The sequence below is a fragment of the Penicillium cosmopolitanum genome (genome assembly GCF_028827165.1).
Source record: "Penicillium cosmopolitanum strain IBT 29677 chromosome Unknown utg000004l:1.0-4361866.0:1.0-4365735.0, whole genome shotgun sequence".
In the NCBI taxonomy this organism is placed as follows: Eukaryota; Fungi; Ascomycota; class Eurotiomycetes; order Eurotiales; family Aspergillaceae; genus Penicillium; species Penicillium cosmopolitanum.
The window spans coordinates 1,513,047-2,010,680 of record NW_026622674.1 but is presented as its reverse complement, the minus strand read 5'-3'; the positions used below and the strand labels follow the sequence as shown (position 1 = coordinate 2,010,680).

At 45.7% G+C, this 497,634-nt stretch overlaps 153 protein-coding genes across 153 annotated transcripts; 81 read left to right on the top strand and 72 right to left on the bottom strand.

Moving 5' to 3' along the window:
• Positions 1–77,159: 77,159 nt before the first annotated feature.
• On the top strand, positions 77,160–78,924 carry N7509_002142 (putative MFS maltose transporter; the record flags this gene model as incomplete). Its single annotated transcript, XM_056626779.1, has 4 exons — positions 77,160–77,372; positions 77,422–77,900; positions 77,956–78,293; positions 78,344–78,924. The coding sequence occupies 4 exons, from the start codon at positions 77,160–77,162 to the stop codon at positions 78,922–78,924; spliced, it is 1,611 nt and encodes a 536-aa protein (XP_056492574.1).
• A 2,107-nt stretch (positions 78,925–81,031) lies between these two features.
• Positions 81,032–82,809, top strand: N7509_002141 (sugar porter family MFS transporter; the record flags this gene model as incomplete). The annotated part of the gene is made up of 4 exons (XM_056626778.1): positions 81,032–81,088; positions 81,143–81,248; positions 81,308–81,669; positions 81,733–82,809. The coding sequence occupies 4 exons, from the start codon at positions 81,032–81,034 to the stop codon at positions 82,807–82,809; spliced, it is 1,602 nt and encodes a 533-aa protein (XP_056492573.1).
• A 603-nt stretch (positions 82,810–83,412) lies between these two features.
• N7509_002140 (beta-glucosidase H) lies at positions 83,413–86,011 on the top strand (the record flags this gene model as incomplete). Its single annotated transcript, XM_056626777.1, has 4 exons — positions 83,413–83,463; positions 83,516–83,587; positions 83,637–85,212; positions 85,278–86,011. 4 exons carry the CDS (start codon positions 83,413–83,415, stop codon positions 86,009–86,011), a joined length of 2,433 nt encoding a protein of 810 aa, XP_056492572.1.
• A 172-nt stretch (positions 86,012–86,183) lies between these two features.
• N7509_002139 (Gfo/Idh/MocA family protein) lies at positions 86,184–87,343 on the bottom strand (the record flags this gene model as incomplete). Its single annotated transcript, XM_056626776.1, has 3 exons — positions 86,184–86,619; positions 86,673–87,205; positions 87,311–87,343. 3 exons carry the CDS (start codon positions 87,341–87,343, stop codon positions 86,184–86,186), a joined length of 1,002 nt encoding a protein of 333 aa, XP_056492571.1.
• Positions 87,344–87,829: 486 nt separating this feature from the next.
• N7509_002138 (Gfo/Idh/MocA family protein) lies at positions 87,830–88,885 on the top strand (the record flags this gene model as incomplete). The annotated part of the gene is made up of 1 exon (XM_056626775.1): positions 87,830–88,885. One exon carries the CDS (start codon positions 87,830–87,832, stop codon positions 88,883–88,885), a length of 1,056 nt encoding a protein of 351 aa, XP_056492570.1.
• Positions 88,886–90,814: 1,929 nt separating this feature from the next.
• On the top strand, positions 90,815–91,463 carry N7509_002137 (fungal specific transcription factor domain-containing protein; the record flags this gene model as incomplete). Its single annotated transcript, XM_056626774.1, has 2 exons — positions 90,815–90,924; positions 91,019–91,463. 2 exons carry the CDS (start codon positions 90,815–90,817, stop codon positions 91,461–91,463), a joined length of 555 nt encoding a protein of 184 aa, XP_056492569.1.
• A 371-nt stretch (positions 91,464–91,834) lies between these two features.
• Positions 91,835–92,223, top strand: N7509_002136 (RAMP4 family protein; the record flags this gene model as incomplete). Its single annotated transcript, XM_056626773.1, has 3 exons — positions 91,835–91,837; positions 91,897–92,026; positions 92,117–92,223. 3 exons carry the CDS (start codon positions 91,835–91,837, stop codon positions 92,221–92,223), a joined length of 240 nt encoding a protein of 79 aa, XP_056492568.1.
• Positions 92,224–92,564: 341 nt separating this feature from the next.
• N7509_002135 (putative AP-3 complex subunit delta) lies at positions 92,565–95,738 on the bottom strand (the record flags this gene model as incomplete). Its single annotated transcript, XM_056626772.1, has 5 exons — positions 92,565–94,489; positions 94,554–95,220; positions 95,283–95,471; positions 95,508–95,667; positions 95,698–95,738. The coding sequence occupies 5 exons, from the start codon at positions 95,736–95,738 to the stop codon at positions 92,565–92,567; spliced, it is 2,982 nt and encodes a 993-aa protein (XP_056492567.1).
• A 338-nt stretch (positions 95,739–96,076) lies between these two features.
• On the top strand, positions 96,077–97,239 carry N7509_002134 (uncharacterized protein; the record flags this gene model as incomplete). The annotated part of the gene is made up of 4 exons (XM_056626771.1): positions 96,077–96,436; positions 96,526–96,732; positions 96,803–96,952; positions 97,024–97,239. 4 exons carry the CDS (start codon positions 96,077–96,079, stop codon positions 97,237–97,239), a joined length of 933 nt encoding a protein of 310 aa, XP_056492566.1.
• Positions 97,240–98,770: 1,531 nt separating this feature from the next.
• Positions 98,771–99,118, top strand: N7509_002133 (uncharacterized protein; the record flags this gene model as incomplete). The annotated part of the gene is made up of 1 exon (XM_056626770.1): positions 98,771–99,118. One exon carries the CDS (start codon positions 98,771–98,773, stop codon positions 99,116–99,118), a length of 348 nt encoding a protein of 115 aa, XP_056492565.1.
• Positions 99,119–99,146: 28 nt separating this feature from the next.
• N7509_002132 (uncharacterized protein) lies at positions 99,147–100,429 on the top strand (the record flags this gene model as incomplete). The annotated part of the gene is made up of 3 exons (XM_056626769.1): positions 99,147–99,851; positions 99,920–100,193; positions 100,275–100,429. The coding sequence occupies 3 exons, from the start codon at positions 99,147–99,149 to the stop codon at positions 100,427–100,429; spliced, it is 1,134 nt and encodes a 377-aa protein (XP_056492564.1).
• A 950-nt stretch (positions 100,430–101,379) lies between these two features.
• Positions 101,380–105,245, bottom strand: N7509_002131 (SacI domain and endonuclease/exonuclease/phosphatase family protein; the record flags this gene model as incomplete). The annotated part of the gene is made up of 7 exons (XM_056626768.1): positions 101,380–101,933; positions 102,031–102,353; positions 102,409–102,518; positions 102,585–102,884; positions 102,951–104,613; positions 104,674–104,860; positions 104,933–105,245. 7 exons carry the CDS (start codon positions 105,243–105,245, stop codon positions 101,380–101,382), a joined length of 3,450 nt encoding a protein of 1,149 aa, XP_056492563.1.
• Positions 105,246–105,696: 451 nt separating this feature from the next.
• pxr1 (telomerase inhibitor/ribosome biogenesis protein PXR1) lies at positions 105,697–106,714 on the top strand (the record flags this gene model as incomplete). The annotated part of the gene is made up of 2 exons (XM_056626767.1): positions 105,697–105,719; positions 105,787–106,714. The coding sequence occupies 2 exons, from the start codon at positions 105,697–105,699 to the stop codon at positions 106,712–106,714; spliced, it is 951 nt and encodes a 316-aa protein (XP_056492562.1).
• Positions 106,715–107,042: 328 nt separating this feature from the next.
• On the top strand, positions 107,043–108,213 carry N7509_002129 (uncharacterized protein; the record flags this gene model as incomplete). The annotated part of the gene is made up of 2 exons (XM_056626766.1): positions 107,043–107,128; positions 107,187–108,213. The coding sequence occupies 2 exons, from the start codon at positions 107,043–107,045 to the stop codon at positions 108,211–108,213; spliced, it is 1,113 nt and encodes a 370-aa protein (XP_056492561.1).
• Positions 108,214–108,657: 444 nt separating this feature from the next.
• N7509_002128 (putative kinesin family protein (KipA)) lies at positions 108,658–111,724 on the bottom strand (the record flags this gene model as incomplete). The annotated part of the gene is made up of 3 exons (XM_056626765.1): positions 108,658–110,810; positions 110,898–111,544; positions 111,600–111,724. 3 exons carry the CDS (start codon positions 111,722–111,724, stop codon positions 108,658–108,660), a joined length of 2,925 nt encoding a protein of 974 aa, XP_056492560.1.
• Positions 111,725–114,832: 3,108 nt separating this feature from the next.
• On the bottom strand, positions 114,833–116,322 carry N7509_002127 (uncharacterized protein; the record flags this gene model as incomplete). The annotated part of the gene is made up of 3 exons (XM_056626764.1): positions 114,833–115,607; positions 115,670–116,179; positions 116,261–116,322. 3 exons carry the CDS (start codon positions 116,320–116,322, stop codon positions 114,833–114,835), a joined length of 1,347 nt encoding a protein of 448 aa, XP_056492559.1.
• Positions 116,323–124,960: 8,638 nt separating this feature from the next.
• Positions 124,961–126,226, bottom strand: kin28 (TFIIH complex serine/threonine-protein kinase subunit KIN28; the record flags this gene model as incomplete). Its single annotated transcript, XM_056626763.1, has 2 exons — positions 124,961–125,970; positions 126,037–126,226. 2 exons carry the CDS (start codon positions 126,224–126,226, stop codon positions 124,961–124,963), a joined length of 1,200 nt encoding a protein of 399 aa, XP_056492558.1.
• Positions 126,227–126,854: 628 nt separating this feature from the next.
• Positions 126,855–127,427, top strand: N7509_002125 (mitochondrial 37S ribosomal protein mS41; the record flags this gene model as incomplete). The annotated part of the gene is made up of 1 exon (XM_056626762.1): positions 126,855–127,427. The coding sequence occupies one exon, from the start codon at positions 126,855–126,857 to the stop codon at positions 127,425–127,427; it is 573 nt and encodes a 190-aa protein (XP_056492557.1).
• Positions 127,428–127,704: 277 nt separating this feature from the next.
• Positions 127,705–129,645, bottom strand: N7509_002124 (ankyrin repeat domain-containing protein; the record flags this gene model as incomplete). Its single annotated transcript, XM_056626761.1, has 1 exon — positions 127,705–129,645. The coding sequence occupies one exon, from the start codon at positions 129,643–129,645 to the stop codon at positions 127,705–127,707; it is 1,941 nt and encodes a 646-aa protein (XP_056492556.1).
• Positions 129,646–129,777: 132 nt separating this feature from the next.
• On the bottom strand, positions 129,778–130,968 carry N7509_002123 (uncharacterized protein; the record flags this gene model as incomplete). The annotated part of the gene is made up of 1 exon (XM_056626760.1): positions 129,778–130,968. The coding sequence occupies one exon, from the start codon at positions 130,966–130,968 to the stop codon at positions 129,778–129,780; it is 1,191 nt and encodes a 396-aa protein (XP_056492555.1).
• Positions 130,969–131,737: 769 nt separating this feature from the next.
• N7509_002122 (cytochrome P450) lies at positions 131,738–133,506 on the bottom strand (the record flags this gene model as incomplete). The annotated part of the gene is made up of 4 exons (XM_056626759.1): positions 131,738–131,803; positions 131,874–132,929; positions 132,994–133,191; positions 133,261–133,506. The coding sequence occupies 4 exons, from the start codon at positions 133,504–133,506 to the stop codon at positions 131,738–131,740; spliced, it is 1,566 nt and encodes a 521-aa protein (XP_056492554.1).
• Positions 133,507–134,196: 690 nt separating this feature from the next.
• N7509_002121 (uncharacterized protein) lies at positions 134,197–136,383 on the bottom strand (the record flags this gene model as incomplete). Its single annotated transcript, XM_056626758.1, has 6 exons — positions 134,197–134,810; positions 134,871–134,887; positions 134,962–135,092; positions 135,151–135,743; positions 135,806–136,250; positions 136,345–136,383. The coding sequence occupies 6 exons, from the start codon at positions 136,381–136,383 to the stop codon at positions 134,197–134,199; spliced, it is 1,839 nt and encodes a 612-aa protein (XP_056492553.1).
• A 654-nt stretch (positions 136,384–137,037) lies between these two features.
• On the top strand, positions 137,038–143,349 carry stt4 (1-phosphatidylinositol 4-kinase STT4; the record flags this gene model as incomplete). The annotated part of the gene is made up of 8 exons (XM_056626757.1): positions 137,038–137,045; positions 137,103–137,286; positions 137,350–140,654; positions 140,708–141,079; positions 141,141–141,393; positions 141,448–141,651; positions 141,712–141,999; positions 142,066–143,349. 8 exons carry the CDS (start codon positions 137,038–137,040, stop codon positions 143,347–143,349), a joined length of 5,898 nt encoding a protein of 1,965 aa, XP_056492552.1.
• Positions 143,350–144,401: 1,052 nt separating this feature from the next.
• N7509_002119 (sugar porter family MFS transporter) lies at positions 144,402–146,470 on the top strand (the record flags this gene model as incomplete). The annotated part of the gene is made up of 4 exons (XM_056626756.1): positions 144,402–144,746; positions 144,848–145,104; positions 145,215–145,638; positions 145,721–146,470. Coding segments are annotated over 4 exons (1,776 nt in total), but the record flags the coding sequence as incomplete, so codon positions are not given.
• Positions 146,471–147,254: 784 nt separating this feature from the next.
• Positions 147,255–148,064, bottom strand: N7509_002118 (uncharacterized protein; the record flags this gene model as incomplete). The annotated part of the gene is made up of 1 exon (XM_056626755.1): positions 147,255–148,064. One exon carries the CDS (start codon positions 148,062–148,064, stop codon positions 147,255–147,257), a length of 810 nt encoding a protein of 269 aa, XP_056492550.1.
• Positions 148,065–154,803: 6,739 nt separating this feature from the next.
• N7509_002117 (uncharacterized protein) lies at positions 154,804–155,186 on the bottom strand (the record flags this gene model as incomplete). Its single annotated transcript, XM_056626754.1, has 2 exons — positions 154,804–154,960; positions 155,029–155,186. The coding sequence occupies 2 exons, from the start codon at positions 155,184–155,186 to the stop codon at positions 154,804–154,806; spliced, it is 315 nt and encodes a 104-aa protein (XP_056492549.1).
• A 1,362-nt stretch (positions 155,187–156,548) lies between these two features.
• On the bottom strand, positions 156,549–158,671 carry N7509_002116 (putative YT521-B-like splicing factor; the record flags this gene model as incomplete). Its single annotated transcript, XM_056626753.1, has 5 exons — positions 156,549–157,076; positions 157,169–157,752; positions 157,826–158,034; positions 158,057–158,483; positions 158,572–158,671. 5 exons carry the CDS (start codon positions 158,669–158,671, stop codon positions 156,549–156,551), a joined length of 1,848 nt encoding a protein of 615 aa, XP_056492548.1.
• A 2,516-nt stretch (positions 158,672–161,187) lies between these two features.
• On the top strand, positions 161,188–161,885 carry N7509_002115 (uncharacterized protein; the record flags this gene model as incomplete). Its single annotated transcript, XM_056626752.1, has 2 exons — positions 161,188–161,210; positions 161,240–161,885. 2 exons carry the CDS (start codon positions 161,188–161,190, stop codon positions 161,883–161,885), a joined length of 669 nt encoding a protein of 222 aa, XP_056492547.1.
• Positions 161,886–165,707: 3,822 nt separating this feature from the next.
• Positions 165,708–169,455, bottom strand: N7509_002114 (putative ARF GTPase activator (Csx2); the record flags this gene model as incomplete). The annotated part of the gene is made up of 5 exons (XM_056626751.1): positions 165,708–167,184; positions 167,254–167,901; positions 167,997–169,105; positions 169,177–169,307; positions 169,392–169,455. 5 exons carry the CDS (start codon positions 169,453–169,455, stop codon positions 165,708–165,710), a joined length of 3,429 nt encoding a protein of 1,142 aa, XP_056492546.1.
• An 837-nt stretch (positions 169,456–170,292) lies between these two features.
• Positions 170,293–172,292, bottom strand: N7509_002113 (C2 domain protein; the record flags this gene model as incomplete). The annotated part of the gene is made up of 3 exons (XM_056626750.1): positions 170,293–171,455; positions 171,549–172,028; positions 172,079–172,292. The coding sequence occupies 3 exons, from the start codon at positions 172,290–172,292 to the stop codon at positions 170,293–170,295; spliced, it is 1,857 nt and encodes a 618-aa protein (XP_056492545.1).
• Positions 172,293–173,461: 1,169 nt separating this feature from the next.
• Positions 173,462–176,216, bottom strand: N7509_002112 (DNA repair protein RAD16; the record flags this gene model as incomplete). The annotated part of the gene is made up of 2 exons (XM_056626749.1): positions 173,462–175,084; positions 175,140–176,216. The coding sequence occupies 2 exons, from the start codon at positions 176,214–176,216 to the stop codon at positions 173,462–173,464; spliced, it is 2,700 nt and encodes an 899-aa protein (XP_056492544.1).
• Positions 176,217–176,835: 619 nt separating this feature from the next.
• On the top strand, positions 176,836–179,215 carry rad7 (uncharacterized protein; the record flags this gene model as incomplete). Its single annotated transcript, XM_056626748.1, has 2 exons — positions 176,836–176,865; positions 177,479–179,215. 2 exons carry the CDS (start codon positions 176,836–176,838, stop codon positions 179,213–179,215), a joined length of 1,767 nt encoding a protein of 588 aa, XP_056492543.1.
• Positions 179,216–179,622: 407 nt separating this feature from the next.
• N7509_002110 (pirin family protein) lies at positions 179,623–180,531 on the bottom strand (the record flags this gene model as incomplete). The annotated part of the gene is made up of 1 exon (XM_056626747.1): positions 179,623–180,531. One exon carries the CDS (start codon positions 180,529–180,531, stop codon positions 179,623–179,625), a length of 909 nt encoding a protein of 302 aa, XP_056492542.1.
• A 2,127-nt stretch (positions 180,532–182,658) lies between these two features.
• On the top strand, positions 182,659–184,063 carry N7509_002109 (uncharacterized protein; the record flags this gene model as incomplete). The annotated part of the gene is made up of 6 exons (XM_056626746.1): positions 182,659–182,729; positions 182,834–182,960; positions 183,115–183,325; positions 183,392–183,554; positions 183,760–183,793; positions 183,833–184,063. 6 exons carry the CDS (start codon positions 182,659–182,661, stop codon positions 184,061–184,063), a joined length of 837 nt encoding a protein of 278 aa, XP_056492541.1.
• A 2,092-nt stretch (positions 184,064–186,155) lies between these two features.
• Positions 186,156–187,806, top strand: N7509_002108 (PRKCSH domain-containing protein; the record flags this gene model as incomplete). Its single annotated transcript, XM_056626745.1, has 2 exons — positions 186,156–186,272; positions 186,352–187,806. 2 exons carry the CDS (start codon positions 186,156–186,158, stop codon positions 187,804–187,806), a joined length of 1,572 nt encoding a protein of 523 aa, XP_056492540.1.
• An 847-nt stretch (positions 187,807–188,653) lies between these two features.
• Positions 188,654–189,669, top strand: N7509_002107 (uncharacterized protein; the record flags this gene model as incomplete). The annotated part of the gene is made up of 2 exons (XM_056626744.1): positions 188,654–188,932; positions 189,022–189,669. 2 exons carry the CDS (start codon positions 188,654–188,656, stop codon positions 189,667–189,669), a joined length of 927 nt encoding a protein of 308 aa, XP_056492539.1.
• A 26-nt stretch (positions 189,670–189,695) lies between these two features.
• N7509_002106 (uncharacterized protein) lies at positions 189,696–192,281 on the top strand (the record flags this gene model as incomplete). Its single annotated transcript, XM_056626743.1, has 3 exons — positions 189,696–190,340; positions 190,415–190,457; positions 190,519–192,281. The coding sequence occupies 3 exons, from the start codon at positions 189,696–189,698 to the stop codon at positions 192,279–192,281; spliced, it is 2,451 nt and encodes an 816-aa protein (XP_056492538.1).
• A 971-nt stretch (positions 192,282–193,252) lies between these two features.
• Positions 193,253–194,253, bottom strand: N7509_002105 (EGFR-like transmembrane domain-containing protein; the record flags this gene model as incomplete). Its single annotated transcript, XM_056626742.1, has 3 exons — positions 193,253–193,512; positions 193,542–193,772; positions 193,989–194,253. The coding sequence occupies 3 exons, from the start codon at positions 194,251–194,253 to the stop codon at positions 193,253–193,255; spliced, it is 756 nt and encodes a 251-aa protein (XP_056492537.1).
• A 4,453-nt stretch (positions 194,254–198,706) lies between these two features.
• Positions 198,707–199,425, top strand: N7509_002104 (class I SAM-dependent methyltransferase; the record flags this gene model as incomplete). The annotated part of the gene is given in 2 exon segments (XM_056626741.1): positions 198,707–199,247; positions 199,259–199,425. 2 exon segments carry the CDS (start codon positions 198,707–198,709, stop codon positions 199,423–199,425), a joined length of 708 nt encoding a protein of 235 aa, XP_056492536.1.
• Positions 199,426–199,908: 483 nt separating this feature from the next.
• N7509_002103 (putative C6 transcription factor) lies at positions 199,909–202,134 on the bottom strand (the record flags this gene model as incomplete). The annotated part of the gene is made up of 1 exon (XM_056626740.1): positions 199,909–202,134. One exon carries the CDS (start codon positions 202,132–202,134, stop codon positions 199,909–199,911), a length of 2,226 nt encoding a protein of 741 aa, XP_056492535.1.
• A 326-nt stretch (positions 202,135–202,460) lies between these two features.
• Positions 202,461–203,772, bottom strand: N7509_002102 (phosphosulfolactate synthase; the record flags this gene model as incomplete). Its single annotated transcript, XM_056626739.1, has 6 exons — positions 202,461–202,956; positions 203,033–203,115; positions 203,197–203,276; positions 203,335–203,372; positions 203,443–203,480; positions 203,533–203,772. 6 exons carry the CDS (start codon positions 203,770–203,772, stop codon positions 202,461–202,463), a joined length of 975 nt encoding a protein of 324 aa, XP_056492534.1.
• Positions 203,773–205,409: 1,637 nt separating this feature from the next.
• On the top strand, positions 205,410–206,781 carry N7509_002101 (CVNH domain-containing protein; the record flags this gene model as incomplete). The annotated part of the gene is made up of 3 exons (XM_056626738.1): positions 205,410–205,656; positions 205,718–206,539; positions 206,591–206,781. The coding sequence occupies 3 exons, from the start codon at positions 205,410–205,412 to the stop codon at positions 206,779–206,781; spliced, it is 1,260 nt and encodes a 419-aa protein (XP_056492533.1).
• A 1,777-nt stretch (positions 206,782–208,558) lies between these two features.
• N7509_002100 (phosphatase PAP2 family protein) lies at positions 208,559–210,080 on the top strand (the record flags this gene model as incomplete). Its single annotated transcript, XM_056626737.1, has 3 exons — positions 208,559–208,942; positions 209,073–209,607; positions 209,671–210,080. The coding sequence occupies 3 exons, from the start codon at positions 208,559–208,561 to the stop codon at positions 210,078–210,080; spliced, it is 1,329 nt and encodes a 442-aa protein (XP_056492532.1).
• A 2,057-nt stretch (positions 210,081–212,137) lies between these two features.
• Positions 212,138–214,165, top strand: N7509_002099 (uncharacterized protein; the record flags this gene model as incomplete). The annotated part of the gene is made up of 6 exons (XM_056626736.1): positions 212,138–212,228; positions 212,337–212,835; positions 212,900–212,906; positions 212,953–213,303; positions 213,366–213,579; positions 213,642–214,165. The coding sequence occupies 6 exons, from the start codon at positions 212,138–212,140 to the stop codon at positions 214,163–214,165; spliced, it is 1,686 nt and encodes a 561-aa protein (XP_056492531.1).
• Positions 214,166–215,204: 1,039 nt separating this feature from the next.
• On the bottom strand, positions 215,205–216,599 carry ppmA (type 2C protein phosphatase PTC7; the record flags this gene model as incomplete). The annotated part of the gene is made up of 1 exon (XM_056626735.1): positions 215,205–216,599. One exon carries the CDS (start codon positions 216,597–216,599, stop codon positions 215,205–215,207), a length of 1,395 nt encoding a protein of 464 aa, XP_056492530.1.
• Positions 216,600–217,131: 532 nt separating this feature from the next.
• On the top strand, positions 217,132–218,903 carry N7509_002097 (putative pre-mRNA splicing factor; the record flags this gene model as incomplete). The annotated part of the gene is made up of 3 exons (XM_056626734.1): positions 217,132–217,173; positions 217,320–217,353; positions 217,414–218,903. 3 exons carry the CDS (start codon positions 217,132–217,134, stop codon positions 218,901–218,903), a joined length of 1,566 nt encoding a protein of 521 aa, XP_056492529.1.
• A 388-nt stretch (positions 218,904–219,291) lies between these two features.
• Positions 219,292–220,145, top strand: N7509_002096 (J-type chaperone JAC1; the record flags this gene model as incomplete). The annotated part of the gene is made up of 2 exons (XM_056626733.1): positions 219,292–219,987; positions 220,023–220,145. The coding sequence occupies 2 exons, from the start codon at positions 219,292–219,294 to the stop codon at positions 220,143–220,145; spliced, it is 819 nt and encodes a 272-aa protein (XP_056492528.1).
• Positions 220,146–221,298: 1,153 nt separating this feature from the next.
• Positions 221,299–223,297, top strand: N7509_002095 (uncharacterized protein; the record flags this gene model as incomplete). The annotated part of the gene is made up of 2 exons (XM_056626732.1): positions 221,299–222,901; positions 222,963–223,297. The coding sequence occupies 2 exons, from the start codon at positions 221,299–221,301 to the stop codon at positions 223,295–223,297; spliced, it is 1,938 nt and encodes a 645-aa protein (XP_056492527.1).
• Positions 223,298–225,392: 2,095 nt separating this feature from the next.
• Positions 225,393–226,622, top strand: N7509_002094 (tellurite-resistance/dicarboxylate transporter family protein; the record flags this gene model as incomplete). Its single annotated transcript, XM_056626731.1, has 1 exon — positions 225,393–226,622. One exon carries the CDS (start codon positions 225,393–225,395, stop codon positions 226,620–226,622), a length of 1,230 nt encoding a protein of 409 aa, XP_056492526.1.
• A 2,199-nt stretch (positions 226,623–228,821) lies between these two features.
• N7509_002093 (RNA 3'-terminal phosphate cyclase-like protein) lies at positions 228,822–230,055 on the bottom strand (the record flags this gene model as incomplete). The annotated part of the gene is given in 2 exon segments (XM_056626730.1): positions 228,822–229,097; positions 229,111–230,055. 2 exon segments carry the CDS (start codon positions 230,053–230,055, stop codon positions 228,822–228,824), a joined length of 1,221 nt encoding a protein of 406 aa, XP_056492525.1.
• A 607-nt stretch (positions 230,056–230,662) lies between these two features.
• On the bottom strand, positions 230,663–233,805 carry N7509_002092 (serine/threonine-protein kinase; the record flags this gene model as incomplete). The annotated part of the gene is made up of 5 exons (XM_056626729.1): positions 230,663–231,890; positions 231,960–232,430; positions 232,538–233,172; positions 233,223–233,438; positions 233,488–233,805. The coding sequence occupies 5 exons, from the start codon at positions 233,803–233,805 to the stop codon at positions 230,663–230,665; spliced, it is 2,868 nt and encodes a 955-aa protein (XP_056492524.1).
• An 855-nt stretch (positions 233,806–234,660) lies between these two features.
• Positions 234,661–235,370, top strand: N7509_002091 (3-hydroxyanthranilate 3,4-dioxygenase; the record flags this gene model as incomplete). Its single annotated transcript, XM_056626728.1, has 2 exons — positions 234,661–234,692; positions 234,839–235,370. The coding sequence occupies 2 exons, from the start codon at positions 234,661–234,663 to the stop codon at positions 235,368–235,370; spliced, it is 564 nt and encodes a 187-aa protein (XP_056492523.1).
• Positions 235,371–236,253: 883 nt separating this feature from the next.
• N7509_002090 (CAP-Gly domain containing linker protein BIK1) lies at positions 236,254–238,274 on the bottom strand (the record flags this gene model as incomplete). Its single annotated transcript, XM_056626727.1, is given in 2 exon segments — positions 236,254–236,421; positions 236,433–238,274. 2 exon segments carry the CDS (start codon positions 238,272–238,274, stop codon positions 236,254–236,256), a joined length of 2,010 nt encoding a protein of 669 aa, XP_056492522.1.
• Positions 238,275–238,818: 544 nt separating this feature from the next.
• On the top strand, positions 238,819–240,213 carry N7509_002089 (putative serine/threonine protein kinase ENV7; the record flags this gene model as incomplete). Its single annotated transcript, XM_056626726.1, has 3 exons — positions 238,819–238,938; positions 239,037–239,655; positions 239,729–240,213. The coding sequence occupies 3 exons, from the start codon at positions 238,819–238,821 to the stop codon at positions 240,211–240,213; spliced, it is 1,224 nt and encodes a 407-aa protein (XP_056492521.1).
• A 1,446-nt stretch (positions 240,214–241,659) lies between these two features.
• N7509_002088 (uncharacterized protein) lies at positions 241,660–242,251 on the bottom strand (the record flags this gene model as incomplete). The annotated part of the gene is made up of 2 exons (XM_056626725.1): positions 241,660–241,946; positions 241,996–242,251. The coding sequence occupies 2 exons, from the start codon at positions 242,249–242,251 to the stop codon at positions 241,660–241,662; spliced, it is 543 nt and encodes a 180-aa protein (XP_056492520.1).
• A 2,298-nt stretch (positions 242,252–244,549) lies between these two features.
• Positions 244,550–246,630, top strand: N7509_002087 (putative MFS transporter; the record flags this gene model as incomplete). Its single annotated transcript, XM_056626724.1, has 9 exons — positions 244,550–244,740; positions 244,817–245,024; positions 245,054–245,106; positions 245,162–245,264; positions 245,318–245,772; positions 245,828–245,914; positions 245,968–246,021; positions 246,069–246,402; positions 246,448–246,630. The coding sequence occupies 9 exons, from the start codon at positions 244,550–244,552 to the stop codon at positions 246,628–246,630; spliced, it is 1,668 nt and encodes a 555-aa protein (XP_056492519.1).
• A 146-nt stretch (positions 246,631–246,776) lies between these two features.
• Positions 246,777–247,757, bottom strand: N7509_002086 (glycoside hydrolase family 43 protein; the record flags this gene model as incomplete). Its single annotated transcript, XM_056626723.1, has 1 exon — positions 246,777–247,757. The coding sequence occupies one exon, from the start codon at positions 247,755–247,757 to the stop codon at positions 246,777–246,779; it is 981 nt and encodes a 326-aa protein (XP_056492518.1).
• A 516-nt stretch (positions 247,758–248,273) lies between these two features.
• On the bottom strand, positions 248,274–249,644 carry N7509_002085 (glycoside hydrolase family 43 protein; the record flags this gene model as incomplete). Its single annotated transcript, XM_056626722.1, has 4 exons — positions 248,274–248,386; positions 248,462–249,176; positions 249,249–249,408; positions 249,469–249,644. The coding sequence occupies 4 exons, from the start codon at positions 249,642–249,644 to the stop codon at positions 248,274–248,276; spliced, it is 1,164 nt and encodes a 387-aa protein (XP_056492517.1).
• A 1,058-nt stretch (positions 249,645–250,702) lies between these two features.
• Positions 250,703–250,942, bottom strand: N7509_002084 (FAD-binding domain containing protein; the record flags this gene model as incomplete). The annotated part of the gene is made up of 1 exon (XM_056626721.1): positions 250,703–250,942. The coding sequence occupies one exon, from the start codon at positions 250,940–250,942 to the stop codon at positions 250,703–250,705; it is 240 nt and encodes a 79-aa protein (XP_056492516.1).
• Positions 250,943–251,846: 904 nt separating this feature from the next.
• Positions 251,847–252,170, top strand: N7509_002083 (uncharacterized protein; the record flags this gene model as incomplete). The annotated part of the gene is made up of 1 exon (XM_056626720.1): positions 251,847–252,170. The coding sequence occupies one exon, from the start codon at positions 251,847–251,849 to the stop codon at positions 252,168–252,170; it is 324 nt and encodes a 107-aa protein (XP_056492515.1).
• Positions 252,171–261,400: 9,230 nt separating this feature from the next.
• Positions 261,401–262,009, top strand: N7509_002082 (uncharacterized protein; the record flags this gene model as incomplete). The annotated part of the gene is made up of 1 exon (XM_056626719.1): positions 261,401–262,009. The coding sequence occupies one exon, from the start codon at positions 261,401–261,403 to the stop codon at positions 262,007–262,009; it is 609 nt and encodes a 202-aa protein (XP_056492514.1).
• Positions 262,010–262,316: 307 nt separating this feature from the next.
• On the top strand, positions 262,317–262,706 carry N7509_002081 (uncharacterized protein; the record flags this gene model as incomplete). Its single annotated transcript, XM_056626718.1, has 1 exon — positions 262,317–262,706. The coding sequence occupies one exon, from the start codon at positions 262,317–262,319 to the stop codon at positions 262,704–262,706; it is 390 nt and encodes a 129-aa protein (XP_056492513.1).
• A 707-nt stretch (positions 262,707–263,413) lies between these two features.
• On the top strand, positions 263,414–266,008 carry N7509_002080 (ankyrin repeat domain-containing protein; the record flags this gene model as incomplete). Its single annotated transcript, XM_056626717.1, has 1 exon — positions 263,414–266,008. One exon carries the CDS (start codon positions 263,414–263,416, stop codon positions 266,006–266,008), a length of 2,595 nt encoding a protein of 864 aa, XP_056492512.1.
• A 504-nt stretch (positions 266,009–266,512) lies between these two features.
• Positions 266,513–266,743, bottom strand: N7509_002079 (uncharacterized protein; the record flags this gene model as incomplete). The annotated part of the gene is made up of 1 exon (XM_056626716.1): positions 266,513–266,743. One exon carries the CDS (start codon positions 266,741–266,743, stop codon positions 266,513–266,515), a length of 231 nt encoding a protein of 76 aa, XP_056492511.1.
• Positions 266,744–269,359: 2,616 nt separating this feature from the next.
• N7509_002078 (uncharacterized protein) lies at positions 269,360–269,767 on the bottom strand (the record flags this gene model as incomplete). Its single annotated transcript, XM_056626715.1, has 1 exon — positions 269,360–269,767. One exon carries the CDS (start codon positions 269,765–269,767, stop codon positions 269,360–269,362), a length of 408 nt encoding a protein of 135 aa, XP_056492510.1.
• A 3,971-nt stretch (positions 269,768–273,738) lies between these two features.
• Positions 273,739–275,426, top strand: gprM (the record flags this gene model as incomplete). The annotated part of the gene is made up of 4 exons (XM_056626714.1): positions 273,739–273,889; positions 273,994–274,130; positions 274,187–274,315; positions 274,359–275,426. The coding sequence occupies 4 exons, from the start codon at positions 273,739–273,741 to the stop codon at positions 275,424–275,426; spliced, it is 1,485 nt and encodes a 494-aa protein (XP_056492509.1).
• Positions 275,427–279,626: 4,200 nt separating this feature from the next.
• Positions 279,627–280,040, top strand: N7509_002076 (uncharacterized protein; the record flags this gene model as incomplete). Its single annotated transcript, XM_056626713.1, has 1 exon — positions 279,627–280,040. One exon carries the CDS (start codon positions 279,627–279,629, stop codon positions 280,038–280,040), a length of 414 nt encoding a protein of 137 aa, XP_056492508.1.
• Positions 280,041–281,460: 1,420 nt separating this feature from the next.
• N7509_002075 (uncharacterized protein) lies at positions 281,461–282,567 on the top strand (the record flags this gene model as incomplete). Its single annotated transcript, XM_056626712.1, has 4 exons — positions 281,461–281,528; positions 281,621–281,638; positions 281,704–281,924; positions 282,005–282,567. 4 exons carry the CDS (start codon positions 281,461–281,463, stop codon positions 282,565–282,567), a joined length of 870 nt encoding a protein of 289 aa, XP_056492507.1.
• An 834-nt stretch (positions 282,568–283,401) lies between these two features.
• N7509_002074 (uncharacterized protein) lies at positions 283,402–284,316 on the bottom strand (the record flags this gene model as incomplete). Its single annotated transcript, XM_056626711.1, has 1 exon — positions 283,402–284,316. One exon carries the CDS (start codon positions 284,314–284,316, stop codon positions 283,402–283,404), a length of 915 nt encoding a protein of 304 aa, XP_056492506.1.
• A 1,552-nt stretch (positions 284,317–285,868) lies between these two features.
• On the top strand, positions 285,869–287,221 carry N7509_002073 (putative mitochondrial carrier protein; the record flags this gene model as incomplete). The annotated part of the gene is made up of 2 exons (XM_056626710.1): positions 285,869–286,081; positions 286,163–287,221. The coding sequence occupies 2 exons, from the start codon at positions 285,869–285,871 to the stop codon at positions 287,219–287,221; spliced, it is 1,272 nt and encodes a 423-aa protein (XP_056492505.1).
• A 1,858-nt stretch (positions 287,222–289,079) lies between these two features.
• Positions 289,080–290,355, top strand: N7509_002072 (uncharacterized protein; the record flags this gene model as incomplete). Its single annotated transcript, XM_056626709.1, has 3 exons — positions 289,080–289,159; positions 289,293–289,523; positions 289,578–290,355. 3 exons carry the CDS (start codon positions 289,080–289,082, stop codon positions 290,353–290,355), a joined length of 1,089 nt encoding a protein of 362 aa, XP_056492504.1.
• An 814-nt stretch (positions 290,356–291,169) lies between these two features.
• Positions 291,170–292,449, bottom strand: N7509_002071 (thiamine diphosphokinase; the record flags this gene model as incomplete). Its single annotated transcript, XM_056626708.1, has 3 exons — positions 291,170–291,988; positions 292,147–292,226; positions 292,335–292,449. The coding sequence occupies 3 exons, from the start codon at positions 292,447–292,449 to the stop codon at positions 291,170–291,172; spliced, it is 1,014 nt and encodes a 337-aa protein (XP_056492503.1).
• An 84-nt stretch (positions 292,450–292,533) lies between these two features.
• Positions 292,534–293,763, top strand: N7509_002070 (coiled-coil-helix-coiled-coil-helix domain-containing protein; the record flags this gene model as incomplete). Its single annotated transcript, XM_056626707.1, has 3 exons — positions 292,534–292,930; positions 293,079–293,385; positions 293,454–293,763. 3 exons carry the CDS (start codon positions 292,534–292,536, stop codon positions 293,761–293,763), a joined length of 1,014 nt encoding a protein of 337 aa, XP_056492502.1.
• Positions 293,764–294,603: 840 nt separating this feature from the next.
• On the top strand, positions 294,604–296,673 carry N7509_002069 (Zn(II)2Cys6 transcription factor; the record flags this gene model as incomplete). The annotated part of the gene is made up of 1 exon (XM_056626706.1): positions 294,604–296,673. The coding sequence occupies one exon, from the start codon at positions 294,604–294,606 to the stop codon at positions 296,671–296,673; it is 2,070 nt and encodes a 689-aa protein (XP_056492501.1).
• A 477-nt stretch (positions 296,674–297,150) lies between these two features.
• On the bottom strand, positions 297,151–298,073 carry N7509_002068 (acetate uptake transporter family protein; the record flags this gene model as incomplete). The annotated part of the gene is made up of 4 exons (XM_056626705.1): positions 297,151–297,233; positions 297,297–297,630; positions 297,696–297,832; positions 297,884–298,073. The coding sequence occupies 4 exons, from the start codon at positions 298,071–298,073 to the stop codon at positions 297,151–297,153; spliced, it is 744 nt and encodes a 247-aa protein (XP_056492500.1).
• A 937-nt stretch (positions 298,074–299,010) lies between these two features.
• Positions 299,011–300,769, bottom strand: N7509_002067 (bifunctional fumarylacetoacetate hydrolase/alpha/beta hydrolase family protein; the record flags this gene model as incomplete). The annotated part of the gene is made up of 2 exons (XM_056626704.1): positions 299,011–300,096; positions 300,158–300,769. The coding sequence occupies 2 exons, from the start codon at positions 300,767–300,769 to the stop codon at positions 299,011–299,013; spliced, it is 1,698 nt and encodes a 565-aa protein (XP_056492499.1).
• Positions 300,770–301,254: 485 nt separating this feature from the next.
• On the bottom strand, positions 301,255–301,752 carry N7509_002066 (cytochrome b5-like heme/steroid binding domain-containing protein; the record flags this gene model as incomplete). The annotated part of the gene is made up of 1 exon (XM_056626703.1): positions 301,255–301,752. One exon carries the CDS (start codon positions 301,750–301,752, stop codon positions 301,255–301,257), a length of 498 nt encoding a protein of 165 aa, XP_056492498.1.
• A 280-nt stretch (positions 301,753–302,032) lies between these two features.
• On the top strand, positions 302,033–303,796 carry N7509_002065 (metal-dependent hydrolase family protein; the record flags this gene model as incomplete). Its single annotated transcript, XM_056626702.1, has 6 exons — positions 302,033–302,255; positions 302,332–302,746; positions 302,807–302,867; positions 302,921–303,104; positions 303,156–303,357; positions 303,421–303,796. The coding sequence occupies 6 exons, from the start codon at positions 302,033–302,035 to the stop codon at positions 303,794–303,796; spliced, it is 1,461 nt and encodes a 486-aa protein (XP_056492497.1).
• A 746-nt stretch (positions 303,797–304,542) lies between these two features.
• N7509_002064 (amp dependent CoA ligase) lies at positions 304,543–305,780 on the top strand (the record flags this gene model as incomplete). Its single annotated transcript, XM_056626701.1, has 3 exons — positions 304,543–304,957; positions 305,103–305,310; positions 305,378–305,780. 3 exons carry the CDS (start codon positions 304,543–304,545, stop codon positions 305,778–305,780), a joined length of 1,026 nt encoding a protein of 341 aa, XP_056492496.1.
• Positions 305,781–306,129: 349 nt separating this feature from the next.
• On the top strand, positions 306,130–306,550 carry N7509_002063 (uncharacterized protein; the record flags this gene model as incomplete). The annotated part of the gene is made up of 3 exons (XM_056626700.1): positions 306,130–306,160; positions 306,219–306,307; positions 306,362–306,550. 3 exons carry the CDS (start codon positions 306,130–306,132, stop codon positions 306,548–306,550), a joined length of 309 nt encoding a protein of 102 aa, XP_056492495.1.
• Positions 306,551–306,700: 150 nt separating this feature from the next.
• N7509_002062 (MFS transporter) lies at positions 306,701–308,575 on the top strand (the record flags this gene model as incomplete). Its single annotated transcript, XM_056626699.1, has 7 exons — positions 306,701–306,745; positions 306,801–307,024; positions 307,076–307,175; positions 307,229–307,591; positions 307,646–308,034; positions 308,123–308,267; positions 308,324–308,575. 7 exons carry the CDS (start codon positions 306,701–306,703, stop codon positions 308,573–308,575), a joined length of 1,518 nt encoding a protein of 505 aa, XP_056492494.1.
• Positions 308,576–308,872: 297 nt separating this feature from the next.
• Positions 308,873–309,392, bottom strand: N7509_002061 (uncharacterized protein; the record flags this gene model as incomplete). Its single annotated transcript, XM_056626698.1, has 2 exons — positions 308,873–309,207; positions 309,281–309,392. The coding sequence occupies 2 exons, from the start codon at positions 309,390–309,392 to the stop codon at positions 308,873–308,875; spliced, it is 447 nt and encodes a 148-aa protein (XP_056492493.1).
• A 238-nt stretch (positions 309,393–309,630) lies between these two features.
• Positions 309,631–310,001, bottom strand: N7509_002060 (uncharacterized protein; the record flags this gene model as incomplete). The annotated part of the gene is given in 2 exon segments (XM_056626697.1): positions 309,631–309,885; positions 309,903–310,001. 2 exon segments carry the CDS (start codon positions 309,999–310,001, stop codon positions 309,631–309,633), a joined length of 354 nt encoding a protein of 117 aa, XP_056492492.1.
• Positions 309,968–311,047, top strand: N7509_002059 (uncharacterized protein; the record flags this gene model as incomplete). Its single annotated transcript, XM_056626696.1, has 2 exons — positions 309,968–310,313; positions 310,347–311,047. 2 exons carry the CDS (start codon positions 309,968–309,970, stop codon positions 311,045–311,047), a joined length of 1,047 nt encoding a protein of 348 aa, XP_056492491.1.
• A 112-nt stretch (positions 311,048–311,159) lies between these two features.
• On the bottom strand, positions 311,160–312,318 carry N7509_002058 (Zn(II)2Cys6 transcription factor domain-containing protein; the record flags this gene model as incomplete). The annotated part of the gene is made up of 2 exons (XM_056626695.1): positions 311,160–311,816; positions 311,884–312,318. 2 exons carry the CDS (start codon positions 312,316–312,318, stop codon positions 311,160–311,162), a joined length of 1,092 nt encoding a protein of 363 aa, XP_056492490.1.
• An 845-nt stretch (positions 312,319–313,163) lies between these two features.
• On the bottom strand, positions 313,164–314,950 carry N7509_002057 (DUF3176 domain-containing protein; the record flags this gene model as incomplete). Its single annotated transcript, XM_056626694.1, has 2 exons — positions 313,164–314,448; positions 314,499–314,950. 2 exons carry the CDS (start codon positions 314,948–314,950, stop codon positions 313,164–313,166), a joined length of 1,737 nt encoding a protein of 578 aa, XP_056492489.1.
• A 2,685-nt stretch (positions 314,951–317,635) lies between these two features.
• Positions 317,636–318,287, top strand: N7509_002056 (ML domain-containing protein; the record flags this gene model as incomplete). Its single annotated transcript, XM_056626693.1, has 4 exons — positions 317,636–317,701; positions 317,792–317,853; positions 317,923–318,139; positions 318,198–318,287. The coding sequence occupies 4 exons, from the start codon at positions 317,636–317,638 to the stop codon at positions 318,285–318,287; spliced, it is 435 nt and encodes a 144-aa protein (XP_056492488.1).
• Positions 318,288–318,960: 673 nt separating this feature from the next.
• On the bottom strand, positions 318,961–319,580 carry N7509_002055 (H(+)-transporting V1 sector ATPase subunit F; the record flags this gene model as incomplete). The annotated part of the gene is made up of 4 exons (XM_056626692.1): positions 318,961–319,245; positions 319,351–319,384; positions 319,455–319,489; positions 319,551–319,580. 4 exons carry the CDS (start codon positions 319,578–319,580, stop codon positions 318,961–318,963), a joined length of 384 nt encoding a protein of 127 aa, XP_056492487.1.
• Positions 319,581–319,902: 322 nt separating this feature from the next.
• N7509_002054 (Nur1/Mug154 family protein) lies at positions 319,903–321,352 on the top strand (the record flags this gene model as incomplete). The annotated part of the gene is made up of 2 exons (XM_056626691.1): positions 319,903–320,160; positions 320,243–321,352. 2 exons carry the CDS (start codon positions 319,903–319,905, stop codon positions 321,350–321,352), a joined length of 1,368 nt encoding a protein of 455 aa, XP_056492486.1.
• Positions 321,353–322,190: 838 nt separating this feature from the next.
• On the top strand, positions 322,191–325,421 carry N7509_002053 (putative NTP binding protein; the record flags this gene model as incomplete). Its single annotated transcript, XM_056626690.1, is given in 3 exon segments — positions 322,191–323,367; positions 323,381–324,034; positions 324,262–325,421. The coding sequence occupies 3 exon segments, from the start codon at positions 322,191–322,193 to the stop codon at positions 325,419–325,421; spliced, it is 2,991 nt and encodes a 996-aa protein (XP_056492485.1).
• Positions 325,422–326,986: 1,565 nt separating this feature from the next.
• N7509_002052 (methylenetetrahydrofolate reductase (NAD(P)H) MET13) lies at positions 326,987–328,822 on the bottom strand (the record flags this gene model as incomplete). Its single annotated transcript, XM_056626689.1, has 1 exon — positions 326,987–328,822. The coding sequence occupies one exon, from the start codon at positions 328,820–328,822 to the stop codon at positions 326,987–326,989; it is 1,836 nt and encodes a 611-aa protein (XP_056492484.1).
• An 820-nt stretch (positions 328,823–329,642) lies between these two features.
• N7509_002051 (orotate phosphoribosyltransferase) lies at positions 329,643–330,392 on the top strand (the record flags this gene model as incomplete). The annotated part of the gene is made up of 1 exon (XM_056626688.1): positions 329,643–330,392. One exon carries the CDS (start codon positions 329,643–329,645, stop codon positions 330,390–330,392), a length of 750 nt encoding a protein of 249 aa, XP_056492483.1.
• Positions 330,393–334,053: 3,661 nt separating this feature from the next.
• On the top strand, positions 334,054–341,592 carry ags2 (alpha-1,3-glucan synthase Ags2; the record flags this gene model as incomplete). The annotated part of the gene is made up of 7 exons (XM_056626687.1): positions 334,054–334,365; positions 334,473–334,648; positions 334,703–335,171; positions 335,204–340,647; positions 340,707–340,912; positions 340,977–341,487; positions 341,544–341,592. The coding sequence occupies 7 exons, from the start codon at positions 334,054–334,056 to the stop codon at positions 341,590–341,592; spliced, it is 7,167 nt and encodes a 2,388-aa protein (XP_056492482.1).
• Positions 341,593–342,016: 424 nt separating this feature from the next.
• On the bottom strand, positions 342,017–344,485 carry luA (3-isopropylmalate dehydratase LEU1; the record flags this gene model as incomplete). Its single annotated transcript, XM_056626686.1, has 4 exons — positions 342,017–342,826; positions 342,873–344,132; positions 344,213–344,319; positions 344,386–344,485. 4 exons carry the CDS (start codon positions 344,483–344,485, stop codon positions 342,017–342,019), a joined length of 2,277 nt encoding a protein of 758 aa, XP_056492481.1.
• Positions 344,486–345,665: 1,180 nt separating this feature from the next.
• On the bottom strand, positions 345,666–347,124 carry N7509_002048 (zinc-binding alcohol dehydrogenase family protein; the record flags this gene model as incomplete). Its single annotated transcript, XM_056626685.1, has 4 exons — positions 345,666–346,195; positions 346,249–346,682; positions 346,738–346,778; positions 346,852–347,124. 4 exons carry the CDS (start codon positions 347,122–347,124, stop codon positions 345,666–345,668), a joined length of 1,278 nt encoding a protein of 425 aa, XP_056492480.1.
• A 1,490-nt stretch (positions 347,125–348,614) lies between these two features.
• On the top strand, positions 348,615–350,199 carry N7509_002047 (DUF895 domain membrane protein; the record flags this gene model as incomplete). Its single annotated transcript, XM_056626684.1, has 4 exons — positions 348,615–348,702; positions 348,755–349,796; positions 349,858–349,954; positions 350,020–350,199. The coding sequence occupies 4 exons, from the start codon at positions 348,615–348,617 to the stop codon at positions 350,197–350,199; spliced, it is 1,407 nt and encodes a 468-aa protein (XP_056492479.1).
• Positions 350,200–350,367: 168 nt separating this feature from the next.
• N7509_002046 (UDP-N-acetylglucosamine--dolichyl-phosphate N-acetylglucosaminephosphotransferase) lies at positions 350,368–351,917 on the bottom strand (the record flags this gene model as incomplete). The annotated part of the gene is made up of 3 exons (XM_056626683.1): positions 350,368–351,348; positions 351,416–351,596; positions 351,679–351,917. 3 exons carry the CDS (start codon positions 351,915–351,917, stop codon positions 350,368–350,370), a joined length of 1,401 nt encoding a protein of 466 aa, XP_056492478.1.
• Positions 351,918–352,271: 354 nt separating this feature from the next.
• Positions 352,272–353,555, top strand: N7509_002045 (putative nuclear pore protein (SEH1); the record flags this gene model as incomplete). Its single annotated transcript, XM_056626682.1, has 3 exons — positions 352,272–352,481; positions 352,548–353,391; positions 353,449–353,555. 3 exons carry the CDS (start codon positions 352,272–352,274, stop codon positions 353,553–353,555), a joined length of 1,161 nt encoding a protein of 386 aa, XP_056492477.1.
• Positions 353,556–353,969: 414 nt separating this feature from the next.
• N7509_002044 (putative proline permease) lies at positions 353,970–355,532 on the top strand (the record flags this gene model as incomplete). The annotated part of the gene is made up of 1 exon (XM_056626681.1): positions 353,970–355,532. One exon carries the CDS (start codon positions 353,970–353,972, stop codon positions 355,530–355,532), a length of 1,563 nt encoding a protein of 520 aa, XP_056492476.1.
• Positions 355,533–358,384: 2,852 nt separating this feature from the next.
• N7509_002043 (putative PHD finger and SET domain protein) lies at positions 358,385–361,237 on the top strand (the record flags this gene model as incomplete). Its single annotated transcript, XM_056626680.1, has 1 exon — positions 358,385–361,237. The coding sequence occupies one exon, from the start codon at positions 358,385–358,387 to the stop codon at positions 361,235–361,237; it is 2,853 nt and encodes a 950-aa protein (XP_056492475.1).
• A 768-nt stretch (positions 361,238–362,005) lies between these two features.
• On the top strand, positions 362,006–363,103 carry N7509_002042 (uncharacterized protein; the record flags this gene model as incomplete). The annotated part of the gene is made up of 1 exon (XM_056626679.1): positions 362,006–363,103. One exon carries the CDS (start codon positions 362,006–362,008, stop codon positions 363,101–363,103), a length of 1,098 nt encoding a protein of 365 aa, XP_056492474.1.
• Positions 363,104–363,457: 354 nt separating this feature from the next.
• On the bottom strand, positions 363,458–364,779 carry N7509_002041 (fungal specific transcription factor domain-containing protein; the record flags this gene model as incomplete). Its single annotated transcript, XM_056626678.1, has 2 exons — positions 363,458–364,443; positions 364,518–364,779. 2 exons carry the CDS (start codon positions 364,777–364,779, stop codon positions 363,458–363,460), a joined length of 1,248 nt encoding a protein of 415 aa, XP_056492473.1.
• Positions 364,780–365,806: 1,027 nt separating this feature from the next.
• Positions 365,807–369,364, bottom strand: N7509_002040 (uncharacterized protein; the record flags this gene model as incomplete). The annotated part of the gene is made up of 2 exons (XM_056626677.1): positions 365,807–367,897; positions 367,958–369,364. 2 exons carry the CDS (start codon positions 369,362–369,364, stop codon positions 365,807–365,809), a joined length of 3,498 nt encoding a protein of 1,165 aa, XP_056492472.1.
• A 2,705-nt stretch (positions 369,365–372,069) lies between these two features.
• On the top strand, positions 372,070–372,747 carry N7509_002039 (uncharacterized protein; the record flags this gene model as incomplete). Its single annotated transcript, XM_056626676.1, has 1 exon — positions 372,070–372,747. One exon carries the CDS (start codon positions 372,070–372,072, stop codon positions 372,745–372,747), a length of 678 nt encoding a protein of 225 aa, XP_056492471.1.
• A 1,247-nt stretch (positions 372,748–373,994) lies between these two features.
• On the top strand, positions 373,995–374,768 carry N7509_002038 (putative MFS monocarboxylate transporter; the record flags this gene model as incomplete). The annotated part of the gene is made up of 1 exon (XM_056626675.1): positions 373,995–374,768. One exon carries the CDS (start codon positions 373,995–373,997, stop codon positions 374,766–374,768), a length of 774 nt encoding a protein of 257 aa, XP_056492470.1.
• A 301-nt stretch (positions 374,769–375,069) lies between these two features.
• N7509_002037 (RNA polymerase II accessory factor CDC73 family protein) lies at positions 375,070–376,574 on the top strand (the record flags this gene model as incomplete). The annotated part of the gene is made up of 2 exons (XM_056626674.1): positions 375,070–375,747; positions 375,840–376,574. 2 exons carry the CDS (start codon positions 375,070–375,072, stop codon positions 376,572–376,574), a joined length of 1,413 nt encoding a protein of 470 aa, XP_056492469.1.
• Positions 376,575–378,462: 1,888 nt separating this feature from the next.
• flbA (developmental regulator FlbA) lies at positions 378,463–380,706 on the bottom strand (the record flags this gene model as incomplete). The annotated part of the gene is given in 6 exon segments (XM_056626673.1): positions 378,463–378,606; positions 378,679–378,796; positions 378,831–378,867; positions 378,925–380,050; positions 380,135–380,394; positions 380,409–380,706. 6 exon segments carry the CDS (start codon positions 380,704–380,706, stop codon positions 378,463–378,465), a joined length of 1,983 nt encoding a protein of 660 aa, XP_056492468.1.
• Positions 380,707–386,619: 5,913 nt separating this feature from the next.
• Positions 386,620–386,859, top strand: N7509_002035 (uncharacterized protein; the record flags this gene model as incomplete). Its single annotated transcript, XM_056626672.1, has 1 exon — positions 386,620–386,859. The coding sequence occupies one exon, from the start codon at positions 386,620–386,622 to the stop codon at positions 386,857–386,859; it is 240 nt and encodes a 79-aa protein (XP_056492467.1).
• A 6,168-nt stretch (positions 386,860–393,027) lies between these two features.
• On the bottom strand, positions 393,028–395,220 carry N7509_002034 (origin recognition complex subunit 4; the record flags this gene model as incomplete). Its single annotated transcript, XM_056626671.1, is given in 4 exon segments — positions 393,028–393,654; positions 393,718–394,105; positions 394,120–394,497; positions 394,565–395,220. The coding sequence occupies 4 exon segments, from the start codon at positions 395,218–395,220 to the stop codon at positions 393,028–393,030; spliced, it is 2,049 nt and encodes a 682-aa protein (XP_056492466.1).
• A 941-nt stretch (positions 395,221–396,161) lies between these two features.
• On the top strand, positions 396,162–396,799 carry N7509_002033 (PaaI family thioesterase; the record flags this gene model as incomplete). Its single annotated transcript, XM_056626670.1, has 2 exons — positions 396,162–396,260; positions 396,386–396,799. 2 exons carry the CDS (start codon positions 396,162–396,164, stop codon positions 396,797–396,799), a joined length of 513 nt encoding a protein of 170 aa, XP_056492465.1.
• Positions 396,800–397,150: 351 nt separating this feature from the next.
• On the bottom strand, positions 397,151–398,984 carry N7509_002032 (secretory pathway gdp dissociation inhibitor; the record flags this gene model as incomplete). The annotated part of the gene is made up of 8 exons (XM_056626669.1): positions 397,151–397,239; positions 397,325–397,582; positions 397,633–398,184; positions 398,246–398,591; positions 398,641–398,668; positions 398,733–398,792; positions 398,855–398,879; positions 398,939–398,984. 8 exons carry the CDS (start codon positions 398,982–398,984, stop codon positions 397,151–397,153), a joined length of 1,404 nt encoding a protein of 467 aa, XP_056492464.1.
• A 541-nt stretch (positions 398,985–399,525) lies between these two features.
• mrpl4 (mitochondrial 54S ribosomal protein uL29m) lies at positions 399,526–400,478 on the bottom strand (the record flags this gene model as incomplete). The annotated part of the gene is made up of 3 exons (XM_056626668.1): positions 399,526–399,714; positions 399,870–400,036; positions 400,112–400,478. The coding sequence occupies 3 exons, from the start codon at positions 400,476–400,478 to the stop codon at positions 399,526–399,528; spliced, it is 723 nt and encodes a 240-aa protein (XP_056492463.1).
• Positions 400,479–400,974: 496 nt separating this feature from the next.
• On the top strand, positions 400,975–401,252 carry N7509_002030 (uncharacterized protein; the record flags this gene model as incomplete). Its single annotated transcript, XM_056626667.1, has 2 exons — positions 400,975–400,987; positions 401,017–401,252. The coding sequence occupies 2 exons, from the start codon at positions 400,975–400,977 to the stop codon at positions 401,250–401,252; spliced, it is 249 nt and encodes an 82-aa protein (XP_056492462.1).
• An 18-nt stretch (positions 401,253–401,270) lies between these two features.
• Positions 401,271–403,209, top strand: N7509_002029 (uncharacterized protein; the record flags this gene model as incomplete). The annotated part of the gene is made up of 8 exons (XM_056626666.1): positions 401,271–401,403; positions 401,524–401,629; positions 401,739–402,154; positions 402,234–402,298; positions 402,352–402,620; positions 402,686–402,776; positions 402,851–403,039; positions 403,111–403,209. 8 exons carry the CDS (start codon positions 401,271–401,273, stop codon positions 403,207–403,209), a joined length of 1,368 nt encoding a protein of 455 aa, XP_056492461.1.
• Positions 403,210–403,706: 497 nt separating this feature from the next.
• On the bottom strand, positions 403,707–404,808 carry gtmA (gliotoxin thiomethyltransferase; the record flags this gene model as incomplete). The annotated part of the gene is made up of 4 exons (XM_056626665.1): positions 403,707–404,104; positions 404,172–404,228; positions 404,300–404,338; positions 404,415–404,808. The coding sequence occupies 4 exons, from the start codon at positions 404,806–404,808 to the stop codon at positions 403,707–403,709; spliced, it is 888 nt and encodes a 295-aa protein (XP_056492460.1).
• A 721-nt stretch (positions 404,809–405,529) lies between these two features.
• On the top strand, positions 405,530–409,387 carry N7509_002027 (condensin subunit SMC2; the record flags this gene model as incomplete). The annotated part of the gene is made up of 7 exons (XM_056626664.1): positions 405,530–405,556; positions 405,616–405,656; positions 405,737–407,362; positions 407,433–407,895; positions 407,947–408,321; positions 408,390–409,063; positions 409,123–409,387. The coding sequence occupies 7 exons, from the start codon at positions 405,530–405,532 to the stop codon at positions 409,385–409,387; spliced, it is 3,471 nt and encodes a 1,156-aa protein (XP_056492459.1).
• An 805-nt stretch (positions 409,388–410,192) lies between these two features.
• On the top strand, positions 410,193–410,902 carry N7509_002026 (CUE domain-containing protein; the record flags this gene model as incomplete). The annotated part of the gene is made up of 2 exons (XM_056626663.1): positions 410,193–410,471; positions 410,612–410,902. The coding sequence occupies 2 exons, from the start codon at positions 410,193–410,195 to the stop codon at positions 410,900–410,902; spliced, it is 570 nt and encodes a 189-aa protein (XP_056492458.1).
• Positions 410,903–411,290: 388 nt separating this feature from the next.
• Positions 411,291–412,280, bottom strand: psf2 (DNA replication protein PSF2; the record flags this gene model as incomplete). The annotated part of the gene is made up of 4 exons (XM_056626662.1): positions 411,291–411,405; positions 411,505–411,601; positions 411,654–412,095; positions 412,167–412,280. 4 exons carry the CDS (start codon positions 412,278–412,280, stop codon positions 411,291–411,293), a joined length of 768 nt encoding a protein of 255 aa, XP_056492457.1.
• A 271-nt stretch (positions 412,281–412,551) lies between these two features.
• alg10 (dolichyl-P-Glc:Glc(2)Man(9)GlcNAc(2)-PP-dolichol alpha-1,2- glucosyltransferase) lies at positions 412,552–414,270 on the top strand (the record flags this gene model as incomplete). Its single annotated transcript, XM_056626661.1, has 2 exons — positions 412,552–413,305; positions 413,360–414,270. 2 exons carry the CDS (start codon positions 412,552–412,554, stop codon positions 414,268–414,270), a joined length of 1,665 nt encoding a protein of 554 aa, XP_056492456.1.
• Positions 414,271–414,993: 723 nt separating this feature from the next.
• Positions 414,994–416,917, top strand: N7509_002023 (tyrosyl-DNA phosphodiesterase 1; the record flags this gene model as incomplete). The annotated part of the gene is made up of 4 exons (XM_056626660.1): positions 414,994–415,479; positions 415,534–415,646; positions 415,702–416,113; positions 416,171–416,917. The coding sequence occupies 4 exons, from the start codon at positions 414,994–414,996 to the stop codon at positions 416,915–416,917; spliced, it is 1,758 nt and encodes a 585-aa protein (XP_056492455.1).
• Positions 416,918–417,207: 290 nt separating this feature from the next.
• Positions 417,208–417,755, bottom strand: N7509_002022 (uncharacterized protein; the record flags this gene model as incomplete). Its single annotated transcript, XM_056626659.1, has 2 exons — positions 417,208–417,327; positions 417,432–417,755. 2 exons carry the CDS (start codon positions 417,753–417,755, stop codon positions 417,208–417,210), a joined length of 444 nt encoding a protein of 147 aa, XP_056492454.1.
• Positions 417,756–418,176: 421 nt separating this feature from the next.
• Positions 418,177–419,263, bottom strand: N7509_002021 (putative U-box domain protein; the record flags this gene model as incomplete). Its single annotated transcript, XM_056626658.1, has 3 exons — positions 418,177–418,410; positions 418,500–419,037; positions 419,181–419,263. 3 exons carry the CDS (start codon positions 419,261–419,263, stop codon positions 418,177–418,179), a joined length of 855 nt encoding a protein of 284 aa, XP_056492453.1.
• A 1,401-nt stretch (positions 419,264–420,664) lies between these two features.
• Positions 420,665–421,417, top strand: N7509_002020 (uncharacterized protein; the record flags this gene model as incomplete). The annotated part of the gene is made up of 2 exons (XM_056626657.1): positions 420,665–420,919; positions 421,010–421,417. The coding sequence occupies 2 exons, from the start codon at positions 420,665–420,667 to the stop codon at positions 421,415–421,417; spliced, it is 663 nt and encodes a 220-aa protein (XP_056492452.1).
• Positions 421,418–422,550: 1,133 nt separating this feature from the next.
• N7509_002019 (RpiB/LacA/LacB family sugar-phosphate isomerase) lies at positions 422,551–423,033 on the bottom strand (the record flags this gene model as incomplete). Its single annotated transcript, XM_056626656.1, has 1 exon — positions 422,551–423,033. One exon carries the CDS (start codon positions 423,031–423,033, stop codon positions 422,551–422,553), a length of 483 nt encoding a protein of 160 aa, XP_056492451.1.
• Positions 423,034–424,925: 1,892 nt separating this feature from the next.
• Positions 424,926–425,780, top strand: N7509_002018 (triose-phosphate isomerase; the record flags this gene model as incomplete). The annotated part of the gene is made up of 1 exon (XM_056626655.1): positions 424,926–425,780. The coding sequence occupies one exon, from the start codon at positions 424,926–424,928 to the stop codon at positions 425,778–425,780; it is 855 nt and encodes a 284-aa protein (XP_056492450.1).
• Positions 425,781–427,109: 1,329 nt separating this feature from the next.
• On the bottom strand, positions 427,110–428,728 carry N7509_002017 (dihydroorotate dehydrogenase 2; the record flags this gene model as incomplete). The annotated part of the gene is made up of 2 exons (XM_056626654.1): positions 427,110–428,192; positions 428,258–428,728. The coding sequence occupies 2 exons, from the start codon at positions 428,726–428,728 to the stop codon at positions 427,110–427,112; spliced, it is 1,554 nt and encodes a 517-aa protein (XP_056492449.1).
• Positions 428,729–429,397: 669 nt separating this feature from the next.
• echA (enoyl-CoA hydratase echA) lies at positions 429,398–430,459 on the bottom strand (the record flags this gene model as incomplete). The annotated part of the gene is made up of 4 exons (XM_056626653.1): positions 429,398–429,447; positions 429,523–430,068; positions 430,125–430,262; positions 430,315–430,459. The coding sequence occupies 4 exons, from the start codon at positions 430,457–430,459 to the stop codon at positions 429,398–429,400; spliced, it is 879 nt and encodes a 292-aa protein (XP_056492448.1).
• Positions 430,460–430,745: 286 nt separating this feature from the next.
• N7509_002015 (uncharacterized protein) lies at positions 430,746–431,341 on the top strand (the record flags this gene model as incomplete). Its single annotated transcript, XM_056626652.1, has 2 exons — positions 430,746–430,803; positions 430,830–431,341. The coding sequence occupies 2 exons, from the start codon at positions 430,746–430,748 to the stop codon at positions 431,339–431,341; spliced, it is 570 nt and encodes a 189-aa protein (XP_056492447.1).
• Positions 431,342–432,787: 1,446 nt separating this feature from the next.
• Positions 432,788–433,351, bottom strand: N7509_002014 (uncharacterized protein; the record flags this gene model as incomplete). The annotated part of the gene is made up of 2 exons (XM_056626651.1): positions 432,788–432,847; positions 433,142–433,351. 2 exons carry the CDS (start codon positions 433,349–433,351, stop codon positions 432,788–432,790), a joined length of 270 nt encoding a protein of 89 aa, XP_056492446.1.
• A 1,157-nt stretch (positions 433,352–434,508) lies between these two features.
• N7509_002013 (Rer1 family protein) lies at positions 434,509–435,347 on the top strand (the record flags this gene model as incomplete). Its single annotated transcript, XM_056626650.1, has 3 exons — positions 434,509–434,577; positions 434,688–434,805; positions 434,965–435,347. The coding sequence occupies 3 exons, from the start codon at positions 434,509–434,511 to the stop codon at positions 435,345–435,347; spliced, it is 570 nt and encodes a 189-aa protein (XP_056492445.1).
• A 1,117-nt stretch (positions 435,348–436,464) lies between these two features.
• Positions 436,465–439,420, bottom strand: N7509_002012 (class I SAM-dependent methyltransferase; the record flags this gene model as incomplete). The annotated part of the gene is made up of 9 exons (XM_056626649.1): positions 436,465–436,618; positions 436,677–436,879; positions 436,937–437,075; positions 437,140–438,421; positions 438,471–438,545; positions 438,605–438,864; positions 438,938–438,954; positions 439,009–439,140; positions 439,208–439,420. 9 exons carry the CDS (start codon positions 439,418–439,420, stop codon positions 436,465–436,467), a joined length of 2,475 nt encoding a protein of 824 aa, XP_056492444.1.
• Positions 439,421–440,254: 834 nt separating this feature from the next.
• On the bottom strand, positions 440,255–441,916 carry N7509_002011 (sialidase family protein; the record flags this gene model as incomplete). Its single annotated transcript, XM_056626648.1, has 2 exons — positions 440,255–441,125; positions 441,234–441,916. The coding sequence occupies 2 exons, from the start codon at positions 441,914–441,916 to the stop codon at positions 440,255–440,257; spliced, it is 1,554 nt and encodes a 517-aa protein (XP_056492443.1).
• A 3,161-nt stretch (positions 441,917–445,077) lies between these two features.
• Positions 445,078–446,034, bottom strand: N7509_002010 (uncharacterized protein; the record flags this gene model as incomplete). Its single annotated transcript, XM_056626647.1, has 5 exons — positions 445,078–445,209; positions 445,287–445,537; positions 445,600–445,753; positions 445,829–445,921; positions 445,975–446,034. 5 exons carry the CDS (start codon positions 446,032–446,034, stop codon positions 445,078–445,080), a joined length of 690 nt encoding a protein of 229 aa, XP_056492442.1.
• An 856-nt stretch (positions 446,035–446,890) lies between these two features.
• Positions 446,891–447,764, bottom strand: N7509_002009 (uncharacterized protein; the record flags this gene model as incomplete). The annotated part of the gene is made up of 2 exons (XM_056626646.1): positions 446,891–447,372; positions 447,431–447,764. The coding sequence occupies 2 exons, from the start codon at positions 447,762–447,764 to the stop codon at positions 446,891–446,893; spliced, it is 816 nt and encodes a 271-aa protein (XP_056492441.1).
• A 3,485-nt stretch (positions 447,765–451,249) lies between these two features.
• On the bottom strand, positions 451,250–451,772 carry N7509_002008 (uncharacterized protein; the record flags this gene model as incomplete). The annotated part of the gene is made up of 2 exons (XM_056626645.1): positions 451,250–451,443; positions 451,502–451,772. 2 exons carry the CDS (start codon positions 451,770–451,772, stop codon positions 451,250–451,252), a joined length of 465 nt encoding a protein of 154 aa, XP_056492440.1.
• Positions 451,773–452,192: 420 nt separating this feature from the next.
• N7509_002007 (uncharacterized protein) lies at positions 452,193–452,942 on the bottom strand (the record flags this gene model as incomplete). The annotated part of the gene is made up of 3 exons (XM_056626644.1): positions 452,193–452,397; positions 452,477–452,494; positions 452,923–452,942. The coding sequence occupies 3 exons, from the start codon at positions 452,940–452,942 to the stop codon at positions 452,193–452,195; spliced, it is 243 nt and encodes an 80-aa protein (XP_056492439.1).
• A 1,490-nt stretch (positions 452,943–454,432) lies between these two features.
• Positions 454,433–455,188, top strand: N7509_002006 (nucleotidyltransferase family protein; the record flags this gene model as incomplete). The annotated part of the gene is made up of 1 exon (XM_056626643.1): positions 454,433–455,188. The coding sequence occupies one exon, from the start codon at positions 454,433–454,435 to the stop codon at positions 455,186–455,188; it is 756 nt and encodes a 251-aa protein (XP_056492438.1).
• Positions 455,189–455,852: 664 nt separating this feature from the next.
• Positions 455,853–456,919, bottom strand: N7509_002005 (S1/P1 nuclease; the record flags this gene model as incomplete). The annotated part of the gene is made up of 3 exons (XM_056626642.1): positions 455,853–456,482; positions 456,545–456,633; positions 456,682–456,919. 3 exons carry the CDS (start codon positions 456,917–456,919, stop codon positions 455,853–455,855), a joined length of 957 nt encoding a protein of 318 aa, XP_056492437.1.
• A 2,566-nt stretch (positions 456,920–459,485) lies between these two features.
• On the bottom strand, positions 459,486–461,143 carry N7509_002004 (T6SS phospholipase effector Tle1-like catalytic domain-containing protein; the record flags this gene model as incomplete). Its single annotated transcript, XM_056626641.1, has 5 exons — positions 459,486–460,013; positions 460,086–460,294; positions 460,352–460,445; positions 460,501–460,829; positions 460,912–461,143. 5 exons carry the CDS (start codon positions 461,141–461,143, stop codon positions 459,486–459,488), a joined length of 1,392 nt encoding a protein of 463 aa, XP_056492436.1.
• Positions 461,144–463,516: 2,373 nt separating this feature from the next.
• Positions 463,517–464,383, bottom strand: N7509_002003 (ADP-ribosylation factor-like protein 1; the record flags this gene model as incomplete). Its single annotated transcript, XM_056626640.1, has 4 exons — positions 463,517–463,543; positions 463,618–463,941; positions 464,013–464,180; positions 464,309–464,383. 4 exons carry the CDS (start codon positions 464,381–464,383, stop codon positions 463,517–463,519), a joined length of 594 nt encoding a protein of 197 aa, XP_056492435.1.
• Positions 464,384–464,980: 597 nt separating this feature from the next.
• On the top strand, positions 464,981–467,343 carry N7509_002002 (putative chromatin remodeling complex subunit (Arp8); the record flags this gene model as incomplete). Its single annotated transcript, XM_056626639.1, has 5 exons — positions 464,981–465,020; positions 465,086–465,164; positions 465,251–465,650; positions 465,713–467,214; positions 467,271–467,343. 5 exons carry the CDS (start codon positions 464,981–464,983, stop codon positions 467,341–467,343), a joined length of 2,094 nt encoding a protein of 697 aa, XP_056492434.1.
• A 492-nt stretch (positions 467,344–467,835) lies between these two features.
• On the top strand, positions 467,836–469,353 carry N7509_002001 (uncharacterized protein; the record flags this gene model as incomplete). The annotated part of the gene is made up of 2 exons (XM_056626638.1): positions 467,836–468,100; positions 468,170–469,353. 2 exons carry the CDS (start codon positions 467,836–467,838, stop codon positions 469,351–469,353), a joined length of 1,449 nt encoding a protein of 482 aa, XP_056492433.1.
• A 310-nt stretch (positions 469,354–469,663) lies between these two features.
• Positions 469,664–471,267, bottom strand: N7509_002000 (PAS domain-containing protein; the record flags this gene model as incomplete). Its single annotated transcript, XM_056626637.1, has 4 exons — positions 469,664–469,842; positions 469,875–470,690; positions 470,811–471,107; positions 471,240–471,267. The coding sequence occupies 4 exons, from the start codon at positions 471,265–471,267 to the stop codon at positions 469,664–469,666; spliced, it is 1,320 nt and encodes a 439-aa protein (XP_056492432.1).
• A 431-nt stretch (positions 471,268–471,698) lies between these two features.
• On the bottom strand, positions 471,699–473,561 carry N7509_001999 (putative MFS alpha-glucoside transporter; the record flags this gene model as incomplete). Its single annotated transcript, XM_056626636.1, has 2 exons — positions 471,699–473,087; positions 473,235–473,561. 2 exons carry the CDS (start codon positions 473,559–473,561, stop codon positions 471,699–471,701), a joined length of 1,716 nt encoding a protein of 571 aa, XP_056492431.1.
• A 742-nt stretch (positions 473,562–474,303) lies between these two features.
• On the bottom strand, positions 474,304–475,944 carry N7509_001998 (transferase family protein; the record flags this gene model as incomplete). Its single annotated transcript, XM_056626635.1, has 1 exon — positions 474,304–475,944. The coding sequence occupies one exon, from the start codon at positions 475,942–475,944 to the stop codon at positions 474,304–474,306; it is 1,641 nt and encodes a 546-aa protein (XP_056492430.1).
• A 532-nt stretch (positions 475,945–476,476) lies between these two features.
• N7509_001997 (uncharacterized protein) lies at positions 476,477–476,883 on the top strand (the record flags this gene model as incomplete). The annotated part of the gene is made up of 2 exons (XM_056626634.1): positions 476,477–476,501; positions 476,624–476,883. 2 exons carry the CDS (start codon positions 476,477–476,479, stop codon positions 476,881–476,883), a joined length of 285 nt encoding a protein of 94 aa, XP_056492429.1.
• Positions 476,884–478,140: 1,257 nt separating this feature from the next.
• On the top strand, positions 478,141–479,828 carry fgaCat (catalase easC; the record flags this gene model as incomplete). Its single annotated transcript, XM_056626633.1, has 4 exons — positions 478,141–478,162; positions 478,226–478,278; positions 478,341–478,520; positions 478,584–479,828. The coding sequence occupies 4 exons, from the start codon at positions 478,141–478,143 to the stop codon at positions 479,826–479,828; spliced, it is 1,500 nt and encodes a 499-aa protein (XP_056492428.1).
• An 800-nt stretch (positions 479,829–480,628) lies between these two features.
• On the top strand, positions 480,629–482,056 carry N7509_001995 (Phosphoesterase; the record flags this gene model as incomplete). Its single annotated transcript, XM_056626632.1, has 2 exons — positions 480,629–481,189; positions 481,262–482,056. 2 exons carry the CDS (start codon positions 480,629–480,631, stop codon positions 482,054–482,056), a joined length of 1,356 nt encoding a protein of 451 aa, XP_056492427.1.
• A 1,109-nt stretch (positions 482,057–483,165) lies between these two features.
• On the top strand, positions 483,166–485,397 carry N7509_001994 (uncharacterized protein; the record flags this gene model as incomplete). Its single annotated transcript, XM_056626631.1, is given in 3 exon segments — positions 483,166–483,479; positions 483,545–485,115; positions 485,126–485,397. 3 exon segments carry the CDS (start codon positions 483,166–483,168, stop codon positions 485,395–485,397), a joined length of 2,157 nt encoding a protein of 718 aa, XP_056492426.1.
• Positions 485,398–485,877: 480 nt separating this feature from the next.
• On the bottom strand, positions 485,878–487,518 carry N7509_001993 (uncharacterized protein; the record flags this gene model as incomplete). Its single annotated transcript, XM_056626630.1, has 1 exon — positions 485,878–487,518. One exon carries the CDS (start codon positions 487,516–487,518, stop codon positions 485,878–485,880), a length of 1,641 nt encoding a protein of 546 aa, XP_056492425.1.
• A 402-nt stretch (positions 487,519–487,920) lies between these two features.
• On the bottom strand, positions 487,921–488,889 carry N7509_001992 (uncharacterized protein; the record flags this gene model as incomplete). The annotated part of the gene is made up of 1 exon (XM_056626629.1): positions 487,921–488,889. One exon carries the CDS (start codon positions 488,887–488,889, stop codon positions 487,921–487,923), a length of 969 nt encoding a protein of 322 aa, XP_056492424.1.
• Positions 488,890–490,068: 1,179 nt separating this feature from the next.
• N7509_001991 (RING-H2 finger protein) lies at positions 490,069–492,718 on the top strand (the record flags this gene model as incomplete). The annotated part of the gene is made up of 4 exons (XM_056626628.1): positions 490,069–492,056; positions 492,106–492,193; positions 492,251–492,526; positions 492,596–492,718. 4 exons carry the CDS (start codon positions 490,069–490,071, stop codon positions 492,716–492,718), a joined length of 2,475 nt encoding a protein of 824 aa, XP_056492423.1.
• An 856-nt stretch (positions 492,719–493,574) lies between these two features.
• Positions 493,575–494,335, top strand: N7509_001990 (phosphoribosylglycinamide formyltransferase; the record flags this gene model as incomplete). The annotated part of the gene is made up of 2 exons (XM_056626627.1): positions 493,575–493,985; positions 494,090–494,335. 2 exons carry the CDS (start codon positions 493,575–493,577, stop codon positions 494,333–494,335), a joined length of 657 nt encoding a protein of 218 aa, XP_056492422.1.
• Positions 494,336–497,634: the final 3,299 nt, after the last annotated feature.

Genomic DNA, 497,634 nt, shown 5'->3' with positions numbered 1-497,634 from the left:
AGTATAGATAATAATAATATAATATAAATAGATAGGATAACTCTATCTACTACTATAGATAAATTATTTATAAAATAACTATAAGAAGCTACTAATTAGGTATAATCTATAATTATAGTTATCTAAGAGATATAATAGAAGTAAGTAAACTAATCTTAATATACTGCTCTAACTTACTATATTAGTAATCAGGGTTGGCTAATTCTATATAATATTTAATCCTAGTAACTATCTAAGAAGTTTAATTAGGTATATATAGTATAAAGTAGTTAAGGTACTAGTACTATATATAGTATAGTTAGATATACTAATAGATATATATCTAGTATTTAGTATTAAATTAGTACAGCTAGTAGCTATAGACCTATTTCCTTCTTAACTTATTAATAATATATAGCTATCTCCTATAGAAATTAATAATAAGGTAGAATATAAAGTTAAAGAAATACTTAACAATAGAGAAAGGTATCTTAGTAGAGAAAATAAACTAAAGTTTTAGTAAAATAGACTAGGTATACAGAGACTATATAAAAGCTAGTAGATAAGATAAGGGATTATATAGTAATAGATATATATAAGAGGTAATTTAGCTATATTATAAGGGTATTCTAACTATAAGCTGCTGCTAAAAAGAAAATAATAATACTAGTACTATAGCTTTTAGCTATATAATAAAGAACTATAACTTTCTGCTAAAAGATAAGGTAAGAAGAAAGGTTCTATAATAAGTCTAGGCCTATAGAGATATTATATAGTATTATATAACCCTTTTCTGTAGGAAAACTAGGTAGAAGCTTATATAGGTAACCCTTCTTTAAGATTATTGTAAATAGTATATAGGCCTAGCCCTAATTAAACAGTTATTACTACAGCCCTTTATATTACTAGAGTCTCTATTATACAATAAGTATACTTAGTTTTACTAGAAGGAAATGATTAATAATATTATAAATAATCTTCTAGGACTGATATATAGTAATAAGATATTTATTTAGTTTATATAGGCAGAGAACTATTAGTCTATAAAATAGTTGTCACAGGATCTATTGAATTAGTAGCAAGCCCTAGCCCTATCAGGATTAAGAGAGATCTAGCCTATCCTATTAAGATATCTAATAAGATTATAATATAGATCTGACAGAGGTTAGTCCTATCAGTATTATTAGATAATATAGGGTTATAACAGTATTAATACTACCCTAATCTATATTTAATTTAGAATATATCTCTAGACTCTTAATTATATCAAACAGATAATTACTACTTTATTCTTTAAAGACTCTTTAAGAATTAGTTTTATTATCTACTATATATTATAGCTTTTAATCTTTATTAATTATCTAGTTAATCAGTTACTAGCTAGCTTCTTAGTACTCTTATAAAATAACTTAAGAAGAAGAAATACGTAGTCTATTAGAAATAAATCCTACCTAAAGTAAGTCTGAATTACTCTATTAGAAATAAAATCTATAAGAAGATATATATACTAGTCTACTAGGATAAGTATCTCTTTTAGAAATCTATCCTAATAATAAAGTATCTCCTACTCTAGAAAAATAATAAGTTATACTTAAAGAACAGTAGGAAAAGGAATATCTTATAAAAAGAATAATTAAAAGTTAATAATAAGTATAGAAATTTCTTAGATAATAAAAAGAGAAGAAAGTACTTTAATAAATTAGGAATATAACTAAGAGTAATAGTATAGAGCTTTATCTAGAATTTAGAAATAAATTATTCTTAAAACCCTAGAAAATAAAGGAGATAATAATCCTGTCTTTTATAACTAAGTTTGAATATTATAAATAAAATATATATATTAATAATCTTAAAATTACTTTTAAAGATAATCTACTAATATATTAAAATAATAATTAAGCTAAAATTAATAAGGTAGTATAATATCTTAATTAATACTACTAAAATAAATAAATATATTATTATAAATAAAAATAATATAAATCTAGAAGTATATTAATATAATAGATTTCTTAAATAAATAATTACTTTAATATTTAATAAAGAGAACTATATAAAAAAAATCTAAAAGAAATCTAAAGAGTGTTTAAATAACTTTAGTACTATATAAAAGAAAATCCTTAAGACTTTTATAATAAAATGAAATAGTTTAAAATTTATTTCAAGAAAGTCTCTAAAATAGAATAAACAGTCTGATTTTAGGTTAAACTATCTATAATACTAACTAAAAAATAATTATAATTTTTAATCTAAAACCTAAGAAGAATAGATTAATACTATAGAATAGGAATAGTAGTATATAAATAAAATAGATAGAGAACTAATTAAAATTAAAGTAATAAAGAAATATATAAGGATTAATTTAGCTACAGAAACCTATAGAATAAGGATAAGACTAATTAAAATAAAATTTCTAAGATAGATTAAGATAAAAAGAATAGAAAAGACTTAACTAAACTAAATATAATAAATCTAAATAAGTCTAAGTTACTATTAAAACCCTAATTATCTAAGTCTCTAGTAGAAGATAATTTAAAATCTTATAAATCTCTATATAGATAATATAATATCTATAGCTCCAAGGCTTATTAAAAATCTAATTATCTAAAAGTAAAAAAAAAATAGATAAGACAAGTATAAGAAACTAAAGCTAATTTATCTATAAATAATATAAGAAAAGATAATAAGTTAGAGTAAATTCTATAAACTCTAACTTATAGCTAATAGTAAAAATAACTATTTACCTTTATATTCTAATATCTATTAAATTAGTTAATACTTATACTAATTTTAATTTAGAATTTAAGAAGAACTAAAAAGTATATAATTTAACCTTATATTATAGTAGATTATAATCTCTAACTTAAAGGATTATTAGTATTATTATCTAATATAATAATAATTAACTATTAAACTATACTTACCCTATAGAAGAAATAATAATAGTTTAATATTTTAGTATCTTATTTAGAAATTATAATACTATACTAATTTAAGAAAGTCTAATAAAGAAAAGCTATAGTATTTATAATTATTAAAATACTAGAAGAGAATATCTAGCTTCTAGAAGAAGAGAATAAAAAAACTTATAATACTAAGATATAAAAGAGTTAAATACTACTAGAACTATAAACTTTTACTAATATATTTTAAGCTTAGAAATTTAAAATTATATTTCTATAGAAGAAAACTAATAATAATATTAAGATTAAGAAAGAGAAAGTATCTCTGTATAGACTAGTTTATTTTCTCTCTTAATTAGAATTAAAAGTACTCTATAAATATCTAGATAAGAATCTAAAGAATAGTTAAATTAGATCTTTAAAGAGCCCTACAGAAGCTCTAATTCTCTTTATTTCCAAGAAAGATAGTAGTTTAAGATTATATATTAATTTACAGATTTAAATTATATTTTAGTAAAGAATTAATATCTCTTACTACTTATATTAGAGATACTTTAATTTAGATTCTATAGTAGATATTTTATATATTAATTTTACTAATAGAAAACTATATTCTAAACCTATTATAGTTACTTTAAATATATAGTTCTGTCTTTTAGTCTTATAAATAAAGTAACTATATTCTAGAGCTATATATACTTAGCCTTATATAGGTTATTAGATATTATATATATTATATACCTAGATAATATCTTAATCTTTTTAAAAAATATAATAAATATATAGGTTATATTAGAACTATTCTTAAGTACCTAAGAAAAGCTTAATTATTTACTAAAATATTAAAATATATATTCTACTAATTAAAAGTTAAATTCTTAGGCTTTATTGTTAGTAACTAAAATATCTCTATAGATAAAAATAGAGTTATAGTAATTAAAGATTAGAAATAATCTAAGAACTACTAAAAGATATATCTTTCTTAGGTTCTATAATTTCTATTATTAATTTATCTATAGTTATTCTCTAATAGTCTTATATCTAATAGAAATACTAAAAGAGAGTAAAAATAGAAAAAAACCTAGAGAATTTAAACTAAACAAAAAGTAAACTAATACTTTTTAGAGTTTTATTAGATCTTTTAAAAAGATATCCCTATATAACTTTTTAATTCTAAATAATATATCTAAATTAAGCTAATATATAAAACTAGAGAATTCTAGACTAAAAAAATTCTTTATAATTAATTATATAGTTATTTAAATAGTAATAGTAATATCTTAAAGATTCTTAGTTCTAAGTTAAGATTTTTTTTAGATTATAATAACCTATAAATTTCTATAGAATAGAAAAAATTAATAGATAAGCTTAATAATATATTTATCTTATACTATTTATCTTTATTATCTATTATTAATCTAGTAAGATAAACCCTACTAATAGCTTATCTAGAACTCTTGATATTAAAAAGACTCTTAGCTAAAAAAAAGTCTTATATTTAGTCTAGAGTTAAATTAAAACTAAAAAGGTTATTACTATTTTATAGTGAACTACAGTTAAAAAGCTATCTAAAGAAAATAATAATATAGGATTAACTACTAATTTTTTCACTAAAGACTAAGTATTAAAGTAAGACTATCCTTATATTAGTATTATTATATATTTAAATCTAAATAGATATATAAGTAATATAAATAAATTTGGTATAGATTTAGATATCTAAAATAATTTAACTTAATTAGAGAATAAAATAGAATTAGATAATAGAAGATATCTAGCTAATTATTAAAAGTTAAATTACTCTTAGTATATTCTATCTTAAGTAGTTTTTATAACTACTATAAGAGAAAATATCTTTTAAGAAGACTTATTAGAAAAGCTATAGAATCTTATCCTTAAATTATAACTTAAAGATAATATAATTTATAAGTAAAAAAAATCTTTTAAAGTAGAAAAAAGACTAAATACTAGTTAATTAATTTCTTAGAACTTCTCTACTATAAAGAATATATTTATATTCCTATAGTAGAAAAGCTTTAGATAAAACTTATTAAGTTATACTATAATAATCTACTTATAAATTATTTTAGTTAAAATAGGACTAAAAAGCTTCTAAAAAGAAAAGATTATTAAGAAAAACTACTAAAATATATTAGTTAATATATTAAAGAGTACTAAATCTATTAAGAAATAAAACCCTCTAGATATTAGCTATATAGTATACTCTAATTACTTCTAGTTCTAAAAAGACTCTTTACTAAATTAACTATAGACTTTATTATAGATTTACTAAGAGTTTACTATAAAGAATACTTTATTAATATAATACTTATTATTATATATTAATTATCTAAATACTCCTAATTTCTTTCTATATTAACTAAGACTACTATAGATAATCTAGTAGAACTCTTCTTTAATAAAATTAAACTTAAATATAGAAACCCTAAAGAGATTTTATCTAATCAAGAACTAATCTTTATATCTAAGTTTTAGTTTTAACTTATACTATTATTTTTATATAAACCTCTGTTTCTTAACTATATTCTATCTATAAACTAATAGTTAAATAGAATAAATAAATTAAGTTTTTAAAGATTATCTTAGATACTTTATAGATATAGAATAGATAAATTAGCTATAACTTTTAAAAACTATCTAATTTATATATAATAATACTTAGAATAACTCTATTAAAGAAGCTCTCTTCTAAATTATCTTTAGTTACCTTTTAAACTTTTAAATCTAAAGTATTAGTAAAGAGATCTATAAAGATATATCTAGAGCTATAGCTAAAATAATATAACTCTAAACTATATATAAAAGATCTAAAAAATAATTAAATATAGTTAAGAAATATAAAAGAAATATTATAATAAAAAAGATATATATAAAGAATTTAAAATAAATAAGCTAGTAGAGTTATTAATAAGAAATCTCTAACTTAAAAATATAATAAAAAAGCTTTCTCTAAAATAGATTAGACTCTTTTAAATAACTATATAAGTAGATCTATAAGTATATTAACTAATTCTACTAGAGAAATATAAAAGACTTTATAATATATTTCTAGTATTATTACTCTAAGAATAGAATATATTAGACTTAGAGTACTTTCTATCTATATCTAATTTCTAAGAAGAATAAAAATAAGAAGTTAAAGAAATTAAGAATAAAAACTATTTTAATAGAGAATACTTTTATAAGATTAAATTAACTAATTAGCCCTTAGAATATAATATATAGAAATTTGTTAATTTATTATATAATACTAAAGAAGCTATTATATTCTTTTAGTATAGAAAAAAAATATAAAATAAAGAAATAATAATAAGAATATATCTTTAAAAGAAGAGAATTCTCTTTAATTATTATAAAACTCTTAATTTAAATATATTATAAGTCTATTTATTATTTAGAATCTCTAAAAAGATCTACTAGCTCTGTAATATAAGTTTTAATTATAGATCCTAATATAGTATCTATAGGAGTAGAATTATCTGTAGTATAGATAATAGTAGTAAAAAAGCTATAAATTATAGACTAGAAAAAGAGTATAATTATTATCCTTAATTTATTACTAATAAAGATAATTAGTTATAGTATATTCTATAATAATAAGAATAGTAAGTATATCTATACTAAAGATAATAAAGATAGTAGAAATTACTAAAGATATCTTCTTATAATATCTAATTTCTACTAGATATACCTTCTAATTATTCTTATTATCTACTATATTAGCCTATAAATTCTACTCTAATATATATCTAGTAATAGTATAATAGAATAAAATAGTAAGGTTTACTAATTTAGACTCTACTATAGCTTAATATTTAGACTCTAATTAATAGTAATTCTCTCTATAGCTATAGTTAGACTATTTATTATATTAGCTATAATATCTTAGGCCTATATAGGAATATATAAGAAGTCTCTTATTTCCATTATACTAGTAAAAATCCAAATAACTAAATAAATAATAAATAAAGTATAAAAAGACTCTAAAACTTATAGTTTTATATATTCTCTTTATACTAGATAAATTATAATAAGTATATTCTATTAATTTAATTTAATTCAATATATACTAAAAGTAAATACCCTATCTAGAGTAGCTAGTCTAGTATAAATTATAATAGTATAGCCTAAGTAATAGATATAGATATTATTAAAGCTACTTAGAGATATATATAAATAACCCCTTATATATTTAAAGGTATAAGAGTAGCAGTAGTTATAGTAGTACTAGCAGTAGTAGCTATTTTAAAAAGGATTTAATAGAAAATCTAAAATTAGAAGATATAGAAAGATAATAGGGATAGACTTTTTTTAGATTCTTTTTCTTAATATATAAGTTTTTTTTGTTTTTTTATATCTATACTTCTTTATTTATATTTACAGAAGTTTACTATATAATTCTATCTTATTAAAAGAGATAGTTACTTTATTTATATATAAAAATAGCTCTTTATTAATCTTTTTTATAATACTAAGAATAGACTTCTTTAAAAGGAGAGGATAAGTTATTATAGGATCTATTAAATTAGTAGTAAGCTCTAGCCCTATTAGAATTAAGAGAGATCTAGTCTATACTATTAAGATATCTAATAAGATTATAATATAGACCTAATAGAGGTAAATCCTATTAGTATTACCGGATAATATAGGGTTATAATAGTATTAATACTACCCTAATCTATATTTAATTCAGAATAGATCTCTAGACTCTTTGTTACATTAAACAGATAATTATTACTTAATTCTTTAAAAGTTCTTCAAGAATTAGTTTTATTATCTACTATATATTATAGCTTTTAATTTTTATTAATCATCTGGTCCACTGGTTACTAGCCAGCTCCTTAGTACTATTACAATAGTCTTTACTATTATCTCTAGCTTTATCTTCTCTCCAGATAGAATAATCTTAGTCTCAACCAGAGTAGCCCTAGCCTCTATTATAACCCTAGCCTACCTCTGAGCAGCCTTAATAATCTTAATATAAATAGCTATAGCTTTAGCTACTACTACTATATAGTCTGATAGTTAAATTTCCCTACCCTATAATTAATATAATATCTGTATCTGATCCTTTTCTTAATATATTCTCTGCTCTACTAGAGAATAATAGAGATAAGAAATACCCTAATACTAAGTATATTATAGTTAGTAATTTCAACCTCTATTACTAATCCTAGGAAGGTATATAAGCTAATAATAACTTCTAAACAGAGTAGCTTCTTATAATCCTTAGGGAGCATATAATAGATATCCTTAATAAACCTAGTATGATGATCTAAGACTACTTTAAAAGAAGTAATATCTTAGAGGATTTAGAGTAATCAGAATCAGAATCTTTATTATAGTATACTATACAGTAATTAGCTATTTATTTAACTATTATAAATATCTCCCTAATTAACTATCTGGTTAAATAGGAGTATACTGATAATATAGAATACTAGTTAGACTATTATCCTCTTTAAATATTAGTTAATATTAATATACCAGTATATTATCTATTGTAATACTATAATTAGAGTATTACTAATAATAAAATCTTAACTAAATATATTATAGGATACGTATCTTTAAATACTTAGGATTTTAGCTAGACTAGCCTACTATATATTAACATTAAATTTATAGTATTTATATAGATAATTAAATCTACTATTAATAAATTAATACTCTAGATATAACTCTCTAATTAGATAAACTTATTATTTACTAAGAAATATTAAGATACTATTAAAAAGTATTTCTAGCTATATAAAAGATAGTAATACTTAATATAATGCTATTAATTAGATACTCTATAAAACCACTTATAATTTAAAAATCTAGTTAGTTAAGTATTAACTTACTAAAGATTACTAGAAATAGGTCTAGAAGATAATTAAAGCTAGTCCCTAGGGTCTATAAAGATTATCTAAATAGGCCTGTAGCTAGATAGCTAGTAGTATATATAAAGCTTATATTATACTATCTATTAAGTAATCCAATAGCTAGATAGCTAAATCTATTAAAGCAAAGATCTCTGTCTTAGTTAGTACCTTCTTTCCTAATCCCCTACCTATAGATCTATATAATATTAAAGATTATAACTATCCTAAGTAATTAGGCTTCTCTCTGCTTATATAGGCTAAGATTATCTCTACTATTAAGATAGTACTAGCTTATAAAGCTCTTAGAGATAATAGGATTCTAAACCTTCTATAGTACTAGTTAATTAAAATCTCTATTATTATTAATACTATCTATTAACTATTTAATATATATCTCTATACTAGTTATAAGCTCTATTATTTCTAATACTCTATTACTATGTCTGATTCCTAGTAACTAAAGGTCTACTGTTTAATAGTACTGCTTAATATACTTAGTAAAGCTCTTAAAGCTGTAGTAGTATCGTATATTGGCTATATAGTAGACTACTATAATCTCTTGCTAAGTATATATCTATCTAGATAGCTATAAAAGTATTTTTACTAATTATACAATATACCTCTTAATTAATTATAGCTAAGATAAAGTTTCCTTACTACTACTAAATATCTCTAGCACCTATAATAATATATCATATATATAATTACTTAATAATCTTTATAAGCAATAGTTAGAAGCTCTTATACTATAGGTATAGGCCTTTCTAGCTAATTAAACCACTAAGATCTATATACTAGAGCGTATCTCTACCACTATTTCTATACCTATAGAGATCCTATAGAGATATCTAATCTTACTAATCCTATATCTTATTTATAATACTAATTTAATAAAGGAGAGTACTATAATCGAAGATATTAAAAGAAATAAACTAATATTATAATTAATAGATAGGATAATAATACTAGTTTCGAGCTATAGAAGGATTAGAGAAGAATAATATTATAATACTTCGCTATAAAAGTAATTAAGTAAACCTATAGGCAAAATAATATATATTAGTATTTAATATCAAAAAGTTTTTATTTATTTTATAAATCCTAACTCAAATACTGTATACCTATAATTTATACCTCTCTATGTTCTAGGGGCTATGATTAAAGTAACTAAGGATTATAAATAGAGTACTACCTTAATCTAGAGTTATTTTTTTACTAGTATTATAAGAAGATAGTAGCTAAGGATAGTACTAGTATTTATATACTGTATTCTCTTTTGGGTTTAATCTAGAGAATATTCTCTATATTTATATATGATTGTATTAAGTGATCATTATTCTCCAGATACTACATAGTATTTTAATATTATTTTCTACTACCAAGAAAGATTAATCAGTAATTATATATCTATTTAACTGTGTATAAATGACTATAGCTATACTAATAAGTAGTATATTTAAAATAATAGTATAATCAGGCCTAGAAGTAGAGTATTATCTATAACTAATATTAATTATAATAAAAAGAGTTATATAAGAGACTGCTATTTACCTTTAAATATACCCTTAGGCTATAATTCCTATTAATATAATTAATCAGTATCTAAAAAGAGAGAAAAAGCTATCAAGATAGTCCCTAATAGAATCTGTTATATAGTAGAAGAATAGAAGTTTTATAGCTCTTCCTTCTTTATTACTTAGTGGCTATTAATAGAAGAGTCAGAAGACCTTTATCTACTTTCTATAGGAGAAACCTCTAACAGTAATTATCAAAGACAGAGAGACTACTAAAAGAATATATAATATAATTATTAGACAATAGGATATTAGGAATAAATATTTAAGTAGTAGTTAGTTTGGTATACTAACAGTAGTAGAGTAGAAGGTTATATTAGTACTATAGCCTATATAGCTATTATTCCTAGTTAGAGCTTTCCTTTACAGGTTTAATTATACTAAATAGGTATAGAAAAAATATCTACTATTTATTTAGTTGAATTATAAAGAATTACTATAGTACTAGAGATAGCTAAAGTATCTAATAGGCCTTTCTATCTACTATAGTAGTATTTAGTAATAGCTAGGCTTTACGTTAGGCTCTCTAGAATCTCTGTATATTCTCTAGGTAGGTATATCTTTAGGAGTATATTAAATAAGTATATAAACTTAGTAATATGGTTAAGCTCTACTACATCCTGGCTTACTAAGGAACTTATAGTAATAAAATAGCTAATCGAGTAGCTAAGCATACTGCTAAAGCTCCTATACTATACTATAGCTAAGACTGCCTATATTATTTATTATAATCAGCTATAAAATATTAGATTTATATACTTATAAAGGAGGAAGAGGAAAAGGACTAGGGGTAACTAGTAAGGACAAAGATAGTAAAGTATACTAAGTAATTAGTAAAATAGTTATTAAAGAAAAACCGAGAGTACTAACAGGTCCTAAGAAAAGAATTATTATCAGTATTAATTTAAGTCTACTCAGAGATTATCAGCCTTACTATATACCTCTATTATTTAGTATACCTTATTACCCTACTATAGCTATAGTAGCAGTAGCAATAATATATATAATCACCAAACTATTATATATATTCACCTTAAGTATTCTTACTTTACTATACTATATACTAAATTATACTTTGAACTTAATTAAATCAGTATTCTAATAGTTACTACTGTTAATATACTGTGTATATTACTAATTAGTATTATAGTAGCTAAGTTCTTTCTCTAAATAGGTCTCCTAGCTTAGTTCACTAATATAAAAGCTAATATAATATGCTAGAAATAGCATATAGATACTAGATATACTGTAGTATTATCTTAAGACTATATTTATATAAAGAATAATTATCGTAATCTATTAAAGAAAGAAGATATAGAACAAAGATAAAGTTTAGAGAGAAAAGAAAAAGACTATTAAAGAATCTAAAAACAATAGAATTAGTTAGCTAGTATAACTAGAGGTATATTATAGTATAACTATAATGATACAAAGATATAGTAAGCTAGTAATATAGGCCTTAGTAATTCAAGAGAGCTATAAAGCAAAGTATAGATTAGAGAATAAATAAGCTAGAAGTATACTTAGAGTAAGCTAAGAAAAAGATAAAAGTAAGATTTTATAATTCTAGAGTAGCTAGATAAGTAATAAGATATATAGTAGGCTAGTAAGGACTTATTATAGTATATGTTAGTAATACAGAGATAGTATAGCTATAGAGATATTGTAGTTTTTCTTTTATTTATACTATTTATTTTATCTGATATCAGTAATTAGATAATACAGAATATTACCTAATAGTATCATATACAGTCCTTACTTCTTTCCTTACATTATATAATTTTAATATAGTTCTACTATATAAGTACTTCTCTTCTATAAGCAGCATAGGCTCCCTCTAGCTAACCCCTTTATCCAGAACTACCCTTTTATCAACTAGCAGGCTAGTTAGTACCCTAGTATAGCAGCTTTAAATTTAGCAAGCTTAGGTAGTTGATAATTGAAAAATTAATTGATTGATTAAAAATAATCTTAGTTTTATTATTTTAAGTGTTAATACTATATATATTTAGTCTTTAATTTTCTTAATACTATAGGATAATTATTGGTTAATATCTTAATTAATTATATCTATACTAAAAGACTAATTATTTATTTAGATAAGAATATATATAATAATAATAATACTATATTATCAAATCTCTTTATATAGTTTAGAGAAAATCTAGATAGCAAGTATTCTAAAAAACTATAGTTATTAATCTATTAAGAGTTTTAGATATATTATTATTATCTAAGTAAGTTAATAATAAAGATTAGATAGCTTTGTAGAATATAGTATTTAAATATCTAATAACTAATTTAATAAGATCTTTTCTACTATATAGTATAATATTCCTAATTATTTAGTAGAAAGATAATACTAAAATAGGTTTTTAGTATATCTAAAACATAGTAATCTTCTAGTTACATAGATAGAAGGAACTTAAGAGTACAGTTTTATCTAGATAGAGAAAGATTAAATCTAAAACTATCTTTTAGATACTTTTTAGCTACTATACCATTAGCTAAGATATATTATATAGCTATATATACCTATGTTAGTTGATATAATAACCTTATACTTCTTGAATCTTAATTAGAAATATATTAGTATCTTATTTAGTTACTTTATTAATTATTATAGCCATATTAACTATTTAATATTTATAAATTTATTTTTAAATAATAAAAAACTATAGATTTTAATATAGATTATTTTTCAGACTTGAATTTATTCTTCTATAGTTAGTTATTAAAAGATAGGAATGCTCAATGGCAGTCTACACACTGCAGACAAAGAGAGAGAAATAAGAGAAACAACACTATACCCGCAGGGTACATATATCATAAAGAGTAGACAGAACTCTAGAGATAGAATATTTAGAGTATCTAAGCTCTATTATAACCAGTATATATAATCTACAATAAAAAATAATATTATTAACCTAAATAGTAGATAGTAGTAAGATAACTATTACTAAGACCTTATATATAAAATAAAAGTAAGGCCGAAGGTCTATAATATTATCTAATATTACCAGAGTAAGTCCCCTACTATATATTACCCTCTCTAGAAGATTAGCTGTTTCTTAGCCAGAATAAAGAAATAAGACTATAAGGTATTGATTTTCTACTAGAAACTAATCTTTTTAATAATAGGAAAAAAGACTATAAAAGTAATGAAGATAAGTATATAAAAAATCTAAAATAAACTCTTATAATCATTATCTATATCTTAGGGTAGCTAGTATACCTTACTTATAAAGTATAATATACTATATTTATATAGAGCTATTTCTTTTCTTTCTATCTAATATAGATTAGTATTAATATATAGGTTTATTTGAATCTATCTATATACCTTAGTATAGGAGATTTTATTATAACAGAAATATATCTTAACAGTATAATACTTTAATATTTTTACTTACTATTTCTCTAGAAGACCTTTAATTAATATATTACTTACTTACTATTCCTTATTTAACTAAGCAGAGATACCTCTATAGAGATCTTATAAAATTTACTAAGATAGCACTAGATTTTATTATTTAATAATTAATTTCTTTCTATAAGCTTATTAAGATACTATATATTATACCTTAGTTATTTATCATCCTAGTTATAATAACTAGAAAGTCCTTATAGAATATTTCCTAATCTCTTATCTTCTATAAAACCTAGCCTTTAACCTAGATATAAGACAGTCTTTTACAGTATTAAGGAAGTAGATCTATCATTACCTTATAATTACATAATACTACTATAATGATAGATATTCTCTAGCTTTCTTAGGAAATCAGGTAATATTAGTTTATTAAAAGTAGAGGCTCTCTAAGATTCTAGGACTATATAATAATAAGTTAGTAATACAGAGTCTTATAATAGTATTGTATAGAGGAGAAGACAGAGAAGGTAGTCTTATAGTAGTTTCAGAACTTATAGGACAAGAGAGTTCCCTAAGTAAATTATTCTATAGTAGGAATAAGTACTACTATATCACTAGAAAGCTTACTATTATTTCTACTATTATTTCTACTATTATTTCTACTATTATTTCTACTATTATTTCTACTATTATTGATAGCTATAGTTTTATAAGATTGTTTTCTTATAGGAAAACTAAGTACTAAGAAATAAGAAGTATAAACAGATATAGTATTAGAGAATAAATTAGCCTAATAAGATAATACTAAAGTAGAAATAGAAATAGAAGAAGATATAGATAAAGAGTATATACAATAGAGAATAGAAGACTTAGCCCTCAGTAGTAATAATAATAATAATATAGTCGTTAATAATTAATATTGTCCTAACGGTAATCCTTTTTCTAATAAATAATATAATTTAAATAGTAATAGAATATTATATAGTGCTGAATACCAGATATAGCCAATACTAGGATATCTCTAAACCGCTATCTTATATAATTAACTCAGTGTTATAAAGACCCTTTTAGTACTACAGTATCTCCTGTATACTAATTACTAAGTATAAATTATAAAAACTAACGTAGTTCCCGGCCGATCTGGACACCCGGCCGTCCTGGACACCCACCCCCATGATAAAATGTTAAAATAGGATATCAGAACCAAAACGTATTAATTAATCCTAAACTAGCGATTTTTTATATTAATTAATCTTATGCCTAATCTTCCCGCATCTACTATATATAGGTAGGGCCCTCTTGTGTAGCTAATCCTGCTGAGTAGGTAAATTATCCTATATATACGATACTACCTTATCAGCTTCTATGGGCTTAATTAGCTACTGAGCTAGATGTAGGCCCTCTTTAACTGATAGACCCCCTTCGTAAGTAATCTGCCTAGTCGATTAAGTATACTTTTAACGTTTCTTTTTATTTACTATATATAGATTAGAGTTCTCCTTTACTAGTAGCGTAGTGTTGTATAGCGCTATACAGTGGCCCTTAATAATCTGATTAAGTATGATTTTTAATAGTATAGGCGGGCTGTATGATTACTGCTTTAATAGCTCTTTAAGTATAGAAGCTTACTTTTCTAGCTAAATTACTGTTCTAGGTGTTTTTAGTATAAATTAGCTAGATCTGCTGTTTAGTCTGCTGCTTAGTAGTATAGGTGTTCGGATAGAGATATTAAGTATAGAAAGTACTCTTTCTGTATTAACTAGTACTATACTAGAAGCTGTAAAGCTACTTTATACGATATTTAGCTAGAAAGCTTCTAATTATATATAAGGATAATCTGCTAGAAAATCAAGCTTATTAATATAATTATAGCTAGTTTAGGCTAAATCGCTTATAAATTAACCGTATATATACTTTAAAATAGCAAAATACCTAATATTAAGCGGTTATAGTAGATATAATAAATATAAAAGTATATAGAGTAGTATAATATCGTTTTTAGTATATATTTAATCAAACTAAGGTATTAGATAGCTACTATATCTGTTAAGGATTAATAGCTAAAATTATCCTTATATACGTAAATTTATATATAGAATAAATAGCTTTTATAGCCAGTATAAACTGATTTTATTAGTAGTCTAACTATTATTTAATACCTTAATATACTAATCCTTAGGTAGATTTATTTTAAACTAACTAGTAATATAAACCTAGTCCTTAAATATAATATACAGTAGAAGTAAATACCTATTAGTATATATTATCTTAATTATAGTAATCTATTTAGAATTTTCTAGTTATAATAATAATACCTAACTATAGTAATTAGCTTATATAATAACCTTCTGTACTAATATAAGGTCTATTATAAATCTGATCTTATTAAAGTTTTAGATATTCTCTGGTTAGATACTGTTCTCCTTAATTATATATTATACTATTAAAAACTACTCTAGTATTACTTTAGAATCCTTATTAAGTACGTACTAATAATTATATTATCTAGAAAAATATAACCGAAGCTCCTTATATCTTTAAATAAACAAAGATAGCTAGTTTTTACTAATAGTAGATAGAAGAGTATTACTATATATAGCTAGTAGAATATTAGCTATATTATATACAGTAGAGGGCCTAGGAGCTACTCTATATATATCTATAGAGATAATCTATTTAGTAAGTAAATTCTCTTTATTTTAGGTTAATTTATAGTCTGATAGACGTTTATTAATATATAGGAGTTAACCGTAGGTATATATATATAGTATAGAGAGAGAAACCTAGTAGAGCTTTATAGCTATATAAAGGGATTTAATATAGCTATCTTAAATATTAGAAAGGGCTAATAAGATCTTTCTCTTCTAATTCGCTAATTTCTATAAGGATTCAGTATAAATTAGTAGTATAGTAGATAGTTAAATTAGGTAGGGTAGTAAGAAGTAGCAGTTTTAGATCAGATGTCCAGGTTAGCCTTATGTCCAGATCGGCCAGGAACTACGTTATATATATTCTGTAGAAATAAATACTCTAATATCCTTTTTTACTAATATATTAAATATATAATACGCTAACCCTACCTAGGATTAGCTACTTTTTTCTTTTTGTAATATATTTAATTACTATTATATTCTCTTAGGGTCAAACAAAGTATCTATTTTCTATAATAATTATCTAATTCTTATTAGTCTTAAACTTAGTATTACTTTTTAGTATACTATGCTAAATATTCTATAGTAATCTGGAAAAATAAAACTATTGTCTATATTTACTAAATATATAGTATATTAACTCTCTATATTATACTAATAATTAAATAAAGTATAGCTATTGCTATACACTTATAGTAGTAGATAATCTAGATTCTATTTAATAGATAATTATCAAGATAGATATACTTATCTACTTTAGTTAATATAGAGTATAGCTATATATAGAGAAGACTATATTTATTTACTAGAAACTAGATAGATAGCTTAGTAGTTATAGACCTTTTTATATAGTAGCTTATAATACTAATAACTATTAGAGCTTTATCTATTAGATTTTTCTATAGACTAATTAGTTAGAAACTTATAATATAATATAGTTCCTAGCCAATCTAGACACCCGGCTGTCCTAGATACCCTATCTAAAACTGCTACTTCTTACTACCCTACCTAATTTAACTATCTACTATACTACTAATTTATACTAAATTCTTATAGAAATTAGTAAATCAGAAGGAAAAGATCTTATTAGTCCTTTCTGATATTAAAGATAGTTATATTAAATCTCTTTATATAGCTATAAAGCTCTACTAAGTTCTACTCTCTATACTATATATATATACCTATAGTTAACTTCTATATATTAATAAATATCTATTAGGCTATAAATTAACCTAAAATAAAGAGGATTTACTTACTAAATAGACTATCTCTATAGATATATATAGAGTAGCTTATAGGCCCTCTACTGTATATAATATAGCTAATATTCTACTAGCTAAATACTCTTCTATCTACTGTATATAAAAACTAGCTATCTTTATTTATTTAAAGATATAAGGAGCTTTAGTTATATTTTTCTAGATAATATAATTACTAGTATACTCTTAATAAAGATCCTAAAGTAATACTAGAGTAGTTTTTAATAGTATAATATATAATTAAAGAGAATAGTATCTAGCCAGAGAATATCTATAACTTTAATAAGACTAGATTTATAATAGATCTTATATTAGTACAGAAGGTTATTATATAAGCTAATTACTATAGTTAGATATTATTATTCTAACCGGGAAATTATAAATAGGTTACTATAATTAAGACAATATATACTGATAGGTATTTACTCCTACTATATATTATATTTAAGGGCTAGGTTTATATTACTAGTTAGTTTAAAAGAAATCTACCTAAAAATTAGCAGATTAAGATATTAAATAACAGTTAGACTACTAATAAAATTAGTTTATACTAGCTATAAAAGCTATTTATTCTATATATAAATTTATATATATAAGGATGATTTTGGTTATTAATCCTTAAAGGATATAGTAGCTATCTAATATCTTAGTTTAATTAAATATACGCTAAAAACGATATTATACTACTCTGTATACCTTTATATTTATTATATCTACTATAACTCCTTAATATTAGGTATTTTTCTGTTTTAAAGTATATATATAGTTGATTTATAAGTGATTTAGCCTAAACTAGCTTTAATTATATTAATAAGCTTGATTTTCTAGCAGATTATCCTTACGCACGATTAGAAGCTTTCTAGCTAAATATTGTACAAAGTAAGCTTCTATACTTAAAGAGCCATTAAAGCAGCGATCACACAGCCTGCCTATACTATCAAAAATTATGCTTGATCAGATAATTAAGGGCCACTGTCTAATGTAATCTACGGCCGGTCGGGACACCCACCCTAAAATTGCGTATTCCTACTACCCTACCTAATTCAACTGTCTACTATGCTACTAATTTGTACTGAATCTTTGCAGAATTTAGCTAATCAGAAGGGCAAGGTCCTATTAGCCCTTGACGATATTAAAAATAGCTGTATTAAATCTATTTGTATAGCAGTAAAGCTATGCAATCTACCTCGTTCTATACTATACGTATATATATATAGAAGATCCTTATTCGTCGATAAACGCCTATTAGGTTATAAACTAATATAATATAAAGAGGATTTACTTACTAAATAAATCCTCTCTATAGATTTATGTAGAGCAGCGCCTAGGCCCTCTACTGTTTGAGAGATAGCTAATATCCTTCTTACAGTACGTAGAACTATACTCTTATTAACTGTTAGTATTAATTAGATATTAATATTCGTTAAACAGTATAATAAGCTTTGATTACGCTTCTTTAGGTAATATAATTATTAGCGTACTCTTAGGATCTAAAGACTATAAAAGAGTGATTTTTAATAGTATAATACGTAATTAAGGAGAATAGTATCTAACCAGAGGATATCTATAACTTTAATAAGACTAGGTTTATAATAGACCTTATATTATTATAAAAGATAGTTATATAAGCAGAATACTATAGTTAGTAAATAATTCTCTAGCTAGATAATTATAAATAGGTTACTATTATTAAAATAATATATACTAATAGCTATTTACTACTGCCCTGTATTATATTTAAAGGCTAGGTTTATATTACTAGTTAGTTTAAATTAAATCTTCCTAGGGATTAGTAAATTAAAGTATTAAATAATAGCTAGATTATTAATAAAATTAGCCTTTACTAACTCTAAAAGATCTTTATTCTATATACTAATTTATATATATAAGGGTAATTTTAGATATTAATTCTTAATAGGTATAGTAGCTATCTTATACCTTAATTTAATTAAATCTGTACTAAAAATAATATTATACTACTCTGTATACCTTTATATTTATCTTACTTTAACTACTTAATATTAGATACTTTATAGTACTAAAGTATACCTATAGTTACTTTATAAGTAATTTAGCCTATACTAACTATAATTATATTAATAAGCTTAATTTTCTTACAGACTATCTACGTATAAGGATAGAAGCTTTTTAGCCGAATATTATTTAAAATAGCTTTATAGCTACTGATATTATACTAGTTAATACTAATAAAGTACTTTCTAAGCTTAATATCTCTCTTTAAATACCTTTACTACTATTAAGCTGACTAAGCAGCAGATTAAGCTAATTTACACTAAAAATACCTAGAACTATTGTTCAGCTATAAAAGTAAGCTTCCTTACTAAAGAATCTACTATACTGACGGTTAAATACTCCTCTAAGCCTAATTAACAGTATAGTAAATCAGATTATTAAGGGCGCCTATCTATTGTTATATAGTACTGTATTACTAGTATAGGATAATATAAACCTTTATATAGTAAATAAAAAGAAACGCTAAAAGTGTACTTATTTGACTATATAGATTACTTATAAAGAGAGCCTATTAATCAAAGAGGGCCTATAGCTAGTTTAACAGCTAAAAAGGCCTATAGAAGCTAATAGAATAGTATCGCAAGAATAGGTTGATCTGCCTAGTCAGCTAATTTAACCGGCCAGAAGGGCTCTACCTACCTATAGCAGATGTAGCAAAAGTAGCCATAGGAGTACTTTATATAAAAATCGTATTATCTAGTTGAATTAATATGTTTTGGTTGATTTATTATATTTTAAATTTCTATCATAGGGGTGGGTGTCCCGACCGGCCGTGGATTACGTTAGCGCTATATAATACTGTGCTACTAGTAAAGGAGAACTCTAATCTACACGCAGCGAATAAAAAGAAACGTTAAAAGTACACTCGATCGACTAGGCAGATTACTTACAAGGGGGGGTCTATCGGTTAAAGAGTGCCTATATCTAGCTCAGCAGCTAATTAAGTCTGTAGAAGCTGATAAGGTAGTATTATATATATAGGATGATTTACCTACTCAGCAGGATCAGCTACGTAAGAGGGCCCTGCCTATATATAGTAGATACAGGAAGATAAGGCATAAGATTAATCAATGTAAAAAATCACTAGTTTAGGATTAATTAATGTGTTTTGGTTGCGATATCCTATTTTATCATTTTATTATGGGGGGGGTGTCCAGGATGGCCGGGTGTCCAGATCGGCCGGGAACTACATTAGCTAATAATTAGCTTAGAAATATAGTACTTATAGAGATAGTAGAGAAACTATTAGTATATAATATTATTAGAGAGCTACACACTCTCTAGACTCCTAGTATTTCTATATATACCTAGTAGAGATGCTTAAAGATATAATAGTTAGTAGCTATAGTAGCTTTTTAAGAATACTACTAATAATAATAATAATAATGGTAATAGTAATAATAGTATTAGGAGTAGTAGCCATGATATAGATATAGATAGAAAAGTACTATATTTTAATTAGTATATATACAAAGTAGATACTTACTATCTGCCAGACAATAATTATAGGGTCTAGTTATATAATCTATAAATATATTCTAGAGAGAGAAAGAGAAGAAAATTATTACTAGGCTTATATCTAATTTAGAGTAACTCTATCTTCTATAATTATTAGACTATCTGCTATAGTTTCTAGTTTATACTAAATAAATATAGTCTTCTCTATATATAGTAGCTAGACTTTACTTAATTATTATATTTTATCTTTAGTATTAATAAACTATAGTCCTACTACTCTAGATCTAGAGATTAGTATAGTATACTAAGAATACTACTAAGTATAGGATTAATAAGGATCAGATAATTACTATTTTATAGCCTATCTACTCCGTAATACTAGACTCTATATTAAACTCTTATTTATTATTATAATCTTATTTTTAAGCTCTAATATTCATTTCTTTTTCTTTTTCTTTTTTCTTTTATTAGAAGTATTTTAATCAGCTAAAGCTATAATAGCTATTCTATATATATAATTATAAAGAAAAGTATACTATACTATTAACTATCTAATATACTATATAATAAAATAAACTCTATAATATAACTATAAACCTATATTACTCTAGCTAGCCTAGAAATAATCTCTAATTAGAAAAAATACTCTATTCTTACCTATATTTATAATAATCTATTTACTATATATTACTAGGTATATAAAAAATATTCTATAATATTACTAATAGTACTATTCTTAAAATACTTAAAAGATCAGACTATATTTATAAAAAAGCTAAAAAAAGACCTAACTTTATAAAATAAATAACTAAGAAATATCTTAAATAGGCTTTAAAGTACTATAACTAGATAATAGAGTAGTAGAATATAATAATTTACAGTAATAATTACTTAATTAAACTTAGTAAGAAATAGTATAATTTATAAATTTATTTTTAATAATAATACTAACTATTAATTCAAACCTATAGAAATATTTTTTATATTCTTATATCTTTTATAATTTTAAATTATATATCTAGTAAGTATAATAACTATAGTTTCTTAATAGAACAAATTAATAATTATCTACTTTTTTAATATCTATATTAGAAATATATTATTATTATCAGTGTTAAGTATCTAAAATAAATTATATAAATTATAAAAAAACTTTATTTTTAGAAAAAAATAAAATAGTAAAAAATTATTTTTCTCTTTCTTAAAAAATTATTTTTATAGTCTTAATAATTTTTATAGTATAATTATAGAGTAAAATAAATCTTAAAATAACTTATATAATAATTAAAAAATATTTTCTAAACCCTTTTAAAAAAAATCAAAATCAAAATATAATATAATTTTTATAATACTAGTATATAGAAATATAATCTTTAAAGTAGATTATATAGTATTCAAAAATTATTTTTTTAAAAAAAGGTAAAAGTATACTATATAGTTTTACTTATATCTTTATACTATAATATTTAGTTTTTTAATATACATACCTAATTAATTTATATATTATATGTTGCTAACTGGTCACGGTTAGTGGTTAAACAGTTATTAAATGTACCTTATTCTTATTAAGTAGATTTACATATTGCTAAAAGACAGCTAGAATCAGCGTTATTTAGGTACCACTAGTAATCCTTAAGTATTAACTTATAATTATACTGTTGCTGTACATATTTATACAGACTCGGATCCTATTAAGTAACTTTAAAGGATATACTAGGTAGAGCGCTAAGTAGGTTAGTCTGAAGAGCTTCCCTACTTATAGTATATTTATCATAAGAGATAAAACTAAATAAAGAATAATCTGAAGATTATACTGTAGTAACTTAGATTGATTAATTATAAAGAACTAAATATATATACGTGGTAAAGCATCCTTATCTATCTAATCCTTCGTAGTATAGTATACTAGAGGGTATATCTGGTGGTATACTAGATTGTGCCTTTCTACCTACCCGTTGGTATACCCTATAGTATACCCTGTGGTTATATAGTGTTACTAGGTACTTGTACTCTTAGCGTAGTGTAGGTAATAGTAGAAAGAACGCTTGTTCTTGTGTTGCGCTAACCGTTACATTACCTAATGTGGTATAGTTTGTAACAGTAAGTAGGAGGCTGTTTTCTACTTCCTTTGTCTGCCTGACCGCGCACGTGACCCGGGGTTGTGTCTGCCCCTGCAGGTTGGTTGGCTCTCGGTGGCCCATCAGTAAGTTGCGGCCCCTTATGTCGCAAGGTCTGTAACAATATGTTTATATATAATTTTAATATGATTTAGTTTCATAATATTTAAAAAAGTATTTATCTAAAATTCTATAGATATTTAATATATTAATTATTAATCTATCTATATAATAGTATTAGTAAGATAAAATAGTTAATTCTTTTAGTACATTAATAATTACTTATTATATAAAGTCTAGATAATCTACTAATAGAGGTATAGTATAAACTTAAGAGTATAATATAGTATATCTCTTGTTAAGAATAGTTATTATTATTATAAAGTACCTACTGTAAAACCTGTTTAGTACAATACCCTGTACACAGCTAATTTGTATTATACTAAGGAGGTATCACATTATAGTATTTTAAATATATATTTTTAGTTTGTATACTAAATTTTATTTAAAAAAGGATCTAATATTGCTCTGCTTTTATATATTTAACTTTCTAGTCTGTATTACTCTTTTATACCTATATAGATTAGATATTATCTACACTAAGCCTTCTTCCTACTGCTCTTTATATAGATATAGTATCTCTAATACCTTAATAGTATTATTTATTAATACTAATAGTATATTAGATAATAAAGCTATATCGTTATTATCTATCTTTTCCTTAAATTAACTAAGTACTATATTATCTAAGGTCTTAATTTTATCTTAGACTATATAAATAGATTAACTATTTAGGATCTTAATATTAAGAGATTAGATAAGATTTTATTAATAATTAGCTGATTATTTAAATTTTAATTAGAACTATTATTATATAATACTTTTTTAAAGTAATTACTAATAGATTAAGCTAAAATATTAAGTTTCTAAGTTTATATTATCTATTATAATACTTTAAGAATATTTATTAATTTAATAGGATCTTAACCTTAATTAAATTTAGATACTATAAATTAAACCTATTTTTATTTCTAATAGACTTTCTAAGTCTAAATAATTCCTTAATCTAATAGTTAATATTAACTTATTAAATTAAGAGAAAGCTAAATAATTAAAGTATTTTATAATAGCTAAGAACTTTTATTAATAAAATATACTATAGCTTTATAAGCTAAGAAATTATCTATTAATAGAATAACTTTTTAATTAACTATTTATTAATTAAACTATTAAAGTTATTCTTTAAAAAACTTACTATCTAAGCTTTTAAATTCTATCTCTATTAAAGATTTAAGTTTTTAATATTAATCTTTATATAGATAAAAGTATAAGGTTTTTTAGCTATTCTAATAAACTAAGGATAGAGTTTTTTAGAGCTATCTGTATTATAATAAAATAGAGCTAAAATTCTTATTTTTTATTATCTTTATCTAGATAAAGATTTTATAGTAAGACTTTAATTACAAATTTATTTCTAATAAAGTATAGTTTTATTATAGTTAAAGATATCTTTTATATTATAAGTCTTTAAAAGATATTAAATTAGAATTATAGCTTCTACTATAGTTTCTAAAGTACTTCTAAGTTTACTAAATAGTTAGTAATTCTAAATATTTTCTTAGTTTTAAAAGGTAGATAACTATCTATTACTAAAGATTACAATTAGTTAATTAGTATATATTAGAAGCTTAGTTTAGTAATTCTAAGCTTTTTCTTAGATAACTTTTTAAGATATTAGAATATTACCTTTAGTAAGAGTAATCTAATAAATTAATACTACTTTAAGATTAGACTATCTTACAGTACGTTACTACTTTATATTAATAATATAGTTAGAAGAATTAGTATCTAAATATTTGTATTTTAATAATAGAATAGTAGATAAAGTAGATTATATAGGATAATAGTTATATTTCTTATTAAACTAATAAGTTAGTTATTATTATATAGTAAAGAGAAATTATTATTACTCTCTAAGAATAGCCTTTTAGTAGTTTAAAATTACTTAACAGAGTATTCTGATTAAGTATATTAATTTATTATAGGCTTAGTAATATATTTAATAGTATAATATAGATAGAAGAGAAAAAAGGAGGCTATAATATACTGTTTTATTAAGGTTTGGTAATATTTGTATAGTAGATCTAATATTTAGCCGAAAATTTATCGTACTAAGGGGGATATTGCACTAAGCCTATATCGTACTAAACAGGTTTTACAGTATTAGATATAAGCATAATAACTTACTCTTTCTTCTCTTTTATAGAGCAAGCCCCTACAGATATAGTAGAAGGCAGATTATATAGTAGATATAGAAGTTTTAATTAGTTGTAATATATAGATACTAATTTAGAGCCTCTAACTAGTTAGTATCTACTGGACTTAGTATAACTATAGAGTTCTATAATATTCTATATAGTACCTAAATCTATACTACTAATACTTCTAAAAAGGTACTATAGTTACTATTAGATATACTTAATCCTAATTATTATGTTTTTAAATATAAGACTATAGGGGTCTTAATAGGCTTAGGGGAATTAGTTAAAGAATAATAAGGATATAGTAGTATTAAAAAGAGTTGTTTGTAGTGTTTGCTTGCTTAATACAATAGAAGGCTGTATATATCCTTATTTTGAATAGGGGGAGGAGACCCTATATATATTAGATATCTCAATATTCTAGCTTTTATTATTATTATCCTTCCTATTCTATTATAGTTAAGCCTAGGCGATATCCGGGAGCTATAGGCTTGATTTACTACCGCTATATAGGTAAAGGTTTAGGCTGATTTTATTATAGGTAGGCCTAGGTAATGCCTAGGGGTTATATGCCTAATTTGCCACTGCTATATAGGTAAGCTTATACATTAATATAGGTACAGTAAGCTAAAGATACCGCCACCTTATAGGTAACCTTACACACCGATATAGATCTAATAAGCTAATATAGGCACTACTATATCATAGGGTAATATTCATATCCCCCCTTATAGATTAGCCTTAAATGTTAGTTATTATATTTAGTATATAGCTCTTAAATATATTTTTTATTATATTTTTAGTAAGTATATCAGCAATACTTTCTTTTGATAGTATTAGCACTAGTTTTATTTGGTTATTTTTTATAGCATCTCTAGTAAAATAATATATTATATTAATATACTTTGATCTTTTATAGAATTCAGGGTTCTTAGTTATTTTTTAGCTCCTTTATTATCTATTAATATTATTAGTATAGTATCAGTATAACCTAGTTTCAGATAATTATTTATATATTTAAGTATATTATTTAAATATATAGCCTCTTTTGTAGCCCCTTTAAGTACTATATATTTAGCTTTATAGCTAGATAAAGCTACTGTCTTTTAAAACTAACTATTCTAGGATATAGGATTAGTTAGGCCTAGATTACTATCTAGGCTAAATATATAGCTAGTAGTAAATCTTCTATTATTAATATTATTTACCTAGTTACTGTTATAATAATCTTTTATATATAGATTATTACCAGAGTAATTATATATTAGGCCTTTATATTTTAATATATACTATATATTATATATAGCCTTAAAATATTCTTTACTAGGATTTGATATAAATCTAGTATAATAGGATACAGAAAAGGCTAGATTAAACCTTGTTTTTAAGGCTAAATATAATAGAGAGCTTATTTCTTTCTATTATTGTTTAATATTAGATTTACTAGCAGTTGTAGAATTTTTTATTAATTTTATTCCTAGTTCTCTAGATATATCCTTTGGTTTATAGGTATTATTATTATATATATTAAATTTTATTAATACTTTATTAACATATTTTATTTGATAGATATATAGCTTTTTTGCTTTATAGTTAATAGATATATTATTACCTAAAAAGGTAGTAATTTAACCTATTATATCTAATTCAATTAATTTATTTATTTTATTTTTAAAGCTTTTATATAGGATAGATCCTTATATAATACTAATATATTATCTATATAATACTATCTTAGGCTATAAGTTTGAAGACACTGCCTAATCGGGTAATTTTGCTATTTTACTAACCCTATATTTAAATTTATATATTGCATATAATATGCAATATTATTATACTAAATTTTGCTATAATATACAATAATCAATTACAAATTATATAACAAAAGTTTGATTACTAAAGCCGAGTATAGTAGCTACGTGCCTTATAAGTCTTACTTATATACTAAGGCATTAATCTAATTATACTATTAATTTTATTTTGATCTAGCATATCCTAGGCCTCTGATATATACTCTCTAAATAGCTTCTAATCTGCCTTAGATATACTATAATATAGTAGATCAGGATAGAGCTTATATAATTTACGTTTGAGTATACACTATACAGGTTTAATAGGGTTAAGATCTGGTAAGTATAGTAGCCATTCTATAACGTATATACTATAACGTTCAAACTATCGCTGAGTAACGTAGGAGCGGTAGATTTTAGCGTTATCTTGCTGAAATATAGTTCTAGGTTTATAGTATTTAATAAAAAATTTTTTAAGTACCTTTAGGTAGGATTTTGTTGTATAACCACCTCTATAACCTTACTGTCCTTCTGAAAAGTCACGCTCTATAATCATAAGTTTTGTACGCCCTCCGAGCTATATTCCAGCCTAAACTATTTAACAAATATCTTTTATATAAACTTTAACTTACACTATTCCCTACCGGTAAGCTTCTTCTCTAAGCCGGGTAACATTAAACGCTGCATTTGTCAGAAAAGATAAAGTTTTGTAGTTAGGGATTGTAGCGTTCAGCTCTCTAATTTCGGCAAAATCAGACTCTTTTACAGGTGTTCTCCCTTAAAGTTAGGATATAATGTCTTAATAGCGCTAAAGGAATTTTGAATATAGTAATCACCTAATTATTAATTAAGATAGATAACTAGGTATACAGGTACTCAAGGCTTAGCTAAGGCTTACAGTGTATAAGTAAACAGATATATTTGATAGTAGAGTACCTATAGATTTTAGGGGCACCTAAATAAGGCAGTAATTCAAGCGTTTAGTGTTCTCAGAATTATTTAATTATAGAGTATATTATTAAGCGTGCGATATTGAACTCAGCAGCTATTTTAGCAGGCGATACACCATATTCATAAGCATATATAATAGCTGCGCAGGCCTCAGATAAAAGCTTACCCCCTGGCCTTTAATTACTACTTATTTCAGTGATAAACTGACGTATATTAGTGGTATAGGGGGTAGTTGAAGAAGATAGGTGGGGGGTAGCGCGAAAATTGCGCTAAAAAAATAGTGCGATGTCTTCAAACTTTTGGTCCGCCTTTGTATATTAGTATACAACTATCCTTTTTATTTATATATATCCCTTTGTTATATGGAAATACCTTAAAATCTAGTGTTTCTAGTATTGATTTTAGATATTGATACTATAATCTAGGGGATTATTTTAACTTATATAGTGCTTTATTTAGCTTTACACACTTATTTTTATATATATCTTTGTTATATAGACCTGTCGGTAATATAGTATATATTTCAGCGTCTATATTAGCATAATAGAAGGCATTTTTAACGTTATATTGCCATATATATAGGCCTTTATTAATAGCTATTAATAATAGTATATACTATAACTCTGTTCAGTATATTTTTGAAAAGGTTTCTAGGAAGTCTATTCCTAATCTTTGATTAAAACCTTGTATAACCTATCTAGCCTTATATCTAATAGTATTATCACTATTAGTAATATAACTAGTATTATTAGCTGTTCTGCTTATAGTAGGTTTCATCTTAAAAACCTAGCGGCTATTTATAGGGGTTATATTAGTATATCAACAATATCCTAGGTTCTTTAGCTGACTAAGGTATTATTTTCGGCTATACAGGCTTTTTGCCAGTATAGGCTATCAGGGCCTTCTAGGGTCTGTTTTAGTGTATTAGGCTTCTTTATAGTAGTTATAGTTAAAACAAAGTTTAATACACTACTATAAATAGGTTGATATATAGCTTCTACTACTGTATCAGATAAAGTATAGAGTATAGTTAAGGATAACCTACTTAATTTCTACTAATATATCTTTAAAATATTGTTATTAATTACTGTAATACTTATTTCTAAATAATAAGTACTCTGACAAAAGATCTTTATCCTATAGGCTACTTAGTATTACAGAATTTAGAGTATATAATACCTTAGATACTTAATATTAACCTAAGGCTAAATCTTCTTTAAGATATCCGTATATTAAGGTCTATCTAAACCCTAATATATTTAAGAACCTATAAGTATTTAGGATTCTTAATATCTTTAAGAATTAGTCTGTATATTAACAGTCTAATCTGAGCTCTACTATCTAATATTCTTATCTAGTTATAGGTCTCTAGCCTGATAACTTAGTAACTATTATACTTAGCTTACTACTACACTACTTTGATTACTTCTTAAGCCCTAACACTAGGATTTATTTATCTCCAGAAGAGCAATATTTCTATCTTATAATAATAACTAGATATATATAGCTTTCGAATTATCCTATCTATCTTACTGAATAATTACTATTAGATTATATACTAGGACAGATATACTATAAATATTTAGTTTAAGAATCCTAAATATCTCTTAGATATAGTCTCTATCCTAGGCTTAGAAAATTATCTGAAAATATAAGACTAGTCTTACAGAATATAGTCAGAAGGACTAGATTCTAAAGTAGGTCCTACTCTTCCTATAACTAATAACGCTAATATTCCTCTTAGTTATTATCTAAATCTGAGAGCTATTTTCTTAAAGAGTACAGAAAGCTACTATATAGAGGCCTACTAGCTTAAAAGTCTAAAGTACTTATAATACAGTTTCTTATAGTATATTATAAGACTAATAAGGTCTTACTAGGCTTAGGGGAATATAGATAGAGAAGGAATTATTATATATAGTTGATTACTAAGTAATCAATAAGATTAAGGACTTAGTTACTTGATTATCGAGGATTCTGATTGTTCTGTTATTCCTCCTTTAAGGAAAAGAAGGCCATATTTAACCTTAGAATAGTTATACCAGATAGCTAGTATTCTGGCTATCCGGCTGGTTATCTAGTATACCAAATATCTGGTTAGATACCTAGTATACTAATAATCTAGTATTATTGCTAGGCTTTTACCTAGACTTTGGTTATATCTAGATATAGGTATAACTAGATATTTAACTAGATATTTAACTAGATTTTAGTTATACTTTAGTATATATATTCAGAATCCCTAACTAGATCTTAACTAGATCTCTAGATTAGGATAATATTTATAAGAAGAATAAAGATTAATAAGTATAACTATATTAGTCTATAGAAGTCTATTATTATTCTTCTCTCTAACTATAAGTAGCTTATCTAATAATCTAGAGTTAGAACTAAACTAAATTTAAAATAACACTACTATCTCTATAGATTAGAAAAATCTAGAGAAAACTATAGATAAGTTTATTAAAGCTAATTATTTAGATCTAGAGAATGATAAAGAGGTTTTTCTAAATATATATATATAAGAAGAAGATAAAAAGCTCCTAATATAAGAAGATTTAATAAAAATTAGTTAAGCTTAATAAAGCTAGTTAAGAATTCTTTTAATAAAAATAGTTAAGCTTAATAAACTTAGTTAAGAAGTAATTTAATAAAGTTTATTAAATCTCTTAACTATTATTAAATAAGGCCTATATTCTAAGATTCTAGAGTTCTGCTACAGGCCTATTTTAGCCTAGTCTATTTAGCTATACTGCTTATTAATAATATTCTGCCAGAAGCTTAATTAGGCCTAGTCTGGCCTAGCTTACTGCTTAGCCAGAATAATATAAAAAGGGCCTATACCCCCTAGTAAACCTAAGAAGATTTATAAATATTATATAGATATAACTAAGATCTAGTTAAAGATATAACTAAGATTTAGTTAAAGGCTTAGTAACCCTAAAAAAACACTGGATCTTCGGTATACTAGGTAGCCGGCCAGATCTTCGGTATACTAGGTAGCCGGCCAGATCTTCGGTATACTTAGTATCCGACCGGATATTCGGTATACTAGATAACCGGCTGGATAGCTAGATAACCGGCTGGATAGCCAGAATACTAGCTATCCGGTATAACTATTCTAAGGTTAAATAGGGCCTTCTTTCCCTTAGAAATAGAGAGAATAGAACAATAAGAATCCTCAATAATCAAGCAACTAAGCCCTTAATCTTATTAATTACTCAGTAATCAACTATCTATAATAATTCCTTCTCTATCTATATTCCCCTAAGCCTAGTAAGACCTTGTCAGTCTTTTAAGATTACTATCTTCTTTTAATCTCTTTGATCTGACCTTTTGATTACTAAGCCTAAGGGTAATCCTTTGATACTACTTCCTCTTTTGGTAATCACTGAAGCTATTCAAACATCCCCTAATACTTATAGGACTTCCTGTCTTATAGTTTTTCTAAGTTAAGGCTATAATATAATATATTATAAAGTTTTGAGTTACTCTTAATTTATACTTTCTTAAATAGTATTTACTATAGCTATAAATAAAGATCTACTTATAGATAAATCTCTAAGAAAACTAAAAAGATTAATTAAAGAGCTCTAAGAAAAATAATAAGATAGTTTAAAAAAGAACTAATATAATTATTATAGATAATTTAAAAGAAAAATACTAGAGTATTAACTCTAAAAAATTATTATATTATAAGAATTATCTTTATATCTCTATTAAAAAAATTAAAAAGAAAACTAATTAAACTTTACTATAATAGATAACTTATAGAATATTTTAGAAAAATCTATATAGAAGAGCTTTTAAAAAGAAAATTTTATTAGAAAAACTACTAAAGAATATTTAAGAATATTTAAGAATATATTAAAATATATCTAATATACTAAAGAGTTAAAGTTTTAAGATATTAACCTTATAGTAAACTCTCATCTTTTCTTGTTTCTTATTAGCTATTTATAGAGCTAAATATAGACTTTATAATAGAGCTTCTAATTATAGTCTTTAAAAAAAGAGAATATAATATAATTCTAGTAATTATCTATTAACTTATAAAGTTCTTTTAATTTCTTTCTATATTAATAATATATTCTGTGTTAAAGGAGTTTACCTACCCTACCTGCAGAACCCCCCTCCCTACCAAAATATATCTTAGGTTTGTAAATTAATTAGCAACACCACGTATCAATAATATTATTTTATATTAAGAATATAGATAAATAATATATAAAATAACAAATTAGCTATTAATATTTAGTGTAATAACCCTGTACAGCCCTGATAGCAGCAAATTAATACAGGAATAAGCAAATTAGACTATCTATAATATCTTAATTAATAGCCTACTAAGCTTTTTTTAGTAAATTATAAAATTTAGTCTATATAAGCTTCGATTAATTATATAGACGTAAATTAGGTTATATCTTAAAAGCCTAGCGTTTTAGAAGTAACTATATAGGCTTAATTAGGCTTATATCCGGGGAATACAGAGGCTATTCAAGAATATAAACTCTGTAAGTTTTAAACCAGATTTAAGATCTCTCAGCAGTATAGATCTTTATATTATCTTGCTAGAAGATTATATCTAGATAATAATAATAATATATAAACCTCCCTTTAAGTATATTAATATAAGATAAAGCTATATATCTGTATTTTCTAGGAGATATTTTACGCTCTATGATAATTAAGTCGGATCAACCTCTAATCTATAAAGTACCCTATACTATTTAGGAGATATTCTTACTATAACTTCTAATATTTAATATTTAAGGTTTATAAGCCTTAGAACAGAGTCAAAATACCTATTTAAGTTGAGAATTTAAGCAGTGTTGTATAGAACATTTATCGGAAAAGCTTAATCGCTCTAACTCTAAAAAATCTTTCTATTTTAAGTAAATTAACGTCGGAGTAGAGTATTATATTTCTTTAATAGGATTCGCTTCTGAGATTTCTACTGCTTGATCTTATATTTACAAAGAATTTAGCAAATAGTTAACTTAGAGAGTCTACCCGGTATAAGATCTTTAAGAGATGCCTAACTTAAACAAAGATTTCAGCAGACTAATAAATAGATATATTGTCTTATATAATTATTATATTTTCTTAGCTGACTACTTTTAAAGTATAATTTAAAGTTATTTTACTAGTAAAAGTATTAAATTATATTAAAGATAGTCTTACAGGATACTTAAAAACAGCGGGCAACTTTAGATTATAATTCTCTATACTTAACAGCAGAAATAATAGCTAATTATATAGATTCTGGTATTTTAGCTTTTACTCTTTGATTTCTACTAATAATTTTACTAAATTTGTATAAATTAGAATTAATTAGTACTATTAAGAAATTATTATAGTAGGGAAGTATAGTATAGTGCAGGAAGTAGGTAAACTCTTTTAACACAGAATATAATATCTATAGAAAACCTTACTAAACTTTTCTTTAATTAAAGTAAACTTAAATATAGAAATCTAGAAAAGATTATCTCTAATTAAAATCCTATTTTTATAAGTAGATTCTAGTTATAACTTTACTATTATTTAAAGATTAAATTATAATTCTCTATAGTCTTCTATCTCTAAACTAATAGTTAAATAGAAAGATTTAACTAAATTCTAGAAAATTATCTTAGATATTTTATTAATAGAGAGTAATTAAATTAGACTTAACTTCTTAAGATAGCTTAATTTATATATAATAATACTATTAATATATTAACTAATAAAATCTCCTTCTATATACTATTTAACTATAATCCTAACTTCTAAGTCTAAGCCCTAAAGAAAAGTCTTAAGAAGAAAGCCCTAAGTACTAAAAAATAATTAATTTATCTATAAAATATCTATGAAAAGACTATAGAAAATTATAATAGTTACTAAGTTGTCAGGCTAGAGACCTGTAACTAGGTAATAATATTATATAATAGAGATTAGATTAGATAGTTAATATACAGACTAATTATTAAAGAGATTAAGAATTCTGAATACTTATAGGATCTTAAATATATTAGGGTTTAGATAGGTCTTAATATATAGGTAACTTAAAGAGGATTTAGCTTTAGATTAATATTGAGTACCTAAGGTATTATATACTTAGGTAAGTAATAGCCGGCCTAGGTATTAGTATAATATTAGCAGGAATAGATAGCTTACTTAAAGATACTCCTTCTAAATAAAGGCTTCTAATATAATACTATTTTAGATCTATTTATATAGTACGTAAATAAAGCAGTATAACTTCTTTATTATTATTATAATAAAAGCTTCTCTCTTTCCTACTCTTATTCTTTATCTGTTTATCCTTTTTTTAACTCTCTAACTCTCTCTTTTTATTCTATCTGTTTTATTCTTTAATATTAAGGCTCTTAATATTTTCTCTATAGCTAATAATAATAATAGTAGTATATTAAGGTTAGGTATAAGTAGTATTAGTAATAGACTAATTCTATAACCCTTAGATAGTAAGGAAGAAGAAGATAAGAAAAAGAAGGAAGAAGGTCCTTCTTATAAGAAGAGACATTCTCTTTAGAATATTACTCTAGAGCTGTTCTTTATCTTCTATATTAGATATATAGCTTATGCTGTATTATATATACCTCTATATAGATATAGTTACTATAGTATATTACTAGTAGGATATAGTTACTTTAATTAAGTATTATTATTATAATACTAAAAGTAAGACTTACTTTTAGGTATAAAATCTCTTTAGATTAGGTTTAATTTACTGCTAACTTATAGTAGCTTTACTTAATACTAGATTAGACAGAGGATATTTAGGTTAGAGGTTCTACTAACCTTAGTATTAGAATACTAGTATATACTTAGGGTATAGAGAATAAAGCTATAGTAATTATCTTCTTTTTTTATCTCTTAAAGAGTTTCTATTAGACTATTAGTTTCTATTTATTCTTCTATAACCTAAAGTTTAATAGCCAGAACTACTCTAACTTATTTAAGGATTATAATACTTTTATAGTTACTTATTAGAAGAAGTATTTTACTAATACTAACAGACCTTTAGTATACCCTTAATATTTTCTTTATCTTAATATTAGTAATATAGATTATAGTCCTTAGTAAAGTATAATTTAATTCTTTTCCTAGAAGATTATAATTTAATTTAAGGCTAATTTATCTATAGAAGTTATTACTACTATAATATTAGTAGATATTTATAGTTTACTATAGTAAGCTTTTAGATTTATCTTCTCTCTTTCTAAGATTTAAATAACCTTATTTAGTATTAATCTTAGACTTATAGGCTTTTTCTTTATTATCTTTCTTTTTATAACTAATATAGTATATAAGATAATTTATTATTAAATTAATAGTATTTTCTAGTATTATCTTAGGCTTTTTATTATTCTTATAATATAGTTTTCTTTATTTTCTTTTATTAGAATAGATTTATTATATCTTATATATACTTTAAATACTCTATAGATTTTTCTTAGTTATATTCTAATAACTAGCTAGTCTATTTAATATAATAGTATAAAATTCTATTAAAGATTCTTTTATCTTAAATTTTTTTAATCTTTTATTTTTCTTTATCTTTAAGTTTAGATATTAGTATTAGTAAATTATCTTTATTTTAGTTATTCTATAGCTTAAGAAGAAAAATAAAGAAAATATTATATAATTTTAAGTATTTCTTTAGTAGTATAATATAATATATCTATATACTAATCTTTATAAGAATATAGAAAAATCTAATTTATTAAGAAGATAATTTCTTTTCTTTAGCTTTAAAGTAGATATTCTTTATTAAAAAAATATAAGAGTTTTAATCTTAAAGTTTTTTAGTTTATAATTTTTATTATATAATTTTTATTATATAATTTTTATTATATTTTTTATATTATTTAAAGTATTCTTAAAGTTTTTTTATAAATATTTTAAAGATAAATTATCTATTCTTTAGTACTTAGGGCTTCTTTTTTAAAAACTTTCTTTAAAGCTTAGACTTAGAAGTTAGAATTATATTTTAGTAGTATATAAAAGAAGATTTTATTAGTAGATATATTAATAGTATTATTATATATAAATTAAGCTATCTTAAGAAATTAAGCCTAATTTAATTATTTTTTATTAATAAAATATCTAGAATAATTTTCTAAAACTTAGTTAAGTCTTTCTATCTAACTATTAATTTAAGGATAGAATATTATAGAGAATTATAATTTAATCTTTAAATAATAATAGAGTTATAATTAGAATTTACTTATAAAGATAAAACTTTAATCTAAGATAATCTCTTTTATATTTCTATATTTAAGTTTAATTTAATTAAAGAAGAGTTTAGTAATATTTTCTAAAGATATTATTATTAATATAAAGAAAAATTAAAAGAATTTTATAAGTTAATAAATAATTATTAAAATTATATTATATTCTTTTTCTTTAAAAATAATAATTAGAAGTTTTATTATAAAGTTTATACTTAGCTCTATAAATAGCTAATAGAGAATTAGAAAAAATTAGAGTTTACTATAAAATTAATACCTTAGTACTTTAACTCTTTAGTATATTAGATATATTTTAATATATTCTTAAATATCTTTTAGTAGCTTTTTCTAATAGAATTTTTTTTTTTAATAATTCTTCTATATAAATTCTTCTAAAATATTTTATAGGTTATTTATTATAGTAAAGTTTAATTAGTTTTCTTTTTAATTTTTCTTTAATAAAAATATAGAGATAGTTCTTATAGTATAATAGCTTCTTAGAGTTAATACTTTAGTATTTTTCTTTTAAGTTATCTATAATAATTATATTAGTTTCTTTAAACTATCTTAATTTTTTAGAGTTTCTTAATTAATCTTTTTAGTTTTCTTAGAGATTTATCTATAAAGAGATCTTTATATATAGCTATAGTAAATACTATTTAAAGAGTATAAATTAAGAGTAACTTAAAATTTTATAATATATTATATTATAGCTCTAACTTAGGAAAACTTCTGTATTATTCTTTAGATCTAAATAATTAGTTTTATAAAACTTATCTATAGAGATAATAATATTATTTTAAATCTAGTTTAGCTCTAACTCTAGATTACTAAATAAGTCATTTATAGTTAGAGAGAAAGATAGTAATAGACTTCTATAGACTAATATAGTTATTTTTATTAATCTTTACTTTTTTTCTACTTTTCTTTCTAGATAGTCTTATACTAATAGTAACCTACTATACTTTTATAAATAATTTAGCTATAATTCTTTTATAAATTAGCTCTAATATCTCTTCTATAGATAGAGCTTTCTTTTCTTTTAGAGTATAAGATAATCTATCTATAGAATTTATCTTATTAAAGATTATAAAATTAAAAGAGATAAGGAAGAGATACTAATATATCTATCTCTTATTAATCTTTAGTTAGTTTATAAAGAGCTTTAAATTATAATAATTAGTTAGAACTTTAACTTAGTACTAGCTTTCTTTAAGATATTAATATTAGTATTTAAAGAAGTAAATAATTATAAATAGTTCTTAGTCTAGTATTATATAGTTCTACTCTATAGATAAAAACTTCTTAGACTAGAATATAATAGAATACTATATTCTCTAATTATCTAATTATAAGAGAATTCTAGCTATTCTAAAATCTAATATATTAGTTTTATATTAAATAGGTCTTTTTAGATTAAAGTAATAAAGAAGAAATATTATTAAGAAGATATAGAGAAGATCTTAAAAAGCTTTTAATTTTCTATTATTTAGTTTAATATTCTCTAGCTTTTTTCTATCTTTACTTTCTTTAAGAAGCTCTATAAGAAATAATATAATTAAAGAGTATTTCTTAATAAATCTTTAATAGAAGTTATAGAATCTAAGAAAAACCCAGATATCTCTATAGAATATTAACTATTCCTATTCTTAAATAGCTTAAACTTATTCTAGGCCTATTAAAATACTATTTTAACTAATAATAAAGCTAAAGAATTTAACTTATAACTTATAGAAGCTATATTTTAATACTTTAATAAATAGTTATACTTTCTATAGTCTTTTAAGTATAAGACTTAGATATTTTATATACTCTTTATATATCTTTAAGAAGATAAGAATATTATTAAGATATATAATATAGATAATATTAAGAGGCTATAGAGTATAGTATAGATAGGATAAGGATAGTAGATAGGAAGTTAGGGGCCTTAGAGGGCCTAGCTATAGCTTTATTAGTTAAGGAATTATATTTAAAGTAGGTATACTTATTAGTGTTACAGAAGGGCCCTCTTTAGATAGAGATAGTATAAGAGCTATAGTTAGCACTTAGGATAAGCTATATATTAGTAGTAGAGAACTAGGAGTTATTTATAGAGAAAATAGTACTCTTATTTTTAGACCCTTTTAGACATCTAGAGTACTTTTTATAGATAATAGTAGTAAAACTAATTCTATATTAATAGTATCTTCTAATATATATACTAGAAAGATTTAAGACCCAGGGCCTTCTTTAGTAAGTCTATAATATAGACTAGTACTACTTATAATATTATAATTTAAGCTTAGGCTTATTACTCTGCTTTACTCTAGAAGTTATAATCTCTAATAATAATTTAGATCTTATTAACCTAGATATAATACTTACTGTCCTTATTCTATTATCAGAAGTACTTTAGTACTTAATAAGAGAATAGACAGCCAGCTAGAATCTTTTTAGACTACTGTATAACTTACCTATATATCTTATAGACTTTATTAGTAGATCTATAGCCCTAGAGACTATAGTTTTTGTATATAGTTAGTACTAAAGGATTAGAGCTTAAAGGGTACTCTCTAGTTAAGTAGTTCTTAATATAGTAGCTATATCTTTAGGAGAAGAGATAATAAGACTAGATATACCTAAACTACTAGTACTTAGTATATTATCTAATTCTCTTCTTCTAATAAAACTATACTATAGGATAGGTAACTATATTCTAGTTAACTCTTTAGGTTAAGATCTTATTAGCTATAATAGGGGAATTAAGCTTAATAGCTATTGCTACCCTCTTCTGATAATTATTACTATCTGCTTCTGGTTAAATTAACTATCTAATATACTTAATCTTAGTATCTTTTCCCTAAGTATAGTTATTCTGAGCCTTTAGTAGCCTTACTATATTATCTAGTATCTCTAGTTTTAATAAAAGATTAGCTATAGGTACTCTGTATACTATAATACCCTACGTCAGTATCTGTACTGTAGTACCTCTACTAAATACTGCTAGCTATCCAGTACGTCTGTTATATTGTTAAAGAATATCTACTATAGCTATAGTATTAATCTCTATAACAATATTATCTAAGAGTAGTCTCTATATAAGACAGTGAAGTCCTACAAGCATCAGAGGATATTTGAATAGCTTTATTAATTACTAAAAGAGGAAATAGTATTAAAGGATTATCCTTAGGCTTAGTAATCAAAAGGTTAGATTAAAGAGATCAAAAGAAGATGTTTTTTAAGATAGGTTTGCTGGGGGGTAGAGGCCCTTTTTATATTACTCTGGCTAAGCAGTAAGCTAGGCCAGACTAGGCCTAATTAAGCCTCTGGCAGAATATTATTAATAGGTAGTATAGCTAAATAGACTAGGCCTAAATAGGCCTATAGCAGAACTACAGAAGCTTAGAATATAGGCCTGGCTTGGCAATAGTTAAGGACTTTTAACAAACCTTACTAAGTTTATTATTAAGCTTAACTAATTTTGTTAAGTCTTCCTTATTAAGCTTAACTAATTTTGTTAGACTGTCTTATATTAGAAGCCTTTTATCTTCTTCTTATATATATATATTTAGATACCCCTATAATCTTTATACTGTAAAACCTGCTTAGTACAATATAGGTTTAGTATAATATCCCTCTTAGTACAATAAATTTTCGGCTAAAAATTAGATCTACTATATAAATATTGCTAAAACCTTAATAAAGCAGTATATTATAGTCTTCTTTTTTCTCTTTCTACCTATATTATACTATTAAATTTATTACTAAGCCTTATTATAAATTAATATAACTAATTAGAATACTTTATTAAGTAATTTTAAACTACTAAAAGGCTATTCTTAGAGAGTAATATTAATAATTTCTCTTTACTATATAATAATAACTAACTTATTAGTTTAATAAGAAATATAACTATTATCCTATATAATCTACTTTATCTATTATTCTATTATTAAAATATAAATATCTAGATACTAATCCTTCTAACTATATTATTAATATAAAGTAATAATATACTATAAAGTAGCCAGATCTTAAAGTAGTATTAATCTATTAGATTACTCTTACTAAAGATAATATTCTAATATCTTAAGAAGTTATTTAAGAAAAAGCTTAGGATTACTAGACTAAGCTTCTAATATATACTAATTAACTAATTCTAACTTTTAGTAATAGATAGTTATCTACCTTTTAAAACTAAGAAAATATTTAGAATTATTAACTATTTAGTAAACTTAGAAGTACTTTAGAAACTATAGCTAAAGCTATAATTCTAATTTAATATCTTTTAAAGATATATAATCTAATAAATATTTTTAACTATAATTAAACTACTCTTTATTAGAAATAAGTTTCTAATTAAAGTCTTACTATAAAGTCTTTATCTAGATAAAAATAATAAAAAGTAAGAATTTTAGCTCTTTTTTATTATAATACTAATAACTCTAAAAAACTCTATTCTTAGTTTATTAGAATAGCTAAAAAGTTTTATACTTTTATCTATATAAAGATTAATATTAAAAATTTAAATCTTTAATAAAAGTAGAATTTAAAAGCTTAGATAATTAGTAAGTTTTTTAAAGAATAACTTTAATAGTTTAATTAATAAATAGTTAATTAAAAAGTTATTCTATTAATAGATAATTTCTTAGCTTATAAAGCTATAATATATTCTATTAATAAAAGTTCTTAGTTATTATAAAATACTTTAATTATTTAGCTTTCTCTAAATTTAATAAGCTAATATTAGCTATTAAATTAAGAAATTATTTTAACTTAGAAAGTCTATTAGAAATAAAAATAGATTTAATTTATAGTATCTAAATTTAATTAAGGTTAAGATTCTATTAAATTAATAAATATTCTTAAAGTATTTTAATAGATAATATAAACTTAGAAACTTAATATATTAGCTTAATCTATTAGTAATTATTTTAAAAAAGTATTATTTAATAAGAGCTCTAATTAAGATTTAAATACCTAGCTAATAATTAATAAAATCTTATCTAATCTTTTAATATTAAGATTCTAAATAGTTAATCTTATAAATACTAAGTACTTTCTTAATCCTAAGGATAAAATAGTCTAAGATAGAATTAAGATCTTAGATAATATAGTACTTAGTTAATTTAAGGAAGAATTAGATAATAATAATATATCTATATTACCTAATATACTATTAGTATTAATAACTTATACTATAAGAATATTAGAGATACTATACCTATATAAAGAGCAGTAAGAAGAAGGCTTAGTATAGATAATATCTAATCTTTATAGGTATAAAAGAGTAATATAGACTAGAAAGTTAAATATATAAAAGTAGAGTAATATTAGATTCTTTTTTAAATAAAAATTTATATATAAACCAAAAATATATATTTAGAATACTATAATATAATATCTCCTTAGTATAATACAAACTAGCTATATACAGGGTATTATACTAAGCAGGTTTTACAGTATTATATATTAATATAGAGATTACTATAATAAATATATATATATATATTTATTATATATTAATATCTGATATAACCTTATTTTTTAGGTTATTAAACATTTCTTTAGTAGTATTTTTTGTTAATATATCAGCAATATTTTCTTTTAAGGGTATAGGTACTATCTTTATTATATTATTTTATATAGTATCTCTTATATAATAGTATATTATATTAATATATTTTAATCTCTTATAAAATTCAGGGTTTTCTGCTAATTTTTTAGTACTCTTATTGTCTAATAGAATAGTAGGTATATTATTATTATAGCCTAATTATAATATATTATTTATATATAATAATATATTATTTAGATATATTACTTCCTTAGTAGCCTCCTTTAGGGCTATATATTCAGCCTTATAGCTTAATAAGGCTACTGTTTTTTAAAGCTAACTATTTTAGAAGATAGGATTAGTTACTTCTAGATTATTTAATAGGCTAAAGAGATAACTAGTAGTAGATCTTTAATTATTAATATTATTTACCTAGTTTGAGTTATAATAATCTTTAATATATAGATTATTACCTAAGCAGTTATATATTAATCCTATATTATTATATACTAGTAAATAGCACTATATATAAGTAATTACTCTAAAATAGTCCTTACTAGGATTTACTATATATTAAGAATAATTAGATATAGCAAAAGCTATATCAGACCTTGTTTTTAAAGCTAAATATAGTATAGACCCTGTTTCTTATTAATATTGTTTAATATCAGTATTACTAGCAGTAGTAGTATTTTTATATAGTTTTATACCGGGTTTCCCTAGTAGCTGCTTAGGTTTATAGTTATTATTATTATATATATTGAATTTTGATAGTAATTTAGCAGTATATTTTACCTAAGATATATATATCTTTTTTAAGTTATAGTTAATATATATATTGTTACCTAGGAAGGTAGCTACTTAGCCTATTTTATCTAATTTAATATATTTAGATATAGTATTTTTTAGGCTTTTTATATAACCTAGGTCATAGTATAGTACTAATATATTATTAATATAACAGATTAGTATATATTTCATTATTTAAATTATAAAGATTCCTTTATTAAGGATAAATACTTTAAAACCTAAGTCTTTTAGTACTGTTTTTAGGTACTGGTTCTAAAGCCTTAGGGCTTATTTTAAACTATAGAGTATCTTATTTAATTTTACATACTTATTTTAATACTTTTTATCAGTATAGAGGCCTTTTAGTAATATAGTATAAGTATTAGTATTAATATTAGTATAATAAAAGATATTTTTAATTAGACATCGCCAGAACCTATGTCAACCATGACCTAACCCAACCTAACCTAGCCTAAAATAGGTTTTAGGTTGAGGCCCTTAACCTAAAACCTATATAGGGACCCAGTAGGTCCCTATTTTAGTATAAACAGGATAAATATACTAAGCCTCTAAATACTATATATATCAGAGCTATTTTAGGGCCTTATATATAGGTATTTTTAAGTTTTTTATTTAATAATATTATTATTCTATATTAAAAGTATATATATTATAGGTTAAAAAGGTTAAAAATAGTATATTAAAAAATAAAATAAATTATAGAGTTCTATAGTAAAGATAGTAGTATACCCTGCTAGATTATATATATATCTTTATACAAAGTCTTACTTTTTTAATAACTTTTTTAATACTTAATATTTAGATCCTAAATTTTAAATATAGATTAATTAATATTAGATAAAGCTATATATAAAATATTAAGTTCTAAATCCTTCTAGAAAAAAAGATATAGAACTGGTATTCAAATACAGTATATAAAAATTATAAAAAATTATAAAAAATTATACTAAAATAGGTCTAAATAGGTCAAAATAGGTTACCTATTTATAACCTACTGGGTTTTGGGTTAGGTTAGGTTCTAGCTACTATAACCCAAAACCTAGTAGGTTAGGTTTTGGGTCGGTATATTCAACCTAAAATAGGTTATGGCAATGTCTATTTTTAATATTATATTGCTATATATATAGGCCTTTATTAACTGCTATAACTAATAGCATATACTAGGTTTCGGTATAGTATATAGTAGAGAATATTTCTAAGAAATCTAAACCTAATTTCTGATTAAAACCTTATATTACCTATCTAGCCTTATAGCGAATAGTATTATCGCTATTAGTAATATAACTAGTATTACTGGCTATTCTGTTAATAGTAGGTTTTATCTTAAGAACCTACTAGCTAGATATAGGGGTTATATTAGATAGAATATCCACTATATCCTAGATATTTTAGCTTATTAGTACCTTATTTTCTTCTATACAGGCTTTTTTCTAGTATAGATAATCAGGGCTTTCTAGGGCCTGTTTTAAGGTATTAGGTTCCTTAGCAGTAGTAATAGTTAGGATAAATAGTAATATACTATTGCTTATTAGCCTATAAAGGCTCTCTATAGCTGTATTAGCTATAGTATATAATATATTATTAATATTATTAATATTACTAGTGATCTTAGGTATTTAGACCTTAATTTTATACTTAGGGTTTTGTGCTATATCAGAGGTAGACATCGCCATAACCCATTTTGGGTTAAACATGCTGACCCAAAACCTAGTAGGTTATAAATAGGTAACCCATTTTGACCCATTTGGACCTATTTTAGCATAATTCTTTCATAATTTTTTATAATTTTTATATACTGTATTTGAATACTAGTTCTATATCTTTTTTTTTTAGGATTTAGAACTTAATATTTTATATATAGCTTTATCTAATATTAATTATTCTAAATTTAAAATTTAGGATCTAAATATTAAGTATTAAAAAAGTTATTAAGAAAGTAAGACTTTATATAAAGATATATATATAATCTTGTAGGGTATACTACTATCTTTACTATAGAACTCTATAATTTATTTTGTTTTTTAATATACTATTTTTAACCTTTTTAACCTATAATATATATATTTTTAATATAGAATAATAATATTATTAAATAAAAAACTAAAAATACCTATATATAAGGCCCTAAAACAGCTCTAATATATACAGTATTTAAAGGCTTAGTGTATTTATCCTATTTATACTAAAATAGGGACCTACTGGGTCCCTCTTATAGATTTTAGGATAAGGGCCTTAACCCAAAATCTATTAATAGGTTATAGAATTAGACCTAAAACCTATTTTGGGCTAGGTTGGGTTAGGTTAGGTTATAGTTGACATAGGTTCTGGCGATATCTAATCAGAGGTAACCGCTGCCCTAGTTTTAATATAGGGTTTTAGGGTTTTAGGGGTTGTTTTATCTGATATAGTGATACTAGGGTTAATTCCTATATAAGTATTGTCCCTAAGACTATTTCTGATATTAAAGAATTAATTATTAATAATAGTAATATCTTGGCTTATAGTAGTAGTCCTTTTATTAGGTAAATATAGCTTATAAAGCTATAATCTGTATAGCCTACTAATATAGCCTTTTCTTATCTAGGTTCTAGCTTAGTAATCTGCTTATTAACAGTATAATAAGTAGTAGAACCCTAGATATATAGATTATTATATATACTTATATTAGGCCTTATATTATAGTATAATTTATATAGTATTCTAAACCCTAGAGTACTATAGGGTGTTCTATTATATAGATAGATAATTACTAATAGGGCTTCTCCCTATAGATAATTAGAAGCTTTACTATTAGCTAAGATAGCCCTTACCTTATTTATTAAGATAAGATTTATTTACTTTATTAAGCTATTTAGCTCTTTAGTATATATAGGACTTTTTAAATAAATAATACTATACTTATTAGTAATAGTATTAAATTACTTATTAATATATTCTTTACTATTACTAGTAAAGATCTCTTTTATATCTATATTAATCTGGTTTTTAATCAGATTCTTTATCTTTTAAAAAGTTAGAATAGCCTAATTTTTATTCTTTAATAATATAATAAATAGATAGTATATATACCTATCTAAGAATATCATATAATATAAATAATTATTATATATTTTTAGTAATATTAGTCTACCTATATTACTATATATTCTTTTACCCTTTTTATATAAAATAGGTGATTTAGATACTTTATTTATCTATTTTTTTTGCCTTAGTTCTTAAGCAGATATTATACTTATTTAATATTGTTACGGACCATGCGACATAAGGGGCCGCAGGGGCCGCAACCTACAGATAGGCCACCAAGAGCCAACCGTTCCTAGGAGAGGAACGCAGAACCAGATTATATAAATAACGGCCAGAATCAGCCTCTGATTTGCTGTATTAAACAATACTATACTAAACCACAAGACGGCTAGTACAACGTAAGAACAGGTATTCTTTCTACCGTTACTAATACTACGCTATAAGTATAAGTATCTGATAAGGACCTATATAACCAACCTAGTGCAGGAAATAGCTATACTTTTATACATTCCGGAATTATACCTAGAATATAGGAACCTGTAGATCTGTATATAACTATAGGGTATACTAGAGGGTATACTAATAGGTAGATAGAAGGATATAATCTAGTATACTACCAGATATACCTTTTAGTATACTATACTACAGAGGATTAGATATATAAGGATACTCCTTTATATATATATATTTAGTTCTTTACGATTAATTAATCTAAGTTACTATAGTATACCTTTAGATTATTCTTTATTTAGTTTTAACTCTTATAACAAATATACTACGAGTAGAGGAGCTCTTTAGACTAATCTATTTAGCGTACTACCTAGCGTATCCTTTAAAGTTACTTAATAAGATCTAAGCCTGTATAAGGCTTAGTACAGCAACAGTATAATTATAAGTTGATACTTAAGGATTATAAGTAATAGACATTACGTATAACTAACGATACAGAGAATAACTAGTAAGTTGTTTACTAATAATCTAACTACTCACTATAACTAGTTAGCAATATATAATATATTGATTACCCTGTTAATACAAAAACTATAAAGTTTAATTATTATATTATTAACTAGCAGTAATAGAGGTAAGATACTAGCGCCTGTACCTCTACAGACTTAATCTTATTAGGAAGAACCCGACTCTGACAAAGAATAAGAGAATATACAAAAAGAAGAAATTAAACAGCTTAAGTAGGTTATTAAGAACCTCTAAGAGTAATTTAAGAAAATAGGGGGAAGTTTTACCGAATATACTAAAGGAACTAATAATTATATTAAACAGATTATAGTATAGATTAGCGCTATCCTACCTAATAATACTATTACCAGTATACCTAAGCTACCTAAGGTAGAAAACTTTAATAGAACTTACTCTAAGTTGTAAGGATTCCTAATACAGATAAATATATATCTTGACGTAAATAAGTTTAAGTTAACTAACAATACTAATAAAGTTATCTTTATATTAACCTACTTATAAGGATAAGTATAAGACTAGCTTAAACTATATATCCGAGAATATTATAAAAAGGACAGCTCAGAATAGTTAAATACTATAGTTAATATCTTTTCTAGTTATAATAAATTTAAGGAATATCTAGAAAAAAATATTCGGTGATATTAACGCTAAGAAAACAGCTAAATAAAGGCTTAAATAACTTTAATAGACAGCCTTAGTATTAGTATATACGGCTAAATTTATATAATAAGCAGCTATCCTTAGATAGGATAACTATACATTAATTCCTTACTATAATAAAGGACTTAAGTTATATATTAAGAATAAAATCACTAGGGTTAGTAATTTCGACATAATAGACAAGCTTATTGACTTTATAGTTCGAATTAATAACTGTTTCTTTGATAGATAAATATAGAAGAAGGAAGTAGAGAGATAGAGAAAAGGCAACAGATACCTAATCTATCACTAATTCTAGCCTTAACAGCAATAATAACAGTAACCTAACCGGAACAGTAATCTGTATAGTCTATAACTAATAGAGCTTAATATAGTAAGACTTCTAGATAAAGAACAGAAACGTTAGAAGGATAACAGACTTTGTTTTAACTATAGTAAGCCAGGCTATATATTAAGAGATTATTACAGTAAGAAAGATAATAAAAGACTACAATAGCTATATACAACTTAAGAAAGAGAAGTATACAATACTACTAGGATAGAAAAAGTACAGCGACTCTATACTATCTAGAAAGATAGGAATTATAAGATAACCCTTTTAGAAGAAACTACTTAAGAAAGGGTACCTAAGAACAATATAATAGGAAGTATACCGACCCAGGAAAAGCAGGTTAGGAAGAGTATAATTCTACAGGAACAGTAGGCAGTAGGATAGCTACTTCTATATACTAACAAACAAAAGACAGAGCTAGAACCTAAAATACAGAGGCTTATAATCTTAGTTAACTCTAAGCTTAAAGAGTATAATAGACAGGAACAGTATCTGTAGATTAACCTAGATACAGTAGAAAGTTAAGGATAGACCCGGTATACCTAGAAACCTATTAACTCCTAGGAACTAACAGACCGACCCTAGGAGCAGAGTACATAGGTCCTAGGAGCTATAAATAGACTCCTAGAAACGCTAGAGATCCTAGAAACTCTACCTTAGCTCTTAGAAATACCTTATAAGTTTCTAGGAATACCCTAAGAGTCCCTAAGATACAATAAACTTCCTTAGATAGTTTAAGAGTTTCTCTAAAGATAGATAACTCTTACTAAGCAGAAAATATAAGAAATCCTAGAAACCCTACCGGAGGGCTACTGGATAAGTTACTAAGAGGAACAGAAACTATAATAGGTCTATAAGATAGGTAGTATAGCCCCTAGAGACCCTCAGAGAATCCTCTTTAACGAATTAGATAACAATAAACTAGTACTGTATATTATCAGTACAGAAAGAATATACCTGTACTATAGGGAAGATTATACCTGTATCAGATACGTATAATATCCTGATTACAACCTTAGAGCAATAATTAGATACTATAATTACGTATATACGATATATATATAAGGTAAGCTAGATACTAGAGGAATTAAACCTAAGCTATTACTATAACTATATTGCCTAGAGTAGAGATAAACCCTTACAGCAACGGTATAGGGAAAATATATAAAGGCAGAAGCACTGATAACTTTCTATAAGGAAAACAAGATTAGCGCATAAGTTATAATTAATTCAGAAGCTATAGGAAACTTTATAGACTTAAACTATACCTTAAGCAGAAGAATACTAACTATTAAGAAGAGACTTACTACTCTTCTTATTAGACTTAACAGAGAAAAGCTAAATAAAGGAATTATAAACTATACCGAAATAATTAATATAATTATCGGTAACTACCTAGAGCCTATATACTTTAATATTATAGGGTTAGAAGGATATAATGTAGTACTTAGTATTCCTTAGCTATACTAGTATAGCCTAAGAATTAACTAGTAAAGGGATAAAATCTACTTTAACTACTATAATTATATATAAACAGAAACTAGATAGACTAGAGAAGAACTATAGAGTATTAAAGGGCCTAGCCCTAAGACAGCAGGTACCTATTACAGCCTGTATAAGGTTAACCCTAAACAGAGTAAGTAGCCTAGAGGTAGGGTATTAGGAAGAATTATAGATATTAGCGTCCTTACAATAATAGAACAGAGTCTGGATATATCAGACAACGAACTATAAGAATATATTATAATATACTACAAATTACGATAAGCCCTCTGTACAATAGGAGAAGAAATACAGATACCTATAGAGTACTAAGAGTACTAGGATATATTTAAGATACTAGCAGATAGTATACTCCTAGAGTATAGTCTGTTTAACTATAAAATTAGGATTAAGGAAGGTAAGGAGCTAACCTTCAGACTAATCTACTAGCTATTACTGCTAGAATCAGAAACCCTAAAGGAATATGTTAAAGAAAACCTCAGAAAGGGATATATCTAGAAATTATTATTATTAGCCAGATATCTAATTATCTTTATAGACAAAAAGAACAGAAGCCTTTGACTTTATGTAGATTACTGATATTTAAATAAGATTACTATTAAAGATTAATATCTGTTATCTCTTATCTAGGAGATATAGGATTATATTTAGGAAAACGTTTACTTTACTAAATATAATATTACTAATGTATATAATTACCTTAGAATTAAGAAAGATAATAAGTAGAAAACAGCGTTTAGAACAAAATATAGGTATTATAAGTATATAGTTATACCGTTCAGACTTACGAATATACCTGCAGTATTTTAATATTTTATCTTTAGTATATTAGAAGAATACCTTAATATCTTTATAATAGTATACCTCAACGATATCTTAGTATTTTCTAAGACTATAGAAGACTATATTTAATATAATAAGAAAGTACTATAGAAGCTTAGAGAAGCTAAGGTTATACTTAAACTTAAGAAGTATAAATTTTACGTTAAGAAAACAGATTTTCTAGGATATATAATCAGCAATAAAGGATTTAGTATATAAGAAGATAAAATTAGAAGTATTCTAGATTAGCTAATACCTAAAAATATAAAAGAAGTTTAACAGTTTCTAGGGTTATATAACTACTACTAACGTTTAATTAATAGGTTTAGGAAAGTTGTAGTCAACCTTAATAAATTAATAAAGAAAGACTAAAAGTAGGTCTAGGACAACTAATCAGAAAATTTGTTTAATATCCTTAAGAAGTTATTTATCGAACAAACAATACTTATACTAGTAGATCCGATAAAACTATATACAGTAGAAACCAATATATTAGACTATATACTTAGAGTATAACTTATCTAACCAGAGAATAACAGGAAACCCTGACTAGTTATATTCTGGTTAAGGAAAATAATTCCTATAGAAATCAACTATAATATCTATAATAAGGAATTACTAGCTATAGTATTAGTACTTAAAATCTAGAGAGTATACCTAGAAGGAGCAAGCCACTAAGTTCTTATAAAATTAGATTATAAGAACCTTATATTCTTTATTAGTACAAAAGAATTAATAAGACGTTAGGTAAGATAGGCAGAAACCCTAGCAAGATATAATTATAGAATTAAACATTGCCTAGGTACAGCTAACAGCCAGACGGATATACTTAGCAGAAGACCTAACTATACGATAGGGATTAAGGAAGCTATTCCGGCTATACTTAAGATAAATAAAAACAGCTATCTAGTATATAATTACTAGATTCTAACTGCTACTAGTAAAATTAAGGATAATAAATAGATTAACTAAATTAAAGAAAGAATAATAAAGAATATTATCGTTTAGAATATTATAATAAAGAATTATATAATATTAAAAGATAAATTAATCTATATCTACAGACTAGTATACGTACTACAACGACTTTAGAACAAAGTAATACAGCAATACTATAACGATCTAGCATACGGATATATAGGAGTAGAAAAAATAGTAGAATACCTCTTAAGAAACTACTATATCCCTAATATATATAAAAAGGTTCGAAGGTATATTAAGTAATATAATATCTACTAACAAAATAAACTATTGTAATATACCCTATATAGCGAATTACAGAATTCAGAAACACTAATGTAACTATAGAAGTAGATTACGATTAACTTTATTACTAAACTATCTAAGTTAGACAAATATAATATAATTATAGTAGTTATAGATTGATTAACGAAGTACTTATATATAATACTAATAACAGAAACGATCAATGCTAATATAATAGTATTTCTGTTATTTAGATATATATTCGCTAATTACAGAATACCTTAGAAAATAACATTAGATAGAGATAAGCTCTTTATAAGCAAGATATAGTAGTTATTTACAGATTTAGTAGGTATTAAGTATAGACTCTCTACTGCCTATTACCTATAAATAAACAGCTAAACAGAATAAATAAACTAAACCTTAGAGTAATATCTAAGGTACTACGTAAATTACCAGCAGGATAACTAGGTAAAACTACTACTAATAGCATAATTTATATATAATAACACTATATATGTAATAATAAAAGAGACTCTATTCTTTACAAACTATAGATATAACCCCTTAATTATCAGAGAAACTATCAGAAAATAAACAGAGATAGAAGTATTATAACTTCTGGCCTTAGAACTTAAGTAACTATATCTCTAATTAGCTAGAGATATTGAGTTTTTTAACCTATAGATAAAATACTACTATAACCAGAGTTACTAGAAGGGACTAGACTTTAAAAAGAGAGACAAGGTATACCTTCTACGTTAGAATATTAAAACTAAGTAACTAAGCTTAAAGCTTAACTACTTAAAATTAGAACTGTTCGAAATTAAAGAAAAAATAGGACTAGTTAATTATTACTTAAAGCTACTAGATAGTATACAACGTATATATACAACCTTTTATATCTTATTACTCAAAACTGTACTAAAAAACACTAAACTTACTATAAATATAGAAATAGAGAGAGAAACTAAAAATAAATATAAGGTTAAAAAATTCTAGATATAAAATATATCAGTAGAAAACCCTACTATTTAGTAAAATAAAAGGGGTATAATATCTTAGAAAATATATAGGAACCTACTAAGAACCTAATAGACTGCTGTTAGCTAGTTTAACGGTTCTACTAGAAGACTAGCCTAGGATACTATCCAGAGAAGAAACGTCTGGGACGGCCTAGAAAATATCCGGTATCTAGTCTATTAATACTACTATCCTTGTTAGACTTAAGATCTAACGTAGTAGCTAGTTAACGAATCTCTTGCTGCTTAGCTAAATAGTCAAACTTAGAAAGTTTAGTAAGAGATAGAGAATTATCCTTATTAAGATAATCTGATACTAAAGAGTTATAATCTAATATCTGACCGCTATAATCTTTAAGAAATTATTAATGTTTTTACAAACAAAGAATCTTCGCTATTACTTTATTTATTTTTTAGGAATACTAAAGAAATTATTTTTAGGCCTCTATAAGGTCTGCTAAGACCTTCTGCTCCTTCTGTTGTAAGTTATTCTACTCCTTATCAGTATAGAAGCTCTGTTTATATACCTAGCCCCAACAGACGTAGGTAGAATACTTCTTACTATTTACGTAAGGATTTATAATATAGTACTTACTACAGACAAGGTAATAATTATAAGGAAAAGATATAGGATAACCAGACTATTTAATTCTAAGAGTAAGATAATTATTGTTAGCATACTTATTACATTTCGGCTTTTAAATAGTAGGTTTAGGTATATTAAACTATAACAGAGAAAATTAAAAATTAAGGAGACCAATACCTACCAGAGGAAGGTAAGTAGTTATAAGGAATTCTTAAGGATAAGAACTAAAGAGAGGAGAAGGTAATATTACAGACTATATAATATAAGGGGCCGCAGGGACTGTAACCTACAGATAGGCTACTAAGAGCTAACCGTTCCTAGAAGAGGAACGTAGAACTAGATTACGTAAATAACGGCTAGAATTAGCCTCTGATTTGCTGTGTTAAATAATACTGTACTAAACTATAAGACGGCTAGCGTAATGTAAGAACGGGCGTTCTTTCTACTGTTACTAATACTATACTATAAGTATAAGTACCTAGTAAGGACCTATATAACTAACCTAGTATAGAAAACGGCTATACTTTTATATATTCTAGAATTACGTCTAGAATATAGGAACCTATAGACCTATACATAACTATAGGGTATACTAGAGGGTATACTAACGGGTAGATAGAAGGATATAATCTAGTATACTACCAGATGTACCTTCTAGTATACTATACTACAGAGGATTAGATATATAAGGATACTCCTTTATATATATATATTTAGTTCTTCGTAATTAATTAATCTAAGTTACTACAGTATACCTTTAGATTATTCTTTATTTAGTTTTAACTTTTATAATAAATATACTATAAGTAGAGAAGCTCTTCAGACTAACCTATTCGGTATACTACCTAGCGTATCCTTTAAAATTACTCAATAAGATCTGAGCCTGTATAAGGCTTAGCATAGCAACAGTATGATTATAAGTCAATACTTAAGGATTATAAGTGATAGACATTATGTACAACTAACAACACAGAGAATAACTAGTAAGTTATTTACTAACGATCTAACCACTCACCGTGACCAGTTAGCAACGCATAACAAATATCTTATATATATTATTAATATATATATTATTATTAATATTTTTTAGTATATAATATAGGGCCTTAGGACCTATATGGCCAAGCTTTTTATACTAGTTAATTATATCTTAATTAGATAGCTGATTAGTATATAGGACTTAATTATTAGTGCCCTGTTTATATAGGCTACTCCCTAAATTATAGGGATTACTCCCTAAGTTATAGGGGTTATTCCCCAAGATATAGGGGCTACTCTCTAAATTATAGGGGCTACTCTTCTTTTTAGGGTATAACTTATTTATATAATATATAGTATTAGTATATATATTATTATTAATATTTTTTATATATAATATATTAGTGTTTATCCTATATAGGTTATCTTTATAATCTTTAATTATTAATATATTATCTCTATATATAGAAACAGAGTTTTCTTTAAATATTAATATACCTTTAAGCTTATTAGTGCTTAAGATATTAATACCTAATTTAGGTATATATAGTATATTATATATTATATATATAAAATTCTGATTTATTCTAAGAGCAATAGAACCCTTATATTTAATAAGAATCTTAAGTACTTTACCCTAGTAGCAGTAGTATTAATAATGAAATTATAAATAGGTCTAATTTGATAGGCTAACTTATTGTTACTAATATTTAAATAATATTTATTTATAAGCTTTGTTTGTAACGGGCCCAGGCCCGTGGAGATATCACGTTGTGTCACGTGACCTTTTCCTGCAGGAAAACCAGGTAGAGGCTCACATAGATACTCTTCTTCAAGATTATTGTAAACAGCATGCAGGCCTAGCCCCAATTGAACAGTTGTCGCTACAGCCCTTCACATACAATAATCTTCCGATTCGATCGGTAATCGTAAAATCACCCGCGAAGTCCTAGAGGTCCTAGGCACACGAAGCACACGAAGAACGTACCCCTGAATCACCATCTATTTGATACCGATTCAACCACGAAAGCGAAAGCCCTAAAAGTCTTAGGCACACGAAGAACGTACCCCTGAATCACTCTCTATTCGATACCGATTCAACCACGAAAGCGAAAGTCCTAAAAAGTCTTAGGCATACGAAGAACGTACCCCTGAATCACCATCTATTCGATACCGATTCAAACACGAAGCGAAAGTCCTAGAAGAGAACATTCCTAGGCACAATAAGCGAAAGAATTATCCGTACAGACTATATTATCAATTCAATGATGAATACCAGGATAGACATGGATCCCCCTCGGGAGGAACCGCAACAACAAAACCCACTGGATGCGATCATGCAGCAACTAATACACATGCAAACGTCACATCACCAAGCCATTACACAGCAGGAAGAGCGTATGGAACGACTTGAGGCAGCCTTGGCAAAAGCTACTAAGGGGAATATACGAAAAGAGCCTGAAGATCTGGAGAAAGGACCCGATCTTTCAGCCGAGAGATCATCCCCGCCAGCACTACCGATCCAGGCTGAGCCCCCTCGCCGACCACGTACGCGATTTCCTGACCCCCCAATGTACGCTGGAGGTACATCAGAATGGCCAACCTGGAAGGCAGCAATGGTAAATAAGTTGACAGTTGATGGCGAAGCTATCGGATCAAGGAAAGAACAGTTTCTATATGTATTTTCCCGGCTGGAAAAGATGGCTTCAAAGAACACTGTTACCTATATGGAACACCGACGAGAGACAGCAGGTCCAGAGGACCTTTTGAATCACCTAGCGACACTGTATGGTGACCCAAACGCTCAGGCTAGAGCAGGAAGACGATTACAACAGTTGAAACAAGGGGAAGGAACATCATTCGCCAAGTTTCTACCACGACTAGAAAAGGAATTCGCAGACGCTGGTGCTATAGAATGGCCAGATCAGGTGAAGCAACAGATATTGCTAAGCTCGCTAAATACGACTATGAAGACGGCATTGTTCAGTCGTGGCATCCCAAATGACTTCCTAGGCCTGATCAATCGCCTACACGAGATCAGCACCGATAAGGATACCTTAGGGCTCCATGAAACAAAACCCTACCGAACTGCCAGAGCAAGTAATACGGATGAAATGGATTGGACCCCAACTGTCTCTGTCAACCGAACTGAGACACGTACGACGCGCCGACGAAACAGTGCCGAAAAGCAGCCAAAAAGGGCCCGATGGGTCAATGAGGAAGAAATACAAGACCGACGACAGAGTGGAAGATGCTTCCGATGCGGAAGACACGGTTGCCGTGTCGCCGAATGTCCCTATCTCCCAGCTTTCCGGCCGGAAAACCATCGTATCGCAGCAGGATCGACTAAGAAAGAAGGTCGAAGCACCATCGAATCTGAAAAGAAGACAGAACGAAATACCCGCGTTAAGAAAGCAAAGCCGGTCATCGAAAGCGATACTAGCAACGACGAATTCATATCTGCTAGTGATAGTGAGTCGGGAAAAGAATAGCTCCTACTCTCAGCCGCGAGCAGGAGCGAAAGGGAATCGAGAAACTGGATAAGAGCGAAGAACCACCGTTTGTAGTTGATGTTATAGTCAATGGAACTCAGTTTGCAGAGGCACTAGTCGATCATGGCTGTCTCAGCTACGCAACAATAAACGGTACGCTTGTCAAATCTCTCGATCTCCCGCGCATCAAGATACACACACGACAACTGGATGGTGTGGTAGCAAATCAAGGACGGATCACCCACGTTACCTACTTTGACGCAGATATCCATGGACACCAACAAGGTACTACCTTCGCGTATATTATCGAGGATCAGATAGACGATATAATCCTCGGCCTACCATGGGTCAAGGACGTGGACGGAACATATTCTCCTAGGAAAGGGTACATGGACATCTATACGAAGTCTCGCAGGAGGACACGATGCTGGAATCGAAAGGATCGCTCTATCGGACCTATAGGGAAGAAGACGCTAGAAGTAAAACGACTGTCAGCAAAGGGTATTCAACGCCTGTTCAACAGAGCAACGACACCGGTTAGGCTGCGAATCGGGAAGGTTACGCTGGACGATATCAACAAGGCTATATTTCAGCCGAAAGATAAGGTCCCTATCAAAAAGAGACTCCCCCGCCAGTATTGGAAGTGGCTTGACGTTTTCAGCAAGCAACTAGCGAATGTACTGCCACCGCATCGACCAGGAATCGACCACAAGATACCGTTAAAACGAGACCAAAACGGCGTCGAAGAACCACCCCCCTATGGTCCTCTCTATGGCATGAACAAAGAAGAACTTTTGTACCTCAGGAAGACGTTGACCGAACTGTTGGACAAGAACTTTATTCGAGTGAGCAAATCACCCGCCGCCGCGCCAGTATTACTAGTACGGAAACCAGGCGGAGGTGTCCGGTTTTGTGTTGACTACCGCGGATTGAACGAATTAAGCATTAAGGACCGGTACCCGTTGCCGTTGATTCGAGAGACGCTACGGAATATATCAAAGGCGAGATGGTTCACGAAGCTTGACATTATATCGGCATTTCATAAGGTGCGAGTAGCACCAGGCGAAGAATGGAAAACGGCCTTTCGTACGAGATATGGCCTTTTCGAATGGAATGTGACACCCTTTGGCCTCACGGGCGCACCAGCTACGTTTCAAAGGTTTATTAATCAGACTCTGCAGGAGTATCTAGACGACTTTGTGTCTGCCTACGTCGATGATATTATTATCTACTCAGATGGTTCTATCGAAGATCACCGACAAAAGGTCTACAAAGTACTTCAGAAACTTAAGGACGCAGAGTTACAATGCGATATCAGCAAGTCGGAATTCGAGCAAGATTCGGTTAAATATCTTGGCTTTATTGTACATGCCGGCAGAGGGGTACACGTTGACCCTAAGAAGGTAGAAGCAATACGTGCATGGGAAGCACCAAGGACAGTTCGTGACGTTCGGGGCTTCTTAGGATTTGCCAACTTCTATCGCTCGTTTATACCCCGATTCGCTGCTCTGTCGTCACCGTTGACAAGATTGACGAAGAAGGATACACCATTCCAATGGGATCAAGACTGCCAAGAAGCATTTAATGAACTAAAGGACCTGTTCATCAATGCCCCAATACTGGCACATTTCGAAGAGGAAAGAGAAACTGTTATCGAGACTGATGCATCTGGATGGGCTACAGGTGCAGTACTCTCGCAACGACAAAAAGACGGAAGATTAGCCCCCCTGTGCCTATATATCGCAAAAGTTATCACCAGCTGAAGCAAATTATGAGATACACGATAAGGAGTTACTCGCTATTATTCGGGCACTGCGCGAATGGCGTCCAGAACTGAAGATGGTCCCTCGATTCACCATCGTAACGGACCATAAGAACCTACGATACTTCAACAAAGCGCAGCATCTTAGCGAACGGCAGATGCGATGGGCAGGACTGATGGCAGAATTCGATTTTACTCTCCACTACCGACCAGGCAAGCTTGCAGTATTGCCGGACGCATTATCCAGAAGAGGACAGGACTTACCTCAGGATATCACAGACGAAAGACTATCGAATCGATTTCGTACCTTATTCGAAAAGGTATCGATTCGATATAATCGTACCCACAAGGTTGATGAGACAGATCTCGAATTTGCTACCCCAGTACTACTTTTTGACGATCAAGAACTACAAGACGAATGGGAAAAAGCAAGGCTAGCTGATAGTGTCTACCAAGCCTATTCAATAGCAGTGAAGAACGGTGAACGCAGTATCAGGATCAAAACAAGCGTGAAAACCAGCCTCTCTGAGTGTCATCTGGACGAACGAGGGTTATTATGTTTCAGACAACGATTATGGATTCCTGAGAGCGAACAGTTACGAACCAGTATTATCCAGAAAGTACACGACTCCTATATCACTGGACACCCAGGACGAGATGCTACATATGCGATACTATCTCGGAGATTCTTCTGGCCTGGAGCGGCAAAGGACGTACGACGATTCCTACGGAACTGTACCATTTGCGGGAGGACTACAGTCTGGCGAGACACGAAGCACGGACTACTAAAACCACTCCCGATCCCACAACGAATTTGGGCCGAATTATCTATGGATTTCATCACAGAGCTACCCCCAGCGAAGGAAGACAGTTCTACAAACCTACTGGTTATTACCGATCGACTCACTAAGGGTGTGATATTGATCGGCATGAAAGGAATTACGTCACAAGAGGTAGCAGAAGCATTTCTGACACACTTCTATATGCATCATGGTTTGCCAAAGGCAATTACTAGCGATCGAGGGCCACAGTTTGTGAGCGGATTCTGGCGAATAGTGTGTGAAAAACTAGCGATTCGACGCCGATTATCGACCGCCTTCCACCCGCAATCGGACGGGGCAACAGAACGAGCAAACCAGGAAGTAGAAAGGATTATGAGAATCTTCATCACCTACGCACAGGATGACTGGAAGGGACTATTGCCAATAGTCGCAGTGGCGATCAATAACCGGAATGCCTCGTCGACAGGACTATCCCCCTTCTTCTTCACCCATGGATATCACGTCGATCCCCTTAGTATAAACGACAATAATACAACACGAACGGACAAAACAACCCCGCCTACTGCCGCAGGCGAATCATTCGTGAAACGACTACGAGAAGCTACTGATTGGGCACAGTCAGCAATTGCAGTCGCCCAAGAAACACAACAGGAACAGGCGAACCGTTCTCGGCGCGCTGCCCCTACATACCATGTTGGCGATAAGGTTTGGCTGAATCTGCGCAATATTCGCTCGCAACGGCCTTCTAAAAAGTTTGATTGGATACATGCACAGTATGAGGTAGTGAGGGTGCCTACACCACACACGGTGCAACTGAATATACCAACTGGCATACACCCAGTATTCAACGTCGAGTTAGTACGGCCAGCAGCCACAGATCCGTTTCCCTCTCAATTCGTCGACGATACACAGCCGCCTCCCATAGAAATCGACAATGAGGTAGAATACGAAGTTGAAGAAATACTCGACCACAAGGAAAGGCGCATTGGCAGAGGCAAACGAACCGAGGTTTTGGTAAAATGGACGGGGTACGCAGAGACTACATGGGAACCAGCGGACGAGATGAAGGATTGTATGGCGATGGATACGTACGAGAGGCAGTTCGGCCGCATCACGAGAGCGTCCCGACCACGAGTTGCTGCCAAAAAATAACATAGCAATACCGATGCTACGGCTTTCAGCCGAAAGATGAGGTGAGGAGGGGGGGTACTGTAACGGGCCCAGGCCCGTGGAGATATCACGTTGTGTCACGTGACCTTTTCCTGCAGGAAAACCAGGTAGAGGCTCACATAGATACTCTTCTTCAAGATTATTGTAAACAGCATGCAGGCCTAGCCCCAATTGAACAGTTGTCGCTACAGCCCTTCACATTGTTCTGCTATTAGGGCAGTTTTTAGTACTTACTTCTTTAGTATTATTAATATCTATATTAAGATCTTGATTAGTTAGGAATTTATCCGAAAATAGCCTAGTTTAGCTAGTTATTTTATCTGATATTTTGTTTTTATCTAATCTTTTTAGTATATCTTCCTCTAATAATATAGCGTTAATTATTGCTATATTCTTATCTTTTTACTACCTAACTAGATTAGGCTTATTTAGTTTGTTTGTATTATTATACTACTAATTAGGATACTTATTAGGATATAGATAGAAGTAATTATCTGTATAATAATTAGTTATTTTATAATTTTAGCAAAATTTACCTTAATAAAGCAGTTTTTTCTAAGGTTTTTTAATATTTTAGTTTCTACCTTATTTATTAGATATTAATTTGCCTTAGTAAGTATATAGATAATAGAATAGAGTATAACAAAATAGCTTTTTATTTAATTTATCTTATTTAATTTGTTTTATACTATATATAGTATTTTTATCTTTACTATAAAATTTATTAATTAGATATTTAACTAAGGTTTTAAAGATATAGGCCTTAGGGTTATTATATAAGGATTATATAATATTTTAAGTAAATATTAAATATTCCTTATTTAGGCTATTTAAAACCTAGGTAATTACTACCTAATTAGGTAGTATAATATCCTTTAATTTAAGATTATTAATAAGAAATTGTATTTTACTTAAGTCCCTATTGTATTAAATTTGTCTAATAAAGTATTAAAGAAGTTCTTTAATATAAGGAATTTAGTAGTAAAACCCTTAGGGTTATATGTATTATATAGGGTTTACTATACTGCTATTATATTAGTTTTATCCCTTATATAGAGTAAGGGATTATTATTATATAGTAGCTTAATAATAGCTAGTACTTTTCTATTTTTAGCAGGTATAATAGACCTATTAATCAGCAATATATTGCTATCTTAGGTTATTATATTAAACCCTAGATCTTCCTTTGTTAGAAGAGTATAAGCTCTAATAGCCTATATAGTATAGTTATTAATACCTTAAAGTTTAGGTACCTCTATATATAGTAGGGAAGATATAGCAATATATATATATATGGTTATATAAAGTTTTAGATAACTAGGAACTAGGGGTAGATTAGATTAGATAAGGTTAGTAGATCAGGCACCAGATCTAGATACTAGGAACTAGGGGTAGATAAGATCTTAGATATAGATCAGATATAGGATTAGATAAAACAGATATATATCGGATATACAGATATATAAAAGATTTCCTTTTTAGGAAACTATTAAAGATATTTAAAGCTTTAAGCTAGCCAGGCTTATAACCTATAAGACAGTAAAGTCCTATAAGTATCAGAGGATGTTTGAATAGCTTTAGTAATTACTAAAAGAGGAAATAGTATTAAAGGATTACCCTTAGGCTTAGTAATCAAAAGGTTAGATTAAAGAGATCTGTAATAATTACTAAGTTGTCAGGCTAGAGACCTATAACTAGGTAAGGATATTAGATAGTAGAGATTAGATTAGATAGTTAATATACAGACTAATTCTTAATTTCTTTAAGAATCCTAAATACTTATAGAATCTTAAATATATTAGGGTTTAGATAGGCCCTAATATATAGATAACTTAAAGAGAATTTAGCTTTAGATTAGTATTAGGTATCTAAGTTATTATATACTTAGAATCCTATAATAATTTATTCTTCTCTCTAAGTAATAGCCAGCCTAGCTATTAATAAAGATAAAAATTATATTAGATAATCTAAACTTAGTAGTATTACCTTAGTTAAAGGCTTCTAAGCTTATCCTAATTTAGGTATATTTATATATAGATATAAATAAAGTAATATACTCTCTTTATTATCTCTATAATAAAAGCTTTCTTCTATAGCTCTCTTAATCCTTATTTTTCTCTTATCTTTTATTTTCTATAATCTATTTCTTCTTATCTTTAATTTATTATCTTTTTACTATATTAGCTACTGCTACTACTACTACTACTACTGTAGATACTCTAATTACAGTTATAGATTCTTCTAGAGATACTAGGGATACTGCTTATTAAGATAGAGATTATATAAAAGGTAAGGATTATACTACTTCTGCTTCTGCTTCTACTAGAGATAATAGAGATAATAGGCCTGGTAATAACTCTTATTCTCTTTATACTCTTTTTATATATTCTTTCTTTTACTACTTATATAAAGTATATAGTAAAGATAGTTCTTTATCCTCCTAAGGATAAGGTTTCTAAAATTTAGTATAACTAGAATTATACTAATTCTGTTTCCTATACTCTGTATAAGGATAATAGTAAGTCTTACTTTTAGATATAGTATCTTTTCTAATTTAATTTAAATCTAACTTAATACTAACTCTATTTAGATATTCTATAGAATTTATAGTAATTTATACTAGCTCTAACTTATCTTTAACTAGATATATAAGGTTAAAGCTAGTAGTACTGCTACTTCTGTTTCTAAAGCTACTATTTCTACCTAGGATATTATAAGTATAGCTATAGCTATATTAGGGTTATATTACCTTCTAGTCTCCTACTATAAGATAATCTCTGTTTATCTCTATAAGTATAAGCTCTATTTTAATACTAAAAATATAGATTAGATCTTATTAAGTTATATTAAGTTTATTAATAGATAATAGAAGAAGTTAAATACTAAAGCTAGTTTATCTTCTACTCTACCCTCTTATTATCCTAATAATCTTCTATACTTATAGATTAGTAATATAGATTTTAGTCTCTAGTAGAGTAGTATTTAATCTTTCTTCTAGAAGGTTATAGCTAGTTATCTATAAGATATTACTTTAGATAGAGAAACTACTTTAACTTTAGCTATAGTCTAAGCTACTACTAATTTATAAGCTTTAGTAGATATATATAGTTTACCTTAGTAAGCTTTTAGGTTTATCTTCTCTCTTTCTAAGGTCTAAATAGCTTTATTTAGTATTAATCTTAGGCTTATAGATTTTTTCTTTATTATCTTTCTTTTATAACTAATATAGTATATTAGATAATTTATTATTAAATTAATAATATTTCTTAGTAGTATTCTAAGGATTTTATTATCTTATAATATAGTTTTCTTTATTTTCTTTCTTCTAAATAAATTTATTATATTTTATATATTCTTTAAGTAATCTATAGATTTTTATTAGTTATATTCTAATAGCTAGCTAGTCTATTTAATATAATAGTATAAGGTTCTATTAAAGATTCTTTTATCTTAGATTTCTTTAATCTTTTATTTCTCTTTATTTTTAAGTTTAGATATTAGTATCTATAAGTTATCTTTATTTTAGCTATTTTATAGCTTAAAAAGAAAAATAGAGAAAATATTATATAATTTTAAGTACTTCTTAGATAATATAATATAATATATCTATATATTAATCTTTATAAAAATATAGAAGAGTCTAATTTATTAGAGAAATAATTTTTTCTCTTTAGCTTTAAAGTAGATATTCTTTATTAAAAAAATATAAAAGTTCTAATCTTAAAGTCTTTTAGTTTATAATTTTTATTATATAACTTCTATTATATTTTCTATATAATTTAGAGCTTTCTTAAAGTCTCTTTATAAATATTTTAAAGATAAATTATCTATTCTTTAGTACTTAGGGTTTCTTTTTTAAGTACTTCTTCTAAAGCTTAGACTTAGATATTAGGATTATATTCTAGTAGTATATAGAAAAAAAAATCTTATTAGTTAATATATTTATAATATTATTATATATAAACTATACTATCTTAAGAAGTTAAGCCTAATTTAATTATTCTTTATTAATAAAATATCTAAGATAATTCTTTAGAACTTAGTTAAGTCTTTCTGTCTAACTATTAGTTTAAAGATAGAATACTATAGAGAATTATAGTTTAATCTTTAAATAATAGTAGAGTTATAACTAAAATCTACTTATAAAGATAGAGCTTTAATTAGAGATAATTCTTTCTAGATTTCTATATTCTAGTTTAATTTAATTAAAGAAAAGTTTAGTAAGATTTTCTATAGATATTATTATTAATATAGAGAGAAATTAAAAGAATTTTATAAGTTAATAAATAATTACTAAAATTATATTATATTTTCTTTCTTTAAAGATTATAATTAGAAGTTCTATTATAAAGTCTATACTTAGTTCTATAAATAACTAATAAGAAATTAGAAGAGATTAGAGTTTACTATAAGATTAATACCTTAGTACTTTAACTTCTTAGTATATTAGATATATTTTAATATATTCTTAATATAAGACTAATAAGGTCTTACTAGGCTTAGGGGAATATAGATAGAGAAGGAATTATTATAGATAGTTGATTACTGAGTAATCAATAAGATTAAGGGCTTGGTTGCTTAATTATAGAGGATTCTGATTGTTATATTCATTTTTTTATTTTATCTAGGGGGGGAGAAGGTCCTATATATAATCCTTAGCGGTATAATTAAGCCCCAACGGTATAATTAGGCCCCGGTAGTATAATTAAGCTCTGTCTCTAGTATACTAAAGATCCGGTGGTTTTTTAGGGTTATTAGCTTTTAACTAGATCTTAGTTGATCTTTAACTAGATCTTAGTTAATCTTTAACTAGATCTGAGATATTATAGGATAATATTCATACTTAAATATCTTTTAGTAGCTTTTTCTAATAAAATTTCTTTTTTAGAAGCTTCTCTATATAGGTTTTTCTAAAATATTCTATAAGTTATTTATTATAATTATAAGACAGTGAAGTCCTACAAGTATTAGGGGATGTTTAAATAGCTTCAGTAATTGCTAAAAGAGGAAATAGTATTAGAGGGATGCCCTTAGGCTTAGTAATCAAAAGGTTAGATTAAAGAGATCAAAAGAAGATGTTAAAGAAGATAGGTTTGTTAGGGGTTATAGGCCCTTTTTATATTACTCTGGCTGAGCAGTGAGCTAGGCCAGACTAGGCCTAATTAAGCCTCTGGCAGAATATTATTAATAGGCGGTATAGCCAAATAGACTAGGCCTTTATAGGCCTGTAGCAGAACTCTAGAAGCTTAGAATATAAGCCTTGCTTAATAATAGTTAAGGACTTTAACAAGCCTTACTAAGTTTATTAAGCTAATCCTTAACTAGCTTTGTTAAGCTTTAACTAGTTTTGTTAAGTCTTCTTTATTAAGCTTAACTAATTTTTATTAAGCTGTCTTATATTAAGAGCTTTTTATCTTCTTCTTGTATATATATATTCAGAATAATAAAGTTTAATTAGTTTTCTTTTTAATTTTTCTTTAATAGAAATATAGAGATAATTCTTATAATATAATAGTTTCTTAGAGTTAATACTTTAGTATTTTTCTTTTAAATTACCTATAATAATTATATTAATTCTTTCTTAAATTATTTTATTATTTTTTTAGAGTTTCTTAATTAATCTTTTTAATTCTCTTAGAGATTTATCTATAAGTAGATCTTTATTTATAGCTATAGTAAATACTATTTAAGGGAGTATAAATTAAGAGTAATTTAAAACCTTATAATATATTATATTATAGCCCTAACTTAGGAAAACTTCTTAATTATTCTTTAGATCTAAATAATTAGCTTTGCTAGACTTATCTATAGTCTTCTTTAGATTCTTCTAATCTATAGGGGTAGTAGTATTATTTTAAACCTAGTTTAGTTCTAACTCTAGGTTACTAGATAAGCTACTTATAGTTAGAGAGAGAAATAGTAATAGACTTCTATAGGCTAATATAGTTATACTTATTAATCTCTACTCTTCTCTGCTTTTCTCTCTAGATAGTCTTAGACTAATAGTAAACTACTATATTTTTATATATAATTTAGCTATAATTCTCTTATAAATTAGCCCTAATATTTCTTCTGTAGGTAGAGCTTTCTTTTCTCCTAGAGTATAAGATAATCTATCTATAAGATTTATCTTATCTAAGTAGTAATATATTATAAAATTAAAAGAAATAAGAAAGAGATACTAATATATCTATCTTCTATTAATCTTTAGTTAGTTTATAAAGAGCCTTAGATTTAGACATCGCCAGAACCCATGTCAACCATAACCTAACCCAACCCAACCTAGCCTAAAATGGGTTTTAGGTCTAATTCTATAACCTATTGATAGGTTTTGGGTTAAGGCCCTTAACCTAAAACCTACATAGGGACCCAGTGGGTCCCTATTTTGGTATAAACAGGATAAATATACTAAGCCTCTAAATACTGTATATATCAGAGCTGTTTTAGGGCCTTATATATAGGTATTTTTAGTTTTTTATTTAATAATAATATTATTCTATATTAAAAATATATATATTACAGGTTAAAAAGGTTAAAAATAGTATATTAAAAAATAAAATAAATTACAGAGTTCTATAGTAAAGATAGTAGTATACCCTACTAGATTATATATATATCTTTATACAAAGTCTTACTTTCTTAATAACCTTTTTAATACTTAATATTTAGATCCTAAATTTTAAATATAGAATAATTAATATTAGATAAAGCTATATATAAAATATTAAGTTCTAAATCCTTCTAGAAAAAAAGATATAGAACTAGTATTCGAATACAGTATATAAAAATTATGAAAAATTATGAAAAATTATAAAAAATTATACTAAAATAGGTCTAAATGGGTCGAAATAGGTTACCTATTTATAACCTACTAGGTTTTAGGTTAGGTTAGGTTCTAGCTACTATAACCTAAAACCTAGTGGGTTAGGTTTTGGGTCAGCATGTTCAACCTAAAATGGGTTATGGCGATGTCTACCTTAGATTATAATAATTAGTTAGAACTTTAACTTAGTACTGGCTCTCTTTAAGATATTAATATTAGTATTTAAATAAATAAATAATTATCATAAGACTAATAAGGTCTTACTAGGCTTAGGGGAATATAGATAGAGAAGGAATTATTATAGATAGTTGATTACTAAGTAATCAATAAGATTAAGGGCTTAGTTGCTTGATTATAGAGGATTCTGATTATTATATTATATCTATTTCTAAGGAAAAGAAGGCCCTATTTAACCTTAGAATAGTTATACTAGATAGCTAGTATTCCGGCTATCCGGCTGGTTATCTAGCTATCTGGCCGGTTATCTAGTATACTGAATATCTAGTTAGATACTAAGTATACTAAAGATCTGGCTGGCTACCTAGTATACCGAAGATCCGGTATTTTTTAGGGTTACTAAGCCTTTAACTAAATCTTAGTTATATCTTTAACTAGATCTTAGTTATATCTGTATAATATTTATAATTATAAATAGCTCTTAATCTGGTATTATATAATTTTATTCTGTAGATAAGAACTTCTTAGACTAGAATATAATAAGGTACTATATTCTCTGATTATCTAGTTATAAGAGAATTCTAGCTATTATAAAACCTAATATATTAGTTCTAAGTTAAATAGGCCTTTCTAGATTAAAGTAATAAAGAAAAAATATAGTTAAGAAAGTATAGAGAAGATCTTAAAATATCTTTAATTCTCTATTATTTAGTTTAATACTATAAATATTATCCTATAATATCTAAGATCTAGTTAAGAATATAACTAAGATCTAATTAAAGGCCTAATAACCCCAAAAAATACCAGATCTTCGGTATACTAGATAACCAGCCAGATCTTCGGTATACTAGATAACTAACCGGATCCTTAGTATACTAGATAACCAACCGGATCTTTAGAATACTAGGTAGCCAGCCAGATAGCTAGATATCCGGTATAATAATTAATATCTTATTCTAAGGTTAAATAGGGCCTTCTCTCCCTAATAATAATTATAATATAATAATCAGAATCCTCTATAATTAAGCAACTAAGTCCTTAATATTATTGATTACTTAGTAATTAACTATCTATAATACTTTCTTCTATATCTATATTCCCCTAAGCCTAGTAAGTGTAACAGGATTCCTGTATACTGGCGCGCTACCTATAATCCTTTATATATGTAGTCTGGAAATATCAAAGCAAGAGCTTTGATATTGTGGTCTCTTTTGGCCAAGTGGTATAGAAATCTAGATACTAGAACACGTTACAATTATATCAAAGCTCTTTGTGTGGCCCAGGTCCGAATTAGGTGACGCTGATGAGCTTCTAGGTCAACAGTTTGAACCCGGCTGCTAGCAAAATCCTCTTTTATATATATATAATAAAAAGATATAACTAAATTAGAAAGGCTAATTTCCTTACTTCTAAATACTAAATAATCTTTTAAACTTATTAACCTTAAAACTTTTTACTTTCTTATATTTTTTAGCTTTAATTTATCTATAATTTATAGATAGATTATTTAAGAAGTTTTCTATATAAATTTTAGAGATTTAAGTAGTAAATTTCTTAAAATATATATAAACTATTAGAAACTTCTTAAGATACTTAATTTTATACTTCTTTTTCTTAAGACTTTCTTAATTAAGTTTTATAATACTTTTAGTTATAGATTTATTTATAATTTCTTAGATCTATATTCTATATAGAGAAGAAAATAATAATATATTAATAATATATTTAGTAGTTCTATAGATAGATATCTAATTTAGTTTAGATTTATGAATATTATACAGATATAACTAAGATCCAGTTAAAGATATAACTAGGATCTAGTTGAAGATATAACTAAGATCTAGTTAAAGATATAACTAAGATTTAGTTAAAAGGCTTAGTAACCCTAAAAAACACCGGATCTTCGGTATACTAGGTAGCCGGCCAGATCTTCGGTATACTTAGTATCCGACCGGATATTCGGTATACTAGATAACCGGCCGGATAGCTAGATAACCGGCCGGATAGCTGGAATACTAGCTATCCGGTATAACTATTCTAAGGTTAAATAGGGCCTTCTTTCCTTTAGAAATAATAATATACAACAATCAGAATCCTCTATAATCAAGCAACTAAGTCCTTAATCTTATTGATTACTCAGTAATCAACTATCTATAATAATTCCTCCTTTATCTATATTCCCCTAAGCCTAGTAAGACCTTTGCAGTCTTATAGGTTATGAGCCCGGGTTGTCTATATCTGGCTATACCACCTTTTTATATATACTTTTTGCCCTCTTTTTTATTTATCTCCTATTTGGGAACTTTTGAAGTCTAAAAATATTAAATCCGAGATACCCCCGTATTTTGGCCGAAATCTCAACAAACCTCAAAAAAAAAAAAAAATTATACAAAACCTATTGATATATATATATATCTATATATATATATATATATTATATACTATGGCAAATCTTCAAAAAATTGAGGTGCCTAAGCTCTCAGGCATCGAAAATTATACTACATGGTCAATTAGGGCCTACGCTCTATTGGTCAAAGAGGATTTAGGGTTCGATACCCTAGACCCAGATGGAACAATATCCGATGAAACCACTATAACTCCTGCAAAAAACAGGAAGGCACTAGCTATTATTAAGCTATTGTGTGACGATAATCCTTTATTATATATAAAGGATGAAACTAGTGCTATTCAGGCCTGGAATACCCTAAAGGAATTATTTAATCCTAAGGGTTTTACTACTGAATTCCTAGTATTAAAAGAATTTTTTAATACTACTCTGGGAGATTTTGACACTATGGAGCAATACCTTAATAAGGTAAAACTGCTTATTAGTGACCTAAAATCTAAAGAGATTATACTGCCTAATCAGGTAGTTATTGCCTGGATTTTGAATAGTCTAGACGAAGATTATTCAGGATTTATACAAAATATTACACAATCTCTGCGTAATGATCCTAAGGCATATACTATTGATTCACTAATAAAATCACTTATTGATGAATCACGTGGAAAAGAAGATAATACTATTTATAGTATTAATAATTCCTTCTTTAACAAAAACAATACAAACAAAATCACCAAAAAACCATGGAAAAAACAGCCTTATAAAGGCAAATTCTGCAAAAATTGTCACAAAACCAATCATAATGTTAATGATTGTTATTTCCTATACCCTAATAAGCGTCCAGATTGGTGGAAATCAATTGATACAAACGATACAAACACTACAAACAATATAAACAACAAAAACAACAAAAACAACAAAAATAACAAAAACAAAAACCTACAAAATAACGATCAAGTTGCTGTTGTTAATACTATTCTGTCTGATTCAGATAATTTTGACACTATACCTATTCAGGATATCGATATGGAGATTGATAATCTTCTATTAGATCTTGATAATGATGTAAGTGTTAATAATACCCCTAATACTAAAAATAACAAAAATATACTTACAAATAATAAAGGTTATCTAGGCAAACTGCCCTATCAGATTGGACCTATTTGTAATTTTGTTATTGATACTGCTGCTACTGTCTCTGTTATTACAAATTTAAATTATTTTTGTTATAAACAAGCAGTAAATGAATCAGTGAACTGGGGAAAAGCACTAAAAATACCAATAAAATATAAAGGAACTGTTATTATACAGACTAATCTAAACTATATATATATAATGCATAATGTGCTATATACGCCTGAATTAGGTATTAATATACTAAGTACCAATAGACTAAAAGGTATATCTATTTTCAAAGAAAATAGTGTATATATATATAATAATAAAAAACCAACAATAAAAGGATATAAAGATACCCTATATAAAACCAATACTAATATACTATATCCTAATAAGATACATAATATAAAATATCAAAATAAGCTACTATATCTAGAAGATAAAGATATAGAGATAAATAACTGGCATAGAAGATTAGGCCATATTGGCCCTAAAGCTCTTAAATATATACTAAGTAATATTATAAATATAAAAATATCAGACAAATACTTATATAAAATAGTTAAAAACTGTGATATATGCCTAAGATCTAAGGCAAAAAGATATATAAATAAAAGGTCTAATAATACTACACTCTATAGAAGAGGAGAAAGACTACATAGTGATATAGGTGGTCCTATAACACCAAAAACATATAATAACTATATATATTATATAACGTTTCTAGATAAGCAAACCCGCTATCTATTTACTATATTATTAAAAAATAAAAACCAAGCAATAACAGCTTTAAAAAGGATAAAAGCCTTAATAAAAAATCAAATTGGTATAAATATAAAACAACTATTTACTGATAATGGTAAAGAATATATTAATAAACCAATTAAAAATATAACAAATAAATATGGTATTATACATAATACTAGTCCTGCTTATACAAAGGAGCCTAATGGCCTAATAGAGCGTATAAATCTTACCTTATTAAATAAGGTAAGGGCAATGCTGGCCAATAGTAATTGTCCTAAATACCTATGGGGTGAAGCCTTATTGGCAGCTACCTATTTATATAATAGAACACCACATAGTGCTCTAGGGTTTAAAACACCCTATGAGTTATATAATAAAACAAAACCCTCTATCGATATATATAATCAATTAAAAATATGGGGTTCTACTGCTTATTATACTATTAATAAGCAAATAACTAAGCTAGAACCTAGGCAGGAAAAGGCTATATTAGTAGGCTATACTGATTATGGCCACTATAAGCTTTATATACCTAATAAAAGGACTACAATAATATCAAGAGATATTACAATCCTAGAAAATAAATACTATAATTTTGATAGTATTAAGGATAATATAACTAATATATCTCTAAACAATAATAAAAGGGTTACCCTGAAAACCCTAAACCCCAAACCTTTAATACATAAGATGAATACAAGAGCAACAGAATATATAAAAATAGCAGAGGATCCCTCTCATAAAATTGAGGTTCAAATACCAATAAAAAATAATATATACTATAATAATAACAATAATAATATACTCTATACTCTGTCTGATACAGCAGTAGAAGCTATATATAGGCCTATATATAGTAGTGTATTAAACTTTGTTTTAACTATAACTACTATAAAGGAGCCTAATACACTAAAACAGGCCCTAGAAGGCCCTGATAGCCTATATTGGCAAAAGGCCTGTATAGCTGAAAATAATGCCCTAGTTAGCCAAAAGACCTGGGATATTGTTGATATACCTAATAATATAACCCCTATAAATGGCCGATGGGTTTTTAAGATGAAACCTACTATAAACAGAACAGCCAATAATACTAGTCATATTACTAATAGTGATAATACTATTAGATATAAAGCTAGATGGGTTATACAAGGTTTTAATCAAAGATTAGGAATAGATTTCCTAGAAACCTTTTCAACAACATGCCGAACAGAATCATGGCATATGCTATTACTAATAGCTGTTAATAAAGGCCTATATATATGGCAATATGACGTTAAAAACGCTTTCTGCCATGCTAATATAGATGCTGATATATATACTATATTACCAATAGGATTATATAATAATCCTAAATATAATAATAAATGTGCAAAACTTAATAAAGCATTATACGGGTTAAAACAATCCCCTAGACTATGGTATCAATACCTAAAATCAGTACTGGAATTACTAGATTTTGAGGTATTTCCATATGATGAAGGAATATATATAAATAAAAAGGATAATTGTATACTAATATGTCACGTTGATGATATACTAGTATTGCATAAAGATCTATCCTATATAAAAGCCTTAAAAAACAATATAAATAAATCTATTGAATTAGATGAAATAGGTCAAATTACTACATTTTTAGGTAATGATATATATATTGATTATAAGGCTAAAAAGCTATATATATATCAAACAAAATATATTGATAAATTATTATCTAAATTTAACATATATAACAATAATACATACAAACCAAAAGATATACCTGGAGAACCAGGAATAAAATTAATAAAAAATACTACTACTGCTAGTAATACTGATATAAAAGAATATCAAAAAGAAATAGGCTCTCTGCTATATTTAGCCCTAAAAACAAGACCTGATATAGCCTTTCCTGTATCATATTGTGCTAGGTTTATGTCAAATCCTAGTAAAGAACATTTTAAGGCTATACACTATATATGGTGTTATATACTAAAATATAATAATAAAGGTCTAATATATAACTGCTCAGGTAATAACCTATATATTAAAGGTTATTGTGACAGTGACTGGGCAAATGATATTAATAATAGAAGATCTACTACTGGCTATATATTTAGCCTAGGTAGTGATCTAGGCCTAACTAATCCTATATCCTGGAATAGTCAGCTTCAAAAAACAGTAGCTTTATCAAGCTGCGAAGCTGAATATATGGCATTAAAAGAAGCTACAAAAGAAGCAATATATCTGAATAATATGCTTATATATATAAATGATTATCTAAATTTAGGTTATACTAATACTATACCAATAATATTAATAGACAACGAAGGAGCTAAAAAATTAGCTGAAAATCCTGAATTCCATAAGAGATCAAAGCATATTGATATAATATATCATTTTACTAGGAACGCTATACAAAATAGCCAAATAAAGCTAGTACCGATACCCTCAAAAGATAATATTGCTGATATACTTACTAAAAATATAATTAAAAATATATTTGAAAGCCATATACCAAAAATAATAACTAATATTCAAAGCTAATCCTTATATATATATATATATATAAAGATTAAGGGGGGATATGAATATTATACAGATATAACTAAGATCCAGTTAAAGATATAACTAGGATCTAGTTGAAGATATAACTAAGATCTAGTTAAAGATATAACTAAGATTTAGTTAAAAGGCTTAGTAACCCTAAAAAACACCGGATCTTCGGTATACTAGGTAGCCGGCCAGATCTTCGGTATACTTAGTATCCGACCGGATATTCGGTATACTAGATAACCGGCCGGATAGCTAGATAACCAGCCGGATAGCTGGAATACTAGCTATCCGGTATAACTATTCTAAGGTTAAATAGGGCCTTCTTTCCTTTAGAAATAATAATATACAACAATCAGAATCCTCTATAATCAAGCAACTAAGTCCTTAATCTTATTGATTACTCAGTAATCAACTATCTATAATAATTCCTCCTTTATCTATATTCCCCTAAGCCTAGTAAGACCTTTGCAGTCTTATAAGATTTAATAGAGATTCTAGATTAATTTAGATTTAATTTAATTTTAGACTATTAAATAGCTAAAGAAGATATAGTAGATTTAGAATAAGTACTATTATAAGAGGATATAGAGTTTTAATATATAGAGAGTACTATCTTTAATCCTTAGATAGTTAATAAAGAAGAATTAGAATTATAATAGTTACTAAGTTATTAGGCTAGCAACCTATAACTAGATAAGGATATTAGATAGTAGAGATTAGATTAGACAGTTAATATACAGACTAATTCTTAAAGAGATTAAGAATTCTAAATACTTATAGGATCTTAAATATATTAGGGTTTGGGTAGGCCCTAATATACAGATAACTTAAAGAAGATTTAGCTTCAGATTAGCATCGGGTGTCTGAGTTGTTGTATACTTAGAATCCTGTGACAAGATTAAAAGAAGATATTTTTTAAGATAGGTTTGCTGGGGGGTAGAGGCCCTTTTTATATTGCTCTGGCTAAGCGGTAAGCTAGGCCAGACTAGGCCTAATTAAGCCTCTGGCAGAATATTATTAATAGGCAGTATAGCTAAATAGACTAGGCCTAAATAGGCCTAAGGCAGAACTCTAGAAGCTTAGAATATAGGCCTGGCTCAGCAATAGTTAAGAACTTTTAACAAACCTTACTAAGTTTATTATTAAGCTTAACTAATTTTGTTAGGCTGTCTTATATTAGGAGCCTTTTATCTTCTTCTTATATATATATATTCAGACTCTAGGCTATAGTAAAGCATACTAAGCCCCCCTAGGGATATAATATTATCCTTCTTAGCTACCTTCTTATACTCTAGATTTACTAGCTTAATAATCTTAGGTAGAGAATATTTCTTTACCTTCTAGGCTTTGTTACAGACCTTGATAGTAAGCTTCTGGTACTTACAGAGCTTAATCTTATTAATACTAGGGGAGGACAATACAGCAGTATATATTCGATAGAAGGGAGGGAAGGCCTTAGATACGTTCTAGTTACAGATACCCTAGAACCCGGCCGCCTATACGGGGGTAATAAAGAAGGAGGAGGATATAGTAGATTTAATTTTAGTAATCTTAGAGCTTATTCTCTTAGTAGCAGCTATAATCTTCTCGATAGCTTGTTATATCTTTAGGATAGCGGGATTGTTACCTTAGGCACTGGTAGTAAATTCCTTGATAGAGGTAATAAAACTGATAATAAACTAATCTGAAAGTTAGTTTAGCTCGTTATCCCGGATATAATTAAGAGCCTTACGGGCCCCCTTAGCGATCTCCTTTATTGAGAGAGGTTTAGAGGTAGTAGTAGTAGTAGGGTTAGCGTATTTGTCTGATTCTGCTGCTATTACAGGCGTATGAAAATTTTTCTGTTTTCGCCGGTCGGGATACATAGAATCATCGTCCGGCCGCGGTATACCAACAGCTGCTATCTTAACTAGGAAAACCCTATATTAAAATACAGCTGCCGATGCAACGGATCAATTGAACGTATTAAGAAGCCCGTTGGACCTCTGGTTGTCGAGATAGAGCAGTAAGTCGATTTCGCCAAGAGATAGTTGCTTTTCCTGGTAATCAATACACATTGGATATGGTGCTTGTTAACAATCTGCTCTTCTGTCCCTGGGAACTGTAATTACAAGCACTGGGAGCGGTAGATCAGGGAACTGTAGATAAGCAGGAGGCGGTGCGCCATAGTTTTCTTTCTTACTTTTGTCTTTGGCTCGTTAATCCTGCCAGCAAGGATGTGTCTTGGCCACCACTCAAGGCCAGAGATGAAGAGATCTATTGAGGCCACAAGTCTCTGACGTAGACAACATGTATTAGCGAGAAGACATTAGAGCTCGAGTAGAAATGAGTTGAATTTTGAACCTCACAAATCATGTGCTGGAATCTACCTCCGTCGCCAAACGCCATCTCCTTTTCTCCTTTTCTCCTATTCTCCATTGGAGGAGATTCAGGATCCGTCCGGGGTCATGGCGCGGGGTAGTGGCCGTCCGGGGTAAAACTGGCCGAGCCCATAGCCCGCGGATGAATTGACACCGAGCCGTGTCTGACTCTGGGATTCGTTAGGCTCTTTAAAGATCGATGGTATTTATCTTGGATCCTGCACGTCCTATGCCCCCCCCTCCCCCCACACTGAGCATAGTATTCCACAGAGATAAAGCATCATGAGTATCCGATTTCATGCTAGGAGGCAAGCGTTCGAAGACATTCTAAACGGGTCACGTTTGTTGAACATTTGCCTGCGCTACAGCGCTAACCTAATAATTTAATAATTAGCGCTTATCCTCTTCCAGCTCCTCGGTTAAATCTACTCGCTCATTATGATAGGCTTGACAGAATTGAACCACCCTCACAGGGAATCAAAGGGGGCGGAATTCAGAATGCGCAGAAAGAAAAAAAGCTTGGGACGGGGCTCAGGCATGACTCGCTAACTGAAGGAGGGAGAATCCTGGACTCCTACAACCCTAAGCAGGCAATTCTCCGGCGGATGGAACGCCACCGTACCACCAAATTGCCACTTTAGTAGACCCCGCAAATGAACCAGTACATTTCCTCCCGGCTAGTACCTATCAGATTACTTTGTTCGACAAATAATCAAGTGACACTGCTACCGTAGTGCCCGGGGGGATGACCGCCATGTACGGAGATGTTGGGCTGAGGAGGTCAAGGCCCGGAGTAAGCTTCACTCAATTAAGCTAAGATCGGGATCACCATCACGAGCGTGTTGTCGCAGGTATAAAGATCTGAAGCCCCCAGTCGTGCCTCTCTCTCTTTTGTTCACCCATTTCGCTCAGAAATCGTCAACATGAACGACACCACAGAGAAACCCTCAGCGTCAGAGGTCGAGGCGCAGCCCAGCTCCCTGGGCGGACCTGTTTACGATGTCGGCGAGAAGGTCGACTACGACAGGGCGGGTGCCATCAATGCCGAGGAGGTCGAACATAATATGACTGTGCTCGAGGCTGTCAAGGCCTATCCCGCTGCCAGCTGGTGGGCATTCGTAATGTCGTGCACCATTGTAAGTTCTTGCCCATGATGGGCAGATCATTTCTCTAACGTTGCGATAGATCATGGAGTCATACTGTGTTTTCTTAATGGGACAGTTCATAGCCACAAAGCGATTCGCCGAGGACTTTGGTGTATGGAGCGAAGTAGCAAACGGGTATATTATCGAAGCTTCATGGCAGTCAGCATTCCAGTGCAGCGGGCCAATTGGTGCCCTCATTGGTGTATTCGTCGCGGGCCCCATCACCAGTTGGATTGGATATCGATGGGCAACCATTGGCGGTCTCATGTTTTTGAACGCCTTCATCTTCATCTTCTACTTCGGCAACAGCCAGGGGATGTTTTTCGCATCCCAGATCCTGGAAGGCATCCCGTGGGGTATTTTTATCGCCAATGCACCCGCCTACTGTGCCGAAATTGTTCCAATGAGATTGAGAGCTCCAGCGACACAGATGTTGCAGATGTTCTGGGCTATTGGGGCGATCATCGTCGGTGGTATCACTTTCCACTACCAATCCAAGGATGACCCGTCATCGTACAGGTTCGTTCGCTCCCACAGTTGCTATCGAGGAGCACTGTACTAACAGTTATCCCAGAGTTCCCATTGCACTCCAGTGGATGTTTCCTACTCCCCTCGCTATCCTACTCTTCCTTGCGCCTGAATCGCCCTGGTGGCTTGTGCGAAAGGGGCGTCTGGCCGACGCAGAGAAGGCTGTCAGACGCCTTGGACGCGCGAGTGCAAATGATAATCCCGCTGACGCAGTCGCAATGATGCGTCGCACGATCGAGCTCGAGGCTACTGAGAAGAAGCCCAGTCTCATTGAACTGTGGAAAGGTACCGATCGATACCGCACATTGATTGTGTGCGGTGTGTACGCATCTCAGAACCTGACGGGCAATCTGATTGCTAACCAAGCGGTTTACTTTTTCAAACGTGAGTCCAGCCATTTCCTGCAACCTTACAGCAGACTAACACCAGCTCAGAGGCCGGCATGGCAGACAACACCGCATTTGCACTCGGTCTCATCACGTCTGCCCTCCAGTGGGTCATGGTCATGCTCTCTTGGGTCCTCACCACATACCTCGGCCGACGCACCATCTATGTCTATGGTCAATTCATCAACTGTGCATTCTTGGTCGCGCTCGGTATTGCGGCTTCGGTTGGCATGAGTAATGCGTCTAGCAATGCGCAAGCCTCACTCGGCTTGATCGTCTCCGTCCTGTTCTGCTTGGGACCTGCCCCTGCCTCATGGGTCATCATCGGCGAGACATCTTCCGTTCGTCTCAGGCCACTGACAACCGGTGTTGGACGAGGTGCCTACTACTTGGTCAATATTCCTTGCATCTTCCTTTCCAGCTACATGCTCAACAACGACAAGTGGAACCTGGGCGGCAAGAGCGGCTACATCTGGGCTGGCACCGCCTTTATCTGCACCGCCATGGCTTGGCTCTGGGTTCCAGAGATGAAGCACAGGTCCTTCCGTGAGATTGACATTCTCTTCAAGCGTCATGTCCCGGCTCGCAAATGGAAGCAGACGGTCGTCGATATCCACGATGATGAGTAGATGGAAATTGCTGTTCAGAGAGGCCCGAGTGGTACTGCTTGTGCAGGAATGGGCGGTAGAGATGAGTTCCTTACTAGATACTTACAGGTAATTATTTTCAAGTTGAATTGAAGGCTGAGAATCAAGGCTGAATGTACTGTATCTTCTACTATCGTCGGTAATGGCCACTGCAGTACCAGGCTTGCTTCCGGTGTGTCCGATTTAAGAGGTGATCCTGACAGAGGAGGATAGGGGAGTCTGTTTTATGTACACAAGCTTTCTGCCCTCGCTTTGCCTAGGCTGTAAGTGCAATCTAATTATGTAATCTAAGTTAAGTATTGGACTACTTGTCTGCACTAGGTTATATGCTATAGGTCCACTGTGCTTAGCTAGGGTAGTAGTAGATTAGTTGTAGATGCACCCGCACCTACGCAGTAGACAGACTTATGCCTGCTGACATTATATTGCACCGGCCCATATTAGGAATAACACGAATGGATCAACTCCCTCCTCCAAACACTCATTGAACGCAAATTATCACTGCGCAGAGTGCCTTGCTTATTTGATTCAATCATAATAATCGTAGAGATTTCATCGACGATGTGTGCATATTCGCACTGAGTGGGCCGTGAGAAATAGGTATTGTCCGACCTAGATGAATTTATATTTTGAAGATCCCCAATGGGCCACATATCATTGGTAAGGCGTGGCAGCAAATAATGGCTGGGGAGAAAGTTCCACAATGCTAAAAGGCTTCATGTGGCCGTAAAGGTCGGTGATCCTGGGGATGTAAGTATCATGGACAGAGGCTCCCCGAATATCCTCGGGCCTTGAAATTCAAGTCTCTATCTTGATCATCTTCATCTCTGCTTATGAATCAAATGTGTTAGCCAATGTCTCGTACCAGTAGTCTCAGTCCTCGCCATCATCTTGGATAAATGTTGGCGACTAGGGAATTTGGCTTCAGCACTTGGGTTTTCGTTTGTTTTTCGACCGCAAATAGACGATCATACTAAGTATAACCGCACATGTTGAAATATAAACTCTTTGATTTGCGGCGTGGTTCGCTCAAGCTCTTCATAAATGATTTAATTTTCAAAGTCAATACTCATGGATATGTCTCTGAATGACAAGCATTGCAAATTTATCTCGGGGAGAAAATCGATTTTTGCTATAACAGAAAAGTCGTCTTACATCCTAGCTTCCTTCGCATTCTTGGCGTCGGAACTCGTGGAGTTGTCGTTGACACAGGTGATTGGGTCCAAGTTTGAGATTTAAGAAAGAGAGATCATCTCAATAGTGTGGCTGGTCAGTCTTGAGGAAAATTGCTTCTTGTCATTGAAAGATGAGTGCCGCGGCTCTCACACTCCAGATCATCCAGGGCATTCGACACCCCTGGACTCAAAGCGAGGCCCTGCCTCTATCACATACGATTTTTTCTGAGGGGTTCAGGATGTGCGAGGATTGGTATGTGCTGCTCCAGTCACTAATGCTCGGATTAAGATCTAGCCTGGAGATGTGCTCACGTTGTTTGGGTGCTGTCTCTCAGCGGACGTAGACCGCAATTGCGAAATCGATGCAGCGGGCATGAATGTTGCTATGCTGAAGGGGCTTGCACTACCAGATATCATTGCCCAACTTTGTAAGAAAATGAGTCCGCCCGACCCTTGGAATGCCCAGGCCGAGGATCTGCCGGCACCATTGATAACGACGGCGCCTTTGGATTATTTGTGGCGGCTAAGTCCCTGCTCCGGGGTGGGCCCACCTGACTAGTTATGGCCCCAGCGAATCAAGATAGAATCTTAGAAGAGAGTTTCTCGGGGAGTCGCGGAAGAAATAAATTGATCAAATCTCCACTTGCCGCAACTCCCCAGCGGCAAAAAGATTATACATGCATAATGGCTCGTGTATGTACCCCAGATGTGTGACCCTAGGTTACCCATGCACATAACACGTCAAGTTATCCACTTCCCGTGTTCCCGCAATGAGCATCTGGGGTAAGTCATAAACTCTTTATCACTAGTATGCAAAATACATATAAGCTCTATCACTAGCCCCATAACAGCCCAAGACTTAACTCGGAGTTTCAATCGTACTGCCAGAGACGTGTCACCAAGCTTCCCACGATATGGACTCATCGAGGACAAAAGAATCAGAACTGGCTGTTGGCTCCAGGCTCCAGGCAGTGAGTAGGACTACAGACTTCCTATTTGAAGGATGAACGGCCTAACTTATATAGATACTCCCCTCACAATCCAAACCATGGTATTTGACCGGGCATCTCCTGCGATTGAACTTTCTCCTCATTTCACCGCTGCTTTCATCAGCATCTGTTGGTTATGATGGTACCATCCACACAGTCTAAGTAAATTCTGAACTTTTCTTCTGACCAGAGTTGCTCCAGGCTCGATGATGAATGGCCTGCAGACTCTAGTTCAGTGGCGTGAATTCTTCGGACACCCTCAAGGCTCAGTTCTCGGGCTCATGAACGTTGTCTATCCGCTCGGGAAGGTTGTGTCGCTGCCCCTGATCACCTTCGTGTCTGATCGATACGGGCGGAAGATCCCCCTGGCGGTCGGACTCGTAGCATGCATTGCATTCGCTATCATGCAGGGTCTCGCACAAAATTTCGCCACGTTCGTGACAGCTCGTGCTCTTCTTGGCTTTAGCACAAGTTTTGTGACCCAGCCGAGCCCCATGCTTATTACCGAGCTCGCATACCCAACCCACCGCGGAAAGATAACAGCATTGTACAACACATTTTTTGTATGACTTTCAATATCCATTTCATTGCTAAGTCAGCTTTACTAATCTGGTTATGAATATTAGTACGTGGGTTCTATCATTGCAGCGTGGTGTACTTACGGAACTTTCAAAATCAACAATAACTGGAGCTGGAGAATTCCATCGATTGTTCAAGGGGCTCTACCGATATTGCAAGTCTCTATGATCTTTTTCGTTCCCGAGTCTCCAAGATATTTGATATCTAAAGGCAAAGTGGAACAAGCTCGCAAGATTCTTGTAGACTGTCATGCGGGAGGTGATGTAGACTCACCTCTCGTCGAATTTGAAATGAACGAGATCGAAGAGACCCTGAGAGCCGAATCCAGCGAATTATCTTCGACCTCATGGCTTGATTTAATTCGAACACCTGCAAATCGCCGTCGAACTTTGATTGCCGTTATTGTTGGCTGGTTCAGTCAGTGGTGTGGTGTGGGTGTTGTCAGTTACTACATCACGCTCGTACTAGACACGATAGGTATTACAGAAGTCAAGGATCAAACCCTTATTAATGGACTCCTGCAGATATTCAACTTTCTAGTCGCCTCTTTGATTGGTGCGATGCTAGTCGATCGTGCTGGAAGACGGAAATTGTTTCTCATCTCCACGGCAGGGATGCTTGTCAGCTATGTGATCTGGACTGCACTGTCGGCGCAATTCAACCAGACAAAATCGCAGCCGACCGGTCGGGCTGTTGTGGCCTTTATCTTTGTATACTACTTCTTCTACGACATTGCTTGGAGTCCCCTCCTGCAGGCCTACTCGGTGGAAATTTTCCCTTATACCCTACGTGGTCGTGGGTTAACCGTCACTTATCTTTCTGCTTTCGTGGGTCTCATCATCGGAAACCAGGTCAATTCCATCGCCTTGAGCAACATTGGTTGGAGATACTACATTGTCTTTTGCTGCCTTCTTGGGCTGACTCTCGTCTTGATTTGGTTCCTGTTCCCGGAGACCAAGGGACGCACCTTGGAAGAGATTGCCGAGGTATTTGAGGACAGAAACCAGAACCACCCTAATAATGATTTCCACAAGGGTGGAGCTGCAGTGGATGACCGGGCAGAAAAGAACGAGTGTTGGTCTCAACACCGGGAAACCGAGGAAATTTCAAGTGGAAGCAGATAGTTCATACCTGTTTCAAGTCTCTGTTATCTTGAACCTATCATGAGGAAGATATCGACTCATTAATCCATTGTCAAACCCATTTCTGAGCTTCTTTAGATTTCATATTAGATGCAGATTGCTGTATTTAGCAGTCTGTGGTTCTGAGATATTACTTAAGTTTGCGAGTATTTCGTAGGAGGTATATGGCCTCTTTCTAATGTTCATGGAGCGCCTACTCGGACACTTGTTTTTTCTAAAACTCTACTTTAGGTTAGATGAAATGCCGATGGTATTGCTGCATGGGAGCTGTCAAGCGGGGTTTGTTTTCTTCTCTCCCCATTCTTTCCCCTCTAGGGCATGCTGTATTCAGTTTCCGAAGGCAAGCGTGCCATATATGAAATTTATGGAAGAACTAGTCCCAGGCATCGAATCAAAAGGACCGACGGTCTAGATCTCATGGTCAAAGCGGGTTTCTCCCCGGTCTCGACAGGAGGATTTGACGTCGGAACGCGTTCTGATTAGTCGATATGCCATTGCCCTCAAACCACCGAGATTTCTACCGATATTTAAGCGGCCACCCCCACCGAAAAGGGCGGGGTCCAAGGCAGTTCAGACCCATTGATAATGTCCGCCACAATTGATTCAATACTCAGCTCTTTAAGTTTGAAGGAGAAGGTAGAATTCACTCGTATCTTGAAACTTGAAGGACCGAATCTCACTCGTTTAGATCTCTCTTCTTGCTGGACACACATTCTCCGAGACCGCTATCATACCAGAAAAGGGGGTTCCATCAATAAGGGTAAGAAAAAAACTCCCCATTTTATGTCCATCCACTTATGGCTTGATAGACGGCGGATGGTCCCAATGGAATTCGCGCTCCAGCCACGAGTCCGGATGTGCGCTCAGCGTGTTTCCCAGCTGCCAGTAGCTTGGCAGCCAGTTTTGATCTCGACCTAGCGAGGCGCTTTGGAGAGGCCCTGGGAGAAGAAGCCAGAGCAAAAAATGTAAATTGTGTCCTAGGTCCAACTGTTTGCATTCACCGTCACCCATTGGGAGGCCGGAACTTCGAGAGTTTCAGTGAAGACCCTTTGCTAGCAGGTCGACTAGCTTCCCAAGTGATACAAGGATTACAGCAGAAGAAGGTTGCAGCAACTATAAAGCATTTTTTTGCTAATGAACAAGAGACCCAAAGAACCTCTGTCAATGAGACGATTAGTGAACGCGCGTTGAGGGAGATCTATCTCCGTCCGTTCGAGATCGCCATCAAGGAGGCCAACCCTTGGGCTGTCATGACGGCCTATAACTCGGTCAATGGGACTCATTGTGACTCCCATGAATTATTGGAGAAGACTTTACGTGGAATTTGGAGATGGGAGGGCCTTGTTATGAGTGACTGGGGTGGGACAAATTCGGTAGCTGACGCTCTCAAGGCCGGCTTGGATCTGGATATGCCAGGGCCACCTAGGGTACGCGAGTTGCACCGTGTTATCGAGTCAATCGAAAAAGGGGGAATTTCGAAGAATACGATCGATGACCGAGTACGTGAAGTTCTACGTCTAGGTTTGAAGCTTGAAGACCTGTGGAAAGATGCCAATCCAATTGAAGACAAAGTCCACCAAAGTTGTCAAAACTTGATACGCGAAGCTGGTGCCCGAAGTATTGTGCTTTTAAAGAATGATCAAGGGATCCTACCGTTATCCGTGGATAAAACGAAAGGGAAGAAAATTGCTCTGATTGGATACGCGAAAAATGCCCTTGCTCATGGAGGTGGAAGTGCCAGTGTCAATGCGCACTACAAGGTTACCCCTGAGAGTGGCCTGAAAGCTGCTTTTGGGGATGATGTTGAGTTCTCCTACGCAAAGGGTGCCCATTTTGAACGTTTATTACCACCACTTTCTTTAGAAGGCACATTTGGCACTGTGGTCGGCCTGGATGGTGCTCCTGGCTTCACACACCAGCTTTTCGATGCAGCTACAGAAGAGCTAGTTATAAAAAAAGACGGATGTCCATTGTCTGTTTATTCGCCCCTTGGCTCTAATGAGTCTCGTGATAAGGTTGTCGAGATCATTGGCGACTTCACACCACTTGAGACAGGGTCGCACTACATCGCCAGCTCTGGATTTGGACCCACTCGGGTATTTATCAATGATGAAAAGATTTTCGAGCAGAAGAATAATACTGCAGACCCTATGGGATCTCTATTTAACGCTGCTCCAGAGCCCGAATCGCGGTATTCTTTCATGGCAGGCCGGACGTACCGTATCTGCCTGCGCACAGAGCCACCAAGAAACATTGGGTTACAAATATTAGAAGGACGCAGTGGGGGCCGACTTGGATTCTCACCTGAATCTATCCATGATGCAGATCTGAAAATGGAGGCTGCACAGGTGGCAGCGAACGCGGACTTCGCAATCGTGTTCACTGGTCACCACCCCATTGGGAGACTGAGGGACAGGACCAAGCTTCTTTCCATCTACCTCATGATCAAGATGGACTCATCTCTGCTGTTGCTGATGTGAATAAGAATGTTATTGTCGTCAATTCAACAGGTGTCGCGGTAGCTATGCCATGGCTCAATAAGGTGAAAGGCATAATGCAATCATGGTTCCTTGGTCAGGAATGCGGAAACGCGATTGCCGATGTTATCACTGGTGCCGTGAACCCCGAAGGCCATCTTCCTGTTAGCTTCCCTCGCTCTATTGAAGATGCTCCTGCCCACGGAAATTTCCCAGGAACCCATGTTGATGGCCAGCTTCAGGTTAACTATGCGGAGGGGGTTTTCGTTGGCTACCGTCATTATGATAGAGGATCCCCAGACGCTCTGAATTTTTCATTTGGCCATGGACTTTCCTATACAAAATTCAGTTCCCGGGATTTGAAGATCCTAGAAATCAACAAGGAAAGGCTGAATGTATCGGTCGAGGTAATCAACCTGGGACCAGTCCCTGGACGAAGTCTAATCCAGCTTTATTTGGGCCGGAAAGAACATACGAATGAGCATCCTATTCGAACCTTGGCTGGATTCAAACAGGTTTGGGTCGAATTGGGGGGACAAGAGACTGCAGAACTCTGTATCAATCTAAGAGATATCTCGTTTTACGATGAGAAGCGGGACGGCTGGAAGATTGACGCAGGAGAATATCATTTGCAACTGGGATCGTCCTCGGCGGATATTTTGGAAACAACGGATATCTTATTATTGGAGAGCTTTTGGAAATTGTGAAATGATCCCGCGCTCCAAGGTTACCATTATACGTATAGTGGTTGAACATAGCAAAAATATGCTCCGTGCGTTGGATTTTTGACGTTTTTAGCATGCGCAGTTTTGACTTTCCGAAACGAGTAGATTGAAGCTAATGACCTATTTCTATTCAGGCCTGAGCTAGCCCCTTAAGCTAAAATCCTGCCTGAAGAATCATCCTAAAAAGTTCAATATCTTTTTTCGCATCCTCGGCACTGCTTTTAGGCGTCTTCCCGTTTACAACACAATCATAGAGGTCCAAAAGCTCCAGAGTATATGGATCCTCGTAGGTTTTGCGAATTTTCCTCTCCTGGAAACCGTCTCCAACCTTTTCACGAATTAGGAGAGTAACTGGAAGCCCTTTAATGTAAGGATTGTCGAATATAACGCGTACAGTCTTCTGTGGAGACGCCACTTCAATGTGCGCATCGAAGAAGGGAATATCAGAGAGACCCGATTCATACACAACCGGAAAGTTATCGTAGCGGAATAAGACGCTAAAAATTCCGGGTAGTGTGAGAACTGCACCGGCAACGCTCTGAGGCATTCCAATTATCTCTCTCATGGCCGATAAACTATGAGTCCCAAGACTGCGAACGTCAGCTTCAGTTTGAGGTGATTTGGTGACAGCAAAAGGACTTACCCCCCCAAAACTCTTAGCATCCTCAACGATTGTGGAGTAGCCTCTAACCCAAACTCCTTACTTATGGCCTGCTCGTATATGTCGGCCTCTTTGTTGGCTCGACCACACGAATCTTCCTTGGAGAAATCATCGAAACGCTGGGGAAATGTGCCTGACTGCGATACTGCAGTCGCATTTGGTCCAATCACATCCCTGACACGAGCATAAGTAATTTTTTCCATTTTTCCAACCTCCTCGACTGCATCGACAAAAGCAGCCGCATAACGACGCATGGTTCCCACGAAAACCTTTCTCTTGGAAGTCTTTTCAGCCTCGATAAGTCGGTCAATATCGCGCAGACAGATCGAGGCAGGCTTCTCAATCAAACAGTACTTCTCATTTTGAAGCGCAAGAATTCCATGCTCGACATGGTATGCATCTGCATTTGCGATCAAAACGACATCCACGTCAGGGGAAGCACAAAGTTCTTCGGCATTGGTGGTGAATTTGGGCGTTCCGCCAAGGACGCGTTGTGCACAATGGCGGAGAGATTGCTGAGAAATATCGCAGAGGTATGTTGTCCGGAATCAATGAGCGAGAAAATTGATGTTGGGAATATGTGCAACTTGAGAAATTTCGCCGCAGCCAATGATTCCCACACGGAGTATAGGATCCTGATGAATCGAGCCCATTTTTCTCTTGCAGATTTAGGTGAGATAGTAAATATGTATCCCAAAAATCTCCCTAGAAGCTCTGAAGGGAAATCGATCTCGGCTTACCGATATTTATCTTTATTTTGACCTTTGCCATAAGATAAATCTCAACGTCGAGTAGATATGAAGCTTCCTAGTCGAAGACCCACTCGATAGCGATCTCGCGGAGTTGCGGAGTTGCGGGGTGCTCAGTCCTCTCCGGGGAGTCTCGGCAACAAACAGACATCTACTTCTACGGGTAAACTTCGGGATACTTGATTACTCCACTAGAATAACCCGGCCTTGGAAAGTTTAAATTACAGATGAAATATTAATCCGTCGCATTCAAAGGAGCTCCGAAACCCTGCCAGGAGGCTGCTTGAAGGCATCACGAGTCGTGAAGCGATTATCCAGCCTCAAGTTACATTATTCTCTCCCAATATCTACCGCCCGCCTGAAGTCACTAAATAGTCTCACTCATTCCCCATGACGAATAACGAACTTCCCGCTCTTCGATGGGGTATTGTTGGCACTGGCCTTATCTCGTCATGGTTTGTAGCCGATTTGACAATTGACCGAGCGAACAGAGGGGCAAACCACACCATCCAAGCCATTGGCTCCTCGTCGGTACAGAAGGGCCAAGAATTCGCAAGTCAACATCTATCAGGCCATACCCCGACCATCTACGGAAGTTATGCAGAGCTATACAATGATCCCAACGTTGAGATAGTCTATATCGGAACGCCTCACGCCTTCCACAAGCAGAATGCTCTTGATGCCATCCGGGCGGGGAAACACGTGTTGTGCGAAAAGTCATTCACTTTGAATGAGCGTGAAGCAAAAGAAGTCTTTGCCGAAGCAAGGGGGTACAATGTATTTATCATGGAGGCAATGTGGACTCGCTTCTTCCCTTTGGTGCAGAAGTTGCGTCAACTGATCCATGTGGATAAAACAATTGGCGACGTTCATCGGGTTTGGTGTGATTTTGGCTTGCCTAAAGATATTGCCTCCTTGCCGATTACTTCACGCTACAAGGACCCAGCGCTCGGGGCTGGCAGTTTGCTCGATATTGGGATCTACAGTTTGACTTGGGTGATATTGGCTCTAGAATCCAATCTACGGACGGAGACACCTCAGGTCCTTGCGACGCAGAAAATTGTGCATCATGTGGATGTTGCAACCTCTGTTTTGCTAAATTATCCCGATGGGAGACAAGGAGTCGCTACCAGCACTTTCGCAAGTAAGACTCCTGCCAACTTTTGTCGTATTGAAGGAACCATCGGCTCGATTGTGGTCGAGGGATTGGCTGCGTCGGTCCCTACATCATTTACAATTCAACTGCGAAACGAGGAACCCCAAAAATACGAATTTGAACGGCCAGGTCGGGGCTTCTACTGGGAAGCTGATGCAGTTGCCATTGACATTGCAGCTGGAAAGACGGAGAATGACATTATGCCATGCGATGAGACAATCCGCATCATGCATCTCCTAGATGAGATCCGGCGGCAGGGAGGCGCTCAATTCCCGCAAGATTTAGAATAGCTTGTTGAAAATACGATCCGGACATATACTTTTGCAACATAAAATGTAAATTGCAATGAGAGTGCATAGACCTGGCCTCATCTTCCGTTGTCAAAATATTTGGGATATTGGTTTGTTCTCTTTCATACTCAATAACCTGATTTTAACATTCATTAAGATAGGCTGTCCGAGCTATCGTACAAAAAGCCATGAGGGGTAGGGACTTTTCCAATTTGAGCCTTCTTTCTATCTCATTCGTGCAATGAAAATTAGGCCCACAACAATTTCTGACATCCGGTCGGATCGGATCAGGTAATGGTTGGTTGGATCGTTTGTGTCCTAGTATGGGTCGCATCTAATACCCCGCAAAATCTAGATCCGCAACTCCCCGACCCCAAGCCATCCTCCCCACACATGAAAGTCGTGGGACAGCTAAAATTGAAGAATGAACAGTCCGATAATCCCAGACGCCGAGAAAAAGGGGAGGAAACGAGCGCGTGTTTCTGGAATGTATCAGCGCAAGAGAGCAGTGACCGCGTGTCTGCCGTGTCGAAACCGAAAAACCAAGTGCGACAATATTCGACCAGTTTGCGGTTTTTGCGTCACGCACGATGCCCAATGTACCTATCCTGATGTGGCAAATGATCACTCGTCGTAATATCCACACCTCATCTTAAGCGTGGTCCATTGTTTATTCACTGATGTTTGTTTCTGCTGCAGCTTTGATCCTGCAAGTCTTGCTATCTTGGAACGAATCAACCACGTGGCTTCACTGATTGAAAGTAAATCATCAAAATCATTACAGAGTCCTCAATTATCGGGGAAATCATTTTTACACCCTGCTTCGGCCACTGAAAATCCCCCTGGAGATACCCGGGATGCATTTCATCACTTCCAGATAAACGACGAATCCTATGTTGAAACGCCGGGTTTTCCTGCAAACAGAAGCAATTGCGAGTCAGTTCTACAATGGCCCATCTTTTATAACCTTGTGCCCGATACGAAGTCATTTGTTCTTGGTCCTAACAACGGCCCCAATTCCCCACCGTCAACTCGTGTTCATCCTACCAGTCTGGGGCGAGGAATTCGCGAAGAGGATTTTATCCTCCTTTCCCAGCGGTTTTTGCTTTATGTGCATGTTAAAAATCCCATCTTAGAAGTTTCTGATTTCACCCATCTAGTTAGAGAAGTTGCTGAGACCGGGCTTCGATGGGATGGTTCGACATGCTTAATGGTAAGGCTTCTCCTTCAAATACAACCCCCCCTGCCACCTCGCCAATACTTATTCTTCTCCCGGATCTCAACAGCTTCTCGCATGTGCATTGGGCTGTATTTCAGAGCCCTTTGAAATGCATGAAAGTAGACTTCAGCAGTCGTCAAGCACGGCCAATACTCCTTTCACCGAGGAAATGGCCACTGCCTATTACTTCGCAGCGAAGAAGCGCCTAGGCCTCATTCCGCCGTCCTTACTCGAAATTCAGTGTTTGTTTCTATGTGGAATATTGGAGATGTATCTCTTGAATGCTCTCGGTGCGTGGCATTACTTCAATCAAGCTTGTGTGCAGCTTCGAAATCTATTCTGGAGGCAGGGATATACCGGTCTCAGTTTTGAGCAGTACATCTCCCGTGAACCAGGGCGTCTAGAGCAGCGGCTTTATTGGTCTTGCATGAAATCAGAATGGTAGGGTTCCTTATGTTTTTTGAAGACTAGGCTCTGCAAATCATCATTCCCCGCATTTCTAATACCGGCAACATAGTGAGCTTCGTTGCGAGATATCACTCCCATCAAGTGGAATCACTCGATCTGGGTTTCCGGATATCCTTCCTTCTCCGCCGCATCAAATACTTTCATCAACGATCGATACCCCAGAGGACCCATCGACGGTGCTGGAAGACGAGGAAGAGAGAAGTTGGTTCTATTATCTTGCAGAAATATCATTTCGCAGAATCATGAATCGCGCATACGTGGTTATGGGCGAGAAGCAAGATGCCGATTGGATTAAAAATATTCAGCAGCTCATCTATCATCAAAAGACATTAGAGGAGGAAATCAAACTCTGGTATGTCTGAGACGTGCCGGCGAATGGAATGGAAACTGCCCCTTTGATGATACAAGTATATAATATGGATTTGACTAATTGCAACTTCATGAAGGTGCTCGCATATCCCGCCGAGGATCAATTTAAACCAAAGCGAGGGCTTCAATAGTGAACTAGCCTACTTTGTTCAAGGACGTGGGATATCTTGCCGTGAATGGATTCACCGACCATTCCTCTACTATGCAATACACCAGCCTGCCGAAGACCCCATCATGCCACAGATAATGCCACTTGCTCAAGAATGCCTCCGCTTGTGTGTCGAGTGGCAATCCAATGTTCTACCATACCATCTGCATCATGGCACCTGGTATCAGGCTCGCTCGTCAGCGACTCGAGCCCTACTGCTCATTGCTGCTTTTAGGAGTGGGACAATCGAGATGCCATTGAACTGGAAACATACAGTTCAGCTTGCATTGAACTGCTTACAACACTGGGCTAGAGATGGCTCAGATATTGCCCAGGCAGCTGACTCTGTGCAGAGCTTATTCAATATGACCTAGAGACTTGAATCTAAGATGGTGGTTACACTGATGAATCATACTATACTTGAAATGGCGCGGCCGACATAGACGTTACTACCTCGGCCCCTATATTCATACTTCTTTGAACCGTGACTTAAAATGGAATTACCTACTAGTAATAAACCAGAAACAATAATTTGCAATTATAGATATTGTGATTCATTCCAAGGGGCTACCAATGACTCAAAAAGGAGAAGCCAGATTGTCAAACAGGAGTTAGTCCAAGCACTGCATGGTTACAACGTGGCCTCTCCGCCCGCTGTTAAGTCCGATCCGCGATAACCTCACCTCTCCACCTCACTCTTGCACCACCCATCTCCCTACAATTCATACCACACTCGCCCTTCACAATGGTAAGTCAAACCATAGCTGTGTCTCCGTCATTTCATCCATTTGCTAACTTTACTTCTAGGCCCAAACACCCCAACAACGACGCGCAAACGACCGCTTCGCGAAGAGCGAGGCAGCCAAGCGCGGTCGAGGACCGACCACAAAGGCCCCCAAGCAGTCATCTAAATCACCCCTCTCTGCGGGTTGGGTTGGTATGTTTACACAAGATTGCAGATCAAAATCCGAACCCAAAGCTATATGCAACTTCCCAGCAACTCTCAAACTAACCTATCTGTTCATAGTTGTTCTTGCCTTCGTCGTCTGCGGTGGTCTCCTTCTGGAGCTTCTCCGAGTTGTCCCAGAGCTGTGGTCAACCATCGCCGCCATGTTCTCTCGCATCACTGGATAAATGCCCCAGAAATGGTGGTCGCCTCGATTTAAAAGATACCCCCAATCCCAACCCCAACCTCCCTTCCCCGAAGCCGAATCGGACTCAAACAACCCTTTGTGCTGTACCTCTACCTCTCAACCCCCCCTGTCGCGACCGCGTTCGCGCAATTGTTCCGCTCTCCGCCCCATACCACGTCACTTGACAATCCAATTCAATCCTGCCAACCACGAATTGCCAGAATAATATGATAACCTATGCGACTGGGTAGACAGACGGACAAGATGTGTGAAGTGTGAAGTTGCCCCGTGGGAATCTCGAAATTTGTATTATATGTTCAAGTTCTAAACCATCCTATCCTATCATTGAGGTTCATGTTCAGACGTCCTCTTTTTCCTCCGTTTCTTCTTATCCTTATCCTTGTTCTCGGATTCACCCCCCTCAAGCGTCGTAGCCTTCTTCTTGCTCTTCTTCTTCTTTTTCACAAGCTCTCCCTCAGCCGGTGTCCCTTCTAATCCAATCCGCTCCGACGCCCGCTGCATGCGCAAACGCACCTGTTCTACGTTCTGCATCGCTTCCCTCATCTCCCTATCCCCTTCATCACCCGCAGAGACAAGACCAGGCTGTTGATATTCACTTCTCTCCAGAGTGCTGGAATCAACTTGAAGTAAACCACGTCTGTTGCTGCCAGCGCCACTATTGCCCCTCGGGGAAGAGGAAAGGTCTTCAACGCCTAACGTTTCGTCGGCCGCAACCTCCATCCGTCTGGGCTGGTGTCTCCGGACCTCGGGAATATCACGACTCGTAAGGCTCTTCCCCGCGTCGTCAAGTTTCAGGTCGATGATGGGAATATTGTCGATATCTAGACCGCCTTCATAAGGGGCTCCTGGCGTGGATGTGCCAGAAGAGTTATTCCCCCCGACAGGCGCAATATAGAATGGATCATTTTGATAGCGTTCCCGGCGTTCGGCCTTATGCCCTGTACCGGCACTTCCCAAAACATTCTGATATGAGGTGTCGAGGTAGCTTGCCGCGGTGGTTAAGTCATGAATTGGCTTATTGGCGGGCGGAGAAGCATCGGTAACGTAATAAAAGTCCTGCAGTCCGCTGTGTGAATTGATATCCGATAGCGAGCCATTCTTTAGACGATCGAATAAATCCGGTAAATCATCGTTGAAAGGCTCATCCAATCGTAGACTGGCAGAGAGCACGACCTTTTTCTGAGCATTGAGAGCAACAGGCTTTAACTCCAGCCCCATAAACAAGCTTGGAATAACCGAGGTGAGAAGGAAGGGCACATCTTGTCCCTCGGAGCGCAATGCATCAGCACCCAGACGAAGGACTTCTAGAAATTCAATGGCTCGTTCTTGAACATCCAGGTCCGGGTGTGCTGCCAGTGACTCAAGAAATTCGACAACGCGAGCGAGAAGAAGAGACATTTCACTCCTCCAGCTGTCTCGGCCCTCACAGTCTCTATTAGCCTGGATAAAGACCTTGGGTATAGCCTGCAGAAATAATTGAAGAGTCTTGGCAGGCAAAGATACATTGCCACCATCGATCAAGGATTGCAAAGTCCGACTAGCGCTTCGAAGATATTCCGCATATTCACCAACGACCCAGGAAACAGGGCCAAGAACATCGTCTCCCACACTCGAACCGACAGGGAAGAGGAGTGGGCGGTTATCAATTAGCAACAGGGATTCAGCAGCCCTGCACGCTTCCATGCGTACTCCCTTGACTCGGACCGCGATGTTACGAATCTCCGAGCCGATGCGGAATGCCACGGTCGTCTTGATGGGCGAAGACTCTTGAGCTTGGCCCAGTTGGGGTGCGTTCCAGTAATCATCCGTTTCTGCCAATGGAAGAAGGCCAACGAGCTGGACTAGAATATTGACATACCACTCAAAGTCCTCGATTTCTGAGTAATTGCTCTGTGAGCAGATGTCAAGAATGCGATGTACAACCTCGGTCCGATAGTCGTTCGGTAGGACCTTGACGGTCTCTGTGCTGGTCGTGGGCGCGTTGTTTTCTTCAAAATCTTCATCTGCCACACCCGGCGCGTCTGCCGAAGCTGAGAGCGGGGCAAATCGAAGTTGCTCGACGAGACGATTGACCACTTCCTGAAGGGTGTCGCTGGTGACCATTCCCGCAGCAAGCTCTAGGGCCTGTAGTCGGATTGATATATCCGCATCATCCAGGCACTCCATGATAACATCCTGTTGCACCGATACTAACAAGGGGTGCGTTGTGACGATCCGATTTAATGCGAGGAGAGCAACATATTTAACTGTATCATGAAAATGGTGAGAAATCGAAGCAGATGGTTAAATCATAAGGATGGGAGCACTCACGGTTGGGATCCGAGTCTATAACGATCATGCCGCGAAGTTTGCCGACGCAAAGACCGGCAACCTCGTCTCGTTCTTGCAGATTATCCTCTCCATCGAGAATGCCACCTTGGATAATGCCATTGATACATTCGTATAGCAATGACATGGCCGTTGTAGTTTGAATAATATTGGTCAGCGGTCGTAGAAGCTTTCGTGTTAGTCGCGGCTCTAACGGCGTTAAAGTTGCAAACTGTTTGAAAGGGGTCAGACAGAGCCAGGGAGAATGGTATGGATTGTAACTTACGAGTTTGATGATCTTGATAGCCATCCAATTATTGCCGCTATCCACAAGAAGTTCGAAAAGCCGCGGGGCCAAAGGAAGAAAATCATGCGGACGTCGCCATCCAAGCTCGCATACAACGTTGATCGCAGCTGTGGTCACACTGGCATCTTCTTGATCGTCCATAAGATGGTCCTTTATTCTAGGCCATGCAAGCTTCAACGCCTCGGGGTAAACCAACGAGATTCTGTAGAGGGTAACGATCGTTTTCTTGCGGACCACGGGACTGGAGTGTGAAAGGCGAGATAAAATGTCGGGAAGTAGAGACATGGAAAGTGATGGGGTGATGATATGTGGCAGCGTCGCCAGTGGTAATGATAGTCCGGGAATATTGGGTGACACAATGTCCTGCAATATGTAAGCCAAGATGACACTTTGAAAAGAGATCCGGATGAATATCAGAGGCATACCTTCTTGAGCATGTTCGTTGCCAGCATTAGGACCTCCGTATCCGGCCTAAAGCTCTGGACAGCTCCAAGGTAGCCGACTCGTTTCTGAAGATATTTTGCCGAAGACATGACCTCCAAGACATTGAAAGCCGCCCATGACATATCGTAACCGAACATCTCGAGATATATGAGCTTCAGTAGAGCTGTGGCCTTTTTATCTGCACGTAGAATGTATATTCAGTATACTTGGTCGTGGCGGTCGCGGGGCGGGACACAGTGGCGCCTACCCATATCCTGTGATTTGATCTCAGCCTTGCATTCGCGCAAGGCATTCTGAATGTATTCATCTTCCGCGCCTTTATGGTTCCGAAGACCCTTGATCAGGTCATAGAGGGATTTCTCGAACCTAGAGATTGCGTGGAGTCATGTTAGAAACCATCGAACTGAACAAGAACCGGCCGATGTCGATCCAGTCATACTCACATCGTGTATTTTATCACCCGCGTGGGGGGGGCGCGAGTCTCAAATGTGCAATCCTCAAAATATTTGCAACAGTTTCTCCCCAGAGCACAACAGTATGGACTGCACGAGAGCTCCCAAGGAAAGACCACGCACAGTATGGGAATGGGAAGCTCCGCTGGGTTGACGTGGGGAGCGATAAGGATCACGGGACCGTGTATCGGGATTCCCCACCGGCACTCGGGGACATTACCTTAGCATTGGCATTGACATTAACATTGACACGGACAGCTACACCTTCGTCCTATTCCTCCTCAGCATTCCCAACTCAATTGCAGCTTCTCCCTAAGATCAATATGGGTGCCCCTGTCGATGTTCGCGAGATCAATGGATCCGACCTGATCTCTGCCCTCCACCTGGCCCAACAAGCCCCGGCCATCCTCGGCCCCAATCCTACGAAAGCGACGACATCAACTACAGGTACGGCGGAGGAATACAGTCAACTTGAACAGCTTTTCCTTGCCTGTCTACGAACAGGTGATGATCAGTCCGCGCAAGCATGCCTTGATCGACTCACCCACCGCTTCGGCCCTGCCAACGAGAGAGTAATGGGGCTCTGCGGGTTGTACCAGGAGGCAACCGCCAAGGATCGTGCAGCTCTAGAAAAGTGTCTTGAGGAATACGAGAAGATTTTGTCCGAAAGTCCAGTCAATGCGGTTCGTTCTGATCCTTGTCAACCTCTCCAACCGGGGTCTTCCTCGCCTACCTCAGGGTCACCTTTTGCTAATCTGTCACCACTGGCTAGCCCATCATGAAGCGGCGAGTAGCCCTGCTACGCTCCCTCGACCGTCCCACCGATGCGATCGCCGCCCTGATCCAACTACTAGATGCCCTGCCCACCGATGCGGAAGCCTGGTGTGAACTGGCCGATCTATACCAATCCCAAGGACTGGGTTCTCAAGCAATCTTCAGCTTGGAGGAAGCGTTGCTGATTGCTCCCAACGCCTGGAACGTATGATGACGACCTGACCTAAGCTATCTTGCTTGCTGCCTGTCAGATTTTGATACTGACGAATATGCAGATTCACGCCCGGCTCGGTGAGCTCTTGTACGTCAGCTCTTCGGCTCCCGATAGCGACGCATCGCGACTTGGAAGTAAATCGGTGCAGCATTTCTGCCGTAGTATCGAACTTTGTGACGACTACTTACGAGGATTTTATGGGTTGATCCTGGTACACAGTCCCACCTGACCTGGTTTCTCGCAGCCTGCTGACTTTGACCTCTTTTTCTTCTTCTTTTCCAGGCAACCTCCCGAATGCTCGAGAACGGGCACGCAGACGAACGCCCATCGGACCCAACCGTCGCCCCCAAGAAAACGCTAGACCAGTTGAAAGGCTTTGGTCTCCAGCGGCTTAGAGAGATCGTCGAGTCTCGATCGGTCGATGATCAGCATTGGGCATCGAGTCGCAGTGAGCTGATTGCGGCCAAAGAATTGCTGAATCGGTTTGCGTCTTCATAGTTGGGGCAGGGTTTTTTTTGGGATTATCATTTTTGTTTTCCTTTTCCTTTTTCTGTTTATCATCTTCTTCTACCATTCCCACTGTTGTTGCGCTCCTGTACCAAATACTCTCGTGGATACCCTCACCTAATTATGCCAGTTGTCAAATGCAAAAAGATGGCCTAGACCAAGTGGCAGCCTCCAGTCTAATTGCACTAAATCCCCACCCTGCATCTCGCATGGCAAGTACATACAGCTGACTCGTCTGATCCCAATTCCAGATCGTTCTACAAGTCTCCGGTTGAGTATGATTGGGCACATTTGGGCAGCCGATCCATCTGTTAGACATCGGAGTTTACATTAGATATGCAAAGAAAAGGGAAGAGAAAAAAAAGGAAAATTAGGAAAAAATTAGAAAAATAGTAACAAGGAAGAAAAAAGAGAAAAACCAAATGAATCATACATGAGTACTGCCCTACGACTAACTAAATTGACTGTTGGTTACACATCATGCCCAACTCAGCCCAATAAAAACGGCAGTCGGGCCAAAACACCCACACGTCAAAATCTGCTTCTTTTCCCTTTTCCTTTCCACCTTTTGCCCCCTTGACTTTTGGTCTTTTTTTAATTTTTAATATTTTATACTTTTTGTTCTAGTAGTTGTAGTCAACACTACTGCTTGACTACTTGACTATTTTGGTACTAAGAATCCTTTACGCAAGGGGATCTCTTTTAGTCTAAGACAACTCACAATCTAGCGGGGCTCTTTGTCAAAGAGTCTTTTCTTTTCTTTCCCCCCCCCGCGTCTGCCATTCTTCAACCAAAAAAAAGAGAAACCATCACAACAACAACACTCCACACTCTACCGCTACCACCACCCACCACCCACTTACCCTCCTCGCTTTGTCTAGGCGAAAGAGCGAGGGTATCCTTCTGATCGATCTCTATATTACTTACTATTATAGAGTAGAGGCTCTACCTTTATGACGTATGTTTTGGCCGACTTCCCCCCCCCCCTCTTCCCTTCCCTTCCCTTCCCTCCCCTCTCTTCTTCTTCCCTCCTAAACTTTCCCTCCTTCTTACCCGCATATACCACACTCCCCCTTCTCCCGCACACCCCCTTTCTTCCTTTCTTCCTCTTCTCCTCTCCTCCTCTTCTCCTCTCCTTCCTGGCTGACTCCGCCCCTCCCCTTCAGGTACAATATCTCGATTGGGCGCCTAGATCCGGACGAGGACGATCAGTTCCTGACGGACGAGGAGGACTCCTCGGGTGTGCATGTTGTTGCGCCTTCAATCCCAGGAAGCCATGATCCGGAATATGACGATTGGGCAGACGTGCCATACCCGGAGGATATAGTAAAACCTTCCGATTCAGCATCTCGACCACGAACCTCCCAACGCAACCGTTCGATCCACGGTTCGCGCTCGGCTTCGGGCCGTCGACCACAATCGCGTCGACACATGGACCAGTATCCCTCTTCTCGAGCCCGCCAGCGGCAGGCTTCTCCAGAGTCTGCCGGCAGTGGTGATTCAGAAGACTACGCCGCCCACTATGAGCAACGACCTCCTCGCGGAAGCCGCTGGCCACAAGCTCCCCAGGTCCCCCCTCCACCACCAAACAACTATGCGCCAAGTGCCGCCTCTGGCCAATCCTTCAATGGATATCCCCCCCGGTGCCCATCCTGGCGCTGGCTACCCTCATCCCAATGGCGCTATGCAGTCAGATTCGCTCATCCGACACGCCAATCCCGGGGCTCAGCCATATGGCTACCCTTACGGTCACCAATACCCCCCAGGCCGGCCCCCATGGGGCCCCTCCCGGGATGCATCCATTCTACGCGCAAGACCCAGCGCATCGACAACACCCCTCCCGCCCGCCTCCCCAGGTGCACAACCCTAACCAACAACCATTAGTACACCCAATGGCCATGCACGGCACGCCGTCGCCATACGGTGGCTCGCCTTTCCAGCACGAAATGGTTCCCTATGGCGCCAATGGGTACTACAACTACCCCCGCGACCCGCGCGACCCATACGCAATGATGGCCGCCATGCAACATCCGTCTTATTTCCCACACTTCCCACAACATTCTCCGGTTCCACCACCCGAGCCCGTCCCGACTCCTGCACCTGCAGCGGCTACTCCCGCCCCAGCTCCAGCTCCAGAACCCGCTCCACCCCCGCCACCAGTCGATACATCAAAGGACGAGGCAATCGCACGACTCGAGAAACTCATTCTGGACCGCGAAACCAAGGAGGCCGCAAAGGCAGCCGAAATTGAACGACAGGAACGAGAAGCTGCCGCCGCCGCAGCGCAACTTGCCCACGATAGGAAAATCGCCGGAGAGGCCGCCGCTCTTGCCCGAGCGGATGCCGAGAAAAGGGCAGCTGATGATGCCGCGAAAGCTAAAGAGGAGGCTGAAAAAGCTGCGGCTGTGGCTGCCGCGGATGCCGCCACTGCTGCTACCGCTGCCGCAGCTGCCGCAGCAGCAGAAGCGGCGGCGGCAAAGGCAGCAGAGGCTGAAAAGGCCGCCGCACCAAAGCCACCCGCTGAGAAGAAGAAACCTATCAAGTTCAAAGATGCTGTGGGAAGGAAATTCAGTTTTCCTTTTGAGCTTTGCGCGACATGGCAGGTAAGAATGTCCTCCGCCAAACAACCCTTTTCAGGGAAGAATATAAGCTAACACACTTGAATAATCAGGGAATGGAAGATCTAATCAAACAAGCCTTCCTTCACATCGAAGTGATCGGACCACACGTTGCAGAGGGCCATTACGACCTGGTGGGCCCTAACGGCGATATTATTCTCCCTCAAGTGTGGGAGACGGTAATCGAGCCCGACTGGAGCATCACCATGCACATGTGGCCTATACCCGAGAAGCCCAAGGATCCTGATCCACCTCCTGCTGGAGAAGCCCCCGCTGAACCTCCAAAGGATGCTGCGCCGGCTGGTGCGGAGGCGCCGAAGAAAGCTCGTAAGTTTTCCCTATGATCTATGCCTTGGGGTATATACCCATTCTTCAAACCATTTCAGACACTGACAAGATAAACTACAGCTCCCAAGAAACCTCGTCCCCCTCCCGGCCAGCCTGGTGGCTTTGCGAGCTGGATGATGGGAGGTCGGAAACCTCCTAGGGGAAAAGCAGCTCCCAAGAAGCCTGATGCGGCTGCGGCTCCAGCTGCTGCCCCGGCCCCGGCTCCAGCACCATAGTCTGGTCTACGATACACAGAATATGGCTCAGCACACGCACATGAGAAACCTTCCTTCCTTGGTCACTGTTCGGCAGAGAACTTTCGTCTTTGTCGAGGAATTTTCTCCCCTTTCTTCAGGGCAGTCAGTCAACTCTAGGATCAGGGAACCAGTTACTCCTCTTACAATTGGCCGTGGCCGAGCAATCCCATGTTGCGAGCCATATTTTATCTTCCTTCTATAGCCACGAGCCTAGGCTGCGATTGGATATTCGTTTGTCGGCCTCGGCCTCGGTTCCTCGGGCCTAAGCGGGCCGGAGCGCCATCAGCTTCCCAAGGGAAAGCAAAGCAGAAATATGGGATCAATGGATGGAAATGCTGGATACCGGACCGGACTGGACCGGATTGGACCAATGGGAACCGATGTCCTGGCTTGTGATTGCAATCTCACTTTGGCAAACCAACCCTCATCTAATCCCCGAGGCGCAGATACATATACATGATTGGATTGCTCTGCATGCCTTGGGGTGGGGAGGGGAATTGGTCAAGCCTTGAGAATGTTGGGTCTGGGCCTGGGTCTTGCTGGGCCAAGCCAAGCTCTGCGCCTGTCCGTGTTGTCTGGTCTGGTCTCTACCGTCTACCTTCGATCTGATCTGAAGATGCGATGCGATGCGACGAATCGATGAATTGCAGAAATACATTACATTACACTACACTACTATGACGAAATGAAAATGAAGTACCGATTGAATATATCCCTTTGAAAGTTCTATACTAGTACTAGTATGTAGTAAAGTATCGTATATTGTAGAGCCGGGCTACTGGAAGCTAAACTAAGCCAGGAGAGTCTGACTCGGGATCGAGATATTCCAAGATGTAGACAGCTCTTAGAGAATCCATCCACCACATGATGTTGATGTTGATACTGATGTTATGTGAATCCAACAGTATTGAAATTGTAAAATCGAATCCCTACTGAGGAAGAAGTGGCTTCCACTCAATAGATTCATTCGTGCTATCACCAAGGAGATCCATCATGCTCGCCCGACTCATAGTTGCGCCGTTCGTAGGTGCTGGAGTCGACGTTGATGGTGACGGTGACGGACTCGACCTCGACCCCCCTGCTTGCGGCACCTTATTCTGAGAACTCAGTTTGATCGGTTTACGCGGAATAGCAGGTGGTGATTTCGGAGCTGGAGCTGGAGCTGTTGAGTTTCTCTCTCCTCTCTCAGTGATAATGGGGGATTGTGATGATGATGATGCTTCACTGCCGAACGTTCCGGTTCGTGGGGGGGAGACTTGGCGGGTTTCGGCCAAGAGGGGATTGTGACGATGATGCTTCACTGCCAAAGGTTCCCTGTCGTGGGGAGGAGCTGGGGGTTTTCGATCAAGTTGGCTGGACCGACGAATATCCGGCTGTTGTATCCAATCGGGTTCGGCATCTGTTGTGAATGGATTTGAGGAGCGCTGGCCATTTGGCACGAGGCCTTCTCCTGGGGGTTTGATGGTTGCTTTTACGGGGACGCCTAATGGTGATGTTAGCCAATGTTTGAGAACCCTAACTGCGTCTCCCGAATCCCCAAGGAAGAAGAAGCAATAAATATTCTCTGAGGGGCGACTTACCATTATCTAGCCACCACTTACTCCGATCAGAACTAGCTGGCGGTAGACCTGGGGCAATAGGGTCCTGGGACATATTCTCCTCATCATCCAGGTCCAAGAGATTGATTGAGTCGGAGAGTGCATCGCGCTGCTTTTGCCCGTAGAGTTCACGGCGTAGGGAATCCTTGAGTCCGTGATCGACAACATCAACCAAGCAATCGAAACCTGCGAAGACGGGTCTGTGATCTGATATCCTCAAGTCTGCGACGTCGTATTGTGTTTGGCGCATGTTGGAGCCGCGCCAGAGGACGCGGTCACACCATGCTGGGATGCGGGATTTCTCGCTAAAAAGGGTGAGCTAACGTTTACCAAGGGGACAGGAAGGGGAGGGGGTCTTACGAAGTGTCGTAGATATCAGTTCCAATGTCATACTTGTATGTTGGTGCGAATCCAATAGGTCCTTCTGAGTAGAACTGGAAGGCTCTGCCAGCGATCATTTGTAGGTTCAACTATTTCGTTCAGTCGTTAGTCAATTAATAGCCAAGAAAAAGATTGAAGATTCCATGATAACATACCTGATCGTTGTCATAGAGCTTCTGGTAGTCGCGCTGCGATATCAAATCTCTCACGATCTGATTACCCAAACCAATGCGGTAATTGAAATCTCCAAGCCAGACAACCGTGTCGTGATCGGCAATGGCCCGATTTTTCTGGAACCGGAGTCCTCGATCAATGGTCTCGTAGTCTCTATTTCTTTCGTCGTAATTTGCAAACCCAGCTGCAAGATGAGCTGTCACGAAGCAGATGCTCGTGTTGGAGAATTCAAAGCGAATGGCACAGCCTCCTTTATTTCCAGCAATTCCAGACATGCCGGTCTGCAAAGCTGTTAGCTATACATTGCCAGGAATTGAGTAGAAAAGGGAAAGGGACCAGCTACTTACCTTTTTGACAGTGCCTTCAACATTCTTGATATCCTTCAAAGCATCTGCTTTCACATAGATCATCAAAGCGGCGCCCACAAGCTGCCCACTCCTTAATAACACATACTTGCTAGTCCCATTCATTTTAGAGCGTTGATTCAGGCAGTCTTGAACAGCCCTCTCCCAAACCTTTCGCGTACCTGGGTCCGTAGACATGATCTGCTGCGGACTTAAATCCACAATTTCCTGAAAGCCCACAGCAAATATCGTAGGCTCTTCCTGGGATTCCATTGTATCAGGGAACAACCATGGCGAAAGATCAGCACCCGGACCCGCATCTCGACCATTAACATTGAACGTGCCAATCCACATCCGAGTATATCTGGTTGAGGAATATTCCGAAGCTCGTCGATTCAGTTCTTCAGTGACAAGGTCGTTCATCGGGTCATATAGGTGAACCGCGATCTGATTTGCCAGGCGGCCTAGAAGAATATCGATAGTCCTTTGCCTGGATTTATCAGTGAAGTTGTTGACATACAACCGCGTTGCACTTTTTCGCGCATCCGCCAGAGCTCCGGCCAGAGACATCTTCCCATGGCGGGTAAAGGATGACTTGAGAGCTCCAGTGCCAGCATAAATCTTCGAAAGTGCGTCGCCATTGTCGGCCCACAGGGTCGAATGTCGCATTGATAGTTCTGAGCTAAGCCTGCACCCCTGATGAGACAAGAAGGATTCCAGTGCCATTGCGCTGATTATGGTTTGGACGAGATTTGTTCGGTCCAGACAATCAAGGCAATTCGTTCGAAAGACGCCATCTTGCTGCAAGATTACAGAGGAAGCAGGCGCGCCACCTTCTCCGTTATAAACAGAAGCAGCAGGACGGGTGGTATCCTCAGATAGGAAATAAGCAAATCCATCTAGGGAGTCTGCAAGCTCATATTTAATCGCGCTACTGGCTTCATAACCAGCAGGACCACGCGTCTCTGCGAGAAAATCATATTCCGTCATTCGGAGAAGGCTAAGATGCTCGGATTTGAGCGAGCCCTCCTGCGAGTCCTCCTCCTTTTGGCGAACCGAGCTGCGGGCAATATGCTTTCGAAATTTAGCCGATAACTCCGCTTCTCCTGATCGGGTTTCGCTGAGTAGATTGACCACGTGAACTGCTCCATAAGCCAGTTCGAGAGTTTCAAAGTGTTGGTTGAAAGCGTGTTGTGTCGCCTCGCTTGATCGTGTGATTTCAATCTTTTGTTGGCCCGGAATGAGGCCTGGAGTTTGTTCCCAGAAAATAGGAATTGAGCCTCGAATTTGTGCGTAGGAGAATGCGATTCCTGGAGGGACCCAAAGAGTCACCTCGGTCTCGACAAAATTGGCCACATTGCCATCATCATCAATTCCACGGGAGTTGAATCTCGTTCCAGCTCGTCGTGACGATTGTCGCGAAATGATGGTTAGGAAGGAGGGGAATTTGCTTCGTATTTGTGGAAGAATCGGGACTGTTGCAGGGATCTTCAAGGTACTGGCATATCCTCGAATGACACAAGTCAAGAGCTGCGACGCATCGAGTTGGGCTTTCTCCGAAGGCGGCAAATGGCTGCGAAACAGAAGAAGGGGGTTTATCATGTATGAGTTCCACAGCATATCCTCATCGAGGGAGTCGATATCAAACGCGGCTGATTTGTCCGAGCTAAGACCTGGTTAGTATCTCTTGCAGATCTCTTGAAGTAAAGGATTGCTATGACAATACCGGTCTTGCAGACGATCAGTTAGATTGAAGTCTAAGCTGTAGTAAAAGCTGCCGTCGCCAAGAAGCTTCTTTAAAGCCAGAAATGGATGTTCTGTGACCATGTCTTTTCCTTCACGGTCTTCGGCCGCGAATTGAGCGCTGGTTTCGTAGTCCAGACCATACTCGTATTCCGAGCGATTCAGGCAATCTGCAGTTGTGAGTCAGTAAGAAGAGTGAAAAAAATAACAGATTTTTTTGGGTTTGTTGATTCGGCACGCACAGAAGTCTACATTATCGATCCTCGAAACAGATTCTCCTGGTCTCACAGTAGCCGCTTGAGAAGAACCGGTGACCACGCAGACGAAGACATCATCACCAAGCGTGATCATACCAAGAGTTCCATGTCCGGCTCCCAAAGAGCGATACCCATCGAGATCCACAGACGAGACATTTGCGAATTCAACCTGACACCGTGGAGGGGTCTTCGCCCCGGACCCGGCGGCGCTATAGTGGAAGATCAAGGCATGATCGGTAGTTACCAGCGCAATTGTTCGTTGAGGCTGATCTCGACAGAGAACCCGAAGATTGAACATGGCGTGGAATATGAGATCGGAAGTCTGCCCCGCGCACCCTCAATCTACCACACGCGATGCCAGAGGCTAAGCCCCAGTTGCCCAACAATGTAGCCCAATGGTTCGTAATTCCATGCGTAGCACCGAAGCTACCACAGCACACCCAAATCCCGAGAATAATTGTAAAGGGAACTAAAGGCCCAACGAGTCAGGATGCGAATGAACTGTGAGTTGTGGCAACGGAGTATTGACTGGGAGATACTCGCAGTCCGATGCCGATACCTCTAAGTGGCCCAGCTGCGGCTGAGGCCCGCGCCATGGGATTACCTAATCCTCCCATGTGTGGAACCCCTTGTTATCTTATCGGTGGATGACTCAGCTATCTCCCGCATCGCCGAAAAAATGTTAGACTTTGGCGGGTGAAAAGTTCCCCTTCAGAACGCCTCTCAGTCTCTATACCTGCACACCAATCATGGGATTAGCCGCCGCAAAGAGGTACACGAACTTCTTTCTCAACCTGAAACTCTTCTGAGATAAGCTGACTTATTTGATCCCCTTCCAGGAGAACCAAGATCTCCAATGATCCCAATAATACACAATGGGCGCGGTCCACCTCAGGCTTCGGCCACAAAATTATGAGTTCTCAGGGCTGGGCCCCCGGTGGTCGCCTAGGTGCTAAGGACGCTGCGCATGCCGATCTTTTGACCCCTGCCAGTAGCTCTCACATTAAAGTGACCATCAAGGACGACACATTAGGCCTGGGCGCTCGATTGGGTCGGGAGGGCGAACCGACTGGCCTTGATGCCTTCAAGGGACTCCTCGGTCGACTTAACGGCAAATCAGAGGAGGAACAACAAACGGATCAACGCAAGCGAGACGATGTCAAACTGGCCCGATATGTCGCTCTGAAATTCCCGGAAGTTCGATTCGTTCGCGGTGGTTTGTTGGCGCAGGAGAAAGAGGCCGTTTTACCGGATTCCGAGAGGGCGGAGTTGAGGGAGGAGAAGTCGAAGAAGGAGAAATTGAAGGAGAGCGATAAGGATTCCAGCGACGACAATGAATCTTCCACCGAATCCAAGTCCAAATCCAAATCAAAGTCCAAGTCGAAGAAGGATAAATCGAAATCCAAGAAAGACAAGTCCTCCAAGAAGGACCGATCCCGATCAACCGACGTCGACAGCTCTACCTCTGTCTCCGATGAATCCAAGAAGAAGGAGAAGAAGAAGTCAAAGAAGCGAAAGGCTGATTCTGACGAGAGCGAGGGCGAAGCTACCAAAGCGTCCAAGAAAGAGCCCGAGGCTAGCGACAAACCCGCCCCCGCCCCGACCGCTTCGCGAGAGCGACTCCCTATGGCGAGACAAATCTTCCGGGGCCGACATATTGCACAGAAGAAGAGGGCGCTTATGGATGATAAGTCGTTGAACGAAGTGAGTTTACACTACACCTCCCCAGAGGTTATGGTTATCAACATTATGGGCGAACGAAACTAATGGTGAATACTAGATTTTCATGGTGAAAGCGTAGAGCCAGATTTGCATTTTATAGAAACAACCCACTAGCGGGATGGCGTTTGGGGCATTTTCGACCAGTACATAGGTCAATTGAATCATTTATCTCTTTCAACTCTTCTATACATCAACCAAACTCATGCCGTAGTAACTAGTTCTGGAGTATGTCTGTACTCCATACAAAAAATGGAGACCTCAAATCTCAGGCCGCCGCCCCGGCCTTACCTAATTCGCTCTACCGCACCGACGTCATCTTAGTTCCGGCGAACGCGGGACCTGAACCTCCCTTCATCAAGCTCACTTCTAGAAGATGAACGGGGACGCACCTTCAGGTCGGGGACCAGTCTCATCGACTCGGCCCCCGTCCACCCGCACCACAAAACGGGACAAGAAACGGTATGCTTCAAGTCCCATCACATTGTCCCAACCTTCTCCAGCTAACTAACATCTACAGCATCCACTGGGCACCACTAAACATCGGCCTAGAACGACGTCTCCAAACACTTATCGTCCTCTGCCACACCCTAACAATCGTCCTCTTCCTCTGCAGCTTCTTCTTCACCTGCGCCATCCCCCTATTCTGGCCCCTCCTCCTCCCCTACCTAGTCTACATCTCCCTATTCTCAACAGCACCAACATCCGGCGACCTAAAGGGCCGAAGTAACTTCCTCCGCTCACTACCAATATGGTCCGTCTACGCCTCATACTTCCCCGCAACACTCCACAGAGAAGAAGAACTTCCCCCAACAAAGAAATACATCTTCGGCTACCATCCACACGGGATAATATCTCACGGCGCATTCGCAGCCTTCGGCACCGAAGCCCTCGGCTTCAAAAAACTATTTCCCGGGATAACAAATACCCTCCTCACCCTCGATTCCAACTTTCGCATCCCCTTTTATAGAGACTACGCCCTGGCCATGGGCTTGGCCAGCGTCTCACGAGAATCATGCGAAAACCTACTCTCAAAGGGTGGAGCCAATAGCAAAGGAATGGGTCGCGCCATAACAATCGTTATCGGCGGTGCGCGGGAGTCCCTGAACGCCCAACCACATTCACTCAAACTCGTCTTGAAACGACGCAAAGGATTCGTCAAATTGGCGATTCGCACAGGCGCGGATCTTGTTCCTGTTCTCGCCTTTGGCGAAAATGATCTCTATCAGCAGGTTGATTCGGATGAACATCCTATCATTCATAAAGTGCAGATGCTGGTTAAGTCTACGATGGGATTTACTATTCCGCTGTTTCATGCGAGGGGGGTGTTTAATTATGATGTCGGGTTGATGCCTTATCGTCGGCCTTTGAATATTGTTGTTGGAAGGCCGATTCCTGTTATGCAGCAGTCTAATCGGGATATGATTGATGACTCTTATATTGATGAGTTGCATGGGAGGTATGTGGAGGAGTTGAAGAGGTTGTGGGATACGTGGAAGGATGTTTATGCTAAGGATCGGAATGGGGAGCTGGAGATTATTTCGTGATGGCATGGCATTGTGGTGTCGATCGAGTACATGAGCAAAGCGAATCTCCAAGGCTTCGCTCCTGCTGGTTGATTTTTTTTGCAAGATGCATCAAGCATACTGGATGATTGTGATCATTTTTATATTTTACTTCTACTTCTACTTCATACATTACATAGGTTTTCTCCCAGAGACCTCGAGAATCAATAAATATTCTAGCATATTTGCCACTGAAAGTACCAGTAGAATAAAAATAACACAAAAAATATCAATAGTACATTGCCACGCTGGGCTGAAAATTACAGATTCCAAAATATGTAACAGAACTCACAAATAAATAAAACAATACATGAGAGGCAAATATCAAAAATAAAAAAGGGGTATCAGATCAACACACTAAACTTAACAAAAAAAAGAGGTCTACCTCCAGGGCTTCCTATCCTGTCCTGTCATAGCATAGCCTCATCATTTTGGCGGACTTGCCGGGAGCGGTGCTGTAGGAACGGGCGTGGGTGGACTTGGCTTTAATCCTCGCACCTCAGCAGACGTCGATACACGACGATTGAAATCACCAGAGACATTCTTCACCGCGCCCAGAGAGTCCCGCTCTAGATGGCCGCTTTCCACGCGGCCTTGTATCATTTCATCAAGCATTTTGGATACCTCGTCCATATTCTTCTTACGGTCTCGCTCGCCTTCCCCATCGCCGTTCTTCAGGTGTGCGGGTAGTGGCGGCGGTGGCATCGGAGTCGCACCCTTATCGATCGGGGTCGCCGGGGTCGCGCCATTGCCATGACTCGTCGTTGGAGGACTATTTGGCGCAGTTGGAATTTCCCCTTTAGCTGCGAGTGCGAGGTCTGGAGACTGTACATCACTGGTAATAGCAGCTAGATCACGATGTCTAGTCGCAGACCTCAACGCAGCGAGCATTCGATCCTTATCATCGAGTTGGATGCGAAGCTCGTTGATTTCCATATCCTTCTCGCGTAGCAAAGCGCTCGAGTCTGGATGTTCGGCAATCGTGGAAGTAGTTGACTTAACACCCACCGACATGCGGGAGTGACTGGAGCGTCGAGCTTGAAGGAGTCGTCTCTCCAGGGTAGAAATGTACCGATTCTTATCACCGAGGTCTGCCTGTAAGGCCGTGACTTGTCTTTGTAAACTTGCCTTGCCATCGCCGAATTCACCCATGTCATCGTCTTCTTCTTGGCCAAATGATCCGCCTGGGAATCCAGGCATTGGGTCATTGCTAGTGACCGACATGAAGGAATTGGGCCGCATGGAGGAGTGGCCATAGCCTGCGCCTAATGTAGATTGACTGGCTGACGACCTCAACGAGCGGGTTCCATTATCGATACTGGACATTCTTGACAATCGTCCGAGTGCCGACATGCTGCCGTGACTATTCACTCCTGTCGACTTGGAGCTCAGAATGAGACGGTTGAGATGCTCGATTCGTTCCTTGAGCGCCGTTCGAGCGAGTTGCATTTCCAAAACCTGCTCTTCGTGTCGGGCATGTGCCTCTTTCTCAAATTGCTGCTCATCCCATTTGAGTTCCTTCTCCGCCTGGGCCTTGGCCTGTGTATCAAGTTGACCACGAAGAGTTGAGATCTCCATCCGATAGCGTTCAAGCAATACTCGACTCCCTGAGTCTCCGCCACCAGCACCGTATGCCTCCTCGGCCTTTTTGGCATGACTGACAATGTTGTTCTTTGCTCGCGCGGCAAATTTGAGCGTATTCAGTGTTTCGCCGGTGTTTGCGTTGACTCCAGACACTAACTGGACAGTACAGAGAATACTGACCAGCGAGTTTCCTGACAGTGCCGGTTGAAGTAGACGCGTGAGTTTACTGTCTCGATAGGGCAAATGCCTGCCGTCCCCTGAGTTCGCCTGCTTCTCTTTGCTATCCGATAAACCGGAGATAATGTTACCCAGAGTAAGCAGAGACTTGTTGATATGAGCACCCTCCGTCCGGCGCTCCTTATCATCAGCCGCTCTCTCCGAACCCGCAAGATCGATCAAACTCAGCGTCGAAACCCGTACACCACCAGGAGCGATTCCAGCCCGCTTGTCCTGCGCATTATTGGATGGCACACGCTCCCGACTCTCAACCACAATCTGCACCACCGCATGACTTCGCGAACTGCGCGAATTGAACTGCGTACTGCTCGTCCGGCGGGAATGGTCTCCCCTCGCAATCACGCGGAGAAGTTGGGTGGGACTTTGCACAATTTCTTCCTTCAAGGGCGTGGCGTAAACACCGCGCTTGCTGTCTTCGCGTAGTTTGATCTCTTCTTGCTGTGGTGTTCCGGGCCCGTTGCCGCCAGCAGGGGCGGATAGTAGATCATGGATCTTCTCATTGTAAATTTCCAGATAACTGACCCGAAGCAGGAACTCTCGGTGCGGCGTTTCTCGGATGAAGGAAAATATATCCGTGATAGCCAAGGGAATCACACCGGGCGAGGTAGCGGTTCCTTGCATGGAAAAGGTTTTACCTGTTCCTGTCATACCATAAGCGAAGACTGTACCATGATACCCTTCCATTACCCGTCGCACGAGGCGTTTGGCAGCGGAATCATAGACCTTGGCGTTGTTTTCGTATGTGGTGAATACATTATCTAGCACATGATGTTAGTTGCGGTGGCCCATATCATTGAAATCATTTGCATGAGCGGGAGCAGAGCACCGGCCGGGACTCAACTCACCATAATAATAATCTCCTCCCTCTTTACCCCGGTACGAGACGAGACTTTGACGCCCCTCAACCGACCACTCGCCATGGGTCCTCGCAGTTTCACCGTTCGGAGCATCAGGCCGAACACGCACACTGACAATGACATTGCCTTTCGCTTCCTTGGGCTTCGAGCCACCCTCTCCTCCCTTCGCGGTACTCGCATCATCCACGTCCTCAAACGTAGTAGCACTCGTCGAACAGGATCCCTGAGCCGAGGAACTTCGGCTATGACCCGGCGAAGCCTCTGGATCACGCGCATCAGCGAGAATGGACTTTCCATCCGCGCTTCCATTCAATAACGAGGGTGTTTTCGAGCTGCGATAACTGCTGGTTGTGCCAGTGCTGAGGCGCGAACCTCGTTTAGGTTTCGTAGAACCCGTACCCGAACCCGTACCCGTGGAACCGGAGGCGGGAACCCCAGTCACACTCGACGCGGTTGAGGGTCGACTAGTATTACCTCCTGCCTTTGGCGGTTGGGGAAACGAGGCAATGCTGATGGTTCGGCGGAGAGACTTGTCGGGAGAGCTTGGTGTACGGCCGCTGGATGCTGAGCGGACTGTGGTCAGATTTGATGTGGAGTTTGAACTGGAGAGCGGCGATCGGAGAGATGGTCTGGGGCTGGATGGAGTTCGCAAGCCGGATGCTCGATAGGGAGACGCGGACCTCGGGGTACTCGTATCGGTGGCAGCGGCGGGGGAGACTCCTCCTGGGTTTGGGGGTTGGGAGTGGTGGCAATGAGCCGGCTGGAGGGTTGGTGACTGGCCGTGATGGCGTGGGAAGTGTTGATGTGGAGGCCATGGTTGAAGCGATGAACTGGGAGGCGCAATGATTCTCAGAACCTCGCCAGATATCAATTTAGGTTGTGGATGGTTGGTGAAGGCGTAACGGCCATGCGGGCAAGAATTCAACGGCGAAGTTGGCGGGTGGTTTGGAGATCGCGAAATCGGCGGGGGAAATTGGTTGGCTCTGTTGACGTTGAATCGGGTCAGTTAAAGTGAATAAGGTGGCGATAGCGGGTCGTAAAAAGCGCCCTAGTAGTGTCGGAGGGCAATTCTTCTTCCTGGAGAGCATAGGATAGAGAATAGAGAATAGTTTACACAGTCTCGGATACATACCGCTTCACAGACCATGCGTTGCGATCGCGACGGGTGCGCAAGACTTTGAATGGACAATGAAACGCCACTGCCGCAGTGTGGCCGTTGGGGGAATTCGAGTAGAGTAGAGTAGATGAAGAGAAAAGAAGATAAAGGATCAATTCGGAGAAGAACTGAGCTTGAAGGACGTGAAGTCTTGGAGGAAGAAGAGAGAGGAAGAGAAAGGCGGAAGTGAGAACTTTCCCCCGCAACCGGGAAACAGCAACGCATTGTTTTTATCTTTACTACACAGCAGTGACTACCGCAGTACCCGAAGGTACTACTTGTTCAATTATCTCCTGTATTGGCTAGTACTTGCGTTACACCTTTATCCCATCTTATCCCATCGCATCCCATCGCATCCCATGCAGGTCTGGTCTAGGTCCCTTCTCCCCCATGCCCAAGTCCCCCCCAAGTCCCCCCCAAGACCGTGCTTGCACGTACCGAAGAAAAGGGGCTGTTTTAGGAGGGCATGGCGTGGTGCTAAAATGGCAATCACAGTCTAAGTCTCGAAGGAGTCAAGGCCCGTCATCCTGTTGGTCTCGAGTCCCCGAAGCTGGAGCTGTCTGTACCCAATGATAAATTAGCAAGATGGGGAGGATCCAAGGGCCGCTGAAAAAGGGGGCGAATGACCATCGCTCACTCGTCAGGTACACACTCTGGGTACTCCATCCATCCCCCCCTGTGGAACCCTTTGTCGATTATTTGGATCTTTACTTTACTCTCTACGGAGTACAGAGGACGGGCCCAGGAACCGGTCGGGTCCCATGTGCGAACCTTGAACCTTGAACCCGTTGATCCTCCTTCAAAGTGGCCCCCCCACTGTGATTAAGGCAGTGCTAGGTCATCCCTATTTCTCCGTCTCTGTCTCCTCCTGTTTCATACTACGAGCACAGTAGTAGAGATGGGAGACATTCCATTGAGCCCTGGAGGGAGACATGACACACCCCGGTCGCGAAGGAGTGGACAATAGATGCCATCAAATGCAAGGGGATATACGGGACTACCCAGCATACGAGTAGACCCCCATCCTTCCCCCCACCACAGGGACGCGACGCGGACACTGTCGTGATAGCTTGCAGTGGACTGGGCCTCTAGTGAACAGTGCTACATGACAGATAGCGGTGCGTGCGGGTGACAGGTTGACTTGACACTTAAGTTGACTTGACTTGACATCTCTCTACGGAGTAGTTCCCACTGTATCCCGTTTGATTTCCTGAGCTGTCATTCGAGACAAGGTTGGGCAGCGAATAGTCGCTGCATCTATGCATGCGTCTTGCAGCAATTGTCACGGCATGCAAATGGAAATGATATGATCAACATGCAAGAACACGACTAAATGGGAAATTGAGGGGCCCCGAAAAAGCAAATCGGGGAGGCAGCAAAGAGATAAAAGACAGATTACGGAGATTTCCCGGCAGATATTTGGTACAGTGGCGTTCCAAAAGTTTGAAACACCCGGCAGAAAAAAGGGAGGTCTGCTCCACTAAACCCTCTGTCCTAGCGAATAGCATGTAGTGGAATAAAGACTCTATACCTAGTCTGGTAGATATTAGACTTGATTTAGCAGGCGGTAAAAAGGGCGGTCAAGGGAGTGTTTCAAACTTTTGGAACGGGACTGTACGAAGTACGAGGGTACAGTATTTCCGAAAATCGGTGTCACCCCCTACTATGCGTGATGGCAGCCTCTTTGTTTCCAGCTGATGTACGATGGCACCGTAAATAGGCTCCTCAGTAGTTACTGCTTGGAGGGGATGGCTTACGCTGCTTTCGATAATGATGACATCTACCGACCTCGCCTGCCTGATCTACGGGACCCGACTCCCTCGTATGCCCCTACACCTGACCTTGAATGGACGCCATCTGTAATCTGCTCTCCCCCGACCTCGAACTATTAATATTCAGTGAACTTTCATTACCGTCGAACAACCCGCAATCCGATCAACTGGGTTTTATGCAAGAAGGTAAGGTGGATGACGGAACATTAGATTATGTCCATTACCAGATCGAGTGGAGGGTAAAACTGATTGCGATATGGCCTTTGAAAATTGTCTGGATCTCAAACAGACCCACGATAATCAAGCTTCAGATTTCTTTGTCAAAAACGTCGTGAAAGCAGAAGCCGCCCAGCGATTTGTTAGCGATATTCCCCGCTGGGTGACGCGAAACAGAGATACGAATGAAAATGGGCTGTACTCGTAACCTCTTCAGGCGTTATGTACAATAGATAGTCATTAGAGAGCAGCTCTCACCTGCATGACTTTTTTTTTATTTTTTTTACAGGAGGGATCAAAATCAGTTTCACCACTTTGCTCTTATAGAAGCTATCTCGAACCCTAGTCCGAAACAAACCCATCCGATTCCGACTTGGCCTCATGTATTGAATGGTATTGGAAGGCATTATCACGTGCTTAGTGTTGACCAAATTACTTGTTATAATCATGCCAAAAAAAGAAAGAAAAAAGCTTTCTTCGAGCCTTTTGGGATTTTTGACGATATCTCCATCTAGTTATCACATTATTTATCACAGTTGCGAAGCTTAACGAAGCTATGAGGCTAATTCCCTTCAAATAGTGCGCACTAAGTCGATTTGTGACGTGAGATTGTTTGGGAAGTACAGTAGATACAATAAAGAATTGGAACTAAACCTCAGCCGGTACCGCAAAAAAAAAATTAAGTAAAAGAGAACGAAGAATGAGCTAACAGGGAAAAGTATCCCGCAAGAGATTGATCCAGTAGACTGTGGTTATGGACTTTCATGTACAAAAGTCCATTACCACATGCTGTCGTAAGGCCATCCATGGAGAGTGTTCACATAATGCGCGAGAATATTGAGGAAATAGCCCTCTGGAGTCCAGAGAGCGTATTGGAACTTGCCTGTTCCAATACCAGGAGCTTCATCCCAGCTGACCACGGGCATATTGACGAAATAAGTTGAGCCAATGTTGTCGCTCTTAAGGGCATCGAAAATTTCGGTAGCCGTGGCATTCTGGAGATAAGCACCATAAGTGTTTTGGAACCACTCGGCCGATTGAGCAAACTTGAGCAGATCAAGATCATAGTCGCCGAGCTTGTCAAGACCGATAGGGTTAAGCCAGTGATGTCCGATATTGTGGATTGACTGTGCGATCATGAAAATGTAGCAAGTGGGATCATCACCTTCCTCACAAACTCGAGCATCATCGACAAGGAGTTCACCCTCGAACGGGAAAGATTTGAAAGGTTTCCCATCTACCTTCCCACTTTTACCCTTGACGATAAAGACCTGTTCAGTTCCCCAAACCGAGTTGATGGCGGAGGCAGCGAAATATTTCTTGACATTCTCCTTCGCATTGTCCCAATCATCAGAAGACCACGGCTCCGCAAAAGCTCCTTTTTGAAGCACGCTAGGAGCACTATTAGGGTAATTTTGGAAGTCTTTACCCATTGAGGTGACTTTAGTTTCAAGAACACTCTTGCCAAGAGATCGAAATGTGTCTGATATAGCAGTCACGGCACTTGAAAGGGATTTTTCGAGAGAACCCATGTTGGTAAATTCTGTCTGAAGACTAATCGAAGGTCCAGATTAATTTTGAGCCGCCCAGTTAGAATGATTATAAAGAGAACTCACATATCAGTGGCCGCCTCTTCAGCCGCAGTCGCGAGGCCAGCACCCATTGAGATGGCAGAAGATCCAGCACCAACAGCTGCCGAGCATGGGCCACAGGCAGAAAGAATGGCACCCAACATTCCCATAGCAGCGCCCATCTGGGCAGAATCGTCACTCAGACCATCATTACTGACATCATGGTGTGTGAAATCAGTCACAATCTCTGCAGAGCGCGATGTCATCAGGGTTCCTAGCTCCATGACATTCTGATACATAGAGGATTGCCAGCTGTGAAAGTTCTGCAGTGCTTCGAGAATGAAATAGACAGCTGGGGTCCAATCATCGAACGCGAGACCTGAGCCTTCGCCCTTGCACTTGTCGACACTATCGGAATCAATAAGATCGCAATCATCCGTATCGGCGGTACAAGTAGTGCTCAGTCCAACAATGTGAGTTAAATACTCAACATAATTCGAGTTATCGGAGACATCATCATGATTGAACCAGATATCTTCGGGAAATTGGTCCCAGCTAAATAGCACCAGGATTTAGTCATGCCATATCCACACAGCTTTTCTGTTCTTTCCCACCTCGAGGCTGATTATAACTTACAATTGTCCAGTATACTGATTCACGTCGAACTTTTTTCCAATTCTCTGCAGTTCTTCCACCATTTTCGCAGGTCTCTTTAATTTAGTATCTTAGGTCCGTGGGACTGACAACTGCATTGGCCTCGGTTGTACTAGTTGCCTCAGAGGTCGTAGTAGTTCCAGCTTCAGACCGGGGTAAATTCCCCCGAGGAATGGCCACCGCACCCGTGGCTATTTGAGAAATCAATAAAATAAAGCCAAAAATTCTAGAATAGGAGTTGAGACTGACCAAGGACAGCAGCAAGAAATACTTTCTGCATTTTGATTAGATTATTGAACGTATCGAAGTTCAATGTTCAAATCTTTAAGGAATGGATAAAATCAAAAAGTTTCAAGACCGGAGAAGAAGGACTACTTCTTTGGTAGCTGAATGAAGAGAATAGAACTGTTCGATGGACTTCTTAGACAGAGAAACGAGCAGCTTTTATAAATTTCGGGAAATTAACCTCGCCGACATCAAGCACATTTTCATTGAATTCTTTGCGATATAGATGTGCCCGTGTGGTAGTAATAGTCTGGGGGCCAAGTGTTTTTAGGTCTGTGATTGATCAGAGTCCACTTGCCCTGTCTATCTTCTACTACATTCGGTAATTTGGATGTTGGGGGATATATACATTAGGCGGACTACAATAATGCCAAGCCAACTAGAAGTGGACTCAAACCACATATCGGCAGACCTAACGCACCAAGCCAAGCTTTGTGGCTGTATTTTTAGAAGATTTGCGGCTCTTGGCGTCCGATGGACATTCATTTTGAGTCATCGTCTATTAATCCAGGGGGGCCAGAAGACTCGGGGCCAGTACATATTTAGTTAGCTTTTCTCTTAGTCTTTCGCAGTTTTTTCCATTTTCATAATTCCCTTCACTACTTTAATGCAATAGTGGTCTATCTCTACTACAACATGGTTGCATTGGTGGTTGTGGAGAGTGAATAATCTCTTTTTCAATGACCAGATACATAATTTGGCCCCAAATCAACAAATGCGTTTCCTCATACGACTTAGCATAGCCTTCCCAGAAGTTTGTTTACAGTGAAGAGAAAATCGATTACCCAACTAAATTGCGGGAGCTGCAGGAGCTGCGGAAATCGGGAGAGGAGTTACAGTCACGATCATGGTTAGGACCGCGATGAAGGATTTGACAACGTCCCAGACAAGCGGTTTAGTTCTCAAGAGGGGAAAATGGAATAACTTGAAGTTATTACAGATTATCCTGATTGGTTTATATACAAGACCTACAATCTCACATATACGATTCTTTTGCCATGGTCCTATACTTCGAGGGGTTTGAATGGACCATGAGCAGTGAGTTTTAGTAAGTGTCTACGCAGAAGTCACCATGGCTGCTGTATATATAGTTGGTGGCTTGGATTCCTCAAAGATTGACCAGATTAATTGTAACGTGAGCCCGGTGAATATATCAGCGCTTCAAACCAGGATCTCGCTCAGCATCTTCAGGATTCGTGACGACCAATAAAGGGGCAGCGAGGTGTCTCAGCCACCATGTAATTCCATCTTTCAATTAATACAGTAAATTTTACCAGATGGAAAGAGACCTTGGTGCTGACGACCACCTTTGAAGTACAATATTCTATACCATATATATTGAAAATTCCATGCCGCCTACTGGCAGGTCCGAAATGCCGTCCCCATAACCGTAGTTAGAAAAATACTATTGTAGTAATCAGTCTCCTAAAGTCAGTATTTTTTGCTGTATACCAAAAAGACTGTAACTAGTTAAACTACGGTATCCGAGTACATTAAGTATATTACCCGCTCTTTACAGCGCGTTAAACACGCCACGCACTACGACGCGCTATAAAACAACATACCATAAAATAATGCCACCCACGTTGTACATACAAAACTTAGCCCCTGAGGCCAGGAGACACTTCAGTAGCAGTCTGGCACCCCAATATATGCCTCCAATTATTCATGTCTATTCTCATTCAGTACTAGCACAGACGAATGTACTCTGAGCCGACACATATTTCCTCAATAGGTCAAGCTGTTTACAGCGTAAGCACAGCGTTCTGAATTAGGACCTGGGTTAACGAAAGTGGTGCTGCACCTAGGAGGAATGAAAAGCAAAGCCAAACCAAGCTGGCGGCAAAGAGGTACATAAGCCAGCGGGCGATCTTGCCAAATTATCCAAATCTACCAAGAAATCCTAGACAGTTCCATGTACTATTATAACAGTGACTCAATATTGGTGACAAAATCAATACAAGACGGTTCTGCCGAAACAAAAGGGCATAATAAGCGTCTTGCGGACTTTTTTCCAGGAAATCAAGTCGTAAGAGAGCAGAAGTATAATTGACATCTAATACTACTGTGAACAGAACCCAAATGACACTTCTTCAGCTAAAACTTTCTCTGCAAATCTTCAATATCAATACCTGCGTTCTGAAAATGACCTATTGCGCTCTACTTCTTTTCCCTAACCTTGTCAACACACCAGTCGAGGGAGTAATCGAATCCTTAATCTAGATTTTCGGCGTAAGACTAATAACGCCGAATGAGGCTTTTAGCTCCGCAAAGAACTCTTCAATTGGGTTCAAGCCGGGGGAGTATGGGGGTAAATAGACTAGTTTGACTCCTTTATCAAAGCACAGTTGCTCGATTCTCTCGGAACGATGGAAGGATGCATTGTCTATGACGAGAACTGACTTAGGCGCAGGGTACTTTCCCCAGTGATGGAGGAGCTCTTCGAAAAAAATTTCAAAAAAAGAAAGCATCTGTCTCTCTTTTAAGGCACGAGAGAGTAAAACCCCGTCTTGTGTATAGGCAGGGAGAATCTGATACCGTTGATCGCGATGGAATTTTGACACCTCTACGGGGGTTGTACTGAGGGGAGACCAGCTATTTCTTCTGATTCCTGTCCGCTTATCACACCCAGATTCATCTACGTAGAGGTAGTATGAGCTAAATTCTGAGATTAGATAATAGTAGTCATCGCGTAAATCTGGGTTGCGCTCTTTTCCTTTCTGTCGAACTGTATTTTTGGACTACCCTATGCGATGCAGGGCATCGCTGATCGTGGAATTTGGTACGGATACATCAAATTCATTAAGAAGGAAGAGCTCCATCTCATCAAGGTATGAATCAGGGGTTTGGAGTAAATGATCACACAGAGTTTCCAGCATGAACGGAGTGATGCTCCGTGGCCGTCCAGCTTTGATAGTAGGAGCTTCGACCCTACCGAATAGTCACAGGTTAGACCGAATCCTGGCAATAGCGCGCTCACTGCAGCCTGCAGCTGCCGCCATCTCCGAGCTACTTAGTTCATCACTGATAATCATATCACGGATTAACACGAGCGTGGACTTTGCTAGGTTGGGAGCCATGGTTTTTTGCACCGCCGGTGGAAGTGCTAACCAGGAAACCGAGGTGAGAAATGGGAAAGTTGACGTGGGGCACTTAGGTCTGCAGCTTCTTGTCTTGCAGGCATTAAACAATATTTCCCGCTAATATAATAATCCGGTAAGTTACGATACATTCTTAAAGCGAATTAGGCTGACATAGCTTCTTCAAAAATAGTTGTGTCTTGGCGTTTAGGGTTCGGGGAACAATGAAAGAGTGTGGGGGTGACATTGATTTCCGGAAATACTGTACTCCTGGGCCCCCAGTGAGCTCGCACTGGGCGACAGTCCTCGCCAGGCTGTTGGGACAATGGATTCATACCTTCTCGTGGTGTCCGGTGTTAATCCCCGTTGGGGAGACCAAAGTGAATCCGACGTGGTTGTGCGGTCCGGCCCGGCGCGGTGGGCGCGGGCACGACCGCACAACCACACCAAAAATCAGGGGAAAACGGCATATGAAAACCATCCGACTTCTTCTTACCCGACTCGCACTCGGGCCCAGACGCTGGTCTTGCATTACCAGTTGAAGTGGTGTCGCCCTAGGAAGAAGACAGGACACCCCTGAGCTTGCATACGGTCTGGGATCGCATCGTGCGAGATGCGGCGAGGCGGTAGTGAACCAGCGACGCAGGCAGTCAAGCTAACATCGGACAGACCTCGTTCAAGGCCCAGAGGCCTCGTTAAGACTCGAACTCGTTAAGGCTCGGAGACGTCGATTACTGGAGACCTCGTTAAGGCGAAGCCACGGGCAAGCTCTGGTGCGGCTGTCCTTCAAGACACGGGCACCGCCGAGACACGGGCAACCCTCTTGGGAGACACACGGGCAATCTGGAAGATATTGGTGGTTGACTGATGGCAACTGATGAAGCTCGTTAAGGCTGTGCCACGGGTAAATCATCGGCCCTGTCCAGTCACTGGGGACCAAGCTTGGTTAGTAGAGAGCAACCGACATACACTGCCGGCTGGAGCGTATACGAGGGCTCTCTGCAAGACACGGTCGGCCTAGTGGAGGGAGACCTCCCTAGGTAACGCGAAACGAGAGCAACAGCTCTCGCGGGCGTGGTGTACAATGGCAGCCACTGTGGCAGGGCTGGGTCCTGCCAAGAGACTGTTTGTATAGCCCGAGAGGACGGATGCGCGTGTCGGTGTACAAAGAGACGGGAGTCAACTACCTCACTCGCACTGGGGGCCTGAGACTGACCTAGGTCGGTTGAAGCGGTGTCGTCCTAGTTGGCCTGCCCATGATGTATGCTTAAGGAGCAAACTAAGAGACACCCAGGGTGAGGGGCCTGGTGAACCTCAAGAGTCCAGAAACCTCAATTATCGGGTGAAAAACTGGGGTAGTGGTCTATGCAAGTAGGCCTGTCAAAGCTACTTAATGTCTTTTGGACCGACCCACCGTGCAAACAGACGCGGCCCGGTTCCGCAGCCTAATCTATGTAAACCGGAACCTATCGACCTCTTCACACCGACAGGTCCCATGCGACCACCCCGACATCACTGCCGTCAAGATCCGGACAGCTGAATCCGAGACCCTTGTCTTCTCGGTTTACATCCCGCCCGTCCCGCTGTACGCCCCAGAGAACGCTTCAGCAGAGCCAGCACTCACCGCAATTCAAAACACAATCTCAAACACGACTCAGGATAATCAGAGATCCACAAACATCATCCTCGCTGGAGACCTCAACCGCCATCACCCTACCTGGGGAGGCAACCATATCCCACCGCGATTTATTGAAGACGCAGCCGACCTAGTCAACTTTTTCCAAACTAACAGCCTGCAAGGCTGCCTTCCTAGAGGCACAGTGACCTACTGGTCCTTGAACCAACCAGGGAGGAGCTCCTCAATTGACCAAACAGTGACAGATCAACCAGATCGACTCATCAAGTGCTACCTCTATCACGAGAATTATGGGTCCGACCATCGAGCCACGTATTCAGAGTGGAACCTCAGAACCGGACGTACCTCCACCACTCAGAAAAGAAAAGCCTACGCCCACGCAGACTGGGCAAAGATTGGCGACAAGATAGTTAGGCAGATCGACCCACGGAAAGATATCAAAACTCGACCAACCCTCGACAACAAGGTCCAGGAACTCATAGATGTGACCACGGAGGCCGTGGACCGATATACACCAGATACACACCCAACTCCCTACTCTAAACGCTGGTTCACGCCAGACCTCAAAATACAACAAACCAATGTCAACAAGATACGTCGAAGATGGCAACAACACTGCGCAATGCTCGGGTGTGGCCATCCTCATACTGAAGCCGCCTTTCAAGAGATGCAGCAAAGTCGACGGACATGGACTCGGACTATTGAGAAAGCCAAAGCATCCCACTGGAAGCAATTCCTGGACAAGGCAGGGAAGGAAAACTCTGGAAAGCGGCTACCTACATGAAACCGCGAGACAGCTGGGGTTGTGTCCCAGCCTTGAAGGTGGGAACCCGCGAAGTGACTGAGAACGAGGACAAAGCGAAAGCCTTTCTTGACTCCTTCTTCCCCGAAATGAACACGCCTGCCGCCTATGGGTCAACTGCAGCACCGTTGGAACTGCCCTGGCAACCTATCACTGAGCTAGAGGTCCAAAGATCTCTTCAAAATGCCAAAGGAACCACCGCGCCAGGAGAAGACAACCTACCAATGATGGTATGGAAACAGCTGTGGATACACCTCGGAAGTGTCATCACCAGAATTTTCAACGCTTCAATAGATCTAGGGTACCACCCGAAACAGTGGCGTAGCGCGAAGATTGTGGTGCTGAGGAAACCCGGGAAACCAGACTACTCGATTCCTGGCGCCTACCGTCCAATCTCACTCCTCAACACGCTAGGCAAGCTCCTAGAAGCAGTAATCGCCAAACGACTTTCATATCTTGCAGAAAAGCACGGGTTGCTACCGGACACTCAATTTGGTGGCCGCCCGGGAAGAACCACAGAACAAGCGCTGCTCGTGCTCTCGAACGCGATCGACCAGGCCTGGTACAAGCACAAAGTAGTCACCCTCGTCTCATTCGACCTGAGAGGAGCCTTCAACGGAGTCAACAAGACGAGCCTAGACTCCGCCCTACGGGCCAGAAGGATTCCTGCCGTAGCCCGTAAATGGATTGCAAGCTTTATGAAAGACCGCCACGCCAGCATAGGATTCGACGACTTTCGTACCGTGACTGCACCGCTAGCGAATGCTGGACTCGCGCAGGGCTCACCGCTATCACCCATCCTATTCGCATTCTTCAACGCTGATCTAGTTGATCAACCCGTCACCATCCACGGAGGTGCTTCGGCGTTCATCGATGACTACTTCCGCTGGCGAGTGGGCCGGTCGGCCGAAGAGAACTTAGCCAAAATACAGTCCGAAGATATCCCCCGCATTGAGGCCTGGGCGCGCCGGACCGGGTCCTGTTTCGCCGCGGATAAAACCGAGCTCATCCACCTCACCCGGAAGAAAAGGGACCACCTGCAAGGCCAGATCGTCGTAAACGGAACAGTTGTGTCGCCCTCGCCTACAGCGAAGCTGCTGGGTGTGATTTTTGACCAGGAGCTACGGTGGAAGGAGCACGTACAACAGGCCATCAAACGCGCAACCAAAACCACTATTGCTTTATGTGGATTGCGGCACCTGCGGCCTGAACAGATGCGACAGCTTTACCAGGCATGCGTCACGCCGGTCGTCGACTACGCGTCAACCGTATGGTACGACCCGCTAAGAGATAAGACCCATCTGCGACACCTGAACACAGTGCAGAGAAGCTCGCTGATCCGCATCTTATCGGCGTTCCGAACAGTGGCCACAACAACCCTGGAAGTAGAAGCACACATTCTTCCCACCCATCTTCGCCTTCGACACCGAGCCCAGCGCACCATCGCCAGTCTTCACACACTACCTCGGGACCACCCGATCTGGCACACACTCACACGAGCCCAACGCCGTAGAAACAATACCGGATCGTATGCACGCTTCCCCTTGGCGGAAGCATTGAAAACCATGAGCGTCGAGAGATTGAACGAAGTGGAAACAATTGACCCACGACCACTACCACCATGGCGCCTCGACCCTTTCACAGACGTCGAGGTTGGCTTAGACCGAGAGGCAGCGAGACAACGCGCCGACGCCATCCGATCAGAATCAGATATAATCGTCTACTCGGATGCGTCCGGTCGCGATGGCCAGCTGGGAGCAGCCGTCGTAACAATAGACAACAACATGGAGGTAGTAGAATCACAGCAAGTCCAGGTGGGACCGATGGACCGTTGGTCAGTTCACGTGGCGGAGCTGATTGGCGTCTTTTATGCGATCAACATGATCTTCAAAATAGCACACCAGCAACCGGGGGCGGAAGACCGAGAGACAGCCGCGACAATCCTCTGCGACAGCAGGTCAGCCTTACAAGCAATTCAGAACACGAAAAAGAAGTCAGGACAACGGATTGTTCATGCAATTCACCACGCTGCCACTGAGGTCCAAGCCGCAGGCGTTACACTCCGCCTACAGTGGGTGCCAGGGCATTGTGATAACCCAGGCAATGAAGCCGCAGATCGAATGGCGAAGGAGGCTGCCAGCCCAGGCAAATCACACTCCTTCCGGCCGCTGCTCACAAGAGAGAAGGCGTTCATTCGTAGTAGTATCATCGCCCAGTGGGAACAAGAGTGGAGATCAGCCAGTAAAGGCGGCCATTTAAAGAAGATCGACAACACTCTGCCGTCGGTATATACCAGGAAGTTGTACGGAAACCTGACCAGGGGCCAGGCATATTTGTTGACTCAGCTACGCACGGGCCATAATTGGTTATCCACCTACGCCAAGCTCTTTCGTTTCCGCGAGGACGATCAGTGCGTGTGCGGCGCACAAGAGACAGTGACCCACGTTCTGGTGGATTGCCCAATCTTAAAGGATCTACGAAGGGAATTGAGGCAGAAAGTGGGGGATGCGTTCAACAGCGTGTCGAGTCTGCTGGGAGGCTCAAAACAAGGTGGGAAAGGTAAACCAGACACCGTCTCGAGGGCGAAGACGGTCCAGGCCGTATTGGACTTCGCCGAGGCGTCACAACGGTTTCGTAGTCGCGCGCCATCAGGGCAGCCTAACAGTGGAAGCGGCAATTAGGCCACGGCAGGCCGTGACGAGGCTCTAAGTTCGTTGACAGGAAGTGGGACAAACTACATGTACGTTCAGAGATATATATAGTTGAGGTAGCCTGCATATCACCGTCGAGGTGAGGGGTCAGGGTAAATGAAATCATCATCATCATCTACTGTACTCCTGGTCATGGTCATGGTCATGGTCATGGTCATTTCATTATTTTTATCGCCCGCCGAAATCCAACTGTCGGGCCGCATTCTTAAATGGGCTATCATTAACCTCGCCACCGCGTCGACTCATATCCTCCGCCATCTTCTTCTCCGCGTGGCGTTTTTGCGGAAGGTCTTCATTCTTAGTTGGTTGAGGATCAATGGTCCACCATTTATGTCGCAAAGCCTGGACCGCCGTAATCCGCTTCCTCGGATCCAACGTACACATCGACATCAATAGATCAGCACCCACCGGACCAGCGGTAGGGAACTGCCGTGAGAAAAAGTCCCGTCCAGAAGTAGGAATAATCTGACTACTATCCGTCTCAATATAGTACGGCAACTTGGTAACGCCCGGCCAATTCTCTTCAGTGGGTGTACCAAAGGCCTCACAGATCTTGGAAATTTGATCCAAATCCGTATTCCCCGCGACAAAGGGAACTCGCAGTAGCAATTCCGCAAATACCATCCCCATCGACCACACATCGACTGCGCCGGAGTATTGCCTCGCCCCATAGAGTAACTCGGGGGGTCTATACCAGCGAGTAATCACCTGGTGGGTCATGTTTAGATAAGGATCAGCAAATGACCGGGCCAGACCAAAATCGGCCAATTTGACCTCGCCATCCGCTGCAATTAACAAATTGTTCGGCTTGATATCTCGATGCAGCACGTAATTCTCGTGGCAAAACCATACCCCGCGCGCGAGCATGCCCATCCAAGCTTTGATATCCGCCGCGCCATATTGGACATTTTGATCGCGAATGAGCATTTCCAGATCGCCGCCGGGTAGGAATTCTAGTACCAAGTGCAGGTTTTCATGCTTGGAAAACACGTCGTGGAGGGCGATGACGTTTGGGTGGGATAGTTCTTGGAGGTATTTCACTTCGCGAATTGCGTCCATGGCGAGTCCATCTTTGTAGTCGGCATTGACTTTGATCTTTTTGATTGCGACGGTTGTTGCGGTGTCTCGGCGAAATCCCTGGTAGACCACGGCGTATGTACCTTCACCTAGCTTCTTGCCTATGAGGGAGGGAGGAAGGTGTTAGTTTAGTCCTCTCGATGTTTGGCGGGGGTGGGGGGTCGAACCTCTTTCATAATTCTGCGCGACAGAGTTATTCAACTGCTCTGTGAGTTCACCATTGGGCTGGGACGAAGTCTTCACATCTGCTGCAGATCCAGATCCAGATTGAGCGGCAGATGCTTTCAACCTAATAGCTGTATTGGGGGAAGCCACCGTCATTGACGGTGAGCGGGAGGCGAAAGGTGAAGCTGCCATGACTGCTGCAGATTGGAAATGGGCAGCTTCGGGGGCAGAGGGCCCTTGGCGATGAAGCACTGCTGATCACAGAAGTGAAATAACCACCAAGTGACACTGTTGATCAGAAACGAGAATCAGAATCCATCTCAAAGGAAATCTGTAGTCCTCAAGGGCGGTCCGCCTTGTGTAATGCTTGAGCTCGGAGTAGAAATGTCCACCGCCTTTCACCGCAGTGCAGGGCGAAGGCGGTGGGCAAATACAGGTACTGCCCAAAGTTGTCCGTCTCCCCCGAAATTTCGGACCGCGACTGCGATTCAACAGAAACCCCCGGATTCTCACCTTCTGTCCCCTCAATACCTCTCCGCACCACCACTCTCGGTGCTATTGGTGATTTGGGCCTCTTCCAGACACAAAAAAACACAACTCCGAACCTAATTGTGGGAGAGCACGAGCTTCCACAACACAACCGCCATGGCAATGCGCAACCCCATCCTCCGAGGCCTATCCTCCTCTCGAATTCTTCAAACAGCCAGCATCTCCCGACAAACCATTCGCCCCCTCTCCCAAAAGGTGGTTCCATCCGTGCCATCACCAACCCCCTTCGTCCCCGAATGTCCCGACATTCCTCACTCTAATCGGCCGCGAAATGTCCAAACACTCAAGCAAGATCACTTCATGGGAACAACTCTTCGCCTCAACCTCCGACCAACTCCGCAGCCTTGGAATTGAAAATTCCCGACAGCGCAGATATCTCATTCGCAAGCGCGAGAAGTTCCGCAACGGTCTACACGGTCCTGGTGGAGATCTGGAACACGTCGTGGACGGCGTTGCTCAATTGCGTGTTGTTGAAATTCCCGCTTCAGCACCGGCAGCAAACGCAAATGCCACCAAGGACGGCAAGGACGGCAAGAGCGAGACTTCCGCACCAATCGTCCCCAAGACAAAGAAAGTCGTCGTAAACCTCACCCCCGACGCAACCGAATACACGCACCAAGTCTCCAAAGTCCTGAAGAAATACGCACACATGAAGGTCCAGCGCGGCAATAAGATCATGGGACCATTCCTGCAGCCGATGAAGGGCACGCACGGTACTGCTGCCACTATCACTGTTCAGGAGGGTATGTGGGAGGATAAGCGTGGACATAAGGTTGATGGTGGTGAGCGACGACAGAAGGAGGTTCGGGCGAAGCTTAGACTTGAGGAGCGGAGAAAGGCATAAAGCGGCAGCGTGAAGGGCACTCCTGATGAGTTGGCGTTTGCGCTTCGTTTCGCTTCGTTTCTTGCATATCTGTTAAGCTTAAGCACCTGCGATGGAACTTGTTTCTTCTACAATGTACTATACTACTATATCACCATCCATCATCATCCAATTTCTGATCATATTGAATCGTATTAAATTTATTCAAGGCCAAGGGTGACTGTATCGACATAACCTGACTATAGCACTGTCGATGGCAAAAAGAAGAAGAAGAAGGGCAACACTACCTAACGCATCATCAACCTTCCCCCACACCTCTCACCAAACACGTACTAAAAACCTCGATCGAGGCCTCACTCACAAAGTTCCTCCAGCCAGGATATTGAGCCCTAGGAATAATTGAAATCCTATCACCCACCTGCAACTTTCCCAACCAGCCCCTCTGCTTAAATGCCAACTCACCGTATATTATCTGATGACGCCTCAACTTCCTGCTCGCGTGTATATTATTCACCAAACCGCGCTCTTCATCTTTAATCTCAATAGGCAGCCGATGAAGTAACTGTTCAATGCCGACATCGAACCAGGTGAAGGAGAACTCGTAAGTACCATGGAACTCAGGATAGGAGCTGAATCCTTGATCATGACTCCAGATTATAAATTGGACCTCCTTCACGGGACTGTCTTTCCCGCCTCGGATGGGCTCTGAGATCAAATATGACCGACGATCTTGACATTCTTTCTCATCGCAGCTTATGAGCTCCTTTCGGAAACTTTGAGACCGCAGCCAATACCTTGCCAAGTCTAGAATTCGAAGTAATATCGGTCGTGGGGGCTTGTTGGGAGCCCACGCTAGCTGTAGGATCCAATAAACTTCAAAAATATCACGGGGATATCTAGGCCAGTAAATGGATGGCTGTGTTGGCACCCCTGCGTCACTTCTTTTCATAATCTGGCTCGCAGCTTGAAATCTCTGAATGGCACCGGAAAAGCGGTTCTCAACTGCAAGCGCAAGTGGCGTTAACGACGCTTCATTTTCAATATCTAGATCAGCGTGATTTACGAGTAACAAGTCGATCAGTTCCATGTTGTTATCCATAATTGCATCATGTAAGGGAGTATTGCCATCCACAGATCTCGCATTGATATCTGCACCGGCCTGGAGCAGCATCATTCCATTTTGCCGTGGATGTTTGGATGCTAGATGCAAAGCTGAACGACCATCGTCCCGTCGAGCTGACGCCGAAGCACCGACACTAAGAAGTAGCTCCACAACGCTCAACTTATCCCCTATTGTGGCACATGCATGCAAAAGTGGCGTCTCCCTACCAGGGACGCCCTGAGGACTAGAGTCGTGCTTAGCTCCATGCTCAAGAAGAAGCTTGACTAGGGCTGCATTGCCACAAACTGCAGCCCAGTGAATAGCAGGGCGAATATGCCCCTGATCTATCACGGTTTCTGCACCGTTCTTTAACAGTGATGAGACAAAAGGAAGACAGAATGGATCTTCGGGGAATGAGCTTTGGCAAACCGATGCTAAGAAGTTGTTGTTACAATCCCGAGAAATTCGCGCGCCTGCATCGAGCAAGATCTTTCCAGCAATGTATGGAACCGGATCTATTGCAGCCCAGGACGCAGGCCGAGCTGTCCACTGTAGGGGAGTCATGTCGCCCCAGCCTATTGCATTTACATCTGCACCGTGACGTAGCAAAACCTCCATACTCTTGAATGAGTCACTGATAGCGGCAAGAGTGTGAGGTGTCTGCCCAGTGAAAGATTTCAGATTCACATCCACCCCTTCAAGAAGGAAATCTTCGACCAGGTGAGCAAAGTCAAAGAATGCGGCAACGTGGACTTCGGGCAAGAAATCACTTGCTGCCCCGCAGAAGAGAAAATGTTGCCATTTTGTGAGATGAACTCGGCTGTGATTATCACGAACGAATGATTTCAGCCAAGTTGTGAAAATTTCATGTTCCATAGCAGGAAGCACTTTTCGCACTGCGGCTATTTCTTCAAGATCTCCTTGGCCCTTGCTCGAACCCCAGAGACCATTGTCTCCACGGAAGTATTGAACTATCTGGAGCCATCTAACAGTCTTTCTACTAGAGCGGCACAAACGTAGAAGAAGACTGTTAGTCTCTGTCGAGGACGACGAACGGGTGAGATGCCACCACCAATGGAGAGACGAGTATTCCAACAGTGGGTATTTCTCAAGGAAAGCAATTAACTGACTTTCCATGTTGGCCCTTATTGTACTGTGGTCCCGCAAAATTGTATTAGTAGTACCTTCTGGCATTCCCACTCCATCGAATGCATTGTATGGTGGAGCTTCGATGTTATCGTAGCAGAGATAAGTTAAACATATTTGCGTTTAAGCCAAGTGGGCATGGCCCTCATTGATTTTGAACGGTGTCTGAGCATCAGCGTCTTGGGGCTCAAGTAAGAACTCTTTCAAGGTGGAATGAACAAGGGTTACCGTAGAGTAATTGCCGGGCCGTTTATGAATTGTGACCAAAGGTCCACAGTAATGAAGAACAGTCTGTCGAAGTCGTTCCTCAGACAGGGCAGATGCGTTGAGTTCAGTTCCACCAACAGTAGCCTTCATAGAAGCACCAACCTCATACAGAGTCAGTGGTCTGCGCGCACATGTTATAAGCTGCATAAGACTACTCGAGGTTGAAATATCGCGAGGATGAGAAGAGAGTCCCCGCAGGATTCGAGTATACAGCATATTGAGATCTTCTGGTAGATATTTCAGTGTCTCGAGGTAATCATCGTCGCTGAAAAGTGGCTTCCGTAACTCTTCAATCATCAATGCCACCCATAAAAACATCCCATTAGCACCTGATCGCAATGCCGCATCAATCGTCTTTCTGATATTATCGTCGTCGATTACCAGGTCAGTCACAGCTTCATCAATGTATCGGTGGATATCAGCCGAGTTATCATCCTCAGTGATATGATAGAGAATAAAACATTCCTCCGGAAACAAAACCTTGCTCAAAAAATTCACGCTCCTTCGAAAAACCAAAACCCGCGCATCCTGAGAAAAGCGAGCTAGAACTCGATAAAGTTTCACTTGCTCTTGAGTATCGCATTCGTCAAACCCATCAACAACGAGGATTACATCCCGTAATCTTTGAAGCGTAGTAGATAGGACATCCTCAAGAGCAGTTTGACTCGGTAACTGCTTCTTCTCTATTATCGGGATCACATCATCCAGCAAAACCGGGTCTTGTTGAAGTAATTGCCAGGTCCAGTTGCGCAATATAGCGATAACAGACCCACGCCTGTCATCTTTGGCATCGCAGTAGAAGTACGCGAGCTTGTTAGCTGATTGCTCCTTCAACACTTCAATAACTCGAGCTGCTAGATGAGTTTTACCAACTCCCGCCTTGCCAATGATCCAGAGCATCCGATATCTATCGTGGATTTTATCGGCTGATTTCCAGAAAGTAAACCTGTCCCGGTCAAAGAGCCATTTGCAGGAGCCATGAACTAGGCTGTCGAGTAATTGTTGATGTATATCCTCAAGTGGCAGTGGATTGAACCAATGGGTCATCTTTGAGATCTTCTGCTCGTGCTGCGCCCATTTTTGCTTGTTCTTCACTCGCTGAAGTAGATATTAGTGAATTCCATCTGGATAAGCTATGTCTTACTAAGTCCTGCGTACCTGAGTGTAGATGAAGTGATCCGAAGTTGACTCCCACCTGATTACCTGAGTTTCCATCGCCAAATGATAAAGAAGTCATCATCAAAATGGCCTGCAACAAAGGGTTTGAGACTCGAGATAGAGTCAGACTCACAGACACCTACCCCGCGGGTCGATTCCCAGCCTCCAACCACTATCAGGTGATGGCGCTAACCCATGCGTTGCCTAAGTAGGACAAGGAAAGGGGCTATAGCTTCATTCATTTAATGCGAGGCAAGACCAATATACCAGGACCACTTATGTATTATGAAGGAGACAAGAAAGAGACCATGTGTTCCACAGACAATAGTAAGAAAGCCAGACGGCAAAAGAAGAGAAGAAAGCTACAGCTATAATGGCTACAATATAGGTATAGTGTTTAAAGTTGAAATAAGTAAAAATAATAAATAGAAATGGGTAGTATGATACAACGGGTACAATCCAATCATTCAAGACATCGACACGACAAAGGCAAAGGCTGCAAAGAGAATTAATTGCAAAGTCAAGGTCCAGGTCCTGGTGACATCTATGAAGGTGAAAGTCAAGGTCATTAAAATAGAGTTATAGGCAATGCCGAGTGTCTTTATCCTGTATGTTTTGTTTTTCTTTCTGTGCAACCATAATTCCAGTCCAGCTTTGTTTATGCCTTTGTTCCGCGCTTCTCATATTGCACGTAGGACTTGCCAAGAGGCTTGGAGAACAGGGACTATTAATTGCATTAGTATGGATATTGAAGAGATACCGCGTTGATACAGTATGATGATGTGATAACTTACCGAATAATCAGTCTCCGGAATACCGTTGTTGCCAGGAGTACTGGTGAACTTGAACTGTTTCACCAAGGCGACGAGAATCGTGCCCAGCTGCACATAGGCGAACTGCTCACCAATGCAGCGATGGCGTCCAGCACCAAAAGGAAGGTAAGGGCTGTTAGTACCCTTAGTGACAAGACCGTAACCATAATCAATCTTCTCCTCGTCCTCGTCGTCCTTTTCAGCAGGAGCCTCGTCCCAACGGTGAGGCTTCCAGTTCAGAGGATCGGGGAAGAACTCCTCTGATCGTGCAGAGACACCAGGAGAAGAGAGGACATTGTGAGTGGTCGGGATCACGTAGGGAGTTCCCTCAATAGGCATGGGGTTCTTGACGGCGCGCATGATAGAGTGAATCGGGGCGTGGATGCGGAGAGTCTCCTTGATGACCTTGGAGTGGAGATCCAGCTTCTGCAAGTTCTCCCAGGTCAAAGGCTCATCGCCAAGGACACGGAGTTGCTCCTGGTACAATTCCTCGGTGATCTCGGGGCAGGTCGCAAGTCGAAGGACGATCCAGGCGGCAGTCGAAGAAGAAGAGTGCTGTCCAGCCATCAGGAGGGCAATCATCATGTGAGCAATCTCCTTGTCGGGAATCGGGGTGCCGTTCTTGTAGGTGCAGGACATCAGGTTCCAAACCATATCCTCAGAGTCCTTCTTGCCACCCTCTTCGCGACGCTTGCGGATAATGTCAATGTAAGTCTCGGTGAGCTTGCGCTGCGCAGCGTCACGGCGGCGGTTGTGAGGAAGCGGGGCCCAGGGAAGCATGAAGTTAATGGGGGCGAATCCCATATCCAGGTCGTGGTACATTTCGGCGAAAGTGGAGTTGAAGCGGTCGCGAACCTCCTTTCCTTGGAGCGAGCGAGACGCAGTGTAGATGGTGATTTCCGAGATAATCTTCGAGACATCGAATGTGCCCTTGTCGGCCTGGAATGCGGGAGAGCTCTCGACGAAGTCGTTGACCTCGTTGGTGATCAGGGTAACATAGGAGCGGAGCGCCTCGGAGGTGAGACCGAATTTCACGAACTATTCGAAACGAAACTGATCAACCAAGAGGTTCGCATACTGTTACAGATCTCCAGTATCTCACCTTCTTCTGTTCCATCAACTTCGCGTTGGGACAATCGTAGACAACATCGTGGCCAAAAACGGGGGTGGTGAGTGGCGAGTAGACCTCCTCGGCGCAAACATCGCGCAGTTTTCCGTTCAGAATGAAGTCGTTGCCCTTGGTACCCAAGTAGACAGTGGTTTTCTTGCCAAGGAGGACAAAGGTAAAGATATCGCCATACTGTGGGGTGGAACGAGCCGGGGGTTAGAAACAAATTCTTGGTAGGGGAGAGGATCGCGGAGGACACACTTTTGCGCGACATGACTGGAAGAAACTGTATGGTTCCATGCCATAGCTGATGGTGCTTCCGACGAGGGGGAACCAATGGAACACAACAGGTGGCTCATGAGGGTTCTTGAACAGCAATTGACGCAGGACATTAACCACGACGGAGAGGGCAATGAAAGACAATGCGCCAACCGCCACGAGGGTGTAGATGGACTGGTCGGAGCAATGCTCGCAGAACGAGTCGAGAATAGTTGCGAAGAGACCCATGGCGACGAGTAGGATGCTCAATGGGGTAGGAGGGATGGGGAGACTCTTCAAAGGAGGAAGAAGTGGAAGGGGGGGGGGAGATCGCAAGAATAATAATCTTCACTGTCATTCGGTGAAAGGGGGCAGCGGGTCCAGCCTGGTTCCTCCGCCTATTTCAAGTTTTTATTTTATTTTATTTTATTTTCGACTCCTATTTTTTTGGGCTTGGCCTGGGTCAATTTATTCTCTTTTAGAATGCACTTGGCTTTTATTGGCCTTGAAAATTTATCTATGATTTTTACTGGTTCTTCATCCAGATTAAAGCCCGTAGTCGTAATTCCGGAGGTGCTTTCAAGGATATACGAGAGCGATGGTGCCTCACGCCACTTCGGCCACTTCGGGGGAGTGGCCCGCCGGTACCTGGCGATCGCACGATACCCTCTAAAGAATGAAAAAAAAAAAACAACGTATGATTCCGACGCCATCTAACTATACATTAAGTCCTTTTTCTCACACAGCCCTGTGTAAGCCCAACGTATGATACCCCCCCCCCCCCCTGAAGAATAAAATGAAACAATAAAGTACTAGAAAAACAGAATTGGAACACAGCGTGCTCCAGACCCAGATCGCGATCTACCGAAGCAATCTTCGATCCCAGATCTACTCAGTACATATCGTACTGACACTGGCACTGACTGGCGAGGACCCGATTTACTCTTCGTACAATGCAGGATCTCCTCGAGCGCCGAGGTTAGCGAAGTCTCGAGGGCCACTATTGTCACCCGGAGAAGGTTCACGACGAGAAACCTTGGCTGGGCGGTTGTGAACACGCTTTCCAGCCTCATTCTTGCGGAATACCTTGATCGGGGTAGCGCCGTTCTCGACATGCTCACTGAAATCAGCCGCATTGACACTACTTAACAAAGTGCGTTCGCGCTCAACCTTGCGCTTGGAGAAATCAAGCTTGCCGAGTGCGCCCGTCAGCCCATCGGTACTATCGTTGACGCTGGGGTACTTCTCGGTGAGCCATGGGTGTTCGAGACACTCGTCCACGCTGATGCGTTTCTCGACATCGACGGTAAGCATTCGGTCGATTAGTTCCAGTGCAGGGTCTCCCACGGAGTCCCAGTATGGAGATGGGTAGTCGAATCGTCCCATCTTGATCTGTTGGGCAAGTGTCCACGGATTCTGTGGGGTATACAGTTCATCCGAGAAGGGTGGGAATCCGCAAAGACAGATATAAAGAACAACCCCCAATGACCAGACGTCCACGGCTTTGGTGTAGCGTCGCTGTTTTGTCTCTTGCAGGATTTCGGGTGCCACATCTATACAATTAGTTACTGATCAAAAGGCTCACACTTGAGGGACCGTAGTTAATAACTTACAACTTGGTGTGCCACACCTGCGTATTCTGTGTTAGCATATCCGTAAAGTAGAATATGATGGAAAAGGGACGAAGAGAAATTTCGCACTTACAAAGTGGTTGTGAATGAATCCTCGCCGATGATCTTCGCAAGCCCAAAATCACCCAACTTGACAGTCATTTTCTTGTCTGCAAGAAGGATGTTCTCCGGCTTGATATCGCGATGAACGATTCCTCGGTCATGCTGAAGGAATATGTTAGCATCAATATCGTCGGTTCCAATCGATACAACATATAGATACCAAGTATTTCAAGCCCTCGAGGAGTTGGCGGAGGAGATGACGGCTCTCAGCCTCGCTCAGTTTTTGTTTGTTCACAATCAGGTTGAACAGTTCGCCTTCGGGAGCAAGTTCCAAAACGAGATGAGCTGCATCAGCTTCGTCAAAGGTATCCTTTAGACAGAGCAGATTCGGGTGATTGACACCCATCAGGAGAGCAATTTCTTGCTGCAATGCCTCGCCTTGATTCTTTTGGGAGTCTCCAGGACGTTTCTCAAACTTTTTGACGGCAAACTGCTTTCCAGTCGCCCGTTCAACACAGAGGTAAACAGTCGCAAAATGGCCTTTTCCGAGTTGTTGCAGGATCCGGTACTGCTGGCGGAAACCATGCGTGTCTCGTGTGCGAGGATAGCGGAAGACAAAGCGGGCTTCATTCAAAATGGACACTTCGTCACCATCTTCAAGCTCGCGATGCTTGTTTCGTCCCACTATAGCGTCGTTGACAAAGGTACCATTGCTCGAAAGATCTTCTAGCATAGCAACAACATCTCCCTTACGTTTCTCCGAAAAGAGGAGGAAGTGTCGGTTTGAAATGGTTGGGATATTGATCACCAGATCTGTTGACTCATTAGCATTCACATCCAGGTCGTAAAACAGGTTGCTCGGGATATTTGCATACCACACTCGGGGTGACGGCCGACCAGGTAACCACCAGGAGCCTGACCCTTCTTAGGAGCCCGTTCCCGCCCATTGCAGCTATCACGCTTCTTCAGAACGAACGGATCGCTCACGTTGTCATCCAGCGGGAGGAGGTATCCCCACACTCCCTCGGCACTCTCATCGTCGACCTCGTCCGCAAAAGCCCTTGGGGGGTACACAAATTGCGAGAGAGCCTGGGTATCACCAGGTGGGGATGACACCGCCTGCGATTCGAGGTTTTGACTCGGGCTGTCCGGCGGAGTGGCAGTGAGTTCTTTGCGGATGTCTGTAGCGGTCGAGTTGGCATGGGTCAGCGGGGTGGGGAGATAGTCATGGTCCACCGGCGTCTCCAGTTGTTGCTGGCTCGATATTCTTTGAGAGCGCCTGGGTTTCTTCTGGTCTTGCGAGTCCGTTTCGGGGTTGACCTAGAATTGATCGAGCGCACGGTAAGCAAGGCAAGCCACTCCAGGCAGGCATGTTGCGTCAACGGTCAACGTCAACGTGGATAGAAGTACTCACTCTTCCCCGTTTGAGCGAGCTTTTTTCACGAGGCGGCATGGCTCTTACTTATAACACACAGACCCCTGGTCTCAGGAACTTATCCACAGGCCAATTAGCGGGTGATGACCAGATGAATCACTGCGGCATTGACGTTCCAGACACTGGTATTACAGCGGCAGGACGGACAGGGAAATCTCGACGAGATTAGATTGAAGTGGACGGGCTGATCCCAGACCCCGCGAAAAGGTGTGAAATTCGGTGGGAGCGAGAGCTGTCGAGGAAGTCTGGAGGTGGTGGGAAGAGGAGCTTGGAAGTCGCAGCTCGAGGGAGAAGCGCGGCCGCCACCCGCCCCAGCAAAATGAGCCTCGCCGTAAGTACGAGTACTGGTCCCGTAGTAGTTAGGTAAGTGTTACTACTAGTATACTAGTCTATGTCTATGCTCTTGTATGTACATATAAATAAATGTATACGCATAGATTTATCCAAAGTAAAATAATTTAAATATCTAAGGAATTTAAATCAAGAATTTACCATCATTCATAGCGAGAAAGAATAAACAAACAAGGCTCATTCCACGGGGAGGACAATCTTGGCTCCGCAAATCGCGTTGACACGTGCCCCCCGAGCTTCCGAACCCCCTTCCCCGGAATTATTGGATCTCCTGGCACGATCTTGAACTTCCCTAGTTCACAGCTCTGCACTTTCGCCGAGATGGATGGGTACGTCGCTTCTTTGACTTCAGATTAACTTCCCCGTTTACCACTGACCCCTTCCAGTCTCTCCGTCGGAATCAGGCGCTCCGCCTTTGAGAAACTGGCCGCTCTGGCCGTCAACCAACCCGCCCGAGGCAATGAATCGGACCTCATTCGTCTGAACCAGCAAACCCGGCCTGCCCGTCAGGCCGATGGTATACTGAATGGAGTCTTGAAAGACAAATCCCCCACTTCGCGGGTCCCAATGGTGCGCAAAGCTCGACCTCTTGGTCCCCGCTTCCTGGGTATGTAAGTTGACATATATCGATAGGGAATTCGCGAACTCGACGTCCTTTTGGCTCTTTGCAAAGCTGCCAATTCCGTGAAAGACCAAGAGAATGCAACCAAGTTGGTCACTCAGCTGGCTCGCTACCTGCCCGAAGCTCCCAGCCAACTGTTTCGGTCGTCGCCATTCCTACAATTTGTCAAGCCATCGCCATGGGAAACACTCACCACCAACCTGACCTCAGCACTCCTGTCTCTTGGAACAAGGTTCCCATCCTTGCGCCAAGCTGTTGTCACTTCAGCGACAGAGTTTCTGAACAATTGCAGCGAGGCTATCAACGCGGTGACTCCTTTCCAATACTCGTCAAGCGAGGCAGGTGGTCGCGGAGTCGTTCATGAGTCTATTGCCATTCTGTCAATCGCAGTCTCCCTGGTTGGATTCATGGAGTCGTCAGTCAAGTATACCTCTATTTGGTCCTCTGGGGAAAAGATTCGAATCATCGACCATCTACGAGTCATGCTCTCCGAACCATTTATGATTGCGGTCGAGACAGCTTCATCCACCATTCGCAATGCCGGTATGGCCGAGAATACGTTCAAGGACTGGAGAAAGTACACGCGTCGCTACGCAGTCCAAGGTCGGCCCCTAGGTGCCATGCTCGTACAGCAGGGCTTTATGCGCTTTGTGAAGTCATCCGCTGCATCCTTGATCGAGTCCCAAAACTTGTCCGATGACCAACTTCTGAACGAGTATATGGCAGGAATGAGTATCGCAAAGGGCTATGACGAGGCTGACACTGCTCTGGTCGAGCGTATCACCGATATCATCAGCGAGGAGATTAATCTGCTTGCGGATGGCTCTGACTATTTACAAGTCGGTTCTCCCTCTCAGCAGCGGTTGGCCTTTTCCGTGAAGGGAGATGCGCTAGTCGGATTCCTGAATTGCGTCGTTCTGGGAGAGGATGCTACAAACAACGATGTTCTTCTCTCATGGCTTGAGGACACTCTGGCTGATGCTCAGCAAATGGCATCTGACAGTCTGGCAATCATTTCTTTGAAATGCACGGCTATCCTCGCTAGAATGTCCTCGAGTGGCGCCACGATCGGGAGACGTTGCTTGTTGAAGTTTTTGACTCAAGGAGGAACTCCTACCGGCCCAATTGTTGCCGTTGCTGCTAAATGCCTTGCTCAAGTCCTCAGCATTCTGTCTGAAGATGCCGTGATCACTACCCTGTACTCTCTGGGGAATGCACTGAGCCCCAGTGCAAATGGTGATTTTTCTGCCCAGGATCAGTTCCTCGGAGACCCCGTTGGCAATACAAACAACCTTGGCGCATACAGAAACGGCAGCCAAATATCTTTCTCTGCCTCTGGAGAGGAGGATCTCCTCATTTTCAGGAATGTTATTCACGCGATTGTGGCCATTGCTACTAGCTGCAATGATGACAAAATCACTGCTCTGGCACAGTCCATGTTGCTTCAGAAGGTCGGCAAACTCGGCGTCTCAGTAGATGCGTACATCATTCAAGAAACTGCCGTCCTCGCTTTGAGCAGCGGGTCGGCCGAGTTCCAGCTGTTGCTGAAGTTCTATAATCGCATTTATCTTGATGGGGTCCACAAGAGTTTGACTGTGATTTCCGAAGCAGTCAAATCTGCAATGTCACACTTGGCGGTGATCTTGGACCGACAGTCCCCTCTCCATCGAATGTATCTGATTCATCTATTGGAGAGCATTGTCAACAAGGGTGATGTGCCGGATCTCGAGACAGAGCGCCATAGGGAAGTCGTCTTTGCCGCTAGCGATATCACCCCTCTCTTGAAACCACTGGCACTTTTGATCTCTGCTTCAAAGACACCAGAAATGTCTCAGTCTCTGCTTGAATATGATGATATTATCATGTCCTTGTTCCGGGATGCCTGGTTTAATATTGCCGTCCACGGAATATCCCTCAACTCAGCTGTTGCGCAGCAGCATATGAAGGAGCTTCGTTTGCTTGCGAGTCACTCGCCGCCACTCATTGCCGAAGAACGCATGGAGTCTCTCGAGAGCGATGTAGAACTTAATACTGTTCTCAGACGAGGCTCCGGGCCGCAGCGAGTTTTGGACCAGAAGAGAACTCTAATTGCAGAGCTTGCAGGTCGCGAATCTGATATCAAACGGCTGGATTACCCAAGATCAGTGTTCCTTAATGCTGTTCTTCTGATTGAAAGTCTCCGCGCATCGGCGGGTGACTGTACCAAGATTCTCAATTACTTCCGCGACCCATCCCTTGCAACCCCAGAAATGGTTGTCTGCATGAGCGCTGTCGCCGACAAAACTGTCTCCTGCTATCTATCGCGAACTATTTCTGGAGAATACGATGAATTCTCGGCACCTTTCTTGTCTAAACAGCTGGCAGATTTTCTGGTAGCTTGCTGCCACCGCATTGAAAGAGTTCAAAGTATCGCCACGCAATGTGTTGAAAAGATCATCCGCGAATGTCCTTCGGCTCTGTGCGAAAAGCATTCTCTTTTTGCTCTCCTGGAGATTCTGACTGTTATGTGGTTATCCTGTCTCCAGGGAGAGCTGGATGAATTTGAGTGGAAACCATCTCTGGTTTCCCCGATGGGTATTGTCCGGGTTGACCTGCCCGATAACTATGCCTTTAGGAAGGTTACCCTGGATCGATTCCTCGGACATGCTAAGGCATGGGTCACGGCGGTGTTGAACATTGCTCCTCTCGACATCAAGGGGCTCCTTCAGACCTATCTCTCTGAATACGATGATGATGGGGGCTATGGTCACATCTCTATGGGCCGGTCTTTCGCATTGGAAATGGGCTCACTGATTCCACAGAGCGACCCCCGACTAGGCTCCCTGGATAGTCACGACAGCAGTGATGTCAACCTGGCTTCCGATTTCATGGCACTTTACACCACTCGTCAAAAGTATCGCCGCCCTGACATGCGTTTGCTCCATGGACCCAACAACGACATATTCGGAACTAGTGGCCATCCACCTGAAGCTGAAATGTCTCCCGAGGCCGCTGATCGCTTGGAGGCTACTCTTTCCCATATCTATGGACGCAGTGTTAATGGCGAAGATATACCGCTTGTTGAGGTCCGGGACTTGCTTAGACAAGCCGCCGGCCTCATTTGTAGCAGCAGCAAGCCTCGGCTGTCGGTTGTTCACTACCTTGTTGCTCTGCCCTTCCGAATCTTCACCAAGGAGACGATCAAGCTGGGAGTGTCTCTCTGGCTGGGAGTGATTCATGAAAATCCTAGCATTGAACCCCGAATTCTCTCAGAGGTTGTTGAGGCCTGGGAAAGAAGCGTTCAGTGCCGACAGGGGCTGTTTGACCCGTCCTTTGAGTATGTTATTTCTTCACATGGAAACGTTTCAATCAAGATACTAACAGCTTTAGATGCATTGATCCAATGCATGCGCAGATCGAGCTTCTTCCAACTGACAAGGCCCTGATGCTTAAACAGCAGCAGGACGCGCAGAATGCTTTATCACCCCACATGCGTGTTCTCCAGTTCTTCGAGAGCCATTTCAATGCTGTGCGTCTCGGAAGCTTGCAGGATCAACAACTGTTCTGTCGACTGGTTAGCAGCACGGTCGTGGCTCTCGCGAATACCCAAAGCCATCCCCTGGCAAGAGAAATTCATTTCCGTATAATCGTGTTCGGATTGAAGGTCTTGCAGAACCTAAGCCCACGAAATGGCCCAGCGACTTGGAAGCTTAAGGATCAAATCCTTTCAGCCGCCCTCAGTTGGTTCAAACATACGCCGAGGTATGTCATGACTTTTTATACTCGTGAAATGAGGCTTATTCCTAACTTCGGAATCTTCTAGATGGTCTTTTGGCGGCAACCGTCTGCAAATTAAGGCGGAGGATAAGGTTTTCGCTGATACCTTGTCCATGCTTCGAAGCGTTTCGGATATTGCCTCTCAGTCCCAAAGATCCTACAAGTCCTTGCAAGCCAAGCAGGATCTGTTGCAAATTCTTATTGAACACGAGAGATCCCGCCTCCGAGTTTGGCTCTTCCCTCTGGAGCCAGAGCGCAAGCACCATATGCCCTCGATCGGAGGGAAGAATGCTGCAGAGGTATTTTTTACACCGATACTTTTACTTGACACAGCCTCTAACACGTTCTACCAGGGTGCCGCATCTTTCCTACGACTTGCGTGGGCTGAGAGTCCCGGCCTGGCTATTCAACTTGCTGCCCGGTTCCCGTCGCCGAAGATGCAGCAAGATGTTCGATGGCTTATCATGAACTTCCCCGAAAAGGCCATCACTGAAGCCAGTGCCCTCGAAATCATGTTCGACTCCTCTTTGCCATCTGATGTCAATTTCCAACTCAAGGTAAGTCCGGTGTGAGGTTTGAGATCCGAGGTCCCTTCGGTGAACTAATATTTCATCTAGTATTTGCTGTATTGGGCGCCTGTCAATCCCACCGAAGCCTTGACATACTTCTTGCCTGCTTATGGGAACCATCCATTCATTCTGCAATACGCGATGCGCGCCCTAGAAAGCCACTCCATGGATGTTCGGTTCTATTTCGTCCCTCAATTAGTCCAGGCCCTGCGATACGATGCTCTGGGATACGTTGAGCGTTATATCCTCGAAACTGCGAAGCTATCACAGCTGTTCGCGCATCAGGTGATTTGGAACATGAAGGCAAACTCCTACAAGGACGAGGATTCCCAAATTGTAAGCTTACTCCCCGCTGTTTCCTGCCTTTTCTTCCGACGATGATCTAATCATAACACGCATTAGCCGGATCCTCTCAAGCCGACACTCGACCGCTTCCTGGATAACTTGATCGCGAGCTTCTCTGTCGAGGAGCGCATTTTCTACGAACGAGAATTCTCCTTCTTCAGTGAGGTTACCGGCGTCTCTGGCAAGCTTCGTCCTTACATCAAGAGAAGCAAGCCCGAGAAAAAGGAGAAGATTGAGGAAGAGCTGCGCAAGATCAAGGTCGAAGTCGGAGTCTATCTCCCCAGTAACCCCGACGGCGTGGTTGTTGGAATCGATCGGAAATCCGGCAAGCCGCTTCAAAGTCACGCAAAGGCGCCTTACATGGCTACTTTCCGTATCCAAAAGACTCGACCCCGTCTAGAGGCCAAGGCCGCTGCCCTGGTCCACGAGGCCAACCACCAGCGCCAGGTATCGGTGCGCGCGAAGGAAGCTGAGCAAGAGACATATGAAATCTGGCAGTCGGCCATCTTCAAGGTCGGCGATGACTGCCGCCAAGATATGCTTGCCTTGCAGATGATCGCAGCTTTCCGCAGCATCTTCTCCAGCGTTGGTCTCGACGTCTGGGTCTTCCCGTACCGAGTCACATCCACCGCGCCTGGATGTGGTGTGATTGACGTGCTACCCAATTCAATTTCCCGCGACATGTTGGGCCGCGAGGCAGTCAATGGTCTTTACGATTACTTCGTGTCCAAATACGGCGGCGAAGACTCAATTCGTTTCCAAGAAGCACGCACCAACTTCGTCAAGAGTATGGCCGCATACTCTGTAATCTCATACCTGCTCCAATTCAAAGATCGACACAACGGCAACATCATGGTCGACGACGCAGGACACATCATCCACATCGATTTCGGCTTCTGTTTCGACATCGCACCCGGTGGCGTCCGATTCGAGCGCGCTCCTTTCAAATTGACCTCCGAGATGGTGGCCGTCATGAGCGGCACCCACAATCCCGCGCATCATCCTAGCGGAACTTCGGGTATCAGCTTGCCGGGACATAACTCGCACAACCCGACCAATACACAGCCCTACCGCTGGTTCGAGTCTCTGGTCGTCAAGGCATTCCTGGCCTCGCGTCCCTACTGTACTAAACTGGCCCATATCGTGTCTTTGATGCTTGATAGTGGTCTGCCTTGCTTCAAGCCTGAGACACTGAGTAATTTCCGTGCTCGATTTGTTCTTGAGAAGAATGAGCGCGATGCTGCGGAGTACATGCGGGATCTTGTTCGCAAGTCTTACATGAGCGTTTCTACTAAGGGATACGATCAGTTCCAGCTCATGACTAACGGTATTCCCTACTAAGTGAAGTAGATGGTGCCTACATGGTTGTGTGGTGTAGCCACTAGTTATACCTTTTTTTTCACTTCGTCGGGCCTTGTCATTCAAGACCTTAGACCTTTTTTCTTCTTTGGACCGATTGATTAATATATTTTGGACTTTGCCTTCAGTTCTTTCTTATTATGGCTTTCCCTTCTGCCATTTATGTCGTTGTGTAGTTCTAGAAACAGCCTTCCGCCAGCCTCCCGCTTAAGTTCCAAGGTGCACCGGACCATACTAGTAGCAGTCATTTCGCCCCAACCAAAACCAACCTAGCGCCTCTCTTTTACTCATCTATTCATCTTGCCAGATCCAAGAAACAAATAAAGTTCGCCACAAAGTTTCCCCGGTCGATCATTGTTGACAATGGGCGGGTGGTTGACGTCACGACTTTGTAGCCACCACAGCACACGCTGGGCCCAGCAATCTGGAATGACGGAATCAGCGTCGATTCTTAAAATTTTTGGAAATAAGTCACAGGCCCTCTTCAACAATGGTTCATGTCCGGGGAGGCTGGATAATCCTTGTAGTGTAATAGGTTGGGTCGGAGTATAGAAGATGGTGCGTGGCTTGCATCTCAGGCAACCTGATGTATACAGTTAACTATAAGCAGATAATGGTTAGTTGGTGCTCACAGTAACTAACGACGAACCTAGTCTTAGTATTCATCCACTAAATACCAGTACCCTGCGAGTAGTAGAGTAGCCACTGCCACCCCGATCAATGACGAATAGAATACGCCGGACGTGGCAAGCCTATGATTCAGAGCCAACTGCGATTGACAGCAACTCCCTTAAAAGAGGCAAACGCCTTGCCATGCAATCACTGAGACTCCGCATACCTGGCCACTTTCTAGAAACTTTCATCGCCATCTTTTTTCTTCATTTTCATTTCCATTTCCATTGTCACTCCACGAGGACATGATAACCAATTCATCGACAAATCTACACAATTGAAACCGTGATATCCCACGCACACTACCTACTCATACACCCAACCAACACCAACATCCACATTTCATTCCACTCTCACCAGCCAGAGCCAGCTCGAGGCCCTCCAAAATGAAAAACCCATTCACAAACAAAGAAATAGGCGCCAGCACAGGCGGTAAATCACCACCTCTAACCGACCTCTCAACGGGCAGCGACGACCAGGAAAAGCGACGGAGCAGTTCATTCGACGAATCCAAGATACCCTGGGTGACATGGCGATCACTGACACTGGGTGCATTCGTCTCGATTGGCGGTATTATCTTCGGATATGACACGGGTCAGATCTCGGGGTTTTTGGAGATGAAGAATTACAAGGAACGATATGCTCAGCTTAAGTCTGATGGGTCTTATGAGTTTAGTAATGTTCGGTCTGGGTTGATTGTTTCTATGGTGAGTTCATAGTTTATAACTGGGATGAAGTCGGGGCGAAGCGTGGTTATGTCCTGTCCTTTCCTAGCAATGATACAATAGCTAACCATATTCACATCTAGCTCTCCATCGGCACATTGATCGGAGCCCTCATTGCCGGACCCCTAGCCGACCGAATTGGTCGCAAATGGTCAATTTTCTCCTGGTGCATCATCCTACACGTTGGATTGATTATTCAAATTACCTCCCCAGCTGGAAAATGGTATCAAATGATGATGGGCCGGTTCGTGACTGGTTTCGGCGTCGGTGCGTGCTCGTTGTTAGTACCTATGTATCAAGGTGAAATTTCACCTAGACATATTCGAGGTGCTATGGTTTGGTAAGTGAAGTGAAGTGAAGTGAAGCTCCAATTCAAGTTGAAAATCAACTATTCCCCAAAACAAAATTACTAGTAATCCCCCAGCTAACCTGCTTTGGATTCGCTCACAGCTCCTACCAACTCTTCGTAACCCTCGGCATCTTCGTCGCATACTGCATAAATTTCGGCACCGAAAAACTCGACAACACCGCAAGCTGGCGAATCCCCCTTGGAATAACATTTCTCTGGGGTCTGTTGCTGGGATTTGGAATTCTATTATTCCCTGAAAGTCCACGCCATGATTATCGGAACGGGCGTGCTGAGACCGCTAGAAAGACTATGTCGAAACTCTACGGCGTGCCGCAAAATCATCGCGTTATTGTGCACGAGTTGCTCGAGATTCAGGAACAGCAGGAAGCTGAGAAAGGGTCTAAGGGTGGTTGGCATGGGTGGATTGAGATGTTTCAGGCTCCACGCATGCCGTATCGGATTGCTTTGGGTGTTGTGCTTCAGATGTTTCAGCAGTTGACTGGTGCTAATTATTTCTTCTACTATGTGAGTACACACAACAGCCCGCAATTTCCAACCCCAAGGTGTTGTCGTATCCATACTAATAATTCCTCTTCTTTTCCAACAGGGCACCGTAATCTTCAACGGCGCCGGAATAAGCAACACATACGTAACCCAAATGATCCTGGGCGGCGTGAACTTCGGCACAACCTTCGGCGGCCTATACGTAATCGAGCACTTCGGCCGACGCAAATCCCTCATAACAGGCGGAATCTGGATGTTCATCTGTTTCCTAATCTTCGCCTCAGTAGGCCACTACAGTCTCGACATCGAAACACCCGCCAACACGCCCGGCGCCGGAAAAGCAATGGTCGTCTTCGCCTGCCTCTTCATCACCGGATTCGCCATGACCTGGGGACCGATGGTCTGGGCAATCGTCGCAGAGCTATATCCAAGTCGATACCGTGCTCGCGCCATGGCCATGGCGACAGCATCGAATTGGCTATGGAATTTCTTGATTGGGTTCTTTACGCCGTTTATTACGCACGATATTGATTTTGCGTATGGGTATGTTTTTGCGGGATGTTTGTTTTTCGCAGTCCTTACGGTTTTCTTCTTTGTTATTGAGGGTAAGGATAAGACTCTTGAAGAGATGGATATGATGTATGTTATGCGGGTTAAGCCTTGGGAGAGTAGTAAGTGGGAGCCGCCGGTGCCGGAGCACCAACTTACTACGGCTCAGCTTATGGATCGGGGTGTGGCGGAGGGATTTGATCGGGATGAAGGGGTGGCTGCAAATAATAAGCAAGCGGAGGAGCCGGTTCATATGCATGAGGAGGATGCTGCTGTTGGTGTTGCTGGGCCTTCGAGTGGTTAGATAGATTAGAAGGGTTGAGTTGAGTGGCGGGAAGGCGAGAGGCGAAATGGAAATGGATGAGGCGATAGGATAGGATAGGATAGGACTGGAGATGACCTTAAGATGAGAGTTGATGACGATATGATTGATGGTGGGGGGAGAGGATGATTCTGATTCATGAATTACGTAGCTGTTACTTTACTTGTACATACACAGCCCAAAAATGATGGGGGATGGGGTTACGATGAAATTATGTTTAGGTTTTGTTCAATAAAGAAACTAGTATCATGTAAGAAACTATCATGTCAATTTGGTGTTCGGTTACCATATCATCAAATCAAATCAAACCCTCAACGCCAGGATGAGGTTGCAATAGTAAAAACAAGTCCTTGAAGAGCATAAACAAAGAGAACAAACACGGATCAATGCGGAATAAATGAGCATGAGCTTGAGTATCAGAGGCCAACCAACCTAACCCAACCCAGCCCAAATCAAATCAATCTTTCCCCTCGCTTACCAACCAGGTGCATGGACAGGACATAAGAGAAAAATAGAAGAAAAAAGAGACACAAGAAAAAAGAAGGGATGGATAGATAATTGAACCCATTTTCAAGTCAAGACCCCACTGGGTAATGTAGTAGAAACACATAGAGAAAGGCACGCTGACAACAAAAGGTACCCAGCCCTCCGGAGTCGAAGACCACAGGCCGTTTCAAATCACTCGGAGGCGTGGGAGATATGTATGCAAAGAGAAAAATACCCAGACAGCATTTGTTTAACCATCTAGAGGGGTAAACCATCCGATCTAATCCATAAAGTCACCACGAAGAATCTTCTCCTGGAAGAAATCGGGCTTGTTCTGCTTAGGTTGCTTGGGTATTTCCCGAATAGGTTGCTCCATGGAGGCAATGGAGGCAGCACGTTGGTGATTGTGGGAACGATTCGCCGAGGGATTCTGCGGCGAGATGGGACCGCCGATGGACGGGGCACGCTCGGCCCGTGACCGGAGGGCTTCCGACCAGTTGAAACCTTCGCCTACTCGGCGCGACGGGTTAGATTTCTCTTCCAGTGGAGACGAAGTACTTGCGGAAGATCGGGGTTGGGCTTGGGCTTGGGCAGGGGTGGTGGTGGTGCTGGCACTTCCCAAAGGAGGCGAGCGACGTACCCCTGCCAGTGATGAAGGGACACCGGCAGAAGGGCCTGAACCAGAACGGGGAGGGTATCTACCGTTGCTTATGCTTCCGGCACGAGCTTCACGGAGTGCTTGTGCGCCAAAGGATACTCTTCGAGCCCAGGGTGAGCTGGGAGTGGCACCGGGTGAGGAGCTCTCGGGGTCATCAGCGACGGCGTCTTCGGTTGGAGCGGATCCCAGGGAGCTGGACATGCTGCCTCGACGGAAGGACTGGTTCCCAAAGGCTGAGGTTTGAGTGGGGGAACCGGATAGGCCGAGGGTGGTGATGGATAGGCGGCGTTGATTTGCCTGCTGCTGGCTGGGTTGTCTCCCCGAGGAGTTACTCGCACTGGGCTGCTTGGAAAAGAGGTCGGCGATGGATGCTCGACGAGGGCGAGACTCGGGCTCGGGGACGTTGATAGGAGCGGAGCGATCGTTGGACATGATTCACGATGAGATGTGGTAAGGTGGCGGGGGAGGAGGTAGGTAGTAGGTAGTAGGTAGTACAGGTGAAGATGTGAATAGAATGGGAATGAGGATAAGAGAGGAACTCGGACGGACTCGCCGCCCTTCACATGCAAGAGAGATCGAATGGAGGAGAGAGAGAATAAGCAGCGTCGATGGTTGAAAGACCGGAAGCTGCGGTAGTGTGGTAGTGTGGAAGGGAGTGAGAGAGTGGGAGGGGGAAAACAGAGATGAAGTCAGGAGATAAAGCGGGGGGGCAATAAAGAGAGAAATGAGTTTGTGTGGGAGAATGAAGTAGGGTTACAAATTGCAGGGGGATGTCAAGGGTAGGGGGGGATGGGATAATCAGAGAGGATGCAGACAAAAGGAGGGGCCAGCTTCATCCAAAGCTAAGCTTAGCCCAAATTCCGGGGAAGTGGCGCTATTGTCGTATCCGGCGGTGGAGATACAAAGTGGATATAAACCTGGGATAATGGTGATGCCATAGCCTCCTCTCCAGCAGATCCACAGCCACTCATCTCTCTTTGACCGACGCACCGCTTTGGGAAGACGGAAAGTGGGGGCTACTCGCGATGATTATTGGCTTACGGAGTACTTACCCTTGCAATTGCATTATGCTAACTTTATTACTAACTCTGCTGGTGATAAGCCTATTTGCCAGTCCTGCCGATACACCCTGTGGGACATCCTAGGATCGTATGTTTGCATCTGCATCGTACCATCATTGCCATTGCCCCATTGTGGTATGCTTGTCACAGGCTTATTTTACAAACATGCCACCACGATATGCTGCTAATTATAAAATGTGCATGTCTTCCTAGAATGGGAAAGCTTATTTTTTACTCTTTTTATTCATACACTATCGTAACTAAAATGACTTCTCGTATGCACTGCTCAGGTGTCGTTGGAAATCACATGTTTGATGCCTGGGCGCCAAGGCATGAACATTTAACGTGGTCGGTAAGCGAGCTGCGCATGTAAGCAAGCTGCGCAGTCCAAAACACATAGTAAATCTACATTTAGATTTCAACAACAACCTATTATGTTATTTATTGTTAGTCGATAGCGATTGATAAGGTTTGTGAATACTATATATCAATCTTAAGTAAATTAAAAATCTGCATTGTTGTGGTATCGAAAATTACAGTGCTCCAAGGTAAAAATATATTTCTACTCACTCCCTAGTCTATGAAAATTCTCGAAAGTTCCTAAAGACGCTAGATATCACGTAAAAGATAGTATGCGTTAAGGAAAAGTCCCTACAGACCACTATTGTTGAGATATCAAATTGTAATATGTCACTTTTACTATGTGTTTTGGACTGCGCAGCTCGCTTACATGCGCAGCTCGCTTACCGACCACGTTAACTATAGAACTGCGTCCTCCGCTCCCACCTCCTCCTTTTCCTCTTCCTCTTCGTTTCAATTATAACTATATATAACCATTCCTTCCTTGACATTTATAAGCAACTGCGTCGAGATCGCTTCCCTCTGTTCGACCCGGAGGGAACGGCTCACTTGCTACCGGCCAAGGGCAGTACAACATGAATGAGAGGCAATAGTTCTTGATTCGACTGCCTGAAGGTAGCGGAAACGAGGCCAGAAGTTTTGTGAGTTTCCACCAGCCTGATCTCCTTAACGACCTTTTTTACAACTCGTTCAAACATTCAATCATGACCGCTGACGAGATCTTCAGCATCCAGTCATCTGTGAGCCTCATGGGATGGCGGCTTCACCGTTGTATTTGGAGCTGGAATCACGCCACGGACATCTGGAAAAAGCGAGGCTTGAATGGTATCCGCAGCACTATTCTTCAATTCTCCACTTCGTTTGCTGCAATGGATTGCTCGATGATGAAAACTTTCAGAAGTCGATACGTCTCCAGAAAGCCAGTCCCCGATGAACAATTTCCTCTGTGCGTTGGGTTATATTCACATCGACGAATCTTGCACTACCCACTCGGTCAGAACTGGGCTGGTAAATACTAAAGATTATTAGTTATTCCTGATAATTACTAACATCTCCTGCCGGGCAGGTGCAATACTCGAATTCTAAAAGCACCAAGAGATGTATAACGATGGGGTTAGCCTACTCCTCTGAAGCCATCATCCAAGCGGTCCCGTACCGTACTGATTCCCGGCTTATCCATCCCGAAAGCAGCCAAGGCGAACGATCCTGTGTTCGGCCAGGCGCACGAGTTCCTTTGTTGAACCCGACTTTCAGCATACCGACACGAAACTGGCCGCGATACAACGAGACCTATCGCAGTGTCAACGAACTGGTCTAGTTCCTGGTCGAGGAGCGTCAGAGGCTACGTGCGTTCTTGGTCGGAAATGGTCGATTGGAGGGTGATGATGAGCCTCGGAATCTTCTGGATCCCTTTTTCTCATCGTGTGTGTGTGTGTGTGTGTGTGTGTGTGTGTGTGTGTGTGTGTGTGTGCGTGTGCGCATTACACTTAGATTCGAAATTGGCTTCCATGTTTTACACAGAGAAATTGTTTCTGGAGCCCTAAATTGAATCACAAAAATCCGTACGCTGGATACGATTAGCATAGACGCAGGGGCTCGTTCGCTAAGCTTACAGAGTAATGGTTCTTTCAAGCGTTATTATACGAGTTGTAAGTTACTAAGTTACCCATACGAAAAAAATACAAAGTCGCGAAGTATGATGGCTCATTCAATTAAATAACAGGTGAGCCGCAAGTTATACTGCTACATTGCCGGCACCTACATTACGCGACGCAAGATGAAACGAAGGGTGGATTATTCATGTATCGACGGTCAAATACCCAGTTTCCCATTTCAGTAGGGTTATGAAGTTGGAATCGGCTCCATGTGAAAAATGGGAGGCGGTTTCGAAAATCGCTGTAAGATCCAGGAGCCACATTGGTAGTAATAAGCACGTGGACAACCAGGAAGAAGCCATATCCAACCCGCCACAAAATGGTCACAAAACCCCATGTATAAGAAGTCGACAACGCAATTGCTAAGTAGAATAATGCGAAATGCCACAACATGAACTAGGGAAAGTTTGAATATTGTATGAAACCATGCTCGTCTCTGCCAAACCCTTGTCGAAAGAAGAAAAAATGTTATCACGGGGAAAACAACAGCGGTCGACCAAGCAACAGAACACGTGAAGTCAATGACGCTTATAATAGATGGCGAGATTGATTTTGTCATGGGAGGCATGTAGACACTAAACACCGAAATAAAAGATAATGCCCAGGACTTTGGATAATTCGGAAGTAAAAAACGCCAAATTCTGTAAATACTGTTAAACCAGATTTTTAACGTTAGGAGAGATGTCAATGTGCTTGCAATCGGGATCTCTCTCTTTATTCTTTGATGGATAACCCCCTGAAATTTGAAAACTTGTCGAAGAGCAAAAATACCTTGGAATGCGAACACGTTTACGAGAGAGCACAGGTTTTGAGGAGAGAGATGCCGAAAAAGCGAGATGATTCTCTCGTAAACGCTAGGAGCCAGCCTGCGTCTCAACTGGTTCCTCTGGCCCCGAAACCTCCATTCCCAGTTGAAAATCTGGATAATAATTGAGATTAGTATCGCGAAACCGCCTCCAATGGCAATCATGGCATTTTCATAGTCGAATGAAGCATCAACGAAGTAGGTTAAACCGTCCATATAGCTCCATATACTGGAGAAACATCGCGAAGCCAAATCAGTCACCGTCATTATGGCTTGTGCTAACCCATAGAGTAACACACAGACTCGGGCCCATCTCAGTAAATTATTGTCCGCACCTGACAGGCGAACTTGCCCAGGTTCACACTCAGTAAGTGGCATAGAACCATTCCCATCTGGCGTTGTAGCATGTAACCCAAGCGCAGCGGAAGTATAGAATTTCCAGTCTCTCCAGCCATGGTGTGCAGGCCAATGTCGAGGTATTCTGTACGCGTTCCATGTCGACATGATCAAGCTAGCCACTGGTAATAGTGGCACAACAAAAAACAATGCACTCCGATAGGTTTGTGACCCAGCGTCAAGCCTTTGAAGAGAACTCAAATGTCCAACTGCAAAGGCTCCGCCGATATGTATGAATATTGTTGTCTTCAAACAGTCAGACAGCCTCCGGCCAGCATCAAGTATGTCAAATAAGACCTCGCCGTCTGTGTAAATTAGGTGCATATCTGGTCTCTCCTAGTTTGGATATCAGTATACTTTCATATAAAAAAGTTGGCCATTCCCTTCACTACCTTGTAAATTGCTTCCCAAATATGTGCGTGGTTGGCAAACCGTCTGATCATGGAGCCCGCGTTCATCTTAATAAATGGGGACCCCATAATTTCGTAAATGATATTCTGCAGAGGTAGTGTGAGCAGGTATTTCGTGCCCCCCAAAAAGTTGATCGTCGTAGTATAGTGCTCGCTTCAGAACTCAGCTCGGCCTTTGGATGAACACTTACATTGCTGCACCGAGTGACATGGCAGGGTTAAAATCATTGAAATATACTTGCCACATCCTAGGTAGATACCAGATCCCGTTCCACCACTTGTCATCGTGATGTAATCCCGGAGGTAACTCAACACATACATAGACTTATACAACGATTCTAGACCGCTCGATGGCAGCGGTATAGGTCTACAACACACAATATACGGTAGATCCTGATTTGGCTCCCTCGCCCTCTGATGTGCCGCCTTCTTTGATCAATTGCTAGCGATCAGCACTCGCCTTATGCTAGCAGTCGTTGCCGCGTCACAAACTCGTCCCAGAGGAAAACCACCATCTCATCGAGGTACTGTAAAGATTAGGCTTCTCCTGTAAGTAGTCGTAGAGAGCCTCCAATGTCGGAGTAAAGATACTTCGTGGTCTGCCTGCTCGAATGGGAGGCGCTCGAGTGTCACCCAACTGCCGCATATTACTGCGAACCGTGGTGACAGAACGCAGGCTACACCCAGTAGCATCAGCAATCTGGGCTACGGTTAGCGTTCTGCTCAGTATCATATCCCGAATAATTTCGCGCGTGGAAGAGGGCAGATTCGGTGCCATCGTGCCTTGGTATCTTAGCGGGTGCTCGGAGATGCAGCCGCCGGGAGGGACAATTTTGGGAGAAACCGTATGAATGAAAAACATGCGAAACATAAGTACAGGGACCGTAGCTTATTAACCTTGTCAGATTTTCTGTGTGTAAAATTTGGAAGCCAATTTTGAATCTGAGTTTACTATTTTCAAAGAAACGCCGAAAGTCACAAAGGAACTTCTGTGCAGCATCGTACTGGACGAAGCCTGAGTATTCACAGATCGGCTAGATCTTCCTACCTGGAACCTACCTGATTACGCTTACCGGTAGCTACTAAGGTTCCTACTGTCTGTAGTATCCTCTCCCAGGAAATGAATCAATAATCAATCCTCATCACCCTCCAGATATAGGTCGCCAGAACAACAAAGTCATGCGCAGTGATGACTATATCTCTCTCCCTCGGTCCTCGAGCCTCCCTCCGCCAAATACGTAGAAACGGAATCACTAAAGGCTCCCCTAAAACCGAAACTGTCCCACCACCGCCCCCTGCAATTTCGATGTGGCAGGTAAGCTGCGGTCTGCATGTCACCGCATCCCATTCCCACTTCTCAATTGTAATAAGTGGTCGATTCCGATCTCGCTGGATCATTATCGTAATAGCAATATTTGCTTGTCCTTTTTCCGGATGCACCCATGTCCTCGCATCGTCACGAAGTTTAGCCTCCTCGATTTGAGACACACCCAGATCTTAACAATTGAATAAATCGCTGAGAAGGGAGATGTTCCAAAGGTTTTGTAAGTCCATCAGCAGCGTTAAGCTTTTGTGGGAATTATAGCAGTAATGTATTCGGATTCATCGCTCAAATGAACAACACATGCCACGTATCAACCCCTTTGATAAAATGAAGACAAATTCGCTGGTCGACATGATGGATTCACCTTCTTTTCTGTCCCACTGGTCAGTCAGAGACATAATAGCCATAAATAGGGTCCACCGTCCGGCAGTGAGTGGTATAGGTAACTATGGATTGCGCCCACCAGGTAGCGGTATATGCGAGACACCGTGACCGCCACAAAATGATGATGGCTTGGTTTTGTTCACAGCAAAGGCAATTTCGACGCGAGTGTTGTACTTTGCCTGAGTGAGAGACAACCTTGGAAGAAAGAAAACATCAAGACACCATTAACGCTACTCCAAGACACCTCTCCACCTCACACCTTCCGAGCACGGAGGAGTTAGAACTCTTCAAGTTCTGTCGTCAGGTCCTGCAGGTATATATAACAGTACTGGCACGCCTTGGCGAGACGCTGAAGCCATATTATGCTTGTCAGCGAGAGCAATAACGGGTGCAACTGGCGAATGAAGATTCAAACGAGCAAAGGACTCATAACCTGTGCGTAGGGTGCTACGCACTGAATGGAATAGCACAGAGAGAGCCATGAAGGTGAGAAAGTAGTGGAGAGAATGTCCCATCCACGTACAGTAATCAATCCACAATCCCCAGTCTCCATCGGGCCAGCTTATCGAGAGGTAGGAAGCCTTGACGACGAGGCTAGTGGAGGCATGTGATTGTAGTCTGTCGACATTGTTAGTCGTGGGTGTGTGAAGTTCAACTCAGGGGAACTTACAAGACTACAAGCAAGTCGATCCACAACGTCTGGGACTTAGCAGTCCAGACATGAGGCACCAGAAAAAGAAATCCGTAACGAGAATTATATATATATATCTCGATTCTTAAACATGCCATGTGCAATATGCGACATTTCGTTGGTAGCGATATGCTTGGATGAAGGAGAAAATGAGCAGGTCGCTAGACGCCCGGTATCTCCCAATGGACTGCTTTTGTTGGAAGCTCTCGAATGCCTCGGCGATATTCCAAACCGGCTGGTATCTAATGATTCTGTGGTAAGCGATGATTCTTCCGGAGGAGTTTCCAAGTTAGGATCTGGGTGAACTTACTTTTGGTACCGCCATGCGGTGTCTGGCCCTGTGTCGGGGGCGTAAGCTGCGACGGTTAAATGCCATGCGGCACGTTCAACGTGGTCATTGACTTGATCAACAAGGGGCCGGAGAGGCAGCCAAATTGCCTCGTGGTTTTGAATCGGAGGGCATGACATGTACGCTTTGAAGTCTGTATCTTCCTTTTGGGAGAGGAGTCCTCAACTCATAGGAGTACGAACGCACCCAGGGTCTTGGAGATCAAGACCAACGGTGCCGTTACGAGAAGGTACAACTCTACCTAGAGATCCATGGTGAGAAGGCGACTTGTAATCAAGGTATGACTAGTTGAGTACCACATAGAAGGGAGATCGACTTTTCTTTTTCTTGATCTCCCGTGTGGTACTCTAATAGCCATACCTTGATCACAAGTCGCCTTCTCACCATGCATCTCCAGGCAGAGTTGTACTCTCTCGCACCGTTGGTGAAGATCGCGTCGCTTTATTGCATGCACTTTCAACTGTGTCGGATGCGGACAAATGTTTTGGTAGGCAGGCATCTTGATTGAGAGAAACTGCTCATGGTGCTCAAAGGGGGAGCAGTGGCTTCTGAAATTATTCCATTTTTCTAGGAAGTGATGGGAGTATGAAGAGGATAAGTTACGGTGTCAACAAACAAAGAGAAGAGAGCGAAGTTGTCTAGACATGGAGGGTGCGATGGCCTGGATGCCTGAGAAATTCATGCCTCAGGCCATTGTTTGTCCAGTAAAGTAGGGACACAGCTCGTCGCAGAGTTTTATATATACGTTTTCTTAAAATATGCGAGGTTTCTGTTTGTAAGGAATGTCATTTTTAACTGAATTTGCCATGGTACTAGTAATAACTTCAATGGATAGCGGCAACATGACAAATTATGTATAAACAACACTATTTGTTTACTACACAATTGATCTTACTAACATTTAATTTGAAAAAGATACTCAGTATCCCTATTAATAAGTGACAATCAACCAAGTAGGAAATCAGTGGGTCACCTATCAAAAAATTTCCAGTATGTACTAATGCACCCTAGCTTAGAATAGGTATAACTACATCTTATAACGAGGGACTGCAGCGTGACCCCTGCTAAAATATGTATATCTGAAAAGAAAAACGAAAAAAAAACCATCAAGATTGGCATGAACGTACATCGTGTATTACTCGTTTCCCATATTTTATCCTCCTCGCCTATCGTCATCGTCGACACACTGCAGACTGAAAAAGACAATAGACAGCACAGCACAGTCCAACACCAATCCGGTCCCCCAATTCATACGAGATTTCCCTGCATATCGGCTTCGCATCCGAGTCGGCCGAATATACCTGGATAAGAAGGAGACTCGGCAGCAGATCAGATCAGATCAGGCCATGCATGCATGCATGCTGACGAACCCACGAACCCTCGATTGGATCCATCACATTGCCACTCCCCTCCAATCCCCGTGCGCTTTCGAAAGGGAAAAAAGACCCGAGTCCTCCTTGGGTGTGCTCCGGGTCTTTACTTCAAGAATGTGAGCCGGAGGGCAAGTGGAACAACTGAATGAGTTTTCGGCCGACAGTCGGCTCGATCTCGGTCCCATCCCGCGCAATCTTAACCTCTCGATTCGCATTCCACGGATTCCGCAAACCCCGCGTCCGATGGAATGGCACCCGTTCAGTAGATAACCACTGAATACGAAAGGGTTTGCCAAAAGATTGTCCCTCCGCTTCGCCGTCCTCGAGAGAGAGTCCTTCAACGCTGCGCTCGCTGCGTGCGTCATCCGTCTCGTCTTCGAGGGACTCGACTTCCCAAAAGATCGTGCCGCGGGCTGAATCGTCGATGATACGGCCCTTGGGCGCGTTGGATGTCGCGGGTGTGAGGGTCATTTCTAGTTCTTCCGGAGCTGGGGTAGTGCCTGGGGTGGGTTCTGGTCGGATGGGAATTTGTAGGGCTAGGTCTTCGTCGTCGCTGATTGGTGATAGCATTCGGGCGTAGCCGAAGTATTCGCCTGATTTGTTTGCGGAGAAGATTAGGTAGACATGTTCGGTGGTCTAGAGAAAAGAAAGAAGGGTTAGAATCAACATGAAAATACGAGGCGGGGGCCAGACATAATTGCAAATAAAATACAATCAAAATGACTTACTTCAAAGGCTTGGTTCAGACTGATCTCATTATGAGTCTGAGTCGCCCAGATACCACTCTGCTTGCTGAGTTCAAGATCGTCCACCGTCAAACTCTTCACAATGAAATATCGGTCGATAGATCGAGCATTATCATCCTGGGTTGAAGGGAGGGGACCTGGACCTGTCTCTGGTTCTGTAGCTATACCCTCACCGCCGCTTGGAGGGTCGGGAGTCTCCTCATTTTGTAAACGTGACCCCGGACCACCAACGCCAATAGAGCCAGATCCGGGAGCTGTAAATCCTTTGCGTAGCCGACAAACAAGACGTACGCCATGGAAGCGCGAATCATGGAATCTCGCTAATGCATCGAGACAAGCGGGAGCAGATTTGTAGTTGACGAACGCGCAGTTGCTCTTCGAGATCAAAAACACACTCTCAATATCGTCCGTGGCGTCTTGCGAGAAATGGTCCTTGAGATCTATAACACTAGCGCCTGGCGGTAGGTTTCCAACCCAGAGTGCGTGGCCGGACTGCTTGGGCTTTCGCGGGGGCCCTCGGGGCGGATTTGTCGACGAAGGTGCTGTGTATGCTAAGGGAGTCGCGTCTGTTGGTTATGAAGTATTAGCAACAAATCCTGTGAATCGAATCACGGTGATCGAATTATGGGAGCCACTTACCAGAAGCGTTCGAACCCGCTGCCAACTTCATTGGGTTAGAGCCATCCACGATAGTCTTCGAAACATCATATTCCTCGGCTGTCTGCTTATCCACATCCCGCTTCGAAGGACTTGTGGAAGAAGATCCCCGAGATCCTGAGGCCGAGCCCTGACGAGGCGGTTGTCGCATTGGAGTAGGCACAGGAAGCGCCCCGGGCCCATATGGTACGCTGTAGCCCGGGTGGTAGTAACCCGGCCCATAGGAAGGGGAATGCCCAGCCATATTCTGCATCGATGGGTTGGAGACGAACGGAGGGTAATGGCCTCCGTGTTGAGTGGTACCCGGGAGTTGAGGCATGGCGTATGGAGGAAAGTTTGGAGTGTAGGGAACACCATAAGGGACAGCACCACCGGGGGGGTTGACCAGGAAAATGTCCCATTGATTGCATGGGATACATCATCCCCTGGGCGTGGGTGGCGGGGTAGTGATGCATATGGTGCTGTTGTTCGAACGGCGAACCAGTCGATTGATGACCAGGCAGAGCATAAGCCATGTTGGCCATGTTCATAGAAGACTGGGGCGACGCATATCGACCATGGGGCGGAAATCCTGAGGGGCTTGACGGGTAGCTGATGGGTGTTGGTGCTGGTTGAGCGAGCTGGCTAGCCTTTGTGTTTCCTATCGCAAATGGAAGAATCCGGGTTAGTATGTGTTTCTCTTCTGCGTCGGAATGATGGTATTGTTTGGACAAAGCATCGAGACATACCTGGTGTTGAAGTTCGCCTCGAAACATCGGGCTCTGATGCCGGGGGTACCCCATCAGCCCCTCGGATTGGGTTGATCGTTCCGGAAGAAACATCACCCATGGAGCCCGGTTCGTAAGACGAGTGACAACAAGGAGACCGAATGTAAAATATTGCCACTACAATCGCAAAGGAGGGAAAAGGTCAGTGGCCCGCTCAAAATCAAAAGATCTCAATGACCACCGACATACCTCACAATGGCCTCGATCTCAAAGAGCGTGGGCCAGGAATAGTTATGAATTTCCACAAAAGATCAATATATTTGCATATACTATCAAATTCCACAGGCTGACGGAAGGTAATTTGAGCCCAGCAAAGGCTTGAAGTCGAATGTGCTGTCCAAAAAGATGAAAATCGTCAATGGAGGACTCATGAGGGAGGCGAAGAAACAAAAGCCACAGTGTGAGAAGTGGGACGAGCTAACAACAGAACAACACCACTCCTAGCCATGTGATTGAAAAAAATGGGGACTGCCAGATGAGCGAAAGGGCTCGAGAACAATAAATCAATTTCAGTGCGTTAGGGTTCACTTCGCAGGGCAGGGAGAAGGGGAGAGGAGAGGGGGTAACAGTTAGAATGCAGCAGTATTGGGATTACATGCATCATGACTGACAGCGAAGATGGACCGGTGTGCTCTTCCCAAGGAAACGCCACTATGTGGCACATATTGGAAGGGGCAGTGAGAGAAATGCCAAAAAAAATCCATCAGGTGGGACGAGGTAAACAGGGAAATATAGATGCCCGCAGATAGTCACGTTAGTGGAGACCCAGGTGTCAATCCCTCGGCGGCCGCAAAGGGGGGGGGGCGCTGGTTTATCTTCCGGGGGCTTCAGCACGAAATGGCCCATTAGCCTGGCCTTTGCTGAACTTTGGCCTTTGGGGAAATCATGCACCGCCGGGGCCAGATAGGGCTTAGCCAGTCAGCCCCGGGAGGAATTAACTCCACAAAATGAAACAATTCGTCCTCGCCTTCCATTCGGCTCGGCGGAAATCCCTCCATACGGCAATGGAAATAGTTTTGAGGGTAGTGTGGGCAGGAAACTTCATCCAAGGGGGAATTGAGGGGCATGTACCAAAGAAAAAGACGTAGGAAAATAAGAAAACATACCGAGATCTTGGCTTAAGACGGGAACGGGACAGGAATAGGAGAACAAGGTCAAAGTGTAAGTGCCTGTGTGACCAGTTAGAGTGAATTGGAGGGGGGAGGGCAGAGGCAATTGGGCATGACAAGCTGACCCGGGGGACACTCACGATAGAGATGCAACAAAGGAAGCCGAGGGGTGACCTGCGACAATGCGCACACACCTTAAGCTAAAATAGAACTTGAGGGCAGTCGAGAATCGACCCCGGGGCTGAGACCTCGGGTTGACGAAGATATAGCTCGCCGCGGAGAGCCGAGTGGAGGTAGCAGTGGTGCTCACGAGCGAAAAAAAAAAGAGAGGCAAACTTGAAATGGAGAAAGAGCCCCAATTCCGCATAAACACGCAACACGCACGCACAACACACACCGATGCCTTGCTGACATCCCTTGTACTTATCTTTGACCCAGTGGCGGATTCGATGGACTTCGGGCACCGGATGTCTCCTTGGCAGATGTGGCTGAAGAGTGACAGAAGGCTGGGATCAAGTACCTACAAGGCACGGTCTCCAGTGCGGATGGGACCGAAGAGGATCGGAGATAGCCCTTTGGCACAGTTCGGATGAGTACACCCTCAGTGGGTCAAGGATGTGTTGTGGGCGAGCCAGCGAGCATATCAATTGGATTGAATGGATTTCCAGGGCGAGAGACTGCCTCCGCTGATCCACGTCTCGGGATCTCTTGCAGTGACAAATGCTTGTCATTCAACGGTGGAGGTGCTTTATTATTTTTATTTTGGAACCGTTGACGACTTTTTTTTTGGAAAAGGAAATCTTGCGGAAAAGTGGAAGTGGCTCGATGAGGGCCGTGGGGAATTGAGGCTTGAGCGATCCGCGGATACGCATTGCATATTATTTCAAAATAGAAAAAGATAAAATAAAATAAAAGTCTTGGCTACCACAGGCCAATGACACGGACATCTCACTGGAATTTGTCAAAGCCATGAGGTTACTCCATAGAGGCAAAAAGGCATTTGCCGATCATGAATGGAGATTCATGTAGACCTTTTTTTGGGGAGTCCCCACGAAGGCTGAGGAAGAGAAGTGCGATTGGCGCTTGAGGTACCTCGACTAATCGGGGTCTAAAGGCACGAATTGAGAAATTCGAGCACCCAATGATGGCTGCACAATCTGTGGCGGTGGTGTTCCAGTTCGCCACTGTCAGGGGTGGGTTAGGATGGGTTCGAAGGGGGGAGGTGGAGAGGGTACAAAGTGTACGCATACAAAACGGGAAAAATAAAATTATGGGAAAAAATACAGAATAGTTACCGTTGAAGTGCTATCCAGCTGCCCTTTCTGCGACATTGATAGGGGCATTCCGGAAGAAATCTACTTCTGGAACGCTAACGCTCAGAATAGCGGGATTTGACATAACGGAAAGGGATGCCGGTGGCTTTGTTGGCGCAAGGGGAGTCGAACATCGACATACGAGTACAGAAATAATGCTGGGCCGCGCATACTTTGGGTATGTCCTGGCCGGTACGCTCCCACTAGACTCGATCATGATCCCACCCTGAATGGGGTGAAACCCAATTCGCTCAAATCCCGCGGTGGCGCGGCCCAAGCGACTAGTACCACGTTAGGGTTAGGAATTCAATCATTCCTTCTAGGTCCATCATGGGCAAGCCAGGAAGAACCACGTACGGCCCTGCCGGAAATCCTGAGATGCGTCTGCAATGTTGTCGCACAGGGTACCGAGTCTGATTTAGAGTCTGGGAGGCGACCCAAGGGACCAGGTCGATCAGACCACTCTGTCGGGTGCGGCGGGAACCCGCCGCAGAAGGTGCACTGTATTTCGACCTCATGGATGTGGGAAGGTGGGAACTGGATACAGCACCTCTTGAACGGTCCCACGCTGATTGGGGCTGGAAGAAACAAGAGAGTGCGCGCGCGAGTGGACAGTAAGGGCGAGGAGAATTGTCCAATTGGGGGCTCTGAAATTGCGAAAAATGGGCCGATGTGGAAGCTTGAGGCGCGAGAGACGAAGCAGGCGAGGTCGGAGGGAGCTAAGGATCCACTGCCGGCGGTCACCGGGATAAAATGCCGTCCAATCAAAATCTCCACTATGACGATCTTCTGTGATTTATTGTATGCCATTTGGCCAGAGGCAACTGCTGTCCCCATAGATCTCCATAGGTAGCAGTAGGTTGGTGCGATGGCAAAGCTAATTGGCGTGGGAGAAGGTGAACCGAGGCGAGCAAAGTATTCGTACGAAGCCAAAGCGACAGCAGAAGCCTGGAGGCAGAAGTATAGAATCCCTCGGGGTGCCCGCGTGGGGAAGAAACCTTGGAAGGGATGTCCAAGTCCGCTCTCACCACCTTCTTCGAGTCCCTGTCGATGAGCTCTGTGGTTCTGGTGAACTGCACCCACAGCGCACTACATTACACAATTACCCACCTGCCCAGAACTGCTAAGGTAAACGAGACCCTTGTTTGCCAATAATCGATGGTGTCTATTCCCCGGATTCTTTCTCCAGATCATGTGACACGAGTCACCTACTGTATGCGAGTACTCGTACTCATCGACCCATTGGAAACACTTCTGTGTATCAAATTTATAACGATAGCCACGAGCCAGAGAAAGTCATTGTCCTATTGCCACTCGAGCTCCAAAGCTCCAATTATTCGCACTTCACCGAGTCAACCTCCGAGTCGCTTACGATTTTGGAGGACTACCGTGACATATCCGTGGTACAGACTCGGAGTATGTACCATTAGCAGAACAAAGACAATATTATTCAGACCGATCGAACTTGGAAGGTACCTCGATTGCCCAACCACATGACTCGAAATTGTGTCCCTCGATCGCCAATGTCAGTGCCAACGCCAACCCTAATACCAATTCTGCGCGCCCCATGCAGTGGAAAGCCACCCACTCCATACTCGATCCAGACTCCATACTGTCCAACAAATCCCACCATTGACACCTCAACCATGGCGTGATCAATTCTACACATCGGAGTTGGCCCGCTGGTCCTTTTGCTCTGCTCTGCTCAAAACGATCAGCACTTTCCCTCTCTCGTATATCCGTACCTTGACCCTTGAACCGATCGCCGCAAGCCGCAAGCCGCAAGCCCCAACGCCTCAGGCACTCCACTCTCGGGCGGTGGGCAGAAAATATGACATCACATCCACCGCCAACACTCCACGTTCCTGGCACTTTTGACCAACCATAACCAATCATTCCCACCACCGACGTTAACCACTTGCGTTCCCGCAGAATATGAGCTCCAACTGAGACACCACTCTCGTCGCACCGTTAGATATTCCTCCTCCATTACACGCCACTGATGTGTATCAACATCACAAACCCACATCGATCGCCAATGCATCGTGTGAAGTCACCATGATGCCCTCGGACCTGAGGCCTCCGCTTTGTTCATCTGGATCTGACCGGACTAGTCTTGCGAACAGTCGAACAACATCATAACGAACGCGCCACCATCGAAGAAAACAGGATGGTACTGTACATACTGTACGTATGTACAGTACTGTTGTACCTTCTCTGCTTGGACACCGGACTATTCCCCAATCACGAAAGACTGATCTTCTATGATCGGCCTTAGGGGTTGCGCACCTCGAGCTGTACAGTACATAGGATGGACCTAACCTACTGTACTAACCTAATCCATCTACGGATGTACATACATGCACCTGCAGCACCTGCCGCCATGGCGGGGGCAGTCAGCCGAGCAGTCAGCCGAGCAGAGGTCTAAGAGCGAAAGCGAAAGCGGGCAAAAGTACTCCGCACCACACCCAGTCGAAATGGTCAATGGACAGTAAATCTGCACAGCCCCGTCCCTAGTCAAGGTAGGCCTTGCTGGAACTGGACAAAATCTGCCAGATCGCAGGGTGATCAATGGGTCCCAGTTTGAGTCATTGGTTAATCGTTCGTCGTGGCAGTGAGGCCAAGACCGAGGCAGGCCAAGCCATGTCAAGCCCTTTATTCCCTGTCGGGAATAAGCATATGCAGGGATCACCAAGAACGAGACAAGGTCCCAGCCGAGGAGGAGCAGGAGCAGGAGCAGGAGCAGGAGCCCGCTTCGCTTCGGTTCCCCCTCCCCCTCGCGGGTATGTACAATGCGTCTACCTCGTTTTCGTTACGAGAGCTTGACATGCATTCCATGTCTCACAGGATCGGGATCAAGATCAGGATCGCTGTAGGGCTGGGGCTAGGCGCGGTGGATCATTGATTTGGAATTGAAACTGGACCTGATAATACTCCGTACAGAGCTGCTCTGAGCCAAACTACAGTGGATAACCCTTCCACTTCCATAAGTGATTTTACAGGCCTACAGTATGTTGGTGCCAGACGCCAGACGCCACCGCCCTGCCCATCACACTGTCAAGTCCAAGGTCAAGGTCATGGTCAAGTGCAACTGCAGATGTGGATCTCAATTCAGATCCAGCCAAGAAACTACTTACTATAGGCTACGCCTTAAAGAGGAGAGGGTCGATGAATATCGCCACTTTCAGGCAGCGACATACCATACCTGCTTGAAGAATCTGCAATCTTGTAAGCGGGTCTGTTGAATTCCGCGCGATCTGTGATCCTAATCGAGTGTTGGGGTGATCTTGCCTGAGGGTCGACTCCCTGCACCTAAGACGCATGTGGTTGATTCCGATTCACAGTGCAGTCTGGTGTTACGCAGAGTCTAGACCAGTCTAGCCCAGCCCATTGCATTGACAAGTCATGTGGAACTTGAATGTGATGCTTTCTGGAAAACTACTGAGTCAGTGTGGGAGTAGAACATTTATTTGAACCATGCATCACTTGGTGTCATGTATGTTGGCCCCAGGCCAGTCGTCCGAGTCATGTCACGCTCTAAACCACCTGGGCGGATACTCATCCTCTCCAGCTTTCGACCGGCCGCTACATACATGACTCGGACATATAGTACACACCTACAAGAGTCTGAGCTGCCAGTGAATATACTAACGAGTAACCAGGTCAGTACTTCAAGTTCTTTCACAGTATACTTGAAATTTATAGCAGTATTCCGAGTCCATTTCGTAAATCATATATACTCCCTACTACCAAGCACTTGGATATTCCAGAGAGAAGATACTCTGGTATCATTGCCGATTCCCAATACAGAGCAAAAAAAGAGTAATAGCTAGTACCATTAGAACAGCTAATACAGCCATGTGAATAATACCATACATAAATACTAGGTAAAAAAGAGGTTCTCCTACTAACTATCCAGTCTATCAACCCATACATACAAACATGACCAGAATCCGTCAGTACACGAAGTGCCGTCCCATACCAAAGGCTGTCAGAGCAGAGCAGAGCAGAGCAGAGCAGAGCAGAGCAGAGCAGAGTAGAAGAGAGGTAGGAGACCATGCAGCCATAGAATAGGATAGAAGAAAAGAAAAGAATACGAAAAAAAAGACCTAAGAAACACTTTATTCCTAGCGGTAGCGTGTGAATATCCCTAAGGGTGAAAAGAAAAAGAAGCAAGCCAATCCAATCCAAGCCAACGTTACGTTAGTTTGGCAGATGATGAAATGAACATGAAAAGAAGAGAAGAAGAAAGGGGTTGTTATCGTCATCACCATCGTCATCCTGCCAGGACTCTGACGAAAAAAGTCTGAATATGAATGAGGTGGGAGTGGGGGGAAGTAGCATCAGAAAATCAACATCACGGACATCACAGTGATTCCCAAAAGGGCGAAGACAAAAAGCCAAGCTAAGCCAAGCCATACGGACAGAAAGAAAATAGTCATCATCGACAGAAAAAAAAGAAGAAGAAGTAGAGAAAAGAAAAATGTGTTCATGCGAATCTCATTAGAGCAGGATGGATGATGGAGGAGGAGGAGGAGGAGGAGGAGGAGGAGGAAGGATATAATTAGAATTAAGCAAAGCACCAAGTCATCAAGAGCCAAGAACAAAACAAAATCATTTGCTTTGCTTTACTTTGCACCCCACAATGCAAGCCAAGGTAAGACAAGCAATCGATCTATCGATCAATCCCAAGAGAAGCAACCTTCCCCGCAAATCTAGCACCCGCACTTCCACGCTTAGACAACTTCTCCTTCTCCTTCTCCGCAAAGGCCGATCCCGATCCCGAGCCCGGCCCAGACCCAGAACCAGGAGCCTGCGAAGCAACAGAAGAAGAAGAACTATCCTTACTAGCGGAGCGAATAGTAGGCAGCGAGCCGAGGGTATCGTTAGGGTTATTCGTAGTAGACAAAGACTTTCCCGGAACAGAGGGAGGAGCGGCAGCATTGACGGCGCTGAATCCCGGATTTCGCGCAACGCGTTGACTGAGATACAACTGTGCGGCCGGGGAGAGCGGGATTGATGGTGGTTGGGGAGGAATCTCCGCGCCGTTCTGAACCAGCAGTTCGGCCATGGGGAAGGGGATTGCCTTTGCGCTGGGACGGGCGGAGAGGGATGTAGGGGTAGGTGTTGGTGTTGAACCCGGTGTGGCAGGGTCTGTAGCAGCCAGAGCGAGGAATATAGCCGGCGTACTGCGTGAACGATCGGGTACGTTTACATTACCGCGTAAGGCAATTCCGTAAAGGACGCCCTGGATGTCGTTTTTCTTGACGGAGGCGAGGAGGGTCTCGTCTGGTGTTGAGAAACGGGAACGTGGGGATGGGACGCCCTCGACGTATGCTCTGTCGACATATTTGGCCGTGATGAATTTTAGGCGTTGTTCGCGGGTGGAACTTGCGATTGGTTTGAGTGATTGGTCGAGGGTTGCTTCCCAGATCATGTTGCTGACGCGATTGCCGATTTGGAGGAGGATTTCGACGATGTCGTTCGAGAAGGAGTGGACGTCTAGTGTTAGGGATCGGATCTTGGAGATATGTGTGCCGAGGGATCGGTGAATACCACTGCATTCAATGCATAGTACAATTCCCAAATTGATCGACACCCATTCGACCTTGGAGGAGGATCCACAGTCTGCACACCAGTTATTCCCCTCGTCAGCATCACGGACCGTTTGGAGCAGTCGTGCCGGGTTCTCTTCGTAGCTGTTACTGTCATGGCGAACGTAGCTCGGCCTTGCCCCGACCGTTGTACGGCGGTTGACACCACCGGCGCTGGCACTGCTGGAGCTATTTGAGTAGGAGTGATGACCAGAAACCGACGAGCTTTTCCCGGTAAGGACCGAACCGATATCACGGCCGGTAGTAGACTTCTCTGACAAAGACAGGGGAGGCGCTTGCGGCATTCCTCGTCCCTCAACGGCGCTTTGGAGCGCGTTATTGATGGATCGAATCCAAGTCGCCATATCTTCTTCCGATGTGGCCTGATAGATGCGCTTAAATTGGGGAGTGATCACTTCAAAACAGAAACGGCGCTCGGCATTACGAGCTTCCCGGACCGATGCCATTCGAAGGTCGATGGGCTCCATGTGCAGATCCAATTTCTGCTTCCAGTTACTGTATTCCGAGAGTTTGCCTTGGTCCAAGACAATCCAAAACCTGTGGGGAGAGTGTTTGTTAGTTTATGAAACAAGCTAAGCAATGCCAAGAGACTAGACTAGTACTTACTTGTGCCAGGCCTGTTTGTTGATACCCTTCGGATCCATGTGTGATCCAGGACGGGAAAGCGCCCACAACAACCCTTCTTTTCTCTGCTGACCGACACTACGATCAATCCCAGTAGCAGCAGGTTCCTCCAGATCGCGAATGCCCTTGAACCGATTTTGACCAGATCCACTCGCAGATCCAGCGCTACCAGTAGGAGCAGATATGCCAGCAGCCGAGCTAACCGATCCGGCATTAGCCTGGGACGAAACGGAGGAACTATTGCTAATAACCCCCCGGAGTTGAGAGCCGGTGCTATCAGCTCGGCCAAGCTCAGATTCATTCGAAGCAGCCCCGTTGGCGGCCGTGGTGGATGTAGCAGCCACATTTGAAGGACCGGCGATGGCATCGGGCTCAAGGTAAGGGTTACTGTTCTTTTCGAGAGCTCTGCGAAACTCCTCGCGCTCAGTCCGCTTGAACTGGAACTCCTTGTCCGCCCTATTAACCTCGTGAACTAAAGAGTCCAGTTGAGGAACCATTTCTTCAATCTTCTTGGCAGCCGCCAAGAAATTCGTAGCTTGAAAGTCTGCATATTTAGTCAGATGCGACAAGACTTCTTGTTCCTTGCGACCTCCGTGAAGATCTTGCATGAAGGAAGAGTAGTCGAAGCGCCTTAATTCGTAGTTTCGACGTTTAGCTTGATATTTCGAGTCACTCTCTGCGCGCTTTTTCTCTCCTTGAGCGAATCCTGTCGCTGGCCGAGGTACCGACTGACGTAGGCATAATAATCACGACTCTCTTCGTCAAAATCTTTCTTCTTCGCTTCCGCTTGTTTGATATCGTTAGTGTATAGCTTGACAAGAGGTTCGATGACGAGCTTTTGCAGTTGAAGAGCGTTCAACTGTTCATAATTTTGAATCTGACGCGCGATCTTTTCAAAGTAGTGGTCTAGAGCAGGTTGAATGGCGTTGGCATTAGATGTCGATGCCTCGTTCAAGGAACCCAGGAAACCCTCCATGGCCTCGTTGCAAGTCGTTTGTGCGGACTGCGCAGCCTCTGCCTTTTTCAAGACCTTCTTTATTTTTGTACGCATATTTCCTGTCTTCTGTTCCAACGCCTTCATCGTAGCTCGGAACAGGGGCCCATCTTCCACGTTCATATCTTCTCCGGCGCGAGAAGCAAGGTCGACTTTAACGGGAGGTGGGGGCGGGGGCGCAGTCGGAGGCGGCGGCATGCCTTCTGACGATTCAGGCGGGGTGATGGAAGGGAGGTTGGGGTTCGAGAAATTTTCGCTATCACTGGCCTGTGATATGACCGACTGGGTGGAAGGAATGCGCCTGCGGGGAGGAGGAACGGGCAACTCGAGGTTCGGCGACATTACGAGCGGACTAGGCAAGGGCCGAATGGAGTTATGTACCCAGAAGGAGAAATGTGCGAGAGTATTGAGGCGATTTGTCCTTGAATCGTAGTCCAAAAAGCTGCAGCTGTTCCGCCAGCCGCCACCTTTATCCTCCGTCGTCTTGGGAGGCTTCCATCTCCAGGACCAGTCGAACGAGACGGAGGGGGTACCATCGGTCGAGAAATCACCAATCAGTTGGACGTTGGAGTTATTTTGAAGGTTCGGGTTTGCGTGGAATTCCCGCGTGATTAGGTTGTCTAGTTCCTTGGAGTTTGACGCGTGGGCGAAGGTGAGCCCAGTGAGGTTGGTGTTGGCTACCTCAGGGAGCGAGGTCGCAACACCATTGACGGTGGATCCCGCGATATTACCGGTCGCTGTTTGTCGGAGGATGAAGGTGAAATTAAAGATGAGTTCCTCATCGTTTGAAAGGCGGAGCAAGAAGGTCGGGATCGCAGCAGACGGAGGGACATCGGGGTCCTGTGTTGTTGATCAGTTAGTCCACAGTCCACGGATGCCGGTATAATCGGCGGTCGCACGGTGATACCTACCTGAATATATTCAATAGGAGTGTCGTCGCTTGGGTCTCGCTTCGCTATATATCTGACCGCAGGGAACGCGTTTGGGGAGAGGGTTAACAGAGGGCGTCGGGAGTTGCTGATGGTGACCGATGCGATCGAGACTATGGCCGATTTTGTTAGTATGGGGGGAGGAGCCGAGTGTAAAACGAGCGCGGGGTCTGCATGTCTGCAAGTACTAGACATACATCGATTCTGGTCCTTGAAGAACAAGTTTCCGGCATCGTCGAGGCGACTGGCGACATTGCCCATGATGGCGCAGACGAGGAATCAAGTCACGGCGCGAGGAGGAGATGGGGTCAACGCCAAGTCAATCGGCCATCGATAGAAGGGTACGGAGTCAGATGGCCCTAGGGAATGAGGAAGCGAACAAGGAGAGAAATCCGTCATTCAGTCGTGGAAGGGTGAATGTTGAATGTGTTTTGAGCGTGGGAGGAGGAGGAGGAGGAGGGGGCGGAGGGCGGAAGGTGGAAAAGGTGGAGGGAGAAGGTGGAGTCGAAGGGAACTTGAGAAGCTTGGGATGAACAGTGGAGTAGGTGTATATTGGTTTGGTTTCACTTTATTGTTTGAGAGTACGAGTACTGTGTAAATATTGATAATTTATGTTATTATGGAAAGTCCTCTCCTTTTATTTCCTACCCTGCCCCGTGCTATTACTACGAGTACCTCTCTGCTATTCACTCGAGGGGCGGAGCAACGTCTTTGTTTCAGCCTCCATGCGCCTCTCCTAAAGGCGCCAACATTCCATTCTCATACTTATGAGTCAAGTGTCAAATGCCCTAGACTGGAATGGTCAGGTCAGAGGACACTGAGACACTATCACACTAGCATACTGTGGCTGTGGCAATACTATGCCGTATAGTCTTATGCTCATGGTTTGATCTCTATACCATTAAACTAACTAAGAATAACGATTATGCTGCATATTGCTATGATACACCAAGACCCGCGTGAACGTGAATCATGAACGTGAACGTCGTGACATTCCCCTCAGTTCCGGACCGAGGGAAAGAGAGAAAAAGAGAGAAATATCAAGAATGCGAATGCAAAAAGCATAAAATCCATAGCTTTTGCTAGCCATGAACTAGACTAGACAGCCTGTCCAGTCCCAACTCCAGCTCCAACTCCAGCTCCAACTCCAGCTCCAACTCCAGCTCCAACTCCAGCTCCAACTCCAGCTCCAACTCCAGCTCCAACTCCAGCTCCAGCAATAGCCGGACTCGGAGTCGAAGATCCATTAATCTGACCAGTCGAAAACGCCCGTTCACGACCGTCCACATGCTGACCCTTCCCACGCGCCTTCGCCTTCGACTTATCCGCATGACCATCCGCCTCAACCCACCGCATCATCTGCCCCTTAACATCACGCATCTCATGAACTTTGCGCGAAAGATCCTTCTTCTTCTTAGCACTCGAAGGCTCAGCAGTGCGTTCATTAAGCTCATCTTCATCCGAGCTCGAAATCGACAACGAAGAAGCAGAGCTCTGCTGGAGATACGTAATAAGATGACCATGCTCTTTTTTGAAATTCCTCTGTTCATCCTTCATCTCGCCCATCAACTCAGCATCCTCCTGACAATCCAACGTCGTAATATGAAGACCCGGGAAATTACCCGCTAGCCATTTCTTCAGATCTGGCAACATTGCCGAGTTCGGTCTGTATGTTCCACTATCGTTATCGATGAATAACTCATAGTCGTCCGGATCGGTCGAAATATCTTGCGACATCGAGACATTCTCGTGGTCGTGGTCGGCATGGTCATCATTTTCCTCGTCAACGGCAATACCACCCTCAACACGGGGTGACTGTGAACGAGACTGCGATCGAGATCGGTGTCGATTGCGACGAACGCGTCGCCGAATGAAAAATTCACCCGAGTACGCGATGTAAATCGATACATCACTATGCATCGTGTGTTTGCTCAACATATCGACGCCAAACTCCTTGCCCGTCTCAGTGAAGCGTAGTTGTCCGTCCAGCGTGATCACGTAGGTAAAGATTCGTCCGCCCTGGCCGTAGCTCACGAATTCCAGGAACTTTTGCGTGAATTCAAGGCAGGGTTCTGGGAATACGCCGTGGAGGGTTGATCGGTCGAAATTGTAGATTCGTTGGTGTTGGTGGTGGAGGGCTTTGTGGAGGATTCTTCCTCGGAGACTTTGCGCTTGAAACATGCCTGCTATGAAGGGTCTGAATTCGACGTAGCGGTGGTAGAGTCCTGAAGGGACGGGGCCGGAAAGTTGCATTTGAATGGCTTGGAAGCTAGATTGTCGAAATGTTAGCAAAAGGTAGAAGGAATATCAGCGATGCAGTGCAGCGCAGTGCAATGCGACGCGATGCGACATACTTGTATCGGCTAATAGCCTTCCCACTCCCATCCGTCGTCTCAACCCGATCCTTCGTCCCAGCCAACCGCCCATAAGAGGAGAAAAGTGCTTAAACCAATGATTAGGACCAGCAGTATACATCTGACCCCCCTCCGTACCAGGCGTCCGTCCAAGACACTCAACACTCGCAATCAAGAACGATTCCTTATGATGACCCGTCGCAAAGGCCGAAACATTGGTAAACACATAAACGCGCTTACTACCAAACCTCTTCTTAATCTTAAACGGCTGCTCCTTAAACCCCTTCCAATCCTCCGACAATCGTCCAACATCAATAAAAGCGATTCCTAGTTTATCGTCGTGATCCGCGGGATCCTCGTCCATGACATAGGCTTTCAGTTGGAAACCTGACGCGGGCACGTTCGCGACAATCCATTCGCATTCCCATACTGGATTCATGTCCTTGCGTATTGTCGGCGTGCGAAATCGAATCGGCGTATCTTGCTTATGGCGTCGGGGTAGGTCGACGGAGAGTTGCGCAAAGACATACGGGTCGGAGGAGAAACTGCCAAAGTCGGCAACCGGAAGGTCAATACCGCGGTGGAAGGTGAATTTGAGCGTATACCCCGCGGGGCGGAGGGGATAGGAGTCGCATCGAAGCCTCCGGCAGGTTGGTGGGGATCTTCCTTCATGCTGAGGCGATTTTGGAGCTTGTCGGCTTTTTCGACCAGTTTGGGCGCATAGTGGTCGACCTTTTGCGCCATGGTGAAGGTGAGGGGGAGGAGGGGGGAGGAGGGGGAGTAGTTAAGTTAAGTTAGGTCAGGTCAGGTCAGGTCAAGGATAAACGTGGGTCGGGACAGTCTCATGGTCTGATAATAATAGGAACGATATAAGCGGGTCGAGGGAGAAGAGAAGGAAAGGAAATAGCATCGCAGATGCGCATTGGGGGTGATGGACAATCAGGGGACCTAAAGGTGGGGCAATTTGTAGCGACGAACCAAGCTTCAGCCTTACCCACGGGTATTACAGTACCAAAGGTAGGCAACAGCATAAACCGCGGCTGCCAAGGCATGAGATCATCCTTGGAGTTTGATTATGGGCCGATCTATGTAGTAGTACGTACATGTAGACCAGCGTGCCACTGGTTGGCTTGTCGATCAATATCTTGCTAAAGATGGTGAAACAGAGAATCAATGGTCCGTCTTCGTAGAATGGTAACTACCGTGCGAAATGTGCGTAATTGAATATCCGCAAGGTTAGTGGATACGAGTATCCGAGGCTCAGGGTAACCACGGAAAGGATATGACAATATCAAAGATGCATACTATACGACAACTCAAGAACTTGTGAAGAGAAATACAATACTATCCATTAAAGAAAGGCACATCAAGGGGCTTGAATGTAAAATTAAAACATACAGTCTTTTCGTGAGGTCATCTCGCGCTAAAAGAGACACAGGGACGCGTTTCCCGTTTCGGCAAAAGATGTTTGGTGACGTCGGGCTAACCACGAGGCGGTGGAAGTGGAGAACGAGAGATTGACGACGGTGGCGTACCTGGGAAATTGACATCCCGGAATTTATTATTTTTATCATTCAAACCGGTAGTGAAATTGGTATGAACCATAGGGCTGAACATAAGGCTGAACATAGGGCTGAAGAAGTAATAGTAAATTGGTAAGAATTGCTGGTAGGTATGGTAGGTAAATTGGCTATCTAACTTCTTTGACACTTGGGAAGAAACATCATGGAAAAGCAATAATAGAGCGAGAAATAATACAGGGTCATTTTCGTGAGGTCATATCGAGCTGCCAACATAGCAAAACTTCGGGTGTCAAAACCCGTGTGCGCAGTGCACAGCCAAGGCGAACGGAGGTGGATACTTTTTGGGCGTAGTAACATCGTCCGATCCCGATCTCTTCGTAGTTGAAAGGTCTAAGAGCCACGGAACAGGAACTGCATATCCTCCGGGGTCAGTTTCTCCAAAGCAGCAGCCTGGTCCTTGTTAATGGTTCCTCGGATCAGGTTCGCTTTCTTTTCCTGCAGCTGCACAATTCGAGATTCGACTGAATCTTCGATTGTCAATCTGGTGATCACGCACGGTCTCTGCTGGCCGATGCGATGACTCCGATCGGCACTCTGCCACTCTGCCGCTGGATTCCACCAGGGGTCCACAATGAAGACACGAGACGCCTCAGTCAAGTTCAGGGCGACACCGCCAGCCTTTAGCGAGACTAAGAACACTTCCACGTCGGCATTGGTCATGAAATGGTTGATCGAATTTTGTCGCTGCGCGGGAGTCATCGTACCGTCCAGCATGACCGTGTTGAATCCTGCATGACGCAGACGCCACTCCACAAGCTGAAGCATTGACGTGAACTGAGAGAAGATGATCGACTTTGGGGTATGGCTCTTGCTTCTCTGTTTGTACAGTTCGTAGAGGAGGGTTTCGATTTTTGTTGACGATGTCCAATTTTCCATGGAGATTCGGTTGATAATAGACGTCTTCTTGATACTCTCTGCCTCCTGTTCCTTTGTTGGCTGTTCCAAATCAATTGACAGAGCGATGTGGCATCGAGGACATTCTGCAGTATCTTTCGAGTCAAAGGACTCGATGTAGTCCGTAACACATCGCCGGCAGAAATCATGGCGGCAGCGAGATTGAATTGCATCCTCTGCCGGTTCATCACAGATGGTACACACGAGCACATTGTGGCCAGGTTGGGTCTGTTTCTTTAAGATGAGATCAGGGTGATTAGCCACTTGACGCATCTGCATAATCAGACCAAAAATGTTGGCATAGTTGTTCAGCATAACACCTCGGCTCACGTAAGTATCAAATTGACGACCTGTGTTCGTCATGATACTACGAGAAAAGTCATGCTCGATCTCCCCGAAGAATTCGTTGTGGATGGTAATTCGTTTCGGTGGGAGTTCCATTGAGGAGGTATGTTCCTCCTTCAGTCGTCGAAGCATGATATGGTCTGTGATAAGGCGGAGTTTCGCCAAACCTTCCTTGCGCTCGTTCTGAGTTCGGCCTTCCGTGATTGGATTTAAGATCTCCTTGTTGAAGACGGAAATGTGGTTGAAACCTGTGTGACGGCATTGTGTACAACGCCCCTGCTTGTCCGCCATCCACTGGAGTTCCTCACAGGGACATTGTTTGCAGAAGTAGCTAGCAAACGGTCGAACTTGCAAGAACCGGAGCAGAGAGAAGAACTCGCCAATTCGATTCTGCACTGGGGTACCCGAAAGACACCATTTAAAGTTGGCCTTCAAGGCAAAGCAAGCCTTAGCGACACCCGTGGTACGTTGCTTGATGCTATGAGCTTCATCGAGGATGAGTCGGTGGTAGTGGATGCAGTGTATGACGCTGTCTGCTTTGACCGTATTCCCTCCACGAGACCAGCCTTTCTCTTGCTTGCGATGCATAGACTCCAAGCTCGAATAGGAAATCATAATCACATCGTATTTTCGAAGATCCGCCTCGGTGAGCTTCTTCACCTTCGAGTCTGAGCCATGATAAACGAGAACTTTCAGTTTTCCATCAGTGTATTCCTAGGTAAAGGGTCAGTCACCAATCGTACGTATTTCCAGGGAGGGGAGTACAAACCTGAATTTCCTTCTGCCATTGCATCAAAGCAACGGGTGGAACAATAACAAGTGTCGGGTCGGGCTGTGGGAAATCGGACATGATAAGAGACACGGCTTGGATGGTCTTTCCCATGCCCATCTCGTCACCTAGCAAGCCACCTCGGTATGACGATTTTTCTTGCTCAATCATCCAGCTTAGGCCCTCCAGCTGGAAGGGCTTTAACTTTCGAGTAATGGATGCCGGCTGCTGAGCGGGTGCTGGGGTGAGAATGGGTTGGGCTTTGAGCTCATCCCACATGGTGTCTACGACAGGGTGCTTTGAGACCAACTTTTTCCGCTCTTTTGCCGCGCGCCCGGCTTTGCGCATCTCGTCCCAACTCATTGGAATCTCATCGGGATCAATCTCGGCATCTTCCGATTCGTAATGACTCCCGCTGAAGTCAAGTTCCTCTGCATTGGGATGAGACGAATGTTGATGAGGCGCAGAGGGACCGGACGAAACCCGATTTAAGGCCCCGCTGACCTCCGCAGCAGCTTCGGCCCTAACACTTTCCAAATACTCATCTCCCTCTTCTGAATCCCAATAATCCCCATCATCAGATATTAATGACGGCGGGTGCGATCCCTCGTCGGAGGTCAAAAGCCCATCCGAAAAATCCTCTGCTGAGTCCGAAACCTCATGCTCTTCTTGAAAACGTTGTAGCTTCGAATTCCAGGCGTGTTGGTTTGATACCTTTTGCTTTTTTCGAGCCGCTGCCATGTACGCGTATTCTTCCTGCTGGAGTGCCTCGGCCAAAGCCGCATCGTCCCGAGTGTAGGCGGCTGACATGGCAGATGCTGATCTTTTGGTACCACGTTTCGGGGCCTGCTGAACTCTACCTCTGGCATTGCCAGCGATTCGTTGGATCTCCTTTCGGGCCTTGGGTGCCGTTCTCGACCTTTTCGCATCTGACTCTACGCCAGTGCTAACACTGGTTGCCGGTGTGTTTGTACCGGGAGTGCCGCTGAGCGAACTCTGCGCGGTGTCACTAGGCGAGTTGCTCTTTTTTCCGGGGACGACGACTTCGATCTTGGCTGCTGCCCGTCGTCTTGTCATTCTCGGAGTAATCGACTTGATCGGGTCTTCTCCTTCAGATTCCTTAGTATTGCGGTGGGTCCGGGATCGGTACGCAGTGACCCGCCCTTTTGTCGAGACCCCGATCGACCGAGGGGTGAAGAACCCCTTGGTGACGTCTCGCTGAACGGCGCGTCATCCTCCGAATCAGGGATAATCTTCGCCTGAGATCGTCTTCTCATTTTGTAAAGCGGATGCGGCCGAGTGAGAGGGAGTGGACTCGAACGAGGAGAGAATTGAGGGAGCGATCGGAGGGGGACAAAGAGCGTAGAGTCGATTGAAACTAATTCTGGAGAGAAATCAGCTTAGATCTCTCGACTGGAGAAGAAAGCGGGCCTTTGATCGAAGGGTAAAAGAGGAGGGGGAGGGGAGGATTCGTACTCAAGTCCAATCGGGGAGGATGAGGCTCTGTCCCAAACACGCGGGATTTCACGCGACAATTTGGTGATGAATCAAAGGTAACTCGAAACCGCCGAATCAAATGATGAATTGAAAAGGAAACAAAGGGGCTAAGAACAAGCGAGTGTAGGTTGAGGGAGCGTGAAAGAAAAGGGGGGGAGAGAAGGAAGGTGGTTTGGATGAGAAGAAAGAGTTGAGAGAGATGACTGGCAGGCAGATGGGAGTGAGAGTGGTGAGTGCCTGGACCAGAACCAAGAAACTCAGGAAAACTCTTCACTCTTCCTTCACTCGGGCGAATATCCGATTTTGCGAAGGTGGTCACCATTGGACTCTTTCTAATCCAATACTTTCCCTTCCATTCCATTCGACTCCTTGAAATGAGATGATCGATCGGTGATCGGTGATCATAGGAATTCCCACTGTCGTCACTTATCGCATTGCATCGTCGATAAGGCAAGAGCGCGTTAAGTGCAACGCGAAACTGCCGCGAAATCCCCGACATTCGCCACTTCCACCCTTCCTCCCCTTTAATACTCCTTCAACACACCTTGAGGCACCTCTTGTCTTCGGTAACCATGTGAGTACTCGGTTCGTACTTTGCTCTACACAATCTGGCTAATTTTCCTGTCTTCTTCGCAGGGCCGATCGACGCGCAAACAGAAACAGAAACATCCGGGGCCCGTATGCTTACTCCTTCTTTGATAACATCGGGGCAAACTCACTAACATAATATCGATAGACAGTCCGCCCTCACTGACTTTCTTGCTGTATGTCTAACACCTGAACCTCTATCCTTTTACCGATTCATTGACAACCATGAGAACTGACAAACTGTGACCTTCTAGTCTAACAACATCTCCGCGGCCCAAATCCGCGATGACTACGACCGCCGAGTAACCGAAGCAGCGCGTCAGGCCAATGAAGAAACGACTACAGCGACTGCAGAGAATCAAGATCCTGAATTTGAACCCGAGCCAGAGCCGGAATCTCCAGAGGATAAAGCAAAGAAACGCAAACGTCAACAAGCAATCGAGAGGATCAAGAAAACCAAGGAATTTTCTCGTCGCAAGGCTCGAAGAACCGGAGAGCCTGATGATGATGATGACGATTGGCTAGCTAACCAGATTGCCGATGAGAAGGCGCGTCCAGCCCCTGGCCAGTTGGAGAATTGCGAGATATGCGGCAAACGCTTCACGGTTACGCCATATAGCAAGGCGGGTCCCGAAGGGGGTCTTCTCTGTGCAGATTGCTCGAAGAATCAGGCCAAAGGCGATGGCAAGAAGGCACCTCCGAAGAAACGAGCTGCTGGGCCCGGCCGGCGCCAAAACCAGAGCAAACTTCTTGATGGATTGACTGCCCATGGCGCCCAAAGTCTCCTCGAGATGTGTATCAAGAAAGTTGCCGAGAACATCGAGGACGTGGAAGAGTTTGGTGACTTGCCTCCTCCTGTGATGCACCGTCTAAGCCAAATCTTATCTCGGAGGCGAGCGGTCACTTCGAGGATTTTGAATCTGTTTCTTCGTCGAAATCACAGGGAACTCAACATCTATGACTGTGCCCATCTTCACACGGACGATTATCATAGGATCCTTGCACTGATGCCTGACTTGACCAAACTCAATCTCCGATTCGTCACACCAATGAAGGATCACATATTCGAATACATGATAGAGAACAACAAGAGCATTCGAGATCTACACCTCGATTCTCCGAATCTAGTGACCGATGATTGTTGGCGCGAGGTGTTTGTCAAAATGGGACCACGCCTCCAGAGCCTAAAGCTCTGGAATCTCGATGCAGCCTTTGATGACAAAACTGCCGAGGTCATGTGTGAGAATTGTACTGGACTCGAGCGTTTAAAACTGAAATACATTGCGAAAATCGGTGATGGGGCTTTGAAGGGAATCGCATCTCTCAAAACACTGAAGCACCTCTCGCTATGTTTCATGCAAGAAACTGAGCCTGAACCCCTTCTTCACGTCATTTCCTCGATCGGCCCCAATCTTCGCTCTCTGTCACTGGAAGATTTCAAGAATGCCGACGATCCTCTGATCCAGTCCATTCATGATAACTGTCACAGTCTAACAAAATTACGATTCGCTAAGAATGACCTCTGCACCGATAAGGCTTTGGCCTCCCTTTTCCAGAACTGGTCCAACCCACCCTTAACATATGTGGATCTCCACAGAGTCCGAGACGTTGACATGTCAAATCCCGCTGGCCCTCCCGAGCCAGTCGGGCTGGCGTCAGATGGATTCATCGCCCTGATGGAGCACTCTGGATCCAGAATCCAGTCATTAAATGTCTCGTCATGTCGCCACATATCGCGTGAAGCCTACGAGACAGTCTTCGCCGAGAACAAGCAATACCCACATCTTAGACATCTTGACATTTCCTTCAATGGCCCGGTGGATGACTATATTGCCCAGTGCATTCTACGCTGCTGTCCGGCTCTTACGAAATTCGTTGTCTTCGCCTGCTTCAAGATTCGAGAGTTGAAGGTGAATAAGGGTGTTGCTGTGATCGGAACTATCGGCGCGAAGCTCACTGTCGAGGGCATCGTACAAGCGGAGACTATGTGATCGGGGGTTCTGGGTCTCTTACTGTTGTCTTGATGGTTATCGTCATATAACAAGGATAAGCCTTTTTGAGGCATTTCATTATGTCAGATACGCCACCGTTGTCCATTTCTTAATCCGTCACTCTCGTGGTCGGCCCGATATCACTGAATCTCTTTAACTTAAGCGGAAAATACGTACTTGGCATGGTACGACCTTACGAAAATGAGCCATTATCTTACATGTATTATCATCTTGAATCGATTGCTTTTTCCACAGTTGTTTTTCCAATTACCTGAGCCCGCAAAGTCATTTTGCAGATCATCATTCATTTGGTCTTAACTAAAAATACAATAAATCACAATCAAACTCCAAAACCGCATGCTTTATACGCATATAATCAATTATAAAAAAACAACTCATAAACCCCCCTAATGAGCCATCCGCTTCCCAATCTCACTCTGCCAATTCCGCGACTTCTCAAATCCATTCGCCGCACTCTGAAAATCAACCATAGCCTGATAAACCTCTTCCTGACTATTCAGCACAAAAGGACCATACTGAACAACCTTCTGATCAAGCGGCTGACCAGAAACAATAATAAACCTCGCCCCAGCCTCCGCATTATCAGGAACAGAAGCCTCCACAAAATCCCCTTCCTGCTCAAAAACAACATTATGAAACTGCTTCACATGCTGCGTAGAATCACTCGATCCGAAAACCGCATCCCCCTCCAAAGTATAAGCAAACGTATTCCACCCCTTCGGCAAAGGCTGCGAAATCCGTCCACCTGGCCGAATAGTCACATCAAGTAACCAAACAGGCGTGTATGCCAAATCCCGAACTGAATCAATACCATGCGATTGGCCCGAAATAACCTTAACAGTAACACGACCCTCGTCAAGCTGCGCAACGGGAATTTCAGAACTGCGCAGATCCCGATACCGAGGCTCGCACATCTTAAGTTCCTTGGGTAAATCGACCCAAAGCTGCATGCCGACATTCGGACTACCGTCTTCGTTCTCGTGTGGCATTTCCGCGTGCATGATTCCTCGACCTGCTGTCATGAATTGTAGATCGCCCGGTCCGATGGTGCCTTTGTTACCGGCGAAATCTTCATGATCGACGCCGCCGGATAGGAGGTAAGTGATTGTTTCCTGGCCGCGGTGCGGGTGGTCGGGAAAACCGGCGCCCTTTCCGATGGTGAAGTGGTCCAGCATTAGGAAGGGGCTGAAGTTGCGCAACTTCGGGGTTCCGATTGAGCGGCGGACTCGGGCGCCTGCTCCTTCGGCTTGCTCGATGGCAAGGAAGACTTGGCGGATGGCGCGGGCTGTGGACATATTTGTGATTGGGGGGGATGATTGGGGATGGGTAATTTAATTCCACTGGTAAGTTTGTTTTAGAGGTTTGTGAAGAATTGGTGGTAAAAAGCTGCGACAGGCTTGTTGGTGCGCGCTGTTGTAGAAAGCTTATCAAGGAGTCCTGGATTGAACTTGAAGGACGATATGTAAAGAGGATTGCGGTGATGCAAATTAGAAAAGGCAGAAGTAGCTTCATGAATGAGATGGCGGCCTTTTATAGATTTTTGGGAGCTGGGCTCTCGAAGTTTCGAATGTAACTGTTAAGAATCAAAAGATTGAACTAGAATTGTTAAAGTCAGCGGTTAGTCAAGCTTCATAAATACTGATCCATCTCCGCAAACGACAAAGCACTTGTCAGGAATCAGTCAGCGGTGGCATTGGCGAATCATCCTGCGCCATGGCAGCCATTACGAAGCTGACCAAAATCAGTGTCATCATTGCGCTAAACTGGATCAGGTTAGTGTTTGTGCTATATATCCGAGGTGCGGATATAAAGCTATGTCATCTAATCACGTGCTGTAGTGATCACGTGTATAGCTATTGGCGAGTATGAAATGTAACCTCTGAGCAGCAAGTAAATACTAATATTATTGAAATTGTAGTTACGTCAAGGGTCACGGATATGGGCATATTCGGGTTATTCTAGTATTTTGAAGTTTGGTTAGGGTCCATACAGTACTAGTAGACACTCTAAGTCCATATTTTTCAAAGGACCCCCTGATGCTCTGGCTAACCTATAATATGTCTTTTTCCTTACTATATTTAGTATGTATTCTCTAGTATGTATTTACTTAATTCAAGTTACTTAATCCATAGACTTTATCTTGCTAGTGGTTTGTCATAACCTTGCACTTGGGCACTCTCATCCCTCAATTCATAGATGGCCTCATCGCGAAGCTGGATATCTTCTTTCTACCGTAAACCTTCGTCCTGGCAACGTTGGAAAAATTCGAAAGTGAGGTGCTCGTGGCCGTGTTCAGAGGTATGACTGGTTCCGATGTTGGAACTAACACTCTCAAGGTATCTGTTTTGGACATGGTTGATGGCACAATTTTTTTGATCTCTTATAAAATCAACACAGTAGTTTTCGAAAATAGTTGTGAATTCACATTTGTCCGACTTTCCCGGAAAATTGACCCATGGTGTACTATAATCTACATCAGGACACAGCCTTTTCAACTTTGGCAGACTTATGATAAAAAGCATGCGTTGTACGGATTAAAAAGTATGCTAAGTAACTAACCAGGTAACTAACCAAAACAGAACATGCTGATCTATTGCGGTGAGCAACACAGACAAGTAGCTGTAAAAGATTTGGTTAGCGTTATATGTAGTGTTACTTGATGCTGGCCGTGCAAACTTTGTTTTACATCGAAGTGGGCGGAGCGCCTGCAGATGTGACCTGCAAAAAAGGGAAACACTGCATATCAATTCGACAGTCTAAGCATAAGCCGTCAAATAAGAGCATACAATTGTGACGCATGAAGTTTTCTTGAGCTTAGGAGGTGGAACAAAGTCGGTGTTTGGCTCTTTTGCTTTATTGGTGATGCAAAATGACAAATTCAAAAGGGCTCTTGTCTTTCGTGAGTATTCTTAATTGGCCTTTGATACAAGTACATGCATACAAAGAGTCGGTGTAGCACCTGATACTTTAAGATAACTTATAGCGACTCAATATTGATCTTATGGTTCTGCAGCGCCACATCACGCAATGAATGCTAAATTTTTGGTGCGTTACATTCATGTCCTACTTTGTTTATTGCTTTTGCCACACGATTTAATTGATTTGATTTAACAATTAACCCTGTGAACTGCTTTCTGTAGGAGTGGCGGATATCTATAGACATGAAGGGGCTTTCCTTAATTTCTTTGGTCCCAGAAAAACTGTTTTGAACCCTGCTTTCTCTGAACTGAGTTAAAATGAACTCAACTGGAATAGAAATGGCCTCTCAGGAGGAGAAACTAAATTATCCTTCTAATGATGACTCCGGATCGTCAATTCTACCTCTCACAGGTCATATATCCAATATATCACAGAACAAAAATCCGTCGCTGGGCAAAGCTGATGATAAGGTTGTCTACATACCTGATTTGTTTTCCTCTATCATGGCCGTTCAGCCCGATGTGAACATTAACTACGAAAAGGCTAGATTCAAGGGGGATGAATGGATCAAACAGTCTGCTAGCTCCCTCTCCTTTCTTTTCCATGCCAAATCCGCTGGACAAAACTCACACATCGATGATTTGCATTTACAGAAATGTTATCTAATTTGGAAGCTAGGCTCCTTCAACCGGATAATAGATGGTTCGAGAAATGGAAGAGCACCGATTTCCCGTGGATGTGCGCGATATGGACGCCTTACTGTGACGAGGACAGTCTTCAGATGATAGTAGACTGGAATAGCTGGGTCAGTCTCCTATCCTCTTTTTATTTATTCAACTCGGGCTTGTTAACATTATATATTAGGTCTTTATATTTGATGACCGTGGGTAGATCAGTAGCGCCGATAGCTCTCATTGGCTAATATTCGATGAACATATCAAGAATTTGATGAAGGAGAGATAGGCAAAAGCCTGAGTGCAGCACAGGAAGAAATAAACAGAACTCTTGCTATCCTTGATGGCACACGGCCACCATTCTCCGCCAAAGAAGACCCGTGTGGGTTCATACTTCGAGATGTATGGGATCGGGTCAAGAAGGTATATGCTTTCTTGAGCCCGGAAAGTTTCAAAATGTATCGGCTAACTTTTTCTTATCAGCGCTCGTCTTACGGTAAGCTCACAATGAAGCGTTAGAATTTCTAAACTGTGATTAAATGTAGCTTCCAATTCCCATTAGGCACGCAGAAGCGGCTGAGGGATGCACACTATAGCTACTTCCAGGGAGTTCTTAAACAGACCCAGGACGCATTCTATCAGCGTGAATTCATGCGAGATACTCTAGAGTATATCGAAATGCGGAGAGATACGATTGGTGTTTACCCAGCTCTTGTTATTTGTGAGTAAGTATTTTGAGAATATCTTGATTATGAATTGGCAGTAGATGTTGATTTCCACCTAGGGTTGCGGAAAACGTCAATGTTCCTCTCCATATAGTGAACCATCCGCTGTTGGTGGAGCTAAGTTCCATCTGCGCAGATATATTGGGGCTGTAAGTATTTTTATATAGCACTGATAGCAGAACTATAATTTCTGATACCTGTTTAGTGTGAACGACGTGATGTCATATAAAAAGGAGCTAGTGAGTGGAAATTTAGCCACCATCTATTCACACTAATAGTTTGACCAGGCACGAGATGAGAAAAACGGCTTGATACCACTTCTAAAAGACCAGGGGCTTTCTACGCAACAAGCTATGGATAAAATCGGGGAGATTCTGATTGGTCGTTACAAACGATGGTATAATGTTCTGGCTGATTTGCCAGTCTGGGGAGAAGATGTTGATCGAGAGGTACTGAAATATATCGATATGCGCCTCTATATGGCTCTTGGGAACCTTCATTGGAAGTAAGCATGCTGGACTGAATATATTGATAATGATCGCACTGCTTAAATTATTTCAATAGTTTTAGAACAAGCCGCTACCTGGGAGAGTGCGGGATGGAAGTTCGGCGAAGTCGGGTGTTGGACCTAAGTTTGGGTTGATTCCTGTTTTCTCTTTTAGCACTAGTCAGGACCGTCTTTTGACCTAAGAGCGCCCGAAAATTCAATAGACATTTCCGGCATACAGCATGGATAGAAATTAGTTTCACTACATTTATTGTCTCTGATTCTTTAAAAGTCTAAGCTAGACCCATTTGCATATTTATTTGGACTAGCCCGTCTTAAAAAAAAAAGAAAAACCAGGTTGTTACGTTGGGTCTTTTGGAATCTATCTAACCGTGCCCTAAATAGGAATGGTTCTGGTTTTTTGGGCGACCCAAGAGAAGCAGGTTCGTTTTAGGACGCGGAGGCTAGCCACTGGGCTACCTATTCGAGATTTCCAGAAATGACTTCTAGTTCATCATCTTTACAATCCTCACCTATACGAAATTTGCAGACAATACCCATTCGATCTTTATTGGTATAATATCTACTACTATCCTCTTAAGCAATCAAAAAGCCAGATTATGGGCGACAAAATTAAGGATTTGCAAGAGGTCCCTCTCGCAAAGGCCGGAAAAATCAATACCCTTCAATGGAAGCGTTGGTTTTACTGGCAAGACCAGTCATGGGAACTACGAAAGCATGTTGATATTGAGGGCTTACTTAAGATGGAAGTCATACTCCGGGAGCTTGCTCAGCGTGAAATTGTTTTGAGGGCGAATTCCATGGCCTTGCAAAACAACCCTGGGAAAGATACAAAAAATTGCGCGGCTGAAATCAAGAATATTGAAGAGGAAATGGTGTTGCTTGACCAAGAATCCTGGTTTGCGGAACGTTCATGGTGGTCCAAAAGAGCCAGTTTCTATGAAGCGCCCTTCTCTCGCGGGATAGATTTATGGCGCTCACACCCTTCCTGGTATATGCATCCTATACTTCGTCAAGACTGTGCCGAGAGAGGAGGATGCTGTGGAAGAGCTTGTAATTGTTGTTTCCGTCGTCAGGGTTTGCTACCACATCGAAAGTTTGAGGGAGGGGGGCATTGCACAGTGTACTGCGACTGCTGTGAGAAGGCTCGTGGATTTAAATTCACCTCCGATGACATAGCGGATATTGAAAACTTATTCGACCTTTCCCGCTCTGGATATTTTACACGAATTTGCCTTGCTTCTTTACTTGGGTTTATTCAAGACAATTTGGACGACAATCCGTTTGATCTTATTGAGAATCTGCCACCGCAGTATACGCCTGCTACGAAATCACCTAATGTATCAAAAACGGATTCACAGGGGCTAAACTCACCCGAAATTGATTTGCTGAATTAGGGATAATAGGGAGCAATGGAAGTTTTGCAATTTAGCAAGCAATTGTTAGCTTAGCCGGATTTGATATGAACTTGCTGTTCCAATGTCCCAAGGTTTCAATGGTAAAAAAAAGAACCTTGGAAGAAAGGAGACCGGTAGCTAGTTATCGATACTATTGAACCAAAAATACATATATTTGGTATTATTAATATAGACTTCAGTGATAGAATCGTACTGGCACCTTTAAGTTGCCCAGAATGAAGCTACTAGTAGCTACTAGTAGTTCCGAGTAGGCAAAAATTTTCAATAGAGATAGAATTATCTATTCAGCTCTCCGTGATTCTGTAAACTACCCAAGACCATGGGATGGTCGTTGTTATTAAATGGGGAGCAGCTGTCGGAGTATATACGGTTCCCATCCCATAGCGGGGATCGGCGGACTATCAGATAAGGCCACGGAGCAGCTCCCCGTCCCCGTTTGCCCGCTCCGCCTAATTACACCAACGCGCTGGAACGCTACCTACTGCGTAGATCTCAACCACTGTGGCTCCGTTCTGCTACCTGAGATACAAATCTACTCCATATGAATCACTGACCCCTTCGCGCTCGACATATCTGTGACCTCCCGGCGGGGAAACGCCCAGAGACCCGCTCGACCCATTCCCCAACCTCCAAGCTCTCGACTTCTCCCCCATACAGCAACACCGGATATCAGACATGGGTCGATCAAGGCATAGCCTCGCACCATGGCTGACGTTTGCTTGCGTTGCATCCGGTGCCTGGGCCGCCAAGAGGCCATTCAACATCCACGATGACCTCCTGGCCTATCCGCAGGTAGCTTTCCAGCCCCGGATAGCGATAGCGATGTCGTTCTTTGAAAAAGCACTTGCGCTAACCAAATCATTGTCTGTAGTACCAAGTGGTTTTCCCTGACGAATATATCCTCGATTCAACAGCCGAAGAACTACTCCAAGCACAAGCCAATGCTGCAGACGACGCATCCAGCTACGATCAGAACAACCCTCAAGTATACATCAATAAGGCGCATACGGGAGACGCAACACACGAGGCCGGAGACGGAACTTCCCCATCCTACGCCTACGAAGAAATGATAATGGATGACCGGCGCCTCCTTTGCCAGATTCCGCACGTCGCCCTAGACGACCTCAATACGACGGCAAACAACCAGGCAAATGAGGCGGAGCAGCAGAAAGAATTAGCCCGCGCAACGGACCGAGGTCTTGAACTTCTGCGCGAAATGGAGGGAAAATGCATGTACTATTTCTCTGGCTGGTGGTCATATTCGTTCTGTTATCGGAAACAGATTAAGCAGTTTCACGCACTTCCCGCCGGCCGCAATGTTCCCCAGTATCCGCCAATGGAGGACCCTACAACGCATTCCTTCATTCTGGGTCAATTCCCGGCTCATATGAAGGAAAATAGCAGGGAGGAAGATCAGAAGCAACAGCAGCAAAGCTCACAGACGGAAGTGGCAGAGCTACATACTAAAGGTGGTTCGCGCTATCTCGTGCAACATCTACGGGGTGGCACGACGTGTGACTTGACAGGTCGTGATCGCAGGGTCGAAGTGCAGTTCCACTGCCATCCACAATCTACAGACCAGATTGGCTGGATCAAGGAGTTAACCACCTGTTCCTACCTGATGGTTATTTACACCCCACGTCTTTGCGACGATGTTGCTTTCTTGCCCCCACAACAAGACGAGATCCACAACATCGAATGCCGTGAGATTCTCATGCCTGAGGATGTGGCTGATTGGGAAGCTATGAAAGACTGGTACCAGGCTGAACAATTAGTGGATGCCGCTGCCGCAGTTGAACTGGAGAAAGTTCAGATTGTGGGCGGAATTGAGGTTGGTGCCCGTAGACTGGTGGGAATGGAGGGCAAAGTGATTGAGAAGGGCCGCGTGGCTTCAACCGCTGAAGAGCGGACTGAGGCTGTCGTTAAGCGCGAGAATGGCGAGGTCCGACTCGTGTCTAAGCAGTTGCTGAAGAAGTACGAGCTTAATGAGGAGAAGCTCGAGGAGATGCAGAAACGTCTGGATAAACTCGCAGATGGGAAAGACTGGACACTTGAAGTTGTTGTGGAGAATAATGGGGTGATCAAGTTCCAGGGTGTCGTTTCTGAGGATGCTGACGACACCACTGGTTCTCCTGATGATCAACCGCTGAAGGAGGAGAAAACACCCCACGGGGAAGATGCGCCGCTGAAAAAGTCTTCGGATACCAACAAGGACTCGGGCGAAGCACCGCCGACAAAGAAACAACCCCCATCTGACAAGGAGACGGAGGAGACGGAGGAGGCTGAGACGGAAGGCAGTGAGGAAATCTTCAAAGATGAACTATGAGGGCCATCTTGTACAGTAAATTGATTTATTGGCGTGTCCCTATGTCTCTGAATAAATAAATGTCAACCTATAAGGGTTCAATGTATATCCTATGAATTCGTGTAGGAGTCTAGTGTATACATATATAGAAAAAAAAAGAAAAAAATAGTAACCCATGTCCATGGGTGGCTCTGTGGGTTTCCAGAACAAAAGGTCGTGGCCAGGAACAGGAACGACCGGTTAGCTTCATGCCCAAAGACGTCAGACGCCCCAGTTGCCGGCTACCGAGTGGGGGCATGGGAGGGAAGACGGGAGGCTGGTGAGGAAACAGGAGGTGGAGGATGAAGGATTGTAAGTGCAGTGCAGTGTTGTAGGTGTGAAGAATGGGAGAGTAGTTGTAGTAATAGTGTTATTACTGCTACTATACTGTAGTAGATACTAACTCTGTTATTAGTAGCAGTACTGTCAACTGTCTGGATGCAGCCATACGTAAGGAACGTGACCAACGAACTCCTATCGGCCCACCTTCCCATCCTCCCTAATCCCAACCCCATTCAACTTCACTCTACAACTCTCCTCTCCCCGACTTTGGTGGTTTCTGGGTGTCACCTCCTCCCTACACTACTCCCTCCAACTCCCCCCCTCCTCATCTCCCCCCTCGCCCCCCTTGCCCGCCTTGCCCTCCGTGCCAAGGCTGACCCCGTCACCACGCGGCCTCTCCGACCAACACCGCATCCCGCATCCCGCATCTTCCACCACTCGAGTCCAATCCAGCCCCCCTCAATCGCTGCTCTCCCCGCTGCCCCCGGCTATCGATTCGTCGTGAATTACTGTTGAACGCTCGGAAACCGCGGCGTTCTGCCTCACGATGGGTTTCCTCGGCGTCTACTCGGCTGTGTTTGATTACCAGCCTCAGGGAGAAGGCGAGTTGGAAATTCGCGAGGGCGATCTGCTCTACGTCTTGGAAAAGAGTGCCGAAGACGACTGGTGGAAGGCCAAGAAGAAGGCAGACCCCGAGGATGACGACGAGCCGGAAGGTCTAGTCCCAAACAACTACGTTGAAGAGGTGAGCATCCCCAGAGCATGCGTGACCGGCAAGCAGAATACACCCACTGGTGCCTGTCAGGACTCTTGTGCAAGGCAATCGGTAACCCACAGGGTATAGCCACGGCGTGGGCGCGATGGCTTTGGACCTCGAGGAATTGAACCATGCTTACTCTACTATCATCTCGACAGGCGCAACCCACATACAATGCTAAAGCTCTCTACGACTATACGCGGCAAACGGACGAAGAGGTTTCCTTTTCCGAAGATGCCGAACTATTGGTCTACGACACATCAGATCCAGACTGGACTTTGGTAGGGGTCAACACGGAGTTTGGATTTGCGCCCTCAAATTACATCGAGCTCATTGAGGAGATTGCATCCCGCGGCGGTGCTGCAGCCGCAGCTCCCCCTCCTCCGCCCGCCGAACCAAAGGCGCCTTCTCTTCCGCAGCGACCAACCGCTCCCCCGGAGGAGGAATATGACGCGTCGCCTGCGCCGTCTCCTGTGCACAACCCCGCGGCCGCCGCGATTGCGGACATTATTCATAAGCAACATGCGCCTGCTGCCACCTATTCGGAACCCGCGCGCGAGGAATCCCCGCCTCCTCAGCTTCCTACTCGACCTTCGCATGACCAGGATCGTGAAGCACCCCGCCGAACCTCCCGCAGCGTCCGCCATCAGAACAACTACAGTTTTCCACGCCAATGGAACTTTACTCGCCCGAGCCCGAACCGTCTCGCCCGCCCCGCCCTCAGGTGGCATCTCCCTCAATGCGAGACATGCGAGACAATACCCACGTCAAGGAATCCCCCCCTTACAACCGAGCGGGTGAACTGACACCGAAGTCGCCCTCGGGTTACAAGATGTACAATATCAATGAGATGGTTGAGGTTATGGGCAAGCGAAAGAAGATGCCCACAACAATAGGCATCAACATGGTGACGGGAATCATCTTCATTTCCCCCGAGGGTGATGATAATCAGCAAGAGTGGACAGCCGAGAAGCTGACCCATTACTCTATCGAAGGCAAGCATGTCTTTGTTGACCTGGTTCGACCTAGCAAGAGTGTTGATTTCCACGCCGGCGCCAAAGATACCGCTTCAGAGATTGTGGCTGCTCTTGGTGAAATCGCTGGAGCTTATAAGGCCGAGGGTCTTCGAGAAGTCCTCGCTGCCGGAAAGGGAGGTGGTGGCAAGAAGAAGGGACAGATCTTATACGACTTTATGGCCCAAGGCGAGGATGAGGTTACGGTGGCCGTGGGCGATGAAGTTGTAGTCATCGATGACACCAAATCTGAGGAATGGTGGATGGTCAAAAGACTGAAGAATGGGAAGGAGGGCGTGGTTCCCAGCAGCTACGTTGAAGTGACCGGATTTGTGACCCAAGATACCCCTGTGTTGGTGGACTCATCAGGTCTGTCCTCTGTGGAAAAGAACCGCCTGGAGGAGTCTCGGTTGGTTAAGGCAGTGATGGGCAAATCAAGAACCGACTCTATGGACTCATCCGAGGTAAGCATCGCCGCACAACTGCTTGCAGTGCCCGGCCCTATGTCTGTTTCTATGCTAATACATGTTGTTTACAGAAACAACATCGCAAACGTGACAGTAAATCCAGCTCCAAGTCAAGTAAGCACCCCTTTCTTATATTTCAACAAAACGTGGACCAAAATCTAACCCTGTACCACAGAGCCTGATTCAAACAAAGTGAGAAAATGGACCGACCGGACCAAGGCCTTTACGGTCGAAGCGCAGTTCATTGGTCTCCAGGATGGGAAGATTCATCTCCATAAGACCAATGGAATCAAGATTGCAGTTCCAGTAGCCAAGATGTCCGTTGAGGATTTGGAGTATGTGGAGAAGGCTGCTGGTGTCTCTTTGGATGAGGACAAGCCCTTGTCCAGTATTCGGGCTCGAGCCACCTCCGACCCCAAGGGCGCCGCAGGTGCCTCTGTGCAACGGCCAGAGTATGACTGGTTCGACTTCTTCCTGAAGTCCGGCGTTGGCCCACACCAGTGTGAACGTTATGCACAGAATTTCCTGAAGGATTCGATGGATGAGTCTGTTCTACCTGATATCAGTCCCGAAACCCTTCGCTCTTTGGGATTGAAGGAGGGTGATATTTTGCGGGTCATGCGTCACCTCGACGCCACACTCGGACGTACTGGTTCCAAATCCTCCAAGCTTCGCAATGTCAGCTTTGGTGGTGAGGAGGTCATTGGCAATGGCGATGAAGGCGGTCTTTTTGCTGGCCCTGGTGGCATGTTGCGTAACAACACTCGCAAGGGACGTCCAGCACCCACTCTACAGGCCGGCGATGTCGTGGACCCCAAGGCATTTGAGCAAGCGGATGGGTCGAAGCCGAAGGAGAAAGAGCGCTCTGCCAGTCCTCCAACTCCCGTAGCTCCCTCGGCCCCGGAGAAGCCCGTCCAACGTGGATTCGACGATGATGCCTGGGAAGTAAAACAGCCCAAGCAATCCACAACATCGGCCCCTGCTGCCCGAGTCGCATCTCCCCCAGCCGCGCCTGCTCCAGTCCAGAAGCAGGTGACTGGGGCGATGGCGGATTTGACTTTGCTTCAAGCTCCTCTACAGCCTACTCCCGCACCTGCGCCAACTGTTTCTATCCCTGCTATTCAGCCTCAGCAAACTGCCGTTCAGACCCCACCTCCACAGCAGCCACAAGCAACAGGTGCTACCCCCGACTTATTTGCTCAGGTCGCACAACTTGGACAACAGGCTAGAGCGCGCCCACACGCCCCTCAGAACATGAACCAGAACTCGCTTCTTCCTCCCCCTCCCCAACGCCCGCTCTCAGCGCCTCAAAACTTCTCGCAACAGCAGAATTCTTTTGGCCCTCCTCCTTTGCAGGCTCAACTTACGGGTCTTCCCCAGGCCGGTCAACCAGTCGGTCCACCAGGTCAGAACTTCCAGCCCCAGATGCCCCAGCAAACCGGCTTCATGGGCCAGGGCCAGGGCCAGTTCCAGAATGGATTGATGCCCCAGCCAACGGGATTCACACCCCAATCTCAATTCGGGATCCAGCAGCAACAGCAGCAGCAGCAACCCTACGGCAATGGCCAGCCTGGTTTCCAAGGTGTCGCTCCTCAGCCCACAGGCTTCGGTGGATTCGCGCAATCCCAGCAGCCTATGCAGCCTATGCAGCCTATGCAGACCGGCATCAACTCTGTGCTTCCCCCTGCTCTGCAGCCTCAGCCAACTGGCATGAATGGGTTTGGCAATGCCAACAACTATAACCAAACCCCACCTCCAGTGCCTCCTATCCCTCAGCAACCAACGGCGGCACCTCTGTCAGCTCAGCCCACCGGACCTCCTCCTTCAATCAGGTTCGGTGTAAAGCCAGATGCACCTCCCCCTAGGCTTGCTCCTCAACCGACAGGACTCAGGGCGAACCTTTCGCAAGCCACGCCCAACAATCCTTTCGGCTTCTAAAAAGAGCAAGTGCGCTTTCGCATCCCCAGCACGTACCTGGCTATATAATCCCATCCCGTTTGACCAATGGCAAATATCCTCCTTTGTCCTTTGCCGCGAAGCGAATCTAGCCGCTGGAGGTTAGGCGCAAATCAGAATTTTTACATATCCTGCTTGTCTTTTCGGTTCCTTCACCGAGCCTTACCCAGAAATTGACTCGCGTACATAATCATGGCCCCATTCCATTCCCCTGAATTCATCATAACGCAGCACGTATCATCGCACACCATGACATGACTCTGGCATTCACAAGAAAGCCTTACGCATTATCGAGCGCCATTGTCGATCTCACGTGCCCCAAGAGCCTTCCTGTCTCATTTACACTCACGTCCTGCATTTCCTTTTCCTTTTCCTCGTCGTTATCCTGTCTCTTTCTCTTTTCTCTGATGTAATTTTGTCGATGGTGATGTGATGTGATGCTTACCTATAACTGTTAAATGCCTTCGTTACTTTTCATCCATCTCCTTGTGTTCCTCAAACGGCCTCGAATCGAATTCCCTTTTCTATCCTATCCTACCTCCAGCAAGTCCAACTTCTACTTCTACTTTGTTCCATGTTCCATGCCTAGACGCGAAAGCGATGCGATGCGAAGCGATGCGATGCGAGGCCCGGGTACTTTGCGGGCTTGGGCTTGGGCTTGTTATCTGTCACGTAAGAAAGACCTTTCAGGGACTGGGCTGGGCTGGGTACTGTTAAGTTCCTATCTCATTCGTCTCGAACATACAGCGTAACTTAGTTAGCTTCAACTTTATCAAGTTTGGAATATCAGGGAGCTTTGTCTACACTGCTGTAGCATGTATGTTTAGTCGTACTAGTAGTTTTGTATTGAATCCGAGAGCAGCCAAATCTTCGGACTGGAAGCCAATAAGTAGCTTAGTATTAAGATAATACATTATCTGATATTAATTATGAATCCCCACATCTAGTAGGTATTATTTATTCTTCTCTTCTGAGTCTTCTTGACCGTCGAGTTCGTACCGCGTCTCATGCTCGGTAGATAACTCGGCCACCATATTTGCCTGATCCATCTCATGCGGGAGATCCTGGCCATGTAGCTCCTCCGGCTGCATAGCTTGACTTGAGTCGGCTTCAGGAGTTGTTTCTTTATATTGTTTTCTTCGCCTCCTTATAAATATGAACAGCGCCATTGCAAGCAATGATACACCAGCAATAACACCAACGACTATTCCCGCTATCGCACCCCGGAAATTGAAGAATTACCGCTCGTGGCGTCTGACGTAGTATTGTCCGAGGTTGAAGTAGAAGTAGAAGTTGAAGATGCCACATTCCGCACGTAGTTGACATTCCATCCTGTGATGGCAATCGCACCAACAGTCGATTGAGACATCATAGTAGTTGTGAAAGTGTGGTAGTGGGAGCTTGCTGTTGCGGAGGCGTAGGTGAGAATCTGCCCTGAGCTGACAGCCATCGCACAATCGCCGGCTTTTCCTCCTGAAGGGTTATGGATTAAAGAATATGACCTATTTGACATTGAGAATTAGTCAGTAGACTTGAATAATGGAGTGGCATGAAAAGGTTCTTACGGAGGGCAACACTCGGCTATAGTGCTAGACGATGATCTGATCACAGTTGCGACGGTGCTCCAACCTGATGGACAGGTAAAGGGTCCCATGCTAATACCAGTCTCCCCTGGCGCAACACTCATACCGCTATTTGTTGACTGTGTGAACCATCGCGATACGATGGACGGGTTGCAGTCATAGAATGAATCAACCTTCTCGCCATATGAAGGGTCCCAACCCATCAAACCAAAATGATTGTTGGGAGTGGGATATTTCACAAAGACATTGCCGCAGATTGGATTCGCTGTATATACCGTTGTGAGAGGGACAAACGATGTGATGCCACCTGCTGTTCCTGTTCGCTCAGGTATTGTCGTAGCGGCAATTGTGGTCAACGACGCGTTTGACATGATGAAGCTGGAAGATTGTTAAGTCCATTTAGTGCAAGCTGCATTAATGGGTACTTGGTTTTATTAAGGCTCGGCACCTGGAGGGGATCTACAGAGGATTCACTCAAATTGTAAAGAAGCCACGGACCTCTAGGGTGTTATTGGGATGGTAAATTACTCCGTAATTACCCTGTTCTTGTGGCTTCGTTTAGGACGGCTCCTGTTGAGCCCCAGTCCAGCCCCGCTCAGGGCACGGTTCCCTTCTGATTTTGGCCTATAAAGTCGTAGATCACCTCGTATTCCAGGACTTAGCGCATGGCTAAGCCTCTCAGCGGAATATAGCAGCCAATAAAATAACACTGTACAGGGAGCGGAGGTGGGCCCCCAACGACCTCCGATGTATCCGTCGATTAATGCCGTAGTTCAGTTAGACCGGGGAATCATATGTACAAAATTAGGGGGATCAGAGCGGGGCTGTTTGTTGGACCCCATTTTGCTAAATACAGGTCCTTCCGAGTTCAGATTAGTATGTATTCCGATACAAATTTGGATGTTCAGTGATACAACTAGACTTTGCAACCCCCGATTGCCTACTATCATTGACTACTTTTGTATAAAAGACTAGTAGTAGCTACCTAAGATATAAAAAATAAACCAATCTACTATTGCATCTTGTGAAGCTACTAGTCTGCTATTCAAAGGGGGAGACTAAGACAGTCAACAATAGGTTGTAACCTTTACTATGCTACTGTATGACAGAGGTATATCTAAATTTTGTATTGAAAAATGCATACTAATCTAGATTAAGAAGAACCCTGGTCTATTAGATTCCGGGGTCAGAGAGTCGCTTAGAGCAATCACGTAAAAATCACCGATGCGCTCTGAGCGCTCTAAGAAATGCTCAGATGTACTCAGTGAGCAAAAGAGGCGCTCACTGGGCACTAAAGTAGTCTGAGAAAGAGAAAGTAGGTACCGTGCCGTGGCTGGCAGGGTGCCAGGAGTCGAGTAGTTCCAACGAATTTAAATAGTTAGAAGATCACCCGAAGACAAGCTTTCGGAGACACTCTAAATAACACTATTTTTAGGTATATTTCTATGTCATCCGCGCAACCATATGAAAGTCAATCTTAAGCTATGCCTCCGCAATAAGAACTAGAAGCGAAGTTAAAGTCATTCATAAGATCTTGATTAGGTTGAAACCGACTTATACTTTCATTCTATAATCTTTCATCAAGAAATGATTCGTTGCTTTTTGTCATGACAAGCAAATATCCGTTCAATTATCGTAGCCAGCATAAAAAGCTCCTCCCCTTGACTTTTCCACCTCGAAAGAGGTCAAGCATTAATGACCTGGTTGTCCATTGTCTTCATATGCCACGGCACCCCAAAGTAGTGGCTTGATAGAAGCCGACTCATCTGATTTAGGAGGTTGACAGGCAGCGCTTGGCAAGAGTTATGAGAACAAGTGGAGCGATCTCTGGGGTAAATTAGCCAGAGTTCAAGAACCGACAAGGCTGATTCCACCCGGGATGGGTTCGCTGGCCCCCAAACTTCATTGTGACCGGGGTCAGGGTATCTTGTTTGCTTTTTCAGGGTCTCTGTCGATCATTTCACACTACCACGACGATCGAACCCCGGCAAAAAAGGGGCCGAGAGAATACTCGTATCTTGCTCCGCGAGTCCGCGCGAATTAGTCATGAAGGAGGATCAATGGTTACAGTGGCGTTGCAAAAGTTTCAAACCTCTTGTTGACTGTTCTCGTCTCCGCCTTGTAATCGGGTAGCTACCCTATATGGGATAGGTTGGCCTATCTATTCCATCTCAGGTAGCTACTAGTATCCCATGAAAATGCGGTTAGTAATGGCGAACAATAGGGGTCAGTAACGTACCCCGATATATAACTACTACTGACCACCCTGCGCTTAGTTATCGAGCGCCGTAGATTGCTTTCACCATGTAGAGGGGCGACCCCGACGATAACATCCGATATACGCGGGAAGATGCCGATGTAGCCTACTGGTTATGTATACTTTAAACCTTGGATTTCTTGTAACCGCGAGACTCTGCATTTTGATATGAAATTAAGAGTCTGGGAAAACTTGAATTCTTCTCGGTGGTATCTTTAGTGTACAAATCACTCATTCTTATCCCGATCATCACCAGATACATCGGTCTCCTTTACAGGCGAGTGCCCACGGCAACCCGGAGGCTCGCCCTTGAGGCTAACATGTGTTGGAGAAAGGGGATGAAGATATGATGTGCGATGTAAGGTGCAAATTGACATGAAAATGGAGGGAGGCTAATACAGGCGAACTGGGGCAGCCTGAGGGCACAACCTCAACAACATGGGCCGGTTTGGGAATCTGGGGAGGCTTCACAATGGGAGAAGTGCCTCTTTTCTGCCTCTCCTGCTCCTCCTGTCACTTCTTCCTGAACTCCAGCCCCGCCTTAAGCGTACCTTGTACGCCTGTGGAAGACCCACTCGAAACCGAATCGGAGTGCTTGGCTCTCTGCTTACTTGTGTAAGCATCCTTGCCCACGGCCTTTAGCGGGATAACTGTGTTATCCTCAGGGTGCCCCAGCCACTTCTTGACTGAAGTATTTATGGCCGGTCTGTTGGTCATGTATACCATCAATAAATTGATGGTGGTGAGGACACATGTGACCACAGATGGGACCTTTGGAGGGGAGCGGTGCTATTATCATCATTAGTTGCTGATTGCTAACCACTCATAATCTTCTTGAGCCAGCTACATAGAGATATGCCGATCACTCAATACAAAACAGTGCTCTTTGTGGGCTTACCATGACAAGAGAGATCAGGCGAGAGACATGGCTCCCGATTCTTCCGGAGCAGAATGCGAAGAGGAAAATAACGATGAGAAATCTGCAAGGAGATTGAATCCATGATGGTGGTGATTACTGGAGTTGGAAATCGTGGATGGGAATGGTGGTGTGAGAAGGAAAGAAAGCTCTACGACTCTACGAAAAATCTCGACTATTTCGTATTCACTACAAAGCTCCCTCCTCGTGTTTACTCGCAACCTCATACCTTCCTGACTGGGCCAGTTCCTTTGTTTATTCAAAAAAAAATACTAGTAGTAGCCTTGGGGGGGCAGTCAGTGATCCCTTCGCTCCTGCTTATTTGCAATCGAAACTTCATGCTCGGGATGGGACTACCTTACCTTAAGGTAGTACCCTCCTGTCCACTATCTACTACAATTGCGATAGAGCTTGAACCCTCGGGTCTCCGAAGGCCATATTGAAATATTGGAAAGACCGACTAACCATGGTAGCTGATGTCTTTTCCAAACTTGAACACGGCTTTCCAAATCGGGTCAAGTCGCGACAAAATTGAAGGCGGAGTATATTCTTCTCGGTGGCGGTGGGATTCTATTCAAACCCTTCAAAACTTCAAGTTGAAGGCTGCTTGGGCTGATCCGTTTAGTTTTGGAATCCTCATGATTCTGATATATTTCCACCACCTTCACCTCAAAAAAACCCGAATCGCAATTCTCAAAATCCTCTCACAGCCCATGTGGAAGACCCTGCCAATCACTATATTCAAGCCCGAAGCCATGAGTCCGATTTTCGTCTCGCTTCCTTCAGAATTGATACTATGCATATCCGAATTTCTTTTGCCCCCCCATCTGATCTGCTTTTCTCTCTGTAATCATCGGCTTTATATGCTTCTACCATCGCAGAGGCGGCGGTCGTATCTGTCTGAGAGAGAAAGACTTTTGATCCTACAGCGCCTGAACAACGACGACCGTCTGGAATACTTTGCCTGTGATATCTGCAATAATTTCCATCAATAAGATAGGTCTGAATTAGACTTGTGCATCTGGGACCCATGGGATTTTTGATTAAATCCAACCATCCCATTTGCCAAAATCCCATGGCACTAATTATCAATCTTATTATACTAAATCATCATTTCCTAATATTTTTGTATTAATTGAAAGTAATAACCTCGTCCATCTCGTCTTTTGTCTCTCGCCAGGTTATCATTACTAAAACGGAAAAGGAAAGCCAAGAGCTTTTGAATCGAATATATCGGTTTACAAGGTGCCAGTAAGGCATGGTTTGAGCCAAAATCAGGTGTCTAAGCCCTAGAGGAAGGTAAGCGCCAAGTAACTATATGGTTAAATGGCTATATGACTCAAGAAAGTTCTTCATCTCAACTATTGTAGTCCCCGACTACACGCTAATCCCCATTTGATTACCCCGGAATAACCCCGCGCACTCACTCGCTCGCTCGTATGGGACTAGCCTCTTTATGCATAGGTACCACAATCCAACGTCGAGTGAGTCATCTTCGGTATGGCAATTAATTCGAGTCCGGCAGTTAGTATATAAATTCCGACGTCAAACCCTTCCCAACTGATTATCTATTCAAGTTCTCATGACCCTTTGTACAACCGGTATCAGATCGAACCAAAAGCCAAAAAAGCCTGAGTTCCCTCACACAATAATGTCATCCAACACCACTGCCGACGCGGGCAACAATAACCAAGCCATCAAAGAAAATATTAGAAAAGCCTACAACGACATCGCCGACGTCTATCTAGAATGGACAACACCATCCCACGGAGTCCGCCTCTCGCATCTCAACACCCTACTAAATGCCCTCGATTCTACCCCCGCATCCGGGGAAGGGAAAAAGAACATACTAGAACTAGGCTGCGGCGCCGGCGTGCCATGCACACAAGTCCTAGCATCACGCGCAGACCTAAAAATAACCGCAAACGACATCTCAGACTCACAAATCGCGCTCGCCAAAGCCCGCCTGCCCACCGAGAACACAACTCTCATACAGGGCGACATGATGGCACTTGAATTCAATGACTCCCATTTCGACGCCGTGCTGGCTATGTATTCGATCATCCACCTCCCGCGCGAGGAGCAGAAGGAAATTCTGCGGAAGATTGTGGGATGGTTGAAGCCGGGTGGCCGGTTTTTGGCGAATTTTTCGGAGGCGGGGTTTGAGGGGTCGGAGAATCAGTCTTGGTTAGGTGGGAGTGAGGGGTCGATGTATTGGAGTGGGTGGGGAAGGATGAGATTAGGAAGATTTTGATTGATGTGGGATTTCGGATTGAGGTTGATGAGGTTGTTGTTGATGTTGAGGTTGATGTTGATAATGGGGTTGGTAGGGATGTGCCGTTTCATTGGATACAGGCAAGGAAGATTTAGATACATCTAGAGGAAAAGGTTTTATCTGCCTCTTTGAAATAAAAGTATATAGAAAATTGAGTTGAATTTGCCGAGGCATTTTGTCCGTTCGACTATTTACTGGTTGGTTTAGAGACTCTTTTTTTAAACCCACTACTTCGTTGAGTGTTTAGAGCAAGATTTCGTCACGAGCGGTAACCCTATGGCTTGTTTACTTCGACATCGAAATAGATTTATGTGATATTCAAGTTCGAGTAGAGAGGTAAGATTCAACATTTGTTCATCATCCACTTGACAAGCCAGGGTTATTTCGCCCAGAAATTCTAACCAAAAAAAGACGGAACAGAAATACACCAAAAAAGATTCATCAAGTCATGGACCACCCACTTTATATGGGTATAATATAATGAACAAAGACCCCACCGAAAAGACATGACGCCAATGCACCCCGCTTCCAATTCAATATAAAGACCAAACCAAAGTATAGGTTCAAAAGGCTCAAAATTAGGATTCATCCCAGATCCCAAACACCGGAAGGTCTTCAGCCATGTACAGCAAGCCGCTCTCAGGGAACATGACATCTGAGAGAGGCGAGGGACCGGAGGCCGGAAGTTGACCGGTAGGAATAGTACCGCCGGGCGAACAGCCAACGGGAATTCCTGACGTCGTAAGGGCAGAGATGGCAGCGTCGTAAGATAAAGCCGATGGGTCTGCCCCGCTGTAAAGTGCGTCCCACATTTCGTTTCCTGGAGGCTGGGTGCCAGGGAAAGGTTGTTGTGCGGCTAGGAATGAAGTAGGGGTACTGACAGCCGGTTTATTGGACGAGGAAGGGGACGGGACGGCGGATGAACGATGGGGTTCAGAGAGATGGTTGGACGCGGGTATATCACGAGCAGAGCCCGGGTCAGCGCTGTTTACTTGGCCGAAGAGTTGATCGACTTGTTTGCTTCGATGATCCATCCATTGCCGATTGCGTCGTTGGATGTACTCCGCGACGGCAGAACGGAGATATTTGACGATTTGGTAGAAGCGGCATGCGTGAGGGTCGTGCGGGACAAAGACTCCTAGGAACCGCTCTGCCTTGCCCATGCCCTCTTCCAGGGGTAGAAGGTTATCGTAATCTGCGAAAAACGCGGCACCCAGAACGACGGCTGAATTGAATACTGAATTGATCAAGAATGGGAGACGTTTGGGGAGGGAGGAGAATCGGCCGAGATCCTCTACGACGTCGAGGCCGCGTAGAGCGGAATAGACACAGGCATCTGAGAATAAGGAAATTCGGGAGCTGCCGTTCTTTGAATCGGACGGTGCGGACGGATCGGATTTGTTCTTCACGTATTGTGCCACGCGGTAGACGAGGAACGGTCGTGTCAGGAGAATGATGGACCAATAATATGATCCGAAAACATGCGCCGCCGCCAAGCTTTCTTCCATGCTCTTGTGATCGAGTCGTTCAGTTTGCATCTTGAGAACGTCGGGCAGAGTGCGCACCCATGCACGATGTTGGTTTGAAATCGATTCAGCAACGCTGATGGAGATGACTTGCTTCATATAGACGTCGGTTAGGATCCGCTCAAAAATGCGACAAAGCGAAATGACTGCGACTGAGAGTTGTTGCTCTGGAGTCGAATTCCGCTGCGCATCTCCGGATTCAAGAGCGTCATCACGAATATCATAGTCATAGTCAGAAGTTGCAGGCGGGCGCCCTAGAGAGGCACTGAGGAATAAGTCCATCATTCGGAGACTTTTCCACACTCGTTCTCTGGCCCTTCTTTCCCGTACGCAAAACAGCGCGTTTGCATCTTTGCGGTGAATCCCGACAGCGTACGCGGCACGAAGCGCAATTCCAAGATTCATGAATGCGCCATTGCGCCTACATGCTCCAAGCATATACATCGAAACCAATATGTATGACTGAATGGTGTGAATGCTGGGGGTTTCCTGGAAAGCCGAGAACGCTAATTGCCGGCCACTACCGAAGAATTGCTCGGCTCTATCTTGGTGTATACTTGAAACTTGTGCTCCAATGGCGAGGACGAGGTAGAATATTGAGCTCACGGTATCTTCATCGCCCGTTGGGTTTCCTACCCAGTTGGCTAATCGAGGGTGGAATTCTTCCAAGTCGAACAAATCGAGGAGAGGGTTGGTAGCGAGCACAAATTGTCGAGCAAGTTGTTGGGCGTCTTCATTGCTAGGCGGCTGTACAAGCGCACTGGGCTGGGTGCTCGGGTTATTTTGAAAGGCTTCGAGCATGGAATGCCTGGAGTTATCTTCGGTAAATTCACATCGACCAATTGATGAAGATACCACCCGACGAACACTTTGCAAGAACGACAGACTGGCCGAATCGCCAATATACATGAATTTGCCTTGCCCGTCGCGTAAAAGGCGCGCAACTTTCGGTACAGGCGCGGTCCCTTCCTTCTCGTCACGGACCTGGTGTTCTAAATTCATCCCTCGATCTTCAAGGGAATTCAACAGTCGATCCATCGCCGTCTCGCGTTGCGGTGAAGGTATTATGCGTTCGCTGAGTAGCATGGTCGAATCCTTGGCTTCGGGCTTGAGTAGCCTGGCGGGGCGATCCGAGAAATGACATTCCGATTCCTTCTTTCGTTGAACACAGATCGTGCACGGGTGTTCACCGTTGCATTTCTGCTTGCGACGCTTGCAACTATCGCAAGCTCGGCGACAGCGGAGGCGCGCTCCTGGAGCTGTACTTGCCCGAGGCATAGCCACTTGCGCCACTGAGGCTCGTTCGGTCAATGAGTCGCCTGGAAAATCCGTGCGTCATAGGTCATCGATGCGGGAAAATTTGTATCTGGAGCGAGTTTTGGGGTTTCTCGAGGATAATCTTGCGGGGCTGCGTCGCGCGGCGTGGCGGAGGAGCGGAGCGGGCGGGCATGCTGCTCTCCCCGGACTCTGAAATATTACTAAGCAGGTCCCACCGGATTAGGATTTCCAATCTGATACTCTTAAGAGTCTTAACTTACTCCTTGACTCAGGACGAACGAAATGACAATTCTCATAAATATCCCAAATAAATACACTACTACTTTTCACTCTGGCCGGAATGAAACAACTTTTCCCCAGGTATCCGCAGTTCCCCAAATGCCAGATCGCAAACAGGTCAACTGCACGATCTGGCTATGATCGACGAATACATTGACATCGATCCCAAACTCTCGAACATACCAATTGAATACCTTGGGATCTGCAGCTTCAAACATGACACGCTCAGAAGGAAGCTCCTTCATGATTTTCGAGACCACGTCCGTTCTCCACGAGTTCACATTCTCCGTAATTCCCTCCGACTCGATCATCAACCGCTTCACTCCGTTGTCGAGGAACTTTCGCCCCAAGTTCACTAGCTTCGCCGGATCCGAAGTCCCAATTGCTTCCAGTCCCGATGCTGGAGTGTCTCCCCCGGCACCGAACTGGATTCCCAATTCTGGCTTTGCCTCGAGCTTGTAGGAGTGCACTTTATCAACGAGTCGAAGCCAGTCATCCTCAGGGATTGACAGAAAGCCCGAGGAGAGTTCGACAACATCGAAGCTAGAAAATTGCCATCTGTAAGTTTTCTTTTTTTTTACCTTTCTTAGAGGTCTGAAATTGCAAGGATGCAACTTACCCCAGATCCTTGCATTTGGTCAAGTAGCGGTCAAATACGGTGTTTGCGTCGGGGTGCGTGAGGAGATGCTCGGCCCAGCCGCCCTATCAACCACCACCGTCAGTCAAATTTACCCTCAAAGCCACGTATTATATGTAGTGATAAATATTGTTATTGTAGCATACCGTAGAGACGTAAACATCGTGTTCATGGGCAAGATCGATTAATTCGCGCAGGGGTTTCTCCTCAAACAGGGAAAAGGAGCCTAGATACAATCAATCAACACTGTGAATCGAATCAAGCATCCTTGATCTCGAACCCACCCCCAGCAAACTTCAGTCCGTCAACATGGTTTCCCATTCTATGGAGTAAGGTCAGATATGTTAAATATCCAGAGGAAGACTCGGGCGGATAACTTGAAATGAACTCACGTTTCGAGTACATCTGCGAGATATCGCTTGCCCATTGCCTGTTCGCATGAGCTTAGTTCATTTAATTACTGACCCTGAGAGTATTCATACCGAGTAGTATGGGCCTCGAATCTCCGTAACGCCCTTGCTTCGAGGCTTAGCAGGTCTCGGGTTCGATCTCGCAAAGCCGAAGCCATTCTGTTTGTCCTGGAGGAGTGACAATCCTTGTGCTGGGGGCGTGGTAGACAGGCCCCTGGCTTGTGTGGATGCTGCTGCCATCTTGGTCATATGGGCAATAGGCATGCGGCTCATCAGCCGGGTGGCTGCCACGAGGGAGTTTGCACCAGTCATGGTCTGGAGGGCTGTTTAAAGGTTGATGTATGGTTGGGAGGGGTTGATAGAAGGATCAGGATCAAGAAATTGTGTATGCAGTACATATACTTGAAGGGGTGGTTGGAATTATGTTAATTGCGTGTACGAGAACTTCAAGAAACTTCAAGAAACAACATTTGAACCTGTTTGCTACTAGCTATTTTGTCTCTCTTTGGGCGTGAGGTTTGACGTAAACTATACCTCACTCTTGCGGAGAAGCTCAAATAAGGCGGCCGTTCAGATGACATCAGCAATAGACCGTCCACTGTATACCGAGATAGCTATATGTACTACATATTTCCTGCCCGGTAGTGCTTTCGTATGTTTTCCTATTCTAGATGCCGCAGCTTTAATGAGGACGCCCAGAGTCAGGCTCAATGAGCTGGGAGTGTATCTGTGTTCTGTGACCCACCCCTAGGGGGGGTTTGTCAGTCTCAGGCTTAGGGCATCTACGCATGCCGCCTAAACTTTTTGGATTAATGCCCGTGGCACAGTCGATGATCTCGCGGGGTAAGTGTTGAAAGTCGATCTAGACCAAAATAAAGTTTAATCGGCTACGATTTCGAGATCATTAGGTAATTTCTCTAGACCATATAAATTGAAATCTCTTGAGTCTGTCCTGCAACTTTGAATTGCTACTATGATGGTCGCATTGCTGGATAAAGTTTTATTGCGTTTCGCATTAGAAATTTTAGATAGTCGACGGTCCAGTCGGAGCTTGGTTCCCATCCCGGCTCTGCCGGTTTGTTATCGGTTGGATCCTGCCACAAAGGAATGAAAGCAGGAATACTGAAGAAGTAGACGATTTATATGGGTTATAGCCTCACAGTAGTTGGCTCGTACTAGTAGCTTTGAAGCACTATATACTGCAGAATCCTTCCATAACTCCCTTACATATCAGTGTTCGTGCTGCCCTTTCTGCTAGGTAAAGAATCATTAGAAACAGCTCGGCTTCCGCCAAGGTATAAATTAACCAGGCTTTCTCACAGGTCCGACCGGCTACTAGTCAGGTATTACCGTATAGCAAATCCTCTCTCTGAACTGATAAGACAAGCCTAACAAGTCTCTGTGACACGATTTTTTAAAAGAATATACATATGCATCCAACAATGTGACACCATCCACTCGAAAACACCCTGGCAACTGTTCGACAGAGTTACCCTGGTCGAAATCTGGCCACTTTCAGAGCTGTAGCTACATGTCCCGTGCTGGAGGATTATACGGGTATACTAGGAGTAATGTAGTGAGTGAGTCTAGACTATCTTGGCTCTCGGTAATGACCAATATCTATCCTAGAAATACAATAATGATGTCAGGTCGACCTAATTTCGGTCAGATGTTGCTCTTGGCAGTGGTGGTGCTTGTGACGTTCGTTTAGTTAGCACAAAGCTAATTGTCTAGGTCACTGCTGAATGCGGAACCTCTTTCTTAAATCCACCTCGTAATGATGCAATGCAAAACAAATAAACAACCTCTTAAACCCAAAATACTTTCCCAACTTTCCTTTCCCAAGTATTGCTGCACCACCTTGGTTCTAATCTCCTGTCCACTGAATTGTGCATCAAAGTCGAGGGAAACATCACGCATCACCCGCATAATCCCCAGAGTCCACCACGATGGCGGACGACAAGACACTCAGCCAGAAGATCGTCGATGTTTCAAATGTGCTGCAGGAGTGGGAATCAATGAGGCCCATTGCGACTGGAGTTACGAGCCTCGTTAACGAATACGGTGAGGTGATCGATGACATCGGCCAATTCCTTAGCGTCGTCGGCTTCGTCTGGAACATCTATTCGAACATGGAGAAGGCCAAAGAGAACGCGGCCCAGCAACAGGCCATGGCTAACGACATCAAACGCGCCGGTGCGCTTTAGCTCCTAATTGCTGATGAACTGCCCGGGCTTGCCCTGATAACGTTGGATAGTCAGCGTGATGATTACACACGCGCAGACCGAAATAGACCATCACATGGACGAAATAGAGGACCGTGACATAGTCTCCAGAGGACAAGCCTTTCAGAAATTTTTCTGCTACAACATCGTACCCTTTGCGAAGACATACCCGATTACAGACCTCGACCTCGACGTGGTGATCAAGGTCGCCGGTGAGATGTCTAAAGCGGTGGAGATTATCGACAAGATGCAAGTACTCATCAAAGCACGCGCCGAGAAAGGCAATGGCGCCGCAATCATGGTCCTCTACCGCAATTTGCACGCCGTCGTGCAGTGCAAGCTCACGATGAGTAGGTGGCGGTACGGCCTAACGGAGGCCGTCATATCCGACGCCGAGAACGACATGGCAAGCCTCATCAAAATCTGGGTTCCCGTAGTCAAAGGTCTAGAGCGCATGAGCGACCTCTCATTTTCGCAGGGCATCGTTCTTTTCCAGGTCGGCGGCCATGGCCGGCCCAAGTTTACGAAATACTCGTACTATTATCAGGGCAAAGCCCAGCCGGGGAGCAGCTCGAACATGGCACCGGTATCCCAGGCTTTCGTCGAGGCCCGCAAGGTGGGGCGTAGCCGTGCGATCCCGCAGGAGCTCATTGAATGGAACAAGAAGCCGTACGAGATCATGCAACGTCTCCGAGAACAACCTCGAGGCCAACCTAATAAAATGCGTGCCACCAAGAATCTACACATTGTGTCACAGGGGACAGACACCTATCTCGTGGGAAATTGTTTGGACAATAACCAACACTGGAATAAAACACAGCTGCGATTGGATAGCTGCCTCGGAGATAATGGAGGTATGCGGTTCATATCACGTACTTTTTCCTGGCTGACATTATTATGGATAGGGCATTTTCAATGGGGTGGAAGGGAGTTCACTGAGCGTGCCAGAAACATTAGATTCTATCCCGCAGAGGGTAAATATCAAGTCCCCGTTCTGCGAGCTGAATTGCAAGATGATCGGGGCAACTTTTCAGAAAGGGATCAGAATTTGGCCGAAAGAATCAATAATCGTGGTGGTCATCTACTTTTTGCTTAATAAGTTTCTAGCCGAGGTATGTTAATTTCTACTGAAATGTCTAACTATGCAATTTACAGGTTTTGATCTTCCTGAGTCTTTTCCATGGAGTTAATGAAAAAAAAACGCACTATAGTCGAACTTTTCTGTAGTATGGGATTGATTTCGATTGATAATCGGCATTCTTTTCTAACTAAAATGTTACGCATGAATAACTGATCGTCGTTAAGTTGGAATAGTTTGGGAAATAATTGTTTTACTGTCTTTCAGTCTTCCAATATCAATGATCTGTCTCTTAACTGTACCGTTGCCTATAGACATGCTAAAACAGAAAAGAAGCGCCAAGAATTGACAGGGGAAATCAAGTACATAGGGTACAGTTGTGCTCACCAATAGATAACCTCCACGACAAGCCTCAGGCCAAGGATGCAGAGCATCTCATTCAAGTCATCGAGAGTTGGTTATTTATTTTATCCTTTTATTATGTTAAAAAGAATTGTAAGCTCGGCCGTCGTCGCCGAAACGGTCCCACTTTGGAGGCCGGACCAGGGCGGAGATAAGATTCCTAGCTTAACGATATGGGTCCCGCCACTACGAGGAATGAATACTAGTTAACTACTCGTATTACTAGTAGTACAATATTAGAAGACTACTACTAGTGCTATGTACTGTGAGTGCCGTGCGATAGATATCGGGTTACTAGTATATAGCTATGCTCCAACCTTGATAGATATATTAAAAACACCATTATGCGACTAAAGCGTCTGTAGTAAAGGTCCCAAAGGATCATGTGTACCCTGTCGGAATACGGAGGATCGTGTGTTGAATCCGTCGGCGTGATCAACTTCCGATGCCGACGGGCGATCAGGTTTCCGCTGACAAACTCGGCGCTGGCCGAGAGGAGATCGAGGGATAGGGCTGTGATTGGTGGGTTCGAATAAACATCGGTCGACATAATTATATAATTCTATTCATAACTTAGTTGATCTGTTATACTCTGTACATTATAGTGGTAGTGTATGCTTGTAATTTGTACACCGGGTCGCCTTATGAAGATGTGGTTCTGTCAAGGGTCCACACTATGTATCAAGACCTCGAATTCTGCATCAAAGTGAATCATGGCACCTAGTTGTTTCCCTCTTGGCGACTAAGATCGATCCATCTCCTAAGAGTGTCCGAAGTATTCTATATACTAACTTTCAGGTACCAGGCCATGTATCGTATGTATCCACAAGCATCCGCAGGCAGCAATCCCTAATCATATGCCACGCTGTACTCGTACATATACATATGTCAGATATTTACTGCACGCTGTCACCCCCGCTGTGTACGAGCGTATACGAGCATGACCGGAAACGAGTACGTGAGCACGCGACAAGGGTAGAAACCGGTCTTGGCGGTTCTTCCGAGGATGCCAATGTCAACTAGTCCAGCCATAACCCAATCATGTCTCGACGACCCCAGCAGAATTCAGCCTGATACCTTTCTCACCCCAATTCCAAGCTTCTGATTCGCATAATTATCAATGAAATGTGATCTCCGACATCCGGTTGCTCCGGCCTCCGTGCCTGCCCTACAGGGCTTGGCCGTGAGTCGTGGAACTTTGACGTTAGACCTTTCATTTGGGACTGCTCCAAGTCAAAGGCCACTGCCCAAGTTCTTTCATTTCGGCCTATTCGTTTGTTTTCCTCTTTTCGACTCCCTCTACCTTTAATCCGTACCTTTATATCCTCTTACAATATCCTCACTATTTCTACTGTACTGCATTTGTTGTTACTCTTGCATATTGGTACTCGTCATGGGAGCCGGGGCGGTTTTAGAGCCGCTCGTCGTCATTGTCCTCCTCTTTGGAGGCACTTGGATCAATCGAGTTACCGATGCTGCCTTATCACGACGTGTAAGTCGTCGCAGTTCATTCGGCTACCCACGAGCTTCGTCTCCGGATTCCCTCGAGTCGGGTTATACTACACCAACGCCTAAAGATAGTCTCTTGAGTCCAGGAGCTTCCTTTCCACCGCTACAACCGGACGATCACTGGCACAAACGAGTCATTGGAATCTTCAGTTTGACCTGCAGTGTGACCTCCCCAAACACTGCCGTGTTCCAGGACCGTCTCCTCAGTCGTCTGCTTCGAAAGTTGCCGTTCCTGGTTGAATGTTGGTACTGGGCACTTGTATATTGGGTATGTTTCACCCCGCACCATCTCTTTTGAGCTTTCCTCCTCTCTGTTCCTATCCGGAGTCTTGAATCTGTCGCATTATGTTTTTGCCCTTGTGGAAACTCGTGATCGACGCTCATAATCGTTTATACAGACATATCAGCTTGGCCGCGCATTCACCGCCGTGACCCTCAAAGAAGGAACCGTCGATATCGCCCGCGGACATGCATTGGAAGTAATAAAGCTGGAGGAGAAACTGGGTATCTTTTGGGAACTTCCGATCCAACATTTCTTCCTCCGACACCCTCTGTTAATGACTTGGATTAATTCGATATACTCCTTCATCCATATCCCCGGTACCATCGCCTTTCTCGTATGGCTATACTACTATACAATCACTCGCAACCGCATCAATGAGCCTCAACCAGGCAAGCCCCGAGGTATTGTCAGTGGCTCACCCGCGGGCCCACTACTCTATCAGGCCCGACGCCTTACTCTGGCAGTATGCAATCTACTCGCGTTTGTGGTTTTCACTTTGTGGCCCTGCATGCCACCCCGCCTACTGAGCGATCCAACAATCGAAGGCCCCGAGGCGGAACTTGGGCGCAGCTATGGATTTATTGATACAGTTCACGGCGAGAATGGAGCGAAAAGCGTCTGGACAGAAAATCGCTTTTGCAATAAATATGGTGAGTAGAATATCCCCGGCGACTGAGGAATGCAATTTCTCAACTAACAATGTGAACAACCAGCGGCGATGCCATCTCTGCATTTCGGATATTCTTTGATGATCGGCTTAACAATCATGACCATTCCACTCCCTACTCATCACCGACGAACCCTCCGCATACGCATCGGACGTCTGGGTCTCCGCATACCTTCATGGCGCCGACTATTATGCACAATGCTCGGATTCTTATACCCATTCATCATATTGGTCGCGATTGTCTCGACGGCCAACCATTTCATTCTCGACGCTGTTGCGGGAGCGTTTGTCTGTGGTCTTGGGTGGTGGTCTAATGGTGTTCTGTTGAATCTGTTACCTGTGGAAGATTACTTCCTTTGGCTGGTGCGAATTCACAAGCCTGAGCCATCACGAATGCAGTTGTTGGATAGTTCGAGTGGTTGGGACTCGGACGAGTCGTATACACGGCACCCATAAGCACTATTCTGGTGGCATGATATTCTTTCAATTGAATTTAATCATACACCACCCCTCTCTGGAGACTTTGGAAATATCGGTAGGGACAAAGACTTTGGTGGTGTACATAGTCAAAGCGCTATCATTAATTTCTTGGGCCAAGCCTGGCCTCGGGCGCCGTGCAAAGTCATTTAGAGTCTGTTTTCTTTGTTTCCGGCTTCTCTTTGTATGGTTGTACTATATATCACATCAAGTTCTTGCTTGAGTTTTCACCTCTCTCAGCCACTCGACAACTTTTCTTTTCATCTCTCTTCGGTCGATATCTTTACATGGTCGATAGTTTTCATGCTACCGTCTGATATGCGTCACTATCCATGAATGCACTTACACGCCCATCATGGATAAAGGTCCGTGGATGTCCGCTGGAGAACTCAATCATCTGGAGGTGGGATATGTGACTTTTGAAAGGTATATCGAGGCAAAGTTATCGACAAGTATAAGCATTACTTTTTTACCCCCGCTGATAGGAACCCGAATTCGAGTATATCCCTTCCCTATGGAATCTCAGTCACAGAGACCTGTCACTCTGATAAATCCCAACAAGACCTTGACACTCATGCAGTGTTGTATACTCTAGGTAGAAACCATAAAAAGATATAACTGGGTATAGTCTATGTCATTTTTAGGACGGTTTCTAGAGTATATAACACGGCGTGCGTGTCAGGGTGTCGCTAGGTATTTTGTGGAATGTCAGAACTCTGTTGTCGAAATACTAGTATACTGGAGGGATGTATTGGAGGTCTGGTTCCTATCAGTTGGGAGTAACTGGATACCGCAGGCAGTTGAACTCAACCATCTGCCAGTGGTGGTGGGATTAATATTTGCAGGGATTTATGTATATACGGATCGCTAGAGTAAGTAGTAGAGTCAATTCAAAATCATTAGAAGGGTAGAGAGGCCAGGGGCAATGGTTCGGAGGTTACGGTGAAGCAGTGGGGTTGTGCTTACAGAGCAGAGGCTGGCGTGGAATAAGAACAACCACTTTAGATTCATATTTATATTCACCCACCTCGAGCCCGGGCTCGCTCTCCCTTGCTGAGTGGATTCAATTATTTCGTCCACCAGTGAATCTGTTTATTCGCTTGACACGCCTAATTGCAGAGCAAACCCTGACTAGCTTCATAGTATGTCTCCGAGATCAGATCTGGACAGGAATCTCACGGTGAATCAGAGTATCTACTACGCCATCTTGCGCCCACTCGGGGTGAATCAGAGATAGAGCTAGCCTCAGGGGAGATTATCTTGACAACAGTGAATGCGCACGCTGCATTTCTGCCTGCGCCAAACTTGTACGCTTTGAGCCTCTCTCTCTACGCTGAGTGGCTCAAGGCGCGGACTTCAATCCCTGCGTCTACGGCTGTCCGATTCTACTGTCAAGTTTGACTATTGCTTCGAATATACTCGAAATCGCGAATCTTGACAAAAAGCCCTGCTTCAAAAGACCTTATCATTGAGACTGGACAGAGAGTGGTTTCATGCTCTATCAGGGAACTTTCCCCAGTGAATAGCTTCCTCTCTCATCTTTCACCTCCGGCCGACTCTGACACCAAAAGGGTGGCCCACTGCCATCGATCAAGCGAATGAGAAGCAGCGACCGAGGTAGCAGCTCCTTCACTGAAAGACTGTGGAACCTATTCCGGTCATAAGCTCGCGCTGTGTCCCCTCCCCTCGTTCTGCGCCGTGCATACCACACATCTTTCACGAAATATCTCGCACGGAGATTAATCAGACCACTCTCTTCCATTACGATAAACAATCATTGCAGCAAAGACCAGCTGGGGGCTTCAGATTGGATCGTGGTTGCAGCGGGCGGGAGTTGTGGCGTCATTGGGGGGTTTCCCCCCGTTCGCAGACCCAACGCGTCTCTTCCCGCGATTCGACACCTGCGCGACTCTTCTTCCCTCTCCACATCTCCCACCTCCTACACAACCTCTGCTACTCCAACCACCCACACCACCCAATTCCAGAGCTATTTCCCCCCCCTCGATATCTGATTACCTGATTTTGCGCCCCCCATCATGGCTGAAGACGCCCCCGTCGCTGCTCCCCCGGAAACTGCGGAGAAGACCGAGCAACCTCCTACCGAGCAGTCTGGCGACAAGGCGGCCGGTAAGCAAAACATCCCCTGCACACTTCCATTCCTCCATTAGAGCTTCTACGCCTATTTGCGCACCCCGATCAGACTATTCTCCCCTCTGTGCGACGCATCCCATTTAGCTGACCCAGATCTGTTGTTTTCGCCAGAAAGCGCCAACGTGACCGACGAAAAGAAGGGCTCCGAAGCCGACGCGGAACAGAACGCTGCTTCTGGCGACGCTACAGATGCCAAGGGCGACAACGGCGAAGATGCTGCCGCTGCCGCAAGCGCAGAGCCTGCCGCGGAGGCCAACGGAACCGCTGCCTCTTCCAAGAAGACCTCAAAGGATCGACGACGATCCAGCGGCGTTGGCGAAAAGAAGCTGAATCGCAAGAAGTCTATGACCCGTGTGACTCAGCTGCACGCGAAGCCTGGCGATTACTACCTCGCGCGTCTGCGCAGCTTTGCGCCGTGGCCGGCTATTATCTGTGACGAGGAGATTCTTCCTTCCACTCTTCTTGACACCCGTCCAGTGACGGCTGCGCAGGATGATGGTTCATACCGCGCTGACTACGCTGATGATGGAAAGCGTGCTCACGAGCGCACCTTCCCGGTTATGTTCCTCGGCACAAACGAGTTGTAAGTACCACAACAAACGGAATTGAATGGGAACGCGCAGCTAATCTTGATGATTTTGTTATAGCGCCTGGGTTGTCAACACCAACCTGACCCCCCCTTGACCCTGCCGAGTGCAAGAACATCAATGAGAAGAACAAGCCAAAGGGGCTGATTAACGCATATGGGGTCGCCGCGGAAGGCCATGGTCTCGACCACTACAAGAAGGTGCTTGCGGAGCACCAGAATGCTCTAGACAAGGAGGAGGAGGAGGCAGCCCGGAAGGAAGCTGAGAAGGAAGCAAAGGCCCAGGCCAAGGCCGACAAGGCTGCTGAGAAGGCCGCCGAGAAGGCTGCTGAGAAAAAGAGCAAGAGCAAGCGCAAGAGCAAGGCCGCTGAAACTGACGTGGAGATGGAGGATGTGGAGGAACCCAAGAAGGCTAAGACTCCTGCGAGGAAGCGCAAGAATGATGCTGATGCCGAGACCGAGAAGGTATGTTTGGTCGGAATCCTATGCCCATGGAGATGGACTTGCTAACAGATTTACGTGTGTAGCCTGCGAAGACCCCCAAGACCGCTACCAAGATCAAGTTGACAACTCCCAAGGCCGCAGCCGAGGAGAGTGGAAAGAAGGCTCCTGCTAGCAAGGCAAAGAAGTCCGCTAAGAAGGGCAAGGCCGCCGCCAGCGAGGACGAAGAGAAGGCTTCTTCAAAGGAGCCCGAGAAGCAACCTGATCCGGAGGAGCTGAAGAAGAAGAAGGAGAAGGAGAGTACGTGCCTCAATTGATATCTCCTGTCCAGTAATTTGTAACAGAACTGACAAGTTATTTAGTACTTTTCCTGCGACACAAGCTCCAGAAGGGCTTCATTTCTCGGGATCAGCCCCCAAAGGAAGACGAGATGGCCACTATGGGTACCTATTTCGAGAAGCTCGAGAAACACGCCGATCTGGAAGTGTCAATCATCCGTTCGACCAAGATCAACAAGGTGCTGAAGATGATCGTGAAACTGAACTCAATCCCCCGTGACGAAGAATTCAAATTCCGCGAACGTGCCATCAACATTCTCTCCAACTGGAAGAACATATTGGACTCTGATGCCCCGCTTGACGGTGGCAAGCCCACACCCAACGGAACCTCAAAGGATGACGATGCGGCCGACACCCCCAAATTGGAGACCGAGGAAGAGAAGGAGCCCGACACTAAGACCATTAATGACGATACCCCGATGCCAGACGCCGAGGAGGAGAACGATAAGTCCGCGCCGAAGGAGACCGAGACCGCTAATGCCAACGAGCCTGCCCCGGCCGAAGAAAAGCCCACTGAGGAAAAGACTGAAGTTGAGGCCAGTGCATAAACGTGAAATTATGCGCGTGCACCCACCCAACTACCACTGTGTCTAGCCTATCTTTGTTCTTTTTTCTTCTCTTCCATGTTCCTTAACCGCTGCGTTCGTGTTCTATTCTGAATAGGGTTGGAGTGTGTATCTTTTACCTTTTTGCGTCTTATGTTTTCAATCTGAACTGTGTTTCTTGTGACAATCAGCAGCCCTGGAGCCTTCCCCCGTTTTCTTTTTCAACTGTGTAGTAGCAGCACTGTGTCGGATAAAAGCTGCTGGAGCCGCAATACCCAGCAAAATTGTTTCTGTCAATGCCAATCAAAATGAAAATTTTGAACTACGTCTCTTTCGCTGCTTTCGCTTCTCTACGAGTTTTCTTTGTATATGTGGTGCATGGGTGACTGGCTAGTCACTCGTCTCTTTTATGCTTTGCGCAGTTCAAGTTGATCAGGGCAACCTTGAAGAGATAGTAAATGAAATTTCTTCACTGACATTTCTGTTGCTAGAGTAAAGTTGACTTTGTGGAGGAGCCTCCTACACTACAGTCGGATCAGAGACAAGCGATAGATTCAAGTTAGTAGTAGACTTATCCGAAGGGTCAATAGCCAGGACATCACTCTAAATTACTACTAGTAGTAGACACTGCATGCAAAAATATTGGATATTCACCACCACCCAAGCCATTTCTATCTGTTATTTGCCAGCCATATCTATCAAAAAGCCAAACCTTGAAACCGACAGTTTGTATATAAAGGTATCAATCACATCACGCCGGACAAAAAAGGGGGCCCGGGGAAGAAACATAACACAGGCCATATGATTAGTTACCAATGCATGCCCAACCAACCGTGACCTAAATACCATGATGAAATATAAATCAAACCAAACCAAATCAAGCACAAGCCAAGCCAAGCCAAGCGCCACATGAATGCACGGAAGCAATGAGATGAGAAAAAGAAAACAAAAGAGAGCGAGGAAACTCGAAAAAGTGTGTAGTTGTACAAGGCCCATCCAAGCACATCTAAGCACACCAAATAGGTCATAAGTTAGTTTAGCTTCATTGGCCATCTCCAACAACAGCTTCATCCACCGCAACAAGAATCAATGTAGTAATATCATCGACCTTCCCACCGCGGTAATAATCACCAGGATAATACCGCTGAGCCTCCTTCGCAAAAGGCCCATCCCTTCGAAAATCAACACTAGCAATCTTCGCCTCACCAGAAATAGACGCAGCAAGCAAAGACTGAAGCGTAAGTGTCGACTCAATCCGATCCAAATCCTTACTCTCCTTCGAATTAGCCTGCGACGGCGACGGAGGAAAAGCAGAAGCCAATCCACCAGGAACAGTAAGAGAACGCAAAGAATCCGAAATTCCAACGCCCTGCCCCGGCTCCGCAGTCCAAGCACCAGTCATTACCATCCGACTCGTAACAAGCTTGAGAATATCCTGATTATTCAAATTATCAAACACCCCATCCGTAGCAAGCATGAGAACATCACCATGCTGCATCTGGACATTCGTGACAGATGCATCACGTGGGAAATCTTCCAAAAATGCTCCGCCGAAGATATTCGCTTGCGCGCGCATGCGTGGTGGGATTATGCTTAGTTGGTACGGTGTATTGAAGCCATGTGTCTGTGGTGTCGTGTATGTGTGCACCGCAGCCCGACGAAGAAGTACCGAACCCGAGTCGCCGAGATTAGCTAACTCGACTCGTCCATCTGGTAATGCGATGCCGACGGACGCAGTGCTACCGCCTGCTTTCACGGATGGATCGGCGACGATCGCGTCATAGCCTGCTTGGAGTAATTGTTTTGGTCGGAGTTGGTCGGATGGTTGGGTCCAGGATAGGGCTGATTGCGCCATGTAGGCGCAAAGTCCGTGGGAGAAATCTGCCGGGTCGACGCGTGATTCTGTCCAGCCTCCTACGCCGTCTGCGACGGCGAATGCGACGGCTTCTGGATCGGGCTGATCTCGGGATGTTGGGGAGCGGTTCCCGTCGGGGCTGGATTTGGATTCGGACTCGGATGCGGATCCGACGCGGCTCACGAAGAAGGCATCTTCGCCGCTATCTGGGCGACTGCGCCGGCGGGCGACGGGGTTTTTATCCTTGGATACGCCTAGGACGTCCGAGGTCGCGGGGTCGAAATTATATGCATTTTTGAGAGGGTGGAAGCGCTTTCCTTTGCCGGATGAGGAGACGGCAACCCGATAGGAGATGCGGGATTGTTGGGACGAGTCGGTTCGGGGGGTTGAGTGGAAGGATTGGCGCGATGATATATAGAGGGAGACGCTCGAGGGGTATGATGCAGATGCGGATGCAGTCACGAAGGAGGGTCTAGTTCTGTTATATAGGGTGCCTGTACATAATGAAGCCTTGGGTGCGGCTCGAAGGGCTTGGAGGCTGCAGGTGGAACTGCAGGCTCGACGGGGGACTGGCGCGAGCATCGCAGGAAGAAGGGTCGAGCTTCCTGGGGTAGCTCAGAGGAGCATCGAATGAAGATGCTGAAGACGGAGGAGTATATGTACTGTAAAAGAGAGGGTAAAAGAGAGGAGCCCTAAAACAAGTAAAGAAAGAACAAAAAAGTGCCACCCCGACGATTAAAACGGATAAGCCCGCTTATCGCGATTGACCGCCTCGCGTCATAATGTGAAAGGCAGTTGAGTTGGGGGTTGGGAGTGTGTGAATTTGTGAATTTGTGAATTTGGATGTGAAGAGAGTGTTGTAACTATACTCTACCAGGATATCATAGTATAATAGTATATCTACTCTATTGAGGGTTGGTTGTGTTCATAGTATAGCTGCACCTGGTAAATTTTCTACTTTGATTGGTTTCTGCCGCCCGCAACTTCATCGCCGCGACATTCCCTCAACCCGCCCAATTTCCAGTTCGCCACCCCTCGTCTGCAAAGCACTTTAGGTCAGGCCTTGTTGCTGTTTCTGCCGCTGCCGTGAAGCGTCAGCTTCTGTTGCGTCAAGATGATGCACCCATCCCGACAGGCTTATGTCGAGGAAGCCCAGGTAAGCAAGCCACTGTCCATGCCACTGGAGCTCCAACCCAGTGCGCGTTCATGCACCAGATTGCTCGCCTGGGGATTGTGTTCGAGCAAGGCTATGTTAAAGCGCATTTTAAATGAACAGAAGACTAACTTTCGATCTACCTCCAGGACACTGACATGGGCATTAGCCTTGCTGATCTCCGTAAGTTGTCTCTTCTAGACTCCCATCTGCGATACCTACCTCTAACCTTGACAACTATAGCCACCGACCAAGACTATGAACTTCCTCCTTCTACCGCGGGGATCCCCGCCGAGCGGGCCTCAGCGATTCTATCCCAATTCGAGCGCAAACGCAGAGCAGCCGCAATGGCCGTACCGACAGACGACACCCGAGTGCGCAAACGACTACGAGAGCTCGGCGAGCCCATCACACTTTTCGGTGAAGGCCCCGGTGACCGACGAGACCGTCTGCGCGAGCTCTTGACCGATCTCTCAGAACGGCAAGCGGGCGAGGATATTGAGATGGAGGAGCCCGAGGATGAAGAAGCAGAGCAACAGGAAGAGTTCTACACAGAAGGCACAGACGAGCTATTACAAGCGCGAAAATCCATTGCGCATTATTCCTTGCCCAGGGCAAAGGCCCGTGTCGCCAGACTCAAAGAGGAGTCGACGATCCCTCTCCGCACGCATGTGAAGCACCGCAAAGCTATCAAGGAGAAACTTCAAGGATTCGATTTGTACGGTTCACAAATTGCCGGCGATCGTCCTGTGAGTATCTGTCGATTTGCACCTGATGGACAGACGATCGCGGCTGGTAACTGGGCTGGAGGAATAAAGTTGCTCTCCGTGCCGAATTTGGACGAGAAGGCAACACTGAAGGGGCATACAGATCGCGTGGGAGGACTTTCGTGGTTCCCCGGAGCGACATTACCCCAATCCAATGTCTCCCCTTCGTCGGTCAATTTAATATCCGGAGGTGGAGAAGGTAACATTAATCTATGGGCCTTGGACCAGGAGCAGCCTTTGGCTACACTCTCTGGCCATTCGGGGCGCGTTTGTCGGACGGAATTCCACCCCTCTGGACGGTATGCGGCATCTGCGTCCTACGACACCACTTGGCGATTGTGGGATGTTGAAACTACAACAGAACTGCAACTACAAGAAGGCCATTCGCGAGAGGTGTACTCGGTGTCATTCAACAATGACGGATCTCTCCTGGCCAGTGGTGGATTGGACAGCATTGGACGTATCTGGGATTTGCGAACTGGACGAACTGTGATGGTTCTCGAGGGACATATCCGTGAGATCTTCGCCATGGATTGGGGCGTCGATGGCTACCGGGTCCTTTCGGGTGCCGGTGATGGCTGGGTCAAGTGCTGGGATCTGCGCCAGGTGCGGAATACTGGTGGTATCGGTGCACACAAGAGTGTCGTGTCTGATCTACGCTGGTATAAGGGGGCAGAGGTGGCTTCTTACTTGCCAACTACGGACACCAATGGCCAGATGGATATCGATGGTGCCCCGCCTGCTGATGCTACCCTGGAACCCCCTCAACCAAAGAAGTCTGGGACTTTCTTTGTTTCCAGTGGATTTGACAAAAACGTGAATATCTTCAGCGCGGATGACTGGTCCCTGGTGAAAAGCCTGAGTGGTCACTCAGGTAACGTCCTGAGTACTGATGTTAGTGATGACGCCAAATGGATCGCCAGTTGTGGCCACGATCGGACTGTCAAGTTGTGGGGAATTGAGTGATTGGTCTTTTTGATCCTTGATCGACTTGCTGCAGCTGCATATGCAGCTGCATCTACAGCCACATTGACTCGAACCTGTTCGCTCCGTAATCCACCGGACGACATTTCGTCATTCCGGTCTGCCTTGGCCGCGATACCCACGAACCTTCCTTTCCGAGGCAGAACCAAAATGAAAATCCATCATTATATGAACAGATTAATAAATCAGATCAATAAATCACTCACCCGAAGTAAAAAAACAAAGTTTTGTAGTCTGCTTTACTACGGTATCACGTGCACTAAATGCGGGGATGACGTAAAAGTAGTTTTTCCTCCGCGGCGAACGCTTCTTCTCTGCGGAGTCAATTTAGACCTTCTTTGACTTCGACCCCTTTGCATAATATCCCACCATGGCATTCCGCGCGCAAAGCATACGACATCTAAGTCGACCAGTGGTCTCTAATTTAACCACACAATCCTCTCGGTCAGGAATTTCTCGAACAATCCAGCGAAATGCAAGCATGATGCTCAGTCAACACCGCGCACAACCCGCTCAAAGCCAAACAACTCTATCTCGACCCCAGCCATCAATCCTATCTTCGCCCTCGCCCTCGCTGAACTCCCGATTCGCATCCACAAAGTCAGGAATAGACACAGCAGCCGGTGAATCATCTCTAGTCGGCGCCCCAGACATAACAAACTACTACACGATCTTCCCGCTCTCAATTCCATCCGGCCCACCACCATCCTCACCATTCGAGATCTCAATCTCCGATCTCCGCCGTGAATTCCTCCAACTACAAGGCCTCATCCACCCAGACAAATACCCCTCCGGAGAAGCGAAACAACACGCAGAAGCCCTATCCGCCCGCATCAACGAGGCGTACCGCACACTCGCCGACCCGCTTCAGCGAGCGCAGTACCTCCTCCGCGAATGGCACGGCATCGACGTCACGGCCGAAGACGCATCGACTAAACACGCGCTTGATGCGCAGACTTTGATGGAGGTTATGGAAGTGCAGGAGACTATTGAGGAAGTGGGTGCGAGTCCGGAGGCGGAGGCGGAGATTGAGGCTTTGAAGGCGGAGAATGAGATGCGGATTATGGTTTGTGTGGGGGCTTTGGCGGGGGCGTTTGATAGGGGGGGGATATTGAGGGTGCTAGACAGGAGTGTATTCGTTTGAGATTTTGGTATAGTGTTGGTGAGGGTTTGAGGGAGTGGGAACCTGGTAGCACGGAGATTCGTCTTGTGCATAGTCACTGAGGTGGATGGATGAGTTTGGGGGTGGATTCACTTGTGAGAAGATGTGATGTGATGTATTGTATGTATGATTTGTGTAGCTTAGATACGTGTTGTTTAGACTTGATGATATTCCCCTCTTCATTCTGGTCGGATCTTGCTACGGTAATGATGTTGCTGGTCTTCTCGTAGGGCTGTCATGGCTCGGCAGTGGAGACGGGCATATGCCACTACATATTGTACTAGTACCTTTATACTACATTTATCTGAGAGCAATTTTATCATTCGTTGAAGATAATGATTAAATGAGCATGCTCAAGGATTTCGGTAATATTGCGCATGACCTTCGCCATCTACTCCTACCACCTCACTCACTTCTCCACCGTCCACCCACCGACTAAGGCATGGCCAACTCGACCAAAACAACATCACCCGCCACGCCTCCACAAGGCAAGGCTAACAAAGACTCAAACAAAAGAAGAACGGCCTAAAAAAGTGAAGCAATCCACAAATCCCCACGCTGCGGTCAACGAGGCCCACCCATTGGGTCTTCAGCAGGCTAGGGATTGGGCATGAACCCTCCCAGTCTCGCACCAGCGCAGCATCTCAGTCGATCGAATGGCCCCCGACCACGACGTTTCCACTCGGCGCTTTTCACTGCAGCAGCATGCAGGGCGATGGAAACAGATGCAATGAACCTTCCGCGTCGCGCGCTTCCCCAGGGCTTCATTTGTGAATAACAATAACAACGCTCGCCTGACCTCGCGAAGATGACAGAATCCCCGGCCTCTTTCATACAGTAACCCACCTCGGGGGATCTGAGTCGAGTCGGTCTGCACGAGGCGTTGGCGTCGATAGCTTGCCCTTTACCCACACCCATCAGCGATGCACACGTAGCAGACTACTCGCGCTATCTGGGTCGCTTGCTGTGCCCGAGGGCTAACTTGGTACCTTGTGTGACTTGGCCCGAGGGGCTCAGGAATATATTTAAGCAACAGGGGAAGTCAGTAGACAGCTCGGAACTTGAAGCACTGGCAAGAGGGGCATTTCACTTTCAGTGTGAAGAAAGAATATTCGGAGTTACTCGAAATCGAAACCACAAAGCCGAAGCAAGGATCGACTGAACTGCTCGACGTCAACGTGCAGGAAGCAAAAAGGCCTATACTTCATTCACCCCATGGACCCTCCCGACTATAGTAGGTGCGTGCTGAGAATCCCTCAACCCACCTCCATCTCCATACCAGAAACGAACAGCGCTGACCCGACCGACCGTCTTCCCAACTACAGCATCATTCACTCGCCTTCATTTACCTTCCTTGTCGGCCCGCGACACACCAAGCTAACGATCCAATCGGCGTTAGCTCAACATGTCTCGAAGCCACTGCATAATCTCATGAACAATGGGCATACACGCGAATCTAGACACCGAATAGCCGTCCTGGAGGAAGAGGATGTTGAGACCTTTGTCGCTTTCTCTGAATATGCTTATACGGGGGACTACAAGGTACCACAGGCCCCGGTTCCTCGGGAGCATCGCGTCAGTGTTGCCGAGAGCGTGCATAGTCCCGTCAACTCTTGGAGAGGGACGTATCGCTCCAGCTCAATGTCGTCGGCTGTTCCGCCGCCTGCTCCATCGCCGCCGCCTGAGTTTGTTGATAATGGCTTGTCCAAGGCTGAGACTGAAAACATAACTCAACCCCAGCCTGAACTGGAGCCTTCTTCTGTGATTGGAGAAGACCCTGCTGCAGAGGCTGCCGCGGAAGCTGCTACAGTGGCTGAAGCAGCAACCGGAGCAGAGGCTGAGATTGGGGTTGTGGAGGAAGACAAAGGCCCCGTGGAATCTGTGGATGAACCAGCGGAAAATAAAGATGATCAACCCGCTACGACACAGGAAGCTGAGGCTGATGCTGATGCTGGCTTATCTCCTCTCCCAGAGGCGGATGAACAGGCAGAGCCCGACCCTGCAAATGAGGCCGACGACTGGGCATCCTGGCCTACGGAAGACAAAACGCCAAAGGATAACAATGAAACCAAGGGCAAGAAAGGAAAGAAGAAAGACAAAAAGAAGAAGAAGAATCAACCCGCAGCGGAGGAAGATGTACCCGCAAACCTGACGCCGCCCACCACCCCTCCGACGAATCCAGTGGAGATGCATGAGTTGTCACTCGAAAATGCAACAGAGGAGCCCGCCGAGCCCGTCGATCCTGTCGAGTCCATCGAGCCCGAGTCTGTTGCCGAACAACCAGCCGAAATTACATCACCAGAGGAGGGGCCTGCAGAAACATCTCCTGCAGAAGCTCCTGCTGCAGAGCTGGAACATGCAGAGCTCGAGCCTCCTGCAGAACAAGATCTAGAACCGGTGCCCGAGACTGCAACACAGTCTGTAACACCCCCTCAGGAAGAGTGGGAAGCATCCAATGGCGATGAGCAACAAGCCAACGAGGTCTGGGCCGAGCCCGGAGACGGAGATCAAGATCAACCCGCTACCAATGAGCCAATTGATCCGCCAAAGCCAGTGATCGATATGTCCTTCGCCAAGCAGCCGGACGCATCACCTCGGACACCGGGGATGAGCCTGTGGGACGAATTCGCAACATTGCGATACAACGACGAGCACCAAGCCACACCTACCCTGAACGTGAACGTGAACGCGAGTGTAAACGACAGTCCAACCGACCTTCCATACCTAACCTTCCACGCAAAAGTCTACGTCTTCGCCACGCGCTACCTCATCCCCGCCCTGAGCCCAGCTCTGCCTGCGAAAACTGCACCGCGACCTAGTGCACCTCACTTTCGCAGACGCAGACGGAGACCTGATGGATCCGTACCAGGATCGCGCAGTTCTCGGCGGCTTGGCTGCGCGGCAGGCGCCGAGGGTACTGGACCTGATCCGGTATGCGTATACCAAGACGACTCGTCTCGAGCCGATATCACCTACCTCGGCGACGCAGCTTCGGGAGAACGAGCTGCGGCGATTGGTCGTGCATTATGCGGCTTGTAAGGTCAAGGAACTGGCGCGATATCATTCAGCCGGTGATAGTGAGGTTGCCACGCCTTCTTTGCGTCCGATTGATGGGCGGGTGGAGCGGGGTGATGAGGGTGCGCCGAAGAATTTGCGATCATTGCTTGATATGACGCCGGAGCTGGCCTCTGACCTTGTTTACCGCATGATGTGACTTGAGTGGTGAGGTATGATTGGATTGGGGGTGGGTAGTTGGTGGGTAGGAGGAGAGGGGATATAAGGGGAGAGGAGGGGTTTCTTGGAAGCCCTAGTTTTGCATAACTTGTTTCAAGCTGTTTGTTGTCTTTTTTTTTCTTTGCTTGTGGTGTGTTTTAGTTTTTTGCATTGCGACAGTGCCGAGAGACCCGCTTAGAACTGGGAATGATTATTTGTCAGATTGAGGCGCATATTTGGACTTTGATTTCGCGCGGTGTCTTGGCTGTGGGATTGAGTTTGTTTAGTTCAAGTTCTCCTGAAGATGAAATGCATCAATTGTGTACACTGTACGAGTACTCCGTATATACTACTAGTATAATCCGTAGTTGGATGGCAGTACGGGCATTGCTCCATATACTCCGCATACTCTGTAGTCAACAAGATTTTCCGGGGTTCAAGAGCCAAAAAGTGACTGCCTCAGCACTTCCTCGCTATAGATAGAACAATGCAATGCAAAGAGAAAAACAGCAGGTCAAGCGAGACGCAGATCGACAGGGAGATCCACCAACTGCGCAACCGCCAAGCTGGGCATCTTGGCAAGATGAGGTCCAACACCCAATTCGCATCCCTCAAAAATAAGCATGAAAGGGCCATGCGATCGGCAAGAATCCAGGCAGGTCTCTTGGCGGCATAGATGTACTTCAATAGTGCAGGAGGCTGTGAAAGATAAGAGTGGAGTTCAGGGGGGGGTTGGCAATTGCAATGGCAATGCTAAGCGCAGAAGGAGTACTCGTAAATGAGATCTATCGACTTGCCTTCTCCACTTAGTCTCCTTCGACTCTTCAACTATTGCCTCTGCCGCTTTGCCTCTACAACTTTCTCCCCCTTTTCCCTCCTCTTCACTGCCACAAAAGCTTGGCAGCGGTCCGTTCATCAATGATGCGTCGTCGATCATTGTTCTTGGCGTGGCGACCACGCACGTTGTCAGGATCAACGTTTCAGTCCAATTACCTTTGTTCTGCGGTTCGACACGGCGAAACGGTCTCGGCCAGAGACATGATTTATCCTGAAATTGTGAATTATCGGCCCGAGCAACGGGTTTGCATACATCATCTGGGTAACCTCCTCAATCTCTGACATCGACGACGACATTGACGCCGCCGCAGACCAGGATTCGATTCAACTCGTCTCCAATCGGATGTTTCGAGACATTTGCCTCTTTTCAAGGATCTCACAAATTCCGGTCTTCTAGGATTCACAGCCTCGTACAGAGCCACGGATTTACACAGGGTTCTCGAGCCTCTGACTTCATTCTGCACTACAGACCCTCCTACCTCTTGGCAGTGATCTGGCGGTGATGAACGCTTTCCCGGGACAGGCATCAATGTTTCTTGACTTTATCCCGGGCTCAGAAGGAGTACAGAGTATGCCATCGGGCGCTATTCACCCTTGCCCAGACCTGAGTGGATCGTCGGGTGTCAATCCTCACGCCCCTGCGCCTCATCCTCCCCCCTGACGATGCCTCAGATGCAGCACAAACGCGGAATACGCTAATAGTTGGCTCCCGCCGAGCCCGACGAACTGGGTCCGATCTACTTGCGAGTTCTTGGTTCCGTCGCGGCTTTGATGGGTCCTGATAACTGTATTTACGCTGGTAGGTCCGTTTGCCACGATGCTTTTCAGGAGGGCCCTTCCTTGCTCTCATCATTTCAATGCTAGGTAGCGCGGAGGTCTTGGTTTTTTCTTGGCCGTGGATCCTCGAAGGAAATTGATGAAAGAATGAATCAATGGTGGTTACCTGGCCATGTGCTACTGTTGCGCCGGAGGTTCATAAACCTCGATTGACGCGCCCTTTCCCCGGAATATTATTCAATCGCATCTATATATTCATTGCATTTATCTCCTTTCTCCAGCTTTCTAATATTGCATTATACTTTCATTGCATAGTTTCTTTCTTATTTGTTTACACCCCAGATCTATAAAGGACATTCCCTACACTCTAGTCCAGATCCAGACGCTTCATTTCATACATCCCACCACAGTCACTGTCTCTGCATCTCCTTCCAAGTCTATCCAATTGCATTGGATCACCCTTCCACAAACACATCATCACGATGTCTCACCCAGGTCTGCTCGGCGTCGAGGCCTACGAGCTCCCACCACACTCCTCCCACTCCAACCACTCCGACACACCAATCCTCGATGACACGGAAGAGAAATCCTCAAGCTTCAACAAGCACATTCATCTGAGCTTCCACCAGCGACTCCGCCATTTCACTTGGGCATGGTACACCCTAACAATGAGCACAGGCGGCCTAGCCCTCCTCATAGCCACACAACCCAACCGCTTCAAAGGCCTCGACGAAATCGGAATAGCAATCTACCTATTCAACCTCATCCTCTTCGCCCTAGTCTGCTCTCTAATGGCAGCCCGTTTCTTCATCCACGGCGGCTTCGTCCAATCTCTCAAACACGACCGCGAAGGCCTCTTCTTCCCAACCTTCTGGCTATCCATCGCAACAATAATCACCGGACTAGAAAAATACTTCGGCGACGACCCAGCTCCCTCCTTCTCCACAACCCTAGAAGTCCTCTTCTGGCTCTACTGCGTCTGCACCTTCGCCGTCGCAACACTCCAATACAGCTTCCTCTTCACCTCACACAAATACCCTCTCCAAACAATGATGCCCTCCTGGGTCCTCCCCGCCTTCCCCATAATGCTAAGCGGAACAATCGCCTCCGTCATCGCAGAGCGCCAACCCGCCCGCTCCGCCATCCCCGTCGTAACAGCCGGCATGACCTTCCAAGGCCTAGGCTTCTGCCTCAGCTTCATGATGTACGCTCACTACATCGGCCGCCTAATGGAATCCGGTCTTCCAAACCGCGAACACAGACCCGGGATGTTCATCTGCGTCGGACCACCAGCCTTCACAGCACTCGCGCTAGTCGGCATGGCGCGCGGCTTACCAGCTACATTCAGCGTAATGGGAAGCGTGGACACAGCCGAGGACGGACGAACATTGGAAGTTTTGGCTCTGGCTGCCGGGTCGTTCCTTTGGGCGTTGAGTTTGTGGTTTTTCTGCATCGCGCTTATTGCGGTTGTTAGGTCGCCGCCGACTGGGTTTCATCTTTCTTGGTGGGCGATGGTTTTTCCTAATACGGGTTTCACGATTGCGACTATTACGCTTGGGAATTCTTTTGAGAGTAAGGGGATTCAGGGATTTGGGTCTGCGATGTCGATTTGCATTATTGTTATGTGGATCTTTGTTTTTGTTAGTCATGTGAGGGCTGTTGTTAAGCAGGATATTATGTATCCTGGTAAGGATGAGGATGTTTCTGAGTGATTCATTTGACATCAGTGGATCGGGTCGATCTACATCTTCGGCCACGTTGCGGCCGTGTCCGAGTCGCTTCTCCTTGCTTTTACACTTCGTTGCACATTTTTTGGGTTCATTCTTTGCCACTTTTCTTTTCTTACGCGACCAGCCTTCATTCTGCACATTGCTTTTCTTTTTCTCCGTTTCCTTTCTATTCAGCCTGTTCTTTTACATCATGGCGTCGCACTCTTCTTCTTGCTTCAAGACTGCATGGGACATACATACATGACCGGCGTTCGAGCGTTTCGAATTCTTGCTACCATTTTCTGCCTTCCGGTCGCTGGCTTGCATATCCGATAGAAAGATAGACATAAACAAAAACCATTCCAGCTTGTCAAACCTGTCCGTGTTCCATTTTCTAATCCTCAAGACTGCTCGTACTACGACGGAGATGAGGGATCTACTTTGCACAGTTGTCCACGTGAAAGAATTCATTCAATTCATTCTACCTACGGGAAAGGATCAAGTCCGATCGCGATCGAGATTACAACTACGAGTGAGCTTCTCTTGGCTTCGTCCCACCGACCGAAGCCAGCGGGACTACTGGACCCTGACACCACGTTGAGGTGGAAGCTCGTCGTCAGGGGAAAATCGCGAAAGAAGAAATTTCGGAAGATCTGAAGAAGATGAGGGTAAGAAATTCCATCTAGAAAAAAGAGACTTGCAAGGTCTGAGAGATCAGGCGAGAGATGAGACGGTAGATTAAGAAGGAAGGCTTTGCGAACTTGGAGGTAAGGATCCCACGGTATGTTCATCATTTGAGCGCAGATTTCTTGCGGAGGGTAAGCTCTTTAAAGAGCGGAGATGGAACAGAGATCTGAAGAAGAACGGAGGGTACATTTCCTGCGGTAAATCGTGCCGGTAGATCATGCAGAGGCCAGAGAGGAAAATTCAATGTTAGATAATGGCGGGCTCGACAAAATGAAGAAGTTGGGAGGGTAAACCACCTGAAGAAAGCAAGCGACAATTTCTGTGCAAATCGCGGCAACGTTGGCTTGTGAAATGTTGTACAGCTGCAGAAATGAAGAAGTATAAGGGGAGGGTAAATTGATCCATAGATGTGGATTTTCTTGCAAAAATGCGAGCAGGAAATGTCGCGTAGATTGCGTCGTCTTGCGGGACCGCAGAAATGAAGAAGTTGGGAGGGAAATCCACTGAAGATGCATGGAGGGTTATTTTATTTAAGAGATGAGAGGAAAGATTGTGTCTCCGAGTTGGTAGAGCGAAAAAAATGAGCAACATGGGAGGGATAAATACTTCAAGAACGTGGTAGAGGGCAAGAGAATGAAGAAGTTTGGGAGGGTCACGGTATATTCGAGCTTTGGGGTGTAAAACACAATGGCAGAAAATATGTTCAAACATGCACGGAGGTGTTGGTAGTCGTGGAGTTGGTTTCCGCGCAGAAGGAAAATACATAGGAAGACTGGGAGTTCTCTTTGTAAATCAGGGTAAGAATCTGGATGTAAATTGCGAGATCATAAATATAAATGTTGAGGACCAGACACATGGAAGAAGATCACCCGCGTAGAAGTGGAAGAGATGGAAGAGAGTTGAAGAAGGGAAAAACAAAAAGACAGAATCGAGGGGAGGGCCAGTATTTAAGGGAATTGGACGGATATCATGAGCTCCTTCCTTGGAGGTAGAATCCCATCAAAAACAGTGCCTGCCGCATGGAAATATCAACAAAGATGACGTTTGTTGATGTTGTTGACGTTCGGTTGCCATTTGACGCGGCAGGTACACGTTTTAGGGCTAGCTGCCCATGGTGGTCCTATCAATACAGCGGAACCACCCAGGCACTCCATGACCACCAGGCATTTGGACCAGCAGAGCGCATGGACATTGAATGAATTGATGACCTCGACAGCCTAGTAACTTCTTCTACTGCCCAAGACATTGATGCCCAGCCCAATAATTAATGGAAGAAATTCGTATCAACATTTTTTTGCCTAGTACTAGTATACACTCGGAACGCCCCATTTTGACCAGCCAAAAGAAAAGATGCGATGCAATACATGCAAAGATTGGGCTCCCTCCACAGTTGGGAAGGATACCTCGAGATAGAGAGAGAGGACATCGGGTATCATGATATGTAGGTTCGAAGAACAAGAACTTTTAGAGACCAGAGCACAGAAGCAGAAAGGCAGAGCGTAGTAGAGAGAAGAACTACGCCACCTTTCGGCCGACGTTACCAATTCCACGGCCCACCACACTGACAATCACATCGCCGTTCTCATTCTCGCCCGCCGCGTCCCGAATTCCCCATCCGGGCGTACCAAACTTGGACAGATCGCGAGCAAGCTGGATCACACTAGGGTCGGCGATAACCTCCCGGCCAATCTGCAGACGACCAACATCCTCCGAACCCATGGTCATGAGTGTCAGCATCGTGCTCGCGGCTGCGGGTGCCACACAGCCGCCCTTGGAGACAGTTTCCAGGAGCTGATAAGCGCACTTCCGTCCAATATCCTCGGGCGGTTCGCCTCCAGAGGGGGGAGGCGACATCCGCTGAGAAGAGACAGCCGGTCGAGGACTCGGCGACCAATGAAAGACCGAAACCAAGACCGATCTTTCTCTTAGCGTTGGGGTTGTTCTTATCCGGGGCCGGCAGCAGCGGCGCAGACGCGACGTCGGAGAAGATATAAGTATCCGGGCTCAACGGGTTGAGAACACCACGAGCAACCTCGATCATGCGGGCGTTATTGGAACCCGACACACCGACAGAGTATGCGACACCGCGGATGCGCTTTATACGGCCGGGATTCATCAAATGCAGAGTCTTGGGCAAGCGGACCTGGTGACCAAACTGGAATTGTACCTCACCACCACCGCCACGACCATTGGGACCGGGGTTGGATCTGCGCAAGATCCGGAGCTCGACATTGTTGAACATGCCGAATTGGTTGAAAAGCGGGAGGATGGCGGTTCGAACGCTGTCGACGGACATATCACCCGTCGGGGTGGAGGAGGTAATGACACCGGGACCGGTGAAAAGCACCTTCATCGGCGACTTGGCGAAAGGAGCGAGCAGGCAGAGCGGGATCAGGTAGTAGCTCAGACCGCGGGTGCAGTTGGAAGGAAGTTCTTGTCGAATGAAGCCACCGGCGGCACTGTTACCAGTTCCGCTCGCACCGGAGGCGGTCGAGCTACCAGTGATCAGGCCGGGCTTGTACACCAGGATTGTACCTGTGTAGGAGATTTCCATTTGTGTGCCATTTGTGACGGCTTCCAGCAGACGCAGGAAAGAAATCTCATGCGGTGCCAGACCGGGGTTCGTGGGCGAGGACGAGCGGATTTGGGAGATGTGCACGGTGCGGCCAGTGAGGGTCGATAGAACCAAACGGTTGAGCAGATTATGATGCGATGTAAATCGCAGTGGGGGCTGTTGTGTCGTCGCCATTTTGGTGGTGGGCTATTTCTATTTCTATTTCGAGACCGACTTTGCGCCGCGAAGGAAAGGCGGAGCTCGAAAAAAAAATTCGGCGGGTGGGTTGTTCCGCTCCGACACATCGGGCTAAGTCCGATCACTATCTCCGTCATCAGATACATCATACTACATCCCACCTAGGGTACCCTCGGAAACAGGTCTAGATGCCGGCAATTGATTCCTTCGATCAGAGGAAATAATTCAACCAAATGATTTGGGCTTACTCTCGATAATCAACCTACTGAATTCCCTATTGACTAATACTGCACAGCTGGCTTTTGGTCCTGTCTGTCAGCAGCCGAACGATATATTATGTGAAGCCTGCAACTGGAAAGCCATTTGTTGGCAGATTTATCTAAACCCATCGTTGACTTGTAACTCCGGTAAACAACGGTTGAGCTCAAATGACCGCCCAAGATGCGCGAGCCGGAGTTCAGCCTATCGGTACCCTTGCAGTCCTTTGCAGACGTTGCTGTGAATTATCAGCTCGTCGATTTGTTCTTCAGACAGAATTTTGTGGATTATAATAGTATTTTTCTAATGATAAGTCAGCTTTGCATCCATAAATCCGTGCCATTGGTCATTTTGAGTTGTTTACCTCCGCCTTGAATGGGTAGCCCTGATTCCGAATCGCCCTTGGATGAAGCAGCTTCCGCGGAATGCGAGTCTTGCCCTTTTTTCGCCATGGCATCTCATATTCACCAGGCTGGCGGCTATCCCTGACCCGATCTCGTGGAATGAAAGTTCCACCATCACTGACATAGATTATGTCCTTGGCCCACGGTCGAGGACTGGAAGTGTCCTCGTCGCGCTCCTCCGTCTCTTTCTTCTGGGGATCTTTAGATGCGGTAGTTCTGTCTCTTGAATGCGATGAGGTGGATTCAAGATTCGTGGGCCTTTGAGGAGATTGAACATCTCGAATGTGGAGAACGTACTCTCCGTCTTCGTTGCTGTATTCCCAATGGTGCAGAAATGGTCGATCATATGGAATATCTACCCAGGTAGCGTTGCCTGCTGAATATGGGTCCTGGGTAGTCGAATATCGAGGAGTTGGCATCATCTTTGATGCTTCAGAATAATACTCCCTCGAAGGAAATAGCCTTGTAGGAAAGCGCCCATAAAATAGCCTTGGTCCCTTAGAGGAGTCTAATCTAACCTCTGGTGGCTCATAGTAATCCATCGGAGATAACTTGTTGTCCGGAAGTGTTAAAGATTGCATGGGCTTAGGGTGTACCGAAGTCGGCTGTTTTGCTCTAGGTATGTTGAGGAAGTTTTCATCCTCGGAGTGGCCCCCAGTTGAATCAGATGCCGACGCTGTTGCTGACGAGATCGGGGCAAATTTCTTCTCCACGCCGGTAGAGTCATAGGACTTATGACAAAAATCCTCCGAGTGAGACGGAGGTTCTGAGAGCCAATCAGCAATTCTTTTTCGCGATTCGGTATGTTGTCTTTCTGTTCTTGACGATATGGGCTTCATTGGGCGTAGCTCGGTTTCCGAGAGCATCCTTTCAATATCTTCATGCAATTGGCTACCTTGTACTTCTTCCCCGTTTACCCGCACCGCATATCCTGAGAGCCCCGAAAACAGACTTTCCTCGTCGGTAGCATAATATTCGTCAACAGGAGCCATATTCGGAGCCACACCTTTGGTCATATTCCTTGGATGCAGAAAATCTGGGCCCCTAGGATCAAGTCTTTCATGATTCCCACCACGTTGCTTTTTCTTTCGTGATGGAGCCTGATAGTTGCGCACCGCTGCTGACGAGTGCATTGAAGACTCACTTTCCTCGTCGGTGTCATCTGGGCCCCTAAGATCAGTTAAGTCACGCAATGAGCCAATTGGTATTTGTTTTCGTCGTGAAGCCTGATGGTTGTACCAATCTTCTGCCGCGTGCTCCAAAGGCTGACTTCCCTCGTCGGCGGCATCACAGTCTTCAACAGGTGTCATATTCGGGCTCACACCCTTAGTCCTACTCCTTGGATGCACTGGGCCCTCGAGATCAACTCTTTTATGAAATCCACCGCGTCGCCTTTGTCTTTGTGATCCATATGGAGCCTGAGAGTTGTACACCGCTGCTGACGAGCGCACCGAAGACTCACTTTCCTCGTCGGTGGCATAACAGTCTTCAAGAGGAGCCATACTCGGACTCAAACCCCTTCTCATACTCCTTTTACGTCGAACAAGGTCTTGAATTTCCGTAAGAAGTTCGTTTGTTTGAGCATCATATTCCATAAAACTCCCATATTCTTCCAGTAGGGCTGATGCAAGTGGTGAAGAGGGATTATCCTCGTCGGTGGAATCGTAGTCCTCAACGGTAGCTACCTTCGGACTCATGTCATTGGTCTTCCTTTTCGGATACAGAGTTTCCGAGCCCCGAGAATCGATTTCTGCCTGAGATTCGTTCTGTTGCTTGGCGTTTTCCCCGGACTCCAATATTCTTCCAGTATCACTGACGCAAGCGGCGAAGATGGTTTATCCTCGTCGGTTGAATCATAATCTTCAACAGTAGCAACCTTCGGAATCATGCGCTTGGGCTTACTTTCTGGACGCAGGGTTTCCGAGCCACGAGGATCAATCTCTGTAGGCGATTCGGTCCGTTGCTTGTCTGTTTCTGCCGGATTCTGATAATCATCCACCGTCGGTAAAGGTTGTGCCTCTGACGTCGACAATATCTCGGATGGCGGCTGCATCCATGCGTGCTCCAGTGCCACTTTGGTTGTCAAACGGCTATCAGGTTTAGGATTCATCAAGGATCGTACAAACTCGATGCCCAGATCAGTAACACCGACATCGCTGAGAGCTGCGCTTGGGAACATTTCGGGCTGTCGCATGTAGAAAACTAGTTGACCAATGGGTTTGAATGCAGGCTTTTTTGTGAGCATTTGAAAAATGATTTCTCCGAATGACCATATATCCGGTGCATACAGACTCCCTGCATTAATGAAACCGTATAGCTCAGGTGCTATGAAGCCGGCGGTGCCTCTCAATGTTGTCGACGTCTCGGGAGCTTCTTCCATCCGTTTGCTTATACCGAAGTCTGCTATCTTGATCCACCATTCTTGAGGGGGGTGGGATTTGATGAGGATGTTCTAGATTAGACATCAGTGTCCCGCTTCTATTAAAAGTAGTTCAATCTCACTTTAGGTTTCAGATCACGGTGCATAAATTCGTTTTCATGCATCATTTGGAGGCCTTCGAGTATTTGATATGAGATATCTTGTGCTTGGCTCTCTGAGAGAGGAGGTCTGTCAAGTAGATAATCATGTAGATCGCCCAACTGCAGATATTCCATTGAAATGAAGAGATTCTCGGGGGTACTGTACCACCCGAATGATTTGACGAAGCATCGTTCGTACTATACATATCAGCTCAATTTTCAGTAAAGCCGATGTAATGCAACATACCTTCGGGTGGGAAAATTTGGCAATGGCCTCTAATTCACGATTAAAATCAATGCGCGCAAAGCGGCCGCCCGTCTCGATCTGCTTCACAGCTCGAACTTGGACACCATGCCGAGAAAATTTCGGACAACTTTCTAGCCAGACGGTTGAGTACCCGCCACCTCCGATCTTTTCTTGTCGTTTCCAGTGCTCTAACACAGGGACAAGTCGACGTCGAGACCGCTCAGATTCGTGATAGGTATGTACTGTCTCGACATTGAAGTCTGGTACAAATCGAGTCTCTAGTTTCGAGTCGCGAACTAGATCTGGCAGCCGGGACATTTTTTTTGCTCCAGTCGGCAATCGAGCCGACACAACGAGCAACCACGACTCGAGGACTCCAATGATGACTTCTGTCGTTTGAGGCTGAGATCGTGAATAACCCCGCTGGGAACTAATAATTAGCCGCCACGTGACACGTGCATGGGAAGCCATATTGGGGCCATATTGGAAAATGGCGGTTGATTGGCTAAGAAGTTACAAGTATAATATGCATGCATTGGCAGTGAAATTATGTGTGACTTGGGGTGTATTGATACTGGAAGTCTAGCAAATAACTAAAGGTTCCAAGGTTGTATATAGTAGGATTACTAGGTAATCGATCGAGGGAGGGATTAATCTGTTTGAATACCAGGCTGAAAGCATGAGATAGAAATGATTTACCTACCTAGGTAGGTAATAGTAACCACTTCAAGTTATAAGTATGTATATTCTGGTCTGGGGTCTTGAAAGAAGTATATATACTAGTAGCTGAACTGCAGTTGTATATATCACTAGTTCTTCCTTTCTCGGAGTGCATAGCGTCAAAGTAAACCAGCTATGGGAAAGGACAGCGATGAGAAATAGCACCGCGTAGTCGTACTAGTATATGAAAAATATTTCCAAGTCATGTATTGCAGACTCGAGGGTATAAAATAGACTTCCAATACTAATCAATCTGTACCCACTTTAATAATCATCCGTTAAACTGGAACCCTGGGAAGCTCCCGGCCCGATCTCGGTGTGCTCACGAAGTTATCTCCGGACTTCCCATCCTTCAAGTTTAACTTTGTAATCACACACGACACACTCTGCCATCTCCCACATACCTACCTGCAGAGGAAAAAGCCGATCTCTTCAAAGATCACTACCTGCAAAATGTTACCACCAGCCCTCAATATCCCCAAATGGTACGTTCATCAACCCCACCCCCTCATCCGACGCATTCCAGAAGATTATCTTTCCGAACCCCGCCGCTATCAAATCACCGCGGGGTGCCCGCGACAACCCTACATCCCAACCCTGACCCCAGCTAACATCCATAACCAACTACCAGGCTAGAAGAAAACTCCCACCTCCTCCAACCACCCGTAAACAACTACTGCGTCTACCACCCCTCCACCCCCTCCACAGCCGGCTACACCGTAATGATAGTCGGCGGCCCGAACGCCAGAACAGACTACCACATCAACACAACCCCCGAATTCTTCTACCAATACCGAGGCTCGATGCTCCTGAAAACCGTCGATACATCCACCACACCACCCACATTCCAAGACATCCCCATCCACGAGGGTTCCATATTCTTGCTCCCGGCGAACACGCCGCACTCTCCGGTGCGATTTACGGATACGGTGGGCGTGGTGATGGAGCAGCCACGTGCTGAGGGGGCTGTTGATAAAATGCGTTGGTATTGTCGGAATTGTGGGGATGTGGTTTGGGAGAAGAGTTTTGTTTGTACGGATCTTGGGACGCAGGTTAAGGCTGTTGTTGAGGAGTTTGGGGGTGATGAGGGGAAGAGGAAGTGTGGTGGTTGTGGGGTGGTTGCGGCGACGAAGTATGCTGAGGGTGAGATTGTGCAGCCGTGATGTGACAGTGGCTTTGCGATTGAAGCTTGAAGTCTGTGGCGAGTGAGGGACTGAGTCGAAGGGTGTGTACTACGTAGCTGCATTATGTATATCTTGAAAACGATTTGTATGACGAGTTCACGAGGTGTATTATGAGTGATGAATTCAACATTCCATTGATGGAAATGCATTGAATAGAGTGGGATTGCATTGTTGTCGCCTACATGTTGTACCCAGGGCTTGCTTCAATTCAAGCTGGCTAGGAACTTGAAGTACAGGGGCTTTAAGACAGAGCACTGCTTGTGGACACCCCAAATACAGGGTAGGATCAAAATTAGATGTAGATTTTGTATTAACAGGGCTCTAGCTCAAGTCTAGAGAGGCCAGTATGGTTCTAGAGAGGCCAGTATGGTACGGCCCGGTATTTGGACCAGATGGCTGATCCCAAGCCATGTGGTAAATGGTCGATTAGTTGTGGTCAGGTTGCCAGCTCAAGGATGGGGGGATGACAATGGCAATCGGATGGAAGCAAGAGATGTAAGATGTAGCAGAAGAAAAGAAAGTTGGCCAGCAAGGGCCAGTCAGTTTGGTGAATCAAACCGTAGAAAGTGAAGGTGAAGGGTGTTAACAACAGTTTAGAAAGAATGGGTGAGAAACCGAAATGATCAAGGGAATAATACACGGGGGTGAAATTGGTAAAGAGAGAAAAAAAGGCACAAGCGCGATCATCAAACGATGGAACTGGAGCCAGATCGGATCTCATGCAGGTGTGCATAAAAAAAGGGAGGGGGGGGGGAGAAAATATGAAAAAAAGAAGGGACCATGAACTAGAAGGGGTTCGGGCAAATTGCAATCAGGTTCGTCTCCATCTCGATTGCCATCTCATATATTCACCATGAGAACATTATTCATCAAAAGGGCAATCGATGCTCTCATGACCATCTCGCTCACAGAGAGCACACCACTTGGACTCGTCAATAACACCCGATGACTTGCCAGCAGCCGGTGCCATTGAGGATCCTAGGCCGCCAATACCCTTCAGACCCTCGAGGACAACATCACGGCCGGTCCTCTGGTGAGAACTGGTGTCCGATGCCCCATGGTTCGAAGCCACATGGTCATCAGTTGACTTTTCCGCCGGGGTTGTTCAGCAGCGACCGGCGCGGGTTTCGGTTTATCGGCGTTCTTGGAGCCGAACATGCTCGTACAGTTTAGAATATCGTGTCCGCCAGTCTCGCAAATCTCACACCACTGCGAATCATCATCAGAAGAGCGTTCAGATTCCGGCATGGATTCAAGGCGCGGTTGCGAAGAGCTGGATGCGCCACGATGGTGATGGCGAGCTTCGCTGGGGTTGGCCGGGGCATCATGCCAGTCAGTTGGGACCACAGTGCGGTCAGACAGACGATGGATTTGATTGGAGCTGGTGGCAGGAATGCTGCCAGAAGAGCTGGTTGGCTTGTGTTGTTTCGAAGGAGAAAGGGTGATAGTGGAACTGCGGTTACGACCACTTCCATTGGTAGCGCTTGTGCGAAGTTCCTGCAGCTCCCGCTCCAACTCTTCAATGCGATTGTCCTTGACTTGGAATGTTCCCTCAATTTCATGCAGTTGCTTCTCCAGCTCGGACACATGCTCGGACTGATCGTTGTGGGGGTTGCTATGGCCGTTCTCGCCCATATCCGTAGGATTAGAACCACCGCGGCTCAACGAATGAATAATGGCCTTGAGACCTCGAATTTCGTCATCCTTTTGATCCAATTCGTGCGAGCTGTGGGCGTGAGGCCCATCCGAAGCAGCGTGCGCATCTTTAAGTGCCGCGACGGAGTTGTCTTTCTCTTTCTTCAGTTCCAGCTTCGTTCTCTCGACTTCACCTCGAAGGAACTCGACCTCGGCCCTTGCTTCGGCCTCTCCCCGCCTTGCATCTTCAAGACCCTCCTCCAGTTCCGAGACTAATTCCTCTAGTTGTTTCAGTTGTTGTGCAACGATCTCCACATCCTCGCCGCGATCCTGCAACTCCTTGTTTTGTTGCATCAGCTCATCGAGACGCTGCTCGTAAACGCGTTCGGTCTCGGAGGCTGCAATCTCAAGCGTATCAAGCGTACTCCGGAAATCCGCGCGGTGTCCGTCAAATTCGGCCGTTAATTGGGTAATGCGCTCGTTTCTTTCACGTAACTGGGTGCGAACGCTCATGTTATCCGCGCCCTCCATTTCTTCCAACATTTTCTGGAAATCACCCAGTGTCTTCGATTGCTCTTCCAGTTGCTTATCACGCTCCAACAGCTGCTTCTCTAGGCCCTTCACTTGTTCCTTCAAGCCCAGCGCTTCGGACGAAGAAGGTCGAGAAGGTCGGTTGAAATCGGACTGTCTTCCACCATAAGAAGAGGTATCATCATCCAAACTAATTCGAGAGGGGGGTCGGTCAGATAGACGAGACGGCGCCTTTACCGGACTGCGTTGGTATCCATTTGACGCCTTGGAGCTGGCGGATGGGGTGCGCAGCCCGCCGAGGCTCAATTTAGGAGGAGCAACACGAGGCGATTCGGGGCGGGGGAGGGAGGGTCGTCGCATACGTGGGCGAGGTGTCGAAAGGCTCGGGCCCATGGATTTGCTGAAATTGACGGGGGCGCGTCCTGGAGTGGTAGGAGGGGCAATGGTGCTGGCAGAGTGGGATGTAGATCGGCGAGTGACGTATTTATTGTTGTTCATGGGGACGAATATACCAGACCCAGGGACAGAGGTCGCGAAGTACTTTCGTCCCTCGACATCGCCGTTGTTCTTGCCTCGCTGGGAATGTTCACTGCTCAGTTCGATTCCAGCAAATCGACCTGGTTTGCCCGCGACAGTTCCTAGAAACTTGACGGTGCCATACATGCCACCGGGCACGTTGACCAGGTCACCGACCTGGACATCATCGGAGTTCGCCATCCTTGGGACACAATCAAGAGGTCAAGGTAAGGTCGCGAATAAATAAGAAGTGGGGAGCGTGTCGTTAATGGGGCCGAAGGTGCGGCTGGTTGCTGGGGCCCGATAGCCAAGCCAAGAGGTGTGGTGAGATGTGTACTCGTAGTCAAGCGAGAGAAATGGGAGACAGATCAGATGAACTCGACATCAATCATGGTCGCCGCAAAGATCGTATAGAGGCCCAACAGCAAAAGAAGCCAAGATCGGGCATAAAAGAGAGAAAGAGGGAGGTTCTATAGAAGGCGGAAAGGGGGAGGGACAACAAATAACCCAAGAAACGCAAAGGATTTGTTGAAGGCACTCCACTTCTCCGTCAGCCTTCCATTCCGCCCCGAGAGACTCCCGACTTGACACCTCATTACTCTTCCTATCTGCATATCCCCTGCCTCCTTCCTGCACCGCTCAGGCTTCCTTTCCCCTAATCGCGCATTCACTTACTTCCTGGACTCACCTAAGATCGGCCCAATCTGTCCTTCGCCACTCGGCGTTGTCCCCGTCATCCTCCGCCATGGCGCAGTACTTCTTCGACCTGCTCTACAACTTCACAGATTGCATGTGCTGTTTCCCCAGCTCACCGCAACTGAAGATCAACAATCGCAGCTTCAAACTCCTGCGACTATTGGGAGAGGTATGCAAAAGAAATCCAATGCGCCCGTCTCCAAACCGCAGCAGTAATCTCCATGATCGTGAAACCGTGGCCTAACTTCAAGCTCCCAATCCATTTAGGGCGGTTTCTCCTACGTCTACCTCGTCCAAGATAAAGCCAGTTCCGAATTATTCGCCCTCAAGAAGATCCGTTGCCCCTTCGGTCAAGAATCCGTCTCACAAGCACTGAAGGAAGTCGAGGCTTACAGCCTGTTCACCGGGGAAGAGAACATTATCCACGCAATCGACCACTGCGTCTCGACAGAGTCAGGATCGAAGTTCCGCGCCGATGGAGGAGACGCTGGATCCAAAACAGTCTACATCTTACTCCCATATTACCAACGAGGCAATCTCCAAGATGCCATCAACGCCAACCTCGTCAACCACAACAAGTTCCCGGAAAAGCGGCTGATGATGCTTATGCTTGGCGTCGCCAATGCGCTCCAGTCCATGCACCAGTACCGCGTCAAGAGCGGCGCGCCATCAACACGTAAAGCAAAGGGCGTCCGACAAGAAGGTGCCAATGCCGACGCGGAGCGTACCATGCAAATGAAGCCGAAACGCCGACCAAGCCAAATGCACGGAGACGACGAAGAAGACGAGGAGAATGCGCCATTGATGGACGACGAGGTCACACAGAGCCAGGAAGGTGTACAAGATGGCGGTTTGCGGCCCTATGCGCACCGTGACATCAAGCCCGGTAGGTTTACGTTTTGGACGAAGGCTTCAATGACATCACACCCGTTGCTGGGAGGCTAACAACGCGATTGCAGGTAACATTATGATTGACGATGATGGTCAATCGCCCATTCTCATGGATCTCGGCTCCTTGTCTCCTAGCCCAATTGCTATCACCTCTCGTTCCTTAGCGCTAGCAGTGCAGGATACTGCCGCGGAACACAGCACAATGCCGTACCGAGCTCCGGAGCTCTTCGACGTGAAGACCGGATCGATCATCGACACCAAGGTCGATATCTGGTCGCTGGGCTGCACACTGTATGCCTGTCTCGTCGGAAAGAGCCCCTTCGAGGCCCGCAGTGAAGAAACTGGTGGTAGTCTGAGCATGTGTGTTCTTGGTGGCGACTGGCGATTCCCCGATGAGAAGTCCACTGCCACCAAGGGCAAGGGCAAAGCCGGTAATGCCGACGGAGAAGATACATCCAGCGCCGGTAGTGCGGCGATCAGTGCCCTGTCAAAGAACTTGTCCGCAAATGTCTCCAGGTTGAGCCCGCGGAGCGTCCGGATATCGGGGAATTGATCCAGCTCATTAAGGATGTTATTCAGGAGCTGCCAAACGACGACGCCGTTGCAGGATCGTCTCACTGAGTATGACAGCTCACATCCATTTCATCTCCCGATCTGTTTCTTTTATTTCATTTCCTATTTCTCTCTCCAAAGTACCCGGCAGGTTCCGCTGGACTGCCTCGCGCGCAATCTGTGATTTGGCGATCTGTACAGTATAAGCTCAGTCAGCATTGGTTTCATACACATCAGGCATCAGGACTAATTGGTATTGGTTGTTATTTGACAAGGCCTGAATTTGCGATCAGTGTTTGCTTGCACATTCCATCAAAGTTCAAAGTTCAAAATGATACTATTTACTTTACACCTGAGTAATCGTGTTTTGTAGATTAAAGTCGAGCCCCAGCCCTACTATCTTCCCGGCTCTGCTCACTATGAGACTACATCATCACCACACCCCATCTTCAAGCCCACGCCACGCCAAACCCCATGGTAACGACCTCCGACGCCAAATTCGGCGATTTGCTCGGTGATGAGGGTAAATGCACCCATACTTTCAAAAGCCGCCGGGTTAGTACAAGGGGACGTGCCCTTCCAGACTTCGAGTGCTGTAAGTAATCCCCGTTCGACTCGGGGGCCCGGCTTTTTTCTTTTCCTCCTTTTCGCTTTCACGGGATCTTTTCTTAAGGACTGTATGTCTTTTTTGGATGGAAAATACTCGCCTTTTCTCTCTCTATTCGTTGGATCAATTTGGAGATATTTCTGGGGATATTTCCGTTTTGGGAACCGGCTGTGCTGTTCTGATACTGCACTCCTAGGATACCAGCCCTGACCTACTTTGCAAGTTATGTACAATATATAATTCACGCATAGCTGTTCAAGGGGATTTCCGCCCAAAGCCCTCGTTGAAGTACTGGGCTCGACCTTGAGTATAAATTTGGATACACTCGCATTCTGAATATTCCTATTAAACGCTACAGCACAACTCCTCACCACCCGATTTTATGAGCAGAAAAAGATTTGGTCAAGACATAACTGGGCTTGTTAAACTTGCATACCTTTCTTTGCTCAATGCTAGACGGCTGGTCTTTTGGATATCTTACCGATATGCACGGACGATTCATGGCAGTTGAAAGATGAACTCGGGTGTGACCGTTGTGGGCCGATCTGCCAGCCGCACTATTGCATTTATTAGATTCTCCCAATAGTCACCCCACTAGTTCATTACAGCAGGGGGAAAGAGTGTATTTTTGCTTTTTACCAGCATTGGTAAATTAGTGGCGCACTTGAAATAGACAAGTGAGTTTAGTGTGGTGCATGTGGGAGACGTAGGTGGAACTTGAACGATTCAGGGGGTGACGGGGGCTGACTTGCAAGATCTCTGTTGTAGTATATTTCAAGTCGGACCATCATTATATAGATTGGAAGGAACTTGAATCAAAGGCAGTATGCTAAATTTCCATTAAGGAAGATCAAGAAAAGGGCAATCCTTCGGGTCTGCGTAGAACGTCCCTCCTAGCTTTTCAATCATCATGCAACGTTCTTGCATGGTACGAGCATTTTGCAGCTGTGCTCCACCTATCTCGCTCGCCTCCGATCTTGTCGTCTTCCAAACCCACACTCCACCATCAGATGTCCAGCCAACCCGAATATACTCATTTGCCCGTTCATCAGGGACAGTCATCTCTGACATCTGACTCAGCATCCATACGTTGCTATTTTGCCACCATTTTGGACCAAGCTGTCGCACTGTTGAAATTTAGAATACTCTTCCAACAAAGGTATTATCATGACTCACTAAGATCACAGTGCCTATTCTCTTTTTGTTGCCATTCAGGATCAGAAGCGGTTGGACGCAGCGTGTTGTTAAATGGGTCCAATTCCAGAAAATCTATCTCCACTCTGCTAGATACCTCGAGCGTATACATTCCACCTTGTGAGGGCCATCCGCTGACTATCGCGCCAGGCCCAGTCCCATAGTATAACCAGAATTGTGGCTCTTGTGAAAAGCAATTTTGAGGGGCAATATGTTGACTGCTTATATCCTTAAGCATGGTGGGTAGATCTTGAAGTTGTACGTAGGGTACACAAAGAGAGAGTGATGCAAGTGATTAGATTGTGTCTAGTCTGGATGAGAGGGGTCTATGGAGGAGAGGGATCTCGAAAACCCAGTAGCCTACTAGTATGTCAGGTGACGGCTAACTAACTAGTACCCGTACATATGAACAGAAATTGAAATTGTTTGTCTTAGTTTGATTCCCCAGTCAGAGGGGCCAAATCATGAAAGTGAGCAGTGAGATCATCGTCCACGAGTTTTAGTTCCACCACCTGGACACCCTGGCACGAGTAGGTTAGTTTTTATATTTTCGAAACAACCAAGTCAGAGCGGACAATATCATCATAAACGCTATTTTGATGTACTATTCATGCTTGAGGTACTCAGTGTGTCCGATTCCTGCGAAAGAGGAGCTCGCTGACAGGTTCCAACCTCTGCTCAACATTTATTCTGTTGCCTTTTCTTCCCTCAAAAAGTAGCGAGCATATTGAACTTTGGGACCGCTAGGATACCCACTTTGTTTTCTCTTTTTTCCCCATATCTAATCAACCGTCTAGGCAAAAAGAATCCCATTTTGAAATTTCAGACAATTATAATGATCATTCATTCAAATATTTGGACGGTAATAGCCCCCATAAAATAAATAAAATAATATGGAATGAATTCCGACAAAGCGGAACTATGTACAAGTCGCGTTCGAAGTCCATACAAGGGTCGCGCTATGCGATCCGCAATAAGCCGATATGGTGGTTTGCACAAGGCCCGGTTCTATTAATTACTCCGATATCGTACTAGCAGGCGTTCAGTCTACGAGGCCAGTGTCTATATGTTTTTGTCGTTGAGGTATTAAGGCGAGAACCTAAATCTTTGCTTGGCCGAACTTGAACAACCCTGGAAGTTGCTTTCTGCATGAGGTGCATGAAATAAATTTGAAATATTATATACCATGGGTTTGACTGGCTGTGACCAGGTGCTGGTGGTGAATGTCCGTCAATACTTCTAGAGCAGGCATCTGTATCGCCAGCCTATGACAGCTCAAATATTTGCCGACCCGACGCTCACACCAGTGAGACAACCCCTCATTTCTTCAGGACATTGTATCGGCCGGGCACGAAATCGATTGAGATCAATAGAAGAAATTGGAGATTTTCCGATTTCTATTTTTCATGAATCTGGGAGAAAAGCGCCCACGGATCATATAGTTGTGAATAGTGACTCGGAGGCAACAGATCAATCTAAGTGCGGACTCTAAATCACCACAACAGCGAATTCTGAATTTCTTTCAAGCCTCCCCTTCAAACCTATGATGATGGCGATTCTAAAATAGATCCTGTCTAGATTGACGGGAACGTGGAGTGTCCAGTCCGGACCGCCACTTGAGGGTCATTTTCTTTGATGAAAGACATATCTCGACTTGCTACTGGAAAGCCAATGAGGGGCAGTGATAAGAGTTGGGGTAGCGGATTCGTGTCCGCCAATTTGGGTGCTTTGACCTACCGGGATGACCCCAGCGAGGTGGGTTGTCGAGTCCAATTGACGAATGACTCTCCTCGGACACAGACTTGGGCGCCGATAAGCATTCCATTTTCTTTGTTTAAGCGCTAGGTAACCTACATTTTGTGGCAAGTGACCTACCCCTATGAATCGAGTCGGAAGTCGCAGACTTCGTCGCTGACGAGCTATCAAATCCAGACTCAATTGATTTCCAAGGTTCCGAAATTCTAGCTCTTATCTAACTATCGTCTATCTTGGATTCTTGCATATGCAGCTACCCTTGTATTAAATAGTATATCTGTCTCCATAGCTATGACGTTGTCTCTTCATAGAAAGCATATCCCTTTCGCCCGGACACGTTGCTAGTCAAAAGGGAAATATTTGTCGAGTTCTATGAGTAATAACAAGCATCACACCAAGCGATACAAGATACCCGAGGCAATGATCGCCGTCTCAATGTGCGGGGGAAAGTTGCAGCTCCACCTGATGCTATCGACGACTCCACATTGACTGTAGTGGCAGGTAAGGTCCCCTTACCGCGCCCCGGAGACCCGGCGGGAACATTCCGTACAAGTATCCTGGCCCCAACAGAGTTTCTTTGACCATTAGTACTATCGCCCCAAGCTAGCTTCGGCAAAGCAGGTAGCCGTTATCATGCTGTGACGTTGAGGGTACCCCATCAAGATTTGCTTTTTCCTGGAGTGGGACGCCTTTCTCCTTTTCTACTACCTCTATCCATCCCATCCCCAATTCCTGGATAGGACGTATCCCTTGAAAGAAAATAGCATCTCAATCGCCCTCCATGGCACCGGCAATAGACAGCTCTGCCATTCCCGGGACGGTGACATTGGTTGATGTTCAGCATGTTTTGAACACACGTCACGCTCGAGGCGATTCAGATATTGTTTTGATCCCAACGCCTTCAAATGATCCGGACGACCCTCTAAATTGGAGTCCGAGAAGGAAGTTTCTCTCTACAATCTGTGTCAGCTCGTGAGTATAAGCTCTCCTCTAATCTAATTGGAGCGTATCTTGAAACCAAAACTGACGACTATGAATCTACTATTAGTTATACTTTGTTTTGCGGTATCGCAACTTCAGTCGTTTATTCTGTTATAACACCCCTCTCCGAAGCAACGGGCCTCCCCGTTAGCACTCTCAATGAAGGCACGGGATATCTTTTTCTGTTGGCTGGCTGGGGCTTGTTGTTCTGGCAACCCTTCGCCATGCAATTCGGAAAGCGGTTGACATATTTATTGTCATTGGCGGGAGTTCTCGTAAGTCGTGTTCATTTCCAATCTTCAAGTTGTGGAAAGATTATGGCGCTAACACTGGAATGCAGGCTATGACAATGTGGGGGTAAGAGAGTACATTCCAGTCCTGAGGAAACTCGAGTCTCAACTAATCCATCTAGACCCTATTCTGGCACCAAGAGCCAATGGATCGCTCGAAACGTTGTACAAGGCTTTTTCACAGCACCAATTGAAGCTCTCCCTGAGATCAGCGTAACGGATGTGGTTAGTTCTTCTCTCGGCGTTATCGAATCTTCAACGGTAGCTAATGGCTTCAGTATTTTACACACGAGCGAGGTACATACATGGGCCTGTACGCCTTCTTCCTGGCGGGTAGCAATTACTTCGCCCCCGTGATTTGCGGCTTCATCGCCGAGTACCAAGGCTGGCGCTGGGTCTTCTACTGGCCCAGCATTTTTATCGCCTTCGAGATGGTCTTTCTCTTCTTTTTCATGGAGGAAACGAATTACGTTCGCGAACATGTCGAAGACCCCACTGTTGCCAATGTTCGACTTGGATCCTCTCATGGTGGCTCTACCGTGGAAGACAATGAAAAAGGCGTGCCAGTCTCGAAGGAGCCTTCGCCAATTCCGGAGGTTGGTACAGTCTATACGAAAAAATCGTATATCAAAAAGTTATCTCTCCTGGGCCCGAAACAGAAACAAAACACAATGTTTCGACAACTTTGGCAGAGTTTGTACTACTTGTCATGGCCGGTTATCTTTTATTCTGGGTATGTATACTCTTCTCCACCTCCATTTAATTGCGGATGGCTAACGCTTGATCAGCTTCTCATATGGATCCTATCTTGTCTTGTTCAATATTCTAAACGGAACTGCTTCGATTATCTTGGGTGGACCGCCCTACAACTTCAAGTAAGTCAAACGGCGCCGGCGCTCATAAAATAACAAGAACTAAGAGAAAGCAGATCTTCTATGGTCGGTCTGAGCTACGTTGCCTGCTGTCTCGGGGTAACTCTAGGGTGAGTCCTGGTCAAAATATAACGATAGCCAATGCTAATTAGTCTAGCTCTCTATTTGCTGGTCGCTTTAGTGACTGGTTGACTGTAAAGTTAGCCCGTCGGAATGGCGGCGTGATGGAAGCAGAGCATCGATTGTGGCCTTTCGCCGCCAACTTAATTCTCGTGCCAGGCTCACTTCTGCTTTGGGGTGTTGGTGCCGCGCACGAAATCCATTGGTTTGGCCTCATCGTCGCGATGTGCATGCTCGCTTTCACAAATACCAGCGGTATCACACTGAGTGTCAACTACATGGTTGACAGCTACCGAGAGTTGAGTGGAGTAGCGATGACCACAGTTATTTTGGTGCGAAATACCATGTCTTTCGCAATTGGCTATGGGTATGTTTTTCGGCTCTTCAATGGGCGATATCCTGCTAATTTCTCCTAGAATTACTCTTGGATTCAGAACATGGGTTACCAAAATTGCTTTATATCCGCAGCCTTCGTCGGACTTGCGTGTGCCTTGGTTTTCCTCGTGATGATCAAGTTTGGAAAGTCATTCCGTATACGCAGTCAGGAGAGGTATTGGAAGATTGTTGAAGAGAATTGGGAAAAGGGGATGGCGCACTAGATGACCAAGTGAATCATGTGAAGGCTACTTCAATGGTGTATCTCAAACATCACGCTGTAATGCTTATTTATATTCCGGTTGTTTCAATACAAAGAGTCTACTTCCGAGTTTTGCTCGCAATAAGCCAGCTCAGCTAATTGCTACACTCAAGCCAAGCTAATTTTCCCCTCCTCGTCGTAAACAATTTCGCGAACCTTCACAGAACGCAGATGATCAACACCCTTGGATAACTCGCAATCATGATAGAACAAATACCATTTCTCACGGAACTCAACAATCGAGTGATGCGTCGTCCATCCAAGCACAGGCTCCAGAATCCGACCTTGATATGTGAAGGGACCAAACGGTGAATCCCCCGTCGCATAGACCAAATAATGCGAGTCTCCAGTCGAGTACGAAAAATAGTACTTTCCACCATAACGATGCATCCAAGCCGCCTCGAAGAACCTTCTTTCATGATCATCAGCCAAGATAGGCTTCCCAGTCTCCGGCGCAAGGATCTGCAAATCGCGAGGCGGGTCGACAAAAGTGAGCATATCATCGCTCAACTGAGCAACACGTGGCGATAAAGCCACGACGCCCTCCCCAGACGGTTCATGTGGACCGGACTTCGAAGCGTCGAAGGTAAGGCCGTTCTCGGATTCGGTCCAGCATTGAAGCTGGCCGCCCCATATCCCGCCAAAATACAGATATGCCTGCCCATCTTCGTCGACAAACGAGGCTGGGTCAATACTGTAACTGCCCGGAATAAAGTCTTCCTCGGGAACGAAGGGTCCCTCTGGCGTGTCTGCCACCGCTACTCCGATTCTAAAAATACCCTCCTTATCCCTGGCCGGGAAAAAGAGATAGTATTTCCCGTTTTTGGCAGCAGCGTCCGGCGCCCACATTTGCTTGGATACCCAGGGCACATCCTTAGCGGTGAGAGCAACCCCATGATCCGTCACAGGGCCGTCAATCGAGTCCATAGAGAAGACATGGTAGTCTGTCATATCGTATTGGTCGCCATTGTCGTTGAAGGCGATGTCAGTTTCGCGGTCGTGAGAGGGGTAAATGTATAGTCTGTTGTTGAAGGTGTGGGCCGATGGATCGGCAGTGTAGAGGTGGGTAATAAGTGGGTTGGGTGCCATTTTGGGTTCTTTTCGACGTTCGTGGAGTAGGGAGACCAAATACACCTATTCGTGATTATTTTCACGAAAAGCCGAGAATTGATCTCGGAGGCACCATTGGCGTGGTATTTAATGTCATTCAAGCAGCCATCCCGCCGGACTGCTTTAACCGTACCGGCTAAAATGAAGCCAACGCGGCTGTACCTCCGCATGGCTAAATAGATTAACCCCACGGCCAAGACTACTACTAGTAACTACCCGGTGTTAAGGTTATTTGGTGGAAGGAGGATCGTATCACGCGAAATTAATTGAGGATATTTTATTTGACTACTTGAAAGATTGTTCCATTGTTGGAAGTATTTCACAGATCCAGGGGCTGTCTACCCATTTACTATCATGGAAGTATACTAGTAATAGGCCTGGGGCCAAGGGGTCCATGGATGAAATCATATATCCCTGAGCAGGAATCAGGATCAAGAGCTAGTCTTTCATCACTGGGGGGTCAATGAGCTGATATTTCACTGCTACCTATTCCAGTTACTTCTGACCCTTGGGTACCGGGAAAGGACCATTCAGAGCTTTCGGGAAATTCGGCGTTCCATCCTCATTCCAAGTGAACTTCTGCGTGCGCACGGTACGGTAGAGATCAGCTAGTGAATAAGTTAGCAATTTTCCCTTGATTAGAATCGGCCGATGCTAATTTCAAAGCCGATAGAAATACTCACGTGTAGGATCGTCCGTTGTCTGTGCATGGTAGACCACATAGCTCTCAGTTCCATCCGGACTAGTTGTATAGCTTGCGTGACCTGTACCATATACCTCAGCATCAGGGTTCTGATGGAAGACACAACCATCACGATGCTTCCTCCAATTTTGATATTCCATAGGATCATCACCCACGAGCTCCAGCATGCCAAGGCAGTAGAATGGAGTATTGACTCGAGCAGCTGAATAGACGACAAAGTTCTGTCCAGTCTTTGGGTTTGTGAGTTGCTGGGGGCCTTCATTGGTTGCCAGTCGGCCAGCTCGTCCGTAGGGGACTTGTTCCCAGGGCTCATCGGGGACTGAAATCATCCGTCTTTGCGTGAGGCTTGAAGAGACGTTCCAAGGGCTGCTTAAGTGAGTAATGCACAAGTTCGCAGGCCAGGCACTATAGGTATCTTCCCAGCAGCTGTAGATGTGGTAAAGCTGGTTATTGTATCGGAAGTAGGTCCCATCGATAGCGAATTGGTCAAAAGTATTCAGCATTCCCTTCATGAAATAGTTGGAGGCCCAGGGGTCCGATCCATCACTTTCTAAGACAAACATTCGGTGGTTGACAGCGGGACACTCGAATGGACATATGGCATCTTGAAGTGGATGAGGTGAGTCTGCATCCGGAGTGGCGCTGAAAATAATGTACCAGCGGTCATCGATCTGATGAATTTCTGGAGCCCAAAGCTTAAAGTCATATTAGATTGGAATTTCAAGAAATGAGACGATGCAAATCAGTTGGGCCTTGATTGGACTTACGTCGGTGCTCCATGGATCACCACTTTCAGGATCAGGCTTGAAGAGAAGTTTCGTTTCCGCCGTGTCCCAGTTGTCAGTCAGGGAGCGAGATCGCTTGAGAGTGATGTTGTCATTTGTTGAATATGTGAACAGATACCAGCCATCATGATGCACCATGAACCTAGACATGATTATCAGCAAGTGTCACGTTATGTTGGTTCATATCGCGAAATTTACTCACGGATCTCCAGCATTGGTCGTCATTATAGGATTTGAGTAAGTCGTACCCGACGATTTATTGGTGCCAACATGTGCCGGATCAAATTGATTCGGTGATTTTACGTTATTGGGGTCGAATGATTGGCCGTTGGCCAAGCAGACGAATAGGGGAAACAGCCATTGCTTCAGCAGCCGCATTGTGGTGAATTGTCAAAGGTGAAATTCGAACTGTCATCTTTCCCCCCCAAAGTTCGGGATTAGCAAACTCTTTTATAGAGCATTCAAGTTGTTCCGTGATCCAAGCTGGACTGATCTTACGGATCTACCGCAACATAACCTAAACAGGATGTGGGGTTTGGACTGAATCCCCGCACTGCGAAGAAAAACTGGCCACACTTGGAGCTTCTCCCCGAAGGATTCTATACCGAAAGACGAAAGTGGGACAGGGTTACATAGCCTACCGAATTTAAAAACTCCGGGACCGATTCGGAGCTTTCGAGCAGGCCGTGCGCATTTAAATCGACGGTTCCTGGCCGCGCCGTGTGCTATATGGCCATTCTAAGCAACGGGTCACCGTTATACAGGGTGCGCATTCGAAAGCTTTGAGGAAATTATGATCACAATCTCATCTTCAGTAATTTGACATATCCTAGATCGTCGCCGATTTGACTCATTAGCTGCACCAAGAGACATGAGCTATTCAGTTCAACGCTGCATAATGGCAAGAATGAATCTTAACCCTGCTGCCCCGTACTTATTGGCTCGGAGCTTTGACCGATTACCAAGCCACTAGGTCGCCGATACAATATTTTTCAATTTTCATTCTCTCTCCGAGATAAATTATTCGGGAAATAACTGAAAACCACGGGCTCCGATAAGTGCGCGTGTGTGGAGTTGCGAGACGAGATCAATCCAAGAAACGACATGTGGGATCATCCACCAATATATGGGCTTTAGTATAGCCAATACCCTCGCTTCCTTAGGCTCAAAAGGTGCTTTCAAGATATTGACGGCATAGAAGTATTCGCAAGCCCCCAAGCCATACATCCCGCGGCATCAGGAAATCTGCCTCGATTCAACAAGCAATTCGGGTCGTATTTGATCTTAATTTTGACCGGCTGCTGGAAGTTCCCGGTATCTCAGACGTCTTCTCGATGCTGTGTGATGGACCGAGAACTATTAGTTCTCATTCTGGAAATCGGCCATTGGAAGCTCACATATAGTCGGGGTACTCGTGAATTGGAGGCACATCGTATTCAAGGGCCGGTAAATGTCCACCCCGTCCTCTCAAGCACGTTGTCAACATCACCAGCTTTAGCGCCTCCTGCAACTTTGCGAATCGCCCAGTCGACAGGGTCCATTGAGCTGCTGCTGTGCTTTGAACTACTGAACTTGGTTGAGCCAAGCTTTTGGAGGTACATGGTGATGCTGTGGGATCGAGCGCCGCAAAAGTCTTCATGCCTATCGGTCGTATTGGCGAATCCTTCATCTCCCATAGCTCGTATTGGTTCGAATAAAATGCCTCAATATGCTGAGTTGCTCGGTACTCTCCGGCTGGACACCGCTTCGGGCCATTTCCGTTGATGCGTCGTCCTCGTGTGTGAAGGTGGAGCCCTATTCTAGATCTCCGAGATGGATGAGAAAAGGCGGATTGCCGAAGGTGGCGATCTGAGTCGACGACGCATGTGGTCTTGGAGGTGTAGTTGCGCGAGATGGAAATAATGGAGTTGGGACTGCACGTGGTTGCGTTTGCTTGAAACTAATATACAATACAAACCAGTCTATATCGGGAAGTCACCCAAATGGGATAGCCATTGCCGTCGTTTGCACCATCCTCACCTACCAGGCAACCTACCTGCAATGTGGCCCGCGGCAAGCCTCCTTCTCACCCTGTCAACCTGGTCATCTCTTGTTCTTCTTCTCAATTACACCACCACCATCACCACCACCACCACCACCACCATGGAGAACTGTTCTTTCCAAATCCAAGACATGCCAATGCCCGCCCTGTGACCGTCAACCACCGAGCTATGGGACTGACTGATCTCCCAATCGAACTATTTTTGATGATTGTCGCTTTCCTATTACCTGTTGATCACCTGTGCCTGGCACTTTGTAACCACGACCTTTTATCTCTCCTTATGCCCGACAAGCAGGGATCAGTCGGTCATGATTTATCCTCACAGAATTATAGAGATGACAAAGGTGAGACCTTGGAGTTCGTCACAAGGCTCACTCGAGACCTCCCACCATATTATGTATGTCTCGATTGTGAGAAACTTCACCTGTGGCAGAAGATTAACCCACCCGAGGAATGGCAATATAACCGGTGCAATACGGGTAGTATTGTTCCTTGGATCAACCGGCTGGGGCCATTTTGCTATGGTCCCGGCATTCATCATGTCCATCTCGCGATACGAAGGTTTCAGCATGGATATGAATATGGAATCGAAATCTCGTCTCTCGAAAATCTTGCAATCAAAAAATCGACTTACGAGAGGAAATACCCTTCGAGCAATTTCTTCCGCATCATTCCCCTGCTCTCGGTCGAAGCAAGTATCTACTTCTCCTAACCACGACTTTTCCGAGCCTCGCCCTAGCTTATGTCTGCGCATTCAACTCATGAGTGCCTTGGATAACCTTGGCTCAAAGAATTACAAGGAGGTTCTAGGGGTCATCCCCTATATATCTGTGGAGATTTGGGTTATTGTCACGGACCGGTGATTGGTAGAACTGAAGTTTCAGGTCTTATCTACAACCTGTTCACAGATCAACCGACAGAACAATTCAGCGATGCATCCTGTCCAGATTGCAACACTATGATCAAGCTCCGGGGCTTTCAAGCCAGTGGAAGACTCTACGTGGTTCTTACCAAATGGTTGGAATTAAAATTGCCTCTATAACTCTACAATGCGCTCCAAGACGAAGAGAATTCAGAACTGAACGCCCGTGAGCGTTTCAATCGTGGCCATAGAAGTGGAGAACACATCATGCCTAACGAAGAACGAATTCATCGAAATTTGTCTCTCCTCAATGACAGCGAATGAAGTATCTCCCTTTTGCACGCAGCACATTAGCAGTGATTATTGTGAGGATTCTCGGGTGCGAGAAGGCCAAAATACGAATACCAGGAAATATGTAGTAGTGACTCGACGAAAGATGGGGAAGCAGGAACTTGGCACTTGTTGCCGGTAAGGCAGCCAAGCAGCAACCATGTGTTCATCACAATGAGGTTGGGAAAGTTTGACGATGTTTGAAGCCTTGGGCTGCCTAAGCCCTAGAGGCATCTCCTTGCGTATCTAGCTGTATCTAGTCTATTGCACATACTTCTTATTGCTACTGCAGTTCTCGTAGTTCCCCACGCAAGAGGCGCCACTGCGTCACGATTTGATAAGACCAGATTCTGGCCACTTTCCGGGTCCCATGATGATATGACATGGCCAAGAGTGTGCGTGGTGATCTCAATAGAGCCAATGCAAGAATTCAAGCTTAAATTTGAGGTAGCTTGATTCTGGACCCATGTTTCAAATACGCCTAGACTGGTATCAATAGCTGGAAGCTGAACCTGCCGACATAGATAAGCTTGTTGCAGAGTTACCTGTAGTATTATCAATAGTCCAGAATTGAACACAGGCTTCCGTAATAACGTGACCTCTTAACAATTTCAAGGTCTAGCATCTTTAGAAACAAGACTTGTTCTTGGAAACCTTGCCTATGGACCAGAGTCATAGAGAAGCCTTCTCCAAGCTCATGAGGTATCTGTGATAGTGGTCCATTTTGTCATACTCTGCCCCTTTGTGTGGATCATGGACTCATCAAATAGTTCAAGTAGACGATGGGTTATGGGCTATGTATTGCGAAAGAGTGCTGCGTTTTGAACGTAGCATTCGGTATGCCTGGATCATCTTGGCCGTTTCACGGTACGTTTGCACTGGCTTTGCTTTCTTTGCCTTCTTTTCTAGTTTTGCCGCTCAAATTTCCTCAACCCAAAGCAGGCTTGTGGTTCAGTCATGCGGGGTAATTTTCCCCTAAGAAGATACCCTATTACGACACGGCAATATGTGATTAGATCCACCCGACCCACGGGAGGCACCGCGAAGCATCGCGTGGTCCATGCGCAGATCCGGCCAGAACCCATGCAGTTGTTAACGTCATGTTAATCTTTTACTTTATTGCAGAGTGTTGTCTAGCTTTACAAGCTATATTATATTGTCAGACTTGCCAACTTAGGATGGTATTGTTAGATTTTTGAATTTGGGAATGAGCAAAAGTTTTGATACAATCACCTTCCGGTCGTGATATTCAATTTTCGCCATCTCCCGATGTGCTAGAAGTGGGTTGGAGGACACCAACAGTAGCCCATGTGCGTCGAACGATTTCTTCGTATGGCTCTGCAAACCTTTCAAACTCACTTGCAGTGGTACATATAACTTCAGCAAACGGGCTGAAAGTGCACAGTGGAGGTCCAACAGGCCTTTGGCCATAAATAGACTAGATGCCGACGATATCGTCCATCGTCAGTGGCTTGATAACTAGCGTGTTGGAAAACGCGCTAGTGACAGACAGACTATCTGGTGAGTAGCTAAGGGCAAGCGCATGAGCCCAAAACCCAGCCCACCCACAAGTGGGCTGGGTTTTGGGCTCATTTCTCTGTGTTGAAAGATCCCGGTTGCTGAGATAATAATGAGGTTGGGATCACGCGAATACAAATATGCCTGTCTCTCAGCCTACTTGTATCTTAGACAACACATGCAACGCAACACACAATCAACTCCCATCAATATTTATATCATGAGTACTGAAAACTTTCAATATTACGCTCCAACAATGTATCTCGACCACTAAGATGGGTAATACATCCACTGTGGTTCTACACCAAATCTTTGTGAAAAATTTAACATTTTTTGGACAGGACGAATACAAGATAGTATTAATAAAGGTCTAAAACATCTCGAGGAATTAGTCTACCTCGAAAACAATCAGGTGCAGAGATAATACTTACGATGATATCATATGGTTAGTAGAATCACTAACAAACAACACTATGTAGCCTATATTCGACACACAATAACCAAGATAGCTATAGTTGTTGATTTACCAATCAGCATGAGGCCTCTATTTCGCTATTTTCATTTCTCTGGGTTGACTAAGATTCGGGATCCACAAAGCTTCGCAAATAATGGTGAAGGTGTAGTTTTGGTTTCGCTGGACCACCCATAGTCTCTTCGATACCCTATTATTCCGCGGTTACCATATTTTAGTAGCGTCTTTCTATTTGCTGTGAAGATCCCGCCATCAGTACAGATTCTAAATATTTAGGAGGTTTGGGAGTTAATTTAAGGTTTACGGTACGAAGCGGATAACCGCTGCCATTTTCGGGCACGTCTAGACTGCGGCAGGACCGCGGTCCGGTCCTGGGCAAAGGACCACAAACCGCAATTTGTCCACCACAACAAAGCATGGTGGACCTCAAGGACCGCAATGGACCGCTTATATTATATACATTTTGCTAGATTATGTTTTCTAGGTCTTTTATGCTGCTTATTAAACAATGTATTTTTGTTGGTTTTGTTAATGTATAGATAATAATTTCGCTGAAAGATAAGCTATCTACGTATGTTTAGTAGTACGTAGATGGTAGCCATTGAGTACTACTTTTTGCACACCAAAAAAACTCGTAGATAATGGGTATAATACACGATCAATACGTGAAAAGTTACTAAAAAATAGTATAAAGGAAGTGGTTTTATTGGGATTGCCTCATGTAGCCTCAATTGATATCTACACCGACATTACAGAGGGCCTCTTCCTCCTACAACTGCCCCCACGAGAGTCAGTTGCTTACCTTCGCGAGTAGCTCGTTATCTCTCGCGCAGTCAAGTCTCGTTTTTGTCCCTTCTGCCTTCCCTCTATATATAGAATCCACTACAATATAGACATATTGCCTCCCTACAAGGGAGCGCGAACGAATCCTTTCTGATGCTACGGTCTACAGCCCCAGCGACAGGTGATCCGTTATAGCTAAATTACACTCTTCTTGCTCCTTTTGACTATGTGAGGTCACCAATCAAATGCTTATTTGTACCAAGATACTAAATCTTGGCATATTTACACTTTTTTTTTATAAATATTGCGGTCCTTTGCGGCCCTTGCAGTTCGCATGGTACTCAAAAAGTCACTCGCGCAACCGAACCGCAGCGGTCCGGTTGGGTTGAGGTCCCCCACAACCGCGGTCCTGCCGCAGCCTAGGTACGCCACATGATCAATGTCGATCATCCGAGTCCCGCAATTCAATTCAATTCAATTCAAGATTCTATTAACCTAATGCAGCCTAGCTAGTGAGCGCCGTGGCCATATAGGCGTTCCCTCCATCGGGAACCAGAACCATCCTAACGCCACGCCCATGGTAACAAAAGACAAAGGAGATACGGCGTATTGCCATAGAAGAACAAGTAATAACTCCCACAAAACGGTAATGAAACCCCCACAATGAATGTAATCGGCTACTGCCAGCTCGCCCAGCGCCCTGCGACCACCCACTGTCTCCCCCATCCCCGCCACTACAGACATAACCTCAGTTACGCCCTGGTTCCTCCTGCAGTTGTTCCTCGATGTAGACGTAGCTCCTCCGCCTGTACGACCTCTCGTAGTCGCCAGTTGACAGTATTCTTCCTTATACGTAGCGTCTTCACCTCCTAGTGCCCGCTCTCGCTGAGCGTGTTGATGTTGGCTTCAGCTTCCACCTCGTTATATTCCACATGGCGGAACTGACCCAGAAGCCCTGTTCGATGCATGAATTCGGCCACGTAGCGAATGGCCTGCGAGTCTGAGACAATGGTATTGTAGTCGGCTGTCCGCCCCAGATCCGTTTTGTACCAGATATTATTCAACATGGTTTCCCGCAGACTGGTGTATAACGGGCACTGCAGGAGGACATTCCGAGTCCCGCAACCTTGTGCTAAATTCATCCACGGTTCGGCCATCCGTGGATCCTCGCTGTCAAAATCACAATCCGCCTGAGGGAACCGATCGGCATCAACTTGGCACGAGCTTACAGCCAATCTGTCCAGACGGACAGCAAATAAATAGAAAAAGTATAATCGGGGCTTTGCGATCTCTGAGTCTATCCTTTTTGTTCGAAGAAATAGTGGTGCGGTTTCCTCGTCAGCTGCATTGCAGCCAAACCATGAAATGCTTGTCGAACTCTAATCAGCACCAGACTGACGTTTAGTCCTGCATTGGATCTTTCGGATCCTTAACCGAACGAATGGTGGTGGGGAGTTGAGCTAGAGTTATTGAAGTCCTCAATATGGATTATTCTAGGTCTGAGATGTCATGATGACCACAACTAAAACTTAACAACTATTGGGCTCCTCTTTCTATTAGCCAAATGAGGGATAAATAACTACATATTTCTTTCCCAAATGCCTGTGGAAGTTCAAACAGCCAAACTAGCCCTGGAGGCCTTCACTTCTATTGAGCTAACTTGACTCTCCCGTCTTCTGTGTGGTTTTATACCTCCAATTCGTCTACTATTCAACATGAAGACTCTTGTACTTCTTTTGCTGCTCTATGTCCCTTTTTCCTCTGCTACCTGCGCCTTCCTTGGCGGACAAAGGTGCAAGCTGGCCGGTGGATCTGTCAGTGGTGATTATAATAGAACACTGCAAATCTGTAACGACATTTCAAGTGATATGTGTTACTGTGTGAAAAAGTCCGAAGACTACTGTACTTCGTACAACACTTCGGAGATACAGGCCTTCGCCCAGGAGTGCACAAGTCAACGTGGCTGGACTACATTCAATTGCTAGCCTACTCAGGGTCTTCTTAGTTTATGAAACGTCCTTGAACGGGGGAACTTCGAAAATTATGAAATATGTACAAAAAGCAATATTAGTCTCTATGTTCTATTGACCAACGTGTTTGATGGGTATCTGTGAAGGTTGGAGGCTTTCTGTCGTTGTATGGAGTTTTTCCCACTGGGTTTTTATCTCGGCCGACAGTTAGCTAATTCTAACTCGCTTATCCTGCGAAATATGTTTCACTTAAAAGCTGATTCTACGTGTGCAGTAAAGCGATTAGCTTTGTAAGGACAGTATAATTAAGTCCTATGAGATGAGAAGCACCTTGTCGAAATTCACTTGATAGTTGCCAGGCCATCATCAAAAGAAGGAAGAATTGGCCAGTCAGCTGAAGCTGGCCCAAGATAGCTATTGGACAAAAGGAAATTCTGACATTGCTGCGGAAGGTGAAGTTAGCTTAGCGCCGCACAGGTGCTGTGAAGAGTATCAGAGCTGATGCATGTTTTGGGGCTTATTTGTTTACCGCAACCAGCATAGCATAGTATTTTTTGCTTCGTGGCCTTTTAACATGGCCTTTCGAGATGTTTTGCTGCTGTATTTGATGAATTAATATGGACAAGCGATAATTGAGCGCCGCCGGGCTTATTTACAATACAAATGCAGATCGCAAATTCTCAAGTCTGATTCGAGAGTAGAAGATTATTCTCTTGTGTAAAAATGAAGCTCAAGATTTTCCAGGAGTGAAAGGTTGACTATGGGAACCTTCTAGAGAAGCAAGCAGCTAGCCCGGCAACTCGTATGAGTGGTTTATATGTGAGATATAATTATGGTGATAACTGTATTTAACAGGGAGTCTTGGCTAGCCAGGTTGCGTAGTATCAGTGCGATGAACCTGTGTTAATGCAGTAGCAAAACCTTTGTATGATACAATAATATCGAACCATATCAAAGGTTCGCCGGCGATTGCTCAAGAGGCGTTTGGAAGGACAAGAATGTGAGGAAAGGCAGTTCATTTATTTTTGGTGCTGGCCACAGAAAGTGCTTCATGAAAGATGATCTTCTGGGACTGGCCTCGATTTGAAGTTAATTAGTAGGAACGGAGTTGAAATTCAAGGCCAGCTTGACACATCACCGATATACCCAACTAGATATTCAAGTTCCTTTGCGTTTTAGTCTGGGCCTTCAAGAATAGCATGAAGTTTGAAGAAGCTCGATTACTCCTGCCCGTGTGGCCATTTTGTTACCGGATAATTTTTTTAGTAAATTACAATGACAGCTACTATTGCTTTGGTGGTAATGGGGTCAAAGGGGAGGACTAGGGGATGTTGAAAATAGGCTGAGCAGGCTTCAAATATCTCTGCTTGCAAGTTTTAGAACGAGAGGGGCCTTCAAATAACTAGTGAGAGAGGTGGAGAGGTAAGATGGAAGAAAGATGAAGATCGATGGATCTACGAAGGTATATCTATCTACCTAATGACAAACGACGTGCGATCGGTGCACCGGCCGATGGAAAGCAATGGAAGATGCAATACAGACAAGGATGTAGACCCTGGTCCTGCATGCATAAAGTGCGAGCTGGCAATGCCGCTAGGCCTCAGTAATAAAAGGCACCTACCCCGGGGCCCTAAATCCCTATTGGAACACGACCCTTGGAAAGTGTGCTAACGGTAAACTGTGGAAGGGTGGCAGTGCGGAGATGTTACTTTAAATAAAGCAGAGGGAGTTGTCACTGCGTGACAAAACTTAAAGGCTGAGACTTCGCCATGAAGGAATAAGGGATTACTGAGAGACAGATCGGACTAGTTTTGTAAGTCGAGTTTTGTTCTTATGCAAAGGATTGTCGATTTTTGCTTAGATCGGATATCACCCGGGTGAAGTATGTACAATGTACTTCGGAAAGTCGACTCATTTGCCCCCAAGTTAGCCATAATGTGCATACGCCAAGTGCCCTAATGGTCGAGAGAGTGTGAGACTGGCCAATGATGTATGCTTCACTTTAGCTCGGAGGGGTCAAAGCACTTTCAGTACATGGCAGAGGTTGAATCTCACCCGGTCTCATCCCATCTATCACGCACTCACCAATCACCGAATGGCGCGACGCCGAAGCGTCGCTCAGCCTATTCTCACCCGAGCAGCTACCAACCGACTCCTGACTACCTAGGTGTAAGTAAAATTCTTCGATACTCCTCCACCCATAGGCCTCAGACCGGCCCTGAGAAGAAGAAGGCGGTGGTCCCTATGGCCCATCTGAGCGAATCCCTAGGTTGAGACCTGCGATAAAGTCCTAAACTTGCGCACTGTACAATATACTCTTCCTACAAACATGTTATTACACTTGTCCCTTTCATTCATGAGGACTACTGGTGCGGTCAAGGACATTTTTCTTTATTCTCCTATCATTAAGAATCTGCTCTTTGTTTCTCCAAAATTACTTCATAATTCATGTCTCTGGTGAGACTTGGACTAGGTGTCTATGCATTATTTGATACCCAAAATGTCGACTAGAGGTTGATGAGAATTGATCCACCTTTAGGTCTACCAATTTGACAGCTGAAACGCTGTATCAAATGATATACCAATATCCCATGTAAACCGTATATCCAAAGGTGTCAATTAGGATCTAAATGGGTACAACTAGTCCTTGTCTAAGCGTGTCCCAGAATGCTATCATCAAACAACCCACCAATAATGCGCAGCCCTTCCCCCCAGCCCAAAACCTCCATTGACCCGATTCGAGAAATCCACCATCCCGAGATCACCGATAACCAACCCAAGCCACACAATAAACTACCGGCGTACGGATAGCATAGTGTTCTATGAATCCAAAAACACCACCGTGAGACCGACTGATAAATTGTATCTGATAAGTCGGAGCGGCTCGGCCTCAATGTGGATGACCGATCACGAAGTATTCCTTGCACGACTGACACCAGTATTTGCCTGCGGCCGGATCCAGTCCTAGAGGCTCCATGCCACAGTGAGGCTATAGTATCAGGTAACAAAGGAATCAGCTCAACGCCTTGCAACCATAAGGGGCTATGAAGGGGGAACGTACGCAATGCATGGTTGCTGGATGGAGGAATGAAGTGGAGGTTGGCTGTTGAGAATGGGGTCGAGGTAATCTCGGGAAGAACTGGAGGGGTGGAGGGGGCAGTGGTGTAAATACGAGTAATGTGGACGGCAGATACGAAATCACGAGGAGCCTTCACTTATGGCACCGGGCCTGGGACCCGCAGCCTTGTTCCTGCGGGGAAAGGGGGCTTTCGTGTCACCTGGGCAGCTGATGCCACATTCGTACCAGAGAGTGATATAAGCATGCGGGGATGCTTCCTCTCCTGTACTTCTCCAGCGCACTGCCTGTCTGCTCGTCTACTTTTCCCTCCGGACCAAACGAAAGAAACCACCATGGTTGTGTGTGTAAGTCGACCCCTCTCGCCCTACGCCACAATGTGGAACTCGTCTGTTGATCAACTCGATATCTATCCTACAGCCAATGTGTGGCTATACCTTCATCAGTATATACCGAACTCAAGAATGCCCGAAATGTGGCACTCGAGTAGTCGATGACAGTGCTTTAGTCAACGGTAAAGCATTCCCGAGGTCTCATAATCCTTTCCTTCGGCTAACTCTCTCAGGGACTATCTTGACTGGGGGGTTGGAAGACCGATTGATGATGTGCGAAGATTCCGATTTTAGACCCGAAATCAGAAATTGAATAAAGTATCGCGATGGTTTAAAATGTGCGGAGTCTCAAGATAAGGGGAGCGGGGTGATCTGGCAGATGCGAGGACTGTATCTCTTTTTATTTCTCTCTTCAACGTACTGAACGAGTACTGCTAAAACACCGTGGCGGGTTATTTGATTGAGGAACACCGATTGTAGAGATTGTCCTTTTCGTGTCCGATACGACAGATGCCTCATGTAGTAGCACAAAGATGAGAATGCTGCAGACGCGGCCGCAAGATGCAAGGCTATAGGTGGCTTGCACTACGGCCAATAGAAGAGACTGCAGTGAACGACGGCCACGTCGGGAGCCTGAGAGCATCGACGGCATAACTCTTTTCCATATTTCCATCCTTAATCCAACCAACCTGAACTCGATCAGGTTATCTGCATTTTATATCGAGCTCACCATTCATATATCAGTGTAGCATGGCAGGGGCCACAAAAGACCTCTGGACCCAAGTCGTGGACCAGCTCTCCCAAACCCAGAAGAACAGCAGTGACTTCAACGCCATCGACTGGCAGTGCCACAAACGAGTCGACATACTCCGTGATGTTCTTACCCTCGTGCGCGCCCGCCAACAAGAGTGTCTAGATCGGCGGTGGAAGCTCAGTCATAATGGTCAGACCGTCGTCCTTCACGAATATCTCGACAAGGCAGCCCTGTGGGTGAAGCGATTCATCGAAGTAGGCGACGCCTGCGTGCAGTATGATACGGCGCATATGTCGCTCCCATGGGGCGGTATCCGATTCCTTCTCCGGGTCGTCGTTAGCGATATTGAGACGATGGCGTGCATGATGGAGGGCGTGGAGGCTATGGCAGCTGTCATTACGCGATATGCGATCTACGAAAGGGTGTATCTGGGTCGGGCTTCGTCCGTCCAGAAGGAGCTGGAAGATGCTATCAAGGCGATGTATGTGGATGTTTTGATGTACCTGCTGACGGCGAGGAGGTACTTCTTGAAAAGCAAACTCAGTGAGGGTCCTCAGTCTGTCCCCATATGGAGCTTTAACATATTCATGCCAAGATGTACATAGGGCGAACTGTGTCGAGCACCTTTCAACCGGAGGAACGTACTAAATGGCTTATTAAAAGTATTTCCACTTCAGACAACTGCACGGCCAAGCTGATTAGTATAATGAATGCTGAATGTGAGTGGGATCGAAACACTTTCTTAAACTAAACCACATCTGCCACCGGAATTCTTTTTCCAACGCTATGCTAGATGATATCCAGACCAGAGACGTGCTGAACGATCTCCGAATAAGTCTTTCTACGGCAGCAGCAGGTAGGCAAATACCGGCTTTTCCCCTTGAACCCGTTCCTCTAATTCCAACTCTCCGAATGGAAGATATTGCCTCACAGTTCCAGAACGCCCTGGGCCGAATCGAGAAAGCCGTCGCACAGAGTCTTCCCAAGATCGATGAGCTTCACCGTACCATGAAAGGTCAGTACGAAACCAGTGTGTCAAATGTCTTACAACGTACGGATGATCCTCAACTCGGCGTAGAAGGCGAGACCCGGAAGCTCCGAGAGTGGCTATGTTCCACCCCCTACCTAGAGCATCATCGGACAGTCTGCGCACAACGGCTGGCAGGAACTTGTCAATGGATCGAAAATAACCCGGAGTTGATACGATGGAGAAACTCATCCTCTTCCTCCGTTCTACATGTCCGCGGCATCCGTAAGTTAGTGAATAGCATGTTCTGGAACCCCCTGTTTCTGCCGGCGTAACTGACTGTCTTTTTAACCTGCAGCTGGCTGCGGAAAAACTACCCTAGTGTATGTTGGAATCCCCTTGCACGACTTGTGGCTCTGAGATGCTGAAATAAAGCCAAGGTCATATTTGATAGATTATATGACAGCGTATAATAGCCCCTCATATCCCACTACCCGAGTCTGCTACTTCTACTGCCACGAAAATCCAGCAGAGCCTGGGCGTTCCAACCCAGAAGAAGTGCTCCGGTGTCTTCTCGAGCAGATGGCATGGATGGAACCCGAGCGTCAGTACCGGACAACTCTTGTTCGGGCCTACGAGGAGGCAAAGGCGATATCGTATGGAAAAAGCCCTAGGAAGCCCAGCATGGACGATACGATTGCTATCCTTCTAGAACTTGTGAAGGTCCACCCAGCAACCATAATCGTGGACGCACTTGATGAATGTGATCCGACCCGGCGATACACACTATTCACAGCAATTTGGAGAATCACGCAAAAAGCAGCATCTCCGGTGAAAGTGCTTCTTTCTAGTCGGGATGATGGTGACATTCTGGACCATCTGGCTTCAGCGCCCGCCATTTGCATTCAACCACGTCATAATACGGATGATATCGCCAAATTCGTCCTTCATGAAGTGGCGAAGAGTATCGACGATAGAAGGCTGATCCGAGGAATGGTACCAGCGGCCTTGCAAAGTGCCATTGAAGAAAAATTGACTCGCGATGCTCAAGGAATGTGAGTTCATACCCCCTTCAAACAAGGAAAAAGAAAAGTCTTCTAATAGAACAGCTATAAGGTTCCGATGGGCCAGCTTGCAGATAGAATATCTATGCAACCAACAACGCATCAAACTCGCCGAGGATGTCGAAGCCGAACTAGGCCGTCTGCCGTCAACGCTGCAGGAATCATACGCAAACATACACGGTACAATCCGTACACAAGCAAAACACAGCCGAAGCCTGGCCAAGCGGACACTGGCATGGCTTGTTTGCTGCCAAAGACCCTTGCCGTCTAGTGATCTAATCTATGCCGTCTCGCTGGGTATGCGACGGAAAGTTGGGTCCCACGAGCTTCTCGATGTCTGCCGCAACCTAGTCATTCTAGATCAGGAGCAGGATGTCTTCCGGCTCGCTCACACGTCTGTACGCGAGTATCTTGAAAGCACCCCGGATTGTTGTCTCTCAAAATCCCACTCTGTGGTTGCAGGGTGTTGTCTCGATCTTCTCTGCCGAGGCGTCGTCTGGCCTTCGTCACCAGATGGACAAAGTGCCCTGCATCAGTATGCGGTATTGTTTTGGCCCGGCCATGTGAGTTTGGGCGAGACTGGACAGGACGGCTTGGATAAGCTTCTCTCCGCCAAGTTGAGCAGCTTCATTTCGCACCGCGAGGAATCATCGCCTTACCTGCAGTGGCTTGAGGCATGTGAATACTGTTGGTTGACGGCACCTTGGCCTCTTCAAACGAAGCTACGCAGTGTTATCAATAGCAAAAGCACCCTGGTTTTCCTCGGCAGTGTATTTGGTATAATGGCCATCCTCGAGTATCTTATGGCATGCAAGACAAATTTCTTTCATGAAACAAACCAAGTTGGAGATTCTCCATTGCAGGCAGCGGCACTGAATAACCATTTCGGAGTGGTCCAGAAGCTCCTTGATTGGTATCCGATGTATTTAGCCACAAACTGCGATTTAAACAGCGCAGCGCAGAACAAGGGAGCAAAGGCGACAGAGATTCTGACACGTCTCCTGCAAAGCGCAGAGCCAGAAGCCGTGACGAATGCAACGCTAAAATGCGCTGCACTGAATCTGACGAATGGGGAGAAGCTCCTAGAGATACTGCTCGAATGGAGATCTTCTCAGCATTTTCCTCAAGGCGAGATGCTTGATGGGAGATTGTCGATCCAACCGATTGACAAAGACACCTTTCGCGCAGCGGCAAGCAACGGGGAACAAGGCTACGCAATCATCAAGGCACTGTGGCGGTCGAATGGGCATAGAACCGTCACGACGGGTATGATCATTGCTGCTGCAATGACGGAGGGTCATGACCGAGCCCTCTTAAAGCATCTTTGGGTGGAGGCAAACGGCAGTCAGCTGGTCACTGGCCAGCGGATCGTTGAAGCGGCCGTCTCCAATCCACGCGGAGGGCGAAAGACACTGCAGGTGATATGGGACACGATTGGTAATATCGTCGTCAGTAAACGGGCTATTATCAGTGCAACCTCTAATGCCACCGACGGATTGGAAACAATCCGCTTCATATGGGACAAGACGGGTGGGTACCCTCTTGACGAGGACGTCCTCAACGCCACTGTGCGGAACTTCGTCCACGGAGAGAAGATTCTCCAGTTTTATATTTCCAAAGACAGTTACCTTCATTTTTCAGACCAATTATGTCGTGATGCGGCAAGTAATGGAAGCAAGGCAATCATGGAGACCATCCTGGGTCACAAACAAGCCATATCCGTGGACTCTGATATATTCCTGGCAGCAGCTGCCAACCGTCACTATGGCAGCGAGATGATTGAATTTCTTTGGCACCGCTCCGGTGGGTTTACCGTGAATGAAGAATTACTCCTCAACGCCGTCAGAAACAGAGAAAACGGCAAAGAGGTTGTCGAGATGCTACGCAACTTGAACAGTGGCCCGCTACCAAGCTCAATCATCACGTCCCAGGTCTTCCGGGCAGCGGCAGCCAACGAATTCAGCAGCTACGCGCTAGTATCTCGGCTCCTCGAGGACGCCGGAAAATACGACACAGCAACCATTTGCCCTTCTGTAATCGAAGCGGCCGCCACCGCCGGACAGGAACGAACCCTTGCCCTTTTCCAGCAGCGATTCCCGGATGCAGTAATGGAAAATATGAACCTTATTGTGAGATTCTGCAACGCTGCGAAGGCAGGAAGTGAGTTCGAAACCCAGCAACTTCTGGCAGCTGGTGTGAACCCGGATTTGCCAAACATACACGGAGCGACGCCGCTCTGGCAGGCCGCTGCACGGGGCCATGTTGCGATCGTCCGGGCTCTTCTGGACACTGGTCGGGTAGATGTACACTCGCAAACGGAAACGGGGCGCACCTCACTCTTCATCGCGTCACAGCATGGCTGGTCGGCTGTCGTGGCACTTCTACTAGAAGCTGGGGCCAACCCGTGTACACGGGATCGGTACGGCGAGACGGCCATCCTAGTGGCGAGAGAGACTAACCAGGAGACAGTTCTAGCATTGCTCGAGGATGCAGTAAGATTGAGGACAGAGGAGAAGGTGGTTTTACCGCAGGTCACCGAGGTGGAAGAAGCAAACCAAGGTGGATGTCAATGAGTAGACCGTATACCATGAGCCACGATCATAATCATATAAAGAAGAACTAAACAGAGATTGATAGATCGTCTAAAGGCAGAATGTCACCCATATCTTCATATTGCACCACACACGACAAATTCAGGTAGAAAATACTGCGAGTGGGCTTTGAGAAGGCCCCCTCCGAGTCGAGATCCAGTACGGAGCATCATTCGTCGGGGATAGATAAAGACCCGGTCCCTGCTCGTCGCAATCCTAAAAGCCTCATTTGAAGGTGTCACGGGACCCTTAGCAGAGACGAACGGTGTTTGGCAGGCCTATTCTCGAGACCACAACTTATTAACATAAACTGATAGGAAAAAAACTCTCAGCTGTATCTCTTGATAAAACAGAGACCAAGACAAAAAAGTCTTGAGGGGGGTTTTGCCTGAGGCCTATCAGAGAATCACTTGCATGTGGTAGCCATTGCGGTCGTTGCACTGTTTGGTCATCCGTACTGGTGGCCTTCTCAGGCAGCGGCCTGCCTCAACCCGGCAATTGAAAGAGAATATAGTCCATATCTTCTTCTCCGTCTTCTTCTTCTCCGTCTTCTTCTTCTCCGTCTTCTTCTTCTCCGTCTTCTTCTTCTCCGTCTTCTTCTTCTCCGTCTTCTTCTTCTCCGTCTTCTTCTTCTCCGTCTTCTTCTTCTCCGTCTTCTTCTTCTCCGTCTTCTTCTTCTCCGTCTTCTTCTTCTCCGTCTTCTTCTACGTCCGTCATCTTTCACTACCGGCCTCTCCATCCTCATCACTGTCACCACCACTCACGTCATCGCCGCAGCCGCCATAATCGACACTACCTTCATCATGGACAATAATTCTCCTTCAAATCCAGAAACGCCAGCTCCCGCGTCCCGCGACCAACAGGGGCTAAGACTGACAGATCTTCCTATGGAAATATTCCTCTGATTGTCGATTTACTGTCGCCCATCGACCGCCTCTGCCTGGCACTTTGCCGCCATGACCTGCCGCCGCTCCTTATGCCCAGTCCGCCAGGATCACTCGGTCAGGAACTCACTGGGTATGAATATTCAGGTACTCACGGAAGCGGAATCAATGTTTTTCTTACAAGGCTCTCTCGGGATCTCCCACCCTATTATCCGTGCTTTGACTGCGGCCATCTTCACCTCTGGCGGAATTTGAAGCCACCCTATCATTATCCTATGGATAAGTGCCGTTTGCTTGAACTTTCAAACTTTCATTTGAGCCAACTAAAAGAGCCTCATTATTTCGAATCAGCTTGAATCACCAAAATCTTGCGATAAGAAGATTCCAATACGGGCCAGAATATGGCATCGATCTCTCGTCTCTGCACAATGTTGCCATCCAGGAACTGCAGTACCTAGAGGATTTGCCGTGTGCTCATCTGCAATCAGTTCAACCACGCATCCACTTTCCGCTCTCCAGCCTTTGCAAATACGCTTCTAGTTTATGCTTGTGCATACAACTCATCGGCCACTTCTGCATCAGTCTTTTCGGGGGTTTATCAGGAAGCGAAACGTGCTATCACCATGTGGTCATTGCAACGCTACATATTCGAATGCTACTGCTTAAGGAGGATGTTCCCGCCCACTCCTGCGAAGGTTAAATACGCTATTTCTCGTCGGTTGGCAGATAAGCCGGCCGGCGAATCATCAGGTGAAGTGTAACCAATGCAAAGACGTTTCAAGGCTGGATGCCCGAAAAGTCGGCGATGAATTCTACATGGTTACTACTAGATGGACAGATCTCGGGAGAGGGGCATATTTTCCTAATGCTTGCTGTCAGCACTTGGTCGCTTCGGAGATTCCAGAGGGTTTAAAGCTCGACTCACACGAAAGGTTTAATCAAGGATGGGTTGCGAAAGAGCGTGTCATTTCGGAGGACGAACTTTTTGAGCGCAACTTGTCTTTGCTCGCGAATAAAAAGAATAAAGATGGCACCCATCGTATGAAGTACATTGGCGATAGTTGCGGGTCCAACCCTGATGGAGCCTCCAAGCATATTTCGAGTTCAAAAAAATATCCAACATGGGTTATGTCCACCGATGGGTTCTCTACTCACTTCGACCCTACTTGCTGTAGGAGGGCAGGATGTCATGAGCTTGGTCAACCAGTGCTTGAATTACAAGTTGATGAGGGGTTGGGTACTTCACTTCACCTAAAACGTGCTCCGAACAGCCCCCCACCGGTCTTTTATTTCGTGAGAATAAGACAACCTTTGAGAAATCGTCCAGGAGGTAATTCGTTGGACTCGTTCTCCGGGGAGTGCAAGATAGACATGATCAAAGCAGACGCGGCATTGGAATGATTCTAATAGTTGACTGTAAACATGTATTGCAGGTGGATTTGAAAAAGGAAAATGTCAATAGGAGTTGCGCATACAATGCGACGGATGGAGATGGAGAGAATGAAGATGGCATAAAGTTGGTAGTGAAAGGAAGAAGGAAGAAGGATAGTTAATAGGATGGGAAGCCGCGCCAAAGTTGTCGCCTGAGGCATCAAGTCTTGCTGCCTTACAATCACTGTGGACATACATACTTCGCTTCTCTCAACATATCAAATTAATACTATTCAGGCTATTTACACAAGAGCAAAATTGCAAAAAAAAATTTACGACTTACTTGGCCATATGATCATAGTAGTGACAATGGCGGAGGGTAGAATGGCCCGACTCATGCCACCTACGAATCCTCTAAATTGAGGTCAATGCCGAACGCACTCCCGCGTTGAAACCTTCTCAAAGCACTTTTCTTGTGGTTGACGCTTGTCAGAAAAAGTAATGGCGGGCTCGCAGTAAACCAGCCGAATGCTTTATTCCCATTGGCGTTTGGGCGGCATTTCATTTCGAAAGATTGACGAAGCTGGCGGTCGAACGTTTGGTCATCCACAAAGGCAACAGCGTCCTCGAGGTAGTCAGAGCAAGTGGGGACTGGGCGACATACAACATACTTACAGTCAATGCCAGTCACTTTCGCTTCGGGAGACACTTTCGTCGTTCTATCTCCCAATTTATCGGAGAGAAATCCGGGAAATCTCGGCCTGTGGGCGGAGCTTGTGATACTCACCGAGAAGTGAGGCTGGGTTAAGAGGACGTAAGCTGAACCAAGGGAGGGACACACCACACCGCGAAGGAACATCAATAGTCTAAAGATGAGAAGAGCCTTTGTCAGTATATTTTTGGCCAAAAGAAATACGCACCTGATGACAGGATATAAGGGTATCAAGAGAGATATAACTGGAAGGCAAGGCGGAGCATACCCGAAAGTGCCCGCCCCTTGGTCAATTCGAAACAAAAGAAACAAAAGGAAACAAAAAGATCGCCATCTTCCCATGCAACACCTCACATCCACATGGACCTAGACATCACCCGCCTCTGCCTCGGGGGCAGGGAACTGCACGCTCAACAACTCGCTTTCAACAGATGCGTGCACCATCTCATCGGGCAGAAGTTCTAGTTCAGGATCATCTACAAGCATGCCGTTTTCGATGCGGTAGAAGAAGGATTTTTTCCCATATTCCCTCTTCTCAAGACGCTTGGTCAGTTCAAAGCAGCGAAGATATTCGTACCACGCCTCTGCTAGCCAATCTCTGATAATCTCCTTTGCAATCTCTGCATCTTCACCAAAGAGTTCATCGAGTTCTAGGCATACCGAAGGGCTGGGCCCAGGCACTGGAACCCACCCAAAAATCCCTTCAAGTTCAATCCTCCGAGTCCATTGAAGGGAGCCAGATCCTTGGTCTCTGCCCAAGTGTCTATATATCATGCAGGGGGTCCTTGAAGTTTCCTCAAACCTTTACATCGGTTTTCTAGGGCCATTGTTTCCAGACCGCATCCCGTCAATATCTGCGTGGGAGCCTTGCGCAGCCCGGTAGTATCCAGCATATATCCGGCGGGGCTGAAATCGCCAGGAAATTGACACTTCCCATTTTGCTCGGGTATTCCAGTGAAGTTTATGGAGACGCACTGCCAGTAAAGGATAAATTGTCTTGCCACCCCTTGCATAGAGCAGCAATCTATTGAACTGCTGCGAGAAGGAGTTTTTTGTACTGCTGGAATAGCATAGCAGACGGCTGGCGCATTGTGCATATAATGACCTGTCCATTTTCTCTTAGTATTTAGAGTAATTTCACGATTGACCACGGAGTTTACGAACCTTGAAGGACCGAGGTCGGTAGCAATCGGCTTCCGGCGTTAATAAATAATATAATGGGGGTAAACATAGCCAGGACAGGATTTCGCCTTCATTTTCTTCTCTTCTCAATCCTCGTCAAAGGACTCCGAGTAGCTTGAATATATAAGCTAGGACGGGCGATTGGAACAGTATAAATTATTCAGCGGTGTACCCAGAGGTAATCAAACTCCGGTTTCCGAATTATCGTTTCCATATAGGGTTTTGGGATAGGGCACCCAGACCCCCTGTGATTCAATACCTGAAGTTAGATCGCAGTCTTCGAATCAAGTGCCGATAGAAGATATTACCAGTCCATGCTTCTATCAAAATCCCATCCATTCAATAAAAATGGCGAGCCGATGGTCGGGGTTCAATGTAATCCACGATCAGTGCATCCAGCCCACGTATAAACGTTCTATATTCTGGCTTCCACAGATGTGCTCCATATGTCGACCTCCCAATCGTCGAAATTCTGCTCCAACACGTACATACAGCCATTCATCTCTTTAGGGAAAACAATCAACAGTTGCAGACCACCCATCGAGCGAACCCGCCATTTGAGGCTGGCATACTCGCAAGCGCAGTGCGGTGACTTCTTCGGAAATCTCCGGCTCGAATCGCTGGGTTGCCTGTTCTCATGTAGATGCTCGCCATGGTGGGTCTGCGAGCTCTTCCGGGCCAGCGTCCATGTACGCAGAGCCTGCCTTGCCACCATTAATTTGCAATGAAGCTTTCGCCTAGTCCCATATCATCGGTCTCGGTATATGTGGGCAGATTGCTGTTCGACCAGATATACTAGTTAGAAATTGACCAGGGATATAAATTCAGGAGCAAGGAGGAGTTGGTAAGAGAGATCCGACTCACGAACAAGATGCATTATGTCAGTGATAAATAACCTTCGCCCGCGACCAAATTTCGCGCTCGGGAGCGGAATGATTTCAAAGATATGTAGGCAGGGGTACCTACTTATAAACAGTGATTTTTTGGGAAATATGAAAAGAGTATACGTGATTTTTAAGAATAAAGAGGTACTAGTGAGGTTGTACTAGTAGAACGTGATGGCTCGGATGGTGGTAGTAGAAGGCGCACCATAATAGTCACCTAAGGCACGGAGTCTTTCTATTCTCAGGAGGGGAATGGAGTTTCCTTCTGAAACATCTAGCAAAGACATTTCTAGAAAGGAAGATAGGTCAACGGGGGAGGGGAAGGGGAGGGTGAGCGCATATTCAAAGTGTTATGAACTCCAGAGCTAGCTGGAACAGCCTGAGGAGGACGAACTTGGAAAACGGTATACTACTAATAACAGTATAAAATTAGTGGTAAAAGAAAGAAGAATGCCAGTAGTCATGCAGATGTGGTATATATAGAAGGTCGTAGTCACATGACTCCACCATTCGGGCAAACAAAAGTGTATAACTTGAATCCTGCGTTTGTATAATTCACAGTCTTGAGACTTGCAATGTTTGTTGGAGGGTGAGACAGAAGCTTTGAGGGCAGATTGTTATTCCCATGGCAAGAAATGATGTGTAAGGCTATAAGCTTCCTGGAGGTTATTTTTAGACTGATTTTAGGGGTTTGATTTGAGAGAGTTCAAGTTAATATTGGTGGCTGCCCTTAGTAGTAGAGCCACTGATATACCTACTACTGCGGTATTGGCTGTCCATTGAGTAGTCATTGTTCAAGTAGAATGCATGACAGTAGACTCGGAGAATGCTATGCTAAGGAATATTTGGGACTCTTCGGCTCCGACAACTATACTGCCACACCCGAGAGAAACCTTCGCTCAGGAATACCAAATCGGGATCCCAAGAGATCAAAATATTCTGTGATAGAAGGAGGTTCTCTCACGGGTTCCGTTCGCATTTAAAATCCGACGAACGAGAGCTTTGTACCGCATGTCAGATTTAAATAGATCGAACTATTGGAGAAGCACCAGGCGCGATGGTAATTTTCCCTCATTATCTTGACGTCGTGAATTATGTATCTCATCGCTCGGATTGGATCTCGGATCTGACGATGAAAGTAAAAGGCACAAAAAAAGCAAGGAAGATGTTTGAGTCATGAGATGCAAGCTATGATGGGGTCCTACGGGCTAACGCTTATCGCGAGGCTGACTGTGTAGGAGTAAGCACGGGACTTGGTTAGTCAGGTGAGGGGAACCTGGAAGGAAAGCCACTAGTCAGGGGAGTCTGCAATCAGAAACCCCCGCGATCGGTGGATGATGAGTGAGTCTGGCCCAGACTGGGCTGGGCTGAGATGAGATGATTGATCTTATCCTACTGAAGGAGAGACATGTCAAATGTCAGAAAAGGTCCGCTGGGAGTGTGATTGGTTAGGGGCAGAACGAATGCCGGGGGCGATCACAGCTGGAGATGGATTCTGGGCGGTGATTGGGTAGATTGGCGCGAAGATCGTCGCGCAGGATTGAAGGTGTGGCCAGTGTACAGCGGGAGAGCTAGGATCAGTGTTGGGATGCTGGTGCAGTGGTGGACTGTTGGAGCCAGGAAATGGCGAATTGAAGGGAGTGTGGGATGTTGGGATCGGGTTCGCCGAGGAGGCGCGGGTTGGATCACATTGAAATGCGCTAGTATAGGTGGTACAGGTACGGTTGACAGGGGACAGGGGTATAGGTGACATTCGCAGGACGGGGAAAGGAACAGGGGACATGAGAGGAACAGGAACACTCAACGGGTGTGGCAATGGAGTACCAGTATTCCAATGATATAGAGTAGTACTCTAGTAGTTAACTTGAATGCATGGGGCTAACCGAGTAAATTAAATCTCCGCGTGGTCGAGAGTCTTTTGGGTCTGGATCGCACTAGTGCAGAATAGGCTAGTATACCCTGGAGCAGAATGAAAAAAAAATGAATCATTTATGGAATGGCAAAAGATCAAAGACATTTCCGCCACTGGTGGGAGTGGTAGTACACTTCCAGTACATTCAATACTCAGTACCTGCATAAGCAGTCCCTGAAGAATAAGCAGTAGACCAGAGTAGACCAGAGTAGACCAGAGTAGACCAGAGTAGACCACTGCAGAGTAGAGAGTAAGAGTACTCCGTACCTTAATTACCACCTCCACAAACTGCCTGCTGCGTACCATGGAACAACAACGGAGGAAGCCATCTACGGCTAATGATCCTGACCAACTGCTGATCTTTGCTCTCCCTGATCAAACACTACCGACAAGGCTCAGATCATCCCCCTGGGCCCCTCCCCTGGGAGTTCGCTTCCAGACTCACACGGTAACAACTCTGGTACGATACAATACGCTTAGCCCAGCAGAGAAAGAAATCCCCGCCAAGGCCCCAAAGTCCATTCAGAATTGACTTCTCGAGGACCGTGGCCTGCCCCACTAGCTGCGTTCGCGTGGGCCGAGATCCACTGCCACTGCCATTGCCATTGTTCTACTCTTCTCAAGGGGACACTATAACTCCTGATGTATACCCCAGTTTACCCACTTCTCTTCTCTTCTCATCCCTCCTCTGCCACCTGCCTACCACCGCGTGAGGTCGTCGCGCGGGCGCTACCATCCATGCCGGGCTTGCCCTCATTACTCCAACCATGTCGCTGAATGGTCTCTGTCCCACTCCTTTCCTACAGGAGTCTCTATTCCCTTCCACCGGTGGATTCACCGACGGTCGATACTGCGAAACCCTCCAAAATGTCACCTGCTGTTTGCCCTGCCCGCTTGCCGACTGGCGATATGCCGATAGTCAGTCTCTCTCTCTCCAGCATCGCCTCGCCTCGCCTCGCATGCTCCCACCCCATCGCGAACCCTTTGCTGACTCAATCACTAGATACTGCGAAAAAGGGTAGATGTCGCCAGTTGGATCAGTGTGGCCATTCTCCCTCTATGCATCTTCCTTCTCGTATCTTACGCCGTCCTTCCCGTCAAATGGACCAACCGCCATTATCTGAGTATCTGCTTTACCTTGGGTATTTGCTGCATGGAGGTAGGCTAGGCCTTGCGACTGTTCTCCCGGAAAACCCCCCCCGCTAACCACCACAGATCGCCTTCATTATTCCCCTCGGCGCCAAACCCAAGCAATGTTACAACGCAATCACCCCCAACGACATGTACACCGATCTATCCTGCGCCTTTTCAGGCGCATTCCTTCTCTTCGGCGGCTGGCTAGTCGTAATGTGGAGTTTCATCCGAACAATCGCCTTCCATCTCCAAGTATGCTGGGAATTCGTCCTCGGCCCAAAATTCATGTGGGGGGGCCTTCCTCTGCGGCTTCGGTATCCCCGCCATCGGACTCACAGTCATGATGATAATCACAGGCGTCTCCTTCCGCTTCGGCGAAATCTGCCATATTAATATCAAGCACGGCGAGCAGGACTACTGGTACCCATTAATCGCCTTCTCCGCCGCAGCTCTCATCTTACAGCTCGCGACAATGGCCTACTGCATACACATCTACCTGCGCTCGCTCTTTGACAAATCCGCCTCGACTACCGACAACAGTTCCGGTATCCCGTCATACACATCCAGCGTCCGCACACAAACAGCCCGCCAGGCCTATCGCCGCGTCAAACGAGTCCTGCAACTCCAATGGCGCGGCGTCGCGCTCGTCCTAATCATTATCGGAAACGTGATCTTCTTCGCAGTCGTCTTCATCGACCTGGACCGCGAGGTCGAACCTACACCGGCAAATATGAAAAAGGCCCTGCCATGGCTAATGTGTCTAATGGAAACGGGCGGTAACAAGAACAAATGCATCAATTACGCCTCATCGCTGGGTCCCAACGAAGCAACCCTCCTCGCAGTCGTTTATCTCCTCTCCCTCGTCGGATTCTGGAACTTCATCCTCTTCGCCCGCCCAACTATGTTCACGGGCTGGCTCGATCTCTGCCGCCGAGGTTTCTCCCGACGAAATGACTTCGTTTCTGCGGATGCAGATCGTTACGATTCAAAGGGCTTTGAAATGCTTACAACTACCTCCGTCAAGGGTCCTGATAATTCGTATCAGTCGTATAATATGCGATCGCCCAGCCCCGCACATATGATGGGTTATGGACCTGGTCACGGCCACGGCCATACCCGGAGCTCCGTCACGAGTCCGGCATTTGACCGTCACGGCGGGGATCAGGACCAAGACCATGACCGGAATGTGCATTTCGGGCAGGAGGCGCGGTATGTGCGTCCTTCTATGAGTTTCAGTGGACCCCGGCCGCCTAGTGAGTCTGCCGCCGGGGGTCGTGATTGGGATCCTTCGACTACGTTTGCGAGGGGTTATGGACGATAGCGATACCCGTTGTGATTAATTATGTCTTTTTTTTTTTCTAACTACTTTCTCTTTTCTTTCTTTTTTTTCTTTCACTACGTACATTTTTGGGGCTGTTTGAAAAATTTTATTTTCGAAAATCTTACGAAAAAATGGTCTAGGGGCGCGCGGAAGAGGAGGCGAACTTGGCGTGTCATCCAGACTACCCTTGTCCAATACCCCCTGTTCTTGTCTCGGAGTTACGGAAAAGAAATGGAAATGGGCGGCGTACGACTGTGACTGACGGTGATGGTGAGTGTGGGTGTGATTGTGACTGGCACGAGTGTGACTTGTCTATGTATATGGATTTACGATTGTCATAATGTGTATGTGTCTTTGGACTTTACTTTACTTTTCTTCAAGCTTTTTCTGTATACTTTCTTGGACAAATGAATGTACGCGTACTTACTACACCACATCCCCATCCATACATACTACGGACTCCTGAAACGAAACATTATTCTTCCCCTCCCAAATCAACTCCAGACCATCCACAACTCAACTCGAACAAAAGAGAATTTCAATCCAAAGCCCAGTCCACTTGAGCCCAAGTGGTCCCTGCTTCATAGCCTGTCCCAACCGACCGGACCGTCTACGACGATCTCAAACGCAACGAACACGGCATCTTGACCCGCCGCACGGATCAGATAGAATACAGCTAGGCAAGGCAAGCTTGTAATAAAAAGTCGAAGAACAAGAGAATAAACGCGAACAGATAGTTACTGTACTCCATACCGTCCAAAGGATACCTACCGTTACCCCTATCGCGTGCACAACAAGGCCCATTGTAACGCAATCGCGGAGGCTGAGTAAAGTACGAGTACGCAAAGGCTAAGTTAACTTGGCGATTCCGCCGATTAAAGACGGGACAGTCCAGTCAGGAGTCAGGACCACCGGCTCTCCTCCCCTCCACTCACCCCACCCATCCCAAACACCAAAGAATTCCCCCACTTCAGTTGAGAATTCTAGACTGAGACAATGTACAAGTATCGTAGTACGCGAATGCAAAAAAGGGCCCATCTAGACGACCCTGAAACAAACCCCAAAGATGTCTTGTCTTGTCTTGTCTTGGTTTGAATTTGGCGTGTCTGAATTAGGTATGGGTACTGTGGATGCCGAACGGGGTAAAAAGGCCGTTCCTGCGTCAGCGTGCCAGCCTCGTTCTCGTTTTGTTTCGTTTCGTTTCGTCTCGACTCGTGCACGGAAAAAGTACCCTGCGTTAGTATTGGTGGACTAACCGTTAGATCGGAACGGGATTGGAGGGGAGCAGGACTAGTACTGTACTACTCCTTGTACTAGTCTGCTAGCCATAGCAAGAATCCACTTCTTCAACGGGTGTTAGGCTAGCGACGCGTGAGAGTGCTAGTGCTAGTGCGGGTTTTAGTAAGTGAGTGCGTGGCTGGCAGGGTCTTGGATGGAGTCTATTAGATTATTTTACTACGAGTATTGACTGCGGCTTATAGTTAGAGGGTTGGCATTGGGTGTCTTGTATGTAGAGAAGAGTATACGGAGGAGAAATGCAGGAGTTAATTGTGGCGATAGGTTGTGGTGAGCTATGAGTATGCCGAGGATTTTACTTGGCTTTGGCAAAGACAAGAGATGAATTGGATTGAATTGAATTGAAATGCATCTACAGTACCGAATTACCTTACAGACAGTAACCAATTGCAATTTTCTACCTACCACCAATCCTACGTAGCTACCATCATTTACCGTATGCGAGTAGATAAACTTATACTTCCCCGCATCACAATCACAATACAGCTCGGCTCATCATGAACTGGTTCAAATTCCAACAACCGAACCGAACCAGTCAATTCCCTCTGAGTACCCATGGATACTTTGTAGATCAGCCCAACCCGTACCATTGACCCCACGGGGAATAGAACGGAGGTGGAATGGGGCCATCCCCATTCCACAACCCCCAGGTACAGATCCCGATGCGATCACAAGCCGAAGCGGGGACACTTCAAATGAAATCGTGCCACTATCCGTAGTACGGAGTACTGTTACCCCATATACCCCATAGCTTTTGACACCGATTGATTAATGGGGAAAACCTACTTTCTTGCCACCAATCACTATATTCGCGTATACGGGATACGGTATAGATTTCTTTTCTACCCTGAAGTCGTTCGTTGCTGTAGCCATGCCTCGGTCGCCGATCACAAGGCTCTATGTATGTAGACCTCCTACCGGAGTGGTACTGGAATGAGAGTTTTCGAAGAACCTTCCTTCCCTTGCCTTGCCTTGCCTTGCCTAGCTTAGTCTAGTTTGGCTTGGATCACCATCGCCAGCCTCCAGTATCTGTCTGTTAATTCCGTGTTCCATTCCCACGTGGAATCGCCAGCTGCTTACGCAGTATAATTTCAATATTAATTTATATTGTACAGGCGAGTTCCGACCGTGGAGATATTGAGTCGTGGCGTCGCGGGGCGAGGCGAGCCTCCTGGCGCTTTCTACATAATGGCTTGCATTGGCAATATATTCAAGTTACTTTTCATACTGCGTGTGAAGGGTGGCGTGGGTTAGGATGATCTAGAAGACGAACTAGCCATGCGGGAAGAAAGTTAACTTGTTTATTAACTTTGGCTTTGACTTTGACTTTGACTTTACTTTTCCGGGTTCCGTGCTGTAACCGAGGCTCCTCCCATGTGATTTTCAATCTAGGAGTATCAAACGTGGCCATTACGAGTAGTTTAGGAGTAACCTAAACCCAATTCTTTTTAGGTTGAATGGTCTGAGCGTTCGGGTTTTTGCTACCTATACATGCCCTTTTTGGATGATCTACGATTGACGTCGTATGTTGAATGGATATTTTACTTTCGTCTTTTCTTTTTATGTACTAGTATTTCTATTCCATATTCTGTTCTGTTGTGTATTGCGTCGTAATTCTGCCGCTGTGTGGTGGCGGTTGTGGGTGCGTGCTAGCCTTGGTTATAGTTCGCGGGGTTCGGCGGGGAGATCATGCCGACTCTTTGGGGAATGATGCATGCGAGCGGTCGAGAATCCGGGGTTGTTTGCCATGTGCGTTTCAGGATTGTTAGGGATGGGCGTTGAGTCATGTTTGGCTGATAAATGCGGGCTAAGATTGATCTGGCTACTATCTCGTAAACACTAGGGCGGTTGAGAAGCAAAGATTCATTGGGAAATTTCAATAGCATGGTTCTAAGACTGTAGTCTCTTGGTTCGTTGTGCTTTGGCAGAGACATGGCTCGATTTATTCTGGTACTATCATTGCTCTCTTCGATACTTGGGTATACCTGTGGGATTTCTCTATTATACTGCCAACTTGCTCTGCTTTGAGCACATGATCGATTACTCTTAGGACGTAGCTTTGAGGAAATTTCAGAGCAAAGTCGTGAAATTGAATTGGATTTTGTGAATTGAATTCGTAAGGCAAGAAATAAAATATTGGCTTGATTGTACCGCAGGCTTCTTTCTTGTACACGTATACACACATGTACGTTCAAGGACTGAAAAGCTCAATTGTCCGGTCTGCTGTTCAGATTTGGAGTCCCATCTCGTAATTTTCTGCATATTCCTTTTATCTATCCCTTCATGGCAAAGGCCTTTATGCCAGAGGGAGTCTTCTATTGCTGTTAACCTGAAATGTTACGGCACTGCTTTGCACGCCTGGTAGATGGTGTCTCTTCTGTCAACACCACCCCCGGACGTCCGCCCCCTTTATTTGGGCATATTCATATAGTAATCTACAAATTCAAAATTTAAAGTCGGTAGAAATTTGGTTCGCTACTAACTTGGAGGTTTCGGCTCCCCTGGAAATCATGAGATTCATACTAGTATCTACTTCCAAGGTTGTCGAGTTTTTAGGAAGTATATATATTCGGCATCTCATCTGAGCAGTAATTTCTACAATCATGGATTATTGCTCTTCGTCCATCAATTTGACCCTCTTCACTTCTACAGGAGTATAATCCGATCTTTACTCCAGTTGCTGGTGCACAACCAACATGAGATACCTCAATCGCGCTTTCAAACTGGCAATCTGCCTTTATGTTGGTAAAAGAAAAAGGGCTATTGGCCTTACTGGCCGGGGGATGATTTTCAGTCGAGGATACCAAAAGCTTCGGCTCTTAGCGTCAGGTGACGAGATTCGCGACTATGTGAAACACTTCATCTCCTCTCTGATCCTTCGCCCGTCATCTCCGCACCATCAAAATGTCTACCCGAGGACGGCCCAATGGCAGCCGCCTCCGCCCAACGACCCCAACAGATCCATCCCTCGAAACTCGCCCTGTGCCACAGTATCGCAACTTTTCTCCGCGATCATTTGGACAAGGTGCTATATCAAATTTGCCATTCCGGCACCTAGACGAGCTAGACGCGGTCTCCGAGTCAGCTGCAGAAACCCCAGAGTACACCGGAGCATTCGATAACACAGCGCGCCGTCTACTCGAAGAAGGACAATTCTACGAGAAACTCTACACTGAAGAACAAGAATGCCTAGGCTGTGACTATACCTGGGGATTCTGGGTTTTCGTCACCGACTATTCTCCCGAAACCCTCGAGAATATCCCACGGGCAATGGAAAACCTCGTCAAGACTGTCGAACGACACTTAAGATCTGAATAAGAAAGTCTATATTGATGAAGTAGTCCGTCGCTTCAAGCTAGACGTGGTTCAAGATGAACAGATCTTCTCCGGTGCCTCGGATGATCGCATCAGAGAAGAATTTAGATCTCAACTTCGGACTCTCCACTCATTCTCTGGCGGTTTTCCATGGCCCCGGCTCGGAATATGGTTTGCTTGGTACTTGAAGGGGAAACAGCTTCGATGCTTGCCAGTCTCGAGTTTGTAGGGGTAGAGAGTGATCGTGATCATCTAGAAGAGTATAAGGCATTTGAAGGCAAGACTATTAAAGCTGTGGATTCTTCGTGGTATCGCCAACCTTTGGAGTGGCGGTCAGATACTAATTCCGTGCATGAGCGCGTGTATCGCGGCGTGGACCAGTGCCCTATTGTTTTCTTGTTTGATCTATATTTTGATTTCACGTTGGGATCCAGCGGTGCTATGAGAGACCTATTCCCTATGCATGACCGATGCTATTGAATGAAAGGCAAACTACGAGTTCAACCGGGTGATGGGCAGATGTCATTCTATGTGAATCGGCACGAGAAGAAAATTTATTAGAGTTCTGAATGAAAAGAAGCCGAAGTTCGTTGGTGATGTCCGGCAATATATCGGTTTCGCTCGGCGGCCCGGTAATGTTCCCGGTAGTCCTCTTTCATCCTTCATCAGTCTCCAAGTTGAACTTGACAGATACTATCTTCCTGTAACTACCCGATCGCCGGTAAGCATGCCGAAGTGATTAGATTCAATGGAAACTGGTTAATTTAATATCCTAGTCTAATCGAATACAAATCTACCGGGGTATCTGGGTGTACCTTGGTAGCTACTATTTGTTCTGATAATGTCGGGTCGAGATAAGGCCACAACTAGCGGTCAAGCCTAAACCCCAATGTTGAGACCACAAGTCCTTTTCAAGGTGCTCGCGGCGATCCGAGTGACCCGGGTCTTGCATATGCATAGCGACAGTTACAGCAATGGAGATCCCAAGAGATCCGAGAAAGTTCCGTGCTTCGAACACCTTAGTGGAGCCGATTGATCTGAAGAGAGAGCAGGTTCTACAGCTGCCTCTCACTTCCACCAGCTATCTGCTAAGCTCTACTCCGTATGTAACTTGCAATTGCATTAGAGCAATCATGATCATGTCCTAGTATACTCCCACTGCCCAGATATAAACTTGGATTGCATCATCCAAGTATCCGACGTCACCGCGGCAGAAGGCGGAGAGGGCGCTTAGCTCCCGAGCTGGAAAGCACAGGTAACACACAACTTCATCCCCGCTCCCCAGCCTCCTTCACGACCTCTTTTTTTTCTTCATTCGTGTCCTCTCTTCTTCCTTGCTATCCTCTCTACCTAGGCTCGCTCTACTCTGATACTTCATATCTACTCTCCCTTCCCCCCCGACACCTCCTAAAGAGTCTCCTTCATGGCTCCTCCTCCTTCCGCCAACCTGCCTCTGGTCGAGAGGCTCAAAGCTCTGGCCCAGACCCTGCAGTAGGTTTTTTTTCTATCCCTAGCTTAGATCATGCAGATGCGTGAAGCTTCAATGGATGCTGTTTCAGTGCTGACCCAATCTCTTTCTGCAGGTTTGCCTGGTTTGTCGGGTACGTCGACCTTTGGATCTCATCGACAATCGCATGTGGAATTTAGAATCACTGACCGGATTTAGACACTTGACGCTCCTCATCTCGGTTCTCCGCTACTCCCTGTCCTTTATCACTTTCAACTTCTACTCCTCGTGGGCCGTTTTCTCTTATCGCCTTGCCTTCGTCTCCGCCGCCGTCACCTATGGAATCGTCGTTTACAAGGGCCACTTTGCCCGCGGTGTGCAGGGAAGTGTCCCTCAGATCGTGACCAAGCTGATCTCCGATGAGAACGTGCAGTACCTGGGTGAGTTTGCGCTTTCTTCGGCGATATCCGCTCGCATGTGAAAGAACCAGACAAACTCATTTGATATATCTCTCTCATAGGCATGGCTCTCGTCTGGCTGTACTCCCGCCAGCTCATTCTCGCCCTTCTGCCCTTCAGCGTCTACTCCGTCTTCCATGTGGCCACCTACAGCCGCATGTACCTGATCCCGACTCTCCAGCCCCAGGCCCAGGCCCAAGGCGCCAGCCCTACCTCCCCCGGCTCCCCCAACTCCAAGCCCGCCGGCAAGCAGAGCGCTCTCGCCGAGACTGTTGGCCGTTTCATCAAGCAGTACTACGATGCCAGCATGGGCGTTGTTGCCAGCCTTGAGATCGCCCTGTTGCTCCGCCTGGTTCTGTCCGCTGTCACTTTCTCCAAGGGCAGCTGGGTTCTGCTGATCGTCTACCTTTCCTTCTTCCGCGCCCGCTACGCCCAGAGCTCCTTCGTCCAGCAGGCTGTTCGTCAGCTCGTCGCCCGTGCTGATGCATCCATCTCCCACCAGAGCACTCCCCCTCAGGTCCGCCAGGGCTGGGAGGGCTTTAAGGGTGTCGTGCGCAAGGGATACGAGGCTACCGATATTACCCGCTACATCTCTGGATCTACCGCTGCCAAGAAGCCGCAGTAAATGACTGCGAGAGAGAGCAGAGGTGATTGGCTGGGCACTGTCTATGGGAATGGAGTTGGTCAATGTCTTTTGAACATGGATAGTTGCAGCCAGTCAAGTCTTGGAATTGGATATTGGAATTGGATATTGGAATTGGAACTCGCAATGAAAGGCAGTGCCACCAAGAGAAAATGATGAGATCCGTGACTGTGAAAGCCTGGGCTCGGTTCACCTGAAGGAGGCCCCGGCTTCGAAAATCCCCAGTTTATGAAAGGAGAGAGTGAGAGATGTGGAGCAGTGAATTGAACGAATTGTGTGTCAGTATGGAAATGTGGAGATAGTCTCTGTAGAAAGAGGCGGACGGGTATGATCGATCCCGTCCATGATGAAGCTATACGCAACGCAACGCCATGCCCTTTGTTTATTTTTTATTTATTTTTCTTTTGTCCTCTTTGTCTCTAGAAACTCGCGAAGCATTGTTTTCTGTATCTGTCTTAACTTGGTTGCAATCGACTTTCGGAATTTCACAATAACGAAGTCTGTATTTGCGGATATGCCAAAGCTCTTGAACTAAGCTGTAGTTGGTATCCTTTGACAGTTTAGCTTGGCTTTGGCTACGCCACACATTTAATTCGCTAGATGTGGTCAGTAAAATAAATGCGCCTGTAGGTGAAAATTGATGCCAGCGGGCATTGCATTCTAGTTCCTATCTTCTACTTCTGGACTAACTAGCAGATCCCTCGCTGTGGAGTGGAGAATCGAGCACATCTCGAACTTGAGTTGTTTTTGTCAACGCTGTGTGTGATATCGTACCGCCAGTTTTCCCATAGAAATCAATCTACACAGGATAACTGACTAAAATTCACGAGGCCAGCCTTCCAGCCGATCAATTGGCACGATCCAAGTCGGGCACCTGTCAAAGAGATGCACCCACTCGTCCGGCTTGCTTCCATCACCGATGTATTTCATGGTCCTTTTGTAACTCTTGCTCTTCAAAAGGGCAAAATTACACTCCCAAAGTTCCTCCTCGGACATGACATATTCCGAATCCTCATACCCGTTATTGAAACACTCGCGGGCATCCAGGTTATCAGGGAGCCCATAGTTCTCTTCAGTAGAATGCCTATCCTTGAAAAAGTCGACAGGGTCCAGACCAGCTCCGAGGTTGATCCATCGTGTGATAGTGATACATTTAACTTCGCATCCATCATCGTCAACAAACCTGCGAGCCTTCAGCCGGCAAACCGAGTCGCAGAAGCGGCATCTTTCCTGGTAGTACTCCCTAGTTCCTTCACTGGAGTTGTTTATGAAGGTTGCAAGATAAAATTGAGCGAGTCCCCCATAGTCATCAAAGAGCGTTTTGGCCATTATTCCGTGGCAGTATGCGACGGGTCGGTCGGTGATCCATTCAATGCATTCTGTCCCGGTCTTTAGCATTCCTATAAGCTGAAACCTTAGGCACAAGCTGGGTTCTGATTCAGAGTCGTGAGATGCATAGCCCTGCGAAGTGCCGCCAGGAACCGGGAAGTAGATGCGTGCTTGGATGGAAAGCAGATCAATGTTCTTCATCCTATCATAAGCTTCCGAGGTAGTCCGTTCTGGTTGTTTGCTTCGGACCCAACTTGGGAACCATTCCTGGACAATGAGCTGGTGCAGAAACGATGGCGAGGTGCCATATTGCGGGCCCTGTCTGAATCTTCTCATCACAGTAAACACATGTTCAAATTTGAGGCCATATCGGTATGGTGGTGAAAGATTCACGTGAATCATGCCGTAGTCACCTATGCGGAGGTCTTGGGGCGGCAGAAGCCTTTCCTAAAGGCGCAGCTGTCCTGTGTCAAAACGTGGGATGTATCGGGGTAGATCGCGAGAAAGTGTCATCAAAAACCTCATGCGCTCGTTGTTGACCCCGGGATTACCTTCAGAGACTTGTTTGATGTCATCTTTGAACGCCCCTCGCTCGCTCGGGGATGCAAGGAGCTCAAAGAGGCCTTTGTTACATAGAGATAGACATGCAACGTCCTCAGGGGGTAGAAGATCAAGAATAATCTCGAAAATTTCCATTGGGAGGTCGGTTAAATGGCATCTTGCCATTCCAATTTGCTGATCAGTCATGTCGACCATCTGGGCCCGTTAGCATCACTCATACCGAGACAGTGGAAGTGAGAAGAAGTCACGCTTACTTGAAGCCGGAGTGTTGATAGGGAAGCCTCTTGAGCCGTGAAAGAAAGATTCGATTTTCAGGTGATGGAGTTGGGGATAAGGATTGTTGAGGATGGGGAGATGTGAAGGGGGAGAAGTGAGGTAGGATGTGAAGGGAAGATTCGAAGGGGAATACTAGATATTCACCTCGACAAACGGATCTCAAGTCAACGCTCCACCTAGAAGGATGTCCTCGGCATATACCATGCTGGAATTAAAAATAGCCACGGTCTTGTAGCATTATACCTTCCAGTGACTATATTTATCTAATTAACTTGAACTTGAACCGAGTATAATATTATTGGACAGATCAGCGGCTGGTGCTTACTATTATAGAGAAATACATCCTTCCTATTAATTGTACCGTACTTGTGTAATTAGTAAAAGGTAGAGTATAGTTAGATAGACACGGAATGGGGCAATTTACAGAACGTTCTTCCAAAATGAAATCTCCTATCTAAAAGAGAAAAGAAGTCTCAAGTAAAAGTGACAAAGAAAACGGAAGAAAAATACATGTTCTAAGTGTTTGGTTTAGGATCCTGATAGTATGCCGTAGAGAATGCGCTGGAGGTTGTGTCAGGAGCACAACTACTAGGCCATAAAATTGGCCAAATCTTGTCGTTTTCTGAGGGTGTTCGATGTGTGATATCGTTCGTATTTTCGTGCATCTGGCTTTTTATCGGGGTTGCTGTATTTGAAAAGTCTTTGCTAATGTTGGAATATGCATTGGCATTGCAATTCTCACGCAATAGCATACCTAAAGGGCCATGGATGCAGATGGAAGTACATGGGAAGTATGGAAAGTTAAAGTTGGCGGCTCTTGTGTCATTAGTCATCAACCATGATGACGCAGTTTCTGCCTGAGGCGTCAAGGCGGTGTTTTCTTTTTCTCCGCCCGAAAGTCAAATTCAAAATTGGTGATTGAGCGAATTATTGTTTCGGACTCGGAGATTCGATGACATTCATCTTCCAGCTTAACCCCCTCACCCCCGTCTTTGTCGTCACTCTTTAGACCTCTTCCTATTCCACCGGGGGTGCTTCTTTCTTTTCAAGGCATCCCCTCCATACCCCCTCCCTTTGGCCCCGATCGTCGCGGGAGCCCAGCATCTCGGCCCTTGCCATGAGCCTGACCTCGCGAGTCTTCGGGCTGTTCTCGACAACAGCGAACTCCGACCCAGCGGCCACCAATTCGACCGACTTGTCCACTTCCACTACCCACCTCCCACCTTCATCGATATCCGGTCACAAGAATGAGGTGACCTCCGGCGCATCCCGACATGCCCAGAGCAGCACGATGTTGGAGGAGGAAGAACCCCGTCCGCCGTACCTTCATGTACGACCAATCCCTAGCGGCAATACTGCGGTGCACAACAATCTCAATCCTGACAAATGCTAATGCGATATCTTTCTATAGGCGATGCTGGCAGGCGGAATCGGAGGCTCATGTGGCGATATGCTGATGCATTCATTGGATACCGTCAAGACCAGGCAGCAGGGCGATCCGACCTTCCCACCTAAGTACACGTCGATGGCCTCCTCATATTCAACAATTTATCGCCAAGAAGGATTTGTCCGAGGTCTATATAGTGGTGTGACGCCCGCTTTCTGGGGGTCCTTCCCAGGCACAGTGATCTTCTTCGGAGTCTACGAATTCACAAAGAGACTTATGTTGGATTCGGGGATAAATCCCAGCCTTGCGTATCTTTCCGGTGGTTTCTTCGCGGATTTGGCTGCGTCGGTGGTTTACGTTCCGTCCAAGGTTCTCAAGACCCGACTTCAACTGCAAGGCCGATACAACAACCCCCACTTCAATTCGGGATACAACTATCGCAGCACGGGTGATGCCCTCCGAACCATCGTCCGCCAGGAGGGCTTTCCTGCCCTCTTCCACGGCTACAAGGCCACCATCTTCCGTGATCTACCTTTCTCCGCGCTGCAATTCGCATTCTATGAACAGGAGCAAACGATGGCCAAGGAGTGGGTTGGCAAGCGAGACATTGGTTTAGGACTGGAGATTGCGACTGCCGCTACTGCCGGTGGTATGGCTGGAGTGATCACCTGCCCCTTGGATGTTGTCAAAACCCGCATCCAAACGCAAAAGAATATCCCAGATAGCCCCTCGAGTTCATCGGGTGCGAAACACTCCCACGACCACGCACCCAAAGAAAGTCCTCGACCTCACGCGCCAGGTTCATCACATTCCCAAAGTTCACGCTCACACTCCCGACCGATTTCGACCTCCTCCCCTTCAACCTCAGTGCCAGCCCCCGGGGCTCCTCGATTAGATACATCCTCGGTATTCACCGGGTTGAAAATGATCTACCGAACCGAGGGACTTGCGGGGTGGTTCCGGGGCGTGGGCCCGCGCGGTGTGTGGACCAGCATTCAGAGCGGAACCATGCTGGTCATGTACCAGTATCTGCTCAAACAACTCGAGGCATACCATGGCGTAGAGGACTGGTCTCCTCTGTGATTGAAGCATGAAGCATGAAGCATCAAGCATACTTCACTCTCTGCATTAACCGGCTTTCATTCGGGTGGCGTTATTTTGGGATCCATTGTATTCTCTTTTTTTGGATCAGGGCGGAAGAAGGAGGAGCCATATTTTGTTTTTGCGCGTTGTACATCACCAGCTCCCATCCTTGTTCTTGTGATAGACTAGACGGGCCACACAACCCACCTGTACCATACTACTCTCAGCTACATGAAACCTGTATAAATAATTATATTACTGTTAAGTTCAAGTTCCCATTGTCGATATAAAATATACACAGTGCCTTGGAGCAAACGAATGGAGAGAGTGGGTTGAATCTTGGAATACGAATATCTCATACCCAGGTAAACGATGCATCGCAATCTTGGAAGAAAGAGCAGCACGACTCCCACCGAAAATACTGATCAACATAGTACTACTAGTAGCTATCATGTCTGAGATTGCTGGGTGGTCGTCATTCAACTTGTTCGCTACTAGTACCTAGGCAGAATACATTTCCAGCGTGACGGTGTTCCGATTTCCGATTTAGATTGGTAAATTGGAAGAATCACAACAGTATAGTAAACATGGACCTTCGCAGATATGGTCCTGACGTTGGTCAACAGTTTTCAAGGTGTTCGATTCTGTCCGCAAAACTCGTACTCCCATTTCTTTTGTGAAGTTCGTGCCATTCAATCTCCTCGGGGGTTTAATTGCTTTGGGTCTTCTCGAGTCGTAGGGTCTGCGTTCGAGCCCTATACGTATGATCTCTCCTGGTGTTGGGCTTTGGGGGACACTAGTCCCAAGGGACTCGTGAGGAGGCACTTCTAGTTCCTTCGACAAAGCCTGAAAAAGACTATGAAGATTAATATCATCACCTATTCTCGTCCCATAAGCTCGACCAAACCCTGCAGTTTGGAAGGGGTGCCGCTTTCCGAAATCCGCTTTGATCAAAGCGAGACTTTTTCTGGCGCGCTGATGCTGCCGTGACTCGTGGTAATATGGTCTTTGTATATGCCCGCACCGCTAAAGCAAGGCTAGGGCCTCCGTCCTGCGGACTGCTTTTGGCGTTTCGGTGATGACATTTCATCAAGGTCTTCTTCTAGTAGTTCTCTTTGACCCTCTAGGATATTCAACTTTTATTTTGCGTTTCTCGTGCTGAGAAGTAACGCATCGAGTTCAGCTGGAAACTCGGCGAGTGTGAGATTATTGCCATCCTGGGCTTCGACAAGTCCATCGCGAGCAGCTTGAATGTAGGCTAGGTCGCATTTGTATTCCTTGATTCTCTCTTCAAGGAACTTGAAGAAGGAGACTGATAGACTAGCCTCGATGCTTGTAGATATGTGGGTCAAGGTAATTCGAACTTCTTGATTGTACTAGTAGACTTCTGGCATTTTTCAGAGGATTTAGGAAAGAGTAACCATGGATGATACGTGGTTGGAGTGGATCACATGATCCACAGCGTAGGGAGATCACCGTACATGACACCTGGGGATATGTATTATATTACGGATATTCCTCCTTTGGAACTAATAGGTACTAGTCAAATAAATTTAATAAATTCAATCAATACTCGCAATACCCATTTTGCACCTTAAACTGGCAAACATAGTATGCTACTCCGTATTGATGACTTCATTCTCGTGAGGAATCCCCAAACGCGCTAGCGTGTTTTGTTTTGGCGATCGCGCGTAAACAAGCCAACCGCCCCCCCCAGTCCAATCCACTTCAATCCAATCCCCAATTCCCCTCCTTGCATCTCCACGCTCCCCTCCTCTAATATCTACCTTTTTGCCTCGCGCATTGGTCCACTTTACCATTACTTCTGGCGGGTTTTCATCCTATTCAATATTTCACTATGTCCAGTGGCCTCCCCACCCTCAACCGGCTGCGCAAGCCGGAGCTAGTTGAGATCGCCGAGCGAACCAAGCTCACCGAGTATGTTGATGTTGATGTTTACCATTCAATTGCCTCTGTCGCGCACGCGCGCAATCCCGAAATTCCGATCAAACGATACCGTAGTATCTTTACCTGAACTCTATGGCTAATCATCTCATCTTCTGTATCACAGCATCTCCGATTTAAACAAGGGCGATCTCGCCGTCGCGCTGGACAAGCACCTCAGCGATAACCAAGCCACTCTATCTAACGACAAGAAGCTCGCCGACTACTTCAAGCGCCTAGCTGCGCCCGCTCGCGGAGAATCCCCCGTCAAGCGCGAACCCAGAGTTGAGCTCGCCACCCCCGCGTCGGAGAAGAAGACGCCTGGTCGCAAACCCAAGCAACGCGAGACTGCAAGCAGGTAAGAACAGAACCCATCCCACCTCTGCCAAGCCTGTCGCAAACCATTAACAAGCCGCGACAGCGAGTCCGAAGATGCTGCCAAATCCCCCGCATTCAAGACTCCCTTGAACAAGGCGCAGGCCTCAGTCGCACGCTCCTCATCGCGCGTGCGATCCGTCATTGAATCCACAACTCAACAGCTACCCCCATCCCCGGCCATCGTGACCGACGCAATTGACCGCCAAACAGCGCGTATGCGCGAAGGTCTCGAGACGGCATGGACAGACTCGGGTGTTGTGGAGTACCAGCATGCCTTGCGCTCCGCGCTAAGCAGCCTCAAGGCCGTCGAAACCATCGTTCTCCTCCTCGAGGGCGGAAGTATGCTGAAAGAGCTGGTTCCATTGCGCTATCTGACTACCACCCCCGCAGTTGACGCGATTCACCTCCCTTCACTTCCGATCAAGGTTCCCGATCTGTTCGTCCTGTTGAGCGGGTCGTTCTGGGCTCCGTTCACGCTGTGGCTGCTGTCTGGTCTGATCCTGCCTTTGATCGCGGCTTACTTTATTAATCTGAGCTATCAAGCTGCTACCGGTGGTTCCGGTGCGCGTCGTAGTCGTTCTTCGTCCGCTGCGGCTGATCGCGCGAGCTTTGATCCGCTTACGTTCAATATTGCCAAGGCTTTGCTTGTTTACAAGGTTTATGTTGACCACCTTGGCTTCTTTGATTTGTTCAGTCACTATACCATCGCCAGGGTTAACGCCTCTGTGCCCGGTGGCTGGGGTGGTATGTTGACTGGTACCGCTATTGGAGTCATTGGAACTCTTTACGAGGCTATTTTGCACCGCCAATAGCTCGTGTGAGGTACTGTTGGTTGGTGCTGGATAAACGGGTTGTTATTACTTTCGTCTGCCTCGGGGCTGTACAGGAGGTCGAGCTGGGCTTGCAGACTGGGATGAGAGGTTTTTTTCTGTTATGGTAGTGCGCTGGATGTGAATCTGCTTTTTGTTTTGTTTTTTTCGCCCTATGTTTCACGTGTTTTGAAAGCCCCCTCTCCCAAGGGTCGTTGTCTGCTACTCTTTTATGCACCACTCTGGTTCTATCAGGTTCAGACTGGTTTCTCTGTTGGATGATATCCTCTTGTTTCTTTTGAAGGCGTGTCGTGGGTTTTCTCCTGTCCTCGCCGTGACCTTATGCCACGTTTACCTTATGTTTCCTGCGAATTAATGCGCCACAACGAGTTTTTGGTTCGAGTGTTAGTGTTTGGGATATGCGACGATTCGATATGCGATATGCGATATTTGCTTCTTATTCTTCTTCTATGGTTTTTTCCCCCTTCGAGTTTTCTTCATGCTCCCTTTATTACATTCTTGGTCTCTCGTTTCAGCCAGAGAAGGCGCCTGGGTTTGGGGTTCTTAGTATTCTGGTCTTGGTTTAGGTTTTTGGAGGTCTCCTCTGGTAATGCGTTTGGAAGTACTTTATTTCATTTAAGTTTTCTTTCTCCCTTCATCGAGTCTATGGGATACCTAGTAGGAAGGTAGGGGTATCAATGAGCAAAGTATTGTAAATATTCAAGAGATTTTGTCTTTCCACATTACATCGTATCACTTCGCCTCGCGTTGAACAGACATGGCTCATATAATACCTCTTAGCTCGTAACTATTAACCTCAACGTTTCAATCTCTCCGCCAATTCCACCGTGAATAGCACCGGAACCGACGTCTCGACCGATACCACGTCAGCACGAATATGATTGCTAGTCGAAAGCTGTCCTCCAATCTCAGTATGCCAGTCCTCCACATCCCATTCAAAACCATGTGTGGTAATCGATGCTGGTGCCGAGAGTGGGATAATACCGATATTCTCTTCGAACAGATATTCCGGAGAATCATCGGCACTGTCAGTCTCCGTGGCGGAGCCTTGGTCCTGGTCCTGATTCTGGACCCGCTTTCGTTTCCGTGATTCAAGCGCGTCATCGCATTCTGATTGCTGGATATCAACCTGGGGACGTTTCGTGGCCGGCGTATGGATTATATTCTTCCCCTTCTGTAGAACGAATGTGATGCTTTCTTCAGAGACGAGGTAGAGATTACCGCCAGAAGCTTGGTTTGGCTTCGAGCTTGAGTTTGAGCTTGTGTTGATCTCCTTATCTTGGCTCGAGTCCTGTTGAGATTCGCGTAGTTCACGCTGCGTCTGCGTCATCATGTATAAATGGTGGATTTGCGAGAATGCTTGGTCGACACGACCGCCAAGACCGCCCAGGATAACCATTTCCAATGTCGAGTTTGCGTTCAGGCTGGGGGTTTTTGCCTGCTTGCGGGGAGATGCGATGATCTCTGAAGCGTGTTCGTTGAGATATTTCAGACATTTGGTGAAGTCTGTAGAGTATTGGTCTGGATCTTTATTGATTGGAACATCAAGCTTTTCATAGTGCTCCTTTACTGCTGGCTTAAGAGAATCCAAGTCACCCATTATCCTGTCTGGGAGCTGATAGTATGAAGGGTCAGTTTTTATATGTGGTGATGTGCCAAGATATATGTCTCTGGAGAGTACTAGGATACATCAAGCTCAAAAGTCTTGAGTGAATCCTTTTCATCCAATTTGTTTCAGATCGGACGAGTGTTGCCCTTGCAGAAAAAACTTACAACTGTAGATTCTTTCCCATGATGCTTCAGCATGTCATATAGACGGTTTGCCCCGCCATCAGCACAGATGATGTAGGAAGCTGCGAGATATTAGATCTTGTCGACTGAAAATGCGAAAACCCTTCATATTACCCGCAATGCTTATGCGTATTGCTAGGATGAATCGGGAGCTAGGGCTATTTGCTCACCATGTTCACTTAATACCCCAAAGGCCGTTTCGTTGATTGGCTGGTTCAACACCAGCAAGGCATATGGCGAGGCATGAGCACCTGGACGAAAGAACTGGCTAGGATCCCACTCCATGATACAATGATAAGGAGTAGTTCCTATTCCCCCCCTCCGCGTAGTGTAGAAAACCGCCGAAGCTTTGTGTCTCTCAGTGTAGAAATGGCCTGGAAAGATGTTGCCGCAGCGGGAGCCAACGTGACTGGTGCACGACTGGCGCGGCCGCCAACCTCAGGCCGAAATCCCGAAATCCACTCTTCTTCCACCAACTTCTCCGTTCCGCTTCCTCCTCCCGCTCCCTCCCTTCCTGCGTCCTCTGGAGGTGCTTCGCGGTCTCAATTCACATCTCACTCGCTTCACCTCATCATGTTTCGCCCCGCCGTACGAGCGCTCGCCCGCGCACCCATCGCCGCGCCCTGTGGCCCAGCCAGCAGACGATTGATAAGCACCGGTCCTACCAAGTCGAGAAGCTGGAAGAACACCGTCCTCCGACTTGGTCTGGCTGGTGGTGCGATCTACTACTACAACACTAGCAGCGCATTCTCCAAAGAGCCCCAATGTATGTTCTCCGCGGCAGGCCCTTCCCTTCCTCCATGCCCGGCACCCGGGATGCGGACGAAAACCGAGCCCGGATAATCGCATCCCGGCGCCAATGGCTTATTTGATTTATTCGAACCCTTGTACTAACGACGGTCTGCGCAACATAGTCTCCATCCTCGCCAAGACCCAACAAGACAATGCCAACGCCTCGTCCGAAACCCTCGACTCCATCACCCCGAAGATCCGCGAAGAGCGAGCCGCAGCCCGAAAGGCTAGCGTGAACCCGGAAGAGCTCGAGAAGGAGGCTGGCCAAGAAGCCGCTTTCAACCCGGAGACTGGCGAGATCAACTGGGACTGCCCGTGCCTGGGTGGTATGGCGCATGGTCCTTGCGGAGAGGAGTTCAAGGCCGCGTTCAGCTGCTTCGTGTACTCGGAGGAGGAGCCCAAGGGCATTGACTGCATTGAAAAGTTCCAGTACGTGTTGAAGATCTGATATAAAGTCGTTGGACTGGGGCCGAAATCATATACTAACTAGATTGTAGGGGCATGCAAAATTGCTTCCGCGCACACCCCGATGTGTACGGTGCCGAGCTGGAGGACGAGGAAGCTGAGGCTGCTGAGGCCGGTGCTCCTGCTCCCCCTGCCTCTTCCGAGCAGCCCCCTGCTGCCGCCGCCGATATCGATGCCGCTTCCCAAAACGAGAATAAGCACTACAGCGCCCAGGAAGCCAACGCCGAGGTGAAGGCCGTTGAAGCCGAGAAGGTCGACGTCACTGAGCCCGAAGTTTTGGTTCCCAAGGCTGCTCACGATGCCGAGACCAAGAACCAGGAGGCCCAGAAGACTGAGAACTGAGTTAATGTCTGATTCTCAAAGTTTCTCAAAGTTCTTCTTGGCCCCACCCGAAGAGGTCGGCATACCGCAAAGTCCGGTTTAACGGGCTAGCCTCTGCTTTCTCTCTCTCCTCCACGATGCAAATGGGGCTCTATCGAGATCGGGGGTGTGTATTATATAAAAGTCCCCTCGCCGTCTCCCCGATTTCAAATCTCCGCTACATCTTCTCTCCCATGATCTTTCCAGCATATTCATTCCCCCGTTCTGCGCTCCTATGTCTTTCATCTTTTCTCGAGTGTAACTTAGACTATTGTATTGATATGCTCTGTGTTCCCGCCTGGTTTTGGACTCCAAAACAGGGGAAATAGAATAGACTTGTTGCATTATGATTTCCGGTCCAGGTTGAAATAGGAATGGAGTCTGTCTTGCCGCTGGGTTTGATCTAATTCCATTCATTGGTCAACTTGAAGGTTAGTAGAATGTCGAAAAGTCTTGGCTACACCAGTGACCTTACGAGGCAGGCAACAAATGGTCCACGTCTAAGTAAATAAGTTTGAATCGAGGCCCTCATATGTCCGTGATCGGGATGCAATTGAAGTCAAAACCGACGAGTTGCATATAGTCAACCAGCCACTCTTTGCCCACTTCAATCCTTTGCTCCAGATCTTCATGATCATGTGCAAGAATAAATATAGCGATATGACCAAAACAGCAGTGATATCACCGGGATCCTGTATACAGCGGATTAAGTCGTCCTCCGCCTGCCCGAGGTTAACTTTCCCCGCATGAAACCCCGATGCGGGGAGAGCCTTCCAACAGGAACAATCGACACCTCTCTTGTGTGTCCTGGAGACTAAAATTATGACCAAAAGGCTACCTCTAAGCTGTGAAAACTGCCGACGGAGAAAGATACGCTGTTTAGGATCTGGAGTGCCATGTGATACCTGTCGAAAGCGTGGAGTGGCGTCGTCATGCCAGTTCAAGCGCGATGTTGAACAGAACCCCCAACCAGAGCGTCATGAAACGAAGCAGGATATTCTTCTACAGCGGATCTCGGATTTGGAAAGTCTACTGATTCGAAACATTGAATTGACGTCGAACTCTAACGCTCATAATCACGCGCTCCGCTCGCCTGTGTCCCATAATGATCTCCCTCCATCTCAGGACGAGACATCTGAGATTCCCTTCTCGGAATACACATATAATCATTATTCAAACCGAAAGGACATCGAATCTCAACGTGGTGAAGCCGGCAGAATCATCGCATCCTCGTCAGGTCATGTGCGATTCGTTCCTTACAGTACCTCTCGCGACCCTGATGTTTTCCATTCGCTGCAGAATCGATCACAACTGGAATCCCCCTCCGGTGTATTTTTATTCACCGACACACTTCCCACCACACAGTCCTTATTAGATATTTTACCTCCGTTTCGGCATTGTGACGACCTCCTCACCGTCTTCTTCGATGTGTTCTCCCCACTCTTCCACATCCTTCACGACGGGACCTTCCTGTCGAATTACGCCAAATTCAAACAAGACCCTCGAAACGCTCCCACTTCATTTATTGGGTTGATATTCGTCGCCTTGGGGCTGGCTGTCACTGCCATTGATAAAGAAAGTCCCATCCTAGCAGACTTAGGTCGAGAGGCCTCTACAGCGGAAAGCGTGAGGTCATTGGCAGCAAAATACCGACAGGCGGCGATGAAATGCCTGGCTGCCGATAATTTCATGTGGCAGCATAATTTGCACACCCTGCAGTGTCTCATTCTGCTTATATATGCCATAAATCATGCCCAGGGTCCAGCCTGGGCTCTCCTTGGAACGACACTCAATATAGCCATTGCTATTGGGTGCCACGTTGATCCCACGCTTCTTGACTTGCATCCCATTGAGGTCCAAGAGAGGCGGCGAGCCTGGGCGGGGCTAATGATGCTTTACACTATTCAAAACACCTGTCTTGGTAACTTGGCCCCATTTAAAATGGAGAACAATGTCCAGCTGCCGGCGGACGTGGAAGATGATGAGATTGCTCCAGACTCGTTCCATGAAGCCGCGCATGGAAGTGAGCCGCCTTCAGGCCAAAAGAACCCGACGAAAATGTCATACATCTTGTATAAATTCCGCCTCTATTCTCTAGCATCCGATATATGCGCTCTAAGCACGAGAGGGTCCACATCCTGCACGAGCAAGATACACGCGTTGGATGACCAGCTCCAGACTGAAATGCATGCCCAGGCAGACCGCTTCCGCGAGCAACTTGATCTGCCTACATACCATCAGGCACATTCGTTTATTCTGAATAATTACACCAATCATCTGGTTCTTCTCTTACATCGAATTCGTCTCTTCAAACCAGAGGGCATTGAAGACGGAGGTCTGGCAACAAGCTACGAAAAATGCGAGCAGGCTGCTATCGCCATCCTTTCGAACTACAAAACCCTCAATTCGCGGCATGAATTCAAACCATACAGCTGGTATATCCATGGCCTTGGGTCATTCCACGCATTTCTAGCAATATCAACCCTACTGGTTCTACTAGCGAAGCCTCGAGCCCCGCAAAATCCCAAAAATCTCATATTGCAAACCGTGCAAAGTTGTTTTCGGCGATTCCACGACAATGCCCCATACAGCGAGATATGTACTCGAGCTTGTTCGATATTGGATCCATTGATGCCAGAAGAGCTTCTCCAGCCCACCCCATTCCTAGCATTCTCGGATGGTGTATGTGACTCGAGGGATACCAGTGGTATCGGATCGAGCAATGAGTCTATGGCAATAGGTGCGAATGGTGCATCTGACGACTTTGACTCGAGCTTTTGGTCATTACCGGAAAGCTTCGAGGAGATTGTGTCCAAAATTCCATGCGAACAATGGCTTTCTCCGGCGGGATTTCCGTGGGCAGATCGATGCTCTTCGGATGTAATATACTAGTATCGTGATATCGGCATTTGAGGACAGGAACATGATTCGGACTTTCGATTTAGTCACCCATTTTATGTATACCCAGGACACTCAATCCTCAAATCATTTCCGAGTGGAAGTTTCACCCGCAGATATACCAAACGCTACTAGTAGTGATAGTCATGACACCTTTCCCTCTAGACATCTCCGGTACGAGTAAATTCCCTGGACAAGTTGCTTTCAAATGAAACATAACCACAAGATCTTCCAAGGTCAATCGACATCTTGACTCTAACGGTGAAATTGAAATAGCTATTGGATTAGGTATACCGTTGTAGTAAGTCACAATTTTCGCTCCATCTGGAAACCGCTAAAGTTTGTTTGATTACTACTCGGTGTTCAAATCGCTAAATCCAATAGTACGAGTCCTTCTTTTCTATCCCCAAGGTACCGATTCCATTTATACCATGTTCACCCACTGATACTTTCCATCAAACACTCGAGAGTTCAAACAGCCAAGTACATATCAAATGTCGGCAATTTGATGGGAGTGGTTCCACCACCCCATAATCCAGCACAACCGGCCCAGTCTACTCAATCAAGATTAGTTTTAATCATGTCGCATGATAGGCGTTTATGGGTATGGTACTTACAAGAAAGAAACGACACAGCAAGCCCGAAAGAATAACCGGCAGTCAGGAGAGAATCCATGTTGGCCATGAACCCAGAAGCCAGAAGCATGAGAGAAATGTCCAAGAAGAACAGGTCAACGAAAAGAACCCAGGACGATCGCATCGCCCCGATGGTAAAAACCACGGTCACTATGAACCACGCCCACAGGTATAATGCCAGAGCTTGGTTGAAGCTAGGGTCCACGGTACCGGTAGCGGCGTCGGTGTATGCAGACATTATACCTGTTCCGGAGAGATAAATCATTGCGTAGGACAAGTTGAATGCAGCATATGACGAGAATACGGTGGCACCGAACTGTAATGAACGTACATCTGTTAGTAGCTAGCATAGCCTATTGATTCCAATGCCAGATGGCATACCGTGTTTCCCGTGATGAATTCCATGATGCCGGCAATGAATTGACCAACACCACCATAGAATACCAGACACCCAACCATTACATTAGGTACTGAAACACCCCTTGCGTGCAATCCGAAGACGGAAATCAAGAAAATATCTACACGATTAACCACATATCATCAAAAGGGGAGCGGTCACGGTGATATACCTGTAGCAAAGGAGATCAGTCCCAATGGAGAGGGGCTCGCAAATGTACGATGATAGACAGGAAGGGCAGGTTGACTGCGGTCGTTCACATGTCCTCCTGCTGTGTGAAGGCGTTCAAGGTGGTCTGCGTGAGATGAAGGAGATGTGTTCTCTTCCTCCGATTTGGTGACAGCGAAATCGTTTGAGACCATGGTGATTGACGGATGATTGAGGGTTAAAAAGGCTACTAGCAGTAAGTGTATAATATACTACGGGCTTCTTGGACCCGTTCGCAACTTGGATTTATATACGCTGCCGGTGGAACTCACACTAGAACTAACCTGAATCCATTCTCCACAGCCTATAATCCGGGGAACACGTAAGTGAACAGATCTAGCGCTAGGAATAGGGGTCTTTCCTACCACTGGATAGCTCATTCTCAATTCTCTGGTCTCCGCATCTACCTCCATGTTGCTCGGCCATATGAACTCCACATATCTACTAGGCAAGGGACGATAATGCGGGGTTTCGCGGGGTTTCGCGGAGTTTCGCGGACATGCTGCTGAAGTGATGATCATTTAGGCTATACCATGGCACCGCCAAACCCTCCTTCTTTCTCCGCACTTCTCTGCACTAGTATGGTCATGTGCCAATGGACGAAGGGAAAGATGCACGAAAAGTGGTGGATGGATGCTAACACGAGACTACCGAAACAGAAACTTCAGGGCGAAGGACGACAAGGCGGCTTCAATGCCGGAGGCACCACGTCTAACACAACTAGTTGATAACTCTTGTACAATTTAATAATTTACTCCTTCTATGGACCGATGGAGAGCTCAAGCCCTGAATAAAAGTAGTGTATACTACATTTGGGAACATCATATCATGCCGTGCTCACAGGGTATCGATGAGATCGGTGGCTGCGGTGAAGCCATAACTCCATTCGAACTGAATTTATCAACACCTAAAACTCGTTTCCTTTTCATATATGTTGAAAATAGTCTATTTGTCTAGAAATTTGGGAATGAAATGATTTGTTTCAATTTCTACAATAGGTGGTGTAGAAAGGGTTTGTTTTGTCCCTTGACGTCTATTAACATGAACGAATAAAAGGAAATTAAAAAAAGAAAAAAAAGGCATAAGAATGTCTCAAATCTGCGCCAGAACGGCCTGCACAGTTCGATCAACATCCTCAAATAGATGCCAATGCCCTACATCCTTGAGAACCCGAACATTTCCACCTCCTGTTGCCTCGGAGTACTTCTGACAGAGAGCCGGAGGGCTGACCTTGTCCTCCTCGCCCGTAACAAAGGAAACTGGAATACGCAGACTCTTAATATCCAGTGATTCGGCAGCGGATCCAGCAAGTGCCGCACATGCCTTGGCATATCCTTCGGCATCCTGGCCGAGAAGAGAACTGCGCACCGCAGCAATAGCTAGCGGATTGTTCTGTTGAACGAAGATCGAAGTTCCAGCTTGTGTGATTGCATCAACAACCGCCAACATTCCCTGCTTTCGAACAAGAGCGGCTCGGGCATAAGATCCTTGGCTGCCTGCTTCCGGTAATGGGCTCGGCGGGGGACCCATCAGGATGAGTTTGGACACAAGGTCAGGATGTTCTAGAGCAAGCTTGAGAGCGATAAGAGAGCCCATTGAGTGGGCGATCACGGTAACGCCCTCGTACACACCAGTAAATTTGGACAGCCTGTAGAAATCGTCTGCAAAAGAGGCGATGGAAAGGGTGCTGAGTGCCGATGTTGGAGAAAGGCCATGTCCTTCTAGATCCAGAAGATGCAAGGAATGTGTGGATTGAAGCTTCGCAACAAGGGGATAGAAGTAACTTGTAGATCCACCCAGTCCATGGATGAAGAAGACCGGCGGACCTGTTTCAACCCCCAGTCGTTGATAGAAGAGATTCTTGCCGTTGAAGTTTGTCAATCCCGCATTGGCGGGCGCCTTCTGATTAGCGATGGGGATGTGGGACTGCGCGCGCTCGGAGGTGGTGTTGACTGCATCAGTTGCAGCAACCTGATTTGTCAGGGTTCCTAGTCCTGTCACGGAGATACTGATTTCATCTCCGGGTTGCAAGAACTTCATGGGCCTGAACCCGAATCCGACACCGGCGGGGGTACCAGTGGCGATAACGTCGCCGGCTTGTAGTGTTTGGCCAGCGCTGATAGTCGCAATCAGGTTAGGAACGCTGAATATTAGATCACTGAGAGTGGCCTCTTGGCGCTTCTCTTTGTTGACGAAGGTCTGAATCTTCAGGTTCTCTGGAAGACTTTCCTTCAGGGACAGCAACGGGTCCAATTGGGCAGAACGTATCAGGGGATTTGCCCAGGAAAAATTGCTTGTGGTCACGCTGGCGCTCGCGTGCAGTCATATCGTTGACGATAGTATAACCCCAGACATGGTCTAAAGCATTCTGCTCCGGAATTTGGAAACCCCCCTTGCCAATAATCACGCCGATCTCACCCTCGTAGTCAGGTGTGCTGGTGAAGTTTGGATGCAACAGAATAGGTTCTTCTGGGCCAATTATGGAAGTCGCACGCTTTGTGAAGATCACCGGGTGCGTAGGCTGGTCGGTCTTATCACTGGCATCGTAACCAGAGGAGTTGAATTCACGGGCATGTTCGACGTAGTTCTTTCCAACAGCAAGCACGTCGCGACCTGAAATTGGGGGGAGGTGCTTGACGCTAGAAAGAGGGAAAGATTGCGCGCCAAATGCCGTGATTCCATGTTCGCCGGCCGCGATCACTTGATAAAGATCTGTCAATGGGGTGCCAGACTTGAAGGAAAGAGGGGTGATAGTCGAGGTCTCGAAGTCGAGATGGCCAATTCTCGGGCCGCTGTTGGGCTCCGAGTATGCCACATAGTTGGTGAGCGTATTCACGCCGTTGACTGTCATTTTGAAATGGATTGGATTCAAGAGGTTGAGCTTTTACATAAACAGTACTGGACTTTTGTCCAGCTACTTTTATAAATCAAAAACTCTCCAAGGACTGTTCAGAGGACTCCCCGCATCGGATTTACCCCTCGATCGGAGATATCTGATATGGCGTCATTTTCACCGCGCATCACCGCGCATCACCGCGCATCGCCCGCAACTGTGGTCCTTTGGAGTCATCTTAGAATGATAGAGCAATGGCTGTGATGCACTTGCTGAGGAATCCGAACGCGGTTAACTATTCACAGTCGGACTCCTACGTGTATATAGGACCAATTTTCAGGGTTCATGTTGACAGAAAGGTTTTACAACAGGATGGCCAGTAGTTAGTATACTTCGAGGTATAGTAAGATTTAATATATTGAGCCATATCCGATCTACATAGGATTCAGGGTTTATTATCTAGAGCAAAGTTCAGCATGTACTATCCATCCAATATACCTAGGCTATCGGTTTCTTGATCCGAAGTACCTCGGAGGCTCCTTAAATCGATTCACTATCCCTTCCGTCCGCCCAACACGCAATGGTCGTCCCCACTTCGCCATAATCCCCTTGGAATGAAAGCGCCAAAATTGCCAAGAGCAGTCTTCCCCGATAAAACTTTGTATGACAATTTCACCTCCTGGGTGCTCTTTCATGAATTTGGTACAGTCGTAAACAATATTGTCTACGACTATCCAACCGAGGCCATTGGCGTGTGACAGGTGTAACCTCTGGTTCCGGACAATCGCGGGCGGAATAAAAGGCAAAGCATCATCGAGGACAGATGGATCCTGAAGTGGATATTCAGAGGGAGGTGATGCGGAGATATGATCAATAGTTGCAACATTTTCGACGTGTTCGGTGACGGATTTGAAATCGGTGACCTGTGTAGGAAATGTAGGAACAGGCTCGAAAGATGTCGGTCCATCATGAAGCCAGCTTCGGAGACTCAGCCAACCCATAATGAACGTCTTGATGATTGTCAGGTCAAAAGGGAGAGTCTGCGGCACATTACACTTAATTTTGGGTCATTCGCGACTTGCGGAGAAGCGCGGAGAAGAGGGAAGGAGTGTTAGCCCCCGATTGGTGCCCACTCTGCAAATCGTGGGGAAGTTAGTCGTTACTACAGAGCTAACACGAATCAAATATGAATGATTCGCAATGTTTTAGCCTGGAGTTGGCCTCCCCTGTTCATTCAAACGGTGCTTTGCCTGTATCCTCTTTCGCCTCCATCTTTTCAACATGACCACTGTGTCGTGGATGTCGTCGGACTACCCTATTGACAACTACGATGGGCCTCCTCGCAATGTCGCATACGTCGACCAGCTAGACTTTGACTCGGATCTTCAACCCGTGAAGTATGAGATCGCCGGCACGGCTCCTTCTTCCAAAATTCTGGTCCTAGATGTGGAAATTTTGGAAGCCACTGGCCGGGAGCCATACAGAGGGGACGTCCTCATCGCAGGTAAGTTACCATTTGGCCAACCAATAAAATATCATTACCTATATGGCGGAATATGATTAACACTCATGTTCTATAGGTCAAAGATTTGCCCATGTGGGCAAAGTTCCCAACAAAGAAGCACTCCTGGCAGATTCCAGTGTGCGTGTTTTCTATGGAAAAGGCCGCACGTTGATGCCGGGCCTAGGAGACTCTCATACCCACTTTACCTGGAATGGGGGTGACTTGGATCGACTCGGTGATCTCGGCGTTGAGGAGCATACGCTCCTCACTGCGAGGAGCGCTGAATGCTTCCTGGATTCCGGGTACACTATGTGTTTCGGAGCAGCATCTGCCAAGAAACGCTTAGATGTCGTTATTCGGGACGCGATCAATGCTGGAGATATTCCGGGACCCCGCTTTCTTGCCAATGGACAAGAAATGGCACGAACGGGGGGAGAACTAGTCGGAACAATCACTGCCTACGCGGATGGCCCCGCGCAAATGAGAGAAGTGTAGGTTACTATACGGTATATAGGGGCTTTCCTAGGATAAAAATCGCTAAAAGGAATCAGTATCCGTGAACATATCGATATTGGCGTCGACCAAGTGAAGCTTTCAATGTCTGGAGAGTCGGTATGTATGTCGCCTAGCCTCGTGGGAGCCGAGAACTAACAAACTTCTACCAGATCACGGAGATTCGAGATGCGGAAGATTGCTACTTCACACAAGAAGAGACAGCAGCATGTGTCGACGAGGCCCATAAACATAAGAAGCGGGTCTGCTCACATGCTCGAGCCCGAGACTCTGTTCAACAGAGCATTGACTATGGGGTAGATGTGATCTATCATGCATCCTATATCGATGAGAAAGGTAGGCTACTTTCCATTATTATGTTTGACTATAGCTCATGGATTATAATAGGAATGGATGCTCTCGAAAGGAACAAATCGAAGCATGTAGTGGCACCCGCTATTAACTGGTTGATCGCCACCCTCTACGACGCCGAGATGTTCGGCTACCCCACTGAGAAGGCCGAGCAAGTAGGCTATCTAAAGGAGCTTACTGCCGCCGATCGTGCCATGCGCGAGATGCATCGAAGAGGAATAGTGGTCCTCCCTGGAGGGTGATTCTTTCAATTTCTTTTTTCCAAAATCAACAAGAGAGCAGTTCTGACTCTGATTTCTAGCGATTTTGGATTTGCATGGACACCACATGGCACCTATGCGCGCGACCTGGCGCATTTTGTCGATCGATTTGGCTTTACACCACATGAGTCGATCATCGCAGCAACCTATGGCATGGCTAAGTTATTCATGCGCTCTCACGAAATGGGACAGATCAAAGCGGGCAATTATGCAGACTGTCTTGTAGTTGATGGGGATCCACTGAAGGATATTTCTATTCTGCAGGACCATGATCGGTTGAATATAATTATGATCAACGGTCGTGTTCACAAGGCAGGAGTCAAGGAGTATGTGATCCCAATGCAGAATGCAACAGGTGTTCATTCTATGACAAATGAAATGGTGCATTTGGAATTACAACGCCCGATTCTATCTTGAATGTGAACTAATCTGGAGTCTTCATTTTGCGACATCCAGAGTTGGTACTTGAGCTAATGCTTTCTCTGGCACAGACCTACTCATCAGTGATAAATAATAAATATTGTCTAGTTGGCTAGATAGTACTAGAACCTTGGTCACTACCTAACTATACGTAACATATTTCCCGTGCAATCCATGTGGGGCTTTCCTATTCTAGGTGCAGCCGATTTAAGATTTTGGAAACCGTGGTCTTCTGGTCTCATTGCTTGTCAGCATTCTCATTGAGGACCTGGGCCCAGAGATTTCTAATCTTTTCTAGAAGATTTAGATCAATAGACGGCTGCGCAGGGGTTTCAGCTTCTGGCAGTGGCCAACCTCCCTTGACAAGAGTCACAGTCTCGGCGCGACGAAGTATTGAAACTGACATGGTCGTAAGTTGGTATCATTAAATTGATCAGTATTTTATTCTTGGATTGGTTAATATTAAACTATGCTCAAATCAAGTATTTCTGGTATTCTGTCGGGTTGCTCATGCTTGTCTGTCGCCATACCCCAGAAGGAATCAATACTCCGGTCCTGGCCCAAACAGGAAATCTCAACTCCGAGCACATCATCTGACGTGAATCTTTCATTATGAATGAGTCGAGCAAATAGGACAAATTGGAGGTCTCAATGTCCACTGGCAGATATAATTACTTGAGTGCGGGTGGTTCACCGAAGCCGGTTTTCATATCACGACCGGACCAGGGGTACTTTCATTCCCCATGGCACATTATCCACTATTAACGAAGCATTCTTCGTTCTATCTGGCGAGAGAAAGAATCGGCGAAGATGAAGAGTTTATTTTTCAAGGGCAGAACTCACCGCCGCTGAGAAATATCAACACCGCACAACTTCTCAATGAGCAAAGAGAGCGTCGTGGTGAAAATGTCGCAGTGGTATCTGAATGGCAAAACTCCTCCACACTTCAATACGAATCACTAATTCATTCCGTTCGAGATATCGCCAGAAGCCTGCTGGGTCTAGGAGTTCGTCACGGGGACCGCATTGTCGTGTTAGCGGGAAATAGTATTGAATACGTCCAGCTTTTTCTTGCTATTGGAAGTATCGGAGCGATATTTGCGATCATCAATTCCTCATTCACAGTGGAAGAAGTTGAAGTTGCTGTGGATTTCCTTGGTAAGTTTTACTCTCAATGGTGGAGTTCGTTTGTCCACTGGCTGATCTTTTCCAGACCCAGCAGCTGGCTTCGTCGCAGAAAGAATCGGATATCGCAGTAACCGAGTGTTGCTGGAATGAATATCTGAACGTTAAGCTAATTCAGGACACGGGAAACTCATTATGTGGCCTGTTGGATCCGCACAAAGCTATGGTGACCTTTTGACTTGGACAAGTTTTCGCCTATCTGGGTTGAATGTCAAGGAGAATTTGATTGACAGGTACTGGGGTCAGGTTGATCCAAACGATGCGCTATGCATCCAGTTCACAAGTGGTACAACAGGTCCTAGGAGGGCATCTATGTTAGCCCACCGGTAAGGTTCTCCAATCATGTACATAAATGTCGTTAGAAAGTTGTGATTGCATCTAATCACCAAGCAGAAACCTTCTTAACAACGCTGACCTTCTGGGACATCGCCTCAACATGTCTTCTGAAGATGTATTGTGCTGCTCCCTTCCTCTTTCGCATTGTTTTGGACTTGTCTGTGGTGTTCTTGCAACAATCACGCATGGGGGCACTGTTATTATCCCTTCAGATGTATTCAACCCCAACGCAAGTCTTCGGGCCATTAGTGAACACCAATGCACAGTCATCCACGCAGTTCCAACCATATTTCAGGCTCTGATGGATTTTGCTGCAGCTCAAAGTTACACAAAAAGGCTCAAACTGAGGACTGGTATCATCGCTGGCTCCAGCCTTTCCGAAACTTTGTTGCGGCGACTTCAGGCAGAGCTCGGACTGGACGGACTCGCCTATGCATTTGGTAATAAAGAATTTCCGTGAACAACCTCGCAAACAAATTCGGTAGCTGACGATCCAAAATTAATAACAGGAATGACAGCTCTCTGCCGTGAGCTTCATGACAACACCCGCGGATACTTCTTTGCTGGACGATTGCTCGTCGGTTGGCACGCTGTTGCCGCATATATCAGCAAAGGTAGTAGACGGCGACCTCAAAGCCCTACCACCCGGTGTTCGTGGTGAACTCTTTATTTCTGGATACCTGGTCTTCAAGGGGTATTATCAGAACCCGAAGAAAACGAAAGAAGCGTTGGTTGTCGACTCTCGAGGACTAAGATGGATGCGAACTGGTGATATCGTGACCCTGAGCTCCTCTGGGGCGTGAACCGTCATGGGAAGATTAAAGGACATGATCAAAAAAGGTGAAGCTCAATCAATCTCTAAAGTGTCCTTTCACTAACCATTGCTGCTCTGTAACAGGAGGTGAAAACATTGCCCCTCGCGACGTAGAGCAAGTGCTTGAACTTCATCCCGACATCTTGACAGCGGCAGTAGTCGGAATACCAGACGTTCGCTGGGGAGAAACTGCTGCAGCATTTATTGACCGCTGAGTGGGAAGCGAGATTGGCAGCAAGGATATCTGCATTTGGCTGCGAACTCGGCTGGCCGCCTTCAAAATCCCAGAGCACGTATTTTGGATTGGGGATGGTACAGGAGTACCAGATCATTTACCAGTGAACTCTAGCGGCAAGATACTAAAGCAGGAGCTCAGTCGTATTGCTGATCATCTGAAGAATGCAACTGAGCCCTAGTCTTTTTGTCTTGCGTCGGGATATGATTTGCCTAATCGGGTAATAATTTGCTTGAATTCTCCGTACACGTAGTAAATAGTCACGGGCACCCCCAACGTGAATTGACATACTATACTTCACTTATTCAAAACATATTAATTGGTACTGGAAATGACAGTCCAGACAGAAAAGATCGATGCCGAAGCACAGAAAGATGTAAGTTCCCAACCTTTCCCAATGGCAAGCTCACCTGACAAGATAACCTCACCAGTCAACTTTGACCTCTTCACCTCCCAATGATAGCATAGCAGAAAGCACTAGCAGGGAACCGAAACTCAACATGGATGCCAAACCATCTTTAACAATTAGTGAAGATGCCCTCAACCCAAACGAGGTGGATTGGGAGGGACCTGACGACCCCGAGAACCCGCGTAACTGGCCTGTATGGCGACGAAGTTTGATTTTTGCCACAATTATGTCGATTGTTTTTTCAACGTGAGTAGTACTTCTCTCTCCGATGCGACCACCAACAGCTGACCAACAAAGATCTCTGGCATCCTCCGCTATAGCACCCGCTGTTCCCCAGCTCATGAGAGAATTTAATTCAGACAACGATCAAGCTGGAACGCTTGTAGTCACAATTGAAGTGAGTTACAAAAATACCAATGATGATTTCGGTCTCGCTGATCCCTGAGATAGCTTATGGGTACTGCTGTGGGTCCATTGATCATGGCGCCCATGTCCGAGCTATTTGGTCGCCGACACATCTATAACATTGCCAATGTAGGATTTTGTGCATTTTCCTTGGGATGCGGCCTAACACGAAACATGGGCGCACTCATCGCACTTCGCTTTCTACAAGGATGTGCTGCTTCCTGTTCGATCAATAATGGGGGAGGTACCATCGGAGACATTGTGCCAACGCATCGACGCGGTGCGGCTATGTCGCTATTTTCGACGGGCTTCCTATTTGGGCCTGTTATCGGCCCTATTGCCGGAAGTTATTTGGCAGCCGCGGCCGGCTGGCGTTGGGTATTTTGGCTCCTGATGATGCTGGCAAGCGTGACCCCCCTCGTGAGGCTGCCTGGGTCAAGGCTAATTTCTCTTTACGGGTAGAATGGAACCCTCGGTGCAATTTGTGCCATTGTTGGGCAGGAAACATACGCGCCAGTACTTCTGCAACGAAAAGCCAGAAAGCTTCGAAAATCGACTGGGAATCCCAATTTATACCCGAAAGGCCAATGTGACATACCCGTGCTTGAATTGTACCGCCGGTCCATCGCCCGTCCACTTAAGATGTTTTTCTTGTGCCCTCTAATCACTGGTTTGTCCCTTTACATTGCCGTTGTGTATGGATTCACCTACCTGCTCTTCTCGACATTCTCTGTGGTCTTTGAGGATCAATATCATTATAGCGCGGGCAACCTCGGTCTAGCATACTTGGGATTGGCCGGGGAATGCTGCTTTCAATCACTATTGCCAGTATTATCAGTGACCGGACATTTGTGAGGTTATCAAAAAAGCATGGAGTGGAAAAGCCGGAGTGAGCAAAATGTCCCCCACATCGCTTGTCTTTACTAACTCAGGTCGAAGGTATCGTCTGGAAAGTCTGATATATGGCGCCATTGCGATTCCTATCGGGTTCTTTTTTTATGGCTGGACCGCTTACTACAAGGTCCATAGTGCTGTTCCAATCGTTGCGACGGCCTTCGTTGGATTTGGAGTCATGTTCACCTTCGTATGTGTCTTTATCAGAGTTTTGGACAGCTTTGTTTGCTAATAAAAGATTTCAAGATTCCCACACAAGTATATATGGTTGACGCGTACACAAAATATTCTGCTAGTGCAATTGCCGCAAGCAGTATACTCAGAAGCCTTGCAGGTGCTTTGCTTCCACTTGCCGGTGTTCCTATATATGACAGGCTTGGACTCGGTTGGGGAAACTCAGTCCTAGGTTTTGTTGTATTGGTACTGGGATGTCTGCCATTGCTGTTCCGCAAAGTTGGGGAGGACTGGCGGCTGAGATTTTCCGTTGATTTTGATTGAAGAATGGTTGCTAGCAGAGGCTATGTGTACTTGAAAACTTCCAAGGTTATTCACATACGATCGGGGTTGCATATCTTAATTGGATCATGTTTCAACTAGGCAGTGCTCTTGGGACAGGACTAAATGAAAAAGCCGAATTTATATCTGTGGTTTCACTTGAGTAGTTTCCGCGGAGTCTGTGAGGTTTCATGGTCTGGAATCTCATGCTGACGGAGACGCGGAAAAGCGGCCTTAAAGCCTAGTCTCGACACTTTGCCATTTCTTTGAATCCTCAAATACCAGATTTTTTTCTTCTGGTTAAAGACCCTTGACATTTAATTTTGCCTCTTCTGCAACTCTTGATCCCTCATTAGCCAGAAGCAAAAGGCGGAACCCTTCAATCAGGTCGTCTAACCAATCTGAGCTAGCCTTCGAGTGCAAGAAGCGCCAGAACCCGTGAGGCAGTCCGGAATACAGATCAATCTTGCTTTGCGTCCCAGAATGTTTTGCCAATAATTTCTCCCACAAGAACGTCTCGTCACGAAGCAGATCCAATCCACAGATCTGGAAATAAGCTCGGGTCGGAAGGCGTCCATGGTCTTCATTTAGCAGGTATGATATTCGGAGATCATCTGCTGGAGCTCCATAGGCCTCTAGAAGCCATAATTGGTATCAGTGTACTGAGAGACAGTGAGCTACGTGGTAGCTTGGAGCATATCAACTCACCCTCAATTTGAGCTAATGATCCCTGCGTCAAAAATGGTGCGTTTCCATTCTGCTCCAAGCTAAGCAGTTGCTCTCTCCATTCATCTGATAGCAACCCATGGGCCTTGGGCATCAAGGCAACAGGAATGGAGATGAAAATACCAGTTATCGGAGGCAAAAGGCCGGCGTTTCGGGCTGTGTATGCGATGACACCGGCAAAATTAGCATCGGACGTTATGCCTCAGACTAAAAATTCGGCGACTGGAGAAGCCCTCAGCTCTTCTCTTGAATGTTTTGCGGTCTGCCCATGTGGTAGGGTGTTAATATGTAACTATCTCTACCTAGGTACGTAAAATCTCCATTTTTCGCAATCATATACTCACCCATTCTACGGCATCATAGCTGTCATTCACACCATGGGGAAACGGCCACTCTGGTGCCAGACGGTAATCGACCTTGAGGATACTCAGATCCAGTCGTGAAGCAAGAACACGACAATAGAGATCACCGCTTTCCAGGTCGCCAAACAGAAATCCGCCCAAGTGCAAGTACACTAGAACAGGCCGGGAGTTAGGTGAAGTGTCGGAGGTCGGCACATAACTCAGTACTGGAATATAGTGACCATCCTAGCGATCGACCATACTAGTTTCTGGTCTGCCAACACTAGCTCTATATCCGACAATCGAGTTTTGACTGGCACAGTCCTAGATGGAGAGAATATTCCGTACGGGAGGGACGACATCAGACCCAAAGGTCTCCTTCTACTCTCGCGACGAGCTCCACCGCATCACTCGCCAGCTAGGCGATACTCTAATTCACGCCGGACTCCAGCCAGGAGATCGCGTGGCAAATCTTTACTATAATGGTGAGCTCTATATGGGCTTTTTGATCCAGCTGCTTGCGTGGCTGGATACCAATGTACCATATTTCCAGCTTCCTATCAGTGGAGTCGTTGATATCGAAGCCACTGTGTGGCCTCTGCGAGAATTCAAAGTCACGGTCGCGATGGGCATGACCACAACTTTAATTTGGATTGCGGAATATGTCATCAGTCGTGGAGAATAGCTACCAGATGTTAATTTGCTAGTGTATAGCGGAGAAGGTCTATTCAGCGACCAAACGGCGTTGTTGGCCAAAGCTTTTCCTAATGTCGTTGTCAGACCTCTGATGTATGGATCCGTGGATGGTGGTCTGATTGCCATCCCTACGCATGACGCTGATCTCGAAAGTCGCGCTGGTGCACCTGTCTATGTTCCAAATTCCCCGAATGTCGTGGCCGAGATTTTGAGAGAAGGAGGGAAACCTATTACCAATGAGGAAGAAAGAGGTATTCTCCATGTTACGGATCTCTCCAGACGACTGATGCCTATCATCCGATATCCAACAGGAGATGTCGCCGAATGGGTTGACTTTTCTCGCAAGCAATTTGTCCTTCGTGGACGTGATTTGATTGGGTTTAAGATCGGCCCTGCCTCATATGATTTCAGACATCTTCGCGAAATTGTTGTGAAAACCTTAGGCTCCGATAATATCCAGGGCTTCCAGACTGTGGCGCGGCGTAAAAACGGAAAGGATGAGCTAGTATTTTGGATCGCAGGCTTTGGGACTAACCGGGCTGAGGGCTATGAGAACCTCGATAAGGCTCTAAAAACACACACAACGCAGTATGCCAGTGGCCTGGCGGCAGGTTATATCAATCCACTCGCGGTCGGGTGGATTGACGTCAAGGACTTGTATCATAATCCTAGAACTGGTAAACTACGTGAGACTGTGGATCAACGATTCTAGAAGTCCGATTCCCTGAGATGCAAAAAAGATTGAATAGTCCAGCCATCGAATACTCTCACCCCCAGTGTCCTTACATATATTTTCTCTTAAATCGACAAATATGACGCCATTTTCACTCTTCAAACACGTCTGTTATCAACCGAAAGAAAGTCCGGAAATTTGTAGTAACCTCCCTGACATAATTCAAATTGAGTTGGTTGAGGCAGGCTGGAGAGCGATTCATCACGTTGCGCGGCAGACCATCTTGCGACAAGCACAGATTTTGGCAGAAGATGTTCATTGAATCCAATAATGTGTTGGCTTGCTTGATATGGTTCATGACCAGCATGCGCTTGAACGTAATATCGTCCGTCAGAGAAACCTCATAGCTGCCGACGCCGACTTTCATACTGCCATCGAGGCTTGACTTCGCAATGTGATCGAAGCATGCAGCGGTTTGCTGGAACACTGTCACAATACAAACAAGATCCACAGGCCCGATCTTGCATCGTTTGCAGTTGATGGCAGACTGGCAGCTCGCAGTGACATCCTCGGTGACTTTGAGCATTGCATCTAAGCGTGGCTTGGGCTTTTCTTGCATGATGTCTTCTAAAAGTGGCACATGCGCGATAAGATCCATCCTACACTGGCACGCCGAGGTATTTTCGTGACTTGATACTGAAGGCAGCGAGACTAAGTCGGGGAGAGCTAAAGTATTCGGACTTTGATCGTAATTTTCGGGAATACAGATCGGGTCCTCCAGAAGATTCTCCCTATGCAGATCAGATGTCTTCAATTCGGTAAGTATAAATTTCAAGTCAAACGATGTAATTGTGAAGGCCATCCGGAGATCTTACATCTATGTTGTCATCGGGAAATACCCAGTCGAACTGTTCAAGGGCTTTATTGAACGCATCTTCCCCCCATTCCATTGCCTTCGACGCATTGTGTAAAGACAGGTCATCCAGGAACCCAGAATCAATGTTGCTGGAGGGGTCAGAAAGCCCATGAACTGCTTCTTGTACGGGGCTTGCTTGGCTACAACCCGCAAAATCCAGCCTGGGCTCATTGTTCGCTACCGAGCCACGGGTGATATAGCGACACCCCAAGCCGCGCAATTTACAGCGACTGCAATCTCGTTGTGCATCGCATTTGACTTTAGCTGTGCGACATGCCTCGCAGGCAGTCATGGGTCTTCTGGTCGATGATTTGCCGTTAGGTGCCTCTCCGGATTTCCAGTTTAAGACTAGGGTCCCTGGGATGTGGCCCTTGCGGCGATTATTTTGCGACATTTTTTAACATGGTTCTGTTGGGTTTGAGCTCGATACACCTCTAAGCGTGTTGCATAAATCTCGATGTGCTGTGTTGGTGGAATTTACGGTATCCTACTGATTTGGCAAATTCTGTGCAAATGGCGTGATAGCCCAATTCATTTTGGCCCCCCCCGAGGCCTGCAGGGATTGGGGTTGCATATTTGCACTGTCCACTGTGTAGTTTTCTCTGCAGAGTCGTATGGATAACTAAGCAGGCTAAGAGAGGAAGTGGCTTGCAGTAACTAGGGGTTTGGGGTTCTTAACACCTGTATCCACTGGCTGCATGTTGACATTCTGCGGGAACTAACGTCACCATAAAGGCATACGAAAATTTGATTCTCCCATTTCCTTCTTGGTTTTTTTTGCTCCATTTTCAAACTTGATCATCACCGTTTCATTTGTGTAGCAAGCATATACTGTATTGTGATGCGTTGAGCAGAGTAAATAACGAGTATAAGTGAAGAAAGATTACCCCACAAAAAGGAGATAGTTATTGGCCTCGCTGAGTAAGAAAAAAGGAGTGGCCGCCAATGCCATAGCGCCAATTTCACTCCCAGTAAATAAGACAGCATCATCAAATAAGCAAGCATGGAAGGGCATTCAAGTTCATAGCAATTGGCCGGCAGAGAGCAAGCCAACTGTATATCAAAGTGGGTTATTTTCATTTTTAATTACAAATTTTGGCCAGTACTCACTAAGCCTGCCTGTAAGGTGAGCAGACAAAATGCAATGAAGCGTATGAAACCGTAAGATTTGATCAAAGAAGAAAATATTTCCAATATATGTACAATATAGTTACATCTTGCCAGGCTTCACCTCGCACATCAGTCCTGAACAGCTTTCAATCGAACCCCATCCGCAGTCGTTTCTAACCAAACCTGCATATTCCTCGATGTAGTTTCCATCCCTTTGAGAGTCGGATCCGGCTTCAGGGTACTAGCCGCATCAACCTGCAAATCAGAAAATAGAAGCGCCAAAGGGCTCGATTTCCAAATATACTGGTTCCGCGTGTGGATGATCGTAATGATCATGAACACCAAGCTGAGCGCAACCAAGCCACCAGGCAAGATCAGCCACTCCCACCGAACGCGCACATACGATTGATCGGTCCAGGCCGTTCCATTCACAGGCGCAGCGCAAACTTTCGATCGTGCGTTGACGGTCAATGACGAGGCGAGCGATTGAAAGACTGAATTGATGTCCGTGTAGTTCCCCTGCATGCCGTAGAGGGCTTCGATAGTATCGGATGAGTAATCAGGTCGGTTGCTCATAAATCGTGACGCTTTGCCTTTTAGCAGTGGTTTTAGGGAATTGGCCATCGCGAGCTTGCTGAATGCATTTACCGCAAATGTGCAATTAGATCCCTTTTTGTATGGCTTTTCGTGTCGGGTGCCATTGGAATAGCAAATTTCAGGAGTTAGAGTCACGTCTATTAAGCTATCCATCGGATTTGACGAGGCATTGGAGGTTGTTGATATAGCGGTTGTGGTTTCGACGAATTTTCCCTGGCGGACGGAAGCCTCGTAAGTGTTAACGCAGAAGTAAAGAGCACATTCAGTTGCGCTGATTGAACCGCCGTATCCTTGTCCAGCGATGGCGGTGAAATTAACGATTGTTGCCATGCCCTCCGTGTCTAGTTTCACGAGGGGTCGTAGTGCTGTGGAGTTTATCAGGTAGGGCATGTTTAGCGAAGTAGTAAACTCGAATCCGTTTGGCAGTTTGAATTTGGTTTCACCCGTCATCGAGTTGGAAGATGGGGATGTCTTGAGAGAGTCGGTGATGTTGGCGCATTTGCTGCAAAACCCGAGGGATTGGTATGTGGGGAATGTGCAGTTTCCTGTTGGGCATTCCATCATGATGGATTTGCTGTTTGGAGTTTGAGTTTGAAAGATACCCGAGTAAATAGCGCCTGAAGTTCCCAGGAGGACCTTGTTCATTCCAGGAGAAGGACCCTCGCCGTAATCCGTGTAGAGGCTCGAATTGCAGACTTGGATGGATGCTTGTCCGGGGGCGTGAACAGATCGTTCTTTCACGGCCATTACCTGTTGGACGAATGGGTCTGTGGCAGCGGCCATGACTAGAACCAGACATCCGAAAGTGACAAGATGGCTAATATTTGTCAGTACGAGAGGCTGAACGGTCTTGGGTCATGAACTCACCGCGGTAAGAAGCGAAATAAAACAAAAAAAGCACCCGCAACGCCACGGCTGGCTGCATCCAGAAGCGCAAGGTCACTCAACTTGTTTCCACTGTGGAACCAAGACCATTTTAATTGAGCCAAGCATTCTGTCAAGACAAATGCCATCGAAGCTTTCATGACCGTGCTGAGCACCGAGATCAGGGCGTTGAGTGTTATGCCATAAGGCCAGTCAGGCATTGGTTGTCCATCATACTTGAAGAGAACCACAATGATTCCAACCAAAAATGCAATGGAAATTATAGATCCTATAATTTCAAAGGTCCAGCTTGAACCCCAGAATCCCTTTGTATTCGATTGAAGAAGGACCTGCTCTGCAGAGGACAGCGGCCTCTGTCGAGACTGTCGGTAATTGTGACGCTCATCCTCCAGCGGAACATATGAGAGTCGGTATTCTTCCTTGTGGTTCATCATCGGTTCCGTTACCCCAGCGAATTTAGAGACAGGGGCTATGTCTGAGAGACAAAACGAAGAGAGAGGGTCAACCCAACTTGAAAGAAAAAACTGGTACTGGGTTCAACCGGATTGACCATCCCGTGAATTTCCCCATGCGACTGGAGCATCTGAAACTAGGGCCGAATGCACCGGAGAGCTACCGGGCTGATCGAGAGGACTGAGCAAATCCATTCCTGAGGAGGTTTAGTGTCAGGGTCGTTCTTCGGTGCCCGACCCACAATGTCTTCAGGGTTGACCTATAACGATATACGATATGGGGTGGAGTGGAGTGGCTTGGGTCAACAAATATTCTGGTAAAAAGGCCGTCCTGTCTGATAGGTTCACCCCTGTTCTTATTTTTATCAATTTTGAACGGTCGTCGATCGCTTAGCCATTGCTACGGAGTACGCTGTTCAAGGTTTAAACAGCCACATCGTTAGTGTACGGAGTAGTCTCAACGCTTCTTTTCTTCACTACGTCATAATTTTTTTCTTGTAAGTATCTTCTCTGGAGTCTAATGTCATTTCTCTGCGAGTGATGTGGTATTCCCAATGAATGGATGATAATTCTCAATAAATTGAAGTACGCCCGTTTGCTGTTTTCGTTCTGTCAATTTTAGCGATGGCCCCCAATGATACAAATAGATATTATTGTATAAGTTTTCAATGCAACCTGGTTCCATTCGATTTCTTGGAGGTGGCGTTTGTGGCTGAAGGTCCTGGCCCTCCTTGTAAACTAAATTCCGACCTACGGCTCTCTAGCTATCAAAGCTATAGCATCCAGCTATCCAAATAACCGGGGAAAATCAAGAAGCAGACAATTATTACCACCCTCCACTGTATGTTGTCTGCGTCATAGCTCGTATAAATCTGCTCTTGTGAGAGATCTCCGCCGTGTTCCAGTGAGTCTGCAAAACCTCAATGGGGAATGAGACATGTGGGTCTGTGTACAGGAGTCGGCGTTAGGCCAGTCTTCTATGGCGAATTTCCTATGACGAGTCACACCGAGAGGGCTGCTAAATGGACCACCCTTTTTTCCAAATGGACCATGGGCCCTTCTGAATCCAGATTAGTATGTAATCTCCATACAAATTTGAATATTGACACTAGAATTGTTTCCAATTGTCTATTTCCTACTATTAGTTAGTTACTGTCTTCTAAATTACTAATATCAGACCAGTACCTATACAGGATAGAATATATTGCCATAGAAAGTCGGAGACTAGAGAGGTCAACAAGGGACTAGAAATCGTTGCAGCGCTATCGAGGTAGATTAAGTGGAACCAAAGTTATATGGAGATTACATACTAATCTGGATTCAGAAGGGCCCATGGTCCATTTAGCAAAAAGGGTGGTCCATTTAGCAGCCCTCCACACCGAAAACACATCCCAAACACAAGAAATCATGATAGCGAAGGACTTCTCTAAAAGCTACCCAAGAAAGTCTAGCGTCATCTTAAGCACGCCAACTTTGACTTGCGGTATCTTTCGTCGCTTAGCATATGGGCTTTAAAGACAAATAGCATCAGACTTGGATAATCGAAATTTTGATAAAGGAAGTCAGGTGAAGTGAGCTGTCCAAAAGTTAATTATAACCAGGCTTTCATTTATGGCAATAGTCAAAGGAAGTCGTTGCGGGAAATGACGGTTCATTTGAGGTTATTCGGTGTCGCCAAAGGATCGAATTATACGGGGAAGCTCATGAATGTTCGTGGAACCAAGATGGACAGTCGGGGGACCGCAGTTGAATACGAAAGTCCCCCCCCCCCCCTAAAATGGAGAATGTAGATGTTTTGGTGTTTGGTTTGCTGTCATTTAACGTCGGGGTGTAGGCAATGCACGACCTCCGTTGCCATTGAATGATTTACCCAGTACTTCAATTGGATTCAACATGAAGCTTGAGGATTAGTAAACCTATGAACTGGTAAGAGCACTTCTATGCCATTTACCACCTTCCAGTGGGCAGTCCTATACTGTGAGTTGAGATAATCTCAGAAGCTCAAGCTGATAGTTCAAGTTACTACTAGTTAGTAGTAGTTAGTAGTAGAGCCTTGAATATATCACGATACTTCGAGTCCACGGGTCTGAGGTGTCGAATAAAGCGTGGATGTTGAATAAAGATAAAATTGCAATTCATGCTTGAACTATTCCCTTGAATCTGTACCCTTTCAATCTCAGGCGAAGAAGATGCGATTAAAAATAATCAACCTGAAAGCCTACTACAGTGGTTGGCCCACTACTGCGGATCACTGATAAACAATCGGCGAAGGGTGGGTCAACATGCTCATTGGGTTGCATATGGGGATGGACTGGTGAAGTTAGGACACTTCCAAGGATTTGACAAAAGGCATACTATTTTATCATAGAATTAACAGACTATACATATGCCCATTTAAGTACACTAGTAGTCAACACTGCATCTGCAAGGTACGACAAACCTTGGAAGGCGCCAAGCGATCTATACCTGAAACGGAGTGCACGTGATCCAGTCGTCATCAAGTGACTCCCCCAGCCTTGACTTCGACCTGCATCTCCAATCTCCAACCCGCTCTATTTCCCTGCTCAACCTCTTTCTCTGAGTACCGAACACACTCAGAGCCCGAACCACACATATTCTTGATCGACTTTGTACTGTCACGGCTACCCACGAGCCGCCATCGCCAACATGAAGTTCTTATCAGTTGCCACCCTGCTTCTTGCTTCTCCGCTCGTCTCGGCGGCTTCCCCTCCCGTCACTCTTTGACCCCACACAGGCCACCCTCAAGGTCGATACCACTCAGGATTTCCCCGTCAAGGGGGACAACCCCTGAACTACTGCGAGAACCCGGCTGGTAATATCCTGGAAATCAAATCAGTTGATTTGGACCCCAACCCTCCTAAGCCGTACGTCAACCTTGAAAACTATGCCCTGACATAGTACATCTGGCTAACTACATACTTCTTTCACTACAGGGGTGCAACTCTTACCATCACTGCCAGTGGTGTACTGTCCGAAACTATCGAGGAGGGCGCCACGGTGGCCCTAGTCGTTAAATGGGGTCTCATAACACTTATCTCGCAGACTGTCGACCTCTGTGAACAAATTAAAGAAGTTGACCTGAAATGTCCTCTGGAGAAAGGTCCCATGACCCTGACCAAGGATGTGAAGCTACCGCAAGCGATTCCCCCTGTGAGTAACAACTGAAGATTGGGCAACCAGCGAAGCACTGCTAACGAATATACTTCAGGGATTCTACTCGGTCTTGGCCGATGTCTACACCAAGGACCAGAAGAAAATCACCTGCTTGAAGGCTGATGACATCCAGTTCCATTTTTGATCTCACGATAGATCTGCTCGGGTCTCGTAATTGCATCCACCTGTAGGGTGGCCTCTTGTCTGTTCAATAAACCACCAGGACCCGCCTCAACCTTCCCATGCCAGAAACGCCCCCGTCCATGTTTCCTTACGACTATTGCTCATTTCGTTATTATTTGATGCGATTCCCAACGTCTTCCAAGCCCCACTGTCTTTAGCTATACATTATGTTTTATCTTTACTTCGCATTATTTTCGGTTGAGCTCCGAACTCATATACAACTCATGGCCAAATGAACATGTAATATCGGTCTTTTCCCCACGGCGATGTTCTAGCTTACTTAGTTATGTAAACTACTACTATGTCTACCTAGCACTAGTAGTAGTATGGGAAACTCTAACTCTACGACAAGCCAGAGATGTAGATCAGGACCCGGATATATTGAGGTCACGGTTGTATATGCATTTTCAGACATGCTGGGTATCTCCCCTCTAGAACTTCTGGTCACACCCCGTTATTCCCAGTTCTTGCAGTTGGTGTAGGAAGCCCGAAACTAATGATATCACCGGAATATTTTGACACGAAACAAGTTATATCGAAACACGTAAAATCAGACACCCTCTTGGCGACCAAGCGCGCAAGATCGAATAAACACATTGTGCGAGCTTACTCGCCAAACAACCGCCGAACACGCTTCAGCACGCTATCTTTCTCGGGGTCGTAGGGGTGATCTTTGCTGGGTATTTCGAGGACGGCGGGAATGGGTCGGTAAAGGTATCCACGCTGTGACGAATACGCTCAGCAATCTGGAGACAAGGGTCAGTATCCCACGAGTTGGGTTGAGGCAGGAGGTGAGGTGTTGGGCTGACATGTTGGTTGATCAGGACTACAGCGATGTCCTTTCGTTCCTCGGTGAAGCTCTTGAATGCCCGCTCAATCTCGGAGTTCTCTGTCTTGGCATCGACGACCAGAAAGTTGCGCTGGGCATCGGGGGGGATCGGTTACGTGCTGTAGAGATAACGAATACATGTTAGTTCCTGGGCTTTCTGAGTTATTGAGAGGCTTTGGATGGAGCGGAGACATACCCCGATACCAGCGAGAAGGAGGCCAGTCACGGAACTAGAACTCGGAGGTCAACATGGGTTCGAGAGAGAACCGGTGGTGAGTTATTTAGATGAAAGGGACTTACTCTTCATCGCCAATGACGGCGAGGAATTGCCGGTCCTGGAGTCGTAACCATTTAGCAACGTTATCGGAGGGGTTGGAGGCACCAAGTGTCAAGTACCTTGTATGTAGACGCGGCGGCGGCAGCCATGATGTGTGTTGAGAAGAATGAACAGCGTATAAAAGACTAACAAGAGCTCGACGCCGAGGTTCAAACAGGATTTAGGCGCAGACCTCTGCTAAGTCGGGGCTCCAGCTGGTGAGGTTGTCCGCTAATCGCTATCGCGGAGGAGCTGTACCGGGGTTACGTAAGCTGATGCAATTTTGTTTACTTTCAACGGGTGGCATTGTCCTTTCTCCAACCAACAGCTTGCACTGCACTCTGCATGTCTTTGTTTCGCCCCTCTATCTAACGCGAAGCTGCTGAGGAACAGCTCCTGCTTGGAAACACCATTTTCGCCCCCCCGCGAACCATGCCTCGCCTTGTACGTCGTCGCCCGCTTGGGGAGCGCATCCGCAGCTGGTTGAACCCTTGGGACTTTTTGCTTTGGGCATCTGAAACGATCGAGGGTTATGATTTGGATGAACTGGAAAAGGACTGGGGCCTAGTCATTGGAATCACGCTGAATGTGGTATTCCTTGTGGCACGTGCAAATGCACGCTCAAGTGGCAGAAAAGCCATCGACGATGTTTTTGGTGAAGAGGAGGGCGTTCCTTGGCTGAGCTGGTTGGTGAGTTGCGCATCTTGTCTACGACTGATATTGTGACCTTGTAAGAATATTCGAGCTAATGCGTGATTTCTCACTCTGCTAGGCATCATCCATTGTCTCCTTCCTCGCCATTTCATCAGCACTGAACGCCTTCTACACCTTTTATCGCAAGCGACACTATCGCATGTTTGAGAATCCCATAGACCAGGCCCCGGCGACTTCATCGGCCCAACGTGTACGAGTTGACTCGAGTCCGATGACCGCGTCCCCTCTCCGATATTTGGCCAACGCGATGTCTACCGAGTCTGCCCAGTCGAGAGCACACCCCGATGCGCAAAGAGATGTATGGGAGGTCGCAATGTGGGATCCTTTGCCAATCAGCACTCGGCTTTTCTGCCTATTCAGCCCTGGACATGTCCTTGTCTACATGCTTTTCCTACCCACCCAGCTGTCTGATCAACGACCTAGCGTGACTATTGTCACCACCGCCTTCCTTGCAGCCCTCCTCTCAGTCCAAATGTCCTTCCTTTCGGTGTCATATACACAACAAGCAAAGGACTCGGCATTGGTACACAAGGAGGTCTTGAAAGAATACGATAACAAATATGTTCATCCCCGAACCAGACCTTTGATGAGAGATGTTGGAACTCAATTTGCCGATGTCGATGCGGCCAAATCTACTCCCGACGTGCCGAATGAGGTCGATACTTACACCCCAGCATTTATCATCAACCGGGGATTTAAGACTAGTCCAAACCCGAACTATGTCAGACATGTCGACCCAGAAGGGTTCTCTCCTCGGCGACCCGCAGCTCCATCTGCCTCGGGTGGTCCATCCATCTTCCAATCTCGCCCACCGATGCAGACTCCCGTTATATCGCGTGACCAGTCTCCATTAGTACGAACGGGGGGAACGGGTATGCGCCAGCCGCAATTTCGACAACCCACGACCAGTACAGGCGATGGAGGGAACCTCGGGGTGTACTCGCACGCCAATTCACCCTTAAGGAAGTCAGCGTCTACTTCATTTGACCGTCGCCTCCAGAGGGATGGCGATTTTTTCTACAGAGAACAAGGCACAAGCCCCTTGAAAAAGCCGTCCAGTCCACTCAAGCGCATTAGTGCGGCAGGGTCTAATAGTCCCTCTGTGAGCGGAGGCAGTAGGCCAGGTTCAAGTAGTCTCGGGACTCGTCGAGAAACGGGCCGATTCTAAACACGAATCCATGAATTGCATATCATTTAAATGACATCATGTCTTTTTCAGCCTATTTAATACACAATAATTATGGACTGAGAAATATGTCCATGCGTTCGACAATGATGACCAAAAACCGGGTGCGCCCTGCATAGTCCATGCCCTAATTCACTTCTAATCTTGATATCGTTGAGGGTTTTGATATCCCCATCGGGAAGATTTCTCAAAACTGCCACTCTGGGGAATGTCAAACTCACTTTACATTCAACCGTTTTCAAAAAAGCCGACCAAGAACAAAGACTTGTAATTCCCGGGTGTTGCTGCTGATCGATCAATGTTGGTGGGCTACTTCATCCTGAGTCGTGCTTGCGCTATAATTGGCCGACCACCTCATGACCCATCTTCACCGTCATCGTAACTTCTCTGACAATGATAATTGCCAATGATGCAATTTTTACGAGTTGACGAGGAACCTGCGATCGGTCGGCCCGTCATACCAGATGGCGGCGGGTTCTATCTGGTGGCATTCCGGCGCGGGGGCTGGCATTCCTCATCGCGGATCACATACCATCCCAGCCATTGGGAGCACCGTATTCTTACGCGTTGAGACCACGATCACCTTCAACTCCGGACTGGGCTAGATGACCCCGCGGATTATTTTGTGTCTGTCACTTGTCCTGTCTGCATGAACATCGACCATACTCATATCCGCCAATCTTTCGTTCCTAGCATACACTCTACCACCAAGACAAGACCTGATATCTACTTTTTTGTCACGGCATGGGCCAAACAAAGGTTCAATCCTGGCTTCGGAGTCTAAGTCTAAGCTACTAGCTACCACTCTGCTAAGCCCATCATGGAGATCGAAAGCCGAGTCGAACTACCTGACGGACATCTCGTGAACCTCTCACCTCGACCTCATAACCACGGCCAATACCAGGCATACCGTGCCGACTACGCAACCGAGCTCTCTGCAAACTCTCCTTCCCGATACCACTTCTCTGAAAATCGTGCTGAATCCACATCGCCCAGAGGTTCAGAGGACACGATGTTTCACAGAGCAAAAGCAACCAAGCTCCCAGTCCCGAAGACTTTTTCTGAAAAGGGAAGGGACCAGAGGAATCAAACCCCCAGCCCTACCGCAATCCCGAAACCATCATCGACAACCTTTTCCTCCGGTGGATCTGGGGGCCCGCCTACTCAATCAGGAGACCGCAGCCGAGAACACACATGGAAAAGATTGAGGGATCGATTTGAGAAAGACTCATCCCCGTTGTCTCAAAGGTCATCCTATGTTCGGTCCAGAAACAGTGACCAGAATGGCTCTCCGGATCCTTCAAATGCGAAGAAGCCGAATAAGGATAAGCCTGCTAACCGCGCTCGTCGCTCCGGTATTCCGAGCCCGCCGGCCAACAGAAATACTGCGCATGGTGGACGTCAAAAGTTGTCTGTCAATCCAGAAAGCAAGAAACAATGGACCGATCACGATTCCGCCAACGCTTATCAGACGCCAGGAAGATCCGAAACCACAAAATCAGGCTTAGACTCTCAGTCATCGATATCACCAGTCTCACCGGGCGAATCAGTGGCAGACTGGGAGGACAGATTTGTTGTTCACATGCCTTCTGCGAAAGATCCGAACCCACCTACTATGACTACTCAGCAAATTTCTGAATATCAGAAGAGCATAGAGCGGAAGAAACGAGAACGTCGTCGAGGTCGAGTATCTGATATCAGTGCAGCTCCCAGCTCACGCAATGTGTCTGCAGAAAGGGATAACAGCTCACAACCACCTCAAAAACCACAGCCGGAGCAAAGGACAGAGACCTTCAAGACTTACAATGGTCGGCCATCTCAGTCCCAACCAGAAACGGATCGACAGCAAGCGACATCTTCTCAGCCCCAAAACTCCCTATCTCCGGCGCATCTAAACAACTATTACAGCCCGGAAGAAATTGGCAAGAACAGGATCAGCACCATATGGGAAGAGTCTTCTCCATCGAAACCTCGAGACAAACGTCCAGGGAACGATGGTTCTTTTTTTAGGCTGCAAGGAAATCAATCCCGGCGCCAAAAATCCAGACGAAATTCTTCTATTTTCGTCCGCTCAAGAGGCCGAAAATCTTCAACCTCGCCCTCTCGCCATAGGAGGAAAGAAGAAGCCAAAGGAAGAGACGCGGACGGCTGTGTATCAGAAGCAGCAGAAAGCAGAGGCCGGGACCAATGCCATTCAAGAAGAGTGGACAGAAATTTCTCAGAATTCGAAGCATGCCCAATGCTGGAAGCTGTCATCCAAGAGCCTGTGTCAGGATCCCAATTGCTCGGATCACGAGATCGAGAGAGCGGACTCCCAAGGGTCGAGCAAAGAAAATACCCATCCGAGACCGAGTTTCGAGAGCGCGAAGGAGCATCCCGAAGACATTCGCGGAGAAGACGATGTGTTCATTATCACACCCACTGTCACCCGTACAATGCTCCCTTCCTCGGTCTCGGAGAAAAAGTCCCTCAATCTCAAGACCCAAGGGTTGCGACGTCCCGGTGGTACTGGCCAGTCGGGCACAGGCGAGGCCGTGAAGGCCGTCCGGGCAAAGGCTCAAGTCGTCTCCACACCTTCTGGGTTGCGACCAGCCGGAGGAGCCTCGCAGACGAAATCGATAACTCCATCAATACCATCATCCAAAACCACAGCGTCCCTGAGCAGTATCCCCAACCCGAAGGAGTCTCCCACATCCAAGCAAGCCCCCCCAGAAAAAAGACGCCCAATCCCGAACCACTCCATCCAAAAGAACCCCGTCCAAAGAAACACCCTCCAAAGACGCTCAGTTCAAGGAAACGCCCACAAAAGAGACTCATTTGGAAGATACCCCGTCGAAAGAAAATCAAACCAAGGCCAAGAACGACCAAGAGAAAAAACAGCAATCAACCAGCAAGCTCCATCCGTGGATTCATCCGTACCTCCGGACTAGGACGGTCAGGCGGCATCGTTAGGTCTCCCACCGACAGTCTGGCGACAATTCTACGCAATGGCACCGAGTCCCTGCGTAACAGAGCAGAGTCCTTCCGCAATGCCAATGGGTCTCTCTATTTCAGCAGTCGCAAGGGATCTCCTGTATCCCTAACCTCGGCGCCGTCCAGGGACAATTCAGAATCCTCACGGTCCGAGAGGTCTTTCAGGTCGGCGTTATCTTCGGTGAAGGACACACCACCATGCTCCGCCAAGCCGTCACCTTCCAAAAGATCTTCTCCAGCCGCGAAGCGCGTTTCTATCGACAAAGGACCTCCGCAAGAGATAACTCCTCCCCGTGAGTCGAGACTTCCTCGCCAGAGCAGTCCTCCACGCCAGAAAACACCAACACCACAGAGGGCCAGGGTGTCTTCCAGAGAAACGTCTCCTTCGGCGGATGATCCGCGTCTCATAGCCGAGAGACTGGCACGCGCAGAAAGACTTGAGAGATTCAAGGAAGAGGCACGCTTACGACGGGCAACTAGAATGGCTGGAGGTGCGAATCCGGAGAATCTCGCAGACAAGCCTATCGACGAGAAGGAGATCGCTGAATTGGATGGCCATCAGGTAACCGGTTCCAAAACCAAAAGATACCTTCACCCCAACATCACGGATGTCTGTGATGATTTGCGCGAGGGACTGCATCCAGGAAATAAAAACGAATCCATCAAAGAAGGCGCCAATGCCCTAGCCCTCTCTATGGTTTTCGAAATCATCGTCATGGCCATCACTCAAATGCACAAGGCCGTTCACAACGGCACCGACAGCCAATACGCAAAGGTCCTGATAAACAATGTTTACAACATGGCTCGGCACTGCTACCGCGTCTTCACTCGTGTATATCGGGTTATCTCAGACTACCAAGCAACAGGTAAATGGCCTCGGGCCAAAAACGACAAGGCCATCAGTGGTTTCTTGATGGAACTACTCCAGGCCGTTCTGTACCTTTTTGTCCTCGGGTTCGGGGCATTGGTCGTTGGACGTGCGGCAAGTTACGTTCTTCTTGTTGGGAGCTGGATGCTTTGGTTTGCCAAACCATTTGCCTGGGCGGTGCAAGGTATCGGTCGTGCTTTGGTAATGTGAAAAACAACTTGAAGTGAATGGCCGGCTTTTGATTTTTACCTCTGCCCGAAGGAAGCTAGATTGGTTTTTTTTTTTTTTTTGTCTTCCCTATGACCAACCCATCATCATTCCTTCAGTTCTAGCGTTATTTGTATTAAACTGCTTTCATTGTTACGGAGTTCAGGTCAGGTCAGGCGGTGTTGTGGGCTTCCCTTCCTAATGCTGTGGTGTGGTGGTTACTTTGGGTGCTAGAGGCAGTTGTTTTATCATTAGCCTGTTACAACCATTATTATACAGCAAATGCAATACAGCTATCTTTCTTTCTTTAGTTCGATTCCAATTAGATACCTACGGCGGTTTGGGAACGGGCTAATTACCCCCCCATACGCGCAATTCATAATGCAGTTGGAGTCGGCAGAACTTCAAGAACTGAAGCCGCAAATTATCTAAAAGCATGTCCTGGTTCGGAGTCTCTTTGTTTCTAATTTACCCTAGAATCTGAATACTTGTAAAGGCCTATTGCTTGGTAGGAATTTCACAAAAAGAATTCCAAACTCGTTATCTTATGATCCTTCAGCAAGCGATGGGATCCATCCTCATGATCCATCTCGTGTTTGAAAGTCTACTACAATCAATAAAAGAGAAAAAAAAATGATTCGAAGCACTCGAGATTTAGTGTTGCAAACGACAGACAGTTAAGCATTTATTTTTCTCTTAACCAATTTAAATTTAGTCTTAAGCCCTAATCCCATGGAAGAAAAAGAAATCCGACATTCGGGTGTTGAATGGCCCTTTTTAAGAAGAACGATGTAGAGTAATAATGAAAAAAATGAAATAAAAATAAAAACCGAATCGACCGAAGGTAAGCGCCAAGCATCGAGATGAATTGAAAGGGGGACGGACTAGTCCATAAGGGAAAAAGGAGATCGCTGCTTGCAAAAATCGAAACTGACCACGACCGTAGGGGTTCAATTATCCATTCGGACTGTGGTCTCTATATCAGAAACTTCAAACGAAGCAGAGAGGAGAGGAAAGGAGAAGGAGAAGGTGAGAGGAAAGAAGGATAGAAAGATAGCTCAAAAGGAGCTGAAAAAATTATATGTTGAATTTTGGATTCTTCTGCTTTTAATCCCCCCAGCCCCTAGACAATCCCACGCCCTTCTGTAGAAGAAGGACGGTGTCAGTATCGAGGGGGCAGGCACCGGTCCTGCAAAGGATCAAAAGATTTTTTTTTAAATAATAGAGAAGAGTTTTCCGAGTGATGGAGCGTCATTGTTAAAAGAGACGGGGTATCGGTACAAGGAGAATGTCGGATGTTGAAAGTGGAAAAGAAACGCTCAGGAAGAAATCGTTGAGAGGTCTTCAATCGTGACGCCATGACACATTGCAGGGAGGGGGCCCGAGATATGGTGTTGGATGTTTTGTTTCGGGCTTGTTAATCGTTGAGTATCGTTGAGATAGGTGATGTTGAATTAGGTAGAGTTTGTAGAGGTAGTGTTGACAATGGCTCGGGAATTCACGAGCCTGCGAAGGGGATAACGTCAAGGGAATAGGTTCTTCGTTCTTCCGGTTGAGTGGAAGTGATTTTAGTTTTTGGCGGCAGTGCCGTTCAGTTCGGCTGTGCCGTTGGTTTCGGGCTTGCCTGGCAGTTCGACGGCAAAGTCCTTGATCTCGAGATCGTTGAAGAGATCAAAGACGGCGTTGGTTCGGTGGAAGTCGTTGTCCACGATGTTGACGAGCCACCAGTCGTTCATGACCTGTTGGATCAACTTGCGACTGGGGCTTGCAGCATCGTGACACTTCGCCCATTCATCACCCAGAGCATACGCTTCGTCCTTCCAGGCGAGGAAACTGATTGTCTCGACGATGGTCGGCTGAATGATTTCTCGGCCAGCGAAGATACCCCAAGTCAAGGCGTTGGGGCTGTCGTTAGTGTTGGTTCTCAAATCGCCGTTCTTCCGAGTTGCGTGGTACGTGAGATCATCGTTCTGTTCAATCTTTGCGATGAGCTGGTCGATCAAATCCGATGGCACCATGAGTTCCAAGTAGGCCTTCTGGTAGACAAAACCGTTCTTGGGTCCCCATCCGTACACGGGGTGGGATGATTTGACACCATTCACAGAGGGTTGCGAGTTGATGGTCAAGAAACCACGACGGTTGACGTTCAGCAGAAGATCATGGATATCGCTTGCCTCTGCTGTGATAGGGCTGTCACTCCAGGGCAATCGTTCCAACTTGCCCTCCAGGAAGCGAATGAAGATGTCAGAGAGATCCTTGATCGACTTGGGTTCGCCCCACAACTTGATGTTCTGCTCATTTGTACCCTTCAGTCCAACACCGTAAGCATCGAGCTCACCGAATGCAGGAGAGCGAGAATCGGTCCAGCGGCCGTTCGGATATTCGTCCCATGTCTGGGTGCGGGCGACATATGAGGAGTTACGGTTACGCCAGAAGACAGGTCGGACGTCTTCGCCTCTGCGGCCGAGGGCAAGAGAAGGTCGCCATGGCAGTGGGCGCTGAATTGGAGAATCGTCAGACGGTGCGAGACCTAGTTCCTCAAGAACCAATCTCGTTGCCTGGGCGAGGTTCATGGTGTAGAAGTGCAGATGGTTGAGACCCGAGGCCATGAGCTTCCGGCACATGTCGGCGATGAGGTGTTTTCCGATGTCTCGGACAGCAGCATCGTCATTTTTGACTGGCTCGAGAGCCTCCATCCACTGTTGCGGCACGCGAGTCTTGGTCCAATTGGAGCGACGAATGAAGGAAGCGTATGTTTGGATAGGCATGATACCGGGAATGATGGGAATGGTGATACCCTTGGCGCGGCACTTCTTCACCCACTCGATAAAGTTCTCGGCATCATAGAACATCTGGGTAATGATGAAAGAGCTTCCGGCGTCCACCTTTTCCTTCAAATGATCGATCAATTGATCCACATCGTCGTTGTCATCAGCTCCCTCGGGATAGCCACCGACACCGATATCGAAGTGGTTACCGTACTTCTGGCGAATATAGCTAACAAGATCCTTTGCATATCGGAAATTACCATCGGCAGCCTCCCAAGTTTCCTTGTCACGAGGAGGGTCACCACGGAGTGCCAGAATGTTGGTGCAGCCGGCCTTGTATGCCGCAGCGAGAGCTTGGTCCACCTTCTCCTGACCCATATCGGTACAAGTGAGATGCATGCAGGTCTCCAGTCCGTAGACAGACTGAGCAACGCCCACCATTTCACAGGTCAGCTCCGAGAGACGACCACCCGCACCCCATGTAATATCGATAAATCCAGGACCCAGGTTGGCCATTCGGTCCATTCGGTCGTAAAGGTTCTGCACACCCTGTGCAGTCTTAGGGGGAAAGAACTCGAAGGAGATCCCCGGCTCCCCCGCAGCCTCTTTCTGCGCAATCTTCTCACGAATATGCATTGTATCGGTTCAGTCTAATTCTCGGAATGTTAGCAATCTGGTGAAAGAAGAACCTGGGGCCAATATCCACAGATCGCGAATGCTCAAATCTTGACATCCATCGGAAGTGGAAGTGGGTGGGGGAAATCTTACAGAGCAACAACTCGACAATTAACCGATTTCCTCTGTCAGCAACACCCAGGGGAGGGCTAAAATGGGCTGTTCCTGCTGCGGGGGTCTTTTGCAAACACCAGGTATTCACCAGGAATCCCGACTTGTAAATGAATCCCGCGGCTCGGTTGTTGACAGGAGGGGACGGTCAGACAAAAAAAGGAAGGGGAAGAATAAAAAAGAGCAAAAGGGGGGGGAGGAGGATATGTGGTGGTGGTGAGAAGGTGAAGGAAAAGGGAAAACACTCTTCGATCGATTGGGATTTGGCGGGGGAGGCCGATGGTCGGAGGCACGTGTTCTGTGCCCTCCAAAAGCAACTTTTGTGGTCAACGACAACTCTTGATGGGAGTTGCTCTGCTAATATGAATTCTCTTCTATTTCAATCTATCTCAATATCCCGACTCCTGACTCTAATGTCTCCTTTTTGTGCCAGTGTTGGGAGAATGGGCTCTGATGCTCAAACTGCCCCTCCTGCCCCTCCTTGAAGGGAAAAAAAGGGTTCCGGGGAAAATTTCCCTTCGCGTCCGCTTATCGCTCTTGACATACTCCAACCTCAACCCTCCAACCTCCAACTTCCAGTTGCCCTCCTTGTTCTCTCTGCCTCTTCTCTCCTCCCAGAGTGCACCTTCTCGATCCTCTTAATTACCGATCTCACCCAATCCCCCCCACCATGTCCGCCGCCAGCATCCCTCCTCCCTCCGCCGATCAGGACTACAAGTCCTCCCTTCTGCCGCTGTTGATCTCCAACAATGTCTTGTCTTTCGGCACTTACGTCCTGAAGTCTGGCCGCGAGTCTCCTTACTTCTTCACATCCTCCCTGCTGCACACCGCCCCTCTCCTTCGTGCGACCTCCGCCGCCTACGCCAGCGTCCTGTCCTCGGAGCCCTTTGTCACCACCGGCGCTGACGGTGTCCCCAAGCCAAACTTCGATATTATCTTCGGCCCCGCCTACAAGGGTATTCCCATTTGTGCCGCCGTCACCAATGAGCTCGCTGTGCGCGACTCGCTCTCCGGATCTCCCCAAGGTACCTGGGACAACGTGAGCTATTCCTTCAACCGCAAGGAAGCCAAGGCCCACGGCGAGGGTGGAAACATCGTCGGTGCCGCTCTGAAGGGCAAGCGCGTGGTCATCGTTGACGATGTCATCACTGCCGGCACTGCCCTGCGCGAAGCCGTCGGTATCATCGAGAAGGAGGGTGGAATCGTTGCCGGTGTCGTTGTCCTGCTGGACCGCGAGGAACGGGTCAATGATACCGAGTCCAAGAGCGCTATCGGTTGCGCGCAGCGTGATCTGGGTGGTAACATCCCCATCCGTGCGGTCATTGGTCTTAACGACCTTATCGAGAAGCTGGGTGCCCAGATCGGTGCCACTGAGATTCAGCGCCTGAAGGATTACCGTGCTCGCTACGGCGCCCAGTAATTTTAAACCCTCGTGGATAAGGTAGTTTTATTGAGACATGATGTATGAAAGACCAAAAAAGGAGTTTTGATACCAGGATAGACCCAGAGTTATTCCATTCTATATATTGCCAGTGCACGCGAAGAATTAAGTTCATGGCCAAAGGGCTATTGATTCGCTATGTTTCCCCAGGCCAATTGCCTATCTACCGTCATTTGTGTGAAATGTGTGGTAGTAGAGTTATAAAAACTGCTATCACAGGATGGAATCATGTCAAAGCACTACTAGTACATTCGCACAGTCTCACGGATGAGACCTCGGGGCCCAATGGATGGAGCCACCTTATCGCGGGGCCTTCGAGGGCCTCCCAGGGTTTCCCAGGCATTTCCAATGGTTCAATGGATGATATGGATGGTATATCGCTACTTTTCATTATGAGTTCCTCTCCGAGTCCGATAAAGATCATTCCGAACATGTCGGACAGTCCTCACAAGCGATGCGGCGCCATTACTTCTCCAGTCGGGATATCTGGAACTCCGATACACGACTATATCCGCAGGAACACTGGCAATTCTCGGAAACTGAGCATAGTCCAAGTGAATGACATGAACTGATAAGACCCTTGGTACCTACTAGTAACTTCGGTATCTCGCACTGACAAGAGACTCGGATGTGCTTTGAGCACAGGCACTTGACACTGACCAAGTTCCTCGCACCCCTGATCGATACTAGTGTGTCGTACGCGACCACCCGAACTATACCATCTTGTCTCAGATGGGCGATCAATCCCAGAGACCGGTGTGATTATGAAATGGCAAGATCGAAAGGCGAAGTCCGAAAAAAGGTCACTGTCGCACCCGGCACGTACAATAGTTTGCTTCGAGTTGACCCGGGGCATGGTTCACAGGCGTGGTACCTTGGTAGAAAACAGTAGGTATCGGATACAAAAGGGCGAGGTGACTGCAAATTGATGCATGGTAGTGATCTGATCGCGCTCAGACCATTCGCGGGGTATCAGGCCTAAAGAGGTGCGTTTCGGGAAATCGGACCTCTTCGGCGCATCACCCAGGACGGAGATCTATTTTATGTCCCGTAGGCTCGTGGAGAACATTGGAATATAGTTAAAGTAGAATCCTTTTTGCTGGGAGGACCTCCACTTAGTTGTATTATTTGATTGCGATAGCACCTACACCTATATACCTCGCACAGCGACTCGGCGCACTCGAAGGTTCATTCTTGCAGCTCAATTGGGACGCCTCAGGGAATTAATCAACATGAAGTATCGCTCTACCTGTCTCAGAAAGGTCAAATTTGTCCGGGGTATCCTAATGGTTGCTTGGGTGTCACAAAAGACCTGGGTACACGGTGAGTTTTGAATTCGGTCCATGTACCGAACATGAGGTCGCCCATTATAGCTGGATGAGGAATTGCACATCTTGTATCAACAGATACACTATCAGTATCAACATAGATTTGTATTCATTTGTTTTAGAAGAGTTGCATTTCAATATTGGGGCGAGGATTATATACACGTTTCAATCAAGATCTATCAAGATGCCCTTAGGGTACCAGTAGATGAGTCTGGAAGGGGCAGAATAGCGCTAGTTTTGGCCAACCATAGGTATGCTGTGCCTTGAAGTCATGCCTTTACCTGTGCAATACTTCCGATCTTGTGCTATTACCTATGCTGACAAAGATCCGACGTTGTGGATGGACAGACAAGCCCAGCCCATTTCATCGGTACCCCAGAGCGTGTGGAGAGAAGCGTCGCATTTTTCTTAGAAACGAACTGGAAAGATCGTTCAATTATAGTTTCTGCAAAACGGTCTGAAATTCTCAACGGCTTGTTGAATTTTGAATAGGATCACCTCAATCTCATTCTCCATGCTGTTGAACCATGTACCCCAGAAGCTCTAACGCTGAATGCTTGGTGACAAGCTGTTAAAAGTATGGGATACCTTGTCCTGCCGTGCTGGGTACTTATGAGAGCTATATAAAGGATTTTCATTCGTTGGTTACCAGCATACGCTCTACGCCTAGCAACATCGGTATGGCCGCTTACGTCTATTAGTCTATCACACTGGGTAGCTATATCTTGGGAACAATGAAAGGTTTTGAATACTCTTTCTTCCTCTTTACACATAAATACATGCCCTAATGCGATTAGAGATTTAGTTTCTCGGCAAAGAGCCGAGCGTCCTCAAATATTTGCTTAAGGGGTGAAATCGTAGCTCTGTACATAAGTTTCAGGTCAAAGAGTTGCCCATCTTGATACGGAATAAAAAGGCATTATTCTATTAAATCTCAAAGCCTGGTCACTGTTTTTGCGAAGTCCAGACGACCAAGGTGCGGTAGCTTGAGAAATGGAGCCTTTGCCGATAAGCCTATGCTTGCGGCAGTCGAAATCAAAATCCAGTGATTCTGCGCACCTGTGAAATGAAATCAAACTTTCCTATGACTGATTTTGTGCGGATTTATTTACCAGTCCATATTTTACCCCTGGAGGCATAATGGTCACAAATGGCTTCATGTTGAACAGCAGGAGTATTCTACCAACAAAGGTACCTTATGACAGGATTTCCACAACTAAAATTCGAAACCTTGGAATGAAATTGACCAAAGCACATATCTCGGCGTATAAATAAAGCTATATCGAGCGGCAAATCTCGTGGAGTCTTATGAAAGTCGGTGTTTAAATCGGACTGATATATAATCTCCACGGCATGTTCAGCACCGCCGAATCCTATTAGAGATACGCACTTCTATGCTATCATCTATGATTGTGTCACAGGCCTTTTGTGATACATACACAACATAGATACCTAGCACACTAGGTATCGTCGAGCCACAGACATTCCACTCTGACCGTCGACAATGCACAAAGCTATGGATTGTGCTCGAAGCACATTAGGAATCTGGAAATCTCGTGAGACAATATTTACTTTTGTTGTCTGAGCCCACGAAATCTCGAAATAGATTTCACTTTGAAAGGCCCGGTCAAGTCCTCGGAAGTTCCATATGTTTCCTGACTTCCATACCTCCTATCAGCAGTCAAGCTGAGTCGTCACTAATTCCGGAATCCAGGACGCCGATTCCCAACATCTCCATATTGAGCCAAAAGATAACAGAATCAGACAATGTACTTTCTGTGAAGAGAAGGGACATAAAGAGTTCTCTAAAGCATGCTGCGAATTCTAGTTGTGACTGGGCCCGGCTTGTTTAAGTGAAAATTCACTCCCATTTATTTCTTCTTGCCACATCGCAACAAACCATTGCATCCAGTTCTCTTTTAATACGGAAGGATTCCTCGGGTTTGACTTCTGAGCTTACTGGGGCTCTGGTGGAGGTTCCAAAACTAGAAGTATACAGGTGATATTTGCTCTCGACTAATACCACAGTGGTCAAGAATTCTTCATCGCATGTGGAACTGTATTTTCCCAGTAAGTTCATTTACCCGTCTCTACTTTGATATTTATTCTCCAATTCGTTTAAGCTCTGCTATTTTTGCTTCCCTTTTCTTTTTAAACCATCTATCGGACCTAATGTAACACAGACTACCTATCCAAACTAAGAAGGGACATACTGTCAAGGGCCCTTCTACTGGCCTTTTATTTTGTCTGCAACTCCCAACGCACATGCTTCGTATTTAATCTCAATCATTCGTCATCGGTGATCAGATATAATGCATTGGAAGTATACAAGCGCTCTGCTTGCCTTCCTCGCAAATTTAGGTGAATGTTGGCCTTATGATGAGGCGCTTATCGACTATAATATCAATGAAAATCCCGACACAAGGAACCCAGCCGAGTACTGGGGTGAATGGCCCAATCACACATATTTCCCGTCTCCAGATAACTGGCGTTTCCCAGTATATACTTTATTCCTCGATCGGTTTGTGAATGGCGATCCAACCAATGATAATATCAATGGGACCCATTTCGAGCATGATCTGAATTCAAATCAGATGCGTCATGGCGGCGACGTATCCGGATTGGTTGATACCCTAGATTATCTCCAGGAATGGGCATCAAGGTAAGTGCACATTATAAATCTCTTTACCTAGCTTGATTGACTAATTGGGGCATTTTCTTCAATGAACAGGCTATCTATTTGGCCGGAACGATTCTCATGAACCAGCCATGGGGATCTGACGGTTATTCGGCACTTGATACCACATTGTTAGATCAACACTTTGGTACTTTGCAAAATTGGAGAGATGCCATCACCGAGATCCACAATCGTGGAATGTATGTAATCTTTGACAATACTGTTGCGACGTAAGTTAACTTAACTGCCTCAAGCCCCCTCTTTCAAAGCTGAAGCAATGACAGGATGGGCGACTTGATTGGATTTCAAGGATACCTCAATACTACCACGCCTTTTCTCCTCAAAGAGCACAGTGCCCAATGGAAGTCAGATCGCCAGTATGTCGATTTCCACTTCGGGAATACCTACAACGAAACTTGTCAATATCCCCGATTTTGGAATGAGACCGGCTTCCCAGTTTCACAATATGTCAATGACCAGCTACAGGGGTGTTTAGACAGTGACTTTGACCAATATGGCGATATCGAAGCCTTCGGTGTTTACCCTGACTGGCAGCGTGAGCTTGCGAAGTTTGCCTCGGTTCAAGACCGTTTGCGCGAATGGGTCCCCAGTGTCAGAGAGCGGCTCACTCGCCATTCCTGTATGATTATTTCTTCCCTTGACATCGATGGTTTTCGCTACGACAAAGCGACACAGGCGACAGTGGATGCATTGGGCGATATTTCTGGATCGTACCGTGAATGCGCTCGTAAAGTTGGGAAAAACAACTTTTCCTCCCTGGGGAGATTACAGCCGGGAACACCCTAGGCTCAGTCTTCCTAGGTCGCGGTCGTCAACCAGACATGCTCCCAGAGACGCTCGATGAAGCCTTCCGTTTAAATAACAACTCCGATCCATTTTTTTTCCTTCGCGAGGAGAACCAGCAAGCCATCGACGGAGCTGCCTTTCATTATTCCGTTTATCGATCCCTAACTCGTTTTCTGGGGATGGACGGTAACCTGGCTGCTGGATACGATGTCCCCGTTAATTGGACAGAAGCCTGGTACGAGATGATTCTTACGAACGACATGGTCAACGCAAATACTGGCAAATTCGATCCTCGACACATGTATGGAGCGACGAATCAAGACGTCTTCCGTTGGCCAGCTGTTGAGCAAGGCATTGAACGGCATTTACTGGCTTTGTTCATAATAACATTGCATATGCCTGGCATACCGCTATTGCTTTGGGGCGAGGAGCAAGCATTCTACATATTAGATGCTACAGCTTCCAACTACATTTTTGGTCGCCAAGCAATGTCCCCTGCTACCGCATGGAAAGCCCATGGTTGCTTCCAGTTGCCTTCAACTCAGTATTATAATTGGCCAATTGAGTCAGGGCGAAATGGCTGTCACGACGAAAGTGCAACCTACGACCACCGCGATCCTGCACATCCAATGAGAAATACCATCAAACACATGTATCAGATGCGGCAGGACTTCCCTGCTCTCAATGACGGTTGGTGGATACAGCTTTTGTCCAACCAAACACACGATGTGTACCTGCCTGGCTCTAATGGGATTCCAACCGAAACAGGCATGTGGTCTATCATGCGTAGCCCATACTCCCAACTGCAAGATCTTGGAGAATCGGGGAATCAAACAGTATGGTTCGTCTATCAAAATGACAACCGGACTGCTACCTACGATTTTGATTGCTCTGATCGACACTCAGCCCTGGTTGCTCCATTTGATACGAATACCACTGTCAAGAATCTTTTCTATCCGCATGACGAGCTCGTTTTGAAAGATAGCCCAACTAAGCTACATCTCAATGGATCCACTGCTTGGAATGGATGTCTTGATAATTTGACGCTTTCGCCTTACGAGTTCAGAGCCTATGTTCTGAAGGAAAAGTTCGTGCCTCCTCGGCCAATGGTTACAAAATTTACTCCCGGTCACGATGTTCCCGTGCTGTCGACCGCACGACCAGGAGAAAGCGAGAAGCTTGACATTGCCCTATACTTTTCCACGGAGATGAACTGCAGTCTGGTAACACAATCGGTATCTCTGAATTCTTCCACGGAATCCGGACAATCCCCATCTTTGGATCTCGAAACAGTTGATTGTGGTCTTGTAGATGACAGACAGACATCTTATACAGGACAGATCCCTAGCACCTGGGTCTGGACGGCCACTTTGAATAATGTCTTCAATGGAGTGCACAGACTGACTGTCAGCAATGCAACAAGCAGCGAGGGAAAGCCCACGAATTCAATCGATCATTTTTTGACTCGCATCGGACAGCGTGACAATCCAGTGGTCTTCACCGCTGCGAATTACTCTAGCAGCTTACTCCATCAGCATGGAAATGGAAGCCTCTATATTCAACAGCATGCTGCTGGTGCGGATCTGTACCGCTACTCCACCAACTGGGGAAGCAAATTCTCAAAGTGGTTACCGTATGTAGGTGGAAACCACTCCATCAAAGAACAGCATTGGTCGGGAACAAAGAAACAGAGGTGGAATGGAAAGCACGTTCGTGTTGAGTACTGGAATCGCTTCACGGGTAGCAGTGACTACGTTCAAGAAGGTGACGGACCTGGATATAATAATGCAGCTCCCAGACGATTCCCTCATCTCTTCTTCAACGGTCCTTTCAACGAGTACGGCTATGATGCAGGTCTCGCAAATACCGTGAAGCAAGACCGCGACGGTCTTTGGAATTTCCGTTTTATGGCAGAATGGCCTGCTCAGGGTCAACTCAATATATGGGGAATCAACCCTGATGGCCATCCTGACCAGAGCTACATTTTTGGTGACTCTAATGGTGATTCTGTATTAGATCGTCTACCACCATCGTCCTTGAGTACGACAACTATCAACATAACAGACCATCCTCCAAAACCTCACTTAGCTTGGAGAATTCAGCTTGACGATGCTACACTCAAATTCAAACTCGTACCAGCAGGATCTCAATATGTCCAAATGGCGCTCTTCTTTTTGTTGTGGCTCGTGCCAGTCATCACGGCCTTCACTTGCGCCTACATTTTCAAGAAAACATTCTACAAGATCAAGCTCAATCAAGTCGGGGTCAGCGAAAAGAAAACGCTCATATCGCTGAATGTTCTGAAAATATTCAAATACGAGCCCGGTGACTCCAGAAATCTCCTTGTACGCCTTGCAACCAAGTCAAAATTCCTTCAAAGCACCTCTGCTTTCGGCAATCGTACCTCAAACAGGCGAAAGGTGTTAGTTGCGACCATGGAATATGACATTGATGACTGGGGGATCCGAATCAAAATAGGCGGATTGGGTGTGATGGCTCAATTGATGAGCAAACAGCTTGGCCATCAAGACCTCATCTGGGTCATTCCATGTGTTGGCGGGGTCGAATACCCGATCGACAAACCGGCCGAGTCAATGTTTGTTAACATTCTTGGGAACTCCTATGAGGTCAAGATCCAATACCACAATCTAAGAAACATAACCTATGTTCTGCTTGATGCACCTGTCTTTCGTCAGCAGTCTATGAAGGAGCCATATCCTGCGCGAATGGATGATCTCGACAGTGCGATTTACTACTCAGCGTGGAACCAGTGCATCGCGCAAGCTATCAAGAGATTTCCCATTGACCTATACCACATTAACGACTACCATGGCTCAATTGCCCCATTGTACCAGCTACCAGATACAATTCCTATTTGTCTTTCGCTCCACAATGCTGAATTTCAAGGCCTGTGGCCCATGAGGACGCAGAAGGAAAAGACCGAGGTATGCTCAGTCTTCAACCTTGATATGGACACTGTCACTCGTTATGTGCAATTTGGCGAAATTTTCAACCTACTACATGCCGGTGCAAGCTATCTACGCCTGCATCAGCAAGGATTTGGTGCAGTGGGGGTATCTAAAAAATATGGCAAGCGGTCTTACGCCCGTTTCCCTATCTTTTGGGGATTGAAGAAAGTCGGAAACTTGCCAAATCCAGATCCATCCGACACTGGAGAATGGAATAAAGAGCTTCCAAAAGAGCGCGATATCAGTGTTGACAGTGAATTTGAAATTCGCAGAGCGGAATTGAAGCGACAGGCCCAGGAATGGGCTGGTCTTGACCAAATTCCCAATGCTGATCTTCTGGTCTTCGTTGGAAGATGGTCTATGCAAAAAGGAATTGACTTGATTGCCGATGTTATGCCTGGCGTGCTCGAATCGCGGCCAAATGTTCAATTAATATGCGTCGGCCCAATCATCGATCTATACGGCAAGTTTGCGGCATTGAAATTAGACCGTATGATGAAGCTCTACCCGAGACGAGTGTTTTCGAAACCCCAGTTTACGGTATTACCTCCTTTTATATTTTCTGGCACTGAATTTGCCTTGATACCATCTCGTGATGAACCCTTCGGCCTTGTGGCTGTCGAGTTTGGCCGCAAGGGTGCTCTTGGCATCGGTGCTCGAGTGGGAGGACTCGGCCAAATGCCTGGGTGGTGGTACACGGTCGAGTCAACGACAACGTCACATCTGTTAAAACAGTTCAAACTTGCCATAGACAGTGCTCTGGGCTCTAAACTTGAAGCCCGTGCCATGATGCGCGCAAGATCTGCCAAACAGCGATTCCCGGTTGCTCAGTGGATCGAAGACTTGGAAATCCTCCAGACTACTGCTATCAGAATTCACGGCAAAGAGCGTGCAAAGACTCAACCTACACAATCAGCTGCTGGGTCTTATAATGCCATTTACGGAATGATGACTCCTCAAGCGACAGTGTCGATGAGATCCGGTGCGTCGAGTGGTACTGTGACGCCCCCACTGCGATCACCGAGCAGACCAGGAACAGTTGGATCAATGCAGCGCAATTCAATGATCTATAGCAGGGATCCCAGCCCTGGATCTGAGGCATTGCCCAGATCTGCACTTGGCCGACAGATTTCCTCCCTTGCCCAGCCAGTTTCTGCTCCGACTGAAAGCCGTGGGCGCAGATCCCATGGCAAAGGAAGTGTTGTCGACGAAGAGATTGTCAGTGTCACGCCTCCAGATGTTGAAGATGACAGTGGTGATGAAATGATGGCCACATGCTACGGAGATGACGACTACACAGTAGTTCCTGAAGCATCAGATGGAGGACGTAGGCTAGACGGTGCCGGCATTCCTCTTACTCGAGATGTCCTCTCCGCACGTCAATCAAGTCAAGGCTCTTTGGCCGGTCGATCGAGTTGCACGCCTTCGGGCTCTGCGGCACCTAGCTTAACAGGGACAGAAGATACATTACTTCCACCTTCGCGACCTTGGGCAGGCCCCGGAAGCCGTCTCAGCAGTGCGTCTGCGTTGTCTGTCGACTCTGTCGTCGGTGATAAAAAAGACTATAAGCTTCAAAAGGTCGACCCCTTCTTCACAGACAGCAATGGAGAGTACTATCGAGCGTTTGAAAAGAAATTGGAAGAGCTTAATGGCGCAAACTCCGACTCACAACTTTGCATCGAGCAGTATCTTGAAAAGAGCGAGAAGAAATGGTTTGATCGGTTCAGAGATGCTCGTTTGGGACGCAACCAGTCTCCTGCTCCGTCCATGCAGTTCGGCAAAAGTGGCGGTTCTTCTCCACCTGGCTCTATCACCAACGATGACACAACATCTCATGAGAGTGGTGTACCTGAACGGAAGGCCGATGAATTCCTTCTAGGTGACGACTACGTGCCGCCGACAGGTTTGAAGAAGTGGATGCAGTTGCGAATTGGAGACTGGCCTGTTTATTCTCTTTTCCTCGGACTTGGTCAGATTATTGCTGCCAATTCATATCAAATTACCCTGCTCACCGGTGAAGTCGGTCAGACAGCAGCGAAGTTATATGGTATTGCTACTGTTTACTTGATTACGTCTATTCTGTGGTGGTTTTTCTTCCGGTTTTTCAAATCGGTGCTCGTTCTTACTGTACCGTGGTTTTTATACGGCCTCGCTTTTCTGATTATTGGCCTCGCTCACTTCGAACCCAACTCTTATCTCCGCGGATGGATTCAGAATGTCGGTAGTGGCATCTACGCTGCAGCATCATCAAGTGGCTCCATTTTCTTCTCTCTCAATTTTGGAGATGAGAGCGGCGCGCCTGTTAAACAATGGGTCTTCCGTGCGTGTTTGATTCAGGGTACGCAGCAGGTGTATGTCATTGCGCTTTGGTATTGGGGATCTACTTTGACAAAAGCATCCAATGCCGGAAACATTAATTCTCAAGGACACATCACAAATACCTGGAGAATGACGTGAGTGTCCCTTTCCTTTCCCTTTGTAGGGTTGACCATGTTACTCACATCATTTATAGCGCCGTCTGTACTCCAATCACAATCTTCTTGTGGTCAATCGGTTTGATTGTCTATTTCGGCTTGCCGAATTATTACCGCCAAACACCAGGCAAAGTGCCATCATTCTATAAATCGGTTTTCCGCCGCAAGATTGTCCTTTGGAATTGGGTTGTCATCATCCTTCAGAACTTCTTCCTCAGCGCCCCATACGGCCGAAACTGGAATTGTAAGTCATTTTCCCTCAAGCCCCTAACCGGGGACCATCCAGCCTATTTCTGATCGCAAAATAGTCCTCTGGATCTCAAACCACGCCAAGCCATGGCAAATTCTCTGCCTCTGCGTCGCATTCTTCGGATTTGCCTGGATAGCAATACTATTCCTTCTAGGCTGGATATCCAAATCCCACAGCTGGATTCTTCCGATCGTAGCCTGCGGCCTCGGTGCACCTCGTTGGGCTCAAATATGGTGGGGCACATCTGGATCAGGCCTATTCCTCCCTTGGGCTGGTAGTTATACGTCTGGAGCACTGGTATCTCGAAGCCTGTGGCTCTGGCTAGGCGTTATGGACGCCCTTCAGGGCCTTGGATTTGGCATGATATTGTTACAGACGCTTACTCGCATGCACATATGTTTCACGCTTCTTGTTTCTCAAGTTCTTGGGTCTATCGCGACTATCTCTGCCAGGGCGTTTGCGCCAAACAGAATCGGACCGGGTCCTATTTCGCCTGATATAACTGCTGGTGCGGGGGCTTTGGGGAATGCCTGGTTTTGGATTGCGCTTCTATTCCAGTTGAGTATTTGGTGAGTATCCTTATACCTGAAAGTGATGGATTATGCTGAGAGTTGACGCAATTTAGTGGCGGTTTTCTGCTGTTCTTCCGTCGGGAACAGCTGTCGAAGCCATAAACGATCAGGTGTGGTTTCGCTTAAGCGGAACCTGGGAAGGTACTTGGGCTTTTTTCAACTTTTTTTTCCTCTCATTTCATGTTACTAGTCTTTGATTCCTACTTACCCTCTAATGTTTTGATTAATTGTGTTTCATTATGGGCATCACATCTCTTATAAAACAAAACAGAGCTATGCACCGACGCTCTCTACTGGAGGAAAAATTAAATCATAAGTCATTCTCATTGAAAGTCGGAGACAACTACTAGTGTAATTCAAAATTCCAAAAACAATCAAGCTCCGCAGATTCCAGAGCATGCAGATAGAAATAGGGGAATATTCTTTTGTCAAATCAACCGAAATCCCACGGGCTATAGTAGTACCCATTACCGTATCAAATGCGATCATCCAAAGCGCCCAATAATATAGATTCTCAATGCCAACTTTACCACTCAAGAGGCTCGTTCTTCACATCACCGCGGTTGGTCTTGGGGACCGGAGCGGCCTCGATCCTAGTGGCACCGCGGGTACCACGGCGGAGATAGCCACTGCCGTCGAGCCAGGGGGTGTCGAGGGTACGCTGGGCCTCGAATGTGCGAATCTTAGACTCCATCTCGAGAGTCAGACCAATGTCATCCAGACCGTTGACAAGGCAGTGCTTGCGGAAGGAGTCAACGTTGAAGGAAACAATCTTGTTGCCCTCCGCATCCTTGATCTCTTGGTTGTCGAGATCGACCTCGACTTCACGACCAGCGTGAGCCTCGTCGGCGATCTTCTTCAGGGCAACTTCATCGTCAACAACGACGGGAAGCATGCCGTTCTTGAAGGTGTTGTTGAAGAAGATATCGGCGAATGATGGGGCAATGATACACTTGATACCAAAGTCGAGAAGAGCCCAGGGGGCGTGCTCTCGGGAGCTACCACATCCGAAGTTGGGTCCAGTGACAACAAGGATCTTGGCGTTGCGGTAGATACCCTGGTTGAGAACGAAGTCGGGGTTCTCCGTACCATCCGGGTGGTAACGGAGCTCGTAGAAGGCAGCAGTGCCCAGACCGGTACGCTTGATAGTCTTGAGGAACTGCTTGGGGATAATGGCGTCGGTATCGACGTTGGAACGGTCCAGAGGAGCAGCAATGCCCTTCAGAACGTTGAACTTGGGAAGACCGGTGCTCTTGCCGCCGCCACCAGCGGAGGAGTTGGTGTGAGGCTCATTGTCGGCAGGAACATCCAAGACGCGATCAAGTTCATCCTCAGTCTCGGGGGGAGTCACCCTCAGGCTGGATATCAACTTGAGGGGCAACCTTGGCAAGGGTAGGGCTGGGGACGAAGTGCTCCCGAACGTCAGCGAGCTTGCCAACAATGGCCGCAGTAGCAGCCATGGCAGGGGACATCAGATGGGTACGGCCCTGAGCACCCTGGCGACCCTCGAAGTTACGGTTGGAGGTACTGGCGCAACGTTCCTTGGGAGACAGGATATCTGGGTTCATACCAAGGCACATAGAGCAGCCAGCCTCGCGCCACTCGAAGCCAGAGTCAGTGAAGATCTTATCCAGGCCCTCAGCCTCGGCCTGCTCCTTAACCAGACCAGAGCCGGGAACAATCATCGCACGCAGGATGTTATCGGCGACCTTGCGGCCCTTGACAACCTTGGCGGCAGCCCGCAGGTCCTCAATACGAGCATTTGTGCATGATCCAATGAAGACCTTGTCAACTGGAATCTCCTTCATGGGAGTACCAGAGACGAGACCCATGTACTCCAGAGCACGCTTGCAGGCAAGCTTGCGAGCCTCATCCTGGAAATCATCGGGGCTGGGAACAACACCGTTGATAGGAATGACATCCTGAGGGGAGGTACCCCAAGAGATTGTGGGAATGATGTCCTTGCCATCCAAGAAGATGTTCTCATCGAAGTGAGCATCTGGGTCGGACTTGAGGGTGGACCAAAAGTTGGTGGCCTTGTTCCACTCGGCGCTGCCGTACTTGGGGGCAAGGGGACGTCCCTTCAGGTACTCAAAAGTGATCTCGTCGGGCGCGATCATGCCTGCACGTGCACCACCTTCGATAGACATGTTGCACATAGACATACGAGCCTCCATGCTAAGGCCACGAATGACGGAACCACAGAACTCAATAACGGCACCAGTACCACCGGCGGTACCAATGACACCAATAATGTGAAGAACGACATCCTTGCTGGTGACACCGGCGGGGAGCTCACCATCAACCTGGATTCGCATGTTCTTGCTTCGGCGGGTGAGGAGGGTCTGGGTAGCGAGGACGTGCTCGACTTCACTAGTTCCGATACCGAAAGCGAGGGAACCGAAGGCACCGTGGGTGGATGTGTGGCTGTCACCGCAGACAACGGTAGTACCGGGCAGAGTGAACCCCTGCTCGGGGCCGATAATGTGAACAATACCCTGGCGCTTGTCGCCCATGCCGAAGTAAGTCAGACCAAAGTCCTTCACGTTCTCCTCGAGAGTGGTACATTGCAGGCGGGAGTCGTTCTCCTTGATGAACTCCTCAGCGTTCTTGAAGTTTTTCCGAGAGCTGGTAGGGATGTTCTATGAGATGAAAGAACCGAAATTAGCAATTGGTCACGAAGCTCAGGGCGAGCACACAAAGTCAATCCCTTCAAACATACGTGGTCGACGGTCACCAGGGTGCAGTCCGGCCGGCGGACCTTACGGCTGGCATTCTTCAAGCCCTCAAAGGCTTGAGGAGAAGTCACCTCGTGGACAAGGTGGCGGTCTATTCTAGTGTCAGCGACAATTGCTCAACCCCAGTACAAGCTCGGGCTGGGGTAATTCGGCATACCGATGTACAGCAAGCAGGTACCGTCCTCTTGCTCATTGACGATGTGGTGGTCGAAGACCTTGTCGTACAGGGTCCTCGGCTTTGAATCTGCGGAAGGCATGGTGTGCAGATGATATAAACAGTATGTGAAGCTCTTTTGAAAAGTCACCGAACTGGGGAACAGCAGAGAGCAGACTTATATTTTGCCGCGCCCGCGATGTCGCTGCTCTGCAAGTCGAGGGGCAACGCCGATTTCGGTCGGTCAGCGGCCAATACTGGCGAGTTGATTGGCTGGAGTGGTGACCAGGGTGGGGGCCGATGTCGGCCTGGTCAAAAATGTGACGGCGGCTAGTGGCGCTTGTGGGCGGTGGATCGGGGTGGGAGTAACAACACGATCATTGTGGGTTACACAGTAGTGGTGGGAATCATATATTTATATTCAAAGACTTTTCGCTTTTTTCATATTTTATTGTTTTTGTTGTGCACTCTATGTACTCTATCGTCATCCTTCTACGCTGGGGCTTCAATTGGGGAGAGTGTGTACACCGACTGATAATGAATGACGTAGACCGCCGAATCGGGGGTGACTCAACTAATAGTGGGCCTCTTATTGGCCACGGATGCCGTCTCCGATCGTGCCGAGGGCAGCTAAGGTAGTAGAAGTACATACGGGGAAGAGGGGGGTTGCAGTGCGGGATACCTTGATTATTTACTACTACCTAGGTAGTAGCACTACTTGTATGAGTTAGGGTAGGTCTAAATTGATTTACTACTAGTACTAGTAGTACCCCAGAGCTATTGACTCGGAGTTAGCTGGAAACCTTAGAATATATATTCACTTGCGCTGGTCGTATAGCTACTAGTAGTACTACTAATTTGAAGTTGAAGGTTCAATACTACCCACCTGGGCAGTCTTGGAACTCAAGCCGTCACGGTCCATCCAAAATGGATACTATAGGTATTCGAAGGGTTTTCTCATGTTTTCAAGCCGAACCTGAAGTTATCAGCAACCCCAAGCGTTGGAAGTTGAACCTGAAATTTCTAATTAACACCACCGCCCTGAACTCCTTGGAACCTCGAAAGATTACTAGAAAAAGTGGAATCTAACTACTAGTACTACTAGTGAATTAATTGTTGTTATCCAGCTGCGAGCTTCAATTCCGGATTTTCGTCATATAACATTTCATGGTTTTAAATGCATCTATATAATATGATCATTTGAAGGTCTAAAATTATAACCGAAACGCCAGACCCCAATCCAATTCATTTCAAGACATTATGCCCAAACAGCGGTCCATAGATCATGAATGAGCACCGAGATCTACCACGATCCTTTTACCTGAAACCAATCCATCCCGCAGCGTCTCCAGCGCCGCATTAATGCCGTCCAGACCCCCTTCAGCACGAACAATATCCGGTAAACTCAATGTACCATCCTGCAACAAACTCTCCAACCAACACACCAAACTCTCACCGACAGCGGGAGCCTCATGGAAAAGTTTAATCGGCACTGTATGATATCGGATCCCGGGATCTCGCTCTTTGGGTAGACCTGTCAACCCCAGCAGATGGGATTGGCCTGATCTCTCTAACGTTTTTTCAAGGAGAGTTGCCGTCTCTTTTCCAACGATGTCAATTGCATATCGTAATTTTCCACTTGTAACACCTCGAATAATCTCGACTGCGCGCTCGGTGTCTTGTCGATCTACTAGTAGATCTGCGCCGAGCTTCAGAAGCTTAGTTCCATGCCGGGCCACATCGGCGACGCAGATAACGCGAAGACCAGCAAGCTTTGCTAATTGAAGTGTGATTAAACCAGTAGTTGTCGAGGCTGGGCAATAATTAGCATTGGAAATCAAGATGCAGCAGAGGGGATGAGCTCACCTCCCCAAATGGCAACCCAATCACCCCGTTGAGGCCGATCCGATGAAGCAAAACACTCATTCAAAATGTCGGCAGAAATGCTGTTTCTATCAAGCTGGTCGACAACACTCACCAGATTCGGCCCAGGCGATTTTGTGAAGAGCGAGAAGTCTAGTCCAAGCGAAACACCCAAGGCGAGAGCAGATGCAACAAAAGCAACACCAACAGAGGCGGACGCACTGATCGAGGTCGAGGATGGAATGCGCGCGGCGTTGAAGTCTGTTGCAATGGCGTATTCTTGGAACGCTGCTTTCCTGATATCACGGTAGTCTGTTGAGGGTACCAGAACAACGTCGCCTACACGCAGTCGTGATTTTTCGGGTACTTGAAGAACAAGCCCAGCCAAATCGCGTCCATTAATCCACGGTAAACTAGGAATTCCAAAGTTGAATGCACTGAGACAAGATAAAATTAGTAAATTGTATGACGCGAACAGTGATCTGAACGTACGGTGCTTTCCAGTCGATCGGGTTGAGGCCGATGGCAAGAACCTGCCAACAAAAAGTTAGACTACCCAATTCATGCAGGCTCAGACCAGGCTGGCGATAGCTGGAGATGGCTTACCTTGACCAATATCTCCCCGGGGTGTAAGATGGAAGGAATATTGTGATCGTTCACCAATGTGTATTGTTCTTTGACACCCTTGAGAAGGAGCACTTGTTGTGTCATCTCTAGAGGCTTTGGAACCGGAGTCTTCTCCTCGTGTGTCGATCGCTGAAATGCACCGGCATTACTGGAAGATGTACAACGATGGAAGGATTTAGTTTTTTGTTCGAGCTCTCCGAGCTGAAGGAAAGTAGTGGTGGTTGACATGATATTCGGGGCCAGCAGTGCCATACTCAAGATCATCAACTAAATGAAATGAAAAAGAATGGTAGTTCCAGATATGAGAAAATCTATAATTTGTCCGTGACTACATGTATGTATTACTTCTCGGGCGAGAAATGCCGAGAGAATGAGCACGCTCAATAAATTGGTCAGCGGCGGGGCATTGATATCAATACTAGCTCGGAGCACGTATAATGATCAAAAGCCTCCGCTGGGCCCTGGGTCCTGGGAAGGCCTCAGAAATGGTCCGGGCTGGAGTATCACGTCTTACATCTGGGACTTACAACCTATCCGGTGGCAGTCTCCCCAGGCTGTCCATTGCTCATGGCGGGGCTAAAATGGCGTGATGATGACCTCTCGTTGGCAGCCTGGGGGAGGGGAATCGTAGATCAGATCTAATAGGGGTTGCTTTTGTGAAGTACCCATTGTTGTCGAGCTGGGATATAGGATAACCGAGGCAATAGACAAAGGATATTCGAAGAGGGCTATTTTATTCTAAGGGTATGATTACAATGTGGCATATTTAAAAAAGAGAAAGGATATTTCTTTTCTACCATCTTTCAAATTTGGTACACAACCTAGGTATCTTAGAACTTCTTGGGCCGTGAAGGTGCCTTGTTGCTTCGATCTGATGTGATCCTGGGCGGTGATGACGAAACCCTACAAAGGTTTGAACCCCTCCGCCACACCTGGGAGCTGGGAAGTATGTATGGAGTACATATCTCGAATTTGATTACTATTAAAGATATTTCTATCAAATCTTCTTTGCCGTGTAAGCTCAACAACGTTATATCTGCTGTGCGGTTGTGGCAGTCAAAGCAGGGAAACATTTCCAAGTTAAGGTGATGACCGGATACCTATTTCACCTCCTTGTTGGACCAAACCGCAGCCTCTACGCTCATTATATACCATAAGTAAATATAATATTGAACCATGAAGCATTCACTGATACAGGAAGTCTTGGGGGAAATATCAGCAGACGCCGTCAAAGTATCGCAAGCTTTGTTAAATAATGCGGCATGGCCGACATCATTCCGATGAGCCCCTGATCAACCTACCACTATGCAGAAACATCAAATGAGATGTACTTCAAGATTTCTCGGCCGGGAATCTCAAGCCACAGAGATCGAAGAGTCTCTCAAAGAAATCCCAAAAAAGAAATTAGCCTCCCCACGAATCTGGGCTGAATCGCCGTAGCCGTTCTTAAACGTGACGTGCGTTCGGGCGAGCACGTAATCGGTACCCCAAACCACAACATTCCCCAGGCCCTGAGACAGCTTCTCATGAAGATAGGCGCTTGAAATATTTAAGCTAGTCACAAGAATGGCAAGGTCCCGATGTTGCCATAGCACGAAATGTCATGTTTCAGGAAATAGAGCTCCGTTAGGCAAATAAACCAGCCACTTATCATATGAAAATCGCTATATAATGTCGTAAGAGCCCTTTTTTAAAATAGTTTGACAGCTGTCGCGACTTTTGAGCAGTACATTTCATCCACAATGTCAGATTTTGAGAAGAGCGCTTCGCCAACAGATGCGGAGCTCAGCCATGACTCTTCTAATCCTCCGACCGTCACGAACGAAAAGGGTATGCAAAGGAAAGTTTTCACCAGGGAACGATTTTTCTAACTTTCGAACAGTGAAATGGTACCGATCTACATTTTACAATGCCCTCATTCTCGGAGTTTGTAATTTTCTCGCTCCAGGTATCTGGGGTGCTATGAACTCTTTGGGCGGCGGAGGTGAAGAGGAGCCATATCTGGTCAATGCAGCAAATGCATTAACATTCGGACTTATGGTGGTCTCCTGCTTTCTCTCCAGTGTTGTTGTTCGTTTTATCGGTATAAAGTGGACTTTAATTGTCGGTACAATGGGATATGCACCTTATGCAGCTGGGCTGTACGTGAACAACCGATTCGGCCAGGAGTGGCTTGTCATCCTTGGGGCAGCATTATGTGGTATTTCTGCAGGAGTATTCTGGATGGCAGAGGCAGCAATTGCTCTCTCCTACCCAGAGCCCTATAACCAAGGTCGCTTTTTGGGATTCTGGCTCAGTTTTCGCGTCGGGGGACAAATCCTTGGCGGTGCTATCAGCTTGGGTATCAACGCCAAGCGTGCGACGACAGGCAGTGTCTCTTACACTGTGTATATCATTTTCATTGTCTTGCAGGCCCTGGGTCCATTTGCTGGATTCTTATTAAACAAACCGTCGCAAGTTCAAAGAAAGGACGGCATTCCTGTCAAGCTTCAGGTCACCAATAGTGTGGGCTATGAGCTCAAGGCAATGGTGAAGCTTTTTATCAGCCGCAAGTTTCTGTTCATCGTCCCGTTTATCTGCCAAGCAGTATACACGGAGGCGGTTATGTTCTCATACGAGGGTTTGTGGTTTTCTGTGCGCGCAAGGGCTCTTGGATCATTCCTCTCGGGTATAATCGCCCTTACAATAGGTAATCTTCTGGGTGCATTCCTCGATACCAAGTCTATCTCACTCAAGACTCGGACTCGGGCCGCATTCTTCTTTGTGGTCGGTTGGCAGGGAATGTGCTGGATCTGGGCCACAGTCAACACAACCGAGTTCAACAAAACCAATCCCGCCTATGACTGGCTTGACCCTGGCTTTGGAAAGGCCTTTGCCTTGTTCCTTTTCTGGGTTGCTGGCTTCCAGCTGAATTACATGTATCTGTAAGTTGTGTCGAACAGGGAACACGAGGTGATCTTCAACCATCTACTGACGATTCAACAGATTCTTCTTGGTCGGCAATTTGGCAGATGAACAAGAAGAGATAGTTCGTATTGCAGGGTTATTGCGCGGAACAGAGTCTGCTGCACAAGCTGTTAGCGTATGTTTTTCAATCCCTTCCCTATGCTTCTTTGCCTAGCCCGAGAAACTAACACACCGTTTTAGTATGGCCTCAGCAGTATTTCCATAATGGCTGCGGTGGGAAATCCTTACCTAAATTTTGGCCTGTGGGGTATTGCTCTTGTCCCTTCCTGGTTTGTTGTTAAGCAGATCGGGCACGCCTTCGGGGATAAGAAGGTTGAGCGGGAAACACGGGCGCTGCGAGATGTGTCCCATAATGAATAGTGCAATCGAAGATGAAACGACATGCTTTGTACATAGAGTGCGATCAAGATGTGCCAAAAATAGGATTGCTGTATAATTCGGCTCTTTTAATTGTCAAAGTATGTACATTGAATAAATTGGCGTTCGTGCGTGGCCGGAGCGCCGCTCACGTAGGCTCAGAGCGATGGACTACATGAGATATTGAAACATTCGATTGTCATGATCGAATACCAGCAAGGCCAATCGATGCCGGACAAAGAGACCAGCAGTCCCACAGAAAGTCTGAACAGCAACCATGTGCCATGCAAGTCGGTCCTCTCTCATGGGACCCATCCACACTAGCCAAAGGTTGAGGAGGGTCAGGTTTGTCGACTCGATTATTTGACCATTTTCGTCCTTAGTCACCCGCGCCAGTCGTAATATATGGAGAAGCTCTAGCGCAGTGGCGATCAAGGGCGCGGGAGGAACAGCCCACTCAGTCACCGAGGCATCCAATAGCCCGGTAGATGCGTTGAATTTTGGAAGTCGGTGTCGTGGGCAAGGAATAAGGTGGAACAGCTGCGGCGTGGAGTATAAAAAGTTGAAGATCTGGGGGACAAATAGTAATAATAACGTCTTACTGAAATGTCCCAATATACCGACAACGGCGAAAACCATGCCCGCAAGGTAACAGTAGGTATCGCCTACAAATACCTTCGAAGGATACCAGTTGTGGCACAGGAGTGCCGCTGAAACTCCAATAAATGGAAGCAAGAAATAGATCGAGAACAAGTGGGAGTCGGTAGCCGGATGAGGGTATGGCGTGACGGGCGCGAGGTACATCGCGTCATTGAAGAGCAGGAGAACTGCAATAACGAGTGACTGGGCTACCTCAATTCCATTGATACCTGCCAGCATGTTGATGGCGTTGGGGCAAAAAATCGCGATGGCCGCCATGTACATGTAGTACGAGGACCCGAGGTCAATAAAATCACCCAGGTATCGTTGCAGCGGGACCGGCACGACGACTTGTGTCACGCCAAAATCAACAAAGTACACAATGAGCATTGGGATTGATGCAAATGCAGGAATGAGGACTTTGTGTCTCCAGCGTATGTCAAGCAGGTCATCTCCAATGCCTAGAATAATGATAGTCTGCAGGGATAGAAGCCCCGACAGGTATGATGCGAGCTGTCACACGAAACAATTAGCCCAATGATTCCATTCAATTGCATAACGACAGAAACAATTTACTCACCTTCCCATGAGGGAATCTGTGTAGGTAACGTCCAGTTTCGATGTGTTGATCTTCAATCACCACGTCTCGATTTCCACCACCCGAAGTGGCAGCCACAATGTCCTTGTAAAAGGCAAAGGGGATGAAGACTATAAGCGATAGCAGATAGATCACAGCGCACACCGCTCCCATTGTTTCTGGTCTAGATCCAAACATCAGTCTTCATTCTATGCCAGGTCGGTTTCGGCAGCCTAAACACAAGCCCTGCGGGGAGGAGTACTTACATTTCAGGTCTCCTTGGTTTTGCCATATCTTTTCCCTTCAGACCTGCCTTGATGAATACCGGCCCAAGCCATCGAATCATGCTGTATGTTATCGCAAAAGCAATAACTGCCAGACTGCCAGAGGCAATCAATGGCGCGCCATCACCTTGGAAGGTGTTAACGAGGATGCCGAGCCCAGCTCCCGCAAGAAGCAAGAGACGCCAGGTCTCCGTGCGAGAAAGGGTATCTGAAGCATGCATGTCGAGCGCGAATTGAGCTGCCCTCGCTAGGGTCTGAAGACTCAATTTCGACAAAGATTATTTCGCGAAAGAAATTAAAGACCGGCACAAACGAGGGAGAGTAGCTTACGCAAGCTGGCATCTTCATCGCCGACGCCGGCAAACTATGCGATAAGCTTATCGGGTTCTGCCGCTATTCACCGCTGACTGGGACTGGCCCCGTGATGATCGCGGCCGAGAATGGAAGGCCACAGGAAACGCTGAGACACGTCTGTTTCATACCATAGCATGCATACGTGTGGGTGAAGCGCATTATTGGCCAAACACCGGATTATACCTGGAACCCCTTGGGTGAAGCTAAAGTACATCGTCTCGATGGGGAGTGTGGAGCACCCGGAGGCGGGCGGCGGCTTTGCCGACTTCGATGCTGGCCACCGGGACCTTGTGTCCGTGACCAAGTTCAATTTCTATGGAAACCGGATTGTGACGGCGTCGACGGATCACCGTATGAAGGTTTGGGACCTGAAAGATGGTCAATGGCAGCTGACGGATACCTGGCGAGCTCATGACGCAGAGATCCGTGATGTAAGGGCACAAAGAGAATATACCGTCGAGCTACCGGACTCTCCCAAGCTGACTTTTTTCCAACAGGCTGTTTGGAACGGTCCTTTTACAGGCCAACACATTGGAAGTGTGGGTGAGGACATGAAGCTTAAGATATGGCAAGAGGACGTGACGCAGCCACCCAACTCGGGCCGACGGTTTAGATCCATCTTTCGAATGACAGCGCCTCAACGACACCCCTTTGTATCGATGGACTTTCGCAACATTGATCTGGAATCATGGATGGCTGTCATCACACGAGATGGCTACTTGATGATTTTGGAGCCCACTAGCCCGGACAGTTTGGCAGACTGGCAACACCTAGACCAGTTCCGCGTATGTCCTCAGCCTGAGCGCGGAGAAGAAACAAGCTTCAAGATTCAATTTCACCATGACCCAAGTGATATCACACACACAATCTCACCAGAAACTGATCGGAAGAGCTTATCACTGGTCGTCGCAGCCATGGACTCGGTGAAGATCTATCGCACAGATGCAAACCGTCGGTTCTACCACGCCATCGAACTGAATGGACATGGGGGGCTTGTTAGAGATATTTCTTGGGCTAATGGATCGGTCAGAGGTTATGATCTCATTGCTAGCGGAGGCAAAGATGGATTGGTTCGCATCTTTGAAGTATTCACTATACCCACCAACCAGGCATCTCAAACCGCCAATTCCCGCAAGGTCGAACGACGTCAACAGCAACAATCTTCGGAAAATCGAGCCACGTCTCAATCAGGAATCGGCTCTGCTTTGGCTAGTCGTGCACCCCCTTCTGCGTCCAACCGACAGGCTAGTGGGGATTCCCAGTTCCGTCACTCATTCAAGCAAGTAGCCTGTATCGAAAGCAAGCATCTTGATGTTTGGCAGGTTGAATTCTCATTTGCTGGTGAGTAACATTTGGTTCCCGGTGACCCCATAATTTTCTAATCGTATTTCTCATTAGGTGATTCGTTGATGTCTGCTGGCGACGATGGTGCGGTTCGGTTTTGGAAGAAATCACTGTCCGGAGAATGGCTTGAATTTGCCGAGACAGACATGGCAATGCAGTAAATTTTGTTAGGCATGTCCCATTGAGATGGATTTCTTGTGAATGGGCGTGGTCTCAACCCTTGCCTCCTCTTATAACCTCCGCTCGAACTTGTGTCCAACCAAACTCCTAACCATATATTCATCCCTATGATTGAAATGGTGTATAGGAGAAATGATACCCTTGTGTTTTAATTGACAAACTGCTTTATTTATCACTTCCATGCTTCCAAATTTGTTTTTCAATAGGGGTCACGGTAGTACTACGATTCCGGGGCTGACCTCGGCCGCCGCGTTGATGCAACTTGAAGTTCGGGCAGGGGCGACTCTTCTCCGCGAAATCACTTTTTGATGAAGAATTCGAATCTCGCCCAACTTCCTTTCGACACTGATGGCCTTCACTCCTTTAGGCCATAAATATCACTACTCAGATCTGCCATGGCTGTCGGCCCAACTCTTGGAACGGGGTTGTTCATAGGCGCCGGTCAAGCTTTAGCTATCGGCGGCCCAGCGTCGTTGCTCATCTCCTATGTATTCCTATCACTCCTAACCTATTTCATGGCCACAACTGTCGCCGAGGTCGCCATTTATTCGCCGTCTCGACATGGCTCAATGGTTGCCAATGGCTTTCGATATCTCCCATCCAGTCTTGGCCTCGCCACTGCTACCCTTCGCTGGTATAGCCTGGCTCTTCTCGTCCCTTATGAAACTACTACCGCGATGGTAAACCTCGGCTTATGGAAGCCTGGCTCGACAGTCGCGATCCGATTGTTCATCATCACCTGCGTCATTGTCGGCTTCAATTTTCTTCCGGAGCGCACTTTTCGCGGCACCGAACAACTCTTCACCAGAATAAAAAGCGGCACAATGATTTGTCTCCTTGTACTGTCTTTGTCAATCGGCATGGGAGGTGCCACCGGTCATGATAAATGGGGATTTCAATACTGGAGAAAGCCAGGCGCTATGAATGAATACATAGCTCGAGGCTCACTGGGAAAGTTCTTTGGCTTACTACAATGCCTCTTGCACAGCTCGGTTGCTTTCATTTTCACGCCAGAATTGATCGTCCACCGAGCCGAAACTCCAGTCTCGACGAGTGGCATGGAAATCGGGGATTCAACGGACCCGAACATTCGATCTGAGCTTCCCAGAACGGTCGCCTACGATGTTGTGACCACCGCATTTCCTTATATACTGAGTTCTTTGGCCATGGGTGTGATGGCTCCCTACAACGAGCCTCTATTGAGCAACAACGGGGCTGGTGGGGGTCTCTCTCCGTTTGTCATCGGGATCAACACCGCGAAGATACGCATTCTTCCAGTAACGGCAACCGTCGCGATTTTCCTTTCCTCGGTGGCCTCTGGTCGGTCATTCTTGCATTACTCCACGCGCACGCTAGTAGCGTTGTCTGAGCTCGGCCACGCTCCCAAGACGTTCAGTACCCGAAATCAATGGGGTGTACCTTATGTGGCCACTATAGTCACCGCGTTGTTTGCCTTGCTCGCCTTCATGTCCGTCGCGATCTCGAGCTCCACGGTGTTGTCATACTTCCTCGTCTTTGTCAACAGCTGCGGGTACCTTTCCTGGATGGTATCTTGCGTGACCTACCGTCGTTTTCGTCACCACCTTCATCGACGGGGACAGAGTGACACCTATAGCTTTTCTGTTCAACCCATGGGAACATACATAGGCTTCATGGTGAGCGCCATACTGCTGCTCGCCAATGGGCTAGTTGGAGGCCCAGCGGGTCCTCAACCTGGGTCAAGAGCGTCGAGACTTGTGGCCGCCTATTTTAGTATTCCAGCATTTGGAGTCATCTATTTAGGCCATCGATTCCAAACCATGGTCCCATATCGGTCGCATGCTAAGGAGGTGCCCATCAACAAGGATGCGCCGGAGGGTCCCACGGGTGCGTTCCACATACAGCGGGGGCAGCCTGCCACAACACCTGGAACTAGTATCGAGCTGGAGCAGGTGTGGTCGATAGCCGTCGAGGCTTGAGAGTTGTATGTAAAAAATCTGATTTGGGGGCTGGAGGGTGGTTGTTGCGTCAGACCTAGGATGTGTCCTGGCCCTTAAGCGGCGATGCAAGTTGAGACTGTCTGTAAGCTTTTCGAGAGGCCTGTATATTTGATTCTCGGGCACTTCGTGTATGTATTGTATTGTCTCTGCAATTTTATTTTTAGTCGTTATTAGCATTATTTTGATTATGATGATTCGGTATTTTCCGGCCTCCTCCAATAGACAACTAGGCAGTTGTCCAACAACCTCAGCCATCGCGTCACTCTTTCTCTCCCTTTCCGTCACTTTCCTCTTCCAACGCCGCTCCCAGACCCCGACGCTGATGCTTCCGCATCGATACTGACTATGACATGCTTCGGGCCAATCGAGTTTCATCGACTGTTGGTCTCATCGATTGACCATCAGCCCTAAATAGGTCGGGCCTGTCGCCTGCGTTACAATAGTTCCCGCTCTGGAGCTGGAGCCCAACAACTCCTCACACGAGGTGAGCCCTGGGGTTATGATTCTTCTTTTATCAAACTCTCGACTGGCTAACACAACTATTCTACAGCATCCTATTACAGAGTGACCTTCTGTTGAGTAGGTCTTGGCTTGGCTTGTTCACGGCCGCCCTCGTGTCAGCAAGGACGAAAGCAAGCGGATCCCATGTGGGCCGTACGGAGTACAGTATCGATACTCATTTCCGCCTCATGATCGACTAACGGTTGGCTTTGATTAGCCCTGTTTCTGGCGCACCTACAGCCTCTCTATAGTGGCGAAAAAAGGGCCGCCAAATCACAGGGGACTCATATCATCCGCCGCCCTCCCTCCCCTCCCCCTTTCGTGTGTGAACTCCTTTCTCTAAGGGATATCTCTCTTCGATCTGGACACTCCACCAGGCTCGGGAGCTTGATAGGTTCGCAGTTCTCTATGGTACTGGCCGTCCCGAGTGGTTCCTTCAGGGCCGTGCCGCCGTCGTTACACCTTTTTTTTTTCTTCGCCTGAAGGGCAAAAAAAACCCGCCAGGACCCTGGGAAGCCCAATGACTTTTTGCTCCCCCTCTTCTTCCCCCGACCAAAATCTTTCAGCGCCACGCTTCTGCCCCATTTGGCCCTTCACTCCCGGGCGATCTCCCTTTCCCATGGATCTTTTCTTACACCTACGTTTCCCGTTTCCCTTTGTATACACCTTGGGTGTTCTCTCTTCTAACATCATTCCTCACCTTCCCCCAACCTCACATCTTCTATTATGGGGGAAATATATACCTCTTTGATGGATTTTCTCTAGCTAACCCCTGCTGAGTCTTCTCGTCTCCTGGATCTCTTTCTATTCCTTCTTGAATGAGTTATTTGACCACCTGACGAGAGATGAGATGGCCCAATTATTTTCTTTCCTTTGATTGTTCTCTTTATTCTCCCCTCTCTCGTCCAACCTTTCTTTCCCCCTCTCGCTTTCTCATCTTCGAAAGTTGGTTTTTTTTTACTATTGCCTGCTTTCATCGAAGACAAGAAGATGTCTCTGCTCGTGATGCCAGAGCACTGCATCTTTTCTTCCGGTCGCAGATGGATCGAATGGCAGCAGCAGTCACACTGCCCCGACCTGCATGGCATCCCGGAACTGTTCGGCCGAACCCGTTGCTCGGGCCAACATCTCACGGGAGACCAGGAATGATTTTGTGTCTTCCTTTTGAACAACTCTACTAATGATCTAGATGCTCACCCGGGGATTTCCCCTCTTTCCAGTTGATCCCTTCCCCCTTCCCCATGTGGTTCCCGTGACCGGGGGCGTTTTCCACTCCACCTTGGGTCTGCCGACGCTAGTCCTGGTTAGGACTAGCACAGTGCTGACTGGATACACTGGGCACACCATGCCACTGCCAATGCCACGCCCCCACTACCACTGCCACGCACCCTTTCGCTGGTCTCGGGCTTAATGCCACCTACCAGGTTTTTTTACTCGCTAGCTCGTTTTCGGGTCGAGTCTCTCCTCCCTCTCCTGGGTACGGATACTTCCCCCCCCCCTCTTCTCCCCTTGGCTCACTTACTCGTCGGTCGCAGGCGCGACTTCCTCGCGCTAGGCCCGATTCGCTCCTGCTGGTTCGGGGCCCATTCGCTGCCTTAGGCCTGTAGCCTCTCTGTCTCTCTCCTCCTCCTTCCAGACTCTCTCGATCCACCCTCTTTTTCCTTCTCCCTTTTCCTTGCGCGTCCTCCTCCTTCTCTGATCCTCCCCATTCCTTAACTCCCTACGCCATCCATTCTCTTCCTCGCCTCTATCATTTCTTCTTCCCTCACTTCTTCTCCCCGTGCGACCCGCTCGCTCACCCTTTTCCCATCTTCAACTGGACCCTCAAATCGCTTCCAACCGTTCTCACTCTCCCCTAATCGACCTCCCAACGCAAATCGCAACCGATTCCCATCTCGACCTCGAATCGCCGTGCTCTGAACAACCCATCACCGTTCTTCTCGAGCCGACCCTGCCTCCCCTCCCGCCGCTACCCTTGTAGGCACAGGTTGAGCGCAACCAGCCAGGATTTTACACCCACCCTCTGCCATCCCACAGGACCCGACTCCCATCATCAAGGATCCCTCAGATCTGTGCAGACGCTCCTTCTATCTCTCAAGTCAACATTGGAGTCGTTCTTGCCACCGAGTCCCTGCTTGAAATCTGTCGCTGTCGCCTCTCCCCACGTTGACTCGGACGCGTCTGAACATCCCCCAACACTCGTCCACGACTGAATTTCATCTTCGTGCTGGGTTCGTTGACATGTTCTTTGAATGGTGACGGATTCACCCCGGCATCATACCCTCATATTTCATTTTGTCGCCATTTGAGAGGGGGTAATCTGTCGTACTATGACAGATACCTCCTCCCTCGCCATCACGCACGCCACCACGGATTCCTATCCGGTCCCCGCTCCTCCGGGCTCTCCCATCGCTAATGGCGCGATTTCTGACTCGGTCGCTCCCGACGAGGAAGAGCCGTACACCATCAAATGCATCTGCTCCTTTGATGAAGATGATGGAAGCACGGTCTTCTGCGAAAGGTGTGAGACATGGCAGCATATCAGCTGCTACTACCCGGACAAGCGGGTACCGGACGTGCACAACTGTATCGACTGTGAGCCCCGTGTTCTCGACGGTCGCCGTGCCACAGAGCGTCAGCGTCAACGACGAAACAAGGGGCAAAGCGAGGACGGCGACCGAAAAAAGCGTCCAGGCTCCAAAACTCAAAGGAAGAAGGGTAAGGATGGCGAAGTGAATGGATTTGGCCACCAGCGAAGCGAATCAGGGGCTCGCGAACAGCCCCCGGCCAAGAAAGCCAAGGTCTCGCACCGCTCATCCGCATCTATCAGTGCCATCCCAGGCGTCCCATCCATCCTTCCCGAATCTCGCAAAAGGCGATCCTCCACTTCCGTTGCTTCAAGTCCTACCAAAACCTTCGGCCCCTCCATTCCTTTGTACTCGAACGAATTCCTCCACCTCTATGACCGTGACGATGAACACGAAGACCGGAACAGTAATCTGTTTGTGAATGTGAGCCTGGTCGGTGACATGGCATCATGGGTGAAGGATCCGGACGCTTTGGCGCGAGTCTCCAATCGTCGTCCAACGGCGGATACTTTCAACATGTCCGATGCACCCCTCGACCGATCACAGTGGCCTACCTTGACGACCGATACAATCACAGATTCCACTATTGACCTTGGTGGTCGGAATCCGATGTGGAAGATTGTCAAGACTCAAGACGCGGTAGAAAAGGACTCCATTCTTGGAGAGCTCACCGGCAAGGTGGGCATGTTTGACGAGTATCGCCTTGATCCGAATAATCGATGGCAAGAGTTGCGCCACCCAGAACCCTTTGTTTTTTTCAGCTCTCACCTCCCTCTCTACATCGACAGCCGACACGAAGGCAGTGTCCTCCGCTACACTCGCCGATCATGTCGTCCGAACGTTACGATGAAGATTTACATCACCAATGACGTCGAGTATCACTTTTGCTTTGTCGCGAAGGATTACATCCCACCGAACTCTGAGATAACCATTATGTGGTATCTGGATGCCCCTTTGTTTGAGGCGTCCAATGGTCTTGTCAAGCAGGAATCTGATGACAGTGCCACGGAAGCAGCCTCCACCTGTCTCAGTAATACCCTCGCAAATTTCGGTGGATGTGCATGCGGAAACTCGCAGGGTTGTCTGCTCGCGAAAATTGATCGCCGTCGACACCCAAAACTATTAGAAGCTGGTGCGAAGCAACCCAACGGCAAGCGGAAGAAAGCGAAGACAAAGTCTACGGCATCTCCACAAGATACCGGTCCTGTCTCCCTCAGCCGTGCTGGTAGCGAGACAACTAAGCATCCAGAAGACGATGATGCGGCCGCCGATAGTCGCTCCACATCTGGCTCAGCGCGAGAACAACCCCAAAGTCGTGACATGAGCCCATCCACCTCTGATCTTCATGAATTGTCTAGCCGGGAGCGGCGCAAGATCGCAGACGCTGAGAAGATGTTCCAACAATTGGAAAATGGCCAGCGCCCCACGACCCAGAAGAAGAAGAAACGTGTTAGCGGCGGTACATCGGTGCACTCGCCCGCTGGTGTTTCTTCAACCTCCACTCAGGTAGGGTACTCCAGCTCGCAGAAATCAGTCAAGGGTCTTCATCTCAAGACCGGGAGCCTCTCTCGATCTCCGACAACAGCCCTGTCGCCGGTTGCCTCGTCAATTGGTCGCTTTGGCTCACCGCGCAAGGTGTCACGCCCCAACACACCAGCACAGGCTAGCCAACGCCCAACCTACGTCGATGCGTCGGTCCAGGTCGACATGGATGAGCCTGAAGAGCCTTCGGTCTCGGATCCATCACCGCGTCAACGTTCCCTCTATATACCCATGACGGTGCGACTTTTGAAACGTTTCAGTATGGATCGCGTCCGGTCTGAAGAAACTGCTCGCCAACAATTATCTTCTGCCGGGTCCGATAGTGTGGGCCCCGCTTCCTCGCCCTCTGTTCCTCGATCCCCTGCTTTCATCCGATCACCGGTGATAACCCAAGACAAGATTCAAATTCCGGGTGTCGATTCGGACCGCTCTCAGCAAAAAGAAGCAGCAGCTGTATCCGGCGATGTCGACATGCAAGATGTGTCTGTAGCCTCGGAGCCAGAATCGCCGTCCACCGGTCGAGACATCAGCAGGCCCATAATTCCTCCCCCTTGGCCATCTACCGCTGCACACAATTCTCGCATCCCCGGTTCCTTTTTGGCAGAGCAAGGAAGTCTTCGAATTTCTATGCCTCCACCAAGTGCACCACTAATCGCTTCTGTGGCCAGCCCTGGCTCTACTTCCAACCCAGGTCTCGTTTCGCCTAGCGCTTCAGACTCTACATCCCCACAAATTAGTGCGCAGCTGCCTAGCTTCAGTGTGCCAACTCCGACCCCCGCGAAGAAAAAGCTCAGTCTCGGTGATTATCTCATTCAAAAACGCACCATGGCGACTCCTACCTCGGAAAAGTCCCAGACACAGTCCGTCGCCTTGTCTGCCCCACAACAATCACCGACCACACCTGAATCAGGACCTACAATCAGTGCGGATGGCATGCAGACCCCAACCAAGGCATCCCCTGACAGCAAGATTGAGCCATTGGAGTCACCAGATGTAAAGATGAAGGATGCGCCAGAATCGAGCCATCCACACATCCCCTCTATCTCTTCGTGACATCTTTTTCTCCCCTCTTTTTGTGCGTGGTAATTACGACGTTGTTGGTCGTTTCCCGACCTTCAACTTTTATGTTTACGACCCCCCAAAAAACCTTCTTCTCGTGTGACTTGATTGGAAACTCTCTCCTTCCTATTTTTGCTGGGTACCAAAGGCGTTTATCGGATCGGGCTGTGTTTGTGACGGTCTTCTTCTCTGGTTTCTTTTTTACTTCTCTCTTTTTTTTCTTTTGGCTTCCGAATGGCGTACAGCGGCGCGATATAGGAATTGGATTATGGATACGGAAATACCAGGATTCGGTTGAATTAAGGTTAAGGAAACCTTCGACAGTATAGCTGCTAGCGAGCAGCGCTGATCTTTATGATTTGTGAGATTACTCTACTACCAATTTTTTCTTCTTCTCTCCTTCGATATGGTTTATCCATTCGAGGTACAGATAGCTTGTATGAACAATATAGCGATAGTCACTTTCATTTGGTTTTCTCTTGTATAATCTTAGCCAAGGTTGCTGCTCTCAGTCCTACAACTTGGTGATGACAAGGGTAAATGACGGCATTTATTCCGGTTTGTTGGAGTCTCCAATAGTATGCCACCGACCCACTTGATTGGTCCGGTTGAACGGCCTTCTTGCCGTCGCGGCATCTAAACCGCGCAGTAATGTATAAAAACACAGCAGCAGGCCATCCAGGCTAAAGGGACATATTACTCCTTCTCTTTGAATGCCTCCAAATATTCAACAAATTAAAGATCCCTCGCTTGCAATCCAAAATGTCCGAGACTTTCCCCCAACCCCCATCCGTCCAACTCCACGGACGAACATACAACTTGCCCCAACGCCCAACAGTGGTAGTTTGCATCGATGGCTTCGACCCCGAATACCTCCAAGCAGGAATTGAAGACGGCATCCTACCAAACATGTCCTCATTCCTTCAATCCGGCTTCCACACAACAGCAGAATGCGCAATGCCATCATTGACCAATCCAAACAACCTCTCAATCATCACCGGCGCACCAACCAGCATCCACGGTGTCTCAGGAAACTATTACCTAGACAAAGAAACCGGGGAAGAGCACATGGTCGTCGACGACTCAACTATGCACGGCACGACAATTCTAGCAAAACTAGCCGACGCAGGAATCCGCATCGCAGCAATCACAGCAAAAGATAAGCTAAGAAGAATAATTAACCACGGCCTTTTCTCGCCTTCAAAATCGTCAATCTGCTTCTCAGCACAATGCGCAAATGAAGCCACCCTCACCGAACACGGAATCCAAGACGTCGAAACTTGGCTCGGTCAATCAACACCAGCCCAGTACTCCGGTACATTATCCCTATTCGTCCTCGACGCAGGCATAAAACTTCTATCAGAAGGAAGGGCGGATTTCTTCTACCTCACATTATCGGATTATATCCAGCATAAACACGCGCCTCGCTCGATCGAAGCAAATGAGTTCATGGCCGCGATTGATACCCGACTCGGTGAATTCGTTAAACTCGGCGCCGTCGTCGCTGTAACCGGTGACCATGGTATGAGCGATAAGTCGGATCAAGATGGAAATCCGAACGTCCTCTTTCTTGAAGATTTCTTGCAGAAAGGGTGGCCTGATGCTCGGGCTAGAGTTATTTGTCCTATTTCTGATCCTTTTGTTAAACATCATGGTGCGTTGGGTGGATTTGTTCGTGTTTATCTCCTCGGTGATACGTCAGGTCCCCTCCAAGTTGAGGAAATGGTGGCGGAGTGTCGGAAATTGCCAGAGGTCGAGGTTGCGCTTACCGGCGATGATGCTGCGGATTTGTTTGAGATGCCCCCGGATCGGGAGGGGGGATTTTGTTGTCGTTTCGAAGAAGGGGTTTGTTATTGGTAGTCGGGTGGATGAGCATGATCTTTCGCTGTTGGAGGGGTTGAGGTTGAGGTCTCATGGGGGGGTTGTCGGAGCAGAGGATTCCGTTGTTGAAATCTACGCCTGTTTCTAGTCGTGCTGGGGATTGGGAGGGTGATGGGGTTGTGTATAAAAGGTGGAGGAATTTTGATATTTTTGATCTTGTTTTGAATTATTAGGATGTTGAGTATTTGGTGGGTTTTCTTAGTCAATTCAAACTGTCAGGTTGCTTATTTTCATTTATATGATGCATTTTTACTATCGAACATTATCACAAATACTTAAGGTAGTGCTAGTATATCCTTCAGAATACTAGTAGTATGTCACGCCACTTCAAGTTCATTCTGTCCCAAATAAAGGAGTTGACGACGTCTGTCCAAAGTCCCCCGACAGCATGTCGAATCCTTCAAGAGCAAAATCAAATCCGAAAATTCCATTCAACGGCCCATTATCGTGTGATTCAGATTCCCCAGTCAAAATATTTTCCAGACTTTCCGCAATTCCCTGCAATGGATGACCATGACCGGACTGATCCCCCGAAGCAGAAGCAGCAACTTGAAGAACCCGAACAAGTTCGCGTAAGTGTGTTGAAACATCATCCCCATCCACATCGCAGGTAATCAACTCGCTTTGACTCGACGCTTTAACAAGACAAACGCAAGCAAACGCAGTCACTGTCCCTATATAATAGGGTAAATTTTGCAAGCTACCCTCCTCTTTGGTGATAAGACAAACAATCGAAAGAGCGCTTTTCAACGCAGCCTCGGCAAAGTCTTCGGTACCATTGTTAGCTTTATTTGAATAAGAAGTTGAATCTCCCTCCATCGAGTCATCAGTTGCCTGACCACGAAAGACATGAGAGAAGAGATATAACCTCGCCGAGTAATAATAAACGTCAAAAACATGACGAGTAAATGGCTCTTCGCCCGATCCCTCAACAAAAGTCAAAATACCGAGCCAATCACGATACCACTGCTCATAAGCCTCACTTAGAGCAGGAATTTCACTTAATCGTTGAATAGTAACGCAATTATCCACGTCTGCGCCAAACATGTCAAAGACTCGATTGCTGATCGACCATAATTCGACCTGGCTGATTAATTTCAGGTCGGATGGCGACGAAAGTTCTGTTCTGAGGAAATCGCGTGGGCTTTTCAGAGAGTGAAAGTCTCGTGTAAGGGGTGGTTTGCCGTGGCTTAGGGAGCAGTGGTGGTCGCATAGATATACGAGGAAATATAATCGGGTCCGGTCGTAGCAGGCTCGTTTCTTGTGGGGCATTTTGGTGATGCAGCGGTGGAGATTTAGTTCGGTTGCGATTCGTACGGCTGGAATGGTCTTGTTAGTTTGGATTTTGCCACGGTGGTGTTCTATTTTTCTCTCTTCTTCTTTATCAGCATACCCAGTGAATTTAAAGCCGTGGAGATGTCGTTGAGCCACAAAGCCCCGATGCAAAGAGCGCGCACATCATCGAATTCATGATTGTTGGAAAACACTTTGCCGGATACTTCATTCTTCAGATGATCGAAGAGAGCTCGATAGTGCAGGGAACCGGAGCAGAAAGCTGCAACTGTGCAGATGGAAACTGTTAAAAGTGGCGACCTTTGCGAAATGGAGGCCAGGGAATCAGTATCGGCAAGAATATTGTAGGCAAAGGAGTCCATGTTCTGTTTATAAAATAAGAATAGACTTTCTGCGGCTTCTTGTGGTATTATTTGGCTTGATAGGAGATCTGAGCATTGTTGAGATGTGCCTCGAGGGTCCGTTAATGTGAAATTGATCATTGAAGATGCTGGGAATGCTCCGAGGCTGCAAGAAAGATTTAAAGTGACGACTTGAGATGGGTCTGCGGAATCATCCGTGAGATCTCTGCGAATCGTCTCTTGTCCATAACTTTGATAAGGCGGCTGCGATGATGAGTCGACTGCGGTGCTAAGTATATGCGCCTCCAGCTTGGCCATTCGATCTTCCATTTGCTCTTTCCAACTACCCCGATCAGTTAGATGATTAATCTCTTGATAATTCCACTCGGTCGAAAATAAGCTCATAACATACGAAGCATCACCTTCTAAAAGGGTTTGTAGACTCTTGTTCACTGTGCATGGGTTGCCGCGCGTTTTACAGCGGGTGCATGGCGGTCTATCATTATTCATATGACATTTAATCTAGTAGTGTTCAATCCTTGACATTAGTTCGATCATTGGATGTAATACACAGACTTAGAGGTAAATCCAACCTTTAATTTGCGACAGGAAACACATGCGGTGATTTTTCGCGAAACCTCGGGGATCTTCCTGTCACCGAACGACTCGCGGAGGGCCATTGCAGCAGACTCGGATCGTGGAGCCATAATGAGGGGAGGGTTACCCGGACTAGCTCGCGCTCACGGGTCCAAATACAACTTGCATCAGCGTTGGGGAACGTAGATGGAGAAAAAGGCCAGGTGTATGCGTTTGTTTGGTAGTGGTCAAGAGATGGGGTCGTGTCTATTTCCCGATCGCTCATTGATCGTAGTCATTGCGCGACCCCCGGGCCCACCACGGCATTTGTGCCAGTGGCAAACCTCGTCTTACCCCGTACAAGGCCAGATTAACTCGCCCATCTCCAATTTCTCGCCGCCTAAAGTATATACAAATCTGAAGAATGCCAGGATTTGATTTCTGCTCGTACTATTTTGTATGCCTAGCTGCCTCACCCTCTATCTGCCTCCTGGGGTGAGCCGTGAGAAGCAGCATCTAACAGCATGACATGTCCTGATTTGCAACCAATCCCAATACTAGATGCGGATACAGCAAAGGCGCTCACAACGTATACTGATGGCAACTTCAATAGATTGACTGAGTTCCATGTGATCCAAGTTTTATCCTTACTCACACCAAACCCCCGAGCAGACAGTCTTTCTAGATCTTTACTAGAGCATGACAGATCTGCGGTGGAAGATAGGGTGAATATGCCTCTTTCGGTTTCGAGGAAAGATTTAGCGACGTCCAATTTTCTGATGTAAGTACCATAACCCTCGAGGGTCTGCACACACTGCCAACTAGCGACATCCCAGAATTTGATTGCCTCCCTAGGTTCCGAGCCGAAGAAGCTTGAAGAACCTGAAGCGAGCAGTGCGCCATCGGGCGAGAAGATCAGTGAATTGATTTCATCACTTTGCCACGGAATGGTCTTGAGTAACGTCCAGTTTCGTGCATTCAGAATCTTGATGCTACCATTAACAACACAGGCGAAGAGCGTGCTATCTGGTGAGAATATCATCGAGCGAGACCTGAAATGTCTCTCTCCTATACCAAATTTGCGTAGGTGCTTCCAAGTCTGTCTATGCCAGACGGTAATGAAACCTAGTAGATCGTTACATGTAACGAGCAGCAGGCCATTCGGCGAGAAGGATACTGAGTGGTTATCATGATCACCATCATGAAGGATCTTCAGGCACTTCCAACTGCTCAGTTCCCACACCTCAAATGCCCCATTGTAATCATAATCACCAGATAAAAGCAAAAGGCCATCTGGCGAGAAATTCACTGAACCAATCCGTTGTTGGCCTTTGATGGATTTTAGGAAATTTCCGTTCCAGACGTCCCAGATCTTGATAGTACCATCGTGAGACCCTGACGCAAATAGTGCGCCATCAGGTGAGAAGTCAACGGATCCAATAACATCATGGTGACGATTGATGCCCTGTAGAGACAGCTTACTATGTACGTTCCATATCTTAACAGTACTGTCCCAAGAGCTAGAAGCAAGCTGTGTGTCATCATTTGAGAAGACCACCGAGCAAACAGGATCCACATGTCCTTTGAAGATATGTATGCATTGCCAGTCATCAGTATTCCAGACTCTAATCTCACGATCTAGGGAGCTAGATGCAAGTTTCGAGCCATCATTTGAGAAGACAACTGACAGGACACTGGCACGGTGGTCCTCGAGCTTTTGTAGAGTCTGCCAATTTTCCACATCCCAAATCTGGATACTTCCCTCGGCAGAGCCCGGGCTGCCACTACCGGAAGCGAGGAATTTACCATGAGGTGAGAATGCCACTGAATAGGCTTCATAATGGCAGCTATCAAGGGTCTGTAAACACTGCCATCCTTTGGTACACCAGATCTGAATGTGGGCTCCACAACCAAGCGCAAGGTGTGGACTGTTAGGTGAGAATGCCACTGAATTGACTTTGTAATGGCAGCTATCAAGGGTCTGTAAACACTGCCATTCTTTGGTATCCCATATATCAATATGGTATCCGCGACCAAGCGCAAGAAGTGCTTCGTTAGGTGAAAATGTCACCGAGTGGCACTCCATGTACCAACCCTCGATGATAGATAGGCACTGCCAATCGCGGGTTTGCCAGATCACAAAGGCGACGTCCGTACCAGACGCAAGCCACATATCGTCAGGAGAGAAGGCCAGTGATGTAGCCGAGCCATGGCCTTTGAGGGTCCTTAAGCAATGGCCGCTGTGAGTATCCCAGATCTTGATAGTCCCATAATTATTACCGGATGCAAGCAGAATGCCAGACGACGAGACTGCTAAAGAGTGTATATTACCTTCGTGTTCAAGGGTCTGCAGGCAATGTCCCCAGTGTTCTTCAACGATTTCGTTTGTATTTAGCCACCCCAGCTCATCCGATTCAAACTGACTTCTTGTTATGGTGCCTCGAGGAGCAAAGAACATGGCTGAAGAGTACACTTGAAGTGGATGATTCTCAATCATAACCTTATTGTATATGATGAACCGGTATGCATCTTGAACTCTGGCTTCTAGATCTGCATATCTTGCCTTGTTTTAGGTATGAGTTAGAAATTCCATTCATCGGCAATTTCTTTTATGTTCACATACCTTTAGCAAATACTCAAGCTTCAACATCGACGTGGCCCCTTCCGAAAAGCTTCTCAAGAGACTCAGAGCCTCGATCCACTGAAGCAAGTGATTGCACATAAAATCCTCAAGCGATTTGATGTCAAGCGGCTGCTCGCGTGTTTCTAGAATTACAGTTTCGTGCTTGAAATAGTCTTCAAGATGATGAACCCAGTAGATACACGCATACCTAATTGTGGCTAGAATATCTGGATTTTGCTGCTTGACCTCACCTATCGGAATGGCAGGGTCATTGAGTTTGTAAATGTTGCGTTGCAATGTTGAGTTGAGTGCTTTCAAAGACTTTGAGAAGATAGAGTAGTGTATCTGCTGCTTTCTATCGGGACGTGCCTTTTGGGATACCCGTTCGAGAAATTCTTGGGCGGACTGATGTACCAAGGTAATTTTGCGTTGATTGAGAGTAAGAAATGAGCCACAAAGCCCTACAATCTCTATGAGATCATCATCGTCCAGTGTATCAGCATTCGTGGGTCCTTGGATTTCAAGAAATGATGGTATTTCATCCAATGTGATAGGACGATAGACAGTTGTGACAATTTCGAGCAAAGAGACTCCAAGCTGAACGTCGTCGTCATTCTTTGAGTCATGAATGTTCCTCAGCATCTTATGATACATCTCATCAAGGCCAAGAGGGAAACTAGGAAGATCCTTTTCAAGACGCCGTTTTGAAACTGCATGTAGTTGTTCGCAAGCCAAAGCCACCCAGAGGAAGGTTCCCTCTGAATTTGATTCCAAGTGCTTTTGAAGACTTTGCCTTTGGCCTTCTGTGTATTTCTTCCTCTCGGCCAGTTCTTCAACCTTATACTCGATAAAAAACTGAACAGCACACGACAAGCTGTACCCGTTAAGCCCAAGGTCGATTTTGACGTGTGAGACAATGTTGAGACTTTCGTTGATATTTTGCCAGTCGCGGCTTGACACAAGCCATTTCACATGCGGATATGATGATGAGTGTTCTTCTAGGAACTTGAGAAGTTTATTCAAATCAGTGACACACTCATCGAGTGCATCAATGATAAGGTAGGTACTTCCTAGGGCTGTATCTCGAAAAATATCCAGACAGACCTGCCGTGCTTGGACCCATCCATTGTCATTCCCAGAAAATTCTTCCGGGATGTGTCTAATCAACGAACCTTGCTGTTTGACAAGCAAAGACATGATTCCCCGCAAGACTGCTGTGGCACTGTTGATTTGGCTGTTATTCGCTTGGCAGAAAAAGTATGCGATATTGCTTTCATCGGCATCCTCTTTCAAAACCTCATCAATGATCCCGCAGATCAACATTGTTTTGCCTTTACCAGGAGCTCCTTTGATCCACAGAAGCTGGTCAGATTCGGTGTTTTTTTCTCCACCGCTTGAAGTCGTCATTATTGAGAATCCAGCGATATGAGCCTTGAAGAAGACCACCCTTTTCCTCCTCGATTCGCTTTTTATCATATGCTGGATCCGTGGTGCTAATGGCATTTTGACGGTGTCGGTGTTCGCTTTGAGCCGAACGTTGCTCATTCTTCTGTAGTGCGACTCTTATTTCTCGCACTATAGTTCCATTGGTTAGACACATTTTAATCGGAAAAGAAAAGACAGATTGTGGCAATAATTAAGTATCATACTAAGCTCCTCAATATCATCCACTTGAAAAAGATTTGGTGAGCGAGTATTGGGCATTCGACGCAAGCTAACTATAATTAGTACTTACCCTCTTCAACAAGTCCGCGCGCTTCAGATGCATTCTGAACATCTTCCACTTCTATTATTTGGATCAACTCCTTCGCATAGGCAGCTGCTGTCGCAGCAGCATATTTCTGCCACTGGTCATTTTTGTGACTGTCACAGTAATCACAGACACCACGAATAACGAGACATGGAAAATCGTTCATTAGCCCCGCAGCTTCCGTTTCAAAGCAGAGACACTCGGAGAAAATGTCCCGTTTGCGTGCATCTTTGACAACTTGATTTCCAGAGGCAATTGTTCCGTAAAAGATATAGGGGTCCAGATCGTCACGCTTCCGACGTCTCAGTTGCTTGGAGGCATCACATTCATAGCAGTCTCTCTTGTTGCTTGGATGGTCATAGTCTGGATCAAACAGACGGTCGTGCTCTGAGCCCTGATGAACATAGCCGGGTCCTTGTCGAGGCTTGGACATCAATGGATATTTCGTGCGCATAGCATCCAATAGGTCGGGAATGATGCTCCCAACCATCTCATGCTGGCCTTGAAGTGCGCTCACGGCATTTAGCAACACGGAAGGAGGAGAGTTCAAAATTCCCCGCTCCTCGAATCCCTGCGTTGTAGCTTTCCCGCAGTCATATTGCCGTACACCTCCAAAGGAGCCTTCCGGTTTGCTAACTACGACATCACCAAGTCGGATATCGTTATCGTCGCTCGGAATACCACCTCCAATTCCAACCATCAGCCCGAACTTGATCTGCGGAAAACTGGAAAGCATCCCTGCAGCAGCCTTGGCGGCAGCCGTAGTCCCATACCGGCCTGCTGGAAGACTGGCAATGACAACATTATGCTTGCCCTTCGGACCGTCGATAGAGCCTAGGGTATAGATGTTTGGATCTTGGGAGTTCTTAGACTGAGGTGATCCATGTTTCTCGTCGAGCATAGATTCCGCAGCTGCCCTTTCATGTGGTAATGCAGCGATCCAGCCGATAGCATATTCTGAATTCTCGAATTGAGGGGGCATGGTACCGAAGGAAGACCATCCGCTTTCGTGTATTTCTCAAACTCTTTCAGGTTTTTGAATATTGATGGGATGATGCAGTATTAAATAAATAACTTGCCTAGGTGTGCACAAACAGCCCTGGACTAGGGAAAGAAACAAAAATATACACCACCTGGGCAGCTAAACGCTGGTGTTGAGGCTGGCACTGGCATTTGAGGTGGCCACATGCGGGGCATGTCCACCTGGGCACCTGGGCACCCGAGCGCCGTGGTGCCAAAATTAGTTGCATACTAAATTCCAGATCTTGCGTTCGATTACCTACCCTGTAACCCATATGATCAATATCTTCGGCTGGCATCCAGCCTACTTGTTCGTATACCCAGAATCTTGCATAGACAGCCTGCAGTGCTGACGTGTCATTCTTCATAAGCAATCGTCGAAGTACCTGCAAGCGCCTCAAAAATCGTGGTGTTTCAGCCATAAGATGACAAGTTATTTTATTGGTAGTTACATGGGGCTGAGATGAGAGCATTCAGCGGCGCTCAAAAGCCGTAATCGACCCAGTGTTTCTGTCAGGGCGGCATCTTCTCAAAATTAGTTCAAGACTAGTGTTTCCGATGAGGCTCTGCCGCCCCTCAATAAGGCCATTTCGCTTCCATGGTTTATGCTAACGATTCAGGGTACCGACTATATAGCTGGGTATGATATCAAGTAGTATAATGTCTCTACTACTGGCTATCTATACTACCGATATACTGATACTAGCGCCAACTAAGTACTCCCTGGTCCTAACTGTAGTCTATAGGCATTCTAAAGCTATTTTACGCAGTATTATAGTCTGCGTTCAAGTTTTGATAGCAGAGACTATACACTGCTGCCCTGGAGAAACTAGGTTGATCGTGGCCACCCTGCTCATCCCATTATTGGCAACTTTTAGCTTTTGACTCGCATACTTTGAGTGACAGATAGTAAATATCTGTTGGTGATATCTGCTGGTATCATATATGTATATGCTGGTAGGTGAAGTACCAACTGGTGTGGGCAAAAAGGGAAGTCCCTGGTCGTGCCTTCCTCACTTCATTCACTGCCATCACCATCACCCACGCTCCTTCCCTCCCTCCTCTCTTCTCTCTTCTCTCTTCTCTCTTCTCTCTTCTCTCTTCTCTCTTCTCTCTTCTCTCTTCTCTCTTCTCTCTTCTCTCTTCTCTCTTCTCTTCATCCATCTTCACTGTCATTCTTTTGTCATTCCCTCCAATGCCCTCTCCCCCTCCATTTCTCATTCACTCCAAGCCCGCGCTCTGGTATCTCGACATTCGAACCCCTCTCTCCAACTCAGGTATCTCTCACTTCTCTCACCTCTGGTCCAGGCTATTGACATCACTCTTTCTAGCGCAGCCGATCATGTCCACAGACTCGAACTCACGCATACTTTTCATCTCGCTGAATCCCCATCCTGGATTCTATCGGAAGTACAGATCTCTAGTATCTCGAGTACTTCAGGTTGCCTCGCTTGAGCAAACCAACAAGCCTATTCCCGCTATGCGCGCACTTGGAGAAAATCCCAAAGCTGTGATCATAACTGACGACGCACTTGCGACACCAAGATTCTCAACTGTGTGGGGTGCCGTGATCCGCTACATGCGAAATGGAGGAACTGCAATTTGCATGGGAGACTTCAGCTGTCGACTTCGGGAAGAACATTTTCGCACGTTCTTCTCAAGGGCCGGCCTGACGTGGGAGTACGATTCCTTCGGTCTATACCAGTCCAACTTGAACTCTGATTTTCTTCCCAAGGAAATCACCGACCTTCTGCCCGCCACGCACTTTGCAAAAGCGGTTCATTTGACGAATGTCGGAGACGCTTCCTGGTATCGTCTACAGCATATCATCAAGCGCAAGCAGGAGCATGATGAGGACGCAATGTCTGATGAGCAACCGCCGGCTTGGACTATTCTCAAGGACTCGACTCCTGTCGCGATGGCACAGGTTGAGAACGGTTATATGGGGTTCGTGGGCAACGCCAACCCCTCAGAGGAGTCCAATCTGGTTATTATCGCGATGTGTGGACTCTATCTCTGAAGGCGTTGACTGCGAGCTCGACTTGCTTGCCTGCACACCACCGGGCTTTTCGATTTTCCGTCCTGTGACGACGAGACTGAAGCAAAGATGTTCTAGTTGCAATCCTGTATTATTTTATGTATCATCGAATGGGACTGACAATCTACCTTTCCACTTTATGTCTAAGGGAAGAAGTGCGAAATCCCAAGTCAGGATTCTGATTGTGTAATCTCCGATAGGTAGATGTCGCCCTATCAGACGCAGCATCGGGGCTGCAATAAGCACCATTTCCGCGTCGGCACGAAGTCCGTCGCGTCGTCATAGGCCAACTGCAAAATGAGTCAACCAGATCATCCAGGGATCAACCTGAATGGGAAAACATGCACACGAGCATTCAAGGGAGTGCCCAATTGTTTCTTGGATCTTGGATTCTCTTGTCCTCTCCATCATCCCAAAGAACTCTGAGATAAGTATTCCACCATGAATGCTTCCGACCGAGAGTCTGTCGCCTTACACGAGATCCGATCGCTCCAGTCCGGAGATGATATAACCTCCGAGATCGAACAGCCCACTTTGCTTCCAGCAGATGGTGGTAGGGCTGCCTGGCTGATGCTCGCATCCTGCTGTTTAATTCAGCTACCAGTCTGGGGTGGGCGATGTACCCAGTCTCAAGACTGGCACTCACTAATACAGGAATTCTAGGCTTCTCCTCGGTCTTCGGAGTCTTCCAAGAATACTACACCACTCATAATGTCCTCAAGGGTAACAAGAGTGACTTGGCTACCGTGGGCACCACCTCAACTGTATGCCAAAACTACCGAGACATATTCTGGCCTGTGTCTTATCCATTTTCTAGGGCCTGCTCTATCTTCTTTCGCCCATTACTTTTACCTTGCTGACTCGGTATCCCCGACTGCAAACCTACTGCGCTCCAGCAGGGCTCATTATTACGGTCATAGGGTCTCTGCTGTCATCTTTCTCGGAAAACGTATGGCACTTGATCGCGACACAGGGTGTGATGTGTGCCATTGGTAATGGTCTACTTTTCAGTCCGTCGTCTCTCTACTTGGATCAATGGTTCGTCCGGAGAAAAGGTCTTGCGCTGGGAACTATGTGGGCTGCCAAAAGTATTACCGGAGTAGTTCTGCCTTTTGTTGCAGCGAGCTGTTTGGTACGATTCGGTTCGAGCACAACACTCAGAGCTTGGACAGTCATAACGGTAGGTTCTTCCCTTGCTTTATTGACTTTATGTCGAAGATTCTTTCAACATGAATCCTAACCCGAAAACACAGTTGATCTCCACACTTCTATCGCTACCATTCATGAAGCCTCGGATTCCAGTTTCGCCCTCAGCATCAGCTCGTCGTCTCGATCTAGGATTCCTCAAATTGGGCACTTTTTGGATGCTCCAAGTTGGCAACATCATTCAGAGTTTCGGCTATTTCTTACCAACAACATATCTTCCAACCTACTCAACAAGTACAATCGGGCTGCCCCCGACCATGGGGACTATGCTCGTTTCGCTCTTCAACGCCACCTCTGTGTTCGGTGGCATTACACTAGGAATGCTTTGCGACCGCTTCGCTGTCACTAACATCCTACTCCTCTCATCGTTAGGATCAGCGTTGTCTGTATTCCTCTTTTGGGGAATGGCATCGTCTTCAGATGATGGTCCCTCGCAGACAGCTTTAGCATTGCTTACTGTCTTTTCGATATTCTATGGTTTCTTTGCTGGTGGATTTAGTTCTACCTGGTCGGGCATCATTACGAAAATCAAAAGTGATTCTTCCTCCTCGATGGAAACGGGGTTGGTGTTTGGCCTGCTTGCTGGGGGCAGGGGAATTGGAAATGTTATCAGTGGGCCTCTCAGTTCCGTATTGATTCGACAAGGTTCAATTGGTGACTCCCATGACCAAGATCTTGGATCGGGCTTTGGAACTAAATATGGTGCTCTTATTTTGTTTACTGGAATTACGGCATTGCTCGGAGCATGGGGCTGGATGTGGCGGTACATCAGTCCTGCGATGCGTTGCATGAGTTGAAACTGAGTCAATTCAGTCCATAGTGGAGTGGATCGGGGTATTTTGGGCGTCAATAGGATTAAATAAGTTCTTTTAGTTTAAAAATTCAAGACTTCCCATAGAATAAATTAGTGAAATCTAATCCCAAGTGAATCTGCTTCTAAGAGAACCCGATCTATACCAGCCTATACCAGATCACGTGAGCGCCCGAGCTTCACCTCGAGTCCGCCGCAACGAACAACTTCGAAATCGCAATCTCCCTCCCATCTCCATCAGCCCGATTGAAGCCTCTCCCAGGCCAGTCGGACCATCAATACCAACCATGGCCGCGGTCGATCCTGCTCTGCAGGACCCTCTCCTCTCACTTCGGCGCGCCATCGCCTCCGGCAGCCTCCCAACCCCGACGACCTCTTCGGAGCTCACCAACGAACATGCCACAGAGGATCTAGCCCAAGCGACACATCTATTCTTCTCTCAACCATCTCCACAAGTCATCGCCCTTTCAACACCGACGCGATTCGTTTCCGCATCCACCAGCTCCCCCGTCGACCTACGCAGCATCTTTTTCGCCTGGCAGAAGAAAGACGTCGCTATCCCCGAATATATCGCATCGGCGCAGGAACTGAATGAATCTCTCAAGTCAAAGGAGGGCGATGACACACAGGTCCAGATCCTGGTTTTCGTCGAGCGTCTGGATCTGCTCACCTGGTTGGAAGGTGCCGACGCTACTAGCGAATATATCAAGCCTCTGGAAGGCGCTGCCGCTGCCGCTGAGGCGGCCGTCGCTGCAGGTGCTGTTCAATCCGATGCTGCGGCTGGAATTGCCTCTGGGGCTACTGGGGGTATCTCGACGGTTCCCAGTGGACCTGTCGGAGCCGTGACGACAGGTGCTCACGGAAGCCGTGCGCAAAAGACTATCGACCCCCGACTACAGGAGATCTACAATGGCGAAAGAAAGACCGGAGATCGAAACACCGTGCTACGAGGAATCAAACCAACCGTAAGTTTCCTTTTGGTTTCGACCTCAATTACCTCCCATCCCTATATACCCACGCGAAACAAGACACTAATACCGCAATCAACGGGAAACAGGACTTCTCGCACGTCCGGAAAAGCGCCGAGCTCTTCCTTGATCGAAACCGCAATCGACCCGGCCAAGCAGGCGTAAAGCCAGGCAGCAAGACTTCCGCCATGGTGCCGGCGCCGTCCGCGGGGCTCTCCGCACCATCGCGCAAGCCAAGCTCCCGCCCCGATCCAATCATCCTCCTCTCCCCATCCGCCTCTTCTCTCATCCGCATGTCGAATATCAAATCCTTCCTCGGCGAAGGTATCTTCGTGCCACCCGACCACCCAACACTGAGCATGTCGACCGATGCCAATTTCATGGAGATCAAGCGTCCGTTACGCATCAAGTCCGATCCCTCCAATCCCAACGCTACCTCGATCGGTTCGCACGGTGGTGGTCGCGGGCCCAAGCCAACTAAATTCATTCTCGTCGACGGCACGACTAACTTCAAACCTGAGTACTGGTCGCGGCTGGTGGCTGTCTTTACGACTGGCCAGACGTGGCAGTTCAAGTCTTATAAGTGGTCTTCGCCGCCGGAGCTCTTCAAACATGCGACGGGTATCTATGTTGGCTGGCGTGGCGAGGAGACTCCCCCGTCCGTGAAGGGATGGGGTCGTGGCGTGAATAGTTTCGCTGTCGAGCGGTGGGATGAGAAGGGTGGGATTCAGGGTTCTGGACGCTGGCGGGATCGTGAGGTTGTTGAGGGTATTTGGACGGCTATTGAGGAGGGCATGAAGCTTCGTGGCTGGGGATCTAAGTAAAATCCTAGCATCCACTTCGTGCATTGCATCTCTTTCGTCATTCTTCTTCTTCTTCTACTACTTTTGTTTTACTTTTTTTTGGTCCTCGATTCCCCCGCTTCTATTTCCATTCTGGATTCCTTGTTTCTTTTCCTCTCCCCATCTTTCAATCTGGAATCTGATGACATATGACAACTCGGGTGCGTGGTTTTCGGCGTTGTCTCCGGTGTGTAATAAAATAGTCTCTCTGATATATCTCTTTTTTTTTATCTTTCTTCTTGGAGTTTTTGGTCAGATCTCATTGTCCCAAGGGTATCTGGGTATAGTAGGGCAAGAGCGAGCTTTTCAGGGTAATCGGGGCTCTTTTTGCCAAATCCTCGCAAACAAATTTCTGGCTCGGATCTAAAGTATCTAATCATCAGACTTACCTTAATCAAACAAGATGAGTATGGCTAGATAATGTTTAGGGGTCACTCTCCGGCTAGCTTAGCTTATCGCAGAACTCATTTAAACCACAATTTATCGTTGACACTTTTATAACTGGTCTTACAAATTGAGCACTCTGAGTTGGTGACCTAGAGTATAGAACCACCCATTCTCCTGGCGAGATACTAGTAGTACTCATCAGTATGAGCCCCCATATACTAAAGCTCAATATCGATATCATTCATCGATCGACAGTCCGGGGTGGGGGAACAGGTTTACAAGTTCAAGAGTTACAATTTACAATTTACAGTTTACAGTTTACAGTTTACACAGGCAGAAGGTAGATGCTTATAAGATCGTCATGTCCATTGCAATTCCCGTCTGAAGCGAGATAATATGACATACATAAGAATACCAGAACTCACACGCTGTGCCCAAAAGAAACAATGCAGTGCCACGCACAGTGATGAGAACAGATAGGAAATAAAATGCTTGAAGATCATGCAAAAGAAAAAAAGAAAAAATATGGAATGGAAAGTGTGAGCAAGAAGAGAAGAAAAAGATAGGAAAACATGCAGATTAAAAATGGAAACAAAAACGCCGTGTCTGATGCTCAAACAAAACAACTGGAGGCATGGGACGAGTTCGAGTCGAGTCGAGTCAAGTCGAGTCAACCACCGGGAGGAGGATCTTTGGTGTTGACATTTTTCTTCTTCCTTTTTTTGTGTATTCTTTTTCATATCCATTTTTTGCGAGTGTTGTTGGTTTCCTTCCTTCGTTTGGCTCGTTCAAAGCCCATCGTGGAAGAGGGTGGGTGGGGTAAGGTGGTGAATGAAATGATCTGGATATCGTGTCTGAGATGCAAGGGGTAAAAGAAAAACGTCATCCGAATATTACAAGTGGTTCCCAAAAATCCGAACCTTCTCTATAACATGAGGCATCGATCGTAACGTCTTTCATCGAGAGGGAGGACAAAAGGAGAATCTCGTGGCGAGGCAAATTAAAAACGGGATGAGAAAAAATGACAACCCGGAAAACCCAGTGTCGAAACTTTAACCTGAGAAGGTAAAGAGTCCGGGGCGGCGCGATTTCCAGGCTGCATGCGATGTGAAGCAAAATGGGGGAAAGGGTTTCGTGGTTCGGAAACGATCATGACGAGATTGATGAAATCATGTTCCGGAATGAAAAGGAGAAGGAAGAAGAGAGACACTTCCCTATTTCCTTTCCCGGAGATAAGACATGAAGACACACAAACAACCCCTGTCGCGGGTGTGATTACCGCGTTGCAGTCACACAGGTATCGGGAGCGGATAGGACTCGATTGGCCCATATCGCATCCGCGAAACTCTGATCTGAGACCGCAGAAGCGTTGAAGCTTGGCTGTTTAAAAGATGGCAGGGGTGTTGAATGGGTTCGAATCACGACGAAGCCGGTCTCTGTTTGCTGTGTTGCAAGTAACGTCGACACTGGCTCGCGGTGATTGTCATGAGCGTGCAGAGCGGCTCATGCTGCGTTCCGGACCGCCGGGTGTCGGTGAGTACGAGCGCGACCCGCCGAAAATGTCCACATCGTGTTCTTGGAGGACCACCGAGTACTTAGGATCGCGGAGGAATTTAGGAACGGAGTCCTGGGAATCAAAGTTAGCATAAAATAACAGAAAATTGAAAATTGGAATTGGAGTTTCCAGAATGAAACATACACTGGACATCAGCTTGAAGACTGAGGTCTGAGCAAGCTCGAACAAATGCACCACTTCCTGAAGACTCTTGAACATCGACTCGTCGTCACCCACGGCCTTGGTCATACGGCTGGCAAGACTGTTGCGCAGGGCGTGATCAATGTTCAATTCACAGGGGGGATCCGGGGGCTAAGAACGCGTTGTACAGGCCTGTTACATGTTAGAGACCATTGACTAGAAATGGCAGTTGCTAAGGGAATAACGTACCATAGGCGGCTGCCAGAGTTTCCCGAACGGAGTCAACCTTGGTGAAGGCACCAGCCTTCTCGGACTTGTGGTAGTTGGCAGTGAACTCGGAAACGTCGAGGTAGAAGGACAGGTTCTCTTCGCACAGAGAGTAGCGCAAGAACTCGCGGAAAAGAAGACGGAGAGCGGGGTCACCCAGGATATGTGTCAAGCGAGCGTTGTTGGAATCGCGGGGCATGCCACGGCTATCGTAAGTGGTGGGGTTATTCTGAGCCTTTTCGCGGGCAATCCATCCACACACACGCTGGCCTCGCTCGGTGATGCAGTAGATAGCGTATTTTGACGGTTGGAAGACGACATCCGAGTCTGGGAAGGACTTGTCGTCCTGAATCATCGTAATAAGGCCGTATTTGAGGAACAATTCCGCGATCAAACAAGTCTCCCGACGCTCGATTGTCGTTGAGCAATCCATCAGCCAGTCGACGGCACCCTTTCCGGTGAAAGTGTTGCTGTAGAGCTTGCCATCCTGCAACTTCCGCTCCCGAGCCATCTTAACACCCACAATACCGTTCGAATAATCGCTCAAGGAGTCGGAGTCTGATGTGGAAATGCTGCTCTTGATGTTGGGACCATCTTGGCCGGCGAAACGGCGGAAGATGACTTCGACAGTGGCTCGGTCGTGCGACAACTTATCGGACTCGGTGTCGCGTTCTAGGTTTACCAATTGCATGGTGTTGCGGGGTGACTCCAACACATCCATCACGTGACGAGCGGTAATACCGTTCCGTTGACAAAAGCGCTGCAGGATGTTAATACCCTTGGGGGTGAGCTGAAAGAGGGCGCCCTTGAGGGGGAAAATAGGCAAGGCCTTGCCATCAACCGATTCGATGAACCGAGCGTCCACAAATCGCTGGCAGACGGAACGTGCCATTTCCTTGGCCATGGAGAAAGTGGTGGTAGTGGTGGTGGTGACAATGCGCGAGGGGTCTTTGGGGTCAGGCATGCGGTTCGATTGGGAGAACTTCAGAGATCCGAGGTTGTTGATCGCTTCTTCTGAAGTAAAGGTGTGGTCATATCTCGTGAAGCGGACACGGTGCGAGTCCAACTTCAAGCTCACCATTAAGGTGGAGAAGAGGTCCATGAAATCCTATAAAAGCAAAGAAAAAAACCAGTGTAAGCCTCCAATTGCCATATTTCCTACACAAATTGTGTCCTGTTCTTTCCAACCTACCTTGGTGAAAGGTCTTTCATCCTCGGTCATTCGCAATAGGCGGGACGAAGTTTGATGCATTTTGGGAGGCGCGGCTGGCGCAAGGCCCGGATGCACAGGGCGAGATTCGAGAGGAGGAGTCGGGACGCGCTGGAGAGTCAGGCGTCGTTTCTGAATGGTTTGGGTTTCGGGGAACCAGATCGCGAAAGGCCCGACAATTGATCGTAGGTATCTTCGTCGGAGAATGGCGGGGTCAAGGGGGTAGTGCTCGCGGGTCGAGTCTGTTTGGCGAGACTGCTATTAGAAGCCGAAGATCGTAGAGTTGTCGTCCCTATAGTCGGTGTTCCGATGGTGGAGAGGCTGGCGAAAGCGCTGGAGGTTCGCTGTGCTATAGCAGCAAACGAGCGGCGGTTGCGACGGGAGATAGAACCGACGACTGACCCCGAGAAGGTAGTTGGCGGATTTGAATAAGTTGAAGCTGGATCAGTCGCTGGGGGGTCGGCGAAGGGAGAGATAGTGCGTGAGTAGGATTGAGGAGGAAGGGAAGGAAGAGATTCTTCTCGGTAGTGGTTCACGGAGGGTAGGGTTGGCATTGAATGGTTTTGCTGCCTTTTGGGTGAACCAGACTTCGGGAAGAGTGTGAAAAGTGGGTAAGTCAATCAAGCCCTGATGATACCAAATGATCTGTACATCAAAAGGGGAAGATTGTAATAAAAAAAGAAAGGGAAAAAATAGGAAAAATTGAAAAGAGGAAAAATAAAAATAAAAAATAAAAAAACCCAAAAATTAGGGTGTGGAACTCCCTTTACTCCGTAACAATCGGGAGAGAAAGAGAGGAGGGGGGGTGTGGAATGGGTTGTATGAAGGGGGTGGTTGGGGAATTGTGAAATATACACTATAAGTTTCCAATTTTTTTCTCTCTTCTCCCTTTCTCAAATAATAAGAGAGAATGGAAAACAAAAAAAGAGGGGAGGGGGTGGGTGGGCTTGAAACGAGCCTAGGGGAAGTCAAGACAAGGGCAAGCCAAAATAATAATAATAATGAATAAAATGGGAATAAAATAAAATAAAAGGGAAAAAAAAGAAAAAAAAAGAAAAATCCATTGATATGCACCCCTCCCCTCTTCCATGCCCCCCTTGTGAAGAATTACAGCCATTCGGCCTGTCATCCATGACCCACAGCCCACGCGTGAGCTCGGCCGGAAAGAGTTTGGTGTGCTGCATCGTCGCAACGTGGGCCAAGGGAAGGGATTGCCTCATGGTGAAGATCGGTGGGTTCCTTGTTTCGTACAGGGGTCTTGGTATTACACAGCGGCCACCTGCTGTATCTTACCCACTTTAGGGATTTGGATGCTGTACATGTACAGTGTATAGAGTACAATTAGTATTATGCTCATACTCAGAGTCATAGTCATTATTCTTCAAGTTCTACACTCCCAGGTGAATGGCCACCTCTTCCACATGGCTTGGCATGTGGCATACCTCCGATCATGCCAATTCAATCCGGTTGGGGCAATGATCATCTCAACCCTAGGGGAAGAGAGGGGGAGAGGGGGGAAATAATATATGAATCATACATTAATCATTCAATAGTTACCAGATGGTTTCAAGGGAGCCTCCTCTGGAGGCTCCTCCTTATCGGGAGATAATTCCAAATACATGGGATGGAACACGGAGATCATCAGCCCTCCACCTGAACCAACAACCTTGGAAGAAAATAAATCATGCTCCGTATGAGTACTCCGTGTAGAGTACTCCATACAAAAAAAATCCACAGTCAATGATTTCACCGTCTCGACTCAACTGTGGTTGACCCACCCCAAGGAAACTCGCGAGGCCGAACAGATCCGCCGATCCTAACGGTATTGTACACGGTATGCAGTACAGTATCTGTGTATGTATACATAGTGTACGTACTGTATACTGTATGATCACCCGAGACGGTCGGGAAATCCCCCTCTCCGCAAACTCTCTGACTGGCTTGAAGGGACTGGACTTGACTGGATGTAGTAAGTGCCCCCTATCATATCACTGGCAGAAAACAAGGTGATCCGAATCTTCAGGATTCATCATCATTCATTGGTTACACTTCTGACCAACTCACTCCACTTACTCCGGACTCTGCCTTTTTCCTCCCCCTCCTCTCCACCCATTCTCCACCACTTCCACCTCGTTTTCGGCCCCAGACCCTGATCGGGAAATGGTGCCTCTTGCCCAGCAGCCAAAGCTTGAAGCCCACGTGGGAAATCCGGCCTCCCACTCTCTTCTCCGTCTCTGACACCGTTTGATACCCAGGAACTTTATCGGGGAGAAGGTGGTGGCAAAGTGTGTATGTTTTATCCAAGATTCCCTTCGATCCGATCTCCTGACTTACCGTAGACTAGTCTAGCCTGCCTTCGAATCTGATTCTTGTATCCTCCGATTATTTTCCGTGATGATTCACACGGTAAGTGAGTCCGTCTAGAAACTGCCGGCTGGCCGCGCTTGATGCCGTGCTGATTAGGCGTCACATGTTTCACGGCGCAAGACAGCGATGGTCGACAGCGAACAACGGACAACGGAAGACGCTTTCGCAGACAAGTCCGATCGGAGGCTCCACTTCTTCTTTGTCCCCTGTCCCAGTTCCAGTTCCAGTTCCAGTTCCAGTTAGCCACCAGTGTTTCGGGCTCAAGAGTGGCCCCCCCGCGCGTGGCTGAGCCCAATTGCCCACTCCTTTTACGCTTCCACCGCTTCCACGTTTCCACGACCTTTCCAGGCGTCTTCGCTATGGCCCATGTGGTGGTCCACGTGGACACACGTGGAGTCCCAAGGTTAGCGCCTGAACGCCTGAACGCCTGTGCGCCTGAGGTCTTTCGCTTCTTTCTGCCCGGCGCGGCCTGGCGTCTTGCCTCTGCCTTGCTTTCTAGCTTTTTCCTTCTTAGCCTACTATCCTAGTCAATGGTTCGTGCCTGGACAAGCCGTTTGTTTCATCGCCCCAACCGTTTTGTCGGTTTTTTTCTTTCGGATAGCGACCTACATAGGGCCGTTGACTAGCGTTAGCGTCAGGGGCAGCTCGGCAGTCTTCTTTGTTTGCCTCAGCCCTCTCGTACATACTGTATTCCGTGTCTTGCGTCTCTTTGCAGCAATGGAAAGGCGCACCTGCGCACAGACACTAGCTGGCCTATGAACCAAGCTGTCTAATTTCCCCCAGACTCGGATCATTCTAAAGGATACGAGGGGGACATGGGTTCCAACCAATGACCGGGGTGCCGATCGCTAACCCCGGTCACTCCAGAGTTCCTACTATACTCGTACTCAAGTGCCTCATTTCCCATTTCTTTAATTTTAATCCAAAAAAAGGGTTTTTTCTATCAGCTCTCAGCCTTCGGAACCACCGGCCCCCTAATTCATTTAGGCGTCCTGTCGTTCGAGAGCCTCATCGTCTCCTCCAGCCACCAGATATGACGGGATGGAGCGATCCATTGCACGCTCCTTTCTTTCTGTACCGCCCCTCGCGCACCTCATTTGGGGCCCGAACCCCAACACGTAAGGTACTCCACACTAAATGAGCCAACAATCCCCATCATACGGAGCAATTGAGCACGATGACAATTGTTTCCAGAGGATAGACCTGTCAGACACGTCACCTAGATGATCCAGAGGCTGTGCGGTACTCTAACCAGCCAACCAGATATTGATAGAGCTATCACGCGAACAACAGCTTCCGCCGGGAGCCGAGCCGATCAAGGATTGGACAGATAAAGGCGCGCTTGGACAGGACAAACGCTGCCTCAGCTCCAGCCCCAACTCCGGGGGAGGGGGAAAGGGCAGATTATACTTTTCAAGGGGGGCCAATCCTGTAGGATGCGAGACTCCTACTGTACATAGAATCTTCTATGCAGATCTGGGCTTTTGGATGAATCATAACCTGCAAGCGATCTATCGATTCGGCTCGATCTCAGTGCCATGCGAATGCCACGTGGAATTGATGCGAAGCGATCGCAAGCCTCGCATCTACGGTACGGAACTCAAGTACTTCTCCTAAAGGGGAATTGATACGTCGTTTCTCAACTCAACTCAACCCGGGTGGTCCCAGTCCGGGGGCCGATTGGAAGGGGGGCCAACAACACCAACCAACACCAACACTAACCAACACGGGAGCAGCTCAGCCCTGTCATGGCTGGCGGGCAAAAATCAGCCTCAACTGCTTGAGTATTGTGTAAATCGGCCCCCAAATTCCTAGACACGCCCGGATCGAGCTGTCAACCCCCAAACCTAAAACCCGAAACATTGCCGAAAGATCCCGTACACAAGCCACCACCAAGAAGAACAAAGAAAAGGGCTGATGAAAGCTAGCTAGGGGGAAGGAAGAAGAATCCATGGAGCGATCGTGCCATGGTTGGGGAATGAAACTATAGAATCCTTGGCGTTCAATAATACCACAACCACTACGGAGTACGGAGTAGTGTATGCGTAAAATACAAAGGCAGAAACAGAAACAGAAACAACTACTGATACAAGTACAGTGGACCTTGGGCACTGGAAGGGGGAGGATTAGCGTCAAAATGGTATGCAGCAACAAGGAAGCCTACTGTATGTATGTCGCTTCCGTCCGACCTAGCCGTTATCACGGCCAATCTAACCATTTACCTCTGGCAGAAGTGGGCACAGATAATGATAATGGGGATAATGGAAAATTGAGACCCCCCCGCTAGGTCAATTCAGGATAATTCTCCATGAGCGGGAGTTGCGGTCAGATAGCTTCAACGGCACCAGGCCCAAACTCACAGGCCCAGTGATCCTCGGGACCGCCGATCGTTCGTCTGGAGATTTGATTAATCTCTTGGCATTGTAACTGCTCTGACTAAGAGGCCACATTCACATTCAAGTGGACAATAGATGTACTCCGTACAAGGATACATACGGTGATTACCATTGTATTGTATAAAGTACAGTAACGGGACCCTCTTTTCCGTATCGTACGTATCCAACATCCCTGACCGCCACGCGAGGAAGTTTCATGCAGGTCACCACCGCCTGCGACCCGAGTGGTTCAGGGGTCTGGGGGCGAAGAGTGACAGGTAGTGTCCTCCGTAGGGCCCAAACGAAAGAGACGCGGGAAAAAAGAAATCATAAGAAGAGACATTTGCATGCTAGAACGCTAGCATGGCTTATGGCTTGGAGGGGGCGCGCAGATGATTGATAATCACGAAACCTAGCAAGTCATGTCTTCCCTGTCCGAAAACTAGTTCATCTGGTACCTAGGTACATACATACTCTGATGCCTGGGGGATCTGCGACTGGAATTTGAAGTGTCTTAACTCCGTTGAGTCGACACATGAGTACTCAGTACGCCGTACATGCGCTGGGGCTGTCCTCCATTCACCCAGGGATGATGGGGGAGATTGGCTCAGCGTCGTACAGGAAACCCCATCCCGACCAGTCACCGCTTGATTTCTCCCTTACCTCCAGGTAGGAGGTCGCAGCGCAGCGCCTGTTCCCATTCTTGTGGCCATCATGCAATCTAGACACAAACAAAACAGCCGCACCCGCACCAGCGCCCGCGCCCGCGCCCTCGCAGGAATGTGGCTTCGTAAAATAAGTGGGTTTGGGGCCTCTACATAAGTCGCGACTCCTTTTGATAGCTGTTTTCGGAGTATTTTAGCAACCAATATCGTGTCATGCTCCCGAGTCTGAATTTGGCTTGGGCTTATTGCAACTACCGACGGCCGAGGCCGGGCCGGAAATCTGCTTTCGGTATTTGCTCGTTGGGCTGATCCTTTTGCTGATCCTTTGGCTTGGTTGGTAGTTTTCTATTTTCGATCTTGGGGGTGTCCGTGTGCACGCCGCAGATTGAATGTTGAATTATTAGATTGTCTGTCAGCAATGAAGCAGATAGAGTGTTCTGTTTGTGTTTTCATCTGCGCGTAAGATGAACACATTCTCCACCATTCCCTTCTGATTCATTATGGATTCATTATGAATATTCGGGCAGAAGGAATTCCATGGGATGAATTTGAGTCTATTCAAAATAGTGTACAGTATGGAGTACTACTTCGGTGTACCCAGGTCGATCAAGTCTCGAGCAGCGCGAAGTGGGGACCTTTTCCACGTGGGAAAACTGGGGGGCGGTTTTGCATCGCCTCAACTGACTCGTGAGAGGGCAGATCCGAATAGCCCAAAACTCTCATCTCGAGGAGAGTTTCGAGCTAAGGGGAGACTAATCCGTTTTCGGAATGCGAGGAGCCTTTCCGTATTCTCTGGCCATGTGGCGTGCACGCTTGGGTTAGTGTAGTTATCGTATCTTTTTTTTCTACGGTGTCTGAGTCAGACCAACACTCGTTTCCAGAATCACGATTGGCCAGACATGATTAGGCTAGAAGGGCTATAGTTTAGAAGGTTTCTTATCGCTTTTTTGCAATGGCTGGACCCCCCATGTAGACTCTATCTTGGAGAACTATTTCCGATAGTCGCAATGGTGTTTTTGAGGCATTGATCTATTAATCTTCGCCCCTTTCCTTCGTCGAAATGATGGTAGCTACAAGACAAGCTCACGGTCCTCCCCCTGAAACCAACCAAGGATTCAAGAAGAGCCTAAGGGCTTCAGGATTTTTGGAAACATGGTACGAAGAGCAGAGGACGGAGTACCGATCGGACTTCCTCAAGATTCGGGGAGGAGGAGCTGGCGGCCGTGTATTCGGCTTGAACGGCCGAATTTCGTTGGAGGCTCCGGCCAAAGGGAGCGTCGGAGCGACGCAATGGGTTTAACATAGGCGAGCGAGATGGACAGGGCAGAGTGGGATGTACTCCGGAGTACAGTACTCTGTATTCGTACAACCTCGCCTATGTAGCTAGTGACTAGTGGCTAGTGTTGTACTCAGGTATGGTAAAGTTCGCCCGTATTGCGTAACTTCGTACGCAGATCGGAGTCGGGACGATCCGCAGGTAATCCCAAAACGCCTGTAATAAACCATCCATGGTAGTGACCAGGAAGAGAACGATCCATTCGCCAGCCTTACTCGATGCAGCCAAATTCTGCGAAACCAAAGTAGATCACGTCATTGACTCTTCATCGCCATCGATCGTTCTTGCGATGATGATGGAATGCGAATCCGCGATCGGTCAAAGTATGGTAGATTTCTTTTTTCTGATCTCCGACGAATGATCTTGAACCATTCGGACATGACTCTTAAAACAGTCGCAGCAACGCAACGCCAATGTGACTCTCCTGAATCAGACTCTGTGGCTGGCTGCTTAATACGGCGAAATCCGCGCGTGGCGAAGTTCCCACGCTAGAAACCTTCCAGAAGCATTTTCGAAGGCGCTAAGAAGGCTTCCGGATCCACCGAAATTTGCCCGTTGTTTTCGGGCGGATTTGAGCGAGCTGAGACAATCGCTTTCGGAAAACAATCAAAGAAAGGTACACTATTTGCGCACCGACATTAAAAAAAGCAAGAATAGAAAATTTTGGCTTCGGTTCCTGAGTCCCATTTTTCGGCCGCACAATCAAACTTGGCTTGGCGACAACAACCCACCCAGGTACATCCGAGGAATGCGTATCGCCCGTATCTCTTACATAGATTGGCGCAACCTGTCATCGGGAAATTTTCTTAAATCAAGCCATCTGTATGGTGCATCTCGACTAAACTACGGAGTACATACTTTAGGACCCTGCGCGCCCCAAAAATTGGACATGGCGAAATTATCCGACCCTCCTGTCAAGGCCGAGGTTAGCGCTAAGCGACCGGAGCTTCACATTCTACCTTTGCTGTATTCGGTTCCAGGGAATTATCGTAGCTTTAAACTATCATAATCGTACCACACTTTCTCACCGTCTCTCCGGAGTACGGAGTACAGGAAAGGGAAATGTCCTCGAATTACCTTTCCTTCTCCACTAATCCTAATCCTAATCCTGATTTTGACACGGCAGAGGGCCACACGGGAAGACAAAATCCACGTGGCAGATGATCTACAAAAACATGACAGGCACTTTTTGTCCGCGTACAAGGCAGAACGGCCCAGAAAAAGCTTCTGCAACTAGCGGTGCCCGTTGATGATCGTGATTTCTCCATCACTTGCATTGTGGTGGATCTAGCACCCATGTGGCCTGAAAGTACGGAGTACGAAGTGTATCTTATGTCGGAACCCCAACCATTAGGTCATTTTAATCTCCTTTTACGTTACAGTGCATGAGCCGACGGCCATCTAGGGTTTAGGTCTTTTTTCTCCCATGTATGTATGTCAACTTGTTATGTACAGCTCCCGCTGCGTCGCCCCCGTTCATTGGGTCATCTAGTTGATTCGGTGTTTCGTCGCTGCAGTGTTGATGCAGGTCAATTGCCCTAATTGAGCTTAGTCGATTGGCCTGAGTTGGGGGCCATAACCCAACGACCTCGCTTGGTCGGCTATATTCTTTGAATGAAATGTATACAAAATCGCATTGTTGATAGTAGGTAATTATGACTCCCAATTCGGGCTACACGCATCTGTTGAGATGGGGCCATGGTTGAAAATGTCTACCACGCCTCTTCAGAAATCATACGGTCTATCAATATCCTTGTATCCCGCGACCGTGTGTACATACACTTCAAACAAGAAGGATCCCCCTCCTCTTTTGTACCCAGTCCGGAACAAGCCTGAAGATTGTTGACGCCATTTAATATGTCTGTCTTGGCACCTCCAACCACAGAAGAACAGCTATCATAATGGCATGCTGATAAAAAAAATCACCTTTTCAACTAGCCCCAAGCACCGATGTCATGGCTGTTTCAAGCATGGGTCTTGATAGCGCCGGACCGGGCCTGGTGGTCTCCAATCGACCTATGCTGCTCTAGTGTACTCTGTATATTCTGCACGACAGCGGAGAAGACGGGATGATGCTGATCGTCACCGCGAAACCACATTAGGATAAGCAACTGACGACTAAACGTTCGATTCGCCAGCCAATCTCAATCCCTCCTTTCATCAGACCAGCATAATCACAGTCAGATGTGATCCCAGATTGTCAGTGGTTGGTTGCCAGCACAGCTCCGATTCCAAGCCAAGACCCGTAGCTCCGAATTACCTATGGAGCTCTTCCTGTCAACATGCCACATCCCTCCGCATTGCCGCTGCCGTCCCCCTCACTTCAAGTTCGTGTGTATATGCGGGAAAAGAGTCAACCCGTCAGTAAGGTCCATGGATCATCGGCGGGAAAGCAATGCAACAATACTCAATTTACCCTTTCCCAGTCCCCGCGGAAGATCCGAGAAATACAACTCTCCGACTCGGAGTAGCATGATAATCTGCTCTCCTATACTCCGTACTCCGTGTGTACATAGTATACTCGTTGCTCGCAACGCTTAAACGAAAACGAAAGTCTTCATCTGCAACATTGAAAGCGGGGTTGTCATTTCGGTAGCCTGCGATGCCGGTGGCCGCCGTCCGGATTCTGCAGCAAGAAAGCACTAAAAACTAACTTAACACGTTTTGCCTTTTTGCCAGTCTTCTTCACTTCTAGTATGTACAGCCCACGCGCCTTTTCTTGTGATTCCCCGGCTACACTGCATGATACTACACCTTGTTTTGGAGCTTGCCATAGCCGATCGAGCCCGCGATTTCTTCACACTGTCCTTATCGCCGCGGACCACACATACACATACACCCATACCGCACAAGCCCCATCGATACAGCTGCAAGATGCCGATCGTTCGAGGGTATGTGCTGCCCAGATCCCGGTCTGCAAAGACCAAGGCCCATAATGGGATCATCGACGTCGCACACGTATAGGTTTTGTGTATGTGTGTACGAGTAAATTTGCGCGATGGGTGGGTTCTTGCCTCCGCGCCGACTCTACCTACTGTAGGTACTTTCCTACTATTTGCCTCCTTCCCTTGCCCCCCGCTCTTCTTACTCCTCGTATGGCTCTGCCCGAATGAAATTTCGACCATTGCCTCTCAGGCCTCTAATTATGGACCGGTCTATTTTCAAAGGGCTAGACTTGACACGCGGAAAGCGGTTGTTACGGGCTGCTGCAGCTCGCACGCCTTGGTTTCTATGCTTGTACACTGATACAGGGGGGTTCCCTTTTTCTTTTTCTTTTTCTGGGGGAGGTTTGGCTAGCTTCTTTACTTCTTTGTCCTTTTCTATTTTCGACCTAATGCCGTGCCGTATTCTGGCGGACGGGAACCAGAATATGGGATCTGCAGGGTATGGCCGCTGACTGGATGGATTTGCAACGGCTTCTTCAGCTTTCCATCCGGGAAAAAGCCCTCATATGTATGCATTGGATTGGACCCAGAGTGGAGCGGAGGATTACTACGAGTAGTACTGCACATTCTGCATGATTTTCCCTCGTGTGTACCGATATGGATATGAAAAACCTTGGAAAAAATCGCCATGCGAGTCCTGCAGAACTGTGGAGTCGCGCTTTGTCTGTAGAAAACGGATCAAAAGTACTAAATCTAACCTGTCAAGTCCTGGTGCCCTTCTCCCAAGCAGCAGTTGCAGTGCAGTAGTGCAGTGCAGCACACACGCACACAAAAACAAAATATAAATATAAGTGCCCCTCCCCACAGTATTCGCACGCGATGATGCAGCCTTTTGCACGAACTAGGTATAGGTAAATGAGACGAGATTAGATACTCTTCAAGGTTGCTCTTATTCTTCGGCCAATCCCCCAAAGGAGCGAAACCAGCAAAATGAGAGACAGATATGCCGGCCAAGACGGGAAAAGGCTCGTGCTTCTGTTCTAAGGTCATACAAGACTGATCTCTCGGGAGATAGAGCAGCCGTGGTGTGTCTAGTGGGAGCCAGCCCAGCACATTGAATTTATTCCCGCAGATTTGGAGGTACATACTACGTACAGACTGTACATACTGTACATGGTACCCAAGTTCTCGGTGTCCTGCATGCAGTGTAATATGCTCATTTCATTCCGGCATCCTGTAAAGATGATGATCGCCCTGCCTGCAAGCCCCAGCCCTTGGAACCCACTCCCACCCCCCGTTCAGGCTAAAGAATTGAGTTGAGAAAAAGTAATTACCTTGAATAAAGCGCAGCAAAACACACGTTTGTGACCTGTCATATTTTTTGCTTTTTCGTCCACACATGGCATACATGGAAGTGGATAGGAACACATGTATGCCGCGTGTCTTAAGCACAGCCAGTATCTAGCGCCACGTTTGTTGATCCTGTGTGATCGAGAAGTGGCAAAGGACATGAGCAGGGTAGATTAAAGCACCTAGGTACCTTAAAGTTTATGTAGAGAAGCCATCCTTTTCCGTTCGGTTTATGTGCCATCTAATATTATCTCCTCCCCGGTCATGCATGAAACGTGCAAAAACGCTTCTCAAATCCCGTACTTCGGCATTTGGTAACTCGGAGTATTGTGGGTGTTTTATACCTGGGTTTTACCGGGTATTAACTTCGTGGTTTGGGGTTTGTTATCTACTACCTACTAGTACCTAATTGGATTGTGCGCCCTCTTGCCGAGGAAATATATCACCAAGGTTCAATATGATAAGATCTATTTGTTTCCTAGTACCTCGATGCTGCCTAATCGTACTAGTACAACCTACAACTCACCGGCAGTACGAAGTACACCATGCGAACTTGAAGCCAAGCCTCCATCCATGCGGGTGAACCGACGGTTGGGTACCTAAGGTATCCGCCACAATCCCACATCAACACCTGGGCATATTCACTTCCATATGTACTTCAAGTTAGAAATTTACTATGCATGTATCTAACCCTGGAGACTTTCTTTCCATGGAAGTTCAAGGAACAGTAAAGAGCAACATATCTTTCACACGGGCCCAGCCCTCTTCTTGGCTTCAAGTTGGCTTGCTACAGGTAGCTCACAGAACGCGGCAAGGTGCATGAAACCAAGGCAAGGGCGAGCTCGAATAATTGAATTTGCCAATGTGGTTCTGATTTCCACAACAATGGCGTGAACAAGCCACTGCCAGTGCCAGTGCCAGTGCCCAGCCCAACCCAAACCCACTGGCAGAGTGTAGAAACCCAACCAACGGGTCCAATCCAAGGTTGGACTCGAGTTCCATCGCGTAGGAAAGATCTGCAGTACAGTAGCAGATGACTCGATCTAAGTTTGGGCTCTCGAGCGGTTCTCGGATCTATACCCTAAACGAGGCGCGGGGAGGAATGTATAACATGGCACGGTGTATCTGATAGGCTCCCGCGTTTTGTGATAAATCATCACAATAGCCTGAGATTGGCCTATTAGGTAAAAATTGAACTTGAACCGGCTGAGATCATATCTTGGTGAATCTTGTGTTTGGTCCTCTGCTGGGGCACAATTGGGTTCTAAGGTCTGGATTATTGCGTGATGGGGGTTTGGAGGTGGTACTAGATACTACGAGTATATTTTGAATATTGTTTCAACTATATTATTTGGATCAGTGGATGGGTATCGAAAGGAGTTATGAAACCTTAGTTTATCTCTAGGGCTGACATGAACAGCAGCTGGAAAACTCCGGGTTTCAATGTTATCTGCCAGTGCCTTGTTAGTCCGGGCTACGAAACTTCTGCCTAACTTGAAGTACTACTAGTAGTTGCCTACCAGGATTACCTAGCTTGTGTTGGCCTCGGGGTTATGAATACAGTACATTAATCTCAGGACCAGCTCAGCTCTTTGGCTGGTACGTACTAGTACGCGTCACAGCCTTGGAAGCGGCTGGCTCCATGGGGAAGATACCGAATTCTGCTACTACTACAATAGTAGGTACTTATACACCTACCAAAGGATACTAGCACCTTCTCTTGAGCTAAGGCACAACTTGAAGTCCTCAATAAACATTATCAAGTCACATGCACCACTAGAAGTACTTTTTGAGACTTTACATTATCAATTTAAAAGAATGTATCATGTAACATATTATCTATTTTCAGGCTGACAGATGCATATAGAATTGACTCCGATGAACAAGACAGACCCCCTCAACCATCCCGCCACCATTGTCCCAATGAGCCACCAGAACCAGCCATATCAATAACCTCCTCATAACTAATCTCAACCCGGAACATCTGTCCATCAGCAGTACCATTCCCAGAACCAACAGGAGTAACAAGACCCCAAGTAACCAATTTCTCCCACGCCTCTCTCGAAACATCTCTCCCCCAGACCCGACCAGCCGTAGCCGCCGCGCCAGAAACAGACGCAGAAGTCTTAGCGGAAGTGAGGAGTCGCACATATTCCGCATAAGCTGCGGGGAAAGAGAGCGCCAGTGGTGACAGACTCTGGGCTTGCATGCCTTCGTTTCCAGGATCGAACAGAGCGGCCAGGCGGGTGGCGGCTACTAGTAGGGCCAGTGGGAGGGACGAGGAGCTTGATGAGGCTGAGACGGATGTTGAGAATGGGAGTGGGGCTGGGTCGGGGCAAGAGAGGGTTTGGGAGCTGAAGTGTTTGGGTGTTGGGATTTTGACGGACGGTTGGTCGATGCCGTGGGTGCTGAGGTGGAGGTCGGTTATGGGGAGGATTGCGCTGGTGAGAAATTCCTTTACGGATTTGGTCTGGTTGTATATCCTCTTGAGGTGGAATTGAAAGTCTTTGTCCTCCCACATGTGCTGTGAATTTGAATTAGTATAAGCGATTGGGTATAGTTGTTAGACGTGGAACTTTTGCCATACCTTCAGATATTCATTCCACCCCCCAAGCAGTGTTTGCCAGCGATTGCTATCCAGAACGGTATTCTCAGAGTTAAGAAGGTTTGTGATCTGCTGGGCTTCGTCCTCGTTCAAATCCAGACTCGCTTTGCAGATGTCCGAAAAGATATCATAGGTTCTTGGGAGGGGGATGTAGACATATCGATGACTGAACCGACTCTTGACTCTCTTCTCCAGCATCTCGGTTACATCAACCTTGGTGGTCAACCCGATTACTGCGATAGGCGCCTTTCGTGCCTGGGCAATATCGAATAGGTTATATAGCAAAGTCTGTCGGGGATGCGTGACGAATAGATCAAACTCGTCCAGCAAGATGATAATGGACTTCGCCGCCGTCACAGTGTTCCCATTCCTGCAGCACCAAACAACTCTTCAGGATGGGACAGAAGAGCCAATAAAGTTGCCATAGTGTCGGCATGGGAGCTCACCTTAGCAGTGTCGTCCTCGGTGTTAGTCTCACGGCCAAGTTGACGCCACATCTCACGAACAGCAAGGCGATCGTCGGTGTGAAGGAAACCATTCAGACGAACGACATGGAAATCATTGCTGTGTTCTTTAGCAAGTGAAGAAATGATCGTTTCAATCATGGCTGTTTTCCCGCATCCACGCGAGCCGAGAAGAAGCATCGAATTTCCCTCGCCAACTGTCACGGTCTGTTCGATCAGGTGGTTGGCTTTGTTATATTCGGCTTCAAGTCCATGGAGGGGAATCTGTCGCTTGCCAGAGAGTTTCTCCAGAACGGTCCTAGAGAAGAGCGCGAATCTCATCGTGATAGCCATCCTTGCAGAGATTTTGCATCTTCTCGACGTACTCAGGAAGAGGTTCTTCCTCGATGACCTCGACAACTTCTTGCGCCTCCGGCTGGTTTTGAAGATCTTGCTGAAGTTGCATCGCGACGAGATCATCCAGACCGTCATGATATTCCGGTGACGCGGATCTGTCGAGTTCCTCATTTTCTGCGCCGCGCTGTGCCCTTCCTCTAGCAGTACTCCGTCGAGATCTCGTCCTAGAAACCGAAGCTGTGGGTTTCGGGGACTCCATCTCAACATCAAGATCAGAGTCGCCCGCCACTGGCTTTTGTTTCGACTTTGTTGCACTCTTCGTCGCCCGGGTACTTCGTGGTGTGGCAGCTGCCCTGCGAGTCGAAGATGGAGTCGGGGCATCGTCTTCGTACTTTGCAGGAGTTTTGCGTTGGCGACCACTTGAGCGTGTGCCCCTTGAGGGTGTTTCTGGTTGTTGTGCACTATCATCCTCTAGACCGGTCGGTACCTTGTTGTTTCCGCCTCGAGTCGATCGACGTCGTGAGGCGGATTTTCGGGGTCCGCGGTAGTCTTCGTCTTCTTCGGAGTCGTCAGCGGCCGCTGGAGATGAATATGCAGCGTCGCTTTCCATTGCAATGTCTCCGTCACCGTCTTCGGAGGGTTCTTCGGAGACTCTTCTCCGCTTCGACGCCCGAGGGTCTTTCATGTTGGATGTTGCGCTTGGTTTTCTCGTAGATGTGTGGATTGGAGGGAAGGGGGGATTTGGAGATAGAAATGCTTCGCTCTTCTTAACTGCGATTCGAGGTCTGCGCGATGACAGGGGTAATTGAGATCGGGAGTAAAGTAGTTCTGGTCAAACACTATCGTCTTCTTAACCAAACAACATGCCGAGTTAGGGAGTTATTCGCTGAAGCGCATTGGCGAACTTCGACAAGAAGGGGTCGAGATCGATGAAATCGACGATGGTATGGAGTGGATGGATTATCTGGGGGGATCAAACCAGAGTCAATTGGTCGTTGCTAGGAACAATGGCTGGGGGTTGCGGAGTTTGTCGAATGTTGACGGTTCGGCAAGCAATCGCCCTTTCTCGGAGATGCGCGCCTGAGGCCACCCACGCGTGACGCGCAGTTAAGAGTGAGACTGAGAATGAGACACCCCTTTGCCGTGAAAGGGACATAGACATAGACATAGAGATGAGCATCTTGGAAGATAATCAAGCCTGTTGGGCCAGAATCAGGAAATCAAAGTCTCCGAAAAATTGGAATTTGTTCGTAGGTCATCGGCAATGTGTAGGCTACATACTCCGTCAGTACTGCGTAGCCTCATCCCACCATTACCGACGGGATGCCGCAAGACAAGGTTGATATCAAATGAGATGGCGTTGGGCTACAGGGACATTCCGGAATAAGATCGGTTCGACTCGGTCAATTCAGCCATTGCTCGGGGCATCTTTATCGACCAAGGCACCTTGGGAAAGCTTACCATTGATTGTTCCAGTGTTCAGCCGAGGTCCAACTTGCCCGAGCTGATCTTGTGGGGAACTGCCGCGATTTCAAGCTGGTTTCCTTATAGACTCTTTCCCATAGATAGAACACTCATTTCACTTCATTTCCCTTCCTCTGTACATAACACATCCACACATCCACCATGTCGGAAGCCGGAATCCAACGTCCAGCGCGCCAGCTGGACGAATTCGAAGAGCTCGTCTACGAGTATACAAGTCGCATGGGCCTGGGCAATGAAGAGGTCAGTCCCCGAACTCCCAACAATCGCATCGCATCGCATTGCACCAATTCAAAATCTCTTCCATCCTTGCCTTGTCGTAGCCAAAACCTATCCAGGTCCTGAACTCAGCTAACCCCTCCCTCTAGCACTGGGACGTCAACGGCCGCGACTGTAACCTCCGCTTCGAATCCGCAACCCGCGGTCCACCGGCAAAGGTCTCCTTTCTCCTCAAAATCACCCCAGCACTCAGCAACTACATGGGAAACCTGCACGGCGGATGCGCCGCAACTCTCATCGACGTACTATCAACAACAATCCTCTTGGGCATGTCCGAACCCGGCAAATTCTCCCTCGGTGGCGTGAGTCGCAACCTCAAGCTCACTTATCTCCGTCCTGTGCCGGAGGGCATCGAAGCGCGCATCGTTTGTGAGATTATTCATGTCGGGAAGCGATTGGCGCTGCTGCGGGCTGAAATTCAAAGGGCTGAGACTGGGGATATTTGTGTTGTTGGTGAACATGAAAAGGCCAATACTGATCCTGAAGTGAATCAACGCATTTAAGCTAGGCCAGAAGTCATACCCCTGGTGGAAATGACATGGCCCTGGAGTACTGGTCGACATAGACTACTATATACAATGGCGATTTCTCTGTCTTCTGTTTGATTTCATTACTGGTGCTTCTAGCGTTCTCGGCCCTTACTTAAACAACTTGAACTTGAATATTACTACACAACGTTCACCGATAGACTTGAAAGAGACAGGTATATTGCGCATGCTACAACCTGGCACGATCAGATGGATTCGGTGTCCAGGGGCGGAAAACAGATACAAGAGAGCGATGAACATGTCCAACAGAAGTATAATCAGCTCGGAATCTAAGCAACGATAGATATTCAACATGCGACTAATCCTCTACTCCTGGACCAGCTGCTGGTCCTCCCGGAGTCCCTCAACCACCAACTCCTCGCCAGCGGCACGCTTGTACATATCCCGCACGTCCTCTGATGAAATAATTAGCAATGGGCTCGCGTAGGATCAAAGGAGCTTGTTTATTCTTTATTTGTTTATTCAATGAAGAAAACTTACCGGTTGTGGTCTCGAAGTGGGATGTGGAGTCGTAGCTCTTGGAGATGAAGATGTTGTCCTTTGCGCCATCATCCAGAGGCTCGTAGAGAGGGATGGCGGGACCCATGAACTTCTCCTCGATAGCGCCGAGGCGCTCGAAACCAGGCTCGAGCTCGATGTGGTGGTTAGCATCGTTCTCGGCAATGGTCGAGACAATAGCAATGTAGTAGCCTTTGGGGCAGACGTTGTGAGCGGAGGAGACCATGGCGATGTAGATATCTAAGGTTGTTAGTTGAAATTCTTACGTATCTTCGCCGGCTTGCACTTACCGTGCTTGCGTCCGACCTGGGACTGGGGGATGATCAGCTGTAGCGAGTCACTGCCGTCGGTCTTGTCGATGGGGTGCTTCAGAATGCAGATGGCCTTCAGCAGGTATCCGCTGACCTTAACCTTGCCGGGGAAGTAAGAAGGATCAGCGATAATCTTCTTGGTCTTGGTCTCGAACTTCATAGCGGTCGATTGGTCATCACGGTCCTTCATGGTGGCCTTGATGCCGGAAACCTTGCCGCCTTCGTACAGCACCTCGTCGATATCGGTGTTCAGCATGTAGGTACCACCGTAGATAGCGGACAGACGGGCAAAGCCCTGGGGCAGTTCACCGAGACCGTAGAGAGGGTAGATGTAAGGCGACTTTCCGTAACGAGCCATAGAGTTGACATAGAGGCGGATGCGGTTGATAGTCTCGACGGCCGCACCAGGCTTGTTAATGTACTCGTCTGAGGGGAAGAGGGCCATGGAGTGGCCAACAAAGTCACGGGTGTTATCCTCGAGGCTGAACTTGTCGTAAACCTCCTTCATAGTGCAAGCGTTGATGTTCAGGCCTGTTGATTAAATTAGCAAACCACCACCGCTGAGCATATATTGATTTGATTGATCACGCACCCTGGTGAGAAGAGGGGTCCTCCTCCTTAAACTCGCCAACCCACTCGAGGAACTTCTTAGCACGTCGCTTCTCAAAAAGACCCATCAGAGAAGAGCGAAGGGCCTCGCCGGCATCTGAAGGCACCTTGGCCACGGTCGCCTTGGGGCCCTTGCCCTGCTGGACATAGCTGCCAGCAATCTGCTTGAACTCCAGGTATCTCGTGACGTCGGTGGAAACCAGAATGTTGGTCAACTCGCCATTCGCCATCAACAGCTTCGGGACCAGATCAATGTTCCAGTCGTTGACTCTTCCGTACTTCTTCCAGGGCTCCTCGCCGGGGGCGACGTTGCCATACTTCTTGAACAGCTGCGGGGGAGGTTAGCAGGGGGTCTTCTCGGGGATTCGATCAGCGTACAGTCTCGATGTTGACGGAGGCGGCCTCTCTGAAGCCATTGTTAGCTGTCTAGAACTCGAGTGGCGTGAATAGGGAGCTTTGGGTCCACCTACCCTCCGTAGTGGTCATTGCGGTCGATGTGAAGGACCTTGTTGCCCTTAACACTCAGAACACTGCATAGAGAGTGGTTATTAAGACATTCGGTAGCAAAAGGGAGTTTGGGGAAGCTTCATACCCAGACAGCACACACTCGGTCAGGCCTAGAAAGAAGATGTCAGTCGAGGGGGCGTTGCGGTGGAATGGCGGGGTAGCAACAAACCAGTGCCGAGCACCACCACGTCGTACTCGGGGGCGATCTCATCCATGATGAATGTAGAAAGAAAATAGAACAAGACAAGCTTGAGATGGGATAGGGGGGGTATGCCGAGGGGGCAAAAAGGTGGGAAAGAGAAAGAAAGTTGGGCCTGGTCCTATCTTGTCCCCGCGGATCAACGAAGCGGTAAGAAAGAGGAGACTAAACTATTTGACGGCCCCGCCACTAGTGACTTGCAAGTCACCAGGAGGTAAGTCAAGCTCCAAATTCGGGCCCTTGTGCGCTTTGGGATGGGGTTTATTTATTTTTATCTCCATGAGGTTACCCCTGATGTATAAAGTACTTGCTTCAAGTTACCCCGTACTCTCCATGCTCCATACACATCTGGGCATAGACATGCATATACTACTACTCCACCCCATAGATGGTCAAGCTACCCCTTAGAAAGACCGCCAGGTCAATGCAACTTTTGCTCCAAAATGGTCATTGATATTTTACATGGGTGCAACAATGTGAACAAAACCAACAAAACTAAATATGCTACAATATTCGGGCTCGAGCTCGAACCCTTGATGGAAATGATTGCCACTCAATCATGCCTTGGTATCCTTGGCCTCCTCCTTGGTGACCTCCGAGGTCTGTTCAGGGACCTCCTCTTCCATCATATCTCCGTAACCCTGGCCCTCTGGGCGAACTCCATGCTCATACAGGCGTGTGGCCTCCTCCCAGGCGTACCAGCGCTCACGCAGAACGTGCTTGATGCTCTTTTGGGTGACGAGGACCTAGAAAAGCAAAGCTGTCAGTACATGTTTTCGACAAAAGACCTTGATATGGATAGACATCTCGTAGGCTGGAGAATCGGGAGTGGGTAGTTGCCATAGGCACTTCCGAATAGAAATGTAGCTCCCAGTACAGGCGATTCTGGGGTTTAACTTACAGCTCGGTCCCGCGCCTGAGCTTCGTGGTCACCGTAACCAGGCTTCAGTCGCTCTCGCTCATAGTTGGAGGTGGAAATGCGATTGCGCTCTTTGACACAAACCCACCACAGCTTGTGTAGATCGTCCCAGCTCTTCTCGCGCAGTTCTTGGATGGCCCAAGGGCGGCCTAGTATGACAATTATCAGCATTCAACTCTACCAATCAAGGTCAATTGATGTGATTCAGTATTTAATGCACTCACCAAAGTCCATATCGAATTCTGGAACACTCAGTGCCTCGCGCGATGGAGGGAAGAAAGCCCAGAGTCCATGCTCAGGAGTGCTGGGGCGCGTTTGCATCTTCTCGGGGGAAACAGGCTGAGGCAAAGGGTATTTCGAGGCGCTCAACTTGAATCTGGGACCAGTCCGGTGGATGGCTGATACACCACGGGTTCGGTTCATGTCGCGTCCACCACGACCGGCGGCGACGGGAGTCGTAGAGAAATTCGAGGACTGCACATTGTTTCGCATCGTCGAGAAGTGAAGGGAAGGGGCGAGATAGGCAGGAGGCAGATCCGAAAGGGCCATGCCCCCATGGCGAGCTAAACGGGAGACGACCGAGCGTTGCATTGTGGTTCAATGTCAATGTCAATGTCAATGTTGGTACAAGAGTACGGGCTCTGCGGGTTGCTGTTGCGTTTTTTCGGGGTGCAGGGCGGGTCACATGAGCGCCTGGCGGCAACTCGAGCCCGCTTCTGGTACAATTCCGGCTCGACCTGATCGAACGACCTCACGTTAAGTACTCTCGGTATTGGAGTTTCAAAAAAAAAAGGACCAGCTCGTTGATATTTTCGACCTATTCTTGTCGGTCTATTCATCCTGTCTTCATTGCTATATCTCAAGGTCAACCCATACCTCTCCTACGCATCCGCGCGTTTAGCCGCCCAATCGATTCACTCCACTCTCAGGCGGAGCAGTGCCGCATCAAGTGGTCAAGAGGGCCTTTGTGGACTGCTTTCTCCCCGCGAATTCTTCGTTGGACTGATTTCAACCGAGATCTGTCGTTCTGGATATATCCGAGGGCCCCTAGGACCCCGACTCGAGTCACATCGCTGAGACTCCAACTATGAATCGACCAGGTTCGTCATTTTCTTCATTACCCTCCGAGTCCTTGCTCGACCTCTGCCCGCCACAAAGGGATATGCTATTGAGTTCAAGCCTATCTTCCTACTTCTGGAATGGTGTCGAAATCTGAGGGATCTTGCCCCAGATTCCAAAGATGAAAGGGTTTCACCCTCCAATGGCAGTAGTCCTGCAGATATGGCTGTCCCATTTGCGACCGAGACATATTTGCGAGGATCACTCGATAACATTCCTATGCTGGTTGAAGCATGGACCTTTTGATATGGAACAGTGAAGATCATGCTAACGCTCGGTGCCTTTGTGTTAGGACCAGGTCCGCCGCTTCGAGGCATGTCTGGATTCCCCGCGCCACAGCAACCTCAGGCTCGAAACGCGACACTACCCTCTGCGCGATTGCCGAACGGGAAGTTAGGTAGGCATACGTCCGGTCTTGGAATCGAGAGATCTACAACAGACACATGAGTGGATGCTAATGCTGGGGGGGCTACGATTTAGGTGGCGCAGCCAATTGGAACTTCAACCTCCCCCGTAGGCGGAACTTCTACTCTACAAACCAACCAACAACGCACAATGGGAACTATGGGCAGCTTTGCGCAAAGTCTTGGAGGCTCTCAACCGGCGACGCCTTTAGATCTCTCGTACGTGACATCTCCTTCTCGTCATATAATCGACTCAACAGTCATCCCTCCCGGAGTTGCTTCGGGGACGCCAGAGAACTCGAAAAGCTAACGATACCGATATTTCTAGCGAGTTTCCCTCTCTTTCGGGCGCACCACTGCAGTCACAATCTCAGAACCCTGGGCAACAGGTCTGGGCCAATGCTAGTCAACGAGCAGCCCAACACACACCAGTTCAGAGGCAGCAGCTCCCGCCGACGTCACAGCCCCCTTCTCGGACTTCCCAAACACCGTCGCATCCTGTGCAGCAACCTCCTCAACCTCCGCACGATGACATGTTTCCTTCCGGGACGCAATTCGCCAATCGACTTGACGATTTCAGAAATGGTGGACAAGGGATCAGTAGCCAGCTCGGAGCCGGCAGCCAGCCTCAAACAGGCAACATTGACGAGTTCCCTCCTTTGGGCCGAAATGCTGCTGCTGAGATGGCTCAAGATCGCCGAAGCTCCCTGATGGCAGCCCCAGGTTTTGGAGGATACGGCACTGGTATGATAATGGCGTGCTCCGTCATTGTGCGGAGCGTACCGATAAAGAAAAGGGATCAATAGCTGACAACGACTCGCAGGCATTGGAACATCTCGATCACCTGTCAATCAAGGGTCTAATGGGATTTTGGGACCAGAGAAGGATGTAAGTTAGATCGGCGGTCGCGTTTCTAGGCCCCGCACTCACCGACACTGCAGGACTTGAACAACACCCTCATGTCAAGCCAACGCAACTTCAGCGACCCGCAACAACAATTGCAACAAAGGCAGCAACAGGCAAATGAAGGTCAGGAAGTTTCCGACGCGCCTCAAAGTGCAGAGCAGCCGCCTCTGGCGCAGATGAGCGAGCTGGATCGCTTCGGACTGGCTGGCCTCTTGCGCATGATCCATAGCGAGAGCCCCGATGTGGCCAGTCTCGCAGTTGGTCAAGATTTGATGACCCTTGGCCTAGATTTGAATCAGCCTGAGTATGTATTTCGCTCCGCTCTCGGGATTCCGTTTCATGCCTGCTAACCGACTCGCGCCGCTCTAGGTCCCTCCACACCTCCTTTGCCTCGCCATTCGTATCGTCTATGTCCGCTGTACCCTTGGAACAAGATTTCTCATTGCCATCTTGCTACAATGTCGCCAACATTCAGCCCCTCCAGTCTCGGATTCCCGGTTTCAGCGACGAAACCCTCTTCTACATCTTCTATAGTATGCCCAGGATATTGTGCAGGAGTTGGTCGCGGAGGAATTGATGGGTCGCAAATGGCGGTATCACAAACTTGAGCGTTGCTGGTTAACCCGCGATGAAACGTATCCTGGACCTATGGACGTGGAACGAGGAGTGAGCGAGCGCGGAGTCTATCTGCTCTGGGACCCTGCTAGCTGGAAAAAGATCCGGGTATGTTTAGCAAACTTGACCGATGGGGGGTGAACGACGAACGACGAGCGATGTGCTAACTATGCCTTTAGCGCGAGTTTATCCTCCGGTACGAGGACTTGGACAACCGACTGGACCCCAATCGGGCCATGAGCCGCCCAGCAGCGGTCGGCCCGACGCACGCTTCATGAGAATTATGAGGCCGATCTCGGTGTGGTAGACCTTTAACTTAGTTGAACAGTAACGGCGTTGGGCTCTGGTTTACATGACGTTGCCTCGGGGTCGCCAATAGTACAGAGCCGTTCGGGATGGAGGCGCGATGATTTACCAGGAATTAAATGTGTTGTTGTGGGGTATCAGGATCCGATCTTACAATCAAATGCCCTTGGTGATCTTGTCACAATTATGAATGCCTTGATTTGTCCTTTGTCTATGGAGTTCAACGATGTTTACAGGTGGATATACATTTGATTTTTTGACTACCCTTCATGTAGGAGCAGCTTTTAACTCAAATGATGGATAAAGCCCTCTTCGGACTTGGGTATCCACCGGGACCTTCAGCTGGGCATGGGATCTTAAGATAAATCAATAGTTATATTATTACTAGTAAACAAAATAACAGCAATTGTCTCCCTCCGCGTCCTTCGAGCTCTTGATTGACTCAGAGCTTAACCCCATACAGTCGTGGCTATTTCTGGCTTGCCTTGCGTGCAGTTGAGAGAATCGCCGTCCATTCCATATGAATATCCCCTTCCTCTCCATAGACATCCGTCAAGTATTTCACTAATGCCGGACGAACCTTGTCAAGAAGTTCCTCCCTCTGCTGCTCAGTCCACCACTTCTTGGCGATCATAGGAAACATGATCATCGTCATTTCCACAAATTCGGGCACCTTGAGAGGGAGAGCCTTGGATTCAGTTCTCACGTCAATGTCGCCAAATCCTCGTTGCTGAAGTTGAGTCTCGATCCAGGATGTTGAGTACCATTCACCATCACCCAGTTTCTCAAGGAACTCTTGTGTGGTTGGAAATGGAGGGTTTTCGGGGATGGTCTTGACTGCTTTTTCAACGATAGTGACCCAGCCAGCTTTTCCGGAGTCAAGTTAGTATATGAGTCGCGGAAAGAGATGTTGTAGGATGATGTTGTCACTCACGCTTTAGCCATGTGGAAAAGGCAATAGTGCCTCCGGGTTGCAAGATACGTGTCGTGTCTAGAAATATTTTATGTTATTACCGATCTGTCTTTGCGGTTCCATAGTAGATATAAAACGAGAATGATTACCGTCAAGAGCATCGAGGGACTTTGGAACAGCCATGTAAGCTAAACAATACTGATAGTCAGCACTATCCCGCGATATACTAGTCAGCAGGAAGAAAGGTATCACAATCCCACCCACCAAATGCAGTCACCACATGTGTAAAGTGATCCGAAGGAAGTTTCGTGTCCTGTGCATCTACAGTCTTGACCTCGGCATTCTGCCAGCTCTCGCTGGCCATCCGGCCCCGAGTATATTCAACCATGCCCGGAGATATATCACCGCAGGTCAATTTCCAGTTGGCCTTTACGGCGGTATCAAGCTTGTTGTGCAGGATGCTGGAGACGATACCAGTTCCACAAGCATTGTCCAGCACGACCAGAGGTTCGCTTGGGTTATTGTTTGCCTTTGTGACGAGGCCGCTTTGGTCCAAAAGGGAGAGCGCGAACTTGCCGGTGATATGTTCGCCGGTCTTATAGTTTCTGACGAACTTGTTGTCCTTGAACATGGTCTCCCAATCTTGTTGGTCAGCCATGGTGGAATCGAATGGTTGGAAACTTGAAAGATGATGTTGATGGCAACTTGAATCGAAGACTGTAAGGGCCTTTGAAGTATTGAATGAAGTTGCTGGTCGTACGAGTACTTGTAGTAATTGTAAAGATAGAAGCTTGGAAAACATAGATAGATAATAGGATTGCATGGGAGGGTAAATGGGGGGTTTATATAATACAAGTAGCTAGGTATCTACTTCACAGTAAACTAATACGAGGCTCCGTGGTGTGAAAACTTCCAAGGTTGGAAGTGTCCGACAAGTCTCCGAGCCAGAGTTACCCGTAAATATTTCCTAAACCATCCAAAAATCTCAAAATAGGATCACTACTCTGTATATCAGAGAGATTATCATTGGATGCTGCCCCGGGAGCAGTGGCGCTGATAGGTTCATAGGGAAAGTACCCTTGGGGGCCGGATTGGAGTAGAGTGAATCTGACTGATCTGTCATAGGGCAGAAGCGATGATCTAGTCAAATTGGTCGAATTACAGACGATATTCAGCAGGAGTAAGACGGAGACTTTCCAGAGAAAGTGGCCGAGTGCCCCAGCCCAGCCCAGATCCCGTGGGATGCCAAGACCGCAATCGATAAGGTCACATGACAAGCAGCTGTGCTTACCTGGGCAAATCATAAACAAAACAATCGCGCCCCTCTTCAGCTTTCGACATCTCCGCCTCCGCCCGCGAGCCGACTCGCATTCCCAACCATGCGGATCGTTGAAATTGTGATAGACGTGAGTCTTCGAAGATGCTCCGATGACATATACAGATGCGCTGACAATTGTTCTCTTAGGGCTTTAAATCGTACGCCGTGCGTACGGTGATTTCAGGATGGTGCGCAAGCTCTCCGACTGTGTTGACGGTCGTGGCAGAGGGGTAACGGGCATGGATGATGTGCTGACAGAATATCATAGGGACGAAGCGTTCAACTCGATCACCGGCCTGAACGGTAGCGGTAAATCCAACATTCTGGACGCTATCTGTTTCGTTCTCGGTATTACGAACATGAGCACCGTTCGCGCGCAAAACCTCCAAGACCTCATCTACAAGCGCGGTCAAGCCGGTGTCACCAAAGCCAGTGTGACCATTGTATTCGACAACCGCGATACTGCGAAATCCCCGATCGGTTTTGAGGAGTATGCGAACATCTCTGTGACCCGACAAATCGTGCTGGGAGGTACCAGCAAATACCTCATCAATGGCCATCGAGCGCAACAACAAACCGTCCAGAACCTGTTCCAGAGTGTTCAGCTGAATATCAACAACCCCAACTTCCTCATTATGCAAGGTCGCATTACGAAGGTCTTGAACATGAAGGCAGTTGAGATCTTGTCGATGATTGAAGAAGCTGCCGGTACACGAATGTTCGAAGACCGCAGGGAGAAGGCGATCAAGACAATGGGGAAGAAGGAACTGAAGCTGAACGAGATCGAAGGTCTTCTCAAGGAGGAAATTGAGCCTAAGCTGGAGAAGCTCCGATCGGAGAAGCGAGCTTTCCTCGATTTCCAGCAAACACAAAGTGATCTCGAACGCTTGACTCGAGTTGTCATTGCGCACGACTATGTGCGAGGTGGTGAACGGTTACGAGTTGCCGGCGATGAGTGCGAGAACAAGCGGAGCAAAGTTCAAGCACTGGAGGAGAATGCCGACAAACTCAAGAGTGAAATCGCCCACTTGGAAGAGGATGTGAAACGTGTGCGAGCTGCTCGTGACAAAGAACTGCGAAAGGGCGGAAAATTCCAAGGTCTCGAGGACGAGGTGAAAGCGCACTCACACGAGTTGGTTCGGTTGACAACTGTCTTTGACCTCAAGAAGACTAGCATGGAGGAGGAGAAAGAGAAGGGCAAGGATATTCAAAAGACTGTCAAAGACCTTGAGAAAGCCTTGCAAGAAAAGAAGAAGGTCTACGATAAAGTTCAGGCCCAGTACGATTCCGCAAAGGCAGAACTCGATGCCCAAAACGCGGAAGTGGAGCAGAAGGAAGAATTGCTCCAAACTTTGCAGACCGGTGTTGCCTCGAAGGAAGGCCAAGAGAGCGGATATCAGGGTCAATTGCAAGACGCTCGAAACCGTGCCAGCAACGCAACTACGGTACAGGAACAAGCGAAGCTAAAGATCTCCAATTTCGAAAAGCGGATCAAGGAGGACGAGCCACGCGCTAAGAAGGCCAAAGAGCAGAACTCCGGTTTATTGTCCGATTTGGAAGGATTGAGGTCACAAGCGAAGAAGCTAGAGGCAGAGCTCACCAGACTGGGATTCGAGCCTGGAAGGGAGGAGCAGATCTACCAGGAACAGTCTCAACTCCAACGCGATATCCGTGAACTCCGCCAAAGAGCTGATGGCCTCAGGCGGAAGGTTGCCAATGTCGACTTCAACTATACTGACCCTCAGCCCAATTTCGACCGATCGAAGGTCAAGGGTTTGGTTGCCCAACTATTCACACTGAACAAGGATCGGATCCCGGCCGCAACTGCTCTAGAGATCTGCGCCGGTGGCCGTCTGTATAACGTCGTTGTCGACAGCGCCGAGACCGGTACCCAGTTGCTCCAAAAGGGCAAACTGCGCAAGCGAGTTACCATCATTCCCTCTGAATAAGATCTCCTCCTTCAGGGCTTCCGCAGAGAAGATTGGAGCCGCCCAGAACATTGCTCCCGGAAAGGTCGATTTGGCCTTGTCTTTAATTGGGCACGATGACGAGGTTATTTCAGCGATGAACTATGTCTTTGGCAACACCCTCATTTGTGAAGACGCCGATACTGCCAAGAAGGTCACTTTCGACCCGTCTGTTCGAATGAAGAGTGTTACTCTCGATGGCGATGTTTATGACCCCTCGGGAACACTGTCGGGAGGAAGTTCCCCCAACTCTAGTGGAGTTCTTGTTACTCTGCAGCAACTCAATGAGATCAATAAGGAGTTGAGAAGTAAAGAGCGTCAACTAGCCACTCTGGAGGAGAATATGAAGAAGGAAAAGAAGAAGCTTGATGCAGTTCGATCGATCAAGCAAGAACTGGACCTCAAATCTCATGAAGTCAAGCTTACCGAAGAGCAAATCAACAACAACTCTTCCTCTTCCGTAAGTACCACCTTTTTATTTTTCCTGCCGTGCTATGCTAAACTGGAATAGATTATTGCTGCCGTTGAGGAGATGCGAGCAAACATTGAGCAACTGAAGCAAGATATTGCAGACGCGAAAACCCGACAAGCGGAGGCCGCTAAAGATATTAAGCGCATTGAGAAGGATATGAGCGAGTTCAGCGACAACAAGGATAGCAAGTTGGCAGAGCTACAGAGCTCACTCAACACTCTCAAGAAAAACCTCACCAAGAATTCTGCTTCGGTGAAGGAGCTGCAGAAACAACTGCAGTCATCTCGTCTTGATTCTGAGCAGGTTGGAAGCGATCTTTCAGCCGCCGAGGAACAAGCAACAGAGTCGGAGAACACGCTGAAGGCTCAAGTTGAAGAGATTGATTCTCTGAAACGAGAACAAGCACGACTCAAGGTATGTTTTCTTATTTTGCTCTGACTACATTCCACGGACATGAAATTGACCTTTTCTTTTCCCTCTAGGATGCCCACGATGTTGCCCAAGCCCACCTCGAGGATGAGAGAGCTAAGTTGACTGGCTTCGACGACGAGTTGCGGGAACTCGAGAAGACGATGCAGACTAAATCCTCGCAAATCACTGAAGAGGGTTTGGAGATGCAGAAACTTGGCCACCAGCTTGAGAAGCTGCAGAAAGACCAGAACACTGCCGCCCAGGCCGTTGGCCACATGGAGCAAGAGCATGAATGGATCGCGGACGAGAAGGAGCAATTTGGTCGCCCCAACACACCCTATTACTTCCAAGACCAGAACATCGCCGAGTGCAAATCTATGCTGCGCAACTTGACCGAGCGATTCCAGGGGATGAAGAAAAAGATCAACCCCAAGGTTATGAACATGATCGATAGTGTCGAGAAGAAGGAAGCCGCTCTGAAGAACATGATGAAGACCGTCATTCGCGATAAGCGTAAGATCGAGGAGACCATCATCAATCTCAACGAGTATAAGAAGGAAGCGCTTCACAAGACCTGGGTCAAGGTCAATGGTGACTTTGGCCAAATTTTCGCAGAACTTCTACCGGGCAGCTTTGCCAAACTCGACCCTCCCGAGGGCAAGGATATCACAGACGGACTGGAGGTTAAGGTGTCTCTTGGTAAGGTCTGGAAGCAGAGTCTCACAGAGCTTAGTGGTGGACAACGGTATGTTCCAATTTTTCTTGTTTTCTTTAATATGCACATGACTGACTTCTTACTATCAGATCACTTATTGCTTTGTCCCTGATTATGGCCCTCTTGCAATTCAAGCCAGCTCCCATGTACATTCTGGACGAAGTCGATGCCGCGCTCGATCTCTCCCATACCCAGAACATTGGTCGCCTGATCAAGACCCGCTTCAAGGGATCTCAGTTTATTGTCGTCTCTCTCAAGGATGGCATGTTCCAGAACGCCAACCGCATCTTCCGCACTCGATTCAGCGAGGGAACCAGTATCGTCCAGGCCTTGACCCCTGCCGACATGAAATGAGTATGACCAACCACGTCGGTTGGCTATCCATGGATGGTCTTTTTGTCTTTTATGTTCTTGAACTAGCCTGTTAGATGCATTTGTCTTGTCTTCACTGCCCTATCTGTGGCAGTTGGTGTTCTGGTGTTGAGTCTGGCTTCTTGGATGGGAAGGAATATTGGCTCATGATCTATGCTATGCATGATGACTGTTTGTTTGGTGTTGCGCAAGCCCAGCTTATTCTCCCCAGAGATGGCTTGAATTCGTGTAAATCATTTTTTTATTCTTCTTACTTTGCTTATTTTCATCTGATTACACAATCATGGCGTGGATGATTCCTCAACTTGTAGAGGATAGACTTAGCTCTGCCCTGATACCTCCAACTTTAGACGCAACGGTGAGGGGTGCCACCTTCCGAGAATCGGAGTAGACGGAGAGACTGGGAGACTGCGAACGAGTCGGATCTGGTGAGAGATCCAATTCCTATATTTTTTTATCTCGAATCTACAGCTATATTCCCACAACTTCCGTTGTTTTCTCCACTTCTGCTTTGCTGATACCATCAAAGGTGCCCCGGCACGTGCAACCGCCAGTCCCGACCCGCAACTCCGTCCACTCCGCCACACCTTGCGACAGCAACCGTCTCCGCGCTCTAAATCTCACCCTCTAAACCGGTCGCATCGCGACAACTCTGATCCAGAGGGAATACCATTTCGCACACGACCTCTTGCCTGACCCGCGGAAGCGCTCCCGCCTCCGCGATTCGGCTCTGACAGCCCGAACTTCCCCCCAACCCGAGACCCACGCCCCCCTCGGCCAAAACACAATGCACGACGATGAGCCCTCGTTGAATATACCCTCTCTCCTCACCCTTGCGGTAGTGTCATTCTTCGTCATTCGATGGTTCTTTAACCGCGACGACAGTCCCGCTGGTGCCAGTCGGCCCCGTGGACGTGGCAATGCTGTTGACCCAGCCCAGGTCGAGCAGATCTCCCAGATGTTCCCCCAGTTGAGCACGCGAGACATCATGTGGGATCTTCAGCGCAATGGAGGCAGCGCTGCCGCGACTACGGAGAGGATTCTAACTGGACGGGGACTTGAAACGGTACGTCACACATACCTTGCGCTTGTAGTGCTGTCATTCGGATTCTCGGCACCATACCGCTGAGAGTGTCTTCTTTTCCCTTTGTCTTGACGACTTCTATGCCGATATTTGACCAGAATACTGACAGAGTCTATGTTTAGCCGCCCCCCTCGTTCCAACCTCAGGTCGCAATCCCTTCTACCAATGCCACCGTTCCACAGGCTACGTCAACTGCCACCACCAAGGCTGATGGACAGGACTTGATATCTCGGTATAACCTCAGCTCGAAGATTGTCAGTGAAAAGGACGCGGAGACTTCAACGGCTTCCTCGGCAAGCTCATGGTCTCAGAACAAGGACGAGCGTCAACGCCTCCTACAAAAACGTCGTGATGAGATGATTCTTGCGGCGCGGAGAAAGATGATGCAGAAGAACCAGGATAATCCCCAATAGTGAAGCTATTGCGCGTTAAATAATTTTCCAACCACTCCTTTTCGGCCCTTGATGCTTGATGCAAACTATGGCATTTCCTGTATCAACGTTGCTATCAGCCCTGCCCTCTCCTCTCCTCCTCCCCCTCCTATCCCCAGCGGTATTGTTCCCCGCCTATGTTTTTGTATTAGAGCGCTTTCGCATGATGTATGGTGTTAGGTAAATTGGAACACTTTCGGCTTCACCACCGCTGGTTTATCTTAATGAAAAATCGGGTATATGCGTCTATATACATAAAGTCGTTCGAGTATGAAAGGGGTGTGGGGGAGGGCGGCATTTATCTGCGTTGCACATGCACCTTTAACGCCAAAAAAATGAATAGCCAAACAATAAACATATCCCATGCAGGTTAAAACTCCATGTAGTCCTCTTCTTCCTCGTCCTGGGCACCGTCGTATGCACCATTAGCCCGTTGCTCAGCCATTTGCTCGCGTCGTGCTTGCTCTTTAGACGCGCCAATTTTCCTGGGATACAAGGTTAGTAACTGAATGATACCGGGCGCAAAGCAAAATGAAAATGCAAATTTGCATTTCCGTAGTATCACTGAGATCGACGCCACATACCGGAGATTATCCACTACCCCAGTCAAGAACCCTCGCTCTTCGCCAACTTCCATTGCACCAACACCTGTCAAGGCAACACCCCCACCACCTGTTGCCGCTGCATCGAGGACGTCCGTGCCAGCTCTCATTTTAGCTGAGACGCACTTCACGCAAGTCTTTCAATAATCGCCGGATTTGATCCGGTTCCACGAGGTCATCACTAGCGGACTCGAGCAACATGTTCCCCATCTCGACCCAATGGAAGGGCAATGCGGGCGGATCACGGGACGAAAACCCCTCCGTCTGAGCAGTATTTTGTGGTAAGAATGGCGGCGAGGCATAATATCTATTACCGTCCGGTGTATATTGAGGTCGGGCAGTAGGCGCAAGTCCGTCATCCCGAATGCTGGGTTGGCCGGGCAGCGGGGGAGGAGGGGAGAAGGCATCCCTATAATCTGGGTGTTGGGATTCGACCTCGAGGATCAGGTTGAGAGGTTCGGGGTGTAGCCATGATGGAGGCATAATATTCGCGCGGCGTTGACGTTTGAGGAGCAGTGCGAGCCAGAGGGGGAGGGAGGCGCGTCGTGGAGGGACAAGAGGTTCAATCGGACCCTGTAAAAAAGTCAATTGGTGCTTCTTTCACGAGATCATCATATATATATATATATATATAAAGAGCTTACCCCGAGTAGTTCTAGGCCCTCCAGACGTTGGCGAGGCACCACCGTCACCATCTCCATCTCCGCGAGAAAGCCAATCTCCGAGGGCGTGATGCCCCGCGGCAGAGGAAATGCCATTGGATATTAAAAATGGCGAAGAAACACTCCCAAAGCAAATAGTCCCAGCACAAAAATAGGGCTCTGAGAATTTAATACCCCATGTCTGACTGATTGATGCGGTCAGAGTCGCGAATCGCGCGTATCGATTGTCAAAGTGTGTTTGCGGTGTTTGCAAGCAAATTATACAGTAGCTGTCCCGCGGAACTCTGGAGCTTGCTCTCCTCCCCCCTTCGAAGCTCACCACCTCCTCCCAAATGATGCTTGCTCGTCCCGCGAGATCAGGAGCACAATGAGTCTACGTGAATCGAATCTCAGCCGCGCGGCGCGCTACGCCATTCCCTTCGCTTTAGTCCTCATCGCTGCGTGGAGGACACAGGTCAATGCCACAGTTCCGGAGGCGTATCTGGATGAAGTGTTCCATGTCCCACAGGCTCAGGCCTATTGGGCGCACAAATGGACTCACTGGGACCCAAAGATTACAACACCGCCGGGCTTGTATCTATGGTCATACGTCCTTTGCGCCGCCATGCTCGCCCTCCGCGGGTCTCCGGCGAAACTCGACGTCGCAGCTCTACGTACGACCAATGTCGCCGCGACTGCGGTCTTTCTACCTTGGCGACTGCAGACACTCTTGGATACGGTGCAGAAAGTGCGGAACAACCGGCCCTTCAGCGCGTGGCTCAGTCATACTGTCCTGAACATTTGTCTATTCCCTCCACTGTTTTTCTTCTCGGGCTTATACTATACCGACATTCTCGCTCTATTGGTGGTTATTGAAGCTTATAATTGGGATTTGAAGCGTGTGAATGGAGGCAAATATGGTCCAATCTATGCGCTGGGATTCCTGGTCTTTGGATTGGCTGCTCTGGTTTGCAGACAGACGAATATTTTCTGGGTGTCCGTGTTCTTGGGTGGACTACAGGTCGTTCGTACAGTTCGCCAATCTGCGAAGATTTGTAAATCGTCTGATGTCTCAGCGGTTGTCAAGGGTGGATTCCAAAATGAAGTCTACGACCCGCTCGTTGCGGAAGCCTCCTTGGAAGGTATGTTTGTTTCGTCAACTTGATCGTCTACCATGCTAACATGATACTCATTAGATTACTTCAAAACTGCTCTCTCGCTTGCTGCTGCAAGTCTCAGAAACCCCTTCTCTATCGTTGCCTCGATCATCCCCCACATCATCATCATGGGAGCGTTCGGTGGATTTGTCCTCTGGAACGAGGGCGTTGTGCTGGGACACAAGGAGTTCCACACTGCCGGAATACATTTGGCTCAGATGCTCTATATCTGGCCGTACTTTTTCTTTTTCTCGTGGCCGTTGCTGGTCATCCCCTTGCTCAACCTCATTGCTCCGACTAGCATCCTGCCCAAGTGTCTGAACTACGGATTCCCCGAGAAGCAAAAGAAGCTACCAAGACTCGTGGCTGCTCTAGCCGTCTTGCCGGCGATGCTTGCCATCGTGCATTTCAATACGATCGTGCACCCTTTCACTCTCGCTGATAACCGACACTACGTTTTCTATGTCTTCCGCCTCCTACTCGGAGTACACCCGGCAGTGAAGTACGGTGCAGTCTTGGTATACTTCCTTTGTGGATGGGCCGTCATCTCCGCCTTCGGCTTCTCTATCGTCCTAGCACCACCCCGACTCATGCAGGTTCCTGCGTCCTCGAAGCCCGCCGCACCTGCGCCCAATCCACCTGCTGCCCCTACCGAGGAACCTCAAGGCAACCGGAAAGAGCGTCGCGCCAAGGCGAAAGAGGACAAAGCCACATCCAAGAAGGAGGCTACTTCCAAGAAGGACACCGGGTCCAAGAATAACAAGCAGACTCAGCCTGATCCGCAGTCTCCAGAGGCACTGGCCAAGGTCCAAGAGCACCTCACTCAGCGACAGAATCAACAACCCAATGCCCCCCGGTTAGCTTCGTTCTTGTTTGGCTTGCTACCACCACTTTGTCATTGGTTACTGCCCCTCTTGTCGAGCCGCGCTACTTTATCATTCCTTGGGTGATGTGGCGTCTGCACCTACCGTCCTCCCCGATCCCTGCTATGTTCCGACAGAAACGACCCGAGCAGGAAAGTGAGAAGGCCCGCGCGGATATTATTACCAATGCTCCTAAGTTCTTGGAGACTGTTTGGTTTATCATTATTAATGCTGTGACCGGGTATGTTTTCCTTTACAAGGGCTTTGAATGGCCTCAGGAGCCTGGTAAGATCCAGCGGTTTATGTGGTGATCTTTGGGCTTTTGATTGTTTAGCTTCAAAAGGCTACTGTATATTATTTAGAGGGTGTGATTTCAAAAAATAAAACGTGTCAATATTATCATATAATTTTATATTACTAGTACTACTTTAGTACCTTAGGCTGCTGCTAGTACCTAGTAGTACTTCAAGTTCCAAGCCCTGCCTAGGTGGAGGTTGAAGTCAGGTGCGGGCGGTGCTTCCGAGTCAAGTTGGAGATATATTCCCGAGTTAAGGTGACTTCTACCGTATTCCACCAATTTGAACTGATCCTTCAATCATCAATAAATATTTCAAGTTCGAAATTTGAATGATTTCACAATCAATTCGATCTTGGATTCTACTTCGTCATCCAAACAGCAGAGTTCAAGTTCCGAGTCTTTCCCTGGTGAGGCCTAGTTCGCGACACTTCAGGTTCCGACTGAGGCATCCTTCACCCTTGTCCCATGCTGTGACCAGCAAGATCTCCTGCGATATACGCGGCCTTTCAGCCATGGAGCGCCCGTCCAAAAGAGTACGCGTCTCGTCAGATTCAACGAGAGAAACTCAGGGCCGACCGAGAAGAACCGAGACGCCCTTGAATTCGCTGAACAGGTCCATCTCTCCACCTCTGCGTTCCCAGCCAACCCAGGTAACAGACTCGGATCTCGCATGTCCAGAACTGGTCAATGACAAGCCAGCGACTGGAGACCAGAGACTCGATACCACACGCCGTGCTGGTTCTCCGCGTTACATCCCTTCTCCAGTCCAACTCACTCACATCGCGGATTACCCAGCCTCAAAGGGGTACAATGTCAACGCCGTGAAACTACGTGATATCCTCGGGGACCCCATGATCCGCGAATGCTGGCAGTTCAATTATATGTTCGATGTGGATTTCTTGATGAACCAGTTTGATGAAGATGTCCGAAGACTGGTAACTGTGAAAGTGGTGCATGGATCGTGGAAAAAGGAGTCACCCAATCGAATCATGATCGATGTAGGTTTGCATTTTCCCGAGATCACTTGGATTTGAAATATTAACATGTTCTAGGAAGCATGCTCTCGCCATCCCAATGTTGAACCTATCATTGCTTACATGCCGGATCCCTTTGGGACTCATCATTCAAAGATGATGATTCTCCTTCGCCATGATGATCTAGCTCAGTGAGAAATTGTTGTCTTGGGGTATTGATTGTGTTTCACTAATAAAAAATTCTAGAGTGATCATACATACAGCCAATATGATTCCGGGTGACTGGGCGAACATGACACAAGCAGTATGGCGATCCCCATTACTTCCTCTACAGAGGCAAGGAGATCCATCCTCGGCTCCGACGCAGACCGGCACTGGTACTGGTGCTCGCTTCAAGAGAGATATTCTCGCGTACTTGAAGGCGTATGGCCCTAAGAAAACCGGTCCACTGGTGCAGCAGCTACAGAGCTATGATTTCAAAGCAGTTCGGGCAGCCCTCGTTGCAAGTATACCATCCAGGCAAAAGCCCAGCGAACTGGATTCAGAACAATCCACTCTTTGGGGCTGGCCGGCTCTGAAAGATCTCATGGGGCGAGTGCCCATTCACAAACAGTCAACCGATAATAGTGAAAGTGGGAAACCTCATATTGTCACGCAGGTAGGACTTCCATCATCCCTGTCTTCTATTTGTGTAGACGATGTTAACCTCTTCTAGGTCTCCTCAGTGGCCACCCTTGGCCAAACAGACAAGTGGTTGAAAAATGTATTTTTCAAAGCACTTGCATCGACATCACCGAGCCCCGTCCCAAAATACTCCATTATCTTCCCAACGCCTGACGAAATCCGCCGCTCACTCAACGGCTACTCTTCCGGAGGTTCGATCCACATGAAAACGCAAAGCGCGCCACAGACCAAGCAACTACAGTATATGCGCCCTTATCTCTGCCATTGGGCTGGTGACAGTTCGTCCGACTCAGACACTTCCAAAGACAACCCCCTCAAACAAGACGCTGGGCGCGGTCGTGCTGCACCTCATATCAAGACTTATATTCGATTCTCAAACGCGGAAACGATGGATAGCATTGACTGGGCAATGGTGACATCTGCAAATCTATCTACACAAGCATGGGGCGCAGCGACAAATGCGTACGGCGAAGTGAGAATCCAAAGTTTCGAGATTGGCGTTGTTGTTTGGCCTGAGCTCTTTGCTGATGATTCGGATTCTGTTGCCGGGGGTTTAACATCATCCACATCGACTGGAATGTCTGCTAGGATGACACCGTGTTTCCAACGTGACCTGCCAACTGCGCCTACAGGGAATCCCGGACATCACAATCTACAGACAGTGGTGGGATTCCGTATGCCCTACGACCTTCCGCTGACGCCATATCGCGCCTCTGATGAACCATGGTGTGCAACTGCGTCTCACAGTACGCCTGACTGGAGAGGCATGACCTGGTAGGAAAGATATCGGCCATATTATTTTAACCGTTGCAGCCCAGCTTATGATACGAGGATACTCAACAGACCACTAAGAATGTGGCAACAATAGCGCTCGGTTACCCTCGGCAGCTTTATATACAATATTTGGGGCTGCTATCAATGCAGAATATGAGGTATAATTTATTCGTAGATGCATCGCGTCATTTGTGATTCGAACTCCATAGTGTACCCTTGTCGAGTTGTATTCGATCTTAGGTTCAGCGGCCGTAGTTTCCTCTCCTTCCGTGATGAGCTATACTCATTTAACATTTAGTTAAGGCCCTTGGCGGCGATGAGATCAACGACCTGCTTGATGTAGGCAACCTGGGAGCCCTGGGCGGTGTTTCCTGCCTCGATAACCTTCTCATAGGCACTGAAGAGGTGCTTCTTCTGTAAAATCGCGAAAGCGCATTAGCCAACGATGATCTCTTCGACAATGATACAAGTGGGGAGGAAATAAGAAGAAGAAGAAGAAGAAGAAGCTCAATACATACCACAAGGTCAAACATGCCAGGCTTGTCAACCTTAACACCGTTGCCAATCTTGTAGTGAACGTAGAGGTTGGTCTTCTCGGTGTTATCAGGGGCGGACTGGAGTTCCAGGACCAGCTTCGCGGCGAATTCGAAACCAGCCTTGAGAGCAGCGCTCTGGGCCGGATCCTCAATCTGAGCCTTGTTTCCCTGGGCCTCGGCGGCGGCGTAGGCCTTCTTCAGGTCATCGGTGTTGATTCCGGCAGCGGCCTTCTGGACCTCGGGGGAGTATTGGGCACCGTTCTGGGCGGCCTCGAGGGCGGTGATGAAGGCAGTGAGATCGGACATTGTGGATAGAGCTCCGGTGGAAATTTGGTATGGTAGTGAGGAGTTTGAAGGGGTGGAAGGATTGTTGAGAGTTGGAGAAGCAGACGGTTGAGGAGGGGCTTTGGTGGGGGTTTTGCTGACATGCCCACCCGCCAGTTGATCAAAGCTAGCCCTGGGGTTAGTTTCCATGACAGGAAACCATAGTTGGATAATTGGATCTGCTCTTTTCATACCATCGACATGTGAATTTTAACAATAAAACATTCATTGGATAGAATATACACAATCAAAGACGTATAATTCAACAATTCACTAATCCGTCTGATCCCAACGCCTGCCGATGCAAATGGTGATGCTGGTGCTCGTGGATATCACTCGCTATGCATCAAAAACAAAACATATCAAAGAATACTGCCAGAAATACAAAACACCAAGCGGACATCTAGTAGTCCACTGCCCACCCGTTTTCGGTCAAGAAATGCTCACAGGCGGCCTTAAGTGCATAGTTCGGGCGCAGGTCCTTGACCGTGATCGCAGCCCGGGTAATTGGATCGACACCCGATTTCTCTACATATTTGGTGATGCCGATACGATCAAAGCTGCTTCCAGACGGGGTCATGACAGGGTCATGCATGACTTCAAAGGTAATACCATCGATCAGGTAATCAGGGACATGCTATGAGATCCAGTCAGTCAGTCAGTCCAGTCAGTCAGTACCCCGTCGCCACCACAACCCGGGAAAAAAGGAAACGAATATAAACTTACGCGCTCTTTCACCTCTTCATTCGAAGCAATTCGAAACGCCTCCCGTAAATCATGGATCTTCTTTTCAGAATCCTCCCTCAACGCCCTCTGATCCTCTCCAAACCCAATCTCGCCCAGTTCCCCCGCATCAACCTGTTTCCGCAACTCCGCAACCGAGCGCTCCAAATCCGCCTCGACAAGAGTCTCAATACTCTTCAGTGTTTCATTCATTTCGCGCAGTCGGGACGTCTCCTTCGCAGCCCAGATCTGCTGCTTGGCACGCAGGACTGTCCTCGACAAGTTCTCCGTTTGCGCATTCTTAGAACTCAAGCTGAGCTGGTACGCGTCTACCGCCACATCATATGCCTCTTGGGGCCGTTGAAGACCGAGTAAGGCCTGGGAAAGATAGTAGGAGCTCTTCAATGCCGTAGGATTCTTCTGGCCGTATAGATCGATCGCGGCGCGGGCGTCATGTTCGACCTCGGCCCATTTCGCGAGCTTGATCCGGGTGATCGCGCGATTGGAGAAGAAGGTTGGATCGCGTGGGTTCTTTTGAATACTATTATCAAGGAGAGAGAATTGTTAGCATCTCGCCTTTTCTTCCATGTATATGACATATTCCACTTCTCATTGAGGGTGTGCAGGGATTTGTCATGGGGTATGGGATGTATTTGCCCCCACGCAAATTGGAAGGCGTCTTACGCTTGAGAGAAGTAGTCTTCCGCGCCTAGAAAGTCACCCTGCTTGTAGAGCTCGTTGCCCTTGGTCTTCAGCTCTTGCGCCATTATGCAGCCTGGGAATCCGAGTGTCGGAGGTGTGTAGTCGCGAAAGTGGTTGACGATCGCTGATCAATCAGTTCTCCAGGTGGGGCGGCCCACAGTGCAGCGAAGTTGAGGGATGTATCTCAGTGAAGGAACATGAAGAGCGAGGTCGGAATAAGAAGAAGAATAAATTGATTCTCTTCCTTCCGGGACTCCTGGTCTGTCTGTTGTATAATATTCGACAGGGGACAACAAAGAAGTGAGCAAGTATGTACCTCATGCAGTTGTTGTGGAAGGTTATCGATCCCCGCAGAATGAATGACTCAGCCTGATACTTGCTTGTTACTAAATACTGAACAGCAATCATCCAATGGTTCCATAACCCAGTTGGTTACAGTGTGGTGCTAATAACGCCAAAGTTGTGGGTTATATTTTTGCAAATTGATGTTTCTCCCCTTCAAGCTCCTTTTTTTCACTGTACCCACAACAGTGGAGTAGAAGAACATGGGACATAACCGACAACTGACAAGCCGGGGCGGTATCTCACGCAGTCTTGGTTGCTACCATTTACTTTTTCAAGAACCTGATACCAAGGAAAATTTCGCTAGCATGATGTTTAGTCTTGTCTGAGAATGTATGTCTCTTTTCATACCTACAAACAACTTGAATCAAGGCTGTCTGATTGAACCTAGGAACTTCCAAGGAACATAGTACTATATATCTTAACGCGAGAGAGCAAAACAGAGGAGGATTTGTAAAACTGCGCGTAATTCAAGGTTCAATACATGGATTCAGTTGAAAAACAAAATACTAGTAGTTCCAATGTTGTATTTGTCCTCGCTTCGAGCCTCAGCATAATTTGCACAATCAAATGAATTTTATCCAACCACAAGAGACCCGCAAGCACAATCGTTTCAGCCGGGACCGTTCTCTCCCTCCATTACTCGAACAGGAGGCTCTTCCCCCCAATCATTTCCCTCCGAGCTAAGTCGTAAAGGGGATTTGGCCCCATGGGGCCATACACGAGCCCGTCGTGGCGTTGGGATTGGAAGAGAAGCATTCGCCAAGCTGGGGGGCGACTCCGTAGTTTTAGGCTCCTCTAGGCATTCGAGATGTTAAGACAGGCATTAAACCCTTTGGACCCTGACAAATCTCCAATTTGGACCCCAAATCCTCATCTCGTTTTTTGACCAAGAATTTAGTGCATTGAGCTCGGCAGCCTGGCCAGGCACAGGAACAGGCACCACACGATGAATCTGGAAATTCCCCGAAATGAAGGCCTGCGAGACCGGCGGGCGACGGCAACAAACAGCTACTAGTATAAATATCATTCAGAACTTCCTCGCAAATTCCCCGCTAGCTCTAGTTGAATTCAATTACCAACACTTTCTCTCGGGTAATATCAAAATACCTTGAATAATAATCATGTCCCTCCTCATCGCCGGTTTCTCGCTACTCGCCGCAGCTCAAGCCGCCACCATCCGCCCAGTTGAGGTCTCAGGAGGATGCACCAAGCTCCCAGTCTACGACTCCTCTGCCGGAATTGCCGGACCGTGGGTCGTAACTGTTGACCAGTGCGTGAACACCACCGCCTCCGACAATGCGTGCAGCATGGAAGGATTTGGCAGTGAAGCCGTGTATTTCCTACAGCAGGGAGACACAGGCGTTGAGAGGGGTTATGTAAGTTTTTTTTACTTTCTTTTTCTCTTTCATCCACTCCTTTGAATACCATAAGAAGGCAAAAAATTCTGACTACTCCCCTCTCGCTAGCTCGCAATCGTCGACAAAAACGACATAGCCAAAAGCCCAATCCGCTGCAACGATGCAACAAACTCCTTCGAGTCCTACGTCCCCTCCGGCGTGAGTGGAGACGAATGGAAGAGCGTCAATATCAGCGATTACGCTTATAGTGCCGAGCTCATGTGGGGACTGGGTCAGTATAGTTTGCCCATCCAGGCCTACAATCACTACCAGGATGGGGTTAAGCAGGATGGTATTTTTCTCGGCTCGCATAATGTGACGACTTGGGGGATTCAGATTAATCCTGGTTCGGCGGGGAGTGCTGGGAGATCGTATTGGACTTTGAGATTGTTGGGGCCGAATAGTGCGGATCCTTCTACTGGGAGACCTTTGTATGATGGGGAGTTTCGGACTTTCGTTCGCGTTGATGGGAGTTAAGGGCTCAAGTTTGGGGGATTATAGACGTGGATGATCCTGGAGAATAGGGTACACTGGACATTTATGGAAGGGTGTTAAGGAGTGCCTAGTTTCCTATGGTTATCTAGACAAAGGAAGACGTTGTGCCAATATAGTTGCAGATTTATGCTCAGCTATAGTATCTACCAATTGAGCATTCTGCGGTCCCCACGCACTCTATACTATTATCAGCTATCCGAACATTCACTTGCTACTAGTATTTCACACATTTTCATATTCTCTATTTCCCACATAGATCCTAGTACTTTTTCGTATACACCCGAGTCTTTCATCCCATCCACCTCGTGCATTGATTGGTCGGACGCGTTTCTTCACGGAAAACTGAAGCGGAAAACCTCCCACGATTTTAAGTTGGAGTTCCGGGAACTTTGTGGCACCCAATCTGTGACAATCGACTCCAGATTAGAGCCATGGGTATGTTAAAGTTTACAATATTGTAACCACGCGGCGAGTCGGGGAATTGTTGTGCGGGGTCGAGGCTGATGGTGAAACATTGCTATGGGTTTCCTTGTTACCGCGAGGAAGGCCGAATCCTTTTATAATACTGGCATAATATCTGCGTAAATCAAATTAGATTAGATTGAATTGATTTAGATTGGATTGACGACTCATAAAATCCGAGTCTCACAAATTGTTGTTCCATATTCGTAAGGCCACTAACCCCGGGTGTTAGTTATCTAGTACGCTGCTCAACCCCACTGCCCCGCAGTCCCCCGCAGACTTCAATTTGCCGCGTTCTAGTATTTATTTGCTGCCACGTACAGTTGACAAATGATTTAAATTTAGTCTATAGAATAGAAGAAGATAAGTTTAACTTTCGAATCATACTGTATTGTGAATCTAGATCTACCGACCAAAACAAATCAAACAGCAGAACTCGACAATCGATTCGTGGTATCATGAAGCGCTTGATATGAAAACAAGGTATGTAAAGTGAGTTGCGCAGGTACACCCATCGCAAATCAAAAGAGTGAAGCGACCGAATTACGATCACTACCAATCTCCAGAAAGAAACCAATGCACAAGGCTAGACAATTTCGAGACCCGCAAAGCCGAGGTGAAATCGCGAAGCCCCATAGCTGGCGCAATTGCATCTAAGCAGAGCCAGCGAACTTAGTTTCGTAGTCGGAGATAGCTTGGACCTTAGCAGCAGAGGCGCTGGAAGGGTCGAAGCGGTAGTTGAGCCAGTCGAGAGCGAGCTTCTTAGCAAGCTCGACGCCAATGACGCGCTGGCCCATGCAGAGGACCTGGGCGTCGTTGCTCAGGATGGAGCGCTCCACGGAGAAAGGGTCGTGGGCAGTAACGGCCCGGATGCCGGGAACCTTGTTGGCAGCGATGGCGACGCCGAGACCAGTGCCGCAGATGAAGAGGCCGCGGTCAGCCTTGCCGGCCTTGATCTGCAGGGCGCCCTCGACGGCGGGGTGAGGGTAGGCGGTCTTATCGGAGGAGGAGTTGACGCCGACGTCGGAAATGGAGGCGACGAGGGGGCTCTTTTCGAGGACGGCCTTGATGGCGTCCTTGTATGGGACACCGGCCTCGTCGCAGGCCATGACGATACGGAGGGGAGGAGCAGACATTATGGTAGAGTATAGATAGGTGGATGGGTGGATGGATGAAGGATCGGGTTGGATCTTGGAGATGATAGGGGAACAATTGAATGGTTGGATTTCGCCTTCCACGAAGCCAGGGCCATCCAGGGGCCCTTTTATATTTGGGGGAGTCTCATCGCTTGCCGTGCAACGCATTTCCCCGGGTGGTGGAGACGGGTTGATGGAGCCAATCCTTGCATTTGGGAAGGACCATCTTGGGTTCTAGTTCCACCATGCATTGGCACGAATGATGGGCAACCTTGATACAATCTTGTCGGAGGTGGGGGGAAGGCAGTATGCCCCGCCATAGCGTCATGGCTGGGGAATGAGGAGATGTGAGTGGGCGGGGAGAGTGGCAGCCGCCCAAAACCGGATGGTGAGGTACTCCTGGTTACTCTTGGTTACTGCTGGTTACTATACTATACACGAGGCGGTACCTCGTATTACCGAACACCCGGGCAGCCATGAACATGAATGTGAAGATGAATGTGAACATTGATAACTAGCAGCTGAAAATCGATATGAATTAGAATTACTTCGATCTGAAGAACAGCCATCGATGTCACCAAAGCCACCAGCTGCAGCCCTCATCGGTGAGCGAGGGCATTGACCAGGCATTGACTCCGAGGCGCTAGGACCGTGCGACACGCCGAGCAAAGCCAAAGACAAAGAGGGGTCTAGAGTCAAGGGTCAAGGGTAGGGTCGGGATGAAGCCATCCGGTTACGCTTGACTTGCCTTGAGGGAATTGTGTTTAGGCAACCAAGCCGACATGGTCCCGGCCCCTGAGGCCCTGGATAGTAACAGGGCATATCCCCTCTGTATACTTTGATGATATGGTTCTGAATACAGTATGAAATATAGAATATCCAACTAGTAGATCCTCTTTACGGAGTAAATGATGTAAGTTCCACCCCTGGAAGCCAGCCCATTTGTACATCAGTCTCCATTTCCATCGGCTCCGGCCATTTCACCTGCATCGCTCATCCCCCACTGTTCTGGCGACTCCACCGAACGTTGGCTCGAGTATCCCGCTAGAGTACGAGTAGGTTTCGAAACTTACATACTTACCTTCTGTGAATTGCACGGTCGTATGTACTCCGGAGGAACCATGGGCGAGGCTATGCAGGTGGGTGAATGTGTATGTAGATCGAGTGTCAAGCCCTGGAGTGTATGCACTCCCCAGGTAACGTTGGGTCTGGCCAGGCCAGATGTACGAGTATGCGCGAATATCCTCAGCTTTTCCCGTAACCGGTTTTATTTTTACCTAGGCAATTCCCATTCCCCATTCCCCATTCCCCACTGCGCCTATTTGCTGGCTGGTACATACGTAACCCTTCCTAATCTTCCAAGTATTACTTCTCGTCTGTCTTGTTTCTATCAACCCCTTCTACAGTATACTTCGGGTTCCTATCCACTCCATACATAGTACTCCAAGCCCGCACCAACGTCTAGCCCAGTCTCCACAGTGTCCCGTTCATCTCATGATTTCACTTTAGCCTCAAAACACCGTGACATCACTCGATCTGATCCATCCTGGTAAGCAGGGAACGGTCCTCGTCTTGAGTGCAGCCAGTCGGCCGCTAATGCGTGTGCGGGATGGGCGCTGACGCCTCCTCCCTCCACAGAAATACTCGGGAAACCAAGAGAAAAAAAAAACATCTCAACTTTCACAACCCTCCCGTATTCTAAAGTTCCCAAGGACACTTGTTCTCTTCTCCGTCAAAGTTCAAGTTCCGAATTGAGGGGGACATTCACGCACCGACCCACTGTTGTCCTGCCCGAGTCCGGGGGAAACTCCACTCTGTATTGAATCTTTTGAATCTGCTCCCCTACTCTTTCTACTCTCACTACATTCCACACACATACACACACCTACATCATGGCACTAACTACCTACCCCGTGCTACCGGAGAAGCTTCTCCTCATCTCCCTCAAGATGTACTTTACCCCCCAGCGCACCCTCGACTACGTCCGCGGCCTCCTAGACCCCGCCAATGAAATCGTGCGGCCGGAGAACCGCTCGAAGCTCCTCCTCGCCCTGATCCCAGACTTCCTCACCATCTGGCCCTGCGCCGACATAATCAGAGAATACGAGAGTAAGCTTTCAGCTTCTGGAACCTCCGTCTCACCACCTCCATTCCTCCTCGGCGCTCAGGACTGCATGTGGGAGGAATCCGGCGCCTACACCGGAGAAGTCTCCCCAGCCTCCATCCGCTCTCTGGGCTGCTCAATCGTCGAGCTAGGCCATGCCGAGCGTCGCGCTATCTTCGGCGAGACAGATGAACAGACTGCACGCAAGGCTGCCGCCACCAGTGCACAGGGTATGGTACCCCTCGTCTGTATCGGTGAATTGACTGCCCCGGGCGCGGTGGCGTCTCAAGCTGTCGGCCAGGCTGTCTCCGAGTGTGCTGTTCTTGTGAACGCGGTGCTGAATGCCATCCCCGCTGATGCACCCGTGATCTTTGCCTACGAGCCTGTGTGGGCTATTGGACAGCCCAAGCCTGCTGGTGTCGATCACGTTGCTGCGGTCGTGGAGGGCATTCGCGGGGTGATTGGGTCGCGACCCGGTACTGCGCGGGTTCTGTACGGCGGCAGCGCTGGTCCTGGACTCTGGGGCGAGGGCGGACTGGGCAAGGCTGTTGATGGAATGTTCCTGGGTCGATTTGCGCATGAGATTGGCGGTGTGCGCAAGGTTGTCCGTGAGGTGGAGGAGAGTCTGGGTGTTGCGGTCTAAGCCATTGCCATTGCCACGCCTAAGTGACAAAAACCATTTACCGATCGGTAGCTTCGGCCATTCCATTCCGTTCCATTCCTCATGAAGATATCACGAAACAATGACTACAGTACCATTGCATCTCACACCTCTACTCTACCAACATGATCCGGTCTGGCCTGGCCTGGCCTGACCATCGGTATTGTGGTTTCGCATCATACACTATACCGTCACCGTTATACCACACAACAACCAACAACGTACCAGTTTAGAAACCAGCTCCTAAACCCCACGGAATGGGTCTAAACAGGGGGACACGAGCTTTCTGAGCCTGCATCCAGCAAAGCAATTGGGTCTATTTGGCCTCATTTGTGGGTCGGAGGGGCTGTCGCTGCATCTCCGAGCAAAGCAGACCCAAACCCTGTCGAAGCTGAGCAGCTCCCGGGAAGCCTATCTGGGGGATCCCGTTGTCGATGGATCCCACTTCTCCACCAGATCCATGCACCACAATGGAGTCATGGAGAAACCGACTGGAGAAAAGTGGGTTGGATATTTGATCCACATCCATCGACCTCGCGACGCGGGTTTCCCCCACGACATTTCATTTTTTGATGTGCCCCGCTCCTGTCACGCGGTCAATCAGAGATTTAGTTCTTAAGAGCACTCTATGCCTACGAGTATCCATTTTTAGATCGGGGTTGCTCCGATGGTTGTCTATGACTTTTTTTTGTTTTTCAGCCGCCCTCACCCTTCAATTCAAGTGCCTTTTTTCATCATTTGCTGTGTGTCAATGATGTGGTTGGAATGTCATAGACTGAGGGGCAAGAGTCCACTGTGGACTCGACTCCATTTCTTTCCTTCCCCATTGTTCTGATCGAGTAACCCGAGCACAGCGATTGGCGATCTGTGTGCTTTCTACGGCTTTGCCTGAGTAGGCAAGAATTGGCCCTGGACTCGGACTCGGACATCGGAGAAGTTGTTGCCATCGACCGGCTTCTCTCCGCGCCTCGTGCCGAGCTCGGGTATCGGTCGACAAAATGCGCCCACCAAATAGAGTGCCGTCACGATGGAACCTATCTTTTCGAAATAGAGCTAAACTAACCGGAGCGAATATTCTCGAATTGTTCATTGCATGAATCAGAAGCGTGCGTGTAATATCAATTCACCATGACAATAAAAATACTACAGTAGTAATATAGGGAGCAAAAATAATACATCAAGTTACTCATGAAATGCTGAATATTCCTACCATATGCTATGTACAAAACTACTGTAAATCATCCAATCTATTGCCTGAGGCTCTCCATTTTTTCCAAAAGAACTTGAGCTTGCAGCTCCCACCACACCGCTTCATTTCTTCTGCAGCTCCTCACGCAGCTCCTGCTTCACCCGCGTCACCGTTCCAATACCACCATAAACAACACCAGTATACATCATAGCGACCGAAGCACCAGCCTCAAGAGCCTGACGAGCCTCGCGACCATTAGTGATACCACCAGAAGCGAATATCACCTTACGAGCGAGCTGGTCAGCAACAGCAGGTGCCGAACCTTCCTCGGAAGACTCAGCCTGAGACGGGGGACCCTGGTCCAACATGGCGCGGTAACGGGCAATCAGAGGAATAGAGCGGTCAAAGAGCTGCGGACCAGAATAACCACCGGTCTCCTTGAGAGTGCTCGCCTCCTTCTCCGGTAGAGCGAAGCCCTTGGGCTGCGGGTCGGGCCGGCGGTTAGTCGTGTTGCCGACGATCACACCGTCAACGCCAGAGTTCCAAACCGCCTCACAGATACCGGAGACCTGCTCGTTCGAGTCTTCATCCGGACTAACCTTGACCATGACACGGGGCTTGGTCTTACGGTCGACGGCCTTGGCTGCGCCCACAACGGCGGTCAGAATGGCTGTTAGCGGGGCGGCGGCTTGTAGGTCACGCAGGCCGGGGGTGTTGGGGCTGGAGACGTTCACGACGAGGATATCGGCGTATTTGGCCACGCGGTCGACGCAGTAGACGTAGTCGCGTGCGATAGCGTCGATATCGCCATCCGGCGTGAGCTTGTTCTTAGCAACCTGTACGGCGAGGAGTTTGCCGGGAATAAGACTGCCCGGAGGAACGTTTGCTTCGCCGTCAAGGACGTGCTGCTCGGATTCTTCGTGCGCGCCGAGTCCCGCGGAGTAGGCGAAGTCTTGCACGCGCTGCTTCAGAACTTCGGCCATGTGGTCTGCGCCGAGGGAGTTGAGGCCGTAGCGGTTGATCATGGCGTGTTGAGAGGGTAGACGGAAGACACGCGGCTTGGGGTTGCCCTCTTGTGGGAGGGGGGTGGTACCGCCGACTTCAACGATGCCACAGCCAATGTCGAACAGGACGTCCGGGATGTCGGCGTGCTTGTCCAGACCGGCAGAGATACCGATGGGGTTGTTGATCTTGTAGCCGAAGACCTGATAAATCTCGCGTTAGTATGTCACGTCGATCGATCATGTCTAATGAGATGAGTATTTCCCACCTCAGTAGCCAAAGCCCCATCACCATCCTGGTCACCACGTTCCCTCGGGTGCAGACCAAAACGGTAAAGCAGCTTCAACGCATCAACACCAACATGATGCGCCTCCTCAGCATCAGGATAAACGAGTCGAATAAGAGGAACGACCGCATAGCGGTGGGCGCTAGCCCTTGTATCAGTTCCGTAGATATATCCAGCCAACAGCACCAAAGCCAACGAAGTACCGTAAAGACCCTTTCTAGAACGACGAGCAGCCTTCTTAGGAATCCCCTTCGGGGCCTCCTTCGCCGCATCCTTGGCAGCTTCCTTCACGGCCTCGGTGGCCGGTGCCGAATCCGACGCATATCGCAAGATGCTGGGCACACGATCGGCCCGGTTCGGCTGTAGGGCCGGTCGTTGGCACCAGCGGGATGCGGGGAGTGAGCGAGCCCGAAGGCTGGTCCTCCACGCGATTGAGGCGGAACTCGACGTCATTTGGGCTGGAGGTGGGATTGGTGCTTAATTGGCCTTCCTCGCCGGGTGCGCGCCGGATTAGACCTGTTTGATGGGTTAGTTAGTTTTGCTTGAAGATCTTGGATGCACTGTGCCGGGGGCTGTAATTCAGGTTGATGGGTGCAATGGTGAAATGGAAGCTTGTAACAATCCCTCTGAGGTTCCGCGGGCACGAATTGACCGACAATCGGGGGACGACTCACTGTTATGGCTTGATCCGAGGTTCTGCAGTGCCCTTGCAGATCCGAAGATTGGACGGAATCGGAGAATCGGAGGCGCGATGTCGCGGGCGGTGAAGGAGGGCGGCTCCGATGAAGTATGCGAGCGAATTGCCAGGGCAATGGTAAGTTCTTTTAGAAGCTTAATATTTTGAATTGCAGATAATTTCGGTTACTTTTCAATTATCTTATGGTTTTCTATTTATTTGGAGTCTAGATGTATGAAGCAACGGGGGTTTATACTATAACTTCAATTTTTGTTTGCGAGGAGGTTGTGGACTCGGAGGAATGCATAAACTACTGGATTCAAGACAACTCGGTAAAATTTATGCCGGGTAGATACTAGAAATCTTTATGGAGTTTTCATGTTGTAGATATTTATTGTTTGGTTGTGAAATCGCGCTTAAAATTCAGATGGAGAGTAACTAAGCCTCTACTCATTCGACCAGTCGGGCTTCTTCTTCTCTGCGAAAGCAGTCATACCTGTGAAATCTGTTAGAAAATTTCCCTTTGAAGAACAATTGTCACGATCCAAGCCGAATAGGAATAGATACGTACCGATCTTCTGGTCCTTGCTTCCAAACAAGGAGTGGAACAAACGACGTTCATATTCGACACCCTCACGAAGCGACAACTCTTGGCTCTTGTTGACGACCTCTTTGCCAGCAATAACAGAGACACGGCCGTAGCCGGCAATGGTCTCTGCGGTCTTGAGAGCAGTAGCTAGAAGCTCGTCCTTCCCGCCGTCGATCACCTGGGCGGCGACACCCCACTCACCAGCTTCCTTGCCACTGAAGTTCTTACCGGTGAGAATAAGCTCCATCGCCTTGCTCTTGCCGACAGCTCGGGTAAGACGCTGCGAGCCACCCGCGCCGGGAATAGTACCCAGCTTGATCTCCGGTTGTCCGAAAGTCGCGTTCGCGGTGCAGTAAAGGATGTCGCACATCAGGGCCAGCTCGCAACCGCCGCCAAGAGCATAGCCGGAGACAGCTGCAATGACGGGCTTGCGGATTGCGTTGGCGAGGTGGGACCAGGGAGCGATGAAGTTATCGGAGTAGGCAGCGGCGAAGCTGAGGGGAGCCATTTCCTTGATGTCGGCGCCGGCTAGGATGTGTGAGTTAATGCTTCTCGAATAGACTGTCGGGAGCTTTGTTGCATACCAGCGAATGCCTTCTCACTTCCGGTGATGATGATTGCACCGATGTCCTTGTCGTTGTCGTACTTGCTCAGTGCATCGTTAAGCTCCTTGAAGAGAGGGCTGGACAGGGCGTTCAGAGCCTTCGGTCGGTTCAGGGTGACTATCACGAGTCAGTAATTCTGTATGTAGAAACATGCGCCGGGAACTCCTACTGAGACCAACTCCGGGCTTCGGGGTCTCGGTGAGGATGTGCTCATAGCTCGGGCCAGAGGAATACGGGCGCACGCGAGCCAGGTAGGAGCTCAGAGGGACGGCGGTCCGAGAAGTAGCCAAGCGGGCACAGCGACGAGCAAACATAGCGATTGAAAACAGCAATCACGATTAAGGTAGGATTGACGGGCAGGGTAGAAAGGAGAGATTGCTGAACGGAGCCTATGATGTATGATGTATGAAGCTCCCCGCAACCGAGAAAGGGCCGAAGTTAACCGTCCCGAGGCCCATGTGGCTGAGTAAGCAGGTCTCCACTCTCGCTGAAGATGTATAGAATGAGAGATGTGAGAGATGTGAGAGATGGCAGAAGGGTTTGTCCATTTTCCAAGCATCTGAAGAAAATTCTGACTAGAAGATGGGCTATTTTACCAACATGAACGATCAGGGGGGCCCCGAGTCTTTCTATATAAGACCATTCGCACTTTCGATAAGTATACATTGTTCTATCTCAGTATAGGCATTGTTGATGATTCATCGTTTGTAACCCCTCGAGTTGCTATATCTTATATTGATATATTCAACTACTATATTCACTACAGCTTGGAAGACAAGGCCCTGGGAGAGACACGTACAATATATGAGCGGGAAATGTCGGCCAACGAGCGACACCCCGCGAGCGCCATTGTGTGCAGGAATTCTGCCTTGAGAATATTGAAGACTTTGCTCGCCCCTTATTCTGTGAATATCTCTCGTGGTCAAGTCATTGACCAGGATGCACTCATAACGGCATTGAAAACCCCAGTACAGGAGGGTGGTTTGAGGGCTGCCGCGCTCGACGTAACAGATCCGGAGCCTCTTCCAAAGGGACACGAGCTGTGGTCACTCCCCAATGTGACTTTAACCCTTCATAGAAGTGGGGTGAGTAGCCGGAGCCGTGAGCGTTTCCTGCAGGTATTGGAAGCCAATCTTGAACGCTGGGACGAAGGTCGGGAACTTCTGAATGTTGTGTCCAAGAACAAAGGCTACTGATAGACATAGCGCACGAGTAAATATGTTACTCGATTGAGATTATTTCTAGTTCAAGTTTCTCGCCACATTGTATCTTGCATATCACAGCTAGTACAAATCTCACTATTCTCAGTGGTCAAATCCTAATAGTTTCGAGATCTATTACAACACTGTTTTCAGATGACTATATAGTAAGATCTGTGAAACAGTACCTTGGTAGCTATTGTAGTAGCAGATTCAGTAACTACTTTTGTGTCGAATCATACTACTACTGGTATATTTCGGAAATCGCATTAATGCTCCAACTAAGAATGAGCTGCCCACCGAGCCATAATGCAACAGCAAGCCTATAGCCGAGCGAACGGCGGAAAATATTCGACTTTTTCGGGATGAGCCCTGCCTTCCAAGCCAATCGGGGTATCATTCACCCAGTCTCACCCTTGCTTGAAATGCGGGGAAGCCAATATGCCGCCAGGCTTAGTTTGCATATATGAGCGTGGATCCATGAATATTACCGAGTCTCCCACAGCAAGACCTACAGGTAATTGCATAAAATGTGGAGACATAAATTTCGAGGAAAGCTCCTTGTTGCTGCAATCACAGGTAGAATTACCCATCTGAGGTCTTTTTCTCAACTGACATATTGTTCCTGCAGCATGTACATCTCAAGGCTTTTTTCTGTTTGGTTACGATCAAGGTTTGTCAAACACAATATCAACTTGAAATTCTCTATCGAAGACTGATCATGATAGGCGTGATGAGTGGTATCGTTGGCGCTGAAAATTGATTTGGAATGAACTTCCATCAGCATGATGCGAACATGCAGGGAAATATCACGTCATTATACAATGTTCGTTCTTTTCCGCATTGAGATTTTCTTCGCCTTCAAATGCGCTGTTTCTTATCTCATACATTATAGGTCGGTTGTGTGGTCGGCTGCTTGTTCTGCTTTTTTATCACTGAAGGATTTGGCCGACGGAGAATGATCATGCTAGGCGGTGGTGTTATGATACTTGGAACTATCCTTCTTGCCTCGGCAACCACCGTTGGTCAACTCATCGCTGGCCGGGTTGTTACCGGACTTGTAGCTACCAACCTTGGAATGATATAGAAACAGGCATTGACTAATTAATCTAGGGGGGACGGGATCAGCTGCGCTACAGTACCTGCATATCTCAGTGAATGCGCACCGGCGAAGTAGCGCGGATCTATTCTTTCAATTCAAGCGCTTGTCGGTATTGTCGGAATGTGTATCGGTGAGAGATTCAACGATGCCTTCTCGAGACTGAACTGACACTCCTTTAAGCTTACTGGCTCGACTATGGGACTAGCACTTATACGACCTCTTTCCAGTGACGATTTCCCTTGGCATTTCAAGGGCTATTTGCATTTTGCTTAGTTATTCAAGTTATTGGGCTTCCTGAATCACCACGGTGGCTGGCTTCCCGAGGCCGTTCTGAAGAAGCGCTATCGGTTATTGGTGCACTCGAAGACCTTCCGGATGAGCATGAGCAAGTCCAGAGAACTCTATTGGAGATCCAAACTGCGATAGAAATGGAGTCTGGGCAGGGTCATTTCCGATACCGAGAGCTTTTTACCATGGGGAAACTACAAAAGGGAAGACGCACAGTTCTAACGATATTCATCATGGTGATGCAACAGTTCACAGGGGCTAACATGATGTGAGTAAATCAATTTTTTTTCTTGCAGCTTGGTAACTTATTTGACAGCAACTACTACGCTCCCGTCGTATACCAGCAAACAATGAATCTTTCTAGGCATAGATCTCTTATCCTTGGATCCTGCACGGGGTTTTCTTACCTGGCGGGTTAGGTTATAGCCTTGTTTGATACTGACAAGTATGGCCGGCGACCCGTCCTTATGTGTCGCGATGGCAGATGAAGAGGTAACGACGGCAGTGGCTGGGAAGATGGTCGTAAAGGTGCTATTGCTGATAATCTCTGTGGCGTTGACTAAAGAAGCCAGCGCTGTCAGGGCAGACAGAAGGAGTAGGTTTTCTCTCCGACCCATGTTGTTAATGGCAAAGACAGAATAACATTTGAAATGAGTGTAAATTGACAGGGCACTTGGCAGTGGGGTTGTCTATCCTTGATATTTACGACCTATTCCCTTGCTCGCTAGGAAAGCCCATGTTATTGAGCAGAGTAGGTTATTTCAGTACCTTCAGCATGGCAATACTTAGCGCCGAACTGCTGGCGTGCCATCTAGACTCAAAGAAATCAATAGTGCCAAAAGGCCCCACAGCGCACGCCTCGGTCACTCGCTGGTCATCGGAAGAATTAAGTACAAGGCCAGTTAAATCGTGGGGTTCAATCAAGATTTCAGGGAAAACAAAAGTGGAGCCCACCTTCCCCTCGGAGAGGCTGGTGTTTAATCACAACCTTGGCAGCGAGATGTCATTCAGAGACAAGAAGAGGGTAAAGAGAGAAGATTAGCGAACTTACTCTGTCGTTGCTGAATGGAAGGATCGGCGTAAGAGAAGAGGTGCGTATAGATGCGGTTTACTTCCAGCCAATCGAATTAGGTTGGTACCTTGCATGAGCCGTGGTTGACACACGCAAACCATGTGGTGGATGTTATCTATACAAACGAGCCTTACGAATAATGAGGGACCAGGAAATTTAAGCAAGGCCTGGTCGGGCTTTTAGGAGCCAAATCGATGAATCTCTTCTGTTTGTTTGGCAGGAATTTTCGCTTGAGTATATATGACCCTGCTCTTTACTTCGAATACTCTACTCCTCCCCAATATGATCTCTCGAGCAACTCAAATCTTGAAAAATTGGATAATCGGAAGCCACTACATACACTATGAAACCAAATACATTATTTGAATTTTGGATAATGGTGAATATGCTGAGATCGAGTCAAACATTTCGCTCGAGCCTCAATGGCTATCGTGGCTGTGGCTGTGCTATGTGGCTGGAGCAGATGATTATGTAAACTGACATATTGAGGCTGTGCATATCACGTGCCTTCCGGGGGCGTCATCTGCAATGTGATTGGCGGAGGGCCAAGGGACACTTTGCTCCTGTTTCGTTTTCCAGAACAAGCCACTGCATTCAGCACTGCGATCTGCGACTGCCTGGATCCTCTCGACTCTCGACTCTCGACTCTTTCTCCTTCATCCTCACCCTCACCCCCTCACCTTCCCCTCCCACCCTCTCACCATGGATGTCCCGGAGCCCAATGAGTCGCCTTTCACGGCTGTTTCGGCCCACACCTCCAAACTGACCAGAGTAAGTGCTTTCTCCGTGAGGGGCCCCGGCCGCCGCAGTTCCTCCCATTCCTTGCACCGGCGCATCGGTTTGTCCCACCAGCCTGTTTCATGCTGACACATTGGTTCTAGCACTATCAAGCCTACCTCGATGCCTCGACTCCCTACACCACATATCGCTGGGTCGGCTCCGGCGTTCTGCTCTTCATCTTCTTCCTGCGCATCGTCTTCGCGCAAGGATGGTACATCGGTACGTGTCGTCTCCTCCAGTCCAATCTTCAATTGCAAGCAATCTCCACCCCAAAAAGCAACCCGGATATTCAAGAAATAACGGAAATGCAACGGACGATGCGGCGAAATAATCCAAACAAATAAACAGAACAACAAGCGCTAACAAATTCCCAAATAGTGGCCTACACCCTCGGAATCTACCTCCTCAACCTCTTCCTCGCCTTCCTCACCCCCAAATTCGACCCCTCCCTGACCCAGGATGAAGGCCTGGAAGACGGCGACGCCGGTTCCCCAAGTCTCCCCACCAAGCGTGACGAAGAGTTCCGTCCCTTCATTCGACGTCTGCCGGAGTTCAAGTTCTGGCATTCCGCCACCCGCGCCATCGCCATCGGCTTCGTGTGCAGCTGGTTCTCCATGTTCGATATCCCCGTCTTCTGGCCCGTCCTGGTGATCTACTGGATCATTCTGTTCGTGTTGACTATGCGCCGCCAGATTCAGCATATGATCAAGTATCGCTATGTGCCTTTCTCCTTCGGCAAGACACGCTACGGCCGCTCATGAATATGAACATCCCACCTCCTTTAAATCCGCCATCTCTCCCCCTTTCATCAACCCTACAATGTCACTTTTTTATTTATGCTTGCCCCTCCCCTCTTTGTCCTACTATACAAGAGAGTGGGTAAGGAGGCGTGAGAGTTGCGAATGTCAATGTCAATGTGTGTATGTGTCTCGCACCAGCCATGGATAGATATGATTTCAGCGAAAAACAAAGCCAGAGATGGAGGCGTCGTCTGAGGAGCAAATTGACAGCCTGTGATTGGAGATTTTTTCCCTACCCCGGATTACCCTCCATATAAGGGATATCTTGCTTCCATCTCTGGCTGTAATTGTCCTGTTGTTTTAGAGGGCGCTTTTTTTCTTGTCTTCTTCTTTTGTCCCTGTTTTCTTAAGCTTTTCCTATTCTTAACATTGGCTTCGAACTGTGAAATATGATTAGATTTGGAGCTAGGTTTATACTAGCTTTCAATATCTTGTTACGACCAACTTCTATAAGTGCTGAAGATCTCTCACTTAGATTGCGTATGTAATGCAGTGGGGGAACTCTCTCGATACTGGATCATAGAACATTGGCCTTAATCCCAAGGCCTTTGCGGCCTTGCTGTATTCAAGTTGACATGGAACTACTTAGGTATCGTGAACTCCCATGACATCACGCCACCTGATCTCAGCTTCCAAACACCTTTCTTACTTCGCACCTATCCTAGCCATGGTTTCCTCTTCGTCAAGGTCAATGACCAACATAGCTGATACGTATCATACTTTCCTGCTCGAACCTGTGAAGCAAGGCCAGTGACACCAGAGCCAGAACCTCTCGACTGGAACCCATTCTAATAAATAATAGTACTTCCACTGGCAAGACTCCAAGTTTATTTTGAAATTCTAGTACTGTCGATATAAGCAGGTGATATTTTCAACATACTATCCAATTTGTCGTCTCAACACCGCACAAGCCCAGTATATACACCAAACACCCCATTAATCATAGCATATGTGTCATAAAAATATTGAAGCCGCACGCGACCGTCAAAGAAACCTTCTAGGTAGGCAAGGGGAGTCATGAAAAAGAAAAGGTATCTTAAGGATATAGGAGAAAGGAAAGGGAAGGGGCGGGTGGTGTTCAAAGTTGCAAGTCCTCCACGCTAGTCGATCTCTTCGCCTTCGCCACGACGGCACTATCGGGGAGGGACAGTGACGACATTGTTCTTCCAGCACCGGGGCGGATGATGTCTTCGTTTTTGGTACAGATCCAGGTGGAAGCGTACATGTTAACGCTGATTTGATGAGTTAGTTCGAGTTTTGGAAATCGAGGAGTTGAGAAACAGAACTTACCGGTCGATGCAAGTGCCAGGGAAACGAGCTCCCACACGACGAGCTGTGAATCCGTTGTCTTCGAAGTGTTTGATGTACCAAGGGTCGATGCTAGCGGAGCGGAGTAGGATCCGGCCTCCCTTCTTCAGGGCGTGGTTGAGACGGCGGGCTTGAGCGGCGGCTGCGTCTTCGGCGGGATCGAACCAGTCCATTGAATCCATGACCTGAATCAGATTAGTATATGCGGGGTTTAATTCAAGGTAGATATTTTTTGAACTTACCACGGCAATAGTCAATGTGCCGGGTGTGATGCGGTTGATAACCTCGTTGATCTCATCGGTGTGAATACGGAGCCCATCAAATGCACCGGGCGTAGAGAGCTTGACATGCGCTTGGGGTGACAGGTATGTAGGGTGGCATCTGGAAAAAATTAGTACCAATTTCTCATATTTCTTCGAGGTGGATGTTCAAGAGATTGACTGACCGTCGCGAGAATTTACCCTGCACACACAGGTAGTAGAAGTAGTTGTCGTTGCTGATCATAGTGTCCTTGACCACTGGGTCGAGGGTATTCACCACGTATTCCCAAATGGACTGGCCACTGATGTCCTTTCCTTGCTTCATGTCCGAAGTCAATCCATTGCGACGGAAGAAATCATCGACGATCATGTTGCGCTGGTTGCGAGGCACACCGGCTGCCTTCCAGGCAAACCATTCGGTACTCACGATAGCCCAGTTCAACGGCTTGCTGAGAAGAACACGACGGATACGCGGCCAAATAGCACGCTGCTCTTCTAAGCTCTGAGCCTCGCACATCTTAGTAACCTCACCCTGGAGCCCAAAGATATTGAACAGCCATCGTGCCATACGAATAGCATGACGGGAGCCACCAGTCTCGTAGAGACCGTATCCAGAAGTGGAAGTAAAGACATGGGTGTGTTCCAACCAGTACTGGAAAGCCTGACTTGAGAGGTGAGGGCTCAGTTTCGAAATGAGCAGCTCGCGGAACTGTGGGTGCTTGCCCTCGCCGAAGATTTTCCACATATCACGATGACCCAGTGTGCTGTAACTGGCCACCTTCAGCTCAAGCAGATGGTTCTGGTTCGGATTTAGATCAACGGCGTGGACACGACGAGGGTTCTTCTGAAGGTAGTCCAAGATATTGTCTCCGGCACTAGTGATGGCCAAGATCACATCGTCTGAGCCGATGTTTAGCAGTCGGTGATCCACGCGGGGATCTTCCCAAGTGAAAGCGTAGATATACTCATTTTGGAACTGCGTGTGTTTGGGGAGCATGTCATTGTAGTGGATCCGGTAGTGGTGATTCTGGTAGAAAGAGCATGGGAGAGGGAGGTTGGCGCTGAGGTTGATCACAGCAGATTCATAAGCCTTGGATCGAACCTCGCTTGTGCTCTTCTGAACGGCTTTATCCATCTCAGTTTCGTGATTGGCAGGGTGTAGATAGGGAGATTCGGTGAACGAAGCATCCAACTTCTCGATGGTGGCTTGACTGGATCGAGTAGAGGCGAACTCTTTAGGGCAGCCGACAAAAATATAGTAGGGAATTCCACCTAGGAGGTAGTTGCGCTCACTGGCCGAGATCACGGTTCCAAACTTGTACTCGAGATAATCACGGCGAGCAGCCTCCAGGTTGACTCGGTCAAAGTCAAACCACGCACGCCAGAAGACTCGACCAAGCCAGTTGACGTGTCGGTTGAATGCTCCACCAATATAATTGCGGGAAGATACGTCGACGATACTTTGCACTATCCGAGGGTGAGCAGCTATTTTAAAATACCTCTGGTCGCTACTTACCATAGAAGTCACAGACACCGAGCAAGCCCGTTGGCTTCAAGCGCGAGGTTAGGGAGTCGACGACACTGTAGTAGTCTACAAGATGATATTAGTATGAGTATCTCAATTTAATCCCCCAAGCAGTGAATTCTCACCTGGAATCATAGAAAGACTATAGCTCATGGTAATCATGTCGGCTCGATCCGTTGCAGCCTCTGTGGACCGGGGGTCGACCTGCCTCTCTGGAAGACGGAAGGATCGCGCATCCTGGCACAGAACAGTGACGTTCTTCCATCCCAGGCGCTGGAAACGCTGGCGGGCAACCTCACAGAGAGATGGCGAAAGGTCGACGAGGTACACGTGGTCGAAGAATCTCTCTACTGGGACGAAGGCGGACATGGCTTCAATGTTGTAACTGTGGATAAATAGTTAGTATTTGCCCATGCTTGACTAAACTCATCGGACTAATTTCATAGTATTTAACTCACCCAGTACCACCGCCAATCTGTAGACTCTGTCAGCTTTACTCTAAGGAATATGCTAATTTCAAAATACTTACATCCACCCACACAGCCTTTCCGGACTTGATTTCCTTACTTTCAACTTTATGCTTCAGTTGCGCCGCAATGAGACCCAGCATATCCTCGCGGCCACAGAGAAGACGACGTCGAGTAGCATCGTAGACGCTGGCCTAAAATAGAACATACAAAACGGGTTATTTTTTGCATGGGACTTGTTGTATACTCTTTGGCACGCACCTGAGTTTTGTAAAAGCTCTCAAGCGCATCTTGTTGATCCCCAGCCTGGCTATCATGAGGTTTCAGGAAACTGGCCCAAATAAACTTGAGGTAAGTGAAGACGCCATGGTTGAGGTCAATCTTGACTTGTTGGAAGGAGACAAAGAGAACCAGCGCGACCAAGGCGAAGACTAGGAAGGCCGCCCCGGCAATGTAGACGTGTAGCCAGTCCATTGAGGGACTTGTCAGAAAATCGGCAAACATTTTTCAAAAGAGGAGAATGGAGGGGGGAGGGGGAGGAGGGGAAGGCACGAGGGGATTGATATTTCATATACCACCGCCATAGCCAGAGCCAGAGCACATGCTCATACTTCCAGAGAGTACAGTACTACTGCATGGCACTTTTGATAGGACATTTGCATAGAGCCCACCGGTGGCACTCCATTGCGGGTGGAGGGGACCAGCAGCTTGCATCAGATCCTATCAGGGCAACACATGGGTGGGGGAGGTTGCGATAGTAGGAGGCGTGACAATGGTCGAAGCTTGTACCTGGAACTTGTATCCGAGGGCAAATTACTATGGGGGACGAAGTACCCAAGACTTGGGACCAGATAGTTTCATTTTATCTCCACCTCCACTCTACAGTAGATCACGAAAACAGTTTTAATGGAGCATCTCCGAGTACGGAGTACATCCAAAGTGCGCATGGAGTAACGGAGTAACGACCAACTTTAAGGGCATTTGGCTTCGGGCCTGCATTAGTGGCGATGTGGGCCACTCACAGGCATCGGGGCCGCCCGTGGGGGGTTAACTGTTCGCTGATTGGCACCCCCGATGGTCGCCCCAGCGGGCCTATCAGCGAGACGATCGACCGCACATTGGAGCTCCCCCGGGTTTGAATGGGATCGAGGATTATTTGAGTCTCCAACTGATCGACCCGATGCGGTTGAGCCACCCAGATACGAGTAGTAAGTATACTCGCCATCCGCTGTATCCTACACTCCATAAAAATCACGATATTGGATGATCAAATGATATTCGTAACGATAGCCTATGGTTGGCTCCGAATTAGTTGGCGACAATATGCACATTCCTAAATCTCCCTCCACCATCTCGCCCAATCAGTCCTGCCATGCCTTGTTCGAACTCGTTGTCCGTGCTGGAATTAAGGCTAGTGGCAATACTGATATTGTAGGAGGTGCTGGCCTCCACTTCTTCGTCTTCATCTTCATCATGTGCAGGGGGCATTCCCACCGTAACCGTCAAAACCAGGTCAGGGTGATAAGTCAGGGTCAGGCGATACCATTTGTTCGATTCCACTGACCAGGGTGTTGGATGGGAACCCAGAATTCTCGAGACAGTGCCTTCCTGCGTGATTATCATCCTGCCCAAGGGGGTCCCGGTGCTGACTGTGAAAGTAAACCCTTGCAATAAATTGGATCGAGGGGCGGTCGATGCGGCCACATGTGTCATCAATCCAACCCTCCCAGAGGGAGTCGTAATCATCACATCGCTAGTTATTGTGTACTGTGTCCATCCAGTTGACCCAGTCACGGCGATGGCATTTTGATCACCGACGGGTGCAAACACATACTCGCTGCCGGAAATAGACCAGTGCCCTCCGAAGTTAATCCAACCAGACTGGCCGTCGACTGCAAAACCAGACTGGTAGGGTAGGACACCGATGAAGGCCTCCCCAGTTCGCTCGGAGCATTTGGTCGTGCTCCATTCGCTCGCAGGAGCAGTCAATCGTACCTTGCCATTGGAACGTACGAGCAAATTGGGGCTGTAGTTGGAGTTGCAAGTCGGATATCCCGCGCGGACATTCCAAGGGGCTGGTGACCATATCCATTGCCCCCGGCCATGCTGGCTGTTGGTGAAGACGACACGATGGGTTTGTGAGACCTGGGACTCGTTACCGATCGGGTATACCGATTGACTGGAAAGTATCAACTGTTTTGCTGTAGGTTCCTAAACTATGAAAGGACTTGATGCCGGGAAAAGGCCGTCGGTTGTGGAAATAGCGTTTCCCATATCGGATGAATACCAGTTCGATCCGTCGCTGGAGAACTTCACGTAGATCTGACAATCTGCGGTGACACAGTATTCATAGGCCAAAACGTACTCGCCATTGTCCATCCTCGCCACCGTGGCCATGCCCGGTCGATCATGAATATTGGAACTAGCCACAGCGAACTCGATCTTACCCCATGACTCGCCCCCATCGTCAGATATGACCGTCACTAACGCCTGGCTCCAGTAAGAACGTTCATCGGAGAAAACTGCGACAAGCCTATTCCCACTATCCAGATAAAGGAACGGTTCCCAGATCCCGAGGGTGAATGAACCACTGCGTTGCCATTCTTGCCCCGTACTCCACGTTTGCCCATGGTCGAGAGACCGCCATAGGTGAAAGGAAACGTAGCTTAAATCGGAAGTAACAAGGACGCCAACCAGAATCACAGTGCCTTCGGGATATTGACCAAGTCGTCGTGGAAACTCGAAGAGAAAGGGCTGCCAGAACCGCGTGCAGGGATGTCCTGGACCGGATTGCGGATCGATGATCGTTGTCAATGTTGTCCAAGTATTCCCTCCGTCGTCACTTTCACGAATAATGAAGCTGCCAGGGAGGCCGTTTGGCTCATCACTGTTCTTGCCTTTTGTGTACCAGTGCTCCCATGTCGCAAGTAGTTTGCCATTTTGATCACCAGCGTGCTGGAGTTCAATCATCCGGGCGTAGACGTTGGCTTCGTTGATCCAAGGCGGATTCCACAGAAATGACCCACCAGAGTCGGCAGACACGGACACGAAGGAAGTAAATGCGATGAGGACTTGCGCCACGAGAAGCCATAGCTGAGCTATCCTAGAAATGTCTGCCAGAGTCAGCTTTTATTGACCAAACCCCAGTATTCGCCACAGGAGGAATCCTATATCTTACTTGCAGATACTGTTGAGTTCATTTGCGGGTGCAGGTAATGTCACGATGATCGACGGAGCGTCAATTTGCCCGGTGGCTGCCGTACAAACGGGGAGGAGGAGGGAGGGGGGGTTGCTCACTTGAAGGTTACAAAACAGGAAGGAGCCCCATTGTGAAGCACCAGTCTGAAAAATGCATAGTTGCTCAATACAACTTGAAGCACATTCAAGTTCATGAATTGATTGAGGGTGAGCTAGACTAAGAATATATGCAGGTCAACTCTCCTTAAGGAATCTTCAATACCACTCTGCCTTCAATTTCCGATTTCTCGAGTCGTTCCAAAACATCATGAATCTCATCCAAATCAAAGACTTGGATATGTGCCTTCACATCTCCTGCCATAGCCATAACCAAAAGCTCCTCCATCTCGCTTGAAGTGCCAGCCGAGTTCCCCACAATAGTCAGACCTAAGACGGAGATCAGTAGGTGAACATGAAAATACCAAGGCTCACTTACCTTTGATAATCATGTCCAGTGGAGTAGCCGGCAGATTAAATGGAACACTCGGAATGCCAACACATACTAGTGTTCCGAGTGGGCGCAGCATTTGCAAGCTTTGCTCATATGCTCGTGGGCCGTTTGCCGTACAGATTACACCATGAGCACCTAGTCCTGAGGTAAGATTCTTAACTTCGTGAACAATGTCAACTTCACTAAAGTCAAGGAAGTACTTGGCTCCTATCGATAGACATAATTCTCTCTTCTTTGCTCCCCTGGGAAATGTTAGCAGCTGGGTTCAAACCGGGCTTGATGGGGGATCTTTTCAGATGGAACATACTTGTCAATAGCGAGAACATTCAGACCTTTCTTTGCGGCTATTTGTACACCCCTTGTAATTTCAAGTCAGCAAAATACTATGGTTTGTTTGGTGAACAGCGTAAACCTAAACGCACATATGTCCGAGACCACCTCCAGCACCAAGAATAGCGATCCAATCCCCTGGGCGAGGCTTTGTTTTCATGATTGAAGAATACATGGCAATTCCAGCTATCGAATGTTAGCTGATCATCATAGCACAAGTAGATAATGATTAAACGCACCACATAGAAGTGGCGCTGCTAGCTCGGGGGAAATCTCAGAGGGTATTTTTGTGACATGCAGTGCCGGGCTGACGATATACTCTATAGATTCCACTTAGTCTTCACGTTAAAAATAAGATAATAGCTGGGGACTCGCACGCTGAAATGTCCCTGGAACATTCTTCAATGATAGTTATTAGCATGGGCTTATTTTTGATCCTGATATTCCACTTGAGACATACGGCACCGGCATTTTTCTGACTCGGGCATGCGGTATGATTAATCGCGCATATCTCACAGTTAAGACACGAACTGTAAAGCCACCTGAAAAGGAAATTTGGTTAATACTCCATTCAAACATGACGCTCTTATCTTAAAATCTGCCAAGAAATGGAGGCGCGGACCTGATACCGACTCTCTGACCGACCCACTGGCCTTCATCAACTCGGGGCCCGACTGAGATATAGCAAAGAATCATATTAGTTCAAGTTATACCAAAAGCCTCTTTCGAATATGTCCTTTCTAACCTGCAACTACAGTTCCGACACCTTCGTGGCCAGCCACATCTGTCAACATTGGCGTATCACCCCGAATACTGTGGATGTCTGTATGGCACACGCCGGAAAATTCAAGTTTCACTAGCAGATCTCCATCGCCTGGGGGAGGGACTGGATGGGTGTTGATTATATTAACCCCAGACTTTGCAGATGCCCCGGTCGGTGGAATGACGGCTGCGATCTGGGTAGAAGGAATCGCCATCTTGGAGTGTTCGTTTATACTAGTTGCACAAGTAGATACGGTTACCTGATAGAACTGAGAAGATTGAATATAATCAAGGTCGAAAAGGAAAGGGAGGAGTAGGAGACGGGGAAGCTATCTGGGAACCCGATAGGCCCAAGTTGATTACAGTTCTGAGATGGAAGGTGATGTCGGGTGCTGCTGTATGCCAGCCAGGTCACAGATGCGGGGTCGTTGCATCTCCTTATCTTGCGCCCTGACGAGGCAGTGGCAGCACGGACGCCAGATTCATAGGTGGATAGTCCTGTAGAATTATGAAATCCTCCGATATGTCAAATAGAGAAATGCTTTGATGCGACTAGTAGTATACTTTTGCATTGGGGGATCGCAAGCTTGTAGAAATAGATTATTCCTAGCCCAAGTGAGGTCAGTTTACATACTAGTTAGTATCCCGGATTTCCTCGCCGCTGACTAATTGGGATGAACCCACCTACTACCTAGTGTAGTGGGGATTACTGCCCTCAACATCGGTATCTCAGAGTCATGTGATTAGAGCCTTAGCAACAAGGCTGCTGTTTAGTTCAAGGAGGATAAATAGTTTCGTTCTAGATTATCAATTCAACATGGATGTTCCCCCTTCTGTTATGAAAAATGTTCTACTGAGGCTGCTGAGGTAGCGGTATCGGTATACTGCTCATAAAAGGTTCTGTTATTCGTTCTGTTGTTCGTTCTGTTGATTCTCTATAGTGTCACGCTTGCCTATCGTCTCCTTGCACTCTGCGAGTGTGGTGGTGTTGTCTCTTTGCGATCGACCCGTCTGCCAACGCAGACAGCCTACGAGCATTCCCATCTTACACTAGGTAGTATCGTAAGGTTTCTTTGCTGCTGTACGTACTGTATATCCAGTCGGGAAAATCACTAATGATTCCTCGAACTAGTTAGAACATCCGGCTATGCACAGGTGTTTATCTAGTGTACTTGGAAGCATATTATTCACGAGTTTCTACCAGTAAGGGCCCCTTGCTAGACATTGCTAGCTCTGAATGGGAAGGATAAGAAATTGGAGTTATGATAGATAAAAGCTTGAGCTACATTGCTATTAGACAGACTCTGCAAGCCGGTAAACAAGGCAGAAAGCGATCCACGGCTTTATTTAATCACAAGTTCTCCTCGTCGTCGTCCTCTAGGGTTCTCGAGGCCGCCTCGGCTAGCTCAGGTGAAATTCCATCAGGCCAGACAGGGCGAGGAGGGGATGCATCCCGGGAGGGAACATAGCCAAAATTTGCATCCTAAGGAAAAGGTCAGTATCATGATATGTTATGGCGAAAGAGCAATCAGTGAGGAGTGGAAGATTCAAAACACATACCACATCGGTCTCACCCGTCAGTTGCTCCAAAATCCACCCGATAGGCTTCATAATATCCTTGTTAAAGAGCATCCTATTAGGCTTTACATTAATATCTCGAGATATGTTGTAAAAGAACGGCGTGTTGCCCAGTTCATCAGACCAAGAGATTTCTGCCGGGTCTATTGCCCGCTTATCACTCTTTTCATATGCCTTGTAGGAACAGATGACTACTGGAAGCAATGTTTGTTTCTGGGAAGAGATAATCTCTTCTAGCGAATCGGATATTAGTTGACTGAAAGATTCCGATGAAAAGATATTTGAGAGAACATACTATACCAAGATACTGTATTTTCGATGCTCGCCCGGTCTGCGAGATCAACCATGATAATGGCGGCGTCGCAATCTTCCATCCATTTGGCCCTATCCTGAGCTGTACTATTCGACCCAGAGATATCCCAGATCATGGTTTGAGCAAGCCCGATATTCTATGACTGACGTATTAGCATATCAGAATTTATTGATTGTTGGGGATCATCGAATAAGAGGCAAATAAAACTCACAGTCAGACAATCGAGTCTCTCGGAATTGTAGCCATTCGTGGGGGTATATTCAGGCTCATAAAAGCCCTCTAACTGTTGTGACAGCCAGCTTGACTGCAAAATCTATCGTCAGCCATCTTTCTACAACTCAGAACATGTGATCTTACCTTGCCAACCCGTGCATCGCCGACAAGTACTATTTTGAGCTGTTTCCCGAGGAGAATCATGAAGGAAAGTGTAAGAGTTAGCTTTAAAGGTTCTGAGAACAAAGGCAACGCGGGGCGAAACCTAGGATAAATGAGATTCAAAGAAGAGAAAGAGGGAAAGTGAGCGAAACTCGAACAGAGGAGCGACTGTGGATGCCTCGAATTATTCCCGTCACGGTGGGGCAAGCAAGTGGGGGCGGGACCAGGCCCATGAATGGGGGCGAGTAAGCAAACTATTCCCCTTTTTTCCAGGGGCTTTTTCTATCTTTTTTGATGGATACCCCTTCCCAAGAAATTTCGAGTCTATTCTTCTTATTAATTCAATGCACAGCGAGTACAAGACCATCGGAAGAAGGCTTCATTACTTGGTTCCAATTTCTATCTCACCCCTATACATCCATTGGATACTAACGCTCGTCCAGCCTCATGTTTTAAGGAAGTAATTTACAAAAATTAAGTCACATTAAATGAGCATTTAGTTTCCTCCGGTGACAGATATCCCTGGGGAGAAAACAGAGAATCAAACTCTAGAAATTATTGAAGAACCAAAATCCAACACTTGAGACTTGTACCCAAGTTTTTGTATTCACTTTTAGTTTTTCTTCTCCTTCAGGCCGTAGGGACCATTGACTTCAGTCGCGGGTGGTTGTTGATCCTTGGGAAGCTTCTTCAGTAGGTTCTCATCGCTGTAGTAGGTGTTCATATACATTGCTAAGTGAATCAACGTTAGTCATTGTCCTGTGTTGTCTATTCGAAAGAAAAAAGCCCACCTTGTGCGATCAATGCGAATGTATCACAGTTGTGCCAGCTCGCATCCGTGCCTGCGAGCTTCTCGCATTCATCATAACCGTATTGTTCAGTTTTCTTGGTTTTTTGGTCAATGATAAGCGGGACTGAAACGAGTCATGGTTAGTTCAGCATAGACATTTATTGGACTCTCAAAACTCTTACATTGCTGCATGTCGCCCAGATGAATCATCTCATGAATTAATACTGAGCTGATTTTGTCCGCAAAAGCTGCGATAGGGACGTCGGTGGTGCTGTCCAACAGATTGCTATAGCTGAAGTAGTTTCCTGCAACCGTATGGCTGGTCTCGGTATTGAGCATGTCCTTGTAATTGCAGAGGAGAATTCCTTTATGCGTTGCTCCCGTCTGGTAAAGGCCAAGGCCGATGACCTTTTCGCATGGCCTTTGAGGCGAAGTTTTATCGGCAGTCCAAGCAATGTCCGCGTACTCTGAGTCTTCGTCCTTCCATTGTCCGGCCTGCCTAACGAACGACGAGTCGCCACAATAGATTTTCGCATTGTCGGACTGGTCTGAAGAGGTTTTAAGGACTTCTTTCGCCTTGCTAGTGGCCGCTAAAAATTGTCAGTTGGTTAGCTAGAGATACGTGAAGTGAGCCTGAAGAAGACTCACAGTGGACTTTGCCCCAAGTATCTGCAGATTCATCCCCGAGGAATTTCACAAGCAGGCTGTTACTGGCTTTCCGTCGTTCAATATCACCACCATCACCACACCATTGCTCTACCTCTGCCAAAATTTGGTCGTCAACCGCTGACTGAAGACTGCAATCGGCTTCGCATTGTTCTGCAACCTCAGCTGCATTTGCAAGTGCCAGCTTCGCTTCTCTCACGGACTTTTTCACACGCATTGCGAGATTTCCTTTGGCATCGCCGCAAGACTTGTCGAGAATGAAAGCGTGACTGCACGCGCTCGTCAAAAGAACAAGGCCCAGCTTCGAAATCTTCATTTTCGCGATGTAAGCTTGGGAGGGAATACAAAGCCCTCGGGGATTAGTAAAATGCTTTAGCTGCTCTACTGACTTGGCCAAGAAGAGCCGATTCTTTTATATTTGTGAATTGGACTAATCGTAGAGCAATATTTTACCTAGTAGTAGGTTTCACCTTGGCCAGATGAACTGCCATTGGCAGACTGATCCCATGGGGGCCAACTGCATAAATGCTACCTTGCAGTGAAAGATCGACAGGGCATCTTACTATTAGGCCTCCAATCCCCAAGAGCTTGGTCCCAGGAACAATACCCGCACCAGCTATGTACATATACTCCGTACCAATCATATGCTACATAGTTATGGAGTCTGCGGAAAAGGCTCTGCGCGGATGAGATCAACAGGGACTACCGCTCAGCCTCGCCTCCTGCAATTTATCGGCCCAGCTTCCTTTTCGTTCTAATCCCACCTCTGTCGGAATCGTTTAAATTAAACAGTTTAAGCTTACGGGCCATCTCTCGGATGGCTAAGGCTGGAAGCCTTCAATGAATCCTTCGCCCCCAAATGGGCTGTGAGTCTGAAACTCTAGGTTGCCACTCTTCTAGGCCGCTTTCCAAGCGTAGAATGTTGAACATGATTTAGGGACAGAGCCATTCGTATTCCGTATGTTATAATCCTCCGACAGTCACTCATCGGAGAATTTGGGATCCTATGATCTCCGTCGTAATTTACCGTTCCGGTGCTATGGGTACGCTGTGCGTGACCATTGGGCTACTCCGTACGGACTACAGAGAGAGTTGATATGTATTCTATCTCATGGTATGTATGTATGTCAGATGTAAGCTCTTCTCCCCTAGGCGATGCAAGATCTATTGTGCGTCAATTCTTCATCTGGCCTGAAGAAACCCCTGAGAATTGGCCCCTTCGGGACGCCTGAGAGTGGAGAGTTGGGGGCCAGGGGGCCTGATTGGGGCCATGACAGGGGTATGCAGTAGATGTACAGTTTGATTCTGCGCAGCTACTTTCCCATTCTAGTTTTCACTATGAAAAGCGAGGCCTTTCAATCTTGGCATAACTTGGCAGTCATCACTTGGCACTTGGCGAAGAGATATGTGTTGCCGAAATGATCTTTCGTACTCTGTAGATGTAGTAATTCCAATTTGCGTCACTCTTTTCCGGTAGTATACATCGGACTTCACGATTTGGCCCCAACTAGGAGGCTTTGTATAAATGATTTGAACCTGGTCCCCCAGGATCCCCAATTAATGAAGCCTCATCATTGACTCAATTCTCCTGAACATGGCTACTATCAAGGGCACTCTCTTGTTATTGCTTCCTTTTTTATATGGAGCTAACGCAGATTGGACCACGACCGTCAATACCACTCTGATTGTCCCCAACACCGTTACTCCTGTCATTGATTTTGTTACACCTCCGCCACTAAGCTCAACGCCTCTCTCATCAACTCGGACTTCATCACTACCCCCCTTTGACCATGCAAAGAGTCATAAGCTGAAGCTTACTTCCGTTGTCACTGTGCCTGACGGCCAAATTCCCACTGTTCACTTTAGTTCTATCGCCTCGAACACCAACACTGGAGCTGATCCTGACCCGGCCGTCACTTCATCGACTAGCTCAGACTCAACTGGATTTTATACAGCTGGCTCCCCTACAGCCGGACATACAAGCTCCAAGCCCCTCATTCCACACGGAACTACAAAATCGGACTCCCCAACTAGGCCCACAAGCACGAAGCCAGATGACCTATACTCGACTACCTCAGGTTCCAGTCATGGTGGATCCTCTGGCGGGACTTCGACGTCGGACTCATCACACGGGTCTTCCAGTTCTCACCCTAATGTCCCGGGCTCAACTGGCTCTGATACTTCAAGTTCCAAGCCACTCATTCCTACTGGATCTACAACCTCGAGCTCTGACCCGACGAACACCGCAAATACCTCAACATCGGATGACACTTCAAGTTCCAAGCCACTCATCCCTACTGGATCTACAACATCAGGCTCTACAGTTGCAGCCTCGAGCTCTAGCCCGAAGACCACCGCAGGTACCTCAACATCGGATGACACTTCAAAAACCGATGGAACATCCTCTAGTCAACAAACAACCACCTCAGGTGAAGACGCAGGCTCCAGCACGACAGGCCGTCCCAGTTCAATACCGTTCGTGAATTCATCTGATCGGGTTTCCTCGGTAGATTTGGCATCCGAGACTGATCTCAAATCTGCCATAGCAGAGGCCACTGGGAGCGATACTGCTATTGCCGTTTTTGCGCCGACGGCATCGCCGTCTCAGGAAGAATGGGCCACTATTCCGACCACCACTCAAACTGGAGGCACAGTGACCACTACCTCTGATAGTGCCACCGCTATCGCGGTTCTCTTGGGCAATCCTTACAACAACATTGATGATCTCAAGAAGGATCCGAAAAAATATAAAGATCGTATTGAGGAGATTGACGATAAAACATCCGAATATCTCTCCAAAACGGATTTCGATAGGAGCAAATCTCCCTGCTCAAGTTCCAAAAAGAGATCTTTGGCAAAGAGAGGTCTTTTTGATGCCGTTTCCAATATTGCGAAACAAGCTGTCGATGCGACTGTGGATACTGCTAAGGATATCGCTAATTCTGCCCTTAGCTGTGTGGCACCAATTGTGGATGATCTTACAAAAGTGATCCCCGACGATGTCGATGATATAACTCCTGAAATTGAGGACCTAGTCAAGAAAGGAACGGAGTATCTTGTGGAAATCAGTAGTATTGTGGAGAGCATGGAGGAGAAGGAAGAAGACGATCAACATACATCGGAATCTCAATCTGACTCGTCGACAACTTCCGAATCTACGACAGCTACTTGTACTTCAAGCACAACATACTCCGATTGCACCTGGGATACAGTTGTCAGTCAAGTTCCCCACTCGGACACTACTACAATTAGTGTGATTACCAGTACTGAGTCATGTACGACACGAACTGCTTGTGACGCTACCCCGACTACATTTGAGACAACATCCACATACGCTGCATGCTCTCCTCGTCGTTATAGAAAAACTGCTTCCGGGATTTCACACACTCTCACTGCCGACCCTAGTACTACCGCAAGTCCTAGTGCTGGTGGCTCTACAGCCACAACGTCAACAGCTCCCTTGACATCGCCTCCCGGATCATCAACCAAGACAACAGAATCGACTAAAACAACTGGAACTTCCGACAGCCCCGCCACCACAGCGGGGCCCACATGCAGTATGATTCATCTTGTTGATCATAGGGCCGCAGAGGATTACTGCGTTTTCGACTGCAGTGACTATACTGGTACCTATAGTGTTGCTAGTTCAACATCCGGTCAGAAAGACTGGAAAGTATGCCCCTGGTCCCGACCGCCTTCAGACCCAGATCTGTCATGGACGCCAGGAAATAAGGGTTCTTTTACTAGTACAGCAAATGATGGCATTGTCTACTCCTGTGACGACTCTCGCTACGTTGACAATTATGTCGGACAAGCCAAGTCCTGCGTGACCTCGATGGAATCCATTACCCAGATTACCTCTATATATACAGCATATACTGCCTCTGTCGAATCAGCTGCATCTGCATCACGATCCAGCGTTAGTGCTTCGGAAGCGAGTGCGTCGAGGGCCTCAGTGTCGTCAGCCTCGGCGGCATCAGCCTCCGCCGCTGCAGCTACTCCGAGTAGTTACATTTTCATTTCCAAGGTATCAAACAGTGGCGACGGCCTTACTGAAGGCGGATACCCTGGTTATGCAGTAACCAGCAGTGAATATTCCAATCCTGACATCTGTGATCTGACGACTATTGGGTCGGATAACGCTTTTGGAGACAGTACGCCAGATCTTGATATTGATGGTGGAGATTTCGAGGACTGCAAATATGAAAGCGACAGTCAAACCGTCAAGTGTGACAATTTCAGTCTGCCCTGTAGTGATGATGAGGAGGCTGTGAGCTCGCCTTATACGAACAATTGTGACTCTACAGTCAAGCTTGTTTGTCATCGTGACTTATCTGAATATGAGTGAAGCTCAGGAAGAAGGCTATCTCAGGATCTCAGAACCAGATCCCTCTGTTAATACTTATTTTGTTGTTCGATTTGAGAAAGATACTTGTCTTAGAATGTGAATCGATCAAAATTTCCTATACTCAACTAGAGACTAGCACCTCGCTACCCAGTAGCTTGTAGCAAAGTAACTTTAATCACCAGTTGTAAAGTAATGCATGGATTTAAATTTGCGAGAGCTATTTGCAAACCACCCTTGGAACTTACCACCCATTTTTTGACTGACGCACTTTGCAGCGGGACTATCTGGTGGTAGGTAGCACGACACAGAATCTCCGCGCTCTCCCCTCACCCCCTCTCTCCCTTGTCGTTACCTTCATTTCCCATTCCATCTCGGACATGAAACCACAGTGGGCCTTCACTGCGAACGCTTGAGTCGTCCAGCTGGTTTGCGCTCGACCAAAACCTCTTTGACCTGGTAAATCTCATTGACTCTGGTTTCCAACATGGCCACCGTCTCCCTGAGGGTCATCACCTCATCTGCCCGCTCAGCCATAGCCTCAATCCCTTGCTGCATGTGTTCGTTCCAATCATTCTGTTTGTTGAACTGGTCCGCAATGGATCTACAGATTTTGATTAGTTTGAAGGTTCGAGTAGGGCATTCATGGAGTACCCATTCGCCACGGTCGAGACGCCACTTACAAAACACGGCCATCGATTCTGAGCAAGTTATCAGCGGAGCGTGTCCCGAATTAGGACCCATCAGTTGACTGAATTGGTGTATGCTTTCAAACTTGCCCGTAGTAGTTGACATAAAGCTGCATCGGAGCTCGTCTGCCCGCCAGTGAGGAAAGGATAGAGGCCGCCGCCCAATACTCTTTGAAGTAAAGCACCCACTTTTGGTGCTGCATAAGGTATTCTCAGACTCACTGAAAATGTAGACCGAGCGCAAAACTTTAAATCCAGAAGTAGGCTTTGGATCTTATCACAGATGTTGAGCTTCGACGCTAACAGCACTTCTTGTAGCCACTATCTGAAAGTGAGAAACGTCATTTCAGTTTTTACGAGAAGCAGCCCCTTGGGTATTTGCTTGACAAGCGGTTTAAGGTAATGTTAACCGTGCTAAACCAGCCCAATTTCTTGCTTACAGACTTGAAGGAACGTCCATACTTTGATTCCGGTGACTTCGCTCTTTCGGCAGGCTAACGTACGATAAAAACCAGCGCCATTAGGTCGGGCTGGGAGTGTAATGGTTACTAAGTTGTCAGGCTAGAGACCTGTGACTAGGCAAGGGTATCGGACGGTAGAGGTCAGATTGGACAGTTGATACACAGACTGATTCTTGAAGAGATCAAGAATCCTAGATGATTGTGGGATCCAATAATACTAGGGCTCGGGTGGATCTCAATATGCAGGCGGCTCGAAGGGGATTCGACCCCAGATCAATGTCGAATACCTGAGGTGTTGTATACTCCGAATCCCGTGACAGTAAAAGTAATAATCAAATTTCAAGCTTCTAGGAGCAACAAAGTATTATAGCCCTATTGTCTGCTCATTGGCTGCTGCAAAAATCTTACCCTATCTTCGATCAGGAGAGTTAAAAGATTAATTTCCTTACGCAATCGTCTTCATAAGTATAATTGAACTGCAAGAAGACTATTGCAGTATAACAAACTAATAGCCTGTTAAATTATTTAAACAAATATAGATCTAATTAGAAGCCGTTCGACCTCTCCCAGAAGCAGCATACAAGGGCAAACTAGACGAATTATTCCTAGGAGCTTACAGGCTTCAGCCAGAATTTCATAGGATTATAAGATAAACTACTCTGTGTGTTTGCTCCTAGGAGATAGTGTTGTCACACAACTTTACAGCTGTTTGTAATGCGTAACTTTTTTTATGGGGCATTTGAGCGTACTAAAAATGGGAAAGACTTTTGTGAGGGGTATGTAGCGTGCTGTGTTTTATTGGGGTGCTTGAGTCAGACCGCTGGCTCTCATGTAAGCAAAGCTCAGAGAGCAAATCAGAGCACTCTGATCAGACTCACTAAGTAGATCAGAGCGATCAGAAAGCTGCTCAGAGCAGTCACGTAATACTCACTAATCCGCTCAGCGCGCACAGAGACGTGCTCAGATCTACTCAGTGAGCAAAAGCGGCGCTCACTGAGCACCAAAACAGAACGGGAAAGCCAAGACTTCGCATAGGAAATCCACTACGTAGGTAGATCTGTGCATGGGACTCCCATTCGCATAGGTCCTATGGGAATCCTACTTATAAGTGGGAATATTCCCACTTACATGAGTCCTATAGCCCTATAGTCCTATAGGAATAGGATAGGACTGCCCAGGTGAAGGCTATACCTATAGGAGCCCTATAGGATTATACTAACTATACAAGGCTAGATTATTAAGTTATATAAAACCTTAGTAATTTAGGATAGTCCTCATTAAATCTACATTATATCGCTATATATCCTTATACACACCAAAGGATGCTAGGGTATATATATTTTTAGGGATAACTTTATATTTATGCGGCAAATCCGAGTCTTGACCGCCTGTTCGTTTAAGTCAGCGCGATAACAGTTTAACAGCTCCTAGAAAACCCCTTTCTATATGGCTGATCCAAGCCTCTCATCACTAGGATTAAATATCTGCCATGGCTTTCAATAACACTTCCTTTCAAATACCTACCACGTCATCCCGACAACCTGCCCAACTTCCTATCAACGAGCAGTTAGACCTTTTCCGTGAAGCACTCGGTCGTAACCGCACTTTAGCGGAGATTTTACGTCGCGCTTCCGCAATAGATCTGCCTGAGTGGTACCTAGCTTCTGGGTGCCTATTTCAAACCGTCTGGAACGTGGTTACTGGACAAGATCCTGAAGCTGGTATTGCTGACTACGACTTGGTTTATTTCGACAGTAGCGACGTATCGTGGGAGGCAGAGGATACGGTCATCCAGAACGGGCATAAGATCTTTGCAGACTTGCCCGCTCCGGTGCAGATCCGTAACCAGGCAAGGGTTCATTTGTGGTATAAAGAAAAGCTCGGAATAGTCTGCCCACAGCACAATTCAGTTGAGGCCGCGATTGCTACTTTTCCAACGACAACCGCATGCCTTGGTGTCCGTTTGCTACCAAATGGAGAATGGCGAATCTATGCACCACATGGCTTTTCTGATTTATTCAACCTTGTCGTACGCCCTAATCCACTGCTTACTCCACGCCATGTGTATGAGACAAAAGCCGAGCGATGGCAGCGTCAGTGGCCTAGGCTTACCGTTTTTCCTTGGCCACAGGAGTCGTCGAAAGACTCCGGAATAAAGACAGTTCTCTCTCTTACTTCTCATGTCCCCGAATTAGATCATGCTAAGGGCGAGAGGGGGTTGAAGTCGGTGGAGCGTGACTCCTGACGAGTGCAATCAAATAGCAGGGGAAGATTTAGCATGATTAGACCAGGACAGGCGTTCTCCCTCATTGCCGTTGGTCAACATTCAAATATGCCAATTCTATGACTATTGCCGCCTACGATAGTTTTAATCAGTGTGCACTCGTTTTATCTTATACATTGTATAGCAAATGAAATTCAACTAGAAGAATCGTCTGCCTCACACACTACTATGGCACTAATTTTATAGGAATTTAAATATCTCCTCGAGGTAGAGGCCGGGTTTCTTATATAGGTGATTATAGAGAGCTTCGATCATTAGGGGGTGTCATAGTTCGTTTTCGTCCTACTCGGGGTTGGGGTGCGTATAAGCTTCCAAATTGTCATAAGTTATAGCGGATACTAATAATGGTTTGCTTGCTGTATTTAGCCTGTTCAGCCATTTTAGAGATGGTGAAAGAATGAAACGGTGAGATCTACGGGCCAGCTATCAAGGTAGTGGGAAAATGATAGGACAGTAAGCATCAATTCAATAATAAACATTCTGGTTTGTCACAGGGACTCGAAAAATACTATTACTTTTAGATTCTGCCATTGGAATTGGCATTGTCCTTGCTTTCGCCTTTTTCGTATTTTGGTTTATTTTAGTTCCTTCTGTGCTTTCACCTGAAAGTGCGGCAAAAGGTAAATTAATCAGACCTGTGAAGAGGGGCTTGTCCAGGATTGGAAACGTATCTCACCTTTCCACCCTGATGAGCACAGAGCCCTCCAGATGCAGGTGACGCTCTGTCGGCTGCCAAAGCGTTCAGCCACACAGCTAGGCGAATTCCTGCTTTGAGAATCTGCGTTTCCACAATTGGAGCTGCTCCATCATAATACTCTCCACCCAAGTCGTGATTTTCCAGCCATTCAATGCCATTCTTGAACACAAAATCACAGTTCAGTCTGTTTGTTTCCGCTGCCCACAGCATTGAGCATTTCATAGGTTTCTGTGTATCAGCACATTCTGCATGAAGGGGCCTTAATCCCTGAGACTGGAACAGCTTTGTGGCCCACTTTACAGCAGGCTCTTTTTCCTCGTTTTGCTTCAGCCTATGTTTGATGCCGATGATTTTATGCGGAATATCCGTATCCCATATACTGTGTAGATTCTCCTTTTGGCCACCGTGGTTGTCAAAGTGAACGTGAATCTCGTTTCCTCCTCTGCACTTGTCCTCAACATGCAGCGGTTGGTGTAGGTCTCCAATGAAATGTATCAGGTATTTCAATGCTTCGCCTTGCTGCTGCTTATCCAGATCAAGATCCTGTACTTGATGAGTCTGTTGACTAGTCAGTATTGTTTGGATAGTCTGGATCTAGCTAGACCCCCAGAATTACTGACCATGTTGTCAATAGCAGAGATAATACATCCATCATTGCAATCTGCTTCAAAGGAAACAGCACAAGAATCGGGTGGTTGGTCCTTAGCATCTATCCAAATCAGCATGTAAGTATGCCATCAATATTATCGCAGCACACCTATGAAATGCCAATTTCGAGAGTATGGACGGCTAAATTTCACTTTATCGGGCCAAACCGCCGCATCTGAGATATCGAACTCATCACTGGGAGAAATAAGATCCTCCACGAGTTGGTTCCCTTGCTTGGTTAGGTACTTCTCTGCTAAATAGGCTACCGTGCGATGACCGACGTCCCCCCACCCCCAAGTTAAGTTGAGGGTATAAAAGAGTAACAAGAGTGAACGGAGGCAATACATTGCTAATGTATATTTGAAGTTGGTATTTCCAAGGATATTGTAAAATTGTAAGTTGGAAATGAGATGAGGCTGTGATAGCAGGAACAAGTCTGCCAAATCCACTGGTCAGTATTTATAGTAAGGACTAGAAGATCTGGACAATCAGTTCTATTAGATTGAAAAGCCACCGAACAGTCTAGATTTACACGTAGAACGATTTGCAGTTGTCACATGGCTAACTATGAATATTCTGCTTGCGGCAGAATAACTATAGGACCTACTTAGTTCTCAGGTTATTATATCATGACCGACAAAATCAGAGATGCTTGTTCCATGGCTCGCCACTTTCTAAAACAACTCGTGTATCGATGGCTCAAATGACCGAGACTGAAGAATACAACCACGTAAATTACGTGAAATAATTACCGGGAGACGGGCGGCCCCGATAAAATACCGCCCACCACCCCACCGTTCCACGTTCAACCAACGCCCTACCAGATGCTTGCGCCAGGGTTGGGATATAGTTGCTGGCGGGCCGTCATCTCACTCCCATTGTATTTGGAGATAATTGGTCCATGGGGTGTCAGCTGAGAGAGCCTCATCCACTGATGCTTTTGCGGGGTTTTGTGTACTCATGATACAATCCATTCTTTCCCCTACAATATTTGCAATGTGCTCGTATCCATGGGGATTGATCGTTTCAAAAATGTCCAGAAAATATTATGTAGTATTGAAATGCTATGTGGAACAGGAGTGTTACTGTTAACCTCACCTCATCAGCACCTTGTACTAGTATGGCGTGCTGTGTGGTTGTTATACGTATCAGGAGACCTGATTGTGTTTGGCACGATAGAATGAGCTTGCACAAACCAAAATAAGCTTTGGCCACTGACATCTAGATCTAGGTACTGGCTTTATCTACCTTTTACCAAAAACGTAGCTTGTGTTCTTTCTTTTTGCCAAGAATGAAGTAAACTTGAATTTTTAAAGTTTAATTCACTTGAACGGTATATATCTTCTTCCATCGTATTGGGGGATAGGAATTTTGTAATATGGAATAGAAGAGAATATTATCCGAATTGAAGCAACTGGCAGCTACTTTGAAGGTGATTAGAAGCTCAAAAGGCGCGACAGGCCCTGCTTTATAGGCACAAGTATCAAATTTGTCGTCATAAGGATAGAAATCCAATAACGACAGATATCGTTTGCCCGACAGGTCACACGAGGACCATTTCTTGGCGGGCGAATCTTTCCTGGATATTCCATCATGTCCAACATTTGAATGGCGGAAAATGGCATAGATTTTGCGGTGACCAGTTTCTGGGCTCCGCCCGACCTTCCCCGCGGAAGACTTGGCAAGTATAGTGCCATTTTGTGTTTATTAGCATCGTTGTGGCGGGATATTCCATAGCCGATTTTGGATTGATCAAAACTCGAACCCGGTAGAGGTGGAAGGGAGGCTAAGCTCTACCTGCTCTAGACCATCCAGCTCCCTGTTTTAAACCTAAATAGGTTCATCTAGCACATAATCGGGTCAAAGAAACCTGGCAGAGATGTCGTCTTGGCACTCTATGCCAATGTGAATGATTGTCCCAGATGACTTTGGGAGTTGTCTTTGTGACCTTATTGTGACCTCATTACATTACCGTCAAGTTTGGAACGAACTGGCGTCGACAGCACGATAGCCAGTTAAGCTCTTTCTTTCAGTTCCCAAACTATTAGCTTGGCATGTTTCCCCGCAAGGTCATCGGCCACCCTTACAAATTGAGTTTGCCATCAACCGCCTACAGCCAAGGCCGTGTAACACGGTAAATACGAAAAGGCATAACACATAGTACATGGAGGATACAGATCTTTGCTGAATTTCGTGGACCCTGATACATAGTAGGGACTATTATTCAAATATTTGGTAGCATTACGGTATGTTTGGCATATGTTCTAGATTGAGTCATCCATGATTCCACTCTCTCTGGTTCCTAACCTTCCCGACCAACCACAACCTTTCTGGATTCCAAGTCTTTATACCAAGACTCTTCAAATTCATGAGATCAAAACATATGCAATACAGTACTGAGGATCTTCGATGTCATGTCGTTATCTCGACTCCAACAATCAGTTCTTGCATGAATTGGATTTCTATTTCAGCTCCCTTATCACTTGTAATTGTTATATTTACCTGATTGACAGGTCTTCTATCCTGCAAGTAGATAAGCAGTTAGATCCTTTGCCACATATCGCGATGGGAGCTCGCCCGCCAGAATCCTCACCCAGAACCCTCGCCAAGACCCCGTTCATTATGCGAGACCACCCGGCTACACCGCGAAGAATGCTGTAGTAAAGAGTAAAATTATATTCTAGATAGAAACGGCTATGGATCTCTACGAGATTGTACGGGTCATATACTCGGATTAGACCAAGTCTTTTAAGACTACACCATTATCCGGTATCGTTTCCTCTACAATATGTTAGTTGGTGTATTCAGGATATCAACGCAAGAAAATATTTTTGAGCTGTGCTGGGCTTACAAACGAAGTGCACACACAACAAAATAGATATTCCATAAGCCATTCATTCAACAAACACATCATCACTCAGGTTGCACGCCATTATCCCTATCGAGATCTGCTAGAAGCTCCGCCGGACATAGTAACCTGGATAAACTAGGCATAGTCTTATATCCCTTCTCGTTCATCACACTCATCTTCCTCTGAGGGCGCATCACATACTCCGGTACTGCCGGTACGCCCTCTCTGACCCACTTCCAGCCAGCTTCACCATCGGACTCCTCAAAAGAATATCCGTGCAGTGATGCCGGGTTATAGTTGGATAGTATGCTCTTCCTGATCCGGGCGATCGGATGGAAATACTCGTTTGTGGCACCATCAGTTCCGTCGCCAGCGACCCGCGGATAGTTGCCCGGCGTTCGATCTTGCTTCCCAAGAAGACCGAAGAAGGCGCCTTGCAAACCAGAAAAATTAGAAACAATTGGCCCACAGCCCCATCCATTTTCGATGTTGTTTCGGACGTTGTTCTCGGCCAGGGCGTCCTGGTGCTGCTTGATCAGTTCGTTTATCGCTTTCCCCTCAAATGTCAGCATGCCTGAGAGATTGTCCATCTGGGTTGCGTGGGGTAGTCAGTCAATCAGAATCTTAGAAGTGTTGCAGTTGTGGAGGAGGGAAGGGTTTACCATCCATGCCAATGTGATGTCGCCGATCTCTTCATGGTCACCGGCGGTTCGTGGATCTGCTGCTTGGCCACCGATGTTGCTATGGATGCCAGGAAACCAACATTGCTGCAGATCCTTGGCCGGAGCACCAGGGGTCTTGTGCCAAAGGGTAGGAGGGAACGTTAACCGTCTCTCATCGATGGCAAGGGCTTGGAATGCATAGTCCAGATCTGATGGGATTTGCTGTTTAGAGCCGGTGGATAACCGATTTTACGATCATCACTCACTTTTTGCTACGTTCGTGTTGTGAAATGCCTCCTGTTTGTTAATTGCGATGCCAGATTTTGTTGCCAATTTCACAAGGGGCCATTCAGGTATTCCCTAGCCATGTGAAGTCAGTCTTATGGAAGCAAAATCATGCCCGGGCGTCGCGTACCAGAGCTCCGACGGTATCCCAAACTCCAACAACTTTGATCCTGAGATCTTCTGTCAAGCGCAGCTTGTCCTTATTCTGCTGATACCATGCTGTCCTTTTGAAGGGCTCTCCATCCGTATTTTCACGGTAGGCCTTCCACATATCTGCGAAGTGCGACATGTGCACTGCAGAGAGGACACCGATGTCGCAGACCAGGCCGGCGACTGAGCGCACGGTGAAAGCACCGCGCGAGAAGCCGAAGAAGAACAACTCGTCACCAGGCACATAGTTATTAGAGATAAAATCATAGATCTGGCACACATCGGCGTCCAGACCCCAGCCGATGCCGCCTATGAGAGAAGTAGCACATCAGCCAAGCTCTTTCGAAAAGAAATACAAAAACAAAGTGTTGAGTAAGAGCTAGGTACTCACCATAAATGGCCTTCTGGAACGGGAGGTCTCCGCTTCCCAGGCCGGGATGATACGACACGATCTGCTTCACGATATTGCCATCAGCATCAGGGCCACTGGTCGCAATTGCTCGAGCGACCTTCGCAACGTTCGAAGGCACGGAATTGTCGCCTTGGTCAGACGCCAGCCATGTTCCATCGGCGCAAAGTATGATGCGCTTGTAGCTTGCCAGCTTGGATGCTTCTTGCGTCATGGTGAGAGTAACCCAGGATTGTTAGGGAAAAGCAAGGGAGAAAGGTCACTTTTTGTCAGCGAGGCCGCGTTTTATGTTCGTAAAGCGTGACCATGTGTTAGCTATACATCTAAGGTAAACTTTAGCATTTGATGGCCTAGACCCTTGTTTTAGGCGGGTTATTGGGCGGATCCAACCTTAAAATGTTCTATCTAGCCCAACGCGGCCGAATTTCACCAAAGATCTACTTATGACGCACACGTCTAGTAAACCATGGAAGACTAAAGTATCAAGTATGCATCCCCATACTTGACCACATGGGATTCGCGGAAGCTGCGCTTTCATCGCGATTTACCGTTCCTTGTAATTCTATACCTTTGCGATGGTTCGCAATCTTGCTGCATTTATTTATTTTTGATATTTAGCAATGGCTCTCTTCCGAGGACATGTCCACGAAGAGACAAGCCCTTAGGATCGATGAGGATATTGGAATCTTGAATCTTCAAGCTGATACAAACAATCAAAAGATGCCACGTTTTCAACGATTGAATATCTCAAATAAATGGTTACCCGCAGAAAGTCCCATATGAGATTATAGCAGTCTTTGCGTCCGGATCATTAGAGGCAGCTTTTAACCCAGAGTATCCTCGCTAAGTACTTCGGTTACCTCATCGTAAGGGGCTGGGGCGACCCAAATAAGATCAAAACGTGAGCCTGGATATTGAAGCTCGCCAGAGATGCCACTACTATCCGCAAATCCTCTTATGCCAATAGCTTTTGCGATATCGGAAAGGTTGTGATGTTCCCAGCAAATAAGGACGTTTCCGGGTCCGCTAAACCTTTTTACAGCCCTGGCGACGCCCATCGCATCGTCTCTATCAATCTTTGTGTTGAATTCTACACCCAAATCGTTGGCCAGGGGTTGCACGGTTTCATACGGGCGTTTCCGAGAACCATCTAGATGCGTTCGTTAGCTTGATCCAGCCCACAGAAAATTCTACTCGCAACAAGCGAGGGTTATGTAGTGGGGAGAGACCGTCTCAAAAGAGAATGAAAGGTGAAAGGAGACGCCCAAACCTTTCTTAGGATGTTCGGCAATGATATAGCCAATATTAAATCCACTTTTCTCTCCAAAAACTTGACGAAGGCGTTGCGCTCTTACTACCCCCTGAGCAGAGAGATCATTAGCGCCATCATCTGGCTTTTCGCCATGCCTAATCATGTAGATAATTGGTGCAGCCTGCATACAGATTCAAGAGTGTTAGACAAATTTAAGATAGAAATATATCATGAAGTAAACTTACCATCATATACAGACTTTCAAGTTCCGATCAATGATGTTGACAACCTTAAAAGCAGACTTGTAAGGAGCACAAGCAGGGAACGATTCTTGGTGGGGACGGGAGCTCTTAATAAGTTACTTTATTATAAGGGGGTCGATGTAGAATATAGCTGGAGGTAAAAAAAAACTCGAAGCATGAATTCTGGGATTTAGTCTTGGAAGTCAAAAAAGAGTCAGCAGATTATAACCCTAAAGCTAAATGTTATACAACCCCGCTTTCGAAAATGAGCTCACATGCGCTTACAACTCGAATACAAAACTGCCAGTGGTTGGAAGACTTGGCATGCCCAATAAGAATAGCATGTACTAAAGCGTCAAGTTGATTCAGCTATGGTGTAATGGTGACACCTTGACTATTGAATGTTTGGAGTCGAGGATTAGGAATCAGATAACTACCAACTTAGCTATGACAAAGTTCCCTTGCAGCTGATGAGGGTGAAAAGTTCAAATCGCTTGTGGTTGTATAGGAATGGAATGTCTTCACCCGCAGAGAAATTATGATGGAGAGGGTTGACAAACAAAGAGAATGGCAGTGTAGCTTTTTCAAAATCCCGAAGTCGTGAAATTGGGGGGCATCTACTACTTCGATACTATACAAGGCAAAATCAAGGCAACGAAGGAAGGAGGAGCTAGCTGCTCAGAGCGAAAACCAAGATAGCGACGAGAAGAACAAAAATCCCCTGGACATTCTATGACTTTGTAACGATGAGAGAATAGCCGTGATCAACCAAACGATCAATCTTCACACTAATAATGATATCGAGAAGCCTCCAAATTCACGATTGGAAAGCACAGACCAGAAAAGTATGAGCCTCAACAGCAGTTCAATTAAACTATTATTCTTAGAACCCCGTAAGGCGCCGACACTTAAAATCATGTAGCAATATAAGACAAGGACTCTGCTGGTCTAAACAGAGACGAAGGGAAGAAACGACTCAGCACCCCCGAATGCAGGTAACGGCCTCAAGTCGCGCGGGAAAATCGCGCGGGAAACTTGAAGGTACAAGGTATATCAAAGATCAAAATCTATAGCCCGACAACAAAGCTTCATTTTATGCGTTCTCTGCTGAGATGGTTTGCTGCAAAAGTTTCGATTAGTATAGAAGATCGGGCTTATCCGTAGACGGAGACGGAAGGGAAGAGGAAGACATACCACCAGCCAGTCCATGCCTTCATTAATGCCCTTGCCATCAATGGCAGAGCAAGCGACAATGCTCCAGTTACGATCGCGCAATTCTCCAAGTTTCAATGCCTCCGAGATCTCGCCCGCACCCTTGGCACCCGGCTGGTCTTGCTTGTTGGCAAACACTAGTAGGGCCGCTTCACGGAGCTCGTCCTCGTTCAGCATGGCTGCCAGTTCATCTGCGGCGGTTCCCAGGCGCTCAATATCTGTAGAGTCGATGACGAAAACGACGGCAGCGGTGTTTGCATAGTAGCACCGCCAGTAAGGGCGAATGGATGTTTGACCTCCGAGATCCTGTGACCAACGACGATTAGTGGGGGGTGTCCTAGAAAATGCGGCTTCATCATAAAGGGGAGATGACCTACCCAAACATTCAAATTTAGATTCCGATATGTGACCGATTCGACGTTGAATCCGATAGTGGGAATTGTGGTGACCACCTCGCCGATCTGGAGACGCGAGTCGTTAGCACTCCAAGTTGCCAGCACGTTCGGTACGCGGAGCGGATTCGATGTCAGAATTATACCTTTAGCCTGTAGAGAAGAGTTGTCTTTCCGGCATTATCCTATAGGAGAAAAAAAGAGGTTGTCAGTCTTTCCGCTTTGTGGTTGCTTGCTTGCATGCGGGCCTTTTCTCGCCGCGCCGGAGTGATTTCACTTACGAGACCCAGGATGAGGATTCGGATCTCCTTCTTGGCCCACACCAGAGACCACAGACGCGATAATGAAGCTCCCATGATTGTGTGTATGTGATATGTGGCGGGGGGGTTGGAGTAAGAGTCGCTGGGGATTTCTCAGCAGCAAGTATGGAAAGTCGGGGGGGGGGGGGGCTGAAGAAGGGTGGATACAGATGTCGAGGAGGGGCGGAGAAGCAGAAGGGTATTCAGACAAGGATGCGATGATTATGATACAATCCAAGGAGGTCGTAGAAGGGAGAGGAGGGAGAAGAGGAAGAAGAGTGAGTAGGTGAATGAAAGGAGGGACTCATTTGGTGGCAACCGCATTGGAAGGCGCGCGATCGGCCTGTGCGGGTGCGGTGGGCGTGGGCGGTCAATCGGCGATGTTGAATGGCCTTGGTAGACTTCCTCACGACGATTCCGCGTTCGGGTCCTCCTCACCTGCCCGCTGCGTCTCTTCTGATATTCTACACACTCTTTCAATTGCAGCCTATCGACTCCTACCTATCCGACAGTGCCAACTCCTCCAACCGCTGGTCCGCCGCATCTACGGTGCAACCCAACCTGCTTGCGCCCTCCCTAGATCCATCCCGCGCTTCAGCATTGGCTGCCAATTGATCGACTCGACCACTGGCTAGAGAATACACATCCTTCATAATGGTGGGCAAGAAATCAGGAAAGGCCCTTCGGGATGAAGGTAAGTCCCGAGATCGATCCCATGAAAGCAAATGGCGGCATGAGTGTCTGATACCGAATCATTAGGCCTGGAGCGAACAGACAATAATATGGACCTATCCAGCTGGCCTCAAATTCCGGCGATCAATCAGAAGAACTATTACACGTAAGACCCTTCCAGTGGCCTCATTCTTGGGAACCGGGCAAGCTTCATGAAGATTCGCAGTGCTAATTGCGCCTTACTCGCTTTAGTGATTACCTCAAGAGAGATGACCAGAACCTGGCATTCAGACTCGCGAATGAAGAGGCGCGAACCAAGATGACCAAAACTGCGAAGGATCGGGATCGTGCCCTCGCCATGGCTAAGCCTGAAGCGACAGAGGCCGAGGTGGAGGCGGACGGCGATGCCAACATGGAGGATGCGGATGAGACACCCGAGGAAACCGTGGGCTCCAAGGTCATTGTCATTCATGTCGGAAGCCAGAATTTGCGCATCGGTCTCTCAAGTGATGCTTTGCCAAAGACCGTCCCGATGGTCATTGCCCGCAAGTCAAAAACAAGCGAAAGCGAAGACCATGATGAGCCCAGGCCGAAGCGGATGAAACGGGAGGATGGCACCGAGGAGGAGCCAGAGAATCAATTTGGGCCTGAGGTATGTCCTACGAACTACCGACTAGAGAAAACTACATGGACTCGTCGCTAATCGAGAACTAGTGGTCTGCTGACTTCAACAGGATGTCATCAGAACTCAAAGTACGCATGCGACAGAATAAGCGACGCATGCTACCCAATTCCAAGGACATGGTTGTGAACTACAACCGGAGGCAGAGACCAGAAATAATCTCTGAGCATAACGACCCCTCGCGTGTCGAATGGACTGAATTGTCCAACCCCCCACCGGAATACATTGTCGGACAAGACGCACTGAGAATTCCCGACTCCTCAAAGCCCCGATACAAGCTTTATTGGCCTATTCGCAATGGATGGTGCAATGAAACTGACTATCAAAGCAAGACGATGCTCTATTTGGACCTTTCGTTGATTCTCGAGGATGCGATCAAAAATCAATTGGGTCTGACTTCCAAGAAAGACTGGCTTCAATATTCATGCGTATTTGTCATCCCCGACTTGTACGACAAGACCTACATCACTCAGGTCCTGGAGATGTTGATGCGCGAGTTCTCCTTCGCCCGAGTATGTTTCATCCAAGAGAGTCTGGCGGCGACCTTTGGTGCTGGTTTCACCTCCGCCTGTGTGGTCGATATAGGAGCGCAGAAAACATCAATCTGCTGTGTAGAAGAGGGTATGTGCGTGGAAAATTCGAGAGTGAACCTGAAAATGGGTGGACAAGATGTGACCCAGGCCTTTGTGAAGATGATGCTGCACGATCATTTCCCTTACTCGGATATCAACTTGTGGAGACGCTATGACTTCTTGCTAGCTGAAGAGTTGAAAAAGAATCTCTGCACGATGACCGAGGCGAACGTTTCCCCTCAAGTGTTCGACTTTCACCTTCGCGTGTCTGGCGAGGACACCCAAAAACACACATTCAGGGCTTTCGACGAGGTCCACTTGGCACCTATGGGATTCTTCGAGCCTACCATATTTGACAATGATCACAAGCTCGACGGTCGACGACGCCTTATTGAACGATCCGTTGATATCTATGATGGCCAAGCCAATGATCCTACTTCTGGCGCCCAGTCGGAGATCATGACTGCTCTTGCGCCTGCACTTACACCAAATGGAACTGCCAACGCGGAACCACAGGCAGCGCCGTCCGATGTGCAAGCAACTCCCAGCCGTCCTGCGACATCCAACCCACTAGGTCGAGTTCAGGAGCAAGAAGCCACACCTCACTCTTCAGTTGCTGGTTCCCCGGCACCCGAGGTTGCGGCAACTCCACAGACAGCTGGGGCCAATACTCCTGCCGTTTCTGCTCCGACTACACAGCCTGCTCGCCAGGCGATGGAGCACCGAGACGATATTCTTCCGGTGTATGCCTTGGACAATGCAATCCTCACCTCAATTGCTCATGCTGCCCGCTCCGATGAGAAGAAGATGCGTGACTTTATCGGAGGTATCATGATTGTTGGCGGTGGTAGTTTGACGAGTGGACTTAATCTCTTCCTCGAAGAACGGCTACAACTTCCTCCGTCCAGGATTCGCCAAAGAAATCATGATTGGAGTGCCACCCAGAGACCTGAGACCCACAGGTTGTCGTTTGGAAGGGTGCTAGTATCTTTGGCAAGCTGAGTGGAACTAATGATAGCTGGATTGGGAAACTCGAGTATGACCGCTTAGGGCACCGCTTGATGGCTTACAAGTGCATGTGGGCATACTGATTTGCGATTTGGGATCTTGGGTTTTTTATTCTTCAATTAATTTTTATCGGTCTGGATGATTGGAGTTGATGGTACAAGAACTATGGTGTGATTCATTCAAAAGCATTAGTCAATAATGGAAATATGCCTCTCCTACATGAAGAGTTTCTCTCATCCTGAATCCTGATACTATCTGAATGGTAGCACGTGACCTATGCTATCCCGAGAGTGGAGGCGGTTATATCCGGCAAAATAGCTGTGCTTGCCGGCGAATACAGCCATGAGGAGATCACTGAAAGCTTCTTGGGAACAAGTCGTTTGCTAAGAGTTCTGCGCCCACCCGCATTGACTGCTGTCTCTGCCCACCGCTCACCTTCCCTAATCTCCTTCGCAACGCGGTATGTGCTCTCTCCGATCTTTCTTTGCGCGCGACCCGAATGCTGATTGCGACTAGGCCTTCTCCTCCCTTCACCACAGACCCTCTGGGCCTAAATTATACAGCAGAACCTCACAATGTCAAAATCCAAGGACTCGCAGTCCTCCGGGAGCTTTCACCAGGAGTATATTGCCTCCCTACGCTACCGCAATGACCTCCCTCCGCCAGATATGCCCCCGAAGCTGCTCGACATCCCGCATGAAGGTCTCAGTCGCTTCGTGACGCCGGGGTTCGCCTCGAACCTGGCTCGACGTGAAGAACCCAATATCGACGTCGACGCAGAGGGTGGTATGCCCATTGACCTTGTCGGTATTCCTGGCTTGCATTTGGGCGATGAGAGTGGTATGTGATTGAATGCTTGAACACGAGCCCGAGTCCGATTTGAAGATCAGATCGCTAATGGGATGACAGCCATCATGGCCCCCGAGCACCCGCAAACCATAGATACCGCCGATCTCCCTCTCCTGATGACCCTCGATCAACTGCGAAACCCTGCCCCGAAGAATACAAATGTTAGTTTCCTTCGCCGCACTCAACATATCTCCGTGGACCGCGCTGCTGCGGCCGCCACTGGCGCACCCGCCAGGCCGCAAGCACGCTCGACGAAGAAGGGGAAGACAACAGTGGACGACCCGAAGCACGTCAAGAAGTACATTCAAAAGGGATTCGACATCGCACACCCTGAAAGCAAACACTCTGGCGAGGATACCGAGAGCAGCATTCGTGGTTTACCTGCCACGAAGACGGAAACCGATGCGTGGGCCAACCCCGTTCACCCGGACAACCCGAAACTCAAGCCCGTCGGGTTCTTCCCAATTCTTCCCGATCTCCAAGGATTCACCGACCCGGGCGGTTTCCTTCAATTCAAGTTCGATAAGGCACCAATTCCCACCGCAGGAGGCAGACGTGATAAGCGCCTCGACGTGGCTATTCTTCGCCCAATTGCTCCCGAGGAACGCATTTGCCAGGAACATGCCTCAAAAGTGGCACTCCACAAGGCCGGTCCGGACCTCTATGCTGACCCCGGCGCCGTGCCGTGGGACTATGATCTCCTTCTTCCGGAGAAGCGCGAGTCTGCAAAGAACGTCCGAACAAGCATGAACCTGAACCACCCGAACCGCGATAATGAAGAACTCTATACCAACGACGGACCGGACGGAAACAAATACCACCGCTACGACCGAGTTCGTACATTCGCTACAAGCGGCCAAGTCATCAACAATGACAAGTTGAGCGACATCGCCATCTCGCTCAATTCCGGTGACGGTAATGATAGGCAGCGCGCGGCATTTTATTATCCGATTGTCGCAAAGACTCGTCTCAAGCCTGAGCGTGCTCGCACAATTGCCCAGGCTGGTTTGGCTCCGGGAGCTTCCCAGGTCGAGGAAGAAAGGGTCGACCAGATGCAGGTTACTGTTCGTGATCCTGATGAGTCGGAGGTATACAAGCGTGCCGTACACCGCGCCAACATTGATCCCAAGTTTGGACAAACTCTTCCCCCTCCCCCCGAGCCTCCTGTTGAAGAAGAGGAGGTCGCAGAGGAGGACGAACAGCCTGCCGAAGATGACGAGGATACCCGGATGAGCGATGAATAGAGAGCAGTGAGGGTGACGAGGCTTACTATGCTTTGGATGGGGCTTTTTCTTTCTTGCACATTGCAACTTCGGAGTATGTCGGGCCTGGCGTCTAGGTAGCGAGACAAAAAGGCGTTTGTATTCTAGAATTTACTATAAAATCCACCGCTGAATGGTATCAATTCAAACGAAGCTGTCCTTGGGCTCATAGTCATGACATGGTGCGGCGTCAATAATCAGTCAAGATACTACCATAGTAATCATTTCACATATACATTCAACATAATGCATGCAATATTGTTCAAATTCCAAGTCATTGCTCATCCGTTTCTCAAGCACCATCCATAACAGCATCCTCGGGGTGCGCATCACCCGACGGAGTCCCATATTTATACTGTTCCAAAGAGCGATTGATACCCACGATACCCAAGCAAACACCGCCACGTCCCGAATTGTATCCATAAGTTGACTGGCATGGGGACCAGCGGGGGAACTTTGCTGCTTGTCTGTCTGGAATTGAGGGTTTGCAAAACTAAATGCACCACTTGATCCATATCCAGACCCAGATCCTGAACCTGAGTTTGTGGCCGAGGCTGATCCAGATCCAGACCCAGATCCAGATGCCGAGGCTGATCCTGATGCCACACTAGACATGGAGTCGTCTCTGCAAAGAGTCTTCTTGTCTTCTGGGTATGTCACGCCGTGCGAAGACGCAGGTTGAGTATATGATGTGGGACCATATGAAAGAACAGGCTCCAAGGCCCAAGGTGCCGCAAAGAGTCCATTGGAATAAGCCGGGACAGGTTGCGGTGGGAGAGGGCCGCCAGGAATCGGGGCTCGGGCACGACGAAGAATAACAACAAGCCCATCCGATGTACAAGAAACGACAGCTTCTAGTTCAACGGGAGGTGGAGCAACATGGTAAGCGTGACCAGACGAATCAGCAGTTACACCAGCGGATGTATAACCATCGTAGTCGGGTGTCTCTCCCTCTGTGTTATCCTCTTGCAATGGATTGCGAAACCAGAAGCGCAAATAAGCAATCGAGTCATTGGCTTTCGCACCCTCAAGACACCGAACCGCATCTCGCAAGCATTCTTCTTGAATGCAGTAGAAGAAACTTTTCGAAACTAGTTGTCGTGGGCTGAGGCCTAGAATTTCTTGCACCCCGCTCGTCGCGTACATGATCGTTGCAGTGCGGGTGAAGCGATTGACAAAAAGAGCCGCGCGCGGCTCGTGAAGTGGTTCTATGAGACGCCGTGAGAATTTATCGGATATAAAGGTCAACATGTGATATCGTGGATCATTGGGCGAGGAGTCGAAGAGTTGGCGGACGATAGGTGCGTCGACAGCGCGCTCTGTAAATGGCGTTAATGCAGTTCACAGCAGCAGCAACGCAAACGCAAAACGGGAGGAAGAAGAGAAAACAAGGAAAGGAAATAAAATGAGGCTCAGCATAAAAGCTGTCTGTAACTTACTCTGAGTCCCCTTCCCCCTTCCATAAACCGTCGTACTCGCGATCAACACATCATACACTACGGTAAACACACACTCACACCCAACCCAAGACCCATCCCGATGCCGAATAGAACAATAGTTCAACACGGCAGCCTTATCCAATCGCACGCCACGCCCATGCACACTGCGCGCGAAAGACAGTTCCTGCGGATGGAAGTAATCCCAACAAGATCGATTCAACACCTCATGCGGCTGGTAGCCTAACACCACCTGGATGCTGTCCGAGGCATAGAGGATCGAGGCGTCGCGCGAGAGGTCTGCAATGCATGTCAGCTATACGTATACTGTACGGTGTTGTCGTCAAATCATAAGTCAAAGGTTAATGACGCAGCGTGCCCCGCCAATCTGAGATGCATGTCCGGGAAAGGACAAGACAAGACAAGACTGACCGTGGATTGTGATGAAGGTCGTGTCCATTGCGCGCTGCAGAAGAGTGGAACCCGGCGCTACCCCGCGTCGTTGAAGGTAGAACTTGAATGCTGGGCGAGTCGAGAGTGAAGGAAAGAGGGGCCCAACGTGTTGAGGATGCCCAGGTGTAAAACTTGAATGTCTTTGGGGAAAATATTCCAAGGTTCCTGGGAGATTGACTGGGTCCAAGTTCGCGCTGACAGCGGCTCGGCTTCGGCTTGGTGGACACTTTCGCTGTCAACCGTGGATCGCGGGGACTAAAAGGATTAAGGGATTAAGGGACATGAACACAACGAGATTGTATATAGTATTATTGATTCAATTAGTGACATCTATGTAGTAGAAGTATAGTTCTATATGGTTATTTACATCTAAGGCGAGAAACTTGAATGGATACGCTGCGGCGGGTCATAAACGTGGAACTCATCAGCGGACACCGTTTAAATAGAGGCGTTCTTTTCGGCCTCACCAGGCTCAGTTCGGGGTGCATTCTTCTGATCCGCGTAGTTGTCGATGACCTCAGTCTCGACATTCTCGCCAAAGACATCCACCTGCGTATCGGCAAACTTGCGAGCACTGGTCTTCTGCTCAAAGAGCATATCCAACTCAGCGAACGAACGGCCCATGGGCTCGGGCACACGGAAGTACGTGTAGATGATACACAGGAAGCAGATACCACCCCAGAAGAAGCCTGTATAATTGCCCCAGTCCCAAGCGGTGGGGTTGAGCATGTAGGGCGTGAGGACACCACAGACAACGGCGACAATGTTGTACAGACAACGACCGAGAACGACGGTCTTGATCTGTAGCCGGCGAGTTGACATCTCGGCCACAATCGAGTAACAGACAGTTCCGACGGTAAGTTGGTAGAACAGGGCCCAGCATAGCATCAGAGCGCCGGTGGCAAGTGAGGCCTGGTCACGGTGCGAATCAGGTACCAGTCCAAGGAAACCCATGATCAACAACATGGCGCAAAGTCCGCACAATCCATACAGACAAAGTGTTCGTCGGCCAATACCGAGAGTCATCAAAAACCAGGCGCCAAAAACACCGACCATGTTGATACCGTACTGTCCCATGGCGAAGGAGTAGGAGTTGGAGGAGCTGAGTCCAGCTTGCTCAAGGAAATACGTCGAGTAGTTGGAAAACGAGTTTCCGCTCAGATTTTGAATCGCCCAGACCATACAGACGATCTCCGTTCGGCGCCGATCGGTACCCCGGAAGCAATCCAAGTAACTCGCTCCGCTGGTGATCTTGGCCTCGAGGGCAGTTGTATGCACCATCATGGCAATCGTCTCGTCCGCATCGAAATCTTCTTGCAGATCCTTGTTCGTCAACCGTTCCAATGACCGCTTCGCATCATCCGTACGTCCTCGACGAACCAACCACCAAGGAGACTCGGGTGCTAACGTGATTGCAATGAAGAGAGGCAGAGGCCACATCCACTGCAGTCCGTAAGGAATACGGTATGCCCACTCATCATTACGATTGAGCATACCCTTAATCACGCCGATTCCAATGAGCTGGCCCAGTCCCCAGCAGAAGTTGACGTAGGTGGTCAGGTAGCCTCGCAGAGAGACCGGGCAGACCTCCGAGGCATAGGTGATAGTCAAAGTCTGGAACACACCCCAAGGAATACCGCACAGGATTTCCGCTGCTAGTAGAGACTGCACATTCTGGGCCGTGAAAAAGATCGCCGTCCACGCAGTCACCAATACTAGACAAGCCATGAGGGTGTACCGGTATCCAAATCGTTCAGAGGCGTAACCGTTAATGAATAGACCGATAATTTCGCCGACGTAGGCACCGTTGCTCAATCCGGATTGCCACTGCAGAAATTCATGTTAGCATTGAAGTTCATCATTATGGGTGTTCCCATGATGGGCCCATCGCCCGTCACGTCTTCGGCGTAGCAAAACGATTGAAAGCCGAAAAGAGCAGAACAGAACAGAACAGGAAATATATGTATGACCTACCCGTGCTGGCACCTGGTATGACCCATCACCCTGAAGCTCGCCGTATTTCCGATTGAATTGAGGGAAAGCATAGAAATTGTTCACCAAGCTGATATCGTACCCTTCCATAGCAATGCAGGTCGAAATAAGGATACTCCACGCAACAGCCTTGGGATAAATCTTCATACCCCTCCATATCCCCATCTTTCGTTCTTTCTCGGTGGCCGCACGGGCTTTCTGAATAATTTTAGCCATGCCGTTGTCGGATTCAGGGCCATCGGTGGAGGGGTAGCGCCCCAAGTGATCGTCCGCCGGGGCAATGGCATCGTGCGCCTTGGAGTCAGCCATGCTGGATCCGAGCCAATTGAGGAATTGAGGCGTTGGGAGGAAGAGAGGAGGGTGTTTTCAAGTCGAGAGTGTGGACCAGCCTCGGAGGTGGGCGGAGAAGAGAGAAAAGAGTCGAGGGAAAAAAAAGAATGGCGTAGAGTACCCACAACCCACTAGGGACGTGGGAACATTTGCACACGCGAGCACAACTCAGGGGGTGACCAAAGTTTCCTTGTCAATGCAAACTTTTTTTTACTCTAAAAAACTCCACCCCAGTTACTCCGTACTCGGATCCGTAAAAAAGAAGAGACTAGACAGAATGAGGAGAGAAAAGATTCCACCGGACTTTGCGGGGAACGCGGGAGTCCAAAGTGTTCCAGTCTTCCCCAGTGCAAATTTTCAATCTTGGCATATCGCCACTACGTTGACACTTTACTCCATAAACATAGCATGTACAATGTTGTATGCTGATTGATATTTTACTTCGGACGTGCAGACGCCTCGATCTTGCCGGACAGAACCTTATCTTGCCAAGTCTATACTTGTCCAGCTTACTTTAATTCTCCGGGAGACCCTTGCAGGGATTGATTGGAATGTGGCATCGCCGCATCAGGTTAGCATCATGGAATGTTAATGTTGCACCCACGCTTTGACATAAGCGGCTCTGGGAAAATCTGTTCAATTCTGGGTATCGCACTTATGTACTACTTCATAGATATACTAAGGTATAAAACGTATTAACTATACAGTACTCCATTCTTCCTCATGGAAGGAGGAGTGGATCCCGAATCAAGCGATCCATATCTTCGGCCCGGATATGAATCGAGACATCAACCCCATCATCCGTCCAAGCACTTCGATCCGATGATTTCTTCAATCGATCCAAAGGCGGTGCATCTTTAATCAAGATATCCCCATCCAAATCCGGAATCACCCCCTCAGCAAACCGAATCGGAGTATTGAGTCCGAAATCCACATCGTAAATACCAACTCGCGCCCAACTAGTCACAATAAGGTGTCGAGACCCCAGAAATGCCTGCCAGATACGCTGAGGAGCCTTTTCAAATGCCACGCTATGAAGATGCGCGGCGATTGCGCCAGGTTGGCTCATTTGGCTAATCGTTTTGCGAATGCATTGCGCAATGCTTCTGGTTTTCTGTTCTTCGGGGATTTCTGCGGATGCTAGCTCCTTTCCACTCATCTCGATGTTGATGTTCATGCTGGGTGATCCGATGAAGTCGTCTCCGAAATGGAGGGCCGGTCGTGTGCCGTAGGTAAGATTACAATGGACTAAGCCGGTATCTTCCTGCTGCTTTCGAGCACGGGTGATACACGACCAAATGTGAGCCAGGACAGCATCGTGTCGGCTGATTCGCTCGGCTGTAGGATTTCCGGGGTCTCCATTAGAAATTTTGTTCCAGATGGTCTCGACCTGATCTCGAGTCAGATGGAGAGTATAATGCGAGACGGGGGCGGCGAAATCCCATTCTTTCCATGGCATCGTCTTGCCGATGAGTTCTAAATCTTGATCTCGGAATGGTTCTGGGATCTCTTGGGGCCAGGGACATTGAGCTGGTGCTGCCCACCAGTCATAGCGATGCAAAGGAAGACTTTTGATTCTCTCGAGTACTTCTGGATTAGCATTCTCTCCATTGATATCTCCTGTAGCCTTTGAGTCGAGTCGCTCTGGCTCGAAAACTGGTTGAAGGATGGGCTGAAGGCCACATGAGCCTCCCAAGTGCCAGCGACTGATCTTTGCCCAATCCTTGACAAAATAAGCAAGTGATTGTATATCGGCGAGAGGGTGCGCAATTTTAGCACCTAGTGCAAAACCACCGCAGGCCGTCTTTGTCAACTGAATTACAAACGCCGGTGGCAAAAGACCCGCCGCATCTTTTTTGACAGCTGCTATCGCACTAGTCAAACGACCCGAGGGGATAAGGCGGTCGAGTCGTACTTTTTGGCGATCAAAAAGCGGCTTCTCTTTCGTTCTTGATGCGGGACACAGTGTTTCAATAGTTGCGGTGGAAGTTGCGGTGATGAGCTCGACCCCAGGATCCTGGGGCGACCCATAGTGGGTATATAATCGGCCAAAGCGACGAGCATGCGGTGGAAACTGAAGGGTTTCTTTCTCCAGTCCAGCTGAATCGAGTGTCGTGATGCTTTTGAGGAGACCAGTCCACTGGGGATAGTCATTCAAAGTGACCTGGAGAGATCGGCGAAAGTGGTCGAACAGGTCGAATCCATCCTGTAGGGCCCCGTCAGGCCGTTCAAATAGCCAAATAGCAGTCGTCGAAGAAAAATCGGCGGTTGTTGCATCTAGCAGCGACAGAGGCACTGCCCTTTCTGTGGGATTGATGCTGGGAAAGAGTCGTTCGGACTGGATCACTGTGGTTTCGACCATGGTTCTCTAGTTCGGTAAAAATGTTTGTCCTCGTATCATAGTATAGAATAGAAACAATCGATGTGCTTTAAATACTACAGGCTTTAAATTGGCAATGTAACTTCCGAAGACCCCCTCTCTGGGAACCAAGCGAGTCACAGATAGCGGCGCTCTTGGTGACATCCCTAGGATTCTCGTTGGCGTGCCCGCTAATCCCAAACCAGAGCCCCGCGGGCAGTGTCAACAGAGGATTGGACCAGTGTCAACTAAAACGAAGCTAAAATTAAGGCGTGAGATTTGGTCACGGTGAGTCACTAAAACTCTTGCTGTGTTTTTATACATTCCGGTCCTTCGAACTACGATCAGTGCTGTCGCCCCGGGGCGTTTGCCATGGAGCAAGGAAGTCAAGATGATATCATAGTCGCCAGAGCAGCCACCCTCGATTAAGAAGCAAATCCAAAGTAACATTTCTGTTTTCTCTTATAATTTATCCCATATAAATTAAGCGACACCATTAACTTAGCTTTCGCGCCAATCTATATTATTTCTCGTCATGTCTTCCAATGGTCAGAACAACGGTACGTAACATTCCCTCGCCTTTCTTAAACGAAAGTCCATAAATAACCATACCCGTGGTATTTTCGTGATACTTTCAACCCTGTCCTCCTTTAATCCCGATTAACAATCTACTTCCTAATAGAAAGCTTTTTCGGCGGTCTCGGCGAGGCTGTCGGAAAGACAGCCAGCGGCGCTGCAAACACAGTGGGGAATACACTTAGTGGTCTAGGCGGCGCTACAGGGGGCGCAACTCAGGGTCTTGGACAAACCGTGGGCGGTGCTACTGAGGGACTTGGAAATGCGGCTAAGGGCCTAGGTCAGTCTGTTAACAAGGCTGTTGGTACCTATCCCGAAGCACAGCGCACAGGCGCGGGAGAAGGAAAAAAGACTGGGGATCAGTGAAGTATGAGAAAAAAGCTTCTTTCGACGACAATCATACTAAACATTGCTCTGGCTAGACTTGAGTATTACTCAAGGTTCAAAATCAAATGGCTTGATTTCGTTTCTGGGTTGTTTCGTATCTATTCTCGCAATGAGAGTTGGATTTTACCTTTGTCTTGCTTCCCTATCTGATCGCCAATAACCGGCTTAAGTAGCACTGCAAAAGTTCCTAACTGCCTATTGTCTACCATTAGTTACTGTCTTCTAATAGCAGACTATTACCTACCCAGGATAGAATATATTAGCTACTCTAATCCATCTCAGGTAGGTACTAGTTTACCATAGGCTAGAGAGGTCAACAAGGGACTAGAAAACTTTGCAGCACTATGGAGGTAAATTAAGTATATCCAAAGTTGTATGGAGATTACATACTAATTTGGATTCAGAAGGACATATGGTTCATTTGGCAAAAAGGGTGGTCCATTTAGCAGCCCCTCGGACCAAGATATACCAATTCTCCGGTGCACATTCATAATCTTCGTTAGTCGAGACATCACATTCTAAAGTGCTTGAAAAGTTCGATCCCTTAAAACAAACCTTCAATTAGGCCACTGTCCACACTAAAAGCTTGTAAGAAGAATAACTAATCATTGAAAAGCCTTGACCTCAAAGAATCTTCGACGATCTTATCGGATGATCCTCGGATCGACCTGCTCAATTCGAATAGCTTGTGTCTTGGCCTTCCCGAAACGAGCTGATCGCAACAACCGTCGTAGCTTCTGATTACTACATCCAGCGGTTCAGGCAGCACCAACTCTCAACTGGATAAATCAGCTCCCTGGTTATTTTCACAGCCTCTGCCACAATATGGTCTGATTTTCATTGCTGAAACGCCGCGGGGCGGCTGACATCCACACGTTTCTGATTGGCCGTTGATTTGAGCTATTCCGAGCTGTTCCACCGGGTTATGATAGATTAATCGACCTTTGTTTCTATGTAATATCGCTGGATAATATCACTGCATGTCAGATATTTAGGCGAAGATAATTGAAATGAATATGACTTTTCCGCGACAGCTTGATGTAAAGAACTGTTGAAAATGGCCGAGTGGCACAGCGAGGTCTTTTTTTTGACATGAGTGGGTCCCATAGCTTCATGTTTTTTTTTTCTTGCAAACTCCACGCTAGATAGATTTCTTTGAGATATTAATATAAGGTCCCCGCAGCTCTTAAAATTCTCCTTTCTCGTTCAGTCAAGAGTTACATACACATCATCACCATGGGTCACGACGAGGAACCTGGTATGGCTATAACTTTCAACATCATTCCTCTTCAGCATAACTCATTCTAACTTCTTCTGCCAGAGACTTACCGATACAACGAGACTCCGGTCTATACTGCCTCCAATGGCTGCCCTGTATATTCACCTTATTTGTCGAAGACATCTTGGGCCTACTAGCTAATTCGAAGATTGTATAGGTCATGGATCCCCAGGCGGCTCAACGTGTTGGAGCCAACGGTCCGCTACTCCTCCAGGATTTCCACCTGATTGATCTGCTAGCACACTTTGACCGTGAACGAATCCCAGAGCGTGTGGTTCATGCGAAGGGTGCCGGCGCCTACGGCGAGTTTGAAGTAACTGACGACATTAGCGATATTGTTAGTATTTTCATACGTTCTTATTCAAGTGGCCTGGCCAATGATTCTAATGCCATTATACAGACCATTGTCGACATGCTCAAGGGAGTTGGAAAGAAGACAAAGCTGTTGACCCGTTTCTCGACCGTTGGTGGTGAAAAAGGTTCCCCGGATAGTGCCCGCGACCCCCGAGGCTTTGCCATCAAGTTTTACACAGAAGAAGGCAACTGGGACTGGGTGTTCAACAACACTCCAGTCTTCTTCCTGCGTGACCCGGCCAAATTCCCCATCTTCATTCATACTCAGAAGCGAAACCCTCAGACCAACCTCAAGGATGCCACCATGTTCTGGGACTATCTCTCTACTCACCACGAGGCAGTCCACCAAGTGATGCACCTATTCAGTGATCGGGGTACCCCATACTCGTATCGCCACATGAATGGCTATTCTGGCCACACATATAAGTGGATCAAGCCCGACGGCACCTTCAACTATGTGCAAATTCACTGCAAAACCGATCAGGGCAATAAAACCTTCACCAACGAGGAAGCCACTAAACTCTCCGCCGAGAACCCTGACTGGCACACCCAGGACCTTTTCAACGCCATTGAGCGAGGCGAGAACCCATCCTGGACCTGCTACGTACAAGTCCTCAGCCCAGAACAGGCAGAGAAATTCCGCTGGAGCGTTTTCGATCTGACGAAGGTGTGGCCGCAGAGTGAGGTGCCGCTCCGTCGTTTCGGCCGCTTCACCCTAAACAAGAACCCGCAGAACTACTTCGCCGAGATTGAGCAGGCCGCATTCTCTCCCTCGCATATGGTTCCAGGTGCCGAGCCCTCCGCCGACCCTGTCCTACAATCGCGTCTATTCTCATACCCTGACACCCACCGCCATCGTCTGGGCGGGAACTATGAACAAATCCCTGTCAACTGTCCTCTCAAGTCATTCAACCCTAGCCATCGCGATGGGTATATGAACGTCCACGGAAACTACGGCGCCAACCCCAATTACCCATCCACGTTCCGTCCATTGGCCTACAAGCCTGTCAAGGCCAGCCAGGAACACGAGAAGTGGACAGGCGCCGTTCTTGCCGAACAAATCCCCGTTACCAGCGAAGACTACGTGCAGGCTAACGACCTCTGGCAGGTCCTTGGTCGTCAGCCTGGTCAACAGGAGAATTTTGTGAAGAACATCTCGGGCCACCTGTGCGGTGCCCATGAGCGTGTGCGCAAAGCCACTTACCAGATGTTTACCCTTGTGAACAAGGACCTCGGGGCTCGTATTGAGACTGCCACTGAATCTAATGTGACTCCCTCAGCTCGTCTGTAGAAGAATTCATGTTTCATGTTGTGTTTTGATTTGAAGATAAATATTTTGTCGAAATTAAATGTTCCAGTTGAGCCAATCATCGTGCGTCGAAATGCCACGAGGTGTTCCTGACGTTACCATAAGTTCTGGCGACGAAAGCTAAGCAACTGCCTAGTTCGTTTTAGTAGCGGCCGGGGCCGTCAGGTCCTTCTCGGCAATTGCTTGATTTCAATAATTGTTTCACCTGGTAATTCAAATGATGCTCTAGAACAGCTTCAGGTTTCAATTGATAAATATAGAGATATTTAGGCCTATACTACTTTAGATTTTTCAGAGAAAAATTATTTCTAACGTTTGATTAAGAATTTGCATCAATTGATATTAACAATTAATAGTACTCCTCGTATATTGTTGGGGTGATCTGGAGCATATTTCTTGCCGGAGCTAGCGTTTAGCTTCAAGTTGTAGCCGACATCCGACTTCCGACATTCTATTATACTTAATCAAGCCCCTCGTGGGCACTTTAGTTCATGCCATTGGAGATGATAGATAGTTATAGTTGCGTTTGCTTTGGGTCCGGAGTCCGGAGCATTCGGTGAACAACCAAGAAGGTTCAAGATCGAAATGAAGCTCGTTTGGATATTTATTCCGGGTAAATACGATGATGCCCACGTGGGCTAAGTAGCAGTATCTATCCATGTCCAGGTCAAGTTGAGAGTCAGATATTACTAGTAGTACCTTGATATAAAAAGGACGAAATTTCGTCTCATGCGTCAAATATTGAGATATACAAAAACTACTGATTTCGCCACATTATCAAAATGCACGCTAGCGCTCTTGTCGGCCTTTTGGCTTTCGCGGCTGCGGCGTCAGCCATTCCTTCCAACCCTCAACAAGCCCATTCGACTTCTTCAATCCATAATCTCAAGTCCAAGATTAAGAATGTCGTTGTTCTCTGCATGGAAAACCGCTCGCTTGACAACCTGCTTGGTGGTCAGACGATCAAGGGCCTAGAGAACCCCATCAACAATGGGCCTTTCTGCAACCCGTACAATGTGACTGAGCCTTCTCAAGGACATCATTGTACTGAGGCCAGAGATTATGACTCTGTTACCGATGACCCCAGTCATGCAGTCACTGGTAATACCATGGAGTTCTATAGTAACTGGACCCCGGACAATGATTTGATTGCGGAGGGAAAGTTACTCCCCAACAACAAGGGTTTCATCCACGAACAGATTCATAACTATGGCTCTTCTGCCAACAAATCAGTTTTGGCTCACCAGGTCATGAATTACTACACCGAGGATCAAGTTCCTGTTATGACCTCCCTGGTCAAGAATTATCTGACTTTCAACCACTGGCACTCCGATATTGCAGGCGTAAGTCAAACCCACAACAACAAAAAAGTCCGTCTTGTACCTGGACACAAATTGACCCGGCTTTTTTCATAGCCTACCTGCCCCAATCGGTTTGCCCTTGTTGCCGGTACGTCTGGTGGCCATGGAAAGAACGACGATAGCTTCGGAACCTATGCCTTCGACCAGCGCTCGATTTTCCAGCAGTTAGGAGAGACCAACCACACTTGGCTCAACTACTGGGATACGGCTGGTGGTACCGGCCCCGAAGCCGAGTGGTTCTCCTGGACCAAATCCAGCAACAACAGCGACAAGGTTGTGCCAATCACCCAATTCTACACCGATGCTGCCAAGGGAGCATTGCCTGAGTTTTCCTACCTGAACCCTTCGTGCTGTGGCGTTGGAACTACTTCTATGCACGACAGTGGTTTGATTTCAGATGGCGAGGCATTCATCAAAAAGGTCTATGAATCTCTTCGTTCCGGCCCCCAGTGGAAGGAGACTCTTTTCATTCTCACCTTCGACGAGACTGGTGGATTCCACGATCATGTCCCTCCTCCTCTTGCAACCCGCCCCGATGATCTGACCTACACTGAGAAGGCTGCAAATGGAGAAGAGTATACTTATGAATTTAACCGTCTGGGAGGCCGTATTCCGACTCTTCTTATCTCTCCCTGGGTTGGCCAGGGATTTGTTGAGCAGAAGGGTACGAGCAACGAGGGTAAGACTGTCTCATACTCGGCTAGCTCGCTTCTGCGTACCCTTGGTTACCTTTGGGACTTTGAGCCGTTTACCCCTCGTGTTGATGATGCTGCATCATTCGAGCATTTGATCCAGAGCAGCGCTCGCAAGAACACCCCTGCCACACTTCCTAGCCCTGCTGCATTCTAGGAGTAATTCCTAATGATGTTACAGCGTAACGGTTTACACTCATGCCTCTGGATTCTCTTGGGCATTTATAACCTTGGAGCTTGAGGGTATATACGGTTCTGTTTTTTTGAATCTATAGAGAGATGGATACTACAAACATTACGGGCGAGATTCATTCCCCAGATTCTGTCGCAGAACTTGAAGTTTGAAGAAATAAAAAAATAGTATGACATCAACACAAAAATAAAGCCTTTCAAGTTTGATCGAGTTCATTCAATTCACGTTAGAAATAGTACTAATATATACTCTCGAAGGAGATCGTCACGTTCTCATTGAATAGAAGAAGGCTGTGCTTCGCAATATTCTTCATATGAATGGAAATCAAAATAGGCGAAGTACCTGCAATCATGTTTTTGAGAGCGAATAATGACTGACTAGGTAGGATCTAAGTAGAGGCAATTCAAGTGACACCCGCAAGAGCGCTCGATCCATGCACGAGCCATCTAAATAAGGCACGTGAGCAACACGGGCCATTACTAGGCCTACGAGCGCTGTGACTGATGCTGTAAAGCTGGTGGGAAGTAGGGATGTATGAACGGGTAGAGGTTTTTGAAGGCGAGCACCGCGATATAAAAGGCAATTGACTTGAGGAGGATACCGATAGACTGCTGGAGCTCGTCGTTCATGATGCCGAAAGGGAAATTCTCATTTAATTTTTTATCTTATTTTAGCCTTTAGGCTGACCTGAGATTTACCACGAATTTGAATAGAAGTGAGTCCAGCAGTTGTCGCAAACTGTCAACATGGAAGTCGGTTATGTAAGGTTCCCGTGACGTTGCCTTTGGTACACGTGGATACGTGGAGCTGCTCGTCACGGTCCACTCGCGACGACAGCTTGACAGCTTCCGCAGCGTTACAATATTCTGGCCGTGTGGGTGAGTCTAATCACGAGCAGCTGATTTCTGCGAAATTGTTAAAGATTTGCATGGTTTGGCGGGGTTTCTTTGTCTTTCTGCCTACAGCTAGTCTCAACTTGCGGAGCTCGGACTCGGACGTTGATCTGCGTGAGCCTATCAGCTGGACCTGGCGGAGTCACTTACGATTTAGTGCCTCGTAGGCCCAGCTTGCTCATGTCTGGCCCCTCTGGCGATGGCCCTGGCCAACACTTGACTTCGACGCGCTCGTTCACCAGAATGGAGAATACAGTCACCCACCCTTCCGGATCGAACCCAGCGACCGACTCAACAAACGTCACAGCCCAGCCGTTAACGTCAGCGATCGATATCGAGGGGCAAGCAAAAGGCCCCGATGTGTTCGAGCGACGAGGCTCTGCTGAGTCGAGTGGCGAGGGGGATGGGCAGGGAGATGAAGGCTTTGTGCTCTCGCGAAGCTTGAAAGATCCTTCCGAAGAGCTTCCCATTGAACTGGTTAGCTTAACGGACCGGTACGTTCGCAGACTATCTATCTATCCTTCACTAAATGCGCATGCGTGATAGCTAACCCCAATAGATTCATCAACTCTCTTAGTGCCAAAGTCCATAACTCGCCTCCCACAATCGACAAAATATCCTCACTATTCCAAGTCTTTTACAGCCGTTCGGAGTCACACATCGCTACCCATATCTCAGCGCTTGCATCTCGCATCAACCGTGATCCAACACCCCAAGTACAGTCGAAGCCGCGAGGAGGTGCATTCTTGAAGCTTGGGAGTAAACTGTCTCAAGAAGATGTTCGAGGTGGGTCTGGTCGGCAAATGTTGACTGCGGAAGAGGTTGCGGAGAGACGAAAAGCACGCAAAGCCCTGGAGCTGAAACGAGCTGCACTTGAAGAAGCTGCCGAACGTAGAGTGTGTGAACTTGTTTATGATAAAGTCTGGAGGCACAAAACTACCTTGGATGATGTCAGGGATGAGAAGTTGCGTTCAAAAACCGCGGCTTTGCTCTTAGTGGGTATCGATTTGAAAGATCTCGGTATCGACCTTGATATGTCGACGATTTCCGATGAGAAACAGCAAGAAGCAAATGACTGCCTCGCTCAAGCTCGAGAATGTCTTGCAAATATGAATGACCAGCACTATCCTCTCGGCAAATTACAACAACTCGCAGCTGCCCACAAAGCTATTGTTGATGCTTTAACAAAGCTGCTCCCGTCTACTTCATCGGCAGATGAAATTCTGCCCATTTTGATCTACACACTTGTTACATGCCCGCCCGAAGGAATAAATATTATCAGCAACCTCCTTTTCATTCAGCGTTTTAGATCTTCCACTAAGATCGATGGCGAAACTGCCTATTGCTTGACTAATCTTGAAGCCGCGATCAGCTTTCTGGAAGATGTTGAACTGTCAAGTCTACGCGCAGATGAACCACAAGAAGGACCACCCAAGACACCCAGTATATCTACAACTCCTTCTTCAGAGCGAGTTGATCCTCTTCGACCAACAAAAGAAGCAACAACTTCTTCCGTCACCACAGTATCTGCGTCGCCTGAGATCGCGAAACCGGAAGTCAAAGAGTCAGCTTCTACTCTACCTCGACCTCGCCCTTCTGTAACGCCGCAACAGCGTCGACTGAGTAATCTCTTCCAGCCTCCCACCAAGGTCCTTGAAGCAGCCAACGACGCTGTTCGAAACACGGCCGACCAAAGTCTAAAAAATATTAGCGCGTCTTTAGACAACAGTTTCAACTTCCTCTTCGGCCGTCTCAAAGAGCTCCAAACAAATCAAGGGTCCAGTTCACCGGGTACTGGAACCATGTTGCCAAAGACACTAGCCGATGCTCGACGATTTGTTGCCGAAACTGCCGCGAGCAAGAGTCTCACGCCGGAGGAGGTGGCCACAATCAATGCTCTTTCTAGCGAACAGAATTCACAGCTGCGTCCCACTGCTAGAGATGCAGAAACTGCTAGTGGTGGCCGAACACCTCGAGACCGCAGCACCGATAGTGCAAGGACTCAAGCGAGCAGCAAGAAATCTATTTATAACGAGAACGTCCAAACGCCATCGTCAGCGGCTAGTCCCAACCCCTTGGAATCAATGAGGAATTTTGGCAATACACTGAATCCCCTCAACCATATTCCTGGTATGATTAGGGGGGTTCGGTCGTGCTGGACCCGAGACTCCTACTGGCCGGTCAGTATCCCCTGCAGCATTGAACCGGGTCAAAACTTCCCCTGCTTCGGTGGAGGTAAATAATAGTGGCGCAAGCTCTCTCCATGTCTCGTCAGCGAGGGTGGAGCCTCCTATTCAACGATTTCTCGAAACTCAAAATGCAAGTGATCTCCGCCTTGGCGATGTTGCTCTTCTACTGGAGGATTACAAGCGACTTGCTGCTGCACTCTCCAAGGCCGGCTCAGCATCTTGATAATTCTATACACCAAGCGATCATCTTGTTTTCACATCCTTTTGGCGCGACTCTCTTGCATTTATGTGCCGTCGTGGTGTTTTAGGGGTTTGATGGTTTTTTACTGGGATCTTGTATGTGGATTTTAGATGGCATAGCTTGCGCAATTGGGCTGTGCGATTGTGCATATCATACATTCTTTATTAGATCAATATGTGTTTCGGATAATGACCACATCGTCATGGAACATGCTCTTCGCGTAAATGAAAAATATTAATAGTTACCAATGTAGGTTGAGAAGTGCTAGGGATAGGGTATTGAGTATGGCCGGAAATGAAATATCCCGATCCATGATCGGGATTTGGAACAATGGTCTCCATGGATATCGTAGGTGATGCATCTCGAAACAAAACAAAAAGACACGAGGATTGGGACAGAGAAGGAGGTGGGAGAAGGGCGAAGCTTACAAAGGGCAAGAAAAGAAGAAGGAAGTTCATCAGCTCATGAGCTTCGTCCGCGCAGAACCTCAACACCTCCGGATCTCATTTCGTTCAGTTTCATCGAGAGCTCTGAATCATGGCTTTCGATCTGCTCATGGCGGCGTAGAACCTCATTCTCGAACACTGCAGCCGTGCGTCGACGGGCCCGGCGCAACTGCTTCATCTCAGTGAGCAGGTGACTAAACCGATCAATGAGCTGGTCGCCACAATCCTCCCATTCATCGACAGACATACGAGACAGGTATGTTTCGCGATCTTGGTCTGACAGGCCCAGAAGCTGAGAAGCGGCGCCATTGGACGATTGCATACCAGCAAGAAGGGCAGGGTTAGGAGGCAGTGGTGGAGATTTCACTGGAGGAGGAGGCGTCGGGGTTGGAGCCTTTTCAAAAGGCTCTGCCTGTAGCTCGGTAAAGGATTTTTGATAGAGGACTTGCGGGGGATAGTCTCCTTCCAGTTGGCGTTTGTTGTTTGTGCGAATGACTGTGTTTCGTCGCTCACGCTGGGCAGTAGAGCGTGATAGAAAAGGGTCGCGCATCAAGTCACCGTCATCGTCATCGCGGTCCAAGTCGCTGATGTTGGTCATATCGAAGGGATGGACCGAATGCTCGCTAGCTCGGCTGCTGCCAATACGGATGGTTTCATCTAGATCATGAAGGCTCCCTTCTTCGCTATGGTCTGGTTCCTGGAAAGCCGTCATGCTGATAGTCCGTCCAGTTTCGGGAGGCGGCTCGGAACCATGACGGGTTGGCGAGATATCCAGACGATCAAAAAGTGATTGCTTCGGAGGGCTGAAGCGTGTTCTTGTCCTGGGCGTTCCGGTTCCTGACATGCTATGAGGCAAGATAATCTTCCTAGCTGAGGTAGGAGGAAGCATGTGGCCCAGTTTTCGTGCTGGTGCTTGAGTTTCAGGAGCAATGTTCTCACGGCCGGGTGATTGTGGCTGTAGTTGTGGCTCTACTGTCACCGTACCCATTGGCTTTGCCGACGTTTTTCTGCTTGCAGACCAAAAGTTTTCAAGGCGTTTGCTTAAAGGCTCTTCTGTTGAGCGGTGCTTATGCGACGCTTGCCACGGCAAAGGCTTGGTATTGGGCTCTTCGCTCTTCTCGTCATCGCCTCCAGTAGATGATGTTGCTTGGCTGGTCGTATCTCCAGCATCATCAGTATCGAATCCGGCTTTCTTCATAAGTTGATCACCGAGCCCAAGGCCTCCTCCATACCAGGAGTTCCGGTGCCCACGAGCTGGCCGAGGCAAGTAAGATGGCCGCGGCGAGGTTGTTGTCTCGCCAACAATTGCATTTGATACTGGCTGTGGTTGTTGCGGGCTGTCTTCATAGCCAAAAACACTGGTACCAGCAATGGTCGAATCATCCACGCCCTCGACATCGGTGTCAAACGGGTCTCTTTGCTCTCCATCCTGGGGATGCGTGTTCTCGGTAGTTGGCCTAACTTGGTCAGGGGGCGCATTCAATTGCTGGAAAGACCGCGGCACAGCACTGTTATTCGAATTCGGTGCATCCAAATATGAGGCTGGCAGCCCGACCTTGGCCTGTTCGGCCCGTAGTTTGCGCTGCAATGGGCCTAAGTCGGCGGGGGCACGAGGCTGCCCAGCTTCTCTGGAGTGGACATAATCGCCCACTCCCATGGCGAATCAAGTTACTGCGCCTGGGGAGTATTGGTTGAAATGAGGGAAGACAGATTGGGCTTCTGTAATCCCACTCCCACCTGGCGTCGAGGTGGTGAGGAATTCGTGTTTGTCAAGGCTGTCCGACGCGGTCATCTCGCGTGGTCACGTGCAACAGGGGTTCCTCGAGCAGCAGCAAAAGAAAGTCAAACAGTGCTTACAGTTTTGTGTATTCTACAGTAAATTAATGGTTTCTTCTTTTCGAGTATATGTTGGAGTCTTGGAGTATTTGATTATCTTATTATTATTATTCGAAATATTCATTGTTACTAGTACATATCATTTCGGAGGAGCGTTGACATCAAGCCACTCTAGTCCAACATCTGATATCAGCTAAGTCTATCTCATCATCGAGTCTGGCTTTCAATATAAAGGCGAGGGAGATGTTGGAGCTGATGGACTTTCAATATGGAGATGTTCCATATTGTACGAGACGCCCCGTCTGCGCTTCCTCGCCTTTTCCAGAAACTCTTCTGACTTGTGTATTTCGACTTTGCGCTGCTCCATGGCAAGCGTTTGTTCGCGTCTAACTTCAAAGGGTTCATCCGTTCCATCCGTATCCATTGCATCATAGCCATATTCATCCAGGAATTCGGGAGGGGGTTTCACCAGCGAAAGAGCAAGCAAATCGCCAATCCAGAGCGATACCATGCCTCGAAGCTCGAGAATTTCCGGGGAATCGGAGTATGGAGGCGATCCGAGGAGCGAGTCAATGCGAGTGGCAATTTGCTGAGCTTGTTCCAGTTCTTGTCCACGAACTTTTGCAACAAGTGCCTGTTTCCTGTTTGACTCGCGATTTTCCCCATATTCGTCTATTAAGTCCTCATCGGAAAGTTCATCGGACTCTTCGTCATCAATTCTATCCCTTTCAAACTGACTTTCCTCTTGCGCGACGTAGACCCATAAGCCAAACATGGCAGGGTAAAAGTGCAAGGCGGAGATTGAATGCGGATTAGTTTTCAGGTAAGGATGGTTCAGTATCAGCCGCTCATAGTACTCCTTTGCCTCTGCAAAGCCCTTGTGGGTAAATGGTAGAGGCGTTCGGCCACCGGTAGCTGCATCTGTAGGCGCAATGTGACCAATTGACGGGGCTGATTGCTGATCTCGCCGGAGCAGAATCTCAGCACCAATACCCCATCGAGTTTCCAGTCGTGCATCTGCCGGCTTTCCTCTGAATTGCTCTCGCATGATAAGCCCCCATGCCCTTCCAGCTCGAGTAAAGTCCCCTTGGAGCAGACATCGATGTAGGATCGTGGTCAATGCCGCTAAGTGCTGCAGTCGAAGGCTACCTGCATGCGCTGGTGATTGAGGAGGGTATAGAGGAGTCGACATCGTGGCTAGATCATGGGATAGCTGAGTCGGTAGTCTACCTCTACTGTATCCATCCTTCTTGGGTGGGGCATGGGGAAACGCCCTTGTGGTAATTCCTGATCAAAGGGTAGACCGGCGATTCGATATTGATGTGATTCATTTGGCGTGAGAACGAGGGGCGGTCCAGCAGGGACCGAGTCCCTCATGGATGTGGCATCTGTAGCATCTGTGGTATCTCCATCGACATCTTCGCCATCACTCCATGGATTTGTCTGCCTCCTGCGTTTGCGACGATCATATTGGGCAACTCGAGGACTTGTCGGCTGCAGCCAGCGGGGCAGTGGCAAGGCAAAAGACGAAGCCGACACGGCAGGCGCCATATACTCAGAAGGAGGCGAGTTCCATCAAGCACCGCGAAATCCAAGAAATCCACAGAGATCGATTCGATTCGATTCGAGGTGGAGTGGCGAGGGTCCGATGTTGAAATGCGCAAACCAAAAAAGTTGCCGAGAAGCTAAAAAGCCCTCGAAGCAAACACAGCAAACACAACACTTATCGGCGATCGCGCTATCCTATCAACCCCATCCTTCCACGTTGGACTGGACTCTCTTCCCCTTACCTCCTGTTTCGCCTTCTCCCCTCCTCCTTCTCCTCCTCTTCTCACCTCTTCCTCCTTTCACTCGGTGCTTGTTTGTTCGATCCACGTCCCCTGGGCGTCGTCACGGAATTCGCCGGAACCCCACCCTCTCTATCACCTTCACATCGGTGGGTTATCTTGAATACGTGAGGGCGTGGGTTTGTCAGACAAGTCGACCTTACCGGTCGCAATATTTCGTGTTGGACAGTCAACCTGTCTCACATAGCACATATCACATATCTGGTGTCCATTGAAGTTCACCTTTTACCGCCTCGCCGATTCCTTGTTGCTTTGTTTCAACGCTCTTTGATCCCTCGGTTATTATCGTTCGCTCCGCCTAGTCCGACTCCGACCTGCCTGCCGAGCGTCTCCGAATCATATATTTCGTCAACTACGCCCGGGAAACGCGAAATAAATTCCCCACCAGACCGGAATAACTCAACGGTGAAGGGATACACTTCTGACAGACACGCGACGATCATCATAAGTTGCTCAAGAATACCTATGGCAGTCGACAGTCTTTGACATTGCACATACTCTACTGTCATCAGCGACCTGCTACTATGGGACAGTCTTCTTCTACGGCTCGAGATCCCCCTGATATCGTCTACCCGGATTACTTGACACCTCACTCGGTACAGCGCGAACATAGTGCGAGGAATGAAGATATGAACAATCGACAACCAGTTGAGCAGAACGGGCAGGCCGGATCCTTGAATGGAGCGGGGATGTCTCGCTCAAATGGGCAAGAAACAGGCTTGGATGAAGCGAACGAATCTACGGAGACCTGGCAACAACCTACTCTTTATTCCGGAGGAAGTCCACATCAGATGCGGAGTATCGAGGAAGAAGGAAATGCCGAACTTCAAGATGCCGATGAACGGGCTTACCGTTCCGCGGCTATTGCTCGGATGGTAAGAAGACAATCTACCATGTCCAGACTGGGATCTAGATTACTGCCCAACTCGGTTATTCGTGGGCTTCTAAATAGCCAAGAAGAGACGCCTGCAGAAGGTCTTGCACACCGCCATGGACTAGTGTCGAGAACACCCCCGAGGTCCGAAACTGGCCACAGCAGTGGTCGTTTTAGCCCCTTTAGTGCGCTGGGATCAAGAGGAGTGACTCGTCGGAGGTCTACTAGAGGGCCTTACTTCATTCCCTCGCGCGAGGACTCATCGGGCACCTCTGATGGCCCCAATAACGAGCGGCGACTCCCTGAGCCCAATCGGGCTTCTTGGCGACGAAGCGCACGTCTCAATCGCGTGCGCCATTCGATATCGACACCAATATCTCACATGTTTGGCCAGCCACACTCTGAGTTATCTCCACCTCATGAATACCCGCCGCATCTGTCAGGAAGTCATCATCTTAATGAACCATTACCGCATGAAATGGACACCCGCTTAGACTGGAGAGAATCAATTGGGGAACCGTCACCCGATATGGGTGGAATGGAGCCACCGTCTCTGACTGCAGGCCTGCCCGGTTCCGATCAGCCGAACCCTGGCATCATGGGAGTGCGTCGACTCCCTAGCCTCATCCGTGCACGGCCACCCAGAACCTTGCGACAACAAGAGCAGACCCCTCTTTCTAGAGTCCTACAAATCGCGGCAGCTGCCATTGCTGCTCAACTTTCTGGTACTACAGGCCCTGCTATGCCGAACATACAGGCATTAGGCAATGACGGACTTGACGGCTCGCTTGAAAACTTCATACAGAGCTTACAGCATGCTACCTCCCCCCAAGAACAACCTTCTTCGGTTGGCGGAGAAGGACCTAGTCACCCTCCAAATGATCGACCAACACCTCCGGTCAATTTCTTGCGAGTCTTCCGATTTGCCAATTCAGATTCCCCCAACGGCTCCAATCCTCTTGGGTCAAACCCAGAGAACTCGGATAATCGCAGGTCTCCGAACGATGGGGTAAATACTGACGAACCACCAGAAGGAGCCGAGGGACGAACTGTCACGCTGGTTGTAGTTGGTGTTCGATCTGTTCCGTCTGGCAACGGTGCCAACAGTGATCAAGGGCCACCAGCCACCGGTGGTGCCGGTCTCGATGCTCTACTCGGGTTGCCGTTCCTTCCACGGCCTCAGGATGCACAAGGTGATCTAGGACAAGGTACAGAAGGCCACCCGAGAATGCCCGCTCCACGCCCTGGGAGCCTCGCCGGGGTCCCATCCCCTAGAGTCCCGGACTTCTTGCGCCAAGCAGGTCTTAATCCTTCACGCCGAATGTCTGATGCTGGACATCAACCTGCGACTCCAGTTTACCCTCCATCTGCGATGTCCGAAAGCCCTCCCGGGCCTCATCCCCCACCCTCCACCCCTGCCGAACAAGGCTTGTCTGCCGTCTCCTCTGGAACTTCAACCCCAAGCCGCAGACCTTCGTCTGCCTCTGCGTTGTCACCTGCGCTTCTACCTCATTTACATGAAGGGCAATCCATGCAGCCTCCCGCTGGACCGTCCGAAGACGCTGTTCCACTGAACGCCGCTCGCCAAAGACGACGAAGTGATTCCGAATTCGCCCGTCATCGAGCTCTTGGGTCCGGGTCCGTTCGTCGCAATGGCGTGGTTGAGCCTGACCAGCCTCCCCCCTAGCGGGGGTAGAAGTTGGCTCATCTATGTGGTCGGGACCAACCTATCCGAGAACCATCCAGCTCTGACCACGCCGAGCCTCTTCACTGATGTAGGTCTATAACCATTCTCCGTTTGAGTGAGGTTTTGTTAACATCGAAAATTTTAGAACCCTACATACGAGGACATGATTCTTCTGTCGTCTCTTTTGGGTCCCGCCAAGCCTCCCGTCGCAAGTCAAGACGATGTTAATTCTGCAGGTGGCCTTTTCCGTCTTGTCGAGTACAGTGGGTCTTTGGTCGCAGAGTCAGTGGATGGTGCAGGCGTCATTCAGATCTCCGATGGAGAACGCTGCTTAATCTGCTTGAGTGACTACGAAGTAGCCGAAGAGGTTCGTGAGCTGAACAAATGTAAACACGTCTTCCATAGAGACTGCATTGATCAGGTGAGCTCCTACATCTTCTATCCTCCTGGTGTTTGCCGTGGGCCTCAAGAGTGCTAACCAGACTGGCAGTGGCTGACTACGGGTCGAAATTCATGCCCTCTCTGTCGTGGCGAAGGTGTCCACGAAACCTCCAATAGCGAAGAACCAGCAACCTCCGAACCACCTCCTGCATTCCCAGGCACGGCCATCTAATGCGCCGTGTCTTCAACCCTCGCTGTCAAATCACCACATTGGCATTTGGGCTTTCACCTCTCTCCTCATTGAACTTTAGCATTCAGCGTCTGTTTAGAGCCTTTACGAGTTTTCTTCATGGATATCCCCCTCGGCATTCTGTCTTTGTTGCGCCGCTTTTGGGCGCTTTTCATACCTTTTTGCGTCTCCCATTTATTCTCTTGGCCAAGAGATGGCGCGTTTTTCTGTCCCTTCTCTTTGTTTGGAAAACAGCTATCTTTCCAAGTCTCGGTTGGCTTTTGTCTGGATTTTTCTTGGCCTGGTATTCTCATGGCTTCTTGTTGGCGCTGGTACTTGTCCGGGCATCAATCTTCATCTAGGACAACTCTGTTCCAGTGGAGGTTCAAGTTGCGAGAGTGAATATAGTGACTAAGAGGCCTGTACAATCATCAGCATAGTCTATCAAACCAAGTTGTACAGTTTATGTTCGAGTTCCCAGGCTATTCAAGTTATTCTACAAATAGTACCTGTACTTTTAGTATTCAAGATATCTCATACTACTACATACTACTCGTAGTAGATCGCTGCCCCGCTGCCCCTCGATCACGTAAGCGAAAATATTCCCCGGCGAAGCTCCAGCACCGACACCGGCTCAACTTTTTGTCCCTCAATTTGCGCCGTTTTCATTCTACGATCTCACCAATTGACACGATCACCGGGTTTCAATCTTCACAATCTACGGGGAAGCTTTGAAGGCAATCGCGGAACATCTTACAACCCCTCCGAACCGCGACGACGAGGCCGCGCGACCGACATCCCACCAAGCCACACGTACTCCGCTTCAAGAAACCTCCTACAAACCAATCGAATCCACACAATGTCTGCCCCGATCCGTGCCACAGTCCTGATTTCAGGCAATGGCTCCAACCTTCAAGCTGTGATCGACAAAGTCGCAGAGGGTCAGCTAAACACCACCCTCGTTCGCGTACTCTCGAATCGCAAGGACGCCTTCGGTCTCGAGCGTGCTAGAAAGGCCAACATCCCTACACTATACCACAATCTCGTCAAGTACAAGAAGCAGCACCCTGCGACGACGGAGGGCGTTCAGGCTGCGCGGGAGGAATACGATGCTGAGCTTGCGCGCCTGATTCTGGCTGACGGGCCGGAATTGGTTATCTGTCTCGGTTTCATGCATATTCTGTCCCCGCAGTTCCTGGGGCCGTTGGAGAAGGCGAATGTTCGCATTATCAATTTGCATCCTGCGCTGCCTGGTCAATTCAATGGAGTGGTAAGTAACACCTAAGCGAGTGTTTTTTTTTGGTGCCCCGCCAGAGTTAAGCGTGCTTTTTTTCTTTCTTTGGTGGTCTTGGTTTCTGACATTGATTCGTTTAGAATGCAATTGAGCGGGCCCATGCTGCATGGATGGAAGGAAAGATCGATAAGACTGGCGTCATGATTCACGATGTGATTTCCGAGGTGGATATGGGTAAGCCGATTCTGGTCAAGGAGATTCCTTTCCAAAAGGGCCGGGACGAGGACATCGATGCCTTTGCGACCCGTGTTCATGAAACAGAATGGGGCACTGTCATTGAGGGTGTCGGAATGGTGCTGAAGGAATTGCAAGGCCAGAAACAATGATTCGGTGAATGGACCCGCTGTTGGCAATGAAGGGTAGGGATTTGCCAATTATCGGGAGATTCTTTCCCAAGATGGAAGGATATCACCCAGCCATTGACGATTAATGACTATAAATATATCGAAAACTTACATTATGTACGGAATTAGAGAAAAGGGAATATCTTGAACAAATTTGAACTCACCTCCCTCCCGGGGGGTCCCAGGTAGCTTGTAGTAGTTACTAGTAGACATCTGAGCAATATACTCCGTATCTCCGTACCACTAGCTCCGTACCATCCATGGATGATGGTTATCGGTCTAAGCTTGGACCAAGAACAAAAAGACAACCTCGAGTACCATTGAGTGTCCTTGAGTGCCGGGCAATGCCGAGGATGGGGCCAAGAGAACGTATCCATAGTTCAAATTATTGCAAATGGGCCACAAATCAAAGGTCGCCCAGTCCAGAACTTTTAGAACCCCGAAGACAGAGAAATGAGAAAAAAAAAGAAAAAAAGAGAGAAAAAGAAAAAGAAGAAAAAAGTGTAATTTGGATCAAGGTTCCCACAATACTCCCGTCTGCATAGCGCGAGATGAACGGAGCGCCACGAAATCAACTCGAACGCTCCGGCGACACGCATTGAGATCGCTGGGAATTCCAGGACTTGCAGGACTGACAGGGATGTGAAATTGCACCCACCTCACCGGTCAAGGTCTCATCACATGCTTGGTGCATCTTCCAAACTCCCGGTGCGCCTAGGGCGCCCCTCCGAGGCAAATCACCCGGAGCCACGCGACATGCATCAAACTTAACAGGGGGGAATGGAAATGGAAAATGGAAGGCTCAGAAAACCCGCGGATCCTGCAGTGCAACCCGGGAGACCCAGCCAAAGCCAGAGGATCAGCAACCAGGCCATCCCCCTGGGCAATATCCCGCCGTTGGGATCTCCCATCGTGGCAGCCACTCCGGCACTCACGGCATTTCCCAAGGGCCAAGTGACAGATCCCACAGCGCCGCCCCCGCTAGCTCCTGTGCTAGGGGCAGCTTGGGTCGCTCGTCCCCTCCATGATCCTTGAAGGGGGAGGGGAGGGTTAGCCTACTCCGTAATGAGGGGTGCAAAAGCACCATGTGGGTTTGCGTGACAGCAATATCCTAGGGCGCCTATCTCAGCAGTCTCCGTACGGAGTACTACTCTTAGTTGACCAGCTGGAAAAGGGGAGCCACATTTGCGCCCCCAATCTCTTCCAATGCACCATCTTTTCTCTCAAACGACCGGCGTTAACTCAATTTCTATTGTTTTGTGTCGAGGCAGTCGTATCCGATGGTCCTCTTGGAATCGGCCGATCTCTGCCCGCCTTCTGCGCCTCGTGTCGGAGCGTAATGCTCTCCGGTGCGTGGTGTTTTGGGGCTGTGTTCGTGGCTTTTCGTACTATCTACTTCGTACAGAGTACAGCCGAGTGAATGTTGATTTCCAGTAGACCAGTATGCTCTTGAAAATGGCAAGAGTCTCCGTAAACTGGGATTTGCTTAGATTTTTTAGAGACTGCTGCTGCTGATCTACTGGATATAAGATCCTGACCTCTCGGGTTCAGGTCCAACTTTCTATTGTAACTTAACTTTAGAATTCTTCATCTTCCAACATTGATTTTGCTTCGTATTACCGGTATGTTCTTGTCTGACAACCAATGGTGAAAAATAGAGAAACATGTTTGTAATTGATTGGACTTCAATGGCCAGCTCAAGTCTCAAGCCACCTCGAGAAGCTGCATCAGCCCCTGGAAAGGCAAGGTTGCTACACTTTTTGGCCTCATTGAAGATAATATTCTTGCTGAACTATCAATCTATCTACCGCGCTGTAACTAAGCCCCAACTTGCATTGGTATGAATTTCTACCCCTTGTTTCCCGGTTTCTGCTGTACTCTAGATTGCAGGTGAAATTCCAAATTGGGCCTTTCGAAGAGACTAGGTCCTATTATCCCCGTCCTATACACCAACAGTGCTGTCATCTATCGGCCGTAAGAAGGTCCTGGCATAATTGGTCTTGTGCGCATGACCTTACAAGGGAGCTGCCTATGTACCACACTCCTTGGATTACATGATTCCGTTCCATGAAAGTTAATCGGTGTACCAAATTGACACGTTCCTTTCCCTAGAGCATCGTCTGATCCTCAAACCCGTCGATATTTGAAAATGGATCTGGGTGATGGAGATCCGGTCTTAGTATGTGGAGCTGAGCGGATTTTCTGCTAGCTATCTCAACTGATGGTCCCTTTTTCCGGCGGATCATGGTCAAGTGGACCTGACCGTAGAGATTCATAATAGCACACAATCGTAGCGCACATTGCTATGAAATCGTAGTCTTTTTCCCAGAGAAGAGAAGGTAAAGGCTATAAATCCGATGCTATTTCATTACTGTTTGTTGTTCTGGCACGCCCAATATGTACTACTAGTAGTTTACCAGTTTTGAAGCCTAGTATGCTCCATGATATATGATCAATACTACTAGGACTTTCCGTTCAGATGAGGCTGACTTGCAACCCACTAACCGCAAATGTAATGTGATGCAGTATCCGTAAATGACTGCCTGATACCCTGAAAGATGCCGATCATGACCAGAGTTGTCATGTGGAATTAGATCGAGCTGTGGCAAGTTGAGTGCCATGCGGGTCTACTCCGTACGGAGTACGGTTTTGAACATTGCGGGTCTCTTTTCCCTCAGCTATCCGCCTGGCAGATTGATGTTTTGAATTTCCGGTCGAACTGGCCGTTTGCACAACGAATCTGACACATGGATCATTTCAGAATCATCATTCAATGACTATGCTGCTTTTGAAGATTCCAACCCCTCTCGTCGTGCTTTTTTGCCATAATGGACGTTCTATTCTGCGTATCTGCGGTCGACGTATACGACTATACGAGCCTTGCCCCACGCACTCTTCCATTCTTCTTCCTGCTGCAGCTGTCGTCCTTGAAATGTTTCTAGGAATAAGTCTGGTACTACTCTCTCACGACCAACCAAAATAGGCATAGAGTACAGTCCGCACAAGTGGAGACATCAACCGGCCTTCCCCAAGTCCCGGCAACAGCTATGGCCATGATGGGGAAAGGCATAAGATCTAGGACGGAGATGTTACCCAGTTTGGCCCAGTGCAGTTGCTAGACTTAACATAGACAAGGATCGACTTTGAGATGGTACATCGCAGAGCAGTAAGAATAGCGCGGCGCGGTGGAACCTAGCAAGGGCATTGTGGACCAGAGGTCCACAGTCTGTCAAGGAACGCACCATTTAGCGTTTGACCGGCTCACCTTTCACCCACATGGC